At 39.8% G+C, this 498,734-nt stretch overlaps 11 protein-coding genes and 3 long non-coding RNA genes across 31 annotated transcripts in view; 9 read left to right on the forward strand and 5 right to left on the reverse strand.

Annotated features, from left to right (window-relative positions):
* Positions 1-4,301: 4,301 nt before the first annotated feature.
* Positions 4,302-63,867, reverse strand: LOC119793978 (AP-3 complex subunit beta-2). Of its 13 annotated transcripts, none has more exons than XM_038301323.1 (28): positions 63,648-63,867; positions 45,520-45,595; positions 44,881-44,955; positions 44,605-44,700; positions 44,198-44,358; positions 43,945-44,011; positions 43,469-43,651; positions 42,409-42,606; positions 39,039-39,136; positions 33,047-33,101; positions 32,876-32,947; positions 32,725-32,787; positions 32,507-32,639; positions 31,845-31,954; positions 31,581-31,757; positions 27,897-28,083; positions 27,405-27,523; positions 20,293-20,352; positions 16,374-16,488; positions 14,319-14,487; positions 14,034-14,202; positions 11,448-11,535; positions 11,204-11,313; positions 10,888-11,116; positions 10,723-10,807; positions 10,273-10,370; positions 6,505-6,643; positions 4,302-5,091 (listed from the first exon to the last, which is right to left on the reverse strand). In XM_038301323.1, the coding sequence occupies exons 1-28, from the start codon at positions 63,758-63,760 to the stop codon at positions 4,941-4,943; spliced, it is 3,396 nt and encodes a 1,131-aa protein (XP_038157251.1). In that variant the 5' UTR covers positions 63,761-63,867; the 3' UTR covers positions 4,302-4,940. The 13 variants fall into 13 exon arrangements, with proteins under 13 accessions (XP_038157251.1, XP_038157245.1, XP_038157239.1 ...); XM_038301317.1 differs by having other exon boundaries at positions 4,302-5,127; XM_038301311.1 differs by lacking the exon at positions 63,648-63,867 and adding an exon at positions 54,718-55,237 and having other exon boundaries at positions 4,302-5,127.
* Positions 63,868-76,165: 12,298 nt separating this feature from the next.
* Positions 76,166-86,186, forward strand: snx22 (sorting nexin 22). The gene is made up of 7 exons (XM_038301272.1): positions 76,166-76,323; positions 79,953-80,036; positions 81,512-81,616; positions 81,718-81,812; positions 82,080-82,112; positions 84,909-84,976; positions 85,118-86,186. Exons 1-7 carry the CDS (start codon positions 76,237-76,239, stop codon positions 85,234-85,236), a joined length of 591 nt encoding a protein of 196 aa, XP_038157200.1. The 5' UTR covers positions 76,166-76,236; the 3' UTR covers positions 85,237-86,186.
* Positions 86,187-89,018: 2,832 nt separating this feature from the next.
* adpgk (ADP-dependent glucokinase) lies at positions 89,019-101,272 on the forward strand. Of its 2 annotated transcripts, none has more exons than XM_038301299.1 (8): positions 89,019-89,227; positions 93,691-93,923; positions 95,314-95,539; positions 95,640-95,702; positions 97,934-98,054; positions 98,841-99,037; positions 99,160-99,258; positions 99,366-101,272. In XM_038301299.1, exons 2-8 carry the CDS (start codon positions 93,706-93,708, stop codon positions 99,927-99,929), a joined length of 1,488 nt encoding a protein of 495 aa, XP_038157227.1. In that variant the 5' UTR covers positions 89,019-89,227; positions 93,691-93,705; the 3' UTR covers positions 99,930-101,272. The 2 variants fall into 2 exon arrangements, with proteins under 2 accessions (XP_038157227.1, XP_038157228.1); XM_038301300.1 differs by having other exon boundaries at positions 99,369-101,272.
* A 1,194-nt stretch (positions 101,273-102,466) lies between these two features.
* ppib (peptidylprolyl isomerase B (cyclophilin B)) lies at positions 102,467-105,098 on the forward strand. Its single transcript, XM_038301301.1, has 5 exons — positions 102,467-102,677; positions 103,909-104,022; positions 104,184-104,277; positions 104,379-104,563; positions 104,674-105,098. Exons 1-5 carry the CDS (start codon positions 102,543-102,545, stop codon positions 104,794-104,796), a joined length of 651 nt encoding a protein of 216 aa, XP_038157229.1. The 5' UTR covers positions 102,467-102,542; the 3' UTR covers positions 104,797-105,098.
* A 34,191-nt stretch (positions 105,099-139,289) lies between these two features.
* Positions 139,290-149,326, forward strand: oaz2a (ornithine decarboxylase antizyme 2a). Its single transcript, XM_038301310.1, is given in 6 exon segments — positions 139,290-139,507; positions 146,140-146,206; positions 146,208-146,288; positions 147,178-147,335; positions 147,699-147,784; positions 148,045-149,326. Coding segments are annotated over 6 exon segments (630 nt in total). The 5' UTR covers positions 139,290-139,400; the 3' UTR covers positions 148,176-149,326.
* A 25,054-nt stretch (positions 149,327-174,380) lies between these two features.
* LOC119793969 (unconventional myosin-IXAa-like) lies at positions 174,381-362,330 on the forward strand. Of its 2 annotated transcripts, XM_038301303.1 has the most exons (43): positions 174,382-174,701; positions 218,398-219,367; positions 265,961-266,055; positions 268,478-268,540; positions 271,890-271,989; positions 274,584-274,637; positions 283,628-283,728; positions 283,937-284,063; positions 289,071-289,160; positions 303,931-304,047; positions 305,392-305,526; positions 316,602-316,723; positions 318,671-318,812; positions 321,568-321,763; positions 323,421-323,540; positions 324,279-324,354; positions 324,448-324,591; positions 324,667-324,706; positions 324,799-324,921; positions 325,037-325,117; positions 325,214-325,324; positions 325,410-325,532; positions 325,609-325,758; positions 325,920-326,224; positions 327,825-328,919; positions 330,126-330,216; positions 330,360-330,566; positions 333,465-333,556; positions 333,654-333,757; positions 333,851-334,071; positions 334,348-334,464; positions 342,272-342,460; positions 342,602-342,649; positions 343,167-343,278; positions 343,691-343,752; positions 346,284-346,476; positions 347,773-347,901; positions 350,145-350,250; positions 350,356-350,487; positions 352,392-352,515; positions 358,148-358,350; positions 358,437-358,573; positions 360,815-362,330. In XM_038301303.1, exons 2-43 carry the CDS (start codon positions 218,465-218,467, stop codon positions 361,201-361,203), a joined length of 7,269 nt encoding a protein of 2,422 aa, XP_038157231.1. In that variant the 5' UTR covers positions 174,382-174,701; positions 218,398-218,464; the 3' UTR covers positions 361,204-362,330. The 2 variants fall into 2 exon arrangements, with proteins under 2 accessions (XP_038157232.1, XP_038157231.1); XM_038301304.1 differs by lacking the exons at positions 358,148-358,350; positions 358,437-358,573; positions 360,815-362,330 and adding an exon at positions 354,005-354,220 and having other exon boundaries at positions 174,381-174,701.
* A 2,732-nt stretch (positions 362,331-365,062) lies between these two features.
* LOC119793970 lies at positions 365,063-370,934 on the forward strand. Of its 3 annotated transcripts, none has more exons than XR_005282162.1 (4): positions 365,144-365,159; positions 365,233-365,441; positions 365,590-365,641; positions 370,366-370,934. It is a non-coding gene; the product is annotated as an uncharacterized LOC119793970 (long non-coding RNA). The 3 variants fall into 3 exon arrangements; XR_005282161.1 differs by lacking the exon at positions 365,144-365,159 and adding an exon at positions 365,166-365,184; XR_005282160.1 differs by having other exon boundaries at positions 365,063-365,441.
* A 17,679-nt stretch (positions 370,935-388,613) lies between these two features.
* On the forward strand, positions 388,614-398,345 carry ttll3 (tubulin tyrosine ligase-like family, member 3). Its single transcript, XM_038301327.1, has 12 exons — positions 388,614-388,696; positions 388,788-388,935; positions 389,006-389,061; positions 389,578-389,700; positions 389,799-389,913; positions 390,040-390,108; positions 390,573-390,765; positions 390,861-391,009; positions 391,080-391,323; positions 395,854-396,113; positions 397,173-397,348; positions 397,432-398,345. The coding sequence occupies exons 1-12, from the start codon at positions 388,664-388,666 to the stop codon at positions 397,723-397,725; spliced, it is 1,860 nt and encodes a 619-aa protein (XP_038157255.1). The 5' UTR covers positions 388,614-388,663; the 3' UTR covers positions 397,726-398,345.
* Positions 398,346-408,990: 10,645 nt separating this feature from the next.
* On the reverse strand, positions 408,991-411,497 carry LOC119793974. Its single transcript, XM_038301308.1, has 3 exons — positions 411,253-411,497; positions 409,700-409,787; positions 408,991-409,525 (listed from the first exon to the last, which is right to left on the reverse strand). Exons 1-3 carry the CDS (start codon positions 411,495-411,497, stop codon positions 409,109-409,111), a joined length of 750 nt encoding a protein of 249 aa, XP_038157236.1. The 3' UTR covers positions 408,991-409,108.
* Positions 411,498-420,187: 8,690 nt separating this feature from the next.
* LOC119793966 lies at positions 420,188-420,890 on the reverse strand. Its single transcript, XR_005282159.1, has 3 exons — positions 420,800-420,890; positions 420,603-420,696; positions 420,188-420,269 (listed from the first exon to the last, which is right to left on the reverse strand). It is a non-coding gene; the product is annotated as an uncharacterized LOC119793966 (long non-coding RNA).
* Positions 420,891-441,283: 20,393 nt separating this feature from the next.
* Positions 441,284-444,471, forward strand: trex4 (three prime repair exonuclease 4). The gene is made up of 2 exons (XM_038301307.1): positions 441,284-441,491; positions 443,169-444,471. Exons 1-2 carry the CDS (start codon positions 441,416-441,418, stop codon positions 443,735-443,737), a joined length of 645 nt encoding a protein of 214 aa, XP_038157235.1. The 5' UTR covers positions 441,284-441,415; the 3' UTR covers positions 443,738-444,471.
* Positions 444,472-444,487: 16 nt separating this feature from the next.
* Positions 444,488-467,709, reverse strand: mpi (mannose phosphate isomerase). Its single transcript, XM_038301306.1, has 8 exons — positions 467,629-467,709; positions 465,742-465,869; positions 463,879-464,079; positions 459,219-459,360; positions 458,930-459,109; positions 451,486-451,659; positions 447,787-447,995; positions 444,488-446,615 (listed from the first exon to the last, which is right to left on the reverse strand). The coding sequence occupies exons 1-8, from the start codon at positions 467,642-467,644 to the stop codon at positions 446,397-446,399; spliced, it is 1,269 nt and encodes a 422-aa protein (XP_038157234.1). The 5' UTR covers positions 467,645-467,709; the 3' UTR covers positions 444,488-446,396.
* Positions 467,710-470,263: 2,554 nt separating this feature from the next.
* On the reverse strand, positions 470,264-472,447 carry LOC119793973. The gene is made up of 4 exons (XR_005282163.1): positions 472,383-472,447; positions 471,798-471,979; positions 471,573-471,692; positions 470,264-470,806 (listed from the first exon to the last, which is right to left on the reverse strand). It is a non-coding gene; the product is annotated as an uncharacterized LOC119793973 (long non-coding RNA).
* A 6,505-nt stretch (positions 472,448-478,952) lies between these two features.
* scamp2 (secretory carrier membrane protein 2) overlaps positions 478,953-498,734 on the forward strand; it is a 33,885-nt gene continuing 14,103 nt past the window's right edge. The window contains exons 1-6 of one of the 2 annotated variants that reach the window (XM_038301325.1): positions 478,953-479,132; positions 494,161-494,235; positions 494,727-494,813; positions 496,142-496,253; positions 496,851-496,982; positions 497,070-497,229. In XM_038301325.1, the coding sequence (XP_038157253.1) occupies positions 479,076-479,132; positions 494,161-494,235; positions 494,727-494,813; positions 496,142-496,253; positions 496,851-496,982; positions 497,070-497,229 (623 nt within the window). In that variant the 5' untranslated portion in view covers positions 478,953-479,075. The remainder of the gene's footprint in view (positions 479,133-494,160; positions 494,236-494,726; positions 494,814-496,141; positions 496,254-496,850; positions 496,983-497,069; positions 497,230-498,734) is intronic. The other variant, XM_038301326.1, reaches the window with a different exon arrangement.

Genomic DNA, 498,734 nt, shown 5'->3' on the forward strand with positions numbered 1-498,734 from the left:
TTGTGTAATTCACGCTCTAAGTGGGTCGCTCTGTCAGCTAAAGGCGTCTTTTAGAGTCTCTGTACTCCATTTAATGATAGATTACTCAAGATTAAACTGATTGTTTCAGCCCTAAATTATTATTTAAAGTACTCTTATTTGTAGAAAATAAATATGCAAATATAGTTTTCTTTATAAAGTAGAATTGAATTCACCAAGTGTCATTTACTAAATTTACTGAACCACAGAGAATCAGTTCAGCCGATATGAGATTTGATCGCTCGCAGTGTTGTGGATTTGGTACAGTTAAGGAACAATTTTCAGATTGCTTTAATTCAAAACATTCAACTACTCAGTGATTATTTGACTGTAGATCAGAAAGTGTTACCTTAAAAAGAGTCATGGGTGGCAATCCTTAGTGTGAAAAGAGCTTTCAGCCAGCTTAGCAGCAGTGCACGCCAGCTGTTCTACCTCTTATTGGCTGCAACACCTTCACTACAGCCTTAAGACTTTTCAACTGTTCTATTTTAAAGATTTTGTCAGTTTCAGTGGAAAATCACCAGTGACCAAATGCAGGTTGTGTTCCTAATTGTATTTATGTCTTTTTATATATTTTTTTTATTGTTTTTAAACTTGATCCTAAGTGGGTACAAATCTTAAACTTGCTAGATATTTCAGTTTTAAATGAACCCCTTTTACAAAAACTGATTTACCTGCTTTCCTAGTTTATCTTTAGCTCCAGGAAGTTAAGCTCAAGCAGTCTGATCCAATCAAAGTATATTGAATGTGTTTATCATAATTTAATTTGTTGTTATTGTTTTTCCATTGAGGTGTAAATAATTTAAGACATGATTAAAATATTTATTTTAATTGATAAAGTCTTTGTTGAGCTTCTGAAACCAGTTTGGCTAAAATAAGCCAGGACAAAAAGTGTGATGAAACAACAGATATACATCTACCAACAAACAAGTCTTTGTTACAAATGAAAAATAAAGTTTTTTTGTCTGAACTTTTTGTTTCTTTGTATTAACCATTTGAATGGGTGATTGTAGCCAGACTGGTGTAGAGAAAGGCTTTGTGTTGCCAAGAAGAAACCAGGAGAGTTTAAAGAATTTTGTGAAACTCTCAGGCTCCTCTCCTGTGGAACCAACTAGCAGTTTTAGTCCGTGAGGCAGACACCCTGTCTACTTTTAAGGCTAGGCTTAAAACTTTCCTTTTTGATAAAGCTTATAGTTAGAGTGGCTCAGGTTATCCTGAGCTATCTCTATAGTTATGCTGCTATAGGCTTAGACTGCTGGAGGACATAGGAATCCCCGTTTCATCATTGTGCTTCATTCTATCTCTATTCTCCCACTCTGCAGAATCTCGTCTGTTCCTGTCCGGCTGACTTCATGGTGTAGAGAAATATCAGCTGTGCTGCTGCCATCAACACCTTTGTTTATAGATGCTGGAGATCGGCCTGTTTTCCAGTGTGGTCCTGTTTCTCTGACTGTGACTGAGTGGATGTGCTCTCTTCATCCTCTGACATGGGAGCTGGCTCGGAGCTCGTCTGCCTGGCTGTGTGTTTCCTGGACGGGGCCGCCTTTTACAGCTGCTTTTTGTATCTCTGCTTCCGTCTCTTTAAACCCCAGTCAGCCTCGGTAGATGGCCACTAGAACTTAGCCTGGTTCTGCTGGAAGTTTCTTCCTGTTCAAAGGGAGTTTTTCCTCTCCACTGTCACTACAAGCATGCTTAGTGTGAGGGATTGCTGTAGAGTCAATGAGTCGATGCAATCAACTGGTTTTCCTTAGAGAGAAAACTTAGAATCAATTTGACTGCCTTGAGATGATGTGTTGTGATGTGGTGTTATATAAATAAACTGAATTTAATTAATGCAAATAAAGGCTACTGTACAAAATATTATCATATTTTCAAATACTTATTTGCAGCAGTTATATACAGATACATCTTTTTTAAATCCTTAATTCCTTGAGATTTCTGTATGTTTTATTATTTTGGATTAATTCTCTCTTAGTTGATGAACATGTCAATCACTTCATGGCTGGTAAGTGGAAGAACTGGCAAAATCGCAGGGTGTTCAAATACTTACTTCCTCAATGTAGTGCTTGGCAACTCTGACGGCTGCTTTTTGATTATTTAAGAGTATGTATGCTTTATTTTTTTAGATTTAGAAAAGGTTTTTTGTCTGTCTGATTAAGAATCGGCAGCAGGCATTAACATATCAGAGTGATGTAGATCTCCTGGCACTTTTAAAATTAAAAAATGAAACAGGATGTCTTTTTCCAACTCATTTACCTTAGCTGTCACTTTATGGCTTTATTTTCTATTTTACAATAATTTACAAGAGAGAACACAAGCTTTAATCTGCACTTTTATTTTTACAATAAATAAACTTGCATTACCTCAAGATTACAATGCACAACCACACACAGGGTTTGATAAACCGTACTTCGCATATGTAAAAGCCACTGGAGATGAAAGGATGGACCATGTGTGAATTTGCAATGGAAGGTGCTTTCAGCTTTTTCTTGGGGGGAAAACAAAAAGTTTCATTTGGAGTTTTTACTTTAACAAAATCTTCAATCTCCTGTTCCACTCTTAGTGTGCTGCAATAACTGGAAGCCATTGGAAAACGAACCAACATTTAAGGAGAATCAGACCAAAACAATTATATAGTGTGAAACATACTGGTTCTCCTGACCTTGTTTCCAAGAGCAATTATGATTTAGGTATTAAAATCTTTCTTGTAATGATTTAAAATAGACAATTTCTAAGATTAATGGCATTAATACAGCAATAACATGCTCTATTAAAAAAACATGGGCATTAATAGATCATGGTATTTAAAAAAAATATAATAAAAACAATTAATTTTTACCACTTAGTTCAAGCTAAGTGACCTGATAGCATGATAGCACAATCTACAGATAAAAGTACAAAAAGGCTATACAGAGGATTTACCTAAAACTAACATGTGTTCACTGTGAAATGAATGAGTAGAGAAGAATACACTGGCTTTATCTTTTCATTTTGTTTTAAAAAATATTTAATTTAGTTCATTAATTTAAAGAATTACAAGTCTTTTTACTGTTTTTTCAGCTAATGTATTGTTTTTCTGAAACAATTGGCCATTGTGTTTTTCAAACACGGACATTTTATCTTTATGCAAAACAAAAAGAAAAATAATTCTCAGTTAAAAGAGCTACTTTATTGGGAAATATATTCTGAATGAGTAACTGGATTTATTTTCCTAATATGAACAAAATGCTATTATTAAGCAGAAACCAAATCAGGAAATGTTTACATCTGCTGTTAGCTTTTCTGTTAAACTGAGTAATTTATTTGATTTTTAATACGGATTTTTTATTACATGCTGTCTTTTATTCTAAAATACTGGAAAGGTTTAGGTTATTATTGATATTTTTCCAACAGGGCCTCTCCTGCCCAAAACTTATGTAATAAAATTATGCTCATTGAGAAGATTGTTTTTTGAAATTTACAAAATATCTGTTGCAGTTTTTATTCTTTAAAAATCCTTGATGATCATATCATAGTATAGATCCGGTATTGTTTTGCTTTCTTTAAACAACACATACAAGCTTTGGTGCAGAGTTGTGGTGACTCTCCAGTGCACCAGCCGCACTACTGCAGCTGTTTCTTGTTCCTCTATCGTTACACCTTCTCTAGGGTTTCTATGCAAACCAATAGTGTCAGGATAATAGCTACCCCAATCAATATTTATGTCCTGAGTCCAAAAGACACAATAGTCAAAGACACATACTAAAAAGCCATTTAACTCTTCCTCTCAGACATTTATATCTCTGCCTTACAACTGAGGTCTGATGGAAACAAAGTCAGGACAAAGCAAATGAACCAATGTTTTCAGACCAGAAAGTAAATCGGGTCCCTACTTTCACACTTAACGCTCAATTCCAAATTTTTTTCTCTAGAAATCTTTCCCAAACTCAGTCATTGCATTAAAAACACCATCTTTTAAAGACGATTGAAAATAAAGACTGTTCTCCGCATAGTCGTCTGCCATGGTTGTTGCTTTCCTTCCTGCTTTGTTGGGTGCTAATAGAATACACGTCGGATGAATGCGTCCTGGCCGTTCGCACACAGGTCGCATTTGAAAAGATCAGATCCAGGACCACATAGCCAAGTGGCCTGGGTCGCATTGGAAAAAATCAGATCTGTGTTGTTTAGACACTAATGAAAAGATTAGATACAAGTTGCATATGGGCATTAAAAAATCAGATTTGGGTCACTATAGTGTGAACAGAGCCTTGGCTATGTGGTCCTTAATCCGATACGAGTGAGTAAATACATTTCACACAGGAGTTCATATACAAGTCACATATATTTAGAAACAGGAAATAAACACATAAAACAATCAGATTTAACAAAAAAAATCTGAATTGAGCATTAAGGCCTGCAGTGTGAAGGTAGCCTAAATCATTTATGTAAGATGGATGGATATCTCACATGAATGATATGATTGACAAAATTGAAAATCTAGTTAGCCTTTTTCTAACCTAACCAAAAGTTTGATTTCCATGTGGAGAGTGAGAACAAACAGTAGAAAATATCTGAATATTAATATCCGCTCTGCTACAATGTTTATCCTGGAAACCAGTATAAGAAAAAGCCCATGAAATCATTTTTATACCTTGGATCATCTTAATTATAGATACTTCAGATTTAGGCTAATTACAGGTAAAATAATAATGCTACAGTTGGATTATTCTTGTATATAGATGTTTTCTCTGAGAAGAGGTTTTAGACGCAGCAAACAGAAACATCTAAAATACTAAGAGCCCATTAGCTTTTCACAATCTGGAAGCTTCCTCTCTAACTTTGCTTGCTGGAGAACACAGAAGATGGAGCAGTGGCCAAGTCCTTAAAATCTATGAGGTGGCTGAGGTGAGGGAGTACAAGTCCCGCTGGGTCTTTGCCTGTCGTCACTGAGTTAGAGCCAGGAGGATGTCTTTAACCAGCATCGTACCGATCAACATCTTCTCACAGTTGACAGTCAGCTGAGCAGCGCCCTCTTCTCTACTCGCAACAGTGACCAGCACCAGACTGCCACTGGTCACCGTTCTGCCAGCAAACCTGTAGACAGGATGATCAGGAGGAGGAACAGGAGGACTGAGGTCAAAGCAGCAAAGATCAGAAATAAGGTTGAATACACAGAATAAGAGTGAAACAGATACCAGTTAGCAGGATCAAAAGTAAAGAAATGTTTTAATTACCTTTACAGTTGATTTTGTACCCGAATCAGATAAGAATTATTCCAAATCTTTATTCCAAAACATAGGAAAAAAACAAAAAAAACCTTCATCTCTTCACAGTAAAAGCATCGCTGAATTTCAATCAGGCCTTTTTCTCTAAATGGTTTTTTTTTTTAGTTACATTTCATGTTATATATATATATATATATATATATATATATATATATATATATATATATATATATATATATATATATATATATATATATATATATATATATATATATATATATATATATATATATATTTATTCTAGCCTGCACTCTGGGTCCCTAAGCAAGACCCTTAACCTCCAATTGCTCAGCCACACAGTGGCAGCCCACTGCTCCCTAAGGGGATGGGTTAAATGCAGAGGTGAATTTCTCCAGTATGAGATTAATTAAGTCACATTTTTAAATTTTTGTCTCTTCTGGTCAGTTGAACGCTGCACTGTAGCTAATACTATTTATGGACTCATTCTATGGATATTTTAGAGAAATCAGATCGTTTCTCAGCAACAAAAACAATAAAAATGAGAAAATAAGGATAATTGGAGGAAACGCATAGAGTGAGCCCCAAAGGATCCAACTACAGAGACAAAACATGGAAAAGTTCATTGACAGTGAATTGGCTATATTTGTCCATACCCCTTAAAAAAGATTAAAAGTGTAGCCAGCAGCAGACGGTGTTCAGTTGATGTGAACTTAGCAGCAACTATTTTATATATTTGTGATTTTAGAGATTGCTTTATTAGCACTACTGTGGCTCGTATTAGTGAAGGTCAAACTAATGCATAATCATGAAGTGACATCTATTGGCATTGACATCTAATTGCATTTGCATTACAATCATAATTTAACAGAATGCAATTTACAAATCGCAGAGGCACAGATTGAATTAATCACACCATACTTAAAGGAAAAGTCAGGTGATATTTAGAATACAAACTTTTGAAAGTACTTTAAATATGAAATTATTACATAATATTCAATATATGATAAGTGTTTTTTAATTAGAAGTAATTTTCATTTGAATGTGCTTTACTGGAGGCATCCATGTTTGTCAAAGAACACTACTTTTTTACTGATTAACTGTAAAGTTAGTTTACAAATTTTTACGTACAAAAAATGATCCAGTGATTATTCCTTGCTGATGGTTCGGCCCTTCCTCTTCAAAAACATTCTCTAATATTCAAATCTCCAATCCTGAGGTTGCAGTGTCTGCTTTGGGTCTAGCACAGTGGAAACCCTCCTACCTGCACTCTTTATCCGACCCACAGGGGACTCGGCTGAGGTTGGCGGCCGTGGTCACTCTCTGGACAATGGTGTGCTCGTTCCGACACTTGGCATCCAACGTTAGCTTCTCTGTAATCTCATTCATTCCCATCAGCTGACCTGACAGAGCGCAGGCAGAGCAGGGATCAGTAAAAAAAAAACAACAATCTAGAAAGCTGATCTTTTAGGCTTGTGTAAATCATATGAGACATAGATGTATTACAAGAGTGTCACAGACATCTACCAATTTTGGGGATTCAGTTCTACATACTGCCCACTGTATATACATACAGACCAACAAAGGGGTAAAATATTGCTACACTAAATTTGACTCCACAGTGTTTGGGATTTAAAGCATCTGCGATGCTGTGATTCTTCCACTGAACATTGAAGAGGATGGATGGAAGCACCAATAACCGCCGACTCAAAACTGTCTTTGTCTACGTAAAAACGTCTTAAACACAGTTGATAAAAATAAAGAGCCATTAGCAACCAGAGAGAAGTAGCGCCCAATCTATCAGTTTGACTTTAAATATAAAGAACAGAAAAAAATAACAAAAAGATGACACTACAATACGTCTCATCATCAGAGGCGTCAAGTAACGAAGTACAAATACTTTGTTACTGTACTTAAGTACACTTTTTAGGTATCTATACTTTACTCCATTACTTATTTTTCTTCCTTAATTAATTCTACTCATTACATTCTCATACAAGTATCTGTACTTTCTATTCCTTACAGTTTTAAAACACACATTACTCGTTACTCTTGGCTTTGGTTTAATGCAGGGGTCAGGGATTTGCTGACCTTGGTTCGGTGTTATGCCGAAAAGTGCATGCCTGCCCAGATATGCATCCCCAGTTGCGGGAGCACGCCTTGATCTGTACAACTGCGGATTAAAACATTTCCAATAGTACTACTTGTTGTTATATAAATGATATAAAATGTTTAAATATTCCTCTCATGGAAAAAAATTGTGGTTATTTGGCAACTTTATTTACAATAGTACAGGTGTTATGAGCAACATTAAATCCAATTTTGTCCGAGGTACGGCTGATTTATTTGTTGTAGTCTCTTGTTATTTACACACAACAATAAACAGTGATGCCGACACGAGTTTTGAAACAGCAAAGCTTTGTCTTCAGCTGAAAATCAAACGCGCATCTACACAGACCAGCGTTCACAGACCAGTGTGATGCAGTCACGAGCGTCAGATAGCTATGGTGCATTCAGGAGCATATGGGACATATCTCACTTACAAGGAAAGAGACATAAACCGAACAGAACTTAACTCATACAATAATGTATTTATGCAGAAACAGTGTGGGCTTTCTTATAATACTGAATGCTCTATAATTGTATTTCTGTTATTTTTTTGATTATGCACATCTTCTAGCTTTTTATTCTAAAAAATCTATATTATTACAGCAGCAAATTGTCAAAGGTTTTCAAAATCCTGTTTAAAAGCTCCAAATATGGCTTCAGATCACACAGCGACAATTGCTCTGTCATTGTTTTACAGGCAGAATTTGCATTTGATGACCCTTGTCCTTTAACTACTGATGTATATACAGGAATACAGTGTCAACTCCTCTGAGATAGCATGGGATGCAATTTTGGACAAGGACCTAACGAAAAATGCATCCGGCTTGTTTTTAAGTTAGAAATTGTCGCACACACATGAAACTCACACTGGTAGCCCAGAACACATGTGTAAGCATGTGGAAAATGTTACATTAGTTACAAGTGTATATTTCTATGAAACAGCATAGGATGCAAATTTTAACACCTCATTTTATTTCAGTGTTAAATTCTGTTTAAAGTAACAGATCACTAAAAACTTCTCTAGACCTTTAGTGGTTGCTGATTTTCTTTATCCGTACCCCACTGATTTTTAATTGGTTACCCCTGGTTTACTGTTTATAAATATTTATTTCAGGTCATGTGCTCCATCCAATGCAGATCATTGGCACCATCCACATCTAGTGAAAACCAGTGTCATTGGATGAGTCATAGAACGCAAACACTCATTGGTTAGCGAAAGGAAATCATCAGAGGCAAGCAGGTGTTCTTCAAACTGCAAACGTGAATTGTCTATGCCATGCTACAATGTAGGATTCAGAAAAAGATGTTGAAATTGTTAAGAATCCAGTTTGTGTGGGTTGTGTGTTTGTGTTTTCTTCCTCCACCACTAGGTGGCGCCCGGTTCTTGGCCCTTCCACACACCTGCAGATGGTTGGCTCATTATCTGAGGACTCTTAAGCTGCTGACTTCCACTACCTCGACGCCAGAGTGTTTGCCAGTTGTGGGTACTCTAGCAAAGCTGGGTTTTGCTGAGTCAAACTGAATTTTTGTCTCCCTGAGCCCTAATCATGTTGTTTTTGTCTTTGCCTCTCGGCAGGAAGTCATCCTGCAAACTGGATGTTTTGGCCTTTTCCCCCTGGAAAGATCGTTTGATCCTCACACTGAGCAGGGGATGCAAACTGGATATTTGCACCTTCTCCTCCTGAAAGGATTGTTTGAGCTTCACACTGAGCAGGGGATTAATCTCCACATGTACTGTTCAAGTACTTTTAGGAAATTTAAGTGGCAGTCAGCTCCATTGCTCCTCAAGGAACTAACCAAACCTGAGTAAACCCTGTCCGCCCTCCAACGAGTCAACCAAATTCTGGAATAACCCACACCTACTGGATTCTGGGAAGGACACCTTTTTCTGAAAACGTGAGTCCAGTTTCAGTTTTTGTTTTTGCAAGTCGTCGCTCAATTTTCCCACTGAGCCTGAACTAAACTCTGAACTTCCCTTCTCACTTCCAGTATCGGTTCACCAGCGTTTTGAGTAACACTGGATCCAACTCATCGTGCTTTCAATAAACCTGTTAAACCTTCTCTCTGGTTCTCTGAGTGGTTTCCTGCATGTGGGTCAGATCCCCTAAAATAACATGACAGAAATGTCTCAAAGGTCGGACACAGGCGAGGGCGTATTGGGGGATAGAGACGGAGACCAACAAGACCTCCCTCATCCTTGGTCCTATCTCAGAGAATTTTTAGAAATAGTTGAAAAATTTAGCTTTGATTTCATATAGTGGCATCTGGCTGTTTTTTTTAAAAGGTTACTTTATACTTTTAGTAGTTTTTGGAGCACATACTTTTTCACTTTTACTTAAATAAAGAGGTCAAGTTGATATTCAACTTTTACCAGAGTGTTTTAAAGTGCAGTGTCTATACTTCTACTTAAATAAAAAATGTGTGTACTTTTCACACCACTGCTCATCATGATCCGTGGTTGCTTATGGTTACAAAGTGCATTCACAAAGTGAATGTGAGCCGGACCATGTTGTCCCTTCACACTGTGCTCAAACATGATCAGTGGACCAACATTTCCAGTCATTCCTGCGATCAGCAGCTCCACATGTGGGAGAGGAGCATCTAAGGGAGGAGGTTGGTGGGATAGTGGTGGTGGGGGGTGGGGTTGCTAGAAAGCAGCTGGTCACACAGAGGGCTGGGGACAGCAAACCTATCCAGTCTACTTACCTGTAGTCTGTACAGGCTTCTCTATCAGGGATCGTATCGGGGGTACAATGAATGGTACATGTTTACTGGACTTTTCTCAGGCTGGAAAAGGTTTCATGCAACTTTAAACCTATAGAGCAGTTTGTTTTTTTAACCATTAGAGAAATAGTGGAGGATTCTTCATAGACTCAGCAGGGATGATATACTAACCTCCGATTGTGCTTTAAACATTGCTCACCTTGCTCTTTTTTAAACTCGTTCTCTGTGAGGAAGACTGGCCTCATCAGCTCCCCGACGGGCGGCTGGATGGATACAAAGAACTTCCTGGTGTGTGTGCTGCAAAACAACAGCAGGGCTGTTAAACTCAACAAAGAACAAACAGACCGTGTCGTAGAGAGTGTACGAAAATACAACACGCTGCTGGAGGTTTCTTCCTGTTAAAAGGGAGTTTTTCCTCTCCACTGTCACTACAAGCATGTTTAGTGTGAGGGATTGCTGAAGAGTCAAGATAGAAAACGTTGAATCAATCTGACTGGATGATCTGGTGAACTGTAAAGGGTCTTGAGATGACATGCGTTGTGAATTGCCGCTATAGAAATAAACTGAATCGAGTTGAATTCAGCTATGTTCTGGCTGTGTTTTAATAGTGTCTCTGAGAGCTAAAGAACGAGCAGAGATGGCGACTCACCACAGCTGGAAGTTTGCTGCTTGTGTTGAGTCGCAGAAGTCAATGCCCATCACTGCTGTGGCAGTCTCACCGGCTGGTAGCAACTCTGTCAGCACACAAAGTATATTCATGAATAAGGAGGATGAACCTCTAAGGAATGCTTTCTTATGCTCTTTCAGCACCTACCTATCTCTTGGAACTCCTTGACCCTCATCCCAGAATGCAGCTTCACATCCTCCATATGTAGGCTCTTGGTGTCGGAGGCGGAGTTGTTTGTGAAGTGCATCTGGACCGCCACCATGTTTGCGTCGGGGCTGAAAGGCTGCCGGCTGAAGCAGTACTCCACTGACAGTCCCTCACCCGTGATGCGGTGCAGCAGCTCATAGCTCTTCAGCGCGCTGGAGGGAGCGATGGTCTGTGAAGAGATAATATAGGTCTTTTGTGACGTTTTTTTTTCTTCTTCTTCAAATATAGAATACAGGACAAAAATGTTTATTCTTACTGCTGGTGACAGGACGGCATCAGAGAGAGAAAGCCCCTCCAGGTCGGTCACAAGGCTGTTGGACAGCAAGTTGTTGACCGGCGTGACTTGAGGTGAGGGAGTTGGTTCAACTGACAACACAAGATGCAAGTCAACAGTCAGAGGAGGTAATCTGATACTAAACCATGAGCTTACCACGGAAATTGGTTGTTAAAAAGAAAAATACATGTAAAACTGTTTAAATAAATGAAACACATAAACTCACAATCATCAAGGTCAAGAAGAGACATTTCTTTCTTCTCTTTCTTGGTCTCCTTCTTGATCGGTTTGGAAGGAGGTTTAGACTCAGCTGCCTGTAAGAAATTTAGGTAAAGATCCATGAATATCAGCCACTGTTCAGCCACTGTTAAACAAGCAACACTTCGTGGGATATAATAACATAATTTTTTACATTTTATTCTGCTGCAGCTAGACTGGACTGGAGTTGATTGGCATTATTTGTGATATACCAATGATTACATTGGTCCTATTGTATGGCTTTTTTGCATTCATTTTGTTGTTAACGTTCATGGTAACTTGACTAATTTGATTAGTTTAAACCTATCACACCAGATACCAACACATCTTTCCTGCTGTGTGTGAGACATTTCACCCCTTTTTTAAAACTCTATTTTTCTTACCTATTACTCTGAAAAAAAATTGCATAGAAAATGCTGAGAAATCTCTGAGCTCACTTCACCGCATCTCCAAATAGGAGGAGCTATCTGCTGTCTGTTCAGTTCTCCATTTTACCGAGTGTGTCATGGTGATGGTGATTGTGTAACCATATGAAAAAAAAAAAAGTAAATCCATTTATAGTCCCTTAATGGGGAAATTTGCTCTCTGCTTTTGACCCATCTCAGCTGTTCTGTGAAGGTCCCTGAATACTGTTACAGAACACTGGTGAATGTTCTTAGAAGGGTTAGGTTATAAAAGAAGATCCTAAACTTAAAGAAATCTCATAATGCAATGCTTTGACCATTGTCTGATTCCCCTCAAACAAAACTCCCTTATCACAGTAAAACAAGGAGGTAGCAGTGTCATGTAGTGGGGGCAAATTTTTCATTTTGCGATCAAACTCTCCCTCTGGCTTTACTCCCACAGCATCTAGGGGAGTATTTTAGGAATTAAATACAAAAAAACCAACCTGATGAATAGGGACATACAGGTGCTGGTCATAAAATTAGAATATCATGAAAAAGTAGATTGATTTCAGTAATTCCATTTAAAAAGTGAAACTTGTATATTATATTCATACATTACATACAAACTCATATATTTCAGATGTTTATTTTGTTTAATTTTGATGATTACAAATGACAACAAATGAAAATCTCAAATTCATCATATCAGAAAATTAGAATATTACTGAAGACCAATAAAAACAAAGGATTTATAGAAATGTTGGCCAACTGAAAAGTATGAACATGAAAAGTATGAGCATGTACAGCACTCAGTATTTAGTTGGGCCTCCTTTGGCCTGTATTACTGCAGCAATGCGGCGTGGCATGGAGTCGATCAGTCTGTGGCACTGCTCAGGTGTTATGATAGCCCAGGTTGCTCTAATAGTGGCTTTTAGCTCTTCTGAATTGTTGGGTCTGGTGTATTGCATCTTCTTCTTCACAATACCCCATAGATTTTCTATGGGGTTAAGGTCAGGAGAGTTTGCTGGCCAATTAAGAACAGGGATACCATGGTCCTTCAACCAGGTACTGGTAGCTTTGGCACTGTGTGCAGGTGCCAAGTCCTGTTGGAAAATGAAATCTGCATCTCCAAAAAGTTGGTCAGCTGCAGGAAGCATGAAGTGCTCTAAAACTTCCTGGTATGTGGCTGCGTTGACCCTGGACCTCAGAAAACACAATGGACCAACACCAGCAGATGACATGGCACCCCAAACCATCACTGACTGTGGAAACTTTACACTGGACTTCAAGCAACGTGGATGAAGTGCCTCTCTTCTTTTCCTCCAGACTCTGGGACCTTGATTTCCAAAGGAAATGCAAAATTTACTTTCATCAGAGAACATGACTTTGGACCACTCACCAGCAGTCCAGTCCTGTTTCTCTTTAGACGCTTCTGACGCTGTCTGTGGTTCAAGAGTGGCTTGACACAAGGAATGCGACAGCAGAAACCCATGTCTTTCATACGTCTGTGTGTGGTGGTTCTTGAAGCACTCACTCCAGCTGCAGTCCACTCTTTGTGAATCTCCCCCACATTTTTGAATGGGTTTTGTTTCACAATCCTCTCCAGGGTGCGGTTATCTCTCTTGCTTGTACACTTTTTTCGACCACATCTTTTCCTTCCCTTCGCCTCTCTATTAATGTGCTTGGACACTGAGCTCTGTGAACAGCCAGCCTCTTTAGCGATGACCTTTTGTGTCTTGCCCTCCTTGTGCAAGGTGTCGATGGTCGTCTTTTGGACAACTGTCAAGTCAGCAGTCTTCCCCATGATTGTGTAGCCTATAGAACTAGACTGAAAGACCATTTAAAGGCTTTTGCAGGTGGTTTGAGTTAATTAGCTGATTAGAGTGTGGCACCAGGGGCCATCAATTTTGAACCTTTTCACAATATTCTAATTTTCTGATATGATGAATTTGAGATTTTCATTTGTTGTCATTTGTAATCATCAAAATTAAACAAAATAAACATCTGAAATATATGAGTTTGTATGTAATGTATGAATATAATATACAAGTTTCACTTTTTAAATGGAATTACTGAAATCAATCTACTTTTTCATGATATTCTAATTTTATGACCAGCACCTGTAAATACTTCTGCAGTATCTACTTCTAAATGAGAAGAACAAGTACCTTCTTCTTCTTTTTGACTTCTGCCTCAGATTCAGAGTCAGATTCAGACTCTGACTGGCTGCTCTCAGATTCACTCTCCTCTTGTTCTTCTGATTCAGACTCGGATTCGCTCTGCCGCTGTTTACCTTTCCTCTCACGCTTCCTGTCTTCCTCTTCGCTGCTCTGCTCACTGAAAGTAGGAAGGAGTTATTTATTACATGAAAGAGAGACATATTTCATGCTAAAGTGAAATGACAGCGGTGAACAGCTAGGCTTTATCACAAATTACAGAAAAAAAGGAACTACCTTTTACTCTCATGCATTGGTTTCTTTAACTCTCTCTTCTTAGGTTTCTTTTCCTCCTCATCCTCCTCCTCTTCCTCCTCAGACATAGAGGCTTCATCGCTCTCTTCGCTCTCTGAACCCGACCTGCTCTCCTCACTGCCGCTCTCTGAGCCGCTGCCAGAGTCTGACTCTGGAGAGGAAAGATGGAAAAAAATGTATTTAACAGGCGCTTTTTAATTTTTCTTCCTGACAAACCCCACAGAAATTCAAAAGGGTGACTTTTAACAGAGCATTTCCTGATCTTTGTCACCATCAAAGCTTTTTTTGCCAAGTGAGGTTTATCAAGGTTTCATGATCTTTTGAGTTTTTGACGCTTCAAGCATATTTTTGGGAACAAGTCCTTCATACTAACGATCAGTGGAATTTACCAGCTTCTCTGTCTCTAAAATGTTGTATTAGACTCACATAGAGAGAACCTAAGCAACTTGTGAAAGAATAAAGTTTAGAGATGGATGTAGAGCTGCTTCAAAATTTACACTTTTTAAGAACAATTTAAGAGGATGAATATCAAAGCTCAGTCCACAAACAAAGCACCTGATGTTGACTCAGGTAGTGGAGGTTTTATCATGTAATGGGCATCTTGTTGTCAAACCTCCAGCTTTATCACACGTAATTCCACATATCAGGTTCCACATGCTGCAGTTAAGCCTTAAATTCAAGAAAACGCCATGCTTTAAAAATGTTGGCCATGTGATATTTCCCTGTGTGAGTTTATTAAATGAGTTTGATTTAAATGTTTTCTTCTTTTACCCGATTGGCTGGATGAGATTTAAAAGGATTACACGCCACCCACACAAGAAGAGAAGGAGTCAAGAAGAGCATTTGCTGTTGCCATGCCTCTCAGCCTTGCTCCAGATGCTTTTTTATTAGATGCTATCTTTTGCGCCAAAAAGCCACATTTCATCGGACCGTGTGGTCTGGCTGTCTGTGGACACACTAGGCTATTTTGCCTGTTTCCCTTTTGTGTCCAGACTTGGGGTTTAGTAAACCTTTTGTTCAAAATGTAATCTGCTCTGAACATTATATGTTGGGTATCCTATGTGACGACATAAGGACTGTAATATTTTGGGGGGCTGTCCGGGATCTGGACCCCGGACCTCTCACACACTTACTCGCCACACTTTTATTTCTGTGTAAGATTGTGAGAATGTCAGGTTATAAAGCACTAGATGGTATAGAAACTGCACTTCTAAAGGTGTTTAACAATCTGTTTTAATTAATAAATATATATTAATTCGTTAAACACAGATCAGGGGGCCCAGGTTTTTTGTGGTTGGCCCCAGACCCTGGAATACTTTGCCCTGTAGCATCCAAATAGCCCTGAAAATAAAATATTTTAAATCTCAAATCAATAACTACTTTTACTCTTTGGCTTTTAACGCAGCATTTACTGTGTGATCCTCCATGTACATTTACTTTTACCTATCTATAGTTGTAGTAGTAGAGCATTTATGAGCTGTACTTTGCAGCATTAACATAACATGAAGATCTATGTTTAAATCACTCTATAAAAAATGTAATTGATTTGGTTTTCCTTTTCAAACATTTGGTCTATCAATACCTATGCTTTAGTGCACATTTAGAGTGATACACAGGGATAAAGGAGTGCATTAAAAAATGTTTGCATATTTTTCTTAAATGACTGCTCAAAAATTCTGTTCTTGGTTTTCATCCCGATGAGATGAATACTGGGGTTATAAGCTACATCTCTGCCAGCTCTTCCATCTACAGTTATATTTCCCAGTTTCTATGTCTATGCAACAAGAATTCCAATGTTTTATGTCACTGGTTGAGGATGGAGAGGATTTAGATATTAATGTGTTTAAAACGGTACAACCCTATTGTAGTACAACGTCTTTGTTCTGCTAGAACAGGAGACCCCCTCCCCTCAGGTCCATAGATTCCTATTCTCTGCTGGAGAAAGGCTTTAAACGTTATGTTTAACGGTAGAAAATTGTGTGTAAAATCAGCCCATCTCATACATTCCAGGATTAGGTTGACAAAGCTCCATGTTACCACTATCAGCTGACTCTGTTGGCCCAGACTCGCCGTCAGAGTCGGAGTAGAACGGCTTCTCAACTTTCTTCTCCTTCCTTTTCTCCCGGCTGCTGCATTTGGTCCATTCAGGCACCTGATGGATATAAACAGGTCACAGTGAGCTTTTAATTCTGCTACAGTGGGGAAAAAAGCAAAACAAAATATATTCTCTCAGCATAAAGCACAAACGTGGGCAGGTATGGTAGCATGGCCATGAATGCCTCTGCCTGGGCATGATGCAGCCAAACAAAGCCATCCATTGCTGCTGCAGATTTGCTTTTAATCTCTCAACGAGAGAACAAAAAGACAAAAGAAAATATATTCAGATGCTTCTTTGCACAGAATGAGATGAGCACCAGGTGTTGCCTTCATGACCATTTGCATAAATGGTTTCCTTCAAAACAGGGAGCTGTTCCATTAGCAGAAGTGATGTCTTTGAGGAACAATGGCGCATCCTCCCACACTTTCCTATTTCTGTGACCAGGCTCATTAACCAGAGCTGTCTGGAAATGAGCATGGACGTCTTCTTGTTCCATTCAAAAAAATCTCTATACTTTTAATGATTGTCGAAATGTCTCAGGAGCTCACGTCCTGCTGAAAGAATCACTTCTGTAATGGATAGGACAGAGGAGGGGGTATTCAGGTGCTTTGGCTCTGCTAAGCACTGGACAGCAACTACATAAGGCAGGGTGTTTAAAAGCACTCTAGGTTTGGTTCTCGCTGCTATGTGGGTTTGGGGCTGAGGGACTTGTGGCTCTTCGCCGCTAACTGACTCACGCTCGTCAATGTTGTGACTCTTTCGAGCAGCGCAAAAACCTGGCAGATGTAGGACAGAAAAAAAAAGAGTAGGGATGGAGATGAGGAAGAAGGAAGGAATATAGAGAAAGAGGCACAGGAAGGCTTCAAGGGGAAAGTAAACCTCAAATTTAATCACTGCACAGAAAATTATTACAGTATCAAACTACTATGGTAAAACTGTAATCATGAACACTCCCATATAACTTTATATGAACGCTTTAGAACCACCTTTCACATGTCTGACATTTGGAGTAAACTTTCTTGAAAAAGAACATTTCATGGTTCACATAAGAACTCACACAGACCACAGGTACCCCTGCTAAAGATGTGCAATAGTACTTAAAGTGTAACTAAACCTGATGTAAAGCTCCCACACAAATTTAGAAAATGTTCAAAGTGAAGACACTTGGGGCGGGTCTGAGTGTGTTCTAACAATTTTTAGAAATCTCCCATGTATCAACTCACCTCAGCTGCAACAATTTGTTCAAATGAAATTGAAATTTAGTTTAAACAAAAACGTAACTTTTTTAGAGGATTCAAGTATCTATAATCTGTTTTATAGATGACTTTTGCTTTACTGAAGTCTACTGTAGATGTGAGCAAACACACAGACCTGCCTCTTTTCATCACTACCCAAAATGAGAAAGAAAAGAAAACACTTAATTTATGTAAGACCAGTGACTGAATCAGGAGAAGCCTAAAAGGCTGGGAAATGACCCCACCTTCATCTTCCCTCCACTCAAAGAGAGCAGAATGTAAAGAGATTTAAAAAAAATATCTTATCAAGCCTATCTTCATAAAAAATATATTTTTGGTCATCAAGTCTCCATAATTGTTTATTCATGTACATGTCAACCAGCTGATATTAATTGCTGCCAGGAAAAACAATGTTTGTCCTTATAATTATGAAGGTAATTTGCTAAATTCTGCTGGAACTTTAACAGGAACCCTGCACTTTGTTTTGAAGGGACTAACTGTTTACAACACTCTATGAAAATGTGAAAATGACCCACATGTAGCCCACACTGGTAGGTAAGGTGGGGGTTAATGAGACAGTGGGCCAGGTTCTCTTCCAAAGAACTTAAGATGCTTCCAACAGTTTGAGGCATTTAATAATTTAAAATCCAATTATACTGGATAAGGAATAATGGTCCACAGATTAACACATATATAGTCCAAATTCAACTTTAGCTCAAAGTCGTTTTACTTCCCAGGCTGAAGAGAGGAGAGCGCATGATAGAAACCAGGACTCTGGTTAATCTGAAAAGGTAGCAATAAAATAGATAATCATCTGGCCTGTTTGCTCTCCCTTAATTGGTTATTCCTTTCACCTGCCGTTTTCCCTCCCTGCCGCATCATTTATTCCTCTCACCTGTTTCCTTTGGTTTGTATTCTGTTCAGGGAGGGTCAGTTTTTTCCCATTAAGCCTGGCTTTAGGGAGGAGACCAGTTTAAAGGTCCTGCTCAAGTTCTGGTTCCACGTCCTGTCTCTGCTACCCTCTACCACTGAGTCTGCCTGTCTGCACCTGATCCTGTCTGCTCCTTTGTGTGACCGCCTGGTCACGCTTCTGGACCCTGTCAGACTCTGAACCTGCCTGGGAACCAGTGGATTACCTGGAAGCCTGGATCCTGTCACCTGTCTGTTCCTGTCTGATCTGGATCCTGTCACCTGTCTGTTCCTGCCTGATCTGGATCCTGTCTCCTATCCGTTCCTGCCTGTCTCCTGTCTGTTCCTGCCTGATCTGGATCCTGTCTCCTATCTGTTCCTGCCTGGTCTGGATCCTGTCTCCTATCTGTTCCTGCCTGATCTGGATCCTGTCACCTGTCTGTTCCTGCCTGATCTGGATCCTGTCTCCTATCTGTTCCTGCCTGATCTGGATCCTGTCTCCTATCTGTTCCTGCCTGATCTGGAGCCTGTCTCCTGTCTGTTCCTGCCTGATCTGGATCTTTCTCCTATCTGTTCCTGCCTGATCTGGATCCTGTCTCCTGTCTGTTCCTGCCTGATCTGGATCTTTCTCCTATCTGTTCCTGCCTGATCTGGATCCTGTCTCCTGTCTGTTCCTGCCTGATCTGGATCCTGTCTCCTATCTGTTCCTGCCTGATCTGGATCCTGTCTCCTGTCTGTTCCTGCCTGATCTGGATCCTGTCTCCTGTCTGTTCCTGCCTTATCTGGATCCTGTCTCCTGTCTGTTCCTGCCTGATCTGGATCCTGTCTCCTGTCTGTTCCTGGCTGATCTGGATCCTGTCTCCTGTCTGTTCCTGCGTGATCTGGATCCTGCCTCCTGTCTGTTCCTGCGTGATCTGGATCCTGTCTCCTGTCTGTTCATGCCTCTTCTGTAACCCTGTCCAGGATCGACTTCCTTCGGGTCCTCCTGGGATGTTTCAATAAATGTTTTGAACTCTCCTACTGTCTGTCTCTCCCTGAATACTAGGTGCATCTTTTTTTTCTAAAACCCCTGTAGCTGATAGCAGCTACTAGGGTTGACCATTTCAACCATTTCTTAACATAAAGTGATCTTTTCTGCTGAATAACTGCCTATATCAAAGGTTTGGTTCAGGTTCAAAGCTAATTTCTATGAAGCTACTAGAGTAAAAGAAGATTTGATTTCAAGGCTTTTTACACATCTTTACCAATAACTTTGAAAAGGGTCTAGCAACAAAACAGGACACAGAAATAAAAAAAAATTAAATCATGTCCACAATGAGTGGTAGGTGAAAGATGAAGACTCAGAAGGTTGAGGAAGATCCAAAGAAATAGCTATCATAAAAAAAAAATGTTTTACAACTTTCAAGCAGGTGGAGCAGAGGAAAGGGGGGAGAAAGGGGGTCTTCTGCAGAAAATATGTGTATGAAGGGCAACATTCTTTGACTGATGCATTGCTAAAAGTTTCTATATTTGCCATCCAAAGTTCATCCATGGATGAACTTAACCAGTAGACGTTATTTAGAGCGCCGAATGTTTTAACATGGTTGCTTTGTTGGCAGAATTCCCTCACTGTAACAGTTTCCAGACAGCTGAAAATAGGATCAGTTAAAATGGAATCTGTAGGAAAACAGAATAGCCATCAGAGCTAAAACCACTGCACTCTCAAACAGGGCACCTCTCGCCAGTCCCCCAGGAGGCCGATCCGTCCCTCTCCGGTGGTTATGACTTCTTCTGTCTAAGGACGTTTGCAGCATGCAGAGGGAGAGAGAGCTGGTCAGAGTGCCCCCATTAATTTAAATTGAAAGAACCTTTACCAACTGATGAGCTATTTTATAGACATTGCTGCTGTTTTTGTTTGTTTTATTATGGTGGATAAGGGCTGCACATGTTGTCCAAATGCAGGATTTTACAGCAAATAAAATATATCCTGCAAATATAAAAACCATACTAACAAAACTCCAAAATTAAAGCAACACACACAGACACAAAAAACACATGCAAAAAAGTGCTGCTAAAGAGAGATGCTGTGATCACAGAGTACAAAGAGCTGCAAAGTGGAAACACCCTGCAAACACAAAGCCTGCTGTAAATAGATAAATGATATTTAGACACATTCAAAGGAAAGTTGCTTCAAGTACTAAAAAAAAATTGCAAGTTCAGAAAAGGTTCAAACTAGTCCATTATAAAGAGGTCCTCCAGACCACTCAGTGGAGCAAAGCATCACTGCTATGACCTAGATCTTTCTTAAAAACGAACTGCATGCCTGAAGTGTTCAAACTTGATTACCGTAAATGTTTAACAAAATTTAAAGGAAAATGTACTGGTTATTTCTTCCCTCTGAAAATTAATGTCTTTGCTAAGACATACTATCCATCCATCCATTATCTGACACGCTTGTCCCAAGTGGGGTCGCGAGGGGTGCTGGTGTCTATCTCCAGCAGTCAATGAGAGGTGGGGTCCACCCTGGACAGGTCACCAGTCCATCGCAGGACAACACAGAGACAAACAGGACAAACAACCAATCACATACACACCTAAGGACAATTTAGAGAAGCCAATTAACCTAACAGTCATGCTTTAGGACTGTGGGAGGAAGCCGGAGTACCCGGAGAGAACCCTTGCATGGTCAGGGAGAACATGCAGAAAGACCCTGGGCCGGGAATCAAACCCAGAAGCCCCTTGCTGCAAGGCAGCAGTGCTTAAGACATTACTATTTATGTCATATTCATGTCAACGTTTATGTCAGGTCCTAAGACATTAGTTAGAAAATATCTGTTGTCTGGTCCCATAAGGTTTAATAATCGTCTCCCCCAGTGATCTGGTCCTACTACTGCTATGGGGAGCTAGAGTGCAGCTTTTCTCAACTTACAGCTGGTTTTTTTGCTACTTGAAGCAGTTTTTTCTTAGCTGGTGTTTTGTATTTGGTGTGTTAGCATTATTTAAAAGTATGTTCTTTTTCTGGGTGGATCATCGAAATAAGTGGTCCTCGCAATCTTTATTCATTCTGGTGATATGTTTATGTAAGGCCGTCCTACGTGCTCCTCCCCATTTCCACTTAACGTTGGTAAGTCTGACTTGGTGGAAAAAATGCAAATCTTCTTTTGGAAAGTAAGCATGTATGAGGGATGCAAACAGCAACTTTTAAACAGAGCGTGCATGAGGAGACGTGCCTGTGCATGATCTTGCACACGTTTGATAGGCGTTCCCTCTCGGGAGAGGGTACGGGGATGTGCATGTGCATTTTTTTTTTACAGCGGAGAGGGTGGGTCTTTTAAAAAAATTGTGAAAATCCGCTACTATAACTTAAAGTAATTGAAGTAGGTTTTGTCCTAGCATCAAGCTTCCACTATTATGCTCTTTGCTTTCTGTGATTGCAGAATTCAACATATGCAGCATTTTTTTTCTCTTCGTGTGTTTTATTCTTATTAATAATGACTTTTGGAACAATTATCTCCCTTTTTTTTGTTTTCTGACACTTCAAATTCAGAAATGTAAATTGAAATCCGAATCTTTACGGTAGGTTAATGGAGATGTTAGCATAGTTGAATTGCATTAAGGAACTCCTGAGTTGAGTCCTACCAGGGTCAGCTTTGTGCTGTGGATGCCTTGTTTCTGATGTTGACACTGTCTATACTGTTAAGATCCAGATTAGATTAGATTTCTCATTCAGATTGCAACATATGTAACTGACTTGGAATCTGTAAGCTTGAAGGTGAAAAGAGTTTGAACTGAGTTGGGTTGAATTCTTTTAATTAAAAAGTGCCTTGAGATGACACACGTTGCATATTAGCTCTATATGAAACTAACAGAAATGATGGGATAACCGGGGCCTCCAGAGGATTGTCAAGAAGGCAACCCTTTCATTAATTAAAGGGAGTTTAACAAGAAGTGGAGTGAGGCTGAGGTCAGGAGCATCAGGACCCAAAACACGTTCCAGACTCTGGTGTATAAAGATGTTCAAATGTATATATCCACCTGTACTGTTTCCCCCCTTAGAAAGTTGCACCTTGCCTGCATCCTGGATGTTTAGGTACTTCTCAAATTTGCAATGGCTCAAAGGTTTTAGTAAGGTACACTTCCCTGATGCTTGCCTAGAAAGCTTTATCCATTCCAGGAAATGTTTTCAGGGAATTTTTGAAAGCAAATGTCCCGTTTGAATGCTTGCTTGTTATGAGGGAATGTTGAATCCGTCATTATACTATCCTCTTTCTGTATTCAGCAGCAATGGCATTTAAAAACGACCCATAGTATGATTTTGCCACTACTAATGCCTTGACAGTAACAACAATGTTTGTTGAAGACTCACATTTTCTTTTCTAGCATATTTCCTGTATTTTCTTTCTTGCACCATGTCCAGAAACACATCGATTGGTCCAAACTAAAAGCATTGAAGACCTCTACTCTAAGCCATAAAACCCAAACTCCATTACTTAAAAGCTCCTACATCTTTTAGAAATATCCCTGTTCAGAAACTCTTGAATCAAATGAAAGGCATGTTACCATGCCACTGCAATATTTTATTGCAAAGTGAGGAGATTATTTAGTTATTTGATTCAGATGTGTCGCTGCAGTGAAGCATTTCATAGCTCTATCACAGTGACTCTTCAGGACCTGAGAACCTGCTCTGTTGGTCCAGTGATTTTGACTTCATGGTAGGCAGGAGCCTGGCTAGTTTCCATCCTAACAAGCTTCCCTTTCAGCTGTGCTTGGCAGTTTGGGTCATACTTGGACACAGCTGGATGTTCCAGCAGAGCAGCGATCATAAACAAGCAATGGAGATTGGTTTTGAGGATTGTCTAAAACAGGTCTGGTTGTTTCTAACATTTTAAAGGAAATAAATGTGCTGTACTGAAAATTGTGGTCAGGTAAAGAAACCGTACACTTTAAACAAATTCCAACAATTTTTAATGGTTAAACCTCCAGCCAGCATCCTGCCTGCTTGTTGATTGAAACAAGCTGCCTAACAAACCATCATTGAAATTTTGTTTTTTATAAACACATTTAGGCCTACAAGTATGATTCTGAATATATTACTCAAAATCCAACATTAAAGCGGATTTAAAGTTGAGTATTATTTTTTCTAAAAATAACTCTACAATTCAGCGAAATACAACTAAATAGGGACATTTTATCACAGTTTTATTATTAAGAAAATAGGTATTTCTTTCCTATTATTTAGAAGAATTATTTGCTGGATGATTCATGTAGAGAAACAAAAACATGGCTGGCAACAGATTACACTTTGTTGTGGAGGCAAATATATATGAGGTTTTCAAAGGTTCCTGCAAGTAGCAGCTATTTCCTTTCATTCCTCTGAGGGCATATCTGACAATGAGAAGATCTATGTTAATTAAAAACAAACCGAAGGTGCTGATATCAGAAGGTTTGCAGGTCTTATAAAAGGTGCAAACGTTTGTAGGTGCAGAGCAGATCTTTGCACCTACATTTGCATGTAAAGTTCAGTAGGCAGCTTCTGCAGACATTTTTTTGTGTCTTATGCAGATCGTATGGAAAATCTAATGGAAAAATAACCTTGCAATTTCATAGGTTTACGATATACAAATATATATATTAATACCATTTGCAAAGCAATTTATTTTAAAGGCTGCAATTTTTGTCTTTTTTTGCACTTTTTAAAGTCAGGTGCAAACTGACACATAAAAATATCTGCCAATCATTGTTGCCAAAGAGGAAGCATTGGTACAATGCTAGAGGATGAAGCGATATCCTTTGATTATGTCAAAAATAACTACAGCAGTATAATATTGTTAAAGAAAAAAAACATCTACAACAAAGCTGTAGATGTCCAGCAAAGACTACTGCAGCAGGAGGCAGACACTCTTTATATTGTTAATTAACCACATCGGAAAAAAATTACTAAACTTAATTATTGTGGCATGCTTATGAAAATAATATATAACATTATTTTTATTTAATAAAAAAAAATAAACATATTTTTCTCCATGTTTTAAAAAAGCAGAACTGTGCACAGCATATGCGTTGCTTAATTTTCTTTCACTTTCGTTAATGGCATTTTAAGATAGGCTAAGAGGTGAACTTTAAATGTTATTATCTTCATGGCTTTGAACGTCATCCATCTTTTACGCCCAGCAGTAGAACATGCAATCGGTGCAATTTAAGGGGCAGAACAAACTCTTTTTACACGTCTTAACATCTGACCAACAGTCTTTGTAGATCTCCACAACACTTTGATTTAAAGCATATTATAAAAAATAAAATTGCATGTGCAATTTAGCTAAATGGACCAGCCAAACAATGTCAGGAGTGCACCTCCTACGAAGCACGCCAGCTAACTTTCACCCAGCCCTGCCCCATCTGCTCCCTCACTCTCAGGCTATTTTCAGTCTCATTCATCCTCGTCCTTATTCCACCACCACACCGGCCCCAAAGGAGAAGATTACTCTAATTGTTTACCAAGATTACTCATCCAAGCAAATGTTAATTCACAGCATTAAACTCCTCTGCCAGGGCCTGAACACCAAATAACTTATTTCCTTCATAACAATAAAACTTTTCGCAGTTTTTCTCTGTCTGAGTCTCTCAAGGTTTAATTTAACTTATTTGGAAGATCAAGCCCTGAATGCATTGTAATGCCAACTAATTAAGCAGAGTGGAATTTTAAAATAAATATCTTCATTCCCATAGCATTAAATCAGTTGAAAAGTTTCCCAGCAATGCCATATTAACTACCTGTGTGAATGTACAACCAAGCGTTTGGTGACCTTACGTTATGCCAAGTTATAACACACTGTAGCAGTGGAGATACATGGAGGGAATGGGATGGAGCAGAAGAGGAGAGACTTTGGTACAAATCATGCTGTTCACCCCGGTCCATTTTATACCGACCAGTGTTAAATTTTTACCTGTTTTGGTAACAGATGATTAAGGGGATTTTCCAAAATAAGATCTTCTAAGGTCACTTTGACTCACTATGGTTTGATATGGGGTCACAATCTGTCATTTTTTATGAGTGAAGTAGGAGAAATCTGGATTAGAACAACAATAAATGGGAATAAAATGTTATCTTTATACAAGTCATTTAAAGTAATAACTCTAAAGTGTATAGAAGGTTACAGAAATAAATCGAAAAAAATATTAATTTTCAAAATGAAATGGTAAAGAAGCAGCTGACCCAAAACTGAGCAGCATCCATCAAAGTTAACTAACCCTGCTTTAAAACTATAGCTGACAAGCTATGTGCAGCACGTCTGTAAACCAGCAGACGGCAGGCTAGCAACCAATCTAACAGATTAAATGGATTAACACCCAATGCAACAGAAGGGTGATAACTATCATTTAGTAGCTGTGTCTGTATTTTGACTAAAGTTTTATATAGAAATATTACAGATAATTGGTTTATATTAGTGTTGCGCCGATGCCATTTTTTGGCCCCGATACCTGGCTGTGCAGTATCGGCCGATACCGATACCATAATAATGTAAAATAATTGCCATCATGGCTTTGTCAAGCTGCTGCCTACCTTTGTGAAGCAGGAAAAAATCTATTACAAAGTGAATCCAGTAGAACTTTTTATTACCTACCAGGAGTGGGTGACAATAGTTGAATAAACTTATGGCTCTCAAAATGGTATCGGTGGCCTATTAGTTGGTACTCGCCGATACCGATACCACCATTTTAGGGCTGTATTGGGGCCCCGTCCGATACTGGTATCGGTATCGGTGCAACACTAGTTTATATTAAAATTAAATTGCTACATTATATTTTAATAGCAGCAATCGGAACTATTGTTTCTAAAAATCCCCCCAAAAATGGAATGGGAGGCAGATCTTTCAGTTATCAGGATCCTCTCCCATGGAGCCCAATAGTTTTAGTCTGCGAGGCTGCTCACACTGAGCCTGGTTCTGGATCTGCTGCACATTTCTTCCTGTTTAAAGGGAGTTTTCCTGTCCACTGTCGCTACAAGCATGTTTGGTGTGAGGGATCTCTGTAGAGTCAATGAGTCGATGCAATCAACTGTTTTTTCTTTAGGTAGAAAACTTTGAATCAATCTGACTGGATGGTCTGGTTAAATTGTCTCTGTGAAGTGCCTTGAGATGACATGTGTTGTGATTTAGCAATATATTAATAAACTAAATGTAACTGAATTGAAAAATCTGCATTGCTAAATACAAGCGATACAATTTTTCCGTATTCATATTATAGCTTTATCTAAAAACATGAAAGGGGGTTAAATGGTGAGAATGTCTGGCCAGCCCAGCCTATCTTTAGTAATGGTAAAATAAAAAGAAAATGTCAATCAGAACAACACTTAGTTGAGAACCAAAGTCTGCTCCCCTCTGTATCACACTGATACAAACAGCTGTGAGAGATGATGTGTGGATGAGGCAAGGAGCTGCTGCCCCACAGAGGCGAGTGCAGCAGAGAGGATGAGTGGAGCTCAATCACTGACTGATTTCTACATAGACTCTTAATAGACTCCTGATTTCTTTGTGTGATTTCTTCTCTTCTATGGAAGAAAAGCTATTAAGCTACATCTGTCTGGATAGCAAATGGAGACCCAAAGGATGCATGTTGATGGTGATGATCTGTAAATGAATGAATGATGGTCAGTAATAGAGGAATCTGTGATGTATTGGAGTTTAGATTGTTTTGGATGTGAAGCTCTGGCATCCAACCCCTCTGAGTCACTGCTCTGGAAAAGGAGCAGCCCTCGCTCTCCTCTGTGTGCAGGGGCACCCGGAGAACCCAGAGGGCCCCTGTGTCTCTGTAAGTTACTGCTTCCACTGCACGCACAGACTCCTTCACCTCCACGTTGCGCACGGAGGGGTCGGGGGCGGATTCGGGCCAGTCAGGCAGCTCCTGGTAGCCCCCAGCTTTGGCATTCAGCAGGTGGGAAAGGGAACCCAACTGGAAGTGGTCTCTATCTGGGAAATCACAGAGTATAAAAAAATATTAAATTAATCATTAATTATTATCAGCAGGTACGTACAAAGGTTCATCATTTTCTTTTGCCAGTGGAACAAAGAATGAAAAACTGGCCCCTGTTGTCGCTGTAGTGTGCCAATGCAAGGATTGCTGAAATTAAAATAATTGGTATGGCAAACCAATTAAATCTGCTTTTATCTTTTAAAGCACTTTTTCATACATTTATGGAATAAATTTGTGGTTTTGATCATATATATTATGTATATTAAAAGAGCCTTAAGTACACTGAGTAAACCCCAGGTTCAAAAAATAAAATCCATCTTGAAATATGTAGAAGGACTTTAATTGTATTAAAAGAAAAGACTACCGTACCTTTAAATGGAGACTCGAGCACAGGTGCAGGTTTCAGAGCCAGGAAAAGCTTCTTGGCATACTTGCTGAGAGCTCCGCTCTTCTCAATGGGCACTATGAGCTGCCGAATGAACCGCGCCCGATCACGGATGTCATAGTTCTGGTCGTACTTGGCCAAGTTGAGAACGTACTGCGTCAACAATTTAGTCTGAGGGAAGAGAGAAGAAAGAGGAGAGCTGGCTGAGATGGCTACATCTTCATGGTTGAGGCTTTTTGACACACAGAGGCCACCGTTGCCACAGTATGTCTTTGAGGCAGTGACATGCTAGGGCGTAGTATTCGTTCGAGCGGAAAAACCGCCATCTCACCACTAAATGACAGTAATTCCGACACCAAACCCCTTTAAAAACATTGAAATAATGGGAACAAAGTCTCCTAGTTTGTCTGCAATCGTTAGTTTTATGACAAAGTTTACTCTGTTTTTGTTGTATTGCTTGAAAGGCATAGTTTCTCAGTGTTAAACTTTTTAGTACCCAATCACAGCTGGTTAATGAGCATAAACATCAAGTCCTAAAGCATGTAGTTTGTTTTATGGCTCTTTTATCACTTTATTCACTTGTCCTTTAAACAGACACTAAAATGATTTAGATGGGTGTATAATGTCTGACATTATTTTATTTCAGAATATAATTCATTAATTGTTCTTTGTGTTTGTGTTGTGTTTTATAATCAAGGTCATAGTAGCATCCAAAGGGAGCTGATGCTTCATTTTAGATTATAAAATGTAACTGAGTAGCTACTTTGCCTAGTAACTACTTAAATACTTTGATTGTACAGCAATCAGTTACTTTTTGGGAGAAGTTACTTCCCACTAGTTACTTTCCTTTTTGATAAAGCTTATAGTTAGAGTGGCTCAGGTTATCCTGAGCTATCTCTATAGTTATGCTGCTATAGGCTTAGACTGCTGGAGGACATAGGAACCCCCATTTCATCATTCTGCTTCATTCTCTCTCTATTCTCCTATTCTGCAGAATCTGTTAGTTCAATCTCTAACGTTATGCTCTCTCTGCTTTTCCTTACTCGCTACAAGCATACTGAGTGTGAGGGATTGTATTTGAGTCAATGAGTCGATGCAATCAACTGGTTTTCCTTAGATAGAAAACTTTGAATCAATTTGACTGGATGATCTGGTTGAAATGTAAAGTGCCTTGAGATGGCATGTGTTGTGAATCTGGCGCTATATAAATAAACTGAATTTAATTAAATTCAATTCAGTTTATTTATATAGCGCCAAATTCACAACACATGTCATCTCAAGGCACTTTACAGTTCAACCAGATCATACAGTCAAATTGATACAAAGTTTTCTATCTAAGGAAAACCAGTTGATTGCATTGACTCATTGACTCAAATACAATCCCCCACACTAAGCATGCTTGTAGCGACAGTGGAGAGGAAAAACTCCCTTTTAACAGGAAGAAACCTCCAGCAGAACCAGGCTCAGTGTGAGCGGCCATCTGCCGAGGCCGACTGGGGTTCAAGGAGACAGAAGCAGAGATACAAAAAGCAGCTGTAAAAGGCGGCCCCGTCCAGGAAACACACAGCCAGGCAGACGAGCTCCAAGGCAGCTCCCATGCCAGAGGACGAAGAGAGCACATCCACTCAGTCACGGTCAGAGAAACAGGACCACACTGGAAAACAGGCCGATCTCCAACATCTATTAACAAGGGTGTTGATAGAAGCAGCACAGCTGATGTTTTTTTTCCAGGATGACGTCACAGCCAAACAGGAACAGACGAGGCAAAGCTACTCTGAGGAAAAGCAGAGAGAGCAGAAGGTTAGAGATTGAACTAACAGATTCTGCAGAATAGGAGAACAGAGAGAGAATGAAGCAGAATGATGAAATGGGGGTCCCTATGTCCTCCAAAAGTCTAAGCCTATAGCAGCATAACTATAGAGATAGCTCAGGATAACCTGAGCCACCCTAACTATAAGCTTTATCAAAAATGAAAGTTTTAAGCCTAGCCTTAAAAGTAGACAGGGTGTCTGCCTCACGGACTAAAACTGGTAGTTGGTTCCACAGGAGAGGAGCCTGATAACTAAAAGATCTGCCTCCCATTCTACTTTTAGAAATTCTAGGAACCACTAGTAAACCTGCAGATTGAGAGCGAAGTGCTCTGTTAGGAACATAAGGAACAATCAGATCTCTGATATCAGATGGAGCTTGGCCATTTAAGGCTTTATATGTGAGAAGGAGGATTTTAAATTCTATTCTTGATTTAACAGGAAGCCAATGAAGAGAAGCCAGGATAGGAGAGATATGATCTCTCTTTTTCATTTTCATTAGAACTCTGGCTGCAGCATTTTGGATCAGCTGAAGGCTTTTAACTACAGTTTGTGGACTTCCTGATAGTAAAGAATTACAATAGTCCAGCCTTGAAGTAACAAATGCATGGACTAGTTTCTCAGCATCACCCCTGGACAGGATATTTCTAATTTTTGCAATGTTCCTCAGATGAAAGAAGGAAATTCTAGAAACCTCTTTGATATGGGATTTAAATGACAGGTCCTGATCAAAAATAACACCAAGATTTTTTACTTTATTATCTGAAATCAGTTTAATCCCATCCAAATGAAGTGACTGGCTAATCAGTTTCTTTTTCAGAGACTCTGGTCCAAAGACTATAACTTCTGTTTTGTCTGCATTCAGAAGCAGAAAATTAAGAGTCATCCAGGTTTTTATGTCTTCAAGACATGCCTGTAATCTATGTAATGGGTTAGCTTCATCTGGTTTTATAGACAGATATAGCTGGGTATCATCAGCATAACAGTGGAAATTAATCCCATGCTGTCTAATAATTCTACCAATTGGGAGCATGTATAAAGTAAAGAGAATTGGTCCTAGCACTGATCCCTGTGGTACTCCACAGGTAACCTTTGAGCGTGTTGAAGATCTATCATTAACATGAACAAACTGAATTCGATCAGATAGATAAGATTTAAACCAGTCTAGTGCTGTTCCTTTAATTCCAACAAAATATTCAATTCTTTCTAAAAGAATATTATGGTCAACTGTATCAAATGCAGCACTAAGATCCAACAGGACGAGCACAGATACAAGTCCATTATCTGAGGCCATGCATGAGAATATCATTAGTGACTTTCACCAGAGCTGTTTCAGTGCTATGATGAGCTCTAAAGCCAGACTGAAACTCTTCAAAAAGTTCATTATGGTGGAAGTGATCGCAAACTTGTTTGGCAACTACTTTCTCAAGAATTTTGGATAAGAAAGGAAGATTGGATATAGGTCTATAATTGACCAAGTCATCTGGGTCAAGAGACGGTTTCTTAAGCAGAGGTTTAATTACAGCAATCTTAAAAGCTTTAGGTACATATCCCTGTAACAGAGATAGATTAATCACATCTAAAATGGAGGAGGAGTTCAAAGGGAATACCTCCTTAAATAACCTGGTTGGAACTGGATCTAACATACAAGTTGAAGGCTTAGATGAAGACAATAATTTTGCTAATTCAGAGAGTTCAACTGGATCAAAGCAGTCTAAACCCGGTTCAGATTCCATGACTACCTCAGGTACAATCGCGGATAGATTTGAATTACTTTGTAATGTAGGATTCCGAACAGTGGCCTGAACTAGATCTACATAGATCCAGAAAGTCTAGTTCTTTGGATGTGAGTATCTCTACCTGTTTAGAGTTGGTGAGATAGAGCTTTGCAGCCAGATTTAGGATCTGTAGCTTCACAATGTCCTCTTCATTGGTAAACGACTTGGCCATCTTCCTCAAGACATCTGGAGCGATCTTTGGCACGTGCTCACAGTATTCTCCAATCAGCCACAGGATACTGGCTCGGGCCATCGGAACCTGGAAAACAGAGATATCTATCTGTGAAGCAGAGCTTTAAGCTATGCTGACAAAGGGGATGCACAAGCAAAAGGCAGAGTGACTTGCCTGGATGTTGTCGGTGAGTTTGGCCATGTGCTTGATGATGTCGCTGTGCTTTTCTGGCTGCATCTGTAGCAGCTTCTTGATGACAACCACTGACTCGGCTACCACCAGCTCTTTACAACAAGACAAGTCAAACATTTGCATCAGAGGAGGAAAACTAATATTAAAACTTAGACTCTTACCTGGGTAGGTTTGCTATTTATCTCAGGACTGTACCATATTTGGAAAACATGTTATAACCTTTATGTAATAGGGTTTGTCATAGAGAAGCAGCCTAATAGTATAAATGTGTTACTGTTTCTCTTTCTTTGAAAAAGCTGCTTTTTGAGACAATGTGTTTGGTAAATTACTTCACCACCAAACTCTTTTCCCTTTAAAAACATTTTTCAGTTGAGTCAAATAACTAAAGTCTCAAAATATGTTACCGACATTCAGAGCCTGAATCTATGGTACCTATAAATAATTAACATTTATTGTACTTCAACCTGTTCTTTTAGATTTACAAATATATTGTGTCCTATGTTACTGACGTGAAAGTAACATAGCAATAAATAAAGTAAGAATAAAAGTAGTAATAAAATCTGTTTAAAGTAAAGTAATACTTTATTATCCTGTTTTCTGCAGAACATACCACTTTAGAAGGCGTTTGATCTCTTAACTCTTACCATCTCGATTGGACAGCAGCTGCACCAGACCGTTCAAACATGTGTCTCTGACTTCTCCGATGTTGGTGGCACAGCGACCGATAGCCTGAATTGTTGCAGCCACGAAATCTTTGTCCATACTTTTAATGTAAGTCTGTGAGAAACATGTTAAACAAGGTTGTTGTTTGTGCATCCCTAAGAACATTGTTACTAAACTGTTACTACTAGTATTAGGTTACCTGAAATTCCCTGAGGATGGTGGAAATGTTTGTCTCATTGGCCAGATTTGTAAGGACCTCCAGCTGTCAAATAAACAACAATAAAATGGGTTTCAAGGCTGAATTCTAATAGATTCTTTGGGTTTACAGGTTGAGGGGGACAGGGAGGAACCTTTAGGATTTTTATCTGAGTTGGGTCTGTGGAGCGGATGTAGAAGCTCTTCAGGTATGGTTCAAACATGCCCTGCAAGGCACACACCAAGAAAATCCTAGATGTGTCAGAGTTTCAAATAAATTAAAAATAAAAAGGCAAAGTAAGTTTGGAGCGACAAGTGAGACTTACCCGCCTTTTAATGGTCATGGTTGCCACATTCTGAAGAACTACGTACTGGACTTCACTGATGGAACAAAAAATCAGAGAGGTGGACGTTAATGATGTGCAGTACTTTCATCCCTTGGTAGAACTAAAACAGCGACATTATCACGCTGGAAATCCACAGCTTCAAAAAGGAGAATGAAGAGCCATTAGCATTGCCAACTTCTTAGCAATCAACGTAGAGCTTATAGGATCTAAAAACCTTTTGTGAAGTTTAGATTAAATGAATGCAATAGGGTTTACAGCAGAGATTTACATTTTGCAAATAAGGATAAAACATGTCTGGAAGGATGATTCAAACAGCATGCAGCTCGAACTGGTTCCTTCAAGTTCAGTTTTTAAACAAAAACATGTTTGAGAGACGGCCCTGTCCAAAACTCTTTGAACGAAACTCCTCTAGTGATGCACCAAGATCAGCTGATATAATTAAAGTAGGTAAAGAAATGCTATAATGAATGGTACATATACATGCATATTTAAATGTAATGAACTGTATTCTAGGCCATGCACAAATTTTTTTTAATTTTTTAATACATCTGGTTTTTAATTAATAATCAAAGCATTTTTCAACATTTATGATGACTTTCGCTTTCTGTCTGCCAGAGTTCCACGTACTTCACTGGAAATGCACTTTAATGTTCTCTACCAACAAGTCTTATTAAAACACAGAGGTTAAAGTTAAGTTAGCCTAACATTTCAGCAGAGAGCTCAGCATGACAACATCAACAGAAAGAAATCAGTTAATTGAAGTCAGAAGCTTTAAGTGTCAAATCTGTAAATTCAAGGCTCTTTCAGGGACTCTGCTGCAACAGCATATCTGTTGATGTGAGGAAAACAGTAATAAACATAGATGAACACTATTGTAATTAGGCTAAAAGACATTTATTGTCATAATCCTAGCACTGATGGTTGGCTTTTTTCACCTGCCCCTGCTCACCTGTCTAATCGGCCCCTCGGCTGATTACCGCAGATCTTTCTCACCTGGTTCCCGCAGCTATTTATGCTGTTTGCTTGCCTGCCATTAGCACCGGATTATTGTAGCTGTTTCGGTGACAGTAACTCTAGGGTTAAAGTAAGTGTTTTAACATTTTTAATGCTGACCCCTTTCTGCCTCTTGATAATTATTTTTTTTTTTGCCTGTTTCCTGTCTGCTCTGTTCAGTTTGATTTTTGGACTGGCTTCCTGGATTCTGCTGGTTACCAGACAACTAACCTCAGCTTGGATTCTCATTGGATACCTTTTCAGCTCTCTAATCTTCTGGTTTGTGAAACTGGTTTGGACTGTTCTTAGGCTTTGGATAATCCCTGACAGACACTGTTGCTTGCTCGGCGTCGCCTAGCATCAGCTCCCCTGACCTCTCTGCTCTGAAGCGGTAACGACCACAGTGGCGGGCAATCTCCCCCCCAGGTTCCTCCTAAATCTCTAGATTGGACTGAACTCTTAACCAGAGAATCCGATAACCCGCCCTGAACAAGTTCTGCCGCTCTTTTTTTCTTTTAAAAAATAAACTTGTTTCAAACTGTCCTGTTTGTCTGCTGAATATTGTGTCCAAGAATCTGCATTTGTTACATTTATTCTGCTATCTAAATGTGCTGTAAAGCCTCTAAGTTTTAAAACAGGTATCATCTTTAAAAAGGGATTTCCTTTAAAAAAGGAAAATATCTTTAGATTGCTATCAGGGAGAAAAATATCCTAAAAGAAGTATTCCTATACATTCCAAAAAGCTGTTTAATTTACACATCTTCGTTTTTATCCACATATTAACCTTACCGTTAATAATTTAATGTACTTAAACATGTTACTATAAAATCTCAGACTGAAGACATCCTGCAGAATGGAGTTAAATACAATCCTATTGTCCAGTTCAGTGAATTTCTGACACAGAAATGCAGTTGAAATAAATCTTGTTGAATGATGACTCAATTTAACCCAGAACCATTTGCTTAATAAGAAGCTTGACAGACTTACAGCCCAGAGGCTGCCTATGTGCTGTCATCTCTCTGCATGGTTTATGGTTCCTGTTCATTTCTCTTTGCTGCTTTGGGGCCAAACTGATTTATTCTTCCTTCCTTCCTTTTCTTATTTTTCTGTTGTCTTCTGCTTTAGAGGGTTTACTGCTTTAGAGGGTTTCAAGCTTTATATTCTCTTGTGAAGCTCTTCACTGTTTTCTTTATGATTCACCTTTTTGTCAGTTACTTGCAAAAGGAATCACAGTTTTGTGAAATGAGAGCAAACATCACATTTCAATTCAGTTTTCAATTCAATTTATTTATATAGCGCCAAATTCACAACACATGTCACCTCAAGGCACTTTCCAGTTCAACCAGATCATCCAGTCAAATTGATTCAAAGTTTTCTATCTAAGGAAAACCAGTTGATTGCATCGACTCATTGACTCACAGGGACCCTGGAGGAGCTGCACGGATCAAGTGAGACAATCTGCTGATACGTGTCAAAACTAAGCTGTATGGAGGAGTGGTGAAAGGGAAGGCATTGTTGCAAAAAACATTATGAGAACTGAAATATAAAAGGCACAAAAATGTCAGACTTTTCTGGAAGCTAGGGAAGTTAACAAATGGTCAATTTACAAAGAATTGTCTAGTAATTATTAGTTTATCATTTCTTCCATTTGAATAACTGATAATGTCTGCTCCAGAGGATTTTTTTTCACGGTTGTAATGATACTGATGTTGAATAAAGGGAGTCTCTGTTCATTTTTAAGCTGAGCCTATTTGCAGCAGAAGTAATACAGGAGCAGAGGCGAGGAAGAACACCAACATGAATGGATCCAGAACTACAAGCTACACCAACGTAGCATCTCTAGACCTCCTGCGTTACATTGACGTACAGTCTACTGTGTATATACTATATAGCTATATACTATATATTGTATGTAGTATATTGTATGTTTTATATTGTAGGTCTATATAGCACGGGTCAGCAACTCGCAACTCCAAAGCTGCATGCAGCTCATTTGGAACAACCCTGGAGCTTTATCAAAAATATATGAACATTGATTTTTTTGTTTGTTTATATTAATATGGTGTGCCGGAGGTCAAATAAACATTCTTTATGTTTTCCAATGCTGGAAACATTTGTATAATAAATACAGGGGCTAATACACTTAGAGCCCGTGTTGCCATATGAGGCTTATATAAGACATTTACATTTTTGCAGCTTCAGACAGATTTGGTTATTTTTGGTCCTCTTTGAGCAGTTTGGGCTGGCAACCCCTGGTATATAGCTATAGATTCTGTATTCTGTAAATATATCTAATTTATCTGCACCATCAACACCAAGTCAAATGTAAGTGAAAACCTACTTGGCAATAAACTTGATTCTGTTTAATGGTGACAAGGATGCAGAACACACTTTATACGTTTCATTTGGTAAATATAAACACTCTATCAACTCTTTAAGTTAGCACCTAAATAGCTTCTACTTAGCCGTGCGTTGACTTCCCTGCTGGGCTCTGATGATGAGGATTTGATGACAGAAACATGGAGGGCATTAGGAAAAATGTTTGTGACATGATAGAAAAATACATGCTAGCAATTAGATTGGGAAGGCTTTTGTGTGTGTTAACGCACTTCATGGAGCCAAGTTTTGACATTTCTCTGAGAGCAACCAGAACCCCCCCCCATTTAAAGGTGCTGATTGCAGCACAAAGTCTCCCAGCACTGTTGCTGGGTTATACTTATGCAGGGTGCTATGTCACAGTTAGCGTTCACTTCACTGAAACAAACACCCTTTTTCCAGTGGCCGAAGAACCCGTTTGATCCTGGGAACAATCAGCTTTTAGTGGCAGTGGGAACAGCTCACTGAAGCGTATCATATCAAGCGACCTGCGTTAATATCACCTCGCCTCTCATCAGCATGTTAAATTGCGTAACACCATTGAACGCAACACCATTTGCTTCTCATCTAAGAAGCAGAAACAACTCTCTGTGGTTGAATTTCAGAGGGAAAAAATAGAGAAACAATAGAGCACACTGACTACGCCCTGGCTTCCTTACATGTTGCTTTCCATTGTTTACTTTCCTGATTTCTGTCTTACTTGTGAGTAACCAAGGCTAACCCAGCGGGATGGTGTCACCAGACATGAAGCCATAGATCATCGATAGATCATAGACAGAGGCCATGCAGTTTTCCAATGAGGGGTTAGACCAGCTTTTTTTGCCAATGGAAAAGGAGCAAAGAGGCTAAAAAGACAAATACCCCAAATATACAGTATGTAAGGGCAACATACCATGTCTTTAAATTATAGTTTTACATCCCTGTTCATTGGAAAGGGTGTGTAACAAATTGTATTCATATTTTTTTCAGTCGCCTAACAGATTCCTCTTCTGTTATATTTTATGAATTAGTTTAATGAAGTATCTAATAAAGCTAGTAAAATTAATTGGTAAATTAATGCACAAGTTTTTGATACAGGATTTTGAAAAAAATAATTTAGCCCTTCTTATAATGAAATGATCCTCTGGACACAAAAGAAAAATCTGGTTTTTAAGAAAATAACTGCTTATCATTAATCTTTAGGTGACTGATAAGATCATTTAGTTTGAGGGATTGCCTTTGAGTCAATGAGTCGACCCAGTGTCGATTGTCCTTAGATAGAAAACTTTGAATCAATTAGACTGTACGATCTGGTTGAACTGTAAAGTGCCTTGAGATGACATGTCTTGTGAATTGGCGCTATATAAATAAACTGAATTGTGTTTAATTTAACTTTAGATTATTTCAATAGTCGATGACTTATACCCCAATTCAAACTCATGATCCTGAAAACACCATTACAGCTGTGAAACATGGTCATGGCTGCATCAAGCTGGAGGGATAATTTCCTTAGGAGAATAGAGGAAACTTAGTCAAAGTTGAAGGGACGATAGATGGAGCTAAACACTGAGCAAACTGAAAAAATAAAGAACAAATAGATTCTTAAACCCCAGTCGGCCTCAGCAGATGGCCGCTCACGCTGAGCCTGGTTCTGCTGGAGGTTTCTTCCTGTTAAAAGGGAGTTTTTCCTCTCCACTGTCGCTACAAGCATGCTTAGTGTGAGAGATTGCTGAAGAGTCGATGCAATCAACTGGTTTTCCTTAGATAGAAAACTTTGAATCAATCTGACATGATGATCTGGTGAACTGTAAAGTGCCTTAAGATGACATGTGTTGTGAATTGGCGCTATATAAATAAACTGAATCAAAAGGACTTGAATTGCAGAGAAAACTGAAACCAAATTAACACAACAAGGCTAAAGGTGCAACCAGAGGGAGAATGGAATACCTCACATCGATCATAGTTATGTGGTAGAATGGTCCCTTCAAAGTTTAGACTGAAAGCAATTAAGAATCTGTTGCAAAACTTTGATTGAATCGATGCTCACATGCACTCTCCATCACATCTGAATTATCTTTAGCAACTTTGCAAAAAAAAAGCAACAGTTTCAATCTTCAGATGTGCAAAGTTGGTCCTGGCATACCCTAGAAAGGTTGAAGCTGCAATCGAGGGAAAAAAAGAGGATTTTAAAAAGTGCCAATAAATAAAAATGGACAGATCAATTTTTTCAACAGATCAACTTCACTGTGTTAAAATCCAACATATAACACCTGTTGGTCCGTCTATTAAAAACCATTAAATCACCATGAAATAACGTGGCCAAAACAGCAAAAGTGGTGTGAATGCTTTTGCGCTATGCAGTTTATTCATTAAAATAATTGGATATAAATGACTAGCTTGATTATATGCAGGATTTTCTCTTTTTTTTAATTAGTTTTAGGCTCTAGTGGCCTTTATTTAGGCAGACAGGAAATGGGGGTCGAGAAGGGGGAAAGGCAAAGGTGCTGGAAGCTGTGACAGCCGGAAAGAGGACTGTAATATGTAATGTGTAATATGTATGAGGGTTGTGTGCTTTTAACCGCATCCCGTATCTTTTCTGAATGGAGAACTATAGAGAGCTCACCTGTGGCTCCTAAGCAGACGGACCAATGCTTTGGCAATCACACCCACTTCTGCTTTCGGGGCCAGATGGAAATACAACTGAGCCACGGCCATCACCACCTGGAATAAACAAGAAGGTTATGTGAACAATAATAATCCTTTTCCAGCTGGTTGATTTTGCCTCCATCTACGTATCTGAATTGGAAACAAGCACTGGCTTTTTTTTTTACAGTTCTGTTTCCTGTGATGTGGAAAATGTCTGGTTTACATAGCAAATGTGTTAATCAGACATCCCTGTTTTGTTTTCTGTATTCTGCTCTAAGGTTTAAGAAAGGAATGAATAGTCTGTGGATGCATTCAGTAAAAAAATATCTATATTTCTGCTGTTAGCAGAGGAGTCCTCCACAGCAGTCTGACTTTATAAAATGGCTACTTCTCCAAGACATGTCTGATTAAGGTGTTTAACAAGCTGGTGTCTGACAGCCTGCTCATTTGGAGCTGGAGAGCAGTCCTATAAAATGTACCAACTGTTTCTAGAGAAATGGATATTAAAGCAAATCAACATTTTTAATAATTTGTTAGTCAGTAAATTTCAAGATAAGTCTGAAGTTCACAGAATAATAAAAAGTGTGTGTATGCTTTTATTTTATCGCTCTAATAGAAGGAATAAAAAGTGTGAACCAGACTTTAAAAAAATGTCTTTCAGAATATCTTCAATTTCCCTCATAGGTGAAAATTATCTCAGATGGTTCTCTGCTCCAAAATCCTTGAAATGGAGGATTAGAGGTGTTAAAAGTATTAAAGTTGATGATTCAACTAGAAGTAGAAATTGCACTGTTTAAAAATGCTTGTTAGAAATTAGGGGATCAAATTAAGCTTTTTACTCACGTAAAAGTGTAAAAGTAACATTTTTATAAGTACTTAAAGTATAAAAGTAAAAATAACGCAGGAAAACTACTTAAAAAGAAAACTGTTTCAGACAGAAACTTTAAACCCCATACTGTTACTGCACAGCCCTATTAAACGAAGATTTTTCTACAATTGAGGATGATAACTTTGCATCATCTCGAAAAACGATTTATTTTGGTATTTGGCGAACAACATGTTGGTGCAGCACCGAGTCCATCCAAAAAGGAAATTAGTTGTCTGGATGAAACTAAATACTTTTATGGTTTTTATCATTTTAAATACCGGTAATAAGGAAAAAGAGCCTAAAAAAAAAAAGAAACTATTTTTAAAATGTAAGGAGTAGAAAGAAGAAATAATTGTAAAAAAAAAAAAAAAATGTAAGGCGTAGGAGCAGAGGCGTGCACAGACATTTTGGGGGGCAGGTGCTCAGGAGGGGGGGGAGGGCACTTTTTAGCGCACGTGTAACACTTAATTATAAAAAAAAATAAACGCATGTTGAATGAAATTTGACTTTTATTTGTAACATTCTCTAAACGTGAGTTTTCAATGGAAAAAAGTCACACCACCAACAGAACAGACTAAAGCATACTTCTTTCATCTGGCTCATCTCCCTGTTTTCCCTCACCCATCTGTTCTCCCTCATCCTGGTCTTTTTCTGTCTCTGTGTCTTCCCTGAACTCTTCCTCATCTCCTGTCCTGTTATATGTTGATGGTATAGAGCTTCCCTGCTGTGACTGGCTACAATATATTAATAATAACCATCATGACAATAATAATAATAATAATAATGATAATAATAATAATAATAATAGCTTTAACAAATATGCCACATTAGTTTAAATAATGAGCTATTAGGGCAACATGACTGGAAGTCTTGTCACGTGGATATGACTTATGGTAGCCTACAAAATAATAGCTATTTTAATACCTGCTGCACAAACCACTTAAAAATAAAATGTGAACAGCTTTTAAGATTTTTCAATACGATTAACCCTCCTTTCTTGGCATTGTGCTGCAATTACTAAATCAATATACAATTAAGACAATAAAGAGACCAAAATGTGTTAATTTATGTTGCCTAACAAAACCTATACAACAGAAAACGTTTGTCTTAACACATAGATTTGTACAGAAGAGGATTAGGGCCACTGAAAAAAAAAAAAAAGTTAACTGATTTTTAAATTTTATTTCAGTTTAACATGGGAAAAAAGTCAGAATTCTGACTTTTTTATTGTCAGAATTCTGAGATTAAAGTCAGAATACTGAGCAAAAAGTCAGAATTCTCAGCAAAAAGTCAGAATTATGAGAAAAAAGTTAGAATTATGAGATTAAAGTCAGCATTCTGACTTTTTTCCCATACTAAACTGAAATAAAATGTAAAAATCAGTTAACTTATTTTTATTTTTTTTTTCAGTGGCCCTAATCCTCTTCCGTATTTGCAATTGCAAACTCTACCAAAATTATTTGTAGCCTATGTGGTCGTCCTCACGTTATCTGCCATTGACTTGGGCTACAGTGTAAAACTTTCAGAATCAGGTTTATTGCCATTGTTAGTGAAGGAGTTCACAAACTAGGAATTTTTTATGGTACAATCGTGCTACATGATTCATGAAACATATCATATGGAATAGGTAAATAAAATTATAAAAATATCTAAAAACTGTGGGTATACGTCATGCAATAGAATAGACTAATATATACCCTTAAGATAAAAATATAGATATAAAATATAAAAAGTAAAATAGCATCTTACAAGGAGACAACTAGTTTATCTGGTGACCAGTCGGCAAAATGCGTGTTTGGTGCTGCTGAATGAGACATTTTAATGCACAACAAAATGATTCTGCTTGATTTGTATATTACCTGGCTATTGGGACACGAGAAAAGCAGCCTGTCAACGGCCGTTCCTGCTATCTGAAAACTGCTATGATGCTGCGCATCTGGCATGCCCTGCGGGCGACCGAGCGAGTTCACGTGACAAAGGAAGTGAGAGAGGCTGGTCGTTTGTGCGCAAGTAGGTCGGTCATTTCGGGGCATTGTTTCAGTCGTTTTTAATGGCTCAGGTTTTCAAAAGATGGTTTCAAAACCGACCTCAGTAAAATCTTAATAATATTAATAATAATAATAATAAAAAAAACGAGTTTCAAAAGGGCATTTTCATTGATAGAGGGCAAACTTCCTAGTGCTTTAGCACCACCTAGTGTCTATGTGTGCACGCCCCTGCGTAGGAGTAAAAAATAATTACTCCAGTAAAGTATAGATAGGCAAAATTTCTACCAAAGCAAGGTAACAAAGTATTTGTAGTACCACAGCACATACATGATTTGGATACCTCTCTGTTTCAAAATCTGTGATCTAAATAATCACATGACTCTTCAGCAGCCAGTTAGTTGATCCTATATAAATCAGGTGTGTGGACGTAAGGAGGCGACTAAAACATGAAGGCTACAGCTTAAGGCACTCAGAGTGCATGCAGGTCTCACAGCGGCGTTGCGGCTCTGCAGTAGAGGCTTGGTGTTCCTCAGCAGTAGCCGGTGGTCGGGGTCCATGACGTACGGCTTCCTCTTGGCCATTGCTGCGGCCTCTGCTTTCTTCTCCTTCTCCTCATCTTCCTCATCCTCGTCTTCGTCTGAACCATAGAAGGTCTTCTCCCCACCGCCTCCCTCCTCTAGCAGAGTCTCCTGCAGTCAGTAGGATGTACCAGAAACGTGTTGTTTTACTATTTTAAAGCAACTGATTTCCAGATACAGTTCTTCCATTTTAGCATTTTATGTCACACAAAAGCACAAAATGAAAAACGAAAAATGCAGAGCTGTATGAAACATGTTATCTCAAGGCAGTTCTTAGGAAACTAATTCCAACAAATCATATATTTAGATAGCTTAGAAGTGTTTTGATTGCCTCGACTTTGCAGAAGTTGCTTCTCCTGAATGAGCCTGTGGTGACAGTAAATATCACCACAATTGTGTTGTTGACTCTGCAGCAATCCCTCACACAGAGTTTGCATGCAGTGATGTTAGGGAGGGAAAACTCTCTTGGTTTATTTAAATAAGTACCAATTCACAACACATGTCAACCAAGGTCATTTATAGCTCACCAGATCATCCAGTCAAATTAATTCAAAGTTTTCCATCTAAGAAAACCAGCTGATTGCATCGACTCATCGACTCACACTAAGCATGCTTGTAGCGACAGTGGAGAGGAAAATCTCCCTTTTAAGTGGAAGAAACCTCCAACAGAACCAGGCTCAGTGTGAGCGGCCATCTGCCCAATTATTAAATTTAAATTTATAGGTTTGTAAACTTCTTTAGCTTAAATAAACTTTTAGAAACTCTCCAGTCATTTAATTTTTGCCTCATAATAAACTTTTTTCATGATCCGAAACATTTTAGTGCAAAGAAAAGTTGGTATTAACATGTAAGGAGGTTAGCTTTACACTGTTGAGTAAATGTTTATTTAGCAAAGGTTTTCTTCTTTTGTACAATTACTACACAAATATAATATTTCAGATGGCATATTAATAATTATTATTTAGTTTCTCACATTGACGTTTGGGTTGAGAAACTGGGTCCTTGCGTAGCGGGTCAACATATTGATGATGACGACCTGCCCCCACTCCTCCACGTCGATCAGCAGGTTGCACAGCTTCCTGTAGTTTTTGTGGATCAGATCGATGCGCTCCGGGCAAACCTCCTCAAAGGCCATCACCACGCTTCCAGCCACCAGCTGTGGTATATATATTTAATATATTTCCAAACTCTTACCGGCAGAGAATCATATATTAGTAATAATGAGGGCTAAATATAAGCCATGCAAGAGGTGAAATCCTTCAACCCAGTATTTTCCTTAGAATTTGTTCAAATCAAAGTTCAAATCATCGAAGCAAATTCAAACAGGAAAGCAGTTGAGTTTTTGTTGCTGGCTGTGATTTTTATTATTTTTCTTTTTTCTATTTTTAAAAACTAAGCATAAACATCAAGGCAGCACAACTAAAAAAGTAAAGTAAACAAAAAACTTACAGTAGTTTTGTCTGCCAGGAGTTTCTCTATCACTTCTATAAGCTGATCTTTTTGCTCAGGATCCAAACTAAGATCAGAAGAAAAAAAAATAAAACTTCACACATTGATAAAAATCACACTGAAGTATAAGAAGCACAGATGAATTTCATTGGCACAGCAGCTGTAGGTTTGTGAGGGACTTTTTTCACACTAAGGTGGTGTTGCACCGAGTTTGGATTTCTGCTTAATTTCTGTTGTTGAGGTGGAGCAGCACCTGTAGAGTTTGGGGATAGCATGGGCAGCAGTCTTCCTGACATAGGGAGACATATCTGAAGCAGCTTCTTTGATGGCCAGCATCATTATGGGGACAATAATGGTAACTCGTATGCTGGACAGGACACGCAGGGCGCTGGCTCTGATCAGCTGATTGGGATCCTGCAAAAAAATAAAAACATGCATGAACTCACTTATTGAAGATTCTGCTGGTAAATACTCTACTGGGTTAATTTCTAACCTGACTAAAGTTCCAGATTTTTCTAAGCTGTTTCCCACTTATTTATGGGATGCATCAAGGCTCCACATTAGGACCCATGAAGAAATAGCTGTGAGTGTGTTGCAATTTGTGCATGTATGCAACAGACCTGCAACATCCTGACAGCAGGAAAGAAACGCTGAACGTACCTTTAATCCACGCTGGAACGTAGAAATTGAGAGAAGGGCAAGATCCTGCTGCTCTTCTGCATAACGCACCAAGTAAACATAGACCAGCTTCTTCACCTGGAAATAAGCAGGAGGGAAACAAACTGCTCAAGTCACAGTGGAAAGTTGAAAAGTAATTCATTCATTAATTAGATAAGAAAAGCTGCTGTTGGATCAGAAAAAAACTTACAAGTCAGGAAAATTAAAGATGAAAACGCAAAACAAACAAAATGGAGGCCAACTTAAACTGGAACAAACCTCAATGTTTTTACACGCCACGTTTTTTACCACGGCGGGGAAAAGGTCTGATGCGTTTTTGCCCCGGGCAATCATCTGGAGAAAAAAATAAAATGTGATTAAATGAGGAATTTATGGGAGTGTTTGAGTTTTAAAACATTTTCTAAGAGACAGATCAAAGTACAGCAGTCATTAACTGTTTGGTCATTTCTGTAAATACAAAGGTTAAGTTTACAGTGTTTTAATCAAAAACTGGATTAAAAAAAAAAAGACACACTTTGTGGGGGTTGGAGAAGAAGTGCCCAAAGGTAAGCCAGAAATAATTTACAAAAGAAGAAATCAAAAATTCAGCATGACTGATTTTAAACAGACAAGAATCAGTATTTCTTTAGACTCTGTTTCTATGTTTCTGTGAAAATATATTTCATTATAGTATTGGTGTCCTTTCATCTTCCTGCAGTGGTGAATTATAGGTTGGCTGCTGTGTTTAGGATTAAACAATCAGATCATGAATGGACAGGTTGGTCATGTTAACATCCTGGTTACCTCGTGTGACTTCCTGTGTTTGATGGATTCAGACGACTTAGATTATTGTGAGACAGAGTAAATCTAAAGTGCTGCGTGTCATGTGACCCCAAAGTAAACCTTATTCACACTCACAGCCACAATCCGCTTCATCGCCTCCAGCTTCAGGGAGTCTTTGTTGCTGTCCAGCATCTCCTTCAAGTCATCATGCCTGATGGGAGAAAACATCCAGGATCAGCTCACAGTTCCGTTTTATATCAGAGCGGCGGAGAAACAGCGGAACCACACTAAAGGTGTCAGGAAACGAAGGCCTGCTTTTCAACTTTGGATTCGCAGCTGAATATTTCACAGAGTGCAAATGTGACCCAGAAAGTTTCCTTTGAAGTAGGAAATTAGGTTTGCAAAGCATATAAGCCTGTATTACAGCAGCATATAAAAAAGGCAGCAGCATAATCCCTGAGAAAAGGTTGATGCTTTGCTAGAAGGACATTCTTTTAGCTACAGGATGCATTGCTCCTGATGAACTAAATATTCCATATGATCAGTGGTTATTTGCATCGGAAAAAAAGAAAAGAAACTTTCCACATTGTTCCTCAATTTTTATTTAATAGGGACGGAAAAAAAGACACATATATCATTACAAAAATAATCTAATGAGCTTCTATGGCAGAGTTTACATTATTCAGAACACCCACCAGAGGTGTTAAGTAACAAAGTACCAATACTTCATTATCTTCCTTCATTATCATTATCTCGTAGAAAGGTTGGCTATCTATACTCTACTGGACTAATTATGCTTTAGACAACTTTTTACTTCTACTCTGGAATTGTCTCTACTTCCTACTTCTTACATTTTAAAAATAGACTTGTTAGTTTTGTTTCATATAAGGTTATTTTATTATGGCCTGTTGGTATTTAAAGGAGAAAAAAAAAACCTTAAAATATTTTATTTCGTCCAAACAATTAATTTCTTTGTGGTTGGACTCTGTGTTGCACAAACTTGTTTTTCACACATACCAAAATCGTTTTAAAAGATGATGCAAAGTTAAATTAGTCACTGTTACCATTAGTTATAAAACTAAGAAAATGAAGTCTAAGGAATTTATCATCCAGAATTGTAGAAACTGTTCCTTTAATGGGGTAGAGCAGTAAAGCGTCTGTCCTCAACATTTTTCCTTCATTACTTTTACTTTTATACTTAAAGTAGATTTAAATGGCCTGTACTTATAAATGGCCAGTATTTATTTAGCGCTTTTCCAAGTCAGGAGACTTGACGAAAGCGCTTTACACTATATTCAGTCCTTCACCCATTCACGCACACCCTCACACCCTGATGGTGGCAAGCTACATTGTAGCCACAGCTGCCCTGGGTTATAAAAATATTACTTTTACACTTTTACTTGAGTAAAACGCTTAAGTTGATACTCTGTAAAAAACTATAAAAACACTTCTCCAAAAGTGTTTTTAAACAGTTGGATTTATAGTTCTGCTTGAGTAATAAACATGAATACTTTTGACACCTCTGATCCTAACTAAAAACAATTTCTAATTAATGCATCACATTTTTCTTTGTAAACAATAATGGAAACAAATGTTTAGAAATCTAAATAATTCAGATTTCTATCCTCCTGGTGACCGTCTGATAAATATGTGCTTTCTGTACCAGAGCATTGAGCATTGGTTTACACACAGAAACTGCAAACTACTAGAAAAGGATCGACAGACAATTCCCTCCTATAGCAGATTTTTGCTGTGGAACAAAACACGTATCTATTAATTTCTCCTTAAAGATCGACAAACTGCAGCTATTTAAATCAAAGAGGCCGACAAGAACAAGTTTGGATTCATCTTTAAAAGCTGAAATTAAAATCTTTACCAACGTGGAAATCTGTGTATAAACTCAAGTGTTTTTTTGTTTTTTTTAATTTACTTTGCAATAAAAGAGAAGAGAAGTGAATATTGCCTTTAACCAACATACATCACACCATTAATTGGGATTTTGCTGACCAGAAAATAAACATTGGTTGTCAGGAAACAACAATAGCTCTGCTTTAGAAACCAAATGAGAAATGGAAGCAATTTTTCAATAATCTAACCAACTAGTAATTGATCAATAAAAGTTTATCCACCAAAAAGCTAAACTTAGCAATGTTGCTGTTTATCATAAATTGCTTATTCCATCTAATCAATTCCTATAGTTGACTTTGAAAGGCTTTGAAGAGTATAAGGCTTAAATGTAATTTACTTTCTACAGTTTATCTCATCTACTTTGACCTAAAGTGGGTAAGAAGCTAAAACCTTTGTACATTGTTCTCTAACCTTCCTTAGACTTCTCCACAGCTTAATCCCCGACTTTATCACCAATTTCCTCTAACAAATCTCAGCAGCTTTCATAAAACAAATGGATTCATACTACAATTAAATTCCAGCCTCTATTTGCTGATGAAGGTAGTTATTTGCACTCCATTCCATTTAGGGCTAAGTTGCTAATTATATTTCAACAATACATTTCTGTTTTGTTTTCTTGTATTCCTCTATAGTTTATTTTAGGCTTGGCAGGAACAGACGCTCCCCACTGGTAACACCTTATAGAGCAGACCCTGATCTAAGCAGAGATGCTGCTCCATCCTGCTGTCATATGAACTGCAGCAAACAACCCTGCTGCTTTCTGCCAAACCTGTTGGGTGGAGAAAGGCAAACAGCGGTCACACAAAGGCCGGCGCTTACGGGCTGCATCCCTGCTGCAGCTCCACAGCATAAAGACGGTGGAGTAATTAGATAAGGGGGGTGATAAATCGTTGACATTGTCAAAATGTTTATCTGTTTTGCTGCCTTTTCATTTATCAAGAAGGGCAAACTGATAACCTTTCACACATTCTAAACTTTCAGGCTTTTTTATTTTTCCGATCTGAAATAAAAAGTCCCTCCCCAACTAGTTTCCAAGGTAACAAAGGATGCAATAAAATGTGGCTAAGTGATTTCCTGCCTCTTTGCAGAGGAAGCCAGAACAGCTTTGATTCATGCTGCTTGATCTGTTAAACAGCAGGTGTGGGATGAAGGACCCAGACGCATGCTTTCCCTAATGTGGATGTAAATATTTGTGTTTATGCAAAATGTTCATTCATAAAAGCGTTACAGAGGCTTTAAAATACTTTTTATTGAATATGTTTTTCACATTCAAATAAAAATAAAACTGCTTTACCAACTATTCTACTAACTAGTTTATTTAATTTTTTTTAGAAGGTGAGAATTAATCTAAAAGTAAAATGGAGTTATAGCCTTTTATTTTCTTTTTACTTCTGAAGTGGAATCAGGGGCTTGATGGTTTATTCAGTACCGGCCATCTGGTTTAGACCCATGACATCAGCGAGACGACACGTGGCGGCTGCAGATCATCAGCACTTTAAACTGACGTTGAGGTGCGAATGTCTCTCCAGCATCACAGCGTTGTAATTATAAATAGTAGATCCTTCTATCACACACTTCAAACACCAAACCCATAGAAAAACCTCCATTAAAATCTTGACACTGAGGGTTATTTTTAGATGAGAGCCATGAACTGATGATGGTACAAAAACGTGGTTGGATGCCAAACAAAAGAGAACATCTGAAAATAACAGGACTTGGTAAATTAAAATTGCCCAAAGCAATGAGGAGTAGAGACAGAACAGGAAAAATCTGATCCCCATTTCTAGCTCACATCCTCGCCCCATCGTCTGTATGCTGAGCATTTCTCTCATCTTATGTTGGTTCTGAAGCAGTTCTGATCTGCTCACTGCCCGATGAGTCAGATGAAAAACGTTTTTAGGAGTGATGACATTAAACCAAAACAAAGGAGTAGAACAGAAATATCTGTCTGCATGAAATTACAGGTGAAAGATTTGTAAGTACGGTCTCTTTAACTTAGGAGCAAAGACTAAAAGCACAGGAAGGGGAAGAGTTTCAATTCTTGGTTTGGTTGGACTGAAATTAATATTTTGTCTACAGTCCCTTCTTGTTCTTGTGACTGTAAGTTTGCTTAAAGTTAACAATGAAGGTCAACTATTATTATGTTAGCGATCCTGAAAGTAGAGCGTAACCTGGTGTCCTAGGTGCTCAGAAAATGTAGCCATGATTTGAAGCATACAAGACAATATTTTTCATAGTATCAGACACTAATCTCTCTAGACTTTTGCTGGTGAGGATAATTTGAGATTACAAATTTAAGGTCTGATACATCAGACAGTTGATATCAAAGTTTTGTTGTTTTTTTTTGCATCATTGTTGGCTGCTCAGTGCATTCTGCAGCCATGTCTCCATATGAGCTGGTTCATGTTTACTATCCTATGTTAATGTTTTGTTTGATGTGTCAATCTTGAATTAACCAAAGCGGACAAGGTTGGCTTATTTAATTCACTCAAAATGAAAAAAGTTATTTTTTTTTTTTTTTTTTTCCAGTGTTTTATTATCATTACACTGTCACAAGTACAGAGCAGTGAAAATAACAATCTGCCTCTAACCCATCCCTCTGGGAATGGGGAGGACTGCCATTGTGCAGGGGAGCAGTGTGGGGGTTAAGGGTCTTGCTCTGGGACCCAGAGCACTGGGGGTCGAAATGCACAATGCCCTAAACACCTAATTCTAAGGACCCACAATGGCAGCTCATTCCCCCACCTGGGATACAAACCCAGGCTTCCTGATTGCAGGACAGGTGACCTACCACTTGAGCTAGCCAGCCGCTTTTATATACCTGGTAAATAAATATCAGTTTTCAGGTAAAACAAGCATCTATAGACAGGTCAGGGTTGGAGTCAGTAATTCTGGAAATCAGCTCAATTTGTAAGCAAGGGGGTAAAAACAATAATGTAGTTTAGACAAAGTCACACTCAGTAAATTAAGCTTGAGCGTAAATTCAATCGGGAAGAACCACCTACAATGTCCGTCATTCAGCTCAAATCAAGTCGGGGGGGTGCACCTTCTCCGAAGCCAATCATCTTTCAAGATCCACTTCATTTAGCTCCTGGCCTAGCTTTTTTTGCCCACTTGCAAGTGAACCTTCATGATTCACAGGATCAAAGTCTTCCGCCGGGTCGCGAGCCCCAAATAAATAATTTAATTTATGTCTTTATCTGCTTCTGTCTCCTTGAACCCCAGTCATCCTCAGCAGATGGCCGCTCACACTGAGCCTGGTTCTGCTGGAGGTTTCTTCCTGTTAAAAGGGAGTCTTTCCTCTCATGGTAAGAAGAAGAATTGCAGGAAGTCAATAAGTTGATGCAATCAGCTGGTTTTTCTTAGATATAAATATTTTGAAGAATAAGATTGTATATGAGTCTCACCAGGTTGGAAAAGAAAAAAATCTCAGTAAAAACAATAAAATCTTCAACAATTATTCCCTGTAAAACAGGCAAAGCAATGTGGTGATTACCTACATATTTGAATTGAACCTTAGAAAGCTTTATGTTGGTCTAATAAAATCCCTGGTACCTCATAAGCATCCAAATAAAGATGTTTAGATGACTGGCATTAAATGGTTCCTACTGGAACTTAATATCTGTGGCTGCTGGAAAAAAGGGAAAACTATAATGACATCCACTGCATTGATTTTAAACTCACATTTTACAAGGGACTGGATTAGGGCTGAAACAATTATTCAGACTGATCATGTTTAAGTGATTACTGAAATAATGCTATTAGGGCTGGGTGATATGGCTTCAAATCTAATTTCGGATTTTTTCCTACCAGATCTGATTAATTAAATTTACAAAACCTGAAGATGCATTATAAAAACTCACATTACTTTCAAAGACCAGCTTTTATTTTGCTCATCCCACTGGGAGGTGATCTTCACTTAAGGGGCCATGAAATTCGAGCTTGGAAAAACTACTGTAACGTTACTGTGTTTCACAACAAACAATGAAAATATAACATTGATAGCAGCTAGTGCTCTGTGAGCTGGTTTATCAGCATAGAGGAGACATCTGAGAACATAAAGCGATGAGCTGATTTCACTCTGAGCGATGAATGGATGGCTGTTATAAAATGAAATCTCCATAAACCAAAAATTTGATTCATCAATATATGAAACACTTTGCATTCAACATATAATAGAAAAAAACTTTTTTCTCCCATCAATATTTTTTTTTCACAGAACTCCTAAATGAACATAGTTTTATGTTTGCCTGGTTAAAATCCTGCTTAAAATGATTTTCTATCCAATTATTAATCAATTGATCAAAAAAAAAAAAAAAACAATCAACAGATTATTGGAAGCACCCCTGTCCCTCAAAGACTTGATCGCATCCGGGATTAAAGCAACGATGAACCTCACTTTAAAAACCATTGGTAGAGAAACAAAAAAAGAAGGAAATCGTTAAAGTTAATGGGAACATTTGTTGGAAATCAAAAACATCTACATCCTTGTTTCAACCAGCACCAGATCAATCGTATGATTTGATTTAGGATTATTGAGAAGTCAATCTAAAAAAAACAGGAAATGTTCTTTCATCCCAGGATTGTACAGGAGAGAAAGCTGGAAGGTTTCATTTGTTTCACAGCTCATGATGATAAATCCACCTAATCAGCCTCTCTGGTTTTTAGACAGGGACTGATACGGCTTCTGATGGCAAACAAATTCAAACATGTTTAATTAAAGTGAATCCTGGAAATGTTTAATATTAATAATGTTGGTTTGGAGCGAGAGGCTGTCGCAGTGGAATCATCTGACTGATTAAGCATGTCTCTAGGAGGAACGGACAGCTGGTTGGAGCCTGTTGACCGATGGCAGACAAGTAGAATATCTGGTATAGAATGAAGCTCTTAAAGTGCTTTGGATGAAGTCTAGATATATCACTTTGTTTAAAACTGTTTTCTATCGCTGAGCTTGAAGAAAAGCGTCACATTGATGAGCAACATGGAAAAACAGTCCCGGTCCCCGAGGGGCCCTCAGAAACTCTACACCAACACTACTTCTCTTATTTCTCTGGGTTTTTTGTTTTTTTCAGTACCAGCGACGGCTGAATTTACAACACCTGTTAATTATTTAACCTGCTGTTGCCCAGTGGAGCGCACAGCCGCGTCTGTTACCCGGAGCAGGAGCCAAGATATCAGCTGGAAGGTATCCATAAACGTAAGGCAGCACTGAGATACTACATCAGATGTGGGGTATGTGACAGCGGTGGTTAGAAAAAGGAGCGGATGAGAATTAATCAGAAACAGCCTCGACGACTGACGACTTTCAGCCTTGCATTTATGAGGCTGGAGCCATGCTGGCTTTTCTAGTGTGACACAGCTTTGAAAGCGATGCTCTGATTTCATTCGATTTAAAACAAGTGATTGGAGGTTGAAGCCAAAAACATTAAAAAAGGTCATTTTGTGTGCTTGTGATTCTGAAAACATAGCTTTTCATTGTAGATGCAAAATTAATGAAAGGAGCAGCCTTGGCTTTTTAAATAACAAACCACACCAAGCTAACTATTAGCAACATAGGCTAATAACTGTGTATTTAATTTAATTCAAAGATAATTTTTTTAAACTTTGTTTACAGAAATCTTCCAGACAATAATGATGAATACTTCAAGAAGTTTGTATATAATTTGAACAGAAGAAATATTCAATTTAATTCAGTTTAGTTTATTTCTATAGCGCCAATTTACAACACATGTCATCTCAAGGCACTTTACAGTTCACCAAATATGAATATGAACATAAACAAGGGTTTGTGGCTACTTATTGAGATCCAAGCTAGCTACAATTCAAACATAAAAACTCACACAGAGAGGAAAGACAGAATAATTTTATTGATATAATTACTTATATCAGACCTCAGCAGAAAACATGCATGAACAGGAGCAAAGAACAGGGCTGTTTCCCCTCCAGGCCTGAAACTGGTGGTGGCGTGGAGATAGAAGAAGTTGGTCAGTCTGTAGACTGCTGGTTAGAAAGACGGTCTGCTGAGCTTTATGGGGAGATCCAGTGGACTGCATGAGCTGATACTAGAGCTTCACTCAGGGACCTGGAAGGTGGAAGTCCAGTTGGAATGAGAGAACCTGTCCATGATGAGCAAGCATAAAGCGACTGTGGAGAGGAAAAACTCCCCATTGGTAAGAAACCTCGGGCAGAGCCAGGCTCAACATGGCGGTCCTCTGCTGAACTGGTTGAAATGAGACGCGGAATATAGTAAGAGTCTGGGAGGAATGACGCTCTGATGAAGCTTTAGCTACGATGGTGGAGGAGGGTTAAAACGGTGTCATCTGAATGAAGTCACACACGAGTTTGGATCGGAGCCCTTTTAAGATGAACTTTGGATGCTGATTGGGTTTCGTGGAGGTGTGGTTAAAAGCTGATTGGCTGTGTCGCAGGTGGATGAAGGCGAGTAATCAGTTTATTCAGTTGGACTTCCGCATAGGCTCCATTTAACAGGCTAGCAATGTATAATTTTGATTTTTCATTCAACCAAAAGGAACATGTTCACTGATGTGGATTAAACAGTGCTGCTTGATAAATACTTTGAAGAGCAAAACGCTGCCAGAGGACCAAATTAACAATCTGTTACTGTTCCTATAGCTATTATAAGAGAGAGAAGCATTCACTTTCCACCTTGAGAATTTAGACCTGAAGGAAATTCCTGATTATTTCTCACATCTGCAAGACTATCCTTTAACCAAATCTGCAAAGTTAACAGATATATTATTAATCAAAAAATATATAAATCTCCACAGACTTAAAAAGGTAGTTGTACTATTTTTAAACACCCAGCATGATGGTGATACTTGGATCTAGGCAGAAGTTGGAAGGACCTTGTCATTATGTGATAACCTTCAATACAAAACACCAAGGCTCTGAGTGATGGATGCAGTTATAACTCAATCTATTTATTATCATTTCAACTGGAGTTATAGACATAAATAAACATGGTAAACCCCCACTACATTCTTCTCTGCATACAAACTGATATTAGGACAGCTGATCGGCAGTGCACAGCAGAAGGGAAAGAGCACATTGTTCTAAGTTAAATAAGATGCCACAAGGAATTTAAGCTGTGGTAAAGGTATAACAGCATAGAGCTTTTGAAATTAAAGCTGTAAGCTTTGATTAACCGATATATCAGCAACCAGCCAATGACTGCTGAGAACCTTGTTATAAACTGGTTTAGTGTTTTTTAATAAAAGTTTTAGAACATCTGCTTTGGAGGCCTCAGGTATGATGCCCCTAAAGCAGATCATAAAAAGATTCTGAAAGATGAATAAAAATTTCTAGTTGAATAAAAAAAATCTGCAAAAGTTACAAATTCTCTAAACATTTATGAAAATTGGATTGATTGTGATCTACTAGAGGAGCCGGTCTGAGTTTTCCTACCGCAGTGGCTGACTTTGGAAGCTGCCACCTCCACCTCCTTCCTCCTGGGAGCCTCGTTCCTCCTGGTCTCCTCCTCCACTTCCTCCTCCACTCCCAGTACCTCCAGATCGGAGGTGGCGCAGTTCATCCGGCTGCAGGGCGCTGTACCAAGTCTGCTGTCCACTGTCAGGACTCAGCACGGGACTTTTGTCCTCTTCCTGGCCCTGGACCTGACTCTGAACAGTCTTCACCATGTTCACAGCATTCACTGGCAGCTGCAGCAACCTTTGCATAGTGGTCATCCTGTTTCAACCTGTAGAATCGTAGAGAGAGCCTGCAGTACTTTTACTGGGAACTGGTGAAAATCTCCCGATGCAACTGGAACAGCTGGTCTGTGGTCAGTCGCATCCGGTGCTCCTCCTGAAACTGGCACGAAAAGTCCTCACAGACCGTCCAACTTCTCCTCTTCAGCACTGATCCAAATCCAGCAGAGTTCCCCTTGTATTGCTGCTGAGTCCGAGCACCTCCAGTGAAGCAGCAGACATCAGCTGCTCTGTAAATGGATGCTGGGCAGGGAGGGGCGTGGAGTCTTATTTGTCATGACGCCTCTCTCCTCTCGCAACTCCTCCCTGCTCATGTGGTTCCTGTTGCAGCACCAACCTCTTCATGCATACACAATGCATGCATACAGCAAGCTCAACAATGGTATAATCTCACAGCCACGTTGTCACGCCAGCCCCCACCCCCACCCCATCCCACCTCCAACACACACACACACATCCATCCTCTTCACTGTCTAAAAATCCTGCCTTTCTCTGTGTGCTGCAGCTCTTTCCATCTACTTAAGAAAGAACCTTTGCTGATTGATATTTCTATTTATTGAGCTGTAATCTCCCCTATTCAATTTATTTTTAGAATATATATATCCTGCAAGCCCCCCATTTTTTCCCGTCAGCTGACATGACTCAGCTTTCTTGCTGGTGTCGTGATGAAAATGTCCCTCTCTTGCCGTCTCTCTCTCTCTCCCACTCATTTCCTCTGAGCTCCAACCAAAAAAGCTGCCCTGAAGCCCAGTTCACATATGCTCGCTTAGTGATCTGTGAACTGATTGTCAGGATGTGCTGACATTTGTTGTGTTTTTTTGTTCTTTAACCCTCAAATACCAACCAGAGATACACCCAGATGCTGCTGCTGCTGCATTTTCAATGAATTGCACTGAAAGTTGTGGCTCAAAGTGCTTTGAAGCTGCCAGATTGTCCAGTGAAAAACAATCTAACATCCTTCAGTCAGAGTTTGACTCGTTTTCAGGAAATGTTAAGGGCTTTCTTCTTAACTGTATATTTTTGTAGTGAAAGGCTGCTTAACCAAAATTAAAACGACAACAAAAACAAGCGTTCATGTGCATACACCTAAGATGACCTCATAAGGCGTAGAACCAATGATCAGAGCTATTCGCAGGTTGAGTAATTAAGTTTTTGACAGTTTTATACAGTTTTTACAAATCATCCATATTAAAAGTGTCTACTTTTATACTGTAACATTTGAACAATATCACCTGATTTCTGTAAAGTTTAGCAACAATGAAAACTACTGACAGTTCTAAATCAACAATTCCCAGGGCACGAAGAATCAACTCCCCCATTGGGACCCCAGATATAGCAGATAGAAAAAGTAGGAGTGCAATGATTTATCAGCCCTGATTTCCTTCAGTTTGAGAGCTCAGTGACTGAGCCATACTTGAACCAACCTTATCTACCTGTGCAAAGGGCTGATAATCAGTCACTATCTACTCTCTAAACATTTCATTCAGTGATATTATGTGCAGTTAAGAAAAGTTTTTTCACAGGTTTTTTTGTCTTAAAGGGGAAACGACATTGACAGATTAAAAGTGTATTTTGATCCTATAACAAAGTGGTTTGGTGAACATTTCGAGCTCCAGAATAGAAAAGCTGGTTCCTGTTGGTGTAATCTCTAAAAAGACCAGGAAATCTACCCAGATTCCTGTAAAACTGCAGCATCTTTCTCAACTTCCGCTTAAAACTATCTCCTTACAGACTCATTACAATCCCTATCCGACCAGTTAGCCCGACAATGTGAGCAACTGCAGAACAATGATCAGATAACCATCACTTTGGTCAGGAAGAGGCAGAAATGTACCATTATTTGGTGTTTCAGAGACAAAATGCTGTTCACGGAATGATTAAAGCGAAATGAGGCCAAACACTGCAGGCCGAACTCATTGCCACACAGTTACTTGCATTTATAAATCGAATTTGATCAACTCGATCCTTTGGGATGTCCTCAGCGTGTAGACACACAAACCAGGTTTAGCTTTTTCCTTTCGGTTCACTCTCAGTTCAACATAAAGCTAAAGAATAACCACTACACCATTTGCTTTGCAACAGTGCCAGAAGCAGAGATTTGGCATAATACTGCCATCACCATGCTTGACACTTGGTTCAGTTGTTTGCAGCATTTGCAGCTGTTTTAATGTTCCCCCTTCAATATATGACCAATTTAAAGAGCAGATAGGTGCTCTTTCATTAGCCTTTATTCCATCTTGTGCACCAGTCCTAAAAATAGTAAAACAGCCTCCACAGCATGATGCTGCCATCACCAAGCTTCACCTTGACAATGCAAAAAAATAACTCTTTATTGCAGCCAAGAAGCTCAATGAAACTTCCCTGAAGGGAACTAGATAGTTCATGTTGGGAATTTTCAGATGGAGAAGATGCTCTTAACCCAAAAAGTTAACTAATTATTTAAAATACTTTTTATTGTTTATGTAGATTTAATTGCCAGAAAATAAATTAATGCTTAAACTTCTAAATGTGTCATTTTCTTGAGATTTAAAGCAAATACCATGCGTCTTTTCAGAAACAAATGAAACTAAGACTTTTGAAGCTTTGATCCCATGTTACTCGATTTAATATATTTCTCGACAGAACAGCAAGAAGTGATTGTGGCAAGACGCTTCATATGAGTTTCTTCTGGCAGCTCTGACATGATTTTCCTCCAGTTTTATCAAAAGAGGTTGTTTTTTTTTATCTGAGAAGAAACATGATCCAAAAAGACTTCTATGAATAATTCAACTTCTGGATGTCCAGAAGCTGGATAATTAATATCCATCTCCTGCTCGGTTCTTAGCGCAGACATGCCAGTTAGCCGCACTTTTTCACAGTGGTTCGATTAGAAGATTAATATCACTGTGATGGCTACATTAAACCTTTAATATTGCAGCTGTTGGCTTGTCTGAAAACAAAGAAGAAAAAAGAAACTTTTTCTTTTTAATTGAGGATACATCAAATCAAGGAACAATCGGTCTGAAGAGAGACTGATTATAACTTAACAGCAATTAGTATTGAGGTCAGAGCTGATTCAGGAGCCTAACGTCACCCTGCTTTGTATGTATCGCTGGGCATCGCTGATTGTTATCAATCAGTCATATTTGCTAATTATCATTGCTTGATATATTTTTTGGCCTCTCGTGCAGCCTTTAAGGTTTATTCTGCAGGAATCTGCTGTCTTGTCCAAATGTAAGACTGAAAATTTTCAGTATATACATAAACTATAATAACCTGTCTCTGCACAACATGGAAACTCCTGTCAGCATCATTGCAGCAGATACAGTATAAGTAGGCAGATGGATAAAGTTGGATGAAGTCCTGAAGTTGTACAACATCAACAGTACTTGAACAGCCTTCATTGACACTCAATGGGGCTGCTGAAAACCACACAAATTTCCATCAAGTATGGGTTGTATCAAGGATAGGCTCTGTCCCCTTTCCAAATCCGCATAGGCCTGAACTCCCTGAGCAAATAATCAACAAGGCTGTTTATGGATACTAACTTAGAAATGGGGCCACTATCAGCCACCTCCTGTACATGGATGAAATACTCTGTATGTAAGAGTGAAGGAGATGTCGACTCACTGATCCACACCACCAGGATCTACAGCAGAGACATGGCAATGGAGAAACGTAGCCGGATGGTGGCAAGGAGAGGGAAGGTAATCCAAACTGACGGGTCACACTGCCAGAAGGTGGACGAGGGCTAAAAGTACCCTGGCATACCAAAGGTAAATGACTACCATGAAGAGGCTAGAAGGAAAGCAGCAACAGCCAAATACCTGCAACGATTAAGGCAAGTTCTGGACAAGTTCAAGGCAATCAACAACTATGCCTTGGCAGTTATCAGATACTCTGCTGGAATAATTGGTTGGCCTAAGGAGGAAATTAAGGCCACTAATGTTAAAACTACTAGTAACAGAACACAAACTACTAGTAGCAGAACACAAACTGGAGACCCTCGGGTCAAAATGGGAGCCCCCTCCCAAGGTGGAGCTACGATCCTGTGGGACTTGCAGAACAAATAGACACACTGGTTGTGGCCAACCAACCGGACTTGTAATAACTGATAAGCAGCAGAGGACCATTGTAGTGATGCATGTGGCCATCCCAAATGATGAAAGATCAGGAAAAGAGAGCATTACAAACTGGAGAATATTAAATTCATAAATAATTCATAAAAACACAAAAAGTTCGGCAGCATCAACATTTCTCAATTTTTTTCTCAGTAAAAGAGTTAAAGCCCTACATGTAGATAATTCAGAGGTCACATACACTGTTTCTTTTTTTTTTTACTTAGCGTACTTTCTGAGGGAGTTATGAATCGGCTGTAATTGAATAGAAAGGCCAAAGCAGCATCTGTAGACTTAACCTTCTGATTGTCTGACCCAGTTCTGACCCAGTTCTGGCCCACACAGTTTACTTCATCATGGACAACACCTTCCATCCTCTGCACCAGACTGTAAAGGTGCTGAGCAGCTCCTTTAGTGAAAGACTTACACCCTGTTTGTAGAGAGGAGTGCTACTGCAGGTCATTCATCTCTGCTGCAACAAGACTCTACAATTCAACATTACAACGGCAATAACTTTTGCAATGTATAACGTGTGATTACTATTTGATACCCTGTGCAATAACCTGTTTCTCTACATTTGACACCCAGTACAATAACTATATATAAAAATCTATAAATATCTATCTTTATAAACACCAATGTAAACACCCTGTGCAATAACCCTGTATAATGATCCTACTAAAAAAAGAAAAAGTCATGTGGACGCACAGTATATACTGTATATATCCCATGCACCCTGTTCTTCCTTTGGCACATTCTCCTTCTCCTTTGACTATTTCAGCTGATTTGAGGAGTAAATATCTCCACTGTGAGATCAATAAAGTCAATCAATCAATCAAAACTGTGATCCTATATCAATATGGCTAACGCCAGTCACCTTCACCTTTAAAAGTCCAGTGAAAATTACCGCATTTCATGTATTCTTGCGGGAATGAGAACAGAAAATAGAATCAAACTTAGATCTTGGTCTACTGGTTCTGCTTTGACAGAGACGTGCTAACTTTTATCATTATTTTCAGAGCTGAAGGCATCACTAGAAGCAGTTTAAATAAACACAGACACAGAAAGTCCTTGGATAATCAGATGTGCTCTCGTCAGGCTGATCTTAAAAGCTGGGATGCATCACCCACATGAAGACGCAAACACTGTATCTGTAGATGCTTTAGGAGGCAGATGCACACAATACACCAAAGAGAAGTTGTCTTAATTTGCTCATTGAGAAACAGCGAATCAGATGTAAGGGTTTCTATGGAAGTGGGCCTCATTCTGCCTTCTTGACTTTGATAGATGTTTGATAGGTTTGAATAATTCCTGGTGTGCTTCGGTGCAGGAACCATGCAAAGTAGCTTTGGACCAGAGCTCCTGATGGCCAAACGGATGTCTCTGAAACATATCTTTCAGCATTTGGCTGTTACGCAGTATTACAGTGAATGAGTTGGGGTCTGGGTGCTTGTCCGTACAGTAACATTTCAGAGATAAATAAATAAGAGCTGTGCTAATTGGATGTCACCCAAAAGGTTAGACTACCTTTACAAACACAGGGCTCAAAATGACTATTATTATCTACTCAGTATAAAGCTCACCCTAACTGCTCAATAACAGGACTTCCAGCATTTACTCAAAGGGCTCCCTCTGTTGGTAAATTAGGGTAATGCACAAAACTCTTTTTTGTGTGTTTTTCTGTAGTAGCTGTAATAACTAGTCTGATTACTGTTCTATTTTGTGACCGTTAATTTTTCTAAAGTAAAATTTATATCAGATAAAAAGATCTTTCTACAATGACTGAGAAATAAAGGGAGGCATTAAAGCTGAACTGTGTGAGAGAGTGCATAGAAAGGCAGCAAAGGAGATAGAAAGAGAAACAAAAAGCTAACCAGCTCTGTTATTTGCTTGTTGGACTATAGTTGATATGCCTGAACTCGATTTCTAAAAAAATAACTGCTGTTAGAATTAGAGAATAGTTGGTTATTGGTTATTTTATGTTTATTTCAACAGCTGGGCTCCAAGTTATATCCCATAATATAAACCTTTTGAGTTTTTTGATTTGGGGAAAATAAAAGAAAAAAAAATGGTGAACTGAGAATAAAAACCGAAACAGCTTTTTTAACAGCTCAGCACTATAGAAACAGAAGCTGTTCTTGCAAAGCAGAGAAAAATGCTGTCACCATAATGTTGCAGCTTTTTTCTTCCTGTGGTTAGAAAAAGAGGTTATGTTCTTTGTTGTAATCTGGACTTCAGGTCTCTGCTAAACCAGATTTTAAAAAAGCATATTTTGGATTTGATTCAAACCATTCAAACAATCTGCACTTTTCCACATTTTGTTAAATTGCAGACACTAATTTCAAATGATGGTATTTATTGAGCAATTCTGAAGTTAAGGGAAAATTATAGATTGTTTTTAAAAACATCATCTAAGAGCTCAATCTAAAAAGTGTCCTTATTTTGTATTCAGAGCCCTGCATTCAGTCATTTTGTTGCAGTCAGAGCAGTGAGTCCTTATTGGTATGTTTTTATTTTTTATTTTTGTTCATACTCAAACTCAATAAGACTGAATCATTTTCATCTCAGAAGAATCAATAAAATCAGGTTCATTCTGCTTTACCAGCAGAGGTGGGTAGCAACTAATTACATTTACTTGAGTAACTAAAACGATGTTCAGGCTTTATTGGTTTAATGTTGTTGCAATTCAATTCAGTTTATTTCTATAGCGCCAATTCACAACACATGTCATCCTAAGGCACTTTACAATTCATCCAGATTATACAGTCAAATTGATTAAAAGTTTTCAATCTAAGGAAATAGGTTAATCCCTCACACTAAGCATACTTGTAGCGACAGTGGAGCGGAAAAACTCCCTTTTAACCGGAAGAAACCTCCAGCAGAACTGGACTCAGTGTCTGCCAAGGCTGACTGGGGTTCAAGGAGACAGAAGCAGAGATACAGAAAGAAGCAGAGATAAAAAAAAAAAAAGGCAACTGTAAACGAGCTCCACAGTTTTTTATCTGCTGATTCTGCTGTCATTTACCATTCCATACCAACTTTATTTATGAAGCACTTTATGCACCGGACAGGACCAAAGTGCTGTACACAATAATAAACTATAATGCAATATAATAAAATAGAAAAGATAGAGTATAAAATACATATTAGTACACAAACAGAAAAACAAACAAAGTGAAACCTCTCAAATTGTGCCAAAAGCCAAGGAAAAATATCATTTGGAAATAAAGTAAAAAATACAGTAAACAGCATATCCATAAAATACTCAGTCTCTATAGATTTATAGATTCTATACTACAAAATCTATTTTGAAAATGTGTAATTCCTGTATTTTATATATGTATGTTTATCTCATTGCTTCTGTTTGAGGTTTGTATTTTCTAACTTTACATTTTTTTTTTTTTTATATTAAATGTCAGGATCATGTAGTAAGTGCAGTAAGTATTTACATTTACTTGAACAATTTCTTGAATGGCTAATTTTTACTTTATCCTGTTAATTGACTAAAATGTAATGTACAAGTGCTACTCTTATTTGAATGTATTTTTTTGGATACTCCACCCACCTGTGCTTACAGGGATACCGAAGTCCTCATCTATTCATTGTAACATCACCCTTTGACTGGCAGGGACTGCAGGGATGCCCTATTCCTCTCTGGTCAAGCTGACTTGAGTTGATCCAGTAGTCTATAAAATTTTTCATGTACTTGCCCTTCTGTATTTTAATAATCTTATCAAGAAGTAGGTACCATATTTTGCCCTCCCAGCTGAGGGGATCAGCCCTCTGATTGTGCTTAAAGTAAAAAAAAAAAAAAAGATGGGGGGCAATGAGGGCACCTATTGGAAAATCTGCTCCTGGTAGAAGTTTTTAAAACAGAACTAAAGTACAACTTGATTTTGTTTTGTTATGGCTTTTTTGTTGTATTTAACTGTATTGCATATATTGTTTATATGTTATTTATTTTGTTTTTAAGGTTTATTTTAACGACCTGCACAGCACTTAGATCGAAAAAGTGCTATAATTCACTAGTATTATTATTGCGGAAGGCTTTTTGTAACAAGGGATGTTGAAATATTTGATAATTTCCTCTTTCACAGCAGGTTTATCTCAGTAGGTTTTATCTCCCGTTGCCAGGGGTCGTATGTGAGCTGCTGTCGCTGTCCAGCAGGGGTGGTGCTGAAAAGCCGAGGCCTGATATCACATCCCCTCTAACGGGCCTGCAGCATCCCAACTTATCAAAATATACCTTCATTGAATCAAAGTATACCGATTTGGAGCCAGATAGATAAGTGAGAAAATATTTAAAGAGAAGGCCGGGATATCGGACACCAAAGCCGCCATAAAATCACGGCCACATTCAGCACCGACGGGCCTCTGAGCTCCAAACTTCAGTCTGCTGTTTCCTCCTTTAAAGCGCATTTTATGGACATATTGTCAGTGTAGACTGACTCTGTCCACAGTTCGCATCCCCCACTTCGCCCTAAACTGAAAGCTCCACTGAGTAAAGCCGCATCTAGCCGAGGCTACCTACCGCTTATAGTCCGAGGAGAAGATCCCGCCGCTCGCTGGGTCGTGACCATATTCAGGCTCCCCGACGCTGGAGGAGCCCCCCTTCTCTTCACTGAAAGCAGAGCTGGAGGACATGTCCGTTGTCTACCTCGCAGAGCGTTGATGAAGAATCAGAAGGCAGAGAAAGCAGGAGCAGACACCGCGGTGCTGTGGAGGGTAGGGGGGGAGCTGATGGTCACGTGGTTTTCAGTCCTCTTATGGATTTAAATAAACATGCGCCATCTGCTGCCAAAGGGGAGCACATTCAGAATATATATACACTATATTGCCAAAAGTATTTGCTCACCTGCCTTGACTCACATATGAGCTTAAGTGACATCCCGTTCCTAATCCATAGGGTTCAATATGACGTCGGTCCACCCTTTGCAGCTAGAACAGCTTCAACTCTTCTGGGAAGGCTGTCCACAAGGTTTAGGAGTGTGTTTATGGGAATTTTTGACCATTCTTCCAGAAGCGCATTTGTGAGGTCGCACACTGATGTTGGACGAGAAGGCCTGGCTCTCAGTCTCCGCTCTAATTCATCCCAAAGGTGTTCTATCGGGTTGAGGTCAGGACTCTGTGCAGGCCAGTCAAGTTCATCCACACCAGACTCTGTCATCCATGTCTTTATGGACCTTGCTTTGTGCACTGGTGCACAGTCATGTTGGAAGAGGAAGGGGCCAGCTCCAAACTGTTCCCACAAAGTTGGGAGCATGGAATTGTCCAAAATGTCTTGGTATGCTGAAGCATTCAGAGTTCCTTTCACTGGAACTAAGGGGCCAAGCCCAGCTCCTGAAAAACAACCTCACACCATAATCCCCCCTCCACCAAACTTTACACTTGGCACAATGCAGTCAGACAAGTACCGTTCTCCTGGCAACCGCCAAACCCAGACCCGTCCATCAGATTGCCAGATGGAGAAGCGCGATTCGTCACTCCAGAGAACGCGTCTCCACTGCTCTAGAGTCCAGTGGCGGCGTGCTTTACACCACCGCATCCGACGCTTTGCATTGCACTTGGTGATGTATGGCTTGGATGCAGCTGCTCGACCATGGAAACCCATTCCATGAAGCTCTCTGCGCACTGTTCTTGAGCTAATCTGAAGGCCACATGAAGTTTGGAGGTCTGTAGTGATTGACTCTGCAGAAAGTTGGCGACCTCTTCGCACTATGCGCTTCAGCATCCGCTGACCCCGCTCCGTCAGTTTACGTGGCCTACCTCTTCGTGGCTGAGTTGCTGTCGTTCCCAAACACTTCCATTTTCTTATAATACAGCTGACAGTTGACTGTGGAATATTTAGGAGCGAGGAAATTTCACGACTGGATTTGTTGCACAGGTGGCATCCTATCACAGTTCCACGCTGGAATTCACTGAGCTCCTGAGAGCGACCCATTCTTTCACAAATGTTTGTAAAAACAGTCTGCATGCCTAGGTGCTTGAATTTATACACCTGTGGCCATGGAAGTGATTGGAACACCTGATTCCAATAATTTGGATGGGTGAGCAAATACTTTTGGCAATATAGTGTATATATATATATATATATATATATATATATATATATATATATATATATATATATATATATATATATATATATATATATATATATATATATATATATATATATATATATATATATATATATATATATATATATATATATATATATATATATATATATATATATATATATATATATATATATATATATATATATATATATATATATATATATATATATTGGGAGAGTCACTGCAGAGTCACTGCATACAGCAAAGACCAGTTCGCCCCGATAAAAAAGTAACATTTAATGACCCTTTTCTGCAACATTTAATTTATTTTGGAGTAAATGTTATTATGAGGTGTTCCATTGTTAAACTGATCAGTGTGTGAGTGTGTGCGTGAAAGGGTGAATGACTGAACGTGCTGTGTAGCGCTTTGGTCAAGTCCTCTGACTTAAAAAGCGCTATATAGGCACAGCACCATTTGAGTAAGTTTGAATTTTTATTTTATTCTGTTGCTCTTCTTTGTTAAGTATTTATAGAGATCTCAAAATGACAGTATCTAAAATAAAGTTAGAAATGAAAAGAAACAATAAAAAAGAAGTTTATGTGAATGCTGACCCCTCCAGTCCATAGGTCTGTATCGGCAGGCCCCCAACTTCAATATGAAAAACTCCAATATAATAAATTTCTATGTTGGTGTTCTGAAATACTTAAGAATTTTAGTTTATTGGTATGTTCACCAGTTTATAAGATTGGGAAAATCAATATCAAAATCTTTCTGTGTGGGTAAAGATAGCATTTTGTCTCCTTCCTTTTTAATGTGTCTATGGATCATTTATCTGAGCTAGTGAATGACTGGCTGTCATGCTGGGAATAGAACCATTAACCACCTGATGTATACTGATGACCTTGTGGTCTTCAGTCCATATAGTGCTGGCCTGCAGCAACTGTTGACAATATTTGAATGTTGCATATGATGCAACACCATGATAATCAGGAGCAAAGAAGACAAATCATGTTTTCCTGACTTTATCTGTCTGGCCACATTGTAAAAGTCAGTGATGAGGTGAACTATTAGGGATATTATAAAACTGCTAACCTTTCTGATGACAGAGACATTTACAGGCATTGTTGTATGCAATATGTGCAAGCTAACAAGCAGAGGTATCAAGTAACAAAGTACCAATACTTCGTTACTGTACTTAAGTATGCTTTTTAGGTATCTATAATTTACTTCATTACATATTTTTCGTCTTCTTCTCACGTCTTCTCATTACATTTTCACACAAGTATCTGTATTTTATCTTCCTTACATTTTTAAAACAAACGTTTCCTCAAAATCCTCCTGCACAAAGCAAAGCCTACAGCCTCCGCTGTTCCTCCCATATTGCTGCACTCCGACTTATCCTTGGAGCTTGAGGAGAGCATGCGCGATATTATCATTAAATTTGTAGGAGCAAAACAAGCAGAAATTAATGCTTCATTTAATATAACATATTCTAAAATCCCAATCAGCATCCAGCAAGGGCGTAGGTTTGATTTCAACTTTGGTAGGGACACTATTGGTCTTTAATTTCTTTGGTCTGATGTCATTGTTCCTTTGCAAAAATATACATGATCTTTTTTATGCTTAATGTGAGCATCGGGGCGCATTTTGTTTAAAGAGAACAGCAGCGTTTCTTGCTATATTAATACAAATCTTATAAACACTACACACACTAGATGCTGTTTATCAATGTTTAAAGCATCACTACGACATTGCATATTTCACCAAATATAGTCTAAATATGTCTGTTATGTGTGGATTTATACTGTGTTTTCTTTTGAAGATATAGAATTGTGCAGAGGTAAACCCTATTTTTTAATCTAATATGCTCTCTCTCTATCATGCAAAATAAAACATTCAAGGGATGGCAATAAATGTATTGTATTTACATGTGCACTGGAACTATAAGAGGAACTGACACTCAGCATTTAAAATATTAACTTCACCATACAAGTTGTACATCTAGGCTGTAGTTAATCTGTATAGCCCATTTAATGTATTTTATCTAGGCCTGAAATAATGAATCAAATTAATCGATTATTTAAATAATTGTCAACTAATTTAGTAATTGATTAATCATTAACTGGAGTATAGGACCATTAAAATGTGCATTTAGCAGACAGAGCGACCCATTTAGAGCAGGAATTATAACAAAATTGTAATAAATATGAACACATTTTGCATTTAAGACAAAAAAAAGGTTTTTGTCTGTCAATATTCTGCATCCAGAACTCCTCAAGACGAAAAGTTTCTGTTTCACCCGATTTCATTTAGTAAAAAATCTTCTTTAAGAGACCTTTGGCTATCTGATTATTAATCGATTTATTGAAAAAATAATCAACAGATAAATACATTTGCAAAATAATCATTAGTTGCAGCCCTGATTTTATGGCAACTTTCCAAACACATTTCTTCCATCATGCAGCACTGAAGGGCAGCTGCTTCACCATGAGGCTGCCCTGCATCATTATTTCTGTGTTTCCTACAATCATATAATGTTTCTATTATACAAGAGCGTTTTTATTAGTAAATGATTAAATATAACGCAACCTGTTAACATCATCCTATGTTGCTTTAATGTCTGACTGTTTAAATAGCTCCTTATGCAGCAACGCTGTATTGTAAATTATAAGCATGTTCACATTTGATTATTAGAGACAAGTAGGTTGATCCAAAATGTTGGTAGGGACATGTCCCTATGGTCCCTATGCAAACCTACGCCCATGACTGGGATTGAATTCAATGTGCGGAAGAACGTGCCAACCGGTACTCAAAGGAGCAAAGGAGCTTTAGCATATGGTGCTGGGCCCTTAACCTAACTAATATAACCACCAAAAATAAAACTATGGATACAAAGATTAGATGGAGGACATGATGGAAAAAAAATACATGAACAGACATGAATGAAAAACTGAGGGGAAAGAAAGGTGAGCAGCAGCAACAAAAAGTAGCTAAAGTCGGGGATGAGCGGAGATGACCTAATTGTTTGAAACTAGCAGTTTCTTCTACTACTGAAGTGTTTCTGGAAAAAATGTTCAGGGTGTCATTTTTTTTTTTTTTTTTTTATTTTATTTTATTTTTTGATGCGTAAAGGGATCCTACATCAGTGTTTGCAAAACAAAGTAATTTCGCTCTGGGATTATTAAAGTATTTCTGATTCTGATTCTGAATACAGTGATTCCTCTAGTGGTCTGCCAGTGCCTTGGAAGGGGTCTATGAAAACATTTTCTTTCTTAGGTCGTAAAATAAAATGGGCATTGATTTTGATTTGTTAGGACCCAATAGAAAAATTAAACAAGTTTTTATCAACCAAAAATTTTTCTTTTTCTGTTTGAATAAACCAAAATGAGGCAGAAAAATAGACTTGATGTAGAGAACAGTCTGGGATCGGCTGTTTTTCACACTGAGCTATTGGAGCTCATCAAAGCAGCTCAGGTGTCTTGATGAAAACAACTAATGAAGTCATTCTGACTATAATTATTGATCTAAATTTTGTTCCAAATTCATCAAGTTTAAATGTGATGATAGGGGAGTTACAAGTTTTAAAAATACAGGTCTAATATGATTTTATTTCCTTTTTTTTTTTTTAGATTGCCTGCTTCAAACTTCTAGGCAACATATTTATGCTGTTTTCTTATTTGAGGTGGAACAAATAAAATTTCTAATATTTAAATTTTCAGGTTAAAAGATGAAGTAAAATATTTTTTGTTTTATAATCAGTTATTGTACCTTCCACTTTGGACATTCAGGACTGAGAGGGGTACTCATATTACAACAAAATGCCCAAAGAGGTACACAAATCAAAAAAGGTTGTGAAACCCTGCCATAACAAACCAAATAATCTTTCCTCAAAACAAGAAGTGTAATATTGGTTGCTCCATTATAGTTAAGGCTTTTTCTTCAATTAAAGACTATGAAACATTTTGGCTTCACACGAGAGAAAGCCACCTAGTAAGGAGGGGTCCAAGTTCTCAACTTTAAATCAGCAATGACCAATTTTCATCAATATCTGTTGTGAATAATGCTGCTTCTCAGTTTCCTAACCTGCACTTTTGCTCTTTGACCAGCAGAGGGCAGCAGAGAGGCCTTTAACAGATGATCCTTATTTTAGTTTTAATTAATAAGATGATCTTCGCCTTTCTGTAAGGATCTGTATTTTATGTAAATGACCTAATATATATATATATATATATATATATATATATATATATATATATATATATATATATATATATATATATATATATATATATATATATATATATATTTTTTTTTTTTTTTTTTTTTTTTTTTTTTAAGATTTAATTAAAAAGCTGATCATCTAAATACAATAAAAACAGAATTGGCTATGAATTCACACAGGTCTGCAGGTTTTACCGCCGTATGCTATGTTGCTTAGCAACCGTGAAAGTTGACACACAAAGCAGGAAAAGAATGAAAACCGAAGTTTTCAAAACTGTTTGAGTATTTTTTTTTTTTTATTGAGTGTAATAAAGGTGCCATCCACCAGGAGCATGAACAAATCAAATCAAATGTAATGATAGAAACCTTAGTCAGTTAAATAACATGCTGCTGTCATTTTGCACATCTCTGCTGTTGCTGCTATTTTCAAATATCCATTACTGTAAAAATGTCCATATTGGTTATTTATTCTGCAGGTGCACAGTTTGATATTGTTAAAACACTTTACAGTATTTTTTTGTTTATGTTTTAACTCTTCCCAATTGTGTTATTCTTGAACATTTTTCTAAGGTCCACATTTGTGTGACCATTTTCAATAATCTTTCTGTTGCTGTAAATTTGCCCATATTCTATAAAAGGGGTAGAAATATATAAGTACATCTAAACAATGTATGTGTAAAAAATAAAACAACTAAGATATTATCTTTTTTGCTTCTCTATTAAACTAACATAATCTAAGCTAGATTCTGCTAATCTAATCTAGAGCCGTGTGAATAAATATCTGTTATAAATTAATCAGTGGATGACTGTGGTGGGTATAGGTGTGTGAGTCTGTAATGTGTGTGTGTCTGTATATTTTAGATCTATGTGCATGTAGAAAACTATTCTGAATAAATTTTAAACTACATTTAAATATAAAATGTATAGCCCAGTCTTTAAATAAAAGTTCCAGATGCTAAATAGAGAGTAGCATTTGGAAGCATCTTTGACAGGGGCTTTAGGGACATATTAACAAGGCTCAGAACAGATGGACCAAGTATTCAAGGCAGGACAGAAAGTGGGATTACTTCAGAAGTTTTTATTAAGAACAGGTGGATCTGAGTAGCAACTGCTTGGGCGTCTGAGGCAGGAAACTCTGGAGAGAGAAACACAGGTTAGTGACCACAATAATCTGATGGAGGATGAATGCGTGAGTCCCTAACCTGTTTTAACAGTTCAGTGTGTGCCCAGAGAACAAGGTAGGATCCAGCCCCTGGGCTGCAAACAAGATGCGCGGGACACTGCCCAGAGTGTCCCAGATGCTGCAGCCCCAAAGAATAGAGAACATGCAGGAGTCCGAGGACAGGTCAGGGAAATAGATTAGAACAGGAACAGGCAGTCTTAGTGGTTGAGAGGCAGAACAGGATAAAGTGATCAGAAACACTAAGGTAATGCTAAAAACATTCTCACCACTAAGAGCAGACGGGAAGAGGCAGGCTCAGTGGTGGAGAGGCAGAACAAGTCAGAATCAGGAAATCAGAAACACCAAGGTACTCCAAGAACACTCTCACCACTGGCTAGAAAGAATTAGAATAATCTGGCCCTGATGACTGGATGCATCAGAGCAGAGTTAGACAGGTGAGTGAAATTAATAATTAAGCCAATCATCAGTGCCAAGACCATGACACATATGGAACGATCAGGTCTCTGATATAAAATGGCTTTTTATATGAGAATGAGGATTTAAGCTTCTATTCTGCTTTTAACAAGATAAGAATATCATTAGTGACTTTCACCAGTGCTATTTCAGTGCTATGATGAGCTCTAAAACCTGATGACTCTTGAAAAAGCTTATTATGGTGTAAGTAATCACACGTTTGTCTTTTGCAACTATTTTCTCAAGAAATATAGATTAAAAAAGGATATTAGACATAAGTCTATAATCGAGAAAGTCATCTGGGTCTAGAGACGATATCTTAAGTAAAGGTTAAATTACAGCTAGCTTAACGGCCTGAGGTATATATCCCTTTAACAGGGATAAATGAATCATATCTAAAATGGTGGAGGACACCGGAGGGAATATTTCCTTAAATAAGTGGAATGGAACTGGATCTAACATACAAGTTGAAAACTTGAATGATGAATATATCAGATCTATTTTTTTGTTTTGTTTTTTGGCTCGACTGAGAAATGTAACATTCAGAAGAAGTAATTTCTCAGCTCTATCACAGAGCAACTAGGATCTGGAAACGCCTAAGCTTTGTCTCCACTTTAGCTTTAGCTAACTATTCTTTTGCTTGCTATTTTGTTGAAGCAAATTCCATAGGTGTAGATGTTGACATCATAACCAGAAGTAAATAATTATATATTTTGGTCACAATTTATAAAACACTTTACACTTACTGTATTTTCTTTGTCATTAAACTTAATACTATTATTCTGCACCTGTGTATACGTTTGGTCGTTGTATTTCTTTTCCAAATGTATAGTTTAAAAGAAAAAGTTGAAGCTATGAACTTTAATGATGAAATACTGTCTTTTTTTTCCATTTCTTTATATTCTGTGCCCCCCATGTGAGATTTGTATGTACACATAATGATCATTAGACATTTGGATGTATCAAATAAGTCCACATCTTTAAGCCACTTTTGTAATCTTTTCCAGATTTTTTGACATCAAAAACTTTGTTTCCTGTTTGCTCTCAAATGCTCATGGCAGTTTGTGGCTCTGTAAGGTCTTTTCTGTCTCCTCAATGTGGTCAAAAAGTTTTGTTTATTTGATATTTTTCTGCTCGACAGGCAGTTATCAGACCTCGGTAAAGGATCTATCAAATAGCTGATACTTATTAGTTATTTTCTGTTAATGCTTGAGTCAAAAAAAGAAAACAATGTGAGCAACGTGCAGGATGGGAAGATATAAATCCCATGATGACAGTCACAGGCAGAGCATGTGATTCTTTTTTTAAGATAAAGCCATGAAAAATGATCCCGCAGTGCCGGAAAGAAGGCTGAGCATTGTTCAGTCGAGCATTTTGTAGGGGAAACATTATTTGTAGGAATGCAACATTTTTTCTCACTGAGGAAATCCGTGCAGCAGCCCGTAGGCTGGAATCTTTAAGGGATGTGAGGAGAATTCTGTGGTTATGTGACCAGTGCTTACATCCCTTTTTCACAACCAGTTCCTTTTGGTTTTACTTTGTGTTTGAGTTGCAGCAGGAAGTGAAGCTGGATTTGAGAGTTGCAAGTTATGTTTTGGGAGATTTCTGAAAACCTACTGGCCTTGGCTGTTTAGTGGAAGTCAGTAGAGAACACAGTGCAGTGGCTCGCAAGCTAAACCCTTTTTATTTCTCACATCCATTTGTACAGAGATTTAAAGTAAACCTAAAATTACAAAAATAAAAATAAAAACTTTTTAAAAACAACAGTAAGAAGTGATGTAAAATACTATTTTGATTGTTAACAATGTCTGCAGATACGTAAGAATACATTAAAGGAGAAATAGAGGCAGATTACTATAAACTGTTTGTAATTATGTGCTTTCAGGCTCAAATTTGTTTATAATTGAAATTTTTTTTTCCAAACCTATCATGTAAAAGCCCTTAGGATTAGCCAGATGGTTGCTTAATAGAGGCAAACTAATCTAAATCTGTGGCTTGAATGATTAATGATGCTGAATAAATTGAAACTAAAGCCTTCCAGAAAAACCTACTGAAGCTTTATTGTAAACCCAAAACATACAAAGGTTGAACATTAGCATGTGTTACACAGAGTACACATAAAGAAATGGCATATTTATGTTCAGCTCTGAGAGGTAGGCTCTGCTTACATGTTCTGTCAAGCTGAGGATTGTGGGGAACTGTCAGACCTACAGACACAAATTAATGACGGGTATCCCATGTTTTCACTGGGGAACACTTTCTCACCAACCTTTTTTTTTCTCTGACTTAACTATAGCCTTGTGATTACTCCTACGGTGCTTAGAAAATTAAAATCTATCATTCCATCCATTCGATCCACTCAAAAGTAGAGCCAACTATGGCAGCAGCACCCAGCAATGCACAGTTTATTCCCATTTCCATTAGGAAATAAATTCAGGATTATTCCATCAGAAACAAAGGTTGGTAGTAACTAATTATATTTACTCCATTACATTCACTTGAGTAACTTTTTAAAAAACTAAACAAGCTACTTTTTTGTTGTTTTTTTACAGCTGTTGTGCAACTATAATTATTTATTGTCCACCCCAGTAGGGGTGCCGTAATCTGTTGAATAACGGTTGTATTCAATGCATGTATTTATATGGAATAAATTCACCACAACTTCTATTCCAAATATAAGAGTTTATTAACAAAAATCATTCAGCTCCAAGTCAAACATATTCAGTTAAAAACTCTTGACTAAAAACTAGTGAATCTCAACCAAACTGAGCAACTAAGTACAAAGAAGAAGAATGGTTGAAACCCACATTCATTGAGATAATGTAATTATATCACAGTTTAACTAGATTTTGTGCTTGAGAACACGATTTTATCTTGAAGAATTTGGGATGTGATCGAATTAGCTCTACACTAATTTAAAGCAATTGGATTGCTTTCAAACTAATTTACAATGCAAATCCGAGAGGTGAATAAAACATTAATTGGCCAAAAAATGTTTTATGAAATGTAGCCTTGGCGGAAGTTCAACTGAATAAACTGATTACTTACCTTCATCCACCTCCAACACAAGCTAATGAGCTTTTCGTCTCCACTAAAGCCCAATCAGAGTTCATATTAAAAGGTCTCCAATCCACAACTCTGTCTGCTACCCACCGCGTAGGCAGTGGCTGCGCTGTGTCTGACTTCAATTCAGATGACCCCATTGCAACCCAGCTAAAGCTTCATCAGAGTTTCTTTCTTCCCAGACTCTTGCTGCGTTCCGTGTCTTATTGCAACTGGTCCGGCAGAAGACCGCCATGTTGGGCCTGGTTCTGCCAGAGGTTTCTTCCCAAAAGGGATGTTTTCCTCTCCACTGTCGCTTCATGCTTGGCAATCGTGGACAGGTTCTCTCAACCTGTGTTATCAAGCTGGACTCCCATCTTCCAGGTCCCTGAGTGAAGCAATAGTAACAGCTCACACAGCCCACTGGATCTCCCCATACAGCAGTCTACAGACTGACCAACTTCATCTATCTCTATCTCTTTCTCCATCTCCACTCCACCACCAGTTTCATGCCTGGGGGGAAACAGCCCTTCTTTACTCCTGTTCATGCATATCAAACAAAATTCAGTGCAATGTTTCCTGCTGAGGTCTGAGCGCCAAAATATGTAAGGTATTTGTATCAATAAAATTCTTCTAATTGTATTTTCTTTCTGTCGGTTTTTTAGATTGAAGATATTTGCATAATCAGGAACCAATAACCATTAATTTAATGATTCTTTACCCTATTTGAGTGAGCTAGAGACTAGCAGACATGAGGATTCAATTAAATGATTTTTGGTCATAAGTTAGTAATGGAAAAGTAATGAGCATATGAGAAAACGCATGAATGTTAATGTTATATCAATGTTTAAACCCTTAGTTAAATAAAGCTTGTCTGAGCTTTATATTAACAGCTTAACATATTACTATGCGTAGCACAATGTAATCCATCGCGTTAGCTTTGTGTTTATTCACCTGTAAACACACAATTCTTAGAGCACAAGAGCGTTGCCCTAACCACTAGGCCAACACATTACAGAACATGAAATTATCAAAATGATCAAAATACATATTGTTTAACTGGCCTCTCTGTCCCTTACTGTGCCAGACCTTGTACCTCCGCCAATGTCTGTTTTGGAAAGTTTGAGTTTCTTCCAACAGTTATCAACTAGGCAGGCTCACAGAAAGGGGGTTTGCTTTGTTACAGCCAAACATCAGGACAGCACTCCTTTTGAGGGCTCCCACCTCCCGTCAGCCTCTAAATCTTCTGAAAAATTTTGGAGTCTGTGTTACAGCAGTTTGATTTTGATTTCCATAGCGCTAATTCACAACAAAACATCTCAAGGCACTTTACAATTCAACAGATCATGCAGTTAAATTGATTCTAATTCTTCTATCTAAGGAAACCAATTGATTGGATTGACTCATTGACTCAAACGCAATCCCTCACATAAAGCATGCTTGTAGCGACAGTGGAGAGGAAAAACTCCCTTTTAACAGGAAGAAACCTCCAGCAGCCTATGAGGTGATGCAATCAACTGGTTTCCTCAGATAGAAAACTTTGAATCAATCTGACTGGATGATCTGGTTGAACTGTAAAGTGCCTTGAGATGACATGTGTTGTGAATTGGTACTGTATAAAAAAACAAAATGAATAAATATATTTCATCTTTTACAAAAAATTTATTTCGCAACTTATTTCATTTGGGCTTTTTTTCATGGTGAAGGATTTTTATTTAAATAAAATTTTCAAACCAAATATACACTCTATAATATATTTTAGAATGGTAATTGCCCTGTTTTTTTATTTCCTGCTTTTCTGTGCCCTCATAAAAACACCACAACCTAGTAAATATGATCTAGGACCGCCACTGCAGAGTTAAATGCATAAACAGGTGAAGCGGTTCTTTGGTATGCAAATCTCGTAGTAGTAAATAAAAAAAATCATTGGCTGGGAATAACAAACCCCTCATAAAGGCTGACCAAACAAACGTCCTGCTGCTTCATTATCTCCAACCAAAGCTGTGCGTCAAAAAGGCCGGACTGCACCTTTAATATCCCGCTGGGTTTGTCCAATTAGTGTGTAGGTGGAGCACACGGGAGCAAAGCTACCGGAAAAGAAAACAGTCCGAACACCAGGGGAAGGTTGCGGGGCTGTAGCGGCGGAAAAGAAGAACTGATGGTGCAGCGGGAGCCTTTCCACATGATTCAGGTGTCGATCCCGTCTCTGGAGAAGGAAGTGGAGGAATCTGGGAAGTCGAAAAAGGTGAGCGACCCAAACCGCTCTCTGAAAATCGGTTTTACTCCTTTTTAAAATGTTTTTGGGAAAGTTTTAAAACGCCTCCAAACAAACGTGTGTTTACTCTGGGTGTGACGGTTTGTTTGTTCTGAGGACTGAAGGTGGAGCCCAGGTGAGTCCTACCTGAGTGAAATCAGCCCGGAGCAGCTGGAAGGAGCGCAACCTCACACCGGTTCACAGTTAAACTCACCTTAGAGCTGAAATACATAGAGGAAGTTTCCTAGATGTAAAGAGAGTTAAATGAAGTCAAGATAAAGCAAGAAACATTAATGATAAAATAAAGTTTTTATTTCCTCAACTTAAAAAAAAAGTGAAACAGGCGTTAAATTCACTGTTTGTGAGCAAATAAAGCTGATAAAACTTAACTTTAACTCTGTTCTGTTAAAAGGTCTGCTGGGGGGCTTTTAGATGGTTTTACAGTAGTAGCCATCCCTACTTTCCTTGATTCCTTAAATTCCCTTTTAAACATCAATCTTTGTAATAAAATATTCTTTCTGTCATGATTTGTGGACATTAAGATCTAAAGAAAAGCTTCATCTCCTAGTCAGACCCTGTAATCCAGTGAAAGGAAGGAAATCAGTAAAAAAGTCAGAGACAAGTCTCAGCTGGTGTTTGACTGGGAAGGCTCATTTTGAATGGCTGCTCCTGTATGTCTTTATAAGCCTGCATGTAGTTTAGGTGAATAAACTTCCTAAAGCTCGGGGTCCTTTAGGAAACAGAAAAAAGGGGTCTGGAGCTCTTCCTATTAAATTAAAGAAGATAAGAATAACCAACACATTGATATAAAAGATATTCGGTGGTAGTTGTAAAAGAAAACAATGGTAGTGGTGTATTTGCTCAGATTATAGTTCTGTTAAATCATTTACAAGCAGGATGAGGGTCACTAAGTTTTGTAGGTCAGAAACGGGAAGGTTTGGGAACCGCCTGTATAATCTGCCCAGAAACAATAGTTCATGAACCTGTTTGGTGTGAATGGTGTTTCAGCTTTGTTCTCATGGTCAGTACCAGTTCAACCAGATCCTTCATAGCTGTGAAGAGCTCATTCATGATGTTTGACTGATGAAGACAAAAAAAGTGAATTTTCCAGCTTTGTGCAGTGGTCTGCGCCTGCCTCACATCACTGCTTGCTGATCAGAGAAAGTTGATGACATGTTTCAGGCTGCAGGGTCAGGGTAGGTGCTTTCTGGAAGTGATGGGTTAACAATGTTCTGTATGGGATGGCTATAGCTTCTTGGAGGGTTTTTTGTGTTTAGGATTAGGAGGGGTTGTTGCTCAGAAAAATTCACAGCAATTCCTCAGACATTGAAGCAGAATAATTGAAGCAGCTAAAATAGACACTTTTAGCAATAAGATGGTTAAAAGTGTTTATTTGGTGATCTCCTGCACATAATGGTGGAGTATGGGTCGTTTTTATTCAGCATTTCTTGTCATTAAACTGTAACAAGTACAGAGCAACAAAATTAACTCTGCATTTAACCCCTCCCCTTGGGGAGCACTGGGCTGACATTGTGCGACACCTGGGGAGCAGTGTGGGGTCTTGCTTGGGGACCCGGAGTGGAGCTTAACCACTATGTGACCAACTCCCCCACAGGAGTGCAGGAGAAACATGGTGGATTTATCTTAATTTTCGGTGAGGAAGTATTTGAAAACTCTGCTATTTTGCAAATTCTCCCATCTGGCAATCCTGGGGGGTCTGAAATTGTGAATCTGGAAACTATTTATTTATATGATACAGCTGCAAATAAGTATTTGAACACCTGAGAAAATCAGTGTTAATACTTGGTACACTAGCCTTTGCAGTTACAGGTCAAATATTTCCTGTAGTCTTTAACCAGGTTTGCACACACAGCAGGAGGGATTGTGGCCCCCTCCATCACACAGATCTTTTCTAGATCAGTCAGGTTTCTGGGCTGTCACTAAGAAACACATAGTTTGAGCTCCCTCCAAAGATTATCTATTGGGTTTAGGTCTGGAGACTAGCTAGACCACTCCAGAACATCGATATGCTTCTTCCAGAGCCACTCCTTGGTTATCCTAGGTGTGAGCTTTGGGTCTTTGTCATGTTGGAAGACCCAGCCTCAACCCGCCTTCAATGCTCTAACTGAGAGGATTTCAGAAAAACACAACCCCCAAGGATTGATGCTAGCTCCCCCATGCTTCACAGTAGGGATGGTGTTATTGGGATGGTACTCATCATTCTTCTTCCTCCAAAGATGGTTAGTGGGATTATGACCAAAAAGTTATAATTTGGTTTCATCTGACCACATTACCTCCCATGACTCCCCTGGATTATCTAAATGGCCATTGGCAAACTTAAGATGGACCTTGACATGTGCTAGTTTAAGCAGGGTACCCTTCCATGCCATGCATGATTTCAAACCAGGAGGTCTTGGTGTATTACCAACAGTAACCTTGGAAACGGGGGTCCCAGCTCTTTTCAGGTCATGGACCAGCTCCTCCCGTGTAGTTCTGGGCTGATTTCTCACCTTTCCGAGGATCATTGAGACCGCATGAGGTGAGATGCATGAAGCCCCAGTCTGAGGGAGATTGGCAGTCATGTTTATCTTCTTCCATTTTCAAAGGATTGATCCAGCAGTGGAACTTTTTTCACTAAGCTCCTTGGCAATTTCCCTGTAGCCCTATGTAAACTCTTTGTGAAACCTCATAGAACAAATTGAATTGATAGTAAGTGCTTTCAAACTGTAGTAATAAAACATGCTTGGATGGTCAGATTAAAAACATGGCTGCTGAAGAACCCCCCCAAAACACTTTTCTGTCCAATACCAATCTGCTGCACTGCTATAGATTAGCCTAACATCCCTGCTATGCTGTACTTCTGTGAGGATAAATACCCTCTCTCTGAAACAGCAGTCATGCTTCAAAGGTTGATGTCTTTCAAGCTAGACGTTTGCTTGACAACACACTTTGTGCTTCAGCTGAAGCAGAACCAAACTTCTCTTTAGAAATGACAACAAGGAGCAAGTTTGGTCTTCCAGCACTGAAAGACGTTTTAGCCACTGTGTTATGGTCAGAGCCGCATGGTTGAAGCAGTTCAAGGAATTTGACCCGACCTGAAGTGCTGGACTTGAGCTCCTTGCTTAATGTGGAAGCCAAAAGCCAAAATCTATCCCCCCCACCTTTTTTTTTTTTGTTCTTCTTTTCTAAAACCTGCTAAAGTCTTCTACCAAACCTGTTGAAATGACAGCAAATCACATTTAGATTAATTTATAAAACGTGACTGATTACTACTGAAAGGGAAGGATATGCTGGCCAAGATTCTCAATCATCCACGTCAATAGTCATTCCAAAAAAAAAAGTTTAAAAAACAATCCAAGGGACTTGGCTTCCAAGTTTGAAAGGGAATGGATAGTTAATTTAAATAAATGGAAAGCTCTTTACCCCCACCTGCTGGACAGAAGAGTTCATTGCCTCTGCACTAGAACAAATACCGGTAACTGATTATTTATTTTTCATGTTGATCACTCCTATAAATGTTTTACGTGTCTTCTCTGACCTAAGGTAACTAATTTAGCTTAAAGAATGCAAAGATGTCTTATTAGATTTTTTTTTCATGTTATTTTGTTTTGTTTTTTCAGCTTTTCAGAGTTGAAGTCTTGTTTAATGAGAGGAAACATTATGTGCTCAGAAGAAACAGTGAATTCCAGACCCTTCACAGGAAGGTGCGTATCTGCATCACACTTACTTTCTCCTGCACTCCAACCTTACTCGCGTTTACTCTTTAGATTCTGGATAATGAAAAGGAACGTTGACATATAACCTTCCTAACAACTGTCAAGCACAGCAGTGCGAGGCTGATGGTTTGAGCTTGGCTTTTTTTTTTTTTCCATGTAAATGTTCCCATTGCTGAGCGGTATAAACTTGGCATAGAAAGTCAAACATTCTCTATATTTCTATTTTCTAATTTTACTCCACCTCATTTTATTGTTTTTTTTTTTTATGATAACTAAACTGTCTAAATTTTTCTTTCTATTCATTTTAAATATTATTGAGTCTGACAAGTTGAAAAAAGAATATGCATCAACCTCATAAATATGTGTAACTCTTTATCTCCAGTGAGGAAAAAAAAATCTGTCTTTGGTTCCATAAAAGCATGAAAATATAAATAATAAATTAAATGATTGCCTTGAAAAAACAAAAAGAGATCACCTGCTGTGGCCTGAATCGGCTCTGTAGCCACACTAGATGCTGGACTTCAGCCAAAGTTTTAAAATCTCTCTGGTGTGAATTCTGTGTCTTTAATGTTGAACTTGTTTACTTTTAAAAGTTACATTTTGGTTGGATGGAAATAGAATAAGTAAAAAGTAAAAAAAAAAAAAAAAAAAAAAGTCTCATTCGAAAAAAATTACATATGACAATCGGTTTTCAAAAAACTCCATTTGAAAAATTAAATGCAAAATAAAAAAATGTATATCATTGACAAAGCAGTAAAGTTATTCTCAAAACCTTTCTTTGATTAAATCTTTTTATAAGTTTCATTTCTGGATTGTGTTTCATTCGAATTTGATTATCAGATGCAAAAACTGAAGCCTTATAAACTGAAGGCCAATATTACAGCTTCTAGGGTCATTATGTGACTAATAAAAGAATGAAGGGCAGCTCTACTGGTCAGAGTTAATTTTTTCATTTGTATAAATATCTGACATGTTGTCTTTTTTTTATATTTTGTTTAATACTTACTTGAAATTTGAACAAAACATTGGTGAGAATTGGTGTATTGTTTTTATTTTGTTACGTAATAATTCTGCACATTAAAATTCACCTAATAAAGTCCGAAACTCACTTTTAGTTTCTTAAATATTCTTATTTTAGGTTTAGTTTCATATTGCCTTAAAGCTCAGAACTTTGTGCACATAATTTCAAAATAGTCAGAAATCCTCTAGGATGGATTATTTTGGAAGGTTTGATAGATACAGAATGTTGTTTATTGTTATTTTAAAATTATCCGTTAGTTATTGTTTTTCTATTTTCTCTTCACATTTCTATTAAAAGCTTAAAATTATAAATAATATGTTTACTGGTTTTGTACTTTGAGTCTGCATTCATTAGCTTTTAATAAGGCTGCAGAGCTGTAAAATGTTGCTTCTGGCATAATAAAATGTCCTGACACGTTTGCTGGGTTTTATGGCGGTGGCAGCTTAAGAAGATCATCCAGACCCCAGATTTTCCGAGCAAAAGGAGCCCCCATCTGAGGACCAAACCTCTGGAGCAGAGGCGGCAGGAGCTGGAAGATTACATCCAGGTTGGACACAGGAGCAGTGCTGCACTATTATCACTATTATTGTTCTGTGATTCCATTCATTAGACTTTCACCCCTTGATTCTCTCTCTTTCTCTCCATCAGGAGGTCATCTATCAAAATGAAGATGTGCCACAGGTGCTGCTGGACTTCCTCCATGTGAAACACTTCCACACGGGGAACAAGATCAGCAGCTTTGAGTAAGTCCAGCAGTCTGGTCTCCTCTGGGGGCAGCGGGCGATGCTGCACATGCTGCTATATTTGGTGCCTCTATTTTCAGATTGGGGGCAATGCAGCAACATGATAAAACTTGAGAAACATTCCTCTCAGTGGTGTGGAGCAGCAGCCTAGTTGCCCTGTTTGTGAAAAACAAGCTGTTTCTAATTTAAAGCTGATTGAAATGGTTCTGTCTATCTGACCTTCAGATTGTACATGAAGCATCTAATGATTGAAAACTCTATTTTTAGATCGCTGGATGAACTGGACAGTCAGGAATACAAGTAAGACTTGCTTCTTGTCTTATTTAGTCGTTCTTGGTGATTCTGGGGGTCGTTTTCATAGCTTTTATCTGCACTCTAGTTTAAAAAGTTAAAGAGAAAAGAAGGGAAATTATATAAAGGGAGGAAAAAGTTAAATGAAAAGGTCCCTCTTGCTTTAATGCTGCTACCTCTCTTAGCTAAGAGGTACCCCCCATCGTCTAAAGGTGCTCATTCTGTAGCCTCAATCAGCTGAGGGGATGTTTCTGCCCCTTGACCCAGATAAATGCTCTAGAATGCAAAACCAGATCTATAAAGCATTAATCTCAGATTGCAGCGGTGTCAAGTACTAAGTAGAAGTGTTGGTTATCTATACTTTACTGCAGTCATTCTTTTTAGACAACTTTTTACTTCTACTCCTTACATTGTTTTGTTTCGTTTCATTTTAGCTAATTTTCGTTATGGCCTATTGGTATTTTAAAAAATAAATGAAAATCATCAAAAATAATTAGCTTTGTCCTGAAAATTTATTTAGTTGGGTTTGGACTCGCTGCTGCATCCACTTGTTGTTCTCCACATGCCAAAATAAATAGTTTTTCAAGATGATGCAAAGTAAAATCTGACACTGTTACCATTAGTTATAAAACTAAGAAAAGGAAGGAAAAGGAAGTTATCATCCAGAATTGTTGAAAAATCTTCCTTTAATAGGGTAGTGCAAGCTTCTGTCCTCAACATTTTTTCTGCTTTAATTTTATTTTTATACTTTAAAACTTTAGTTTTAAAAGTGGATATTTTACACTTTTATTGGAGTAAAATGCTGAAGTTGATACTCTGCGTTGGCATCACCTCTCCTCATTTTCAGCTGTAATTACACAAATTTATTCTTTCGCTTACTTTACCTGATCACTTATGTAAAATTATGTAAAGTTGTGTGCAAATGTGCGATTACACAAAGATGTAATTTAAGGAATCCAAGCTCTGTTTGTGACAAAAACCTTGGGTTCTGCAACCACATCCATACATCAATGATTTTTTTTCTAAATGCTTACTCTCTATAGGAGAAATAATGTACCTCCAATCCTGGAGGGAAGCAGGTCATACATTAAGCAGGACAGTCACTTAGCAGCAGCTTCCATTGTTTCCTTAATTTGAAAAACATAAATTACCTTGTTTTAACTGTGCCCAAGAACATGAAACAAATACATGGTTTGAAACCCTAAAATATTGGCGGCATATCCTCCTCAATAAAACTTACACCACAGAGGCCTGTTTATGTTCCTGTTTATTTAATTTTTTTTAAAGTAGTGATGGTTCTAGATCATATTTATAAGCAGGGGGAGATTTACCATTAGGCAATACTAGGCAGTTGCCTCGGGCCCCAAGTTCCTGGGGGCCCATAAAACTCTGTTTACATGTAAAATTAATACAACTATTCCTTATTTGTGCACATTAACTTGTTTTTGATATAAACCCTTTAGCTAAAATGCCATCAGAATGCTTATAATATTAAGTCTGTCTCAGCTGCCAATTTAGCACATTTGTCACTATATTTAAAAACTTCAGACCCCTCTAGTACTTTTATTTCAAAAAAGCACCTTGCATCAAATCTAGCGACTTTTTTCTGCTACTGGAGACTTTGGAGACAACATCTAAAAGCAGCAAACTCTGCTCTCCAGAGCAAGTAGATTGGTAACTCCGCCTCCTGCTCTCCTCTATCTTGTCTGCTGTCATGATTCATGCAGCTATTATTTCATCCAAATGAAAAATGGAGAACAGAGAAGCAGATCATGGCTTGTCTACAGTGAAAAGAAGGACTGGGTTATTTACTTTGGCCTTTTTGGAAACACAGGAAGGAGCAATCAGCTAAGTGAGCTTAGTGCTTGGAAAAAATCTTTTATTCCTTTAGAGACAGCATGAAAAGTCAGCTGAGTACAAAACATAGAGAGGAAAACAAGAAGAAAAGGAACAAGAAGAGAGGGACAAAACCTAGAACAGTTTTCTATTTTATGTTTTTTCTTCTGGATTCAGAGGGCCTCCTGCCTGTTTTTGCCTAGGGCCCTCTGAATTTCCTAAATCCGCCCCATATGTCCAGCCATTACAAGATGGCTGGACATATGGTGGGCTGGGTTCTTTTCTCACAGAACAGAAGAAAAGACAAAAAAACAGAAGTAAATCACATAGTCAAAGAGCAACTTGCTTCTCTTAAGCTGCAGATGGAACAGCTCTGGTCCAGATGAGAACTTTATCTCAATTTAGCTAATGCTAAACGTGTAAAACTTAACTTACAAATCTTGATAAAATAAAACCCTAAATGTAGCCATCAGTTATGGTTTCTGTGTCAGCACATGTCGTTATAAAGGAATTTAGTATTATGTCATCTTAACAGGGGCCAGAAGCAGTTGAACAGGGGCATTGGTCTCTGTTGGCCCCCCGTCTAGAACCACCCATCTCTCTCTTTGCATCCAGTCGGTTCCTCTGCTTGGTTTCTATGAGTGTCAAAGCTGAAGGTGAACTCAAAGAAAAACTTGATTTTTGGTTGATAAAAGCTTGTTTAATTTTTCAATTGGGTCCTCACAAAGCAGAACAGATCCCAGTCCTATTTTACTCCCTGAGAAATAAAATATTTTTGTAAACCACTTGCAATGCAATCACAGACCACTAGGGGTACTAGTACCCCCGGTTGGGAATCACAATGGTTAAAGGTATTAACTTGGTAGTTACAGCTCTATGCTTGTTTATATTTTAGATGTAAAAACACACCCTTTTCTCACTCTGGTTCTGATGGAAAAGATGAAGGCATGTTTATCTTTGTTTCCACAGCAACCAGCTACCACATCAGCGGGTTTTGGGGTTCTTCCAAGATCCTTATCACTCCTGCAGCTCCTCAGGTATCAAAGAACTGCACACTTGTCCAACAATCCAGCGGAGCGAAAAACTGAGTTTCACAATTTATATAGCATAGAAACGGAATGGATTACAAAGCAGCAAATTCTTTTAAGATGAAGCAAACAATAGTGTCTGTCTTGCAGGTCTCCCAGATATTGTAGTGGATGGAGTTCTCCAGGGCTTCTACCCCCGGGATATCCGGGTCAGCTTCAGCTCCTCCATTCTCCCTGAACATGATCCTATGTCTTCTATCGAGACCTGATGGACAAAATGGTTCAAAAACCCAGAAAGGGCATGAGCACAGCTGCATTTCAGTGAATTAAAATATCACCCAAAGGTTCATTTCATTCAGTGAAGAGCATCAGGCTGATATAATTAATAGATTTCTGACACATTTTAAACATATTTAGATATTTGGGGCTTTTGTCCAAAAAAAAAAAGATTAAAAAAAACAATGTTTCTGTTTATCTGAGAGTTTTAATGAAAAAGGATTTTAGCACAAAAATATTCTGATGAAAACTGTCCCCATGCGCTCTATACTTGGTACACTCAATGGTTTGGGGTCTTTTTGCATGAATTACTGCATCTCCATAAAACTGGTAACTGGTGGAAGCCAAGACGTGCTCAAAGCGGGTCTCGGGCAGCTTGGATTTGGTGCTGGCAGATGCTGAGAGGTGGATTTCTGATATAAAACATACGTAGTAGAAAAGGCTGTAAATTAGATTAAATGGCATCCATAGTAGGATTTCTATGCTCCATTCTCCCTGTTTTTCCACTGCTGGCCCATTATTGATGCTTTGTTGTTACATGTATAATAATAATAATTTTCACATATATTCTCATGATGAGTCTTAGTTTCAGTACTGAAATGAATGTAGTTTTCAAGGCCTTTCTGATTTATTGAGATGCGGCTGTGTTAATGAAAAGCCATGTGAGTCTCTGGAGCCAACTTCCAAGGCTGAGGGGAGCATTGCAAGCAGTTTTTAACTTGAACTTGGTTAGCCTGTTATTCAAAAATACTTCAGTTTGCAGTCAGACGTCCAGAGAAGCACGTGGCCAAACACAGCATATATTTCATGCTTTTTTAAACATTTTTATTAATGTTGCGACTTTGTAAAACATGATTCTGTTGATGCTTTTTAAAATATTTTTCTCACTTTTGTAAAAAAAAATGTTTATTCTAAAATACTAATAAATAAATCAAAAGGGTAAGCAGGTGGTGAGTTTTCTATGTAAGCCGGAGCTGTAAGGTGGCTGTTCGAAGAACCTTAAAAGGAGATGCTTTTCATTACACAAGCTGTCAGAAATGTCTCTCCTTTGTTTGTTTGCCACACCTGCCTTCACAGAATCCAGATACATGACAAGAACCAACATGTTGGTTTGACAGGAGGTGCTCAGGCAGCTTAAAGGAAAAGTCCGCTCATATTCAGAATACAAACTTCTGAAAGTATTTTAAATATGAAATTATTACATACTGTTCAATAAAAAAGTGTTTATTATTTAGTGTAATGTCATGTGAATGTGCTTTACTGGAGGCATCCATGTTTGTCAAAGAACACTACTGCCATCTACTGGTTTGTGACGTCACGTTGTGGTATCGGCTGTTGATCAAGTCCCAGTGCTGTATCTGGTGTTTGTCACAACGCGCTATTATCCAAGTCATCTTGAAAACATTCTTCTTCCAAATGTTGGCTACATATTACGTGTTTTTTCTCTGGCCAGAAGTTCGATGGCAAATCCTCCCTCTTCAAGTTGGCAATCCAACGACCAACCCGTCCGTGGAGGATCAGGAATTAGAAAGCTGAAATAAGTTTTTTTTGTTTAGGTGTTTTTAAAACGGGGGCCCATGCAGACCCCTACCCAAACGAGAAAAAAAAAAAAGAACCTGGGTTTGTTTTTCAGAGGCAGCATCCTCCAAGGACCCGGTCTACCTGGACTGGGTCCTTGGAGGTCTGTAAAAATAAGGAGGCTGAAAGAGTTTTGACTTTAGATTCAAACAGGTCCAGCCTTCTCCAGCTTACATCGCCTGTATGCTCTGTCACCTAGCAACCGTGACACTTGAAGCACAAAGCAGGCAAAGAATAGATGCTGAACTTCTCACTACTGCTCTGTGTGCTAATTACATTTTCGAGGAGCTTCAGCACCAGTAACCTCGTCACAAATATATTTATGGTCCCCCGCACGGCAGACATATTTTAATCTGAGCTTAAATGTCAGCCAAACCCATTTGCACAGGGACAGATAAAAGCTTTCTAACATTACTTGCCACATATCTGACTCAATAACCATTTAAAACAACAATTTTCATTAATTTTAGATGGAACTATTCACATACTTGGATTATATTATACTGCATTTACAATATTCACCACTCTCAGGTGCAATTTCCTTTTTTCCTCTAAGCACGGAGCAGCAGGCTTGCTTGGACCCGCAATGATTCATGGGATACCCAAGGCAATGGAGGTTACACTGGACCTGTCATTCAAAATGGGGAAAAAAGAAGGCTACATTTGTCCTGTTCCAATTCTCTGCCCTAAACAGCCGATGAATCTCGCTCTCTGAGGATGCAGCTGTTGAATTTGAACTCGGCACTAGTGTTTAGCATCCTCTTCCTTCCTCTAAACTTTGAACAGATTCCCTGCCCCTGGATTCCCACAGCATAATGCTGCCACTATGTTTTACCATGTTAATGCAGAGTTTTTCCTTTTTCCATCTTGCATATGGTAGTCGCCAAACATTCACGTGACACCACAACACCCTCACATGTTTACTTTTATTTACATGTTTTTCAGACTTCCTTTGAATTATTTTATTAGTGCTTTCATTCTTCCAATTCTTCCATAAAGGCCAGATGTTGTTGATGGATTCTCCTGTTAGAGCTGTGGATTTCTTCCCCTATGGACCTTATAATGACTTCTCTAGTTAATGCTCTCTTTGTGGACGGCCACAGTTGTACCAAATGCTTTCTGTCTTTCAGTCTTTGTTTACTTTTGATTTCTGTTTTCTGAGGTTTATGAAATGACAATTTTTTTTTGTTAGAAACTTAAATATGAGTCATTGGTACCTATAGAATTATCCTTTTTTCATGTTCGCCCTCTTTGGCATACATTGTTTGAGAAAAGTGTCCTATTCAGTAGATTTGCCTAATCTTGTGTTCAAGTCTAATTACTGACATTCATTTTTTACAAACAGTATAGAATGCATGTAGTTATAATCATAGAGTCAAGCCGAGGCAATGTTTTTATGATGTAGGTATGTAGATAAATAGGACTTTTCATTACAATAAATAAAGTTGGCAGAGGTCTAATTTGGCGTCTCTGTAACAGCAGTTCTTCTATAAACCAGAGGGGGGCAGTACTGATTGCATCAAGTGAAATGTTCTACTTTGATATTATAGTTAGTTAATTAACCAAAAACTGACAAAAATACAACAATTAGGGAAAATATGCTACTCATACAGAATACTCTTTTTACAACTTAGTTTTTAGGTTTTATAAGTGTGAGTTTGTCTCTGAAGTTATTTAGGAGCAGGCATCCCTAAAGTGGGTCCTTGAGGGCTGCTGTCCAGCAGGTTTTAGAGGTTTCCCTGCTCCAGCACAGTCAGCTGTGCTAAAAGCAGAGAAACCTCAAAAAGCTGCAGGACATCGGCCCTCGAGGACCCACTTTAGAAATGCCTGTTTAGGAGTCTTTGATTTAATTAAAGATAAATAACTGGTCAACCACATAAGTAGATGTTGAACGATGAGTGGATCTAAACAGCATCAGTTTATAAATATGTGTATAGCTTTATTAGCGAGGGTCTCGTGAAAAGCTGGTCTATCTGCATTTCATTTGGAAAATATAAATGTTCTTCAATTTTCCTGTAAGTACAAAAGAACCATAAAAGGCTTTTGACCCCTTTTACTTTTCAGCCCCTCGATGCACATTGGTGCCTCTCTGGCCACCCTGATGGAGATTTTCTGGAACCGCCACTGAAGCTGGGCGCTTCAATTTTCCTGACATTTCTAACTGTCAGCGAACGCATCATTTACCGTCCAAGGTCTTTCTGCGCATGCGCGCCGCGTGTCGGGCTGCTGGTTGGAGTGCTGGCTGCCTTAAGCCGCTCCTGTCACTCCCAGTTAAACGTCTTCAATGAAACGCGTCGCCTCTAAACTTCTCTCCAGGATCTTTAACCGCCACATTAAGCCCACTGAATGCTCTTCCTGTGATTCAACCAGGAAACTGGACCCTCTTCCCGGCTAACAGCCTGCCCGGTACGTTCCGCTTCCTTTACTAAAGCTTTACTCTCCATTGTTACATGCAGCTCGGACTGATAAGCAGATTGTTTGTTTTGTTGCTAAATTGTGTCTTTTAACTGGGTTAATCTGCCGTAATGCGCTCGCTGCTGTCAGGTTTGCTCGGTGAGTTCCAGCTAGCCTGTTAGCTGTAACTTTTACCGCCCTGCTGGGGTTCTGCTTCCTTATGTTGTGGACAGACCTGCTGCCTGAACAGCTCTGTTCCTGTCGGGGTTCATTTCATGGGAACCCACTGGAACTGCAAGTAAGCAAAGGCTCTGCACATTGAACTTCCTGTAATCGGAGCTAATCGTCCCCTGAGGAGTTGGAGGCTCCATTTAAACCAGCTTTTAATCTGGGCATATATATTCCTTCATTGTGCTGGGTTTCCATCCTATAGACTCCATCATACATAGATGTTTGTTTCCTTCAGACTCCATGGAAATCTGTTTTCGTTCATTACTGATCTGTAGAAACTAGCTTTCCCACTTCAGGTTTGAACTTTGCTACTAATAAAATGAGTCCCTGCTAATAAACACTTAGTGTTGAACTCATTGTATCAGGCTGATTGATTTGATGGATTTTCTGAAGGCTCTGTTACCAAGTAAAGGGAAAATAGTGCATCATTTCAGCCATTTCCTTAAAGGAGAAACGACAAAAAGAAAATCTTCCTCAATCCACTTTTCTCCAACATCCTTTAGTAAAACCCAGTGCAAACTGACGTTGCTTTATAAATCAAATATGTTTTACACTCCTTACATGACTATGGAGAACATTAGTAAACAAACAGCATTAACCAGGGGACTCTGGATGAGCTGCAGAGATCTACAGCTCAGGTGGGCGGATCTATTGTGGAAGATCCAATCTAAGTAGGGCTGCAACTAACGATTATTTTAAAAATCGATGAATCGGCCGATTATTTTTTCGATTAATCGATGAATCGGACAAAAAAAAAATTTTATATTAACTTCTTTATTCCAAAATAAACATTTTAGACAGAACAAACAAGCACACAAGTACAGGTTGCTCATTAACTGTACTGGTGCAATATGAAAAATAAATGTTTGTGTAAAAACTACGCAAACTTACATGAGAAATGTAGCTGTACATCCACAAAATATAGGCTACTTTGTTTCATAAAGCGCAAAAAGAGACAGGCATTTTTGTTTTTTAAAGCCCCTAAGGGGTTCAAACAATAGGTCCCCCCATTTCAACAAATGAGTTTTTTTTAGACTAGAAGAGTTCTGCCTTTTAAGACAGGAAAGTATAGCAGTTAAAGTTGCTACTTGAGAAAATACTGAACCATAGAGATAAAAATAGCCCTGTGATTCTAATTATAAATTGTATTTGGAATAAAAATGAGAGAACTAGGGGTGGTAAAAAAAACACATCCTCCAAAGACAGATATTTACATGGGAATGTGGCATATAATTAATTGACATATTACTGATCTTGCTGGATTTTGTTCTGCTTTACTTCCATAAATTGCAGGATCTTCTTTTCTTTATCTTTGCCAGAAGATTTAAACTTTAAAAGCCTTGCCCTCATAATTTGCAAGTTAATTTATTTATAAAGAAAATATAAACGCTTCTTAACCAAATTTAAATGAAATTAAAAGTAAAATAAGTAGCCAACCTTATCACTGTCTGAAATCTACTAACAAGGTAAGGAAAGCATCAGATGAGCGAACTGAGAAACTAACGTTACGTTTCCCCTCTTTAAAATGAAACAAACATGGTTACTCATCCTGCTGATCAGCTCTCTTCACTGCCATTGAAGGCTCCAACGTGTTTTCTTTTCAGGTGCTGCGTCATAACAGTGGTGCTTCCGTGCCATGTTCATTTGTTTTTACAAAAGTTGCATGTTACGACTTTTTTCACTTTACAAAGCGCAGGCTATTTTAATTATTGTGATCAATTTGCGCCGTCAATCCCGGCGCATGCGCGCTTCATTTGCAGTCTGGACGCTGAGGGTAAACTCCTCACTAAAATCCTGCGGCTCTGACTCTGACTGCCGCGCTGAGAGGGATTCCTGTGGGAGAGGGAGAAAGGGGTTGGGATGGGGGAGGCGCCCCACGGCAGGCAAAAGCCGCCAGTGACACCGTAAAAAGTCGCCAGATTTGTCGCCAGTCGCTTTTTTGAAAAATAGTCGCTGGAGGGGTCTGAAAAGTCGCTGAGTTGGCAACACTGCAACTGCGGCGCTGACTCGCTCCGTCATATTTTTTTTTCTTCCCCCGGATGACGGCGGCGGCGGATGACGCATTAATCGCGCGACACAACTAATCGATGATTAAATTCGTTGCCAACGCTTTTAAAAGTCGATTTTTATCGATTTTATCGATTCGTTGTTGCAGCCCTAAATCTAAGCTACATAGTCCTGGTATTCCTGTACCAAAAAGACCAAAATCCAGTTGGTTTTGCTAAAATCAGGCTATTTTCTCCAAGTATCTGACCTGACAGTGTTGTGATCCTCCTTTTTGAGCCTAAATAGAAGCTCATCATTGGACACTGTGAGCTGATGTAAACAGAGGTGGCGCCATCTACTGGTTCTACAGCAGAACTACCTGGAAACCAGATGGCGTCCGAATAAGTCCTGATCTGTGAGAGCATAGGACAGGTCAGCGAGGAATAATCAATGGATCATTAATTATACCTAAAACTAATGTTTATGTTGATTTAATCAATTTAGCGTTAATCAGTAAAATAATAAAAATTATTTTCGTCAGGATCACTGAGTCTGGGAGCGGCCATTTTTGCCCAAATATAATAACCCCTCCCTCCTGCCATCTTCCAGCAGTGATGTCACGGTGCGGTAAGCCTAGCGCCATTCTCCCCACTTTACAAGCTAAATCAATGGGAACTACTAGACACATCTGCAATCAACAAAAATTATTGAAGATTTCCAGAGGACTTCACCATTGAAATTCACCAGAGCTATAGTGAAACTGACAATGACCACGTGCATGGCAGGCAGCTGGATGTTGGAATACATCGGGTAAAAGTGAAAAACAAAAGTTATTCCACCTTTCTGATTCCTGATCCTCCACGGACGGGTTGGTCGTTGGATCGCCAACTTGAAAGGGGAGGATTTGCCATCGAACTTCTGACCAGAGAAAAAACACGTAATATGTAGCCAACATTTGGAAGAAGAATGTTTTCAAGATGACTTGGATAATAGCCATTGTGACTAGGGTTGTCACGATACTAACATTTTTAAACTCAATACCGATACTCAGGAAAATATTCGATACTTGATACCATTTTCGATACCACAAGGATAAAAACAAAGACCCCAAAATTGATCAGAAATAAAATAAATACAATAAACAATAAGAACAATATATTGAGGTTGTATGCTGTGGCTATGCTTTAAACACATAACAGTGACACAATCCAAACCAGTTAAAAAAAACAAAAATAAATGCTGTATTCTCAGCAGCGGCACCTGAAAAGCACACAGAATTATTCAATCACACAGTGTTCAGAAAGTGCATTTTCCTCTATTCTGCACTCTAGATGAATGACTGTTTTAGGTGCCACTGGTGGTGTGAGTGGTATGTTTCCTTTAAAGCATTTCTAACACCAGTAGCACTACTAGCAGAACTGGCATGTCTATCGATGTCACAGAGACATCAGAAGGCTTCCTGAGCTTCAGCTACAGCTTTATTGAACTCCAGACTGTTTTCCAGCTTAACTCAATTTATTTCGCTCTTGGAATCAAACATCTTCTTCCTGCTTTTACACTTTAACTCTGAGCATCTTCTTTTGAATTTTTTGCACCTTTTCTGGGACGTTCACACTCGCTCGCCTCCATATGCTGGTCAGACGGCGTTATGGTAAATCTACACAGAAAGGCCATATTAAATAACAAATTCAGCAAAAAGAAAGCTTAAAAGACCAAACTAGCAAATACACAAAGCAGGACACCTTATTTTTTTAGCTAAACATCTGCAACAGAGAAACTGATATATTTAAAAATGTTAAATTATGTGACTGTGTAGCTTTTAAGCTATTTTCCAAAGGTGAGAACAAATGCATTGGGCGTATACCTGCAGATAGGTAGTTATTCGATGGTCCTGAATCATAATACTGACATTCCTGCTTTAAGGTGGTTCTGTGAAGTTCTTCAGCAGGACTGGATGAGGGCTGCAACTAATGTTTGGATTCAATATTTGATTAATCACCATAAATCTGATTAATTGTTTCAGCCCTAGACTGAATACACACCCTGTCACCACATGTAGCTTTTACTTAACATTTACATTATTTATGCCTGCTGCTGTTTTTAGTTATCATCACTATCAGAACCTGTATCTGTATAATTATTTTCAAATTGCAATTTTAAATCAACTATCCAATAATTAAAAGGAAAACTCTTATTTTTAGTTTATCAGGACAAACTTGATTTACCTTTTTTGTCACCTGTTTTATTTCTTGTGGCAGACGTGTGGAAGCAGCATGTGGAGGAAAGCTTCGGCAGCGCTGCTGCTGGCTCTGGCTGTCGGCTATTTCTACAGTGGCAGGCCAGATCTGCCAGAGCAGATCCTTCAGTACGTCGGCCTGCCGGGCTTCCTGTCGTCATCGCAGAGCCACGCCGGCCTGGAACAGACCATCTCTGCTGCCTGGGAGGCTCTGATCACTTTACCCAGCAGGCAGTGGAGCAAAGTGGCAGTAGGGTGAGTTACTGGAAGCCATTGTTTTCCCTCTTACGTTAATCTGCTGAAAACAGTGGATTTTGAGTCGGCTTGTGCTCAGATCTCAGTACAGATTTAGTGGTATTGGTGACGGACGAAGACCTGAATCTATGCTTCAGATGTTTGAGCCTGAAGGTGGAACGTCTTCTGGTTCAGATTGTATTTTTTTTCTGTCTTTTATTTTTATTTTATTGCCTTCTTCACAATATAAATCATACAAGTCACAGATGCATACTAGTACCTGAGAGACATTGGTCCAAGTTCTCCTTAGATGCACATGCTCATATGGTGACCAACGTACTTGTTTTACGGAGAAATGATGCAATCCGAGAAATAACCAAAGATTTAAAAAAAATTAAATAATCAATGAACAGTAAGCATCAAACCAAGGTGAGTTATACATTCACTTTATAGTTTTATTGCTTATTTCACTAATTATCATCCTCATTGTCTATAGATGTTCGAAATCGGCCTGTTTTTCAGTGTAGTCCTGTTTCTCTGACTAACTGGATGTGCTCCCTTCATCCTGGCATGGGTGTTTCCTGTGTGTTTCCTGGACGGGGCCGCCTTTGCCTTTTGTATCTCTGCTTCTGTCTCCTTGAACGGCCTCAGCAGATGGCCGCTCACACTGAGCCTGGTTCTGCTGGAGGTTTCTTCCTGTTAAAAGGAAGTTTTTCCTCTCCGCTGTCGCTACAAGCATGCTTAGTGTGAGGGATTGCTGAAGAGTCAATGAGTCGATGCAATCAGCTGGTTTTCCCTAGATAGAAAACTTTGAATCAATCAGACTGGATGATCTGGTGAACTGTAAAGTGTCTTGTCTTGACTTGTGTTGTGAATTGGAGCTATAGAAATAAACTGAATTGAACTGAATACCTCCACAGAATTACCTTTCCTTCCCAGCAGCTCACATGCTTCATACCAAGTCTGGTTTGTGCCGTTTTAGATATTGTCCCCAACTCTTGCAGAGATCATAAAATTTTTCAATCTCCAGTGTTATTGATGCCGTTATTTTCTCCTTAGTATAAATACTTGATAATACATCAATACATTCTTCCTGTATTTTTAATAAAGTTTGTCGGTAAAGGCGTTTGTAGCTTTGAGCAGTCGTGTTAAACGGGGTAAGAATCCACCTTAGCTCCGTCTCTGAGTAACATTTAGGACAGAACATAAATCCTTCAGATGTGTTGTTTTATTTTCATTTATTGTTTTATGGCTTTTATTCTCTTGCTCCTAATAAACGTTATCAGCTTTATTGTCACCTACATCAGTTCAGATTGAGCCGTTTATTTTTTTTCCATTTTAAAAACATAAAGATCATATTCTTCAGTGTGTTCATGTTTTTTCAGTCTAAAATGATCCTTTGGTCGTTCAGGGTGAATGCCTGTGTGGATGTGGTGGTCTCCGGCGTGGGGCTGCTGCAGGCTCTGGCTGTGGACCCTGGCACCGGCCGCGATCATGAAATCCTGCACTCCAAGGAGGACCTGAAGGAAACCTTCATTCACTTCATGGAGCGTGGAGCAGCGGCGGAACGTTTCTTCAGCAACAAGGAGGCGTTTCAGAGGATCGCCCGTGCAGCCGCAGAGTACCCTGGGGCAAAGGCAAGGAGGTCTCACTCTGCAGCCGCTTGGGCTGTCATGGAGTCCTTTAACAATTTCTGGGAAGAAATGTGACTTTTTTCTCTTTTTTTTTTTCTTTCAGCTCTATGTTGGAGGAAACGCTGCCCTTATTGGTCAGAAATTCGCCACCTACCCAGATTTAATGGTACTAAAGCAAAGATGGATCTAAGATTTAAAATGTAGCTTTATTCCTCTAATTTTTCATTAATGTATGGAGTGAATTGTGTTCGTTTTTGATGGGGATGGGGGGGACTTGAACGTCTTAATCAAGACTTGAACGTCTTAATCAAAAAAGGTTTTGGGAAATATTTTTGCCGTTTTCTTATATTTACATCTATATACACTGCTGGCCAATTTTATTGGTACCTCTGCAATTCTGTCAGATCACGCTCAACTCCTCCCAGAATATGATTGCAATTAAAAATACTGTGGTATTAATATCTTCCTTTTCTTTTGCTTGCAATAAAGACAAAATAGCCAAAAAGACAATTCCAAGCCAAACATAAAGGGGGTAAACAACAGTATTGGTACCCTTTGAAAGGTCATGTGATACTTTTGTAATCAGTGGCACCTGTTACCTGTGGCACATGACGGGTAGTGGCAATAGCAAAGTCACACTTGCAGAAAATTAAAATGGATTAAAGCTGACTCATCTCTTCTGGTTCCCACACTGAGCATGGAGAACAGAAAGACCAAGAACTTTCCCAGGACTTGAGGAAGCCTGGAAAAGTCTCAACCCTACAAGTCCATCTGCAGAGACTTGAATGTTCTGTGTCTACCAAGCTCAGTGTCAAAGTTTAATGCAGATGGCACTGTGGCTACCCTCCCTAGATGCTAGACGGAAGAGAACATTTAACAAGCAGTTTAAATGACAGATTGTGCAGATGGTGGATAAAGAACCTTGACTAACAATCCACACAAGTTCAATTGTCAACCTGTACTTGAATGGTAGGATACCCAGAAGGAGCCCACTTCTGACCCAGTGACATAAAAAAGCTGCAACTTACCTGAGAAAGCCAACGTTTTGGAAGTATGTTCCCTGGTCAGATTAGACAAAAGTAGAACTTTCTGGTAAAAGTGATTAACATACTTCACAAGAAAAAACACAGTCCCTGCAGTCAAATATGGCGGCTTTGCTGGCTCTGGCAGCAGACTGCTTCACCATATGCATGGCACTATGAAGTCTGAAGACTACCAACAAATAATGCAGCCTAGTGTGAGGAGGCTGGGTCTCCTTCAGAGGGCAAGAGTCTTCCAGCAGAACAATGACAAAAACACATTTCAAACAGCACCAGAAAATGGTTGGAGAGAAAGCTCTGGAGACTTGGAAAGTGGCCAGCAATGATCCAGACCTGAACCCCATAAAACGCCTGCGAGGAGATCTCAAAGCGGCAGTTAGGAGAATGCACCCTTCAGATCTCAGGGACCTGCAGCATTTTGTCAAAGAAGAATCTAAAATTCCCGCAGAGCATTGTAAGAAACTCAATGATTGGTTGGTGGAAGTGGTTGATCAATTATTTTGCCTGAAGGTTGTGCTACCAAGTATAAGGTTGAGGGTGCCAATACTTTTGTCCAGCCCATTTTTAGACTTTTGTTTGAAATTATAGATTTTTTTTGTGTGTGTGTGTGTTTTTCATTGCAAGCAAAAAAATGAAGATCTTATTGTCTAAGCATTTGTGATTGCAACCATTGAGAATTATCTGATGGGATTTGAAGGGTGCCAATACACTCAGGCACTGTACATAGATTTAATAAATAAATATATATATATTTTAGAGATGTGTAAATATATTTTCTTTCCAAATTGTTTTTCAATTTTCATTTTTTCCCCTCCCATTTAAATAGAGTTTTATGAATGGCTTTCATGCAATACTCTATTTCCTGGACTTAAGGCAGCTTTTTTGTTTCCTTTCTTTTTCTCCTGGATGAACTGATTAATCCAGGTTTGCCTGGCCTCAGTAACCGTGGTCAGACTAACGATTGTATTCTTTCAAAATGACGTTTTACAAATGACGTTGACTGTGTCTAAATGTCCGCAAGGGAAGAGTTTATAAACCCCAGGCTGGGAAAAAAAATAATAATTTGAAAATGTATAATTAAAAAAAAAAGGGGAAAACTAAGAAAGCAAATTTATTCATTGACATTTTGTGGATTGTATTTTTGTTTTTCAGGTTTTCATCTATTAGACATGTTCTCTGCTTGCAATAATGAAACAAATTTCATCCCACATTAATGGATCCAAAAAGCACATTTTGCAGCAAAAAAACCCAAAATATTTTCAAATAACAGAAAAAGAATAAGCCTTTTAACCGCTGTCTTATCAAAGTAATTCATTGTTCATATTTTCTTTTTCATTTATTTTTTTAAATGAAACAGGTTTTGTTGTGTGGGCCAGTTGGTCCAAAACTCCACGAGATGCTGGATGAGCAGATTGTGGTTCCTCCAGAATCTCTTCAGGAAACGGACGAGTTCCACCTCATCCTGGAATATAAAGCAGGTAAAGGGATTCAAAAACACGAACACAATGGATGCGCTCTACCTGGTCTGGATCCTTCAAGTCTGTGAAAATGAGACCAGAAGAGTTTTTGCTCTGGATTCAAACAGGTTTAGCCTTCTGGGGCTTTCTCTGCTGTACGCTCTGTCGCTTAGCAACCGTGACCGTTAACACGCAAAGTAGGAAAAGAGGGAATACCACACTTTTCAAAACTTTTTATTTTTTATTTTAATTTTTTTTATTGTAAAGTGAACAAAATCTACACTCATGAGAATCCAGAGTGGAATAAAGGTTCCAACCACCGGGAGCAGGAACAAATCATATCAAATGTAATGATGGAAACCTTAGTCAGTTAAATAACCTGCTGCTGTCATTCTGCACATCTCTGATGTTGCTGCTATTTTCAAATATCCATTCCTGTAAAATATCCATAGCTGCATATTGGTTATTTATTCTCCAGGTGCACAGTTTGATATTTTTAAAACACTTTACAGTATTTTATTGTTTATCTTTTAACTCTTCACTATTATGTAATTCTTATACATTTTTCTGAGGTCCACATTTGTGTGACCAATTTTTTCTATAATCTTTATGCTGCTATAAACACCAGAATTTTCCCATTCTGGGACAATAAAGGGATTTTCTTTTTTATTCTATCAAAGGGAATCTAAACGACGTATGTATGAAAAATATATCTGCAAAATATCTTATTTTCAACAACAAGAAATGGCAATTAAAAAATAAGAATATCAGATTTATTATTATTATTTCCTTGTTTCTTCCCTTCAGGGGAAACGTGGGCTTCCACTCAGGCGCCACAGGCCAACCGCTTCATCTTCTCTCATGATGTGTCCAATGGGGAGATGAGCACGTTGGAGACGTTCGTGGCGAGCCTGGAGGAGTTCCAGCCAGAGCTAGTCGTCCTGTCAGGGTTCCACATGATGGAGGGGCAGGGCAGAGAGCTGTGGGGGGAGAGACTGAAAGAGGTCAGGAGGCTCAAAGCTGCTCTCATCAGAGTCTTTTAATGGCTGCCATGACAACAGAAAAATACAAGGAATTAATCACTCTTTGAATTTTATATTTCAAACTGTCTGGATGTTTGTTTTAGGCTGTAGCCGCCATAGGTGACATTCCTAAGGACATTCCTATACACCTGGAGCTGGCCAGCATGACGGATACAGACTTCATGAACCGGATCATGCAGGAGGTAAAATGCTAACGTCTGCAGCCATGAAGGATTCTGCCTCCCAGAGCAGATCAGTGCAGATCCCTGACCAGGGCTCCACATTTAATTAAAGCCTCTCTTCCTGTTAGCAGGTCTTGCCCATCGTCAGCTCCATCGGACTGAACGAGCAGGAGCTACTCTTTCTCTCTCAGGCGGGGGGCGGCCCTCACGCCGCTCTGCCTGCGTGGAAAGGCATCCCTGACGTCGGGCGCGTTGGCGACATTCTCTTCTGGATCCTGGAGCAGCACGGCCGCACCGACCCATCCTCAGAATCTGAGCTCACTCGCATCCACTTCCACACGCTGGCCTACCACGTTTTAGCGACGGCGGAGGGTTACTGGGGCAACCAGGCTGCAGCTGTGATGGCGGGGGCCCGGGTGGCCAGCAGTCAGGCCTGCGGCCTCCAGGCTGTGGACGTTAGCAAAGTGGAGCTGAAGGCTCCGCTGGAGTTTCACAGCTCTCACTTTGAGCCCAGAGAGCAGCTGTCCCTGAGGCCAGAGGAGCCCGTCACCGTGTGGCGCAGGGGGAACATCACCTTCCACCTCAGCCCGGTACTGGTCTGCAAAAGACCCCTTCGGACAGTGGGGCTCGGGGACGCCATCTCTGCTGAGGGACTAGTTTACTCAGAAATAAAGACCCAGCAGCCTTTCTGAGAAAAGAACTGAAACTCTGACCTGCAGCTCTGCTCTTCTCTGAGCCAGTCTCCAGATTCAGGTTCCTTCATCCCAAAGATGTAATATTTCAGTGACCCCCCCCCCCTACCAGTGATCAGACGCTGCCCCTCGCCAAACTGGATCTGTGAGACCGCGATGCAGCTGGACTCTCTGCACCTTCCTAAACTCCAAAGAGTTTGACCTTCACAGCTACTTTACTGTAACCTGCATATCTTCAGAATGCTGTGCCTTCTACAAGAACCTGGAACGTTATTAAGTTGTCTTTTGTAGGAAAACTTCAGAATAGTCGTTGACATATGTGCTGTGTGATAGAATCAAATTCCCTTTCTCGAAGTTCTGCTGGTGTCTTCATGTCTAATATTCACTTGAAAGTTCCTCCAACTCTGGCCATCAAACATGATTTCAACATGTCTGATAAACTGGATTCCTTTTTTTTTCTTCCTATTTGGTCTGAAAAAGTAAGGAATATGCTCTCATATTCCAGCTCCATAAGAGCAAATGTTTGCTTCTGTTCCTGGCTCTATTAACTAAATTGAGGGGGAAATCAAAGTATTAGATTATAGGTATTAAATGTATTAAAGGGTATGTATTCAGATAATCCATTCCAGATTTTTATAGACCAGGTTTTATGACTGAATCAGGTAAAAGCCACGTTTAGCATGTGATGTTTCGTGTATGAAACATGCTAAGATGAACCATTGGTCCTCAAATGTTTAGAATGTGACAAATCTTAAAAACCTGAACTGGAAAATGTGTAGGATCCCTTTTTAATTGTCTTTAAGCACCAAAACACTCCCTCCATAAGGAAAAGGTATATTTAGTTTTTTTTTTTTTTTATATATATAAATAGGATATTCGTTTAGATATAGCAAAGGTATTTTAGATGTAGTCTGAAGCATGCTCTTCTTTAAAGGATGAATTTCACGTCATATTCTGATGCCAGCTAATTGACTTGATGGTTCACTTATGAGCGTCTCATAAAGGCTGTAATCTTAATGTCAAATGCTTTGGGGTTTATTCCCATTAGCAAACACTCCTCCTGTTTACCTCAGATTGCCTCTGAAGGCATGCAATAATCAGTCTTAATGCAGCCTTATGACTAGAAGGTGACGCAGCATTTGTGTTCAGAACAGGTGATTCCTTGCACTAGTAAAGATAAGTGGCCGGTGAGCCTGTGGAGGGGAACCATAGCCTTCTGTTTGTCCTGTTTCATGTTTCAAGCACAGTTTATTCATCTTTTACTCATTTTGTCTTTGCGTTCTGTTTGTATCATGTGACGAGTTCCATTCCCTCACTATGTGTCATTAAAATTCTGGATGGAGGAAGATGTGTAGTTTGGATTCTTTAACATAATGGATATTTGTCTTTTAAAACCAACAAGGTTTAAATGTTAGAAGACCTTTAATAACACGTGACAAGTTTTAAGTATCCATACAGGGGCTTGCTAAAGTACTTATACCCACATTATTATACCACAGTGAGTGATTCACCAGTGAAAAACAAAAAAAGTTTTTCTCTAAAAAGGTTTGACCCTTAATAGCATTCAACACCTTAAAGACTTTCAGATTTCACCTAAATTGTAGTTATTGCATTTTAACAGTGCTACATAATAAGCTAAGTTGCAGTATTTCTATACCTGTTATTTATAAACTAATAGAACCATTCATTTTTCTATCTGATGCACTTTTTTTTTTATCACGTCATCAATAATACAATACAGACTAGGTGTTCAACCTACTATTACTGCTCTGGTTTCCATTAGATTTAAATAGCAGTGGTCAATCAGAAAAGAAAGTCTGATACTAAGCTGTATCAAGTAAATGCTGCAGATTTGTCTGGAATCTGGATTGTTCATAAAGTAATATATTTAGGGTCATTGAGTCGGCACTCGTATATTATTCTCATCTATGTGAGTGTTGGGGGGGGGGGGTTGCTGGTCAGAGTTGATTGATTAATAAAAAATAAAGAAAACCTGTTGAAGATCAGTTTTGCAGCTGTATTTTCACACAAAGGTGGTTCATTGATTTAAGGGGCTAAATGTACAGAAAACTACCTCTCTTTGACTTATTTTTTATTTTGAATATTTTATAGTAGTTAGTCAATTAAATAAGGCAGAATAAAAGAGACTCGAGGTTGTGTTTGTAATGAAACTGTTGAATTAAATGCAGAAGAATGTTAATACAATATAAATAAACTTAACTAAAAATTGTCAAGGCACAATATTGCTTTAGATTATCTGGCTGTCGGATCTGTAAAGAAAAATAAAATGACCATACTGCACAAAAATTCCACACAATATAATATAATATATATATTCATAGCTGTATAAACACTTCATGTTTCTGCACATCACCAAAAAACGTTGTCACGCGTCTGCATCCGATTGGCTACCATCACAATACGTGATCCAATCAAAGCTCCGTGCTACACTATAATCCCGCCCCTGCGTCCATGAGACAGCTCCTATTGGGTGCCGGTGGTCACAGGCCCCGCCCACAAGCCCACGCTCTGTCCCTCCTACGGAGTTTATATAAAGCTAGCAACCAGCAGGCTGTCCCCGGGGCTAAGCCTTTTCCTTCTGTTTCGTTGTTGATGGTGAGGTTCTGTGAAAGAAGGATGAAGTTGTTTGTAGCTGTAACGGTCATTGTGGGATCGCTGATTTTTCTGGGTTTCCCCAATGGCTCATCGGCTGACGAGAAGAAGAAAGGCCCCAAAGTAACAGCAAAGGTATGGCCTGGCTGTAGGCTGCTTTCCTGGGGAGGGCAAAAAATCAGGGCTTTTCCCTCTGTGCTAACCGATAGTTTTTTAGCCACGTCACAGAGCGACCGGTGTTGGTCAGCTGCTAACAGCAGCTAGCTCCCTGCTAATACCTCACACGAACAAGCTAACTCTGTTTAAAGCTAGCGGGGATGAAGCCCAGAGACTGAGGCCATACTGTCCTTTACATCCGGGTCAGACCGCAGGAATTGGACACGTATCGAGCTCAGCTGTGGATCCTGGCCTGCAGCAGATTGTCCACGTCTGCAAATACAGTAAAGCCGAGATCCTGCCTCTGGTTTATCAGATTTATCAGGACCTGCAATTTCTTTTAAAGACGCCTTTTGATTTTCTGTGTTGCACCTACCTATCATAGGTTATAATCTATACAATAATTTATTCCCCAAACTTATATTGCATCTTAAAGATGAATCCTATTTAGCCCTCGTGCCTTAAAAGAATTCCTTAATTGACATATAAGAGGGAATTAAAGGAAAATTAATCTTTTAATCATTTCCTGCCAAAATAGATGGAACTTCTGACTTTAACAGGTTACATAAAAGATAATTACATTCTCAGTGAGTTATTTTCCAACTTGTCTCTTACATTGGGTGACGTCATTACCTTGCAAAAAATATTAGTTTTCATTCTGCTGAATGTCTCCATTACATCTGCAGCACTTTCACTTGGCTCAATAGTTCAAATTAGTACAGTTTTATAGTCTCGGTTCCAATTAACTTTTGGGACAGTTTTAACAATGACTGTTTTTTTGGGGATCAATTTTGTCACCCTGTTGTCATGCACCACAGAAGCATAATGCTGCCACTGCCATGCTTCCTCATGAGGACGGTGTTGGTTTTATTCCATGTATTATTCCTGTTAACTGCGTGGCTCTTGGGAAGCTGCAAAGGGGAAGGCTGGCTTTCTATCAATAATGCCTTTTGTCTTGCTATTCTGGAACGGAGGTCAGGTGGTTGATCCAGTCCCAAGTTCTGGCTTGTGTTACCAAACTGCAGTAAAAAAAGTTGAAGTGAGATCAAAATGTGGATGAGATCAAAGAACTAAAAACTCTCATTGGCTTGTTAGACACTGATCAAAGAAAACCTTCGGAGAACCATTAGGCCACCCCACTGATGCTGCCTCAGACTTTGTGCCCCCTAGTGTTTTTGCAGTGATATAACGCTGGATCGCTCTCCTGTAGGTTTACTTTGACATCAGAATTGGAGACGAGGATGTGGGAAGGATTGTTATCGGCGTCTTCGGGAAAACTGTTCCCAAAACCGTGGACAACTTTGTTGCCCTGGCAACAGGAGAGGTAAACAATCCAGGAAGCTGCTTACTTTGCTTTTATAAGGACTAAAAACATTGTTATGTTGGGCTTTGTGTACAGGATCCGGTCTGTTAAATGTTCATGTTGAAGGGATGATTTCAGAGGTTTTCAGCATGTTTACAAAGCTGTTTGTTTTGGTTAAACAGAAAGGCTTCGGTTACAAAGGCAGCAAATTCCACAGAGTCATCAAACAGTTCATGATCCAGGGCGGAGACTTTACCAGAGGAGATGGGACTGGAGGTAAGCGCTGAACTCTGCTTTACTGCACCTAGTGGGGTGATTGTTTAGATGGTTAAAAATCCAGAAAAATAGGTAAAGTTTATTGGTTTTGTTGTTTGAAGGCAAGAGCATCTATGGAGACCGTTTCCCTGACGAGAACTTCAAGCTGAAGCACTACGGCCCCGGCTGGCTCAGCATGGCCAACGCCGGCAAAGACACCAACGGTTCTCAGTTCTTCATCACCACCGTCCAGACTCCCTGGTTGGATGGCAAACACGTCGTCTTTGGCAAAATTCTGGAGGGCATGGTGGGTGTCGGAGACACAAATCCTGCATAGCCTCCATACTTAGAAAATAACTGGGATTAAATTGGCAAACAAAACTGAATTTTTCTCTTAACCTCTCTCCCCTCTGCTAGGATGTCGTCACAAAAATTGAGAACACAAAAACAGACGGTCGCGACAAACCTCTAAAAGACGTCACCATCCACGACTGCGGCAAAATCGAGGTGGAGAAGCCTTTCGCTGTGGCGAAGGAGTAGAGCGCAGCCCTTCATCAATGGCAGGGGAATCGGACTGGGGCGGGACGTCGGAGGAAATGTGCGGGCCACTTTGTTTTATCAGTAATAAGGCTGCAGTCCAGGAGGGAAGGGAGCACGCTCTGATTGGTTGACGGCCATCTTTATGCACCAGAAGAGCATTTAATGCAGTTATGACATGAGTCTGGGTCCATTTTACCAACATGCATTCCAAGGTGCACTTAACTGTTCACTGTTGGGCTATTTTGTAATTAAAAAAAGGAACGGATATGGGGAAATAAAGGTTTCACGTTTTGATACATCAATGTCAGCTCTGTTTTATTCCAAAGGCTTTTTATTGCTGGTGTAGAATCAAAGTGTAGTTTTCTTTGTTTATGGTAGTTTGTTTGTAGTTGAACAACTGGTAAGCATCCAGAAGAAGCCAGAGGCGGTTTACCTACATAAAGTCGGGCATATACTTTGCGATATTTTCAATCGTTGCACGCAGCTACAACTCAAAATTGCTCTGATGTGATCTACCTGCTCACACTGCATGTCAAAAAGTGCATTGCTCCAGGTTTTGGTAAATTGGCTCCTAGCTGTGCTTCAACAGCAGGATTTGTCCACAACCACCTCCCGTCTGCCGACTGAATTTCAGACGCTTGATTTTCCTCGAACCTTATGATTCCTGATCTGGAGATAGTCGTGAGAGTCTAATCACCCCTTGTTAACCCCTATATACTACACGACGCAGGACGCACGATCAGCTGAAACTTGGCCCAGTGAAAAAATCTTCGCACGACTGGAGAATCGGCCTAAAAAACGAAAAAAATTCATACAGTGTATGTCAGACTTGAGTTACGTTTATTTGAGTTTAAAAAAAATTTCTTTTGGAAATTTTACTGCGTATACTTAGTTTTACTTGAGTAAAACATAAAGTATCAGTATTACTGGCTGTTCTTCCCATTAGAACTCCATTCAATGATGAATGAGCTTGTTTTAAACAAAAAGGCTCCTAGTGAAGCTTTGGTTCGCAAACTTGACTGGTTTTAAGTTCATCTTCTGTCTGAATGCAGTCATGTAGAGGTAAATGTGGTCATGAACAGTTTTCTGTTGTGAGAAGAAAATCTAATAGTTTAGGAAGATATTTCTATCACAAAACATCATTTAGTCTATTTCTAAGGTTAAACTTGTTTAAGACTACAGCTGGAAGCATCATGCATGTGTCTGTTGGTGTTTTTATTGTGAAGGAGCCAGATGGTTTACTCACAATTATCAAAAATCCTATATACAGTGTTTGACGGTAACTGTAGACTTGGACAACTTTTATTGTTATTTATTTACAAAGTGTATACAAGACTGTGCTACAGTGATTCCGAACCGGGGGTACTAGTACCCCTAGTGGCCTGTGAGTGCATTGCAAGGGGTTCATGGAAATATTTCATTTCTTAGGTGGTAAAATAAAATAGGCTGGGATCTGCTACGCTTTGTGGGGACACAATCGAACAATTCAACAAGCTTTCATCAACCAAAAAGTACGTTTTTCTTTGAGTTCAGCTTTGACACACATTAGAACCAAACCGAGGACCAGACAGGATGTAGAGAACAGCCTGGGATCAGCTGTTTTTCACAATGAGCTCAGATGTTTGATGAAAAAAAGTAAAACTAATTAGGTCAATCTGACTATAACATTTATTCAGTATTTTGTTTCCAATTCATCAAGTTTAAATGTGATTATAGGGGATTTTCATAAAGTTCTATAAATACAGGTTTATGATATGATTGTATTATTTATTTAGAATCCTTACCAACTTCCAGGCAACATATTTATATTTGGGTTTTTGTTTCAGATAGAATAAAATGCTTTAGGTTTAAATGCTCAAGTTAAAAGATTAAGCAAAATAGTTGGTTCTTTAAGTCTAAGCTATCTTGGTTAATATAAATAGGTATAAATACCAAGTCTACAGGTGCACTATGTCCAGAGGTCAATAACTAGTTACATTTACTCAGTTATGTTTCTTTGGGTAATTTAAATAAAAAAATACCTTTAGGAGTAGTTTTACGTCATCACATTTTTTCCTTGACTAAAAACATGATAATTTTCCACTGCTCAGCTCATCCATTGTGAGTAGCTTCACTTAGTAAAAAAATCAGCTTTTTTTTTTTTTTAAACAAATATGCTCCACTGAGAGACACACTTTCTTCTTCTTGGAACTCAAGGTTTAATGGTTGAATGTTATTTTCTTTCTGCTGAGGTCATCTGGAGGTTTAGTGAAAATACAATAAACAGTATTCTGTAATTGAACCAATTTTACACACTGTAAATATTGATTTTATAACTCAAAAATCTAATCCATTGTCATGATCATTAATAGGGTTAATAACCATAACCACTTAATGTCCTAGAAATAAAAAACAAATTGAGCAAGTATTCCTTACTTTTCTGCAGAAAAGTGAGAGAGAGGACAGACCAAGGGTGAGACCCCTTGAAAAGTCAGTGATCAACTCTATCCAAACCTCTCTGTTCTGCTGCTTTTATTATTGGACTTCAGAGGAATTACAGGAGTGGTCAGAAGTTATCAGTCACCATAGCTGGATAATACTAGGCCCTGAGAGAAATATTTGCTCTCCTCATTTAGAACACTTAACAATCAGATTCCTGTAACTTGAAATAAAATGATAACATAAAAATTTTTCTAACAATCATGGCTATGCAGTAGATCAGTCACTCGAGTCGCCTTTTTTAATCAACTCTTACTTGAGTCATTTCTTTAAAGGCTACTTTTTATTTTTAGTTGAGTAAAATGATGAAGTAGTGCTACTTTTACTTAAGTATAATTTTTTTTACTCTACCCACCTCAGACTTTGTCTTCCCCAGAGCATCTCTCCTGCAGGCCTCTCCACGCTGATAAGCTGAGGTACATCTTTAAGTTCTCAGTCTTCTCAGCAGAGGGCGCTCTTACACCGGAACTACAACCTCCATCTCTGGCCCTTGTTTGTTTGACGCAAATGTGGTTGTTGAGCATTTACATAAATAAAACTTGTGGCTCATTGTCTGTACTTTTGTTTAAAGCCAAAATTGTCTTAAAGTCTTATAACCAAGGCAGAGTGTTGAGCTCTTGAGGGATGTTTATGATCTGGGAAAAAAATTCACATTAGATGCTCCTTCCTGTGATTGTCTGAATCTTCCTGATTCTTCAAGACTTTTCCAGTAAATCCTATCAAGTCGGATTCATTGTCACATCTGCACATGTTTGAGTACATGTGTATTTGTATTTCACATTTCAGTTGCAAGGACACTTAACATCAGAACAAATGTGCAGTAAAATCATTTAAAACATCAATCAAGTAAACAGTAATTATCACACAAAATCATACAAATCATCAAACCGATTAACATGATACTAAAAAATAGTTTATGTAAATTGATTTAAAGTATAGTAGTTGTAAACTTAAAATGAGTGAGAATGCTTTCAGAGCCCAAAACAAGCTTACATTGGAAGGAACCAGACTTCTTGAAGACGTTTCCTCACCTTTTTTAGTCGGCTCCACCAGAGCAAGCTGTAGTTGGAGCTCTGATGTATTTAAGCAGCATGGATGTCCATCTTCCTCGACACGTTTAGTCCAGTAAATTTGTTCTCCGGTGTCCAATTTAATGTAGGATAAAACCAATCAAATAGCTACCCCTCCTTGTTCTGGGTTGTTTTAATCTGTTGTTGGTTTTTGAATCGTGTTTAGAGGGCTATCATTATATCAGGCAGAAATAATTGGTTGATCTAAAAAAAGACAAAAAATTACTTTGCATGAAGTTTTGTCTCATTTTTCCATTGGGATATAATAACTGTGTACTTAAATAAACTGCATTTATGTAAACAAACTCCAGCTAATAAATCTAATTATTGGCACCTCATCTCCTTCCCCCCATTCTTGTAACTCTACCAAATCAGACTTGTTTCAGGCTAAGTCCACCGAGTCCCTCCAGACTGGATCCACATCTGAAAACTGAGCCGACTACTATCCAATCTCACTTTATGCCTCGCAGAAACTTCCATCTCCAGTGTCCACCTTAATGTAGGATAAAGCCAATTTATCCAAACTTTTCAGAGTTGCAGGATTTAAGGCTCTATTTCGCCTTCAATATGGTGACCAGTTTGTCTCTTAAAGAACAGAACATCAGAGGTCCTGAGTGGTTAGAATTGCTTTAAAACATTTAATATTCAGCAGAACATGATTGTGTCATCATAACAAACGTGTCAAAGATAATTTCAAAGCACTACAAAGTGTACTTTTTAAAATTATAAATGGACTCGGAGGTTTATTGTTAGTAAATTACTGTATTTCTAGACTAGCTTAAGCATACTTAAAATGATATTTTCTTTTACTAATAGTAGATGTGTAAGTTCATTGCAAGTAAACTAAAAGTTTAACTGAAAGACAATGTTAAGTATACTTCAAAGTAAACTTGAAGTAGATCAAATTAATCCCAAAAAGTTTATCTTTTGTTAAACTTCTAGCTTACTTGCATTATTGAATTTGGTCCATTTGATAAATATACTTTTGTATACTAAAGTATACTCAAAGATGGGATCTTGTAGTATACCTGCTTTTGGTAAGGGATTGGAACATGGTCAATGTGTGATAGTTTGTTTTGGGTAGCTTTTCACCCAGAGCTTTGTGTGCACGACCAATGACTGGCAGCTCTGAGCAGCTGGGTCTTCAGCCTGGATTTAAAGGAGTTTCGTTTTTGGGCTGTTCTTCAGATTTCTGTGAGTTTGTTCTAAATTAATAGTGCAGACAGACTGAATGCAGCTTCTTTATGTTTTTGCGGCTGCTTATTCCAGAGAGGCCACAAAACACAGCCTTTATATTTTGTGTCCCTTAAACAAGTAAGGAAAAAAACAATCAACTGGACTTTGTTGGAAGAATTTTTCCTCCCCATCTAGGAAGCTTTTTCAATTCAAATGTAAAAAATAGCATTGATTTCAGCATGCAAATGGAAATGCACGAATGTGTCCACCCCTTTGGAATGGGGGTCAATTTCTTCTGTTAGTCTGCAATGCCCCATACCTGTCTATGTCTCTGAAAGGGGGGTCGTTAAAGGGAATTGTTGGCCAGGCTGAACAGGTGAGGTCTTCTGCTCTCCTGTAAGGGGGTGGGGTTGCGATGATAGTGGGAGGGAATCAACTCAATTGCTGCATTGTAGGTATTTGAAAGTTAAAATCTGATTCCACCCCCTCCAACGGACCCGTTAGTCCGGTTTAATTTGCATGTTTTCTAAGACAAAACAAGACTTTGTTGTTCTACAATATAAAGCCTCAAACTCAAAGCTATTTCAGACATTTTCAAATGAAAAACCTACTGGATGGAAAGCGAAACATCTTCGAACTTGTAAACAAAGTTCTGTGGATTGTTTTTTTTTTTTACTTTTTTGGAATGACTACAACCTGGATGACTTAGACTCTTTACCAGCTAAAAGAAAGCCTTTGTCAGAAGTGGAAAGCAGGAGGAGGGCTTGTAGAAGTGTGAACTTGGAAAGGCAAACAAAAACAAGGATGCTAAACTTAACCTCTATTAGTGACCCTTTAGAGGGATTTTTCTTTTGTGTCACTATAAAAAAAGATAAGGTGAATCCTTTGAGAGCAAATATAAAACAGTTTCCTTGAGAGGCGGACTTCACAGACTTGCACAAAGGCAACAATTTATTGTACGCTAGTATACATCAGATAATGTACATCATCCGACTCTTCAGACATTTGGTCATGAAATGTGTCTCAAGCTTCTGAGAGTCTGACAGTGTTTACAACAAAAGCTCCTAAAGAGCAGTGCAACTCCAAAACTACTCAGTACTGCTTTAAATTTGATGCAAAACACAACTTGAATTTTTTTTAAAAGACGTTTTACATACATGATGAAACACATTTATTCCTGTAAAGATCATCACCACTTTAGGACAGATTTAGTGAAATATGGGAGAGGAAACCAAGTTGGATTGGCTGAGCTTACATGCAGTTAAGGATAATTAATAATCATATGAGACATATCTGTACACAAACTGTGAGAACAGATTAAAATGGAAGCATCAAATCAAAATCACATTCATACAGCAATCAATGCACAAGTTGTTACCAGTTTATGAACCATATCTGTGGAAGAGCTTGAAAAAAACCCAACAAAAATCACTTTTTATTTTAATTCAAGATGGGATGTATTTCCCTAGAAACACTATCTAGCTTTCAGCATCAAAGTTCAGACAAAAAACAGCCTTGAAAAGGTCGGTTCAGAGCATGCGTGCATTGATGTCACACTTTCGTTGCTCTCTGCAGATAAACATCCAGACTCAGGAGGTTTCTGGAAAATTCCTCTTTAATTTCAGAGGTGGTTTAGTATGATGCCTAATTACAGAGGAGCAAGAAAAAACCTCTAACTGGTGTATCATTTAGGGAGATAATCTTCCTATAAATTATGTTTCCCCCTCCTGTTTTGCTTTAATTAGAGAATGGAGGGAAACTGAATAAACAGCTTGTCCTCCTCTGCCCCTTAAACCACAGCATCTAAAGGCTCCTACAGGCATTTATACCCCGACATTGTTTACATTATATTCAAGTTAAAGCCACAGATATCACCAGATCTTATTAGATAGAGAACAAATATTTTTTAATCATCAGTTTCTATAAAAATTGGAAAAAAGGGTCATGGTTACTAAAGGAGGCTCCGTCCACCTGTGTGAAACTGGATCTCATTAATAATCCAGCTGTTTTGTGAAGGTCTTAAAGGTTTGGTAGATGACAGCTAGAATCCTTAAAACCAACAAACCCATCAAACCCGGCGAGGAGCTTTAAAGCAGAGTTACATAATTACCGTAAACAACAGTTAACAGAACGCCATCGCTGAGATGGACATGGCTAAACAGACAGACAAATCCAAATGCAAGCCACATTTTTTTGCTTTTATTTTGTAAAAGTAAAATCATGTACATTCCACTTCACATTTACGCACTACTTTGCTTTGCTCTTTGACAATAACTGCAAATAAAAGGAAGTTGTGATGAAAAACAGGTTTGGATTCATTTGCATAGAACTGTATTTTTAAAGCACATTTATTTTCCCTAATGGTTGCCAGGAGTTTACCAAATGAAAACCATTTGGGAGGAGATGCAGAGGGCTGCTCCCTTCTCCACAGTCCTTGTTTTGCTCAGAATCACTGAAGCATCGAATGACTCAACCAGGATGGAAATATGGAAAGAATTCCCTGGAGTTGGCACAACCTTGTTCTTGGTTAAACCCTCTGTTGTTTGGTTTGCTCCTGTTTGTGGGGCTGGGGATTGTCCTGTGAAACTGTGTTATTCTTCACCTACTGGCCTTGCTGGGAAAAAGCCGTGGCCATCCGGACATATCTGGCATAGTAACTGGAACCGGCTTTGTCGTGGAGATTAAACCAACACTGGAGAGAATCACAATATGAAGCGTGGATCACAGGAATCATCCACCAGTGTTCACATCCTGCCCTTTTTGCCCCCTCCCACCAAACACTGACACACACACACTCTCCTAATCAATACTCCTAACCCCACTGTGCGTACAGCATAACTGGGCCATTCACTTAGGCTATTTTCCTCATCCCAGGATACAAGTTAACAGGCTGATTCATTGACCCCAATATCACTCTACAGCAAAACTGTCCATTTCACCAAGACTTGCAGTTTTATATATTTACAGTAAAAGTACTTCCCACCATGTTTAGAGACATTGTTAGAACAATTATCATTGAAGATGTGTGAGTTTATTACACCTTGGTATTGGCTTCCTGTTGCGTGTCAGAACTGATGTTTTAATCTAATTAGGACGGTTCATCCGTCTGGATATACAGTTATAATCTTCATTCTGTAAGTGGCAAAGGTTTGGAAATGGAGTGAGAGCGTTGTCCTATTTTGATAAGGCTGGAGCCATGGATGTTTAATCATCTGCCATCGTGTATGATGTAAAACAAGATGATGTGGCAGACTGGAGATGTATAAAACGCTTTTTTAACTGTTAATCGGGGCCACTTCCTAAGAGGTGAGGAGCTGCCTTCTGTACATTCTAAGAAATTTCTCTGATCCGAGTAAGATTATAATTTATATCAGAACTTGTTGTCATGTCTCCTGGTTATTTAATACATATAAGTTATGAAGTTTTATTTAAAGAGTTTTTCCCGAGTGATCTCTTTTCAGAGAAAAGAACCGGAGAGATAGAGCATCAAGGCGCATACACAGCTTTCACAACATACTAAGCAAGATCGGATTCTGTTTGTTTATTAATCTTTTGAAAGGATTCCAGAGAAAATCAGTGCAGCCAGACAACAGTTCTAGGTACGACTTCAGTATTTCTCAAAACAAGTCTTACCTAGAGCAATTGTCTCACTGCAGTGGCAGATTATTGCATTGATTATCAGTGGAATCTTCACAAACAAAGATTAATTAAGATGAATCAAACAGAATCTACTCTTAATAAGATCCCACAGGGCCATTTGGCTGGATGATTTTAATACCTGGTTACATGGACATTTTTTTCAGTGTATCAGCTCCTGAAAATGCTCTGTACGCATGATCTTGGCACTGATGGCTGGATTTGGACTTTTATCCTATCTGCTTAGCTCCGCCCAGCGCTCATTGTCACTCATCAGATTCACCTGCTCCTGCTTCCTATTTAAGCCACCTGTTCCGACCAGCCATCGGAGCCAGATTATTCGAGCTGAGTGTGTTTTCCAGCTATCTGGGTTTCCAATTACCTGGTTGCCTCTGTTCTGGTCTGTTGGCTGATCTGTTTTTTAACTGTTAGCCGGATTCTGCCTGCTAACGACCTTGGACCTGTCTGACCCCATCTTGGATAACCCTTCATTGGAGAAGCCTCCGCCACTGTCCCACCTCCAACCGTTGTCTTCATTTATGGATGACGGGCTGTCAGTCAGAGGCTTCCTGACACTACTTCCTATGGGATCATGTCTGCAAGGCCCAATCAGGAGGAGGCTTACAGAAGAGGTTTGTCTCCACCCAACCTGTCAAAACACATTTTCCTTTGCGTGACGACAAAATTAGTCTGAGGGCAGAGACACTTTTGAGATGCAGCTGCTGGATAGAAGATGTGGTGGGAGGAGCTGGCATGCGCAGAGAGTGATTTTCTCCCATATGTGATTTCGTTTCGAGGTGGTAGTTAAACCATGCGCAGAAGTAGTTTAACATATATGTGAGTATGTTTATTATGCTCGCGGCCCTTTTTAAATAAATAAGACACCATATATGCGCAGCTTTAAGGTGTGACCAATTAATCTGTGTCTCTTTTTCGGGTTTGGTCCTGCTCTAATTTAATTCACTACATTACATTTTTACAAAGTACTCAACAAAAACAGGCGGCAAACCAAATGCTTAAATAGTGGAGAAAACAGGTGAAAAGAGTAGGCAAAAAGTTGAGACACAGGTGAATGGAATCTACCAATTATCTGATGCCTCTGGCTAAAGCAGGGGTCTCAAAACTCTGGTATCCTGTAACTATTGGATGTGTTCCTTGCTATACACACCTGAGTCAAACGGCTCAGCTAGCTCACATGGTGAAGTCAGGTATGTTGAAGCAGAGATGCCTCTACAAGGTGCAACCTGCCCACGAGGACTAGAAATTGAGACCACTAAAGGAAGAACTGATAAAACAGGGAGAACATAAAATAGCCTATCCAATGACTTGAAAAAGTAAAGACAAAACCATAAAAAAACAAGCAAGATAAATTAACTAGAAAAACACCAGGTACAATTTAAGCAAACAGCCCCAATATGATAATCCCCAAAATGACCTAAAGATCTGAATAAAAAAAACATTCAACAATCACAGTGACAGAAGGCCGTCTGAAACGTTAACTAAACCTGGAAGTTGCAGTGGAAACAAAATGAGTGCCGTGGTAGAAAAACACATCAGTCAATCTGAGAACTTACCAACCTGTTATGGTTCTCCTATGTTGGGACTGAGTTCTTAGTTTTCAGTTATTAGTTGTTCTGTTTTGTTGATCTTTGGTTTATTTTCCATTATACTTAAGCAGTCTTTAGTTACTCTCTGTTGGCCCTTTGTGCTTGTTTCCTTTCCCCTTGACTTCCTTCTAGTTAGTTCCACTCACACCTGCTCTTTATTCAGCTCATTATCCCATCCTTTGTTTGGTTCCCCTTATATATTCCATCTCTTCAGTCACTCAGTGCAGGTTCCTTGTTGTTGTTTTGCTGCTTCCTCATCTGTGGCTCCCCAAGTGAGTTTCCCCTGTAATTTTCTGTTTTTTTTTTTGGTTCCTTGTATTTTTGTACTTTGGATTTTTGCCTTATTAAATCTCTGCCTCCTGATCTCTGCATTTGGGTCCTCAAAATCCTCCACCCAACTGTGACACAACCACCTTCAATCCTGCGTTAATGTTCACTCCTTACACACTGACCATGAGATAAAAGGTTCTCGAGGTCTTCTGTAGGCTTTTATATTAAATAAACATCAATAATCTACTGTAATGTAATGTACTGCAGGCACCATAATTGGGGGAATGTTGGCCTAGTGGTTAGAGCACTGCGCTTGTGCTCTGAGAAGGTTGTAAGTACCCGGTTCGATTCCCACAGCCTCCACTCTGGGTCCCTGAGCAAGAGCCTTAACCCCACACTGCTTCCTGGCACCGCACAATGGCAGCCCACTGCTCCTGAAGAGGATGGGTTAAATGCAGAGGTAAAAGATAAATAAATTTTGATTATTTATTTATTATTAATTACATTCTAGGTATATTGTGAGTTTTTTAAAAACATTTTTTAGTCTGCTTTTAGGTGGACTTGTTTAGATGACTCGTATATGTTTGCATCCTAAACTTTGGGGGCATGACTCTGCTGTTTTTATACTGACCCTAGACTTAAAATTTCAGTTGTTTCTATGTTGTAACCCTGTAAAACCTGGAATATATATATGTATATATATATCTTAATACTTAGACTGATGAGAAAAGACCAACTCACTGCCTTTCACGTATTTCTTGTTTAAGACAATGGAGCCCAGCAGAGTATTGCCTGAATTAGCACACACTCTGTGGTCTTCCTGTCCAGAGCTGTGAGCAAGCAGTGACTCTGGAGGAAGGGCAGGAGATCGTGGGAACCAGCCTGTCAACGCAGCTCAGGCCACGTCCTGAAGAAAGTTCCTTCCAGAGAACAACAAACCTCTATGGGCTGAAACAGAGTAGAAAAGAAAGCAAAGAGGAAATTAGTGAACAATGTAAAAAAAGATGTGAAACGACATCATAGCTATAAACTGGATGGGACCCAAAGCTAGTACTACTATAGAAATTTAAAAAGTCATTGACAAAAAAGGACCAACTCCCACAGTGAGATTTCCCACGCTGTGGCTTGGATTGTATATTTAGACTTTTCTTGTTGAGCTGTTTCCTCCCTGACTTGTACTTGTTTGTATTTCCTTATCTTTGTGGACGTGACTTGGCCGATGTTGTGCTGGACTTGAACTTGACTTTATTCTTTCCTGGCAGCTCCAGCCTAGGATGTCAGCATATTGAAAACATTGAATGCAATGTGACACAATGTTTCATTGGAGATTATTTTTTTCTTTATTTTTGGTCTCAAGGCCTTTTGATCCAGCTCTATCTCATCTTCTTTTAAACAGCTCTGTCTCACCTTGAAGGTAGGAGTAGGAGTGTAGGTCAGACCTAGAATCACAGGGAATAAGGACGTCCGCATGTTTTAAATTAGACAGCGAGTCTAAGCCAGGGTAAACGTAGAGAAGTAAACTTTGCTAATTAAAGCCACTCGCCCCCCCCCCCCCGTTTGGCAGGATGCATACTTCAGCGGATGTGATAATAGTGAAGTGACAGCGTTAAGTGCTCTGCATGAGACAAAAGCGACGCTGCTTTCATGCTCGTCTCTAGTGGTTGAATAATAGCAGCTCCACTGAGTTATTGCGGCTTGCTATTTCTGGAGATTGTGTAAGCAATATGAAATATTTATCTTTCTGTTCCTGGGGAGGCAATGGATGTGCTGCCATATCCTCCATGTTATCTATTTTGATATGCATGAAGGAAAGATTTCAAGTGAACTCCAAATGCATCCCTTCATCCAATATTTATCGGCCATCATAGACACTAACTAGTTATATTTGCACTGAAAGTCTGCCCAAACCTTGCAGATCGTACTCTGGGGTGTTAGAAAGACTTATGTAATAAAACAGAAATCTATGGTGGCCAAGGCTATCTTCTTTTAGAAACAGCAGCTCTGTTTGCACTAAAGCCATTGGTTGATATAAAGGCTGAAGAGAGGTTACCCACTTCCACACATCCCTTCATTTTTTTTAAACCTAACCTTCATGGATGGACCGGCAAAAAAGTCAGAAGATCTTTCAGACAATGTAAAGCTCATTGAAACCATGTAAGGAAAGGTGTTCTGGTCAGACCTTTGTGAATGGATTTGAAATAATCTCTTCCAAATGATCTGTTTTTGGAGATGAGGATAAGAGGAACGTGGTGTCTTGCTGTTACCTGAGATGGAGTTTTCCAATACAGGAGTGAGTATGCCAACAGAAGCAGAGGTCAGCAGATTGTGACGGATGACACGGGTCATTAATAAAGAGCAAATTGCTTACATTTTGGACAAACTGGAAATTAAGCTGTCTAATAAACATACTTGAAAAGTTGACCAATAAAATGGAAATTTTTTAGCAGTGTCTCTAAAACAGTTTTTTTCTTTCTTTTTTTTAAGTCGAGTCTTTTTACCTCACGTGGGGGGAGGGGGGGTCAATTAGTCGGCACTGTTTCATCATTGTTATAAGTTTGAGGCTGTGTTTCTTGATCATAAACGTGGTCAAATATTGTGTTTATGGGGGCTGCACAAACTCTGCTGAAAAATGAGCTAAACCTGTGCCTAAGATGAACTGAGAACGGCTGTTTCAGTCTCCATGTGGATCTAAGGGGAGCTGAAGGCTCCACGAACAGCAGATCAGTGGATGGCTGATTGGGATCAATATAAATGCTGGACAAACTTCAAATAAGGGGGAGAACACCAGATCTATTCCCTCCTGTGGGTCACAGAAAGCAGCAGACATTACTCTACTGGCAGCTGCTGTTTCTCACTATGAACTGAGATTTTTCAATTCAGTTTATTTATTTATATAGCGCTAGCTCACAACACATGTCATTTCAAGACACTTTATAGAGAAAATTCATCCATTTCATAAAGTCAGATTGATTCAAAGTTTTCTATGTAAGGAAAACCAGTTGATTAGATTGCAATCCCTCCCACCAAGCATGCTTGTAATGACAGTGGAGAGGAAAACTCCCTTTCAACAGGAAAAAAACCTTCAGCAGAACCAGGCTAAGTGTGAGCAGCCATCTACTGAGGCTGACTGCGGTTTAAAGAGACAATGGAAAAAAAAGCAGAAATATAAAGGGTAAACAAGCCAACAAGCTCCACAGGCAGCCCCGTACAGGAAACACACAGCCTGGCAGATGAGCTCTAAGCTCCCATGTCTGAGGATGAAAGAGAGCACATAGATTTGGTCACACTCAGGGAAACAGGTCTACATTAAAAACAGGCCAAGCTCCAACATCTATAAACAAAGGTTTTGATGAAAATAATGAAATAAGGGTCCCTATGTCCTCCAGCAGTCTAAGCCTATAGCAGCATAACTATAGAGATAGCTCAGAATAACCTGAGCCACTCTAACTATAAGCTTTATCAAAAAGGAAACTTTTAAGCCTAGCCTTAAAAGTAGACAGGGTGTCTGCCTCACGGACTAAAACTGGTAGTTGGTTCCACAGGAGAGGAGCCTGATAACTAAAATACCTGCCTCCCATTCTACTTTTAGAAATTCTAGGAACCACTAGCAAACCTGCAGATTGAGAGTGAAGTGCTCTGTTAGGAACATAAGGAACAATCAGATCTCTGATATCAGATGGAGCTTGGCCATTTAAGGCTTTATATGTGAGAAGGAGGATTTTAAATTCTATTCTGGATTTAACAGGAAGCCAATGAAGAGAAGCCAGGATAGGAGAGATATGATCTCTCTTTTTCATTTTCATCAGAACTCTGGCTGCAGCATTTTGGATCAGCTGAAGGTTTTTAACTACAGCTTGTGGACTTCCTGATAATAAAGAATTACAATAGTCCAGCCTTGGAGTAACAAATGCATGGACTAGTTTCTCAGCATCAATCCTGGACATAATATTTATAATCTTTGCAATATTCCTCAGTTGAGAGAAGGAAATTCTAGAAACCTCTTTGATATGGGATTTAAATGACAGGTCCTTATCAAAAGATTTTTTACTTTATTCTCTGAAATCAGTTTAATCCAATCCAAATGAAGTGACTGACTAATCAGCTTATTTTTCAAACACTTTGGTCCAAAGACTATAACTTCTGTTTTGTCTGCATTCAGGAGTTTAAAGTTAAGAGTCATCCAGGTTTTTATGTCTTCAAGACATGCCTGTAATCTATATAATGGGTTAGCTTCATCTGGATTTATAGACAGATATAGCTGGGTATCATCAGCATAACAGTGAAAATTAATCCCATGCTGTCTAATAACTCTACCAATTGGGAGCATGTATAAAGTAAAGAGAATTGGTCCCAGCTCTGATCCCTGTGGTACTCCACAGGTAACCTTTGAGCATGTTGAAGATCTGTCATTAACATGAACAAACTGAATTCGATCAGATAGATAAGATTTAAACCAGTCTAGTGCTGTTCCTTTAATTCCTACAAAATATTCAAGTCTTTCTAAAAGAATATTATGGTCAACTGTATCAAATGCAGCACTAAGATCCAACAGGACGAGCACAGATACAAGTCCATTATCTGAGGCCATGAGAATATCATTAGTGACTTTCACCAGAGCTGTTTCAGTGCTATGATGAGCTCTAAAGCCAGACTGAAACTCTTCAAAAAGTTTATTATGGTGGACGTGATTGCACACTTGTTTGGCAACTACTTTTTTAAGAATTTTAGATTAGAAAGGAAGATTGGATATAGGTCTATAATTGACCAAGTCATCTGGATCAAGAGACGGTTTCTTAAAGCTACAGTATGTAATAATTACAGGGATATAAAGTCAGAAATGTAATATATTATACATAACTATGTTATTTATCATCACCTATGAGCTCAGCCTTTTAACCATAATATTTGCGTTGCCTTAGAATTCGTTATTTATAATTACATAGGAGCGGGTCTCGCAGCCATGGAGGCAGACATCTTTGCGCTACGGCAAGCGCAGAGGCAACAAACTAGCGATTGCGAGATCTCCCATTACGCTCGAAAATAACTATGGCAAGTTGAGAGAGATTAACTGAGACGGTACTGAACAGTAGATGGCAGTATTATGCCTGAGAAGCGTTTAGTCTGCCTGAAACCAAAGAAGAAGAAGAAGCAGGTATACTGCACCTCAGTGACAAGAAAGGTGAACAAGGCGGCAGGCGTGAGTGACTTTGCAAACTGTTTGGCACTGTGTGGCCAAACATCAGACGAATGGAGGATCATGCCTACTCTGTATCACAACGAAAAGCGGCGGACACCGAACCCCCGTCATCTAAGAAGCGGAAACACGACGAGAATAAACGCAAGCGTGACAAGAAACGACAAAAAACACGGATCAACATTGGCACGGCATTTACACGATGGAAGTCACTGATGGAGGAAAAAGGTTTTCAAAGTGACGCTCAAGTTGCCAGTTTTCTCTTGGACAGGTAATTAATCCTACACACACAATTGTCTAATATCACTGCAGTTTTTGGAGTACAGGATGCTCAGACCTGTCTAAAACAATAACATGCTGCGTGATGATGCTGTTACTCTCCAGTATACTTATTCAGCAACATCCCTGACGTTTCACAGGTAATGATTCAGTAATTTTCTGTAAAATAATTTTCTGGATATATACCTCGGTTACTTCTCTCCGGCTCCTCTCTCTCGCCTAGCTGCATTCCCTCGCCCTCTTCCTCTCCCTCTTCCTCGCCTTGTAACCCCCGTGCCACAAACAAGACTTGGACTCTGTAAACGGGGAATATATATTCTTCCAGTGAACACAATCTCGCTGTTAAACTAATGACTACAATTACTTCGTCTGTTTATATCACCATGCAAAGCAGCTCACCAAAACGTCACAACGACGTAGAAAAATCAACGGGTATATTTATTATCTAAAGTCTACATGAAATCTATACCTTACACAGACTAATGAAATACTATCTGTAAAATTATCTATGTAAACAAACCTCATCACTTGAGAAGGTAGGTGATTCCGACGTCGTGGAAGACATTTTGTCCCGTAACGCTCGCCGTACTGTTGGGGGGGAGAAGCGGTGGGGGGGAGACGTTCATGTTGCTGCAGTCTGCAGTCTGGACATTAGATGTCGCTGAAAATTACACACTGTAGCTTTAAGAAAAGGTTTCATAACATTTGGGGATGTTTAGGAGTCATTGCTGGTTTTTAAAAACACTTGTGCAGCTAGATATGATTTAAGTTTTCTATAACAAGACCGAGATGTCTGATGTAATTCAAGGGATCTGCTGTAACCTCTCTTCAAGTTTGGGGGTCACTGCCCCGAGTGCCCCAATGACTACGGGTACAACTGATGCCTTGACCTTCCAGGTTTTTTCTCCAGCTCTTCTCTGAGCCCCTGGTATTTCTCTAGTTTCTCATGTTCCTTTTTTCTGATGTTGCAGTCATTTGGTATTGCTATGTCAACAACAGCAGCCGTCCTCTGCTTTTTGTCCACTACCACAATGTATATTATAATATATATATATATATATATATATATATATATATATATATATATATATATATATATATATATATATATATATATATATATATATATATATATATATATATATATATATATATATATACATTTTTCACAGCGCCACATACAGTGAATGGAAAGGAAAAGGATAACGACACATTTATGATAAGCCTCATGCATTAATCAAAAGTTATCTGAGTTTAACAGTCTGTCTCAAAAAGACCGACTTGGAGGACACACTTCAACTGTTTTAATACTTTTAAAACTTCCCTGTTATAGAGAATAGAGAGAGACATAACAAGTACCTACTATGCACAGCACTGTAGATAATTTTTAACATCTCACTATTCTCTGAGCCCAGCTTTTGGCCCTGTTGGAAACAATCACACCCCCATGATGTCATGCTGCCAACCTGTTCAACTCTTCAATACACAATGAGGTGGATGTAGTACCACGGTGGCACAGCCTATTACCTGACTTTATCTGTCCTGTATCATCCATATGTGCACATATGACTGAGAAGGAGATCAGCTGCATTACTCTACCTGGAAACAATGAGACACTTCCAAAGGACGGAGTTATAAAGAGACAATCAGCTTATAAAGCTTTAGTGTGTGAGTGCAGGTAGAACATGGAAGCAGGCTGCACGGGATGAAAGAAGTGTTCTCACGTGCCGAGAGCTACTTCTGTTTATGTTCAGCATAAAGTAAAAAGAAGTTTTAGAGTGTACCAAAAAACTTGACTCAATCCACCTGGTTTATATGTACGTATTGTTTAAAAAAAAATCCTGCCTCGGAGTTTTGAATAGAAATCACTTCACTGTTGTCTCCATGTATTCATTTTCTAGGCCTCTTTTGCACCTGCTCTATTTTACCTGGTTCTATACTATCATATACTATTGCACCAATATTCATACTGTAGTGGCTTTATTCCAATGCTGCTTAGCACTAGGCATGATCGCAGATGGGCAGGGGCTAAAAAAGTCAGTACTGGTAATGGAAAATCATTAATGGAAAGATTTCATAAGGTTGAGTCAAGTAAGGGCAAATGGAGCTGCTGAAAAAGTGTCATAAATAATGACTCTCAGGGACATATTTTTTTTTACAATCATTCACCAACATTTGATGGACATTTAGAATAGCATTAAAAACCCAAACAATTGACATGCAGAGGGATAAAAATGCAAACTCCATACAAAAGAACTCAGCCACCATGTAGATTTGTTGTGTCAGGAATCCAGTTTGTGTGGTCTGTTTTGTGTCTGTCTCTCCCTCCACCACCAGGTGGCGCCCTGTCATAGTTGGTCCTCCCTGCACACCTGCGGCTCTTTGGATCATTATCTGAAGGAGTACTTAAGGAGTGGACTGTCACTACCTCATCGCCAGAGTGTTTGCCAGTTTTGGGTACTCTAGCCATACTTAGATTAGCTGAGTCTAACCTGATTGTTTGTCTCTCTGAGCTTTAACCTTGTTTTTGTCTTTGCCTCTCGGCAGGAAGTCACCCTGCAAACTGGATGTTGGGCCTTCTCCCCCTGGAAGGATCATTTGAGCTTCACATTGAGCAGGGGAGGCAAACTGGATGTTTGGGCCTTCTTCCCCCGAAAGTATTGTTTGAGCTTCACATTGAGCAGGGGATAAATTTCCACATGTACCATTCAAGTTCTCCTGGAAATCTAAGTGACAGTCCGCTCCATTGCTCTTCCGGGTCCAAAGAATATTTACCTGTCCACTCTTCAACGTGTCCCCTCTTCTCTGGATCAACCCACGCTTACTGGACTCAAAGTGAGAGAAGAAACCCCCCAAAACATCCCAGTCCCTCACTAGCATTATCTTTACGGCATCCAAGATTCCCATGGTCCCTGAACTAATCATTGTCATATCCTCTCCAGACTTCCTAGTTCCTGTTCACCAGTTCTTTTGAGTTCCAGATTCCCCCCTTCTCCCTTTTCCTCAATAAACCAGTTAAACCTTTGCCTTGCTTACTGAGTGGTTCTCTGCATCTTTGGGTCAGACCTTTAAATACATCATAACATGTTGCTTCACTAAAAATAAATTCTCATGTGTTATTTTTTATATTGAGCAGTGGCCTCTGGGGCTTACAGTACATGAATATCACCAATAATCCACTATATTATGCCCCTTTTCCACTAGTACCAACCCAGAAATATTGCTCTTTTTGGTTCCAACCGGGTAAAGCGAGCTCAAATTGTGCAACAACATAAGAGAATATTGAAATAAAACTATATGTTTTGGGTAGCTTTGTTTGTAGTTTTGAGATTATTAATACATTTCTGTACATATTTCATCTGCACATAAATGTAAATCCATCATAGCCCAAAGTTGCTCTTTTGAGCCTACTATATGTATTTAGTGGAGGTATCTGGAGGACAAAAAAAAAACATTTTGAGATGATTTGACTTTAGTTAAACAAGCAGTACAGTAGGCCTACGCTGCTAAATATAACCACTTTTTTAACAAAGTTTATTTGGTGCTGAAGGTCCAGAGTGTATAAAAAAAAAAAACATTTCTCGCTCTGTTAAGTGTTGTAGGAAAAAAGTATTAAATTATGTAATCCAGTTAAATAAAGGAGATATATGGTTACTCACTCAGTTTGCACTTTATTTTGTCTTTGCAAAGATGAGAACAAGACAATCCAAACAGCCCTCATATCTCAATTTTCTGGCCTGTTCTGATTTAGAAAAGGTTTTTCTCACTACCTTGAAGTCTACAGAATGCTTTGAAGGTCTCAACATACAGCTAATCAAAATAAGTAACAGTCAGTTGAAGGAAACATTAAAATGTTGAATAAACCTTGAGAGGAAGGGAACTCTTTATTTTCAGTTCTAAACAATCCCTAATAGTAAAAGACAATTCCTCTCACCAGACACTGTGTATCCTTGGAGGCGGGCAAGGTCTGAGTAAAAGCATTTATAAATTAAGTAAAAATGAAAATCAGCACAGATATATATATATCGTATATTTAACGCCAATTAATAGAAAAAGGATTTTTCTGACCACATATACGACCCATATTAGCCTTAACCTTCGCTGCAAGACAACAAAGATCCATACAACTCATCATGTTGTTTGCTTAATGTAATATTCTGACCATGGGAGTCGCAGCTGAAATAATGTACCCTCAGTTTCCTAGACACACAGTACAAAAAACCTGTTTCTTTCCCTCATTCTGATGCTCACTTTGTACTCTAACACCCCCCCCCCCCCACCCCATATATGTAAACCTAAATGCATGAAACTGCTGCTAAGTGATTTGAAGATTCATATAACAAACCAATGAAATGGTGTATCCCTATTATGGTGGTTTGTTAGAGCAAGTGGGTTGCATTAGCTATTACCATATCAGTTTAGTTGAAAACTTTAGCTAGCTTAGCATCAATGCTAAAGATGAAACTGCTAGCAAGCTAAGCTACTCAACCCTGAGTCAGTTGCTGCTCATGAAAGTCATGTTTTAACTGGGGTTAGCAGAGGGAATATTTATATGCCATTCTGAAAAATTATTTGAGAAATTCTTGAATGTTTGCTTAACTTTTCAGCTTTAATGACAAATCAGTTAATTCATAACAATATACCAAACAATCCTAATAATTTGCGAGAACTAATTTACTTGAATAAATGCATTTCAATTCAATCAAATTCAGTTTTTTATATAGCACCAATTTACAACATGTCATTTCAAGGCACATTTCAGAGACAATCAACCACATCATACAGACAGATTGGTTGAAAGTTTTCTATCCAAGGAAAACCACCTGATTGCATCCCTCCCACCAAGAATGCTTGTAGAAACAGTGGAGAGGAAAACTCCCTTTAAACAAGAAGAAACCTCCATCAGAACCAGGCTCAGTGTGAGCGGCCATCTCCCAAGACCGTACTTGGTTCAACCAGACAGAAGCCAACATAAAAAAAAGAAGCAGTGATACAAAAGGCAAATGTCAACCAGCTCCACAGGCGGCCCCGTCCAGGAAACACACAGCCAGGCAGACAAGCTCCGTCCCAGCTCCCTAGGTCAGAGGATGAAGAGAGCACATCAAGCCAGTCACTGTAAACAAAGGTGTTGATGGCACGGCACGGCTCATATTTCTCTCCAGGATGGAGTCACAGCCAAACAGGAACAGACTAGAATAGAGATTGAATAAAGCAGAATGATGAAAAAGGGGTTCCTATGTCCCCCAATAGTCTAAGCCTATAGCAGTATAACTATAGAGATAGCTCAGGATAACTTCAGGCTTAATCAAAAGGGAAAGTGTTAAGCCTAGCCTTAAAAGTAGACAGAGTGTCTGCCTCACAGACTAAAACTGGTAGTTGGTTCCACAGGAGAGGAGCCTGATTACTAGATCTTAATGTCCACAAATAATGAAGGAAAGAATATTTTAGTACAAAGACTAATGTTTAAAAAAGGGATCTCAGGGGACCAGCCAAGGGCCCATCAAGGAAAGTGGAGAAATTTTGAATGGCTCCTACTGCATGTAGTAAAGAGATTGGTCCTCCACAGGTAACCCTGGAGCAAGAGGAAGATTTGTCATTAACGTGAACAAACTGAAATCTGTCAGATATATACGATTTAAACCAGTCTAGTGCTGTTCCTTCAATTCCTACAAAATATTTTAGTATTTTTAAAATAATATTATGATCAACTGGATCAAATGCAGCAATAAGATCTAACAGGACGAGCACAGATACAAGTCCATTATCTGAGGCCATGAGAATATCATTAGTGACTTTCACCAGAGCTGTTTCAGTGCTATGATGAGCTCTATAGCCAGACTGAAACTCTTTGAAAAATTCATTATGGTGTAAATGGTCGCCCACTTGTTTGGCAACTACTTTCTCAAGAATTTTAGATAAAAAAGGAAGACTGGATATAGGTCTATAATTGACCAAACTCCTACAGATCCATGCTACCTCTCCTTTATCTCTCAAGTAAGTAAATCAATCAGCCACCAGTTGATTCCTTCCTGATCAGTCTGCTTTCTCACCTAAAACCAACCAGACAGTTTAACTGACTTCCCGTTGTCCTCTGCTTCAATATTCCTATTGCTTTTGTTTATAAAATGTTAAAATTACTGGTTCTCCGTGTGATTCCGCATGTGGGTCAAAAACTACAAACCAAAATAACAATATGTTGTCTTCATTGGCCACACAAAGCCACTCATTGACCTGTCATCAGTCTTATTAACACTCCTACTGAACTCTAGCTAAATTATTTATTTTCCAAACAGAGGTAAAATATCCAGTTTCATTCATCCAAATAGCCCTTTTTCATCTCTTTGCAGAGTGAGTAGGCCAGGTCACCTGCGCTGCTCTCAGCAGCATCAAGGCAGCATGCTGAAATATGAGAGATGTTTTGGTTTTCAAATGGCTTCTTCAGTGTGGCTCTTAGCTGTGGGACTGGAGTTCATGCAGTGTGGTTGTAGAACAGTTTGTCCTAAAAACAAAGATGATCAGCTCTCCCCTCAGATTCAGTTCAGGTTCTGATTGCCACCAGTGGAAAGCTGTGAATCTGAATTCTCTTATTCACTTCACAGCACAGACCTGATAGTTAAACCTGAACAATGAAGTTTCACCATGAGAGTTTCAGTCTGAGTAAACAGAGATCTGATCACCATCGGAATTTAGTGCAATGCTGAAAGATCAGTCCTCCTCTTAAGCTCCAATCAGGACCATTCTCCAAGTTAAAAGAAACATGCAATGCACTACTCTGCCACCGCCATGCTAAAGATAATATGAAGATAATTATAATATCTTGCTTAACAGTCTGTCACTAATGACCCAAGAATTAGCATAACTAGAGATACGTAAAAAAACAGATTTATTTGGTCAATATACAGTACCTGGCACACATATCCATGTTCTATAGAGGTTGCTCTTGAAAGTTACCAGTCTAGCAACCCTAGTGACTAAAGCTTATGCATTGTTTTAAAATACTCGGGTCCATAATAGCTATGCAGATTGTCATGCTATGTAATATTATTATATCCTGTGGTAAATTAATCAAATCAAGAATCAGGAATCCCTCAACTTTCAGATTTAGTCTTCCTGAAAGCCACTACCAACACTGCACTGTTGCCAAATTACTTTATGGAATGGAAATGTTCATTTAGTATCTGAAAAGCTGTACTAAACAAAATTTCATTTTGTATACAATCTGTGTATACAAAATCACTATAAAAGTTATCTAAGTCCAAATTAAACAGTCTCCCTCTGTGTTTTGGAACCTGAAAGCAGACCACAGAACTAAAGGTCCACAGTATGTTCATCCCTCTAGATTAAATCCTACATCAGATCCTACACCAAAAGAAAACAATAAAACAACATGACTGATCAGGTAAGAGTCATGACTGTTTTGCTGCCTGTTAACAACTTTAGCTTAGTTAGCTTGAGAAGATCTCAAGCTGCTGTAAAGCGGCACTCTAGGTCACAAAACCCATTTAGTGATGGATCTGACAGGTGAATAATTGGATCAAAATTCAGGAGGTGTTGTTTAAACCAACACACTGAGATCTAGCTGTATTTGTCATTTGTTTTTCAATAAATTAGGCTTTCATGGCTTATTTCTTTAAGACTTTTTAATAGAGAGTCAGATATTTGTGCATGTGTGGGTGCAGATTAAAGAATGAAAAGACTGATTCTCAGCTGTTGTTTGACTTGTTTTGACTAGGCCATTTTAACACATGAATATCCACTTTATTAAAGGTGGAGCTATTCCACATATCTAAAGAATCCAAAGAGAATTTGATATGATTTAATTTCAAATCAACTTCTCACTGCTCTTCCATAAATGTGTCCTATTGACAGATTATCTCACTTGAGTGGACCCTCCATACGCTGGATATCTCTGCAGCTCTTTTGATTTCTAAATCAGGAAACCCCTAAAAGTCAGGCACTGCTGGTCTATTTAATTCACCCAAAATCACATTTCACCTACATCTAAACATCAGCAAACATCTTCATGAGATGTCTTTCCACTTTTCAGTCACTTTTCAAACCAAACCTGGCCCCTGCAGTGCCTCCATAACTACCAGATTATGTGGACATTCATTTCTGGGTAGGTTCTCAAACTATTTCCAGATTACAGTATGTTTGACAGATCTCTATGAGATGTTCATTTTTTAACCCAACGATACTGTTGCATTTATGCAACAAACCATATTCTATGTTGAACAGTTTGCTTCAGCTGTGGCTGGTTTTAAAGCTACACATTGTTGCTGTTGATGATGTAGTTGTTGTTATTGATGATGAAGAACGCCTATTACACAACATAGAAGGTGTGGGGCTTGCTTTGGTTTGTGCAGTGGTTAACACGCACGACCCATGTACTGAGTCCTCAACTCAGCCGACCCGGGTTGGAATCTGACCTGTGGACCTTTGCCACATGTCTTTCACCTCTTTCATACCCCCTTTCATGTCAGCCTACTGTCAAAAAAACAAGCCACTAGTGATGTAAAAATTTTAGAAAGTGCATTCCCCCAATACCAGTTACATATTCAGTGGGGACATAGGAGCTTTGCAAGCACTTTTTTTTGGTACAACTGTTGTTACAAATTTGCACTATGAATAAATGGCTTTTTTGTTCCGTACACAAAGTAACAATCTCAATTTGATAACTACTTAAAGGCAAAAAAATAAAAACATGTGTAAGCATTTTACATACGAAAATATGAATTCAGGTGTAAAGGGGTTAAAAATTATTATTATTCACAATAAAGGACCAGCAAACCTTCCAGACCTTCACAGAACAACTGGATTTATGCAGAGATCAATGCTAAGTACCACCTAAGTCAGGCATCCCCAAAGTCGGTCCTCAAGGCCCCCTGTCCTGCAGGCTTTAGAGGTTTCCTTGCTCCAGCACAGCTGATTTAAATAGAAAGCTGATTAACAGGCTTTTGGTCTACTGCAATCATCATAATCAACTGTGCTAAAGCAGAGAAACCTCTAAAACCTGCACAGGATGCCTGCTCTAAGTTGTACTGGATTTTATTAAGGGGTGCCAGAGTTTTGGCCATTCTACACTTTTTGGATCTTTATTGAAAGAAAAGATTAAATCCATTGGGTCTATTTATGTCCTAAAATCCTATTCAAATTCATTGAAGGTTGTGGTTGAATAGTGATGAAATCTGAACATTAACTGGATTAATGACTAAAGTCTGACAGCAGCTAATTGTCAGCAATATAACGCTGTTGCCTTGCAGCAAGAAGGTTTCAGGTTCGATTCCCAGCCCAGGGTCTTTCTGCATGGAGTTTGCATGTTCTCCCTGAGCATGCATGGGTTCTCTCCAGGTACTCTGGCTTCCTCCCACAGTCCACCAAACATGACCGTTAGGTTAATATGCTTCTCTAATTTCTCCTTAGGTGTGAGCGTGTGCATGAATGGTTGTTTGTCTCTATGCTACCCTGCCATGGAGTGGCAACCTGTCCAGGGTGTACCTCCCCTCTTGCCCGTAGACAGCTGGAGACCCCACTTGGATAAGTGTGATGGAAAATGGATGGATTGCATGATCATGATTGTGTTATGGCAATAAAGCAGCTTCTATGTGCTTAGATACATTCAGAAAGTCTGTGTGTTTTTGATGAACAGAACTGTTCAAAATCTCTGTTAACAACAGACCTGTTTTAACTTTTCAAAGGCCACTTCTGCTTAATGAACATCTGTTCTACTTCCCAAATCCAATCAGTGCTTCCACTTCTGGCTTCTTATGGTCTTCTGATCTGATTGTTTTGCACAGAGCATCCTCTCAATGCAAGCATTCCAGGAGCAAATCCTGTAAATGAGGCTTATCCTTTGTTAATGTTGGTGAAGCTGATTCACTTAAAGGGCAGAAGGTGTACATCTAGATATGAATCACAGAATTTTCTTGTTTTTAACTTGGAAGCCACACTTAGACTCATTTTCATCCAAACCAATGTGATGTTTGGGTTTTAAAATGATCAAAACTCTATGAAATCTTCTGTTGATGCTGTGATTTAGACACTCAGAAGGTGTCAGCCAGTATTACATCACAAAGGTACTGTTCTACGAAGGCGGGTGGGAGGTAATGACCCTGTGTCCTTTGCTCAACAAGGCAAGCCTGACCTCCAACATAGACACTGCAATGTGTGTGACGGGATCAAGTAGCCAGGACGCTATCTTGTTACAAATCCAATAATCTGTTGGGTGCTGGAGCTCTTTTCTATTCCTCCTTATATAACTGGCTCTACGTTTGGACCCCGACTGAGAGTAAAAGCCAGGCTGGGAACAGGCATCACATACAGACTGATATTTTAGGTGGTGATATTATTTGTTTCACTCGGATTTTAAATCTCTTATTTAACCATTCATGCATTTTTCTATGTGGTGGCCTAGTGGACAGGGCATTGCGCTCGGGCTCCAGAGGTCCTGAGTTCAAGCCCCTCTCCCACAGACTGCCACTCTGGCTCCCTGAGCAACACCCTTAACCCCCCCACTGCTCCCCGGGCGCTGCACAATGGCAGTCCACTGCTCCCCAAAGGGCTGGGTTAAATGCAGAGAGGTAATTTCGTTGCTCTGTACTTGTGAAAGTGTCATGAAAATAAAAGCTGGGAAAAAAAGAGATAAGCTTTTGAGATATGCCTGGGAAAAACATAAAACTGCAAAGAAACTGAAAAAAATGTGCAAATTTATTTATTGTTTTTTAAAAGGATTTTATAAATAATTATGTAAAAGTCTTCTATGTATTTAATATTTATGGGAATAAGCTCCACTGTGTAAACAATTTACTATTATCAAGGATCCACAGTTGAAGGAAAGACATTCTGACATTCTGGAATTATACAGGTGCTGGTCATAAAATTAGAATATCATGAAAAAGTAGATTGATTTCAGTAATTCCATTTAAAAAGTGAAACTTGTATATTATATTCATACATTACATACAAACTCATATATTTCAGATGTTTATTTTGTTTAATTTTGATGATTACAAATGACAACAAATGAAAATCCCAAATTCATCATATCAGAAAATTAGAATATTACTGAAGACCAATAAAAACAAAGGATTTATAGAAATGTTGGCCAACTGAAAAGTATGAACATGAAAAGTATGAGCATGTACAGCACTCAGTATTTAGTTGGGCCTCCTTTGGCCTGTATTACTGCAGCAATGCGGCGTGGCATGGAGTCGATCAGTCTGTGGCACTGCTCAGGTGTTATGATAGCCCAGGTTGCTCTAATAGTGGCTTTTAGCTCTTCTGAATTGTTGGGTCTGGTGTATTGCATCTTCTTCTTCACAATACCCCATAGATTTTCTATGGGGTTAAGGTCAGGAGAGTTTGCTGGCCAATTAAGAACAGGGATACCTTGGTCCTTCAACCAGGTACTGGTAGCTTTGGCACTGTGTGCAGGTGCCAAGTCCTGTTGGAAAATGAAATCTGCATCTCCAAAAAGTTGGTCAGCTGCAGGAAGCATGAAGTGCTCTAAAACTTCCTGGTATGTGGCTGCGTTGACCCTGGACCTCAGAAAACACAATGGACCAACACCAGCAGATGACATGGCACCCCAAACCATCACTGACTGTGGAAACTTTACACTGGACTTCAAGCAACGTGGATGAAGTGCCTCTCTTCTTTTCCTCCAGACTCTGGGACCTTGATTTCCAAAGGAAATGCAAAATTTACTTTCATCAGAGAACATGACTTTGGACCACTCACCAGCAGTCCAGTCCTGTTTCTCTTTAGCCCAGGCAAGACGCTTCTGACGCTGTCTGTGGTTCAAGAGTGGCTTGACACAAGGAATGCGACAGCAGAAACCCATGTCTTTCATACGTCTGTGTGTGGTGGTTCTTGAAGCACTCACTCCAGCTGCAGTCCACTCTTTGTGAATCTCCCCCACATTTTTGAATGGGTTTTGTTTCACAATCCTCTCCAGGGTGCGGTTATCTCTCTTGCTTGTACACTTTTTTCGACCACATCTTTTCCTTCCCTTCGCCTCTCTATTAATGTGCTTGGACACTGAGCTCTGTGAACAGCCAGCCTCTTTAGCGATGACCTTTTGTGTCTTGCCCTCCTTGTGCAAGGTGTCGATGGTCGTCTTTTGGACAACTGTCAAGTCAGCAGTCTTCCCCATGATTGTGTAGCCTATAGAACTAGACTGAAAGACCATTTAAAGGCTTTTGCAGGTGGTTTGAGTTAATTAGCTGATTAGAGTGTGGCACCAGGGGCCATCAATTTTGAACCTTTTCACAATATTCTAATTTTCTGATATGATGAATTTGAGATTTTCATTTGTTGTCATTTGTAATCATCAAAATTAAACAAAATAAACATCTGAAATATATGAGTTTGTATGTAATGTATGAATATAATATACAAGTTTCACTTTTTAAATGGAATTACTGAAATCAATCTACTTTTTCATGATATTCTAATTTTATGACCAGCACCTGTATACTTAACAAAAAAGTGTGAAACAACTGAAAATATGTCTTATATTCTAGGTTCTTCAGAGTAGCCACCTTTAGCTTTGATTACTGCTTTACATACTCTTGTCTTTCTCTGTATGAGCTTCCAGAGGTAGTCAACTGAAATGGTCTTCCAACAGTCTTGAAGGAGTTCCCAGCAATGCTTAGCACTTATAGGCTCTTTTGCCTTCCCTCTGAATGTCTAATGCTACGTTCAAACCGCATGCTACTGATGTAGGAGTCAATGGTTGACATGCACCAAGGCGCATCAAGAGGTCCTGCAGCGCATTTCGAGCAGCAGGAGCAGTGCATCTTGACCCATCTGAGCAGCTGGAGAAGCACCTTATGAGCCTCTGAGCTCTGCACAAGTGGCACCTGCTGGAGTAGGAAAAATTAAACTTTTGCTGCTCAACGCGCCACATCAGCCAACCAGAGAAGCTGATCTAGAAGTTGGCAGGGAGACAGACACAGCTGATGCAGATAGCTATGATCACTCCCCTCAAACAGTTTATTAACGACAAAATTAACTTAAAATGTTGAAACCTGATGGCAAAATATGTTTGCTTTTATTATTGTGGAGCTTGCAGTTTGGATTACGTAAGTGAAAACCTAAGCCTAAGCCTAAATCTCCTTCAAGCCACCGCAAACCGTAATGGAAAACCCCCAAGATGCGACTCAGGTATAAATATTAAAGTGTTTTTAACCCCTTGATGTCTATTGTTATGAATATGCCACAAACTGTTTCTATTGCTCAAACAGCCGAGATAGTTTTACCAGTCTCCGATTGCTAGTTATTAGAAAATCAGTGCAGTCATAGGAACCTTTGGCAAGTGCTTGTTTCTGCTACGACTGATCCCTGATTGTGTATTTTATCATTGACCAGTGTTAAAAATTTGTAAAATACCGAAATATTTATTTATATTTTGTGCAATATAAAGATACAACCTCAATTTGGCAAATAAAGGAAAATAAACAACACATTTATTTTATATACATGTATTTACATCCCGGTATCAAGGGGTTAAATATGCGACAGATGAGTAACCTCGGTTTCTTTCTGTTATTTTAAACTACAGCAGTATCAATAAAAAGGGCTGAATATCTTAGATTGTCAAGCATTGTGGGGTTATTCTGTAACTTCCTCTGGTATGATCTTGCAACATCAGATCCTCCTCCCTGACCTGGTTTCCCTTCCTTAGTGCTTGAATCTTAATCAGAGGCCATAAAAACAACAATGGAGTGACTGAGATGAATTTTCTACACAATGAGAGTGTTTGAATTTATTCTTATTATGAAATTAATTTTTGGGTGACTCCTATTTCATTACACTGCCAGAAGAATCTCCTTTGGGAGATCCATATGTAGATTCTGGATCCAATGAATGTTTAGTTTTCTGGTCTAAATAAGGCTTCTTGGAAGTGTGTTTATATATAACATTCCTTAAAGAAAAGTATCTGGGAAAGGTAAAAGCTGGAAAACGTAAACTCATGAAAAACAGACTTTTCAACACTTGCTCATATATCTTTTGATAGAAAAAACAAAACAAAACAAAAAAACAATAAAAAGTGACCAATAATAAAGGTAATATAAAAATGTATAACCAACATATACATCTGCATGTGTTAGCTTTTAAAGATGCAGTAAAATCATTCTTCAGGTTGGGATGATAATTCAGCCTTAAATGATTATCTAATAAATAAAGCATTAATGTAGGTTATCTTTTATCCACACGGGTTAAAGACACTTGATGATCACAGACCCACTTCAGCTCATTCATTTCTCATTTGCCATCATGTCTTTGTCTCATTTACAAAATATTTTTCTAAATGACGTTTAGTTAACTTCTTCTTCAGATTTATAACTATGTTGGATAATGGAGATCATTTGTGTTGAATGAATGCTAAATTCTGTCTATCTCTTGTCTCTAAGGTTGATTGCAAATGGCAAAATGTCAGCACACCGTTGAGATTTATATTAACGTGGAATGGCCTGGTTTGTCTGCTTAAAGGAATTTCAATGGGTTAACTTTTATTTAAGGCATTACTTGGATTTCTTCTGGCCTACATCTGAGGTCCGTTTCACAAAGCGGCCTTACTCAACCCCTGTATCTGTTACCATAGTAACATTGTCCCCGGAGCTAACCTGGGCAGGAGCAGGTTTTCCTAATTAAACTCAGTTTCCTCTTTCTCCACCCTCCTTAAAGCCAATCACGTCATTTTATTTCCTGATTTAATGAGCAGAGTTCTATCATAGCTTTGTGTGAACATAAGAAAAAAAATAATTCACTAGGTCCATTTGAGACATCCATCCATCCATCTTCTTGCACTTATCTGGGTTCGGGTTGGGGGGTATCCCAAGGCGTTTCCAGGCCAGTCGACAAACATATTTCCTCCAGCGAGTCCTGGGTCTCCCCCTGGGTCTCCTCCCAGTGGGACGTGTCCACAACACCTCACCAGAAAGGCGTCCAGGAGGCATCCTAATCAGATGCCCCGCACCATTTCAACTGGCTCTTCTCAATGTGGAGGAGCAACAATTCTACTCTGAGACCTCCCTGGATGACTGAGCTCTTCATCCTATCTGTAGGGGAGAGCCCAGACACACTATGGAGAAAACTAATCTCCGCCGCTTGTATCCGCGATCTCATTCTTTTGGTCATGACCCAAAGCTCATGACCATAGATGAGAGTATGAACGTAGATCGACAGGTAAATCAAGAGCTTTGCCTTTTGGCTCATCTCTCTCTTCACCACAGCAGACCAGTACAGGGCCTGCTTCACAGCAGACGCCGCACCAATCCGCCTGTGGATCTCCCGCTCCATCTTCCCCTCATTCGTGAACAAGACCCCAAGATACTTAAACTCCTCCACTGGGGGCAGTACATCCTCCCCAACCTGAAGATGGCACTCTATCCTTTTCCGGCTCAAGACCATGGTCTTGGATTTGGAGGCACTGATCCTCACCCCGGCCACTTCACACTCGGCTGCGAACCGCTCCAGTGAGAGCTGTAGATCACATCCTGATGAAGCCAGCAGGACCACATCATCTGCGAATAACTGAGACGCAATCCTAAGACCACAAAAACGGTTCCCCTCAACACCTTGGCTACACCTAGAAGTTCTGTCCGGTAGAACATGTCTGCCCCTAAGGATATGGGAATCAACCTCAATGACTCCCCTATACTAAGGGGCGGACCTGTTCGTCTGGTTCAATTTGCATGTTTTCTAAGCCAAAATAAGACTTTGTTGGGCAACTCTATAAAGCTTGGAACTCAAAGCTTTTTCAGATTTTTTTAATTGAAAAAACTTCCTGAATGGGAAGCGAAACGTCTTCAAACTTGGAAAACAAAATCCAGTGGTTTGTTTTTAACTCTTTTGAAACATGTGGACTAGTTGGACAAACTCCCATGCACCCTCCAGGATACTGCTGATCTAGTGTTCTCCGTGAGAGACATTAGGTGTTAAAAACAAATGTAGCATGTCTTTTAACGAGAATCTTATAAAGAAGGAGCTGCATTAATTTACAGAGACTTCATTTACCCTCACATTAGCAGCATTACACAGACTTCTTTATTATTTAACAGAATTTAAGAGCCAAAGAATAAAACAAAACTCTTAGACAGAGGCTGGTGCATCCTAAGGACGAACCCCGAAACCTCAGATGAGCGAGTGGTTAATGCATTTCAGTGCAATGAGGAATGCTCTGATCTTTCCATTGGAGAAGCCAAACGACCTCTCCACGGACGCATGGCTCAACACAGGTGAGCTAGCTCCTCTGGACAAGCCTCTTCTATCCATCTACACCGTAAGAACAAAGGACATTCGTTTCAGAACCTACATTTTTCACATTTTGGACAAAGAAGACAGGTGGTTTGAAAGGAGTGTGAAGGAAGCCATTTACGCTATTAGAGAAAAAACAACCTTTAACAGAGGGGGTGTACTCAGGTTTCAGCTCTCGAAAACCTATAAGGCAGATATAGCTGATTCACTCTCACTATCTCCTCAATTCTCATAGCCATGCAGGTGGTCAACAACATCTCGCCTGTTAAGCCAGGCCAACAACGAACCTAACGACTCCCCATTACAGAGGAGTGGGTCTGTTTTGGGTTATTTTGCAGGCCAACAACGAACCTAATCGACTCCCCATTACAAAGGGGTGCACCTGTTTTTCTGTTCCATTTTCATGTTTTCTGAGCCATAACAAGGCTATTGCTGGGCTATGCCTAGAACACAATGCTACTCCAGATACTTTGAATGGAGAAAGATTTCAGGATGGGAAGGGAAACGTCTTCAAACTTGGAAAACAAAATCCAATGGTTTATTTTTAACTTTTTTTTTTTTTTCATTACTATGACCTGGATGACTGAGAATCTTCACCAGCATATTAGTGAGATAACATTGAGGGATAACAGTGTTATAGAAGACAACTGCACAGTCAGAAACCCACTTAGTATTTACTGTTTAATGGAAGACGGAAATAAAATGAGGTGAAACCTATGAGATGATGTAGAGGTCCTACCTGTTAGAACAATGTTTTTACATGACTTCATCTTCACATGCTGACAGGTGCACTCCATGAGATTGAACCGAAATATAAAACATTGATCCACTACCATTCAACAAGTCAGCAATTTTTCCCGTAATGTTATGGTGATTACAACAGGTTATGGCAGGTTGTTTTGGCATTTATTAGTTTGCTTGAATATGTATTTTTGATATCTGAAATAATCTTTTTCCTTTTCAAAGTTAACATTTCAGACAAAATGACAATCTTCCTATCTGAAATAAACATTTTGGATGTCCAGAAATGAATTTCAGATCTCCATATTTATATTGTTAGTGGAAATAATTTTCATTATTTTGATTAGTAAGGAATCTATTTCAGACATCATTAATACATATTCAGTCAAGCTGATAAATGTCAAAACGACCACTTAATATATGTAAACATTTCTTGGTATATGATAAATAATTCTTACTAGTACAATTTCATTTTTTTATCAGCAGATACCGAAATTCAGTTTTTACTGCCAAAAATTTTATTAAAAAAATTATTATTATAGTTCCCACTAGCAATGTGGTTTTGACCAGGAAGAAGAATCCTATTTTGGTGACCTACAAACGGAACAACCAAGAGTGCTTTGAATAAATATCAATACGGCCTGCCATAACATACTACATACGTACTCATTAACTTATGTTACGTTCACCCCAGAAGCAGCAGAGGCAGCAGAAGCAGCTAGTGTACATGCATAGTCAATGGTTGACGTGCATCTCAGTGCATCAAAAGGTCCCTCAGCATGTCTGAGTAGCTAAAGCAGCGCCTCACAAGCTTCTTAGCATGAGGCACGGGACGCGCTGCAAAAGCAGCAGCTGCTGCTGTAAAAATTTAACTTTTGCTGCAAGACACCCCACATCAACCAATCAGAGAAGCTGATCTGGAAGCTGGCAGGGAGACAGACACAGCACTGCATGTCCTGCTGGTTGTGGTGTGAACGTACTCCATCTTTCTCTCTTTTTAGCTGTAGCACTGTTACTCTTTCCTTTAAACACATTCTCCTTTTTTTCCATTTCTTCATTAAAATCTATTGTTCCAGTGGTGTGAATTATGCACTTCATGTGGGCTGTTGTCATGGAAACTTGTAGAATTGGGGCTTCAATGATAATGGCTTTTCATACCTGTTTTGCATGCAATCAACTCTGAGTTGACCTAGTGAGAGTTGATTGTGAAATCAAAAACTCAAGAGTTTAGGATTTGAGTCTGAGTTTGTTAAACCTGCTTTATGAAACAGGCCTCTGCATAACAATAGGCTACATCTAAAACTGTTTCCTAAATCTTTTGCTAACAATTTGCTGTTCCTCTCAGTCCACCTTGCTTGCACTTAGTTGGACATTAAGGATTCTGTTCACTCAGCTACTTGCATCTGGAATCTTTGAAATTAACTGGACTTATCTCACTGAGTGCTTTTACTTCAAAACTAAACATTTTCTAGTCTAATTCAACATTTTTATGTTTCATTTGTTAGTGCACTTGGTTAAATCCTGGGTAAATAAAGTAAAATTAGAAAGAACAGAACGTAAAGGTCTATCTCTTTAAATATATTCTCAGATAAAAGAAACTATTCCTTTATCTTTGTGTCTTGAAAATGTGTGACTAAGTAAATATTGTGAAAGACTTCCAATGATAGGAACTATTTACTGCACAAGTTTTATTGTTTTCTTTCCTGGAAACAAAACAAAAAAAGAGCCTGAGGGGGATTACCCATGATGCCTTGCTACAGGCTTATATAGCAGCGTGCCCGCGCCGCGCGCCGCACACCCACTTAGAAACAGCTAAGTGATGTAAGGTGGCTGTCCTGCCTGTAAACAAGCCACACCGAAAACAGTAAACAACAGGATTTTCTGGGACATATGGTTGAATTAGCTGAAGTCTTCTTGTTAAACTGTAGCTGTTCTGGTCAAAAGGGAAACAAAGAGCCGAGTTTCCTCGAAGCTATCATGCTGAACACAGAGGAAAGGTAGGAACATGTTCGCCTTTTTCTCTAACAGTAGCTGTTGGTAGGGGAGTGTTAATGGCAGCTTTTATTTAATTCTAAGGAAGTTATTTAAATGCTGAACTTGCATTGTATCCGGAAGAAACAGGCGACAAATAGAAACACTCTGGTTAACAGTCTCTGTTTAAGGAGGAAGGAGCTGAACTCAGAATTAGCCGCAGAAATGAATAGAGATGGGCTTATTGTATTGAACGCTTTGTTTGACAGAAAGAAAAGCTCTAAACTAGACTGTTACAGAAAGTTGGAGTCAGTTTCCTCTTGTATAACAGGTAGCCCAGCAGCTTTTCCTCCCTGTATGCCTCCAAACATCAACCCTGTCCATGAAATCTTTCAACACAGCAGATCAAAGCAGACATGTTCGTTGAAGAAAAGCATGCAGACATATGTTGTTTACCTCAATTAGTTATTGGACAAATAAAGTTTGTTTAGTGGGTTTTTCTTCTTTTTCACTGTTAAATACACAATGCTACAATGTAACTGTTAAGCATTATTTATACATAAAACAAACTCAAATCTAGATACTGACACAGCACCTATCAGCTGTATTTTAATTGTTTTTCACATTTCTGATTGTCCTTAAGTTTTACCTGCTGCAGCAGTTTGTAGAAGATTTCAAGGCCTCTGAGAAGTAGAGTGTTGGAAACATATCAGGTCTTTTAGGTTATTAATCATTTGTAATAGGTGCTGAGGTGAAGTCAAACAGAAATAGGTTTTTAAGGTCTCTAAAATAGATAAGAAGTTAGACTGGTTAGCATTAGCATTTGTAAACTACAGTTTCCATGTTCAATTCTTCCAAAGATTAGCCTCCATTTTTAGTAAATCTTGGATGTTCCCCGGAGAGGAGGCAGCTAAAATCACAGTTACCCTTCCTGTTATCTCCAAAACTATTTTGCTCTTTAGCTCCCGGCTTGAATGAACCACAGACATGTTTCGGCAGGTCAAAGAAAATACAGTTGGATTCCTTTAAAAACAGCTGTCTCTCCTCTCTATGGTGGATTCCAGTCACCAGCTGATTTGGATTATTTTCTGGCGTCTTAGCTTGCTACACCTTTTCTTGAATGATAAAAGTCTGAACTTCTTGTTAAAGAGAAAAATGCTATGTCCTGATATTATTATCTGGGCAAAAAACATTTCTCAGTTAAAGGGCGACATTAGATCGGACACAGACTTCTTTTTCTGCATGTAAACCTCTACATTTTTGTCGTTTTTACTCTTTGTAGAGGGTTTGTCTGTTTAATATATGGCACAGGGATAATTATGGTTATGAAAACAAATATTCTATTTGAAATAACTGGTTTGAACTGCAGCCTGAGTTGTTTCTTTGTCTGCCTTTGCGTTCTGAGACATTCGGTCAATTAATCTCCTGACCTGCAGTGAGGAGCAGGGAGATGATTAACTGATGCCTTGACTATATTAGGTCTACTCCTATGACCCTGCCTGCTGATGGCAGCCGCCTGCCAACATCAGCTGGTTATGTAACCTCTTTCTGATGGGTCACCTTTCTACCGTCAGTGGAATGTGTGTGTTTTGTGCGGGGAGACACATGATCCGTCCTCGGCTACCTGAGTGCTGGTAAACGTCGTTCTAAATCACTGACAGATGGAGCTCTCCAGTTGTTGCGGGGAGATTCAAGAATGCATTTTCCATCAGGGACTGAAACGTAAACTGTGCCAGCCTGTTTTCAGCTGACGTCTGACTCTGGGATCATCAATCCGGGCCTGTTGACCTCTGTGGTCAATGATCTGCTGATTTACAAGCGCAGCGGTATGGATCGGGGGGGCTGTTTGGACTTTTCATCCATTTAGGTGCCTGCTGAATGAAAGCTTGTTGAGCGTCTTTGTAGAGTTTTTTTTTTTTTTTTTGGGTTGGATTTGATGTTGTTATCTAGCACGTTTTTATATAAGCTCTCCAGCTTGGTAAAAAGTGTTAAGTTGTTAAAAAGCAACGTCTAAAGAGCAGTTTATATAAACAGGTGTAAAGAAAAATAGACAAAAATGTCAGGAGCTGTTGGAGAAACGTCGGAGTTTGTAGTTGTGGGGGGACTACATGCTAAAGGGGCGTGAATCGTTTTTTTTTTTTTTGCTTTATTTTTCAGTTGGAGATTGCTGGCTCTGATATTTCTGGCCACTTGTTTGTGTCCAAGGTGGGTCAGCGGGTCAGAGTCGTGTGTTTTGACAGGGAGACGTCCATCTGTGCTCAGGTTTCACGGCACGTTTGCCTTTCCTGTTCTCTGTCTCCACGTCTTTTCCGATTCACAGTCCGTGGATTGGAGAAGTTCTGGGGCCTCTCCTGTTTACCTTCCTGTGTACAGCTCCTTTGTTTGTGTTGCAGCCAAAGCATTTCCTAGAAATGTCATTTGTCATATCATATCTGTTTTTCTTCTTCATGGCCCTCTGCCTTGCTCTACCTCACCTTGCTCGGCCTCTGAAACAATCCGACTGAATCATAAAATCCTGTGGCTTCAAGAAGAGCAGACCAGCGATGGAAGCGTCCGTCCTTTAAAACTCCCTCACCCATCCCTTCAGAACAGACGGTGACGCACTTGGCATCTCCAGGTCTTAAGTCCAGCACAAAGATGATTAAATCCTCACTGGCATATGAATGTTCTGTGGCCTTCATGCCGGTACAGCCTGTATCTTCAGACTGCAGTATGTAACCTACATTCTGTTTTTAGAGTCTCAACTCCAGGTGCGGACGGCGGTGGTCTGGTGATATGGGTGGGTGGGGAGGCTTTGCTAAGGCGGCGGCTGAAATGTCAGAGGACAAGAGTTTAGTCTTTCAAAACAACCTGGCCTTTCCATCAGTGTCTGTCTGTGAAAGGAGAGATGCAGAAAAAGAAGTAGGTCTGGACATGTTGGCCAGCTCTTCTACGCTGTGATCCACTATCCGTTTCATCCTGGCTGTCAAGCTTTCAGCCAAACTTTCTATTCCAGAGTCATTCAGACAGAGGGATTGATGGATTCAAACTGACAGTAAAATAAGATGAAATATAGAGTATTTTATGGAATGCACCAACACAAAGCCAGGGGCGGATCTACCATTAGGAAAAACTAGGCAGTTGCCTAGGACCCCAAGTTCCTGGGGGCCCCATAAAACTCCTTTTACATGTACTGTATGGTTAATACAGCTATTACTTATATTTGCACATTATGTTTTTGATCAAAATACTTTTGTTAAAAAACTTACTTTTTAGTTGATAAAAGCATGTTTCATTTTTCAATTGGATCCTCAGAAAGCAAAACTGATCCCAGCCCTATTTTATTGTACTGCCTAAGAATTACAACATTTTCATTTTCCTCCTACAATGTACTCACAGACCACTAGGGGTACAAGTACCCACGGTAGGGAATCACTGCCCTCAATGACCAAGAAGTTTCCCACATCATCCAAAACTCCACTTTATCTATACTGGGCCTAATTTAGTTCTTGATTAATCGGTAAGTGGAATAGAAAAACTAAAAATAAGTAATTTGATTTAAAAAATGAAATTACCCAGAGAAAAGATTAGGCTAAAATCATACATCTACATTTTTATTTTAGATGAAAAACCCTCTGTATGTAAGTATGCTGTTTCTAAAACTTTTCAAATAACTTAGTCTTAGTTTCGTGAAAAATTATCACCAGATGTAATTGATATCAATAATTTTTAGTTGGAGCTCCATTTGCAGGAGTTTTCAGCTCTAGCTGCACCTTGAAGTCCTCTGCTAGAGAACATTAAGAACAAATCTTGAAGGCCTTGTAACACCAAGCATTTTAGGGATAAAGTTTTAGAGAAGTTATGATAGGTTCCTCTAAAGCTGAGAAGATCTGGCAGACTAGCTTTCTAAAAATGACCATAAGAGACATGTCTGTCATATCTAAGCTGACAGGTAATAATCTGGGCTTTTTGTTTATGAAGCGAAATAAGTTTTCTTTGATGGGGAAAGAGTCTAAAGCTCAGTGAAAGTTGCTCAAGAATTATTTTTCATCCATCAGGTGACACCGAAGTGAGACTTCTTTCTTGCAAAAATGGAGATAAATACAGAAAGAAAAATCTGTAGCAGGTTTTTGACCCCAGAGTGGGCCTTCTAGCAGGAAAGCAGCCCTAAACATACAGCTGGAGCAATGATGAGATGGTTTATCTCCTTTACATCTTCATATCTCTTAGATGGCCTAGTCAAAGTCAAGAATGAGACTTGTGATTGTGGCTGTATCAAGTGAGCATTTTGTAGATATTGTCATTAGAAGATTGAAAATAAAAGCACACCTCTTTTTTCCACTGTTTATTTGAAAAAAACAAATGAAAAACCATGTCCTTGACCTTGTCTTTTACACAATAAGGTTTATAAGGTATAAGTTATTTTTAAAAAGATGTTTTTTAGTAGAATGTAATGCAGATTTCATTGCTGGTTTTTATTAGTCTGAAATAATTGAGAGGATAAATTGAAAGTGGAGCAGCAGTTTAATCCCATTCCTGCTCGATGAGGACGCAGAGCTTGCTGTGTGTTGCAACGTTTTCCACTGCACACCTCGTTGGCTTGTTAAGATCTAATCGTCCAGGTTACCTCTCCGGTCGCCGTGGTGATGAAACCACGCCTCCCAGATGTTCCTCTGTGGAACGTGACCTGGAAACATGTTCTCGCACAAACAAGTTGACCTGCTTGTTGTTGCTAGTGATCACGTGGCTGCTTTTAGTGACGAGGGTGACTTTGAGCCACCGGATACCGAGTATCTAAAGAGAGATGAACAAAACATCCCACAGCTCCATTCCTCAGCACAGCCACTCTATCCCATTCTGAAACTCCAAACCAAACCAGTCCCCAAGTGCCTGGCAAAGCTATTTACAGAGGTGTTTACAGATCTTGGGCTTGTTTATGATGCCTGCCTCCCAGCTCATGTTTTTCTGGACCTCTTTTGAACTCACTTCTAATAAATCACAGGCTCCTATGTGAGCCAGGATCCTTACAAACAAACAGCCTGTGAGGGTGAGAGTCTCTGGACAGGAACCTGCTACAGCACTCCTGTCTGTGTTGGATGAGAGCTACTGCAACCTGTGAGCAGCGCTGATTAGGTCCAAAGTTTAGGCTGGAGTGTCTGAGCTGCGTTTGAAATAAATCTTTAGGAATTTGAGTAGACCCTAATCAATCTTTCAAAGAAGTATCATCAGCTACTAAGACAATGGAAATTTCAGAACGCCCATGAGCAAAATAAACACTCGCATGTATGTTAAACTGCTTTTAATCTACAACTGCACAACATAAATTACACATGGTGAGAAACTGCTGCTCCAAGAGGAGAAAATTGCTTCCCGCACATGACAGCTCCTGCCAGGCGCGTTTGGATCAGGATCTCACTGCGGGCATTTTCTATTCAGCGGAGAAAGCAGAGAAATTTTCTCTATTTAATCTAATACCTGATTTACAGTAAAAAATACAAGCAATGAAAATGTTTCCACAGCTGTGTATGAATTCAGGTATTATGCAGGGGTGAGCAGTTCCTGGGGGCCGACATCCTGCAACATTTAGACCCAGCCTTGGTCCAACAAATGGCTGAGCTCCCTCTGCAGTATCCAGTCAGTTCCTCCAGAATCATCTCATTACTTGGTTCAGGTGTGTTGAGCAAAGTCACATCTAAAGGTTCCAGGATTTCAGCCCTCAGAGCTGCATTTCCCACCCCTGCATTACGGTGTTACCAAAAAGTTGTTTTCTCCTGTGGCTGTCATGTGGTTAGTTTGTTGGATGAATGTTTATCTTGAAAATGTTTTGTGACCAACTTGGTGCAAAAGTATCATCGGCGAGAAAAGAGGAATGTGTGTCCAAAAAGCAGCTGGAAGCTAAATGCACTTGATTCATTTGCTCTAACTCATGTTCTGTGGGTTGGATGCAGCAAAATATGGATATTTTGTGTTAAAAGTGGCCATTTAGGTGAACTTTTAGCATCTTTACTGTCTCGTCTGATCGACATCATGGCTTAGAAACATTATTGGTCGATAGAAAGCAAATTAATATTACAATCTTGGCTATCTAATATCATATTATTGTAATGTTTCACTCCTAAACGTTGACTTTAATGCTCCCTCCTGTTCTCCATGGGTAATGTTTGCTCAGTTTCTTTTTTGGTCTAAATAGAGACTATTTAGACCAAAAAAGAGACTTTATCATGTACAGTGGAGAAGAAAAAGTGATATCACTCTGAATAATCAGTCCCAACAATATCAGAATAATCTTCATTGGCCAGCTAACAGATGCTAACGTTGATAAAGTTAGCATCAATTTTGTTGCTTTCTCATAGCTTGAAGTGGAAGCTAAGCTACTACATTAAATAATCTTAAGTCTAAAATCATCTTGCTAAAGTTTTCCTTCATATCTTTAGATGGACGATGTAACGTCCTGAGATTAATTATAAGTTTCTAGCCTGAACCTTTTCTGTTTTAACCCCAGTTATCCTGTCACGGTTGAGCTTTGCTTTATGGCTATGTTTATGGTTTTGTTTGTTTTTTCAGTGCTCCTAATTTAAAAGCTTCCAAAAAACTACTGAAATCTGAAGATAAATCTCCTTTTCAATCCATGAGAGACAACTGAAATGCTGATTAGTTCTCCTGTGTTTTTATTTTGCAGTTCCTGGTTAGCTGGGGCCTTGACACCCAGCTCTATCCCTCAGGCTCCGGGGCCTCTGTGGTGCTCCTGATGCCCCTCACCCACAGCTGAAGATCCCGGGTGGGCGAGGGACGGTCAGGGATCGCTCTCATGGCGTGCTAATACACAAGGTAAAAACTACCAGAGATTACACCATCTTTTTATTCAAACTTCCAGCTTCTCTGCGTTTTTAAACAGAAATCAGCGGAAATTAAATTAGTAAATATTTAGAGATGAAGTCGGCTATAAGGCTTTGCTCCATGAAGCCTGTTTAAAGCTACAGTTTTAATGTAGCTCCTCTACAAGCTGAATTGTTTTTGAGGATAATAAATCTGCACGTGGTTTTTTGGTTCGCTTTAGATGATGATTGTTGTAATTGTGCAGAGTGCATTATCCTCATAGGGCTTTACTGACTCGCTGCTTTCAGCACGAGCACTTATTAATCACAGGCTTTCCGCTCATTTAAAGAATCCTTTATTAAAGCTTAAACTAATCCAGGTCCTCATCAACCCCACCTACCCAGGCTTTAATGCATAAACTCCCTCCGTCACATGGATTGATGGCGGCACGGTTGGATGTTAACCTGAGGAGGTAATCAGAATTAAACGTGTGCAGAGACGTGTGCGTCCTGACATGTGACGGACTCGCCAGTGGAGGATTAGAGATTTGGGATCAGACAGATCACTCATCACTGTCATTACCATCCTCATCATCTGCCAGTGAGCCAGCCGCCTGTCTGCAGCGCACGGCCCGGTACACAGAGACCTGATTTCTGTTCCTCTGACTGCGGGAAATAAAGAAGTGTGATAACCCTGCGTTACTGTCGGTTTATTAACAAACCCAAACAGGCATTCTGCTGATTCACCAAAAATAGCAGGAGTCAAACTACTTCCTCTATGATGTTTAAAAGAATAAAGCTTTTTTTTTTTTTTTTTTTTTTTTATTTCCATCCCTTAAATTTTTTATAGTACAAATGTAACATTTGATGAGCTTTGTCTGCTTTTTGTCCCGTTCTGGCAGGATGACAGGTTAACGGTGACCCGGACCTCCTCCTCTCTTCTTCGCTTCCACTACCAGCTCACCGAGCGCCGCTCAGCCTTCTGGGACACGGCGCTCTCAGGGGACGGCCTCTTCCTGGAGATTCCAGCAGGTTCTCTGGCAGATGGGAGCAAAGAGGGGTACGTTGAAGAACGTCTCCATTCTATGTGTTTTTTGCATCTGTTTTTTTTTTTACTTTTATTTTTTTAACTTATTTAATTATTTCTCTAACATAAGTGTTTTGGAAACCACTTATGCTTCAGGTATGTTTCAGAACTGAAAGCTGGCAGTTAGCTTTCTGTTTCCTGGCTGCTTTTAGCTGTGATCTCTGCCAGTAAGCAGCCCTGCTGCAGCTCACTGCAAGACAGTGAGAGCAGCCAGCTCTGCTGCGGCTTTATGTAAAATTGCATCTGTTGTGTAAAAAAAAAAAAAAAACTTTGTCCATCATCACTATCCCTCCTCTCCATCCGGCTCATCCATCTGTCTGATTGTCTCCGCTTCAGGCTGACTGCTCTGCTGGAGTTTGCAGAGGAAAAGCTCAAGGTCAACTATGTCTTCCTGTGGTTCCATAAAAGTAGAGAGGATCGAAGTAAGAAGCTCCTCTTGGTTTTTGGTTCACTTTGATGTTTTTTTGTTCACTTTGATTGACAGGCCATCACTACATTTGGTTAAAATGTTAAGGAGAAATTATTTTGTTGTCTAGCAGCTGGCAATCTCTGCTGGGTTTGTTTTAAGAAGAAGCGACAGACTTGTTTGTTAAAATAGATCTGATGTTTCCTCAGAGCCAGGCTTCTGCTTCTAGATGACTTCCTCTATTGGATTGTAACTGTTTCTTTGTTTCTCACCCAGTGGCCATCATCAAGACCTTCCACTACATGGGCTTTGAGATGGTCAAGCCGGGTAACCCAATGGTACCAGCCCGGCCCGACCTGGCCTTCATGGTTTACTCTCTGGACAACAGCAGCTCGGATGAAGAGTGATCCTCACTCCCTCCCTCACCCACCCACCCCTTCCCTCCCCACATCCCTTCTTGTTTTTAACCCTCTGACTGGGCCGCCATGGAGCCGCGGTCCTCCTCTGTGTCACAGACTCCTCATGGAGACAGGCTCACCGTGATGTCGCTGCATTTCTCCCGCAGATCGGAGAGGCTGCAGTTTGAACTAAGTCATCACATTTAATTTGGCCTTCTTTTGTCCCCTCATCCTCACTTTCTCTTTTTGCTTCATCGTTTTGTTTGCCTCAGCACAAAAAGGAAAAAAAAAAAAATCTTCGGGGAAGTCGGCATTTTCCCATTCAGCAGATCTGCTCCTCCAAACGGATTCAATCTTTTTACTGTGTGTCTTTGAGTGCTGTATGCGGCGCAGGCTATGATGTTAGGGGAATAAATTATGTTTATGGTATGTTTGGGTTTCTTTTTTTTCATAAGATTATAATCCTGATCTGTTTCTTTGAACACACTGACGGTTCCTTTAGCTTTCTGCAATATGCGTCATTCCAGCATGTGTCCCCCTGGTTCAAGCAAAACACTGCACTAAACGAACCGCCCCCAGCCCCATGCAAGCCTCAACAGGACGTCCTAAAGCTTTAGTCATACAGCAGGTGCTTCTGTGCCTAAAGAGGAGCATGCATATTCAGACCTGTGCTTTAATCAATCAGGCTGTCCTTGCAGAACTCATCATGCAAATGCAGGGAAAAAATAAAACACTGTAGCAAACACAGCTGTCTAAACTATTATTTCTTTATTTCGTTTTTTTTTTTTTTTTGCCTGAACTAAACGCCAAAGAATTGTCTGTCGTTGAAGTTCTAAGTATAAGTTACTCATCACATCCTGTATATCAACTGTTACATTCCCCAAACGCACCGTTTGCCCCTCCTCAGCTTCACATCTGTGCTTCTCATTCAAGCTCTCTTCTGCTCCCCGACTCTAAGCTGTTCAAGGTCAACACATGAAGTTTTATTTTGTAATCAGAATGAACATTTTCTCTGCTGTTTTATTTTTTTATTTTTGTGACTATGCAGGGATTTACCTATTTTTGTTCTTAGTTAACGACAGATATTCAGTGACGATCCGCACTTATCAGATTTGTCCTTTTGGCAGGGGTTGGTGTTTCAATAAAGGTTCTTAAGAAAATGTGTTTTGGTTTTACTTTGAAATATTAAATCTTTAAATGTCTTCTTGCTTTAAACTGCTTTTTTTTTTTGATACAATCCTGTAAGATTATTTTCATTTGACTTGAACTGTGACATGTGAATAAAATCAACTTCAAATCAACTCTAAAATTCAGAAAGACACGTCAGAAATGCACTTAATGCTTTTTCTTTTTGCTTTGAGGAACCAGGTGGTGACAGTATTATGTTGTGGGAATGCTTCCACATAAATAAGAACGTTTACAGGTTTAAAACATCACGGTTAGGTCTGACTGAAGCTGTGCTAAATTTGCAAACAGGACAAAGAAGTGGAGAGACACTTAATTGGTTTTCCACACTTCAGTTATTAAACATTGAAAACTTAACTTTTTTTAAATGTCCTTATAGTGCCCTGCTTTGTGGGTGTTAAGGCATGTAATAAAGTTGGCCACTAACTAAAAAGATTAATACATAAAAACAAGGGAAGCATTGAAGCTAGAACTGATTGTTTCAGTTTTGGCTGATGTTCACCTCAGAACCCTCAACAAATAATCTCCCAGGTCAGAAGAAGAAGCGATCTGTTCCCAGGACTCTCCTTTGAAATGGCAGCGAAATTTTACAAAAGAAGACAGGAAGCATTTCAGGACAGTTAAGCTGCATTGGAACCATATTTCTCAGATATTGTCCCAAATTTCCCCTCATCCTGTTGAAGATTCTCAGTCATCCAGGTCCTAGTCATAACAAAAAAGTTTAACAATCCACTGGACTTTGTTTCCAGGTTTGAAGATGTTTGACTTCTTTAATTGAAAAAGCTTCCTGGATGGTAGGTGAAACATCTTCAAACTTGGAAACAAAGTCCAGTGGATTGTTTTTTTTAACCCTCGTACTGTTCAACGGCAGTGGATGGCGTCATGATTTCACCTTCAAGGAAACTGAGGAAGCTGCAGATCTAGAGCCCAGTCTAGATGCTTTAATGTAACTGCATGGCCCATGTCACCCTGGAGCTGTGCCACTAATCCCTGAACTGAACCGCAAGAAGCAGAGAGTCTCCTCCTGGCCTTAATCTTATGGTCACTTTACATAAACTCTCCTCACAGGGACGGAGATGAGCGATTACAGCATCCCTGTTTCCACTGTCCGACATGGGATATTTAAACTCCACTGCTAATCCCCTCTAAAACATTCACTCTGCTGCAGTTTGGATGAGAAGCGGCGCTGCTGTCTGCTTGTTCCTTCTCTGGGTGTTGCATCTTCAGTTCAGGAGTTTCATGACTGAGAACATTATTACTGGTATAGAGTAAGTAATTACATGGAAAATGTCCATGTGCCATCAGCATGATAATGCCACTGCTGTATATCATTGTAGGGATGGTGCGTTTGGAATTAGGTGTTTTTAACATGATAAATATGTATCACACCAGCTGTGTGGCTAGAGGGAAGCTGAAGCTTCAATCCACAGTCAAGTACATCTGTAAATCCATAGAAATCATAGAGCAATGAGGAAAATATAAACCTTTTGTGTGCAATGTCATGTATGAATGCGCTCCGTTTCTTTTTAGAGGTTCTTTATCTGGAAAATGTGACACACTTGAGACTTTACACAGAGTATTAATTGAAAAAGTGACACTAATTATCTGTGAAAATAGGGGTTGATCAACAAATAAAACAACAGACTGCTGATCCCCTGCAAACTAAAAGAAATATTTATATATATTTATTTATATATACAAAGAGAAGTAGAAACCAAGTAAAACCTTTTTTCAAAACTTATGAGAACCAAACAAATGTAACTAAATATTTAAGCAAACAATTTAAAGAGATGATTGTTTTAGTGGTCTTGGGGCCACAAAGAAAGGACTCCAACACCTTTGGTGTTTATTTAGTTCTAGAACGAATCAGCAGGTCTTGATCCCTGGACCTTTGGTCCTGATGTGGATCAGATGTTACAGTTCAGAAACCAAAGTATTGAAATGCATTTGATGTTGAAGCCAGTGAAGTTGCAGTGACAGAACAAAATCCCAGCAGCAGAATTCTGCACAGGCTGCAACCATTCCAGGTTTTTTTTTTTTTTTTTTTTATGTGTGAAGTGCATTACAGTATAAAAAGATGAGATAAAACAAAAACACTGATCCAGAGTTCCTTTTCTGGATGAGAGGCAGGAAAGCAAAGTTTGACAATATTTCACAGATGCCAGAAACAGCAACAAAACAGAGATTTTCCATGATTTTCATCTTTTATCTTTACTTTTTTCCTGGTGCAAAGATGACTGGGTGGCATTTAATCAAAACTAGATCTCCTCTAAATTTGACAGCTTTTCTGGATCCATTTTTGTACTTGTTACATTTTATCTTTTTTTTTGGGTTAACTTTGACTTAGACAACTGGTATTGTCATTGTCATACACAGAGTGTATAAAAAACTGTTGTTTATTTAATAAAGGAACCCTGTTTTGAACATACACTCACTGCTCAGTCCATCACAGTAACAGTCAGGATAAGAGTTTTAAAAAACACCCCCTTATTATTAGGATATAGGATTATATGTACCTTATTGCACAATGAGGGCAGTCATTAATAACTGTATAAGATGTGGGGCACCAGGGGCAAAAACAAGCACAGCTTTGTGTTTTTATTTCCGTGTGAGGACATTCTGGGTGTTTTCAAAAGATGTTTTCTTTCGTGAGACCATCTAGTTTGTTTTTCAGTTAGATGATGATGTTTACACGTTTTAAATAATGGCGTTTGTGGGGAACTAGTCGATGGGACATTCTCCAGCTCATTCCGATGGATCTCAAATCTTTTCCACATCCAGGATTATCCAGATTATAAAACACTAATTTAGTTTACATTATATGGTAAAAAGGAGGGTTTCAGTGTTACAGGGTGGATATTATGCTTTATTTCAGAAAAGAACCTTTAATAATCATCTATTTCCTATCAATGCCTGCTTGTGTTTCCAGGCTCACAGGGGGGCTGGTGACTGAGGAATGAGGCAACTCCCTGGATTATAGTCTGTTCTTCAGAAACACTCAAATCAACCTATTTGTTCTTAAGAAAGTTCAGTCATTCTTCACTGCTCATCCTCCGCTTTCTGTTTTATCTCCTTCTGTTTTTCTCAGCTTTATCTGCTTCTTCTATAGCCTCTTGTTTTGCCCACTCCACACATTTCACCATCCCAACACAGGACTTCCTCTTTTAGCTAAGAATGGCACTTTCACCAATGAAAAACAGGAATAAACCAAACAGAAATAAATCAAACTCTTTTTTTTCTATTTCCCCAGCGACTCGTTCTAAGAGCAAATGCTGACCGCCTGGCCTCCTAATAAACTGGTTAGACAGGAAGTGTTACCTGGTGTTTACCTTTCTGTCTACTCTGAGTTTTTCAGCCTCCTTTCTGTACAGATATATGAAACCGTATCTGCTCAGACTGAGAACTGAGACTGGGTTATATAAATAAACTAAGAATAAAAAACTAACAAAAACAAAATGTCTCAAAAGCATCCTTCTTCTTGAGGAGAATGTAAGAAAATATATATCAGAGATTAACTCCAAACCTCAAGTTTTTAGAATGGAGATGCTCGAAATCTACATCAACTGATAAAAACACAGCAGGTTCTTTTGGCAGTTTACCTGTCAGCCTTCAGATCAATGAGATGCTCTGTACCGCCCCCTAGTGTCACATTCTGACATTCCCCCTGAGCTTTTTGAAGATTGTTTAAAAGCCTTTGTACTTCACCAAGGGATCTTTAAAGTTTACAGTTGTTCAGTTTTTATTGGATTTGTTAAAAGTTCTCAGTGATACTTTGAAAGCCTGACTAATATCACTACACCATTTTAAAAACCTTTTCTCTCACATGTCTCTTTTTTCCAATTGGTCTTTGTTATGTTTGTTTGTTATCATTTGTTTGCTGCGCTATACTTTCTTTTGCGATTTTTGAAATGGTTTCTACTTCTTTGTGTGTGGAATAAAATTAACTCCATTATTGAACGTCAGCATGTTTGGGGGTCACTGCCCCGAGTGCCCCAATGACCACGGGTACAACTGATGCCTTGACCTTCCATGTTATCTCCAGCTCTTCTCTGAGCTCCTGGTATTTCTCTAGTTTCTCATGTTCGTTTTTCTTCATGTTGCAGTCACTTGGTATTGCTATGTCAACCACAACTGCTTTCCTTTGCTTTTTATCCACCACCACAATGTCTTTTTGGTTTTTCATTACTATTCAGTCCGTCTGTATATGCAATATATGATATATAACAAATCTGTATATATATATATATATATATATATATATATATATATATATATATATATATATATATATATATATATATATATATATATATATATATATATATATATATATATATATATATATATATATATATATATATATATATATAAGCCTATAACAGCATAACTATAGCAGAGAGAGCAGAACGTTAGAGATTGAACTAGTAGATTCTGCAGAGTGGGAAAATAGAGATAGAATGAAGCAGAATGATGAAATAGGGGTCCCTATGTCCTCCAGCAGTCTAAGCCTATAGCAGCCTATATAACTATAGAATATCTCAGGATAACCTGAGCTACTCTAACTATAAGCTTTATCAAAAAGGAAAGTTTTAAGCCTAGCCTTAAAAGTAGACAGGGTATCTGCCTCACGGACTAAAACTGGTAGTTGGTTCCACAGGAGAGGAGCCTGATAACTAAAAGATCTGCCTCCCATTCTACTGATCAGGGGGAAAATCTAGGATTCTCGGAAATCAGGGGCTTAGCCCTGAGGGTGAAGATGAGAGTGTAGACTTCCTGCTGATCCCGTTGTAATGTAAAATATGACAGATTACTGGATTAAAGAAATTTCTTTTATACTACATGCTATCACACATAAGAATTCATTTAACTGTGTTTTTTCCTCTTTATCAACAAACTATGTGTGTTTGGGGAATCATTATTTGCCAGAGTAATGAGAAGGAAATCAAATATTTTAGTCATCTAATATAATCCGTTCCCCCCCATTACATGGGGGAAAAAAATAAACAAATCCTGTGAATTTTAAAACTGTGTTTTTTTTTCTATATTATGTTTGAAACATTTATTATTTTATATTTTGAAATCCAAAATAGTTCAAATAAATATTTCTGTTGTTTTGATTATCTTTATGAAATGTATTTTAATTCTCGATTCAAAATGTCTGCAGTAGCATTGCCCCAGACATTTGGTTTGAACTTTTTTGGAATATTTGTAAATTGTTAGATAAACATTTAAAGAGAAAATATATTTCATAAAGATCATCAAAGGGGGAACTGATTATATCAGGTGGCTAAAATATATGATTTCCCTCCATAACTCTGGCAAATAATGATCAAATGTCACCAAATCCACAGAGTTTGTTGTTGATGAAGAGAAGAATAAACACAGTTAAAGACTTGCTGGTAAATTAATTTAATCCCATGTTAGGGAGGGGGAACTAATTATTTCAGGCAGCTGAAATAAAGGCTTCAATGCGCCTCCCGACACAAGGGGAACAGAATTTCATACAACACCGGGACAAAGAATTCAGTCAGAGCTTCACATTCTTTTTTTTTTCAACATTTACAAACAAACATGGAGCTTCACATCCCTGGGACATGTGTTTGTTTTAGCAACAGCTGGTCGTGACAACTTCTTCTTCTGCACGGTAATGCTACAGGTTGCATTCCTGCGCATGCTGCCACCATCTGGTGAATTTCAGTACTGCATATTTTACCCAGCTCTGCTCAGAAGTGAGATCCGGGACTCTGGGGGAAACATCCGGGGCTGTAGCCCAAGTAGCCATCCCCTAGATCCGCCACTGCTACTAATATATTCTTTAGAATTTTTTTTTTTATCAGATTGAGCTATACGAGTCAGATTCTCTTTACTTCAGGCACATCTTTTCTCTGGATTGAGGTGCAAAGACGCATTTATATTGATCTACAAGGACATCAGCATCATTTTAAATGGTCAGGAGCCAGCATCTGATTATATCATCAGTCTATATGTTTTCCTTTTTTTCAAAATTGTTTTCGTATTTTTATTATTTTATTATTATTTCTTTTTGGATTCTATTTTTTTTATTTTTTTGTACAGATTTTATGCTGTTTCTGATTTTTTTTTTAATTCATTTAGTTTTTCAGATGATTTTTTCTCAGATTAAGTTTTGCAAATTGAATTCTACGATGGAGTAGAATTCCATTCAAATTGTGTTTTTCAGATTACATTTTTTTAACCAATATAAAAATTCAATGCAATGGGATCATCACTCTTCGCTTGGCCCCTAGTTTTTAATCATGTCAGAGTTGGTCCTCCATGGTGATTCTAAAACTTTTAATTCGTAAACCCCTTCTGAAAAAGACAAATCGAAAAGTTAAAATATTAAAAGCATTTTGAAAAAATAAATGGAAAAAATGTAAACAGAGGAAAACAAAAAAATTGCTTTGAAACCCTTCTTTTTGGTATTAAATATTATTTCTAGACTGCATTTTTATTTAATTTTTTTTTTTCAGTTTCAAAACTTATTGTGTGCTTTCAGCCACAACAGAACGAAATTCCCTGCGCAGTAATCTTTTTAATGAATCCGGTTAAACATTTTTACTCAGTGGCATCCCGAGGACTGGATTTGGGAACCACTAAAATAAAAGATTAAAAATTTGCCAGATTGTCAATAATATGTACAGCTGTTTGACATCTGCAGGTCATCAGAAACTCTGTTCTTTTCCTTATTATTATTATTATGTTTGATCACTTTTAGCACAAAGCCTTCACAACCTTAAGCAATGTTTGAACACTTATTTGACATTCTTTATCTTCTGTATTATTGTGCCGCTCCTCTAAATAACCACTAGGAGGCATCTTTGTCCTTATTATTAAAACTCAACTTGAGCTGTCAGAGGGAAATAAATGTGTTACTTTGTTTTTTGTAATGTAAAATAAATCTTCAAACATGAAAAGAGATGCGAGGTGTCAAAGGTCAGCCCTTGCATCAGCTTTTAATCAGTTGAATCCAAATTACTCTGTAAAATGCTGACCAAATATTAGAAGTTAACTAACAAGACAAATATTACAGTTTTAAATCACAGCCTTGCAGTAAAATATTTTTACCCAACCTGACAACGTTAAGCAACATCCAATCTACAATAACATTACCTTAAATAATCAGATGCAACCTGCAATTCCTTATTTCTGATGCCAGTTAGAGTCAACATTCTAAATGTTAAGAAATCTTAATCGGACTTTAGAGCAAAAGATTCCCATATGCAGCTAAACTGACTTTGAACGAGCTTCTTTACATACTTAAACTGATTTTCTTTTGATTTACTTAGTACCTAAAACTCCTTTAAATTTAGCTATTTTTTCAATCAAACCTTTCTTTACAGCATCTTACTTCCAGGTTACTGTTTGTATTTGTTTCATCTAAAAGTTCAAAGCGCATAACAAGTAGAAAGTCATACTTCATTAGTATTACATAATAGAAACTAGATTCAGAACCCTGAGATCCACCAACAGTATGAACCATTTCAGAGACTGTGCCAAATAGGCTAACAATTGGTTAGGGTAACCCTAAGCTATAACTTAAGCACCTTATTGTTGTTATTTTATCCGAGAAAATTTTCATTTTATAACCTGGCAATAAAAACCTTGTTGTTACCACAAACAAATATAGCTACTGATTTATGTTTGTTCATTAAGTCCTCATTTCAATTCAATTCAGTTTATTTCTATAGCGCCAATTCACAACTCATGTCATGTCAAGGTACTTTACAAATCACCAGATCATACAGTCAAATTGATTCAAAGTTTTCTATCTTAGAAAAACCAATTGATTGCATCGACTCATTGACTTGAAGGCAATCCCTCACACTAAGCATGCTTGTAGCGACAGTGGAGAGGAAAAACTCCCTTTGTGTTCAAAGGCCTGTAGCCCACCTTCAGATCACATAAAAACCCAGATCATTCCATAGACAGCTGATGGAAGGCAGAGAGCTGAAGCTTATTTACCAAGTTTAATTCTGAGGTCATTTTTCACGAGCGCCAATCAGAAGGCATCCTAATTATCAGGTAAAAGAAAAAGAAAAAACTCAAGAAGTGTATTGGAGAAAAGTTGAAATGTTTTGACAAATAAAAACCAGTCCAGATGACTTACTCAATTTGTTTTAATTCTCCAAATTTGACACGTCTTACTATTCTTAAACAATTTATTCAACGACCTGACTTTATTGAAAGTAAGTAGACCTTAGACACCATCATATGAAACAGCTGTTGGTTGAGTGTTTTTAACTTTAAATTCTGGTTTTGTGTCTCTGAATAAATTATTTTGCTAATAACACTCTATGTCTGCTCTTATTTAAGACGACTTCATCTCCAGGTGTCATCCGTCCTGGTCTCACTTTCTTCCTTTGTCTATTAATTCCCCTCCCTCTGCAGTTTCCCTTTCATCTTAGTCCCTTGTGTCCAGCCTTTATTCTAACCTTGTCCTTTTAAATCATTTTGGCGCAGTTCATATTAGATAGACCTACTTTAGCTTTGTTTGGATTTTTGTGAACTGACCCTTAGCAAGTCTTGTAGTTAGTCAAGACCAGACCAACCAATTAATTAATCAAATTAAAATGTATTTATATAGCACTTTGCAACAATCAGCAGGAGCCCAAAGTTCTTAACAAAGATGAGTAGAACCACAACATAAAGAAGAAAAAGTGAACATAGAAAACAGTAAAATTAAAAGGTTACAAAGAAAGAAAAAAAATTTAAATTGTCACACCATTACTACATATTAAAAGAAAGCCTGAACAGCTTGGACCTAAAAAGAGTGATATCTGTAACAGTGCAATTATCTGGGGTAACTTGTTCCAGCCTGGGGGCAGCAACTGGGAAAGCCTGATCGCCCCACCACCTTGACCTTGGAACTTCTGAAACCAGCTGACTTGAAGACCACAATGGCTGCTTGTGCTCCAGCAAAGTAAACATTTCTGACAAATACTCAGAGGTAAGACTATTTCAAGCTTCAAAAACAAACAATGACATTTTAAAAACTATTCTAAAATGCACCAGGAGCCAATGCAGGGTGTAGAGAAAAAAACAAAAAAGTGTTACAATAGTCCACCCTTGAACTAATAAAAGCATGAAAGGTCTTTTCAAGGTCTTGCCAGCTCAGAATAGGCTTAACTTTTGCCAGACAAAGACCAATGAGTGCCGAGGCCGAGACCAGACCAAGACATTTGGAGGCAGAGACCAGGACAAGACCCTAAAAGGTGTTTGTCTCTAAAAGTCTTTGTTTCGTACTTGTTGCTGTCTGGAGGTGTGATCTTGAATATAACACTACCCTAGGCTGTATAGAAATATTTCTAATTTTATGCTCCTGATTTGAGTACCTTATTTCTCTGCCTAGAACAAATACTTTTAATCTTGGGTCTTTTGTTCTTGTTACCTTACTTGTTGTTAAAGGGAAAAAGCTTATCAGATATAATCTGGAAACTCCAACAATTAGCCATAGATGTTGAAACACAGGGCTGACTGGAAAACAAGACAAGTAGGAATAAGTATGTCATCCCAGGTCAGTAGTTTCTTTGAAAACACGTTTCTGATCTCACTACAATCAATTACTCATCAGTCATTCTTCTCATAGTAGTGAGCTACTATTAGCTCTGTAAAGACAGCTGTGTATGTTTTAAAACAAACAAACTCAGGATAATCATTTTAGTGACTGCTTCTAAAAGTGTCCAAAAATGAGAAACATTTAAGATGATCAGATTTGGTTAATGCAGAGTTAAAGACTGCTCTTCTTTAAAAACCAAACAAAGGGAAATCCAAATTTAATGACAGCAACTCATCACAAAGTAGTATGTGATGTAAAAGATCACAGCGTAAGAGAATGCTGACATGCTGAGATGCTTTCCAGAATAGAATTTAAAATCCTCCTTCTCACATATAAAGCCTTAAATGGCCAAGCTCCATCTTATATCAGAGATCTGATTGTTCCTTATGTTCCTAACAGAGCACTTCGCTCTCAATCTGCAGGTTTACAAGTGGTTCCTAGATTTTCTAAAAGTAGAATGGGAGGCAGATCTTTTAGTTATCAGGCTCCTCTCCTGTGGAACCAACTACCAGTTTTAGTCCGTGAGGCAGACACCCTGTCTACTTTTAAGGCTAGGCTTAAAACTTTCCTTTTTGATAAAGCTTATAGTTAGAGTGGCTCAGGTTATCCTGAGCTATTTTTATAGTTATGCTGCTATAGGCTTAGACTGCTGGAGGACATAGAGACCCCTTTTTCATCATTCTGCTTCATTCTCTCTCTATTCTCCCACTCTGCAGAATCTTTTAGTTCAATCTCTAATGTTCTGCTCTCTGTGATTTTTCTCATAGTAGTTTCATCTGGTCTGTTCCTGTTTGGCTGTGACTCCATCCTGGAGAGAAATATCAGCTGTGCTGCTGCTATCAACACCTTTGTTTCTAGATGTTGGAGCTTGGCCTGTTTTTCAGTGTAGTCCTGTTTCTCTGACTGTGACTGGCTGGATGTGCTCTCTTCATCCTCTGGCATGGGAGCTGCCTCGGAGCTCATCTGCCTAGCTGTGTGTTTCCTGGACGGGGCCGCCTTTTACAGCTGCTTTTTGTATCTCTGCTTCTGTCTCCTTGAACCCCAGTCGGCCTCAGCAGATGGCTGCTCACACTGAGCCTGGTTCTGCTGGAGGTTTCTTCCTGTTCAAAGGAAGTTTTTCCTCTCCACTGTCGCTACAAGCATGCTTAATGTGAGGGTTTGCTGAGGAGTCAATCGGTCGATGCAATCAACTGTTTTTTCTGAGATAGAAAACTTTCAATCCATCTGACTGGATGATCTGATGAACTGTAATGTGCCTTGAGATGACATGTGTTGTGAATTGGTGCTAAAGAAATAAAATGAATTGAAAGGATTTGACACCTCTATCAGCTCTACTAGCGGAAGCCCAAGGCCCTCCCAGGCCAAGAGACAATGGCTCTGTTGGAATTCATGTGCAGCATCCTTCGAAGTCTGTGAAAATAATGAGACCAGAAGTGTTTTGGCTGTGAATTCAAGCAGGTCTACCCTTCGGTGGGTTTTACCGCCATAGGCTATGTTGCTTAGCAACCGTGACAGACAGACACACTAAGCAGGAAAAGAATGAAAACCAAAGTTTTCAAAACTGTTTATTTATTTCTTTTTTATTGAGTGGAATGAAGGTTCCAACCACTGGGAGCAGGAACAAATCAAAGCAAATGTAATGATAGAAACCTTAGTCAGTTAAATAACCTGCTGCTGTCATTTATAACATCTCTGATGTTGCTGCTATTTTCAAATATCTATTACTGTAAAAATGTCCATAGCTGCATATTGGTTTTTTATTCTCCAGGTGCACAGTTTATATTGTTAAAACACTTTACAGTATCTTATTGTTTATATTTTAACTCTTCCCTATTATTGTTATTGTTATTCTTAGACATTTTTCTAAGGTCCACATTTGTGTGACCATTTTCAATAATCTTTCTGCTGCTGTAAATTTGCCCATTGTGGGACAGTAAAGAGATTTTCAATTCTATCGTATAAAAGAGGTAGAAAGATATAAGTAAATCTAAATGATGTATGTATAAAAATCTCTAATATTCAACAAAACAATTTCTTAGTTAAGCATATTGTGCAAAACATATCAGATTTACAGTCCCCACACTGCAGATATATTAGAAGCTGTCCTTAAATTACAGTCAAACCCATTTACACAGTAACAGATAAAAACCTTTAGATAAACCAAACATTACCGCCACATATCTGACACCATTTCAGACGGAACTATTCACATACATCTATTATCAAACTGCACTTTCAATTTTCACCACTGTTCGGCGCAAGGTACCATTCTGGGTAAACCAAGGATACCGAGGATACATCGGACCCGTCCTTCAAATTAGGCAAAAAGAAGGACGCATTTTAAGGCCGCATAATGAGGAGTCTTGGAATCTGACCAGACCTCGGCGCCGCGCTATGACGTCATCATCCTTTAATCTGGCCTTCTAATGATGCATCCCATGAATTCGAACAGGGCCATAGTCATCCCTGGGCCTCCTTCCGGTGGAACCCCTAGCACCCTGGAGAGAGTGTAGAGCTGATCCATTGTTCCACAGCTAAGACTAAAGCCACACTGTTCCTCCTGAAGCCCAGGTTTGACCATTAGCCGGACTCTCCTCTCCGGCACCCTGGCATAGGCCCTACTGAGGAGAATGAGTGGTGTGATTCTCCTATAGTTGGAACGCACCATCTGGTCCCCTTTCTTATGCAGGGGAACCACCAGTTCGGTCTGCCAATCCAGGGTAGTGTTCTGGACCTCCACGAGATGTTGAAGAGGCCTCTCAGAGAGCCAGACAATATCCAGAGCTTTAGGGTAATGGGGTGGATCTCTTCCAACCTCAAAGCTTTGCCGCCATCGAGCTTTTTTACCACCTGGATGACTTCATGAGGAGATCATCTGAGGAGATCATCACCATTCAATGATGTCCTGTTTAAGGGTGAGCAGCTTTACACTCCTGCTGGAAGGAGTGCTAGTAAAGCACTACTTTCCCCTCCAGAGGTGCCAGATGGTTTAATGCCAAATGATGGTTTTTCTCCATGATCTCTCCTAACTATTCCCAGGCCTGTGTTTTTGCCTCTGCAACTGCCCTGGCAGTGGCACACCTGGCCTCATACCTTCTTGCTGCCTAAGGAGTCCCACAAGCCAACCAGGCTGCATAAGACTCCTTCTTCAGCTGGACAGCCTCCCTTGCTGCCGGTGTCCAGCACCAAGTTCGGGGATTGCTGCCATGACAGACATCATAGACCTTATGACCACAGCTACGGGCGGAGGAATCGACAATAGAGGCAGAGAACATGGCCCACTCAGATTCCATGTCTCCAGCATCCCCCAGAATCTGGGAGCATAGAGTGAGTACCATAGAAAAAGAACAAGCAAACTGTGAACACTTCAACAATTATATCAAGATATGGAGAAAACATCATTAAAAAAAACATATCCTGCTCTATACTGATGATGTGTTATACTGCTTCATCATTTTTAGCCAAAGTCTATGTTTGACTCGATTCCCTCTCCATCCCGCATGCCCAGTGGCTGCTGGGAATAGGCACCAGCCACCGGAGGCTCTGCAATAACAAGCAGGTACAGAGAGCAGATGGATGGATGATGGTGAATGCAGAAATGATAAAGGATTGGAACAACAACCACACCCTCAGACGACAATAACCTTTTTGAATGATGTAAAGGTTTAACGAGGAGATATGACTACAAGGAAACCATGGGAGTTCTTTAATTTTTTCATTTCTCATCATTTTCAGGAAGACGTACTCAAACTCTTTTTGCAGACGTTTTATAAGCAAACAATTGTGCCAGTTTGCTCCACAAGAAATCTGACGACATTATTTCTGTGCACGTTTCCATCTAAAATAAACATTCCAACTAAAAAGCTTGTAAAAGTCACCAAAAATGATCTATTTTACTTTATGTACTGTAGATCTAGATTGTATTTGACTTTCAATTTCATTTGATTACCTTTAAAATGGGATGTACAGTATCTTGAAACTATTGGATCCTTATGTTTATGAAATAATGTTTAGATGAGAAGAAATTCACAAAGCTTCATTTGTCACAATATTGTATCCAGATGATAAACCCCAAAAGTTTTGAGAATATTTCTTATTTTAGCTACTTTAGACATTAAAACACTTGAGTTTTTTCCCCAACAAGTTCAATGTTTCCCATTGAGGATTAGTGGTCTTTAATTATATGAATTCAATACTTTTTAAATAAGATTAAAATAATGGAGATGTGTTTATGGTTTCTAAATGTGAAAACATATTTTTATTGTAATATTGTTTCCCATGTTGTCTGTTTCCTTGCTGGCAGATCAGATTAGGTTTCCTCCTGGTGAACCCCCTCAGTCGTCTCCATCAGCCCTCTCTCTGCCCCCAGCTACTGTCTCTTATCATTCCATGAAACTTCAGTCATTTTGGACCCTCACACCAGCCTGAATGTACAAGCCAAGGGGCCCCACGAAGCGGAGTAGGATTCCAGCTTTCAGGGCCGAAGGGAGGATTTCCTTTTCAGTATGTCTAGCTGGTAAATATGTCACCGGGCTGGAAGCCGATCCTGCAAAAAACAGGTGGAATGTTTTTAAAGCCGCCACAAGAGCCTGAGTGATGTGTTTCTTCGCTCACACACTGAAAGGAAATGAGGGTCAATCCCCTGCCTGCAGAGGTGTTGTCTGTCAAGAGGCACTCTCCCTGCAGGGCTTCATCTGAGATCGACTGCTAAATCTTCTCAAATTGGATTCACTACATAGAGTATATCAGTACAACAAAAAGAGATATATTTCACAGAACCACCGCCTGGTGGTAACAAAAATGAAGCGACAGTGACCTTTAAAGTGACTGAACGAGCTGTGACAAGGAGGTGCATTACTGGAAGGCACTACTGACTCAGCCAGCTTGTTATCACACCTGCCTGGAGGAGGAAAAACCTGTTACTTATTCTTATAATGAAGTTGCAGTAAGACTCTAGGTTTAATGAAAAAATTAGGTCAGCATCAGATTTCAGTGCTCCCCACCACCAGTTAGAACTGAAGAGCCTCTTGGATGAAAAACAAAACATATTTTAGAAAACTTTACATCCAGTTACCCAAAACTGAACTTTTCAAGCTTGACCAGGACCTGGATGACTGGGAATCTTCCTTCATATCTCAGCAAAGGAAGAAATGGACACAATACAAGGTCTCAATTCTTACCCACCAGTGCATCTATGGAAATGCCCCGAAAACCTGAAGGAAATAAGGAACTGCTCATGATCCCGCCGCTCAAAACATTAATTTTTTACATGATCTGTCCGGTTGTATAACACATACTGTTCTTTTCTTAGTGTCACAGGGACCAAAACTGGCACATATATAACAACAACATTGCAGTAATACAAGATATATTCAGTTTGGTAGGGTTAGGGTAAAAGCTGAGGGATAACCCCTAAATGAGCCAACGGAATGAAAGCAAGGAAGATGGCAGAGGAAGACAAATCAACACGACTGAAGCTGAACTGAGACACGACGAAACTATAAACCCAAGGGGAAACTCAGAGATCTAAAACGTTCTTTCCAATTACTTTAAGAACAGAACAAAAGAGTAAACTAAAACACTAAGATGAAAGTTTAGGGCTGCAACAACGAATCGATAAAATCGATAAAAATCGACTTTTAAAAGCGTTGGCAACGAATTTCATCATCGATTAGTTGTGTTGCGCGATTAATGCGTCATCCGCCGCCGTCATCACATCCACTTGACTGAAACGGGGGAAGAAAAAAAAATACGGCGGAGCAAGTCAGCCGCGCAGGTGCAGTGTTGCCAACTCAGCAACTTTTCAGACCCCTCCAGCGACTATTTTTCAAAAAAGCGACTAGCGACAAATCTGGCGACTTTTTACGGTGTCACTGGCGGCTTTTGGAGACTCTTACGTGAAAGCATGCATCGTTCCTACTCTGCCATGGGGCCCCTCCCCCATCCCAACCCCGTTCTCCCGCAGGAGTCCCTCTCAGCGCTGCAGTCAGAGCCGCAGGATGTTTACCCTCAGTGTCCAGACTGCAAATGAAGCGCGCATGCGCCGGGATTGACGGCGTTAATTGATCACGATAATTAAAATAAAATAATTAGTAAAGTGAAAAAAGTCGTAAGATGCAACTTTTGTCAAAACAAATTAACAAGGCACCATGTTTGTTTGGTTTTAAAGTGGGAAAATGTAACGTTAGTTTCTCAGGTAGCTCATCTGATGCTTTCCTTACCTTGTTAGTAGGTTACAGACAGTGATAAGGTTGGCTACTTATTTTACTTTTAATTTCATTTGAATTAGCTTAAGCAGCGTTTATATTTTCTTTATAAATAAATTCACTTGCAAATTATGATGGCAAGGCTTTTAAAGTTTACATCTTCTGGCAAAGATAAAGTAAAGATCCTGCAATTTATGGAAGTAAAGCAGAATAAAATCCAGCAAGATCAGTAATATGTCAATTAATTATATGCCACATTCCCATGTAAATCACTGATTCTTGAAACTTTGGCAAAAACATGTCCCACTAAGAAAAGTGCTAATTCTGTTGGAAAGAAATAAAATTTTCATGAATAAAAACAATCAAGGTTATAATCAGGGGGTCCTTTGCACAAATGCAAGGTTCTTTTAAAGTTTTTTTATTTTATTGTTAATTTAATGATTATATGCTGGCCCATTGCCTATAAAATCAGTTGTCCTTGGATAGGAGATAATCATTTCAACTTGATTAAAAAAACAAAAAGTAATAATTGAATTGAATAATATCTTTACCAAATGAAAGGGTACATTTTAATATGTATTTAAAACTACAAACAGTGAGTTTTGAACAATAATAACCATTATTTTGGTCAAAATGTGTCCCACATATTTGTCACCACCGTCAGATATTTATAAAAAGCAATAAAATCAGGCAACTAAAAGGTCAACTACATGCCTGAGGACCCCATTTTCAAATCTTCAGCTCTACTGGATGCCTTAAGGTCACTCAAGCTCCTGTAGGTTTGCTATTTTCTCTTAAACTTGTTCATATTTTTGGACACTGCTAATGTCACAACCATAACATGTCAACACCGTCTCTTTTGTATAAAAAATATTAGATTAGATTATGACATAAATGTTTACTTTTTAAGAAGAGGTCTAAAGTAGCTAGCAACAGAGGGGAAACAAGATGGCTAATGTGAACAACTCATGCATATCATGTGAAAGAGTAGGATTTTGTCACCACCGTCAGACAGAAAATCTGACGGTGGTGACGCACAGTCTGACGGTGGTGACAAAAAACTACAAATGGTTCTCAATGGAGGCTAGAAAATAATTGTTGATCTGTAATGTTTCATTAACCTCTTTTATATTTTTATTTATGTAATTCCGCCTAGATTTCTTACATATTGTATAACCCTAGGGGATGGGGTGTGCCTTCCCTGTCTCTCAATTCACTATTATGCCATGTTCATTTGGTTTACATCATTTGGGATGCACATAGTGCACCTACTACCTACCTACATAGCACATAGTATACAATATTCCTTGTAAGCTATGGCAGGGCAACATTTAACCAAATCTAACATTTACTGTAATTCCCCCCAATTTCATAGTCATTACACTCAACTTTGACTTTATGTATTTTAGGAAGTTATGGCTAGGAAGCAGCTATCTGTGAAGGAAAGAAGGAAAAGAAACAGGGAATATCAAAAGAAGTGTGAAGGCCTACTGACAAAAAACCTACATATATATTCAAGCAATTACTCAGAAGGTTCAAAATTTCTACCATAATGCAGCACGAATGACAACTGACAAACAGGACACAATCACACGCAAGAAAATAAAGCATCAGAGAATGATTCTGACTGATAATGATATTTCTTAATTGTACCTTATATTCCTTGAAAAATATTTGTCACAGTGCTCATGATTGTTATTTTTTGGACCAAATAGTTAAATAAAGTTAATAAGCAAGAAACCATTGACTTGAATTGTATACAGTTTGGAATTGTATGTTGAAATGAGGCCACTTTCACCACCTTCAGTTCTAAAGTCACCACCGTCAGAGGGCTTTTTATTCGTTTTAAATTAATATGCTTGCAATATGTTTCTTCAGTGCTGTTCTCTCATTAAAGTAATGGTCTCTTTTAATACAAAAATATGTTTGTTAAATAAAAAAACATGACTTTTTCTATTTAGGCTTAAAGTAAACGTTATCTGATGTTAGATATTTTAAAGGACTACACATGATACAGTTAAAAAAAATTAACAAAAATGATTATTCAACATTTAACAGCATAAATGTGTGCTAACAATGCCAGATAAAGATTTAAAAACTCTAAATACTTATTAGACCAAATAAATAAAAAATAATTAGCTTTTTATTGTGTCTGATGGTGTTGACAAAAACAAAGTAATAACTGGAAAAATGCCTATTTTATGAAAGAAATACAAAATGAGGAGGTTGCACCTGTACACTGCTGAACAGCCAAGACCTTGGTCTATAACAATATACCTTCAGATTTTGTAATCCAACTAACTTTTTATTTTCAAAATTAAAACCTGTTTTATCCAAATTCCCAAGAATCAGTGAAATATCTGTCTTTGGAGGATGTGTTTTTTAGCACCCCTAGTTCTCTCATTTTTATTCCAAATACAATTTATAATTTGAATCACAGGGCTATTTTTATCTCTATGGTTCAGTATTTTCTCAAGTAGCAACTTTAACTGCTATACTTTCCTGTCTTAAAAGGCAGAACTCTTCTAGTAAAAAAACAAAACTAATTTGTTGAAATGGGGGGACCTATTGCTTGAACCCCTTAGGGGCTTTAAAAAACAAAAATGCCTGTCTTTTTAGCGCTTTATGAAACAAAGTACCCTATTTTTGTGGATGTACAGCTACATTTCTCATGTAAGTTTGAGTAGTTTTAACACAAACATTTATTTTTCATATTGCACCAGTACAGTTAATGAGCAACCTGTACTTGTGTGCTTGTTTGTTGGATTCAACAAACTATTTTAACTTCCATAAACGATCCTCGTCAACCTGATGCAGTCCACCTGTGCATAAGAAGGTGTTCATTCACAGAAATGGCTTTGAAGACGATGAAGCACTAGTTAAAGGACAAGCAGGGGAATCAATCACAAGTGCTGTACATGCTGTGGTTTAACAGTTATAGAAGTAAAAATAGATTCCCTATTCCTAGGGGTGGACCCATTCTTCCTGTTCAATTTATCATGTTTTGAAAGCAAAAACAAGGCTTTGTTTTTGATCTACTCTATAAAGCTTAGAACTCAATGCTAATTATGACATTTTGAATTAAAAACGCTTCCAGGATGGGAAGAAAAACTTTTGGAATCTAAGTCCAGTGGAATGTTTTTATTCTAACTTTTTTTGAAGTAAAAATAGAATAAAAAAAAAAAAATAGAATAATAATAGAGATAAAAAAAAAATCATCTGAGAACAGTCAATAAAACCTGCTGATGGAGGCAACAGGTACAATATATGATCTAAATGCTTAATATGAGTCACCTTCAACCAACACAACAAGATGCTGCTAAATCTCCTTTTACTACACACACACACACACACACACACACATACACACACCTGTCCTTCATCTCCAGATCATATCTGTCTTCTCTTCATCCGCTCTCACATAAAGACAAAAGCGTTAAAGGAGCTGCTATGGAGGGAGACTGATAGTTCTGTCATCATCAAAATGTCATTTATAATTGCAGAGCTGCATAATATATAACGATGTAGCCTAAAAATATGGACAATTGCTTTTAAGTAACAACTCGGAAAATGTGTTCCTACCTGAGAGAAAATTAGAAACAGGAAGGAAATGGTAAACCCGAAATTTTCTCCTACACCACTCGTATAAATGATTTAGGTACTAATTTGTTAGCACGAATGGTTCTTGCATGTGGCTCAATGCTTTCAACCAAATGCAATCACCTCTTCATGATGCTGAGGCAATGAACAAGATTTGAGGTAGGAAGTCAATTTTCTCACATCACTGGTGATATAAGTGTTTGTTCCATTAAACACAGAGTCTAAGTTTTTTAAATTATTTTTTTCAACTTAATCAAACTTTTTAATCAGTAAGCCCAGTAACTAATGTATTTCTAACATCTCGATATCCATACACATACAATGTATAATACAAAGTATAGGGTCACCATCCAAATCGTAGCATTTAGGCATTTCAGACACTTCCATGGCAACCGGTGTGTAGAACCTGGGCCTGGGAACCGCTGCTAGAAACATTTGTGTCCAAGTCAACAGCTAAATGTTCCACAGTCTTTCCCTGTGACTCACAAATGAAGAGATAGGCTCCTTGAAATCATCATTTGGAGTGAGTGGATGCTGAGGAGGAGAGGGAGCAGAGGTCACCAACGGTCCTTACAGTCCTCCAGAGATCATGTGGTCTCCATGACCAAAAAGCTGCATTCAAAATTACATACACAAAAAGTATTTGCCTTAAATGACCTCACTGCATTCAGTTAGCTGCACTTTAAAGCAATGGAGAAGTGTATTCTGGTATGGAGGCCATGCCTCTCTGTCTGACATTCCAAAGGATGTCTGGTTTTGGTATTTGCCTGGTGAATGAGACTTGCTTAACTGTATCATGTCAAGTGTTTGATTTGGTTGATGGTGGGGGTCGGGACTGAAGGTGTGATGTTGGACTTTTTTCTTTTTCAGGAAAGGAGCTCTGCTCCCAAGTCCTAACCTTCAGTTTAGAAAAAAATTGTTGGAAGATTTTAAGTTCTTCGCTTTTTTCAAAACCATATGTATGATAAATGACCTTTTTGATGCAGAAAAACCGGACTCAGTTCTGATCCCAGCCCAATAGAAGTGCTTTGTGATGAATTAGAGAGGGGATCAAAACCAAGGCCTGTGTCTAAACTAACAAGAGTGTTTCTGAATGTAAGGGAAGGGAGGATGTTTGCTTTTTTGATCAATGCCAGCGTTTCCTCCTCTTTTAGTTCGCTGTTACTTTAAATTCTAGCAAGCCTGAACTGATCCAGACTTGCTATTAAGGGCTGAACAGAACACTCGCCCTACCCACTACATGGTTTGGGACAGCCCTTCATGTGGCGGACCCTCCGTGGGAACGGAAGGTTAGGGTTTAGGGGCCCGTTTGGAGTTTGGCCATAAGTTCACTATAATAATGAAAAATGATAGGAAGAACACAGGGTCTTATTCTACCTGCTTCCTAAATGGCAGCACTATTTGGACAGCACTTACCATGGCAAACACTGACCCACATCTGCCTTAGATGCCGTAACAATTAAAACTCCATTGAACTTGCTTAGCTTCAAATTGTTTTATTTTTTTATTTTTTTAACCATACATGTGGCTTAAATCTACATTAATAGCATTTTCAACCAATTTAGACATAATTTGACATTTATATCTACATGTTTCACTTTTTACTTGCAACCCTCTCAGAGCACAAGCAACATGCTCTAACCACTAGACCAATGCGCTTTAGAAAAAGAAGTTGTTCAAGTTTGACCTATTAATAAAAACAATCTTTAGACTTCTGTTGATTAAATTAAATAAACATAGTTATTAAGGAACTTTTACTACTGTAAATACCTGTTATAAACATAAATATGGGAATAGACTATAATGGGAGAATTTTCTTTCTGACTGCGAAGTACTGATTAACAGAAAGTTAACTAGACTAGAAAGGGAAATAAAATAGATAATTTCCCTAAAGAAATGGCGCAGAATTATTTTTGTAAAACCTTCTCCTAGTCCCAAGTAACTGATTTTGTTATCTTTACTGACACACATCAAATGTAAAGAAGTTTTTTTTCTCTCAGCCATAATGTGTTAAGTCATCCAAAACGTATAATTCCTGCTATGAGTCCCCTGGGATTTCAAAATGTACTTCCAGACCACCTCTTTTGGATGAGCTCCCAGGCTATGCCATCAGCAAGTGGTTGTGGTTTAACAGCTGCTGTGTGTGTAGTTCAGAAGAAAAACAAAACTTTGACTGTTAGATGGAAATGATAAATCAATAACAGAGTCCTGTTTCAGACTCTTACAGTTTATCCGTCTTCTGTTACTTATCTGTGAGGTTCACAGAAGGCAGGTGCCCGTCTCCCGTAGTCTATGGGATGCATCCTGAACAGATCGTGATCCATTGCAGGGCAAAACAGAGACATAAAACAGTGCACACATTCACACCTTGAGTCACTGAATGTTGGACTGTCGAAGGAAGCCAGAATACACTGCAAAAAAATGAAATCTAAGTAAGTCAATTTTTCTGCAATTAAGCAGGTAAGTGAGACACTATGCCAATGGAACAAGACAATTTATATTTAAAATGAGAAAAAACGACAACAGTCTCTTATTTCAAGTGCATAATGTCAAATTATCTTATCTTAAGGGTAAAAATGTTAATTCCATTGGCATCATCTTATTTTCCATGCTCAAATTAAATGGTAAATACGCCTATTTTCAGAAAGTTTTTGCAGTGTACCCAGAGAGAGCAGGTGCAAACTCCATGCAGAATGACCCCAGATCAGGAATTCGACCATGCAACACTGTGCAGCCCAAACAGGAAACTATTCTGTGAAATCCACAGAGCTGTATGCAGATTTTTCCTACCTTGCACCTCACCTCCTCTACATGTAGGGCGTGAAAAAACTTTTTTTTTTTTTTTATGTGTCCTCACAGCTAGAGCTCATCAGGCCCAATCAGGAGGAGCTTAAAAAGGGGCAAATCTCCTCAGGCACATGCCAGATTGTTCTTACTCTAAGGGTATTTGGGCCTGTCCGTCCTTCCAGGACAAAACTCAGTAGACGATTTGTCTGAGTGCGCTGGAAATCTCTTCATAACAACAGAATGATTCACGTTTCCACTACCTTTGCCTTACGAAATATCAAACTTCATTTCATCTCCTCCTGTTATCCTGGAATCCCCCAAAGCTGGAAAAAACATTTTCTGTCTCTGGGGCCAGTAAAACATTGCAACATATTCCTCTGATCTCATCCCTGACACAGAATTTTGAGCCAAAATACAGACATGCCCCTTTGCATATAACTGACAAGCACCGCCCGAAGGCGACATATTAGAGATGTCACAGAACTGATCCTGAGAGATATCCTTCTACTGTGGCTTTACACATGAACGTTGGCTCATAAATGCATTGCACTGCTCAGACATCAGAAGCAGTTATACCCATGATTCATCATGGCTGTCATCTGGAAGATCCGCAGTCATTCCCAGGAGTCAATACTGAAAACATTGTTTGTCTAAACCATTGCAAGCTCTGGATTAAACTGGATCAAAGGTAGGGTTTTGTAAAGTGGTTGCTAGATACTGTAGGCAGCTGATTAACCCTGTAATGCCAAATGTATCATATTTGATACATACGGTTTCTGAAATGTTTTGCGTCTGATGCCTTTTGCATAATTTAATGGTAAAAACTTTGCTCAAAATCCTATTGTACACAATCAGATAGACGGTACCTGATAAGAGAGGGCAGAAGACTACACAAAAAATAATCTTGACTTATTGCATAGTAATAATTTATTAATATCAAAAATGTATTTCTGTTTTTTCTTTTTACATATTTTGTTAAAATGCCAAATAAGGACTTCAAACCAAAAAAAAGTAATCTTCTGTTTTGCTGTATTCATGGATCGGGCTTTAAAGGGTTAATTAACGGTTTGTTTGTTTGTTTTATGTCAAATTTGGTGTCACTCATATAAAATATCTTGTTCTACTTTATCATAAGAATACATTAAAATACGTATTTTTACTCACAATGAATTCACACATAATGTCTAAAGCATCTAGACTTTTACTGATGGAAGCCATGAGGCTTATCAGGCCAGCAGGGGGCGCCAACGAGCGCTGGAGATGTTGACAGATTTTTAAACTGCCAGACTATTCAATAAAGGAATGAGCAGGATGAAACCTTTTTGAATCTTTGCTTTTCAAAGAATCCAAGATAATTTAAAAGTTAAAGTCCAACTTCAGCTAAGATTTTAAATTATATATCATACAATTAAGTTTCTTTGATCATATTTTGTATTATGCTTCCAGTTATAATTAAACTCTAGGAGATTTTTCATGGTTCCCGGGGTCCACAAAACAAAAACAAAAATCACTTAACATTTAAACAATCACTTAAAAATTAAACATTACAGACATTATTATAGAGGTCGTCAGAACTCATTCCAATAAAATATTACTTTCATATCCAGTACATTAGTTCTGACTTTCATACAATCAATATGTTCATTCACAACTCACACATTTAAATAGTGCATTCTTAAATAATAATTAAAAGATGCTTTACTATTCAGTTCATGTATATTAAGTGGGCAGTTATTCCAACAACTGATGGCATGATAAATAACTGTTCATTTGATTTTGGACATGTAAAATCACCTGACTTTGTCATATAAGAATGAACCTGACCACATCTGAAAATTTGGTTATATAAGAAAACAGGTTGAGAAGAACAGACCGTGTTTCTAAAAATGTTTTGTTGTATTGCAAGCCAACCTGCCAAAACAAAAACAACCTTTAATACATCTGAACCCATTTTGAGTCCATTTCAACATATAGCTGACAATTGCTTGTTAGCACAATCCCTGAAACAAGCAAAGCACACAAAGCCATGCTGATAATTTAGTTAATTTATTGTTGGCTCTTTGGTCACATCTGTCCACATACAAGGTCCAACCGTGAAGCTCGGGTCACCTAATAGCGGATGCTGCCTCTTTAGTCCCACCAAACCTTCAGTTTAAATACTCACAAAAAACATAAGATTATCCATCAAATTCCATACTTTAAACCCTTCATGCATGCTGAGGTAGTGAATGCAATGTAATTCATCCACTCTTATCACCTCATGTTGGGGTAAAGATGGTGTCTCCAATGGGACATGGAAGGGACAGGGAGGATTATAAAAAATCTGCATCATAATCTAGTTCATGTACAACAGCTGGAGTTAAAATAGAAGTTTGCAAAAGCAGATTACAATTGACATAAATCTTACTCTGCATATTAAAGAAAAGTTGTCTGATCAGGTTATGCAAGTCCAAGTATTTCATAATTTAAATAATTTATTGTAAAAAAAAAAAAAAAAAAAAAAAAGTAGTCCAGATTACCTAAAAAAGCCAGTTTTTGTGCTCTTACTCCTAAATTGATTGTGCAAAGCAAAATGTTTTAAACAAATAGTCTTTGCTGCTTTTGGTGTTGTTTGTTTCACTCGTTTTTTTGTTGTTGTTGTTTTTTTATGTAATTTTAGCCTCCCCATTAAAGTGGGAGAGAATAGCACCCTGAGTAGAGCGCCATATTGCCTCTATTTGTAAACATACATCAGATGCAACATAATTCACTGTGGGCAGAGGATAAGCCATTCTCCTGTTGAAAACAATTTCACTTTTTCTAACTGGAGGGTCCTCCCCAATCACACCCACCCACACACGTATCACCATAAAGCTCCCACCCCACGCCGTGCGTGGACGCGCTTTGCATAGATTGTGGACGTGAAAAAAGGAGAGAGGGAACTGAGAGCAGAGAGGAGGAGGAGGACGCAGGACTACAGCGCGGAGAGAAGGCAGAGTCTGGATGATATTCGCAGCAGATCCGGAGCGCCGAGCCGCCGGAAGAGCTGACGTGGTGGGGATCGTGGAGTAGGATTGCCCCCCTTTCCCCTCCCTTCCTCTGCGGTGAAATCAAGCCGAGGTTTTCGCGCAGGACGCGCGCGGCTCGCTGCTCTTCCTCGTCAGAAAAGAGGAAGGTTTCCGGAGGAGCGGAGTGACGGAGGTAACGCTTGGCTTTGGTGTAGCGCGGCTGTCAGTCAGTCAGTCAGTCAGTCTGTCCTTCTGCAGCCTCCTGCGCTCAGCCTCAGCAGAGCCGCGGGTTCGGCTCCTTACAGAATGTCCCCCTGTCCTCTTTGCTTACATAATGCAACATTCCAGATGTTGCAGCGTGTGTCTGTGTGCGCTGCAGTCCGCCATAGATCTGTGATGGTGACATCCTGTGGAGCGCCATCCATTCAGGGCCAGCCCTCAAAGCTGGCTGCATTGTCGCAGTGAGATCTGATGATTATGTGGAGCTGGCGGCGTAAAGGCTGCAGAGCTCAATGTTTGTGCGTTTTACTTCCCCTTTTTTACAGGACCCCCCCTCCCCCGCTGCTCCATCAGTCTGCTGCTGAGTGATGGGGCCTGGCTGCTTTTTATAGCTGGACCAAGGACATTCAGATGCAGCTCTTTAAAGGAGAGTCTATATACTCATGTGGAAGAGGCTGAGCAGACTGACAACCTTCAAACAAATTCAGCAAACAGGCTGTTGGTAGAGAATAACAGGGATTTGCTTAAGAATCAGTCTGCAACCTGACATGTTGGACATGTCAGATTGGAAATCATGTTCCTTGTGTTCCTAGGCTGTGGAAATCATGCTTCAGGAATAGTTTGATCAGCAAATCTGAAGGTGTTGACCTAGTCTCCATATTCCATTGATAGTTCTCCAATCTAGCCGATCAGGGATGTGCTGAACACACAAGTCTTGTGTCAAGGACTTGGATCTGCTGCCAGTCTCTTGTGCCACATAACGAAGCCCTCTGTCCGGGTTCTAGTGGGTTCCAGTGCTGCTGTGGAGGTGGTTGTAATGTTATACCTCCTCTGTGTATCCAAACATCTTCATAATTAAAGCAGAATTTCACCAATTGCAGGTCTTTTTGGCTAATTTTGACGTTAAGTAGCAGCCATTCAAAATGGTCCTTCCCAGTCAAACACCAGCTGAATGGCTGCATACTTTCCTGTGACTCTCAGCAAAATCCCAACTTCCAGCCACTGGCCTTCTCCTTGGTGCGCATTTTATTTTTTTTTAACTCTGACTCCACCCTTTCATTGAATTACAGAATCTGACTAGTACAAATAGTGATGTTTAAAAAGGGATTGTAAGGGACCAGTCAAGGAAAGTGGGTAAATTTTGAATGGCTACTACCGTACCTAAAGATGACGACAGTTTCATAGATCTCCTTTCCCCTGTTTAAAAACTGAGTAGATATAAGAACAGCATTTCCAGTGTGTTTTTTTCTCTCAGCTTACTGCTGCAAGTGGTCATACCTTTACATATTTGTAGCAGAGATTATCTCAAACTGTGTGTTTCATGATCATTTCATGTTAAACATGAGTGTATTATTCTAACGGAAGGTTGATAATGATATGCGGGTTGACCGTTTATACTGCCATCTCATATTAGCATAGCTTGATTAGCACATTTAGTATTCACTAAAACACACGGAGGCCCTTAAGCTTCCAAAACACCGGAGGATGGTTCAGTTTGCCCCCCCCTTCACTCTGTAGCATCTTTAACACCATGTGTTTTCTTATCAAGGTGACCTGATGGCTCTTATGTATGATCGGAGAAGAAGTTTCTGTTTGTCTCAGCCAGTTGCCACCAGTCAAGACTAATAATGCCAAAAATCACAAGTTTCAGGTCAACAGTCAATTTGTTGGTGAATCTTTGCGCCAAAGTCATTTGAACATTTGAGAGAGATCTAATCAGTATATTTTTTGTAGTTTACAGCTGCAAGACAACCACAATCAAAGCTTCTTTGTTATCTTTGTGTGTATCAGAACTCAAAATATGATTTTTGGACCATCTTGCATGTTAAAACAGGCCTGCGTGACCTCGGACCAGACGACCAATGCCCTGGAGCTCCATGTCCAATCAGTCTGCAAGTCTAAACAGTTTTCTCTCCTCCTCCCTCAGCCCTGTGGTGGTCCGAATGAGATGCCACATTAACGGTACTTTTAGGGAACGAAGTAAAGCCCTTAAATGTGCACTTTCAAATTGTAATTCAGCCTGCTGGTTCTTTGTACTTATGTGATCCGCAGTTGTCCGTCTCATTCTCGGTCACTGCAGAGTTCCGGTATTGCGATGTCAACTTGCTGACATTAACATTTCATTCAGGTTATTATGCAAGTGGCAAAGCCCTTAAGAGCAGAGCTGGAAACATTGCTGTGACAGCTCCAGCTGCCCTAGCAGTGCACACTCTAGTGTGGAGGAGAAGCTCAAAGGCAGCTCAAAGACTCTTGGGTTTAGACATGACAGGAGTGCCAGATCCGCTGTGATTTGCTGACTACTGAGTCCAGTCACAGGTTTCATTGGTCCTAAAGTGGTAATCTCAATCATGGTTCAGGGAAGTTTTTTTTTCCTCTCACACTGTAGGCCTGGAAAATGATTGCATTTGAAATATAATCACATTTTAATAAATCAGTTTTTCCAAAACGCAGAGCCACTAGCTTTGTTGCACCGGCCGTTTAAATGGCATTTTTACTTTTGAAGTGGGTTAGCTGCTACAGGAACAAGTTTCATTTGGGCATGAAACCCAGGCATGCGGGCTATAGGTAACCATGGTCTCTGGGACAAGAGAGGATTCAAGACAATGACCACAATGAAACCAAGCATGTATATTGCAAACTTTTAGTTCAGAGGAAAATCACAGACACCATTTTGGTTGTAAAAACATTCCAGTCAGTATTTCCGGCAAAATTGCACAGTCTAAGCCCACAGTAGGAACCTTGGTACGGTACCAACCCAACAGCCTGTCCCTGTGTTGTTGCTGACCATTTCTATCCTTTTGTAAGCACAGTTGCAAATGTTCTGCTTCCTGCTAGATCACGAGCAATGCTGAGCTATGATGTCAGAGAAGTGGTTCTTGAACATGACAGTAACGGTCTTTGTTCTCAGCAGCTATGTGCTTGTAATTAGTGTCATAAATGTAAGGCTGCCATGTCTGATATTATCATGTCTGTATGGGTCAAATCCCTGAGGGATGTTAAGTCTTTGCCAGGGAGAATTAAGGCAAATCTAAAAGCAAAAGGGGGTCCAGCCATGTACCTGCAAGGTGCAGCTTTTAGGTGAGTTTATCTTGGCATTCTACAAGTGATTCAACATGGTAAAAATAGGTCTGAATATATCAATCTGCTGCTTTGGCTTCCTCTAACCTTCGGATTTTCAATGCCCTCCATACCCTACTGTATCTGGTTGATATCCTTACCCGGGCTAACGGATATGCAGGTTCAAAACCATCAGCTAGGACTCAAAGGTGAAGAGGCCTAGAGGGAATGTTTGAAATGCATAATTAGCCCAAGGTTTCTTCCCAACAACATCACTCAAGGTTTTGGTAAAATTCTTTTTAAAAGAAATCATTATTTGTTTTTCATTAAAACTTTTGGACTAAACTTAAGAGGTGGGATCTTGACCCAAATGACTTTCGCTTCAAAAGTACTTTGATTTAAGTTGTTAAGATAACAAAATACCTGCCAACTCTATCCTGACAATAAACGAGGCATCCCATAATCAACCCTTCATTTCAATTCAGTTTATTTCTATAGCACCAATTCATTACCCACGTCATCTCAAGGCACTTTACAGCCCAACCAGATCAAACAGACAAATTGATTCAAAGTTTTCTATGTAGAGAAAACTAATTGATTGCATTAATTAATTAACTCTTCAGCAATCCCTCACACTAAGCATGCTTGTAGCGACAGTGGAGAGGAAAAACTCCCTTTTAACAGGAAGAAACCTCCAGCAGAACCAGAGTTGATGTGAGGGTTCTGGGGTTCAAGGACACAGAAGCAGACATAGAAAAAGAAGCAGAGATACAAAATGCCAATGTTAACCAGCTCCACAGGCGGCCCCCTCCAGGAAACGCACAGCCAGGCAGACGAGCTCTGAGCCAGCTCCCATATCAGGATGAAAGAGAGAGAGCACATCCAGTTAGTCACAATCAGAGAAACAGTACTACACTGGAAAACAGGCCGATCTCCAGCATCTTTAACAAAGGTGTTGATGGCAGCAGCACAGCTGATATTTCTCTCCAGGGTGGAGTCACAGCCAAACAGGAACAGACCAGATGAAGCTACTATGAGAACAGATACTGCAGAGTGGGAGAATAGAGATATGATGAAAACGCTTTTCCTATGTCCTCCAGCAGTCTAAGCCTATAGCAGCATAACTATAGAGATAGCTCAGAATAACCTTAGCCACTCTGTCTACTTTTAAGGGTAGGCTTAAAACTTTCCTTTTTGATAAAGCTTATAGTTAGTGTCTGCCTCACGGACTAAAACTGGTAGTTGGTTGCACAGGAGAGGAACCTGATAACTAAAAGATCTGCAACCTGCTGACAAGTTTGAATTCAACTTTATTTCAGATTAATTCACCATGCTGAGAAAATGGTCAATCCAAGAGTCCTTGTCTTTATGCCCACTGTGGTAATTGGTTGAATTTGCTGCTGCTGCACACATCATCATTTAAGGGGACACCAGCGTGAGGTTGATGCTTCACATGCCATGGAAGTGTGCTGATGTGTCTGCTGAGCAGGTGTATTTATAGAGCCTTCCACAATGGCGGTTTAGTTGGTGCGGGTTTAGGAGATCTGAAATAGCATCTGTCTTTGTCCTACGGCAGACTAGATGAGTGCAGTCATCAGGTTTCCATTGTTATCGCTGAAGTTTCCCTGAGGAATGTCAGAACTGTCGGATACAGTTTCCTCAAAATGCCTTTTTGGGGGGGGCTGCCTTTAGCTTGGGACGAAACCTTCAGTTTTTTAAATATCTGATGCTGGAAACTTCACCGTCGATGCCTCCATATGTTTACTTGTGTCTTCCAGATTATCTAAAATACTAAGCAACATAGATTGCAGTGTTTTTATGCAGTGTGTTGTTTATGTCAGGCATGCTAAACAATATCCATGTGGAAAATGTGCGGAGAGCAGTTTGTCAAAATGAAATTCAATGAGTAAGCGATCCTGCGTTTACTGAAAAGTCATGAGGAATTAACTAGTCTTGCCTTTTTTTCTAGGTTTAGATGTAAAATGTAGATTTTTTTTCCCTATTTGAAGCTGTTTAGCTGTTTGTCCAGTGCCAGAAGGAAGAAAGGCTGATATTAGCTGAGTAAGTGTGTTAGCCAGCTAGGGGTCCACCCCTATAGCCAGCCTGCAGTCAGTTGCTAAACGCATATTCCATTCCTAGCTTACTCTATGTAGTTTTATAGCAGCATCACCATCATTTTGATGATGACACTCCTTTGACTACTTTTATTTTTTTCTTTGCAGAAATATATCAGGAGAGCTTGAAAAGAGTCTCCTGCATGCCTATGTAGAGCACAATCTAGGTCCAAAGTGGGTCCTGGGGGGCTGCTGTCCTGCAGGTTTTAGAAGATTTCTGCTGATTTCCAGCTTTAGCTGATTAACAGGCTGTTGCTGAACTGCATCCATCAGAATCAGCTGAGATGAACCAGAAACATCCAGGCCCGCTTTGGACAAGCCTATGGATTCTCTAACTGCCCATGTGTGTTTCTGGACATTATCAATATTTAGTGATTGTTCATCCAACTTCTAAAAGAGAAGTGTTATTCCCTCACTGAGGAGATACAAGGTGAGGTTTGGTTGGTGATGAATTGTTGTTGATATTGAGCACCTCTTGGATTGAGCAGGATGTTTTTTTTTCTTTTTTGGCGGGTTCTATACTAATGCCTGGGGATGGGTGACCTCTTGGTTTGCATGTGACTTGCTGTCTGGTGCTTTGGTAAAGGTCTAAGTTTTTCCTGAGAGCTTCTCCAGTTTATCCTTCATTCTAGAATTTTTGGTGAAAACTATTTGTTGGTTGGCCATTACAAAAATAACTAATTAAAACCAAACTTAATAAAAATAAATTGGCCTTCATTGATACACCAGGTGTGTATGCTCAATTCAGATTTTTTGCTAAATCTGTTATTTTTTATTTATTTATTTATTTTTTTTTAAGGTAGGCCCTTTTAAATATGATGCTGTCAGATTATCAGAATGATTCAAGACTGCATGTGCAGAAACTGTGATTGGAAGGGGGAGTGTGAGGAGGTTAGAGTTAGAGTGTGAAGGGGAGTGCCTAGTGGGTGAGAGCAGTGAGCTTGTGCTCTGAGAAGGTTGCAAGTACCCAGTTTGAATCCCACAGCCTTCACTCTGGGTTCCTGAACAAAACCCTTAACCCCACACTGCTCCCCGGGCGCCACACAATGACAGCCCACTGCTCCCCATGGGGACGGGTTAAATGGAGAAGTAAATCTCTCTAATGTGATAAAGTTAAATTGTTTTTTTTTGTTACTATTATTATTTCATTGTTTCTGGAAGTGTTCAATAATTTTGTTCAAAATATAACTATGGAAAAAATGTAGAAAAAAAAAAACTACAGGCTAGCATCTGTTCTTTGTTTATATCAGAAAGTTTTAGAATGATGGGAGCTGATGATATTAAGGCCAAATCATAGTGACACAAAGTGAGGTAAGAAGAAAGCAGCACAGCCGTTAACAACGGTCTTATATGGAGCGCTGAGTGCTAATGCTGTGCTGGTTTAGTTAGAGCCTGGAGAGTGGAAGACGGATAAAATACAACATGACCCTTCATACAGCGACGCATATCAGACTTAGTTAAACGTATGGAAGTGAAAAAACTGGATTTTTTTTATGCCCGTTCACATTGGTTTCATTTCCCTGCAGTGGAAACGCAGCCAAAGTTATACATAAATTACTGATTGAGGTATCCGTCCCCCTCAGTTAAAAAATGCTCTGTAAACCCAACAATGGTTGCAATTTAATTTCTGTCACTGTTTGTAATCTTTTAATAATTTAAACATATTTCTTTGACTGAAGGTAATATGGAAGTTTTACATTAGTAGCATTCACACTTTCCCCACTTTTCTTGCCTGGTCCCCTACAATTCCTTTTTAAACATCAATCTTTGTACTAAAATATTCTTTCTGTCATGATTTATGGACATTAAGTTTCTAAGAGAAGCGTCGTCTCCTGGTCAGACCCTGTAATTTAGTGAAGGGTGTCACTCCAGTGGCTGGAAGTTTGAGGGGAATTGCTGGGAGCTGCAGGGAAGTCTGCTGTCATTTAGCTGCTGTTTTGGGAAGGGCTCCTTTGAATGGCTGCTTCTGTAGGTTGCTGTGCCAGACCTGTGACATAAATCTTATTAAGAATCTAAAGGCAGGTTAGGATTAGAAGCCTTCGAACCTCACAGATCAGATTTGTTTCCAAAATGTTAGTGGAAACACAGAAATCAGGTCAGTTATTTATGCTTAAGTTAGGAGAGGAGCATGATTGCTTATAAATACTTTTTATTTAGTCATTCAGAGTGGTGAATGAGAAGCAGTGAAAAATTAAAAGCTAACAATTTTTTTATCATCTTTGAGAGAGGTGTGTTATTTTATTTGGGGAAATAACATTTTCATTGATGAGAAATGATTAGAATTGAAATCAGACGGTATGAATAGTTGTGGACCTAACTGAATGGTTGATGGGAGGCTTTTAGCTTTCAGCTGGTTGCAGATCAGAGCCCATCAAGGGAGAATTTATGAAAACTCAGAGCATCTGCTCACATTTGCTGCTTGTCACTTAGTGACCTGTTGACCTTTTAAAGCTCATTTTGCACCCAGACTCAAAGTGATTTGTAATAAATTCACAGAAGCACTCAAAGACCTCTGTCACTCACTGGGCAATCAGAAGAGAGTTTCTTGCATCGAGAGTCACTAGGAAACAAGGTTTTGTTCCCATTGTGCTCATCTAAGACAAAGAACAAAAGCAAAGAAAACAAAATGGCAGATGATTTTCTATTGCTTTTTGATTCTGTGAGATGATCCTTAAATCCTTTTCAACTGTTCACACCTTCTTTCACAAAGGAGCTTCCTCAGTCTGGCTTGTTTAACAGGCAGCGATTATAAGGATGGTGGCAGACGTCCTTTTTTTTCCGGCCAGACTCGGTTCGCGGCGCTGCTTTTTATTCTTTTGGCCATTCAAAGCAGGGAGCTCTGTTCATTTCTGAATCTATTTTCGCCTTTCACGAGCCTTTAATGTCTCTATTTAACCCCGCGTTGAGGCTGCATGTGCTTTAGGCGACGTTTATAAAGGGATCCTCTTGTGCAAATACACAGGCCTAGCTTACTTTGACACAGAATTGGAGCCGTTGATGATGATTCCTGTAACAGGCTAGCAGCTGGGGATGGCTTTGCCCTGGGGAAACATAACAACACTCTGCCATAATGTGCTGCACTGGTGTTGGATAGATTGGTAGATGAGCTGCAGACATGATTAGCTGGAAGCCTAATCATGCCTACAGGACATCTGTTCTTGCCTGTCAGACACCTTCGGACTGTGCCTTCAGGTTACTAACTTGTGCATTTAATTTATTGGAATTAAAGCTACACCATATCATCCAATAGCAATGCTGAATGAGGGCATTGATATTTGTGTTACCATCTGTGGTGATGCTCATATTGTTTGACTGGATGCTTTCTACTCTACTGATTCTGAGATGATAAAACTCACAGAAAATGTGGGAAAACTGAAATGTTAAACAAAAAACAGCTGTCAAAGGGATTAGTTTCAGACGTGGCAAAAAATGAACATGTTTTAGAGATAATTTATTCATTAAAACATACAACTAATTAAATCAAGAACAAGTCAAATGTCTTATTACGTACAAACATTAGATGAAGGTAACTTTATATTTTTAGATTTTTCAGCTTCTAAAAAAGAGATTATAAAGCATATATAATACATATATTTTTTGCATTACTACCAAGAGAAAAAGATTATGAAATGTGTTTATTCAGAATATATGTATACCCATTTAGCTTTAGGGAACTGCAGCAACAAACTCGGTGAAGTTGTTTGGGCTCCCGTTTTGTAAAAGAAGCAACATCCTCTGATTTTGGTTGCTTTTTATTTTTCCTTTATTATAGATCAGGGACACACAATTACACCAAGTACTGGAGCTGAGAGCAATACTTCTGTAAAGGATGATGACCTGGTCTCATGCACTGTCTCTATTAGACTGTGTCCACATCGTATGTGATGGTACCATTTGGATTTAGCTGCTTTTATATTAATCAACATTGTAGAAAAAAGGCATTCTATGAAATTTAATAAAAGACAATATATGATACCCATCAAGTAGACGTTTGAGCATTTTTAAAAGACTGAGAAGGTAATGTGAAATGAATCAGAATCAAGTTTATTGCCAAGTTGGTTTGAATTTACAAAGAATTTGACTTGGTATATCTGCTTTGCTTCATGGTTGAGCTCCTTTAAACACAAGCGGATACTGGATTTTATCATCAATACGCTGTTTTCTGTTATCCATAATCTTCAGCTAAATAGGTGCAATGGGAAACCTTTCAAAATGAATCTCATTAGTCTTTATTATTGATGATTTAAATCTGCTCATCCGGTTTGGTTTTAAACTGATCGTTAAAAACATGACTTTTCATTTTACTCTATAATGATAATGATTGAAACTGCTCAATACTAAAAAACAACAAAGCAAAATAAACAAAACAAAAAACTCATCCAGTGTGGCTCTCAAATTGTATAAATTTGCACATATAAATCATTTATTAGCATTTCTGACGTAACAGCCCCTTTATGTGAAGATCCTCCTTTGTTGTTTGTGTGCAGCTAAATTGGAGAGATATACATCTCTGCCTTATGTAGGCAACTATAGATGGAACCACAGTGCCTGCTTGTATCACATTTAAACAGGCTTGATGTCCTTTAACCCCAGAAGCAATTTTAAGACGTCTTAAACACTGCACAGAACCTTTAGAACAAATGAAACTAGTTTGGACATCATAACTCTAAAATGTATGAGTATTGTAAAAAACCCAATCCACTAGACTTTGTTTCCAAGTTTGAAGACGTCTTGCTTCCCATCCATGAATCTTCTTCAATTCAAAATGTCAGAAATGGCGTTTGAGTTTGCTTTATACAGCAGCCCCACAAAGCCTTCTTGTTGTTTAGAAAACATGCACATTGAAACAGACAAACGGGTCCAGCCCTTTAGAATGGGGTTATTGGGCTTCTTTTGTTAGCCTGCAAAGCCCCATACCTGTCTATGTCTCTGAAAGGGGGGTCGTTATAGGGAATTGTTGGCCTTCTATTCCCCTGTAAAATGGTTGGGGTTGAGATGATAGTGGGAAGGAATCAGCTCTATTGTAGGTTTTTGAAAGCTGAAATCTGAGTCCTGCTCCTCTGTTTAAGGTTGGTTGCTTGACTCAGAATCTTCACCAGCATCATACAGAGTAATCGTTTGGAAATTATGCCAAAAATTTATGCATTCAACAGGCCACCTTCATAACTGACCTTGCATAAACAAATGACTGTCTGTCATGCAAAGCTAAACTGCTGTTGGTAGTAGTGGAGTGTTTGTAATAATAAAAAAAATAGTTGAATTTATTTTATCTCAAATTGGAGAAATTGACCTCTTGGGGAGCAGTAGGCTGCCATCATAGGCGCCCGGGAGCAGTGTGGGGTTGAGGGTCTTGCTCAGGGACCCACAGTGGCACTCTGTGGGAGTGGGGCTCGACCTCAAAACGTCAGGATTCCAAGCTCTATGCCCTGCCCACAAGGCCTACACTCCCTAAAGCGTGTGACCACAGCAGTTTGAGCTGTAATTCCAGCTTCAGCTGTTTCCCAAATAATCCTAATATGTTTGGTCAATTATTTCAAATCCTCACTCTCAGCTTTCTAACAATGATTAAAGCAGCAGTAAGTCATTTTCTAGTGGTGCTTCAGAACCTTTTATGTCATTTAACTGTTTAACACCCTTTCCTCTTTGGACAGAGGCTTCCTTTGCCCTTTCTGCTGCCCTATCACGTCACAAAACGTTCAAAATCCCAGAAATGTTCTCTGATCACCTGGGAGTGGGGCAATCGGGTGTGACGCTACTGATGTCAAAGATCTAGACTGATCTGTTTGTCTTGCCGTGAAAACAAGAACAGATCTGTGAGATTTCCTGCTAGAGGCAGTGAGGGGAAATGACAGACCATCGACCGTTTCATAAACACTTAGAATACACCACAGGGACTTGAAAGAGAATATATTAAGGTAAAAATGCTACATAGTGCTGCTCTAATAGCTGGATTATGGCGATAAGTGATGGAAGAAAAAGAGACTAGAATCCACTGATGCTCCTAATCTCTCTCTGCCTGTAGACTCCTGGGTGGTTTGAAGAGAAAGATCCCATCCGCATGATCCACATGACCCCTAACTGAAGAATTAAGAGAGCAGTAATCTGCCCTGCTGAGGTGTCTTTGATCAGTACCAAGATTCCCTGAAAACCTTAAGGTCACTGGGTTACTGCTGATTTTACTACTGACTAAAGCCAAGCGGAGGGACTTTCAGTGCACTGATCTGTGAGAAAGTATTTAAACTATTTGTAGTTATTTCTATATACTCCACATCCATTTGTTTTAGAAAAATGTTTCTTTGTTACTCTTGGGCAGCTGGACAGAACAAATTTCCAAACCAAAACCGATCCGTCACAGCTGGACGTTTGTTTAAGGAACCCACAAAAAACAAGTGCGAGGTTCTGAGAGGATGCCTTGTACAAATATTTCAAATCACCGGTACATGATGAGGCTGCAGTCAGCCTGTATAAAGGGAGAAATTTCCTCTGAACACCACCGGGTTGATTCAGGTGTTATGGACCCTCAGTCTGCTGATGGTTGCATTGTTTGTCTCACTGTGTTAGTGGCAGATTGATGGAGCCGCTGCTAAGATTGACAGATCTAGTTCGGTCGGCTGCTTGGCGCTATAGCCGGCTGAGAGTCTCTCTCTAAGGGGGTAAACCAGCTGTAACACTCTGGTTCCTCTGCAGCCATGGAGGCAGGGCCAGATTTTGGAAATTGGGGCCCTAGGCCAAGACAGGCATGGGACCCTCTGAACTGAGAAGACAGCACATAAAACAGACACATTATACAGATACACACATTGTTATAGAATAGACATACATTATGTACTAAACTTGGACTATTCTTAAGGATATTTTAAGATATCTGAAATATATATTATGACTAGGAAAAATGACAATTCAAGATATCTTTAATCACATTTTGGAGAGTCAATAGGCCTTTTAAGATATCTCAAATGACGGCACCCGATTCATCATTCAAAGTCACACACATCAGGGATTAAAATCAAAATATCTCAAAGTTAATTTTGACTGTTAAGAACTAGATATTTTTGATAGCTGAATTAGGAAATAGCCTCCTAGTGCTGTCACTGAGCTGTCCAAACAGTTGCCTGCAGAATTTAGCGTGGCTTCAATGGTACTGCGTCTTCTTGACAAAGTTGATTCAAAATGCCACACTATAGAAAGAACTCTGCTGTATGGGATGTGCAGAGAACAAGAACTCTGTAAAGTCAAAGGCTGCTTCAGAAATATGCTGTGAATTTAGTTTGGAGCTGGATATTCAAGCTCTGCTGCGGCACCTGTCTTATGGTCGATCAGATTCAGTAGCTCAGACTTCAGCCAGCCGCTCTCTGTTACTCCCTCTTCTTACTGGCAGTGGTTCTTTTAGGGACCTTCAACACAGTTCCTAATCAAGCACTCTTGTGAAATAGAAATAAATAAATTATACATCTTTTTCACTGTTATTATAAGCATTCTAAAGGCATTTTACCCAACGGATTTTTATTAAAAACATAATGTGCACAAATAAGTAATAGCTGTATTAAATATATATGTAAACAGAGTTTTATGGGGCTCCCAGAAACTTGGGGCCCGAGGCAACTGCCTGGTTTTGCCTAATGGTAAATCTGCCTCTGCATGGAGGACTTCAGATGACTGCCTTGTTTTTGCCAATGGAGCCATAAAATTTATAGCAAACTCTGATGTTTTCTGTTCACCAGCTGATTTGTGATTGCACCTTTAACTGAAGAGCTGTTGTTTTGCTTGAGTGGACCTCCTCTTTGAGTTAAATGCTCTTTAATACGTGTGTTACTCTTATTTTAGTGCTTGCTTGTTTAAAAACATTGACTGAGGCACTGGTCCTGCATTGGGCTGAACGCTGCTGCCAAATGACGTCCTGCAGAAGAGAGCTGGCAGCATCCAAGAGGAATCTGAATACTTCACAGTGCGACAGGCATGGAAGGCGAGCATGTGACCTACAGTCTGCCACTGCTCTCATGCAGTATGCTGTTGCCTGTGTGTGTGTGAGACAGTTGTGGCCATGGCCAGAACAAAGCAGTCTGCAACCAGAGGACTTGGGCGTGGCATGCCAGCTTGATCGGGCGCCATCCATCGTAAGCTTTTGGATGTTTCAGAAAGCTTTGCTCTGACCAGGGAGGGATATTTGTCAGCAGGATAAAACCTTTTAAGGTTATTCCTGATGAAAAATGTCTTTGGAAATTTAAAATCCCCTGTCTTATTATTCAAAGGAATATCCCCCCCCCACCTTTTTTTGTGTACTTTTACTTTAAAATCTTTTCTGTCCCAGCTTCCATCTTATTGTCTTGCCTCACTGCTCCTCTCTTTCTGGTGACTATAAAAGCTTTATCATTCTGCCAAGGTTGCCTGAAAGTTGCTCTATCCTGCAGACTGTCCTACTTTTGGGTGTAACTCTAAACTGGGACGCCATAATATGAATACAGCAGGTAGAGGATGATGATTCTCAAGCTCAAAGTCACTTGACAAGTGGGTGGATTGTCTTAGGTAAATGCAGCTTGAAGCAGAGCAACATTCTTGCATACGATGGGGTAAAGGTTAGACACTTCGGATGTTGCAGTTGTTGGGTATTTATTGACCCCTTTCATGTCTGGTGTTAGCGTTTGTCAGTGGGGAGCTGCTGGCTCTCTGATGTCAGTAAATAAATGTGTGAATGTAGCATGTTCATGCAGTTCATGTGTTTTTTTTGTTATTTTTGCTCTGCCTTCATGCTGTTTTTCCAGCACTGTGCTTAAAGGTATTGTAGAGGATTTTCTCAAATTTTTGAAAGGAAAAGTCAGCTCATATTCAGAATTCAAACTTCTGAAAGTACTTTAAATATCAAATTATTAGATACTGTTTAATAAAGTGTTTTTAATTGAGAGTAATTTTCATTTGAATGTGCTTTACTGGAGGCATCCATGTTTGTCAAAGAACACTACTGCCACCTACTGGTTTTTGACGTCACGGTGCGGTATCGGCTGTTGATCAAGTCCCAGTGCTGTATCTGGTGTTTGTCCCAACGCGCTATTTTCCTCGTCATCTTGAAAACATTCTACGTTTCAACATATTACGCCAGAAGTTCGATGGCAAATCCTCCCTCTTCAAGTTGGCAATCCAACGACCAACCCGTCCGTTGAGGATCAGGAATCAGAAAGGCGAAATAACATTTTTTTTTTCACTTTTACCTGATGTATTCCAACATCCAACTGTCATGCACATTGGCATTGTCCGTTTGGTGAAACATACAATGCATACAATTGTGAAGTCCTCTGGAAATCTTTAATAATTGTTGTTGATTGCAGATGTGTCTAGTAGTTCCCATTGATTTTGCTTGTAAAGCGGGGAGAATGGCGCTAGGCTTACCGCACCGTGACGTCACAGCTGGAAGATGGCAGGAAGGAGGTATTACACGTATGGGCAAAAATGGCCATTCCCGGACTCTGTGATCTTGAAGAAAATTTTTGTTTTTATTTTTTTACTTATTAACGCTTAATTCATTAATTCGCCGACTGGACTTTTCCTTTAATGAATATCTGGAAAATTTAGATTTTTGTTTGCTACTACACACGATGTCAGGGCTCGAATTAATTGCATTTGCAAGATAATTGCAGTAAAAAATACTAGAGGTACTCAGTTTTTAGTCGCATTGTATTTTATGAGGTTAAGCCACTGACTTTCTCACACCGGCCCTTTATATCGTAGTTATTTGCTTAACGTAGGTTTGCAGCCATGCATGAGAGAACCTTGCTGCTTGTGCACAAATCAGTGCTAGAAGTAAGCACTTTTCATGCTACAGTGGAATCTCAGGGCAATACTGAAACAATAAAACCCAGGCTTGCATGTGCTACAGCAGTTAGAAAATTTTAATCAAATCTTTATCCGAATTTGAGAAAAAACTTTCTTAACTGAAATAAATTTCTGCTAAATATCTAAACTGGTCATTGGTCCTTTTTCAATGACTGTAATGTGGAAGATGAGCATCGAGCCTAGCAACAGGCATACTGGCTTTTTTATAGATTTCAGTATAGATCATCTGGAGAAGCAGGGATATGCAAAGCTTAGTCGTTTATCCTCCTCCTCCTCATTGGGCTGCAGACCATGGGCTCGTGTCGGCTCGTGGTCCTTGAGAAGACGTAACATCTTTAACCTTCCCTGTCAGGCAGCAGTTGCTAGGAGGCAGACACACTCTCTTGCAGCTGGAAAAAAGCAGCTTGTTTGCAACAATGAAGAGCTCTGCTGAAGAGATGTCCCTTGTTTTATTAACCTAACGTAAAAGCAGTGCCAGGTAAGAGATGTTTTCCTGTCTTCCTCTCATATCTTGGGCATTTCAAACACTGTGATGCATTAAAAATGAGGCTGCTGCCCAGGTGTGCACCGTTGCTTCGCTGAGTTGTCCTCACATTGTCCTGAGGAAATATGGCATCTTCATCTGGGTCACGGCTGTTTTTTTTTCTTCCCGTTTGATATGTAAATGACTGTTTGCTAGGAGCAAACCTGCTGTAAGAATCACATATTTTACCCATTTTTCTGACCTGAATAAAACCAAAAGAGCTGAAAATACTACTTATTGAAAGGAATATCTCTTTGCACAGCAATTATATCTCGAAGCTTGTCAGGTTTGACTACTTGTGATTTGGTAATTTGACACTATTTACCAAGAATCTGTGAGTACTCAGAAGACCGACCCTAAATGGACATTATTACTGCTGTAACTGAATGTATGGGGCATGTTTTAGGCGGAGGGAAGTGAAGATGGATGGTGGGACGTGTAGTCCATCTATCAGGGAGTCCACTTTACAGCCTGTGTCTATAATGAAAAGCTCTCAGACGGCATAATGAGCTGAGCTGAGCAGCTCCACTAACGACTCATCCAGAACAATAAAAGAAAGCTTGCTGTGTAAAATGAGCTGCCGACAGCGTGCTCCTCATTGGCTAGGGGGAACCAAGGCAGGCCAGCCAGCCATTGGCTGGCGGCTGTGGAGTAGCTGCATTGTGGCTGGCTGTTGTCACGGCGAAGCGGAGGTCCCATTGGGAGATGGTGACACGGTGACAGAACAGCGTGAGTGTGGCGGATTCATAAAGCTCAGGTCAGGTGGAGCACCGTGGGCTCGGGTTTTGTTGAAGAAGGCTGCAGAAGGTGGCCTGCTGAGGCTTCATGGGTGTAAATGAAGCGGATTGAGTCGTGATACACTCACCACCAGGGGCGTCTCTAGGTTTAAGAGACAAGGGTGGCTCAGCCCCTAGAAGATAATGCGCGCGCACAGCGCGCGCCGAATTTTTTCAGTGCACCTGCTAAGGCGTTGTCTAAGACAAGGGTGTAACTTTGTGTTGAAAGTTGGTGGGGACGGCTCATAAGGAAAGGGAGCTACCTGCGCGACGCCTTTTTTTTTTTTGTTGGAAAGGATAAAGCCAAAAAAATGCGAATAACATTTATCAATTTAATGCTTACAGTTGAAAACATAACTGTTACAATATTCACTTATATATTTTGTGCAAAAAATATCACATAAATCTAAACAGACAGTACAAATCAAAGAAATCAAATAAATATATCAATTTTGTAGAACATTTATTGACAGTCAATTTTGGGTCACTTTTTAAAATTAATTTACTTTTAAACCAGGACTCGGACAAGATCTTATGGGACCTTAAGCAGAATATGATTAAGCAACTCCGTCTTTCTGTCAAGAACATCCACCAGCAGGGTATCCAGGGGGGGATTTACCATTAGGCAATACTAGGCAGTTGCCCAGGGCCCCAAGTTCCTGGGGGCCCCATAAAACTTTGTTTCCATGTATGGTTAATACAACTAATCCTTATTTGTGCACATTAATTATGTTTTTGATAAAAATCCTTTGGCTAAAATGCCATCAGAACGCTGATAAATAGAGAGGAAAAAGGGACAAGAAGAGAGGGACAAAACCTAGAACAAATAATGGATGTCTATTCTATTAACATTTCTCTATCTGTAGAATGGGTCTGTTTTATAGGTTTTCTTCTCAGGGGGCCCCCTGCCTGTCTTTGCCTAGGGCCCCAAATTTCCTAAATCCGCCCCTGAGGGTATCAATACTGATTTGATAGAATCTGGGAGAGCGGACTATGTTCAACCATCCATTTTCTTTAACCTTATCCCTCAGTGGGATCAGGAGGTGCTGGTGCATATCTCTAGCCACGTTCTGGGTGAGAGGTGGGATCACCCTGGACAGGTCACCAGTCTGTCGCAGTATGTTCAACCAGCTTAAAAGTAATCGGTAATCAGATTTATTATTTGCACTTTTACTAAGTGAACTTTCTAACTCCCTTAAAACTGAAATTCCAATGCCAAAATTGTTTAAATCTTTTATCTTTGGACCCCCTGTAGAGTGACGTCACACCTGCAAGATCCTATCCTTACCTTCCTGCTAGATTGCAAAAAGCAGCTTGCTCATGAGTTGTCAACATAACTTGCTAAATCTTAAATGTACATGTACATATAAAAGAAAAAGGGGCGCAGTGCTTGCTACTGAATGGCAACACTATCAAAGTCAGGAAAAAGTTTTAAGTGAAGCCGGGATTAAAACAGTAGCTACAAGAAGCTTCAAATAAAAGTTGTTCTTTATGTTCAACCTAAACACCAACTCCGATAGAGCATCAGTAGAGCAGGTGTTTAAATTAATCAATCACTGCTTAATAAACGCAAAATAAACAACCCTCTAAAAACGGAAAACTGTAATGGACTGAAAGTCCTGTTTTTTATGTGGGAAATTATTTGCGTGTGTTTTAGTATAATTCTGATATATTGGCGCTGTTGTCTGTTTCTATGGCAACGATACTGAATGTAGTGTAGCTTAGAGACCTGCACGGGTCGAGTTTTACCAACCCGCACCCGCCCGAACCCGTTAGGATGACTACCGAACCCGACCCGTCACCCGCGGATATCTTCAATTCAAATGTTACGGGGAGAGGGCGGAGGGGGGTGATGGGGAGAAAGCGAGAGGCAACAGATTCTTTTTTCTGAGTTTTTTGTCGGGGTTTGTAGACGGTGAGCAGCGGGGAGAACTTTTTTTTATTTTCTTTCTGAGGAGCGGCATGAATGGGGTTTTAATCAGATATACACAGCACCGAAAGCAAAATACGTGTACAAAATATTGGTGGGGACATGTCCACACCAGTCCTTAAGGAAGTTACGCCTATGATTGTTCAGATTAACTTGTCTTCTTTATGGCTTTTATTCGGTGCTTTACTGCATTTGTTTTGGGAAAATATGAGGAAAAAATAAATACAGAAAAAAAAAATTTTTTTTTTTAAATCGCAAAATAATTATAGGGTGGCTAATGCCAAAGAAAGGGTGACTGAAGCCACCCTTAAATAGGTCTAACGACGCTTATGCTCACCACCCTCAACTCACAGCAATCAAACAATCCAATTTTCAAACCTTGCTTTGACTCAGGTGTTTAAACTTTGCTAACATGACAGACCTTTAAATTCAGTTTATTTATATAGATTTATTTCACAACACATGTCATCTTAAGGCACTTTACAGAAACAGTTCACCAGATCATCCAGTCAAATTGATTAAAAGTTTTCTATCTAAGGAAAACCAGTCGATTGCATCGACTCATTGACTCTTCAGCAATCCCTCATACTAAGCATACTTATAGTGACAGTGGAGAGGAAAACAGAAGAGAAACCTCCAGGAGAACCAGGCTCAGTGCGAGCGGCCATCTGCTGAGGCCTACTGGGGTTCAAGGAGACAGAAGCAGACATAGAAAAAGAAGCATAGATACAAAAGGCAGCCCCGTCCAGGAAACACACAGCCAGGCAGACGAGCTCCATGCCAGCTCCCATGTCAGAGGATGAAGAGAACACATCCAGCAAGTTGCAGTCAGAGAAATGTTATTACACTGAAAAACAGGCAGATTTCCAACATATATAAACAAAGGTATTTATGGCAGCAGCACAGCTGATATTCCTCTCCACGATGGTGTCACACGGGAACAGACGAGGCAAAGATACAATGGGAAAAAGCAGAGAGCATAATGTTAGAGATTGAACTAACAGATTCTGCAGAGTGGGAGATTAGAGAGAGAATGAAGCAGAATGATGAAATGGGGGTCCCTATGTCCTCCGGCAGTCTAAGCCTATAGCAGCATAACTATAGAGATAGCTCAGGATAGCCTGAGCCACTCTAACTATAAGCTTTATCAAAAAGAACATTTTTGTGATATCGTATTGTGAACCAAGTATCGTCAAACGTATCGTATCAGAGCAAAGATGCTTACAGCAGGGTGGGTCATTTTGAAAGAATTTAGCCAAATTATGCCAAAATGTGTAAACGCATTTTTGTTCACCTCATAAAAAGGATTCTTATCAAATGAGGAGTATTTCCATTGTACGACTCCTTCTTATTACTTACATTGCATGTCAACTGTGTTTGTAGCAATTTGTAAAGCTAACTGTGCATCAACCATAGAGATGATAAAATTGACTACTGCTATGAACTCCATTATGCATGGAAATTGGAAACACCTGAAAATATCCAGAAAACCGACATAAGAAGGAAATGACTCTAGTTTCCTGGATGCCAGCCATCGGTGGTGGAGCAACAATGATGCACTTTACTCTGCGATGTCGGACAGAGATGATAAGATGTGTCTTATGTGTTTTTAATGTCCTGTAATACTAGAGGTATTTGTTTAAAAAAATAGATACATGGGAAAGTTAATATAGAAGCACTAAAGCCTTGTCTTAAGGGGTTTTGGAAAGTAAAAAGAGAAAAGTGGGCGTTGTCCTTTGTAAGGGTTTAGAAATTTGTTGGATGGGTTATTTCTTCCTGCTGTATCTCATGTGTAATTGAAATGTTCGAGGTTGTCCCTTTTATAGCTGTTTGAAAGCGTAAACCTTCCCTTACTGGTTGAATGTTTTGAGTCTTAAAGGTCGTCTGTTTGTAATATTAAAAAATAACTCCAGTTCTGATGGCTCTGGTGTAAAACCAGTACATGTAATGTCTATAGATAAAACTGTTACTTCCTGTGAAAATGGGGTGTTTCTTTTTTGAGAACCTTTGCGGCAATGCAACCGAAAGCCAACACGTCTACGGAGAAGAAGGTGTCTCTGCTCCCACTGAGTGAGTCTTACCCAGGGAACCTGGATGCGGTCGCCAAGAGGGACCAGTTTAAATTTGCTGACCCTTGGGTCCCTTGGCGCGTGCCCGCTGACAGCTGATTAGGCCTGTGGACAGAGAAAGGAGGCGGAGCATCTGCTGCCAGAGGGAAAACAATCAGCCAGCGGACCAGTGATCTCTAACCGGATTTGGTGGCTGGATGGGTGGGGGTGTGGGGGAGGGGAGACTGCGTCTGTGCTGCATGTCTGGATCGCCTTCTGAACTGTGTGCGCTGGTGATTAGATGGGCCTTTTGTTTTCATGATGTTTGGTGAAGGGATGAAATTTAATGAGCCTTCATGTTGGTCAGACTGATGGAAATGTTAAAGGTGACAGGCTGCCTGGCGGCATGGGTTAATAGAAATGCAAACCTGCCTTTTAAAAGTATTCTTAGCTCTGGGTCTTTTCTTATTTAGTCCAATTTCATCCAGCAGACCATCTCTCTTCATCAAACAAAGGTCAGCTCTCCCTAAATCTGGCCTCAGTAGAACAGCAGTAAAAACCAAAGCTGATGTTGAGAGAATGCTATAAGAATTCCTGTTTAAAATTCGCTGTGCCGCAAAAATCCGCACGGTTGGCGGCTGCAGAGAAGCGTCTCTGCTGGGAAAACTGGTCGGACTGGATGATAAGCTGTTGGAAGCTGCAAAGGACTAGAGACAGGGATGAGGCTTTACCCTCTACCAGGATGTTTGTCTCTAAAACAGCCAGCTGGAGCTGCAATGGGAGGGGTTAGGGGAAGGCATGTTCACATGTTAGAGTGGTCTAGTCAAAGTTCAGACCTTAATCTGATATGGAACTTGTCAGGGCTTGAAAATTGATGTTAAGACATTCTCCATCCAAGATGGCCGAACTTCAGATATTCTCTAAATCCGAATGTATAAGCTGGTGGAAATGCTCATTAAGAGGATTGCAGATTGATTTAAATTTGTGCCACATTTTTATGATTTTGTGGCATGAATTTGAATTATTTTATATACGATTGCTTCAAAGTTAAGTTATGTTGCTCTGTGACGTAGAAATCTAATGAAATTACATCTAAAAGAAATAAACAAACCAAATACCCCAAACTTCTGGGGGTTATTTACCTTTGGGACTCACTGTATTAAAAACAGCTGCATGAGATAAAATGAAACATCAAAAAGTGGTGAAGTTTTAAGGAATCCTTCAGGATTTTACATGGTGGAGTTGAAGCTGACATCTTGCAGAGTTTTTCTGACAGATGTTTCCTTGCAGAGCGCTGTGTGTACAGTTTTAAATGTGGACGCATCAGTCAGCTGCACAGGTTAAAAGCTTATCTTGATGGTCTGCTGCAGGTCTGACGCTTCGGTTACGTTTTCTTTTGCAGCTCCCTCTACGGCTCTGAGGATGACGCACTGTTCTGTATCCGTGAGGTGTGTGTATTGAATGCGGTGAGTGCTTTGTGGTAGATCTTAAAAGGGAGTTTAAAGAACTCATTGCTTCCTGTACCTTACTTTGAGAAGCTTGTGCAGAAAATAAAAGCCACTCAGATGAGTGAATATTTAGCCGACTGCATCTGTTTGTCTTCGCCTCCTGCTGTGTCTTTGGTTGATGGAGGAGCTCCTTGTGAAAATGTTTCCTCCATCTCTGCCACGCAGTAACACGGACTTCCTCATCATTTCACACTCGCATGCAAACATGGTTTATTGATGAGGATGTTATCACAGGCTTACTCCTTCATCTTTTGTGTTATCCTAACATGTTTGCGTTCCAGCAGATGTAGTGTAGTTGGCGGAAATGATGACGGCGGTGTATGTGTCCGTCCCTTGGCTCGTGCCCTCAGGCTGTAGATGGGAGATGGGTCTGGCCTAGTGGAGGCGTTCCTGGTGCTAAATGAAGTGGACCTAATCCAGTGTCAGTGATATCACCGCTGCACGGCGCTCGTCTCCTCCCTCAGGGTCCGTGCAGAGGCATGAGGCTGCTGCAAACTTGGAGTGATCTTTAAAATGTCATCATGCATGAGGCTCATCTATATAAGGCAAAGCTGTGGTCAGCAGGCGACCAAAAGGAAAACATGGGCCTGATTTGGAAGCTCGACTCCAGCCCGGATGCTGAGCTGCGAGTTTGTCACGGTTTCTGTTTCTGAGATATAATCCTCAGAGGATTTGGCTCCGTTCTGTTTCATGGTCCTCTCTAATCTGTGCAGGATTGGACTCGGAGGGGCAGAGAGGATGGCTGAGCCAGGCCTGTTGCCATGGAAACGTACAGACTGAGGATAATCATTGGGAATCTGCTTTCAGGGAAAAACGAAAAAAAAAAAGTTTGAAGTGTTTCTGTTTCCAGGCAGATTTAAAAAGTCCTTTTTTGGTTGAGAGCTCCTGTTGTAGATCTGGATCTCTATTAAAGAGGCTTTTTTAGCCTTAATTGTTTGGACACTGATAAAAACAGTCCAAATGTCTGACTATGCTATTTTCTTCAATAGCTTTTAATCTAAATGTCCAGATTGAAATCTTGTTTGATCTGATGGACCAGTTCAGGTTGACTAATCACACTCTACCACCAGGGAAATAAACAAGCACAGCATCCATACACTTCAACCAAATCACTGAAGATTTCCATTAAACCCTCACATGCTGTCTGCATGAATCCTTTATTGTTCTGCATATTGCTCAGATTTAATGGATTGAACAGCTCTTTATATCTATGTATATGTAAGACTGCTAGAAAACGATCATGAGTTCTACTTTTGTCATTGTTAATGTTGGTACATTGACGTGAATAATTAAGAACTAATTGTTGGAAGTTTAGAGTTGATTCACTAAAATATAAAATAGTACGTTCCATTTGAAAATGACTTATGTGGTGCGATGCATGTTTACATGATGGTATCAATAAGAGATTAACCGAAATGTTTTTTGTTTTTTTTCAAAGGCTTATACCCATTATTATTTTGGCATAATTCAAATTACATAGGGCAAATTCTTACAGCCAATATATTCATTTTTTTCCTCCATTTGCGTGATAAAATGTACAATGATAGCAAATATTATACGGTCTCAATTTAAAACGAAATAAACAATTCATAACGATTAATAGAAAATGTAAACAATGGATGGCAAATGGAGGGAACAGCAAAGCATGCGCTTAATGTGATCGGCTAAATAGACTAATGAATCGGCTAAATACACTAATGAATCGGTGAACGCTTGAACCAATCGGCTGATAGAAGAAAAGAATGTAGATGCGGTCGGTGGATATCAATGAGCCCTTTCTTTTGGCTCCGCCCACTGTGAAGTGGAGATATTTCTGAAGTTGTTATGCCATAATGGAAAGTAAACCAAGCTATGCAGCTTTCAGACCAGTTTATCATTATTTTACCTTGAGCTGCTGCTGCTGTTTCCGTACACATCAATGTCTGTATGACCTACTTGGAGCTGCACAGCATGCGGATGGCCTGCAGGTCATCCTCTCAGTTCATGGCTCTCAGGTGTCTTGGCGGTTTAATATTTAGTTGACTCAAAGATGCAGAAAATGGACTGAAAACCTGTTCTCTGGGTTCCTCTGAGTATGGTTGCAGAACATACTGCTCCTGGCATTCCTTTCCCGGTCTGTGCTAAGATCTGGTCCACCTGGACAGTAAACCCGCCTGTGGCCAGCATTTGTCCAGGCTCACACATGTTAAGCTTCAATGAAAGGGAGTTGGAAATATTTCATTCTTTTCAGGAAAGGCCAGGACAACAGTAATACTAAACTCCTCCAGTTCTGGAAATGGCTCATTCACCAGACATCTGTTGACTTTTTAAATGGGCTGGATATGTTTTTAAAGGAGAAGTCTGATCAGCAAGGAATGAACAGTGGATCTTTATATCTAAAAGAGGGGAAGAGTTTTTTCACTTTCTGATTCCTGATCCTCCACGGACGGGTTGGTCGTTGGATCGCCAACTTGAAGAGGGAGGATTTGCCATCGAACTTCTGGCCAGAGAAAAAACACGTAATATGTAGCCAACATTCGGAAGAAGAATGTTTTCAAGATGACTTGGATAATAGCGCGTTGTGACAAACACCAGATACAGCACTGGGACTTGATCAACAGCCGATACCGCACTGTGACGTCACAAACCAGTAGGTGGCAGTAGTGTTCTTTGACAAACATGGATGCCTCCAGTAAAGCACATTCACATGAAAATTACTCTGAATTAAAAACACTAATTATTTATTCACCAGTATGTAATAATTTGATATTGAAAATACTTTCAGAAGTTTGAGTTCTGAACATGAGCAGACTTTTACTTTAACTGGATCCATTTTATACTGATGGGGGGGGGGGGTGATCCTTGAGAGGATGACCGTTCCCCTTCCTGCCAGATGAACGTCTTTGATTTTCCACCCCGCTAATTCATGATTAATTTTGACAGCAATCGGCCCCTGGAGCCTCCATTTTTCCTTTGGATCTCTGGTGTCCCTGCATCATGCCTTTGTTTCTTTAACATGGTCTGATTTTTGTAAAACTCATGAAAGTCAGCGTCCAGGATTTGTCTCTTAAGTTTTATTTTTTTTTAGATGTTTTTGTGATGTGGTGCTCCAATGGTATTTTTATTATTATTTATTTTTTATTTGTTATTTATTTTTATTTTTTCTGATATTATGTTTTCCCATTTCGTCACAAAATGGTGCAAAAATGTGTAATGGAAGAACTGAAACAAAATAGGTCATCAATGCGTATCTCTTTGTGTGCCTCTACTAGCTTGTAACTGACACTTAAACTTGAATTTAATTGATGTTTTAATCTGTTGGTTTGCGTGCAGTTTTAGGTCATGCCACAGACTCTTATTCTAAGCCGTTCTGCCAGGAATCCGACTCCTTGATGGCCGATGTCCTGAATGTTGTAAACTTGTCCAGTTTTTGTGCTTACCCTGTTTCCACTAATGCTGATTAACAGGCATGAGCTGAATTGCAGTCATCTGTATCAGTTGTGTTTAAAGGAGAAGTTCGTTTTTTTACACTTTAAGCCCATTTTCTGTAGTGTCCAGGATGAAATCGAATGATCGACACCAAAAGTTTGACAATTGCTCCTGTCTCTGCTTTTTGGCTCATTTAGAATCACCACCTGGCTGCTTTAGAATGGCTTGCATAGAGCATGTCCGATAATGTCCTTAAAACAACCTTAAACGTTCTTTTTTTTTAAATATGCTACTCACCGGGTCGTCAGCGCTGTTCAATGACGTTCCAAAAAAAGTTTCGTAAAGAAAAAACGTTCCTGTAGTGTTTTATTTAGCATTTTGTAAATCCCATTGAGTTCTGTAGGAATAGTCAATATTCCGCTGCCACCGGAAACGGAAATGGGGCCTGTTTACACAGTTGAAGTCTTTTCGCTTCACTCTGTGTACTCCGACGTTGAGGTGCTAACGTCTCTGTTAAACACTTAAAAAAACTCTGAAAATGGAATACGAAAGGTGGATTCTTGATTCTCGACGTCGGAGTACACAGAGTGAAGCGAAAAGACTACAACTGTGTAAACAGGCTCCATTTCCGTTTCCGGTGGCAGCGGAATATTGACTATTCCTACAGAACTCAATGGGATTTACAAAATGCTAAATAAAACACTACAGGAACGTTTTTTCTTCACAAAACTTTTTTGGAACGTCATTGAACAGCGCTGACGACACGGTGAGTAGCATATTTTAAAAAAAGAACGTTTAAGGTTGTTTTAAGGACATTATCGGACATGCTCTATGAAAGCCATTCTAAAGCAGCCAGGGGGTGATTCTGCATGAGCCAAAAAGCAGAGACAGGACCAATTGTCAAAATTTTGGTGTTGATCATTCGATTTAATCCTAGACACTACAGAAAATGGGCTTAAAGTGTAAAAAACCGAACTTCTCCTTTAAAGCAGGGAACATCTTAAACATGCAGGACAGTGTGGCCCCTGAGGACTAAACCCTTCCATTGTAGCTGTGGCAAAATGTTTAGGGATCGTTTCTCTCTAATCTTCTCGAGGCTCCGCAAGTTTTTATTGACTTCATTAATGCTCGAAGAAGGTCCCTGGACCATTTTTCAATCTGGCTATTGTTTATTTAGGGGTTGTTTGATAACTTTTGTAGTTGTTCCATGTAGTCCACCTGCTTCCACCCATTTATGTCCACATGCCATGTAAGAGACCTTTAATGATGGACGTGCCTTTTAGGAGTGCATGGCTAATAGCTGTAATGCCAACAGATTGAGTTTTTGCAGCCCCTCTGGGGCCTCATGGCTGCTATTCCTTTAAAGCTCTATGTTCACAGCCCAGCCTGGCCTCGGTGGTAGGGCTGTTTGGTTTGCAACCATACACTCTACATTTTTGGGGGATAAATTGAGCAGCTCTAGATGGCACTGTTGCAGGGATCAGCCTGGTTTGCACTCTTCATTGAGGGAAGGAACGCACACATGTTAGATAGACTTAGGCTAACAAAGGACTAACATTCTTTTTTAGCTTGCTCATTTCAAAAGGCTACGAAGACACACTAAGCTGCTGGATTATATCGTCTACAGTTTTAAGAGAGGAAAGTTTTGACCTGAGGATGGTGGCAGCCGATACACAGAAAGATCTAGCTTCTCCTACCACTGTTTGACTACTTCTAGCGCTTTATTAGTTTATTTATGTCTTTGTCATAAAGGAGGAGTTAAGCCTTTGGTTAGGCCCCCCTACTGGATAGATGATTTTGACCACTTCTAACCTTCCTGGGTTAAATCGTAACCAAAGACAATAAAAGCTTCGAACAGAGAGGGGGGGGGGCATATACAGCTCTAACACTTGTAGAGCCCCTCCATGATGCTGAACACACCCTGAAGTTCACCATCCTTTCCACCTATTGTCAAATGCCTAATTGTTTAGAAGCATTCTTTTATTGTCTTTATTTTCTTTAGTTGTGTGTTGTTCTGCTTGAGATGACTATTGCCAACTTTTAAACCGGCTTTTAACAAACTGTTGTATATATTTACCGGTAGAAACCAAGCCAACAAACCCCACATGCGTTTATTTATGAAACAACCCTTGTATAAGCCGCTGACCTAATTTTGTGGCAAAGGCGTGGCAGGAGGTTGACCTGGAGCCTTGACGTTGGTCCCGCAGAGAGGGGAAGCTTTCTGGTCGAACAATTGCTTCACCTGCCGTGTTGTTTGCTGGCTGTGCACTCAAGCCTGACGTGCTCCGATTTCAAACAGTTCACCTGGCAGATGTCACAAAAGCCTGGATCTTCACGGTTGCAGTCTATTTCAATGTTGAGACATGTTTTTTTTTTTTTTCTTTTTCAAGGTCTAACCTCTCCTTCCGCGGCGGAGGGAGACATGGCTGTTGTTGGGCTCGCTGTCTGAATGACGGCGCGCACTGATACGAACAGAGAGAAAATAGGACCAATTGATAACGACGTGTGACTTTTTCCACTACAATGTTTTTGGGATGCGAAAATATCACTCTTTTGGACACATAATGTTTTGGGAAGAGAAACGTTTTATTTCGCTGTACCTAAAAACCTGCAGGACTACTTTCGGCTTGACCAAAACTGGACGATAACTCTGCTCACAGGACGCTGCCAGGGGTAAGTCAGTGTGATTGCATGCCGCTGGTGATCGGGATGCCATACAGATTCATGTCAAAAATACCGAACTATCCCTTTAAAGTCTGCTTAGTGAAAGTTATGCTGTCTTTCTTATCCAGACATAATAAACAGGAAATATGACAAATTTGTTATCTGTATCTTTGACATTTGAAGAGCTGTAGATGGCAGCTGTAGATCAGAAAGCAACATTGAAACTTCCTGCTGGAAGAGCAGGAATCAGAGCTGATATCATGCTGTGTTTGCGAGGTAAAGAAGTTACTGTAAAACAGGTAAATGATGTGGCGCATCAGTCGCCCTTCCTGTTATCTGCAGAAAGTCTCCCTCTCTCCTAAAATACCATCAAAGATTCCTTTTAGAGATAAAACACTTATATAAAAAAAAAACACAGATAAAATCTAAAATGTTTAACTCCCTCTGACTTCATGTGTTTCTGAAAAGTGCAGACTTTGAATCCTCTCCATTTATGAAAAAAAGAAAACCTCTGTAGAGAACCTTTATTGGTGGGTTTTACTGATCAGAAATATTTTTTAAATTCAGACAAATTTTGGTCACCCCTTAATTGTGCTTTAGCTTTGTCTAGACACATTTGTTCTTGTGTCACCAGTGTTCACAGTCAAAGTTAAAATAAATGTCACGCCAAGGTGGGGCTGATGAGCATCGTCTGTATGCAAAAACAAGATGTGTGACTGGTGGAATCTTCCTCTACCTACACTTAACTGTTGAGAAACGTGTGGTGAATAAGTAACTAGGAACTCGAAGTAACTAGAAGGTTACTAATTACCTTTAAAGGTAATTTTACCTTTCACCTGTACTGTAGAACTTTTCCCTTGAATGAAATCTCTGGTTCCTCTACCCACCAGAAGTAACTTAAGTAGTTTGGAGATCATTAAGGCCAAGGAGTAGCTAAAACTCGGAGTCTCAGCTGCTGACATGGACCCACATCACACCAGATTTTTTTTTGTTCTTTTAATCTAAAATAACAAATTAGTAATTATTTTTAAATTAGAGTTTTGCAGTTTGGTAACAATAGAGACAGATGTTTAATAAACTAACCCCCTAGCCTAACATCTGTCACGGTCTCTCTCTGTTGGTCATGTTGGCTCTGAGTAGAGGTTGAGTCTTCTTCTTTGCCCTAGCCTTGGATCAATAACATCTCAGTGTTCATCTGTGGAGTCGTCGGTCTCCTGAGGGTTGGTTAGCTGCTAACAATGAGGCTAAAACAATAAATGTTTTATTTCTTTTTACGTTTCTGTCATGTAGGGAGCCTGAAAATCATCTTAGTGTAAAATCTGCTAATGGAATCGACATAGAAACGCACAGATGTGTCACGATTGGCAAATTCTAAGATCCTCCTTATTCTGTAGCCATGGCAACAGAGATGCTGAGTAAATTTCTGGTTATAGAGAGGAGGAGAGAGTGCGTGTGTGTGTGTTTTCAATCAATATCAATGGTGGATAGTTAAGATGCTCCAGTTATCAAAGTGTGTGTGTTGTTTCAGTGGAAAGGGTGGAGGTCATACTCTCCCCCCCAACAGATGATGTCAGTTAAAAGGATGGCGAAGGGACATTCAGCCCCTCCACCCTAACACAGATATACACCCATGTTTTACAGGTTTACTGAGGACCTTCCATTGATTTCTATTCATTTTCATTCCTCACCCTAAACCTGACCATTACAGCTACATACCTCACCTTAAACTAAGCCCCATTCCCACCTTCATCCCTGCCTACAGTAATATGGGACGTGAACATCCAGATCTGTGACTACCTTTTAAAGGCATGGTGATATATTTTTGTACCATTCTGTATGTGGAAAATCCAGCCATTTAGCCACATAGCTGGAGATGATCAATAGAGATCTACCAAAACAAGTTTGTTTTTTTGTTTGTTTTTTTAAAGGCTGATATTGATTCTTTGTCCATAAGGCTTACAGTTAACTGGTGTTCTGCCAAATACATTTTTTATGGCCTATATTTGATATGATATTGGTTTTTATTCCTCCATTTAGATTATAAAAATGACACAATAAGAAATGTTGGAAATAGTCAAGTTTAACAGCTACACAGAAAATATAAATAAGAATTGAAAATGTTAATCTTAACAGTGAATAGCAAATGAAGGCCGTGCCGATGCTTAATTTGATGTTGGGGCACGACTGCTGAATACGCTGGTCAATCTGAGAATTGGATTCAAATTAGTAATCAGACCAATAGTTGGATTCCTTTCCTAAAAATAAAATCAACACCTTATTGCTCACAGACATGGGTTCATTTACCATCTGTAGCCATGGATGCTCCTGCTGCTGAGTGAAGTTTGAACGTAAACACAACTAAAGCTCAGCCCTCTCTGTGTCAGCTATTTGTACACTGTCTGCTAGCTTTACTGGATTATAAGAGGTTTTTTTTTTTTTTTACATAAAGTTAAAGGAAATCAAGATAAAATGGAACTTATGGTTCCCTTATCCTTTTTTAATTCAAAGGTGTTTTTTAAATGTTTTTCATACAGTTTTGGCTGAATTACTGTTCTGATTGGATTTTTGTTTTACTCCAGTTAATGATGGTACAATTGCCAAATTCGTTGATGATTATTTTAATAATATGATATAATTTATTTGGCCGCAGAATTTTGAGTAATTCTCTTGAAAATCCCCATGACATTAATGTCCCAATAGCATGAAGGTGAGATGAACAAGGACCCATAATGGGGGTGGGTTTAGTATATAATGTGTACTATACATGTTTTTTAGCCCTTTCTCCTTTAATTAATGTCTGTTTTAGGAGCTTAGGTGTAATGACAGTGTGGACTGAAACCTGACAAGGCGGCTGTAGTCTGCTGTGAAGGAAGGAGGTTTTACATTGACATTACACCCATTCCAATCCAGAAGAAACTGTCATTTCAGTTTAGAGTTATTTTAGAACCAGATGCTAAGATTTTGTTATTTTCTAGTGCAGGACTTGAATTTTACACACTTTTTTTTTTTGCTTGCGCTGAATGACTCGACACTTTGTGCGCCTGGCCTTTGGCAGATGTTTCTGTCGGTGTGGGCTGGGTTCCTCTGAGCTGCGGTGCCCAGCTGGAATCCTGGATCAGACCCACACACAGACAGTCAGGCACAAGGAATTTATTATTGAGCCCGTTTGCTTTAACTTTCGAAGGAAACTTGGCTGAATGCTTTGACTTATGTGTCCATCTTTAGCTATAGCTCTGACTAACAGAGGATTGCAGACTTTCCCAGTTTGGCACACAGTGACGCATTAATTTAGAGTTTACCACAAATGTCCCATTGTGTAATCTGCAGGACACAAAAATGAAGACTTGATGTTGATGTAGAACACTTTAACAGGGTCTAGACATATCAGGTTAACATGGAGGACGAATACATGGGGTAAGAATTTGCTCTCCTGTCGTATTTTTATTTAAAATCCCATGTTGATGCTTTTTAGAAACAGTTTCTACCAGCCTGAAGAAAACCAATAAATTTCCCTAATTTGGAAAAACTCAGTCAGATAGAAAACCTATATCGATATTAGATATGACCGTAATTCTTAGTTACATTTTTCTATCTAACCCTGGGATCTCCAATCTGTGGTCTTGGAGCTGAATGTGTCTGTTTGTGCATTTCGCTTTGGCTCCTGATGAAGGTTATTTAGCAATCAGCAGTGTCTGTAATATAAAATGATTAATAAGTAGTGGTTTGAGTTTTCTATACAGGTTTTGATCAAATATAAAAAATCGTGACAAAGAATGACACCATTAAAAAAAGGAATGCATCCTTTGTTTTGTGATTAGTTCGAAATAAAACCTAACATTTGCAAAAAAAAAAAAAAAAACAACATTCACATAAAAACATTCAGTAACTCGCTTCTTGCAAACATTTTTAAAAAATTGGGGGAAAAATGGCAGATCTTGATAATTAAGTTATCTTTTTTCAGTTTTCTTTCCTTTTCTCTTGTTTTTTTTTTGCTCTATAAAAAGGTCAGGATAAAAAATAAAAACATTTCTTTGGATTGGAGCAGATCTGAACCCCGATGGGAACCTTCTTCCCTGTTCTTCTGTAGCCTCCCACAGGTTTTATTCCTTCCATTTGGCTAACAGAAGCATCCCCACAGTGGGCAGGTGTTTTTTTTTTTTTCACTCTTGGGTCAGAACATTTTTACTTTGGTTCCATTTAGACCATATTGGCTGTATTTCTCTCTCAGGTTTCTTTGGTCCCGTCCATGTTTGTGACCAAAGTCGCCATTGGCTTTCCTAGACGTCGCTAGATGACGTCATCACCTGATTAGCATATTTGATAATACTTGAATCGAACTGTAGGACAGAGGAAGATTAAAAGTGCTCTCAATATGTTTAGAACTAAAAACAAGTTCTTTATATATAATATTTTACCTAAAGCAAAACTGCATCAATCAATCTTGTTTAGCTTAAAGTCAATTAGTAGAGGTGGACTCATTGGATGAAGCTGTGTATGAAATAAATGCAGGGGGGGATCTATTTTAGTCCAGCGTGAAAAACAATTAAAGAATTTTTTTTAATTCGGTGGAATCATTGGAAGAAGGGAGTCTCTCTCCTCTCTCTGCAGACAGTTTGCTGCTGGGTCTGACTGCCTGCCAGTCCTTAGAGGAAGGAGGGGCTCACAGCAGCACTCTCTGCTCGTCTAAGATGCTAAATTATTGGTGCTTTCACACACAACATTTGGTAAGGGGGTCTGAAAGGTCGGCTAGATATAGCATCAAAAGCTGTGTTTTTATCCAAATGTTGCATACATTTTGACAAAACATTTAAAAGGTCAGAAGAAAGAAAATAGGAATAGGATGTGTTTCCATTCATTAATGCATTAAAAAGGCGATGCAAAGTGTGATGCCATTATGTGTTTAGAACATCAGCCCTTAACCAGTAGGTCACCACTGGTTAAGCAAAATTTAATCAATTTTATTTTTGCAAAATTTATTAAATTGATTAAATTCATTTGATTGTTTCTATCAAGCTCTTCAGGTGTGATTTAAAAAAAAAAAGACGACGATAACACGTCTAAAGTTGCTGAGTAGGCAACACAACCTTTCAGACTTCTGATGTCTTTTCATCTCAACACTCAGTTTTATTTTCAGGAAAATTAAAATAAAAGGAACTTAATGCACAGTTTGCTTATTTTTACCTAGTTTAAATTTATTGAAACATTTCAAACCATGTCAATCCTATTCCACTTCTTTTGTTTCTTTGTTTTTGTTTTTTTTTGCCATGAAATTCCAAGAAATCACCTTCAGGTTTTATTTTATATTTTTTTATCAGTTAAAAAGACTTAAATAATTTGACATGAAGTTATTTTCCTCACAATTTATCTTAAAAATCTTCATTAACTCAAATCTTGTATATGAAAGAATCATTTTGTCCAAACTTCAAAGGATTTTGTGCTTCACTGAGTCGAGGTGTGAAAGAGAAGGCTGAAAAGGATCTGAATGTAAATCATAATTGGATGCAGACTCGTTAGGAGTGCAGGTTTGACATCATCACGCCGTTCCAGTTCTACCGCCTGCTCCACCATCATCTTGGTGCAGTCAGTAGGTGACACACCTCCAGCGTTTATGCATGGTGTGTGTGTGTGTCAGCAGCGTCCAGGAATGCTGAGGTTTGGTGTTTACTGCTGTTGTTCTGGTGAGAACCGGCCGTCAGAAGGGGGCGGGGAGCTGAGTTCTCCTGTGCATTTAATACGTTGGACACATGCCTGACGTCCCTGGCAGCTTTGTTTTTCTTTATTTCTCAGAAAGGCGCCGACTCCTGTTGTGCTTCGTGTTTCATTAGCTGCTTGCTTCAGTAGGAGTAAAAAGTTCCAGTTTGTAATTGTCCTTCTTTGCCAAAGAGCTAATCTGGGGATTTATTTGGTTTAGAGATGAGAATGATGTGATTGTTTATTGTTTGGCACCGTGAAACTCCTAATGAGTAATGACCTTTATTAAAGGTGTCTGAATGCAGAAAGAAAAACAGCAGATGAGTTTTTTATTTCGATGCAGTTGGAGCGTTTTGTGGGACAACGTGTTTGCGAGCTGTAGGCTCAGATTTATGTCATTCTGAGCAGCAGAAGCCAGGTTTAGACATTTAGGCTCAAGGTGAGATTCTCACAGTAAAACCTGGAGGGAAAAATCTCACGGTTATACGGTGCCTTGTTATTATTGCTGTGAATATATGAGTTGATTAAGTTTTATTTATAAATGCGTTTTGGAGCATCTTTCTTCATCTGACTTGAATGCATCTGTTCTCAGGACGTCATTTCATGCACGTCTCAAAGGTCAGAACCAAGATGGCCAAAAATACATTATTTTCTGTAATAACTAGCAGATGGATTTGAAGTCATCATCCCTGTTATTTTGGCTAAATTTGAATATATTTTACAATCATCTAAAGTTATTATTACTGCCACATTAATGATTGATCATATGATTTTTCTTGGTTTAGTAATTTTTGAGTTTGTCTTGTCTTTCGTACGTTTAATTCTGCTGCCTTGCCCAGGAGACTCTTGGAAAAGAGATTTATAATATTAATGAGTTATTCTTCCATTGTGAGGGATTGCCTTTGAGTCAATGAGTCGATGCAATCAGCTGGTTTTCCTTGGATATAAACTTTGAATCAATCGGACTGGATGACCTGGTTGAATTTTCTCTGTAAAGTGCCTTGAGTTGACATGTGTTGTGAAATTGTTCTATAGAAACAAACTGAATTGAATTAAATAGAAAGATGCACACATAAGGTATTATAAATAGAACTTAAGCAATTATTTATTGTGAATTTGCTGTTGAAACATTGACTAAATGTGATACCTAATCAGTTATTGGTAATAAGTTGTTTTATTGAATTATGTTACCTCTCTAATCCCCATTTTTATAGAGAAACAAGCATGAAAAGCAGATTGAAAGGGGAACATATCTTCTCAGATAATTACTGAATCCAAACAGTCATCTGTTGTCTAACTTTGACATTTAACCTGTTTTTAACTTCCTTTTAATCTAAAAGAGCGGCTCATAGTGTTTGATGCAATCCCCAGTGGTGTCTCACGGCCCCCATCCTCTCCACCTCCTTTAATCACTACAATTGCCCTTTTTTTTAGTATAAAAATGTTCTTTTCATCTATGTGCGTATTCTAACATTTGTATAATTATTACCTGGAAATGGATTTGGTTACGTCCAAAGAAACACTTAATAACAAGTAAAATATGAGATGTTGTTTTCTCATTTTTCACAAATATTATGCTGTAAATCTTTCTCAATAACAAGCTACAAATGGGACCTGGAACCTTTTGTACTTTTGTAGACTTGATGACAAAAGCAATCTTCACCTCGTTTGTAGGTGGATTTTGTAATGTTGGTTTGGACCTTCCAGCCACCGTATGTTTGGGACTGTTGCTATCTTTTAGAAAGATATGACAAAATCTTATTTGTTGAAGAATTTTTCATTTTAATTTTTAACATCAAAACTAAAACAAAAATGTGCTTAAAAAACAAAGCACCATCTCTTTTATGAATAAGTTGGTTTGGTTTGGAATGGAGAAAAGGAAGGTAACCCTGATTCCGACAGTAGCCAGCGATAATCGCTGTTTAATCCGTTGCTTTTTAAACTGCTAATTTATGCTGATGATCAGTCCATGCCTCGCCAGGTTTCTGCTTCCAAACTCAGAGCTTGTCTTTTTGTAGGCTGGATATTTCTCAGCATCTCTGGCATCATGTTTTTAAAGGTTCTCTGATAGTTTTTATTGCCACTTAAAGACAAAGAAATGAGTTCATTATTACTGTAGTACAGCTTCTGATGGATCTTTTTTAAACCGCGTTGTTAAGATGAAGGCATTGTGGTTTTCTGGCAGGATAATGGAAAAGTTTACACACAGACACTTAGATGGTTATTTTATCTTCTCCGTTTAGGCCAGACGGCCATCTTTTTTTTCCCTTTCTAGGCTTCACATTGTTTCTCTCTTCTGCTCTCTCAGGAAATAACCCTCCTTATGAATATCAGTCGACCTTAAGAAAGATTTCTTTTTTTTGACTTGGGCTTTTCTCTAGTCAGCTGATTGACAGACCCTCTTAAAGACGCTCCCTTCATTTTATTCTCTCTCTGAGCTCATTGCCTCACCACATGAACTTAAAGTCCAATCTGAACAGCTGATGGTCAAACCAAAACGTCACACACACCAAAGCTTTCATCTGTTACCTGGTCTCCGTTCAGCTGCTCCACACCTGGCCTACATCACCTCACAGTTCAATCAATCATTATTAAAACTTGGTCTGCAGTGAAGTCTGGATGTTACGGTCATGTTCGTTTTAGTGCTTCTCAGAGCTGGGTTGACCTGCTAAATTCTGTAATGCATTTTGCTTCTGATCTAACAAGCCAAAACAGCTCTATCATTCCATAAACATGGAGCAGCACTGCTGAGAGGGATTCAGAGGGACAAAAATAAAGCGCACTGACTACGCCCTGGCTCTATTGTTTACCTATCTGATTTCTGTCGCACTGGTAACATCATCAAGGCTAACCCAGCGTGATGATGTCACCAGACACGTAGTCGCGGTAGGATAGAGGCCACCAAGCCGCCAGTGAGGGGTTAGACCAGCTTTTTGCCAATGGGAAGGGAGCCAAACGCTGATTATTAGCAGGTCGACTGATGTTTTAAAGACACACGTTACTGTCAGGGGGAAAGAGGCTTAAGTCGTCCCTCCTCCAGTCGGCTTTCAGTCTTCTTTTTACACCAGGTAGTAAAACCTGCTGGTTAACAGCAGATGAGTTGAGCTTCCCTGCTTCCTCTACCTCATTAGGCTTTAAATGGGGAATGCAGAGCTGCACTGGAAACGTTTCTAGCTGGTCTAAATGGGGGAATTGTAGCCGTTAGCACTTCTAGTACACCATTTTACATCTGTTGTTATCAGATGTTCACCATGCAGCCCCCCTCCGCTGCATCAGAGAGCCAACATGAAGCTGGCAGAGCAGGAGAGGTTTAGATGTCTGTAGATTCTAAGCTGCCACCATATTTTCTAACTTGCTGTTTATCTTTACATGTTTAGAAACGCGTTACCTGTATCTAAGTGTCGACAAACATAGTGGATTATTTGTGAAACCTGGATAATCCAAGCATGTGGAATTAACAGTGGTTCTCTGTGTCAAGCAGGGGTGTTGTCTTTTTGCTTTTACGGTTCTATTTAGTTCCTTCTTTAAATAGAAGTAAATAATTATTTTTTATTACTTATAAAAAAAACTGTATTTGTTTCCTTTGGGTACATAAAAAAAAAAAACTGGTAAGAGGTTTTTTCTAAGTGGGTGGAGGGTTTGTAATTTTAAATAAATGCAAAAATTAGGCTTACCTTAAAAAGCAATAGTCATTTTTTATTTCACCGGACACGCCAGTGGACTGGTCAACATAACGGCATTAAAATAGAAGCAGAATGAAGGTGGAAGTTAGCAGTTCTTATAAACAAATAATATTTCACAATCAAACATCCCAGGAACTGTTTAAAATAAGAAACTTGACGGCTCAGTCAAGCTGTGAGCTACACAGGAGGGAGAGAAGAACCACACAACTGTCAGTTTTCTGTATGACACTGAAATATAGGAAACTGCGCGTAAACAGGAGTGTCGGAGGGGTTTAGACATATTGGCTGAACAATTTTCTAGGGCTGCAACTAACGATTATTTTGAAAATCGATGAATCGGCCGATTATTTTTTCGATTAATCGATGAATCGGACACAAAATATTTTTTTTATATTAACCTCTTTATTCAACAAAAAACATTTTAGACAGAACAAACAAGCACACAAGTACAGGTTTCTCATTAACTGTACTGGTGCAATATGAAAAATAAATGTTTGTTTTAAAACTACGCAAACTTACATGAGAAATGTAGCTGTACATCCACAAAATATAGGGTACTTTGTTTCATAAAGCGCAAAAAGAGACAGGCATTTTTGTTTTTTAAAGCCCCTAAGGGGTTCAAACAATAGGCCCCCCCATTTCAACAAATGAGGTTTTTTTAGACTAGAAGAGTTCTGCCTTTTAAGACAGGAAAGTATAGCAGTTAAAGTTGCTACTTGAGAAAATACTGAACCATAGAGATAAAAATAGCCCTGTGATTCAAATTATAAATTGTATTTGGAATAAAAATGAGAGAACTAGGGGTGCTAAAAAACACATCCTCCAAAGACAGATATTTACATGGGAATTTGGCATATACTTAATTGACATATTACTGATCTTGCTGGATTTTATTCTGCTTTACTTCCATAAATTTCAGGATCTTCTTTACTTTATCTTTGCCAGAAGATTTAAACTTTAAAAGCCTTGCCCTCATAATTTGCAAATTAATTTATTTATAAAGTAAATATAAACGCTGCTTAAGCTAATTCAAATGAAATTAAAAGTAAAATAAGTAGCCAACCTTATCACTGTCTGTAACCTACTAACAAGCTAAGGAAAGCATCAGATGAGCTACCTGAGAAACTAACGTTACGTTTCCCCACTTTAAAATGAAACAAACATGGTTATTCATCCTGCTGATCAGCTCTCTTCACTGCCATTGAAGGCTCCAACATGTTTTCTTTTCAGATGCTGCGTCATAACAGTGGTGCTTCCGTGCCATGTTTATTTGTTTTTACAAAAGTTGCATGTTACGACTTTTTTCACTTTACAAAGCGCAGGCTATTTTAATTATTGTGATCAATTTGCGCCGTCAATCCCGGGGCATGCGCGCTTCATTTGCAGTCTGGACGCTGAGGGTAAACTCCTCACTAAAATCCTGCGGCTCGGACTGCAGCGCTGAGAGGGATTCTTGTGGGAGAGGGAGAAAGGCGTCGGGATGGGGGAGGCGCCCCACGGCAGCAGCTGCCGCTGGAGGACAAGAGTAGGAACGATACATGCTTTCACGTAAGACTCTCCAAAAGCCGCCAGTGACACCGTAAAAAGTCGCCAGATTTGTCGCTAGTCGCTTTTTAAAAAAATAGTCGCTGGAGGGGTCTGAAAAGTCGCTGAGTTGGCAACACCGCAACTGCGGCGCTGACTCGCTCCGCCATATTTTTTTTTCTTCCCCGGGATGACGGCGGCGGCGGATGACGCATTAATCGCGCGACACAACTAATCGATGATTAAATTCGTTGCCAACGCTTTTAAAAGTCGATTTTTATCGATTTTATCGATTCATTGTTGCAGCCCTACAATTTTCCATAAAAACGGTTTGGAACAAGTCATTCCTGCTGGTGCTGGAAATAAAGCAGCGTTTTGTTTTCTCTGAGGATATATTTCACATAAGAACTTCCAAGATACCAACTGATTGTTCAGATTCTCATGTTGAATCTTTTGCTTCCTCTTTATAGTGTAAAGTATCCATACACAACTATATAGTACTCTCCTGTGACTCAGTCCTCCAGAACCTCATACAAACCTGTAGCTACAGATACGGGAGAAAATAAATATGTTGCTCTGCTTCATACATTTGGTGTAAATGTGTCCCTGTAGTGAGAAGTATGTGACAGATTAGTCACTCAGTCTGTCATCCATTTTGATCAGAAGAAACTGCACCGTTTGCTTTCAGCATCTGGTGACGGGAAGGCATGAGAGCGGCCGTCACAAGCAGCTTTCAGTCCTATAACTCTGAATGATGATACTCAGCAAGACCTCAGAAATCAGAAGAGGAACCAACTGAAGAGGTCTGAGCCACTCTGCTCAAATAAGTGATGACTGAGGTTAAACTTCTACGCACCGTCATGTTTCTACACAATCTCACGCATTTAGTTTTCGCTCTCATTCTTGCACTTTCATTTTGCCAGTGCAAAACATTTGCCAACAAGGAAAACTCATTATTTGCTGCCCTAAAGGCTGCTTACCAACGTCATCAACCAGTCTTCATATTTGGTAATTGGAGTCAAAAGCTTAATGTTATATTTACATCCCACTTTTTAAAGTGATTAGTGAATGCTTTGATCAGGTGTTTGGCAACAGAGGACAGTTACTCTGCTCTCTCTGACTGGAGGCGTGGGCTGCAGCTGCTGCGTCTGAGTCACTGTCAGGAAAGGAGGCTTTCTCATTCCTCACTGAAGTTACTAGATTTGTATCTAGATATTTATTTGGAGAAAAAAAAAGTCACTAGTTGTTAAGCTGGGCATAGAATGTGCAATATTTTCAATCTTTGTACCTAGCTACACAATGCTAGCCTCATGAGACCATCCTGATCTCGTGAGCTTTCAAGGTTTCACTTGCAGATCAGTCTGGAGACTCTCCGTTAAAGAAAATTTGGAGTCGTTCACCAAACGAACGTCCAATCAGCGTTGGCTTTGAGGCGGGTTGAGGTGTGACGCAACGAGAAGCGCGACAGTTTAGTCTAAAGAACATGCCGGCTTCATGTATTTCTTCACTGAAAGAAGAGCAAAACACTGCTCTGGAGGCTTTTCTCAGAGAAAAAGATGTTTTTGCTCTTCTCCCGACTGGTTTCGGCAAGAGTAGCCTGGCTTGTGGTTGTGTTTTCGTTGTCGCTCTGTTAGTACGTCATATGCTTCGTTGATCTGATTGGTTTATTTGGCCCGTCTATCACCAACATAGGCCAATCAGCTAACCAGTATTTTCGCCCCTTCCCAAAATTACTTTAGCGGAAGGTTTCCAGATGGATTTGCTCCGCATATCCATCTGGAAACCTGGATTATCAGATGGATATGCAGAGCAAATCCATCTGGCGGAGTCAGGTTAACACAATGCATGTTCTCACAGTGTGCGGCCCGACGCTCTGATGCGATCTACCTGCTCACATTGCACATTTAAAAACCACCCGTCGCACCGAGAAATGGAGCTGGTCGGACTCGTCAATCTGGAAGAGGAAGAACTCCCTTGTTTGCACATGTGCTATGCTCGAGGTTCTGATAAATCGGCTCGTAGTTCTGCTTAAACAGCAGGATTTGCCCACGACCACCTTACGACGGCCGACTGATTTTCAAACAGGTTTAATTTTCTCCCCATCTTACGATTCCTGATCTGGAGGTGGTCGTGAGTGGCTAATCAACCCTTGTTATACTACACGACGCAGGACCCACGGCGAGGAGGAAACTCGGCCTGATTGAAACATTTCTTGCACAGCTGGAAAATCGTCCCGAAAAGGGCAAAAAATCACAGTGTATGCCCGGCTTTAGATGGGTTTGAAAAGTCACCAAATAAAGTGACAGAGTCACCAAGTTGACAACCAACCCATATAAATCTCACCCAAAGACCACAGAAAAACAATGTTTCATGCAGCTGTCTGTGATTTTCCAAAACTGTTGCCATTGGCACTCATTTTGGAAGATAGGTCTCTCCACCAATTAAATCTTTTTTGTCTGTGTAGCTGGGCGGAGTCAAAGCCTGGAGCGGACCAGACCTCAGGAGGGACTGAGAATCTGCAATCTTGGAACAGAAATATGACTCAGCTAATTAGCTAAATGCTATAATTATTAGCTTGACAAGCTAATTAGCATGATAAAACACAGCTTGTTTCACTAACTCATAATCAGTCTGTCAAAAGCCTAGTTTTTATTTAAACTTGACTATATTTAGTCTTGGTGCAGAAACTCTAAGTGTTTGCTGTGTGGAAAACACGGCCGTTTCCATCCTCTAAGCGTTGGTTTAGGGGATCTATTCTAAGATTTATCAGATTGTGGGTTTAATTTTTCACCAGTTGTGATTTTTAGACACCTGTAATAAGCTTCCATTTGCATGATCTGCAGTGGAAGTTTCTAGGGTTTACTGATTAGAGTTAGAATCCATATATGCATTACAGAACAGCTCCAACAGCACAGCTGAGTCATGGATGCTGAATGCATTTCCATCCCTCCCCAATAACCTTGAAACTCTTGACTTTGTACCCATTTGCACAGCTCATTAGGGGTCTGAAGACTGATTGCTTGTTATTTTGAGTCCTGTTCTCCTCTCCCATCGATCTCTCTTCAGTCTCTGCCTCACAGTTTCAGCCCTCAAACTTAGCCTGTCTTTTTCCTCTCTATCCAACCCTGTCTGGTGGCGCTGGGCTGCTGCAGACGACTGTAGGTGGTCAGGATTATTCCAGACAGCAGGAGGGAGAGGAGGATCTGTCTGGAGCACCCAAAGGGCGACCTACAGTACTGCCTCATCTTTTCCTCTCCCACAGTTTCCCTTTTTCTTTCCTTTTTTTTTAAATCTAGAAAACTTTTACTAAAATAAGCAGGTATTAACTAAAATGTTCAAACAGATCTGGGGAGAAACATTGGAGTAGAATAGTTTGGACATTAACAGAAAGAAGCCGCCTTAGAGAGGAGAATGGTTCAGTCTCTAGATCAGTCTGGTCCTCTTTAATTCTCTCTTTTTGCAGGTTTAACAGCTGCGATAAAAAGCACTGTAAATATCAGCGATAATAAAAACAATGTTCGGTAGTGGCATTAATACAGTATGATGTCTCTGTTGCAATTAAACAAGCGATTTACTCTGCTCTACACAGTGATTGGAGCAGTTCAGCCCGTGAAAGCAGACTGTATGTTTGAGTGTGTGAGAAAAAGAGTGACAGAATAAAGTGCAGTGTTCACTATCAGCAGGGACGTTGTGAATTAAGCCAGTGTCCTCTCATTAAGCCTCTCTTGTGTTTGAGGTGGCAGCTGTTAATCTTGGCACACTTTTACAGCCTCTGGATTATCACATAGCGTTAGCACATGCATGCAGTCTGATAAACCCTAGTCTTTCACCTTCAATTCCTCTAACCGCTGCTCATGCTGGTTTTGAATAGCTATCAGCTCTTGCCTCTGTCTTTGACTCGGTCCCGTGCTTCTGTTGTGCGACTGTTAGTGATAGTGGTTTCCTTAACTCTTAAGAACAATAAGCTCATTCAGTCGGCCTGGTCGGTAACGAGACGCATGAAAACGCCATGAATTAAATGACTGTTGTGACTCAAAGTAATGGAAAAGCCTGAAGCTTTCATGATGCATTTGGGTGTATGTCAAGCCTGCTTTTCTTCTCTTATTTGCAGCGTGATTAAGCAAGTTTAACTCTTTAAGGGGCATATACCAAACAGTCTCATAACCTCTAGTCAGGCCGTTTCCTCTAATTGGGCTCGGCGAGGTAACAAGAAGCGTTTCCAGTTAATTCATGTTTATTTATAGAAGTTGGATGCCTCACATGGGCAGTTGTCTCACTTATTCTGGAAAAGAATAAGTGATACTGCTGAATAAGAGCTGCTGCTGTGATGCATGCAGGGACAGCTGTCCGTCTTGAGACGGCTGAGAATGATGATGTTTCACGAGCACATGAAAACGCAAAAGTACCTGTATTGAGAAACGATCATGGCTAACGGCTGCCAGACGCCAGCCGGTGAGGCCACTGCCCTAAGGAAGGTCTCTAGAGGAAGATGAACATAACATTTGAGGTGGATGGGGCGTAATTGAACTCTATTAGCTGCTAGTGTTTGATGAAGAAAATACATTTTCATCGCAGTCCCAGTTTAAAGGGTTAAAGAATCCTCTCTGATCCAATCAGGAAAAGCTGCCTTAAAAGTCCTCTGGTTCTGTGGGAATGCTCTGTGGGCCAGTTGGCCAGAAAAAAACTTCACGCAAAACAGATATCATAAGCTTAGTATTTTTAAGATCTGCAAGGAATGCAATAAGAAGTTATTATGACTGAATTTGTACCACAGCAAGGACATTTTAAAGAGAACTAAAATGGGAAAAAAAAAAGAACTGATCCCGTGGGTTAAAGGTCAAATCTGATAAATGTGCTACTAATATATGCAGACATTTTCTAACCTTGTTCTGTTTCTCCCTCTTGTCTGTTTCTCCTAGTTGGGATGTCCTGAGTTATTCCTCCGGTCCCAGAAAGCGGTTTGCCGATGGGACCTACTGCACCACCATGAGCTTACAAGATGGCGGCTGCAGCTACGGCAGCAGCGCCAATCTGGCCGGCATTACGGGCAGCATGCGGCGACGCCTGGAAGACCAGGAGTTCACCCTGCGTGTCTATCCAGGTTCACTGGCTGAGGGCACAATTTACTGCCCCGTCGGCGCCCGCAAAAACACCACCGCTGCTGAGGCCATCGAGTGTCTCATCGAGAGGTTGCACCTGGATCGCACCAAATGCTACGTGTTGGCTGAGGTGAAGGAGTTTGGTGGAGAGGAATGGATCCTCAACCCTGGGGATTGCCCTGTGCAGCGCATGATGCTGTGGCCCAGAACTGCTTTGGAAAATCGCAGCGGCTTGTGTAGTGGCGAGGACTATCGCTTCCTACTGCGGGAGAAAAATCTTGACGGCTCTATACATTATGGCGGTAGCTTGCAGATGTGGCTGCGGGTGACGGAGGAACGGCGGCACATGGTGGAACGGGGTTTCCTACCGCAGCCAGCTGGGAACGATCCCCCCTCTGATCTGTGTGCTCTCCCAGAGCTGACGGAGCGTGCCCTTCTGGACAGCCTGCGCGCCCGTTTCAGACAGGAGAAGATCTACACCTATGTTGGGAGTATTCTTATTGTGATTAACCCTTTCCAGTTCTTACCCATCTATAATCCTAAATATGTCAAACTATATGACAACCACACACTGGGAAAGCTAGAGCCGCACATTTATGCCGTGGCTGACGTGGCGTATCATGCCATGCTGCAGCGGCGGAAGAACCAGTGCATCGTGATTTCTGGTGAGAGTGGATCGGGGAAAACGCAGAGCACCAACTTCCTCATTCATCACCTGACGGCTCTCAGCCAAAAGGGTTTTGCCAGTGGTGTGGAGCAGATCATCCTGGGAGCAGGACCAGTTTTAGAGGTAAGACTTTTACTAAAACAGCTGTTGGAACAAATGGATTCCTGTTTGTTTCGAAGTGCTGCTGAAGATTCTCAGTCATGCAGGTCAGAGTCATTCCAAGAAGGTTAAAAACAATCCACTGGACTTTCCAAGTTTTAAGACAGTTCACTTCCCATCCAGGAAACTTTTTCAATTCCTTTATGTCGAAGCTCTATAGAATGGACCCTGTGTATGTCTTTCAGGTATTACAGACTAACGAGGAAACCAAACGACCCCCATTTCAAAGGCGTTGACCCATTCATTCGGTTCAATTTGCTTGTTTTCTAAGCCAAAACAAGGCTTTCTATTGGTCCACTCTATAAAGCTTCGAACTTGATGACATTTTGAATTAAAAAAGTTTAAAACTTCATAACAAAGTCCAGTGGATTGTTTAACTTTTTTGGTTTGTTTCTAAGGAATCTATGATTTTTCTATGATGGTTCATGTGCTTGGAGATGCGTTAACCTCTGCTTCTCTGGAGGATGTTCAGGAAGATTGTTATAGTTTGAGTGCATTGTCATGTTGGCGTCTTTTTCCACAGCAGGAAAGTTTTTTAAAATCCACCAACTATCTTCAATGGAGCTATTTTCTTGGCCTGTTTGTAGATTATTTGATAATTTGATATTTTAGCAAAGTTCTTCAGATTTTGAATTTATTTTGCTGCTTTTTTGGTTTCTTTTCATTTTCTGAATGTTTGTTCACCGTTCGTCACTCTGACTAAAGTGTCTGTCTGCTATTACTGGATATCCCTAATTAATGGCTGTGTCACAGACTTTAAAGTAACTTTAAACCACTGGTGTCCAATTTCCTTCCTGGAGGGCATGTGTTTTGCATACTTACTCCAACACCGTTGATTGAAATAACTGAATCAACTCAGCATTTCATCAAAGTCTGTACAGACCCAATAGAAACCTCCATTCGATTCAGGGCCTTTGAAACAGGATCACTGCGGGTGTAAGGATAGATGAGATGATACACATTATTAGTTTTAAAAGGACAACATGAAATATTTGAATTTTTTTTTTTATTATCATTTTCTTTGTTTTTTTTTCCTTTTTCGAGTTAAGATTTGCATATTTTAAAGAATTTGTTTTTAGGGTAAAATATATTTACCCTAAAAATGTACCCTGGGAGTGATGTGCACCCCCAGGAATTTGGTGCTGCTGACCACCTCTACAGCTGAGCAGTTGATGAGCATGGTTAGGATGGTTCTTCCTGAAGTCCAAGTTGATCGTAGATAGTCATAGTCGTTTAATTTCTTTTTCTCTCTATAACCCAAAGTGCTGTGACACAAAGCAGTTAGGTGGTGAGGGCTTAGTTGATACCTGAATAAAGTGTCATTGCTGACACAAATCCTCCGTCACACCTGGACCAATCAAGAACTGCCTTCTTTTTTTTAACTTCCTAATAAGACTCTTAATTCTGCATAAAAGTCACTTTGAGTGGAAAACGATTGCATCTAAGGACCATTCAGGTGGCTTTTCTCCTTTTTTCACATTACTTCTTATCTGGCTTGTGTTTCTAGAGCAAAGAAGTTAGTGTAGCTATATTGACTCCCCATACATTGAACTCCACAGCATCCTTAATTCTGTACTACTAGCAGATAAAAATGGCAGCATTTGGACTGAATTACTGTGTTAGCTTGTTATCATGTTAAAGATAGAACCTTTGTGGATACAAGGTTTGGAACAGGAAGTGAAACTAACTTTACCCCCATAAGTTATCAGATATTCAGTGTGTAAATATCTTATAATTTAGAACAAAGCATTGTTGTTGCATTGGCAAGTGGTCAGCTGATCCCTAATTTTAAACCCAAAAATAACCCAGTGGCATTGGGTGAAAAGTGACATCTACCATGTTCCAATTTGGCTAAATGCTGAATTCACAAAGCAAGGAAAGTGGCTTCCTGTTCCGTAGAGCTCCCATCTCTTCCTTTAGGTGCTTTCATAATAAACACAAACATTTTGGTTGGAGCGAACCATTTTCATGTCCTCCCGATGTAGAGGGAAGCTCGGGCTCACGGTGAGGTGAAGGTTGTGATCCTAGCAGTGTGAATGTTGTGGCTGATGTGGCTGTGATGCAGCAAGACGAGATTTTTTCAGTCAAAATGGGAGATGGAGAAAAAAATGTTAAAGAATGAAGTAGGGAATACGATAATAGGTTTGTAATTAGCTTAAAAAAGAGGTACTATTTACCCTAGAATAACTCTTTGGAGTTAAGCCCCATTCACACTACCCTCTGAAAACCGATCCGTGCCGAGCTTGGATCGGTTAACTGCGCCGAGCTCGGTTCCTTACGACCATTTCTACACCACACTAGCACGGTTCTAGCCTCATAGTGACGATATATGGTACTCCTGCTCTCTAGAGGAAAACAAGCAAATCAACATGGCGGCGCCCGTAACATTCAGGAAGTTTATGGAGAGCCAGGTGAAGAAGACAGCCTTTGATGAATTCACTTGACAGATTCAGCTTTAGGGAAGTGGATAGACAAACTACTCAGGGCTTACAGACGCAGGAAACAATGACAGGAATGAGGTTTATCACACTGCTCAGCAGAATCATCACTAGAAATCATGTGGCACGGTAGGGGAGCTAGTATTTTTATGAATGTGTGAAATGTCATGATTATTGGGGCTGACTGTAAGGAGATGACGCGGTCTGGCCATACGTTCTTTGTCTGAAAATCGCGCCACAACTGAACCACGCAGAGCCCTGCTGATGAACCAGTACCATGGTTAGCAGGGTTCAGTTGTGTCTGGCATGGTGCGGTTCAGTTGTGCGTGCCATTTACACTCTGTCCGTGCTTGGACCGATCTCAGCACGGCTTCAAAAGGGTAGAGTAAATGGGGCTTTAGCTCCAGCACAGACACTGGCCAGCCATTGCTGCTTCTCCCTGCTCTGTCTGCCCAGTGGGAAGTATGTTTTTCTGTTTTTCTGTCCTTTGACACCCTTTGTTCAGAGTGACATCTTTTCATCACTTTTTGTTCTTAGATGTATACTGATAACCATAAACCAGCTATTTGCAGCTCATATTTTCATACCAGGGCCTGCCAACACTCCCAAAAGGAAGGATTGCAATCAAAGTTTATTTCCAAAACTATTTTCTGTCATTTCTCATTTTATCATGACACTAAGTGGATTTAAAAAGAAAAAAAATGTTAGATTTTGTAGGAATACATTTTATTTTTGAATCTTTGTCTAACAGCATCTGGATATCACACATGAAGGCTAACTTGACATTGTGTTTGGTTTTGGGCTGCACGGTGATGCAGTCTGTAGCGCTGTTGTCTTGCAGCAAGAAGGCTTCAATCCTCAGTCTGGGGTCTTTCTGCTTGGAGTTTGCATGTTCTCCCTGGGCCTGCATGGGTTCTCTCCGGGTACTCTGGCTTCCTCCCACAGCCCAAAAACATGACTGTTACGTTAATTGGCTTCTCCAAATTGTCCTTAGGTGTGAGGGTGTGTGTGTGTGTGTGTGTATATGCTTGTAGGTCTTTGTGCAATAGACTGGCGTCTTGTCCAGGGTGGACCCTGCCTTTCACCCATTGACTGGATGGAAGAAGGATGGAGAGTATATTTAGTTGTTCTAATAGCAAACAATCTTTTGCCACCATGAGACATTACTGTTTTTGAAAAAAGACATTTGCTAAAAAGAAAATGTTTGAGACCCCTAAAGCTTCCGCAGAGATGCTGCACTTAACCTCAAGAGTTCAAACGAATAGTCCATATTTTATGTTGTGCATTATCGATCCGTTTGTGAAAAGGGAAATACCATTCTATAAGAAAACTCGTGAAAAGTCGCTGCTTTTCTTCCTTTTTTCAGCTCATGAGACCATTAACATGATTATAGAAAAATCTATCCAAAGCTGAAGTGTCTTTACAGACTGTAGCTTTACAGTCAGGCCCAGCTTTACCACATCTGAAAGGTTTATTTAGAATCATGACCTAGAAATGCTTTTCTGATTCTGCATTGAGGAAAAAATCCAAACAAATGGTTTGCTCCCTAATCCCTTCTGGATTATAAATCAACAATGGATTATGGATTTTCATTTAGATTTTGATGTTCTGCTGAAGGTCTGTTGAAGGACTAAATGTCCTATTCATCCCAATAGATGGCGGGGGGCTTTTTGCCCCCTGTGATAGTTGACGTGCCTCTGCAGCTCCAGGCTCCCTGCCAGGATGTCATGTTGACACCATGTGCATCCCAGGTGAACACCAGCGTCCTGTTTGCCTCATGATGAGGTCTGCCAGTTTGATAAACTAGAGGTTTTGTGATGTGATGTACAATTCTTAGAGGAAACTCTGGCAGAAAAACAGATGGCTTGTTTTACATAAGCGTGAAATAACTGATATTTTTCTGCCTTTAATCACATAGCTGTGGTTGAACCTGCCCATCATGCACGAATGGTTGTACTTTTCTATGGGTTGACTGAATATCTGTCAGAAAATAAACGCTAGAGGCGACAGACAGAGAGGCTTGTTTTGATGAAAACACAGATAGAAGAACGTTGAAGAACTCTGCGAGGAACTGGGCTCTGTTTAGACGCTGTGGGTGGGAGCAGGACCTTATCCCATGTAATCACCTCCCCATCAATCACCTCTCTGTGACAGAGGTGTGAGGAACAAGGTGAGCTGGGTAAGAGTAGCATGGAAAAATATAGCAAGTGGAGTTTGTTGTTCTTTTTACATTGCATCCAATTTATATCTTCTAACTTTCCATAATCTAAAGGTCTCAGTATTTGTTGCATTTTTTTTTATCTTGCATTTTAACAAGAAAGAGCACATAATTAGATTTCTAAAAACTAAAAAAACTAAAATTTTCTCTTAAACATAATTACATTAATTTTATATATATGACATATAGAAACAGGAACCTATTAGGAACCTATTAATAAAAATTTCCAGTCCAATCCAATTTTAATTATATAGTACTTTAAAAAACAAAAAGGACCAAAGTGCTGCACAAAAGTAGAAATATAAACACTGATAAAATTCACTAAGATACATAAAAATAATAAACAAAAATATAGAAATAACTAAAACATCTGTTTGAGTATTAAATGCCAGAGAAAAAAGAGTAGACAAAAAAAAAAAAAAGGTTTAGAAATCGTCAAAAAGGGAAGTCTGCCTGCTATACAGAGTGAAATGATTCCAGAGTTTGGGAGCGGCTACATAGAAGGCCTGGTCCGCTCTGAGTTTACATCTTATCCTTGGTACCAACAGGAACACTTAGGATGTACACAGATGTAAAACTACCTTTAAAGCCGTAGGGAAATCATACTGAAATGTCACATCATTCTGGCTTAAACATCTATATAAATGTAGTCTTTATCAGACTGCGCTGATTTCCAGCAGGTCTTCTCTATTGTGTTAAAGGTGGTTTGTTTTTAGTGCAGAGCATGTTAGACATTCACTTCCTTAACTTTTCACACATTTAACTCGGCTAAATGGGTGATATGGTTATAGATTGCTTTATGGCTGAAACAATTAATCGTGATTAAATTATTATTTAAATAATCATTTACTCATTCAGTAATAGATTACTCATTAATTGGAGTATAGAGAATGTAAAACATGCTGACAGAGCGACTCACTTAGAAGAAAATGTTTCAGTTTTTTTTTTTACTTAAATGCAAAATATATATTTAATCACATTTTTGGTATAGTTACTGTATCTGTATTCACTATTATAACCCCACAAGTCAAAAAGTTTAGTTCCACCTGGTTTAATGCTTTAAAAAGAGCCTTCACTCTCAGATTATTAATGGATTAATCAAAAAAAGTAATCAACAGATTAATCATTTAGCAAAATAATCATTATATGCAGAACCGCATAAAGTTAATTCTCCAAAAATTATGCAACATTTAGCTTCACCTTATGGAGAACTGAAATAGTTTAAAAGCATCTGTGACTTTGTTTTTGGAAGTTATGAAAGACAGATTTTACAAAACAGAGAATATAGTTAATTACTAGATTACACCAAAGCAGAAGGCCATTGGTGGATAACAAAGAAAACAGGCAGGCTTTTCTAGGTGAGCAGTACCAGAAGCTACAGTGAGAGGAGTTGGACCTCCTGCCACCAGCTGTGGGGCAGCTGCTGCTAGAACTAGCATTTTGATCTTAGATCAACTGTCCTTTAGAAGATGTTACCCAGCAGGGTGTTTGCAAGAAATGGTGCAAAAAAATGTTTAAAGTCACTTAGAGCATCGCTATCTTCCAGATAGTCTGGAACCATGTTGGATCACAGGGAATTACGAAAGAAATAGCATCTGGGTACGTTTGTTACAAAGAAATTAGTCTGACCCTTTAGTTTATGAATTAAGATGAACATGGGATGGTGTTATTAGAAATATGCTAAGCATTAGGTATGACCAGTCAAAAAACGTGCAGATTTTCTCATCATGGAATATTTTTATTATGAATATGCTGGATTACTCTTAATCTGTGGACCCTTATGGAATAATGGAGTATAAACAATTGAAGATTGGATTTATAAACCGGTTTCTGGACGCCTTCAAAGGCGTGTTGTTGCAGCTGCTTTGTCATGTTTACATTTTGAAATGCTGCTATATCTGTGTTAATTGTGCTTTGGTGCTCAGTGTGGCCATAAAATAAACTTGGAGGTTGAATTGTGGAGAATCTAAACTTTCCAACAATGTTTAATATGTCTATATTGGTAAGCATTTTACCGCTTTAATTTTTATGCGTTCTGAGGTATTAGTTGAAATCACTATATGAACGGTTGCCGGCGATCTGGTGGATTTAAAGAGGTTAATAAAGGTATTAAGAGTGCACCAAACTGCTATATGGCTCATTTTAAGCCGTTCTAGGGCAACTTACCATTTTTGATCACTTGCATAACCGTTACAAATGGAGCTAATGGAATATCCATCTTTTTGAATGTTACACAGGAAATAAAGTCTTGACCTGGTTTCCAATAACACTATTGGCTTGATATGTTGATTTTCATAGTATTTCACTGAGTGCCCTATAAAGGGTTAAGGCAGTTTTTAGGGTCCTTTCATGTTTAAAAAATACATTTTACGGAGTGAAAAAAAATAAAAGCTGAGGATGGAACAGTGTGGGGAGATGAATAAAGGATGCTCTGCAGATCTAGGAGCAGAACATCCTTCAAACAAATCAGCCTCAGTTCATAACGGCTCAATCAACCAACTGAATTCTTCGGTTTCCACATGTTGTAATTTCAATTATGGGAGCGTTTGCAGCTGCAGCTGCTCCTCTGAAGCTTTGTGGGAGTTTGCCTCTTAGCCTGAGGCTGAAAATATGAGCTCACCAAGCCTTATTAGATCTAATTCAAATGAAACCACTATGAAGTATTTAAACCCCCGGCCACTTTGATCGCTTCATTATGGAGAGTAATAGTTTAACCATATTTTGTTAAAGAGCCTGCATGTGATCCAGGTCTGTTTTCTTTTAATACTCTTAAACAATTCATAATTATAACTACATTTATTAGCAAAACATGGTACAATTTAGCCACATGAAAGGCTTTGGTTCTTGGATCTTTGCACAATAAATGTATGGCTACTTGCTTCTTTGATCAAATGATGACTGAGTGTAAAGTTTATTTGCTTTCATTGATTCTGTAAGATGGTAGCAGCTGTTAGGACGGACATTTAAACGCTGCACCTTTCAGCGAACGGGTCTGTGTTGAAAAAGAAAACATATTTCAGGAGGAGTTATGTCTCTCTGACAGGAGCGGCTGTGGTGCTTTGGGAACATTTGTGTAAGAGCCTGTAAATTCAGATAAGTCATTCTTTTTGGATTCACCTAAGAAGCTTACTGCCAGCTGGATGAATCAGTGAAGGGAGGTGGATCCTGCACATGAGTGAATTATTATTTTTTTAACCGTCTCCTCTAGAAATGCCATTTAAATCAAAGCTAAGCTTGTGTGCCTTCTGTGTTGGATTGACATAATTAAAAAGCGGATTGAATGAAACCATGTGGTGCGCCGTGAGGTGCAGCTAGGACTACTGCTCTCTGATCAAAGCCTTAAAATTAAATTAAATGTAAAAAATCATTTCCCTGCAGAAATAAATGAGGTCTTTTGGAGGATTTTGAGGGAAGGAAATTTGACCTATTTGTAAATTATATGCTTTTCACTCTAGATTGCAAATATTATTTAAAGTCCTTCTCCATGCTGCGATCATCCTGTATCTGCAAATTGGTTTTGGTGTTTCTGGCCGTGGAGCGTAGCGTCACTCCGGTCCTGAACAGATATCACTTAACTCAGCTTTGGAAATAATCTTTCCATCTCCTGTGGTTTTGGTCAACCACCAATCAGGAGCTTTTTATGTTTGTTTCATATAAGGTGCTTAAAAATTCTTATATAAAAAATAAAAAGTAAGACTCCCCGTAGAGAAATTTGGAAACACCCTCAGGGAATAAATAACAAATACCCATTTTTACTATACGATGAAAAAAATCCAAATATGTAAATAATTGGAAGTTTTTTTTGGTTATCTTGCGTTTTTGTTTTATTTAACCCCTGAAGGTCTGAGCAATAATCAAAGAAGCAGCTGAGAAGGCTAATGTTAACAGTTGAGACCAAAACAGAATATTTTAATCTTACTGCAAAACGTTTGGTTGGAAGGGAGACCTGCAGATTATCCAGAACACGGCGGTGTGAGCATCATGCTGTGGGAAGGTTTTCCTTTAGCCAGAGTTGACTGACAGGTGGGTGTCATCAAAGCACAGTCAGAACTCTGAACATCTGAGGAAAACGAACAGATTGTGATCCAGTTCACTGCTGAATGGAGACCTTCATGTCCTCCCCTCCTTCAAGGACAGAGAACTATGCAGTGTGTGTGTGTGTGTCCACCCTTGTGGATTTAGACGTCTCATTCTCCTTCATAATTTTAGCCGAGCGTGTGGCGCTAAGATGACTGAGTCCCCCCTGTACTGACCGATTGGCCTCGGCTGCAGGGTTCAGTGTGGTGACCTTTAGCTGCAGTGCAGCAGCCATGATGCCTTTGTGACAGGCCTCAGAAATGCAGCAGTGCACACACGCTGCTAACTATCTATATTACATCATGGCAGCGGTATCATCCAGCCCCTCTCAATATGCTCTAACCACACTAATCATTTCTTGTCATGTAAAAGCCTTTAATAACCCGCTACAGATAGCTGGAGACTGCAGTTGTGTGTAATTTGAGCTGCGTTCAGAGTCAGGCGACATAGAAATGATTGTGCAGAAGGATAGTGCTGATGGGAAGACAGCTGGCACACTGATGGGAAGGACTTGTCTTTTGTGTCCCCTTGAGTCTGCCTGTACGAGCGTCTCTAAACCTTTATTTTTATTATTTTTAATCTAAACTCCTTGAAGAATGAAGCCTGATAAATGTTATGCAATTAGAATTGATGCAGGAGGAATTCAACCAGTTAGTTTAGTAAAAAAAATTATAGCACACCAATAAGCAGCCCTCTTTTTTTTTTTTTTTTTTTTTTTTTTTTTTATAAAGGGGAAGACTTATAGAAATTAAACAATGGAGCTACTGAAGAAAAACAAAATAATTGAGAAAACTTTGCAAAGCTGAAAAAAAAACAAAGGATTTAAAGCTGAAAAAGTATTTAAAAATTAAAATGAATGTTTAACAATACTTTTCAGACTCAAGCTTAATTATAAGTTTTTGATATAAGTATTTGATATATATTTTAAGCTATATATACAGCCATGTCATTGAAGCCCCGCCCCAAACTTAAGTGAACAAAATACCACATTTGTTTAACATCCTTCCTTTTGTCCGTTTAAAAGAGTACTTCTCAGTTTCACATCCCCTTTAATTTTCTTTTTTGGTCAAAAACGATGTTTTTGAAAAAACTTTATTTAACTCCATAGTCTTCTAGATGCAGACATTTCACAACACTGAAGCTACAGATACCATTTGGAAGAAGAAAGTGTGTTTTAGACCACTTATAAAACCCAAATCGATTCCTTGTTTGACATCATAAATGTAATAATAAACACAGCTGGTGCCAATAAATCAACTAAAATTACATTTTTGATCTGGCCTAACATCACTTAGAATCATTTAAGAATGATCTTTGCTATTACAAAGTACATGTCATAAGTTGTTTATAGTACTAATAGCACACGCAGCTAAGTCCACAATTATTCATATGTGTTGAAAATAGATATTTAAAGATATTTTTATCCAGCCACTTTTTTGGCTAGAAATAACATGTATCTGCCAAAATATTAGAGTCTTTACAGTGGATGTCATTTAAAAAAAAAACACTTTTTGCCTTTAAATTTTAACTTGAACTTCCACATGGTTGATGGATTATAGCATTCTCAATAATTAATAATAAAAAAAAACCCTAAAGATTTTTTTTGGTATGCGTCCATTTTTGAGTAAATTCATCTTCTGCATTGGCCACCAAGTCTCTGACTTTGGAAGGCCTCCTTGCCATCACCCTAATCTTTCCCTCTACAGATAATGTTTATTTAACTCATGGCCACAGTGGAGCCTTTCAACCTGTAAAATCTCTTTCTGAGGAAGTGGATCAAAACTGAAACAAACCCTCATTTTCCAGGGGTGTGAACACTGCATTCCCCAGACACTGCTGCATCTCTCTTACTGTTCCAAAAAAAGTTAAAAACCAATCCACTGGACTTTGTTTCCAAGTTTGAAGACATTTCGGTTCCCATCCAGGAAGCTCAATTCAATTCAAATGTCAGAAATAGCGTTGAGTTGCTTTGTGCAGTAGCCCAACAAAGCCTTGCTTTTGCTAAGACAGCATGCAAACGGAAACAAACGAACAAGTCCACCCCTTTGGAATGGGATTATTTGGCAAACAATCAATCTGCTTTAACCCTCATAACCTTCATATGTTACTCTGGGCATGTCTTTCTTGCAGCCTTAGTGCCGTCTGGGGATATTTTAACAGATCAGAGCAAATCACATGATGGAAACATGGAGGAATAGTCTGTCACAGATATGTTTTCATTACATGTAAGACTTTCATATTGTTGTTCACTAAAGAGAAGACACAGCTCGTTTTTGGATTTTGCTAAACATTACTAAGGGGAACTTGCCTCCAAAATGAGCATCAATACCTTAAACTTAAAAGCCCGGCTGAGGCTTCCAGATTTTTCCATCTATGAGGCGCTCTGTTTCTGCACACACTGACTTGGGGCTTTTCAGGGGCCCGATCAAAGCCAGTCTTTGTTGCGTCATGAGGTAAGCAAACTTGCTTAATGCAGCCGTAGCCAAACAGACATTGCTTACAGATGTCTCCTATCCAGATGCAACCCCTTGCATTCCACCAGGACCTCGGGGACTGAAGCTGTGTCCTGTGACCGACGGATGGCTCAAGGTTGTGCTGTACCTCTCTTACAGGAAAAAGATTTCATTAGGGGTGGGTATAAAAGGGCTCAAGAAGCTGGCTAAGTCGAGGTTTGGAGCGAACAACGCTGCTCCCTTTTTTAAATCCTATGTTCTGTGAGCATATGGACACAGTTACTGTAGAGAAAGAGCACAGTGGACACTGTGGGTGAACCTATTGAACCTGAAAAGCCAGATGAAAACCATAATACCCGTGATGAGGTCTATATGTTGCAGCGCCTTCGCTGAGGACATGCCTCTATAGCAGGGGAGGGGTTACTTATACCCCCTCGAATGAAGGCACTGCTGCTCTGAATGCTTTCTGCTGCTCGCTGTGTATCGTTACGCGTGTGTTTGCCGAGGAGGCGTGCTTGTCAGAACACGTTAGTGGACAGTTCTCCAAACACCAGCCCAACACAAGATGTTCAGCCATGACTGAGTTTACTGTTGCCCTTCAGACCTCGTTTCTGCATCCAAAAGCTCTCTGCTATCAGGGCCAAGTGCTCGTCACTTTGCAGCCGCCTATAGAAACGGGTCCTATTCGCTTAAACTCGCCTTCCGCACGTCATTGAGGTTTAACAAAGCTGCTGGATTGAAAATACTCCTTTATTTAAGGAGTATTTTTCTCTAAAGTTTGACTTCTGTCATTGACTGAAGTGTCAGGTTGACCTATTAATTAGCCACACCAAAAATAATAGTTTTTAACTCCTGAAGAACTTAGACTTAGACAGATTTATTTCTCATTTTGTTTACACAAATTTTATTTGGAACAGCTCTCTGGATAATTTCATCTTTTTAAAAGTGCAGCCTTTAAAAATAGTAAAACGTGTATATATAAAAACAGTAATATAAACATATGACTGTAAATTGAAATTATCATTTTTTTATATAATGATAAAATATAATAAATATAATAAAATATAATAAAATACAATATAATAACCCATTTTACAAAACATTTATCAGTCTGATGGTGGTGGGGAGGAAGCTGTTGCAGAACCTGCTGGTCCTGCATTTAATGCTGTGAAGCCTCTTCCCAGAGGGCAGCAGGGAGAACAGTCCATGGTGGGGGGGTGAAGGGTCATTGATGATGTCACGGGCTCAGGACACGCAGCGCTAGGATGAAATGTCTTTAATGGAGGGAAGAGGAGCCCCCATGATCCTCTATGCTGTTCTCACCTTCTTCCAGTCTGAGGCGCTGCAGCCTCCACACCACACAGTGAGACAGCTGCTCAGAACGCTCTCTATGGTGCGTCTGTAGATCTGCGGTGAGGATGGGGGGGAAGGGTGGGCTCTCCTCATCCTCCGTAAGAAGCAGAAACCTGCTGCTCTTCTTTAACTCCTAGAAGGGTAAAGCCTGCCCTATAAAACCAATGTTCTGGCAGACAGTAGCTGCATTGTAGAAGCATGAGTTTGCTAAGTTTCAGGCACTACATATGTCCCACAGACAGGACAAGACAGTTAACTGTTTGAAAGGAGGTCAGAGGAAGCACAGATATGCAAAAAGCCATTTAAAAGGAAGGTGCACTGTCTGCAGCCTGTTGAAATGCCATTTAGACTGCAGGACAGTGAGAGAGCACCAGACTTCCAGCAGATAACATGAAGGCTGAATACCACAGAGACTTTTCTCCCCTGTTATTTGTTGTTTGACTCCCATGGGACTAGCTATATGTCGAAATGTAGCTGGTAAACGTTTTATAAAAACTGTTTTTTAAAATGCAGTGATTCTTTTTAATTCCTTTACTCACTGAAGCAGCATTAGAAGGGGAAGAATGACGTACACTAACTACTAACATTCCTGCCTCAGCTGGCTGAGTGTTGCTAAATAAGCTATTCCCCCAATTACTTCCTGTTGGCACCTCTTTCCCTTTAATCTGTGTCCTTTCGGCTACAGGGACTTTGCAATATTCTCCTCAACATCTGTTTACTGGACTCCTCCCATCCTCTGATCCAAAATGTTCTCCAATGCTCTCTGGATGTATAGTTAGTTTAACTATTTTCAATGCTTTATTTCATACCTTCGGCTGAAGCTGTTTGTATTTTCAAACTGTCCTGCCTTGAAAGGTGATGCCTCAGCAGTATTTGTTCGTATTTCAACATTAATTTCCTTCCAAAATGTCCATTTGTAAAAGTGAAGTTGATTTTCTGCTCTACTACTCCTAACTACTGCTCATTGCAGAGGTAATTCAGTATTAGTGGGCTGTAGTAGAGGCCATTTTCCCCCTTCCTTCTGTCTCTCTCTCCTGGTCTCCACGGAGCAGATTTAGTGAACGGCTCAGGACAGGAAATTGATAGAACAAATGGGCCTGATTCAATTTGAACCTGTTTACGTGGTGTCACAGCAATCGGGCCCCGATCAGATTAAAGCCACGAAGAGACTCGTTTGGACAAAATACCATCTGGACTGATTGAGGGAGTTAAGTTAACTTGATCTGTTTGTGGTTTGATCATTTGAAAGCATTAGCTAGACTTTTATCTGTTGAACTGGATCAAATCAGCATGTTTTTTTTTATATATACTTCAATCTGTGTCAGTTTATCTTAGGTCTGACTTTAGTTATTTCTGTAAAGTTGACAGAATAAAATGTGGGATAGTCTCAGCCTAGCTTGTGTTTCATGTTCTTCTCTCTTTCCGTCCTGTGGTTTCAATCTACTTTTTGAAAACTTATTTCAAATCATGTAAGGAAAACAATCTGCATTTATTTCAGAGTTTCTAGGGAAGGTTCACCTCAATCAGATCGCTGTTTGTGCAAGGTGCTTATAAATGATCAGTGATGGACAGTCAGGTCAGCATTACACATGGAGCCTTGCTCATCAAGGCATACTCCGCCGCATCGTTATAGAGCCCATTAGTTAAACCAAGACATGCAGGCTGGATCCAGCCATGGCAGTTATTCTTCCACTTCTCCTGAGCCAAAATACATTCAGAATGGCATAAAGTAGAGGAATATTTTGTTAAGTTAAAAAGGGGCAGAAACTGTGAAATAAATTTGAGTATATCAAAAACTTATCAAGAACAGAGTTTAATTTTTACAGTTAAAAAACAGCCTTTTCAAAGACTTGATACAGAGGTGGCGCCTTATGAAAATTAGATCTAGCTTTTTTATTAGAAAAAAGTAGAAATGCGTCAATATGAAACATCTGAGCTGATATGAAAAACAGATATTAATCTTGTCGTTATAGCCAATAGCCAATATTTACCAATAGAAAAAAAGACCAGAGCACTGACATAGTCGGAGCTCGTCTGTGTGTTTCCTGGACGGGGCCGCCTTTTACAGCTGCTTCTTGTATCTCTGCTTCTGTCTCCTTGAACCCCAGTCGGCCTCAGCAGATGGCTGCTCACACTGAGCCTGGTTCTGCTGGAGGTTTCTTCCTGTTCAAAGGGAGTTTTTCCTCTCCACTGTCGCTACAAGCATGCTTAGTGTGAGGGATTGCTGAAGAGTCAATGAGTCGATGCAATCAACTGTTTTTCCTTAGATAGAAAACTTTGAATCGATTTGACTGGATGATCTGGTTGAACTGTAAAGTGCCTTGAGATGACGTGTTGTTAATTGGCGCTATAGAAATAAACTGAATTGAATTGACATTGCGCCTCTGCTTCAATTAAATACCCACAATTCTCCGCTGCATCACAATCAAATTCACATGAGCAAATATCCCACATGACCTATCCTTTACCCTCCTTCTACAACTACATGAAAATAAACATTGGTTGTTAATATCGGCCCAGGTTTATTTTCTTGGAGCGATACAGATATGCTTTAAAATGACCTATAATGGCTGATACTTATATTCATGGTGATATATGGTGCATCACTTTAGAAGTCAAATTCGCATCCCTGCTATGAAGGGTGGCAAAGACCCTCAAATTAGTTAAAGGAATAGTACACCCAAAACATGATTAGCCTTCATTTTCTACTCACCCCCATGCTGAACAAAACTCTGGAGTACTTTTTTGATATCTCAAATGCATCTGGAGATCTGGGAGGCTTCTTGCTGTCTGCTGACATTCAAATAATGGAGGTCTATGGCGCCCGAGACAGAAAGGTCCACAAAAGTCCACAAAAACTTGTCAATATTCCTCCATACTGCTCGTCCAATGTAATCCAAGTGTCCTGAGTGGGTAGCATCCAGAATTTACTCGAAACAAAGTCATTTAGAATGTTTTTAGAGCATAAACAGTAGTGTATAGGATTTCCTAATAGCGCCCCCATGCGCGCTCGCGATTCTACGGAAGCCGGCAGACCAAACCAGCGCATTCAGCTCGGCAAAGAACTCATGCTCTTCCTCAACACTGAAGTCCTCAGACATTTTTCTTTCGTTGTTTCTTTCTTTGCACAGGTAAACAGCACATTTCTTCTTCTACGCTTGCATTATCGGCAGACCAGACGCTGAATGCGCACTTTCTTCCGGTTTGGTCTGCCGGCTTCCGTAGAATCGTGAGCGCGCATGGGGGCGCTATTAGGTAATCCTATACACTACTGTTTATGCTCTAAAAACATTCTAAATGACTTTGTTTCGAGTAAATTCTGGATGCTACCCACTCAGGACACTTGGATTACATTGGACGAGCAGTATGGAGGAATATTGACACGTTTTTGTGGACTTTTATGGACCTTTCTGTCTCGGGCGCCATGGACCTCCATTATTTGAATGTCAGCAGACAGCAAGAAGCCTCCCAGATCTCCAGATGCATTTGAGATATCAAAAAAGTACTCCAGAGTGTTGTTCAGCATGGAGGTGAGTAGAAAATGAAGGCTAATCATGTTTTGGGTGTACTATTCCTTTAAGCGTCCTCTCATTGGCAGATGTTATTAGTAGATTTCTTAAAGTCAACAATGATGAATGTAAAAAAACTTTAAGTCACCATTTTTTAAAGAGGGAAACTCCTCCGTCATGGGTAAGGATCAGATGTATGTAACGTGATATTTTTTATCTAGGAGAAAAAGAGGAAGACAAGCATGAATAATCAGAAGAAAACAGCTTTATAAAGATGTGGAACAAAACAAAAAATTGCTTTATTTCATTGAGGAATTCTCTAGCTGTAGACAAACTTGAATTAAAGTGTTTTACACATCCTCATCAGCGCTGCCAATAAAGCTGGCCGACAGCGCAGGGGACATGTTGTAACAGATGTGAAGGTGGTGTGATGAGGCATATAATACCATTAGTCTGTAGTAGTAATCGTCAGGATAAACAGTCATTACATTAGTCTGAGGGTTTGTCCTCCATGTTCCTTTTTTTCCTCTAGCCTGGAGCCTCTGAGCGCTGGAGCCCAGAGTCTCTGTGTGAGCCACTTCACCTGGGAATGATTTTTATGTTTTATCTAACATTTAGTTCATATTGATAACCTCCACTATCAGTTCCATGGGCAGACTGAGAGCATGTTTGTCATAAATCCTGCAGGAAAAAGAAGTAAACGACAGACTGGAGTCTTAGTGCTGAGATCCGGACTTTTCTTTCCGCCTCCTAACTTTTGACTCTAGCTGCTGTTCAAGCTGAGCTACAGTAGCTCTGGCATGACATCATCAGCAGGTTTTGTCTTTTTGAAGAGAGCAGGATTAAAGTTTTTCAGACAACAGCAGTCTTAATCAGGTCTCTTAGTGCTCTCACAAAAACAAAAGCTTTTCGCTTGAAGCAGCTGAGCTCGTAGGTTCCTGTGTCAGGTTGGAACAGGTCCTTCTCCCAGAAACCCGCGCTGTCACTATGGGATGAATGGTGCAGATGTGCCATTGTGAGCGTCCCGCCGTGTGTGGGAGTGGGATGGAGGATGAAAAGGCAAGGATTGGCTGGTGGAGGTTTGAACACGCTGCCAGTGGGGTGACGGTTTCCACACAGACGCTGACGGGGATTGTGTCTTCCTTGTTTCGGTGCTCCTTATAAACAAACCATCCGCAGGGTCCACCTGGCTGATGATGGTTAACCGGTTTCACTCTGCCTCCACGATGAGACCCAATGTTCCAGCTCTAGTTTTAGCCACATCATGGTATACTGAGGCAGAGGCTGCAGATAATCTAACAAAAACAGGTTTTTCTTCTATGTTTCTGTTTATAACAAAACTTATTCTTATTGCAATAAGTGTCCATAAACTGAAATGTTTCTCCTGTTTGATCAGGGAAAGTTTCCTTGAATGACCTTATTTATTACAGCAGATCTTCTGCATTGGGCTGACAGGATGCTGTATGAACAGGAGCAGACCTAGAGCTCACACAGCAGGGCAGAATTGTGTTATTTTAAGGTGGAATACGTGTTTGAGTTATTGACACCAGATGTTCTTGGATCACTGGGAAACAGACCCTGTTTCATATTATAACCCCCCCACCCCCCTATAAAACATACATACACACTAAAACACTTTTGGACATATTTTTTTTCTCTCTTGTCTTCATATTTGATCTTGGTGTTTAATGCACTAAATGGATTTGTTTTTAATTCTTTTAGAAATAAGCATCTTTTTTTGTTTTATTTTTTTCATCTATTGCTCCAGGGATGCAGTGACCTAGTTTTCCTCATGGGAATGATAAAATGTTAATTTAATCTAATCGACCATAACTCATACTTCCTCTGACTGAAGCTCTGATGGGGAAGTAAGCTGCTTAATGGAGGTTCCTCCTTTAGTTGTGTAAACCTTTAACATCAACCGTATCACGTTTTCACTCAAAGACATCTTGACGTAAAAATAGACCAAAAAGTAAAAGCTGTGTGGAAACTTGGTGTCTGCACGCATGGCGACAGGGAGGATTTAAATAAAGCACTGGAGTCTTGGTGCTTCACAAGATTCTATATAATCTCTTAATTTTATAGTCTAATAAAATGACGATAAAACAAGCTATCCTTCCTTTAATCTTTATCTTTAGTAATGATTCAGAGGATGGAGAAAAGAAAGAAGTAGAGTCTAAACCAGGGGTCACCAATGCGGTGCCCGCGGGCACCAAGGGGCCCTCAAGGACCACATGGGGGGCCCTATTCGTCTTCTGAAAACAGAACAACTCACTCAGTGGGTTAAGTTTAATTTTTTTTTTATTCTGTTGCTCTTTTTAATTATTTCATCATGTTAAATTTTTTATCATATTTCAGTGGTTTCAAAATGACAATATTAAAAAGAAAATTAGAAATGAATAAAATAATAAAATAAGAATAAAAATGAGTTTCTTATGGATAAGTTATAGGTGAACACTGATCCTTCCAGTTCATTGGTCAGTATTGTTAGCCCTTCCTATGACTCGGTAGCCATGAAGTAGCCCTCAGCCTTAAAAAGGTTGGTGACCCCTGCTCTAAACTGTAACAAACTAGCATTCTACAGCTAGTGAACCGATGAAGTGGAGTCGTCCAGCTTTGCTGACTCGATTCAGCAACATTAATTTGAAGCTTTGCAACGTTAACACATTAGATCAGGGGTCTTCAAGGTTTTCCAGGCTACGGACCCCTAACTGATGGTTAGATGGAGCGGGGACCCCCTAATTATAGATATTGTATGAAACTGGTCCTATAGTAATTACAGATCGAGTAATGTAACTAAAGTAAGTTCTCTCTGGGATTATTAAAGTATTTCTGATTCCTGGTTGATGGGACAGGTGTTGTGAATGAAACGGTGCCCAGATTGAAAGAGCTCCTGTGTGTCGGTAAATGTGTGCATTGATGACTGAAAGACATCTTCTGCTTCCATTTATCTGTTTACTACAGTGTGTTTAACTCATGTTAATGTGGATTTAAAGACATTTCAATCAGTGAAAAAATTGCAGGGGGAATATAACAAAATAGTTTAATCAACCAAAACTTTAGTGATCCCAATGCAGTTACTCCGTGGACCCTCCATGGGTCACGGACCCCCTGTTGAAGACCACCGCATTAGATGATGAATGATAAGAACGTGATCAGAGGTGGAACATTGGAGATTTTTTTTTCAGTTTTTCCAGTACCATCTTTGGATCTTACTTTTAATACCTTTCAGTAAAAACATTTCAAATACCTTGTTTTATACTTCATCTTTCATTAGAAGGAGTTGAGACTAAATGACTCTAGCTATAGGTGTTCATTAATCCTTTAAACAAAAATTAAATAGATAAGAGATCCAGCATGCTCCATCACAGATAGCTGATAAAAGCTCCAATAATCAAACCAAACAACGTTTCTCTCCTTGGATCTGTAGAAGTTTGCTATGAGTCTGTTTGTGTTCAATAAAGTATCCTAAAATTAAATTAAGTTCTTCTGTTTTTTAACAAAGGGGTCTCATCTCAGGAATAGCACTCTGCAACGACATGCACACTGAAGAGTGTTTTCACCTCCAACTGATAGCTCTTTGGTTTGGATGTGTTCACTCATCAGAAAATCATTGGATTTATCAGTTTCCTACTGGCAGCTGGAGGCCGGTGCAGCTGAAATGATCTATTCCCTGGAGAAGTGAGCTGTTGATCTTTCTTTACTTAAAGATAAAAGAAAAGATTAGTTTTTTATCACCCACCTCTTCATTAATGTGCTTTGAAACCTTTACATGATGATTGTCGATTCCTTCGCTGTTTATATCCTGTTTTCCTCAAATGTTTTAGGGTTGAAAATGTTTAATTTTGCATAAACCTCAAGCTAAAAAAAGGGAAATAACCAGTAAAGAACAAAAAGTAGAAAAATGTAAGAAAAATGCCTAATTTCCAAAAGTATGCAAGAAGAAAGATGTATTAGAGACCATACATTGACCCCTAGTTATGTGCAATGATAAGGACCAAGCATCACCCTTCTGTGTAAAACACTGATGCCAGATACTGCAGGAAATTCATAGGGAAGCCAATTGGCATCAAATTGGATCAACCTCCTATCTTGCTAAATCATTAATTAAGCTGGGAAATAATGTATCCCAGTTTCCAAAATCCTCTGAGGTGTACCGCCATCATGACCCGGTTCTGCTGCACTTTCTTGCTGATGAATAGGCCTGCAGAGGAGAGATGAAAGCTCTCTGATGCGGCGCTGTGACTCCATGCCCTCATCGTGTCTCCAACCCGCCCACCCCTCTGCAGCACAAACGCTGAGGGGGGAGGATGGCAAAGATGGAGGGAGATGGGAGAGGGGAAAAAAATCCATGTTTGAATCATGGAGAGTGAGTTTTAATGCAGCTGCCCCAGATTTAGATGCTTCATTAAATTCAGAAGAGGCCTTTTGTAGAAATAGATCTTCCTGAAGAAGATCCATGAAGAGGCGTGTCCAAGTTTCCCACTCCGATTTCCGTTAGGATCTTTACAGGAGGTCTGCTTCACTTTAAGCTGTTCATCACTTCCTGCCTGCAAACACGCAACATGCCCACCTTTATTCTAACAAATAAAGAGCCTACGGGGCAGAGGTGGAGGAAAGGGGCAAAGCAGGTCAAGGACGCTCAGCATTAAAGGTATCTAGTTCCAGCGATGGTCTCTTCAATCTTAAAGGGGAACGCCGTTTTTTTTACATTGGCCCCTTGATTTTACGTTATTCCATCATGTTCTACTCACCCATATGAGTTTAGTGTCATTTGGAGCCATTCTGAAGGTTATATCCAAGTAACGTCTTCCTATGGGCAACGACTTGAAGGCACAAACTAAACTGTTCATAATTTATTCTTTATGGTACGCCAGCATTCAGAACATGTAGGCCAATCACTGTCCCCCAGACATACACGGTTATATTTGTTATATTTATATATTTTAAAAACAAAGTGGCGCGTGTATGACGTCATCCACTCGCCAGACTGGAGTAGTGACAGGCAGCCCGGGCCACAGGCGGCTACGCTCTACCCCTTCTATTCATTCTAGCTAATCTGAATCGTTCATTTGGAGAGCGAGATCATCTGTGGTAGCAGCACTAGACATCTTCCAGGCATGTGAGGAAAACTAGCAGCAGTTCAGCGAACAGGATGAATGAATGGTAGCCGGCGCGTGGATGATGTCATACACATGCCGCTTTGTTTTTAAAGATATAAATCTAAAAATTCTAACAGCGAATGTCTGGGTGATTGTGATTGGCCTACATGTTATGAATGCTGGCGTACCATAAAGAATAAATTATGAACAGTTTAGTTTGTGCCTTCAACTCGTTGCCCATAGGAAGACGTTACTTGGATATAACCTAACGGAATATCTTCAGAACAGCTCCAAATGACACAAAACTCATATGGGTGAGTAGAACATGATGTAATAACCAAAAAATCAAGGGGCCAATGTAAAAAACCCAGCGTTCCCCTTTAAAGTCTGCTAGTTCAGCGTGTTAAGACTGAGATGTGATGCCGTTATCTTGGCATCATCTTGACTCTGTGTTCTGCAGGGGTTGGCAAGTACAGGCAGAAGCTTTAGCTTTATGGATGAACAGAGCTTCCATGAAAAATAAAACTCTGAAGGGATTTTATTGTGTCCATTCAGCTGTTCACATGCAGCTATGGAATCATTCACAGCTTTAGATTAACTGCTGTCAAAAGCTTTCATCAGTGCATTTCTGACACAACCCAGTTTTTCTTTAGTAACTTTTATATTTGAAATTTGATTAATTTTTTCCCCCTAAAATTTGTTTTCTATTTTTCTATGTTCCTAAATTTTGTATTTTATTTTTTTTCCTTGTTACCACATTTGCATTCTAACCACATTCATTAGAAACATATTACACAAAGTAACTAAAACTAAAAAATGAGATGACTGTAGGTTAACATTCACTGGGTTCTGTTGTGTTCTGATTGCAAGTGGTCACCAAATGAAGGCTGTCGTTACGGGTCCAGTGCGAGGTTTTCAATTAAATTCAATTGAACACCTCAGTTAAAATGCAGAAAATGTACTCAATAGATTAAAAGGAATCATTGGGGTTTTATTCTGCCCTAAAAGTAGAGTAGAGTTTCAAATTCTTTTCTTTTTTGGAGGACTTTCTCCAGGCGACTTTGCCATGACTGAGCTACTTTTTTCATGTCTGTAAAGAGAAGAACTCGCCCAGCGTAATCAGGTAATAGCAGATAGAGAACAAACTGCCTCATACACCATCATGTCTCACTCAGATGAAGGAATTCTATAAGATTCTCAACGTGTAATACAGTAGATTCCTTCTTTCCTTTTTTGCTGAATTCCAGGATTTTTGTCTTGGTTATCTTTATGCAGGTAATCATAGGGCCCTATTTTTCAACAAATTACATACATATTCTTATTTTGTGTGTGGATTTGACATTAATATGTCGTTTTTTCCTATACATCCGGGTGTCAATACATAATCTAATTATGGTACTAAAATCAGTTCTTCTATCCTTGCTTTCTACATTTTCTCCGTTAAAACTGCTTCTCTGACGTTATCCGGCAAAATATGATTAAACCATGTTTATCTGCATTTTAGTTTTTTTTTTTTAGATTATGCACTATATACACAATAATATTAACACAAAAGGAAAACATGAAACTCAAAAAGACTAGATTTATGTTTAAATCCAAAGCTGAAAAAGTTAGCTCCCGGAAGTAGTGTAGGATCCATTTCCGGTAGAGATTTTAAGTAATGTATTTTCTCAGGAAATATAATAACCATTACCACATTATATTTTAGTACACTTACTATTTTATGGGAGGGAAAAACGTCATTTAGGGTCTTTTAAACAAACTAAAATCCAGGGAGACCCGGATGTATATCTGGATGCGCAAATGAGCTGAAGGCACATGAGCCGGACGGATCATACTTCCGGGACGGATCGGGTTATCTATTATCCATTAGCAACATAAACCCAAAGCGTTTGACATTAAGCTGGTCCCACATTAAACTACTTGATTGCCACAAATATTATTACAAAGTGTGTTTTTTCCCTGTAAAGTCTGTAGATCATTATCTAAACTCTACATTTCCAACAATGTGCCATTTTTTCCAAACCAAGCTGGTTTTATGACAGCTCCCCAAATCTGGGAACAGGAAAACTTTCTGGTCAGTCATTACGTCACTCTGACTTTGCAGAGTAGACGTTAACGGTCTGCAGCAAAACTCTGAGTCCTGATCACTCTGCAGCAACTTCCACACTGAAGAGTATCATTAGTGTGACCGGGTGGAGTCTAGATATTACTGATCACCATGTGGGTTTTCCATCTAGTTATGGCAGGTGTTTTAATCTTGACATGGCTGCTGAGCACATTTTTCAGCTTTCATGTTATTATCTCTGTAGCAGGAAAAGGTCAGCAGCAATACTGGCTTCAATCAATCAATCATCTATTGAAAAAGCCTCTTAAAATGTAAGCTAACCAAAGTGGTGGATTAGGAAAGACCACGTCTTTAGAGGACAGCTAAATGGCTTAAAGGTCGTCAGGAAGAGTCGATGTGGAGGAAAACAAAAGGAAAGACACGGAAAGCAGGACATACTGGGGGGAGAGAGGATGAGGAGGATGAATGGCCTCTCAGTTCTAATTTTCAGAAGGACCAAACGGAAATAGTGCAGTCTCACAGGATGTCAACCATCTTTTGCCTCATGTGGCTTCACCTCCTGCAGATATCCCCCCCCCCATGACAGGCACAGATAACACAGGAAATGCCTTTTATTGAATTAGTTCACCAAATCCACGGTTCCTACAGAGCATCTTGCCCTGACTGGTGGGTGAAACAGGGTTGAGAAATCCTACAGGACACTGTTTTTACCTCCCACTCTGACAATCACTAAATTAGACACTTACTTACATTTTCTGGCCAACAGGATTTTATATTTAAGTTAATATTCACTCCTAATATTGTGACTTTATTGTCAGAACTTATGACTTTATTGTGATAATGTTGCAACTTTATTTTTCATATGACTGTATTCTAATGTAGCGACTTTGTCATAATGTTATGACTTTACTCTGGTAGTAAAAAAAGAAAAAGATCTCTCCTGGCCCTATAATACTGCGTTGTAGCATTTAAACCCGACAACAGTGGAGCTACTCCTAGTTTATTTTGCTGTGTGTTTCTGTGGCAGAAATAGCTTTTAATTTAATAATAAAAAAATAAATAAATAAGAAATTGCTTTTAAAATAGGGCTGGAGAATTCCGTAAATTTGCAATTTAATCACAATAGGCTCTATGCACAGCTCCACTACTTCCTGAATTTAATGCAGCTCCTTTGTTTCCTGTCTTTCATGATTGGATGCACTGATTAATCCAGGTGTGTATGACCTAAGTAACTGGCCAGACACACCTGGATTAATCAGTTCGTCCAGTAATGAAAGACAGGAAACAAAGGAGCTGCATTAAATTCAGGAAGTAGTGGAGCTGTGCATAGAGCCCATTCAGAAGAAAATGACACCACCATTTAATTGGCTTCTCTAAATCCTCCTTAGGTGTGGGTGTGTGTGTGAGTGGTTTTTTTGTCCTGTTTGTCTCTGTGTTGCCCTGCGATGGACTGGCGACCTTTCCAGGGTGACCCCGCCTCTCTGTCCAGGGTGGACCCCGCCTCTCACCCTGTAGACAGCTGGAGATAGACACCAACACCCCTTGCGACCCAGCTTGGGATTAAGCGTGTCTGAAAATGGATGGATGGATGGACAACACCATTTTCAAATGATGAGGCTCTCAGTTTTGATCATATTACATCCCTCTAAAGTAGGACAGACTTTTATCTTGTGAGTGGAAGAACATTTTCCCACATAACATTAACAGTTAATTGCCACAATACAAACCCTGGAGTGAAACATCTAGATACTAGTTAGTAGAAGGAAAACTCAAAATAAAAGCGCAGTTGGAATATCGGTCGGGGGGGAAAAAACGTGAAGTTGATTTTTTTTTTAAAGAAATTATTCAGGCCTGTTATTTGTGAACCCATCAGGTTAAAACAGCTGAGAATTACTTTATTTTTCAATGAGGAGAAAAGTTTAGATTTTAATTTAATTAAAACATGTTTTTCTGCCTTCTTCCTGGGCTGGATGATGGTGCAATTTCCCCCGTGCATGCATGGGTTCCCTCCAGCTTCCCCCCACAGTCCCAAAACATGACTGTTGGGTTAATTGGCTTCTCTTAGTTGCTCTTAGGTTTGAGGGTCCGTGTCCATGGTTTTACCTCTTCTGTCTCTGTGTTGCTCTGTGACAAACTGCTGATCTGTCCAGGGTGTGCCCCGCCTTTCGCCTGTAGACAGCAGGAACCACCGCGAAAATGGAGGGATTCCTTTTCCCAAAATATCCTTAATTTGACAATAAATAATAATTACATTCTGTCTAGAAAAACAAAAGGACAAATTCCTTTGCAGAAATCTGCTCTCTTCTGTAAATTTTTCTTTTTTAGGATAAACAATAAAAATAAACTTTGTACACATTCCTAAAGGGAGAAAAAAAATCTAATTGAAGTTTATTAGAGAGGTTTATGTCTTCAGTTGAAAACAAATGTTGTGTGTTTCTGCCTTAGAGGACAGAACAGGCAGCAGTGTGCTTTCTTTGCCCTGCTGAGTCGGGTTGATGAAGCTTGTTCCAGAGCGTAGCGGCCGAACAGACAGAAGCTCTGCAGGAGACAGGAAACGCCCGAGGTTGTCGCTGGTTCGTCTTCTTTACAAGTAAACAAAACTTAAGCATTTTACACACAAATGGCAGAGCAACTCTAAAACCAAACATCTATGTGAAACCTGCAGATATGGCTTCTTATTGTCTCCAGGTTTAAATGTATTTGATCTCATTAGAAACTGTGTAGTAATGCAGATGCTGATTATAGAGCAACTAGTTCAGACATTATAGGGGATTTGTTTTTCACTAGTCTGTTTATTATGGCTTTAACCCCTCAACTTATTTTAGAGGTTTGTTAACCCTGGATGCTGTGATTTTATACTTCATCTCATGATATACAATGTTTTAGAAGTAAGATAGGGTGATGATACTTTAATATTTGAAGAAAATGGTTTTAGAGTTATACCATTTTTTTTTTTTACAAAATAGATGGAATAAATAAAGAATATATTTTTTAAAGGATGTGCTATCAGTTTAATTTGCACATATAGAACAATAAAAGAATACGCTTCTGCGCTACTTGCATCTAAATTTCCACCCAGAATAGACTGATATAATCTATCATCAGGGATTAGGCTTGTTGCGAGTTATGCAGTGAACTGCTTCACATTAGGAAAACACCTGAAGGGATGGAGCAGCCAGCCAGCATGTAATGTTTTTGAAAATAGCAGCATAATTCATTCATCACTAATAATCTCATTAAATCCCAGGCTGCACTGTGGTCCATTTTTTTTCTGTTTTAGGAGATTCCCTTGAATGATTGATTGTTGTCACGGTTACTGTTTCAATTACTGGAAGAGTATTATGGGCTTATTTCCTGATACAGTTGCACAGGTGTGGTTACAGTTGACTAAAGCTGGAGTCTGAGGAACCGTAAAATCAGTTCTGGATGACCTTCGTATTATACTGATCTGCATTGATGAGACGGATGGAGGCGCACTATGAAGCCGGTTTAAGTCCTTCCTGTTTTATCGCTCATCTGAACCTGATCATTGCTGGGAATGGGATCCTGCCCTCTTTCCAGCAGCTAATTTTTTATGATTTGTAAATAACAGCAGTCTTTTTGAATTTAAATGAGATCTATTGAATAATCTGAAGAAAAACACTGGGTAATCAAACTATGCCAGACTGCTCTGAGCATGTGTGATGATGATGTCATAAAAAGAATAAAACAAAGATTTTGTAAAACGCATTCTTTCAGAAAAGTCGTTAAGGTTTTTAATACAATGTATTTCAGTATTCTTGATGACTTAGGAATAGAAAGAAATACATTGACTGCTGTAATAACATTATTAATGTAACAACAGAACTGAAGTTTATTTATTTCTGATAACCTGAATGAATATGTGGCTGCACATGCACAGCTCCTCTCCTGTGGACCAGTTTCTGTGGCTCCTTTTTTCAATTTGTGGGAGGAACCAACCTGAGGAAATAAACTGCCTGATTGGCTGCTGTTCAGGAAGTCCCGCCTCTTGAAACAGTACTGATTTCTTCCTGGTTGTCACTAGTCAATCCGTCCCGGAAGCACGTTCTGTCCTGCGTTTGTGCGAACAGATATATAAAATCACTTATTTCTATCTTTAACCTACTAAAAAATGCTAATGAGCATCTTTTAAAAAAAAGGTTTCATAACTTTTCTGATGCATTTTTTATGCTTTTTTTTTACATTTTCTTCATTAAACTGCTTCTCTGACGTCATCATGGGACATGCTCCGAGCAGTCCGGAAAAATATAATTAAACCATGTTTATCTGCATTTTAGTTGTTTCTTTCTTTAGATGACACACTATATACCATAATGTTAACACGAAAGGAAAACATAAAACTCAAAAAGACTAGATTTATGTTTAAATCCAAAGCTGAAAAAGTTAGCTCCCAGAAGTAGTGTAGGATCCATTTCCGGTACAGATTGGGCAGGGACGAGTGATAAAATAAACAGGATTTTAAGAAAAGAAATACATGAATAACCTTCAACACATTATAGTTTAGTACACTTACTATTTTTGGGGAGGGAACACATAAATAATTTCTTTTTTACAAAATAAAATCGAGAGCAACCCGGATGTATATCTGGATGCACAAATGAGCTGATGAATGGTGCAATTATATCGGTAAGCAGAGACAGCATTTGCTTAGGGGCCCACGACCTCTTAGGGGCCCCATGACTGACACCTGATGGGTCCACTTCGATAAGCATCTCCTTGAATTGAGCTTTTGGAACCTGGGATGTCTGTAACATGTGGTGGTTTGCTGTCACAAATGGTTCCATTCAAGGTGCGCAGTCACTATCACTCAGTGTGTGATGTGTGATCATATACTACTGAGATTGCATGATTGTATCTTCTTGGCCGATTCATGGAACTGTCGCCGTATCCTGAACCTTTATCACGTGTTGTATCTCTTATGGGGCCCACCCACATTATGGTGCTTATGGGTCGATTGTTCTGTGGTTACGCCATTGGAGATGATGGTACTGATCCTGCTTCCGGGACGGATTGGGTAGTGACAACGACGATCAACATTAGCAAAGGCTCTTCAGGCTAATAGTTCCTCTCTTCAAGTTACATTCTGATTTCATGTGGAACAAGCATCTCTGTCATAAACTGATAATTTCATAAAAACGATGCTGACACCAAAGAAAGAATGCTTAGCTTAGCTGCAAACTGATTGGAATGGAAATGTCTGTGTTCATCTAGTTCATTTAAGCCTCACTTTCCTCAATATAAATATAAACGATGCAGCTAACTTCGAAATTTAACATGAATCAATTTAGAGCTTATTGCAGCCGTTTTCAGAATACATTATGACACAACAGACAAGTCCTAGAAAGGAAGATCTGAATCAAACGCCAAATGCAAGCGGAACAGCTTTGCTCTGACACTACAGCAAAGGCAGGTTGGGACTTTGTTTCCTGATGGGTTCATGTTTAAGCACATTAAAAGCAAGGAAACATCAATCTCACGTTATCTTCCTCACCATAAACGGCTGCTGTCTACAGCGAGAAAAGCCACATCTGGATCCTATTGGCTCCTCAGGACTGAATGAGCTCCAGAGACCCCGTTAAAACCTCCACCCTTTGTCAGCGTGCTCTCCACTACTGTCAGCGAGGACATGTGGAGGGAGGACAGGAGTGGAGCAAGGAGATTAGACAGCAAAATAAGTCAGAGGGAGAGAAGAGGCTCACAGAAATCAGAAGAACTGGGAGGAAAAAGCTGAACTACAATGTTTCTCCTGTTTCTAAGGTCAAATACTGCTGAAATGGCTGAACTATGGCTGAAATGATTAATTATGAACCAATTATGATTAATCATAAATAATCAATTATTGAATTATCATTTAGTAATTGATTAAATTTTAACTAGAGTATAGAGACTCTAAAACATGCCTTTAGCTGACCCACTTAGAGCAGTAACTTATACCAAGGTAAAAAAAAAAACAAATAAATAGAAGTTCTGCATTTAAGATAGAAAAAAGTGTTTTTATCTGTCGATATGCTCTATCCACAACTCCTCAATTGGAAAAGTTTTAGTTTCCCCTGGTTTAATTTCATAAAGAATTGCTTTTAGGAACCTTTTTCTATCCGATTATTTATTGATTAATTAAAAAAATTCTTGACAGATTAATTGATTTGCAAATTAACCGTTAGTTGCAGCCCTAGACTTAACCCTTTAACTGCCTTGTCAACTTCCAACCTGCATTTCTCTGAGGAAATGACCAACCATGAATAACCAGACAGTTGAATGGCTAAAAAATAAATTGTTCAAGGAGAAGCATTTCAATCACACCTGCTGTTTTTGTTTCAGTTTATCACAGTAAAAATGCTACTGACCCAAAATAACATAAAGGTCTGCCCGGATAAAACTGAACCTGTGATGCGTTTGAAGCGAAGCACACCTTCCAAATGGCTCCAAACGACACGCCATCGGTCAGACATGGTATGTACTGATCAGGCCGATTGGGGCAGCCCTGCTGATCCAGGACCTAAACATGGACCACAACAATAAGGTCAATTCATAAATTAAGAAGAAAAAATTAGAAGAAAAAATGAAGGTCTTTCAAGTGGCCTAGTCAAAGTATGAACTTAAATTCCACTGCTTGCATTCAGCTTGACATTAAATCGACCTTACAGGCAAGAGCCAGAATTCCTCCTCACTGATGTAAAAAAAACTCCTCAGTCGATAGAAGCTGGAGCCGCTCAGGTCGGTGAAACCAGTAAGGAGGTTAACAGCTTGGTGTGGAAACACAGGCATTTATGAGTTGCATCAAATTAAACCAGTAAACATTAAAACTCATGAGTTTTGTCATTGATCACTTCTCTCTTATTTTTGGATTTTGATGCTGAGGCTGTTAAGGAGCGTCCAGCTGGATGGAAGCCATAGCAGACCCATACAGGTCTGCATTTAATGGACCCTAATGAAATGTTTATTACTCCACCAGCGGCTCACAGCTGTGTGGAAGGCAGCATGTGTGGATGTGTGTGTTGAACTGCCTGCACTGCTCAGACCATGCCTCACAAAAAACAAACCTGTTTGTCTGTCTTTAGAACAAGACCTGAAAATAGAAATAAAACATGTAGATGCTGCACTTTCTACACAACCCCTCCTTCCCTTTCTGCTTTAATCAAGCGCTCACACACCACAGTTTCTCCATTTTTGGCAAATCCCAACTGGAGCTGAGAGAGTGTGTTTGCAGCTGGCGGTGGGCCTAACGCAGCGCAGCATGACTGACGGAGAGCGCAGCTCCGCCTGCGAGCGATGCGGTGTGGGAAAATCCCACGGCTCGACGTGTTGAAGTGTTAAACCTTGGAGAACTGGAGCGCTGCATGAAAGTGTGCGTGGTGTAGTGAGATGATTAATGTGGGGTCAGAGAAAGGGAGGATATTTGATGATTATGTCTTTGTTTATTTTTTTTTATGTAGTATAGAGTCACATCTGCAATTCTAATGCAAATATTTGGTCTTTAACTTTTTTCTCCTTCTACTCTTTATTTTACAAGTTACCTTCATTTTACACCAAGCAACGGTGGAGGGCGAGGTCCAGGACATGTTCCTGTTAGTAACTATTTATGTTGTTGAGCTGAATGAAAAATTCGGGGGGGCAGCAGTCTTAGCAGAGACGTCCAGACCTCCCTTTTCCCCGGACACCTCCTCCACCTCCTCTAGGGAAAGGCCCCAGGCGTTTCCCAAAAACGCAACGGTTCTGCTTTTGCAACCGTACGATGCATGTGAAAGGTAGGATGAGTTTAAGTGAGGAAGAGTCTGCAGACTGTTTGTGATTCCCATGAACTGTGCCTTCTAACGTATGCAACAGTTTAACGGACCATCAGTCCACTAACACTTGTTTAGAAGAAAATAAAACCCAGAATTCCACAGTGAACCAACTAGTCCTCATGTTGGTTTTTCTAGAAACACACAGCACAGACCTTCAGGTAGACCTGGACACACAATCAATAAACTGTGTTATTACCTGTGGTTGGAGCTCTGCAGAAAATGCAGCTTTATGTTTACTGCATGAAGGAGCATGAAGATTGGATGCATGCAGAGAGTCAGGAGGCTCACCTATGAGCCCAGACCTACATCTACATCTTTAGTACTGCAGACGTCTTATTTACCAGTTAGACAGTGTCTGAGATTTCACAATAAGGGAGAGAGAGTGGAAAATATTTAGATATTTATCTGGAAGTGTGTGTCCCTTTAAATCTGGCGTGAAACAAACGCAGTAGTTTGATGGTCTGCTGTTGCTCTGCAAAGTTCAACCACCAGTTGTATACCTTAAACTTTATATGGAGAAGAAAAATAATCAACACTAATTTACAAATGACCTTTTCATAGATGTCTTTGCCTCCTTTATTCAGATGTTGGGTTGTTAGTTAATTATTGAAAGTAAAAAAGGAAGGAAATCAGTGGAGTACACTAATTTAATGCTGTAAAGATGCCACCTGTTCAGAGCTGATGAAGAGGATGTATAGAGCTCTATACCAGCTCTATACCAGGCAAAACTGAAGGAAAACCTCTTAGAGCTCCAGATTTGGGTCAAAGTGTGGCATGGTTTTGGCATTGGTTGTAATAGATTTCTCCATTTAGCTAAAAAGGTTTAAGCTAAAGTTTTTTTTACCGATAATACAATATAGTGCAGAACTGGTATAGACGTAGCACAATAGATTTCTATTGAATTTGTAGTTAAAGGTATAGGGGAGGATTTTCGCGATTTTTCAAAAGACCCGCCCTCTCAACTTGATTGAATGAATGAAGAATATGAGGACCACGTTTTTTCTTTTTTTTTTTTACGTCACTAGTAGCTCGTTTTTATGGACAGTAGGCTGACAGGAAAGGGGTATAAGAGAGGGGGAGAGACATGCGGGAAAATACCACAGGCGGGATTCGAACCTGGGTGGCCTGCATTGAGGACTAAAGGTTGATTTATGCTTCGAAACTAGGTTGTCTGCAAACGTGTCGCTTTGAACACTAAGACCTCTGATTGGTCAATTCTACATCCGCTCACCCTTATTTTGTTTGTATGACAAAGATTGCAGAAAACGACTCGTGAAGTTGGACCAGCTAGAAGAGCGAGGTGTGCGAGGATGCCGGGACCCTGTTTTCCACATGGATCCCTGCACTTTTTCACCCTTATGTGTTCATTGTCAGACAAAGCTAGTTCGTGATTTTCATCTTTTGCGTTGTGGCGTGGAATAAACATAGTGCAGACCATGCAATTTTGGGCAAAAATCAAAAATGTCTGCACTGTTCCTGCGACAAGCTCACTGAGACACACTGCTGCAGGAGTATAAGCAGCCCTTATGGCCTCCATGCATGGGTCCCCTAACCACTGCACCACCAAAGCGTGCTTGAGGACCACTTATTTTAATGATCCACCCGGAAAAAGAACTTCCTCCACTATACCCTTGAATCTACTGAAAAACCTATAAAGTTATCTACCCTCTTTACAGTTAATACCTAATTTTTCTCTGTACAAATATCCCAGGATTGGGAGTTCAATAGTAGCATTCAAAATTTTCCTTGATGGGCCCTTGGCTGGTCTCCTACAATTCCTTTTTTAAACATCAATCTTTTTACTGAATTATTCTTTCCGTCATGATCTGTGGACATTAAGATGGAAAGAGATGCGTCACTTCCTGGTCAGACCCTGTCATTCAGTGAAAAGGTGAGGTCAGAGTAAAAAAAAAATGCACGCCCAGGAGAAGAGGGGGTCCCTCCATTGGCTGGAAGTTGGCTGCCATTCGGCTGGCATTTCACAGGGAAGGGCCAGTTTAAATGGCTGCTACTGTATGTTGTCTGTTTTAAACATGATGGGTTTATTAAGCCATTTATTGTCACCTGCAGTTGTGTTAATAAATGCAGCCCATCATGGACCCTGTCCAAAGATTCCTACGCTCCATGTTCAACAGACGAACAGTGATTAAACCTCATCGTCACATTGGGTCTCTTGCTTTCCCTCCCTCCTGTGCTGCTCTTCATTTCTCATTGTTTCTTGGAAAAGCATTTACTGAAGAAGCTCTTCTTAGAAACAGAAACATGGCAGATGCTCGATTAGCACAACGAAAAAATCTGCGTGTTGCAGAAGTGATTCATTCTGCTTCCTCTGTATTGAAGGAACAGCCCCACCCTGTACACTTAGCGCTATGGTCTTTACTCAACTATATATGTGTGTTTGTGTGTGTGTGTGTGTGTGTGTGGCCATGTCTTTAATACCTGGTGGGGACAATTTCCTTGGAATATGCTATATTTTGGGGACTCATAGGTACTTATGGGGACCAACAACTGGTCCCCATAAGGAAAGTTTCTCTTCTTGGGGTGGGGGTTAGGTTTAGGACTAAGGTGTGAATTGAGTTTAGGTTAGGTTTAGGGATAGGTATGTGTCGGTAATGGTTAGGGTTAGGGCAAGGGTCACGGTTAGGCCATATAAATTAGTGGGAAATGAATGGAAGTCAATGGAAGGTCCCCACAAGGATATTGTGACACGTGTGTGTGTGTGTGTGTGTGTGTGTTGAAAGGGATTTTAAAATTAAGCATCTGACATGTTCTAGTTTGCAGGGAAACAAGCTTCCCATTTGCGGGCTCTAACATACTTTAAGCATTTCAACACTTCCCTAAGCTGATTTTACTCTTTACAACAACATGAGCAGCATGTGCACAGATGGACATTAGCCTTGGCGGAGCAGGATAATGCATCCCAGCTAACATTTGCCACTTTCTCGAAATCTGTCAACTAAAACAGACACGATGGAAGCCAAATAAAAGGATCCAGTGTCTTTAAGGAGGCAGGTTCTTATTCCCGCTGTGTTCTGGTTTTCATTAATGCTGTCTGATGGACTGCAGACGTGATGAGAGCTCCTGCAGGGCCCAGAGCTGAGTGCGGACATCATGATTAAAAGACTTATCTTTTTTTTTTAATGCGGTGACAGAAAAGGACCAGTTCACATTAAGCCTGCACGTGTGTGCCATCGGTTGGTCCAAACCTCACCACATGGCTATATATAGTCGGCAAAGTAAGCATTTGTTGCTGAAGCCACAAAAGCTTTTTTGCACCTGCATCAAAGCCTTGATGTAGGAAGCAATGCTGCTGACAGGAGAGAAAGTCCTGCAGGTAACTGGAGCTGTTTCATCCTTAAACGTTAGTCTGCCACATGTGTTTCCAAACCACATGTGATGAGCATTTGGGATCCTTTTGATTTGTGCTCAGTTTAAAAGAATTCAAGGCTCTGCTTTAACGCCATTATTTTTTGGAATATTAAAAGGGAGGACTTAAAAGCTTTGAGGGCTGTAAGCAGTATTAAGCACGGTGGTGGAAGGATCATGCTGTGAGTTTCTTCCTCTACTAAAGATACTGGTGGTTTCTCAGCTTTTTTATGCTAGTAGAAAACGCAAGCTCAGGTTATTAAATATTGACCTGTAGGTTCAGGGATTCATCGATGGAGATTATAGAAGATCTCCTCAGATATTCTATCGGATTTCATCAAAGGTCTTCTTCTCTCCTCTAAGAAGTAGTTTTAGGAAATCAATCCTAATGCAAACAAACGGCATCAGACAGGAATAATCTGTGGCATCCGTTTGTGGATCCATGAGCGAGCATCAGCATGCTGTCTGGTTATAAACTAAATTAGGCCACAGATACCATCCCTCCCTCAGCTGGTCGGAACTGAGCTCACAGAGCAGGGTTTTTATGTCCAGCACCGGTCATTAGGCCCTGATGTTGAAATGCTCTGTGCTTCCCACATCAAGCAAACCCAGGCAGTGTGTGTCACCCAATGGCATGCTAGAGAGCTGGTAAGTAAAACCACATCAAGATTCATGAAGAGGCCGATCTGCAGAAAGCTGGAAACCATCCAGAGATGGATCTTTTTGTTTTTTCTAAGTTTATTAAACTAGATATGATGATTTTGGAACAGATTTACATCATGCCTTTTTCATGCAGGAAACAGAAGACTCCTTTATTAAAGTTAACGTTGGCTTCAGAAGAGGAGTCTAGTTTGAAAGCAGCAAAACTCCAAATTCTGCACTCTATGAAGGTTTGAAGATACCATGCAGTGGTAGGGTTTGCCCCTTTAACAAATACACACTGACAAGAAAAACACAGCTAAACATTGTTGGAAAGGTTCCACAGGTTTTATTGTTTGCTCAGCAAGCAGGGAATTTGCCACATCTTCTGCTGTGTATATTGCATCCAATATCATCATCATCAGCGGTGGAGCGTGAGCTGATAAGCTGGTATTTGCAAACATCTCAGAGTGTCACTATCCCGTCTGTACTGGAAGCAGTGTCCGTACCATGAGCTCATTGGTGCATGTTAGGGATGCACGATATTGGGATTTTGGCCGATATCCGATATGCCGGTATTTTAAAACTCATGTAGCCGATAACCGATATCGATACCGATGTTAAAGCTGGACAAAAAGAAAAAAAAATTGAAAATAGCAGTTTTGTTATCCATTTCTGACACTTTGAAAAATAATATACTCAAAAAATTTTCATATGCTGATATCAAATTGATTTTTTTGGAAGGCTGCCAGCTAATGGGCCGACACCAGGTGAGCAGTATGGGAGTTAAGGGTCTGGCTCAAGGACCCTGAGGGGTATCCCCGGTGGCTGGAACCCAGAACCTCAGGATTCTGAGCTCTATGCACTATCCGTTAGGCTACCTCCCTGCCCCAAATTGATTTTTAAAAACGCGGTATCGATCTATTTTACTTTCAAAATCTCGTGAAATTTCATCGTTCTGTTACAAACTCTCGTGATATTTTCCAAATTCTTGTGAGATTTTGTTAGTAAAATAGATCCATACCGTGTCAATATATCAACATATAAAAATATAACAAAAATTTCGATGACGTATAGCAATATTTCTTTAGTAAAAGAGATTGATATGGTGTTTTTCAATGGCAATATATCAGCATATGAAGATATTGTGATATTTTAATGCATCAATATTTTTTCCCTCGTCTTTAGAAGTTTTTAAGTCTGTAAAAAAAGAAGTTTTTGAGGAAGAAGTAGTAGTATTTATGTTATTTTTTTAGACTTTATAAACGCAGAAGCTGATCAAATATCGGGTTAAATATCGGTGGGGTGGCCGATGTACGATATTCAGTTTTAAGGCCGATACAGGCAGATACCGATAGGGGGCCGATTATATCGTGCATCCCTAGTGCATGTGCAAGCAGATATTCATCCAGGTCGCCAAAAGTAATGTAGTCATGGTGCTAAAAGAACTTATGTCTATCCTTAAATCACTAAAGAATGCTAATGCATAATGACTTTTTCTGAGAAAATTTGATGCGTTTTACATTTTCTGACGACATGCAAAATATGATTTAATCATGTTTATCTGCGTTTTAGTTGTTTCTTTCTTTAGATTATGAACTATATATCATAGTGTTAACACAAAAAGAAAACATAAAACTCCTAAAGACTAGATTTATTTTGAAGCTGAAGAAGTTAGCCCCCGGAAGTAGCGTAGGATATCATTTCCTCTACAGACAAGTAATAAAACAGAAATGATTTAACTTATTGTAGTTTAGTACACTTACCATTTTAAAGGGAGGGAAAAACCTAATTTAGATTTTTTTTTTTTACAAATTAAAGTCATGGGCAACAGGATGTATATCTGGTTGCACATGTGAAATGAGCTGATGGTTCGGATAGTGCTGCTAGTACAGATCAGATAGTGGCTGTGTTCGATTTCAGAGGCTACATCCTCCAAAGAGCTGGTCTACCTGTAATGGATCCTTCCATCTCCGTTAAAATAAGGACTCTCTCATTGCTGTTTCCTTTCTTTTTTTCTTTATTGTAAAGTGAACAAAGACTAAACTAATGACAATACAGACAATAAATGTGACAACCACCGGGAGTGTGAACCGATAAAAGCAAATTTTATGATATAAAAGGGGTAGAAAGATATAAGGAAGTCTAAACAATGTATGTTTAAAAAATAATATCTGCAAAATCTCTTATATTAAACGACAACAAAACGTACTTTTTTAAGCAAATTGTGCAAAAAAGCCATTAGAAAAGTTTAAAATATCCAATACATTTCTTTCCACTTCATGATTGTGTTCCACTTGCTGTTGATTCTCAGAAAGAATTAGAATTTTACATCTAATTTAAAAGGTTGAAAAGTTTAAGTGGGCTGAATACTTTTGCAAAGCACTGTAGATGCATTAGTCAAGCTTAATAAAAAATAAAAATAAATCAAGCTTAATAATAGCCAGCTGCATAGTTCAGGGTTTACAGATGTTAAACTGACAATAGCAGGATGCTGAGAGGAAAACTTGCCCAGAGTTCAGCCCCATCATCTTCTCGCTGCAGTTTTGCTGCTTACATTTATGTCTTTATAAGCACCTGTTATGCTGAATACCTCCAAGTCTGACTTCATCCCAAGAGGTCATGCTTGGCACCCCCCCCCCCTGGCTCACATTCCGGCTCCGTCTTTCCCAGCGTGTCCTGATGCCAAGCTGCACCTGCTAGCTAGGAATGTGCTGTGAGGTCATCTCTCTGGATGACTCTGAGGAAGATGGAAGGAAAACAGAAGGTCAAGCCGCCTTAAAGTTAAAGTCTGGTCCGCAAGAATTAATCAATTAATTATTATTTATACATAAAGCTAATACGTTGTGGTTTGCCCAAATAGAGTAACCCCTCCCTCCTGCCATCTTCCAGCAGTGACGTCACGGTGCGGTAAGCCTAGCGCCATTCTCCCCGCTTTACAAGCAAAATCAATGGGAACTACTAGACACATCTGCAATCAACAACAATTATTGAAGATTTCCAGAGGACTTCACCATTGAAATTCACCAGAGCTATAGTGAAACTGACAATGCCCACGTGCATGGCAGCTGGATGTTGGTATACATCGGGTAAAAGTGAAAAAAAAAAGCGTTATTCCACCTTTCTGATTCCTGATCCTCCACGGACGGGTTCTTCGTTGGTTTGCCAACTTGAAGAGGGAGGAATTGCCATCGAACTTCTGGCCAGAGAAAGAACATGTAATATGTAGCCAACATTTGGAAGAAGAATGTGTTCAAAATGACTTGGATAATAGAGCATTGTGACAAACACCAGATACAGCACTGGGACTTGATCAACAGCCGATACCGCACCGTCACGTCACAAACCAGTAGGTGGCAGTAGTGTTCTTGGACAAACATGGATGCCTCCAGTAAAGCACATTCACATTGGTGAATGTTCAATAAACACATTTATTGAACAGTATGTAATAATTTCATATTTAAAGTACTTATAGAAGTTTGAATTCTGAATATGACCAGACTTTGCCTTTAATGAGGCCATTCTAATGGCTCCAGATGCTGGTTAATAGGAGGATACATGGTATAGTTTAATCTAACTTTGGTTTAGCAGTGAGCTGAATTAGCAGGTAAAGTCACTGTCTATTTTCCTGATGCGTGCCATGTACTTTAGATGTGGAGCCTCCAGTTGGTGGTCAGAGGTCCTGGTGATTTTAACCAAAGCATTGCCTCTGTTGCTCAGCCCAACGGTAGCTTTTCACCATCAGTGTGGGAATTCTGATCTGATTTACCATGACTTTGGTCGGGGAAGGACGCCCATTTATGTTCCAGTAAGAAGTTTCCAAAATTGGTCAGCCATGTTGGATTTGAGGTGGTCGGCTATTGAACAGGATCCTCCAACTTTCAAAGATGCATATATCCGTCACTTTAGAAAACGATTAAATTTGTTTTGGTGTTTGTTCTATCTAGTTTAGAAATTGAACATTTGTGTTCAAAAGTTTAATAGTGAACTGCACCTCATGACCTAGTGCACTGATATGCCTATTTCTATGTAGTCTCTAAAGTCTGAAATGTAGCTGAAGGCTTTTGCTGGCTAGTAGTGATTTCCAGGTTTCTTTAATGTCTGATCTGCTAATCATGATTAAGATTATAAATATTTTGTTGAGGAATAAATAGTGCTGCTTCCTTGCTGTATGCATTAGTTTGAAACTAGCTGAACTTGTGAGATGATCCTCATTTATGCACCAAAGCACATGTCCCTTCCTTCATTCTCATCTCATTCAACTTTAAAAGCGACGTCAGACTACAGGCTGTTCATTAATGTGTTTCCAACCATAAGAAGTAGCAGTGTTGAGGTGGATTCATGGAAGTGAAAGTAAACATTTGGACAATAAAATCAAAAACTGAAAATCAGTTTATTAATTATTTTCTGATCAGAGTTGTTCAGCAGAAAACTGATCAGAAAGGTGGATTTTTATCTGTTTGCTTAATGTGACGAAGGTAAATGAGGTGAATCATATGCTGTTTTTTTTAGCAGGTTCCTCTTTCTTCCTGTTTCATCGACTGTAACGTCTAATTAGTTTGTTGAATAAAGATAACTAAGTGGTCCTATTATAGCTTTAATGCATCATTACAGGCACTAAATTTAGCTAGGAATGTAATTTCCCCCTAGAAGCCTTTAGTTATTGTGTTTTTCTTTATTTGTATAGCGCTCCTCTGTGCCTGCAGGGCAAACTAACAGCAAGCAGCGGAAAGTATCGACCCTGCAGATTAACTTGGGTCAATGTGAACTGACACACAGCAGCTCAACACATTTTTGGAAAAAACACATAGATAATCCCTTAAGTTTTTAAAATTCTGAATAATGCTCTGTTCAGCTCTAGAGAGATTTAAATGACTTCCTGGACATTGGTTCCAAAACACCAGAAAGCTGTCAAATAATAAGCAGTTTGTGTGTCAATCTAATTGCTTTCGTCTAGCAGTCGATGGCAGCATAGAGGACATTTTTATTTCAGAAGTGGGGGAAACACTATTCCACTTCTGACAAAATATATCAATGCATGACATGAACAATTGGATAATTTGAATTAAAAACACTTAGTTTTGCAATGAATATGAGCTTGGATAAATAAAATGACATTTATATATATATATATATATATATATATATATATATATAACAATGATAAATTTGATTTATCTGTACTTTTAATAGTTATATAGAGCTTTAAAATGTGGTGGATCTTGAACTGAATCTGCTGCTTTATGAATCCAATTAAGGTGTTGCACAGTTCTTTAAATGTAACCGACACTTTGACTTTTAAATAAGTCTCTTATGTCTCTCTTTCATTTTTCAGACACCCTGGCTTTGAGTTTAATAACCAAACACACACACAGTAGACCAATTCAAAGATATGATTCAATTAAGACATCCGATATTAAAACTCTTCTGGATGAAAAAAAATCCCTTATTTACAGCAACAGACTCCCTCACCAACTGTCATCTTTTGGAGACCAAAATTTCTCCACAAGACCGTTTAAAATATCTCAAAAATCAAATCAAAACATACCAGAAAGCAGAGATAAAGCCTTGTGACCCACAGTTCTAATTATGGTAGCGCATAAGCAGTGCTGTGAGCGTCCAATGGTGGTGACAGCCAATCACACAAAAAAGGACAGACGGCCAATCAGGAGCTTGTGGGCGGTCTAAACTCAGGAAAGCGGGCTTCAGTCTGAGCTGTGATTTTTCCGCTTGGTCCTAATGCTCGACGATTGTCTGTGTGATGTAACATAACATTGCATCACAAAATGACAGATCAGATCAATAAAAACACATTTTAAAGGAAAAGTCCGCTCATATTCAGAATTCAAACTTTTGAAAGTATTTTACATATAAAAATGATTACATACTGTTCAATACATGATAAGTGTTTTTAATTAAGAGGAATTTTATTGTGCTTTACTGGAGGCATCCATGTTTGTCAAAGAACGCTACTGCCACCTACTGGTTTGTGACATCACGGTGCGGTATCGGCTGTTGATTAAGTCCCAGTGCTGTATCTGGTGTTTGTCACAACGCGCTATTAACCAAGTCATCTTGAAAACATTCTTCTTCCAAATCTTGGCTACATATTACGTGTTTTTCTCTGGCCAGAAGTTCGATGGCAAATCCTCCCTCTTCAAGTTGGCGATCCAACGACCAACACGTCCGTGGAGGATCATGAAAATTTTTTTCACTTTTACCCGCTGTATTCCAACATCCAGCTGCCATACACGTGGGCATTGTCATTTTCACTATAGTTCTGGTGAATTTCAATGGTGAAGTCCTCTGGAAATCTTCAATAATTGTTGTTGATTGCAGATGTGTCTAGTAGTTCCCATTGATTTTGCTTGTAAAGCGGGGAGAATGGCGCTAGGCTTACCGCACGTGACATCACTGGACTCAGTTCACGTTGAAAATACATTTTTTATACATTTCTTACCGATTTACGCAAAATTCATTTAATCACTGCAAACGGATTAGTTTTAGCGATAGATAATGAACCATTGATTATTCCTTACTGACCGGACTTTTCTTTTTAATAAAGAATTATGTGCGTACTGAAACAATTTAAATGCTGAGTGCCTCATTTTTATGTCTGTTCTCATTTCTATCCATAGCTACTCTTCTTTATATTGAGTGATGATCTTATAAACATCAGCACCATGGAAAATCAAAACTGTAACTGATTTTCTAACCGTTTGTACCCTGGTATCAGTGAGCAGCTTGTTTCCTTATAAAAAAGTATACTCCTGTAAAGCGCTTCACATTTGCTGTGAGGCCTCTGTAGCAACCTAAAGGCAGCGAGCCAAGCAGATGTTCTCAAAGATGCAAAATGAGGGCAGAGATGCAAAGCAGCTGGCCTGATTCCTAACAGGAAAAAAAGGTGAAACGGAGAAATTAATCAGCAGGTGATGATTAACAATAGTAAATCCAAATCTAAGCGTTTCTATGAGAAGCGTCTTCCCATGCTAATAAAAAGGGTTGTTTTCTGTCTGGGCCGTCTGTCCTCTCAGCTGGAGCACCGCTGGCTTCCTGGGAGGATGTTGGCCTGCAGTTTTCTGCAGCTGTGGAGGAAACAACAGGCTAACATATTGTGACGGCGTGGAGGAACCCACAGGCCAATACGGGTGTTAGCACGATGTCATTAGGAAATCTGAACACAAATATTAGGACACAGGCTTGTTTTCACAACGCAGTTAAGCCTTCTGGTTAGAAGACTGAAGAATTCATTTTTTATGCTTAAATGAACAAAACAATCCAAAATATCAGGTGTCACTCCCAGATTATACACAAATAAAAAGAAACATTTTTTCAGACTGAGGGTGAATTTTATAACAGGAAATATGACTGTGGCCCTTCTGTTAATTATTATTAATATTATTTTTAAAAGTATTGGCTCCAGCAGAGCAGCTGCTAGACGAGCCTGAATGATGCTCCTTTTCTAACTGATGCCTCAGACGCTGTTTTTAGGCTGGACTCCTTTAGTCTCAGTTATTTCAACGAATGCTACAGTTAGTGAGAAACTGTCTCCGTTGTCTGTTAGGGTCTCTCCCTGTGCTTCTTAGTAGGTGAAACCCTGTGTGACCAGAACAGGCAGGAATATTGGCCCCACTGTATCTGTTCTCCTTTGCAAGAAAGATATAAAATAAATGCTGGCTACACAGAAAAACAAAGGATCTTAAGTTCTTGTTAAATGAGACAGAGATATTTTTTCCATCAGCATGCACCCTTTAGGCAATTCTTGTTCCTGTATGTTTCTCTAATGTATATCCCATCAAAAAAAAAACCGCCTCTCACCTTTTTCTTTGGAAGAGTTTTTAACTCATAAATGCAAGTTTTTACACGTTGCACACATACAGTACATCAACTGGAGGATCTACGTGTAAATTAAAGTCAACTGTAACCTTTCTGGTTAAACTGCCTGCAGATATTTGATGGAGCTGCAGCTGTTCAAGACCAGGAAGCTGTCTAGTAAGATCCTGGTTCTGATTGACCTGATTATTCTGCATCTCTCTCTGTGTTTTTGGGCTCATCTATCAGGTCGGCTGAGGGGAACATCTGAGCTGACCTTGTCTCCATCCAGGACTAAGCTAATAACCGTCTGTAGGTTTTTATTGCTGACTGTTCTGGAGGATTTGAGCAGATTGTCTTTTTTTAAGCAGTCCTTAAAAAATAAAGTTATTAAAATCAGCCTTGTGGCGTAAAGAAGTGTTTTATGAGCTGATACCTCTGGAAATTGTTTGAAGTCGTTGTCTAACATTTAATCCATCTTGTAATTTGACGGCTCTGTGGTTACGGTGGTGAGATTTCTGCTGACAGTAGAACTTTTTTTCAGTTTTGAGTCACAGGGTTTGGAGTTTGTGGTAAAAAGACTCCGGTTAAGGGCAATGTATCACTGACTATACATATTTAATTGAAGGCTCATTGTTGGGGAGCATGCTGCTCAGTTGTTCAGTGGTTTTTTTCTCTGTTGCATGGCAGTATTAAAGGGTTCTGGATTAAAAGCTCGTCTTTGCTGGTGTATTTCTGTCTGGAGGCTACGCTAGCTTCCTCCTTTGGTCCATGAACTGGGGATTTTAGACTAACTGAAAGTCAAGGTTTGCTATAGATGTAGAGAAATGGCTGTTTTTCTATTGTCAGCCCTGAAATAAGCTGCTGATTTTTCCTACCTCTTGACAATCATCTTCTAAAGATGGAAATAATCACATCTGGATGCTACATCTGTCTGGAGGACTCAGAAAATTAGTTCGTACCTGAGAGAAGATTAGAAATAGGAGAACTCACTTCCATGAGGCCCAATGTTTGATCAATGCAGAATTTTTATTTTTTATTTTTTTACTTAAAATTTTTATTAAAATCTAGATAAATTTAGCCACAAAAAGTTCTTATATGTTTCCTAAGGGGTGGACCCATTCTTCTGGTTCAATTACAAGTTTTCTAAGTTTTTGGGCTACTTTATAAAGCTTCAAACTCGATGCTAATTCTGACAGTTTGAATTGAAACAGCTTCCTGGATGGGAAGCGAAACGCCTTCAAACTTGGAAACCAAGTCCAGTGGATCGTTTTTTTTTTTTTTTTTTACTTTTTGGAATATATATATTTAGAAGTAATAAGTTTAAATGGAGGGGATCAGTATTTCTGTTCCCTTTGCTTAGATATTGATATGAAAAAGAACAACAACGAAAAAGCTTTGGACGTTGCAGTGTTTACACTAAACTGTCCTGATATATTTGCATTTATAATGAAAGAGAAAAAAAAATTTTGATAATTGAATATTTTCTTACTGATGAACTTGTCTTCCTTGAAGTGATGGGAAAGAGTCAACATCTTTCATCCAGCTGAACAGTAGCAGGTGGAAGAGCAGCCAGAGATACATTACTCTGTGATTTAATGAATTTGCATAAAGGTCACTTCTCTAAAATATCTGCTTTAGTTTAATAAGTTAAGCGACGGGGTCGGCCGAGGGCACTAGCTACGTTTACATGAACACAAATAATCGGAACAATCGTAGATCTGACTGAAAACGAGTCGTTCAAACATGCCAGTTTGAATATTTTGATCAGAATGAATTTGCCATCAGACTGGGATTATGCTGATTATGGGCTTAAGCCGACTGACGGTTCGATCAGCATGAAGTTAAATGCTTTTCAGGATCAAGTTATTCTGAATGCGGCTGAGCTGAGTGGATAGATGAATATTCCAATTCACACATCTGCAGTTTTACTGTTTTATTATTTCAATGTATTACTTTTTAAATGGTACAATCTGATTATTTTTTGTTTTTCAGTCTTCAGTCTTACCATGAAATTTTGTGCAGGTAAACGCAGTTACTGATGCAGCACAGGAAAGGTGGCCATTGAACTGAAGCAGAGAAATTAACTCGATTAACGAAAAGAACGTATAGAATCTCAGTAGATATTGATTATCAGCGATTTCAGCAGCATTGACATCGAATATCAGCCCAGAATTACTAATCTGGGCATCTTTACTTTAAACTGTATGAACAAAGCAATGGGAAACTTTATGTTTTAAATGGCTCAGGTCAGATCGGCATACAGTGGTAACATCAGAACCGGGTTGACCCTCTAATTAATGCAATACCACAAAACAAAAGTAGGTCAAACGTTAAGTTTAAGTTACTCAAAAGTCGTGCCGTCTAGCTTATCCAAAACCTCTGAGTAACGTGTGCATAACTTATGCGTAACTTTAGCAAGAACTTCTCTTGACGTGTTTCAGACAACCGCTGAACACGTTTCTAACTTCCAGCTACCATTTAATGGCGTATTGGCAGCGTTTTGGTATAAAAGTGGTTTCACAGGAGGTAATATTAGTTCTCCTCTAGACAGCATCCCCACAATGGGGTGAGACACAAGGTGGGTGTGATGGATCCTCCCTGCATTTATGTTGCTGTGCATGCGTTATGCATAAGTTAGGCTGTCGTTGGGCATAAGCTCTGGACTCGTTATGGTTACTCTGTGTCTGCGCCCAAAATGGAAAAAGCAGCAGGATTGTCCTGTTTCTACTGAGGTTTAGTTTTAACTCATCAGGACTTCCTGCCGTCTCCTTTCTGTCACCTGCTTCTTCTTCAGTCAGTGGTGCAGCTCTATGTACAGCTGCGCCGTTTGTTGGTACAAATGATTTATCTAAGCTTTTATGACAGCTTCATGATGCACCATTGCTGCATCTGCAGATTTTGATGTGAAAAAGCTTGTCTTCCTGTTAAAGGTCCAATAGTTTAAATCTCATCTGATCTCACCTTTATATTTGTTCTTCCATGTTCTGCAGTTTCTTTACTTGTTTTTTTTTTTTACTTCACACTCCCTCCTCTGTACTTTGTTGATTGTCCTTTAATGGTGATGTTTTTCCAGCTCCATTCCTGCCCTAATTACCTCCCTCTAATCTTTGGTATCATCCTTTTTTGTTTTCCTCCCTCTTATTTAAACCCTGAAGATATTTTTCCCTCCCCCTTTTTTCTCACTTCCTCAGTTTCTTTCTCTTGTCATCGTCTCTTGTATCTTTATCCAACCAGCTCACCCCACTGCACCCCATCATGCTCCTAATGAGAACACCAATGAGTCCCCAAGGGGCCCCTAATGAGGGGCTCCCTCTGTAAGTCTATGTTGCAGCAGAAATGCCCACAGGCCCCCATAAGTAGCGGTTGTGTCTGTTTGCAGCCGCGCTCCGTTTGCCTTCACAGGAATTTGGCAGCTCAGCTCACGGTTGGCGTGTCTGAGTGTGAGCTTGTCCCAGTGCTGTGGTGTGTGTGTGTGTGAGTTTGGGCCCCTCTATGCGCCTCCTGACCTCTCATGGAGGGCAGTGATGGGTAGCCTTTCGCTTTTGTCCAGACAAATTCCCAACTCTGAGGACTTAAATGTGTGATTAAGAGTTTAAAGAGATTCTCTCCTGTTTTATTGAATTTATTTAAGGAAGAAAGGATGTAAAAAGCAATGCTGGTACTTTGACATCTTTGGCTGCATCTCATGAAGTCATTTTTTTTGTTTCTCTGCAGGCTTTTGGTAACGCTAAGACGGCTCATAACAACAACTCCAGCCGCTTTGGAAAGTTCATCCAGGTCAACTACCAGGAGAGTGGCACCGTCAGGGGGTAAGAGTGGAACAGCAGATCTGAAAAATGCTTTTTATCATGAGTTTGTGGTGATCGACCAAAACAAAGTAGATCATACAGTTATAGCCAATCAAAATTTCCCCACTTTCCTTGATGGGACCTGGCCGGTCCCCTAAAATTCCTAAAAAAATTCTTAAAATTAACACAGACCACACTTCAATTTTGAGAAAAAAATTAAAAATGTCTGCACCATTCCTGCGACAAGCTCACTGCGACACACTGCTGCAGGAGTATAAGCAGCCCTTAAGGCCTCCATGCATGGGTGGTGTGCCCTAACCACTGCACCACCAAAGCACGATTGAGGACCACTTATTTTGATGATCCACCCGGAAAAAGAACATCCTCCACTTTACTTTTGAATTTACTGAATATCCTATAGAGTTATCTACCCTCTTTACAGTTAATACCTAATTTTTCTCTGTACAAAAAACCCAGGACTGGGAGTACAGTAGTAGCATTCAAATGTCCCCACTTTCCTTGCTGGGTCCTTGGCTGGTCCCTTACAATTCCTTTTTAAACATCAATCTTTGTACTTAAAAATTTTTCTGTCATTATTTGTAGACATTAAGATCTAAATAGAAGCTTCATCTCCTGGTCAGAGTAAAAAAATATTTAAGAGGGGGGGTCACTCCAGTGGCTGGAAGTTGGGAGTGGATTTTGCTGGGAGTTGCAGGGCAGTCTGCTGCCATTTGGCTGGTGTTTAACTAGGAAGGGCCATTTTGAATGGCTGCTACTGTAATTATTAACCAGAAGGAAACTGATTTATTGTTGGAAAGTTTTAAATGTTTATGCATTTGTAGCTTTGTGGAGCGACTAATGGGTAAAGAAGCCTAGAGGCCCATGGTTTCTCTGGAGTAGCTGTAGATATTCACAGCTCAGGTGGCTCGGCTAACGCATTTAGTGAAAAATTCTGCAATCTGGTCTTTCATCAAAAGAAGCAAGAACAAAGCATTTGGTAACAGAAAGGAAGAACAGATCCCAGATAAATATTTTCGGGAGCCACGTCAGAAACACTGCATACATGTAGGAGGAGGAGCTCTGCTCCCGATGACAAGAAAGATGGAAACTACAGATGCACGTCAAACCCACCACACACTGTCTATCTTTCTCTTCCTTTTTGTTGTTAGTTCTTTTCTTCTTTATTTCTGTTTTTCTTTCTTTCATTCAACCCAGCCCCACCCCCCCTTACCCAGTAAGCCGCTTGTCCGTTTACAACTCAGCCCATGTAGTCCTGAAATTGCTTGGCTTGGCGGGTCAGTAGGTAACAGAGTGGGGCAGACCTTTTACCCCCTTTCTCACTACAGGATTTTACAAACCACAACGACTTGGCTAAAATGTGTCGGCCTTGTACAAAAACACTTTTTTTTTATACAAGTGGGCTTATGATGATGCATGGTGGTGGCAGCATCATGATGTGGGGATGCAGGGACAGGGACAGGGAATGGTCTGGTTCCAAACAGGGCTATATCTTTGTTTGGCCTTATTAGGGACATGAACTAAACTTAGGATCAGGGCAGGACTTGAAAGCAGCTCTCGCTAAAAAAAAAGACAACGATGAGCAACTTGGCACAACTGAAAAAACAAGCAATAATTTCAAATAGATGGCAAGAAAAAAAAAACAGAAATGCTCTTGGTTATAACTGCAGTAAAATATGATCATAGAAAGTATTCACCATGGGGGACTGAATAGTCATTTTCAATAAATCGGATTATCATTCAAAATTTAATTTATTCAGTAACTCCATATAATAAGTAAAACAATTTACAAGGATCAATTACTAATAGACTGACCTGCATTTTTAGTGTCATTTAGAAGATTTTACCAAATGAATCTAAATAAAAAACATATTTAAGATTATATCATTAGATTTATATTTTTTAATCCAGAAGTGAGTTTCAGAAAAAGTACATTAAAGGTCCTCCTTAAAGAAACTTTTAATTTGACAAACGAGTCTCAGTGCAAAGCATCTTCTGATTAATTAAAAAAGACAAATGAATGCTTTACTTTTCTGATTTACTCTTGTAGAAATATTTCAAAGCATCTCTTTTTACGGCACCCGCATCCGGCACGTACAATCTACATAATGTACTTTTAAGTTTGTTGCATTGATATGAAAAAAGCAGGATGAAGTTGAGCTTTTTTTACTGTTGTAGTAAACATTTCTTATTGAACATTGAACAAAACCTGAAAAGACAGATGAAATAAAGTTGAAACAATTTAATCCCATAATTCAGGGACTTTTCCCCATTCCCTGTATTTATGGATGAGTAGTTAGAGACCAGCCTGGTGTCTGAGTCCACTGTCTATCCATTCCTTCATCCTAAGCTTCATCTCCCATCACATCATCATCAGCATCAGCTTTATCTAAAGACTGTTAAACATGACTTTGTTTCTTTTCAGCGCGTATGTGGAGAAGTATCTGTTGGAGAAATCACGGCTGGTGTACCAGGAGCACAATGAGAGGTGAGACCATCATCATCCGTCCTCCTCCTCTTCATTGGGTTGACTGATTTGCAGAATGAAGCTGCTGTAATTAATGTGATGAAATCTTTTTCTGACTAGTCTTTAGGATTATTGAACTTTACTTTGAAGATGTGCATTTTTACCAGACTTCCTCGTCGAGGAAAAAAAAATGACAAATACATCTGAAATTCCCCTTTTTTTTCCAAAGAAATTTCTTACATGTCAAAAGTAAAAAAAAAAAAAAAAAACGTATTAGGCCTGATGCCTGAACACTCCGGTTGTGTACAACTTTTTTTTTTCTCCGATCCGATTTTTTTCCCATGTCACACCGACTGCGTATAGAGAGGCTCCGACTAGACAGGGCAGCAGATCTGTGCACATTTCTTCCACTTCTGTATATATTAAAACTATTTCCCACATTTGACTTGGACAGATTATGAAAAGTTATTGAAAAAATAAAATAAAAACCCGGCATATTCTATAAAGCAAAGCCCCACTTATCGAGACGCTTTCCAGAGGGCAGCCATTCTCAAGCGTGTCCACTGGATAGAAAATTGCGCGTGCGCTGAGATCCAAAGTGCGTGTGGGAGGAGCTGGTGTGTGCGTAGAGCGATTTTCTCCTCCCGGAGCCGCAGTTTTTTCGTGCATGTGTGATTTTGTTGCGCAATGGTAGATAAACCATGCATAGAAGTAGTTTAACATACATGCAAGTATGTTTATTTTTCTTGCGGGAGTTTTGAAATAACTGTGACACCGTATTTATGTTTCATTGATTGTTTTTGCACAAGTCTGTTCTGATATGGTTTATGTGACTCGAAAACTGTCTTTTTTCCTGTGCAATTAACTGATTTTATTTTGTATTTTCACCCAAAGAGGATCCATGTTACTTTGTAACCGCGTCTCTCTTCCTGTCAGACCCATGAAATTGCGACTGAATGGTCTGACTTACATAGACCTGAGATCTATCTCAATCGGAACTACGCAAGCCCCCGTGCATAAAGTCGTGTTGAATGCGATCGTCCCTATTCACTTTCAGTGAGCGCTAAATGGCATGACCTCGTCAGAGACTATTTTCTGTCTAATTGGACGCAAAATCGGATTTAGTGTGATCTGGACTTAAGTGTCTTATCGTTGCATAACAAACTGACGTCTTGGGCTTTGTGTACAGTAACCATGGAAACGCATCGGGAAACTCATCTAAGCGATGGCAATTACTGTTGGCATTTCACTTAAATCTTAGCTTTGCTGCCCCTGATAAAAATGTTCCCATAATACAATGAATTAAAACTAAAAATTTGCATCCAAACAGCCACTGGAATGCCAGTCAGAGATACTGTAATACCTGCTGGCTGCCAGTAGGCGGAGAATGTCATCGCAGAGGGATTTGAGCATGGCTATAGCAGTGCTAGGGTAAAGATTTAAAGGAGTTGGACTTGTTTTATTTTTCATTCCCATCATTTGTTTCCTCTCATTACATAACTGAGTGTAATTAAAGCTAGCATCTGGATAAATAAAAAAAAAAAAAAGCAAAGGCTGTTTGCAGGTTGCGAAGAGATAGTTATGTTTAATATTTAGGTTAGCTTCAATGAAACAACCTTCTTTGTTTCCTGTAAGGTTTTTCTACATTGATCACACTGAAACATCCTTGTTTCGGGGTAAATTACTGGCCTCCAACGCTCTGAGCATATCAGACTCCACCTGCGCTCACATCCTTCATTTTTCATCCGGACAACACCATGACGCAACCTCTGTGGCGCCCGTTCCTCTCAGCAGTCCAGAAGTTTAAAGTAAAGCTCAGCTCTCCTTCGGGAAATTCAGCCTCATGTTCATGTTTTACCAACTGCCAACAAATCCCTCTAACGCAGACAGAGCTTGATTTTGGGTTTCTCCCTGATGACAGGTCCTAGCAGCCATATTGATAGGGTAGGAACCAGAGGCGGGACCTCCCACACTCCTCAGGCCTGTAACAGAGAGATAGAGGAGGGAAAGCCATGTGTTGATAAACTGCAAACTGTCTTAAATCTTAAGTCCATGACAGCTTTCCTCTGAGTGACCCCATTGTGCAGAGAGAAGAAACACTGGGGAGGGAAAGTATCAGAACTCTGGCTGCCATCCAAACTGAACCAAACTGGTCCAAAAACATCACAGTGTTCAGAGATAAAGGGTCTGCTTGCATCTAGCAGCTCCAGGTGTTGTCCTGTGGAGAAATGGCAGCAAACGATGGAGGTGGACCACAGCTCCTGAGCAGCTGTTGAAAGCTATGATTGATTGATCATATGATCCTTTTGACCTATAAATGTCTCAAATCAACAAATTCTTTTCAGTATCTGATGAGACTAAACAGAGTAGATACAACTAACACTGAATTGGCTGATTTTTATTCGTTAAAAAGTTTTCTAAGCCAACATTGGCATCTTGGGAAAACGGGTACAGTTTAGCATTTATCTTTTTTTTTTTCTTTTTTTTTTAAAGGCATATGTTTGATGAATGAGATATTGCTTTTGGCACCATGGAGTATTTATTTGTCATGGCCTATTTGTTGTTTTCTTCCAACCTGGAGGAGGTACACTTGCCTTCAACGCATCACCCCGCATTTCTTGATGTCGCCGCATGACGCCATGTCTGGGGAAATGGCTCATCTGTAGGAGAGCTAAACAAAGTTTAAAGGGGAACGCCATTTTTTTTACGTGCAATATTAGCCGTTTATGGTCTCACTGCTGCATCTCATGGTTCAGTCAACTCATGGTTGGGAGAGCTTATATTCTCAATCTTAAAAAATAAATAATTTAAAAGTAGAATCAAATACAGCTCGGTGCAACATTAGATCACAGAGTTATAATGTTTGTTTTTTCCTCAGATCTCTGTTAGTTAGTAATTATTAGCTGATTGGCAAGTTGATAACAAAACAAAAAAAAAAGAGTTAACTCCAACGTCTGAGGGTAGTTACCATTTTAAAATAAAGGCCATCAAAAATAAAGGATTATTTTGATTTATGATATTGAAGATATTTGGACTTTACATAAAGTGTAGAAAATGCTTCTTAGGCTGAAGGGAAGGATGCAGGAAGCTCGTCTCCATCTGTAGCAGAATTACATCTCATTGCACTGAATCCAACCTTTCCATTACCTCCTACCTGCAAACACTGCAGCGCCTTGTTGGACTTCAAATTAGAGGCTGCAAAGTCAAGAATGATAGCGCTTATAATGACACATGAAGAATGAAGGATTTTCCGCCACTCCTTTAAATCTTACTGCTAATTATTTAACACGAAATCTCTCCTATTTTAGTCATGCTAAACATCAACAGCAGTGAGATGTCATCTGATGTGATGTTCTCTAACCGCCTGCAGGAACTATCACGTGTTTTACTACCTGCTGGCTGGAGCCAGTGAAGAGGAGAGGAAGGCATTCCACCTGCTCAAACCAGAGGAGTACCACTACCTTAACCAGGTCAGCCGCCGCACAGACTCCCACAAACACACAACAGATACGGCAGAAAGAAAATAAATCACTGCAGGACTTTCATGGTTTGACATTATTAAATGAAACACAGCAGACTTTCTCTCTGGTGACTCCTGTTTCCTCATTTAGTGCAGCGAGTCTCATCGTCGCCCACAAGTTCTGGTTCCAGTCTCCTTAAACTGGGACCACGTGTGTGTCTGTGTGTGTGTTTGTACATATGTTGTTATGCATGTGCCAGAATGCTGCATCCTACATACGTGTGCATCTATAAAGATACATCTGTGTTAGCTTTCAACTGATGCGTGAGGATTCACCCCCCCACCCCCATAGCACAGCATTGCTCTAAGGAGTCAGATAAGAGGATAAAATCGCTTTCCTCAGTTCATGTCCATCTATTTCCATCTATTTCATTTAAAAAACATAATTTGGTTCCCCCTTGATCCCCCTTTTAATCCCCACAACAACAAAAACAACGACCCCCACCACTTTCTTTTTATGCATTTACCCAGCCCTGTTTCCATGGCAACAGGAAAACTGTAAAGTCAGTCTGCTGCCGATTCGGTCGTGTGTAGAATGTGCCAGAGGTCACATGCTTTCGCTTGCTTTCTTTGGGGAAAATCGAACCGGAAAAAAGGTGAAGAAACTAGTGTTTCTACTGAGCGCTCTCTTCTCACAGCGTGTTTGTGACGATGCGCACGCCCCCCACCACTAGATTAAATGGAGTCAGTTAAATCACTAATGAATATTCCAGCTGTTTTACTACCCAAGCTCCTCAATTTGAGTTTGTTTATTCACCATTTTGCTAGGAAATAAACACTGTGGGGTAAATTGAAGATCGGCATTTTTGAGGCTGATTCAAACTCCCTAATATCAAAAAACTGACCCCCAACCATCCTATTTCTCTTTTAGGACCACGAATAAATACAAAACATTTTGGTATTTCACTTTTGGATTAACTGAATAGAAACACTTTAAGGGTTTATCTAAGAACAGAATCTATGGAGGTGTCTCTGTTTGGGTCACTAAAAGTATGGGGAGAAATCTGTTCCAATATTATGAAACCATAAGCATGTTTTAGAAAAGGAAATATGAAGAATATAAGTTTCAAAAATGGAACCTTTAGAAACTTCTCAATTGAAAGTAAAATGATTTGAGAGTAACTAATAATGTATATTCAAAAGTTCAACCAATATTTTAAGTTTACACTTTTTTATTTTTTATTTTATTATTTCATTTTTTAGGTTGGGGAGGACTGAGTTCTTTAAATTGCATTAATTTTTAATTGTGTTTTACAGATTTACACTTGCCGTTGTTCTGTGCTCAGACCAATAGAAATGGGTCTGCTTTACTTGGATATTAGTAACAGCATTTCTATTGGTCTGCACACAGATCAACAGAAGTAGTGGATTTTGAAAAGAATGCAGTCTTCAAAATTAGAAAAAATTAAAGTCTGAAGGTTATCAATTACTCCAAATTCCTTTAAAATTGAGAAGTTTGTAAGGAATTATATTTCTATGATACTTTTTCTTTAAATTTCATTTTTTGAAAGGAATTCTTTTCTTTCATTAATTTTGGAACATATTTCTCTCCATATTAAGAAGGCAGCTGGAGTTTCATTGCTCTGCTCTGAAACAGGATTTTTAAAAAAGCTTTCAGACATCCTGCCTTTCTTACAGGGTTGTCTGGTTATAGAATATGAAGGTAGCTGAAGACAACTGCATTGTAATTTGTTTTGTTTTTTTATTGAGGTTTTCTCAGGTTTTATGCTTGCAGAAAAAGAAAATAAAATGCATTTTAAACAGCTGGGGCCTTGTCCTCCAAGGTCTTCCTGTAGAAAAACGTATAAAAACGTCATAGAATGGGCCAAGCTGATCTGCTAACATTGAATTGCGAGTCTAAAATGAGCTGGACTCCAAACATTTTAGTAACCTTTGCCTTCATGAAAATGGATGAAAATTTCTATGACCTTCATGTAAAAATTGACCCACAAAATGATTTTAATATTCCTCTACATGCTCTGTTCGAAGCAAAGCTATCCTGGATTAGATTATTATTGATCTGCATTGGTTTGCAATATTTTGGGCCAAAGGGGATCTGATAGAGGTCAGGTGTCAGGAGTTTAGTTTAAATACATTATTTTCAGTTTTTATAATTTTTTTATTTTTATTTATGAATTTGCATCCATCCTGTGGCCCACCAAATATCCAACCCTCTGACTTAAAATGCAGCATTTTATCCCTCAATTAGAACACAGCATTTTATCCCTCAATTAGAAAACTGAAGCAGGAAAAAATATTGATAAATATGGGTAACAATGGGGATATTAGAAGCTCACAGATGAGATCATAAGTAATTGATCATAAACTAGTGGATTTAAACATATATAATTAACCGTGTATGTGTAATCTGTAATCTGTCTGAGTTTGTGCAGATTTAAGGTGTGTTCAAGATCAGCATCACATTTAATGTTGCTTCCCTGCCAGCTGTCTCTGCTTTAGACCTGCAGCGATTTCTTTTACGTGACGCAGTTTTTCTCAGTCAAATTGTTAGTTTTGTTTTAATCCACTTTGCCTTGCTTCCAGATGACTAAGAGACCCCACAAACTCCACTGGGACAATTGCTATGAGACTGAGCTGGTCAGTATGATGCCAGTTTGTTTGTGTACGTCTGTGTTCATGGGTGTGTCGTGCTTCAGTGGGATTTTAGTGCAAGTTCTGGTCTTGGTGTCTCCCGGCTGTCCACACCCGCCTGCTCTTAGTGAACCAGACCGACTTTAGAGGCAACCTGCTCCAGTTCATTGTGCTACTAAGATGTTTGAAAGGATACCTTATAATACTGGTCCTTGTTGATTAGGGATGCACCGTGTCCAATTTAGGGTTTGTTTCCCATAGGTTTTTGTTTTGTTTGGGGGTTTTTAAGCTTTTACTTGCTTATACAGGTATTTTTTCAACTTCTATTTCTTTCCAAGGACTTTAATATGACAGGAAGCAATAACATGATGCTTTTCTTCTAGTTTTCTCCAACATCGGTGATCAATAATTCATTAAAACAATGTCACACATGACTAAATTCTACCAAAAATGTAGAAATGTCTGTTATATTCATAGATCTACAAACAAAACTATTTCCTAATGTCGAAAGGTCATCAATTTGCTATAGGAAATCATTTTCTTTTGATCTCTTTAAAAAAGATACTTTTAAGATATTAAAGCCATTATTTTATAATCCTAGACTCATTATGAATACTCTTATGTATACGCCCAAATTTGAAAAAATTCATAGAAGGTTCAGCGTATGGCCGTGTTTTTGTTTTAGGAGACTCTGGGACATAAGGCATGTGACAGAGGCTTAATCTAACGTCCTGGTCTGAGATGGCGAGTCCAGACCTGGAAAAATACCTGAATCTGAGTTTACTAAAGTTAACTATTAAATGCTAGAAGACTATTTAGAAACCTTAAAAAAATTGCTTTGCTGCTACTGCTTAACTAAAAAGCGTAAAATAGTATTTTAGGTGTAATTCTTGCTCATTTATGTAATTATTGAAAAGGAATTTTATTTTTATTTATTTCTGGCAGATATTAGTCTTTAATATTGGATTCTGGACAGTGTCCAGTGTGTAAAATTAATATTTTAGACATTATTTTTATTGTGTTTTATCCTGAATTAAGTCCGTAATACTCCCCAACATTCTGCTTTAGAGAAGAGTCGTTGCAAAACAGTTGCAAAAATAAATCTTTAGAACCTGTTTTTTCAGTTTAGAGGCGGGTAGAGTACCAAGAATTATTCTGAAAAAGATTTAAAACTTGTCTGATAAAAGGACTAAATAAGGACTGAGTAACTGATCTACTTGCTATTCATGATCATAATATTTTTTTATTGATGATAAGTTACATTAAATATGAAGTTATTTGCAAATTTTGGTGATTAAAAAAATAAGATAAAAAGAAAATAATGGTATAAAATACAGCAATTATACACAATTATGATTCCAGGTTGAATAAACACTGTTCAAAGAATATTTTCGGTTATAAAATATACGAAATCAAGACTTAAAGGTTACTTAAAGTTTAGTTCGTTAGTAAATAGTATGCTGTATCTGGTTAGTGGAAGTAGCTTATCCTATTCTGGATTTTCCTTTGACCTCCAAATATTAAAGCAGGATCAGAAGATTAAAAAAAAAAAATAATTAATGAAACTTGCATAGAAAACAGAAGTTTGACTAAAGCATGAACTCCATCTGTGTCCCTCTGGTTATTTTGGCTTAATACAAGCTTCTCATGATGAGTAGAGTTGCCAGAAATGTTACCCAAATAAGAGTGATGATACTTTATATTTTCATTCAAAGTTACTAAAGTAAATGTAACTAGTTACTACCAACCTCTGTCTTTAGATAATGTAGATCCTTAGGTTAGATTTCCAGGAGGCTGCCGTTGTTTTCCAAATTGGGATGTTCCCCCTAAGTGATAGAAGATGGGTGAAACTCTGTTCAGCCTTCCTGTTATCTGCAGTAGTTCTGCTCTTCTTGAGTCTAAATCCGACGCAGAGATGCCTTCAAAATAGAGGTCTGGTTTTGGACAAACAGCTCAAATCTCTTTTACTTCATTCTAAACACAATGCAGCTAATAAAACGCGATAAATGCGAAAATTCTTCCCTCAGTAGCGGCCTTCACACTGAAGACTGTTGTTATTTTTAGTGCAGCCTGGTAGAGTTTTAATGTTTACAGATCCAAAACCTGTATTTAAATTCTTCTGTGTTGCATTCAGGGACAATTTTCTGATTTCTCGGTGCATCTCTACTATTTATAAATTAAAACGTAAATGAGAAGGAATCCCTTCAAACAACTCTTCTGGATGATGCTGCTGTTACTGATATCAGCGCAGGAAACTGCCATCTTTATAAGGAAGCTTCAGGGTTATCAATAGCCTGAAACTCAGCTTAAAGATTCTACAGTTTCCAAAATGATAGAAGCACTAATATGGTTAGCTGTCTCAAAACCATTAACAGACAAATAAAGCACAAAAACAATTCCTATATATATAATATAAAGTCTCTAGAGTAATGATTTGTTGCAGATTTATAGATCTGGATTTTAAGTTTAAATTGGCTTGTGATCAGAGAGGTCCTACAGGCTTCAAGTCCGGAAACTTCCCTACAAAGTGTGTGGTCTGGGTCCATTGTGTGTGTTTCATCGTTCGGCTGGTCTTTGCCACTGTCCAGCAGGCCTCAAGATGAGGTGTGTAATGTTTGGTCAGCGGGATTTGTTGTGTGTGTTTAAGGGATTTGGTATCGCCTAATGGGAGATTATGTTCCTCCAACTGTGTCGTTGAGCAAACAGCCGAGCCATGAGAATTGTTCCGTACAAATATGACTCCCAACTCCACCGCCGATCATTCTTGACTTTGGCTTAGCGTCTGCTGTTTTCAAAGTGCTGTTTTATCCCAGGCTTTACCCATTCCCAAAACGGGAATCACAATATCATGACATTCTCTTTAGAGAGGGTGTCCAAGAAAGCTGGGAATGAAACGCCTTGCAGACGTTTGACTGCCTCAGAACATTTCCTGCAGCGAAACAGTCGCTGATGTTTCTCCTTCACTGCTGTGAATTAATCTCCAACTCTCAGCCGAGCTGGAAAGAAGAACTTTATCAGCATGAAGAGAGATGTATGGAACTCACCGAGCCAGTTTCACTGCAAGAAGACTTTAAGAGTTTATGAGGAAGCAACTTTTTTCTCTAAATCTTGATTTAGTTTTTTCAATGACATTGTAGCGTTATTTTTTACAGTTATTCCCTTTGCTTAGATTTACCTTTAAAAACCCTCCTGAAATATAAAAGTCATCCAACTTTGAAAGGCTCAGTACAAAGCAACGTGTCAGTCCTCTGAAATACAGAAATGACTGGTGGTTTTTTAGTTTTGCCAGGAAATGCAAGTGCAACCTGTATAATTAATGAACTGCTGAGTGAAAACAACCCTCTGTGGCGTAATATGTTAACCCAGCTGTGTCCAGACTTCATGCAGGTTTGGGTTTGGCTTATGGGCTTCATCCAGTACTCATGTGTATCTTTGAGCCCTATTAAAAAGTCATTTGCACAGAATAATCTAGCCAAGAACACTAAAGAGCTATTATTGGGATTAAGATTAACTCAATTCTAGTTGTTAGGTTTTGGACTAGCTGGTGTGCATCTTGATCTGTAAGTGTGTGAGGAAAGGTTCACTTCTCATTACGGGGCAACACTTGGATACAGAGAGAATCAAATGCACCTAAATCATGCTTAGTGCAGGTAAGCCGGAGTAGAGTCCTGCAACGGGTCGGGTACCTGCGGGTCCCAGAAGGGTCACCCGCTAAAATGCTCTTTTGCGGCTGAAAAATACATAAATAAAAATAAACGGGTACGCGGGGTCGGGCGGATATTTTTTTTAGTGCGTGCGGGTAGTTGGTAATTTTTTTTATGCGTGTGTGTTGTTATGGACATCAGAAATGTTATATTAATCAGGCACTGAGGTCACCCTTGTTGTAGCTTAAAGCCCTGCGGGCAGTGTGGGGACTTCCCTCCAAAAAGGCCACAGTCAGTGCATACATGTCTGCTGCAGTGTTAATGGCGCTGTTCTGCAGCGCAGTGTACTATAGCCTATTACTTGATGTGTTAACGGGTCGGGTTGCGGGTTAAATATCAACGGGTCGGGTTTGGATTTGAATTGAAGATATCCGCGGGTGACGGGTCGGGTTCGGTAGTCATCCTAACGGGTTCGGGCGGGTGTGGGTTGGTAAAACTCGACCCGTGCAGGACTCTAAGCCGGAGTACCCGGGGAGAAGCCATGCGTGCATGGGGAGAACATGCAGAGAGAGCGGAGCTGTGATTTAAACCAGCTGCCAAGCACCAGTACTAATTACAGTTCCATCCTGCTTCTTATTATTTTCTGTCCTCTTTAGATGTTTTAACCTTATTAACATTTAAATATTTTAACCTTATTAACATTTAATCCAATGAAGTGTTCTTGTGGCAGCCGTTTTCCTGGACACTTCCCTTCTTTAAAAAGGGGAAAATTCCCATTATATAAAAAAGAATAAGGTTATGTACACCAACGGTTCGTACTGGTGGTGTTTAGATTGTCCTTTTTGAGCCTAAATAGAGTTTCAGCACAGGACACCATGAGCTGACATAGACAGACTTGGGGCCATCTGCTGGCAGTACTGTGGACCTCTCAGAAAGCTGAATTGCGACTACAGGTCGGCCCTCCTGCAATGCCTCACAGTACAGACCAACAGATATGGATTAAATAAACCGATCTACAGCAACTCTGTTCTAGTGAATCTTACCCACAGCATCTAATCTGAAACAAAAAAAAAATATTCTAGCAAATTCAAACAGGCACACAGATGGGATACCTGACTGGTTTCATCCTTGATGCGATCTGTTTATAATGAACTTGGACTGTAGAGACTGACGACATTCTATTGTTTAAAAATCTTCTGAAGAGGATGTTCACTGCTGGGCATAGTTTTCTTCACTTTATGAAGAATTCTCTTGTTGAAATAGTCACCAGAGGCTCTAGAGGAGTTCCTGGTGATGATTCTCAGTCATCCAGGTCACAGTCATCCCAAAACTGTTAAAAAAACTGTCCACTGGACTTTGTTTCCAAGTTTGAAGACGTAACGCTCTCCATGCAGGAAGCTTTTTCAACTCAAAATGTCAGAAATAGTGTTGAATGTTTTCCAAGTCAAAACAAGGCTTTGTTTTTGGTCCACTCTCTAAAGCCTGGAAATTAACACTATTTCTAATATTTTGAATTGAAAGAGCTTCCTGGATGGGAAGCGAAACGTCTTCAAACTTGGAAAAAAAAGTCCAGTGGAGTCTAGAGGAGTTCCTAAAACAAAGTCTGCCATCTTTATTAGCTTGTTGAGTTCTTTTAAGACATTAGCTCTCTCAACTTTATTGATCTCACATTGTAGAAATTTACCTCTGCATTTAAAGGGGAACACTGTTTTTTACATTGGTTCCTTGATTTTACGTTATTCCATCATGTTCTACTCACCCATATGAGTTTTGCGTCATTTGGAGCCGTTCTGAAGATATTCCGTTAGGTTATATCCAAGTAACGTCTTCCTATGGGCAACGACTTGAAGGCACAAACTAAACTGTTCATCATTTATTCTTTATGGTACGCCAGCATTCAGAACATGGAGGCCAATCACTGTCCCCCTGACATCCACAGTTATATTTAAAAAAACAAACAAAGTGGAGTGTGTATGACATCATCCGCACGCCGGACTGGAGTAGTGCCAGGCAGCCCGGGCCACATGCGGCTACGCTCTACCCCTTCTATTCATTCTAGCTAATCTAATCGTTCAATTCCATCTGGAGAGCGAGATCATCTGTGGTAGCAGCACTAGACAGCTTCCAGGCATGTGAGGAAAACTAGCAGCAGTTCAGAGGACAGGAAGAATGAATGGTAGCCGGTGTTCCCCTTTAACCCATCCCCTTGGGGAGCAGTGGGCTGCCATCGTGCGGCACCTAGGGAGCAGTGTGGGGTTAAGGGTCTTGCTCAGGGACCCAGAGTGGAGGCTGTGGGGATCGAACCAGGTACTTGCAACCTTCTGAGAACACAAACACACTGCTCTAACCACTAAGCAAACACTCCCCCAAATATTTTTAATTAATTGGAAGAGATCAATCTCCCAAACAGACTGATAGAAGATTTGATGCATCTTGCTGCAAAAGCAGAAGGACCTTAGCTGCCTTAGGAAGTCCAGTCTGCTCTGTTCCTTCTTGTAGACGGCTTCACAGTTGCATCTCCAGTGAAGTTAGTTGTCAAGGTGAATCCCAAGGTATTTCTACTCCTCCACCACCTCCACTTCTTCTCTTTTGATGTTAATAGGATTCAACTTGTTCCTGTTTCTTTCAGCGCTGTTCCAGGCTTATCCTTCTTGAATTCAAAGAAATCAAATGTTTTTTTGTTTGTTTTGTTTTATTTTACACTAGATTTTTTTACTTTTCTTTATTTTTTCTACATTTTCCTTGGAGACGCTAACTGGCTTATTAGGCTACTTACTTGTTTACCCCCTGCACACATGCCCAGTTTCATTGCTCTGTTATTGAAAATATACACAAATGGCTTTATTTACTTACAAACCCCAAAATAAAAAATCACACACCAGCGGGACGCAGCAATCTTCCAATAATCTTCATCTCTTCTCCTGGTTCTACTCTGTTGTTGCTTTCAAAAAAGGCCTCTGAATGACCCCATCCTGTCTGTGACCCCCACAGGTCAAGCAGAGGGTGGCTTTTTATTCACTAGCGTAGAAAACGGAAAGTTTGGTGGACTAAGGCCACATATCTGATCATCTGACCAACCCTAAAGGCCTGTTCAACCTTTGACCTCTCCCAGTGGTCCGAGTGTGCTGAATTCCACACATGGAGCTGGCCAGCATTTTGAACAGCTGCAAAAAAATTCCAGAGATCTGGAAGTAAAAATAGAAAATAAATAAAAGGAAATGGAGAAAAAAACAGTTTATGCTTCAAGATCCCAAAGGCCAAACATTTTGGATGTATTAGAGTGTTGGGTGGCTGTGGGGGCGTCTCTGTCCTGGTGGTGAAGGATGTCTGTTGGTGGGTTGGAGAGCAGACTGGTTGCTTTAGCTTTAACGGCATGGATGATGCAAAAGAGGAGAAGTTACATCTACACCTCCTGCCAAGAGGCTCCATAATCCCTAAACGCTCCCACTTTGTTACAACCATAAACTTCTATGGCTTTTGTTGTTTTTTTTGTTTTTGTTTTTTGTTAGATTATGAGAGCAAAAATAAACAGTTAGGATTTATTTACAAATTTGGCACTTACTGGCCCATTGAAGGTGGCAGCATCATGCTGTGGGGGTGGGATGTGTTTGGCAGGGGAAGAGAAGCAGGTCACCAATCAGGAGAGGATGCAGGGAGAAAAGCAGGAATTTCCTGGGAAAAAAACAACCTGTAGGCCTATAGAGGGAATTGTTTCATTATTGTTGCAAGCTAAGAACATGTTTTGTCAATAAACTTTACAAAAATAAATAAATTTTATGTTGTAGTTTGTAAAAAAAATAGAAAATAAAAATGCAATTCAGAAATGAAACGGAGAAATATTGTAATCAAAGGTTTGCTGTGCTCATAAAATGTGGCCTTGTTTTTCAAAAATTATATTTTTTACATGTAGTTTTGTTTGGATATGATACTTTTTCAAATATTTCTAAAAGAATATTTTTTACAGATTTTAGATTTTGCTAACGTCCAGCAGACCAATAGAAATCTGTCTTAGCTCCTCCCTCCTGAGGGAAGCCCCGCCCCCAGAACCGAAAGGAATTTGATTTGTAAAACACAGTTTGAAAGAAATCCACTTTCTAAAACTTAAGACATGTCATTTGAGAAAAATTTTAAATATAGAATCTACAAAAGAATAAATAAAAACCATAGAAAGTAGAAAAGTTAATCTCATACCCTTTGATAATTTTTTTTTAAAGTTTCCTTTTTAAAATGCATTAGAAAGGGATTTAATATATACATTTTTTATTCTTTTTCAGATATTCCATTTAAATGTGTTCTTTGCTTCAAATAATACTGGAACAAAATTCCCTCTATACCCATTAGATTGTTTCCTTTGCCTTAAATCACTGCTTTGTGTTTAGTTATATCCCAGTCTAAAGTGCATCCTTGTATCTGGAGGTGTTAAAAGTTCAGGGGGTGTGAATACTGTCGCGAGGCACAGCAGATGTGGATCTGATCACTCTGTTAATAAGCGACCTGAGAAATGTTATTCTGTCTCAATAATCTTCTTTGCTAAACTCAAAGATCTCCCCTGACTTATTTTTTTCTAAACCCCAAATAGCCGAAGTTTTGGTTTTCAACCAAAGCAATCCCTTGAGGCTGCCAAAGCTGATCTCTGTATTTCCTCCACTTCCATCAGTGTATCAAATTGTGCAGCTTTTTGGGGGGGCTTGAGGTCGAAAATAACCGGCGGCCATAAAACTCGTCTTTCGCGGGTCTTGCCGTTCCACCAGAAACCTCTGTGGCGCTTTGCTGCAATCGGAGAAGCTAAGCAGCGAAGTTCCCTGAGTCGTTACTGGCCAGAGGAAACAATGGAGAGGAGTGTAGAAACTTGTGGATTATAGGTTCCTCTGTCTTCCTTCGCAGGCCGCTCGCTGTGGTATGTGCTAATTACAGCTGGCTGTTGGGAGCAGAGAGAAGGCTGACCGAGCAGCTTCCGAGGAGGCACTTCCTGGATCGCTGGACTCCTCAGACATCATTAGTTAGGGTCTGAGTGATTGCAGAGATCCTCCATCTCAACCTTGGAAACAAAGACTGCCTGATATCAGAGTCTCATGATTGCCCAGGAATGTACTCATGTTCGGCATCCAGGTTTCCCCCTTAGTGCTGCTGTGGCCTGCTGCTCCTCTGCAGAAATAAACCATGGAAATATGTTTTGCTTGACATTGTGACATGCTGGTTGAGCCGCATGCTGTCAGTCTAACGCGCTTTGATCCATTCATTGCTGATGTGCCATAAATGTGAAATCAGGTTGATTTTTCTGATACTACCTGCGCTGATTTTTTTTTTTTGGTCTCTGCTCTTCTGTCTCTGCATGTTTGCTTCTGACACCAGCACGACTGTTTTACTGTGGAGGGGGAGGACCTGAAGCATGACTTCGAGCGTCTACAGCTGGCCATGGAGATGGTGGGATTCCTACCCGCCACACGCAAACAGTAAGACAGCCCAGACAGAGATGAAGCATAACCGTAACCCCGCAGCCTGTTGGAAAATTAAATCAACCTGTGAACCTCCTCTGAGCTTTATCAGCTCCGTTTCTTTTTATTTATGGCCTTCCCCTGACTCAAACTGTTCACTCAGCAGATGGGTTGCTGGGAAGGATCTGCATGTGAAAGCGATAACCAAACCTTTTTTTTTCTCCAGGATTTTCTCCCTGCTGTCTGCCATCCTGCACCTGGGGAACATCCGCTACAAGAAGAAAACCTACAGGGATGACTCCATCGACATCTGTAACCCAGAGGGGCTGCCCATCGTCTCAGAGCTGTTGGAGGTAAGCCCAGAATCCAGACGGATCAGCGAAAACTTCATGTTCTCTAGAAAAGGCTGTTTCAGAAACTCTACACCATTGGGGTTTAACCTCTGCCCTGCTGGACTACTTTGAACGCTGCTCCAAAGTGCTTTTATATTCTGTATTGGATCAAGAAAGGATGTTCAGAGTTTCTGTTGAGGGCAGAGATTAGGAGATGCTTCAGCTGCAATTAAATTAGTTTATCTATATGACACCAATTCACAACATGTCGTCTCAAGGCAGGTACAGTAACAATTCAGTCTGACCATACGATCAGATTAATGGTTCAATAAACTGAAGCAGATGATTACATCCAGTCATTGGCTTTGTAGCATCTACTCCCCTCAGGTGAGCATCTGTCAACAGTAGATTTTGTCGTTGACTCTACAGCAATCCCTCACACCAAGCATGCTTGTAGCGACAGTGGAGAGGGAAAACTTCCAATTAACAGAAAGAAACCTCCATCAGAACCAGACTCAGTGTGAGCGGCCATCTGCTGAGGCCGACTATGGTTCAAGGAGAGAGAAGCAGACATAGAAAAAGAAGCAAAAGGCGACTGTCAACCAGCTCCACAGGCGGCCCCATCCAGGAAACACGCAGCCAGGCAGACAAGCTCCGAGCCAGCTCCCATGTCAGAGGATGAAGAGAGCACATCCAGTTAGTCACAGTCAGAGAAACAGGACTACACTGAAAAACAGGCCAAGCTCCAACATCTAGAAACAAGGTGTTGATGGCAGCAGCACAGCTGATATTTCTTATTTTTATTTAACGAGATGAACCAATACAATGTGGTGCAAAATCAAAATCAAAGAGCAGTGTTACCAACTTACACTTTTATTTCATAAAAGGCGTCTGGTGCAAAATCTAGCAGCTTTTTTTCTGTTACTGGAGACTTTTGGCTCTTGACTAAAGTAAAAAAAATTATGATTAGAAAATATAAAAATGAAAAACTGTTTCAGCTATTAAAAGGCTGAAATTCTTCTGCTGGTTCTAAGAAGAAGTCTGAGGTCTGCCCCTTTTTTCTGTTCCTTATTTATCCACTTCCTTGCATATTATAATGTCTCTTTGTCTATTTTCTTTATTTTAATATTCGCAACATGAACCACAAACATGCAGGGGTGGCTTTCGGTTTCTGAGCCATTTGGAGCTGCTTTTCATGAGCTAATCAGTCTGCTGTGTAGGTTTAGTCTGCTGCAGACCCGTTATCTGTCCACAGGAAGGAAAAAACAGCTCCTGCCCTGGCCGGAGCTTTGTTTACGAGTCCATGTGGCGGCAGACTGCACGCACACATGCAGGGGCTCCCCAGCGTGCATGTGAGGGAAGCCCACACTAGTCCCATTTACCTTAGGACCAGGAGACCCGCCTCCCAGAACCATCCACAAACGGCAGAGAACTGCAGGACGAGCTTGTTTAGTCATAAACAAAACAACGTCCCAAGTGTGCCGGAGACTTCCATCAACATCACCGCAGGGATGTTATGACTGCGGAAAGCATGCCAGGAGACCCCCCCCCCCTTCCCCCCACACACTCACACACACACACACACACACACACCTAAAAACACCATGAATGGACTCGCAGTAATCGAGCCGTTTACTGCATGTGACTAAGAGGGATGTTTAATGCTTTAATGTCTGATTCAAAAGGCAAAGCAAAATGTAGTTTTATCAATTCTGTTGCACAAGATTACATGGATGTCTCACTCTAAAAGAAATTGTAAGAATGTACATTTGGTATGTTTATGGTTAAAAAACCTGTTCATTGTTCAGTAAAGAAAATTTTAAATGATTTTAAAACATATACTGCTTAGTTCTGTGTTAATGGATCAGGAAATGAAAATTATGCCCATCTGATTTTTTTTTTCTTTAAATAAAATAATTCATCAAAAGAATGACAGGGCCGTGCCTAGATTCTCTGTTTTCCCACTTATTTAATTAGACACTTATTATAGGCAGCTAAGTTGATAAAATCACTAAATGACATATGCTGATAAAAAAAATACAACGAAAATGCATTGAGTTTTTTATTGTGCATCCCAACCCTTACTCTGGATAAGCACATAGAGGTTTTTAGTGCAGCCAGAATGTTTTATTGATGGATTAAGAGTTTATTTTAGGGCTTTTTGCGTAAGAGGGCCTTTTAAAGGGCGACACAAGTGGCTGAACTTTGCTAAATGCCCTTTTCTGTGGGTGCTGAGATGGTGCAATTTAGACTTAAAACTTATTCAATGTTTCAAGAGAATTAGGGAGCTTTGTGTTACTGGGCAAAGATAATGGGAGACGCCGTTTTAAGAGGGTAGGGATTGATGTAAATCAAACAACTGGGATTTCCTGTTTCCTATATAGGAAAATCGGCTCCTGTGGGCTGATGGATGACTGTTAGATTAAATCTGAGGTTTAAAGTCGACTGGTGGTCGAAAGGTTTCTCAGTGCAGACCTAAAACCAGACCAGTGGAATGTAGCATCTATGAATCAATCAAATCTGATTCAAAGGCATCAAACTAATTTGGATTCGCTTGGAGCAGAACCACTGACCCCCCTTCTCCAAACCAACGCTGGTAAAACTCCTGAGGTTTAAGCTAATAGAGCAGGGATGATGGCAGAGCGGTTAGCCTGTTACCAAGCAACAAATAAAACGGAAACGTAAAGACCAATCAGCGAGCGGCAGAATAGGCTTTGCTCCTCGTAGAGGGATTATCAGGCAGTGTGAAATGAAGTCTGATTATACCACCCCCAATGATCCCCCCCCCAGCACACACACTCCTCCAGCTGTCCTCAATCCACCTCTGTTCATTTCAAAGCTTTTCACCAATGCACTCATCTTGGTGTGTTAACTAATAAAAACACGCCCCGTTTTCTTTATGAAGACGTCACGTTGTTGCTCCCTCTGAGATGTGTCCGCACAAACATGTGGAGGCTCAGCAGCAGCAGCAGCTGCTGTTTGGCTCGCTCCCATAATCCCTCCAGATAGAGGCGATATGTGTGCTGACATCTGCTGCCCCCGTCATCGGCGGTTCAACTGGGGCCAAGTTTGCCACAGGCCACATTCAATTGTCCTGTGAGCACAGACCAGCGCTCACAGGCTAACCTCGGTCAGCTGCGTTAAAGAGGTGAAGGTCAAGTTGTTGACTGATGGGGAAAGACTCGTCTTTAGTGGTGCCACGCGCATTTTATATCAAAGTGAAGAGAAATATCTCATCCTATTTTCTCACAGCATTGTCAAAATGTAAGGGGTAAAAAAGCCTCATCGAAAAAATGGATTACAAGATGTCCTGTATGTTGGTTGTTAGACCGTTAATTGTAAAGTGGGAGGAAGGTAATTCTTGATTAGAAAAAAAAATACTATGCAGCAGGGTTAGGTTATATTCAATGCATTATTTGGAAATATAAGTGTACAAGCAGGGGGGGTTGACCATAAGGCAGTTGCCTAGGGCCCCTACTGTAGTTGCTGGGGACCCCATAAAACTCTGATTACATGTAGGTTAATCCAACTATTCCTTATTTGTTCACATTAATTATGTTTCAGATAAAAATCCTTTGGCTAAAATGCCATCAGAGCGCTTTTGTTGCAAAATTTAGCAAATTTTCTAACCCCTCTGGTACTTTCAATATATAAGAGCCTAGCGCCAAATCTAGCGACTTTTTTCTGCTACTGGAGACTTTGGAGACAACATCTAAAAGCAGCGAACTCTGCTCTCCAGAACAAGTAGATTGGTAACCCCGCCTCCTGCTCTCCTCTATCTTGTCTGCTGTCATGATTCATGCAGCTATTATTTCATCCAAATGAAAAATGGAGAACAGATAAGCAGATCATGGCTTGTCTACAGTGAAAGGAAGGACTGGGTTATTTACTTTGGCCGTCGCCTTTTTGGGTCTGTTTTATGTGTCGTCTTCTCAATTCAGAGCCTGTCTTTGGCTAGGGCCCCAAATTTCCTAAATCCACCCCTGTGTACAAGCCGGGCAGAATAGAATATTTATCAGAATTAGCATCCAATGGGCTCAAGGTGATTCTGGGGAGCTGCAGAGATGCTCTGTTCAGATGGGTTAATATTTATAAGTTAAGCACAACAAAAACTGAGCCTTTATGGAAGAGTATTAGGAAGGCATGGTTAAAAGATATCCATAAGGGTGAATTTCCTTTCACCCATTAACCTTACCCCTGGCCTTACCCCTTTTACGTGTTCATGTGTAGGGATAGGGGTATCCTAATACCTAGGTATGGGGAAGAAGGAGCACACTTCAAATGGAGGGGTGCAACAAATTTATAGGCTGATATTATATATAATGTTTTTGGATACGGTCCACTAAAATAAACAACACATTCATAATTGTGTAACTCTCCTAAACTATGAAACTTTTTTGGAAAATACATACAAATAAATCACGCAAAGCATGTGCATCAGTCAGAATGACCCAGTCAAAGCCTACGCTTTAATAAATTTATGATCCATTACATGATGGGAACAGCAACGTTAAGAGATGCTAGAGAGATTTTGCAATGAAGACAGGGAATCAGTGCCTGCCTCTAAATGTGCAAACCAGTGTTAATTTCGTCAGCTTTGTTCAATTTAGTCTCAGTCTAAATGATGAAAATCAATTTTAGTCTTAGTCAAATTTTAGTCATTTTTGTCATTTTAGTGAACACTGTAAATAATAGAACTTCTTCACACACTGATTCACTTTTTCTCTATTTCATTTATATAACACTGTGCACACTGTTCGTCGATGACTTGTAAATTTAGTCAGGTCTTAATCTTGTTAACGAAAATCATTTTTTATTTTCGTCATATTTTTTTTCCTGGAAACAACTTTGTTTCACGGGAAAAAGGGGCGTTGACAAAATATTTTCCTCATCGTCCTGTTTGATGAAATTAACACTGGTGCAAACCTGGAGGAAAGATTTACAAAAAGAATTATAGCTGTAATTAAAGTTGATTAGCATTTTATGCTCCTAAAACCCAAATAAAATCTATTGTCATCTCTCTTCCAGGTAAAAGAGGAAATGCTACTTGAAGCCTTGACAACCAGGAAGACTGTGACGGTTGGGGAGAGGCTCATCGTTCCTTACAAACTAGCAGAGGTGACTCTTCATTGAATGCACCATCACAACATATCTCACCCTAAGTTTCATCACCAACCATTCCTGTATTTTTTCAGCTTACCTAACAGTAGAGAGGGCCTTTCTTTGTCTGATGGTACATTTGGCCTTCAGAGGTTTAAAGGAATAGTACACTCAAAACATGATTAGCCTTCATTTTCTACTCACCCCCATGCTGAACAACACTCTGGAGTACTTTTTTGATATCTCAAATGCATCTGGAGATCTGGGAGGCTTCTTGCTGTCTGCTGACATTCAAATAATGGAGGTCTATGGCGCCCGAGGCAGAAAGGTCATAAAAGTCCACAAAAAACGTGTCAATATTCCTCCATACTGCTCGTCCAATGTATTCCAAGTGTCCTGAGTGGGTAGCGTCCATAATTTACTCGAAACGAAGTCATTTAAAATGTTTTTAGAGCATAAACAGTAGTGTATAGGATTTCCTAAAAGCGCGTTCACGAGTCTACGGAAACCGCGGCAGACCAAACCAGAAGAAAGTGCGCATTCAGCGTCTAGTCTGCCGATAATGCAAGCGTAGAAGAAGAAATGTGCTGTTTACCTGTGCAAAGAAAGAAACAACGAAAGAAAAATGTCTGAGGACTTCAGTGTTGAGGAAGAGCATGAGTTCTTTGCCGAGCTGAATGCGTATTTTTGTCTGGTTTGGTCTGCCGCGGTTTCCGTAGACTCGTGAACGCCCTTTTAGGAAATCCTATACACTACTGTTTATGCTCTAAAAACATTTTAAATGACTTTGTTTCGAGTAAAATATGGACGCTACCCACTCAGGACACTTGGAATACATTGGACGAGCAGTATGGAGGAATATTGACACGTTTTTTGTGGACTTTTATGGACCTTTCTGCCTCGGGCACCATAGACCTCCATTATTTGAATGTCAGCAGACAGCAAGAAGCTTCCCAGATCTCCAGATGCATTTGAGATATCAAAAAAGTACTCCAGAGTGTTGTTCAGCATGGGGGTGAGTAGAAAATGAAAGCTAATCATGTTTTGGGTGTATTTTATTCCTTTAAGGACTCCTTTTGAATTGAAACATTTATTCCTGAGTGATTTGAAGGGAGGTTCAGTTTAAGTTTGAGAAATCCTTGTTGCCTATCTGAGGAGATTGTCGTGGCATTCCCCTAAGCCCCCACCTCTCCTCAGTCTCTTTGATGGGGGGTCTCTTCCTCTGCAGCTTCCTGTTTCCTCCAGAGTAAAGCGGTAGCAGTGTTCCCTAACAGCAGCCCTGTAGACCTACAGTCTGTGGATTATTATACCTCCTGGGCGCCTCAGTTGACCTAGATAGGTACTGATGAAGTGTATTGCAGCGAATCTGAGCAGTAACGTTCAGCCCTCACTGTATATCCTGCTGTTCCTAAAGCGTTTAAGAAGGATTTAGTCAAAGAACTCATTCTGTTTGTGGCTGCGGGTCTTTAGTCTGAGGAAGGAAACATTGCATGTAGATTGCCTGTTAGCTGTCCCAGTTAGCTCAACAATAGTTTTCCCTATCACCACCACCACACACACTCACTCCAGTCATGTGCTCTTTTCTTAGGAATGTGCAACCTCCACTGGAATATACAGAACAGAAGCCAGAAACCAGATTCTTGTTCAGTCTTTTTGTCTCCGTCTCCTTCAGTCACACACAAATGCACATTTTCCAAAGCACAGCGAGTAGCAGAGGCTCAGACGATGTGATCAGAAATCTAACCTTGTGGGAGAATTACCACTCTGATAAAGGTTGTCTCAAGGCCAGTTTATATATCACTAGTTATGGGATCAGAGTTTCTGTGAACCTCTGATCGGTAGAACAGAACCTTCTGTTTCCCGGGGGTAAATATTAGATATGACATGGAAGCCTAATTAAGCTGGAGGTTATGAGGAGCCCTATTCATCTCATCAACAAGCTCAGTCTGAGGGTGCTTAAAGAGTCACTTTGTAGAATGGCAGCAGGGATTGGTGGGCTTGGACCCAGTCTCCATGGCAACCGTCAGATGTAAGCTAAAAGCTGGGATAACATTGATGCCAGATTTTTCTAACCCAATTATCAGTACAAGTGATAACATCCTGGTAGTTGTTGTTAAGTTCTGGTTAAAATACTACATAAAAACCTCCCCAGATTTGCTAAGCAGACTTTCCCACTGGCTGAAAACCCGTCTGAACCCAGAATCGGCTTTCATAGGCAGCAGAAAGTGGCTCACTGACGCAACCCGCCTCGGCTCTGATTGGCATGTTTTACCCGCTAAATTACGTGACACCGTTGAGTTCTGCATACGGATGTCAACACATCGCGCCAGCCTGTCTGATCTAACAAGTCAAAAACAATACTGCTTACATTCAATAAACACTGCCGGAAGAGCAGAATTCGTCAGAGTTAAGCACGCAGTACCGGACTATTTCACATTACTTTTATCCCCCACCGCTGCTGCCGTGGTACATGTAGTCATGCAGAAAGTGCCCCGCTATACGACAGTTTGGCGGCATGACCAAACAGGATGCAGCAGCACGCTAATACTGCTTAGCTTGTCTGACAGATTACAGCACTATGATGCGGTTTAAACGTCTGACAGACCACCTGCTAACATTTTTATTTAGTCTCATCCCGTCAACGAAAGCTCACAACCATGACCAATATCTTCGTCATCAGAGATCAATTTTTAGCTTGTCAGTTCTCGTTATCATCATGAAAAAAAGGACTGCAACAAAATTATTTTGTCATCGTTGACAAACAACACTGATTCGTAGGGACAAATGAGCGAAAGACACACTTACTAGGCTCTGGCTTCCTTATATGTTGCTCTCCATTGTTTACTTTCCTGGTTTCTGTCACACTGGTGACTCCATCAAAAGTAGTCCAGCATGATGGTGTAAGCAGATGCACAGCAGTGGGGGGGACGAATGCCACACAGCTGCCAGCGAACGGTTAGACCCAGCTTTTAATTTGCCAGTGGGAAGGGAGCCAAATGTTAGCATGTCGACCCATGTTTAAAAAACGCGCATTAACACACTAAGCTATGCTAAGCTAAGCTAACCAGGAGATTCCCCTGTTAACAAGTTAGAGGCTTCTTCTTCTGTCCCCTTCTTGCATAAGAAAGTACCCCTCATAACTCTGGTATCTTCTTAACAGTCTAGCTGCATAAAGTCACACTTGTTAAGCATAGCTCCCACTTGCGCCGCAATTGCTGCCTGCTAATACTGCTGCAATGTTTCTGCTTTTATATCTGCACTGTATATGGCTACAGTCGGTTTTTGTTTTATTTGGTATATATTCCCAGACTTGATTTGATAATGTTTAATCTACAGAGCAAGGTAAGAGACACACGGACAAAAACAGTGGACCTCTCTGAGCATGTGTGGTCATGACTTAAGAGAGGACAAAAGACTCCTGGAAACATGTTGAAATGCATTTGTATTTGCCTTCCAATTTAAACCTGTTTTGTGGTTGCCATGACCGAGTGAATGACTGAGAATTTACACCGGCACAGAAAGGACTTATAAGCATCCATTCTGTCAGTAAAGTCCACAATATAGCTTAGTATACTTCCATTATTTTCAGTACTGTTTTATAAGGTTACTGTCAGTGGTGATCCAGATGTACTGTATGTCTGGATGGACAGATTGTGCTTCCAGGACAGATCAGGTAGTGACACTTACTGCCACCACTATTAATGCTTCACTCATTCAAAACACCATTAGTTCATTAGTGTAAGAGTACATATATAAATGTGAGTAAATATGTATACACGCATGCATTATTGGTGCATCGCTACTGAAGGCCAATAAGTTGTTTAGGAGGCATGCGAGGAGAACATCTTCTCTGTCCCATCATAATACGGAGCTCGAAAAACCAAGAACCTGGAAAATGTAAAGGGAGAGTGCAAAGAGGAAACTGCTTCTGTTAATGGATGGTTAGGTCGTTGTGTTCACTGAAATTCAAATGGAAGGAAAGAGTCTGAGAGCCACGAATCAGATTTTCAGGAGACTACATCAAAAAAAACAATAGAGTTTTATCTGCCTGATATGTTTTTATAGTTTAAATATGCTGTGCTTCTTAGGATCTAACATGTAAACTGGTCCTCATACAGAGAAAAAACTGGCTCCAGTTATAGTGAAACTAAAGTTTGGCCTGATTTGACCGAAGGCCGTGGGAGCGAGCGGAAGCCACCTGTGGAATCCATAACACGCCTGTTTTTATGCAAAGGAAATGTGGGGAGGAAAAAAAGGAGCTGGCAACAATTGCAGTCTCTTCTCAGAAATAATTTCTTTCTACTTGGATAAGAATGTTTGAGAAAGTGTGCTAGGCAGCTGTCCCATCCACCCACATTCGTCCTGGGGAGATTTGGGCGAGGTGTCTCGCTTGGTGAGCAGATGAACCTCTGCAGAGCTCGGCGTTTCCCAGACTTCAGCCAAAAAGTGACTGAAAAGATCAGATGGTCTGTTGTTGATTCAGGTGTTTTCATGTTTCATCACACAATAAGTGAAGCAGCCGCTATATTTACTGCTGTTTCTGGGTAAAGATTTGCTTAAATACATAGAATAAATTAATCTTCACTCAGCATGCAAAACTTTTTAGTCACCTTTTAACATCATTAAACATCTGCTTTACCTTCTTCCATCTTCCCTGTTTTGAAGTGTGGATAAGAATAGAAAACTCTGTGTCATCTATTTATACGTTTTTAAGCCAGGTGAAGAGGAGGCTGTATACAGACTTGTCTCTTCACACTTTGATCAAACTTTAAAGGTATTGTGGAGGATTTTTTTAAAAGACCTGCCCTCTCCACTTAAAAAAATTTATAAAATAATGCATGTGCAAGAGTGCACACAGTCTGTTTCTCTTGTGCATGCTCTATTTAAAATGTGCTATTCTCATAGCTCATACAGATTTACTGTGTCCACATACATCGGGGACTACGTATATCGTGGACTTTATAGTGAACTCGGTTAACTTGCAGTTCAAACAGGTGATCGCTGCTTTTTGCTCCGTTGGTCACGTAACTCCTCCTCCGTTTCGCTGTGCCTGCGCCATCTTTGTTATTAGTCACCACTGTCGGGTAGTGACAGCAGGCCGCCGTGACAGCAAATCCCATAGTGCTTTGTGAGGAGAGCTCTCTGCACAAAGCATCCTGGGCTATATCTTCTGGGGCCTTTCTTTTCTTTTCATACACTAAGTAGACACTTTTCTCTTACGACCCTTGGCCATTTTCTTTTCTTTTTTTTCTTTTTTTTAACAGTGTCCTGTCTGGCAATGTGGCAATAAGAATAATTGTCTTGATGCCAAAAAGAGCCCAACAGATTTTACTTTCACAAGTGGAGCAGTACGGCTATTGCCATATTGCTCCACTTGTTTCATGCATATAAATTGCTTTATTATAATTATTACAGTTTATTTGGACACTGCAATGTAAATAGAGCAGAAAAACAGAAGAAGAAAAAGGAAAAAAAAGAGAAAAGATGAAAGAGCCATTTTCAAAGGATGGTGGTGAGAAAAGTGAGCTTAAATGACTGTCTGAAACCGTTGCTCACCACAGATATGCGGTTGAAAGTGGCATGCGCAGAAAAATATAGCTAACGTAACGAGCATGTAGGACGGCCTTATGTAAACATATCACCAGAATGATTTACAATTAGGAGGACCACTCATTTTGATGATCCACCCAGAAATAAAAGATTGTCCTATACAACTTTAAGATATTAAATACACATTAGTTGAAATTATGCTGTTATAGTAAAGGACAACTTAATTTAAGTAAGAATCCAAAATTAAAATTACTTTTTTATGCTGAATGTACTAATTTGCTTACGCAACTTTTAAACAGGCATTGGTACTAGTCAGGTGCTTCTATTTAATAGCTAGAAAGTTTTTGAACTAAAGTTGTTTTTGTTTTTCCCCCAGTTCTTTTACCAAAACTTGTTGGAAATATAAAATGTGCATTGACTAGCATTACAAATAAATTTATAATCTGTAATAAACTTCACTTATACCCAGATAATTTGTATTTTTAACCAAAAAGTAGTCCCTATATATCAATAGAAATGGTGTTTAAAACGTCCAAAGAAAGATTTACCACTCTACAAAGACCCAAAGCACAAATTTTCTAGCAACGGTTACCACCTGATGTATGGTTGCAGTAGGTGGGATTGATGGCTCATCTCAGGACATCTCCTGAATTACTTTCTCTACTGCTTTACTTCTGTTACTCTTTATATAAAAGAACAGGCCTGAGCTTTTAGCATAGAGTTACCAAATAAGGGAACTTAACCTTATGATATCCTTGGTCACAGCATGTAGACACTGACCGCATTCACATAATTTATTAACACTGTGTTTTTTCATTATCTAAACAAATGAGAACAGGAGAGTACAGTATATTAAGATTAACCTGAGTCTTGATATAAAGTTTATAGAAAAATAATTTGGATAGCCTACTTTTGATTTCTGGAAACTCCAATCTTAACTGATGGAGTAGAAGGTTAAGCCAAGGAGTCTTACTGAAAACCAAGGGACACAACTATAAATCATAATAAAATTATATAGATTTAATTTGAAGTAAATAATTGCAAAAAAAGAGAGAAAATAAGCAGTTACAAAAACACAGCAAAAGAACTCCAGCATTTCTTAGTTTTTATTTATCTGAGCATTGGCCAATAGGCACAGACATGGTTTGAAAAATAATGGGTTGTTCTCATTAACAATCTTCCGATGTCTCATTCATCAGGGACAGACTAAATTACACCTTTCATCTCCCATTTAGTTGTGTTAACCAGGCTAAATGATCAGCCCAATTAAAATCAAATGAAATGATAAACACACTCCGTATAACACAGGGCAGCTGAGACCGGTTATGATAACGACCTTTGTCTTTTTGAGAAGTTATGCACTCTGCTCCTCATCTACATGCTAACAGCTGCCAACAAGCTAGCTAACTGCTGTTTCTGCGTGGAACATGCTCACATGCTCTATCTACCGTAATAATAGTCTACATGCAACATTTACCCCCTCATTTATAAAACTGGTAAAATTCTGGGACTTTTCCAGGGTCCGCTTTGGCCTGGGACAAGCTATCCAAAACGGGGACTATACCCCGAAATCAGGGACGTCTGGTCACCGTAGGTTAAGCACTGTTAGCCAGCTGTTTAGCTTGGCTTGATGTTCATAGTGTGGTTATCTTGCATAACATCTACCTTATTTTTTCTGTTAAGTACCAAACAGTTCATAACACAAATATTCTGGAAGTGATAATGACTTCTTCTACGCTTCCATAACCAAACCAGGAAGTCAGTTGCCTCTTCGCAGCCATCAAAATACCTAAGCTCAATCCAAATACCTCAGATCAATAAGTATGCTTAACGTGGAAAGTGCGTCCATGTTTGCCATAAAAAGTGCTGTCTGAATAGTCCTGGCAGTGAGGAAGGAGTTAGGAAAAGGAATCAAATGTTTCCTAGCATCAATTGGGTTAGCATAGGGACCAGCTGGCTTCCCTAGTTGCTGCTAAGAACTATGTAGTTGCCCACAATCCTTTGCATGAGACGCCATATAGGCACAGCCCACCTCATGAAGTTTAACAAAAGTAAATTATTTCTTCAAGTGTACCCTGCATGACACATGCAAATTGAGTACACCTTCATATTTTTTTATTTCTACGCTGGAGATTTTTAGTCTTTTGCTACATTTGTGTAGCTCATTTTTTTTGTAAAGTTAAGATAGATTTTATTGATCTCACAGTGGAGAATTTTTTTCCAGAAGGCCATAGTCCCAATTTGACAAGCGTCCTTCATATGTGTGTCTGCCACCTAATGATGTTCGTAAGGCTGTGCTAATTCAGAACAGTAGTCCAGAGTGTCTCTCCTGCCCTGGATAGAGTTCTTAGTGTTGACCCTGTGAAAGGGGAAGGGTAGGAGCCAGAAACAGGAGGCGGGAGCTACAATTTGAGGTATTTGGATCAAGCCCAAGGCAACATCAAGAGTTACTTCCTTTCTTTCTTCCAAATACCAGTCTCAAAAAGAGAACAGTGTATCGAAATAGAAGCAGTGAGTTTATATCTGGGACCTTTAATAAAAGATCTGTCCTAATTTACCAAGTAATTTTATACCGACAGCGGGTTGGACAGCGCTTCCTTTCTTAAACTTCACTTTTATTAGAGATATTTTGCCCCTTAGATTTCACGATCTGGAATCTCTAGATGTTACATCCCTAGCAATCACCATAACTTAGAACTTGTATCTTCTATCCCTGTTGGCATGGTGGCCAAGATTGGCTCAAAAAGAAAATCTTGTCCAGTTGTGCGGCTGTTTCTTGTTCAGCAGTCCTGAATATCTCAGCAGATGTTCCTTAGAGGAAATGCATGAGAACATAATTTGCTGTGAATCATTATATTTCCCATCAAGCTTCAAAGAGATTCCTCCACATGTTCCTGATGCATCAAAGTATAGAAAAACAGCAGAAAAGTTCACAGTAAGCTAGTCTGTAATGTTATAAGACATTGTGGATATCATTGCAACAATGGTCAACAGGAACATTACCAATCCTATTGCAGTTCCCTGTAAAACAAAAAAAAAAGAAGGCAATTGGAACAACAGACTTTTTGCATCACATCCTACCTGCTTTACATCTTTACCTGCAAGACCATACCGCCTGTAAATTGTGCAAAAGTGGTACCAAAAACTTAAAACAATGAAAAAATGGATAAAACAAACATTTCATCTTTGATTTGTGTTACTGGTTATTAATAAAATATATACTATATGCTATTTAATTAAGTTTAATTTGAAATGTATCTCTTTTTTTCCCAAGTTATTAGTTAGTTTTTAAGTTTGGTCATTTGTAGATGATGTAAAACAGCATTTTAGAATGCAGATCATTTGACCAGTGACCAAGGGAACCTAAGAAAGAACCACTAACACTGAGGTTTTTCAGTGTAAGAAGTCATGAAAAAGGTCAGGGTCCAGCAGCTTGGAGACCCAACCAATCCCTCTGTGGAGAGGCTTGTCTGTCTGTAATTTACCACAGTGGCTGTTTGTGATCAAAACTGCATTTGTTTACTTTATTTGGTTTTTGCAGCAAACATTGCAAAGGAAATTTTATTTATTTTTTGTGCCAAAATTTAGCAGCAACACATCTCTTAATATTTTCATCATATCATTATAAAGTCCCTATCACACCTTGTCGATTTAGCTAGCGTATGCCTGACGTCCCAGAATCTCCTAAAAGGTTGACATGCTCTAAACTTTTTATGTATTTTTTAAATGTTGGGCGTATACATAGAGTATTCATAATGAGTCCAGAAATTATGTCCAACGACAGCCTAACTTATGCATAACGCAGCTTAATGCCCAAGAAATGATGCACAAGTCAGAGTCCGGGGGGGAGCAGCGACGCGACTAGAGGCGCATGGTCCCTCCTGAGAACCCCCTTTATACCAAAACGCTGCCAGTACGCCATTATACAGTAGTTCGGAGTTAGAAACACGTTCAGTAGTCGTCTGGAACACGTCAAATACGTTGATATGCGTTGGAAATAAGTTCTTGATAAGATATGCATAACTTATATACACGTTACTCAGAGGTTTTGGATAAGCTAGATGCCATGACTTATGAGTAACTTATAATTAACATATGTCAACGATCAGATCACTTATCTGTATTCTACAGCCAACGTATGGCATTCGCTGACGTACATCTGGAAATTCTGATCGTGCTCAAAATTTCTCAACATACTTGCTGTATGTCGAAGTGTGCCTGCCGGTGTTAATTTTGTCAGCTTTTTTTTATTTAGTCTTAGTCTTAATGACAAAAATCTATTTTAGTCTTAGTCATATTTAGTCATTGCCTTCCCACTTTTAGTCTTAGTCTAAAATACGAAAATCAATTTTAGTCTTAGTCAAATTTTTGTAATTTTTGTTGTTTTAGTCAACACTGTAAATAAGAACTTCTCCAAAAACCGCTTCTCTTTTTGACATATGTAGCTTACTGTACAGAATAGAACTTCTCCACACACTGATTCTCTTTTTTTTTAAAATATATCACACCGCACGCATTGAACCTTTTGTCGGCTTGTTTCATCATATCCACAAAGTCTTCATCCTCAATGGTCCTTGCAGGCAGGCCAGAAGGCCCAATCTACTTTGCCATTGAGTTCTCCAGGACTTTCTGCTCTTTGGCGTCAGCTTGGGAGTCTCCCAACATCTCTGCAACAGACTTCCCTTCCTTCCCCAACGTCTGATCTGGCTGTGGTGTCACTGTGTCGGGTATCTAGTTGACATTTAAACGATTAATATCCAGTCTATCAGTAGAACTTCTTTCTTCTATGACAGAGAGACAGACAGATACATGCACAGGAAGGCACGCACACACACATACACCTACATGCATGTGCGCCCGCGCACACAACTTCACATGCATGCAACCGCGTCCACACACACACACGTGCGGTACTGCTACTACAGGCCCAACCGTTCCTTATTTTTTTCTGTATGGCAGCATGTTGGCACCTCAGAATTCACTTGCGATTTGTGTTCTTCCCTGCCATTTTGAAGCCGCAGACTCTTTGGTGGCGTCCATCCAGGTGTTGTTTTCACCCAGCTCCTCCAAAGAAACGGTACGCCACAAACGATGACTTTGAATTTGAGCTAGAAGTATAGCATTAGCGGCTATCATTAGAATAACTGTTTTTACTGTGACCCAAAAAGTTAAATTTACAAAAATATAGTCTGAGCTCATAAAAAAAAGGTTAAAAAAAACAGGATTTAACAGCAAAAATATGTAACTAAATCAACTGATTGCACAAATGAAACATATGTGACGAAACAGACAAATGACACACACAAGGATAAACACATACACACACACTGATAAAAACCCTCACAAGAAATAATACGATACAGTTTAGTTTTTTTTAAGCTAAATTACATCAAAGAAGGAAATGAAAACCCATTAAACTGTAAACACAGCATTCATAAGTTAAACAAAAAGAACAGAAAAAAACTAAAAGATTCCCCTGTCCAGCAAGAGCTGGGGGTGCAGTCCAATTAGTGCTGTTCAGGTGCTCTGAAACCTGGCAGCCATCTTGGTGAGGGAAAAATTGAAAGTCCAGAAATCAAATTGAAAGTAAGACTGGAAGAGTTGATAACCAGAACAAGAATCAAGTCTAAAAAACAAGAAAAAAACAAATGTATTCAAACCAATGAATTGAAATATTGCAAATGACCCACTCGGCCGGGGTTTTGGCCATCAAACAGTCTTGTTTTTCAATCTTTAACAGTGGAGAGTATCATGATCTAAGCTTGAACTGGGATTGACATGACATTGCATCCACATATAGATGTACTTCCTGTTTTTAGCAAGCCTGACTGAAAAGATTCCTTTTGACTCAGTGGGTTTTGAAATTCTCCTCTCTGAAAAACTATAATAAAGGCCGATTTTGATTGATTTTTTTTACACACTTATAGGTTTTTTCTTAAGTACAATTGTGGATTTTTAAGCTGAAACAGCTATTTGTTGGACCTTTTTTGATCCATATGAAGTAGCAATAGTCAAAACTCAGTTCAACGTTAAACAAGTCTGACTTGAATATGTTACAAGGCATACGTGTTTAAGGGAAGGATTTATTTTGACTCTGAAATAGTCAGTTAAAGCTCACTAATGTAACCAATAATTTCCATTTTTAGTGTTTAAAAAAAGAAATGGAGAACTGTGCGATTTGCTTCTGTGCATTCAAATTAGTTTCACATTGTTCAAAGTGTTTTAGTGAGAACATAAAGCTGCCGTGAGCATGCCATGCAGGCAGCTGTATGTTGCGAATGAGCTTGCAATACTGATAAGGTAATTGACATAAACAAGAGGGACTTAAATGCACATTGGAAGCAAGCAGCTTGTGGCAAAGTGCAGAGAGAGGAAGCTCTCAGGCCACGTGCAGTAGGAACTCATGCTGCTGCTAAACACCCCCTTCAAACAGAGAAAGAAAGAGGTGGAAACAGAGAGAGACAAATGGCCTCCTTCTCCCAGAGTCATGTAATTATAAACCCACCAGGAGCTGCTTTACCAGCTACAACTGTTGCAGTTCACAGCGGCCTCCTACAGAGTCCACTTTTCTGTACATTTCTTTAGCAGCATATTTTAAACCCATCTGTTTCCAGCCTTGCTACTTCCAACTACAAAGATGTTTTCATTGTGTTGAATAATTAAATTACATGGGAAAACACAGAGATGGTACATGCTCACTGAGCGTGCATCTAGTGCACATCATCGTGGCACTAATTGCAGCTGCCTAGATGCATTGTGCCACATCCAATCTACCGATGCTGGAGGCCCATTGTGGCATTTAAAATGAGATTCTTTTGATTTAGCATTAAATCATTTACATCGTTCTTGCATAACAGTGATGGTTCAGAGACGTCAGAGCCCTCACTACTAAAAATATCTGAATCAATCAATAATGCAAAAGGCTGCTTTTAGAAGTGCAGTCTTTCTTCATCATGGCAGCTGGCTGCTTTGACCTCAGCTGGCTGAGTTTCTGTGAGTCATTCAAAGTTGGTGCACCTGCACTGCATCTTTAATGGAGTTACAGGGAGTAATACAACATGACTGGGATTTTTCATATTACTCATGACTTCTCAGGGTTGAATAAGAAATCTCAGTTTTTTTAAATCCCTCTTTTAGACTCATAATCATACAAGAAAATTAGTTCCAGAAAATAGGAAACTTTGGTTTAGTTTTAATTCTAAGTAAAGATTTTTACAACCAAGCATCTAAGTCTGAAAACAACAGGCCTCAGGATTATTGGACCCCAGATGTAACTAATCCTAATTCCAAAGCACACTTTAGATTTAATATAGTTTTAGAATATATATTTCTAACTGGTCATAGCTAAATAAAAGATGTGCAAATATCAAACCTTCTCTAAACATAGGTTGAGTTTTTGTCATTTATTTCAGGTCAGCATTTTAGCTCCTTTTTTCATTAAAAAGAAAACTTAAGCAACGCCTCCTACAGAGGCCAGTGATTGGTTCTAGCCCTTCGACCTTTGCCACAGTCCCTATAACAACAACTTTAAAAAAATAAATAAAACTACCTTCTTTTTTGTTTTAACTTGTGTAAACAGAGAAAGTATCCAGTGCAGTAATGTCAGTAGTCATGAAGAACAACTTCTACAGCTTTTCTTCAAACTGCTTCTTTCCAGCATCCAGTCGGTTTAGTTGAACTCAGCTGCTGTGGTCACTTTGACATAACTTCTGCCCTCAGCTAAGTCATGATTATGGTGCTGATTCATTTCCCAGGAAGAGAGATGATAATGTGCATTTAGTCGGATCTGATTGATTAATCTGTCTGTCTTATTCTTCTGTGACAGTTTGTTCAAAAACTGTTACAGGAATAATCGCTCAGACTCAGACACTGTTTGTGTTGAAGTCTAAACAGTTCGGTATGAATATTGATTGTTTTCCTGGTTGTTTGTTTGTTGTTGTTGGTTCATAAAGCAGCACAGTAATCTACGGAAGCCCAAAGCGGTCATGTCCCTCCGATACTTTCACGGTGGTTTTCTCGAGAAAAGTTAATTTTCTCATTAGCTAAAGCTAAAGAAAGCTGTTTTCTTGTGATAACGAGATGATTGGTGTGTTTAAACTGATTACATCCTTTTAATACCACAACAGCAGGAGAGGATTTATAAATATGAGTCATGGCAGCCTATGTGTCATTCTGTAAATAATCCCGTGTTTAACTTTTAGGTAGCAAGACAATGTTGTTTGTTTCTTGATTTGCTTCCACTTCTGATTCCTAAGCAATTAGACCTATGCCTCCAGGTGTTTTCTCAACAGCCCCGCTGTTTCGCCTGTAACAGGTATAACATGCATTGAACCCCAAAAATTAGCCCAGGTTAAAGATTTTCATTAAAAAAGTCTGGTTTGTTTCTACTGTATTCCATGGAATCCAATCATCCACCATAACCTGACAATGAGTGAAAAGAAAAAGAACACAAAAAAAAGCGGATTATTTGCGCACATGCAGTGCCACTACTGCGCTATGGGCCCCGCAGGCACGGATGGACTGGGAATCCAGGGCATTTTGTCAGCCTCATTCATTACTCATACAGGTTAATCATCTCGTTAGCTCAAGGAATCGATAACTCTTTTCTCGTGATAACGAGATAATTATCTTGGTATCTCAGGAAAACAATTAATGACGTAACCGTGATAACGAGATAGTTACGTCATTATCTTAGGAAGGCAAAGGAAGAAAAAAAAAGTCGAGTACGACCGCTCTCAGCTTCCATAGTAATGAGTTGATCCATCATGAAAAGAAACTGGACTTTAAAGGAACAAAGCTTTCTGGTTTCTGTCAGGATGGAATGTTTGGAGTTAGGTAGCAGGATATCCTGTTTGCTGATAATCCTGTTTATCTTTTTTAATACAGGATTTATCAATTAATGATTGATGATTCCTACGGTTGGTGCTTTTGCTGAAGTATTTAGATGTCTTAGTTATATTGTAATAGAAGTGCAACCAAAGTAAGACGAATCTTGATATCATTTTTCTGATGAATTACTAGTATTTTTAACGTAATTTAATGTAAACAATATCTTTTATCTTTTATAATCCAATGCCAACCCCAAAAAATTTGCATAATATTTGAAAGTAATTGTTTTGTCTTTTAGCCCTATATTTAGAGCTGCAAATCTTACAAAATAGTTCACTGGATACTATTTTGTTGTTTGTTTTTTATCAGCGTTGATCCTCTGCAATGCTTGTTTTTAATCCGTTTTCAGGCCAATACGGTGAGAGACTCGATGGCCAAGTCTCTGTACAGCGCACTGTTCGACTGGATCGTTTTCAGGACGAACCACGCTCTGCTCAACAACAAGGACCTGGAGGACAAGTCCAAGGTAGGGTCAGGAACAAGCTGGCTACATCTACATCACAAGGTTATCTTATTTAACTGAAAGACAGATTCATCTTTTGTCTTTCAGTTAAATAAGATACACAAAAAATCATGTTAATAAGTTTGTTCACTCGATAACTCAACCAAATACACAGCAGCATCATCCTTCCTGGAGAGATTTTTTTTGTTTATTTTTAAAAGTAAAATTTTGCAGGATTTAATGGCCAATGGAAGCCCAGCTACTGTGGCTAAGGCATCAAGACTTGGATCTTCTAATGGTAAATGGATGCATCTCTGCAGCATCAGCCTTGGAACACGGTTCGCTCTCACTAAGTGAAAGCAGCAATACTTTTCCGCTCACTTTAGTTTAATGTAGATTAAAAGCTTCGGATTATTCACTGGAACATGAATAATAAGACACGGGAAATTGGACAAGACGTAGATAAAGCCACTCAACTTTCAGGACCAAAGCCGCACTTCCAAAGTGTTTTGCATCATCGTCTACTTTAGATTATGAAGAGGAGCTGTAGTCTGGGCTGTAAAATCTACCTCCAGACACAAGCAGCAAGCCTACATGCTTCATCCCTCTGTCTATTGTTGCTTCTCTAGTCTTTCATCATCCTCTTTGGACAGTGGGTGTGTTAGATTGGCAGCTGGCAAGTTGTGCCCAATGGGAGCATCTCACAAATTAGAAGCTGGGTGTGTTTGTTGGGGGGGTGGGGGGTGTATGCGTTCATCTGTCTGTGCCAGGAGCGTTTTGGCAGATGGCATCCAGTTCCTCTCAGCTCATGTTACTCCCTAAAGCCGTCTAATGTCCCACTGTACGTCAGCCTCAGCGCTGACATCATCTGGGGCCAACCAGGTTGCACTTTGTATCAAGGTCACTGTTCTCCTGTTGAGTTTACGTTTTCCACCTGCGTTCATGTGTGTTTACGGTGAAATAAATAAAAAAAACTGCCCCTTGGAGAGGAATAAAACGGGCAGGAAGTGAATAAAACGGGATTAAAGTGAGTGAAATGATATTGGAAACAGCTTATGTAGTCCATTTCATAATTAAAGGCGTTTGCTGAGCGACTGCCTCCTGGAGGTGGTGCGTAGGAAAGATGAATGACTGTATGAATGTAAGCAACATCCACAGAGCGAACTGCAGACCCAGGGCTGCCAGGAAAAGAAAGACAGGCACCATTAAAAACTGTCCACATAAAAATGAGCAGAGGATCATAAAGCACAGCAAATATGTGTGACGTCCACAGAGCTGCTGCAACGTTGGTGTTTTATGTTGTGTTTTTATACTACATGTCCTATAAAAGCAGGTGGAAATAAAACGCTGTTTGTATTTTCCCTCCAGCTCCTCTCCATAGGAGTGCTGGACATCTTTGGCTTTGAGGACTACGAGAACAACAGCTTTGAACAGTTCTGCATCAACTTCGCTAACGAGCGTCTCCAACACTACTTCAACCAACACATCTTCAAGCTGGAGCAGGTAAAAGATTCACTGCTTTCAGGAGTACTCAGAGGCAGAGGTCATGTGACCCAGAATCAAAGCTCCTCTCCTCTCCTCTCCTCTCCTCTCCTCTCCTCTCCTCTCCTCTCCTCTCCTCTCCTCTCCTCTCCTCTCCTCTCCTCTCCTCTCCTCTCCTCTCCTCTCCTCTCCTCTCCTCTCCTCTCCTCTCCTCTCCTCTCCTCCTCACCTCACCATGCTTCATTTTACTACTTTCTTTTTTCATTATTTATTTTCCAATGTTTCTGCTTTTCTTTCCTTTCCTGAACCTATTTTTTTTTCTTTTCCTATTGTTATTTTTTGACAAGGTTAGACTTAATCTTTAGTTTTTAAGCATGTGTGCTCGGGTAGCCTCCAGCTCCCTGGATAGCCTGATGTCAGCGGATTAATTTCCCTCCTGCTTCTGTTACAAACTGCTCAGAAATGCTTTTGTGTTTGTGATAAATGAAGCTGGTGGAGTAAAGGAGCGACCCGCCTGTGGTTGTTCTTCACATGTTGCTCTGGTCAAAATGAACATCTGTCTGAATAGTGAGGAGCTCTGAAAGCACTGCAGAGCAATCAGACGCAGAAAATGTCGGTTCAAACCGACTTTGATTTTCAAGTCAGGGCCTTCTGGTGACGGCCGTGATAAAGAGCGCTAGCATCAAAGTCAACCATACTAACAGAAGAAGGATAATGCAGCAGAAATGCAGGGGAAACAAAAGAAGCTGACATTAAAATCTGTTTTCTCCAGCTTTCATGAAAGCATGCATTAGCATTAGCATGCTAGGCCTCAATAAGGTCTTCCTGTTCTTTTAGTAAAATTAATCCTGTTTGACACCTTTAAAAGTCTAAATATCGCTTTGAGTAGCACCATATTTTTGACCCTGACAGTAAACATGGAGCTTTGTTGGATTAGCTTCCTTAAAGGTGAAGAGAAGTGTTGCTGTACCGCAGTCAGGCGGCCATTTTCCCGTCTTGTTTTATTCGTACTAAACTTTACAGACTCCATCTTTCATCCTCCTTCTCCAATGTAGATTTCAATCTCTTCTTCACCACATCGTCCATATTATTTCACTTCGTGATCACCCTTTTTCTAAATAAAGAAGCGTTTTGCTCAAAATACGGATTTGTTTTTACTAAACCTGTATTTCACCCCCCTTAACAATTATGCTCCTAAATAAAAACAGTGCAACCAGATGCCTTCAGATTATGTTTATCTGTTAAAATGAGTCCAGCTGTTAAAATGATCTGCTACATGAACATTAGTGAGCTATACTTTGTGTAATTAAATCTCATTGTAACTCCAGTAATCAGAAAAGGGCTGAGTTGACAATGATCATCATGACGACCAAAAAGTTCAGCAAATAGGTCGGCCAAGAATAGAAGAGGGTTGGGTTTGAAATCTTTATCCCGAGCTTTGACTGTTTCATTTCACCCTCTTTTAATGCATTAGCAGAAGTTGGAAAACAATCTGGCACAACCCAATCAAGATGCGAGCCTCCTCCTACAACACATTAATCTTTGCTTCAGCCCACAGTGACTCTGGAAAAGCTGCTGAAACCAAACCAGAGATCCATAGCAGGCCTACAACAGATTTTTATTTGTAAAAAAAAAAAAAAAAAAAAAAAAAAAGGTTTAAAACATTGGATTTTTTTTTCCTTCCACATCTATATGCTCTTCTTCTTGGTCTACCTTAAAGGAGAAGTCCGGTGATATTCAGAATTCAAACTTCTGAAAGTCCTTTAACTCTGAGATTATTACATCCTGTTCAATAAATGATCAGTGTTTTTAATTAAGAGTCATTTTTATTTTAATGTGCTTTATTGGAGGCATCCATGTTTGTCAAAGAACACTACTGCCACCTACTGGTTTGTGACGTCACGGTGCGGTATTGGCTGTTGATCAAGTTCCAGTGCTGTATCTGGTGTTTGTCACAACGCGCTATTATCCAAGTCATCTTGAAAACATTCTTCTTCCAAATGTTGGCTACATATTACGTGTTTTTTATCTGGCCAGAAGTTTGATGGCAAATCGTCCCTCTTCAAGTTGGCAATCCAACGACCAACCCGTCCGTGGAGGATCAGGAATCAGAAAGGGGAAATAACTTGCACTATAGCTCTGGTGAATTTCAATGGTGAAGTCCTCTGGAAATCTTCAATAATTGTTGTTGATTGCAGATGTGTCTAGTATAGGGTTTCTGCGGGTCCTTAAAAAGTCTTAAAAGGCATTGAATTCTTCAAAATAAAACTAAGGCCTTAATTGGTATTAAAATGTCTTAAATCAGTCTTTCATTGGTCTTAATTTTTAAAACATCATAAATAGGATTATTTTTATTATGATTTATTTTTGTAATCTAAATAAAATGTTAAAATTTACAATTTATTTTTATTATTTAAAAAAAAATAACGGCTCGCCATTATTGGTTCGTCCCGATAGCGGAACCAATAAAAGCGTTGTTGCGGCCCGGACATTTAGGATTTGCACCTTTACCTTTTTGTCTGGAAAATATGAGCAAGTGTAAAATTGGCTCCAGCCAAGAGTTTTCTCCATGTCTAAAACCAGGGAACATACATGAGGCTCAGTGTATTTTGTGCAAGAAGTCATTCAAGCTCAGAACGATGGGAATTAAGGCAGTGTAGTCGCACATGCGAAGCACGAAACACAAAGCGTAAAAATGGAGTTACAGAGAAACAGCCGGTATTTCTCAGTTTTGTTCCACCCTTGTCTCTGCAGCGCCTCCACTTATCACCAAATCAAACATACTAAGAAAACCATACAAAGAAAAATAGCTGCAAAAAAGACTTGGTTATGTTGTGGCTTTAAAACGTATTTGTTTTGTTCCCTGCTAAAACAAAGTTTGTGAATTCAGTTAAATAATTGTTAAAATATATCTTTCATTTGTGTGTTTTTAGCTTTCTTCCTGTATGGGAAGCTTTTCAAAATTTGAAACAGTGCAGTGGTTTATGTTAAGAAAAACCTGCTTGCGACAACTTAACCTAAAGGTTTATCTTGTGTTTCTTGTGAATTTGGTCTTAAATTTTTATTTCAAGTGGCATTAAAAAGTCATAAAAAGTCTTGAATTCACTGCTGGAAGATGGCAGGAGGGAGGGGTTACTATATTTGGACAAAAATGGCTTTTATTTTTATTTTTTTTCTGATTAGGGCTATATTCATTAAATCACTTCAAATTTATTAGTTTTAGGTATAAACAATGATCTATTGCTAACTGGACTTTTCCTTTAAAGTCACAGCTGAATATATATTTTTGGTTTTAGGATGACAAATCATGATATTTGCAAAGGCATTGTAAGTATTTTATATTTTCTCTCTGTGCTCATCAACCCATTTAGCATCCTGTTTTGTTGTTAATAAAAAAAAAGGCAAATGAGGGAAATGCCTGTGAGAAGGAAAATAAAAGTTGATGCTACAAGGAGATGATTGTCGATCAGCTGGTCTGGATCGCCAGAGCTGCCAGATCTAGTCTCCTCTTGCCAAAAGCTGATGTGCTGTGGCAGGTTGCTGTTTGCTAAAACCTGGCTGTAAGGGAGCGAAAAGAGCAGGAAATGAGTGTGTAAACTGTCAGCGTGCGTCAGAAGCTGCCAGTTTAGTACATAGAGGTGTCCCAGCTGTCTGCTTCTGACTGTTAGCCCCTCCGGCACCACAAACATCAGCGATCACGCTATGGAGTTTCTACCAGACCAGTTTGGCCAGAATAAATAATCAGCAGTTTGCTGTGTTTTTAGATATTTATGTTTTGGATTGGGGAGGCACTTCAACTCTTTTTGTTTTGTTTCCTTATGATGTGGGTTGCACTGCATACAACCCTCAAAGCAGAAACAGAAGAGGACCAGAATCATAATCTGCTCTTCTTTTAAAATCTCCTTGCTTTGTCAGGTGTTCTCTGGCTCTTCCTGATAATTAGCTGCTTTTAACAGGCCTTTGGCCTGGAGGATATTTCTCTTTGATACATTCAGATGTTGCTGCAGAAACGGCTGTAGAAACCCTTATAGCATAGAAACCCAATAATGTTTCAACAAAATTCTTATCCCAAACCTTTGGCAAACAGTTGATTTTACAGGACGACTGTTGATGTAGTGTGGTGCTCAGGGCCACTCTGAGATTGAATGGTCCAGCATCCAGAAAGACTTGAGTTTTGTTTGAAGTCATGTAGTTGTCATCATGATGGGAAGTAACCAACGCAGTGATCTGGTGGTTCAGCTGCCACCAGAGGTTCAATCCACCTTTCATAGTCAAATGTTCAACACTTGGATATCAGCTTAACAAAGGACAGGTGCTGTCACTGTGCAGATTAGCTGCTACCAGAACCACTTCATCTCCACTCTGAGCAGCAATCACCGCACTCTGCCTCACCTTCCCCTCACTGATCATAGATTACTGTGCAGAGTTTCTAACTCTTAACTATAGCTCTGGTGAATTTCAATGGGGAAGTCCTCTGGAAATCTTCAATAACTGTTGTTGATTGCAGATGTGTCTAGTAGTTCCCATTGATTTTGCTTGTAAAGTGGGGAGAATGGCGCTAGGCTTACCGCACCGTGACGTCACTGCTGGAAGATGGCAGGAGGGAGGGGTTACTATATTTGGGCAAAAATGGCCGCTCCCGGACCTAGTGATTGTTACAAAATTAATTGAACCACTACAAACGTATTAGTTTTAGGTATAAATAATGATCCATTGATTATTCCTTGCTGATTGGACTTTTCCTTTAAATTATAATGAGTTTATCTTCTAGGTAGATCTGCCTTGCTTGTCTAGAAACAGAAATATTTACATCTATGTTTTTGAGGACGTGTCATCGTTCTTCTGAAAGGTCGAAGTAGAGCATCCCTACCCCTTGATGGATCCAGGGTGGCGTTCAGTGGGACTTTATCTCCATATCTAATAGAAACATTTAATAATGTCCTCATCAGGCTAGATCACATTTAGTCGCCTCCAGGTTTGTAAACGATGCAGCTCCTCCAGAGGAACCGTGACCTTCTTGGCTCTTTTTCCCTTTATGTCCTCCTTGTCGTTCAGAGTTTGCCTTGGTTTTCTGTGAACTCCTGATGTGTAAAGCTTTAGATCTTGTTTTATTACTTCTTTCGTTTGTTTATGTTCCTCATGATCTTTGTTATCTTACATTCCTAGACTGTTGATGATGAGGTAACTTTTGGAGTTAAATGGTTAGATTAGACTCTTTATTGCAGGGTAAAGTGAGACTTCTGATCACATAAATGACTAGAATTGTGTGTATTTTGAAATACAGATGGAGGTGTCAAAAGTACTAATGTTTATTACTCAAGTAGAAATATAAATACCACTGCTTCAAAACACTTTTTTGTAAGTTAGAGTATCAACTTCAGCTTTCTATTCAAGTAAAAGTGTAAAAGTAAAATTTTTAAAAATACTTAAAGTACAAAAGTAATGCAGGAAAACATGTTAAGGACAGAAGCTTTAAACATTATACTAGTTATTTCAAAACCCTTTTAAAGGAAATTTTTTCTACAATTCTAGATAACTTCCTTTTACTTTGTCTTAGTTTTATAGCTAATGGCAGTGGTGTCAAATTTAACTTTCCAAATTTAACTTTCCATCATCTTAAAAAACAATGTATTTTTGTATGTGACACAAAGAAATTAAATATCTGGATAAAACTGTTTAATTTGCTGGTTTTTATTATTTCTAAATACAGACAGGCCATAATAAAAATGAGCTCAAATAAAAAAAATAAACTAATTTCTAAGGAGTAAAAGTGAAACCTTTCTAAATGTGTTTGTATTGTGTTACTTGACACCTCTGCCCATAATATCCTTCTGTAAACCTTAACATTGTGTTGATAATACAGCATTGGGGTTAAAACTTTTCCAGTGCTCTGCAGAAGCTGTAGATCAGTTGTTTTTCTGTTCATCTGCCATAGCTGTAATTTGTGGTGCTGATTTGTAGCTTTATGAAGAGCATCTTCTATTTACAAAGTAATTTATTTCTGGATCCTGCAGGGAAACATTTACTCTCTGTCCGTCTGCATGAGGAAAGCAGGATTTTGAAGGATCCATCTTCTCCTCCCTTTGAGCCCAACTCCCCTCCAGCCAATCCGTTTTCCTTATCAGCAGCCATTGTGTTGACTTTTGGAGCTGCAGCCAAAGTTAACAGCACCTGACCAACCCCGGCCCGCAACTGGATGGAGGGAGGGGCGTGTCAGGAGCCTTGGGGCCCCTGTGTTTACACTCAACAAGCCAAACGGGGCCTGATGGCTTTCCTTTATTTTGATGACATATCAGTTAAAGAAAACACGCATTGGCCGCCGCCTAAAGCAAATACAGTGCGGCATTAAACTTGTAAACTATATCATACTGGCTGGCTGAAATACGAACCATGTGGCCGTTACAGCTTCATGCAGCGATGACTGTATGTGGGAGTTTGCTAATGTCTCTTCTTACCTTGCTCACTTTTCTATTACAATAATAATTAAATTCCGCTTCTTTAGTTTAGTTGTTTTCCTAAACCCTGAACTTCCCTCTGCATCCACCTTTTCTTCAATCTGCCCTCGTGAAAATAAACTCCTAAAGGTACGTAGAGGTAATGGAGAGATCAAGCATGGGCCCACCCAACCCTCCTCACCAAGGCGTCGAGCCAAAAGCGATTCTCCCCTCCTGAGTGCTGCACCGTGTTAGGCAGCAGAGGGCTCATCCTCAGAGCTGGCTAATGGATGGAGGGACGGCTGCAGATCCAAACCCCAGCCAGCCTCGTCCACCACAACACAACTCCCTGCTTTCTGCAGCGCAGCAGGAAGCTGGAGCAGCTGTTCTATTTCATCCCTACTGACCGCCAGAGGCGGTGCTTGAAGCACCGCCTCTGGCGGTCATCCGGGATTCATAGAACCGTAGTTACGGTAGTAACTTTCGTTTTATTGCTAGCAGATTGGATTTGCTTTAGGATTTCACTCTTCAGAAAGTGTAGTGGGTGCTTTAATTGGAGGGTTAAATCAAATTCATTAAAACCTTTTAAGGAAATGGGCAGAGCTATGTGCTAAATGCCTAAAGGGGTCAAAACAAATAAATGATTCAGTTTCACATCTTAATACTGTTTTTTTTTATGTTCTGTTTTTATAGTAATCTGGGTAAACTTTGTTTTTTGCAGTTCCAAGTATTTTTTTTCTTAAGGCAAGTGCCAGTTTAGGAACTGTAAAGGTGTAGCAGCGTGTTTCGTTTTCACTTCCAGCTTTGATGGCATCAGGCTGGTCAAATGGTTTTCTGTCTGCAGGGAAATGAAAGCCATGTTTCTTCCTGCCAAATTATCTAGAAACTCATGGTTACCACAACGCAGCGGATTTCCTGCAGAGCTGTACAGATTGGTGAACGACCCCGGAGTATGAATTAGATGAAAAGCAGAGTAAAATAGGATTGTAGAAGCGTACTCTGAGTCATGCCTCCAGCCTGTTCCATCATCAGAGGAAAACAACAGAATAGATTTTTGAAATCAAAAAGAAAACCAATGAAATAACACCATTCCATGCTTTTCTATAGTTATCAGCTGTAAATGAATTGTTTGTTCTGTACAGAAATCTGGCTGTTACCTTTGAAATGAGCCTTCACCATGGAATGGTGTTATATATATGTTTTAATAATTGTTAAAAGTGATTTTATATTAGAATAAATTTACTTTCATTCTTAGTGTTGTTTTTTTGTAGATGATGCCACTAGATGTAAATACAATAAATGTATTTGCGTCCCTTGAATGTGTCATTTTGCGTTGGTTCATGATACAGAGAGAGCTTTTAAAAATTAAGAGTGTTTCACCTGTTTACCTCTGCACAATTATATATCTTCAAAAGAAAATACAGGATAAATCCACATATAACGGGCATATTTACACTATATTTGGTTAAATAGGCACATATTTACCTTCTGTCTTAGTCACTGGTAAGTTTAAATTCAACCTTTTCAAAGTGGAAAAAAGTCCTAATTCATCAGAGCCGGTGACGCTTCAAACATTGATAAACAACATCTAGTGTGAGTAGTGCTAATAAAATTAGTAGAAATGTGGCAAGAAAAGCTGCTTTTCTCGTTAAACCAAATGCACCCTGATGCTCACGTCAAGCTTAAAAAAGCATGCATATTTATTCAAAGGTGAAATGACATTAATGAAACTTAGGACCAGTAGTGTCCCTACCAAAGTGGAAATCAAAGCTACGCCCTTGGCTTTAGTTGTATTAAGATAGGGTCATAGTTCTGGATCAAGGGTTTACAATGTTGGCTTCTACATGATGCGGCCAATCAGTTAATGGTTCATGCTGTCCGACATGACAGAGGGTCACTCATGTGAGAATACCATTAATACTTTTCTCCACATTATCAATCAGAATAAAAGGATATCTATTTATAATAAAAGTTAATTAATATATATTCATTATACAAAAAAGCTGTCATATGTGGATGTACTGTATATACCATGCAGCATTTTTCTTCTTTGACTATTTGAGCTGATGTAACAAGTAGATTTCTCCACTGCAAGATCAATAGTCAATCAGTCGATTTATTAGAAAATAACGCTTATTGTGCAACGATCATAAACTGAACCGGATGCAAAAGCAGAGAGCTTAAAATTTGGATTCAAAGTCCCTTCATGCCTGTAATGCTTCACATGCAGCCGTCGCGGGCTCGTCGGGCTTGTCCTTTGTGGAATGTTCTAATAAAAACGCCAGTCATTCTGCTGTCGAGGCGAAGCGTAACCGATCCACTGTCTCTGCATGCCTCATGTACTGAGTCACAGCTTTGCAGCCCACTGTCATCTGGGTCGGCCTGTTTACGTCGCTCTGCAGCAGCTCTGCAATAAGATAGATGAGTGTGTTTATCTCCGTATCAGAGTGTCTGCTGTTAATTCTCCCTCCCTCTCTTTGAGTCGTGCGTACGCAGAGGGTCTCCCAGACGCAACAAACTTTTCTGGCTGAATTCTGCCAGGCTCATTGCCTTGATGTGGTTTAAACAAAAGCGATGGCATGCAGCTTTTTATGGTCCTGTTTGCACAGAGTATGATCTACTGTACTGCAAGCTCCTTTTAAAAGAATAAGAAACCCCACATGTTCTGAACACTCCCATCGGTGATTCACTAGGGGTGGAAAAAAAGGGAATAAATGCGTCTGTAGTGAAAGAGTGGTGCTTTAAATATTCCCCTGCCGTTCAGTTTAATTATTAGGTGGTGAATGTTCCAGATGATTGTCATACTTTGTTTTACTGCACTAGAACTGGTTCAGCTCGTATTTCCAGCATGCACACAAACACATCCGCGCAGATCTCTGCTTCTGTTCTATTCCTGTGGAAGCTTGTTTTTCAGACCGCATCAAACATTACTCTTTCTCCTCAAGTGAAGAAAATGATCTCTGCCAGAAGGGCCAAAAATCCCCCTTAACAAATGTGTTGCTAAATGCACTGAGCGCATTCTAGTCCTGCTGCATTTTACACATCTCAGGTGTACTGTAGCGCCACCTGCAAATGTTTGTGAAAACTTTAAGCTGTCTATCAGTGAATACTTATTACCTCTCTACACATTTTTAGCTTTATTTTGACTGATTATTAATTTTAGGAGCCATTCTTTCAGGTTGTTAAAAATTCTGGTAGAGTTATGAATAAACAGATTTTTGTTTGTTTATATATTTTACTTGACCACCTTTCTGTTTTCCACTGATCATCTTGATAGCAGCTCCCCGCTCAGCTTGCTACCGCTGGTTGTTTTGAGTTTGCCTGGTCTTGGTGTCTCTCAGCCGTCCACTGTGACCAGTGATCTGCCCGAGCAAGAGCTGTTTACATAGCTTTGTTAAATGTGCCTGAACGCCGTCCTCACTTGCAGCAGGGAACGTGAGGCACATACCCAACCCACACGATTTCTTCCACTTCAGGTCCAAACTGGAGAAGTCGGTGTTTTCTTTCTCCCTTGGGGACAATATGAGGGACGCGGCCACAGCTGTCACTGGTCTGGAGAGGCCATCAGCTCTCTCCCCGATGGTGCTTTTAATGGCGGTCGATGCGCTGTTGACCTTTTATTTGGTTCTGATTCTAGTTCAGTAAAATCTTTGTTTTTTTTGGGTTTGAAAGCATGGAAAGAATCCGCAGCAATAAAAAAAATAATCTGACGCATGTTATCATAGTCTGTGTCCCAAAGACCTAATAAAAGGGGTGGACAATTCTAGTTCCTAAGGGCCGGTGCTCTATCAGATGAGCATACTTCATCAGGCCAGCATACCCATAGTCATTACGCTGGCGCAAGACGTTAGATTATCGTTTATCTATTTAGTTTTGCACGAAAAATAGACTTTAAACTACCTTAATGTGCGTGTATCCCTTTAGTCATGTAAAAAAAACTATTTAATTTTCTATATGACTACAGGCATACACGCCTGTTGAAGTAGTTCAAAGTCTATTTTTTGTACGAAACAAACGGGATAAATTAAAGGGATAAACGGGTATTGACTATGGGTATGCTGGTCTGACAGAACACCGGCATTCTTGGACTTTTAGATGTGCCTTTGGTTCAAAAACATGAATCAAGTGATTAGATGATTGAGAGAACTGAAAGAACGACAGCTTACTGAGGAGGAAACTCAGCCTTTTGATTCAGGTTTTGGACCAAGGATGGATCTAAAAGTTACAGGAACTGGGATTAGCCACCCCTTCTTTAAAGGCTAGAATCTAAAATCTGTTCTAATAAACAGTTTAACCCAGAGCCATAGAATAAGAGGGCGTCCAGTAGTTAGCCACAGCTGCTTTTTCAGCCCATTTAAAATACAGGCAGATGTTTGGCAGACTTGATGCTTTGGGCAATTATTTCACAAAATACACAAACATGATTAAAAAAGTAACCGATGGAAAGGTTTTACTGCATTTTATAGTTCTGTTTTAACCATAGGAAAGGTTTTCTTTTTTCTTTTTATCTAAACCCCATTTCAATCATATTGAGTTGACTCTTATGCAATGTTTATAGATGATCTAAGAAGCGTATTGGTTCTACTGAGTGACTGTAATAATCTTTTAGTCACTTCTTAACTTTCAGCATTACGGTTTCATGGAGGTGTTTTCTCTTCGCAGGAGGAGTACCGGGCGGAGGGTATCACGTGGCACAACATCGATTACATCGACAACAGTGGCTGCCTCAACCTCATCAGCAAGAAACCCACGGCTCTGTTCCACCTGCTGGACGAGGAGTGCAAGTAAGAATCAGACAGGATCTTACCATAAAAACAAAGGGTGCTTATGCTACATTCAGACCGCACGCTGCAGAAGCAGCAGTACTGACGAGCATCAAAGTGCAGGAAAAGGTCCTGCAGCGCGTTTAGAGCAGCAGGAGCGCCGCATCATGAAGCACCTGAGCAGCCGAAGCAGCGCCTCGTGAGCTTCTGAGCATCTGACGTGCAAGACACGATTCAGAAGCAGCAGATGCTGGAGTTGGAAAAATTTAACTTTTTCTGCCCGATGCGCCACATCAGGGAGCTGGCAGGGAGACAGACACAGTGCTGCTGATGCAGAGCGCTATGGTCACTCCTCTGAAACAGTTTATTAACGCCTAAATTAACTTCAAATGTCGAAACCTGCTGGCAAAATATGTTCAATTTTATTATCCTGGTGCCTGCAGTTTGGATTACGTAAGTGAAAAACTCCTTCCAGCCGCCATAAACAGTAGAGGAAAACTGTGAAGAAGTGACCCGTCCAGAGGCTGCTGTTGAACAGGATTCCCAGTGACAGCGCTCTGCCGGTGTACAGGGGTCTGAGCGGCTCAGACGGCAAAAGATATTTTGGGGCAGGATCGTAATCTTGATGAACTTTCTGCAGAGTTCAAGTTTTGAGGTGGATTTTCTTGCATAAAAATATATTAAAACTAATTTTTACCCACTGATCACAATAAATATAGCAAAGCTGCTCTTTTAACAATAGTGTCCAGAAGCATCAGACGCATCTGGACACACTTTACTGGCCGTCTGACCTTAATGTGGACGAGCATCAGAAATGAGGCAGCAGCTTCTTCTTTGCTGCTTCCATTGCTTGCGGTCTGAAGGTAGCATTATTAAAATAAGCCAAGCAACTCTTTGATTTTACCCCCCATTGTTAAAGGCAAAGAAAGGATAGAGTATCACACCACCGTAGACATCCACTGTGCAGCTAGGGCAGCAAAGATGCTTCAACTGCGCATAAGAACTAACGTTGTACAAGCATAAAAAATGAAGCAGCACGTGCATTTTGGCTGCTTCTGCTGCGTGCGGTTTGAACGTAGCATTAGAATCATTGGGAAACAATCAAAATGTCTCCCTGCACACATGAATGATCTCTCTGGGTACTCTGACTTCCTTCAACAATCTAAAGCCATGATTGTTGGGCTAATTGGTCTCTTAAAGTTGTTGCTACATTTTAGCAAGTTGGATATTATTTCATGCTGTAACCTAGTTTTAACCATCTCAGCCTGACCTGTACTAATCTTGTCTAACAAAAACCTTCTGAGGTGTCCATAGAACAGAGGGCAAGTAGACTACCTCACAGCAGACCTATGGAAGGCGAAAGAGAGAAGAGGCAGCCACACTTTACAGTCTTTCTTACCAAATTGGTTGATTGTTAAAATGTTCACAGTTGGTGAAGCTAGCGGGGATCCAAGGCCTCACGAGAGGCTCCTCACGAGAGGGGGGGGTATGATGTCTTCTCTACAACAACAACATTGAACCTTATGACCCGGGAGGATATTCTTTAACCTGCGGTGTTTTTACGAGGCGAAGGGAGTTGAGGTAGATGATCTGAAATGTCTCCTGGAATGTTGATCCAGCCTGCAAAGGTTATCAGCTGATAGCTGAGATGTCATGAATCAAAGGTGAAACCACCAAAGAAGAAAGTGCAGCAGAGCCCCAGGGGCTGATTTGGGCCACATCTGGGATTTTGTGAGGGAATATTTTCCTTATGGGTTTAAGGTTTGAAGCTTTCTGGAGTCCTTCATTTGGAGCAGCAGAGTCGCTGCAGGTTGAGATATTCTGCCTTTATTAAGTAGTCGTAACATTTAATGTAACGAGAAGGTCAGATGTCCCTTCCACTTATAATGCCTGATAAGTTGAGCTTTCTCTCTGCTTTAAGTTTAACAGGGACATTTGTCAGCCGCTGCATGAAAAATGTCCTTCCAGTTTCCCACAGGCCTCCAATCAGACCTTGCTGGACAAGTTCAAGCGTCAGCATGAAGGAAACAGCTACATTGACTTCCCCGCCGTCATGGAGCCCGCCTTCATCATCCGGCACTATGCCGGTAAAGTCAAGTACGGAGTCAAGGTGAGACAACTTGAGCTGCTTTTCTTATTTTGAGGCTGAGGGACTGAGATGAAGACTAAGAAGGTAGATTGTGGTTCCACTGAAGCTCTTCTCTGTGGGTCTGCTGTTTAGTTTGGATCAGTATCCAGCTGATTGACCCGTTATTTACAATTTAACATTAGTCTCATTACTTAACAGTAGGCATCTATGCAAAACAGAATGTTTTAGCAATCTCCACTTCTTTAAATTTGATGATGGGATAGAAAAGGCTTCTCCTACCTTACAACCTATGCTATATTACCATTGTCATGGCAACTTAATTATTTAGTTTCTTTTTTTGATCATCCTTGCATGTTGGTAAGATTAGCCTGGAGTTTAAGCTAGTGGCTGACATCAAGCAGCAAGCTCTCATGTTCTCTTATCTTTCTCGTTCTGAGGAGAAGCTGATGGGATGATCCATGTCATATTTAGACTGCAGGGGAATTAGAGTGTGACAATTATTGAAAATTGTCTGCTTCTGTCTCCTTGAACCCCAGTCGGCCTCAGCAGATGGCCGCTCACACTGAGCCTGGTTCTGCTGGAGGTTTCTTCCTGTTAAAAGGGAGTTTTTCCTCTCCACTGTCACTACAAGCATGCTTAGTGTGAGGGATTGCTGAAGAGTCAATGAGTCGATGCAATCAACTGGTTTTCCTTAGATAGAAAACTTTGAATCAATCTGACTGGATGATCTGGTTAAACTGTAAAGTGACCTGAGATGACATGTTGTGATTTGGTGCTTTAGAAATAAACTGAATAGAATTAAAAATATGGACTATAAAACTGAAGCATCTGTCAGCTTCCCTTTGATCTTTATTTTAAAGGTTTTACACATATTTTTTATTTAACCTTGAAATAATCCTCACTCAAATCTAAAAATGAATTTTTCTCTACATTTTCCAGCTGCTAGAAAAGATCCCATTCATTGAAAGGTTGTTGTGTTACACTGCAAATGGATCCGTTTCAGAGCTTTTTAGCACAGCTGTCCTGTGGGAAGATTTACAGCTGCGCTCAGGATTGGGAAGCTTCTCCTAGAGAAACATTCTCTCATCGAATGCAGCCAGGAAATCTGGGTATAGTGAGAGAGCTGCTTCTGTTGCAACCAGAAGTCATTAAGGCGTTGTTTACCTGGTTAATGTTTCTGTAAGTGGCATCTAAATTACATGAGATTACCAAAAGTACAGTAGGGTTAAAGGATCACTGTATGAGCTGCTGTCAGAAATACCAACAGCTTCTTCTACTTGTTGCTCTGTGGACCCGGTTCTGTTTCCCAGCTGTGTGCTGATAAGTAGCACATGTGCTGCAGCGGGCCCAGTGTATTGCAGTTTGGCTATATGATATAAATCCATAACAGCTGGTTTCCACGGCTGTGGAAAAGCTGCGGTGCTGAAACCAATAAGGCTTTAACTTAACTAAAATTATCTTGTTTTGCAGTTTTGCAAAGTTTTTCAGAATGGAAACGCGGTCCATTCTCCTCGCATCATAGCCAGAGGTGTCAAAAGTTTATTACCCAACTAGAAGTATAAATTCTACTATTTAAAAACACTTTTGGAGAAGTTAGAGGATCAAATTAAGCTTTTTAATCAAGTAAATGTAAAGGTACCATTTTTAAACTAAAGTATAAAAGTAAAAGTAATGCAGGAAAAAAATGTTGAAGACAGATGCTTTTCTGCACTAACCTATTGAAGGAACATTTTTACATTTACTTAATTTTCTTACGGTGTCAAATTTAACTTTACATCATCTTGGAAAAACAATTTATTTTGGTATGTGGTGAGCAACAAGTTGGGGCAGCACCGAGTCCATCCATAAAGAAATTGTCTGGATGAAAACAATTATTTTAATGTTTTTTATTTATTTTAAATACTAACGGGCCATAAGGAAAATTAGCTCAAATGAAACAAAAATAACATTTTTAACATGTAAGGAGTAGAAGTAAAACATCAACAAAAAAAAATACTGCAAAAGAGTATAGATAGCCAAAATGTCTACTTAAGTAACATAACAAAATATTTGTAGTTTGTTGGTTGACACAGTCAGGCTGGATTGCAAAGCAGTCATAAATATATAGTCTGTTGGATTGAAGTGTTTAGCCTTTCAGACACACAGGTCCTACAGCTGTAGTCTTTGCTGTATTTCTGCTCTGGTCCTTTAAGAGATTTTCTCCCAGGATTTCCAGGTGTTTAGCTTCGTCCATGATTCTGTTAATTCTGATCAGCATCCCTATCTCTGCAGAGAAAAACCAATCCCTCAGCATGATGCTGCCACCACCACTCCCCTCTATAACAGCAGACTTTGTTTCATAAAGTTTGGCCAATTGGCCAAAAATGGGGGATTTGGTTTATTGCCCCATTATTTTGGTATTTCTGGTATATTTTTATTGAGGCGAATTTCAGAGCTTTTCACATTTTATCAAGTTATATTGTAATGCTGCTGGGATTAATAATTATTTATTTGACATGTTAAAAAAATGTATTTTGAACAAAAGCATGTTTGAGATTGTGAAAAGTTAGTTTTTACTCCAATCCCATAATTATACCAGCAGTAAAACATTCGGCCATGACTAAATGTTTTCCACTGCCTAACAAACAGTAAAACTACTTCAGAAAGAAAACTGTTCCAATTGTTTTTGTTTTTTATGTTGAAACAACTCATGTGAACTTCTGCTCTAGAACATAAAGAAAAGACTAAATAATTAGAGCTGCAGCGAGGAATCCCTAAAATCTGCTCTTTTATTCAGGACTTCAGGGAGAAGAACACGGACCACATGAGGCCCGATATCGTCGCCTTGCTGAAGAGCAGCAAGAATGCCTTCATCTGTGGCCTGATGGGGATCGACCCCGTGGCCACCTTCCGCTGGGCCGTGCTGCGGGCCTATTTCAGAGCCATGGTGGCGTTCAGGGAGGCCGGCCGCAGACACACCCACAAAAAGCCCGGTGAGGCACAGTCAAAGAATGAGCCGGAGATTTGAAATGACGGAGAATCTTATCCTATCTGGGTTTTAATTAATGACATTTTTTAATGAGCATCGCAAATGGATCTCAGCATCTGATCCAATTGCTTGATGTCCTGCCTGTGGTCACTAGTATTACCAAGCTAGCAAATTGGATATAACTTGAAGTGCTATCTTTGAAGACCATTTTAAAGTCTACATTGTTTTACCTAAATGTGTTTTCTCTAACTTTAGAGTATTTCACTTTATAAAATGACCTGGCGTGCACTGATGAGAACGCTGTCTGTGTCAGGAGACGCAGACCACACAGACAGCAGCTAAAACACTGCTTAAAAGTTTTACGACATTGGAAACGACATTATAAACTTGAAGAAATTGACTGAACACAACTGCATTGTCTAAAACCTACAATGCAGCAATTGACTTTATCCCTTCCTGCCATCATCCCAACTAGTGTTGCGCCGATGCCATTTTTTGGCCCCGATACCTGGCTGTCCACCATCGACCGTTACCATACCGATATCATCTGTTTGAAATTGATGTTTGTGTGTATATATGAAGAACTGCACACTATGTGGATGGCTTTGTCAAGCTGCTGCCTACCTTTGTGAAGCAGGAAACAGACTAATACAAAGTGAATCCAGTTGAACTTTTTATGGGTGACAACAGTTCAATAAACTTTTGGCTCTCAAAATGGTATCAGTGCCCTATTTGTTGGTACTGTCCGATACCGATACCACCATTTTAGTGCTGGAAGGGGGCCCTGCCCGATACCTTTATCGGTATCGGTGCAACACTCATCGCAATCCCCACTCCTTTACAGGGAAACAGAAGACCTCACCTGTTCAGCCAGGCCAGCAATTCCCCTTTCAGAGACATAGACGGGTATGGGACATTGCAGGCTACAAAAGAAGCCAAACGACCCCCCATTCCAAAGGGGTGGACCCGTTCATCCGTTTTAAATTTTTTTATAAAACCTGGACATTTGAATTGAAAGAGCTTCCTGGATGGGAAGCGAAACGTCTTCAAACCTGGAAACAAAGTCCAGTGGATTGTTTATTAACTTTTTTGGAATACATTGTCATAGCTTTAAAATATTCCTGTTATCAACAAGTCTTATCAAAAAATGAGAAAACATGCTAATGTTAGCCTAGCACTGCTGTGGCTGCATGTGGAAGGACTTGTATATTTTTAGACACAAATAATAACGTAATCTGTGTTTTAGACAGTAAAACAAAATTGTTGCGGATCTCTGAACCAAGCTAACTCTGTTGGAGGAACCTGTTGAGGCCTTCCTGCAGTAACTGCTAATGCAACTGTTAGCATCATTCCTTAGAATCAGAAATTGCAGCACTTAAGTAGACCATGTAAAACTGTACAGTTTAGTGGGATTTTAATGCACTTTGAGGCTACTAATCAGATTATTGGATAATGTTTATTCAAACCTCGTTATCACCATTAATGATCTTGGTCAGGGCATACCTGGTTGCTCCCATAGGGCAGGTTTAGTGAGTTAATTATAAGCAGGTTAGGTTCAAATGTAATGTGGAGTGTTTCACGTATTACAGCTCTCAGGCTAAAACTACTAAAACAGTCTGAGCTTAGCCTGGATCTTATGCTTTTCTTTGTTCCTGTTTTAGGGAATGATGCAGCAGGGCCATGCCCTGTGGTCAAAGCTGTTGACAGCTTCAGTTTCATACATCACCCGGTTCACCAGAGGAGCCTTGAGATCCTTCAGAGGTGTAAAGATGAAAAATACAGTAAGTTAAATGATAAATCTCTCCTTGATGTTTTTATTCTGGGTATTGTTGTGAAAAAGAAATGAAAACTGCATAAAAAGCTGAGTTCCTCCGCACTGCAGCAGCTCAGTATCAGTTCAATTTTCTGGATCTTTCTGGGTGCCTCATTGTGTTTTCCCTATTTTTTATCCCTCAAATTGACTGTATCTCTTTGTAATTCGCATGAAAAGCATGAAGGAAATCCGTCGGATGTTTTTCTGCTAACATTCAAAATAAGATTTCTTGTCATGTTTTCCAAACAATTGGTTGGTAAGCTGAAGCAATGGAGGTGAGCGAGTGTGAAACTCCCAGCGAAGACCAAGTTGAAGTGTTAAAAGGGGGAAAAAGTTGTTTTATTCCAAGAGCGATAAAACTGGACTTAAGCTGGGAAAACTGGAGCTGAAGCTTAACTTTAGTGATCAGCTTTCCTATTTTCCTTAAAGAGAATCTGACTGCTGGTCCTGCCTGTTTTTAATGACAGCGGGGGTCTAAAATGTTTACACAATGCTGGAAAGCATATTCCCTATCCACTAAGTTTCAGGTTTAACTTATGGATAAACATTTAACTAAATATGTTTAGTGGTTATAAGTGCAAAATTCTGTGTGCTTCATATGTATAATAATACAATCCAAGTACCGGTAATTGTTTGTTTGACCCTTGGAAAAATCTGTTCAATTAAACACCAAAAGCCCATCAGCCTCTGATTTCTCTAATTCCAGGTATTGCACGGAAGAATCCGCGAACACCTTTGTCGGACCTCCAAGGCACCAACGCCTTGAATGAGAAGGCCAGCTGGTGAGAACAGAAGCTCATCTGATCATGACGGGAACAGAAATGATGTCTTTATCACTATCCTTCACTGTGCTCCTCCTTTATGTCCCTGTGTAGGGATGGCTACGGCGTTGGGTGTAATGGTCGTAGCATGCGGTCGGGTCGCGTCTCTTCACCAGGAAACTCTGTCCATGAGGATGAAGGGATCTTCCTAAACCTGGGCAGCAGCAAACTCCTGGAGAGAGCTCAGGGTATCCTACTGTGAGTAAAATACACTCATAAAAACATCATTCAGCAGTTTGTGCAGCTATTTAAACCACTGCATCTCTTATTTAGGAGAAACAAAAACTGCAAAAGCAAACCAACACTTCCTAAGGTAAGAAATGTACCTGAAAGAACAATGAGTTCAGAAAACTGTAGCAGGGATCCATTAAATGAAGATTGATGTGGTTCCTGCTTCTTCTGCAGCACCTGTTGGATGTGAAGTCTCTGCGCTATCTGAGCAGCGTGACGCTCCACGACCGCATCACCAAGTCACTGCTCCATCTGCACAAGAAGAAGAAACCACCCAGCATCAGTGCTCAGTTCCAGGTCGGTGACGCCCTCTGCTCGAAGAACTGATGTTTTACAACAAAATAAGGAGAACATGGATGGATGTATGGCTGTGGATGGATGTGAGCTCACCTAGTTGTGGTTCTGTGTCCAGGCTTCCCTCAATAAGCTGATGGAGACTCTGGATCAGTCGGAGCCGTACTTCGTTAAGTGCATTCGCTCCAACGCTGAGAAGGTTTTTCCTACAACTCTTGTTGTCCTAATGAAGTCCTCATAAAACAGTCCTCCTGATTCCTTGCTACCCACTCATTTGCTTCCCCTGTTCCTTTAGCTGCCGCTACGTTTCAACGACAGCCTGGTTCTTAGACAGCTGAGGTACACGGGAATGCTGGAAACGGTCCGGATCCGTCAGTCAGGATACAGCATCAAGTACACCTTCCAGGTGATCCTCTCTGGACCTGCATGCTTTACGCCGCAGAGGAAGCAGCCGCTTTCTGTCGTTAACATCCTCTGTTTCTGTCATCCAGGAGTTTGTGAGTCACTTTCATGTGCTGCTTCCTCGGAAAACAAGCCCCACCAAGTCTGGGATCAGAGAGTTCTTCAGACGGATTCACCTGCCCCCTGCTGGCTACCAAGTGGGCCACACCATGGTGTGTCTCCTGGAGATAAGATACCATGTTCTTCCATCCTTTCTTCTCAACTGCTCATCTTGCACTACAATGTTAGGTGTTCCTGCGGGAGGCGGAGCGCCAGCGTCTGCAGACCCTGCTTCACCAGGAAGTGCTACGGCGAATTGTCATGCTGCAGCGGCGCTTCAGAGCCGTCCTGGAGAGAAGACACTTTGTCAGCATGAGACGAGCGGCGCAGGTCATCCAGGTGATTGGATGTGGTGGGGGGGTTTGTCCCACAGCTATTTTTCCTCCAGATCTACGTTTATCATATTCAGACCCTTAGAAGATTGAAATACTCTCCTCTAGATGGAAATATGTTCTCCATCACCTCCATTTTAACCCCTCTCTCTCTCTATCTCTCTGCAGCGCTGGTGGCGCTCCTGCCTCCTCAGGCAGTCTGCGGTTGACTCCAGCGTTGAGGAGGCGGCAGCGGTTTGTCTGCAGGCAGCGTGGAGGGGATACAAGGAGCGCAGGAGGTTCCTGCAGTGGCGGGCCTCTGCCATCACCATACAGCGGCGCTGGAGGAGCTGCTGCCACCATCGGAGGGTGCGGGCGGCTGTGATCATTCAGACGGCGTGGAGACGGGTCAGGGAGAAGAACCGGTTCTGTAGAGCACGCCAATCTGTAACGCAGCTCCAGGCCATGAGCCGAGGATATCTGGCCCGAGTCAGGTGGGTGAGGTTATGCATGAGGATGTGGATTAGATCGAATCTATGATTATCTTACCTCTAACTGTTTTCTTAATATAAAAGGAGTTCGTATTTTTTGCGGATTTTGTCCAATTTTTAAGTTACGGGTTAAAAATCCAAATGTGTTACTGCTTAGTTTACCTCCTTCATGATGGAGGAGAGTTTTTTTCATCAAAACTCTGGCTTATTATCATAAAACAGAAGAGAAATAGTTTGCTTGTTTTCGTTATGCTCTTTGTTAAAGTTTCCAACTGATTTAACATGATTTAAAAACAACTTTATAGGTTGGGAGGAAGTTCTCCTCAGACATTCCTTCACCCACTTTGTACTATTGCTAAACATCCCCTCAGCATGACGCTGCCACCACCATGCTACTATTAGTTGAACACTTGTGCTACTTTGACACCAAATGCGTTTTCAGCTGCAAACAAGCTTCTGCTGCTCCTGTGTTCAATGGCAGAGAGCCGCTTTGCTATATTTGCTGTGATGAATGGATATAAAATAGTTTTAATATGTTTTTAAGTGAGAAAGTTCACCTGAAAACCTCGTCTGTGCAGTCAGTTCATCAAGATTACAAACCTGCCCCCACATAATAAAGGTGCGCTGTCACTGGGAGTCCCCAGCTGCAGATGCTTTAGGCCCGCTCGCCCCTTGGAGATTTTCTGCTACTGTTCTTCACGGCTGGAAGTAGATGTTAGCGTTTTTCATGTACGTAATCCAAACTGCAGGCAATAGCACAATAAAAGCAAACATATTCTGCCGTCAGGTTTCGACATTTTAAGTCAATTTAGCTGTTAATGAACTATTTCAGAGGAGTGATCATAGTGCTCTGCATCAGCAGTGCTGCGTCTGTCTCCCTGCCAGCTCCCAGATCAGCTTCTCTGATTGGTTGATGCGGCGCATCGAGCAGCAAAAGTTCAGATTTTCAAACTACAGCAGCTGCTGCTTATGAAGGGCGTCACGCGCCTCAGAAGCTCACGAGGCGCTGCTCCTGCTGCCCGAGACGCACTGCAGGACCTTTTGATGCACGTTGACCATAAACTTTGCATGTAAAACGGTGCTCTGTCAGATGAGCATACCCGATCAGACCAGCATACCCATAGTCAATCCCCATTTATCCCTTTAGCTTTGTACGTGTGTATCCCTTTAGTCATGGACAAAAAAACTATTTCCTTGCTTACTTTTTGGTGTTTTTTTTTAAGGGTATGGTCATCTGACCTTAAATAGTTTTTTATGTACATGACTAAGGAGATACAAACCCATCAAGGGAGTTTAAAGTCTATTTTTCGTACAAAATGCAAATCTGATGTCTTGACTCCCTTGAAAAAGAGATTGTTAATCTCAATGGGACTTTTCCTGGTTAAATAAAGGAATAAATAAAAATAAAAAATAGAGGACATTTTCAAAGTATTACATAACAATGTTTTTCTGCAATTCACAATTTTCCCTCTCGTTCTGATTATTTTATTTAAAAGGATAAATGAATCCTGTTGTTTTGTTGCCCCCCTGTGGCCATAAAAAGTATAGTTTTTTTTCTTTAGCTCTGTTAGGATGTTAACACTTTATTTTAAATTGTCTCCAGGTTTAAACATCTAAAGGAGGAGAGCCAAACACTCAACAGACCAGACACAGAGATGGACGCTGGGAATGTGGACGACTTTGTCTCATCTGGACTGGACAATTCTGTCAGTGTGGACTCGTCCGAGGACCCCGATCCGACCAAGACGGAACGAGCGGAGGACTTTGAGCGATTTAGGAACGTGGAAGAGATGAGCCATAAGAACCGGTCAAAGCGAGAGAGCAGGCGTATGAGAGAGCTGGAGCAGGCTCAGTTCTCTCTGGAGCTCCTCAAAGTCCGAACCACCTGCATGGGGGGTTCTCTGTCAGAGGATGTGGTCTCTGACGGCAGTGTCCCTCAGAGGGAGGACCACCATGATCAAGTTTTACCTCAGGGATCGCCGGCTAGTCAGGGCAGCTTCGAGATGCTCAGCCTGGATGAGATGGAGACGGAAGGTTCTGGTGGACCCGTCTCTAAACAGACTCACCAACAGACCCAAATTCTCAGAGATTCAAACCACAATGAGAAACCTGTGAGTGAACCCACAAACGAGTCAGAGGAACCCAGGGCAAAGTTCTACATCGCTTCTGACCAGAGTCCGGTTAATAAACCCACTAAGGGAAGTCCCAGCAGATCTCTCAAAGACCGGAAGGAGTCGGTTTCCAGGAGGCCTGTGGTGGTGCTGATCAGTATGCAGAAAGAGAGTCCAGTGGAGGAAGGCAAGCTGCTGGCAGCTCCTCAGCCGTTTGGCTCCTGTTCCTCTGCTACAGAACACTTAAAGGGACCAACACACAAAGAGCAACCTAAAGTCTTCCCACAGGAAAACAATGAAGCAGTTGGGATGGAAAAGCCCTCAAAGCGTAGAGAGGGTCCGGAGGAACCAGAACTTCGTCCCTCAAAGGTGGATGTCCAACCAAAGTCCAGTGTTCCCTCTGCTCTCTTAGCAAAACAGGAAAGGAAGACCATCCGCCAAGCGCAGGAGGCTCCGAGCCAGACACTAGACACCAAGCCCCCAAAAGCCCAGAAGAAGAGCTCCGCTCAGACTGTGATTGTCAACATGGTGGAGAAACCCGCCGGAGCTGCGGCTCCTCAGCCCAGACGCAAGCTGCCCTTCTCCAAGTGAGTAAAGGTTTGGCACCGCTCTGCTTCCACTGCCTGCTAAAACAGCTCCCTTTCCTTCAGCTTGTCATTTCACAACCACTGATAAGAAAAATGTGATGTGCAGGCGTGAAGCACTGTTATTCACACACCCATGAAAAAAACACAGCCAGCTCCCTGTGAAAGGCATTTGATGTCAGTCTAAATCCAGCCGTTGCATGAAGGCATCAGAGGACAGTTAGAAAGCAAAAGTCATGGAATAAGCTTGATGATTCTTTCTGTATTCAGTCTCTGTTGAAGCTCTGTGGTCCGACACTGAACGCAGCACCATAGTCGTTTTATAGTTAATTCATGTGTTCCAAAGGCCTAGTCAAAGTCCAGACCTAAAAAAACGGCTGTCTGCGACTGAATACAAAAGTCTCTTCAATATTTTATTTCCCCTGCCTCAGTTTTTATTGAAGTTTTTAGATATTGGTTTTGTGTTTGATATTCACAAAAAAACAAACACAAAAAGCCTTGAAGTTTGTTTTGTAATATAACTCAAAATAACCAAAGAAATACGGAGTGAATTTTGTTCCATTTTTGTTACTAGCAAATAATATGTTTTTACCTGAAATTTTAAAGAAATGCATCCAGAAATATAGCTTTGAAAGACTTAATCATTTTATTTATTTTCGCCATTTTTTCGCAAATTTATTTCAAATGTTATTTACACTTTTTTTGCTTTTTTTTTTTTTTTTTGTTTTTTTTTTTACAGATTTTATACTTTTGAATTTTATTTTTTTCAGATTTAAGATTGACAACTTAAATTTTTTTAATGAAACAGATCAAATTCTATTAACTTACTCTCATCAAATAAAAAGTGCATTTTTTATAATTTAATCTGATAGAAAATCTGGGGAAAATATGATTAAAACCAATAAAAATATCAATAAAATAAACTGGAAAAATATAATTTCAAAATGAAAATCCCCAAAAAACAGCTATTATTTGTTTGTTTTTTTGCTTAAGATGTTCTTTGAAACGTCATCTCTAGATTGCATTTTTATCATTATGAATTACAAAACACCTTTTTGCTACATTAATGAAACAAATTTCACTCCGTAGAAAAGTGAATGCACTATGCTAGATTCAAAAGCAACACTTGAAATGAATAGAGAAGATGTAGACTTTGGCAGGAAGACAATTTTTCCGGTTGTTGACGGTGAACTTGGCTATCTGTTGCAGGTCGGATAAGGACCTGGTGAACCAGGAGAGATCTCTCTCTCTTTCTATGCACAGAGACGACTCTAAATCTGCAGGATCTAGAAACAGAGAGGTGAGAAACCTGCTGTATCTTTTGCATGCACACACGGAGGTCACATTCATTTTCATGTTGAAAGTTTTGTAACCAGCTGCATGAGTTGCCTCCAAACACGTCCGTGGCTTCAGAGTGCTGATGTGTCTGTGGTTACCTGGTAGCAGGTGGGCCCACCCGGCCCCAAAAAGAAAGCTCGAATGTCCCGGACGCGCTCCGACTTCCTCACCCGCTGTAACTCCGAGGGGGCCACCCAGTCGGACGACGACGATGATGTATACTACGTCCCCGCCCACTCCTGCACGCTGCCCCCCTCCCTGTCTCCCCCACGAGCCCACCGTGACCACGACTGTCACAGTGACTCTGAGATGGTAAAACACCAGATCTGCAGGGGTCCCTTGACCTCCAGACGAGCTTCCTGTCCACTCTGCTCCCCCGCCTTCTACCACCCTGTTTTTCTTTTTCCTTGGGTGGATCTGAGCACATGCGGCGAAGGGGGCGGAGCTCCTTTAACAATGCTAATCCCACTTTCACCACCGGCTGCTGCACAGACGGGTGTTTCTGAACTAACCTAATTGACACGTTATGTTTCCGGTCACCAGTGATGGTGAAGAAGTCCTGCCTTCTGCAGAGCATGGTCTTGCACATAACGGATCCTAAGTCGTCTCCAGACATCACCGCCTTCCTCATCTCACCTGTTCTTTCTAAAGAGGGATTTACTGCCAACAAGGGGATTTAAATCCGCTGTAGTCAAATTATCTAGAGGTGTCTTTGTTTTATATTCTTTTTATTACGTTAAAATGGTTTTCTGTCACTTTTGGATGAAAATGAAGGATTCAAACTGTCAGGGTTGGACATTATATTATTAGAAACTACTGAATATTTGATTATTTTCTGGCTACAAAGGTCATGTCATGCAGTAAAAGGCTTTGTCCTCTTATATCCTGGCATGCATCGCATGTTGCACCGCATGCCTCTCCTGCATGCTATGAACTGTTAAAACTTCCATCAAACACTTAAATTCATCTCCTAACTTCATTTTTAGCCAAACATTTGTCTTCCTGTTCTGTTGCTGTTAGCAATTTACTGTAAATGTCTTTTTACGGTCAACTTCAGTTTCTCTTTCTTAAACCACAAGTATATTCAGATTTGATGTGATAGACCAACACAAAATTGGTGCATGATTAGGAATTGCAAAGAAAATTTGATTCTGGAAAAGGTGTGTGGTGTATACGTTAGCCACTGCGACCAAATGCCTACAGGAATCACCTAGATGCTAAATGATGCTTTTGATTCTATAGATCCGGCTGTTCTCTGACAGACCAGGAAGAATATTTGAAGCAGGACTAGCGCCGTTCAGTGCAGAACTGAACATGGAGAGAGCATAAGAAGTCCCATACACAGATATGAGGAAGCCTTTGTGTACGGAAGCAGCTCAACGGTTCAAATGGTGTAAAAACTTGAGGAGGATTCACTTCTTACATGTGAAAGGGAATAATAGAGCGATGAAATCTGGTCAGCTTTCAGGATGCAGCAGTGCTGTTGTCCCAAATCAACAAAGGTTAAATGCTTTTTGCCTTTTATTGGCCTTTTGAACGGTGGTTACTGCTTTGATCAGCTCTCTGCATTCAACCATGTTCAGCCTCTATGTTTGCTAAAAGGAACTGAGCGATGTTAGGCACATTTTGTCCTTCTGGACTGGCGGCCTCCATGTTTTAGGATTCATTTTAAGAAAAAAAAATCATCTTTTTAGCTTTAATACCATGTGAGGAATTTCTCAGACTATCTTCAGTATTTTACTTTTCCCACTGTCTAATTTTATCAGGTGTTCTTCCCCGTTTTCCTGTCAGTGATTGAGTCTTTCAGGCATTTTTTTAAGATGCTTTATTTTCTTTTGATCTGCGGACCTAGAAAATACTTTAATTGCTTAAAGTAATCTGTATGTAAAGGTTGATTGACTGGAAGAAGTTTCTCTTTCTGATGTCTGGAGAACATGTCCAGAGGCTCAGCTAACAGGACAAAACATGGGAGGATTTCAGGGGTCTAACTACTGCACACACCAAACCTTTGTCATTTGTAGAAACTAAAGGGTTATGCACTGCTTTGTGTTGGGTCTTATTCTCATCTGGAAATAAGATGTTCTCTTTCTTTATGGCAGAAATGTGACCAAAGACATTGTCCTGGGGAGGATCTATAAAATTATGGAGTGAATTTTGTTCCATTACTGCTGCAAACAAATGAATGGAAGTTAAAAGAAAATGTATTACAGAAATAAAAATAAGAAAAACTTCTTACTAAAAAAATTTTTGAGAATAGCTACTGTTTTCTCAATTTATATATATATATATATATATATATATATATATATATATATATATATATATATATATATATATATATATATATATATATATATATATATATATATATATATATATATATTTCATTTCAAAGGATATTCAAAAACGATTACAGGGATTTTTTTTCAGATTAAGTTTTTTTGAAATCTTATTATCAAGTCTTAGTGAATTGGGTTTTCAAGATCATGTTCTCTTTTTTACTTCTTTACACTGAGGGAGGAGTGGGAACATGTTTCTATTGGTCTCTGTAACCACGGTAACCACTGGTTTTATTGGTGAACAGCAAGCGTTTGAGATTCTGATCTGTAAAACACCATTTAAAAAGATTGTAATTCATAAAAATAAATTAGAAAAAAACTAAATTGAAAACAAAACTCTGAAAAAAACATTTTTAAAGATAATGTTTAAAAAATACAAAAATGTATAACAATATACAGTAGTAGCCAATTAAAATGTCCCCACTTTCCTTGACTGGTCACCTACAATTCCTTTTTAAACATCAATCTTTGTACTAAAATTCTCTTCTATCATGATTTGTGGACATTAAGATCTAAAGAGAAACATCATCTCCTGGTCAGACTGTAATCCAGTGAAAGGGTGGAGGCAGAATCAGAAAATATGTTGGGTTTATGGAGGGTTTTTTGCTGGGAGTTGCAGGGGAGTGGGCTAGCATTCGGCTGGGAATGGCCAGTACTGACTTTTGAATTGCTACTACTGTAAAAAGATTGGAATTATTTAAAAAAACAAAACCTGAGAAAAAATAGTTACTTTCTGAACCGTTTCAAACATATATTTGTGCATTTTATTTTTTTGTAGCAAAATTGGAAGAAAATTCCCTCCATACTGTTTATCACCTCCCAGATTGAACTGACTCAGGGAAAGTTTTCTGACCTCCTTTCTGCCCTGCAGTCTCACAAAGAGAAGAAGATCCATAAGACCATGTCATCAGGGGATCTGGGCAAAGTGGACACCCTCAGGAAATCCTCCAGTCAGGATGGCAGGTAAGATCTTTAGCATGTTGTTTTTATTATTTCCTGTGCAGTAAAATCATGGTTCATCACTGCTTTCTCCTGTTTTGTTGTGGATGTTTGGGTTCAGCAGGATGAGGGGTAAGATGCGTTTCTGGAGCAAGACCAAACACGGCGAGAAAAAACTGTCAAGGGAGAAACAGACCAGCAGGAGTGAAGCTGGTGAGATGCCAGGTAATAGAAATAATCAATTATTTATACATATATGCATAGTAAATAAACTTTAGTTATGGTACACTATGGCCTGTTTTTTCCTTCATCTTCTAGGAAGCACGTCTCCTCCACGAAGCCCAGACTTGGAAGTGGTTCCTTCTCGAGAAATGCGAGACACCAAGGAGAACAAGGAGCCGTCTCCAAAGATGAAACGACGGCGAAGCTTAAAGATCAGCAGCATCACTTTGGAACCCGCCCAGTGGCAGAACGACTCGCTGCACATCCTCACCTCTGCCCACGACTACCGCAGCATGAATGAATTTCTCATGAAGAAGGTCATTAAACGTTTTCCCTAAATGCTTCACAGAGCGGGGCGGGGTGATGCGCTCAGCCTCACTTTAAAAACTCAACCAGCCTGGCACCAATCAGCACTTTGTGGGATTCTACACACTCAGTCAAAACAGAAAAAAATGTTTCATCAGCTCTGAGTTAAAAAAACAGAACTCCAGTAGTTCATACCAGAGTTTTTATTTAAATGAGTTGATATCACCAGAGCAGCCATAGTCCCCATTCCTAGATTTTCACAACTCAAAAGAAGTTTGTTTCCACAGATCGCTGACTTGGACTCAGAAGACGGTACAAAGGACACCATGGTAGATGTTGTCTTCAAGAAAGCTCTGAAGGAGTTCAGGATCAACATCTTTAACTCGTACTCCACAGCCCTCGCTGTAAGTCCCCACCACCTATGAAAACAGGCTTCTTCCAAAAGTCAAGTTTAATGTAAAACATGCTTTTAATTTACTGTCCATGTCCATTTGGAACCTGCTGATTTAAAACCATACATGGTCAGTCCATGCTCCTCCTCTCCTGTGGACCTGCTTCTGTGACTCATGTCAACCTCTGTCACTTTGAAGGTGGACCCAATCTAAGAAAATAAACTGCCTGTGATTGGCTACTATTGAGGAAATCCCGCCTCTTGATGGTGTTGATTTCTTCCTTGTTCCGACGGTCACTACCAGATCCGATATGCACGATACGCACCATCAGCTCATTTGCACAACCTGATATACATCAAGGATCGATTTTATTTTGTAAAAAAATACCTAAATTACATTTTTTCCCTCCCCAAAATGGCAAGCGTACTAAATATATAATGTGTTAAAAGGGTTATAGTGTATTTTCTGAGAAAATAAATGCATTTAAATCCTTTCTGTTTTATCACGCGTCCGTGCCCAATCTATATGATATCCAACTCTACTTCTGGGAGATGCCTTTTTTGGCTTTCAATTTAAACATAAATCTAGTGTTTTTGATTGCAAAAAAGTTTAACAAAACAATCCACTGGACTTTGTTTCCAAGTTTGAAGACGTTTCTTTTCCATCCAGGAAGCTTTTTCAAATCAAAATGTCAGGAATAGTGTTGAGTTCCAGGTTTTATATAGTTCATCAACAAAGCCTTGTTTTGGTTTAGGAAACGTGTTAATTGAAACAAACAAATGGGTCCACCCCTTTGGAATGGGGGTCGTTTGGTTTCTTTGTTAGCCTGCAATGCCCCATACCTGTCTATGTCTCTGAAAGGAAGTGAACAGGCGAGGTCTTCTGTTCCCCTGTAAGGGGAATGATAGCAGGAAGGGAATCAAATCAATCGCTGCATTGTAGGTTTTTGAAAGCTGGAATCTGAGTCCACCCCCTCTGTTTAAAGTTGTTTTTTCTTCCTTTACACAGATGGCTTCCTTCACGCCCCTCTCAAACCACCTCTCCACCAACCACCTCTCAAACCATCTTTTTGAGTTTTATGGTTCTATTTCATCCCTACTGACCGCCAGAGGCGGTGCTTCAAGCACTGAATGATCATTCATGCGCATGCGCAGGTCGAGTATTAATGACAACAAAGTCAGCTGTGACCTGCCGGGGACCCACGTTACTCTATATAGTCACGTGGCACCCAGCAATCAATCCCTTTTGTTCTTCTCGCGCGCAGGTGTGTTGAGTACAGGAGTGTGGTCGTGTGAAGCTGGTTGCTTCTGTGTATACCACTAGTTTCCTGGCTGCTTGTTGCTGGTAGCCCCGTGACCGGGTTTGGTCGGAGCTGCGGGTAAGTCTCGCCCTCCAGGGGCTGCACAAGCTGCTTTCACCTTACCAGATCTGCGGTGACTGGTAAGTTTTCGTTCTTTTCTCAGCAGTAGTTTACTGTTCGCTTTGATTTGCCACGTTAATTTTGTGGCTCTTTTGACTCACGGTAGCGTTTCTGCTCGCGCTGAGTTGTTTTCAGTTTGTTTGCCTAAGCCCACCAGTAGCGTTTCTGCTCGCGTTGGGTTCTTCTATAGTTTGTTTATCTACACTCACCAGTGGCGTTTCTGCTCGCGCTGAGTTGTTTTCAGTTTGTTTGCCTAAGCCCACCAGTAGCGTTTCTGCTCGCGTTGGGTTCTTCTATAGTTTGTTTGCCTAAACTCACCAGTGGCGTCTCTGCTCGTGCTGAGTTCATCTTTAGTTAATAATCAAGTCGCCAGTAGCGTTTCCTGCTCGTGTTGACTTGTCCTTGGTAGCAGGCTGATCACGCCTTTCAGCAGTATGATGCTGGATAATTTATGTTGCTCGACCTGTCTGGCTCCACTTCAGCCGGATGACGGGCATGACTTGTGTCCCTCCTGCCTCGGTGTGGAACATCTCCGGGAGGCGCTGTCAGATGACGCTTGCCCCAACTGTCGCGTCATGCCCCGGTCGGTCAGACTGGATCGGTTGGCTGCACTGGAGCAGCCTACCGACTGGGCGGGCGCTTCGCCGCGTGCTCGTTTGCCGATGGAGAAAGCGGTGTGCAAACGATCTACTGTGGCTGCACCTTCGGTACCGACAAAGCGTGCTAGACGGACCGATGCAGGGAGGTTGTCCACCAGAGTGGATCATCTCACTACTGAGCTGGCCCAAATGAAAGCCCTCCTCCAGTCCTTTCAGACTGCTGGTGATCGCGGCACGGCTCTCCCTACCGAGCAGGATGAAACGTCAGTCAATGACGACGATGCCGTTTCTGTGGCGGCCTCTGGCACCCATTTCTGTGAGGACCTTCCGGAGCTGGGCTCCGGGGCCTCTGGGTCGGACTCCATTGCCTCCCAGGAGGATGCGGGGGAGTCTGTGACATCCGCTATTCGAACGGCTCTTGCCCGTTTACAGATTAGTGTTCCTCAGGCCCAGCCTGCGGCTTCCAGCGCCTTCTTTAGGCGCAGTAGGTCAGAGACTGCCTTTGTGGTTCCTCCCTCGGCGGAGTATGTGCGGGAACTGCATGCTTGCTGGTCAGACACCAAGGCGTTTTCACGTCTGACGACGGATGGCAGGGTCCTGGCAGCTATGCAGGAGGCACCCAAGGTTGGCTTGGGGCAGATGCCAGCGGTGGAACCGGGCATTGCCTCTCTTATAATCCCGCCTGATGAGGCCTTGCGGCCCAATGCCCGTTGTCCGCGTCCTCAGTGCCGTATTACCGACGACCTTCTCTGTAAGGCCTATGACTCTGGGGCCCGCATGGGCCGGATTGGGAACTCTCTCTCCCATCTTATGCTGGCCCTGTCTTCCTCCTTGGAATCTGTTCCGCTGGATCATGCCACGCAAGGCCTGGTTGATGCATCTCTGCAGGCCTTTGCTCTTATGACGAGGGAACTTGGACGCACACTCCCCACACTGGTTCATGCTCGCCGCCAGGTCTGGTTGGCGCAGTCACCACTAACTGAGCCTTGTAGGAGGACCCTCCGGGCCCTGCCTGTGGTCCCGGGGGAGCTTTTTGGTTCAGCGGCACTGGACGCCTTGGACCGTACGGCTCAGGCCTCTAGAACGAGGCAACAGCTGGTAGGGCTTCACAGACGTGATCGCCAGCCAGTAAGCACCTGGGCAGCTGCGGGTCCTTCACGGAGGTCTTTAGTGCCTTCTCCTTCTCTCACTGAGCCCCAGGGTCTGTGACCAGGTCAGAGATCGGTCCAGAGACCTGCTCTAGATCGGAGGAACAGAGCTCGAGACCAGGCTGGGACGAGGTCCTTTCATCCCTTTCGAGCCGCGCAGTCTGGCCGGCGTCCTCCCGGGCCTTCGAAGGGCCGGGGGACCCGCAGATGATGCCTTAGGGCCGGCGGTCGGTTATTTTTCCCCGGGACAGCTCAGCTTCTGGGCTGCCCACACCCCGGACTTGTGGGTGTTGTCCACCCTGTCCCGGGGGTACCATCTTCAATTCCGCCGCCGGCCACCTATCCCTGGCCGGGTCAGGATGACTGTGATCCACGACCCGGTGAAGGCACAGGCACTGAACCAAGAAATCTGCACCTTGCTGGCCAAGGGTGCTATAGTGCCTGTGGACCCCCTGCTGGATCCAGGGGGCTTTTATTCCACGTATTTTCTGGTTCCGAAGAAGACCGGGGGCTTGCGTCCAGTCTTGGACCTCAGAGGCCTGAATGTGTACTTGAAGGCCATGCCCTTTCATATGCTGACCACCAAGGAAGTGTTGCAGGCGATTTCCCCGGGCGATTGGTTCACTTCCATAGATCTCAGGGATGCTTATTTTCACGTTCCGATCGCTCCGCCCCATTGGCGGTTTCTTCGTTTTGCTTTTCAAGGGAGGCATTTCCAGTTCAGGGTCCTCCCGTTCGGACTTTCGCTGTCCCCCAGGGTGTTCACCCGATGTGTTGCAGCGGCCCTCTCTCCTCTGCAGGCACAGGGATTGAGGATCCTCCCATATCTGGACGACTGGCTCATTTGTGCTGCGACGTGGGACCAGGCGGTTCGAGATACTCGGTTAGTGCTCCATCATGTGGGATGCTTGGGCTTGCAGGTGAACATGGAGAAAAGCAGTCTGACCCCCTCACAGGAGACTGTCTTCCTGGGCATTGCCATGGATTCCATCTCAATGACTGCTTGCCCGTCACCCCAGCGGGTGGACAGTATATTGAGCGTGCTCCCGGAATTCAGGCGCGGCGTGGCGCTGCCTCTTGTGCGGTATCTTCGACTCTTGGGCATGCTTACAGCTGCGTCCGCCGTAGTGCCCTTGGGGCTGCTGTCATTGCGGCCCCTCCAGATGTGGTTGAACAGCTTGAATCTGGATCCCACACGGAACACTCATCGTCTCAGAAGACTTCGGGTGGGGCCTCAGTGTCTTCAGTCTCTGTCCCAATGGAGGGTGAGGTTGTTTATGACCACAGGGGTCCCGCTCGGTTCCCTCCCGTGTCGTCGGGAAGTTGTGTTTACAGATGCATCCTCCACGGGCTGGGGTGCAACCTGGCGGGGTCAAATGGCACAGGGGACATGGTCCCAGCGGCAGGGCAGGGAACACATCAATGTCCTGGAGTTACAGGCTGTACTTCTGGCTCTTCAGAGCTTTCTTCCAGGCTTGCGGGGGAAGCACGTGCTGGTGAGGTCAGACAACACCACAGTGGTCTTTCACATCAACCACCAGGGGGGCACGAGGTCAAGGAAACTGTTGTGCTTGACTCGACGGCTTCTGACCTGGGCAGCTCCACGCATAGCCAGCCTCAGAGCAGCCTACATCCCAGGGCCGGAGAACGTGCCAGCAGATTTTCTATCCCGTCAGAAGCCGCTTCCAGGGGAGTGGAAGCTTCACCAAGAGGTGGTGGAGTGCATCTGGAAGGTCTTTGGCAGGGCGGACGTGGACCTCTTTGCCTCAAGGGACGCATTTCACTGTCCCCTTTGGTTCTCGTTGGACAACAGCAGCCCTCTGGGCCACGATGCTCTGGCACATGACTGGCCCCGGACCCTCCTTTATGCCTTTCCGCCATTCAGCCTACTTTTTCAGACTCTCCTCAGGGTACGTCAGGAGGGGCACAGGGTCCTGCTGGTGGCCCCCTACTGGCCAGCGAGGACTTGGTTTCCTCTACTGTGCGAGCTCAGCTCCGGCTCGCCAATGCGTCTCCCCTCCAGGAGAGACCTTCTTTCTCAGATGGGGGGTCAGATCTTGCACCCCGAACCGGACCGGCTCCAGCTCTGGATTTGGCCCCTGCAAGGCCGGGGTCCACCTTCTCAAGATACACTGGGTCCATAGGGCATACAATGGCTAATGCATGGGCGCCGTCCACGCGAGCTGTCTATGCTAACAAGTGGACGGTCTTTGCGACCTGGTGCCGTGATAGAGGGCAGGACCCGGTGCAGTGCTCAGTTTCTGACATACTGACCTTCCTGCAGGCATTGCTGGATCAAGGACGGTCCCCATCTACCTTAAAGGTGTATGTGGCTGCCATTTCCTGTTGGCATGTTGGGCTGAATGGTTGTTCTGTGGGCCGAGACAAGGATGTTGTACTGTTTTTAAGAGGTGCTCGGCGTTTGCACCCACCCAACCGCCCTGTGGCACCGGCGTGGGACCTTTCTCTTGTGCTCGAGGCTCTTCGGTCCCTCCCATTTGAGCCCCTGGCGTCGGCAGACCTCAAATGGCTCTCACTGAAGACTGCGTTCCTTTTAGCTATGGTTTCCGCAAAACGTGTAGGGGAGTTACAGGCTCTCTCGATAGCCGAACCCTGCTGCCGGTGGAATCCTGATGGCTCAGGCATTACACTGTGGGCTGACGTAGCATTTATTCCTAAGGTATCACTGCCAGCAGGCAGCACCCAGCCTCTCCATCTTGCCCGGTTTGACTCCGGAAGTCCCTCTGAACCACTGTGTCCTGTCCGTGCCCTTGAGACATACATCAATGCCACGGCATCCTTCCGAAAGACAAATAGCCTTTTTGTTTGCTACGCTGGCTCACGGAAGGGTCAGGCACTTTCTAAGCAGCGACTTGCACACTGGGTTGTGGATTTGATCTCCAAGGCTTATGCCTTGCAGGACCGGCCACTGCCGGCGGGAGTGAAATGCCACTCTACAAGGGGCATGTCGACATCGTTTGCTGCTATGACTGGGGTGCCATTGGATGTTATATGCCGTGCGGCCTCCTGGAAGTCACCTAGTACCTTTACTCGGTTCTACAGGGTGAATGTGGCTGCGCCCCATCCGCTTCAGGGAATCCTCGAGCAGCATGCCTCTACATCACATTAGGTGGGTGGTGTAGTCGTTGTTCCTTGAATGTTGCTGATTCCTCGTGACCTTGTTGATATGAGTCATCCAGTGCTTTAAGCACCGCCTCTGGCGGTCAGTAGGGATGAAATAGAACGAAAGTTACTACCGTAACTACGGTTCTATGAATCCCGGATGACCGCCAGAGTGCTTGGTCCCTCGGAATCTCTGCTTTCGCGAGAAGATTGAGGGATTGATTGCCGGGTGCCACGTGACTATATAGAGTCACGTGGGTCCCCGGCAGGTCACAGCTGACTTTGTTGTCATTAATACTCTACCTGCGCATGCGCATGAATGATCATTCAGTGCTTGAAGCACCGCCTCTGGCGGTCATCCGGGATTCATAGAACCGTAGTTACGGTAGTAACTTTCGTTTTCTTTTGTGTTACCTGTATGTTATATAGTGCATAATCTAAAGAAAGAAACAACTAAAATGCAGATAAACATGGTTTAATCATATTTTGCTGGTCGTCTCTGAGAAAGTCCCATGATGGCGTCACATAAGCAGTTAAATGGAGAAAATGTATAACGTATCCAAATTCTCTCAGAAAAGTCATAAACCATTTATAAAGATGTGTCTAAGCATTCTTTAGTGAGTGATGGATTGAAATTAGTACTTTTAATACCAGAATTACATTATTTATGGAAACCCGGATGTATATCTAGTTGCACATGCGCAAAGGAGCTGATGGTACGGATCGTGCTTCCGGGATGGATCGGATAGAAACACCTACGATCAACATTAGCAAAGCATTTTCAGGCTAAGAGCTGTTCTCTTAAAGATGATGTGATTAAATGATGTCATCATTGAATAACTCAGTTTAACACCATCATGAACGTGTTTGACAGCAGCAGCAATAAGCTCTAAAATAATATTACATTTGAATCATGTGCCAAGCTAACATCTGTTTATATTGATGACAGTGAGGTTTTAATGAACTCTGGGTTATTTACATTTCTAGTAGTGTTGGATTCCTCCCTCAAAGTGACAAAAGTTTACATGAGCCACAGAAATGGTCCAAAGGAGAGGAGAAGGAAACTACAGGAGGAGAGGAAACAAGAGAGCAGAGAAGCAGCATGAACTGATGCTGGTCATCAGGGTGTGAAACACCCACACACCAAATGCTTTTGTGATTGGCGGGTTAACTGTCAATCTGCCAAAGAGACAACACACAACACTGATGTCCAATCACTGTATAAACTTCACCCTTTCCTTGATGGGCCCTTGGCTTGTCCTTTTCTGGTCCCCTAAGATTCCTTTTTAAACATCAATCTTTGTACTAAAATATTCTTTCTGTCACAATTTGTGGGCATTAAGATGTACAGAGAAGCGTTACCTCCTGGACTGACCCTGTAATTCAGTGAAAGGATGGAGCCATCTTGCAGCCACTCCAGTGGCTGCAAGATGGCTGCCATTCGGCTGGCGTTTGACCTGGAAGGGCTGTTTTCCAGCTGCTGTATTCCAGCTGTAAAGCTCTATGGTATCTTATTTGAACCCCATCAGATGGATGATGGGCGGAGCATCCGCTACAAGGATCTGTATGCACTGTTCGAGCACATCCTGGAGAAGACCATGCGTCTGGAGCAGAGGGACTGGAGCGAGTCGCCTGTGAAGGTGTGGGTCAACACCTTCAAGGTCTTCCTGGATGAATTTATGACCGAGTACAAACCGACGGAGGGGACCATTGGCAGGGTATGAAACACAACCAAAACTGATCTGTTTAAGCAGTTTTGGAATTTTAGTTGATGAGACTTAAAAATGTCCACTCAGGGTGGAAATGCTGTCTTTAAAGTTTGAATGCAGGAGGTAACCCATGTTTCTTTCTCCTGTCAGACTCTAAAACGTGAGCGCAAGAAGTCGAGGAAGAAGGAAACTGACATGGTGAGTTTAAATATACTCTGTAGAGGATGGCTAAAATTTAGAAGTGGAAGGAAAGTTTAGGTTTGAATTCTACAAGGAATAAAATACAAACCAGTCTCAAAAGTTACACTCCAGAGAGGTTCAACCAGTGAGCAAAAGACTGAGGCCTGAGATGGAGGCTCACCCTTCTAACATTTACAGCCAGAGCTACACTAATCACAGCATTAGAATGGCCTAGTCAAAGTCCGGAGCTAATTTAAGTTTAAAATATGCAAGAAATCTGAAAAAAAATTGTGTTCAATTTTACTGATCATTTTCTCCTAAATGAGGCTAAATGCAGGCGGTACTATATTCAGAAATTTAACAGTAAAAAATCAGAACACTCTAAACTTTTCTTTCCACTTCAGAATCTTGCATCGCTTTGTGTTGCTGTGGTATCAAATTAAAAACTGCGTCTTGTTCCATTGTAATGAATGCGTATGAACATACTGCCATGGTGCTACAGTTTTCAGACTAGTTGGTCTGCTGCCCCCTGCAGGTGGAGGAACATAATGGCCACATCTTTAAGTCCACTCAGTACAGCATCCCCACCTACTGCGAGTACTGCTCCTCCCTCATCTGGATGATGGACCGGGCCTGCGTTTGCAAATGTAAGCAAAGGACACACCCAAAAACAAGCATTCAGAAGATGAATATGATTAACTTGTTCTAAGGGGAAAAAAGAGTGTATAAAGAGAAGAATAACATGTTATTAAGATCATTCATGTAGATACCAGAATATAACATCACTACATGTAGCTTCAGGCTAACTGCATCACAGTCTTAGCTCCCACTCTGTCCCACTAAAACCCTTTCCATATGCCGGTCTGAAAGTCGGCTAAATTTGATTACGCTCCCTCCTCCTTCAGAAATCCATCTTCTATCTGGTTACAGAGCGATCTTTGCCACGATGCAGACAGCTGAGCTGACACTAGTCTCTGATTCTTACACTGGATGGAAGTTGTTGGCTCAGGAAAGGGAGTCTGATGGCTTTTTGATGGCTTTGTTTGCTTTTGTCTGCAGTGTGCCGCTACGCCTGCCACAGGAAGTGCTGCTCCAGGATGACCACCAAGTGCAGTAAGAAGGTGGGTTGGGTCCATTTGGTTTTCTGGTTTGGGGAATGCAGCGGATCTATTAGAAGTTCTAAATCCACAGAGGCAAATTAAAAGATGGATCTTTTTCTTCCTTCTGAGTATTTAACACCCAGAGGAGTCACTCCTGATTTCAGAAGTCAATATTTACAAAGAAAACTGCAAAACGAACGGCTCAGCAGAAGTAGCAAGATGTTTTGCAATTGTGAAACATGAAGAGTTTGGTTTGCGTTCAGAACCGTTATTGTCTGTAAGGCATTTAAACATCCAGAGAATTCAACTTCGGTCATAATGGATGGTTAGTGTCTGTGAACATCGACTTTTTTGTCTTAAATTGATCTAAGAGTTTATATTAATTCAGGCATTCAATGCTTTGATCCAAACTCCCTTCATTGTAGCTGCTATTGTTTGCTCAGGGCAGTTGTTCTGCAGGAATGTAGATTTTCTCTTTCGTCTCTGTGTTTTACCTTACTGACGCTCTGCTCAGGGGGAACTGCACTTAATTTCTCTGCCTGATGGACGTAAACAGAGCAGGATACCATCGGGCGTACCGGGAATCCTAGACTGGCCTTTTTGCGTGGGTGCAGGGCTGTCATAATATAATAAGACGTTTTTACAGTAGAGTAGCAGCCATTGAAAATTTCCCCACTTTCCTTGCTGGGTCCTTGGCTGGTCCCCTAAGATTCCTTTTAAAACATCAATATTTGTACTAAATTATTCCTTCTGTCGTGATTTGCGGACATTAATATTTAAAGAGAAGCGCCATCTCTTGGTCAGAGCCTGTAATTCAGTGAAAGGGTGGAGTCAGAGTAAAAACATATGCACGCCCTGGAGAAGGAGAGGGGTCACTCCAGTGGCTGGAAGTTGGAGGGGATACTGCTGGGAGTCGCACAGGGAGGGGCCATTTTGAATGGTTGCTACTGTATAGTTATTTAGTTTTAATTCATGTATGAATAATAACATATTATTCAATTAACTCAATTAATGTATGAACAAGGGCAAAAAAAAACGTTTCGATTATAGTGGTATTTGAGACATGAAATGCAAAGAATGCTCTTTCCTCCCTCCACCCTCTACAGAGCTGGTTACTAAGGTTGTTTTCTTTCTCGCTGTCGTCCGATTTCTGCCTGCTCTGTACTTTACTTATCTAAGTAGATTTTTCTTCCTTCTCTTTAACTGTTCTTTCTACCAGTGTTCCTTTGTTCCTCCTCTCTCATAATATAATCACAATCCCTTCAAAACGCATAAGAATGTATGACATGGAAATGTACCATTTGTAGGGGATTTATATCTGTTAATGTATATTCAATTGATTTCTGAAGATCTCTGCAGAAAATAAAATCAAAACAGGAAGTCTCTCTTGCCATTTGTTTTCTTTTGGAAATATAAAAAATAGGTTTTTTGAATTTTACTGCATTAATAGTTTTTGTCTATACTGTTACAATAAGAGGGAGCTTTTGTTTTGGCCTTGAAGTGGAAAAAAATGTCAAACACAATTTCAAAGAATGCAGTTCGTAATACTACATAATATTTTAACTTAAAAAATCGGTACAAAAAAAAAAAACAAATTGAAAAATATATCTGAGAAAGCAGCCCTTTTTTTCCCCAGAGGCTTTGTTTTCATCCATATTTCCCAGATTTGCACCGTGGGGGTGACCGCTGCTCACCCTGATACGCTTTATAACATTAAAACATTTTTTGATCTTTCCCTCCTTTAAACATCTTTGCATCTTAAATCCTGACCTGCCTGCTTTGTTCCTCCGTTTCCGTGATGCTGGTGTTACAGACCTCTGAAACCTTTCAAGCTGCATTTATACTGAGCTGAGATTTCACCTTGATGGATGTAATTTACACATTTCTCAATTAAATAGTTTAAAATGAATGAAAACACATTCAGGTTTTTGGTTTTAATGAAATCTGAAATTTATCTCCTTATTTTTTTTCGGTATGTGTAACGAAAATCTGTAAGCGTTACAGACGCCTACGGACCAGAATCACCAGGCACCTGAACAGCTTCTTTCCCACATTTGTCACGCTCCTGAACGCCTCCTGACACAACTATAAGGACTGTATTCCCTCCATACAATAATAACATATGGACTGTCCTCACACTCACACACAATTTCTATACAGTCTGTATATAATCTGTAAATCTTATCTGCCATTATTTATCTTGTATTAGACACCCACTAATACATACATAATCCTTTTCCTAACATTCCTGTATAATCTGTATAATCTCTTCATGTAGCTCCCATATTCATATTTATATTTATACACAACTTTTTACAGTCCCTAACTATTACTTTTTGCTTGTACATACACCTGTAATAGTATTTATATCCTGTATAGCACTTCTGGATAGATGCAAACCACATTTCATTGCTTTGTACTCGTGACAGTGCAATGACAATAAAGTTGAATTCTAATTCTAAAAGCTTGGCAGTATGAGGCTCATCATGGTGGCTGTAAACACGAGGAACGCTCCAGCCTTGGTTCTCATACTCTCTGTCTCTGTGTTGAAGTACGACCCCGAGCTGTCGTCCCGTCAGTTTGGGCTGGAGTTGTCCCGTCTGACTAGCGAGGAGCGCGCCGTTCCCCAGCTGGTGGAGAAACTCATCAACTACATTGAGATGCACGGCCTCTACACGGAGGGGATCTACAGGAAGTCGGGCTCTACCAATAAGATCAAAGAGCTGCGACAGGGCCTGGACACGGGTGAGACACGCCCCTCATTCTAAGATTGAATATTTATAATTAATGAAGCCCTAACAGTGCTGTCTGCTTACATGATGTAAAAAGAAGAAATTTTTCAGAGGAATAGGACTGTTAGTGTGTTTCTAAAGCTCCAACCTGCTAACGTTGATTTTTTTTTTGTTTTTTGAGAAATGTAAATAAAACAATTCATTTTTTCTACTCATAGAATAGAATAAAATGGAGGCATTCAAAAAATAAAATATGAAAATGATATATTATTGAATTGAATTTTGAGATCAGTCGACTAATTTCTCTGTTTATTTAAAGCCCCTGTCACACTTTGACAGTTTGGCCAGCATATGCCTGGCATCCCAGAATCACCTAAAACACTGGCATAGACCCAACTTTCCAAGTATTTTTCTGTTTTGGGCATACACATAAAATATTTATGAGTCCAGAGCGTATGTCTAACGACAGTCTAACTAATGCATAAGGCACGGCAGGGTAATGCCCATCAAATTTCACAAGCCAGTGTCCTGAGGGGGGCAGCGATGCTCCCAGAGGTGCCTGGACTGCATAAAGATATTGATTGCAGTATTAACCTAGCTGCTGGTTACCGCCCACCAAATAAGAAGAATAAAAAGAAAAAAGATAAAGAAGGTTTGCAGTTGCAGCAGGTTCCAGTCGGGGCCGTGGGCATTAACGCAGGGAGGACCCATAGCTCTCTCACTCACCCTGTGATGGGAATGAAGTCTGGAGGAGTACTGATGGTTTCCTCCTGTGAGCCCCTTTATACTAAAACGCCATTAGACAGTAGCTGGAAGTTAGAAACGCGTTCAGCGCTTGTCTAGAACACGTCAAATACACTGATATGCGTTGGAGAGAAGTTCTTGATAAGTTACACAGAAGTTATGCACAAGCGTGATGCCACGACTGATGAGTAATTTATAATTAACGTATGTCAACAATCAGATAACTTACCTCTAAGTTGGCCTATGTATGGCGTATGTACGCTGGCATACGTAGAGCACTTTTGAGCTACTCAACATTACCCGATGTGTGTCAGCGTGCGTCAGCATGCTCATAACTCATACAAAACTGAACCATAACTTCTCCAAAGTAAACCAGCATGTTTTGTACATCAGGTATAAGCTGGTTAAATGGTCATTTTGTGACGGGGGATTAACATAAAAAGGAGTTCCAGCCTTCTAGTTGAAAACCTTTCGGAGGCCCAGATCTGAGACAGATGTTTCCCAGCTGTGCCGCTGCGCATTGCTGGCTCTGGAGTTCATGCATCCAAACTTCTTTTGGCTGTAGATGTGAGCAGCGTGGTTCTGGACGACTACAACATCCATGTCATCGCCAGCGTACTCAAACAGTGGCTGAGGGACCTGCCCAGCCCGCTCATGACCTTTGAACTCTACGAGGAGTTCCTCAGAGCAATGGGTAAGCCCTGCTTAAAGCTGTTGGTTTGATGAAAGTATTGATAAATATGTTTTTAAGGCCCTGATAATCTAGTAAAATACTCGTCCTTTCAGATTTGATGCCACTTTACAAAGATCTACGACCTTAAAACTCCAGAGTGGATTATAATCCAAAGTGGTTTAGAGGCACATTAAATACACAACCTTTTAATATGGTAAACTGTAAATGTCCTGTAGTTCTAAAGCACTATTCAAGGCTTGAACAAAGCGCTTTACAATACATTCACCCATTCACCCACACTCTGATGGTGGCAAGCTGCACAGTAGGCACAGCTGCCCTGGGGCTCACTGACAGAGGCGCCACCGGGCCCTCTGACCGCCATCATTAGGCAATGCAGGTGAAGTGTCCTATCAAGGACAATACGACACTTGAACCGACAACCCTTCAGTTGCAGGGTGAACTCCTTCATCTGATGTCACAGTTCTCAATAATGATAACACACAACTTTTCACTTTTTATATCTGCTGTAGGAAAAGCTGATGCTATTTTCAAACAACTGTCAGGGTTTTTTTTTTATTTTGACCTTTTAAAATAAGCAAAAACATGAGAGTTTCATAGAGATGAAGCAGAGATTTTCTTCTACACGATTTTATTTGATGAAAAATAAACATAATTTCCAAATTAATAAAAAAAAAATGTATCTAAAAGCATATCTCTGGTTCTCTTAAAGGGATAGTGGAGGATTTTCACAATAAAAAAAACAACAACCTGCCCTCTCCATTATAAAACAAAAAATGCACATACACAAACCTGTACCTGCTCCCCAGAGGTAACGCCTATTAAACGCATGTTAGAGCCCAGGTCTCCCCGTGCACGCTCTGTTTAAAAGTTGATGTTTGCATTGGTCATACAAGCTTACTTTAGGAGGACCACTTATTTTGATGATCCACCCGGAAAAAGACCATCCTCCACTATACTTTTCATGTAATTCAGTTGTAAAAATTGAATTCTGAGATTTTAAAGGCACACCGCTTTGTGACCTGAAGAGTTGATGCATATGAGTTATTTTAAATGATTCCTCAGGCTAATATGCAGCACTTTACACTAACAATGCTACAAGCTGGGCTCCCCTCTTGAAATACTGACTCTGTAAGTTGGGAGAAGATCCACCTTCGTTGGTGATGTAACCCATGGCCGCGGGAAGTGGGGGTCTCTGCAGCACCCTCTAGTGGTGAGAGGGAGACTTTAAAAAAGTATTAAAAACACTTCGCACAATTTATAAATTTCTTATGAATATTTGGGGAAATTACTTTTTTCTTATTTGACTATTACGTGTATTTGGATTTTAATTTAATTATTGTGAGGCCTCATCAACTCAACTTCATGGAAGTTATGTTGTCATGGCAACGTCAAGCAAGCTAGAGCATGGTATCCTGCTCATGGCAGCAGACTAGTAAAATGACATAGTCTAATCACAGAAGGAGGAGCAAATATGGCACAGAAAAGCATTTTGGGTTCAAATTTCTTTGTGTAATGAACTATTAAATTAAGGAAATTAAGAACTATTAAATAAAATTTGAATAGTATAATAATTTATTATTTCCTTCTGGTAAATGGAATTTGGAGCTAATATATTCACGTATAACATAAACACAGTGACTCAGGTTCATGCCAGCTGACCAAATGTATGTTTTTATAGTGTTATTGTGAAGTTTAATTTATAGCTGATATATTCACCTGAGAACTGATGATGCCTGTGTGTTACAGACCCTGGTTGTGTGCACTGAAGTGTATATGATGATATACATATAGTATTGAATCTCAATCTATTTACTTATTTATTTTTATTGTATTTTGAATAGGCCTATAGGCTCATAGGTGTTTTGTCCAAAATACAGGCAGAGAAAGCTAGCAGGCTACAAACAAAAGCTACAAGGGGCACCAGACCTGAAAGTTACAGGTCTATTGCCCCTAGTGGCCAATAGTTACCCGATGTGCCTTTAAAGATCAACAAAATCTTCTTAGACTGATATCGGTTATTAGTTGGTTCCTAACATCATGTTTAGTTACCATTTAGAGCCATAGTCGGGGGTCTAAAGCTCCACTTCCTGCTTTGGAGCCGCAGGTCACAGACCTGATCTAAATGATCCAGCCATAACTAGAGATTTTTGAAACTAAATGTTTATTAAGACTTCTGGAAATTTAAAGGAAGGAAAGCGTGAATTCGGACATGAAAAGCAAAGTTTTTGATCTGCTGTTTTCAGGCCAACCGGACAAGCGGGAGATGATCCGAGGCGTTTATTCTGTGATCGACCAGCTCAGCAGGACGCACCTTAGCACGTTGGAGCGTCTGATCTTCCACCTGGTCAGGTGGGTGAGCTTCATGGCAGTCAGACGGTTCCTGAAGGAATGTCTGTGTCACGTCTGCTGAAGGTTGGGATTAAAATAATTCTGCTGTTCTGTGTTGCGTTGCAGGATTGCCCTACAGGAGGAAACCAACAGGATGTCCGCCAACGCACTCGCAATCGTCTTCGCTCCCTGCATCCTCCGTTGTCCCGACACCATCGACCCGCTGCAGAGCGTTCAAGACATCAGCAAAACCACCGCGTATGTTTCCCTCTGCCTCCATATTGGAAATCTGAAAGGCAGGAAGTGGATCTGCTTCCTTTGGGATGAAAGTTCATTCAGAGACGCACCTAAGAGTTAATAAGAAATACATTTATGATGATTCTATACGTCTGAAAAGGCCCCCTAACCGATTGGTGTCTTGCAACCATTTTTACCTTTACATTTTTGTTTTAACTATGATTTTTACAGTTTTACCCAAGTTATAATTTTTAATAGATTAAAAATGCTCATCATTATTTAATGTAGGTCATTAAAGTTTATTGAAATAATACTATGATGGTTTATTCCAAAAACTTTAGCAATTTTTTAAAAACTCAATATTTCATTCATTGACCATAGAAGCCTTATATCTACATAGTTAGCTTGGCTATCTCTGTACCTACATAGAGACTACTTTCCCACTGGTTTCAGCTTCATAGTCATGGTAGGACACTTCTTTTATTTTACTTTGGATAATCTTCGGGCAATGAATCTATTATGATTTGGAACAAAACCTCACAAAACATTGCAAATGAATATCTGAATCCTTTCAAGTCAAGTACGTATATTTTTATTCAAATTCAAATAATTAAATTGAAACAGCTGAAATAATTTTCAAAATCTGAAAAAAAACTGCTTACAGATTCAAATTCATTCAAATTACCCTGAAAAATAAGCAAGCCTATATAAAATCTAATAATTTTACTCACCTTTCAAATATTCATTTAGAGTGTTTATTATCTTAAAAGAACAACCAAATAATTTTGATTTTCTGATAAACATTCTATTTTATAAAATAATCTTAACCCTTAACTTAAATAGCTTAATTAAAATGCATTTTTCAAACTTTTGATTCTCTCCTCCGGTTTCCAGCACAGCTCCACTTCACTCATCAGCATCTTGCAGATTCTGGCTGTCACCAAGCAAAACAGCAGCGGGCTACAGATTCATTTCATTCACAACCAAAATGCAGGGTTTGAATGTTCAGCAATGCGTGTACGCTCTAGACTAATTCTCATGTGTCATGACAACTTTAAAGACAGGAAAATGTTTGGGCTTCAAGTTAGTTTACCTAGTTCTGCATGCTATGTCCACAGATTAGGACTTCTACATATTTGGTGACACAATGGTGAGCTTATAAAAGGTAATTTCTTCTGAGTCTGGACTTACCTGAAGTGTTAGTTTTAGCCTTCTTAAAAATCAAGTCCCTCAAATCATGTTGTCTTTACCGCTTAGCTGTGATGCTGTTCAGAACACGCTCACCTGCTTCGCTGGTTGCGCCACTGAGGTCTAAAAATGAAATGGCATGTGCCCTCTGGGCCACCGTAATCTGGTCAGGCTACTAGGAAACGAACAACCAGCCAAATGTTGAGAGCACAATATCATTGCCATTACTGTTAATATATAGTAGAAATTGACACATTCAGTAATAAAATGTCAAAGGGGATGGTATGGGAGAATGGTCATTTAAGAAGGGGGATGCCCCCCCCCCACCCCCACCCCACCCCTTTCAACTCAATTACTGATTATAGTTATACTTTATTTTATTTATAATTATATCAAGACGTTCCGCTAAAGCATCACCTTCGATTTGAAGCTGATATTTACTTCAAACTCATTACTTCAGTTGATTGTTTTTTTTCTACAAGAAGGGAGTTTTTTTTCAGTAAAGTAAAATGAACAGTTTCAAACCAGAAAGACAATAATAATCTGAATTGACCAAAATTACATGAACGTCCCACTTCTTTCAAGCTACTCTTTGCTTCTTCGACTCGATACATCAAATGTAAACTTTTGACTTTTTTTTTGCTTAATTCTTTTTTCCGGGCCCCCATGAAAAACCATTGCCCCAGTCTGGACCCCGTGGAGATTTTGACGATTTTGCTTTTGTCCTCTGCCTGCAGGTGCGTGGAGCTGATCATCAACGAACAGATGAGCAAGTACAAAGCTCGTCTGAAGGACATCAACACTCTGGAGTTTGCAGAGAGCAAAGCAAAAAGCAGACTGACCCACATCAGGAGGTCCCTGGTAAGACGGCCCCGAGGTTTCAGGCCTGTAGCTGCTGTGGAGCAGCTGGCATGGCGTTCTGCTCGGAGACCATTTACATTTTCACACAAACAAGCAGAGGTTTCACTTTTATCACTAGAACCTTTTTAACATATGGACCAATCATACCAATTCTAAGTCAGGATTATTTAAAAGAGGTTCTGAATAAAACTTCCCTCTGAATCTTTTAATTTAGTCAGCACATAATATTAAAAAAAAGTTAAATGGATTCAAATAGATTGCTGCTTCTCAAAGTTTTTGGCAAGAAAAACTGAAAAAGTTGTGAACATACGGCATTTTGTAAACCAAGGAAACACGGCAATGAGTCAGGGAGGAAGTTATGGAGATGATTGAAGCAGATTAAAACGAGCTGACAGAGCATCTGAAAAAAGAAAGAAGTCTCCCTGTGAACCTCCTGAACATGACAGCTTGGCAAAGATAGTGAGAGCGTTCTGATGTGGGGAGGCTGTGCTTCATTAGGACCGAGACACTGGACACCTTTAAAAAATGGGTTTGACTGAACCTGAGCAGAGAAATCAGCAAACCTTTAGGAATCCTACAATCAATTTCATTCATTCAGTTTATTTATATAGATCCAATTCACAACACGTCATCTCAAGACACTTTACAGTTCAACCAGATCATACAGTCAGTTTTCTATCAAAGGAAAACCAGCTGATTGCATCGACTCATTGACTCTTCAGCAATCCCTCACACTAAGCATGCTTGTAGCGACAGTGGAGAGGAAAAACTCCCTTTAAACAGGAAGAAACCTCCAGCAGGACCAGGCTCAGTGTGAGCGGCCATCTGCTGAGGACGACTGGGGTTCAAGGAGACAGATACAGACATAGAAAAAGAAGCATAGATACAAAAGGCAATTGTAAAAGGCGGCCCCGTCCAGGAAACACACAGCCAGGCAGACGAGCTCTGAGCCAGCTGGGAATGGTAACATCTGGCTGAGTCTCACCCCAAAAGACTCCCAGTTGTAGTTTCAGCTAAAAAAAAGTTACAAAAAAGGGGTTTTATTTGTACTGCGAGAAAAATAAAACTTTGGTTTTTCACTTCTTTCTTATATAAATGTTCTGGTTTTGATGCAAAAACTGTCAGAAATGAAAGGATTCTGAAAACTTTACTCATAAATCAATGTTAGTTTCTGATCAGTAAATCTTTTAGATGTAATGACGTTTAATTTAAGTGCCTGTGACAGCGCAGTGTAATATTCCTCCAGATCATCTATCCACCAATCTTTAAATTAAATGCCGCAGGATTAAAATAGTTTCTAACACTTTAGGGAGAAATGGGAGATTTTTGACCTGGATAACTCAACCTAAAGTTAATTCTATTCTCCTTTCTTTAACCTGAGCTAATCCTAAACTCGCCCCTCTAATTGAGCAGGCCCCGTTCTGATGTGATTACCTGCACCAGTCCCTAACCCTGATCTGTCCTTCCTCCCTCCCTCCCTTCCTTCCAGAAACCCGTACTAATTGCTGTTAGGTTTATGAGCATTACCCGCACTGCCACCCCGGTATGTATGCCCCGCCCTCACCATGCGCCGCCCACCGCCAGTCCTGCCGTGTCCTGTTGCTCCCATGCTGTCTGTAACGTCCAGCCACAGCACTATCCATGCCTGTCTGTCAGCTGGTCTCTGTTAGGCAGCTCATTCTTTGTTTAGATGTTTGTTTTATTGTTCGTGTTTCTGTTTTAATATCCTTTAGTGCAAAAAATATGGATGAATGACATTATGTCATCATTATGCTGAAGTGGCCATTCTAACCCACTGCTGTTGAATTAGATTCAGTCGAAGACAACAGCATAACTGGCTTGAAGTGGCTTAAACAGGACTGTTTGATTACAAGTTAAAACTTTACATTTTTTCTGATAAAGTGCAGAAATAGCCATTAGTTTACCTCAAATTGATCTGAATAAATAAACAAACTCTTTTGCTTTTATTCACCTAAAATGTCCAATCTACCTAGTGATAAATGATAAGTGTCTCATTAAATTAATCTGCATGCCAATATTTAATATATCTCTCAATACTTTAACCTGCAGGATTATATTGCATATTATGCATATATGTTATCTGAATTTTGCTATTAATATAATATCATAATACATTTTTATAAATTCTCAATTTTTATTCATTTTTCAAATATGCATTGAGATATTTGTTATATATCTTGAAATGTTTAATTTGCTTTGCAATATTTGCTATATACCTTGAAATATTTCATCCACATGATGTATAATAGAATTATATTCTTAATCTGCATGTGGATATTAAATATATATCAGGATTGTTTTAATATGCCTGGTTATATTAGATATATATCGGTATTGTTCTCTACATGATGATATACCATATCTATCATTATTCCAATCAGAATGGCAATATATGATGTTAATCTGTATTTTATATCTGCAAGCTAATATGCTTTTTATATTCTGTCGTTTTTAATCTGCATGGGGATATACCATATGTATCGACCATTTTTATTTTCCATAACATAATATAGAAACGTCCGGTTTGAATCAGCAACATTTATTACCAAAAAGCTGTGGTTTTACAGGAGAAATGCCTTTGAGATAAAGTAGTGGTGTTGTTTTGTTGATCATCAACAAATAGGGAAACTTATGAAGAGGAGCTGGGTCTATAGTACATTCCAAAAAAGTTAAATAACAATCCACTGGAGTTTGTTTCCAAGTTTAAAGACATTTTGCTTCACAACCAGGAAGTTTTTTCATTTCAAAATGTCAGAAATGGAGTTGAGTTCAAGCCTCGAACTCGATGCTATTTCAGACATTTTGGATTAAAAAGGTTCCTGAATGGGAAGCGAAATGTCCTCAAACTTTGAAAATAAACTCCAGTGGATTGTTATTTTTTTTACTTTTTTGGAATGTACTATTACCTGGATGACTGAGATTCTTCACCGGTCTACAGTCAGTTATAAAGCAACTAAAAATATCTCTTTAGATCATGAAATTGATAGTAAAGGTGATTCCTGAAGCTCATGTTTTATGTAGAATTACGATCTCTTTGGTTCCTGGAAATGCTCAGATACACATGCAAATGTATCTCTTCATGCAGGATGTGCAAATTCTGAATGAATAGCTCATTGTTTGTTAGCAGTTATGCTCACTCTGCAGCCTCCTTTCTGACTGATCTGAAAATGGATGATAATCACTTAAATAGTTGAGTCTGATCCTAACTGGTGGCTTGACTGAACAGATAAACCCGACTGAGGAGCATGTAAAACATCAACATAAAAATAACCTTAGCATTTGTCTCCATTAGACGTGATTTTTTTTTTATCTTATTAAAATACCTTTTAAAATAGAGCAGAATACAAAACCTATTCTTTTGAAGCAATTAGTTAGCTCTGTTGCCCTGCCATGGACTGGTGACCTGTCCAGGGTGTCCTCCACCTCTCGCAACCAAAGCAGGGATAAAGCGTGACAGAAAATGGATGGATGGATAGTTTGCTCTGTTTACTCTTACTTCCTCATAAGAAAATTGACTTTAGCTTCTGCTAATCAGTAGTTTTTATAATATGTTTGTGACTCCAAAAGCAAAAAATAAAAGTTAAAGTCAGGTAAGTTTCAACAACTCTTAACATTACTTACTGATGTTCAGAACTACTTCCTCAGAGGTATCACATATGAAGCGTCAACACTGGGTTGGGATGTGGCGCACGCAACACATACCTGGAATCTCTGGTAAAGATATGAAAACATTAGAAAATAATATGCCTTTTATTTTAATAAGACCTAAAAATGAACCAAAAGGGAATAAATAGCTGATGGTTCATTGTGATGGGGATTTGTGTCCCACAGGGGTTTCAAAAATATATAGGACTCTATAGCATCATTTACCTTTCAGATCTTTCAAACTAAACCCACCATCTGGTTGCAGCCATTTCCATGTGTATACAGTAAAGGCGGACTTATCTAACCAAAGCCCACGACTCCCAGTAAAGCCCAACACAGACATGTATCGCAAAGAGCTGCTTGTTACATGGTAAATGGATGCGACGGCTTTGTAACCCTTCTGCTCGCTGTTCTTGGCGGTCAGGTAGACCTGGCTGGTTGTCGAGGTCTTTGCAAAAAACTTTGTCTGCTTTATGTCATATATTTGCCCACAGATATTCCTCAGTGGCCAAATAGAAATACCCTAGAATATTATCTTTAGGAGGCGTGGATCTTTTACCCTCATCTAATAGAAATTCAATTCAATTCAAGTTATTTTTATAGTGCCACATCACAACACATGTCATCTCAAGGCACTTTCCAGTTCAACCAGATCATACAGTCAGATTGATTCAAAGTTTGCTATCTAAAGAAAACCAGTTGATGCATCATCTCATTGACTCAATCCATCACACCATGCATGCTTGAGGCGACAGTGGAGAGGAAAAACTCCCTTTTAACAGGAAGAAACCTCCAGCAGAACCAGGCTCAGTGTGAGCGGCCATCTGCTGAGGCCCACTGGGGTTCAAGGAGAATAAAGAAAATATTATGGAATATCTTTGTCATCTGTGAATTTGGAAAGGGGACCTATTTTGCACATTTTTTAGCATTGTGCCTCTAGAAACATTTAAAGCACTTAGAAAATCCAGCTGTTTTTTCTTTTTATGGCATTTAAAAAAAATTTTTTCTTGTTCAAAAAATAACCTGCTAAGAAAACGCACAACGGGACAGATGAAATATTTGCTGAGAAAGACAAAATCATGAGTGTTGAAAAGCTCTTTTGGATGGGAAAGAGGCCCACAGCCTCACCGAGCCTCTACCTTAGCTAACAGTTAACATAAGGTGCTTTTCCTACTTAATCTAAAGGTTGGATGAATCTTCTTTAAGTGTGAGATATTGCTAATCCTCTAACGACTGATCTTATTTACAGTAATGGTGTTTTAATCAGAGGAAGGTGTTAAACAATGAGGTACGGAACATTAGCAGCTATGATCGAAGTAGCTCCAAGCTCACTGAATATGCAGAAAACTGGGAAAAATATTCCAGAAATAATCAGATTGTATTTTCTTTCATTCTAATCTGCTGAACAACCTTTGCGAAGCTAGTTTTGGAAACTCATCACTCAGACCTGATAGGTTGAAATGTTGATCAGATAAATAAGATGTTGCTAGTTTAGTTTAGTCTAGTTCTTCTCCTAAAACCAGGTCTGCGGGTTACTGTAGCTGTAGGTTGTAGCTGAAAAGCTTTGAAAGTGGCTACTTAGCGCCAGCTAACCTGCTCCCATGCCATGTAGCTGTGTGTGTTTGCTGTGAAGGCTCAGACAGAGCTGGGTAGCTCAGCTGATCGCACCGCTTCCTGTTTCTGCTGCTCAGCGTGTTCAAATGCAGCACAGCGTTATTCCAGGTCATTCCTGCGTGTGTGACCGTATGACCGAGTGTTTGTTTGTTCTGCAGCAGAGCTTATAGCAGTGATGGTGCAAAGCGTGGTTAGTGGATCTGTATTGTCAGCATGTGGTTAAAAACATGGTCGCTCTCTGCTTCATGACCATCTCTCTCACCTATTACCTCTCTGATCAAACTTCAAATTTATGCCATTTCCCTGATTTTAGTTATTTATTTTGTTCATCTGTGTTTGTCTGAAAATACAGAGCAGAGTTCGTGTTCGGCAAAGCGGCTCCCACATCCCATCGCCTCCTTTGAGCCCCAAAGCAGAAGGAGAAGGTGCTGGAGGAGGAGGAGGAGGAGGAGGAGAGGAGGCAGGAGAGAGCGGGCTCAGTGAGCAGCAGCAGCAGGTGATGCAGCAGGAGGAGCGGATACTAACTGAGCAGATTGAGAGCCTACAGAAGGAGAAGTGCGTTTTAACACGAGAGACGTTTCTACTCTGGAGTTTGTTTGAAGTTGGACGCCTCTGATGAAGCCGCATGTGTTTGCTTTCAGGGAGGAGCTGACGTACGAGATGTTGGTCTTAGAGCCTCGAGCATCTGATGATGAAACTCCTGAATCGGAGGCCTCCATCGGCACAGCAGACAGCTCTGAAAACATCACCATGGACACGGAAGGAGCCACCCCCTCTGGTACGCTCTTTAGATGCCAGTGGGGTTACATTCAATGCAAGAATAAACCATTAGTGGATTAATAACAGCAGTTCAAAGTAAACGAGAATAAGTCTTATAAAAGAAGAAAGATGTCTGAATTTTATTGAGAAGCATGGAGTGAAAAAGCGATTCAGAGCTCATCCCTGGGAAATCCTGCCAGGGAAATGTTCTACAGATCAATGGGAATTATAAGCCACACCCATTTGATTCCATAGTTGCAGAACTATGAGCTGAAAGCTCACATAGCCTGAGGTCTGGTCAGATCTTATTGCATAGATCCTGATCAGGTGCCTTGCATGTTTATTGCAGAACGATGATGTCAGATTGCAGGTTAGAGCCTCACTTTTATCAGAGTTTAGAAAAATCTATGATAATCTGTGTTTTGAATCAAAATGTTCTTGTATTTAAACTATTTAGGCTACTTAGCTGTTGGTTTTGTTAGACAGATCTACTTCTGTATCTAAAACCAGACGTGAACGTTGAGAAAACTGCTCTATTGTATCCATTCAACAATGGATACAATGCTAAGCCAGACAATTAAGAGACTTTAAATGTGTATAACTACACCTGTGATGAACCATGAACCTATAATTGTTGTTGCCCCAGAGTGCAGACAGAGACCAGGGGGAGTATTAATGGCTGAAGGAGACAGAGTGAGATCAGTCAGTGGAGGAGAGTTTAGTCCTGCAGCATCCTGCTAATTTTCTCAACCACAGAAATCATTCTGAAAATTTTCTGATCTGTTTTTAGAGCTTAAAAACAGATTAAAGCACAAAATCTCTGAAGGTAAGCAGTGAGAAACAGCAGCTGTCAGTAGAGCAATGTCTGCTGCTTCCTGTGCACCACAAGAGAGAATAGATCTGGTTTCTTCTCCTTATTTAAAGTTTCTCCAGAATTTATATTGATTCCAATCAACCATCCACTGATCTGCTGTTCATGGAGCCTTCAGCTCCCCTCACAGTAGTAGCAATTCCAAATTTCCACACTTTCCATGATGGATCCTTGGCTGGTCCCCTACAATTCCTTTTTAAACATCTAAAACATTCGTTCTGTAATGATTTGTGGACATTAAGATCTAAAAAGTAGGTCATCTCCTGGTCAGACCTGTAATTCAGTGTAAGGTAGAGTCAGATTGATATGCAGACCAAGGAGAAGGCCAGTGGCTGGATGTTGGAGAGGATTTTGCTGAGAGTTGCAGGGTAGTAGGCTGGGGTTTGACTGGGAAGGGCCATTTTGAATGGCTGCTGCTGTAGATCTGCATGGGGAGACTGGAACAGCATCTCAGTCCCTCTGAGGGAACAAGTTTCACTCATTTCAGCATCTGTCAGCAGAGTTTGTGCAGCCCACATAAATGCAACATTCATTTACCAATTGAATGCGTAATTAAAAAAAAGATTTCCGAAGTTGAGAGCACTGCGGCAACCAGCGGACCTGCAAAGGTCAGCAGCAGCCCAATCTGCATAGCCGTGTGTGAAGGACCGCTGGCTCTGGCTGCGATTTTTTGGTTTTATTTGGCAAAATTTTCATTTGATTTGTGTTTATCTGACTGTCGTCATCATTATTCCCCCACTAAATTAAACAAGTAATAATTTATTATTATCTAGAGACTGTTAATAACAGGAGGTGAAATGCAGCTCTAGAAGAGCCGAGCGAATCTGTACTCGGGTTCTCGTGAATTGAGAAACTGCCTAGACCGCCACTCCCCAAAGCATGCATTAGCATGAAGGGTCCTGCCTAAGGATCCACACTGGCATTCATTCCCCCCAGCTGGGATACCACTTCCTGTTTGCAGGCCCGGTGACCAGTTGAGCTAGACAGCCGCTAGCTCAAGTGGCTTCCATTACCTCTGACTGGTTTATTACTGATGTTTCTTCTTAAAGTCAGCTTGATGTGGCGTTCCTCAAGGCTCTTTCCTCGGTTCCCTCCTGCTCATTAAATCTGATTTCGTTTGTCATTGTTATAGAAAACCCTTACTAACTCCGTTTGCATGAGATTAAATGTTTGTTCACCCCCAGAAACCTCCTCAGATCTAAGGATTTTCTGAAATGATGTATTTCCAAAGCCAGCAGGTTATTTCAAAACAATGATAACTCAAACTATTTGGATTTCCTTTGTTAAATGTTTAAGCTTGACTTGAGCCGCTGTTTTTTCTTTTCATACTCTATCGGTTTGTAACACATATTGATGTACTGTCCTGTCTTCTGCCTGTCTTCTTCACAGAACGTGTGACGTACCAATCGAGAAAGTCTGAGTCGAAGTCCAGACGAACTCTCCGTCGTCAGCCAGACTCTCAGGACTCTGTCGACTCCACCTCCACCATCTCATCCTCCTATCACCCCTCCTCCTCCGTTTCCTCCAATGCTTCTGGTTCCCCATCTCCTCACTACCGTTTTCGCTCGTCCTCCTCTGGGCCCCTGCTCACATCTTGCAGCTTGGGGGCCCCGTTGGCCGAACCAGAAGAAGGCCAAAGGACCGGAAAGACTCGCCTCAGGCTCAGGCTGAGCCGCAGCTCACCGCGGGACTCCTCGGGAGCCCATCGGAGAGATTCGGACTTCGGCTCGGGGCCACAGCAGCTGGTTCTGTACAATCAAAATGAGTTCATGGTGTGATTACCGCAGGGAGAGGAAGACCAGCTGCCGCCGGCTTTTGACGGGAAAAAAGGAGGAGACTGCAGGTCAGAAAGCAGCTCCTCCTCTGTGCCCAACCCCGGCATCTTTGACCCAACCAAAGCAGAAGGATTTGGTATTGAGCAGATCTTCAAGGAAACGGCGGGCTGATGGTTTCTGTGAGCAGCAGACAGCTGGACCGAAAGGAACCGAGGAGATCTCAGTACGTTTTTAGCCCCTGCAGGTGTACCAGGGGTCATTTAAAGGACCAGTGAGACTGGAAGGCAGATGTGGGGGTTGGATAAGGAAGAAAAGAAGGAAATCCTTCAAAGCCAAATCTATCAATGCTCCATCTTTATTTTTGCAGCAGGTGGGTCGTGCCACCAGGAACAAATGTAGCCATAGTGACTGAACTGGTGAACATGCTGTCAGGAAGCAGCGTCAATCTAAGTGTGCATTACGTCATGTTTACACAGGAAGCAGCGGCCAAGAGGCTGCACGCTTTCCATCACACCTGGCTCACATCAGTTACGACAGACTGTCAAAGCTGTGTTAATACTATTATTATTATTATTAATATTATTGTTTCAGATAAATAGAGAGTCCGGTGCTGCTCCTGGGTTGGTCGTGTGGATCTGTGACCTGTTTCTGTAAATTGAAGTGTAAGAAATTCAGGTCGACTTTCTTTATGGCCGGTTTTCCGTCTGGCTCCGGGGCCGGTTTGAGGGGCCGCGGTTTGACTCGTCACATGTCCCCAGAGCTCGCCCCAGGCGTCCGTTGGCCGGCCGGCTGGGAGTGCTTTGTGCTCTGCCTTTTTTTCTGCACAGGTTTAGTTCAGAAACATCAGTGTTACTTGGTCAGGACTTGAATCTTTGGTTTGTTTTTTATTGTGAGATATTCCTGTATCATAGGCGTTAATTGATTGATATCAAAGATGTCATGCTTTTTTGTTTTTTTCTTAATTATTGGATTGTTTTGATGAAAGCCATTTTTTTCTCTTCCTATGACTTCACTTCTGTGCATATGTAGCCTCTCTTACTCACTCCTTTATACACTTGGCTTTCTCTGCTCCTTTAAGGGTGAAAACTGTGCCGGTTACACTATGAACGGTGGTAGTGGGATAGGGGGGGGGGGGGGGGGGGGGGGGGATTCTATTTCCTTGCACTTACCAGACCATTTTAACCGTCCAACATCGCTGAGCCACAAAATGCTCTGCTCCTCCTCTTCCTGCTCTCTCTCTTCTTGACCGTAGCTCCCCTGCGCTCCTCTCTCCGGGTTCTTGCTGTGAAAAGTAGCATTTAATCTGCCTGTTGACCAAAACAAGTAGCAACTAACCCACACACTCAGTCTGTGTGCGTCCTCTTACTGTCCTACTCTGTCCATAACAAGTGTGCGTGATGTTGACTCTGGACTTTGGAGCAAGCTTTGATCTGGCTTCACTACACCATCAGTGTTAAATCAGCTCCTCTTTACAGCTGTCAATCAGTGCCTTGCACCAGTCTTCACACCATTTGATCTTTTGCAAGTTTTGCCAGCATACAACCACTCATTCAGTGCAAGTTGTCAGGATCTTATATTATAGAGAAGCACTAAGTTGTGCATAGATTGTGGAGGGGAAGAAAAAGCAGGCTTGGTTTTGAACTGTGAGGATGAACTATTTCTGAGTCTTTTATGGGCTCTCTGCATCATCAATGACTATCTGGATGGTTTAGGATGATGCAAAATGTTAGATCCCCCCTCCTCTTTTACACCTCATTTGTAAGCAGCACTTTTAAGGCTGTCTTTGTGCACTTTAAAAAAAAACAGAAAAAAAAATTTGCATTTAGGAACCAACCAAACAGTAACAGATTATTGCACCCGAGCAGCTGCAGCTCCTCCAAAGTTAACACGAGCAAAATTGCTGCACAAGATAGGTATTGGATTTAAAGTCTTTGTAGGAAATGTTCAGAACCATGTGCCCCTTCGTTTCACCTGTTTATGATGTAAAACTCTGTTTATTCATGGCAGCAGATTCAAATACATTAAAGTTTGTGGTTGGAATGCTGGAAAACTGGAAAAATTGTGAACGCTTCAGCAAGGCACTGTACATGCGTGTTTGTTTCCTTCCTCATATATGTTATAAACTACATTAACCATAAGGATGATAATAATACTTAAAAAGGTGCATCTGCTTCTGGAAGTGAGCTGAAAGAACAAAACTGCTCCTTGGTCAGTTATCCTCACAGTTATATTTGTGGTGTGTTTCCATATGACATTCTGAAAAAGGAAAAATAAGGAAAAAGTATAAAAAAAAAAAAAAAAAAGAGTAAAAGGTGAATGTAACTGTCACTGGAAGGCATGCCTCGCTTTCAGTCGTTGTTTTTCTTCTGTTTATACAGTGTATGTACTATTTATGATCATGACTTTTAGATGTACAGTAGGTGAAAAAGAACCTGTTATAATAAAAGGATATATTATCCTTATTACCGATTTATTCATCACAGCAACTTTCCCCCCCTACAGGCCATGCATGGTTCTGTTTTATTTGTTTGTCGCAGGGAAACGGTGAAAGAAAGAAGTGCAAAAATAGTGGACTTAGTTAAGTATGTATAAGGTGCAATTTGTGTTATTCTTTTTTTAATTATCTAAAACATCTCTACGGTTGTAAGGGGGAAAAAATAACTTTATGGGGAGAAATTTTCATCTGCTTATTATATTAAAAATACAAATGCAGCCAATGAAAAGTGAGATGAGTGATGTTTTGTTTGTGAATTGCTTTGGTCGGCATGAAATGAACGCTTGCTGTTAAAGGAGTCTATTGTTAGCTCGGACATTAGCAGCATCGATGCCTGGATCAGCTTCTTACAGCTTTTATTCAATTAATAATGCCTGGAGTAGCAGTAAGCACTGCAATAGGACTCTTAATCAATCAACAATTACATTTGCAATTAGTTGCATGAGTTAATCACAGATTTTTAGAAACATTTTAAATTTACCCTAACCAAATATTTTTGGTGTTTTTAAATAACCGTTTGATCCCTGAGCTGTATGCATCTCCACACTCAACTATGATGGCACTGGGTTTTAAAGGAAAAAAACTTGTTTTTTTTCTTTTAAAGGAAAAATAACTAATCAAATTCCATTTATAAAGAGTCAGCAGTGATGTGATCTTAAGAGCTTGTTTCACAGATCTGTTAGGATGTAAAAATACAAACTTATTGAGTAAATTCATGATAATGCATTAATGTTTATTTTTTAGTCAGCTAGGAAGTCCCTTTAGATTTGTAGAAATCTGTTAGCATCTTGCCACATGGGGAGATAATCAACTGTTCAATCATGAAAGGAAACAGAACAAAAATATCAGAATATAAAAAATAAAAAAAATGAATAATATCAAGTAAAACTGGTGGTAATGTACCAAATCTTACAATAATGTGGAATCTACACAGAGAATGGAAAGATTTCTGAAACTACCTGCTGTAATTTAATCCCAAAACTATCATGTTTAATATGGGTATATATTATTGATATGAAATATGTGATTAATGCTTAGTTCAAACTCCTGAGCTAAAACCTAACTGCAGTCAATAAAATCTGTTACAAAATGAGGTTGTTAATGTTGGGAGGGTTGCACTCTATGACTGATAGCTAATCTGGATTAATATTGTATAATTTAATGTTTCATACTCTCCGAGTAACAAACATTTATGTATTTTATTAAACTTTTTTGTTTTATATGCATCTATTTATATTATAAATAATTTTTTAACTTGACATGTCATTAATTAACGTGACTTAGTTGCTCCTTCTTCCGGAAGTGAGCGGAACGGATCAGACAAGCGGGGTTTGTTGTGAATCGCGTGCCGCGTAAACTCCATATAAGGATTGTATTTCCGGTTGATGTCGAACGAATGTCGGTGAAGCTTCCCGCGAAGTGAGCTTTGTTGGGTCATTGAGCTTCGGTCGGTCTGCTGGGACAGGTGGGGGGCCACTGGAGCTGAAGGGGTGGGGGCCACTGGAGCTGAAGAGGTGGGGGCCACCGGAGCTGAAGAGGTGGGGGCCACCGGAGCTGAAGAGGTGGGGGCCACCGGAGCTCCGCGTGACGAAAACGATACAAACTTTAATTTGTTTCTCTTCGGCTAAAATGAAAGCGGCGCTCAGAGCCGCTCTGCTCCTAAATGACGTGAATAAGTGAGACTTTCTGCTCCAGCTGCTTCACATCTGTCTCACCGCTCAGCTGAGAAGGACCCACACCGGAGAAGGTGAGCTTTACTAATCCGTAGTTTAGTTAATCCGTAGTTACTTAAACTCATGTTTTTTTCTAGTATTATTTTTACCTTAACGCGGTTCACATTAGTTTAATGTTGCTGTTTGTTAAAATGGAGCTGAAATCCATTGATTATCTTCCAGATGGCTCGCAACAGAATAATCGTTTTCTTTGACCTGGAGACCACCGGATTAGGTAATCTAATCTAATCTAATCTACACATTCATCTCTAATCCTTTTGCTCAGAGGGAGAATTTAAGAAACGAATAAACTGAACTTATGATCAATGTTTTTATTTTTCTGATGTGACTTTAAAAACGGTACAAAACCCCTCTAAGTAATAAAATACAACATAGTTACAAATGTTTAGTAAGTAACTTTATACAAATGTGTTATTGATAATATGAAGAGTTTATTTAAAAATAAACTATTTTAGTTTGTTTATTTTGTTGATTCGTTTTGTTGTTTGTGTTAAAGTTATGAGAAAATAAAACAGGATCAAAGATAATACCTACAGCATTCACAAGTAGTACTTTATGTTTTGAAAGTTTTAGTGATTTTACTGCTTTAAAGTTTAGTATTTTTCTTTTCATTTTAGGTTTTTACAACTCTTGGTTGTTATCTTGTAAATTAATATTATATATCCCCTTTATATACCGGTGGTTTAAAGGGACTTCCTGTATTCTGCCAGTCTTCTGCTTTAAATAAAGGTTTTAATGCAATTCCAATAAATATTTTTATATAGAAGAACAAGATCAGAAGTATTTAGCTTCATACAAGGAACAAAATTACTCTTTCATAAATCAACTTTCCAAATTGGGATGATAGCCAGAACAAGTGCAGTTTTAGATAATAAACAACAATAAACAGTTTATAATATATATGACGTTTCTGATGATAAAACTGAATGCAAAGACCCCAAATAATCTTCTAGAAACGGAAGCGAAAGGAGACAAGAATACCAAAACTATTTCTGTATACTCTTTTATTAATCTCCTGTAGAGTGCCAGACATAAATAGGCTTTTAACATGATCGTTTAATGAATTATTGGAATCAATTCAAGACACCAAGTCTCATCGCATCTGCTGTATTGATAGTGATTTATGGGCCTCTGTCCCTGGAGGATAAAGTGTAGAGGTGTTTAAAGAGCTGGGAAGAAGCCTGGGCCCTTTTTATTGTGCTGTTGTGTAATATTCAGATGGCTTAATGAGTCCAGGTGGAGTCTGATAAAGCAGGAACAGGGTACAGTCAGTTTCTGTTTACTCTGATCACGCCCAGTTGGACGTTGGAATCCTCTGGATCTCCACCACAAAAAATCTGGTTGCTTGGGCAGAGTAGGGTGGAGCAAGAGGAAGAGTCAGAAGCCTCTCCGTTTTACACATACAGGCTGAGTCATGAGAAATAATCCTCACCAGGTCAAAGAGTACGTTCCTGCTTGCTGAGTAGGGACTCCTGTGAAATATGGTGGGAAGACGAACCGTTTCCACAAGCAGCTGCTAACCAAAACAATCTTTATAGACATCCCAGTGTAACAGGATCCAGGGGCTTTGTGAGTCACCCACATGTGAGTGCTTTGTTTATGATTAGCATATTAGCAGGGAGTCTGAAGAGCTTCCTAAAACAGCCTCTTGTTCCTGATGTTCTTCCACAGACTGACTCAGTGGGGTCAGCTGATCCATGTTTTGACACAATGGCGGGTTCAGAGAGGCGTACTGCCTTTGAGCAACAGCCAGGATGAAACCAGGACTAGTTAGTAGTGTCTGTGTGTGTGTTGGGGAAGCATGACGCGGTGTGTGCTTTCAAAACCATCCCAACAGCACAGGCAGCATTTGGAGAACTAACTTTCCAGAATATATGTATATATATATATATATATATATATATATATATATATATATATATATATATATATATATATATATATACTTTCAAAAAAATTACAAATTATTCCGTTGATAGGAATAGGAGATCTATCATCTGCTTCTCTTTTATCCAAAATAATTGTAGATGTTTGGAGGAAACTCCATCCAATAGCAGGCAGTATACTTGGGTGAGAATCACTGAGGGTTACGGTTAGTGCAGCCAGACTGGACAGGCTCTATGTCACCTTTTAATATAGGTTATCTGCAGCTGTTGGTTTTTCAGATCATCAATAACTTTTCATTCTTATTTAATGGTGCATTCCCAAAGATCTTCTTACTGGCTTTTTAATGTCAAACTGATTGATGACAAGACTTTGTGTCTGTCTTTCTCTGATTTCTGGAGATGCAGAAAATCAGGATTTGAAAATATAAGTCAATGGTGGGAGGTGGGGAAAACACAAATTAGAATATTTTGTCAGCAGTATACATCACACACAAAAGCAATAGAAATGGATCATTTTGAATTATTGAAGAAAGAAATGAGTTTATTAGAAGAGGGTATATTTAATGGGTTCGATTATAATGATAATAATGCAAATTGGGAGAATAAGAGGGCATCTTTAGGTAGGTTTTTGTATGAAAAAGCTAAAGGTGCTCTAATTAAATCAAGAATCCTATCTATTAAAGACATAGATGCACCCACTTGTTTCTTTAAGTTTTAAGTCGGAGAAAACCTAGCCGGATGATGCACCCCAGGAACTCCAATGGAGCTGTGACCTTTGACCCCTCAGAGATGAGGAAGGTGGCCATAGACTTCTACAGCAGCCTTTTCAGTGCTGATGATTGTGACTGATTGTTTGGATGAGATGCTGTAAGGATTCCCTCGCTTAGGAGAAGCATCTTCGGCCTCACTGGAGTCTGTCATTAATTTCAAAGAACTGTCTGCAGCGGTTAATCAGCTCAGCTGTGGTCAGTCTCCAGGCGCTGATTAACTTTTTTGTATTTACTTGGAAAAGATTTAATGGATGTTTTTCATGGATGTTTGGACTCTGGGACATTACCAACAAGCTGCAGCAGCCAGCAGGGCAGTCCTGACTTTGCTACCAAAGAAAGAACTGAAACAGAACTGGCCGCCTGTTTCATTACTCTGCACAGAAATAAAATTCTGGCAAAAGTTTTGGCGAATCGACTTAAAGCATGAATGGAGACAATCATACACGTCAGTCAGAAATACTGGGTCCCTGAAAGGACAATAATGGATCATTTGTTTTTGCTTAGAGACATTGTTGATTATCTCAATTACAGGAACTTGATGTTGGTTTGTTTTCTCTAGAGCAAGAAAAGGCCTTTGATCGAGTTGATCATAATAATTTGTTTAAAACACTTAAAGCGTTTGGTTTTGGAGAAAAAAATAATTTCATGGATAGAATTGATATATTTAAGAGCTACAGTACTGTTAAAGGTAGGAGGGGGGCTTAGCAGACCAGTATCTGTTCAGAGAGGAATCAGGCGGGGATGTCCTCTATCTGGGAGGCTGTATGCTTTAGCTATTGAGCCTCTCTTGTATAAACTCAGGCAGAGTCTTTAGGGTTAAACCTGACAGACAACACAAACAATATAATTAGTTTGTCGGCATATGCTGATGACATTACAGTTATATATATGCTGTCAAAACAATATTCAGCTTCTTGAGCAGAAATTAAAATTATACAAACAAGCTTCTTCTGCTAAGGTCAACTGGTCAAAATGGGAGGGACTTTTATTGGGACAGTGGAGCAATAAAGAGCAGCCAACCCTACCAGCCACGCTGCAGTGGAGCACACAAGAAATAAAGGTCTAAGGAGTGTTTCTGGCAAATCACAACTTTCTGGTTAAAAACTGGGAGGGTCTAGCTGGAAAGAAATAGTGCCAGAGTGTCTAGATGGAAATGGGACCAGCCCCAGTTGTCCTACAGGGGGAGAACTTTGGTTTCCAACAATATGGTTGCATCTATGCTCTAGCACCATGCCACGGTTCTAGTTCCTCCAGACAAAGTCATTAAAGAGATACAGAAGAGACTGGTGGATTTTTTCTGGGATGGATTCAATTGGCAGTGCTGTTTGTACCTGTGTTAGAAGGGGTCAGGGGCTGATTGACCTTAGGAGTCGCATAACCGCGTTTCAGCTTTAATTCAGTTTATTTACATAGCGCCAATTCACAGCACACATCATCTGAAGGCACTTCATCCAGTTAAATTGATTCAGTTTTCTATCTAAGGAAAACCAGTTGATTGCATCGACTGATTGACTCAAATACAATCCCTCACACTAAGCATGCTTGTAGCGACAGTGGAGAGGAAAAAGTCCCTTTTAACAGGAAGGAACCTCCAGCAGAACCAGGCTCAGTGTGAGCGGCCATCTGCTGAGGCCGACTGGGGTTCAGACAGCACAACGTTTCCTTTACTCAGCGCAGAAAACCTGGACTGAAAGCACCTGTTTCTCTTGAAGCTGGATGGTTTGGATGCAACACAGACTTCCAGTTTTTACCAGTTTTTACGAACAGATATGTGGCACGTATTGATCACAGATCAGGGAGTCAGACCAATCAGGCTGAGGAAACGCTACATTTTCTGTTTGGTCAGGCAAAGATGCCTGTTTGGTCAGGCATTTGGCTCAGCAGGAGAAATAAAATGAAGGGGGCAGGCTCAGCAGATGTTGAACTGATGTTCAGAGGCCTGCTGGCGGCACGTATTAGGACAGAGTTTTATATAACGGTGTCAGATCTGAATGAGTTTATGTCTGTTTGGGGAGGTGGAAATGTTTTATGTCATGTAAATAATAAAATACTTATTCTCAGTTTATGAGGGGGTGGACATGTCTTTTCTTTTCTTTTTTGGGTTGTTGTAAATGAGTATATGTATGAAATTTAATAGTGTTTGTTGTAATTGAAACATTGGACCACTAAATAGAGTCCATGGTATCTCTTTCTCTCTGTATATGTATATGTATATGTATATATATATATATATATATATATATATATATATATATATATATAAAACCTTTATCTTCCTTCAGATACTTCAGTGTGTGATATCATCCAAGTGGCCGCAGTTTGTGAGAAAAAGTTCTTCAACAACTACACTCTCCCTTGCTGCTCGCTGACCCCGAGCGCCATCCAGGTCACAGGCTTCACAGTAAATGATGACGGCCTGTTTCTGCGAGGGAACCCTGTGGAAACCATCCCTCTGCAGCAGCTCCTCACCTCATTCATCGCCTTTCTGCGCTCCTTCCGTCGCCCCGTGTTGCTAGCGGCCCACAATGCAAAGCGTTTCGATGCGCCTGTGCTCCTCAGAGTGCTGCGGAAGTGTTCCTTGTTTCAGGAGTTCCAGCAGGTGGTGTCAGGCTTCCTGGACACCTTCCTACTGAGCAAAAACCTTTACCCGTACCACGACCGATATTCTCAGGAGTGTTTAGTCGAATACTTTGTTGGGAAGCCCTACGATGCTCACAATGCTTTGGAAGATGCCAGGATGCTGCAGGAGCTGTTCAAAGCATGGGAACCGAATGATTCTGACATCAGGAGAACCACTTTTAGAACCAGTTTTAATTTTTGAGAAAAAAAGGGTAAAAAATTAACCATGTCAAATAAGTTCAGTTCAGTTCAGTTTATTTATATAGCGCCAAATTCACAACACATGTCATCTCAAGGCACTTTACAGTTCAACCAGATCATACAGTCAAATTGATACAAAGTTTTCTATCTAAGGAAAACCAGTTGATTGCATTGACTCATTGACTCAAATACAATCCCCCACACTAAGCATGCTTGTAGCGACAGTGGAGAGGAAAAACTCCCTTTTAACAGGAAGAAACCTCCAGCAGAACCAGGCTCAGTGTGAGCGGCCATCTGCTGAGGCCGACTGGGGTTCAAGGAGACAGAAACAGAGATACAAAAAGCAGCTGTAAAAGGCGGCCCCGTCCAGGAAACACACAGCCAGGCAGACGAGCTCCAAGGCAGCTCCCATGCCAGAGGACGAAGAGAGCACATCCACTCAGTCACGGCCAGAGAAACAGGACCACACTGGAAAACAGGCCGATCTCCAACATCTATAAACAAGGGTGTTGATGGAAGCAGCACAGCTGATGTTTCTTTCCAGGATGACGTCACAGCCAAACAGGAACAGACGAGGCAAAGCTACTCTGAGGAAAAGCAGAGAGAGCAGAAGGTTAGAGATTGAACTAACAGATTCTGCAGAATAGGAGAACAGAGAGAGAATGAAGCAGAATGATGAAATGGGGGTCCCTATGTCCTCCAAAAGTCTAAGCCTATAGCAGCATAACTATAGAGATAGCTCAGGATAACCTGAGCCACCCTAACTATAAGCTTTATCAAAAAGGAAAGTTTTAAGCCTAGCCTTAAAAGTAGACAGGGTGTCTGCCTCACGGACTAAAACTGGTAGTTGGTTCCACAGGAGAGGAGCCTGATAACTAAAAGATCTGCCTCCCATTCTACTTTTAGAAATTCTAGGAACCACTAGTAAACCTGCAGATTGAGAGCGAAGTGCTCTGTTAGGAACATAAGGAACAATCAGATCTCTGATATAAGATGGTGCTTGGCCATTTAAGGCTTTATATGTGAGAAGGAGGATTTTAAATTCTATTCTTGATTTAACAGGAAGCCAATGAAGAGAAGCCAGGATAGGCGAGATATGATCTCTCTTTTTAATTTTCATCAGAACCCTGGCTGCAGCATTTTGGATCAGCTGAAGGCTTTTAACTACAGTTTGTGGACTTCCTGATAGTAAAGAATTACAATAGTCCAGCCTTGAAGTAACAAATGCATGGACTAGTTTCTCAGCATCACCCCTGGACAGGATATTTCTAATTTTTGCAATGTTCCTCAGATGAAAGAAGGAAATTCTAGAAACCTCTTTGATATGGGATTTAAATGACAGGTCCTGATCAAAAATAACACCAAGATTTTTTACTTTATTATCTGAAATCAGTTTAATCCCATCCAAATGAAGTGACTGGCTAATCAGTTTCTTTTTCAGAGACTCTGGTCCAAAGACTATAACTTCTGTTTTATCTGCATTCAGAAGCAGAAAGTTAAGAGTCATCCAGGTTTTTATGTCTTCAAGACATGCCTGTAATCTATGTAATGGGTTAGCTTCATCTGGATTTATAGACAGATATAGCTGGGTATCATCAGCATAACAGTGGAAATTAATCCCATGCTGTCTAATAATTCTACCAATTGGGAGCATGTATAAAGTAAAGAGAATTGGTCCTAGCACTGATCCCTGTGGTACTCCACAGGTAACCTTTGAGCGTGTTGAAGATCTATCATTAACATGAACAAACTGAATTCGATCAGATAGATAAGATTTAAACCAGTCTAGTGCTGTTCCTTTAATTCCAACAAAATATTCAAGTCTTTCTAAAAGAATATTATGGTCAACTGTATCAAATGCAGCACTAAGATCCAACAGGACGAGCACAGATACAAGTCCATTATCTGAGGCCATGAGAATATCATTAGTGACTTTCACCAGAGCTGTTTCAGTGCTATGATGAGCTCTAAAGCCAGACTGAAACTCTTCAAAAAGTTCATTATGGTGTAAGTGATCGCAAACTTGTTTGGCAACTACTTTCTCAAGAATTTTGGATAAGAAAGGAAGATTGGATATAGGTCTATAATTGACCAAGTCATCTGGGTCAAGAGACGGTTTCTTAAGCAGAGGTTTAATTACAGCAACCTTAAAAGCTTTAGGTACATATCCCTGTAACAGAGATAGATTAATCACATCTAAAATGGAGGAGATCAAAGGGAATACCTCCTTAAATAACCTGGTTGGAACTGGATCCAACATACAAGTTGAAGGCTTAGATGAAGACAATAATTTTGCTAATTCAGAGAGTTCAACTGGATCAAAGCAGTCTAAACCCGGTTCAGATTCCATGACTACCTCAGGTACAATCGCGGATAGAGGAGTGCTTATGATCTTATTTTTAATAAGATCAATCTTATTTATAAAGAATCCCATAAAATCATTGCTGCTAAGAGCAGGTGGAATGGACGGTTCAACAGAGCTATGGCTCTGGGTGAGTTTGGCAACTGTATTAAAAAGAAATCTAGGATTATTCTTATTCTCCTCTATTAATGAGGAGAAGTATGCTGCTCTTGCTTTACAAAGGGTCCTCTTATACAGCAGTAAACCATTTTTCCAGACTAGGAAGGACTCTCGCAGGCCTGTGGAGCGATATTTTCTCTCCAGTTTCCTAGCATTTTGCTTCAAAGTACGCAGCTCTGCATTAAACCAAGGAGCAAGCTTTCTATTTTTAACGGTTTTCATTTTCAAAGGAGCTGCGTTGTCTAAGGCAATACGCAGAGAACTAGCAACCCCATCAACAAAATCATCAACCTGTGAAGGGGAATAAGCTAAGCTTTTGCACTCTGCAGCACTGCTCAGTGACACAGAGGAGAGAGAAAGTGAAGCAGATTCTTTAAAATTTTTAACTGCACTATCTGATAAAGATCTACTAAAATTGAACCTTCTTTTGGGGGAGGAGAACTCTGTTAAAGTAATCCTGAAGGTTATTAGAAAGTGGTCAGAGAGGACAGGGTTGTGAGGAAATACTGTTATTTCTTCACATTCTATGCCGTATGTCAGCACAAGATCCAAAGTATGAAGATGAGAATGCGTGGGACTATTCACATTTTGAACAAAGCCAACAGTGTCTAAGATAGCATTAAAGGCTGCTCTTAAGCTATCGCCTTCAATGTCAGCATGGATGTTAAAATCTCCCACTATGATGACCCTGTCAGTATTTAATACCAAATCGGAAAGGAACTCTGAAAACTCATCTAAAAATTCAGAGTAAGGACCTGGTGGACGATACAAAGTTACAAAAAGAAGAGGTTTTCTTGCCTTGAAATTTGGATCAGGGAAATTTGGATCAGGGAAATAAGGAAGCCGTTAGAAAAAAATATATGTTTAAATGTTGTTTTTGATCATCATGCTTCCCTGAAAGAAAGTAAATATTAAAAAACAAGAAAATTAAACAATTGTTAACTTATTTCTTATGTTTATCATAGAATAATAAAGCATGATTATGGCCATCTGTTTAATTCATTTGCTGTTGAAGCTCTTGGGATTGTTCTTTACTGTTGTTTCTGTGAATTAAGGGATAGTTTCTTTGTATAAAACAATAAAGTTGAATTTACTGGACACATCTAAAGCTCCTTTTTGCACCCAGTCAAGTTAAACCTAAAAGGGCAACATTAATATACAGTTTTGACAAATATTTCAGAATTTCCTGCTCAATTGTTGAAAAAATATCTGCTTCTTTTATCGGATTTCTGACTCAGTTTAAACATCATGCTAAATAGAACCTGTTTAAATTCTTTGCTTTAAATCCTGACATGTTGGGGTTTGGTTGAAATTGTTTAGAACCTGTGAAGAACCAGATCACTTTGCTCTTATATAAATGTTTTATGTGTTCTACAGATGGTGTCTTCCCTTCACTAACCCTAAAAAAAAGAAAAATAAAGTTAACTGGTGTGATTACGTTGGAGGTTCTATTTACCTTTGTGTAGGGATGTCCCAAAACAACTTCTTCCTTTCCGATGCCCTATGTACCAACATTGCAGCTGTGAATATTCACCAATGTCAGTTTAAATGCTGCATACTTTTATTCAGTGGTTTTGAATGTCAAGTAATTTAAATCAAACAGGGAACAAAAATCAAGAACAAATGAAAATAGAACTGATTCATCTATTATGAACTGATGAGTAACATAAAGTTTAAGGTAGAAATGGTCATTAGAAGATGAGAAAGAGGTTTTCTATGGACATTAACCAAGCGTACGGCCACATTGCAGACATAGCTCCTACTGCTGTAGCATAGCCTCAGCTACTCTGTTAGCAGAAGATGCTGTGATCATGTTGGCCCTGAGTGTTTTATAGAAGCACCTCTAGTTTGAAAGGAAGGAGCAGAGTGCATCTGTCAGCTTATGGGAGAATTTGATGTAACCAATAATCATCAGTATCGGACCAGACATCCCTACAGCAGGGAATCTTAAAATGAACACAGCTAAGATTTAATGAGGCTTTTTCACCAAATGTCTTTCTAGAACATCCGTTCCCAAAAGTTTTGGCCTGTGACCCCAAAAATAAGGTGACAGACCGATGACCCCCTAAAAATAGATTCTTAGCTACAGTACTCTATATTTATTTATACATATACAGTAATTATGTTCTTTTTTTTGTGACATTTTATTTGATTCATCATTGAAAAAGTTTTATTACTTAATGAGACATTCAATTACTGAATTTTTAATTTTATAATTTAATTTTTTGATATTTAAAATGTATATGTTGTTAACCTTTTGGTGAACCCCTGTTTAGAAGACACCTGTTCTATTCAGTTTATTTATATAATGCTAATTATCAACACGTGTCATCTTAAGGCACATTACAGAGACAATTCAACCAGATCATACAGATTGGTTAGTTTTCTATTTAAGGAAAGACAGTTAATTGCATTAAGATATGCAAAAAAAAAGCAGAGATAAAAAAGGCAACTGTAAATCAGCTCCACAGGCGGCCCCGTCCGGGAAAAACAGCTCACATGTCAGAGCATGAAAGAGAGCACATCCAGTTGGTCAAAGTCAGAGAAACAAGACTACACTGAAAAACAGGCCAAGCTCCAACATCTGTAAAGAAAGGTGTTGATGGCAGCAGCACAGCTGATAACGTTAGAGATTGAACTAACAAATACTGCAGAATGGAAGAATAGAGACAGAAGGAAGCTGAATGATGAAATGGGGGTCCCTATGTCCTCCAGCAGTCTAAGCCTATAGCAGCATAACTATAGAGATAGATCAGGATAACCTGAACCAATCTATAAGCTTTATTAGAAAAAAATAAATAAATTGAGGGGTTGCCTCATTTATTATCACGTAATTTTCTTGCTGCAGCCAAGTTTCTGTAAGGCTTTAGTTCAGAAGGGACAGCTCAGGGCATGATACTGCCACCACCGTGTTTTATATTCATCTGGTGGTGCACACAGCTGCTGCTGTGGCAGACATGCCTTTTGAAATAAAGAAAAAATATTAACCATAAAACATTTATCAACAGGGATGTGGGAGGTTTTAGATTCTTTAGACCTGGATGTTTTCTTTGACAGACGATACTTCGACTCATTGCTTCAGTCGCAGACAACACAAGAATGCTGTCATTTGCAGAAAACAATTCCCTGCTATTTCTTTTGGGTGGATTTAAAATGGGACTGACTGGTTTAAGATGCCTGAAAGGAAACAGCTTGTTTAAAACTTAGAGTAAGCCACATGAAAGAAGCAATCCATCCCGCCACACTGACAATGATGGAGCAACGCGGCGACACAAATCTCCAACCATTTGGTCATGAAAATAAGTTTCCTTTTGTCCTAGCCACTTTGGGAAGACTGGAGGCAGAAGATTTGCATCCAAGATGTGCAACTAACACAATTTGCAACAATATTTGATTTTTTTTAAATATTACTGATTAAATTAGTTTAAATCCTGTACTTGTGGCATATGAAGCAACTGAAAGATTTACAATAATTTATAAATGATGAAACACCACTCTCTAGTGGTAACATTAGAACACTACGAGGTGCTTTGATTCATCCAGTTCAACTACAGTAATTTTCAGTGACTTCTAAGGTCAGACTGCAGCAACATGAACAGCCCCCCGCTGCTGCATTCTCTTCATTCTGTCATTCCTTAGGTTTATTTCTTACTAGCGTCTCCTAGTTTTTAGTTCCTGAGTTTCCTGTCGATTGGTTCTGGATTAGGGCTTCTTTAATTTTATTTCTTCATTAAATTTACCTAGAAATCATCTCTGCCTCTTCAACTCTGCATTTAGGTCCTTAACAAATATCCACTAAACATGACATTATGTGGAGAAAAGGGCTTTTGGTTAAACCAGGGGTCTTCAAAGTTTTCCAGGCCAAGGACCCCCAAACTGATGGGGAGATGGAGCGAGGACCCCCTAATTATATATATAGTATGAAATAGTGTTCTATCAAACTGGTCCTATAGGCATATATTTTAGCTATCTGCATTAATCATTGCCCCCACCATTAAATGGGAACAGATTAATTTACCTGCAAATCTTTAACTGTGTTTATTCCTCTGTTCATCAACAACAAACCCTGTGAATTTGGTTATATTTACTCTTTAAAAATGCCAAAATTAAAGGAGGGGAACCATCTATTTTGACCTGCCTGAAATAATCAGTTCCATCGGCGTCGCCAGACCCCATTTACTGGGGCACGTGCCCCAGTATAAATGAGCTGTGCCCCAGTATAAATCTCATTATTTGCAACAGTATTACATTTTTTTAATGCATCAATTTAGATAATTCCAACGGAAGGAGACGTATATTTCTACTCAAATGCGCAGCAAGTGTGTTGGTAATGCTACGTTCAGACCGGACGCTGCAAAAGCAGCAAAATCGCGTCTGCTGCTTCATTTTTGCTGCTTGTACCAGTTAGTTCTGACGCGCGGCTGAAGCAGCTTTGCTGCTCTGGCTGCGCGGTCCAAAAGTGTGTCTGACGCGCGTTGGGCGGAGCTTCACTATCCTTTCTCTGCCTTGCAGCTATATTTGCTGTGATCAGTGGGAATAAAGTAGTTTTAATATGTTTTTAAGTGAGAAAATACACCTGAAAACGTAATCAGTGCAGTCAGTTCATCCAGATTACAATCCTGCCTCCCAATATTATTTCTGTCGGAGCCGCTCAGACCCCCACATACCGGCGGTGCGCCGACAGAAGGAATCCATTCATCAGCAGCCTCTGGCCGGGTCGCCTACTCGCGGTTTACCGCGGCGGCTGGTAGGTGTTTTTCATCTAAATAATCCGATCTGCAGGCACCAGAATAATAAAAGCGAACATATTCTGCCGGCAGATGTATATATTTTAAGTTAATTATGCGTTAATAAACTGTTTAAGAGGAGTAATCAGAGCGGTCTGTGTCATCAGTGCTGTGTCTCTCTCCCAGCCAGCTCCCAGATCAGCTTCTCTGATTGGTTGACGCGGCGCATCGAGCAGCAAAAATTCAATTTTTCCATCTCGAGCAGCAACGCGTTTGCGGCGCGTCACGCGCGTCAGATGCTAAAACGCGCCCGACGCGCTGCTTCAGCTGCTCAGACGCGCTGCGCCTGCTGCTCAAAACGCGCCGCGGGACCTTTTGCTGCGCCTTGACGCGCGTCAACCATTGACTTTGCATGTAAACTCGCTGCTTCTGTCGCGCCAGCTGCCCCCGGTGTGAACGCAGCATAACTCCAAATTGAGGATGTATTAGCGCCCCCACGTCAGCGCATGTCACTGCATGAACTGCAGGTAAATTAACACGCTGCTCTCAACTGAGTTGGATGGGACACTGTGCGGCCACGACGCATTTTTAGTTCTGGTAACGTTTCTTACCTGTCAATTTTATTATTTTCCCAGTGAAACCACATGATTTATAGGCTACTAACGGAAAATTACTGCATTGGGTTGTAGATGGATATATGAGAGATGGAGGTAAGGTCCCGTAATGAATTAGTGATTTAAGCTAAGCAGTTACATTAGGGACGTTACAAGCAATATGATAGATATTTATATAATTATAAATTTACGTTTTTTTTATGTTTGCTGTAGAGAATGAGAATGCAGGTGCTGGAGTAGGAAAGGAAGGAGGAGGCGAGACTGACAGGCAAGAGACAGGTGAAGGAAAGGAGAGACAGGACCATGAAGGTGATGAGGGAGCAACAACCAGCGTCCACAAACAAGAAGGGGACATTAGTGACTTAGGGGGAAAGCATGATGGTCCTAAACAAGTGAAGTTGTCCCACCATCCCCAGCACAAATTTGGAGTAAAAAAAACGTTCATTTAATTCAAAATGGTTTGAGATTTTCCTGGTTAAAAAAGAAAGCCTTGTCATCAAGGATATGCAGTGTGTTTTCAATTTGCTTGATAACATCATATTCCCAACACTAACGCAGGTCATCCAGATCTCCCTCACAATCCCAGTCTACAGCTGGAGTTGTGAAAGGTCATTCAGTGTGTTGAGAAGGATCCACACTTGGCTGAGGTGCATAATGGGACAAGCTCCATCATCTTGCTATTTTATCAGTTGAAAAGGAAGAACTTTCTAAGCTGAGTCACAAGTGATTGACCACTTTGCAAAAATGATAAATAGGAGGTACACTTTAATACTCAAAAAATAAAAGGAAAACTTAGCTCAGGATGAGTTAAAATTTCCCCCGAACTAAAACTCTGTAACCTAGGAATTAATGATTACTTCAGAATGTGTATAAGGAAACTTTTTATTTGTCAAAGTTGTTGATGTCTTATTTTTTATAGCTGCAATGTTGAAAATGTTCATGTTTGTTAAAACAAATATGCTCTTATACTAATTAATATCTCAACTGGTAATTTTGGTAGGAATGTATCAGGGTTGGGCAGTGTGCTTGTCTGTATTTATGTATGGAAGGAGGGGCATATGCATCAGGGGGCCAGTGCCCCAGTAAAGCTTTGTGCCTAGCAACGCCCCTGATCAGTTCCCCCTTCATAAAATGGGAACACATTTATTTGCTTGCAAGTCTTTATCTGTATTTATTCCTCTCACCACCAACAAAAAACCATGTGCATTTACTCTTTATATTCCAAAAAAAAAGGGGAACCATCTATTTTGACCTGCCTGAAATAATCAGTACCGCCCTCCATAAAATGAGTTAGTTTGAAGTTGGATATTGGGTGTTCAAGCTCTGCGGAGTCAGCGGGATCTAGCAAATGCTTGATCCGACTGAGGGACTCCGATGTCGGCCAGCGTCTCTAAGCTGCTCCCTCGTCCCAGACGCGGTGGTGCAGTTAGGGACCGTCAACAAATCTTTGAACCAAGCACTCTTGAGAAACAAAAATCATTAAATCCTTTATCATATTACCAGCTAAGACAAAACTAATGTAAAACCATGCCAATAGGAAACACATGTAAGGCACATTTGCTTTTATGCAATTTTAAGACATTTTAAATTTTTAAGATATTTTTAAAGACAGAAGTTGGGACTTTTCTTCAATAGCTTCCAGGTCATGTGACCTACTTACTCAAATTCTTTGTGAAATAGTTTTACTACATTATCCTGATGAGACACACTCACTTTTATTCAATTTAAAGCCTTTGTTCATTTTTTAAAAATTTTTTATTACAAGAAAAATTAATATTTCTTCAATAGCTTCCAGGTCATGTGACCCATTGACTCCAATTTTTGTCAAAGTATTCTACTATTTTAACCTGGAATAAACTCATTTTTATTCCATTTCAAGCCTTTGTATATTTTGGGGCAGGCGGGGGGAAGCATACTGTCACCGGGTCGGGTTTGGTTCCTCCGTGCCCGGCAGGCCCAGCAGCCCCGCATAAAAAAAGTGTCCTCCTTTTCAGAAACCCAAATCAGGTCACCCTAATATAAGACTAATAGTGACCCTCACATTACTGCTGGCTATTTCACTGATGCTGTGAGGGACAATAATAGACTTCCAAAAAAGACACGAATGGATCATGGCACAGAAAAATAATCATTTTCCACCTCGTTAAAATAGGAACAAATTCACTTACCTGTGAGTCTTGAACTTTGCTTATTCCTCTCACAACTAACAACAAACCCTGTGGATTTGGTGACACTTCATCATTATTTTCCAAAATTAAAGGAGGGGAACCATATATTTCAGCTGCCTGAAATAATCAGTTGTCCTTCCTCATTAACAGCAAATCCTGTGGATTTGGTAATATTTACTCTTTAGTTGCCATAATTCAATTCAATTCAATTCAGTTTATTTATATAGCGCCAAATTCACAACACATGTCATCTCAAGGCACTTTACAGTTGGAGGGGAAAGGAGGGGAACCATTAACTTTAGCTGACTGAAATAATCAGTTCCCCTCCCGTAAAATGTGAAGAAATTCATTTACCTGCAAGGCTTAAACTGAGTTTATTCCTCTCACCACCAAAAACAAATCCTTTGTTTAAATTTGACCATTATTTGCTAAGTTATGAGAGGGTATCAATATATTTTAGCCACGTGACATGTTCCGTTCCCCCATAACTTGGGAAAAAATAAAGACACCCTGTGAAATTGTCTTTTTTTTTTTTCTATATAACATTTGAAACATTTATTATATGATATTTTGAAAACCAAAATGGTTAAAATAAATATGACTGCTTAATGACACTTGTATTTTCTGCTAAAATGTTTATCTAACAATTTACAAATATTCCAAAAAAAGTTAAAAACAAACCACTGGACTTTGTTTTCTAGAAAGCTTATTTTGAAATGAGATGATGGGAAGAGATGGGAAGCAAAACGTCTTCAAACTAGGAAAACAAAGCGTTTTGTAGATATACAAATAGATAACATTCGGTGCTTTTTTGTTATTGGTTTACTGCTGCATTTAATTTTGATTAATAAGTGTGCCCTGATGAATGTTACTCAAAGTTATAATGCAGGAATGACGCACAATGTTCTTGATTGCAGTTGTTATTGACGGGTCCACAGGATTGTGTGGTAAGCTGTGTTAGGGTTTTTTTTTACTTTTTCATCCTCAGAGACTGCAGCCCAGGCAAGCCTCCAGCTGGTTCCAATGGGACGCAATCAGGGAGCAGCATTTAAAGGAGTGGATTCCAAGTCGGTTCAAATTTAACATAGTGGTAACCTACCTGCTAGCTCACTTGAATCTGAACATTTTGCTAAAAGACTAAAGCTTACCTGGTTGTCCTCCTACTCTCTTAGCAGCTTTGCTGTCTCCAAGCCAGTTCTCCACTTAGTCCTCCTGGATCCATCCTGAACGCTCACCTGCCTGTCCACCCTCTGGAGCTCTCAAGCCATAACTCCATCTCTGCCAAACTCAGTCCCTGTGGGCTCACCAACCTTCTCCCCATCCACTCCTCTCTCCAAGGAACTGTAGGAAATCAGTATCATCTCTTTTAGCTCTCAGTTCCTCCTGCCAACGTTCTAACTGACCCATGCAGTTCCAGTCTCAGTTCTTTGGACTACCACGCCGGATCAAACCAGTTTCTCTGTAAAATCTCCAAAATAAACATCTTAAAACGCTTCCTGACTCGAATTGTGTCTGAACCAGAGTCTACTCTAGAATCATGTCAGTTATTCACGTGAATTACACTTGTACTCTATTTTAATTCAGTTTTCAATTCAATTCAGTATATTTCTATTGCGCCAAATTCACAACACAAGTCATCTCAAGGCACTTTACAGTTCAACCAGATTATCCAGTCAAATTGATTTAAAGTTTTCTATCTAAGGAAAACAAGTTGTTTGCATCGAATTATTGACTCTGCAGCAATCCCTCACACTAAGCATGCTTGTAGCGACAGTGGAGAGGAAAAACTCCCTTTTAACAGGAAGAAACCTCCAGCAGAAGCAGGCTCAGAGTGAGCGGCCATCTGCTGAGGCCGACTGGGGTTCAAAGAGACTTAAGCAGAAACACAAAAAGCAGCTGTAAAAGGCGGCCCCGTCCAGGAAACACACAGCCAGGCAGACAAGCTCCGAGCCAGCTCCCATGTCAGAGGATGAAGAGAGCACATCCAGTTAGTCACAGTCAGAGAAACAGGACCACACTGGAAAACAGGCCGATCTCCAGCATCCATAAACAAGGGTGTTGATGGAAGCAGCACAGCTGATATTTCTCTCCAGGATGGAGTCACAGCCAAACAGGAACAGACCAGATGAAGCTACTATGAGAAAAAGCAGAGAGAGCAGAACGTTAGAGATTGAACTAACAGATTCTGCAGAGTGGGAGAATAGAGATAGAATAAGCATTTCACCTGAATGATGAAATGGGGGTCCCTATGTCCTCCAGCAGTCTAAGCCTATAGCAGCCATTATTATAGAGATAGCTCAGGATAACCTGAGCCACTCTAACTATAAGCTTTATCAAAAAGGAAAGTTTTAAGCCTAGCCTTAAAAGTAGACAGGATGTCTGCCTCACGGACTAAAACTGTTAGTTGGTTCCACAGGAGAGGAGCCTGATAACTAAAAGATCTGCCTCCCATTCTACTTTTAGAAATTCTAGGAACCACTAGTAAACCTGCAGATTGAGAGTGAAGTGCTCTGTTAGGAACATAAGGAACAATCAGATCTCTGATATCAGATGGAGCTTGGCCATTTAAGGCTTTATATGTGAAAAGGAGGATTTTAAATTCTATTCTACTATTCTATTCTATTAACAGGAAGCCAATGAAGAGAAGCCAGAATAGGAGAGATATGATCTCTCTTTTTCATTTTCATCAGAACTCTGGCTGCAGCATTTTGGATCAGCTGAAGGCTTTTAACTACAGCTTGTGGACTTCCTGCATTACAATAGTCCAGCCTTGAAGTGACAAATGCATGGATTAGTTTCTCAACATCACCCCTGGACAGGAGATTTCTCATTTTTGCAATATTCCTCAGATGAAAGAAGGAAATTCTAGAAACCTCTTTGATATGGGATTTAAATGACAGGTCCTGATCGAAAATAACACCAAGATTTTTTACTTTATTATCTGAAATCAGTTTAATCCCATCCAAATGAAGTGACTGGCTAATCAGCTTCTTTTTCAAAGACTTTGGTCCAAAGACTATAACTTCTGTTTTGTCTGCATTCAGAAGCAGAAAGTTAAGAGTCATCCAGGTTTTTATGTCTTCAGACATGCCTGTAATCTATGTAATGGGTTAGCTTCATCTGAATTTATAGACAGATATAGCTGGGTATCATCAGCATAACAGTGGAAGTTAATCCCATGCTGTCTAATAATTCTACCGATTGGGAGGGGGGAGGATGCTGTACCGCTCCTATAGGAACAAGGAGCTCTGTGTGAAATTGTTTCCCAGGCAATCTTCAGCATCTAGAGGGGAAGCACAGCCCTCTGCAGGTGAAAATGAGGAGACCGCTCTAGAAGCTTCCCTGCCAAATGCTGAAACATCCCCAGCTGGCTCCTTCCGGCCTCCTCCAGCTTCCACACCTTCTCCAGCATCGTCTGTCGCTGCTAAACCTGCCGATGGCACCACTGCTGCTTCAACCACGTCAGCCTCTTCAACCCAGGGGGCTACCCACAGCATCGTCATCATCGTCCTCTTCCTCCCCTGAGCCAGGAGAAGCAGTGCTTCAGGAGCTGGAGGCAGTACTAGCAGCTCAACAACAACTGCTGCTTACCTTATCAAGGGTGCACTTTAAAAATGAAATTGTCTAGAGATCTGTTTTAACCAAAATTTATTTTTGTTTACACTTGTATATACAAAATGACTAAATAAATCTGTCTAAGTCTAAGACTAAAACTGGTAGCTGGTTCGACAGGAGCAGGGGTGGATTTAGAAAAATATTTACGGGGTGGCGAGAGGGGGGGCAGGAATTTTTGAGGGGTGGCAACATATGGCATTTTTTTTTACAATTAATTTAATCACAGTTATCACAGTTTGGTGTTTCATGTGAAACAGTTCCTATTGGTAATACATCGTACAATGTGATCTCACTTAATAGGAGATAGAAGAATGAAAACACTACTTCTAGAGGGGCATTATCACAGGTATTAAGGCAAGACACAGGTGCTGAGTCGCAGATGTGTGAGATTGACTGTCAGAGAGGCAGCTTTGCAGCATTTGCACAAGAAGAAACTATAGAAAGAAAAAGTTACCCATCAGAGATCTATGGACTGAGCTGGACTAAAGTGAGCATCACTACACAGTAGAAATAAATGGGTCAAGGCACCCAAACAAGGGACCAGACATCTATGTATTGTTTACTCTGAACACACATTTACCCCATTTGTTCCTCAGTAACTTGACATACAGCAGTTACAGCAACATGAAAGGGACATTTCATGCATGTAGATATGCTGTAGATAGAGCTGCTGTATCAACAAAAAGGCAGGTACTCTATGTTACATTAAAATCTCCACAAATCTGAAAAAAAAAGAAACATAAAAATACATTTTGCCTCCAGTCTGAAAAAGTACAAAACATTTTGTGAGTAGGTTCATACAGGTCATTTCTGGATAGTTTCATACTATATATACAAAAAAAAGAAACAACAACACTGCTTTGTATTAAGCAGGATTTACACCAGTATCACATTTTTAACTTTACTTTTAACACTTTTGGTTTTATTAAAGAAAATATCAGATTTTCTCAGGTGCCAAAACAAAATGTAACAGCTCTGTAAAGGCTCACCAAAGAGCATAACATAAAGTTGACATGACTATAACAGCTGAATGTGGCGATTTCCATGTTGCTCAGCAAAACGCTTCACACATTTATTTAGATCAAATGCCTTTGCGCGTTTTGATTTGAGTTCAACCAAACTGATAGTCTCTTTTCTGACGTCAGGCCTAACTAACATCATAGTTGGAGAAATAACGTTCTGCAACCTGATTTTTATCATCTCAAAATCAGCATTGCAGCTATGCTAGCAACATTGTGCTTTCATTATGATTTAATTTCTCGATAGATAGTTAATCAGTTTTACCTGTTCCATCCCGTGTCTCCTCTCCCCATGACCCCGGGCTCCCTCGCTTTGCTCCACTCGGTTTTCAAAACAAATCAGTCTCAGTCGCTCTTGCGTCATCTCGTGCTGCATTCACTGCAGTCCGACACTGGAAATTAGCGGTCGTAATTCTCAAATTATCCATAATTTATAAGCCTGGCCACCCCTACCACCAACTGGAGTGGCAGCAGGGGTGGCAAGGCTGTCATTTAGGGAGGCATTTGCCACCCTATGCCACCCCAGTAGGTCCGCCTATGGCGAGGAGGTGACCGGGCCATAGGCTGCTGTTGAATGGGATTGCTACTGATAGTGCACCGCCGGTATGGGGGGGTTTGAGCGGCTCCGACAGAAATAATATTGCAAGGCAGGATGGTAATCTGGATGAACTGACTGCACTGATGAAGTTTTCAGGTGGATTTTCCCACTTAAAAACATATTAAAACTACTTTAATTCCACTGATCACAGCAAATATAGCTGCAAGGCAAAGAAAAGATATAGCAGGGAGCCTGAAAACCTTAAACCACTGATCACTTGTATGCAAACCATTCCATGTAGCACAGCTGAGTGTGAAAGAGGGTTCAGCTTAATGAACAATATCTGTACAGATAAAAGATCTTCTCTGTTGTTGTCAAATATAAGTCATCTCATGAGGATCAGTATAAATGGGCCTCCTGTTAATCTTCTTGAACCTAGGAAGTTTGTGACAACATGGTTAAGAAACCACTACTCTGCAACAGAAACAAGAAGACAAGTGAAACATAAGGAGCCTCAAAACAAACATGTCTGGAACTTTTTATACATTTTGTACTGTTTTATAGATTCTACGTCTTTTCAATACAAAGCCAACTGTAGTACAGTTTGTTGTTCATTGATTCAAATGTAAGCAACAGAGGTATTAAGCAATGTCAAATATGCTTAAAAATAAAAAAAATTGTCAATTACATTGCACTTACTGACATTCTTATTTCTAAGAACAGTATACCCACTACAATAATGTAGACTACACCACTGAGTCGAACTGGGTCCTTTTTAAACATAAACTTAAAGACTTTTTATTGAGAGATCAGACATGTGAACATTAATAATCTAACTGACCTGATCTCATTTCTGTGATGTTTTAGTGTGTAATTTGTTCTGTTGTTTCTTGTGTACAGTCACTGTGTTTTGTGTAAAAGCCTAACTGGGGACAGGCATTGAGAATTAGCCTTAGCTAACATGTTGTAGTGTGTGACATGATTCATGAAACATACTTGTCCCTATCAAATAAATGAAAAAAAAAAATAATAATTAATTTCATAATTATCAATATCTAAAAATAATGTAATTATGTACTATCATTAATTAATTTGATAGGTATAAATAATCAATCATAAAAGTGTAAATTTTCAGGAATAATTTATGTACTTTGCATATGGGATGTTTATACTGAAATGTCGTACTCGTACTCGTCGTCTCCGGCTTTATCCGGAACCGGGTCGCGGGGGCAGCAGACTAAGCAGAGACTCCCAGACTTCCCTCTCTGCAGACACCTCCTCCAGCTCTGTTGGGGAAGCCCTAGGCGCTCCCAGGCCAGCCGAGAGACATAGTGGTATAAACATATGGAATGTTTATACTGAATATATATATATTAAATAGTGCTTCCAACCGCTGCTTTTTGAACAGTAAATGTCTGAATGTACTTTTTTTGATGATATGATATGGACAATATTAAAGCAGTTACAGAGCTTTGTGTGCTACAATACAGTACAATAGTGGTTCTTCTTTATGCTTTTTGAAAATATAACTTATTTGTCCAAAAATTTTCACGTTAATTTTTCCTTATCAGAAAGAATAAACTTGACCAAATGATTCTACATATAAACACCTCTATGATGTTCCTAGGCATCAACTGTGAAGGGGGTTGCCATAGTAACAGTAAACAAGTTTAAACACCGGCACAAGAAGTTCCTGCAGTTCAGTTCACCACAACTTTCAGGTTCAAGTTTCAAGAAATTCAGTTTCAAGAAACTTACAACTTTCACCACAACAAAAGAAAAGGTGAGATGCCCATGTCTAAAATGATGGTGTTTGATAACACAGAAACTCCTATTGCAATGGCTGCTGGGGTAAGTGACAGAAAATTACAGAAAATTAGGTGGTCTGTTTTAGTAAACAACAAGGAAAGTAGTGGTGATTTCATAGTGTATAAAAGAGGTGAACGTGTCTAATGAGCAGGCTGGTAGCTGTGTACATTTTGCTTCTCAGCTATAACATAAAGAAAGCGTCACACCTTTATATGGTGCTGAATGATATCTTTCAGGTGGAGCCGAGCCGTCTCCTACAAAGTAGTTTGACCCACTTAATGCTGTGATGCACATGGATATAGGGGCTTATAAACTACCCCAGCTGTCAGAGGCAGCTTAAAACTTATAAATATTTGTTAATGCAGTCAGAGACATGTGTTTTCTTTTAGTTGAGCACAACCTGCTGTCTGTTTCTATGCCAAAGGTGTAAGAGGGTGGACCTAACGCAATTTAAGAAGTAGTTTCCCTTGGGAATAAGGGTTGCTGTCAGTTGTATAGTATTGCCATTTCTAACCTAAATGATACAACTTTGATTTATACCTCTAACTAGTAAATTATAGATAAGAATTTCTGATCCAAATAATCTTGTGACATTTCTCGCATCTCTTTGAAAATAACCCTCGGTGTCCTCTAACCTGCTTTTGTACATCTGGACTTGGTCAAAAATGGTTTGTTTATATGATTGTGTGTCAGGAAAATTCCCTGAGGTCAGAGCTGAGTTACCTGAACTTAACACAGACAGACTGAAGATGGCCAGGATTTTGGTTGGCAAAGCCATTGAGGTGGGCTGCAATTTCTCTATGCTGTCTAATTAGGACCAAAACTCTGATTGCTCCCAGAGGGAAACAATGTCTTATGATTTTGCTGTGTCAGATGAAGAAGATATTCTCCATCCAAGGTCCATATCCTGTCATCAGGGCAGCTCTGAGGGCAAGGGGCTGGATTGAACGTTGCATGTATGGTTCTAAGCAACAGGCCCAGAAGCGTCACAGCAGTGGAACCAGCTCCTTGAAATATAACGGTAAGCTTAAAGCATCTGCTAGGGCCAACATTTTATAGATGATTTCTTGAATGTTAATTCTTCCTCATAGACACATTAGAGGATGCTGAGAAAGAACCAAATCCAGATCAACTGCACAGTCTCATGGTAACTGCAGCCTCAGTTTCTTTTGTGAACCATCATAGCAAAGCTCTTTGTATTTAAAGCTGCAGTCTGTAACATTGAGAAGAGAGCCGACTTCGACTGAAAATTTGAAGAAAAACAGGTTTCACGCCACTCCCCCACCCTCTCTGCTTCACTCATGCCTCACCTCCAAGCTCCACCCCTCTCACAGCATCTACCGCTACCATGCGACCAAAAGGGGGGGGGGCGGGATTCAGCGTGTGTGAGCTGTGATTGACACTCCATCAGACGCTCCTCTGGCTGTGATTGGTTGTTTTGACTCGTCCCGAATTATTCTTTCCAGATTGAAATACAGGCAGTAGGCGGCACCAATTGAAGCAGTTTTTTTCACAGGTTACATATCACATGTACTGCTGTCTGGGCATAGGGACAGTTTTAGCCAATATGACAAAAAAGTGATTTTTAAAATCTTACAGACTTCAGCTTTAAAGCCCAGTGGCCCTTCCCATCCCCTTTTATACCTGTTTATTATTATTTTAGTCTCGCCTTGTGAAGAATGAGATGGTTTATTTCTATTGGACCAGAGATGCAATCAACCCAAACAGCTTGCAGAAAAACCAAATCATCAATCATTTCGCTAATGCAGGCACTTTTACCACTAAAGTAAGTTTGCAATCGCTTCTCAGCTTTTATCAGAAAAAAGACATTTTTTACATGTACCCTTCTCATTCACCCCCTATCACCTTCCTGCACACTAACAGGTGGGGTTGTGTGTGAACTTAAGGAACCTTCACTGGTTTGACACAGCAGACCCAGGCACCTTCTTCCCTCGGTGTTACAGCCTTACAGAGGAGGATGAAAGGCAGGCCTTCATTGGTCAGATTTTTTCTTCTTTTTTTTCTTTGCATTCATCAACACATCAACAGTGCAAATCATTTTCTTTACACTGCATGGGGTCTAAAGTTGCGCATGGAGATTTCGTTCTCTCTTTGTCCTCTCTAGAGGACTTCAGGCGAACAGCTTGCACCAGTCTTCTGAGGTTAATTGTGGAGAGAGACCAGGATCTTCATAGTAGGATTATTTCTCACAAGTTTGCCTCCAGCATTTGCTTTTATTTCGTCACAAGATTTTGTGTATTTTCTGAGGGTTTTTATGCAAACCTACTTTGAAATGGAAAGTGAACAATTGGAGAATCACCTCACACCAGCTTTGGAAATCAAGACACTATTTCCCAATTTTTCTTTGCAAAGTAAATCAAGCTTAATCAGACTGGATGGAGAGCACTTTGTTAAGTGTAATCAATGATTTCGATTGGATTCAGGTCTGGATTATCACACGAATATGCTTTAATCTTAACCTGCTTTGAAAACCCTGCATCTTTATTTTCCTCAAAACTACGCACCACTTGTTGTTTTTTTTATCATGCATTCTCAGGAAGTAGTAAAATGAGAGTTTAAAAGGTTTGAGGGGTTATATTCACATTTCTTACACTTGCTCATCTGACTGAAGATGTCATTGTCCCTCTTCACAATCAGGGCAGAAGAAAGAGATCAACCACTGCTCTGAGCAATCGCTCCCTTCCCAAATGATTTACAGCGCCCTAAAAGTTTGCCATGAGTACCTGGAAAAGCTGGAGCACAAAGACATTGATAAAACTTTTAAAACACCACAGACGCTCACACAGGATCAGTGGGCAGAGTTTTTAAACAGTTATTATCTGGTTGCTCAGTGAGTACACATCAGTGGGCGTTTGAAAGGAAATATCTGTCCAGAGAAAGCGCCCATCAGGATCTTAACAACACTCTCTCTGCTTCCTTATTCAGTGATGGAGTACAGATTAAAGGAAGCAAACATCTGGTCAATTCTTGTAAGGCCATGCTGCAGCAACTGGAGAAGGTCAACCCACAGCTGGGCATCGATGGCAAACAAAACATCTGGATTATCAAACCTGTGGCAATGTCCAGGGGCCGAGGTAGGATGCTGACTGGACACTTGAAATACTATCTAAAACATTATATCTGATCAGTTTTTTTTTCTTTAAGGCATAAAATGTGTAAAACATCTTGATCAGATCCTCAGGCCAGTGGACAAGTATTCAGCAATTACCAGCCCCAGTAGGTGGGTGGTGCAGAAGTACATTGAGCAGCCCTTTCTGGTCCATGGTACCAAGTTTGATATTCGCCAATGGTTTCTGGTCACTGACTGGAACCCTCTGACTGTGTGGTTCTACAAAAAGTGCTATTTGCGCTTTTCCACCCAACCTTTCTCTTTAGACACACTGGACAGGTAAGATAGTATCTTCATCACTGGAGAAAATAAGATGTATTAGTGAAACACAGAGGAAGGAATGAGCTAGGGCTGCTACTAACGATTATTTTAAAAATCGACGAATCGGCCGATTATTTTTTCGATTAATCGACTAATCGGACAAAAAATATTTTTTATATTAACCTCTTTATTCCAAAATAAACATTTTAGACAGAACAAAGAAGCACACAAGTACAGGTTGCTCATTAACTGTACTGGTGCAATATGAAAAATAAATGTTTGTGTTAAAACTACGCAAACTTACATGAGAAATGTAGCTGTACATCCACAAAATATAGGGTACTTTGTTTCATAAAGCGCATAAAAAGACAGGCATTTTTGTTTTTAAAAGCCCCTAAGGGGATCAAACAATAGGCCCCCCCATTTCAACAAATTAGTTTTTTTAGACTAGAAGAGTTCTGCCTTTTAAGACAAGAAAGTATAGCAGTTAAAGTTGCTACTTGAGAAAATACTGAACCATAGAGATAAAAATAGCCCTGTGATTCAAATTATAAATTGTATTTGGAATAAAAATGAGAGAACTAAGGGTGCTAAAAAACACATCCTCCAAAGACAGATATTTACATTGGAATGTGGCAAATAATTAATTGACATATTACTGATCTTGCTGGATTTTATTCTGCTTTACTTCCATAAATTGCAGGATCTTCTTTACTTTATGTTTGCCAGAAGATTTAAACTTTAAAAGCCTTGCCATCATAATTTGCAAGTTAATTTATTTATAAAGTAAATATAAACGCTGCTTAAGCTAATTCAAATGAAATTAAAAGTAAAATAAGTAGCCAACCTTATCACTGTCTGTAACCTACTAACAAGGTAAGGAAAGCATCAGATGAGCTACCTGAGAAACTAACATTACGTTTCCCCACTTTAAAACCAAACAAACATGGTAGTTCCGTGTTATGTTAATTTGTTTTGACAAAAGTTGCATGTTACGACTTTTTTCACTTTACAAATTATTTTATTTTAATTATTGTGATCAATTAACGCCGTCAATCCCGGCGCATGCACGCTTCATTTGCAGTCTGGACGCTGAGGGTAAACATCCTGCGGCTCTGACTGCAGTGCTGAGAGGGACTCCTGCGGGAGAGGGAGAACGGGGTTGGGATGGGGGAGGCGCCCCACGGCAGAGTAGGAACGATAGATGCTTTCACGTAAGAGTCTCCAAAAGCCGCCAGTGACACCGTAAAAAGTCGCCAGATCTGTCGCTAGTCGCTTTTTTGAAAAATAGTCGCTGGAGGGGTCTGAAAAGTCCGTGAGTTGGCAACACTGCACCTGCGGCGCTCACTCGCTCTGCCGTATTTTTTTTTCTTCCCCCGTTTCAGTCAAGTGGATGTGATGAGGGCGGCGGATGACGCATTAATCGCGCGACACAACTAATCGATGATGAAATTCGTTGCCAACGCTTTTAAAAGTCGATTTTTATCGGTTTTATCAATTCGTTGTTGCAGCCCTAGAATGAGCCCTTTGCATATGATGTTTTGGAGAGAGATTTGGTTTTACATCTGTGCCTAACCTAAAAATGTTTCACCACAGGATATATAGAAATCTGTGTTTTCCATATCCTTCACTTCTGCAGCCAGTTTTTTATTTCATCTTGAGAAATACATACAAAAGTTTATGAAGGATAAACACAAAGTCCAAATTTTACCATTTTAAATAAATTGTGATCTGAAAGTTGTTTATTTGTATTTAGGACATCCTAAGTTATATTTTTGTGGGATACCTTTCACTGAAATAAAAAAATGCAAATTCCGTTGACTTATCTAGCAGCTTTGCACATATAGAGACTGACATTTTTGTCCATCTTTCTTTGAATAACTAGTCTGATGACCAGAGTATTCTTTGAAATTACTCCATTAATTCCGGTTTGAAAAACTGACAGTTAGATTTCCCTTTGTTTTCTATGAACAAAGGTATTTTTGTCTTCCCTTCTTCCATTTAGGCCAGATTTGTTAGAAGTAGAACTTTCTCTTCTCCTCTTGATTTTTCCACCTGAGATGTTGGTGTCTGCTGCTCCTTCACTGTTAACCTAGACCTTTTAGGAAAATGTACCACATGTTCATAACATATAATATCAGAGAAATACAAAGGATATGTGAATTCTTTACCAACCCCCTCACCCTGGTGACTATCAGGCATCACAGGAACACAGTGACGACTCAGCTTCTTAGTTAACACAAGACCTGGAAAATGTTGTGTTGAGTTCTAGTTCTAGCGATTGTACAGTTTTCCCTCTTTCTGTATGATTTATTCTATTATGCTTAATACATTGTTTTGATTTACACAAATTCTGAATTTTCTACACTACCATTCAAAAGTTTGGGGTCACATTGAAATGTCCTTATTTTTGAAGGAAAAGCACTATACTTTTCAAAGTAGATAACTTTAAACTAGTTTTAACTTCAAAGAAATACACTCTATACATTGCTAATGTGGTAAATGACTATTCTAGCTGCAAATGTCTGTTTTTTTGTGCAATATACATAGGTGTATAGAGGCCCATTTCCAGCAACTATCACTCCAGTGTTCTAATGGAACAATGTGTTTGCTCATTGGCTCAGAAGGATAATTGATGATTAGAAAACCCTTGTGCAATCATGTTCACACATCTGAAAACAGTTTAGCTCGTTACAGAAGCTACAAAACTGACCTTCCTTTGAGCAGATTGAGTTTCTGGAGCATCATATTTGTGGGGTCAGTTAAACGCTCAAAATGGCCAGAAAAAGAGAACTTTCACCTGAAACTCGACAGTCTATTCTTGTTCTTAGAAATGAAGGCTATTCCATGCGAGAAATTGCCAAGAAATTGAAGATTTCCTACAACGGTGTGTACTACTCCCTTCATAGGACAGCACAAACAGGCTCTAACAAGAGTAGAAAAAGAAGTGGGAGGCGGCGTTGCACAACTGAGCAAGAAGATAAGTACATTAGAGTCTCTAGTTTGAGAAGCAGACGCCTCACAGGTCCCCAACTGGCATCTTCATTAAATAGTACCCGCAAAACACCAGTGTCAACATCTACAGTGAATAGGCGGCTGCGGGATTCTGGGCTTCAGGGCAGAGTGGCAAAGAAAAAGCCATATCTGAGACTGGCCAATAAAAGAAAAAGATTAAGATGGGCAAAAGAACACAGACATTGGACAGAGGAAGACTGGAAAAAAGTGTTGTGAACGGATGAATCCAAGTTTGGATCACAAAGAAGAACGTTTGTGAGACACAAAAAACAAATGAAAAGATGCTGGAAGAATGCCTGACGCCATCTGTTAAGCATGGTGGAGGTAATGTGATGATCTGGGGTTGCTTTGGTGCTGGTAAGGTGGGAGATTTGTACAGGGTAAAAGGGATTCTCAATAAGGAAGGCTATCACTCCATTTTGCAACGCCATGCCATACCCAGTGGATAGCGCTTGATTAGAGCCAATTTCATCCTACAACAGGACAATGACCCTAAACACACCTCCAAATTGTGCAAGAACTATTTATAGCAGAAGCAGGCAGCTGGTATTCTATCGGTAATGGAGTGGCCAGCGCAGTCACCAGATCTGAACCCCATTGAGCTGTTGTGGGAGCAGCTTGACCGTATGGAACGCAAGAAGTGCCCATCCAACCAATCCAACTTGTGGGAGCTGCTTTCTGAAGTGTGGGGTGCAATTTCTCCAGATTACCCTAAACAAATTAACAGCTAGAATGCCAAAGGTGCTGCAAATGGAGGATTCTTTGACGAAAGAAAAGTTTGATGTAAAAAAAATCTTATTTCAAATGCAAATCATTATTTCTAACCTTGTCAATGTCTTGACTCAATTTTGTATTCATTTCACAACGTATGGTGGTGAATAAGTGTGATTTTTCAGGAAAACACAAAATTGTTTGGGTGACCCCAAACTTTTAAATGGTAGTGTACAATCTTATTACATCTGCACTGCTGTATTCTGCACCTGTGTTCCCGTCAGTCTAAACAAGGCAGGTGTAGAGGCGAACGAAGAAAAACATAATTTTCCCACAGTGTAGCGACAGGTCTCTATGATCCTTTGGGTACAGTGTCTTCACCTGCTAATTCTCAGGGAGCAAACCCATTTAGAATGGAGAGTTTGATGGTTTCACACAACCCAGCAGACTGAAAGGAAAAGTATTCAACCCTTTAACTGAATCCTTTCATGATAAGATAAATGGAGGAGTTCATATTGTCTTGGATTTAATATAGTCTAAATGAATATGCTCTGTCAGGATTACTGATCTATTGTCAGACTGAATAAAGTTGGGACTTTGTTGCGTATTTGTGCATCCTGTTGTATCCCCTAAACAACATCAGAGTTTTGACTCAATCTTGTTTTTGAGACGTTAGTTCTTTTAATCGAGTCTAAGAATAAAACTTTAAAAATGTACTGTTCACCCAACTTTATGAGTTTGCCCTTTTGGGTCATGTACAGCCTTTAATTTTATCTTGGCCCCCTTTTTATTATTTTTTGTTGCATTTTTTTTATTCTGCAGCTCGGTGCACTTATGCAATAACTCCATCCAGAGGCACTTGAGGCCCTCTCAACAACGGCATTGGAACATTCCAGCACACAACATGTGGTTGGATGACCAGCTTAAAGCCTTCCTGGCTGAGCAGGGGAAGGAAGCCCTCTGGGAGACTGTTGCTGTCCCAGGAATGAAGACAAGCATTATCCACGCATTACAGACAGTACAGGATCAGATAGGGTCACGCAAAAACACGTTTGAGCTGTATGGTGCTGATTTTATGTTAGGTATGATGCAAAGACTAACAAAAGCTGTAGCATTTCTGCTAAGATACATGTTGTTAGACCTAATTCTCCTGTAAATGACATACACCACTTAGTTTCTCTTGGTTTTATCCCAGCCACAACGTATGATAATATCAGTTAGGCATAACATCATGATCTCACAGGAACAGAAGTGATGGTTAGACATCACAACACTAAAGTTTCTTCCAAAATGGGGCATCAGTGCCGATGTCTATTAAAGTAGCAGTAACTCTGACTAAGACATCTTTAATTGTGGTATGTTATTAATACTCTTTATGTAGTTTTGTTGTCTGTTTTGGTAGCTATACTAACTTTAATCACACATGATAGTATCACTGCTGCCACCTTCTGGTTCAGAGAAGAACTGTCTTTTCGAGAGGTGGCGAATGGGCTACTATGTGCATAACTCCACTACTTCTTAAAACTCAGCCAGCTCCTTTGTTTCCTATTTTTCATCACTGTACAGATTAATTAATCCAGCGGTGTCTGGCATCAGTCTGGCCAGACACACCTGGATTAACTAGAGTACCAAGTAATTTCTATTTAATTTTTTACACTCTTTTTTACTATATACACTCTGTTTATATTGAATGTTGTATTTTTTATCTTTAATGGCATCTTGCTTTAACTCTGCCCTTTGTATTCTATATAAGCTACTGATATCAGAATTTTCCTGAAAGAGTAATACCAAAGGATAAATAAATGTTAGTCTAAGTCTGAGCTGGCAGAAGTTCAGGAGGTAGTGGAGTAGGGCATATACCCTATTACCCAAAAGGGAACAGCAAATGTCCTGGTACAGGTGGTCACAGAGTGCCAATGATTGGCTAGCGATGGCCATGCCACCACGACCACTAGATCCTCACCTGCGATTGGCCAAATCTATCAGATGAAAGCTGTTTTAACAGTAACTTAAATTTTAAGGCACATTGTCAATTATAGTCACTGATTGGTGTACATAGATAAGAGTTGTATTTGCATGAAAAACCTACACATTCAAGTTTCCACTCTAAACATAAACATTTTTGCTAATATGTTTCTCAGATCTTAGCCTGAACCCATGGTTAATAGAAATCAACACTAGCCCAACAATGGCGCCCTCAACCTCTGTGACTGCCCAGCTCTGTGCTGCTGTGCAGGAGGACACATTACGAGTGGTTCTGGACTGGAGAGTTGATTGTTCTGCAAACACAGGAGACTTTGAACTCATATATAGGCAGGTATGGATCAGGTCGAGCTATATGCTTAATCAGCTATGTTTGTGGTGTTCAAAGTTCTTTCACATGTAACTGTTCATCTCCAGGCAGCAGTAGATGTCCCTCAGTATTTGGGAGCCAACCTGATTGTTGAGGGCTTTGCTGTTAAAAACACTTGCCCTCTTCCTCTACTGAGGCCATCCAACCATTCAGCTTCAAAATCGGGGGGTCCAGGCAAAGTGAAGGAGTCTACAGTGGAGAAACTTCCCCCTTTGCCAAAAGTGGTCCTAAAGAGAGCAGAGAGCATGACCAAAAGCAGAAAAGCGATGATATGTCCCACTCTTCCTTCTGAATCAAGTGTGCACAAACCAGTTCATAACATCAAAGTTAAATGCAAATGAAAGTTTCTCCTACTGGTAGAGGCTCTCATGCTGGGCATTGGAAGAGATGTGCAGATGTATCTTATGTTCAACCACTGAGAGCAGAGAAACTGATTCAGGTTTTTTGCCTCAGGAGATGACTCTTCCCAAACAGCTCAGGAACGCAGTCGACCTCATAATTGCCAAGAAAATTTAAAAATAAAGGCATTTTATGCAAAGAACAAACACATCCTTCTTTGCAATTTTGCATGTTTTATGAATACCTTAATTTTTCTATGCTTCTTTTTGTGTTTTATTTACATGTTGAGAGTCCTGACTTAAATCTCTCCCACACTCTGGCTGAATCCGAATTCATGGCATGCGTCCTCCAAAGGCAAGATTCGTAGGCCGATTATGCCATAGTGCGGTGCCGAGGTCTAGTTGGTTTCCAAGACTCCTCGTTATGCGGCCAACAAATGCCCCCTCCTTTTTGCCCGATTTGAAGGACGGGTCCTGTGTATCCTATGTAGCCTTGGTTATCCCAGGATTCATTGCGAGACCAAGCAAGCCGGCTGCTCTGTGATCAGAAGAAAAAGGTACTTGGTGCTAAACAGTGGTGAATATTGGAAGTTCAATTTAATATAATACAAGTATGTGAATAGTTCCGTCTGAAATTAATGAAAATAGTTATTTTAATGGTTATTGAGTCAGATATGTGGTGGGAATGTTTGGTTTATCTAAAGTTTTTTATCTGTTACTGTGTTAATGGGTTTGGCTGTAATTTAAGGACAGATTCTAATATATCTGCAGTGTGGGGACTATAAATCCGATATGATTTTTATTTATTCTTTCAGTTTTGCATTCTGGGGCGTAAATCTTTTCCATTGTCATTACTTACCTACTTGTATCAATAAACATTCTGCATATAATTGATATATACAAGCACTAATATCCAAGTAAATTGATTATTTGGTAAGTTTTTATCAAAATTGTTATTTATCTATGATTTCACTGAAGACTCCTTGATGACTTGCAGAGACACATAATTTTCTCTTTACCCCTTGTAACACAGAATCTAGTACTGAAAAGAGCATTAATTCTGTTCTTATCATCTTTGATGTTAGTATAGGGATGTGTATAATTAACCACAAAAAAATAAAATGTTTTGAATATTCCACTTGAGAGTATTACTGCTGCCACCATCTTATTATAGGGGGGGTGGCTACAGGGGTGGCAAATGATTGGCTAAGGGTGGCCATGGCTACCCCTGGCCCCCCCATCTAGCTCCGTGTTTTGCAGGTACTATTTAATGAAGATGCCAGTTGGGGGCCTGTGAGGCTTCTGTTTCTCAAACTAGAGACTCTAATATACTTATCTTCTTGCTCAGTGGTGCAACGCCGCCTCCCACTTCTTTTTCTACTCTGGTTAGAGCCTGTTTGTGCTGTCCTCTGAAGAGAGTAGTACACACCGTTATAGAAAATCTTCAATTTCTTAGCAATTTCTCGCATGGAATAATCTTCATTTCGAAGAACAAGAATAGACTGTCGAGTTTCAGATGAAAAATCTCTGTTTCTGGCCATTTTGAGCGTTTAACTGATCCCACAAATGTGATGCTCCAGAAACTTAATCTGCTCAAAGGAAGGTGTGTGAAAATGATTGTGCAAGGGTTTTCTAATCATCAATTAGCCTTCTGAGCTGATGAGCAAACACGTTGTACCATTAGAACACTGGAGTGATAGTTGCTGGAAATGGGCCTCTATACACCTATTTAGATATTGCACCAAAAACCAGACATTTGCAGCTAGAATAGTCATTTATTTATTTTGTATAGAGTGTATTTCTTTAAAGTTAAGACTAGTTTAAAGTTATCTTCATTGAAAAGTACAGTGCTTTTCCTTCAAAAATAAGGAAATTTCAATGTGACCCCAAACTTTTGAATGGTAGTGATGGTAGTGTAATATATGTAATATATATATATATATATATATTACATATATACACAAAATATTCATTTTGTTCTAAGAGAATACTATGGTCAACTGTATTAAATGCAGCCCTGAGATCCAACAGGACAAGTACAGAGAGAAGTCCATTATGTGAGGCCACGAAACTATCTTTAGTTTGGCCTCAGGTGTGCAATCACTTACACCATAACTTCATTATGGTGTAAGTGATTGCACAGTTCTTTGGCAACAACTTTCTCAAGAATTTTAGATAAGAAAGGAAGATTGGATATAGGTCTATAATTAAACAAGTCATGTGGTTCAAGAGACGGTTTCTTAAGCAAAGGTTTAATTCCAGCAACCTTAAAAGCCTTTGGTACATATCCCTGTAACAGAGATAGATTAATCACATTTAAAATTGAGGAGGAGATCAAAGGGAATACCTTTTGAATTAAGTAATTTCCCTCTAGGATTATTAAAGTATTTCTGATTCTGATTCTTAAATAACCTGGTTGGAACTGGATCTAACATACAAGTTGAAGGCTTAGAGGAAGACAATAGTTTTCCTTACTCTGAAAGTTCAACTGGATCAAAGCAGTCTAAACCGGGTTCTGTCATGATTGGTTTCAGAATAAACCCAATATGCAGAACACAAACGGAGGCTGATGAAAAGTTTAACAAGGTTTATTGATTACACAAGCACAAGAATATTGCACTGGAACTGGTTCGGGCCTGGGGCCAGGTTCACTGGAGTCTGCAGGGATTACAGTTCAGTTAGCACATGGACTGATGAGTTATGAGTCTTAGAGTTTGCTGAGGAATACCTTGAAGGCGTCCGGGTTTCTCTTTGAGAGAGGAAACTGTTGGGTCCAGAGACTGTTTGTTCAGCAGAGTCCAATAACTGCTTCAGCGTCTTCTGACTTTGAGGGCAGACCTTGGTTTTGGTTTCCAGCTCTTAGCCAAGAGCTGCAGGGGAATCCAGAGAAGAGTCTTCAGGTTTGGCTCACGAGGGCAGGCTAGGCAGGTTAAGCTCATCCAGAGCTTCAAGGAGAGACAGGATTCCTGTGAGGCAAAAACAAGGAAGAGTTAGAATCTTATCTCAACTGGAGATAGCAAAGATTCTCAGGTTACTAGGCTCAGGTTGCTAACCAAACTAGATCAACACTGCGGCGTTGAGGCAAGGTCTGAAGGCAGGTTATATAGCAGTGGATCCTCTGATGATGAGATGGACCACAGGTGTTTTGGAGGCTCAGCTCAGGAGGACCCACGGCACACTCTGCTGGAGGAAGGTGGTACAGCTCCAGATCCCAACAGGTTCAGATTCTATGGCTACCTCAGATGCTGTCCCACCCTCCAGAGATAAAAAAAAATCGCAGCTAGAGGAGTGCTAATGTTCTTATTTTTAATAAGATCATTTTTATTTATAAAGAATCCCATAAAATCAGCAGGTGGAATTAATAGTTCAACTAAGCTATAGCTCTAGGTGAGTTTGGCAACTGTATTAAAAAGAAATCTAGGATTATTCTTATTCTCCTCTATTAATGAGTAGAAATATGCTGCTCTTGCTTTACAGAGGGTCCTCTTATACAGCAGTAAACTATTTTTTCCCACTAGGTATGATTCCCATAGACCTGTGAAGCTCAATTTTCTCTCCAGTTTCCTAGCATATTGCTTCAGAGAGTGCAGCTCTTCATTAAACCAAGAAGCCAGCTTTCTATTTTTAACACTTTCCTTTTTCAAGGGGGCTGCATTGTCAAAGCAGTAAGCTGAGAACTAGCAACCCCATCAGCAAAATCATCAACCTGTGAAGGGGATTAAACTAAGCTTTTGCCATCTCCAGCACTGCTCAGCGACACAGAGGAGAGAAAAGTGAAACAGATTCTTTAAAATTTATAACTGCACTATCTGATAATCATCTGCTAAGGTGAGACCTTCTTTTAGCACTAGAAATCAGTGGTGGAATCTATGTGATACACGGGTATACGTTGTATATCCACTAGAAAAGCTTGTGAATTTCCGTATAACCACTTAAAAGTGTCACATAATGCTGCATTCACACCAGCAGGTGCAGCAAGTTTACATGCAAAGTCAATGGTTGACGCGCGTCAAGGTGCAGCAAAAGGTCCCGCAGCGCCTTGAGCAGCAGGCGTGCGTGACGCGCCGCAAACACGCTGCTGCTCGAGAAGTATAGCAAGCCAAGAAGGCCACTTTTCGCATTGTATTATCACGTTAAGATTGAAATTAACCCACTAAAAACGCGCATTCTTTCGAGATTTCGCCACTTTTTACGCCGTCTTTTACCAACAAGTGCCACCTTTTACGCCCGTCATGATAGTACCGCAAGACGCGCGTTAAATATGGAAGGCCGACTGGTTTAAAAACACACAAATTTGTTTATGCGTTGTCAACCGGTTGTCTTTGCCTTTTAATTGGCCACACGTAGTTAACACGTTGAGAGCACGTCAACTACGCGTTGAAAACACGTCAAATACGCGTCATCTACGCGTTGATTTCATTTGATTTTAAGCCATTTGGCCACTTTTCCATTTTGAGCTGGTGAGTGAGCTTTTTTCCCATTGGCTGCTGAGAAGTAGGGTTAAGCCACTTCTTGGAATCCGGGGGTGGTTTGCCTGCAGCGCATACCACTTTCTTCTCTTACCCTCTTCTGCTTCTTAAAGTGTATTTTTCAGTTGGCGATAAACTGAAGGTGCGCATTACCGCCACCTACCGGTATGGAAATTATTACAGAAAAACGTATTTATCTTTTCATTTATTTCAGCCTTAAATTATGTCACTAGTGTTAATAAAAAAATATATACATATATAAAAATGTTTATACTTTTACTTCAGAATCCTTCAGCAAAATATTTGGGAGATTTAATTTTTCTTTCATGCTTTCTAATTCATTTTTTTTTTCTATTTCACATGCCCCACATTCTAATACATGTTCTATTGTTTCCATTTCTCCACAATGATGACATCATCCTGTATCTTTTTTTTAAAATTACAAATAATGTATCATTAAGTCCTGTGTGGCCAAACCTTAATATTTTAATTAATTTTTCTTGCCTCCTTTCTCCTTCCTCTTCTCATTTCCCCCAACCTTTTGAATCTTATACCATCTTCCTTTTTTCTATTCTTTTTTCATTTTCTTCATTTTCCCAGCACAGTCTTAACTGTTCTTCCTTTGTAAGAAAATAAGCCTTAAAAAAAATTTCTCACAGTTGGATTATACTTGGATCACAGTTAAGCCAAAAATAAACTGTAAAACTAAATATATTTTTAGACGGATACATTACATTGCTTTGCTCTCTCACTGCAAATAATTTCTTTTTACACCAATCAGTGGTCCTTAATTGCACTGAAAATTAACTGAAAATGCTGAAACCTGCCGACAAAGCGTCTTTGCTTTATTATCCTGGTGCCTGCAGTTTGGATTACGTTCATGAAAACCAATATTAAAACAGATCTATGGACTGAGCTGTACTAAAGTGAGCATCACTACACAGTAGAAATAAATGGGTCAAGGCACCAAAACAAGGGACCAGACATCTATGTAATGTTTACTCTGAACACACATTTACCCCATTTGTTCAATTTAATTTTCAATTCAGTTTATTTATATAGTGCCAAATTCACAACACATGTCATCTCAGATCAACCAGATCATACAGTCAAATTGATACAAAGTTTTCTATCTAAGGAAAACCAGTTGATTGCATTGACTCATTGACTCAAATTCAATCCCTCACACTAAGCATGCTTGTAGCAACAGTGGAGAGGAAAAACTCCCTTTTAACAGGAAGAAACCTCCAGTAGAACCAGGCTCAGTGTGAGCGGCCATCTGCCGAGGCCGACTGGGGTTCAAGGAGACAGAAGCAGAGATGCAAAAAGCAGCTGTAAAAGGCGGCCCCGTCCAGGAAACACACAGCCAGGCAGACGAGCTCTGAGCCAGCTCCCATGCCAGAGGACGAAGAGAGCACATCCACTCAGTCACGGTCAGAGAAACAGGACCACACTGGAAAACAGGCCGATCTCCAACATCTATAAACAAGGGTGTTAATGGAAGCAGCACAGCTGATGTTTCTTTCCAGGATGACGTCACAGCCAAACAGGAACAGACGAGGCAAAGCTACTCTGAGGAAAAGCAGAGAGAGCAGAAGGTTAGAGATTGAACTAACAGATTCTGCAGAATAGGAGAATAGAGAGAGAATGAAGCAGAATGATGAAATGGGGGTCCCTATGTCCTCCAGCAGTCTAAGCCTATAGCAGCATAAATATAGAGATAGCTCAGGATAACCTGAGCCACTCTAACTATAAGCTTTATCAAAAAGGAAAGTTTTAAGTCTAGCCTTAAAAGTAGACAGGGTGTCTGCCTCACAGACTAAAACTGGTAGTTGTTTCCACAGGAGAGGAGCCTGATAACTAAAAGATCTGCCTCCCATTCTACTTTTAGAAATTCTAGGAACCACTAGTAAACCTGGAGATTGAGAGCGAAGTGCTCTGTTAGGAACATAAGGAACAATCAGATCTCTGATATAAGATGGAGCTTGGCCATTTAAGGCTTCAAAAATAACACCAAGATTTTTTACTTTATTATCTGAAATCAGTTTAATCCCATCCAAATGAAGTGACTGACTAATCAGCTTATTTTTCAAAGACTCTGCTCCAAAGACTATGGGCCGGATCTATCAAAAAGGTTTGCGTGTATAAAAACGTGAGCTATTTCACTGCGCACGCTAAAAAATGTACAAACTGATCTATCAACAGCATGCTAAAAGGATTTGGTCTTTAAAACGTGCTAAATAGCGCCTCTTATCCATTTAGTACTTTTTCTGCAATGAATATGCAATATGGGGCGTTTACACGCAAAAGTGCGTCTTGTGGGAGGAGAACATGTAAATATATTAATTTAGCACTCGCAAAGTGATTTATTAAACCTGAAAGCAATTTTGCTAACGGTATCTGACTCTATATTTAACACGTTTCAAAAGAAGGCGCAAATGGTCTGTATGCGTAATTGCGCACACATGGCAGCGGTTATTGTCGCAAGAAGGAGGAATCGAAATGAAGCAAGGAGATGCAGAGAACGCATTTTTTCCACTCCGTGTGAATATTTTTGGAATGAACGAGGAAACGATCATCAAAACATTTCGTTAATCCAGCATTTCCATTTTGAAACTCTTGGGGGAACTCCGAATGGATTTGGAGCCAGCCACAAGGAGGACCCACGCAATACCAGATATCACAAAACTCCTTGCAACATTGCACTTTTTTGCATCTGGGTCATTCCAGCGTACGGTTGCAACGAGAGCTGGGATCTCCCAATCTCGTTTTTCAGAAGTGCTGTCCGACGGGGTCGGGGTTCTCCCCCTGCGCCTGTGGAGCAACATGCCAATGCTGCGGGGATGCATACGCACAGTAATCTCATCCACAGTCACTTCTTGTGAGCCATTTGGTACGTGCATTTTTCTACAGGCCAATACAAAACACCTGTTTGTTTTTTTTGTTTTTTTTTTTACTGCAGCGAAGTAGAAATTCAGCTACATACCACCTTAGGGAATAAAGGTTGCCAAAGTTTTTTCTTTTTATATATATATATATATATATATATATATATATTTTTTTTTTTTTTTTTTTTTTTTTTTTGTTGGGGGTCACTGTAAGATTTAAATTTCTTAATGCACTAGTTTGTACAAACTACAAACTACTTTGCCGCAAACCACCATCATTTAAATAGGGCGTCTCCAACAGTTTTGCACCTGCCACCAGTTACGCAATCACTCTTGTTAAATCACCCGCAAACCATGTTTCAGCCCCTCGCGCAAAATTCCAGTTTGCGAGCGCAAATTACTGCACGCAAAATTGGATCTTGATAAATCCGGCCCTATAACTTCTGTTTTGTCTGCATTCAGAAGCAGGAAGTTAAGAGTCATCCAGGTTTTTATGTCTTCAAGACATGCCTGTAATCTATGTAATGGGTTAGCTTAATCTGGATTTATAGACAGATATAGCTGGGTATCATCAGCATAACAGTGAAAATTAATCCCATGCTGTCTAAAAACTCTACCAATTGGGAGCATGTATAAAGTAAAGAGAATTGGTCCTAGCACTGATCCCTGTGGTACTCCTCAGGTAACCTTTGAGCGTGTTGAAGATCAGTCATTAACATGAACAAACTGAATTTGATCAGATAGATAAGATTTAAACCAGTTCCTCAGTAACTTGACATACAGCAGTTACAGCAACATGAAAGGGACATTTCATGCATGTAAATATGCTGTAGATAGAGCTGCTGTATCAACAAATCAACAAAAAGACAGGTACTCTAGGTTACATTAAAATCTCCACAAATCTGAAAAAAAAGCAACATAAAAATACATTTTGCCTCCAGTCTGAAAAAGTACAAAACATTTTGTGAGTAGGTTCATACAGGTCATTTCTGGATAGTTTCATACTATATATACAAAAAAAGAAACAATACTGCTTCATATTAAGCAGGATTTACACCAGTATCACATTTTTAACTTTACTTTTAACACTTTTGGTTTTATTAAAGGAAATATCAGATTTTCTCAGGTGCCAAAACAAAATGTAACAGCTCTGTAAAGGCTCAGCAGAGCAAAACATAAAGATGACATGACTATAACAGCTGAATGCGGCGGCGATTTCCACAGGGTTCCTACAGCATAAGGCAAGTTAAATTCAAGACTTTTTAATGCCACTTGAAATAAAAATTTAAGACCAAATTCACAAGAAACACAAGAAAAAGCAGCTTGCGACAACTTAACCCAAAGGTTTATCTTAACATAAACCACTGCACTGTTTCAAATTTTGAAAAGCTTCCCATACAGGAAGAAAGCTAAAAACACACAAATGACAGATGTATTTTAACAATTATTTACCTGAATTCACAAACTTTGTTTTAGCAGGGAACAAAACAAATCAGTTTTAAAGCCACAACATAACCAGTGCTAAGTCTTTTTTGCAGCTATTTTTCTTTGTATGGTTTTGTATAAGCACTGGCATGCTTATTTCTAAGCACAGTATACCCACTACAATAATGTAGACTACACCACTGGTGCCGATATTGGAAACATTACAGTTCATGTGCAGAAATTCTCTGTGCTTTACTTAGGCGAGAGTGTGGATCTGAGAAAGACACTTACGCAGACTTTTCTGATGGAAGCTATTATAAAACACATCCTTTGTTTTCAGCAAAAAAAGAGGCCTTACAAATTCAGATATTTTATGATGATTTTGAAACATCCAACCTTCTAAACGTGGAATTCACAAAATTGGCAGTCTTTACTTTGTTCTAAGAAACCTTCCTCCTAAATTTTGTTCAGTTTTGATGAATATTCATTTGATATCACTATTTCATGTACAAGATCTCCATAAATATAGTTTTGATGCTATTCTGGAGCCATTTCTGAAAGATCTAAAAAATCTAGAAAGCCACGGCCTTAGTCTTCCATTTTCTGATGAGCCAGTATATGGCACCATCTCCCAGATAACTGGAAATAATTTAGGAATGCACACAATTCTTGGATTTAATGAATCTTTTAGTAGTCATTACTTTAGTCGGATTTGTTTAATAGAAAAAAGCGAATGCCAGACTGTCTGCAGTGAGGATGATCCGAAGGTAATACTTAGAGGAAAGGAGATTTTTGAAATGCATTATAAATCTCTTGAAGAAAACCCACAGCTAAAGTCATTATATGGTGTGAAGAAAAAAATCGTCACTTAATTCATTGCAATATTTTCATGTTTCTGACGACCATTCATTTGATATAATGCATGATCTTCTTGAGGGTGTTATTCAGTATGAGATCAAATTACTTTTTGAATTTCAAAACTTACTCAAAGACTTACTCTCCAGGATTTATAGTTTTGATTATGGCTATTTAGAAAGGAAAAACCGTCCCACAAAAATTATTTTGGAAAGTTCTGGAAATGGCATAGGTTTAAATTATGTTCAGATATTGTGTCTTGTAAAATATGTTCTACTTTTTTAGGGACATTATTCCTAGAGGAGACAAAAACTGGTACATGCTACTGTTGTTGCTGGAAATAATGAACATTGTCTTCTCTCCTATCCTTACAATAGGTATGACAATATATTTGAAGCATTTGATTGTTGAGCACCAGACTGTTTAAATTCTTATACCCGCATAGAAACTTGATACCTAAGCATCATTTTATGATCCACTACCCATCTTCTATTAGGAAAATAGGCCCATTGTTACATATGTGGTCTATGAGGTTTGAAGCCAAAAATAAAATGTTTTAAGATTATTTTAAAAACCTCAAAAATATAACAAAGTCCCTTGCTAAAAAGCATCAGATGGCCATAGCTCATCATTTGGAGACAATACCTATTAAACAAAATGAGCACGGGCCTGTCAAACCTTTTTTACTTAAAGACGAAGATTTGGTGAGTAATGAAATGCTTCAAATAATTTCATCAAAAGATGTTTGTTCAACTAGCTGGGTTAAAGTTGATGGTATTGAGTACAGACCTGGACTTGTTGTTTGTCGTACAAATGCAAGAGGAAATGCCAGGGTTTTGTCAGATAAGTGATATACTTTTAGTTGACAACACTTTTCTTTTGTTATCTAAACAATTATACACAGAGAGTAAAAGGGAGTTTTTCCTCTCCACTGTCGCTACAAGCATGCTGAGTGTGAGGGATTGTATTTGAGTCAATGAGTCAATGCAATCAACTGGTTTTCCTTAGATAGAAAACTTTGAATCAATTTGACTGGATGATCTGGTTGAACTGTAAAGTGCCTTGAGATTGCATGTGTTGTGAATTTGGCACTATATAAATAAACTGAATTGAATTGAACTACCCACCTCTGCCAGTGAAGGTATTGACACAACACATGTTTCTGAAGGTCTAACAGGAGTTCCTGTTCCCTCCATACCTGCGAGGGGTCTTTGCAGGAACCCAAAAATATGTATAAAAGGTTAGCTGGTCTCTCTAAATTGCCCTTAGGAGTAAATATGGGAGTTCGTGGTACAGTAGTAGCCATTCAAAATGTCCCCACTTTCCTTGATGGGCCCTTGCCTGGTCCCCTACAATTCCTTTTATAAAATCGTGGGGAAATCATATTTAAACGTCAAATCATTCTGGCTTGAACTTGTATATAATTGTATTCTTTATCAGACCATATTGTCCCAAAAGTTAGATCATCCATCCATCCGTCCATTATCTGACACGCTTGTCCCTAGCTTTTTTTTTTACTGTGGGAAGAAGCCGGAGTACCCGGAGAGAACCCACGCATGCTCAGGGAGAACATGCAAACAATATACAATTTTTGTCTTCTACGAGTTCCTTTGAAAGTTCCTCTATTTTTTTTATTTTTTATTTTTCATTCAGATTATTGTCAAACTCTTTTTTTCCCCTTCAAGCTGTTCTCAAAGCTTTGGGAAAACACAAGCATAATATTCAGGTTTGCATATGTGTGGTTGGACTTTAGTCCGTGTTGTTATGTGTTTGTCTTCTGTCCTCTCTGGTTTCTCTGTCTGTGGCTTTCGTTTCACTGTCTGTGGCTTTCGTTTCACTGTCTTTGGCTTTCGTTTTTCTGCATGTGGATTTCGTTTTTCTGCATGTGGGTTTCGTTTTTCTGCATGTGGGTTTCGTTTCACTGCCTGTGGGTGTCGTTTCGCTGCCTATGGGTGTCGTTTCGATGCCAATGGAGTTCCATCTCTCGATTAAATCTTGAGGTTCTATTATATGAACTGCACAAGTCTGTGTCATCACATTCTCTTTGTTACTATCCAGATTTCTTATTACCTTATCAAGCCTATACTGCATGATTTTCTCTTGTTCAAGTTCACGGGTCTTTTCTTTAATCTCCTTGTGCTTTTTAGACATGTTAAGCTTCTGCTCCTTTTCAAATAGGATTTGAGTCAATGAGTCAATGCAATCAACTGGTTTTCCTTAGATAGAAAACTTTGAATCAATTTGACTGGATGATCTGGTTGAACTGTAAAGTGCCTTGAGATTGCATGTGTTGTGAATTTGGCGCTATATAAATAAACTGAATTGAATTGAACTACCCACCTCTGCCAGTGAAGGTATTGACACAACACAGTGACATGTTTCTGAAGGTCTAACAGGAGTTCCTGTTCCCTCCATACCTGTGAGGGGTCTTTGCAGGAACCCAAAAATATGTATAAAAGGTTAGCTGGTCTCTCTAAATTGCCCTTAGGAGTAAATATGGGAGTTCGTGGTACAGTAGTAGCCATTCAAAATGTCCCCACTTTCCTTGATGGGCCCTTGCCTGGTCCCCTACAATTCCTTTTATAAAATCGTGGGGAAGTCATATTTAAATGTCAAATCATTCTGGCTTGAACTTGTATATAATTGTATTCTTTATCAGACGATATTGTCCCAAAAGTTAGATCATCCATCCATCCGTCCATTATCTGACACGCTTGTCCCTAGCTTTTTTTTTTTACTGTGGGAAGAAGCCGGAGTACCCGGAGAGAACCCACGCATGCTCAGGGAGAACATGCAAACAATATACAATTTTTGTCTTCTACGAGTTCCTTTGAAAGTTCCTCTATTTTTTTTATTTTTCATTCAGATTATTGTCAAACTCTTTTTTTCCCCCTTCAAGCTGTTCTCAAAGCTTTGGGAAAACACAAGCATAATATTCAGGTTTGCATATGTGTGGTTGGACTTTAGTCCGTGTTGTTATGTGTTTGTCTTCCGTCCTCTCTCTGGTTTCTCTGTCTGTGGCTTTCGTTTCTCTGTCTGTGGCTTTTGTTTCACTGTCTGTGGCTTTCGTTTCACTGTCTTTGGCTTTCGTTTTTCTGCATGTGGCTTTCGTTTCGCTGCCTGTGGGTGTCGTTTCGCTGCCTGTGGGTGTCGTTTCGCTGCCTCTGAGCTTCATTTCGATGCCAATGTAGTTCAATCTCTCGATTAAATCTTGAGGTTCTATTACATAAACTGCATCAGTCTGTGTCATCACATTCTCTTTGTTACTATCCAGATTTCTTATTACCTTATCAAGCCTATACTGCATGATTTTCCCTTGTTCAAGTTCACGGGTCTTTTCTTTAATCTCCTTGTGCTTTTTAGACATGTTAAGCTTATGCTCCTTTTCAAATGTTCCATAGTCTTTTATCCTCTGTTTGTATTCAAGTATTTTTTCGTGTAAGGAATGTTCTTTTTCCTTGAGATCTTCTTTGTTGTCGAGAGCATTCTCTAAAGTCTCCGATTCGTAACTTTTAGGTTTATCTACATTTTCTGTATTTTCGTTTTCCTGAGGATCTAACTTTTTTGGGGTTTTGCCACGTGGCTTTAACTGCTTTTTTAAACGTCTCTGATCCTTCACCCTCTTATATAGTACCATCAGCTGTTTTACTTCGTTAATGCAGTTTTCATTGAGTTTTTTATTCTCTTCCCTCTCTTCCTCTATGCTTTGAATCTCTTCCGTTAAGGTTTTAATTTCCCCTTCAATCTTTTTTATAGTGGTGATGGAATCTCTTCCTGAAAAGTACAATTGTCTCTCTTCTTCTAATTTCTTTTTATCTTCTGCCCATTCCTTTAAAAGTTGTGCTATTTTTTCATCTTTTTCACACAGATTTTTTTGAAAGTCACTATCTTGCCTAATAAGCTGTTCTTTTAGCTTTTTGATCACAACATTCTGCCGTCTTTCGTCGGTTTTGTTTTGAATTAATTCCAGCGCTTTAATTTTTCTCTCAAGTTTATCGTTCTTGTTTTTTTCTTCTGAAAGTTCAGCTTTGTTTTGGTTGAGCTCACTGGTCTTTTTAGAAAGATTTAACTTAAGCTTCTCTTGGGCATCTCTAAGTTTTTCAATCTCCTCTTTGTATTTAAGTCTTTCTTTGTTCATGCTTGTTTTTTCAAGCATTGCCTCCTGAATATTATTCTCTAAATTAGCTTGAAGCATTGTGTAACTATTTTCAAGTTCATGAACATTACGTTCTCTTAACCGAACATATAACAAATTTTTACTTTCTTTACAATTCTTTAACTGCCTTTCTGAATGTATTTTCTCGTTCTCCAAAGTTCTGTTCTTGCCGGCGAGGCCTTTCACCTCAATTTGAAGTTGTTTGACTTGCCTGCTTGATTCCTCTAATTTGCGAGTAAATACGGCAAGTTCGTTGTGTGCCTCTAAAAGCATTGAAATCAATTCATCTCTAGAGTACCGTGCCATTGGCGCCCTCGATGATTTTGTATTTCTTGCCATTTTGGTCTTACCTGTGTCTTGGGAAAGTTACAAAGAAAATTTGACCTTAATTCCTTCACGTAACCTGGAAAAAACTTCAGGAAAAGTAGCCTGCAATCCTTCACGTAACCTGGAAAATATGTTAGGAAAAGTAGCCTGCAATCCTTCACGTAAGCTGGAAAATATGTTAGGAAAAGTAGCCTGCAACCTTCACTTAACCTGGAAATAAGAAAATGAGACTATGTCCAGGATACCACCCAGCTGTGTTCTATTTTTAGAATGTGACTGATGACATCATCAGCTCTCTATTTTTAGTCTCACAGCCAGGCATCATTCAAACTGACCAACTGAAAAATAATGTAGCCACACCCATCAGCCACAACTCATGGGTGTGGCTTAGCTCTGTGTTTCAGGGGGACATAAAATCAAACCTTTCTTAAAACCGTATAGGTCAAATAAAAATAAAAAAATCAAAGAGGACCTTCACTTTTGGAATTAATTGAATTTTTTTTTTTATACCTAACTTGTGATTTTTTTTTGTCACTGTTATGAAGATGCAGCAAACCATTGGGGTTTACATTTAAATGCACCAGTTTACTCCGCCATCAAGCGCAGTGTTACAACTACAGCCTCCGCTGTTCCTCCCGTATTGCAGCGCTCTGAGCTCGAGGAGAGCATGCACAATATTATCATTAAATTCATAGGAGCAAAACCTGGAGAAATGAACACTTAATTTAATATGAAAGATTAAAAAAAATCCCCATCAGCATCCAGTAGATGTGAGGTTTCTGATAGAGATGAGAAACCTGCTTTGTGGTCTGTTGAAGCACCAATATTTTGCATCCAATCATTTAAATAAACAGTGTTAGTTTTTTGAAATATAAAGGAATTATGTTCTAATTTGTAGATACCAATCTGTTGTTACTATACTTTAATTTGACAAACCGGATCTTCTCGCCGTTCTTTTTCCTGTTTGGTGCGATTGCAGTAGCGGATCTTGACCTGGCCGGACCGAAGCAGAGCCTGAACATTTAGTATGTTTGGCTCAACCTGCTGCTGTGAAGCAGGATTCTCCACCATGAAAAGAATCAAAAATAAATATGGTTCCAGGCTCAGAATGAGCACCTTGATATGTGCTTTAGAATGGCTTAGTCTCCATTCAAACCCAGGTTTAAAGCCCTGCAGGGCAGCCTAAAGCCCACTGCTCTCATTAAGACAGAAAAAAGAAAGAAAAAATAACAAACAGTCAATTCAGGTGTTTTTAAAAATATGTGAATCAGGAAATTGTCTATGTACCAAACTGAAAGATTGTTGTTCTCTACAAAAAAAAAAAAACACTTTAAATTTAAAAATGGAATATATATATATATATATATATATATATATATATATATATATATATATATATATATATATATATGTATTTTTATATTTTTTCAAAATTCAATGTGTAACATGGAAGCATAAAATTCATTTTATTTCAGTGTTACATTCTGTGTAAAGTAACAGATCATTAAAAATGTCTCCAGACCTTTACTGGTAGATAATTTTCTTTATTCAGACCCCACTAATTTTTAATTGGTTACCCCTGATTTAATGTTTATAAATATTTATTTCACATCATGTGCTCCGTCCAATGCAGATCATTGGCGCCATCCACATCTAGTGAAAACTAGTGTAATTGGATGAGTCATCTAACGCAAACACTCATTGGTTAGCTAAAGGAAATCATCAGAAGCAAGCAGGTGTTCTTCAAACTGCAAACGTGAATTGTCTATGCCATGTAACAATGTAGGATTCAGAAAAATTATTATCAGAAATGTCTGAAAGGTTGGACACAGGCGAGAGCGTATCGGGAGACACAGACCAACAAGACCTCCCTCATCCTCGGCCCTATCTCTAAGAATTTTTAGAAATAGTCGAAAAATTAAGCTTTCAATTCATATAGTGACATCTACTATACTTTAAGTAGTTTTTGGAGCACATACTTTTCATTTTTACTTGAGTAAAGAGTCAATTTGATACTTCAACTTTTACCAGAATGCTTTTAAACTGCACAGCAAATTTTGCAGTTTTAAATCAACACTTATAGACTTAAATTTAACACTATATCCGAGTGTATTTGGTCCTTATCAAAATAGTGTTGAATTAACTCTGTTGAAATTTCAGAGTGAAATTAACTCAGAATTGAGTTAAAATTTAACACTGGTTTACACTGTATTGTGTTAATAGAACTTAACACTGTAGGTTATTAACACTGGAGAGAGTTAAAATGATTCTCAGGAGTGTTGAAGAGTTACACTATTGGGGTGACAAATCAACTCTGATACAGATACTTTTTAACCTTGCACTGAGTTAATGGAGGTGAACACTGAAGACTCATAACTGTGTTAACTGTTCACTATTAATGTCTTGATTTACACCGTTGCAGTGAAAAAAACCCAACTCAAATTGAGTCAAATCCTAAAAGCCATTAACACTGTACAGATAAATATTTACACTTTTGTAGTGTTAAATTGCATCTATTACACTTTTTATAAATATCATTGAATAAAAACAAGTTATTGCAAAAATACATTTCAGAAATTTTATTTCACAAAAGCATGTTAGAAAAATATTTAATTTGGCATTTTTAACCATTACAAACATACTCCAGAAACCATTTACATATGCAGCATTTAAAGGAGAAAAAAAAAATGAAGTCATGCAATAGGTGTACCTGCCGTGCCAGGTATCCTAATGCAACTTGTTTGCATGCACATAAACGTTTGGATGCACAAGACAATGTAACAGGTCATAACAGTGTACCACTTAGCGGCACTGGCCCCAGGCCTACATAAAATGACAATATGGAACAACATATAAGGCCATATGTCCTATACTTCATTTGAAGAGTGAACAATAAGAAGTAAAAGATAATTTATGTGCAAAACTCTCCATAAAACTGTTCATATGCAGCATTTAAAAAAAGAAAAAAAAGTGAATTGACATGCAATAGGTGTACCTGCCGTGCCAGGTATCCTCATGCAACGCATTCATATGCACAAAAATGTGTGCCTGCTGCTCCATTACTGGGCCCCTGATAAACAGCTTAAATGAAGTTGAACACGAACACTTAAGAAAACTGACCCTAGGTCTGCATAAAATGACAATATGGAACAACATATAGGGCGTTATCTGTTGTACCATACTTCATTTGAAGATCAAACGGTTTAAAGTAAAATAACTCACTTATGTGCAACACTTTTAAAACATTATCTGGATGCAGCCTGACCTTAAAGGCATGGTAATGATTATCAAAACACAAGGTTTCCATCAGTTTTCCACAGAGCAAAACACAGTCATCTTTTACAGCAATCACGTCAATCTTACAAAAAACAGGCATCTCATCTGTTACTTCAGTACATATAAGAAAGTCACGACGGTATTCTGTACCGTGATATTTGATCCATTTGGCAGAAAATACACTGGTTGACAAAACTGTTCCAAATGTTGCAGCAATTGCTGTGCCCTGTTTTAACTCATTAAGAGTCACCATCTTTCCTGGACCTAAAGTTAATTTTTCCTTGCCAAAAGATTCACGAAACAGTGCCATATAACTTTGGTGCTTTTTTGCTAATGTCTTTGTAATGTTTTTAAAACTCTTTAGTTGTTGTTTGAAGAAATTATGTTTAGCTTCGTAACGCATGCACCATGTGTGTAAAATGGGACCGATTTTCCTTATGCTACGAGGGTAATGTATCATGAAATGATGCTTTGGCAAGAGATTTATTTCAGGAAATATGTGCTTGAACAACTGATGATGATTGATGATTAAATGTTTGAGGTATATGGTCATGCCCTCTGACAGGACTGGAGAAAATACAATATTGACAATCTGTGAAAGCAAAATTAAAAGATCCCAATGTTTGTCATCTGTTTCAATCAAATCACCAAATAACAAAGACATATTGCGTAATAAGCACCAAGATTGTATGGCATTTAGTCCCAGGTCATTACTACCATCCCTTAACTTATCTGTTGGCAGAAGTGGACGGTTTCGCTGCTGGCTGAAACCATAATCATATGCATGTATTCTACCAGCCACTTGTTCAGCACTTAGAAAGTTACTTTGAATGTACTTCAGAATCAGTTTCGCCTCAAACTGACCAACCCCCTCTAAAATATCATGCATTATATCAACAGAGAAGTTGTTGGCTGTGTTGAAATATTGAAGTGAATTCAAAAGACAAATGCGCTTCACACCATATACATGAGGCAGCCTTGGGTCTGTTTGTACAGTCTGACAGTGCTGTGAATGTGTATTGATAGCTCTGAAGACAACTTCCGGATCATCTTCACAGAATACAGTTTGAAAACGGTGTTTTTCAAGGAGACAAAAACGACAACAATATCGAGCCCCAAATGATTCAACAAAGCCAAACAGGCCATGTAAACCAAGATTGTCCCGAGTAACCTGAACCAAAGTACCACGAATCTTGTGTTCAACATTTGGAATTTGAAGTCCCTCTGTCTCAAGCACTTTCAGATCACAAACAAGTGGTTCAAGTATCAAATTAAAACTGTATCGCTTGATATCCTGTGCATGGAATAGAGAACACAAATGAATATTGTTTAAAGATGAATTAAAAATTGGGGGGAAATTTCTTAAAGTAAAATATATAGCGCCTAATTTATGCAAACCCATTTGGATCCCAAGACATTTGCAGTTTCAAAATCATCATAAAAAAGCTGAATCTGCAAGGCATCGTTTTCTATTGAGAATAGGGGACTTTCTTTAAAATAAGTGGCATCTCTCAAGTCTGCATACACACCTTCCCTGGGAATATACCTGGGCTTGAACATTTCTGCAGTATCACCTTCTTGTAAAATACTCTTCAGTGTTTCCAAAATGGGAATATATGCAAATGTATCAGTTACAATGACTTGATCATATGTCCCAGTAGTTTTGTTTCTCCTGCTGTCAAATCTTGTGCCAAGCACTTTTTGAACAGGCTCAGAAAGTCCCCATTTTTCTCGTAAATGTTTGTTTAGTTTTGCTTCTGAATTTAAAGGTGTAAATGGATTTTCTAATACTTGGAAGGACTGTTCAATTTTGTTTCTTTGTTCTTCATCCTGTGGAGACAAGCACTGTAAAGCTAAATCCTTAGCCTGGCTGTGGATTTCAAAAATGACTTCTTCCATGGCTGACACAAACCTCGCAACATTAGACTGACTTAATCCAGCTGCTTTTACTTGTGCAATAGCAGTAGTACACATATCTGTAGTGCTGATATTTGACCTGGTCAGCAGAGTACCGGTAGATGTTGTGGCCGACTCTACATTAGTTGTCACCAGCTCTCCTGCATCACCGAGGTCTGCTCTGCTTGAACTGACGTTAACTTCTTGATTAGTATTGTCAGTGTGCTTGGCATTTAAATGTTTTCTAAACCCAGAAAATATTCCAAGCACACGGCCACATCGAGTCTGAGAACATTTAAGACGAAGATTTTTTCCATCCAAGTAACCATGAACTACTCGTAAATGCCTAACAGGAGTATTCACAGAAGGTAATTCAGACTGACAGACAAAATACTTCATGACTGAACAGATCCATTCGAGTACTAATGAAGCAACCGAGCCCGAACTTCAGCCACACGAGGACTCTCCTTGACTTTGCCAACATCTATGTTGCACACAGTGGTCTGGATGAACGTGAACATGTTGTACAGCATCGGGTGGTATGTTGTTGCAAAAACATAATGCGCTTTAAACAGTTTTCAAAGGCACCAATTGAGGAGGCCGACCTGTAAGCGATGGCACTTTTGTCAAGTATGATGAAAAACTGGTGGGCTGCTTTTCTACTTCGTCCTATAGCCAGGAGGTAGGGCTGTGTGCTTGTTGTGATAGAATCCAGATGTTCTTGGATACTGGTTCCTGACTGACAAAAGAAAAACACAAAACAAAGTATTACAATTACATGGTGGCAATATTACACAAATAAATAATAAATTAACAAGTTTTTTTGTTTATGTATAGCGTTTAACTGTATGTGATCATGAGTAAAACCAAGGCTCCCTCAGTGAAACGTCGTTGAATAAAATAGATAAATAAAAAACAAAAAATACAAACCTTCTTGAAGACTAACAGATGCTTCTCTGCTTGGGAAGCAGACACCTTTCCTGGTCTCTTGCGGCCTTGGGCAGAGGGGGGAATCAGGTGTAACAGCAGCAAAATTGATGCGAGGTCACTGTCCCAACCTGTAATCACACAAATTTGATGTTAAGTAGAAAATCAGCAAATTTTAGTTATTCTGCTATTTCAATATTTTCCCTTTCAACAAAATACAAGGCAGCAGGTGTATATGATCATCAGTTCTGTTTCTACTGAGCTATTTTATATTTAAAACTTTCACTACTCCTAACACATAAAACATTTTTGAAGCATTTCACATTTGAATAAATCTATTGCACCTCAGGGCAACAGTAGCTGTGCTGCTCATACACAGCACTACTATAAAAATGTGCTAACCAAAAGGCACTGCAAATATGCTTTTCTTATTTTGTTATTGTCCCACAGTGTAAGAAAATGTGTTAGAAGCTTAACTTGTGTTGTAAATGAATTATTCAATATTTATATGAAGTATAGGACATACTAGGGCTGGGCGATATAGAAAAAAAGCTTATCGATAAAAAAAAATGCATATTGATCGATATCGATAATTATTGAAAAGATTTGAAACCATATTTTATGTGCAGCTCTGCCTGGACTTTTTATAATATTGCTAAATGATTTAATTTTAATAAAAAACACAAACACAGACTTCGAATTAAATCTTTATTTAACCAACTTTTTTAACCATGACAGAATTGTTTTAAAGAAAAATAACTTAAGAGACCTGAGTAATGTTATTAAATACTGACAAAGAATAAACTAAAGTGACCAGAAAAGTGACCAAAAGAAATATAACAAATAAATAAATGCCCCCCCCACTGCCGCCGCCGCCCCTGTTTCCTGCTTTAACCTGAGTTATTACTTTGAAGTTTCTGGCCCCTCAGCATTTTTCTCTCAATTGTTAGAACTACGTGGGAAACTGCCCAGAACTGAAAATATATATATTTTTTCCGAAGATTCCTCGGAGGAGAGCCGCGTCGGGGCCTACACAGCTCGTACTCCTGCGGCTGTGATGACAAAAAAAAAAAAAAAAAAAGTTGGTTGTGTTATCAGACTTCGTTTTCACTGGTTCCCGACACATTTTCCAGATGACTGGTTTGTTTTTGGTCCAACTTGCCATGACCGAAATACTGCCAGACTGCCGAACTACAAAAACCCTTCTTTGGAACAATTTCCTCCGCCTCTCCTTGCTGCACATCTTCATGTGCTCTGTGTTGTGGTTTGAGAGGGCGGCGCTTGGTGACGGCGTGCCTGGGTCCGCGATTGTGATTGGTTGGGAGGAAGCAGTGACTAGCATAAAGCTACATGCTAGGCTACAATGAGAAGGAAGGAAAACTGTGTTTCTTTTTTATCGAACTTTTATCGACCCTCTTTTTTTCTATTGCGCCACACGTCTATCGATCGATATATATCGTTATTGAATTATCGCCCAGCCCTAGGACATACAGCCCCCGAATTGCCTTACTTAACTCTTACATGCGCTATGGTTAAACACACAAGTCTAAGTGGAATGTGGAAAAAGTCACGCTTACCAATGTTGTCATCCACTTCAGTGCCATCCTCTGGAGTGTCAGCTGCCAGGAGGAGATCTTCAAGCTCTCTGGTGGATGGAAGCTTTCTGCATTGTTGGATGATCTTTTTCTTGAATGCGGTTGTCCATTTCTCCAGAAACTTCCCAGAGACATCTTCCCCAAACATCAGAACAAAATCCTGTTCCACCTAGAGTATGGATAAAAAAGAACTAAGATTTCACAGCCCAACAAGTTACGTTCATTGTTGACTGCCAGTAAAATATACATATCCTTTTTAAAAATGTCAATCAGAAATATTTACCAAGCCTTTGACATCCTTGAACCGTGGAAAGACAGACAGTATGTTGCTTGACTGCTGTGGGTCGAGGACCATGTTGCGGAGGCAGTCAAATGTCAGCTTCATCTTTTTCTTGATGGTGTCCTCATCAGCTGAATGTTTCATCAATGCGACAGCTTCCTTACACTAATCTTCACTCAGGACAATCTCTGGGACAAACTGGGGCTCTCGTCTGGCAGCTGGTCCTCCAGGTCCATCTTCATGAGATGCTCCTGCAGATGATGCTACATATACAAAAAACAAGATAATCATATAAAGATAAGAAAAAAAAAAACTCTGACCAAAGAAAAGTTTTCAGAATTCATTTAGTGTTACTTCCATATGATGATCGACGTTCTTGGCAGCAGATCTCTGAATAGTTTTAATTCTCCAGGCCAGGTACCCAGACCCACTTTCACCATCATAATAATGCTCCTTTAATGATAAACAAGAATAAACATAGTCCGTTAATTAGATTGAATGTGCTTCCCATTTGATTTTGACATAACAAAAAAAGTGTGTTATTTGAATCTACCACCTCCCACTTCTGCACCCTCATCCTTCATATAACCCCACCTACATAAAAAAAGTGATGCAGGAAATAATAAAAAAAACTTGCAACTTAAAAAGTTATGTATGCAGAGCAATTTTATTACTCAAAAGGAAAGTAGCTATTGAAATATACTGTTAGAAATCAAAATGTTTCAGTTTACCATTTGACACTATCACAGCCATTATATTGTCTACCGGTATATTACATTGACTTACAGAGCCAGTCCTAGAGAATGGATCACTGAGGTGGGGAAACAAGCTCACAATACCTCTGGCATACATTTCTTTTACCTGTCTGGGTGGTGATGTACTGCAACATTGAAATGAGAAAAAAAAAATATATATGTCTTGGTTGTATGCACTGATTTTAATGAAAGTTTTACTGAGCTAAACAGAAAGGATTGACAAATTACCCATTCTTCTCCGTTATGTCAGCCGCTAGTATGTTCACCATTTTCCTTCTGGTTTCATCTGTCAAGGACTTGTTTCGATTATATTCATTTATAATGATTTCCCCACCTGGCTTCTTGGTCAAAATGGTTTCTACCAACTATAAGCAAAGAGGAAGAAAAAAGGGATAGTACACCCACAGAATGATGTACCTTTATATTCTCCTCACCCTCATACTAAGCAGGACTCTGGAACACGTTTTTAATGTCTCAAATGCAGCCGGAAATTCAAAATTGTCTCCGATCTCTGGCTGCATTTGAATATTAAAAAAGTGTTTCAGAGTCTTGCTCAGCATGAGGGCGAGCAGAAAATGAAGGCACATCATTCTGTGGGTGTACTTATCTTTTAAGAATACATCATAAAGACATATGAACCGAATGGTTATTAAAATGCCACTTTAACGGGAAAAAAAAAAACACCACCACCACTTTGAAGACCTAACACTGTTTTACTATATTAATGTCCAGCCTCTGCCGTTTACTGGAAGGACTCTCTGAAAGGATGATTGTGTCTTGAGAATCAGACGAATTGAGGGATGATGGTTCCGATTGCTCAGGAGACACCATAGAAACAGATTCTGTTCATGACAGGAGCAGATTGAAGGAAAAATGTTTATCACACTAAACTTGTATTTTATTCAATACGGTAATATAAATTACATACAGTATGCAACTGAGACAAACCCGTGTCAAGTTTGATGGTTAGCACTCCAGTTGAGGGATCCTTAATTACATCCTCAAATACATCATCATCCAACTTAGTTCCCGAAGTGTCAAAAACTTTCACATCTTCTGTCAGAGCTGGCACACCAAACTTTGCAAATGCTATAGGAAGACAAATACCTATGTCAATCAAACTTATAAATATTTTTCTAATGCTCACAAAAATCCAATAAATCTTTTATGAGGAGAGACACTCTTTCTATGGAGGATAAAAAGCCAAAATTAAATAAATAAATAAATACAGTATTAAATATTTAAATGTGTCAATAATTAATTAAATGTGGAATTAAATATAAAGTGCCACAATTAAATAAATAAATACAGCGATAAACAATTAAATGTGTAATTCATTAAATAAATAAGGAATTAAATATATTAATGTGTCATTAATTTAATAAAATACGTCTTCATTTTATTTAAAAAATATATATATAATTATTTCAGTGTGCATTTAATGATTTCATGGTCCTGTGTCGCAGTGCGTCAAAATCATAAAAAGAATCTGTCAAACTCACCCATCAAAGTTAGGTAACCTGGAACTGTTACATTTCTTCTGCCTATACGCTTTCTATTGTTTTACGTCCTAGTCACGTGACTTTCAAGATTCCAGCTGGGAGAAGAAAAAATATATATATGGCCGACATTCGCTCATTTTTTTGTGAAAAGATTAATGACTTGAGTTTGTTTTTGCATTAAAATGAGTTTTGATTACATTTCTAGTGAGAAATGTATAGTTTGTTGCCAGAATATTTACCCAGGGAATGTACATATTCACTTGCTTGTTCATTTCTTGCAAAGATTTTTCAAGATAATGTGAAACTAACATTTTGGTATAAACATGGCTGAGATTTCTCTAACTTTTAGTGGGAAAATAAATAATTTCAATCAGTTTCTGCATTTAAATGGGTTTTGATTACATTTATAGCGAGAAGTGTAGGGTTTATTTACATAATATTTACTTAGTGAACATACATAATCACCCGCTTGCTAGTTTTTGCTACGGTTTTTCGGATCTCGTCAGGATTATCTGAAATTGCAACGTTTTGGCTGCTACCCATCGCCTAGCATTTAGCTGCCCCCCCGATTCAACATTGAATTCTTTGTGATTTAACCCCATCTGACGGATCAAACCCTCGCCACTGCATGCGTTGCGTCTGAGGTTGATTTTCAGATCAGTGCATTACGTCGTTAGCCTGACGTAGTCCTACTCAATTCTAGTCAGAATATGAGTCTGATACTGCTCCATAGAGCTGTGATTATGGGGCGTGTTTTGAACAAACCAGGAAAAAAAATGCCTCTGCACTCAATTGGACAGACGTACAACCAATAAGAGCAACGGAGTGCGTGACGTATGTTAAGCAACGCATAGTTGTTGTCAGGTGCGCGAGACACTTTTTCCACCTGGATCCCCGCACTTTTTGGCCCTGGTGTCCCTCCGTTGTTGCACAAACATGCCCCCACTTCTTCTCCGCCTCTGCCGTATCTAGACCCACAGCTAGTTCATGATTGTCCATCTTGCGTTGTGGCCAAACCAGTAGTTATCCTCCTATGATTTGTAAAATTTAGATAAGGAAAAATACCATCCAAGCTTTGTGCAAAGTGTGATTTATTGGTATTTTTTAATAAAAAATAAATGATTTGCATCTAATTTTGTCAGGATTCCTATCTGTGTGTGTGTTTTTCTGTGTTTGTCTCCCTTCCTCCACCAGGAGGCGCCTGGTTCTGGTCCGCCTCCCTACACACCTGCAGAGAGTTACCTCATTAACAGAGTGCTCTTAAGCTGCTGATTGCCACTACCTCGACGCCAGAGTGTTTGCCAGTTTTGGGTACTCTAGCCAAGCTGAGTTTTTGCTGATTTAAACTGAGTTCCTGCACACTGGATGTTTCGGACCTTCTCTCCCTGGAAGTATCATCTGAGCTTCAAACTGAGTTGAGGATTCAAACTGGAGGTTTGAATCCACTTTCCCTCAAGAGATTGTTCTAGCTTCACACTGAGTAAGGGATTCATCTCCACTATTACCTGTTCAAGTACCGCAGGAAATCTGAGTGGTAGCTAGCTTCTCCATTCGCCGACAACAACCGCATTCTCGGTAAACCCTGTCCACCCTCCACCGAATCAGACAAACACTGGAACTTCCGCACACAGACTGGAGTCTAAGAGTCAGCTACTTCTCTGGAAACGTGAGTCAATTACCAAATTCTCCTCTTCAAAGTCGAGAATCAAATTTCCCACTGAGCCTGAACTAACTGCAGTGTCTTCCCCTCACCTTTCAGTTCCGGTTGAGCAGAGCAACACCGGAATCTTCACAATCTCCTAAATAAACCCGTAAGGTCTCTCTGAATTGGTTTCTCTGCATGTGGAGAGCTCTTGATAAAATCATGACAAGTTTCCTTCATATTGAAGCATTGATTCAAATAATTTCTACCACTGGTCTATCCGTGCCTGGTGTCCGTCTCCAGCAAGGTGAAAGGTAGTGTACATCCTTTGACAGGTCACCAGTTCATTACAGGATGACACACACATGCAACATTGTAATTAATGCAATATAGAGACACCCATTAACGTAACAGTCATATTTGTAAGATAGTGGTGCAATGCTGCATTTACCCAAACACAAAGCTTTGGATTAATTCCTCTCCACTCTAACATGGTGTAATAACACTCAATTAATTTATACTTATCTATTTAACGAACCAGAAACGCTCTTTACCTGCCACCACTTTATTCTACCTAAGATACTGTGTATATTCCAAAAAATAAAAACAGTCCACTGGACTTTGTTTCCAAGTTTGAAGACGCTTCTTCTTTGAAACAAAGTCAAGTGGATTTTTTTTAATTTTCTGTTTTTGGAATGACTATGACCCGGATGACTGAGAATCTTAACCAGCGTACTGTATATGAATTAGTCAACTTAAATCTCTCCTTTATTTTTTACCATCCACTGTACACTACTGTTCAGGTTTTGGGTCACCCAAGCAATTTTGTGTTTTCCTGAAAAGTCACACTTGTTCACCACCATACGTTGTGAAATGAATAGAAAATAGAGTCAAGACGTTGACAAGGTTGGAAATAATGACTTGTATTTGACAGAAGATTTTTTTTTTTTACATCAAACTTTGCTTTCGTCAAAGAATCCTTCATTTGCAGCAATTACAGCATTGCATACCTTTGGCATTCTAGCTGTTAATTTGTTGAGGTAATCTGGAGAAATTGAATCACACGCTTCCAGAAGCAGCTCTCACTAGTTGGATTGGTTGGATGGGCACTTCTTGCATATGTAAGCCACTATTAGTCAGAGACTTATTTTTTCAGGCCCACTTCCTGTGTTGCCCAAATGAATTAGCTTCTTTAAAGCCCCACCTCAAGCATGCAGTTCAGGAACCTCAGCTGTTTCCACTGTGATTGTGGCTGCTGGTGTCTTCTCCACGTGTTCATCTGAAATCTTTAACCCTATTGGTCTGATTGCTGGAATCATTGGCGTTGTTTATCTGGACCATCCCTGGGATTCTGCCAGAGCTGTTTTGGCTCAGTAAAACCCCACTCTCTTTGAAAAGGTTGGGTTTTTTTCTTTTCCCGCTTTGGATCAGATCCTCATCTGGATCTGAAGATGGCGAGCTAGTAATGGACTATGGACTTTATGATTTGGAAGTTAAAGGAGAATTCCGGTTTTTAACACTTTTAGCCCATTTTCTGTAGTGTCCAGGATGAAATCGAATGATCGACACCAAAATTTTGACAATTGGTCCTGTCTCTGCTTTTTGGCTCATGCAGAATCCCCCCCTGGCTGCTTCAGAATGGCTTCCATAGTGCATGTCCGATAATGTCCTTAAAACAACCTTAAACGTTCTTTTTTTAAAATATGCTACTCACCGGGTCATCAGCGCTGTTCAATGACGTTCCAAAAAAAAGTTTCGTAAAGAAAAAACGTTCCTGTAGTGTTTTATTTAGCATTTTGTAAATCCCATTGAGTTCTGTTGGAATAGTCAATATCCCTCCGCCACCGGAAACGGAAATGGGGCCTGTTTACACATAGTTGTAGTCTTTTCGCTTCACTCTGTGTACTTCGACGTCGAGGTGCTAACGTCTCTGTTAAACACTTTAAAAAACTCTGAAAATGGAATACGAAAGGTGGATTCTTGAGGAGGACATATTGGACTTTGAGTTTGACGGTAGAGGATACCGTCGCCAACTAGTGGTCTGGAGTGTGCAATGCTTCAGATTCGAACGGGAAGCGGAAGTTTATAAGCGGTTGTGATGTATCGGAAAAAATAGTTCTGGGATTTACAAAATGCTAAATAAAACAAGACAGGAACGGTTTTTCTTCACAAAACTTTTTTTGGAACGTCATTGAACAGCGCTGACGACCCGGTGAGTAGCATATTTTAAAAAAAGAACGTTTAAGGTTGTTTTAAGGACATTATCGGACATGCACAATGGAAGCCATTCTGAAGCAGCCAGGGGGGGATTCTGCATGAGCCAAAAAGCAGAGACAGGACCAATTGTCAAAATTTTGGTGTCGATCATTCGATTTCATCCTGGACACTACAGAAAATGGGCTAAAAGTGTTAAAAACCGGAATTCTCTATTAATTTGTTTTGAGTCAATCCGCTTGTGTCTCATTGTGTTGCTGTAATTTTTCTGTTTAATTCAACCACCTAATATACATCCACCAAACCTAAAAGCACTGCATTCTGCTTTTGTCCTGAGGCTCCTTAAAAGGACACTCTTCTGATGCTGCTTTTGTAGCCGCAGTTAGCTGCCTAGCCCATTAATGTTACATAACTTTGGCAAGCTAGCCAGGAGCCTGATACTGTGAAATCTTGGTGGATGTGTTTTGTGGGTTGTATTGGAATATGGATTTCTTTGACCAAATTGGTATCAATGTTGCTCATTCTGTCATCATTAGTGGTGTAACGAACACTCAAGCAGATGATGAGATCATTGATTATTTACATAGTAATGGTAGAATTAAGGTTTTTCCTGTTACTGCACGTGAAAGTCGATTTTATAAAAACCTGGCTGTTAAATTCATCGATCCTGCAGATTCAGAAAAGCTAAAATCGCTTTTACCCTATGTTTATCCATCTCAGGTTGCAGAAGATGTTATATTTGTAGTTAAATTACTTTCTAGAGAGTGCACTGCCAAGCCACAGTAGACACAACCCTACCTCCTGATTACCTCCATGTACTGAAATGTGTTTTCCAGCAGAGTGGAAAATCATTTGATGACGTTTTGAGAGGAGCTTTTGAACAAATAAGTGCTCATTTAGGAATGGCGGCTACTGGAGGGGAGCCTGATGAGGATGATGAAGGGGATGGTGATGAGGATACTGTTGAAATACTTACCACTAGAAAAGAGTCTAGTCAGACTCCGCCATCTAATCTTCCCTCAAACAAATTAGATCAGTCCACCACCTACCAGCAGGGACCACAAACTCAACCAAATCCAACTCCAAATGTGGGCCCTGGAATTTTCCTCTCCGGGAATGATCTGAATCCTTCAAGTATTCAAAGGGTTGTAGTCGAACACATTGTGCCTAAACATGATGTTAATCTTCAACCTCTGTCTTCATTTAGACAACGTGCCTTTTCAGGAAGACTTCCAAAACCTCAGCAGATTATGAATCCTGGAGGTCTCAAGTAGAACTCTTAAATGCAGATCCAAGTTTTGCACCTTTACATGTTACAAGGTGCATTTTGGAAGGGTTACTCCCTCCAGCTGCTGACCTAGTGAAGGGTTTGGGGCCTGATGCCCTGCCTGCAACATGTTTGCAGGTACTTGATTCTGCATATGCCACTGTTGAGGACGGAGAAGAATTGTTTGCAAAATTTTTGAACACACCTCAGGACCATGGGGAACGACCCTCTTCTTATCTGCAGAGACTTCAGTTGGCTCTCAGCACAGTGGTGAAGCGTGGTGGGATTCCAGCTACTGATATGGACAAATATTTGTTAAAGCAATTTTGTAGGGGTTGCTGGGATAACAGCATGATAAACAAACTGCAACTAGAGAAGAAAAAAGACCAACCACCTCCCTTCTCAGAGCTTTAGTTAACACTTAGAACAGAAGAGGACAGACAGTTGGCAAAAGAGATGTTAATGAAAAAACACATCCCATCAGCCAAGCATCGTGTCAATGTACAAGCTCACACTACCAGTGCATGTTCATGTGGCCATCCATCAGACTCTGGTGCTATTGAAGACTTGAGAAAGCAAATGCTGAAGCTGCAGAGTCAAATGTCAGCCTTGCTGTCCAAGGACTCAAATTCTGCTAAACAAGAAAATCAGCTGAAAAAACAGAAACCAAAATCTGGCCAAACCAGCAGTAGGCCAAAGCCCTGGTTCTGTTTCAAGTGTGGACAGAATGGCCACATTGCTCCTAACTGTTCCAGTCAGCCCAATTCCTGCCTGGTTGAAGAAAAAAGCCTCCAGCTTCAACACAAACAGCAGTCCTGGGGGAAAACAACCCCATCAAAGTAGAAGCAGTTCTCACTGAGGGACAAGTGGGAGCTGCAACCAGTGAATGTCCCCACACCAAAGACTCATCTTCATATCTTTCATTACCTAAAGGATTAGTGGGCACAAGGAGTACTGGTGAAGTGAAGATCAAAGGGATACATTTTCATTGCCTTTTGGACACAGGTTCCCAAGTCACCACAATTTCACATTCCTTCTATAACACCCATCTATTGGATCCTTAAAATAAAATCAATAAATGATCTTTTGGAGATAGAAGGTGCAAATGGTCAGAGGGTGCCTTATATTGGATATGTGGAACTCTGTTTGACATTCCCCCCTGAGTTCATAGGAGAGGAGGTGGACATAACCACTTTGGCTTTGTTGTTCCAGACCTAAGATCATCACAACCCCCTGTTCTGAGTGGCACCAACACTTTGGATGTTGTGTATAACCAGTGCTGTCAGTCATAGTCTGAATTCCATCCTGTGCCATTTGGATATAGAGCAGTGCATAAAATTTTGGAGATGAGGCACAAATTAACAACTGATGACTATCATGGCATTCTAAAAATGCAGTCACCCATTCCACAGGTTGTCCCTGTTCAAAGGACTGCTGTGTTGGAATGTGTAACCCTTATCACAATTTGGTAATAGAGAAACAGGCAATAAATGATTTGTAACAATAACAGGACCAGTAACAGAAGATGCTAGGCCTTAAGAGCCTGTGGATTGACCTCAATAATGACAGACAACAGTGATTTCAGTTGCTGTATTAACGATTTCTTTGAACAAGAAAAAAACTTCACATACAAAATTACATTTAAATTCAAACTGTATAAATGTATATTGAAAAATAAAAAAATAGAAATAATAAAGCCGGCAAGAGTTCTGGAGCCCTTCTTTCCTTGAGTCTGTGATATATTGGTACCAGTACCAGTGTCAGAAATCAGTGTTCAACAGTCCTACCTCACACCCTGTGAGGGAAGGCAGATGAGACAGCATCAAATCCAAGCTCACGGTTCAGTTGGCCCGCCACCCAGCTCACACTGGGAATCTCTGTGTGCAGGGGATGAACATCCACTGCTGATTCAACTCAACTCAAGACCTCCAAATCTGGAATGGATGTGACTCCAAATCCACTGATATCACTGGAAAATCTGGGTAGCAAAAAAAACTGACCTATGGATTGGCCAGAAGAAAGTCCGTTAGTTCCATTTTTTATTCTCTACCCCATAGATCACCAATCAATAGCATTTTGCCTCATATCAATTGGTTTAAAAATCATTTTCTTAACAGCTTAGTCGTACGACAAAAATATCAATAGGGGGTTTTCAGTGACGTCACTGGCCAGCTTCCGGTCCGCCATCTTGGGTGGCATATTATCGTATATCATATATATCATGTCGCGAATTGATAAGTACGCCAGCACGCTAGAGCCACCAGATCATGGAACATATCTGAGGAAATGTTCCGTGATCGACCATATGGACCCCTATGCCCTCCACGGTGCCTTGTTTAGCACTAATCCAGATGATTGGCCAAATGTAGAGCACGGCGACATAGTTCATTACCTGGTGTTCAGAGAAAACCCTCTGCACACTCTTGAGGAAATGAGAGCGTACAAGGGTCTAGAGGCTAACAACCAGTTCACATCTGGTTGGGTACGAGATGTCGAAGTGATGTACATGAAGGAAATCGCCATCATACGTGGACGGGTGAGTTTTAATAAGATGGTAAAAATGTAAACAATCCGACGCAGGGCTCGCTATGCTAGGTGGCTAACGGCCGGCGGTGCGCAAACAGTTCCAAAGCTACAAGTCCTTGGAGTCTCATGTGCAGTTTACGAATGGATGGGTTCAGGAGCTCCAGCTCATAAAGCCAGCAAACAGTGTTAACCGTTGGTGCTAACAACCACTCAGGCATGTAATGTACTTTTAACTAGCTGCTATGTGTTTCAAAGGTTTGGTTAGTAACGTTAACTGCCAAACCTCCCTAAACCCTCCGGGTTTCTCACATATTTGAGCCTTTTCCCGCTGGTTGAAATCAAGTTAAGGTGAAATTAATCAAATTAAAACACGGCTGAGAGAGGGAGTCCAGTACGCGGTAGTCATAGGCAGTAGTCTGAGTAGCGGCGGCGGAGACGGTCAACATTGCGGCCACGGAAAGTAATACGTCATGACGCCCAAGCCCTATTATTAATATATTCTTACATGTTTTAAATGCTTGACAGTTAATTACCTGTGACAAAGTGAGCACTGCAGAATCTGGCGTATTCCAGCTTAACACCGTCCAAATCGGACCTGGATATCCGTGTCAGCCATAGGTGACGGCGTTGTTTATATAGCTGTTTTGTTTTTTCACAATGATTCACGATTACGGCTGGTATGCGATAGAAAGAGCGTTGATCTCCACCTCCACGGGCCGTGCAACCAACAATTACACACGTTTTCACCATTTTTCACTGTCAATACTGCCTAAGGCTGCCACCCAATATGGCGGACGCGCTGAGTAGTCACGTGAGCGTGACGTCACCTGAAAACCCCCTATTCTCAAATCCAAAGTGCTCATAGTAGACTACTATAAGTATATAACTTAATTACATTCTTCTCTCACATTAACACTTAACTTTGAGTAGTCAAATTATGATCTTTCAAATTGCTAATTAACTTACAACAACATAAATTAAAGAGTAACCTTTATAACAAAGAAAACAAAGAGCATGCTGCACACATAGCACCAATTTCCATGGTAACAGATTAGCTAAGTTCTACTTAGCAAGGTTAGCATTATTGCACAGCACTAACAAATGCTACAGCTGTTGGCAGCCATTTATACATTTAATTTCATCAGCTGTTACCATTTATAGCACAATTAGTATCATACACGCAGGGCCGGTTCTAGCCCTTTGGTTGCCCTAGGCGAGATTGAGTTTTGCGCCCCCCCCCCTCACTTTTGCCGTGCGAAATACCAGTACTGTTTTCAGCATCTGTTTAGTGCTTCATTGAGTTGTGTTTACAGTTCCACAAAGAGTGCTGTGCGGTGAATTGCGCCTACAGTTGTGCAAAGTGTGTGTTACAAAATTGCAAATTGAGTGCAAAGCAGTGTTTGTTCTTTTAGTTTTGTGAACTCATTGAGTGGATTTGCTATAAGTATTAATAGTTTTAGAAATTGTGCTATAAGAATCAAGGTTGTGTTTAAGCATTCAGAAAAAACTGTAACTTAGCATGGAGTGATGCATAGACAAATACCAGAATAGGTTTCAGTACCTTTTCTTTTTTATTATTTTAAATAATTTATTACACACTCAAAGTTAGGACTGTGCAAAAACACTTTTAACCATCTGTAAGGACACTTAGGTAAAGTATAACTAAAAAACTGGATTGAATCATTGAATGAATTTATTTCAGACAATTAACAAATTTAACACACATTAAACAAATATTAAATAAATCAATTTCAGAAATTACCAAATAACAATAAAAAATAATAAATTTAAGAAATTCTTCAACCAAGGACTACATAAAAAAGTAATTGATAAATATTAAATTAAATTTTCTGTTCCAGTTCAATTAAATCATTTGAACATAAATAGAAATGAGATAAACAAAATTTTCCTCTAAATAAAATATATCAGGTATATTTACCATGATTTCTGACATTGATTAGTGATTAAAGAAAAGATTAACCCTCTACAAACAAAAGTGCTTTTATGAATACCATTACAAAATTAAATGTTTGAAGTTGTTGTTTTTTTTGTTGTTCACATATTCTATGATGAACAGCCATAACTTCATATATTTTGATGATTATTTGTACATCCCTTTTGAATACTCAATGCAGATAATCACTACAAAATATTTTATTTATATTAGTATCTTCTACCCATTCTCAAGCTAATAATATAGCACATAATTCTGCTGCATATATACTGAGGAAAAAAATTATGTCAACATTAGGGATGGGGATCGTTAATATTTATTGATATCGATACCTTTATCGATACTCCTTATCGATCCGAGTCTTTATTATTATTATTTATACCACTATCGATACTTTTCTGTTATTTGGTGGAAAGACGATGCAACAAAATTTTTTTAACAGAACTGGTATTGCTTCTATTGCTTAACACGTGAGCATAACAAAAACGTTTCTAGCCTTCAATAAACATGGCTAATGTAATAGGCCACTTTGAAATGACATAAAACTAACTAGAATATATTTTCACAATTGTTTGTTAATGTATTGTCTACTGTCACTTTTCATCATGTTTTTAGTGATTAGGAAAATATTTAACAAATAAATAATTGTATTTTAAATTAAATGTAATTTTTAATAAATGTTGGCATCAGTAGTTTAATTATATATAGAGCAATATACAACTGTATTACTCGTTTCTCGCCAAAAACAAAATTTCCCGTTTTCTTTACGTTACACTTGAACGCATCATGATAACCTAATTGTCATTTTACTGAGCCAATCTGAACACATCATCACGCAGCACGTCTGAAACTTTATTTACTTTTCAAGCTAACTAGCTTCTTTGCTTTCGATTACAAGACGTATTTCACAATTACTATTTTTAACTGACCGGACAAGCTACAAAGTCTGTGTGCGCGCTTACCAGTGGTACTCTGAGTGGATGATGAAGACGGGCCCGACTGCGGTGGCAGGAGGAGGAGGAGGAGTCTTTTCCGTTCAGCCATTCTCGAGTCGCGAGCTAAGTTAAGTGCAAGACTTCACTTGTTTTACTTTTAATATCTGTTTGCTTACAATTTCATTCCAAAATATTGGTGTACATGCTGCAGTGATTGACGTCACGACTTCCGGGTTGGAGGGCGCTTGAAAAGTAATCAGAATCTTTTCCGATTTTCTCTTAAATGTGAAAAAATAAATAAAAAAAACGGTGGTATATTTATTTGTTCATATTTTGCTATTTATATATACGTAAGGTTAAGTCAAACTGACGGACGCTTCATAACCGGTTTAATTCGCTTTTTTTTCTAATTCTATGATTAATGGGAAGTAAGCCTAAGGGCGACGCTAGAGGGCGCCCCCAACACATTTGTCGCCCTAGGCAATTGCCTAGCTGGCCTATAGCAATCGCCGGCCCTGCATACACGTAACTGATCCAATTTCAGAGGGTTTCACTCACCGTTGAAATATGTCTCTAAACCATTTCACCTGATCGCAGCCGTTGTCTGCTGATTACGCTATTCTACAACATGTAACACAACAATATAAACATCATCAGATGTTTAAAACCCTCAATAATATGTTAGAGTACATTTCGGGAAATATTTTTGCTCCTTACCCTTCCGATGGTTAAAAGTTCAGAATCCTGCATGTCAAATTTCAGCCATAGGGCTCGGGATCCACATTGCATTGTGGGACGTCGCGGTCATATTGACGGCTACGCAAACGTAAACATAGCTCTGATACAACGTTGTTGTTGAAAGAAGAGACAGAAGTAGAGAGAAAAAAGATGTTAAAATCCCGAAAAGGATCTGGAATTTACCGGGACACATTAAATAGAGAAGCCAGGGACCGGTATGGTGACAAAATCAGCATTATTAATCATTTGGATCCATATAAAGTTCCAAACAATGAGTGGAGCACCGATGAGTGAGCACCTATACTTCAAAACAGTTCCGAAGCTACAAGTCCTTGGAGTCTCATGTGCAGTTCATGAATGGATGGGTTCAGGAGCTGCACATCATAAAGCCATCAAACAGTGGGAACAGAGTAATTCGTACTAAGGTAAGCTGTGATCAGACGGGCTCTGGAACCTGCTAGTTTAGCAACTGCTAACCGCTAGTGCTAACAACCACTCACGCATGTAATGTACTTTTAACTAGCTGCTATGTGTTTCAAAGATGTAGTTAGTAACGTTAACTGCCAACCCTCCGGGTTTCTCACGTATTTGAGCATTTTCCCGCTGCCGTTTTTAAATATTTTCCCGTAAAAGATCCCAAATTTGAAGGAAAGAAACAAAGTAGGCTATAAAATAAAACCGTGCATCTTTAACTTACCAGAATGAAAATGCAGTGAACACACTCTCACTGACATTGGAATACTTTGGAAAGTTATGTTCGGTTGTCTTACAGCCGCGATCCAAGCTAGCCGACGACTCTTTATCTCTGACGCTTGGTCTCCATGGTTACGCGTCCATTCAGGAAAGCGGTGGAAAGTTAACCCATTTTCTATGTTTCCATGGCGATCATGCGTTGAGCTGTTACAACCCACAATACAGCAACGGTTTACCATGGTTGAAATCAAGTTAAGGTGAAATTAATCAAATTAAAACACGGCTGAGAGGGAGTACAGTACCCGGTAGTCATAGGCAGTAGTCTGAGCCGCGGTAAAAGACGCATTCAACATGGCGGCGACGCGAAGTGCCTACGTCACGACGACCAAGCCCTATTAAGCAGTTTCACTGACAGGAAGGCCTAGTCACCCCAGAGAGGAGCATGGGAATTGTAGTTCAGTTCTTTAAAGGGGAAATAATTCTTTTTTTAAATAATTGTAGATTGCCCTTTTTTTTAAAACAACCTCTCAAGCTGAACATATTTATTAATTGTTAGTATTTCTTTTTAAACTTTTTAATTAAATAAAATCTGTAATACAATCAATTTAAACAATTATTTATCTGAGCTACTGTTACTTTTAAACAAAAGATTACTTGACTTTAAAAGAAAACTTAAATTTTAAGGTCTGGTTACAGATGCTCTTCTTGTTTGCCCATTACTGCAAGGTGAAAAAGAAGTAATTAATCAGCATACAACCTCTTTTTCTTTACCTGGTGGTTTGATAGTAAAATCTAGCCTGTTTGATCTACCTCCTGTACAGCCTGCTTCTCTGCCAGTGGTGATCACTAATGAATCTGACCATGACATTGTGATTCCAGCCAGAGCAGCCATCGCTGAAGTCAGTACCATCCAAACCATTCTTCACAAAGAGCAGAGTGTCTCTCAGCCTTCCCATAGTTCAGAGCCAAATCCAAACAAGTTGAACTACAACTTTGGAGACTCGCCGCTCTCATCTGAATGGAAGCAACGTAAAGCAACCATGCTCGACAGTATGTCCGATGTTTTTTCAAAGCATGATCTTGATTTTGGTCGTACAGATAAGGTTAAGCATGAGATCAAGTTGTCAGATCCCACTGCTTTTAAACAGCGACCAAGACCCATCCACCTTCAAGAATTGCTGCAGTCTGGAGAAACAAGCCCTGCAAGTTGCAAAATAATCAGAGAGAAATATTTAAAAGCATCACCAAGGAGAGGTGGATTATTATCACATGCATTGGATTTGAAAATAATACTTACTTACTTACTTACTTACTTTTCTGAGAAATTAAAAAAAAAAGCCTAAATGACAAATGGCACCTCTATTTTATTATTAGAATACATACAAAATGGGAGCTTCCGGGAGAAGACAGAGGAGCTCCCCACTCAACTTTTCAAAACTAGATTTTAAAAGCGCCACCCAGAGCACTTCACTTTATTTTTATCAGAAAAAAGATAAAAGAGGATAAGAGGCCAACAACTTTGACGACATGAGCAAAAATAAGCAGACCAGCGTGCCGCCAACAACCCAAACTAGCATAGCTAGCAAGGTAGCTGCCTTGGTTAGCGCTAGCCCACACAGTGATGGAGCGACCACAAGCGCTGAGGTGGTCTCCTTGAGTCAACTGGTAGCAAAACTGTCGAAACAGCGGTCTTCGCTAAGGGAGGATATATCTGCTTTGATTCAGAGTCGATTGCCCCGCTCCAGTCCTCCGTGAATGCATTGACAGACTGTTAATAGCTTTCAGGCACGACTGAGCGCAACCAAAGTTCTGGCTGGGGATAATTTCAGTACGATATCCACAGCGGATGGGAAGATAAAACGTCTAGACGAGCAAAACGCGACCCTGCTCAAACGAGTGGATGACCTGGAGAATTGCTCCCACAGAGCAAACCTGAGGATCCTGAACGTCCCAGAGGACAGCGAGAGGGGCCAGCAACCTGTGAAGATTATATCCGAACTCTGAAAGCAAGCAATGGGCCGAGAGGTTTTTTAAAAAAAACCTAAGTTGGAGCGGGCTCATCGTACTCCGGGCCAAAGACCTAGAGAAGGCCAGCCGCCCCGTCCCTTTGTGGTGTGCTTTCTTCGCCTACAGGACAAAGAGGGTCCAGACGCACGAAGTGGAGTTTAATGGCTCCAAACTGAGAATCTATCCGGATTTTTCTGCGGACCTGGCGAAGAAACGTGCAGCGTTTAAAAACATCAAGCAGCTCCTATATGAGTGTTGTGATTTTATGTTCTTTTCTATTCCCAGCCCGCTGAGAATTTATGTTTCTTATGTTCTTTAAGATGTTTATTGCCCTCCCCTGTAGGGGTGGTAAAATATCTTATTTAATCAGATATTATTTCAGCTGTTATATACTGTTTATGACACACAGTCCTACTAACTGTGTGTTAGAACAATAGATGAAAGAGTGATTCGAGCACTAATCATGGTCAAACAGTTATTTCTGCACATACATGGAATAAATTCACCACAACTTCTGTTCAAAATATAAGTTTTTATTAACAAAAATCATTCAGCTCCAAGTCAAACATATTTCAGTTTAACACTCTCAACCAAGACTAGTAAAACTCCACTAAACTAAACTAACTACTATGTACAAAGAGGAAGGGGAAAACGGTTGAAAAACATATTACAGTTTAAGATGGATTCTGTGTTTGAAACCAAAGTTTATCTGGAAGAATTTGGGATATGATCAAATTAGCTTTTCACTAATTTTAAAGAAATCAGAATGTTTTCAGACCAATTCACAATGCAAATCCATGAGGTGAATAAAACATTATTTGGCCAAATAATGTTTTATTGAATGATTTGCTTAATGAAGAACCAATAACCTTTACTTAAATGATTCTTTACCTTCCTTGAAATAGCTAGCAGCGAATAGACATCAGGATTCCACTAAATGACTCTCTGTCATACTTGGTAAGGGAAATGTAATGAGCATTTGAGGAACACATGAACACTGATGTTATATCAGTGTTTAAATCCTTTGTGAATAAAGCTTGTCTAAGCTTTAGCAACAGCTCAACACATATTCCAGTAGCATAGCGTAGCATGCAGTCCATTCTTTAGCATCAATTAGCGTTGTCTTAAAGCAGTAAACACACGATATTGGCATGATCAGGTAGGTTTTACTAGCCCAGATGCAGAACTCACAGACACACAGGCAGGATAAAGTCCAATAATTTATTGGATAAACACAGGTTTCAGCCTGGAAGGCAGAGAGGACAAGCAGGTTAGGTTCAGGTTCAGGCTCAGGTAAAAACAGGTTCAGGTTTACAGGTTCAGACAGGCAGGGTGGCTCAGGCTTGTTAACCGTGGCTAAAGTTCAAAGTCAACAATCCGGCCCAGAGGGAAGCTCTCCTTCAGCTTAAGTAAGGAGAGTTTAATGAGCAGATGGGGATCAGCTGTGAGCGCTGAGCACCAGCTCCCAGGAAAGGATCCAAGGCGCCCTCTGGTGGGCAAGCCTCTAGATCCCAACAGATAAAAGGAAGCCCACAACAAGGGATCCACATCGCCCTCTGGAGGGCAAACCCCTGGATCCCAACAGTAACAGAAGCCCACAGAAAGGGATCCACGTCGCCCTCTGGAGGGCAAACCTCTGGATCCCAACAGATATGATTAGCATCATCAGAAGACGCATTGCTTGTTCTGTCCCTAATCATGCCAGACCTGCAAACCTTTTTCCATGTCCATTTGGAAAGCTTGAGTTTCATCCAGTTTTGCAGCTCTGCAGTCAGGGGCTCTTTGTCTCAGTCTCACACCCAGGGCACCCAGTGGTGTAGTCTACATTATTGTAGTGGGTATATTGTGCTTAGAAATAAGCACGCCAGTAAGTGCAATGTAATTGACCATTTTTTTTTTTTAAGCATATTTAACATTGCTTAATTTTTCTGTTGCTTACATTTGAATCAATGAACAACAAACTGTACTACAGTTGGCTTTGTATTGAAAATACGTAGACTCTATAAAACAGTACAACAAAACATGCTTAAGTATCAAGTACTACATGTAAGTACAGAAGTACTATGCAGGTTAAAACTGTGTCTATAAAATGTTCCAGACATGTTTGTTTTGAGGCTCCTTATGTTTCACTTGTCTTCTTGTTTCTGTTGCAGAGTAGTGGTTTCTTAACCATGTTGTCACAAACTTCCTAGGTTCAAGAAGATTAACAGGAGGCCCATTTATACTTATCCTCATGAGAACACATGACAACAGAGAAGATCTTTTATTTGTACAGATATTGTTCATTAAGCTGAACCCTCTTTCACACTCAGCTGTGCTACATGGAATGGTTTGCATGCAAGTGATCAGTGGTTTAAGGTTTTCAGGCTCCCTGCTCTATATTTTCTTTGCCTTGCAGCTATATTTGCTGTGATCTGTGGGAATAAAGTAGTTTTAATTTGTTTTTAAGTGGGAAAATCCACCTGAAAACTTCATCAGTGCAGTCAGTTCATCCAGATTACCATCCTGCCTTGCAATATTATTTCTATCGGAGCCGCTCAAACCCCCCATACCGGCGGTGCACTGTCAGTAGCAATCCCATTCAACAGTAGCCTATGGCCCGGTCACCTCCTCGCCATAGGCGGACCTACTGGGGTGGCAAAGGGTGGCAAATGCCTCCCTAAATGACAGCCTTGCCACCCCTGCTGGCACCCCAGTTGGTGGTAGGGGTGGCCAGGCTTATAAATTATGGATAATTTGAGAATTACGACCGCTAATTTACAATGTCGGACTGCAGTGAATGCAGCACGAGATGACGCGATAGCGACTGAGACTGATTTGTTTTGAAAACCGAATGAGGCAAAGCAAGGGAGCCCGGGGTCATGGGGAGAGGAGACATGGGATGAAACAGGTAAAAACTGATTAACTATCGAGAAATTAAATCATAATGAAAGCACAATGTTGCTAGCATAGCTGCAATGCTGATTATGAGATGATAAAAATCAGGCTGCAAAACGTTATTTCTCCAACTATGATGTTAGTTAGGCCTGACGTCAGAAAAGAGACTATCAGTTTGGTTGTACTCAAATCAAATTGCTGTTTTCCACTATATGCTTAACTTCGTATTTTTTTTGTTGTTGAATATTAGAGATTTTGCAGATATATTTTTTATAAATATATTGTTTAGATTTACTTATATCTTTCTACCCCTTTTATAGAATAGAAAATCCCTTTATTTTCCCACAATGGGAAAATGTACAGTAGCAGAAAGATTATTGAAAATGGTCACACAAATGTGGACCTTAGAAAAATGTATAAGAATAACTGTCATGATGGGTTCTCAAAGAGCGACCCAAGTATGCAGAACACCACTGACGGACACAGGAATAAAAGTTCAAGAAGTTTATTTTGATACATGCACACTGAATGTACTGGTTCTGGCTCGGGCCTGGACACTGGTTCACCGGAGTCTGCGTGAGAGACAGTTCAGTTAGCGTTGCAAGCTGGAGCTTGATTTCTAGATGATAACTGATTGTACCTTGAGGGTTCTTGAGGTTAGCTTTGGGAGAGTCACTGTTGGATCTGGAGAGGAGTTGATCAGCAGAGTCCGCTTGCTGCTTCAGCGTCTCACGTCTAATAATGAACAGACCTTGGCTTAGGGTTTTCCAGCTCTTAGTCCTGAGCTGCATGGAAGTTCTCTATGGTTCTTCGGGTTTGGCTCAGAGGGTCGGCTCGGCAGGTTAGCTCTTCCTGAGCTTCACAGAGGAGACACTGGTTTCCTGGAAGACAGAGACAACGGTTAGAATCCTGGCTGGATTCAAAGTCACGAAGTAACACTGAGAGTCTAGGCTTAGGCGCTGACCAACTGGATCAACACTGCGGCGTTGAGGCAAGGTCTGAAGACAGCTTATAAAGTGGATCCCCTGATGATCTTGATGGGCTGCAGCTGTGCAGGGGGCTCACTCAGAAGGATCCACGGCGGACTCTGCTGGAGAAAGGTGGAACTTCTCCAGCTCCCAACAATAACATAATAGGGAAGAGTTAAAATATAAACAATAAAATCCTGTAAAGTGTTTTAACAATATAAAACTGGGGAATAAATAACCAATATGCAGCTATGGACATTTTTACAGTAATGGATATTTGAAAATAGCAGCAGCATCAGAGATGTGCAGGATGACAGCAGCAGGTTATTTAACTGACTAAGGTTTCCATCATTACATTTGATTTAATTTGTTCCTGCTCCCGGTGGTTGGAACATTTATTCCACTCTGGATTCTTGTGAGTGTAGTCTTTGTTCACGTCACAATAAAAAATAAATAAATAAACAGTTTTGAAAACTTCTGTAATAATTCTTTTCCTGCTTTGTGTGTCAACGTTCACGGTTGCTAAGCAACAGAGCATACGGCGGTAAAACCCGCCAAAGGGTAGACCTGGTCGAATTTACAGCCAAAACTCTTCCAGTCTCCTTATTTTCAAGGACTTCGAAGGATCCAGTCTAGGTAGACTGCGTCCTTGGAGGACCCGTCCTATGTTTTCGAACAGAGCCTAAGTTTAAGACCATTAATATTCATTCATTTGTTCAGACTATAGTTCGTCATTAGTCAGTTTGGAAAATAATCAGTCAGACAGTAGACCAGATATATTAATTGAAATACAGCAAACACTTTACATAATAAATATGATGGGGCAAGGTAAGGATAGATATTAATGTTAGTTTTAGTATAACAGAAATAAAGGGTATAATTAAACAAAACAAAAACAAAAGCGAGGTGGCAAAAGTAATGGGAAGAAGAAAAGAAAGGAAGTGGTTTTATAAAATCCAAAAGAGAATTGGACAAATGAGAAGAAAAGAAAGGAACAGGAGAGAAGAGAGAATTATTTCACCACTTAGAATCAGACACACAGGATTGAATAGGTCTTTAGTTTTAATAGGGATACATCAGACAGGGAAATGTGACTGTGGGGAAGATGAGCCGGTGGAACATGTTATTTTGAGTTGTAGGGAATATTTGATTCAGAGAAACAAGTAAATTAGGAAAATATGAAAATGAAACATGACATTGTTGATTTACTGCAAAAGGAATTAGGAAGTGCAGGATATCAGGTTATATTTCAGTTTTTGAAACAGGATAGGCTATAGGTTTTGTTTGTTTCTTTTTTGCCATGTGGTACACACTCCTTACCAGTTGGTGGCGGTAATGCTCACCTAACATTTTTGCCAACCGCCATAAAAATTTCAACAAGAAGAGGGAGAATCGTTTGTGACGTAAACCGAAATGAAGGTAGCTTGTTACTGCAGATAAATCCGCCTATTTAGCAGTTAAAAAGGTGTTGCGTTCCTATTCAGGTTCTCTGGTGATGATTTTTGTTTCGGTCTTAACGTGATGCATCAGGAAGCAGACGAAGAAGAAACCTTGAAACATCCAGTAGTTTTCTTCGACCTGGAGACAACCGGCCTGGGTAAGAAAGGATGAAGCAGAGAGAAGCAGACATTGATCAGGGATTTAATCCCAACTTTAACCACTCCCTTCCTAAACAATACAGCATCACAATAAAAGCAACTAAAACAGAATGTTTAAACAAATTCTGACTCTCTTATCTGTATATTTATATTATTTATGTGACTTGTTATTCTTTTTATTCGTTTTTTTCCTTTTTACCCTTTCAAATGCCAAACTTTTATTAATCTAAATTTGTTTTCTCTAGTATAGTGTCCTTACACACCTGGCAGTCACTGGTTTCTTGTACAATTGATGAAAAAAATGATCCAAGATCTATAATCAAGTTGGAACAGCATCTCCTGAATAAATCTTTTATGTTTTGTTTCCTCTCAGCCTGGAAATTGTTTGAGGGTTTGCACCATTTTATTTTCAGATCTTACCTAAATCGTTTAAGAGGTTTATTGTATTTGTTATAAGAAACAAGACACAACATGTAATTGAAGTGTTCAGACTTTGACTAGGCCATTGCAGACATGTTTGGGTCATTTCCAGCTCATCCATTCTTTAATCCCAGGCAGGCGGACCGGTTTTCTCTAGAATCTCTACGTATTTAACTTGATTCATCTTCTCCTAATCCTGGACTGGTCTGTGAGTTCTGGGCTGTTCTCTCTTTACAGGTTTTCTTTGGTAACTAGAGGTGAGGGGGTTTCAGGGGCACATTAAAAATAGCATTTAAAATTTTTTTTACAACCCAATGACTTTGGCCATTTCTCAGTTCACTAGAACGTGAGTTCAGACTCATGTCCTCACCAAGTACTTTCTTGAGAAGAACACAGGGAAGTCTGGACTTTGTGAGAACAGGAGCGTGTACCTTAAATAGGGGTCAATTGGAACAGATGGGTACTGATGACATCACCACACGCTCTGCTTGTCTAGAGCTGCATTTCACCTGTTATTAATAGTCTCTAGATAATAATAAATTATTCCTTTTTTTATTTAGCGGGGGACTAACCCTGAGCTTTTTGCACAGCTTGTTCCTCATGGTGTCGCATCTCTTGCTTCTTGCACTAAGGTAGAGTGTATTTCACTCATGTGACTTTTAAAGGTAATTTTTTGCACCAGATCTTTTTAAGGTCTTCTTAGCAAACAAGCAGTTTTCTGCTCTATACATAGCCATACTCTTCTCCCGCTTCTTCTGGGCAGCAGCATCAGCAGAGACTCCCAGACCTCCGTCTCCTCTGACTCCTCCTCCAGCTCTGCTTGAAGAAGCCCAGCTGAGAGACATACTCTCTGCAGCGTCCCCTGGGTCTCCTCACGGTGGGATATGCCTGGAACACCCCCTGAGGAAGGCATCCCAGGGGCATCTGAGCCTCCTCAGCTGACCTCTCTATGTGGAGGAAAGCGGCTCTACGCCTCTCCTTAATGACCGAGCTCCTCGCCCTATCTCTAAGAAAGAGCCCAGCCACCCTGCAGAGAAAACTCATTTCAGTTGTTTGTATCTTCTGTTCATGATACAGATAAATGTTTTCTTTCAGGTAGCTTCTTGCATGGCTGTAGTTCCTCTTATTGGATTATTAAAGCCCTCAGTGGAACCAAAAGCAGTTTGAAGGGTTGTGTCTCCTCTGAGATCCATCCATGTCTTTCGCCGCAGAGCAAATGAGGCGCCATTCTGATCTCTGCACTGTTTCCTCTCCAGGTCAAGACTCTGAGATCATCCAGCTGGCAGCGGTAAGCGGGGGTCATTCACTCAACCTCTACGTCGTCCCCCGGTGTCATATTCAGCGAGGAGCAGCCAGAGTCACGGGCTTTAAGGTCCGGAGGCAGAGGCTCTTCCTCCATCATCGGCTCGTCTTCACCAACACCCTCAAAGAGGTGGTGGTGTCCTTCATCGCTTTCCTTCAAATGCTCGGTCGCCCTCTGATCGTCGGACATAACATCCGACGCTTCGACTGTAGGCTGCTGGCTCGGGCTCTGGACGACCTGAACCTGAGAGCTACGTTTCAGGCTTCGGCGTCGGGCTTTGTTGACACCCTGCCGCTGGCTCGGGAGCTGCTGAGGGACCACGGGCTGCAGAGTTTTGGCCAGGAGAACCTGGTCAGGGAGCTGCTGGGGATAAACTACAAGGCCCATGATGCTTTGGAGGACGTGAGAGCTTTACAGACGCTCTATAGTTTCCTTCAGCCGAGTCCAGACGTGCTCCGCAGGCATACATTTACTTTGGACTCTATGGACAGCAAACCAGGTGTGCCAAGAAGCAAAAGGTAAAACCTCACATCAGCTGCAAGGACGGCGCCCCCTGGTGGAGCATTTCAAACAGAGGGAAGTCGATGCAGAGAAACCTAAAAACTCGACTCCTTCCTTCAGCTGCCTCCCAGGCTGCTTGGTTGGAGCCACTGCAGCAGGTTTCTCCTGACAGTGGAACCAAACCGAACACACTGCAGCACTTTCAGCACATCTCCCTGTTTTTGCAAAGATGGTGGACAGTTTGAATACCGTTAGATATTTATTGTATTGCTCAGAGATGTTTGTTTACCACGATGTTCATCTATTTATGAGCCGGAGCAGTTTTATGTACCTGATTGTTTCATAAAAAAAAAAAAAAATCTCCCTAAACTTGAATAAAAATAAAAATTAGGTGAGAATTTAATAAATTCTCCAACGATCCATGGTCGGCTTCTTCACTGTGAAACATGCTGCTGGCAGCACCAGGCTGTGGGGACAAGGTCACCTTTAATGAAGTCAGACTGGGGCAGTTTCACCTTCTAGGTTAACTGAACGTATAATGAAATAGCTTCAAGGGTTAGATTGGCCTAGTCAAAGTTCAGGCCACACCAGTTAAGAAAAGGAGAAAAACTGTGAGCAAAGCTAACAGATCTTCAACAATTTGAATGTTTCACCTTCCTTCCATTTATCCATTACTGGTTGCTCTAAAACTTAATGCTGTGGCTGTACGGAGATAAATGTAATAAAATAAAGTATTGCTTCAACAACAAAAGAAACCAGACTGATTTAGGGTTTTTTTTCTTTTTTTTTTTTTAGAAGCACACAAAGACTATATTAAACCACTTTTCACAAACATGTCCTGCATTCTCATACATTAATCAACAAAACCTCTAAACCTTAACAGGATTCGAGAGGTTTTCCCCACAGAAACATTTCACAGTCCATCTACAGTGTTTGAAACAGACAAGATCAGTAACAGAAGCTGAAAACAAAACACAGTAAAATTACATGTGGTGTTAGAGTTGCAAAACAGAAAAATCACTTAAGGGAAAAAAAAAACGGGGATATTTCCATTCTTTTATTTCAGCAACATGAATGAATGGAGGCGTTTGAAGAGAAAACCTCCAGGAAAAAGCAGCAGGTTGAACTTATTTATTCAGAGAAAGTTTACTGGGAGGCAGCAGAACAACGACATTTAAATATTTCGAGGTCAACTATAAATGAGCTGAGCTTGTTTTGACCCTGTTCTGTAGCCGTACTTCATAGGAAGTTCAAATCGTAGAGTAGAAACTTCTAGAAACAGGAGCTTAAAGCTTTTCTTCACTGCCATCCTTCCTCCATTGTTAAAACAAGTGAAACCTTAAATTCAGCTTGTAACAAGGAGAGCTCAAGATTATACAGAAAAAGTTAAATTACACTCCTGAGAAAATAAAATCAAGGGGAACCTTGAATTTAAATAAAAAATGCTTATAATCTCCTAATCAGACGTGAAGTAAAGAGTCTCAACTTGAAACTATTACAGAAAAGACAAAGATATATTTATTTCTAACATAATGAAACCATTACGATATTGAAACATCTGTTATTTGATGAAACAGGACAAACAGCAGACGGTGAGAATCCCCAAAACCAGCTGAAGCTGTTACCACGGTAATCAAAAACCAATTCAAGACATTATCAAGACGCTACTGTAAACTCAATGGATAATGATCGTCTGCATGATGTGAAAAATCCGTTATTGGTTTAAAACTCTGCTTCTGTTTACAGTGTTGGAGCTTCAGGCACCGACCTGAGCCTGCAGAGATGGACGTAAAACCCCGGTTCTGCAGTTCAAACGGAAAACATGAAGCAACAAGCATGTCTGTTAAAAGACGGATTCACCAAAGCAACACCCTAACCCTCCCCATGCATGCAGCGTATCGTCGTACAAGAAGGGTCGCTATGAACGTATCAAGCACTGATGCAAGCTGCAAAAAAAAAAAAAAAAAAAACAGCATTCCTGAAGCTCCACATTAATCACTGTTTAGATTTTCAAACCAAAAGCAAGTGATCTCTGATCCAAACTAGTAAACTCTGCAGCTTAGTTTCAATGTATCTGGCAGGAAGCAAACAATCAGATGTGTGACAGCTCTAAATAAATATCGGCATGCATGGGAATCCTTGTTGCTAAGCTACATGTCACTGTAGTGATAAGAGTTTCATAGATTGCTACCTCTGCTGGTGATCCCAGTGGAAGACAGTTGCTGGCTTTTTAAAACAGACCACTGCTGTGTTTTCAAAGTAGTACTTCACACGACCAGTAGGTGGTGCAATAAATGAGCGTGAACATTTTATAATACAGCAAAGATGCTTGATGAGAAACTGCTGTTGATTCAGCACTTTATTTTTATTTTTGTTTGTTTCAGAAATGATTACAGAGCTCTGGGAATAACGTAAGGTCCAGCACCAATACAGAACTTGGGATGTGCACAGGTTCTCATTTAAACGCTGCAATGGCACTAGAGGTAAAGAAAGGGTTCAAACTGATGATTACCCTACACCATAATCCTGGAATTGTTAAAAAAGCTGCTGGGATCCTCAAGGTGTTAAAAAAGAGCAATGGATGCCGTTACAAAAACTGGATCTGCTGTTTTTAATACCCCTACCAATTAGTGCACGTCAGTAGTCGGACCAACTGCAGCGACACGGCCAGCTCGGGATGCTACAGAAGGCTGCAGGCTCGAAACAGGGTCATCCCCGACTGGGAGGAGATCTGCAGAGACACGCTCTCATTAGCTGAGACAAACAGGACAGTCCCCCGCCGCAGGGTGATGTCGGAGAAAGCGGCGGCGGAGGTGGCCGTGGCGTCGCCGTGGATGACCAACAGGATGCTGGCGCTGTCGACGGAAGCTATGGTGTACTCCTTCACTGAGGCTGGGACCTGCAGATGAATGGAGATGGTTAGGGGAACTTACCAAGCCTCGGTAAAGAAGATGTGTTCCTTTTCACACAAAAAATGTAATTAATTAAACCAAGAGGAGCTGCTTTTTGTAAGAGAAAGACATTTTTTTGTTTCTTTCTGCATTGTCCAAATTCACAGTTTGCAAATTAGACGAGTATTTTAAGTTCGGCAGCATTCATGTTTTAAAGCCATCCAGGATTAGTTATGACAGATTTTATTACAAAAATATTTTAATAAATACAACAGGGTAAAAAAAAAACGTAAACTTTTTAGAAATATAAATAAATCATTTACACCCAGATGTCGCCATGTTATTAAGGTTGCAATGCATTCTGGGTAAATGATGCATGCTAGGTGAGTAACGTTAAACCTTCTCAGTTTAAAATAAAAAAAAAATATGTAGAATCAGAGAGGAAATGAAGATGAAGAGGAGCAAATGGAGGAAGAAGAAGCTGCTGTTTGTTTGGCTGATGGTTCACTTTATAGAGCGGAGACTATATGGTGAACTTTATAGTGAACTCAGTTAACTGACCGGACAGATAATCACTACTTTTCGCTCCCCATTGGTCACGTAAATCCGCCTCTACGCAGCATGGAGGCGGACTTACGCCTCATCTAGTGACCATGGATGATCACTACTTTTCAAGGTGCATTGTGGGAAATTTCAAGTCCACTACTTTTTTATCCACTAGATGTTCGGACACTCATTTAAAATGGCCTAATCACCATCTAGTGCCCTATATATCAAAACATTTCCTCAGATATATCAGAACGATGTGTGACAACAACTGAAGGATTCTTCTGTCACTTTAAACAGTCATTCTCCTTTTGATTAAGCTTTGATTTCATGTTAGCTTCTGCTAACAATGATAGCTCTAGCTAATAAAGTAAACAGTAGATTACGCTAGTTATCTAATGTGCAACAGGCTCATGAAAACATTGATTGGTGTAAATTAAGACAATGACACAGAGCTGCTGCCTCAAACACAACGGCTTTGCTAATGTTAGCCTTCCTGTGTTGGTGGTAACAAGTCTAAGGTTGCAGCATCTGTAAACGATCCGGTGGGAGACGCTGATGTTGGAAATGTTTCATCAGAGTACGCAGAGAGAACAGGGATCTATCAAGATGGAATGAACACAAACTTCCCACCTGAATCTTCATGACGGTGAAGTCCGGCACCGGGGGGTCGTACAGGGTAACACAGGGGTCAGCGAGGTCGGGGACGCACGGGAAGATCTTGGAGGAGGCAGATGCAGGCATGTAGTTCAACATCTCGCACAGCGTGTTCACGTCGATGTATTTACGGGTCAGTCCAGCTCTGACGGTGTTGTCTGAGCACGCCATGCACTCGATGCAGTCTAAAAGACAGAATAATAAAACTGATCCATTAGCAGCATTAGAAAACCTCCTTTGTTTCACACATTATTCCCTCACAAAACATTCCAATCAGTGCTCTGACGGAACAAGAGATCAGCTTTTTTTTTATGCATTCCCTTGTAGAAGAAACCGCTACAAAATGTCTACATCCCTTGTAGACACTGAGGCTGGTTCTGCTGGAGGTTTCTTCCTATTAAAAGGGAGTTTTTCCTCTCCACTGTCGCTACAAGCATGCTTAGTGTGAGGGATTGCTGAAGAGTCACAGAGTCAAACAGTTTTCCTTAGATAGAAAACTTTATAATTCAACCAGATCAAACAGTCAAATTGATTCAAAGTGCCTTGAGATGACATGTTGTGGCACTTTAGAAATAAACTGAATTGAAAAGTGAATTGAATGTTAACCCTAAACCTTGGGGAGCAGGGGGCTGCCACTGTGGGGCACCTGAGGAGTAGTCTGGGCTTAAGGGTCTTGCTCAGGAATCCAGAGTGGCAGTCTGTGGGAATGAGTGGGACTTGAAACGAGAACCTTTAGCAAACCTCCAGCGCGATGCTCTAACCACTAGGCCACTGCATCTGATGCCTCCTGTCCACTAAAGTAAAACATGACCACTTTCAGCTCTAGTTTAGTAGAACTAAGGTTCAGTAAATGACACTGATGATATAAACTCTGTCAGGATGCCTTCCTACTGCTTCCTCCTCTTAACCAGCCAAGAAATGCCCTCCATGTGAAAATCAAACTCAAATTAATATCAGGTTCGGCCTTCTTAAGTGTGATATTTCTATGCTGGTTCAAAATATCTATGTTAGAGTATTTAAATTTCATTGAGAAGATCAGAGGATAGAAGTCCTGTTAGCCAGCTAATTCAAAACAGGTAAACTTTTATGATCTCTTTGCTTTAAAAGAATCAGATTTGAGATTCATTAGTGTTGTGATCAAATGTCGATTACCTAACCAAAACTACTCCCCCGTGAAGGCACACTCCTCTGGTGGAGCTTTTAAAAGGGTCAACTTCCTGTTCAACATCCAGGCCACCTCTCCTGCTAATGGCTACACTCTGAGACCTTCCAGCTGAAGATTAAGCTAAAGTAGCAATAAGTAGCAACCAAATCCATCCAGAGAAGTCTGTACTCGCTGGAACGAGCCCGAATACCTTCCCTGCGATTCAAAAGGAGCTGATTGCAGTAAAAGATGCCTCTTATTATTGTATTTCGGATTAATCCAAATCTTTTTGAACTGTAAAGTGCCTTGAGATGACTTGTGTTGTGAATTGGCGCAATACAAATAAATTGAATTGAATTGAATTGAAAGCTGCTTTGGACGAACGGACTGGACCGGGACCGGACCAGATGAAGAACCGAATTGAAATGAAGGTCTTCATTCCACCGAGCCAAAACCGTAAGATCCATCCTTCCTGATCCATCCTTCCCTCTTCCCATCTGATGCTTAATGCTACGCGATTGAAGCAGCAAAAAATCACCTGCTGCTTCATTTTTGATGCTTGTAGACGTTAAGGTTGATGCGCCTAAATAGCATCTTTGATGCTCCTGAAGCGTGTCCAGTCAAGATGTGTCTGATGCTTCTGCTGCTCCTGTGTTCAATGTCAGAGAGCAGCTTTGCTATATTTGCTGTGATCAGTGGGTAGAAAGTAGTTTTAATTTGCTTTTAAGGGAGAAAGTCCACCAGCACAAAGCCCCCGCACACTGGCGGTGCGCTGTCAGTGGGAATCCCCAGCAGTAGCTTGCACTGGCCCAGTCTCCTCTTTGGGCTTTCCACTATTGTCGTGGCGGCTGGAAGGAGATGTTAGCGGCTTTCATGTGCGCACGCTCCTGCTGCTCGGTCCTTTTGGTGCGCCTTGATACGCGTCAACCATTGACGTTGCATGTAAACCAGCTGCTTCTGCTGCTTCAATAGCCTGCGGTCTGAAATTAGCATCATAAGTGCTCTGCTCTGGTGAACAAGGTGGGAAAAGATGTGTTTGTATTTTATTTGAAATTAGCTTTCCGATTCAACTGCTGATGGTTTTAAGACTTTAACTGATTGCTAATGCTCACTGAACAGACTGAATGAGTCAGGTGGAGCTGAAGAAACAGCTACCGTGGACTGGCTAGCATCATCAGCTAACCTTTTCGTCTTTTCAGCAGGACCTGTACAGACAACTAAGCTAACCCACTGCTCTTTCAACCTCAACACAGTTGAATGCATTACTGAATCATTGGCCGATTCTCAATTCACGGACTCACGTTCTCGTCAAGTCCAGTCTTGGCAAGAAAACAGGAAAGTATGGACTCGGCAAGAACGCGAGCACGCAGCACAGATGTGGGTCAGTTGGAACAGAAGCTTACTGATGACGTCACCACACGTTCGGCTCTTCTAGAGCTGCATTTCACCTGCTGCTATTAATAGTCTCTAGATAATAATAAAGTATTACTTTTTTCATTTAGTGGGGGAATAATGATGGATCAATCAAATGAAAAGTTTTCCTAATAAAACAAAAATAAAAAATCGCCATCATAGCCAGCGGTGCTTCACATACGGCGATGCAGAGAGAGGGTTGCTGCAGACGGGCTGCGGTTAGCCCTGGCTGCCCTTAGCTTTGGAGCTCCGCTGGTTGCCGCGGTCCTTTCAACTGCGGAATTTTTTTTTATTTAATTACACATTAAATCGGTAAATGGACGCTCTAACGTATAATATTCTCACCTCAAATTATCTTAAAACATACTTTTATTGAACAACAGCAACAGAAAAGACAACTTTTAACTTTAAATGAAGCGCTCCATTGAAAGCTGCTGCAGCAGTGCATGCTGGGACAGCTGTCAATCTCAGGAACGGACAAGTCTGCTCTGATGCGTGCTCGATAAAGAGGGTGGGGCGAGAAAAACATCCGGGGATTTGGTGCGTTCTCGGTCTTGCATTCTCAGCAATTGGAACAGTGCTAGGGCTGATGCTAATGACGTATCACAAGCATCACGAGAACGCACAAGAACGCATATTGAGAAACGGCCATTGTTCCATTTTTCTCCATAAAACCGAATGAAACTGCACTGTTTTGACTGCATTTAACTTCTCTGTGTCAGGGTTTAGTTACTTTCATCTGCTACTATTTTAAAGGACACTTTCAATGTATTAAGCCTTAAAATTGGAAGAATCCTCAGAGACTTTGAATTGACTCTTAGAGACCTCTTCCCCCTTTTTTGTGCTTTTTTCCAGTAGTGTTTAATGCCTGCGTAGTAATCAGTGTGTGATTATCAGCTACCGTTGTATTTTAACCTGTGGTCTTTTGTGTTTATTTTACACAGTGAATGATTCATCCCTCAGCCTGGATTTATTCTTCTTTCAGTAGCATCTTCTAAAACACAATTACAGTATGAACTGCTTCTCATCAAATCCCCAAAAAACAGCAAAACCTTTTGGAGTTTTAACCTGATCAAATGTAGAAATGTTGAAATAGAATAAATCTAGATCGCTCTGACCTCCATAGATGTAGGCATGAGGCTCATTGGCTCCCAGGAACATGGCCTGGCCCGGCTCCAGCACCACGTAGTTGAGGAAGTAAATGGAGAAGCAGCCGATGTCTCCGGGGTACTGGGAGTGCAGGCGCAGCAGCAGATCCCCACTGCTGCTGGAAGTGTCCTTCCCTGCTGCACCTGTGGACAAAACAGATCAGCTGGCATGAAAACGCTAGACAGTGAGCTGAATACTGCCCCCTAGTGTCAGTTACATGCTAGTTTGCTTTGCTCAAGTAGGTAAAAAGATAACAGTTTAACTTTACTATGAGTTCAGCTCTATACCGTTATTTTGAAATGTCTGACGTAAAAATGGGAACTAATAAAAAAGTTGCTGATAGCAGCTAACCTTTAGCAGAATGCTAGTTTATTGCATGATCTCTTTCTCTTTAAAGTGCACATAATTATGAACCTAAAGCATTGAACCATGCTGATGAGCAGATTTTATATGATAGGATGACAACGTTTGCAATGATTTAATAGTTCAGATAAATCGGGATACACTGCACAGCAGGTCTCTGTGTATTTATCTATCTAATGTTTCACTTTGTGAGTTTTTAGAGGATTTTTTTACAGTGTGCATATGCATTGTGGAGAAGGCAGGTCTTAAAAAAAAAAAAAAATCACAAAAATCCACCACGATACCTTTAAAACAAATGACCCGCACAGTCACCATGGAAACATGGGGAGTGTTGGCCTAGTGGTTAGAGCAGTGCGCTTGTTTGATCCCCACAGCCAGCACTCTGGGTTCCTGAGCAAGACCCTTACACTGCTCCCTGGGCGCCGCACAATGGCAGCCCACTGCTCTCCCCGGTGGGAGTTCAATTTTGAAATAATAAAGTTCAATTATGAAACTGTAGCTTCTTCATTTAGCAAACAGTGCTGCTTGAGTGAAGCTCCCAAAGATGTGCTCATCAGTTGCCTCCTCTGTTTGCTGCCGTCTAAAAATAACGTAGAGCAACGTTCTCCCTTCATGGTCCATTTTCCCAGGATAGGCAAACTATTTCCACATAGCAGACTTTAATAAGCCCAGCAGTGCACTGCATCTAAAAGTTATTTAGGAATAGGTTTGAGGGGCTTCCCTCTTTCAGCCAACATCCAGACCATTGACATGAATACGTAGAAGTTTCTGGGCGTTGCCTTGAATGTCGACATTACAGCCATATTAAAAAGGGGCAGAGAGGAGCATCAAAAATCAAGCAACACGCTCCTTTCTGCTGCTCCTGCTGCTTGCGGACTGAGCGTAGCATAATCCGTTTATTCCAAACATCTGTGGTCTTTATTCCTTTTTTTTTTTCTTTTTTAAATGTCTCACATGTGAACCTTTCAATATCTGATATAGACAAAGATCTATGATGCAGCATTAGGGGAAGTGGTCGTTGTAAAAAAAAAAAAGAAAAGAAAGAGGGATGGTGGATTTTTTGGCTATCACTGCCCCTACATAGTTAGCATGGCTATAACTGCCCCTACATAGTTAGCGTTGCTAACACTGCCCCTACACAGTTAGCGTGGCTACCACTGCCCCTACATAGTTAGCGTGGCTACCACTGCCCCTACAGAGTTAGCGTGGCTTTCACTGCCCCTACAGAGTTAGCGTGGCTATCACTGCACCTACAGAGTTAGCGTGGCTATCACTACCCCTACATAGATAGCGTGGCTATCACTGCCCCTACATAGTTAGCATGGCTATCACTACCCCTACATAGATAGCATGGCTATCACTGCCCCTACATAGTTAGCATGGCTATCACTACCCCTACATAGATAGCATGGCTATCACTGCGCCTACATAGTTAGCATGGCTATCACTACCCCTACATAGATAGCATGGCTATCACTGCACCTTCATAGTTAGTGTGGCTTTCACTGCCCCTACAGAGTTAGCGTGGCTATCACTGCCCCTACATAGTTAGCGTGGCTTTCACTGCCCCTACTAGGGCTGGGCGATAATTCAATAACGATATATATCGATCGATAGACGTGTGGCGCAATAGAAAAAAATAGTGTCGATAAAAGTTCGATTAAAAAGAAACGTAGTTTTCCTTCCTTCTCATTGTAGCCTAGCATGTAGGTTTATGCTAGTCACCGCTTCCTCCCAACCAATCACAATCGCGGACCCAGGCACGCCGTCACCAAGCGCCGCCCTCTCAAACCACAACACAGAGCATATGAAGCTGTGCAGCAAGGAGAGGCGGAGGAAATTGTTCCAAAGAAGGTTTTTGTAGTTCGGCAGTCTGGCAGTATTTCGGTCATGGCAAGTCGGACCAAAAACAAACCACAGTCATCTGGAAAATGTGTCGGGAACCAGTGAAACCAGTCTGATAACGAAACCAACTTTTTTTTATCATCTCAGCCGCTCACAGCCGCAGGAGTACGAGCTGTGTAGGCCCCGACGCGGCTCTCCTCCGAGGAATCTTCGGAAAATATATATATATTTTCAGTTCTGGGCAGTTTCCCACGTAGTTCTAACAATTGAGATAAAAATGCTGAGGGGCCAGAAACTTCAAAGTAATAACTCAGGTTAAAGCAGGAAACGGGGGCGGCGGCGGTGGTGGGGGGGCATTTATTTATTTGTTATATTTATTTTGGTCACTTTTCTGGTCACTTTAGTTTATTCTTTGTCAGTATTTAATAACATAACTCAGGTCTCTTAAGTTATTTTTCTTTAAAACAATTCTGTTATGGTTAAAAAAGTTGGTTAAATAAAGATTTAATTCGAAGTCTGTGTTTGTGTTTTTTATTAAAATTAAATCATTTAGCAATATTATAAAAAGTCCAGGCAGAGCTGCACATAAAATATGGTTTCAAATCTTTTCAATAATTATCGATATCGCTCAATATGCATTTTTTTTTATCGATAAGCTTTTTTTCTATATCGCCCAGCCCTAGCCCCTACATAGTTAGCGTGGCTATCACTACCCTTACATAGATAGCATGGCTATCACTGCACCTACAGAGTTAGCGTGGCTTTCACTGCCCCTACAGAGTTAGCGTGGCTATCACTGCCCCTACATAGTTAGCGTGGCTAACACTGCCCCTACATAGTTAGCGTGGCTACCACTGCCCCTACAGAGTTAGCGTGGCTATCATTGCACCTACATAGTTAGCATGGCTATCACTACCCCTACATAGATAGCATGGCTATCACTGCCCCTACATAGTTAGCATGGCTATCACTACCCCTACATAGATAGCATGGCTATCATTGCGCCTACATAGTTAGCATGGCTATCACTACCACTACATAGATAGCATGGCTATCACTGCACCGTCATAGTTAGCGTGGCTACCACTGCCCCTACAGAGTTAGCGTGGCTTTCACTGCCCCTACAGAGTTAGCGTGGCTATCATTGCACCTACATAGTTAGCATGGCTATCACTACCCCTACATAGATAGCATGGCTATCACTGCCCCTACATAGTTAGCATGGCTATCACTACCCCTACATAGATAGCATGGCTATCACTGCCCCTACATAGATAGCATGGCTATCACTGCCCCTATATAGTTAGCATGGCTATCACTACCCCTACATAGATAGCATGGCTATCACTGCGCCTACATAGTTAGCATGGCTATCACTACCCCTACATAGATAGCGTGGCTATCACTGCACCTTCATAGTTAGCGTGGCTTTCACTTCCCCTACAGAGTTAGCGTGGCTATCACTGCCCCTACATAGTTAGCGTGGCTTCCACTGCCCCTACATAGTTAGCATGGCTATCACTACCCCTACATAGATAGCATGGCTATCACTGCCCCTACATAGTTAGCATGGCTATCACTACCCCTACATAGATAGCATGGCTATCACTGCGCCTACATAGTTAGCATGGCTATCACTACCCCTACATAGATAGCATGGCTATCACTGCACCTTCATAGTTAGCGTGGCTTTCACTGCCCCTACAGAGTTAGCATGGCTATCACTGCCCCTACATAGTTAGCGTGGCTTTCACTGCCCCTACATAGTTAGCGTGGCTTTCACTGCCCCTACATAGTTAGCGTGGCTATCACTACCCCTACATAGTTAGCATGGCTATCACTACCCCTACATAGTTAGCATGGCTATCACTGCCCCTACATAGTTAGCATGGCTATCACTACCCCTACATAGATAGCATGGCTATCACTACCCCTACATAGATAGCATGGCTATCACTGTGCCTACATAGTTAGCATGGCTATCACTACCCCTTCATAGTTAGCGTGGCTTTCACTGCCCCTTCATAGTTAGCGTGGCTTTCACTGCCCCTACAGAGTTAGCTTGGCTATCACTGCCCCTACATAGTTAGCATGGCTATCACTACCCCTACATAGTTAGCATGGCTATCACTACCCCTACATAGTTAGTGCGGCTATCACTACCCCATACATAGTCAGCGTGGCTATCACTGCACCTACAGAGTTAGGGACAAATTTTTCACTGGGATCAGCTTCAATGGCTCTGTTCGAAAACCTGGGCTGCATTCTCCAAGGAGGCGGTCTACCTAGACTGAATCTTTCGAAGTCCTTGAAAATAAAGAGACCGGAAGTGGTTTGGCTGTAAATTCGAACAGGTCTACCCTTCAGCGGGTTTTACCACCGTATGCTCTGTTGCTTAGCAACCGTGAAAGTTGACACACAAAGCAGGAAAATAATGAATACCGAAGTTTTCAAAACTGTTTGTTTATTTATTTATTTTTTATTATAAAGTGAACACATGACTGATGCGAATCCAGAGTGGAATAAATGTTCCAACCACCGGGAGCAGGAATAAAATAAAATCAAATGTAATGATAGAAACCTTAGTCAGTTAAATAGCATGCTGCTGTCATTCTGCTCATCTCTGATGTTGCTGCTATTTTCAAATATCCATTACTGTAAAAAATGCATATTGGTTATTTATTCTCCAGTTTTATATTGTTAAAACACTTTACAGAATTGTATTGTTTATATTTTAACTCTTCCCTATTATGTTAGTCTTATACATTTTCTAAGGTCCACATTTGTGTGACCATTTTCAATAATCTTTCTGCTGCTGTAAATTTGCCCATTGTGGGACAATAAAGAGATTTTCTATTCTATTCTATAAAAGAGGTAGAAAGATATAAGTAAATCTAAATTATGTATGCATAAAGAATATATCTGCAAAATCTCTAATATTCAACAACAAAAAATATTTAACTAAGCATATTGTGCAAAATAGCAATAAAAAATTTAACTCCTATCAGATTTATAGTCCCCACACTGCAGATATATTAGAATTTGTCCTTAAATTACAGCCGAACCCATTTACACAGTAACAGATTAAAACCTTTAGATAAACCAAACATTACAGCCACACATCTGACTCAATAACCATTAAATAACTATTTTTCATTAATCTCAGACGGAACTATTAAATTACTTGTATTATATTAAACTGAACTTCCAATTTTCACCACTGTTCGGCGCCAAGTAACCTTTCCTCTGATCACGGCTTACTTGGTCTCGCAATGAATCCTGGGTAAACCAAGGATAGCGAGGATACATCGGACCCGTCCTTCAAATCGGGCAAAAAGAAGGACGCATTTAAAGGTCGCATAACGAGGACTCTTGGAATCCGACCAGACCTCGGCGCCGCGCTATGACGTAATTGTACTTCGAATATGGCCTTCTAAGGACGCGTCCTAGGTTTTCGAACAGAGCAATAGTCATGGTAGGACACTTCTTTGATTTTACTTTGGAAAAAGACTTGGAACAAAACTTCACAATACATTGCAAATTAATATTAATATTTTTTTTTATCCAAGTTCAATTAATTTAATTGAATTTCCAAATCTGAAAAAACTGCTTAGAAATTAAAATACATTAGAATTAGCCTAAAAATTAAATAAATATAAAATTATTTTACTCACCTTTCAAATATTCATTTAGAGTGTTTATTTTATAGAATAGACTGTTTATCAGAAAATCTGCATTGCTTCTATTGGCTAATCTAAGGTAAGCTAGGCTACATGCTTTGAAACAACTTTGTCAAGAAGAGCCAGCACCATTACAGCCATGCAGAATTCTGCAGGCAACTGTTAGGACAGCTCAGTGACAGCACTAGGGGCATATTTTATAATTCGGATGTTAAAAAAAATGTAGTTTTGACTAGTTCAAATTAACTGAAATATCTTGATTCTAATTCCGGATGTGTGACACTTTAAATGACAAATCAAATGACGTCATTTGAGATATCTCAAATGCATTTTGACTCTCCAAAATGTGATTAAAGATATCTTGAATTGTTTTTTTTCCCCTTAGACATAATATAAAAATATAAAACATCATTAAGGGCAGTAAAAATTTAGTAAATAATGTTTGTCTGTTCTATTAAAATTTCCGTATCTCTATAATGAGTTTGTATTATGAGTTGTCTTCTCAATTCAGAGGGCCCCATGCCTGTCCTTGCCTAGGATCCCAAGTTTCCTAAATCCGCCCCTGCTTCGATTCTCTCCTCCAGGTGTCCTCTGTTGTTCCCAGAATGACCTCCCGTCACAGGATAGTGTATTGCGCTAAACTCACGCCCACTGATGGGAAAACGGATCGAAATGTGAATGAAAAGCGGGGGGGGATTTTGAACGTATTCTTAATGTTTTAATCTTTCTTATAGATGGATGCCTTAACATTGATGGTTTTGGTGGACAGATGAATTCAAATTGAAAGGATTTAACTTGTAAGGAGACACGTTTCAGTCAGTGTGTGATGAATAAATTCTCTGCTCAGTGGAGCCAATTCCCATTTTGCTATCAGCACCATTCTAGATCATTTCTGACACTATATGTTAAACTTAGAACCTGGAACCTGCCAGAGATTCTTTCCCCTCTTTATTTTCACATTTACTGTCAACACATTATTTCTCAAACTAAGCAGGGGAGGGAGATCTCGGCAACCTAGAAGCTGGAACCTGCGGAAGATTCCCTCCCCTCCTTATTTGCTCCTTTGCCGTGATGCTGTTCAGAACACCTTAAGACGCTCCGCTGCTGTTCGCTGAGGTCGAAAATGAAATAGCATTTTTGCTCAGGCTACTCATAAGTTGAAAGGTTAATATTATTGCCATTTCTGTTAATATATAGTAGACATTTACACAATTAGTGATATAATGTCACAGGGATGGCCATTTAAGAAGGGGGATGATTTTTAAGATTTTTTTAAGAAGTGGAAAGCCATCCCCCCTCACCGCCCCTCATCTGGAGTACTGATTAAGAGCACATATTATTTTGGATGGAATCATGGGATTAAATTAAGACGCTGCAGCTGAGGAATCCGACAACTTTCTATCTGCATTTATAGAATAAAAATATTGATAGCAACTGTGGCTTTTTCAAATATCTAAATCCTAGATACTACACACTGAGACACAGACCCACCACCATCAGCATCCTGTCTGTTCAGTATCCTCACCGTCCTGCATGACCCGTTTAACCAGCTCGTTCAGTTCGTCCACAAACACCTTCTTCTCACAGCTCATCATCTTAGAGAAGCACTTCTTCAGAGCCCGGCTGGTCCGAAGCTCGTCTCCGACGCTGCTACGCAGTTCTTCTGCTGCCTCGCTGCCAACCAGAGCGTGAAACTCTGGAACAGCTGCAGAAGTGAAAACAATCACAAAGAAAATGGTAGAGATTCAGCAAAAGGGCAACAGCTGGGTCCCGACCAGGAGAGTCTTATTAGAAAAGATCATCCTTTTTCTTACCTTGAAGGAAGCCCAGGATCTCCTCCACTGGTCTGAAGCCGCAGAGTCCCTGGAAGCGCGTGAGAGCGATAGCCATCTCTGGTTTGTGGTTGTTGTCTGGATAGTGCTCTGGAAACTGTGCATGAAGAGAGGCGGCTAGCTCCTAAATGTTAAAGAAAAACAAGAAAAGGAAGAGGTTTAAAAAAAAAAAAGCATGTAGAGGTTCCCCTCAGTTCAGCAGGAGATCCAGGAGCATGTGGAAGGAAAGGTCCATGTGGTAAAAACCTGAACACGCCTCCGCTCCTTCGTAAAGGAAGACATACAGAGAAAGGTGACTTAAACAAGCTTTAAAAACAAGCAGAACATAGAATAAACAATCCTGGAAAGTTGCTGCTTTAAAGTGCACATCTCACTAAAGGTTGAAGAGCTTTATCAGTTCGGTGTTTACAATCTGTTAAAGGCTTTGAAAAGAAAAAGAAAACCAACTGAAACTGAAACAGTGAAACCTTAAAGAAATCTGTGATTTTCAGGAAAAAAAGTGAAAGACTGAGGGTAAGCTGATCATCATAAGGTTGGAAATATTCGATTCATTAGAAATATTCAGCATCCTCAGACTTTAAAGCTCAAACTTCATTCAGCTGTTTGTGCTATGATTTATCCAAACCCAGGCCTTTCTTCACTTCTTAAGTGAAGTTTAAAGGATTTGATTTAAGGCATCAGAGTAAAGGGGGCTGAATGCAGATGCCGTTTCACGGCGCAAACTCCTACGCAGGGGCGGATTTACCATTAGGCAAAACTAGGCTGTATGGTTAATATAGCTAGCACTTATTTGTGCACATAAATTAAGGTCTTTTATTTAAGTACCATTAGAACTCTGATAATATTAAGTGTGTCTCAGCCCCCCCCCCTTCAGTGTCCACCATATTGGATCAGTCCATTTGCTGCACATGTTCAGAAAGGTCCAAACAGACAGCAGCAAACCATTTGAAAACAAACCATGCAAAGAGCAGTGTTGCCAACTTAGCGCTTTAGTCGCTATATTTAGCCACTTTTCAGACCCCTCTAGATCTTTGATAAAAAAAAAAAAAGCCAAGTGTAGTGACTTTTTTCTGCTACTGGAGACAACATCTAAAAGCAGAGAACTCTGCTCTCCAGAGCAAGTAGATTGGTAACCCCGCCTCCTGCTCTCCTCTATCTTGTCTGCTGTCATGATTCATGCAGCTATTATTTCATCCAAATGAAAAATGGAGAACAGATAAGCAGATCATGGCTTGTCTACAGTGAAAAGAAGGACTGGGTTATTTACTTTGGCCTTTTTGGTAACACAGGAAGGAGCAATCAGCTAAGTGAGCTTAGTGCTTGGAAAAAATCTTTCATTCCTTTAGAGACAGCATGAAAAGTCAGCTGAGTACAAAACATAGAGAGGAAAACAACAAGTAGAGTGGGACACAACAGAACAAATAATGGATGTCTATTCTATTAACATTTCTCCATCTGTAGAATGGGTCTGTTTGATGTGTTGTCTTCACAATTCAGAGGGCCCCCTTCCTGTCTTGGCCTAGGGCCCCAGATTTCCTAAATCCGCCCCTGCTCCTATGCTGAAACGAGTTGGCCTCAGCATTTGCTTCTTTCTGCTTCTGTGCTTCTGCACCTGAAGGTCACAGAGAATCGGGCCTGATTTACCAAATTGGCAAATATTGTCCCGATTTAGTCGCCTGTGTCAGAGTCAGACACCGCTTCTATCTACTCTTATTAACAGACGGGCTCCTACTAAGCACAGGCTGAGCAAACCTCACACATTGTCTCTCATAACAATCTTTTTTTTACATTTCTTTTTATTTTGAAGCTCTAGGAGCATCTCTATTTAACTTCCTGTTCTCCTGACTATGGATAAAGTCACAGTTTATCTATTATTTATGTCCAGGCCTGCACACCAGACTGTACAGGTGTCTGCAACATGTGGCTCTGTGGACTTTCCACCAAAAACAGAGAGATAATAAAGAAAGAAAGAATAAAAGCTGCAGGTTTTGAGCAAGGCTTTAATCATTTCTCATTAAATACCTGATCTGAAATCAGCATGACAATTATCCCAAACATACTGATGATTTAGCTTTAGTCGGGGTGCACCAATCACAGTTTTCCTTCTCATCACAGATTTTTAAAAAGCCTGACATGGTGATTCTAATTTTGACCAGTACTGGGGGGGGGGGTTTTGAAGAAGAAAACCTTTAATATTTCAGTCATATAAAAAAAAGTTGTTTTATCTCACATGGTCATGATCTGAAAATGTTTAAAGCATTTTCAGACCTTTGAGGAGGTAAATGACATCAGAGGATAAGATCAGTTCAACATCCAAGTACCCGATGGATGATCTCCCAAAAGTCTATTCTATTCAGTTTATTTCTATAGCGCCAATTCACAACACACGTCATCTCAGTTCACTTTCCAGTTCAACCAGATCATCCAGTCAGATTGATTCAAAGTTTTCTACCTAAGGAAAACCAGTTGATTGCATCGACTCCTTGACTCTTCAGCAATCCCTCACACTAAGCATCCGAGTCAGCTCACATGTCAGAGGATGGAAGAGAGCACATCCAGTTAGTCGCAGTCAGAGAAACAGGACTACACTGAAAAACAGGACGAGCTCAAACATCTAAAGGAAGAAAATCAAGGCCAATCGACTTTTTTTTTTATAATCTATTTTTTCTTTTCATTCGGTTTAAAACAATTTCTTTAGTTACAGCATTGAACACACACATTAAATGTAATCCCTGTCTGGGGAGTCTGGGGATTAATCCTGCCTGGGCTACTTAATGTGTACCTTGCAGGACCCTTTTTTTTTTTTTTTTTTTCTTTTTAAGCGAAAATTAATTTAATCTTTTTTATAAAAAAAAGAAAAAAGAAAAGGTGATTCTTTCAAAAATAAAGAATGTTCTAGTGTATTAATTGATGATGACGTCCTTTATCCAGGAACCCATAGAACATTTGCGGCTCTAAAAACCGTTTATTTCGCTGGACTGCGGGTAGAAAATGTCTCAAAGGTTGCAGACTCCTGCACTAGCATGTTTCTTTATGTTTCTATGTCTCTTTACCTTGCCAATCAGAGATTTTACTTTGTATTTTCCCCAACGCAGATGCTTTTCTCTTTTACTGTGCAGCTCTTGACATTTCTGCAAATTGCGGCATAGCTCAGACAAAAACAGACCAGCAATTTATTTAAGTCTGAGCAACATTTTCGACTAACTACGGTGACCTGATACGATCGGGTTTTTCCATCGGATCCAACGTTAACATCATGTCTGGTTTGTTCAGGCCTTCATCCTCTGGTACTTACATCATTAGCAGACATGGCCAAGGAAGACGGGGGTGCTGCAGCACCCCCTAGTGGCGAAAGGGGGATTATTTAAAAATGTATGTAGTAAAAATACTTTGCACATTTAATACATTTGTTCAAGGTATTTGGACTTTTTTATTTTACTATTACGTGTATTGGGATTTCAATTCAATTATTTTGGGGCCTTATTAACACAAGTTCACGGAAGTTACATTGTCATGGCAACGGCAAGCGAGCTGGTGGTGGTGGAGTAAAGAGGTACCCGCTCACAGCAGCAGACTAGTAAATTTACAGTCTAATGGCAGAAACAAGGAGGAAATATGGTAAAGAAATGAATTTTGCAGTGAAGAGACTGTCTGCCTGCCTGTGGTGGCAGATTAAATATTAATGCATTAGGTTTTGTTGCATTAATTAAATTATAGAAACACAATAAAGAAATCTTTATTTTGAGCATTTGGGGAAAAAATTAAATAAAGTACCCTTCGCTGCATCAGAGCGCTACCTGTGGACGGTTTTCTATGCTTATAACCAAACTAGCAGCAGTTCGGGAGTTTAGAGATGCAATCCATTTCTCAAATCTTACTTTGCTCTCCTCCAGTAATCCAGAAGTTCTGCAATCACACTTTTTCTCTCACTCCCAGCTTTGTGGTCGGCTGCATATATCGCATATATTCCCTGGAAAGGCCTTTCCTAATTACTCTTTTTATTATTTCACAACTTCTCATCCCAAAGCAAACATGCAGGCAATCTTTCCTGACTGGTAATGAATCGCTCCATTCTACTTTGAATCCTCTGTTCTCATCAGCTATCTTCCTTTTTTCCTCTTTGGGATCCATGGCCTGAGACATACCCACCGCTTTGTTTACAGCAGCCACCTGCCTGGCACTGCGCCGCGCTGAAACCTGCTGCAGGATATGATGCTAATCTTTATTGAAAGAAATTTTAAGGTTTATTGTTTAAATCTATTTATTATACATTTGAAAATATAATGAATGTTTGTTTGACTTCCTGTACACCATATTAAAACAAACAAAAATCCATCTTTTTCCATTTTCAAACATTTTTGAAGTTCCAAGGAGCCGCACTGGGTCCACTAAAGAGCTCCGGGTTGCTGCCCTACTGTGATAATAAAGCTCTGATTCCATCCCAGTTTACAGAGAGCTTCATTTTTCCATCAGAGACTTTACAAGTCAGCTGACAGAAACCTTAGGAAGTGCTGACTGTGCTGGACGATGTTTGCTGAACCACTGAATGATATCGGCTCTGTTCAAACACGGGTTGGCCTGACACAGCTGGATAAAGACCATGGAACCGAGTTCAGCCTGACATTTGTGGCTGTGCTCTCACCTTGTTGGGGTGGGCCTGTATGGACAGAGCCGTGTTGACCGACAGGACTTTGAAGAGGAACGGCAGCTGACCCTGAAAGGCCTCTTTCACCTTGGAGCCCAGGCAGGCCGGGTAGTGAGCGATCCACTGGCCCAGGGTGGTCTGGGCGATCCGGTTGTCCTTAATCTGAGCGTCGCCTTTGGGGTGGGCCCCCATCCACAGCTGCAGCAAACATTGACAGCTTTTAAAATGGTGCTTTCAAGGTTAATTTTAGATTTTTTTTTAAAGCCTTGTGTGGGAATCTATCAGCAGGAACAGGGGAAGCTGGGAGAGGCAAAATAAATGACAGTCCCTGCAGAGGAACCAGATATAATTAAGACTGGAGCAAGCTGACTAATGCTAAATCTGCTGCAGAGCTTGAAAGCTGAATTTCACAGATGCTCTACCTCCAGTCAGAGCTTGGGGTTTATTTAACAACCTGCAGACTCTGGATGCTGCCAGAGACAAACACTGGGAGATCAGCAGCACAGACCAGCTGAATCTAAACCCACACCCCAATGCTTGAAAGCATCCCTCCCTTTTTCTCATAATTCATTAGTTTTAAGTACAATTGTTCTTTTTATAACAGATTCAACCTTTTAAAAATCTTCAAGTGGAATTTTTACAGATTTCTTATTTTTCATTATTTATTAAGCGATTTAGATCTTGCATTTTCTTCCTTCTGGGGGGCGGGGTTTCCTCCTAGTGAGAAGCAAATAAGCATTTCTATTGGTCTGTATGGACGTTAGCAACAACATTTTTATTTAGTGTTTGTGTTTAGCTTAAAGTGAAAAGAATCTGATCTGTGAAACACATTTAAAAAAATGCAATTCATAAAACTCAATCTAAACAAATAACATTTGAAAAAGATTTTTTTAAATATTAATGTAAATCAGCACATTTGTCTGGCCAGATCTCCTTTTATGAGTAGATAAAGGATCACATTTCCTCCTAGGATACTAAAACTAAAACTTATTCAGTCCAAATTTGCTTGACTTCTAGTCAAGATGTGGATCTATAAAGTCTGACAGGTTATCCAGAGTTTCAAATGGGCTTTCATTTAGTTTTTTTAGTGTTTATTTTGGAAAATAATTTTGTGACGCTAAATATTTTCCATTTTTTTCTTTGTTTAATCACCTATAAAATCAGACATGGTAACATTTAAAATAGTGTTTCCATCTGAAAAATATTCCTCAATGCCTTTCTGTCATACTAAATGTATGGTTCGGTAGCTTTACTTGCTTTAATTCACATATGTGATTTCAGGTGGAATTTGCTCTTAACACCCTTTAGGGTTAAATCTGACAACACAACAAACTTGCTCCTCAAAACCTTTTTTAATTAAGAAGTTTTTCAACATCTTATTTCTGGACGTTTACATCCTTTTTTGCAACAATAATGGCACTAAATTCCCTCCATACTCTCAAAGCCACTTCCAGGACAACCAGAGAGCAGAATGTCTAATCCGTTTAGACCATAACATCCATTTTAATTCCTGCCTTTAGGAGGTCAGTGGTCTGCTTTTATTTTAGAAGCAAACATATCAAATAAAATGAGGATAACGGCTCCTACACAACAGCTACTCTGTTAAATCCACAGACAGACATGAAACCTAACCTTGATGGGAACAATGTGATCTGTAGAACGTGGAAATGTCACCATGTGAACTAATGACCTTGATAACTCGCCCCACAGAGCAGCAGCTGCTAAATAAAGAACTCTAAAAGGCGACGGGCAGCTGATCCACAGCACAGTGCCTTCCTCACATTACAATCAAAACAACTTGGTTTAATATCTGCTATCATTTTATCAACATTAAATGTTTCTTCTTAGAAGAGAGCGTACCTCTGCATAGGGTTTATCCACCTCTATGACTGCGAGCGGGTCTCCACCAACCACCAGCTTGGCCACCTCACTGTCCAGCCCCATCTTTCCCCATGCGTAGTTCTGCACTGCACAGGTCAAGGGAAACACTGAGGAGGGAATAAAGACAAATATCATAATTAAAATATCTAATATTCACTGGATCCACCTCAGATGAACAAGTATTTCGTTCACCAGCGTCATCTCAAAATGATTTGCTATCCTTTTTATTATCCGCTGTAGACCAAAATCAGCCCTAAAGGACTGCTCGGATGAAATGGTAGGATGTCCCATTTCTCGACAGGGTAATAAATCTCACTGCGGTTGGTCAGGATATGAATATGACGGAAAGTTAGGAAACTCTTGTTCTAATAAGCATTTTACTTTCATTTATTTCCCACACTTTATTTGACTATAATAGTTTCATTAATACACCTCCCTTTTCAACATGGTTCCATAATCCCTGTTTTCTTATTTTTTATTATCTAATTAGTATTAATTCATCCATCCATCCAATTTCTGTCACAGTTATCCCATGTGGGTCATGAGGGGTGCTGGTGTCCATCTCCAGCCGTCTACAGGTGAGAGGCGAGGTCCACCCTGGACAGGTCGCCAGTCTATCGCAGGGCAACACAGAGACAAACAACCATTCACGCACACACCTAAGGAGAATTTAGAGAAGCCAGAGTACCCGGAGAGAACCCACGCATGCACAGGGAGAACATGTAAACTCCATGCAGAAAGACCCGGGGTGGGAATCAAACCCAGAACCTTCTTGCTGCAAGGCAGCAGTGCTACCCACTGCTCCACTAAGCAGCCTAGTGTTAATTCTATTCAGTTTATTTCTATAGCACAACACATGTCATCTCAAGGCAATTTACAGAAACAATTCAACCAGATCATCCGGTCGAATGAGTCAGTGTTTGTTATCTAAGGAAAACCAGTTGATTGCATCGACTCCTTGACACAAAGGCAATCCCTCACACTATGCATGCTTGTAGCAACAGTGGAGAGGAAAAACTCCCTTTTAACAGGAAGAAACCTCCAGCAGAACCAGGCTCAGTGTGAGTGGCCATCTGCTGAGGCTGACTGGGGTTCAAGGAGACAGAAGCAGACAAAAAGCAGCTGTTAAAAGCGGAAAAGCAGGAAACACACAGCCAGGCAGACGAGCTCCGAGCCAGCTCCCATGTCAGAGGATGAAGAGAGCACATCCAGTTAGTCACAGTCAGAGAAACAGGACTGCACTGAAAAACAGGCCAAGCTCCAACATCTAGAAACAAAGGTGTTGATGGCAGCAGCACAGCTGATATTTTTCTGCAGGATGGAGGAACACTCCGCTGTTACTCTCTGTTAGGTTTATAAAACCATTGTTAAAAAAAAAAAAAAGTTCTCTCCACTGCATTTCTTTTATTGACCTGCTAAGCAGACCTCGTTTCACCAGGTTTCTAACAACAAAAAGTTGCCTTATTGTATATTTTAGCAGCGTGGATGTTCTGATTGGGTGAAGCTCTGGGACTGATTTAGCTGGTGATACAAAAATCGACACAACATCGATAAATGCAGGATCTCTCTGCACAGCCAACACTTTCAGCCGCTTCTTCTTCTCCGCTTTCAGCTTAATGTTCTTTAACACCTGCTTCGCAATCTGAAACCTTCAAATATCTTCATTCTTTGCTCTAACAGCGACGTGCCTCTAGCTCCTCGGCTGCTTTGATTAAACCAAAAAACGCAGACCGACAATAAACGGTGACTGAAACAACCCGCTTCACCTTCCCGTGGAGTCAAACTGCTGATCAAAACAGCTTCTTCCATTTGAATCAATGAAAGTGATAATTTAAAGCAGCTTTGAATGAAGAAAATCCACCTCACCTCTTACTTCCTCCATGACTGCGCCGAGGACCGTGCGTAACGCGCTGACGTCACCGCTCAGTGAACGGCTCGTGTCAGGCCCTGTAGCAGGGGAACCAATCAAAAACCTTCAACCAGTAAAGGTCCGGAGACATTTTTAATTAGAATCTGATACTTTATACTGAACTTAATACTGAATAGAATGAGGTTTTTATTACGAAGCGTAGTACGGAGCCCCCTAGGGGACATGGGGAATTTTTTTTCTTTTGCGTTCCCTCGCAATACTTTTGCGTTCCCTCGCAATACTTTTGCGTTACCTCGCAATACTTTTGCGTTCCCTCGCAAAAACTTTTGCGTTCCCTCGCAAAACCTTTTGCGTTACCTCGCAATAGGGCTTGGTCGTCGTGACCATGTTGACGGCGCACTTTACGGCTTCCTTAGACTATTGCCTGTGTTCTCCCTCTCAGCCGTGTTTTATTTCGTTTAATTTCACCGTAACTTGATTTCAACCATGGTAAACCGTTGCTGTATTGTGGGCTGTAACAGCGCATCACATGATCGCCGAGGGAAAAACCTACAAAATGGGATAACTTTCCACCGCTGTCCTGCCTGGAGGCGCAAACACGGAGACCAAGTTTCACAGATAACAAAGAGTCGTCGGCTAGCTTGGATCGCGGCTGTAAGACGAGAGAACAGAACTTTCCACAGTATCCTGATGTCAATGCGAGTGTGTTCCCTGCATTTTCATTCTGGTAAGTTAAAGATGCACGGTTTTATTTTATAGCCTACAGTGTTTCCTTCCTTCATCCGTGGCACCACATACAAGCATGAACGCGCGCCCAGAGACTGTTGATATAGCATTTTCATCCTCGTTGGTTGATATAGCATTTTATCCTCTTTGGTAGAACACACTGCCAGTTCCTACAAGGACAGGGACATCCCTCTCCATTTTCAAAAAAAACCCTGAGGTTGACAGCTGTCATAGCACCACTTATAAATTTTGCTGATCCTAGCGCTTACCAGCCGTCTTGTAATGTAATGTAATCATATAATACAATTTAATAATGTGTATATTGAGGATCATTGATAACATTATGGTTCTATATGTGTTCAACACTGCTGCTGTGGATAATAATTTTAAATTGTGTCACCAGGAAAACCAGCAAATGAAATGTACACCTCGCATCCGGATTGGGCACCATCACTACACTTGGGCCACACTGAGATAAAGGCCACACAGACTGCACGCTATGAGAGACAGGAAAAGAGAAAACGGCAAAGGACTGACAGTACACCTGCGAGGATGAGACAGCTATTGATGACCTTGTTCCACCCGGTAAGCCTTACAGAGCCAGAAGATTCAACACCGTATGTTGCTTTTGTGGCTTTTTCAGCTGCATGATGCACATTTAGCTAAAAGATGTCCTTATTTTATCCATAGTGGAGACACCAGCACCAGCTGAGGATGGAGCTGAGCAGACACCGCTGACAGAATGTGACTTCTGTCAGCGCCGGCGTGCTGAAATCAACCGGCTGCTGGAGGAGAACAGGACCCTGAAACGTGAGCTTGGCCAGAGAAAAATGGATGAAGATTTCCTGAAGGAAGACACCGTCAAAGTGAAATACTACACTGGACTTCCACACCTTAAAGTCAACCACTTTATTCTGGTGTTTATGAATTACTGTATTAAAGAAAAGATTGATGCTCAATATGGAATTGACAATTTCTTTGTATCAACAATACACTCTAAGCAAACATTTAACAAGTGGGTTGTTTTTTAGCCATAGGTGTGTTTTGCATCCATACCCAAAAGCAAGAGGTCTCAAACGATCAGATCCTTTTCAGTGTTTATTTGCAAGTAGTGAAACTTGAGAACACAGTGCAGCGCAGAACAGAGCAGTGCAGTTTGAATGCTTGTAGGTAAATGGTTACAAATAAAAAATGGACGCGATGAAAATGCAGTGCAATTACTTACAATAACAGTATGTATTTATACAAAATGTTCAATCCTATTAATAAGTCGGTCTTAATGAAACATCAATGGAGAAATGGAAAGTGGAGATATTGCAAATTATTATTATACAAATTGTAGTTATAGTAAACATTAACAGTTAAACACTGTTGGTGCAAATTCTTATATAAGTATTTATAATAATATGCATTACTTAAATTGTATAAATAAAGGCTGCGATGCAATATGTCATGATATACAATAATATAATCTATAATTGTATAATATAACAACGTGCAATAATATGCAAATATAACAATACAATGTAATAATACAAAATACTATGCTTTTTATAAAAAATGTCTTTGTATAAAAAAATTCCAAAGTAATAAAAAATACGTATTTATGAAACATCAATTACAAACATAAAAATTGGAGGTAGATCAAATTAAGTAATAACAGATATCAATAACATTTGAAGTAGTGCAAATTATTACCGGTACTATAGTACACATTAAAAAACAATGTTAGTGCAATGTCTTATATAATTACTTTTAACAATATGCATTTCTTAAATTGTATAAATAAAGGCTGCGATGCAATATGTCATGATATACAGTAATATAATCTATAATTGTATTGTAATATAACGACGTGCAATAATATGCAGCTGCAATGTCTTTCACTGTCTCACAGTGCTGGAGAAGGACAGCTGGTGGAGCATTTTCCAACTTTGGGTCGCGCAGACGGTCTTGCAGGGGTTTTGGGATCACAGCTGGCTGGACAGGAGCAGCATAGTTGTGAAAGTAGGGCTTCACTGTGGACATACAAACTGACCTATGGTTCTGAAGAACAGGGAACATTGACGATAAGTCGTCCAATGTGGCTTGGGCAGTGCGTCTGCTGGCCCGTGTCCGTAGGCCAGGCATGGGAATGTTGTCATCGATGACTCTGTCCAGAGCAATCCTCTGCACTTTGGATGAAGTGAAGTCCATCTTGTGGGCGACTTCACCGCTGACTTTGTTGATACCTGCTGGTATTTTCCAATAAGCTGGCACATCTGTCACAGTCTTTTTCCCACGGATGCGGACTGCTGCCTCAATCTTAAACAGCAGAGCCCCAACATGTGTACATGCCTCTGCAATTCCAGCCATGCATGTACAGTGTGCACAGCAAACCTGCCCATCGTCAGCAATGATGACCCATGGCTTCAGGGGAGTCTCATTAATGCGCTGAGAGTGCAAGACCTGAGGAGAAAAAAAATAGACATAAATTATGCAGGTAAGGACACCATTATATTTCATTCTATGCTGGAAAGCAAACGTTAACCTCAACCCCTCATGCATGTGTATACATATCATATAAATCACAGTTATACAACAGTAAAGTATAACAACCACGCTGTTATATTGTTATATCACTTAAAAGAAAAAGAAATGAAATGAGCACAGGACATTTAAACCTGCATAATACCTCTGACTGAATGATTTAAGCTCAAAGTTACCCGTTACAGTGTTTTATGAGGTCAGATTTAATAACCCGCAGTCAATACTGCACTCATTTTTCTAAATAGTTCACTTTGAAAGACTCTGATTCAAACTAGGAGTTAACTTGAATGGCCACAGCACTGCACTATTGTTTATTTTTTTATATTTTGCGGATCTTTGACTATTTAATCTATTCCTTAAAATTTTATTAATAACAATGTTCAATAAATGATTTTCAACAAAATACAGATGTAACACCTATCCAGTTTCTGAATGATGGTAAAAAAATCTTGTTTCTACCAGCAGCTGGGGGAGACTAGATTAGAAGATGGTTCAGAAAACCTGTTAGGACACATTTTTTTTCTAACACTAAGTATCAAACAAATGCTGATTTCTATTTCAGCAAATTATTCTTAAATTTTTTTTTAATATTTTGAATAATGTTTTGATGAAGATTTGAGATTCCTTTCACTGAATGAATGGTCACAAAGCTAGTGTTAAGCTTGAAGTCTCTGGCCAAGCTCACGTTTCAGGGTCCTGTTCTCCTCCAGCAGCCGGTTGATTTCAGCACGCCGGCGCTGACAGAAGTCACATTCTGTCAGCGGTGTCTGCTCAGCTCCATCCTCAGCTGGTGCTGGTGTCTCCACTATGGATAAAATAAGGACATCTTTTAGCTAAATGTGCATCATGCAGCTGAAAAAGCCACAAAAGCAACATACGGTGTTGAATCTGCTGGCTCTGTAAGGCTTACCGGGTGGAACAAGGTCATCAATAGCTGTCTCATCCTCGCAGGTGTACTGTCAGTCCTTTGCCGTTTTCTCTTTTCCTGTCTCTCATAGCGTGCAGTCTGTGTGGCCTTTATCTCAGTGTGGCCCAAGTGTAGTGATGGTGCCCAATCCGGATGCGAGGTGTACATTTCATTTGCTGGTTTTCCTGGTGACACAATTTAAAATTATTATCCACAGCAGCAGTGTTGAAAACAAATAGAACCATAATGTTATCAATGATCCTCAATATACACATTATTAAATTGTATTATATGATTACATTACATTACAAGACGGCTGGTAAGCGCTAGGATCAGCAAAATTTATAAGTGGTGCTATGACAGCTGTCAACCTCAGGGTTTTTTTTTGAAAATGGAGAGGGATGTCCCTGTCCTTGTAGGAACTGGCAGTGTGTTCTACCAAAGAGGATAAAATGCTATATCAACCAACGAGGATGAAAATGCTATATCAACAGTCTCTGGGCGCGCGTTCATGCTTGTATGTGGTGCCACGGATGAAGGAAGGAAACACTGTAGGCTATAAAATAAAACCGTGCATCTTTAACTTACCAGAATGAAAATGCAGGGAACACACTCGCATTGACATCAGGATACTGTGGAAAGTTCTGTTCTGTCGTCTTACAGCCGCGATCCAAGCTAGCCGACGACTCTTTGTTATCTGTGAAACTTGGTCTCCGTGTTTGCGCCTCCAGGCAGAACAGCGGTGGAAAGTTATCCCATTTTGTAGGTTTTTCCCTCGGCGATCATGTGATGCGCTGTTACAGCCCACAATACAGCAACGGTTTACCATGGTTGAAATCAAGTTACGGTGAAATTAAACGAAATAAAACACGGCTGAGAGGGAGAACACAGGCAATAGTCTAAGGAAGCCGTAAAGTGCGCCGTCAACATGGTCACGACGACCAAGCCCTATTGCGAGGTAACGCAAAAGGTTTTGCGAGGGAACGCAAAAGTTTTTGCGAGGGAACGCAAAAGTATTGCGAGGTAACGCAAAAGTATTGCGAGGGAACGCAAAAGTATTGCGAGGGAACGCAAAAGAAAAAAAATTCCCCATGTCCCCTAGGGGGCTCCGTACGAAGAAGTATTAGGGCCAGGCTAGAGTTGTTGTTTTTCTTCTATTCAGACATCCCAAGTCCCAAAAAATAATTTAATAATATTAATAATAATAATAATAATAAAAAAATAATATTGGACAATGCAGAACACAGATTTACCTTCACAAAGCCTCAGAAGGGCAAGATTTATGTACAAAATGTAAAGCTGTTCATGAAATTATGTTTTGGTTTTATAATGTTTTTGTTGTTGGCATTCATATAAATATAACGGTGTGATAACTTGGTATACGTTTGACTGGGTTTTGTTATACGTCTATTTTGAATTTATAGCCCCCCTGGAGAAATCTCCAACAGCCGCCGCTGGGTGAAACGCTTCAGTTTACTGTTAAAAAATGAACATCCAGCTCTCCCATCTTTCTGGCAATGATATACACGCCATGATAGGATCATCACCATCATATGATGGGCCCAAATAGAAATGATAAGCACAGACATGTATGTAGAGGTGTTTTTTTTTTTGTTTTTCCTTTTACAGTTGCAAGTTTCCAGTTTTCGAGTATTGAATTAAGATAAATTGTGCCTTCATCTGTAGTGGATTAGAGATATACAGTTAAGTTCACAAGTGGGCCAATTCAATTCAGTTTGGCTCAGCTAGATATTTCATGATGCAGAAAATAACAATCTTATTGTGCAATTTATTTATGACGCTTTATAATAATAAATAAGTGCCATAAAATATTTGCTTGTGTGCTTGCATTGATTATCTGTGCCTGTGCTTTTTTTAAATAAATAATTGCCCAAAAATGTCTTTGCACGCGTGCTTTGCGCGCTCGCATTTTATTTGGTGCCCTATTGTGCCCCTGTATAGTATTGGGTCAGCTGACGCCCCTGGCTGCAACGTGCCTCATACATGAACTCCATCATTCTTCACCCTCACTAGACATGGATACACTTTAGTATATTCTGCTGTAAAATGAGGTGACTGTAAGAGTAAACTGAAACTAATTGGCTTATTTTTCTGACTGATCCAATCAGCGCTTTGACAACCAGTCTCCTGGATTGGACAGACAGGTTTCATAAGCAACCTCCTCCCCTCACCCACTCTCTTATTGTGTCTGCGCAATCGCAGTAGTTCTAATCCACAAATGGTACACAAATTACTGTGCTGCCTGCCCGCTCTCACTCGCATAAAAAAAAAAACACCTTGCAAGGTCTAAAATCCGGGATGATTTATCCGACTCGCAGGTATCCTTGAACAACTATCGATATCAGGGAGACTCCCGGAACTTTCGGGAGACTTGGGATGTCTGTCTATTTCCAGAATAAAGTCATAACATTACGAGAATAAATTTGTTCAATTCAATTCAGTTTATTTATATAGCGCCAAATCACAACATATGTCATCTCAAGGCACTTTATAGTTCAACCAGATCATACAGTCAAATTGATACAAAGTTTTCTATCTAAGGAAAACCAGTTGATTGCATTGACTCATTGACTCAAATACAATCCCTCACACTAAGCATGCTTGTAGCGACAGTGGAGAGGAAAAACTCCCTTTGAACAGGAAGAAACCTCCAGCAGAACCAGGCTCAGTGTGAGCGGCCATCTGCTGAGGCCCACTGGGGTTCAAGGAGACAGAAGCAGAGATACAAAAAGCAGCTGTAAAAGGCGGCGCCGTCCAGGAAACACACAGCCAGGCAGACGAGCTCTGAGCCAGCTCCCATGCCAGAGAACGAAGAGAGCACATCCAGCCAGTCACAGTCAGAGAAACAGGACTACACTGGAAAACAGGCCGATCTCCAGCATCTATAAACAAAGGTGTGGATGGAAGCAGCACAGTGGATGTTTCTCTCCAGGATGGAGTCACAGCCAAACAGGAACAGACCAGATGAAGCTACTATGAGGAAAAGCAGAGAGGGCAGAACATTAGAGATTGAACTAACAGATTCTGCAGAATAGGAGAACAGAGAGAGAATGAAGCAGAATGATGAAATAGGGTCCCTATGTCCTCCAGCGGTCTAAGCCTATAGCAGCATAACTATAGAGATAGCTCAGGATAACCTGAGCCACTCTAACTATAGCTTTAACAAAAAGGAAAGTTTTAAGCCTAGCCTTAAAAGTAGACAGGGTGTCTGCCTCGCGGACTAAAACTGGTAGTTGGTTCCACAGGAGAGGAGCCTGATAACTAAAAGATCTGCCTCCCATTCTACTTTTAGAAATTCTAGGAACCACTAGTAAACCTGCAGATTGAGAGCGAAGTGCTCTGTTAGGAACATAAGGAACAATCAGATCTCTGATATAAGATGGAGCTTGGCCATTTAAGGCTTTATATGTGAGAAGGAGGATTTTAAATTCTATTCTGGATTTAACAGGAAGCCAATGAAGAGAAGCCAGGATAGGAGAGATATGATCTCTCTTTTTAATTTCCATCAGAACTCTGGCTGCAGCATTTTGGATCAGCTGAAGGCTTTTAACTACAGTTTGTGGACTTCCTGATAGTAAAGAATTACAATAGTCCAGCCTTGAAGTAACAAATGCATGGACTAGTTTCTCAGCATCACCTCTGGACAGGAGATTTCTAATTTTTGCAATATTCCTCAGATGAAAGAAGGAAATTCTAGAAACCTCTTTGATATGGGATTTAAATGACAGGTCCTGATCAAAAATAACACCAAGATTTTTTACTTTATTATCTGAAATCAGTTTAATCCCATCCAAATGAATTGACTGACTAATCAGCTTATTTTTCAAAGACTCTGGTCCAAAGATTATAACTTGTGTTTTTTTGTCAGCATTCAGAAGGAGAAAGTTAAGAGTCATCCAAGTCTTTATATATGGAAGAGAAATGCAGGTTTGTAATATGGAACAGGAAACCGTATCTCATTTATTCCATCACTGTACCCACTCTACCTATATCTTACAATGGACTCTTAACAATATATAATGTGTAAACTCAAAACATACGTTGTAATTGACTGTAAGAGTGTATTACTGCATTTAGCCGCATGGAAAGACTATTGTTACTTTTATCACAAATCTACTCACTACTTTATCTACTTTACTTAATCTACTTTACACATATGTAAATATTCCAAAACGAGCCCCAACTTCAGATGTTTCTTGCATGAATTCAAAGAGTACACGAAATCACTTACTTTAATTGATTTGAAACAGAGAAATACGTCTATCAATATTTTTGAGAGATTTTCTATAGAATATGTATTTGGTTCTTTGTATGTATTTGTTTTAAAGCACCTGTCTATTATTATTATTATGCATAATTGTTTGTTTTTAAGATCTGTATATTTGCTTGTTAGCAAAATATTTCAATAAAATCCCTGTAGTTTAGTAAGAAATAACAATTTAATTACTTACTTTTTGATGTTTTTTGAAGCGTATGGTGATCTGACCTTAAGATAGTTTTTTTGTACATGACTAAAGGGATACACGCCTGTTTAGGTGGTTTAGTGTAATTTTCGTATGAAATTAAGAGGATCAATTCAAATATGTTGTCTTGCGCTCACCGGTTCATTTATTTATAAACAATTTGTCTCCCTAATTTTTGTTAAACTCCATCCTTAATCTCATACTAAGATTTTTGTTGTTTGAATATTTCTTATTAATTTACACAAAGGCCCTTTTTGCCACTCTGCTATAAAATACTAGGAAAGAAATTTGTAATATTAGGATAATTTAAGTGGTAAGAGTGACTGTTGCTGCCTCTTTGAAAACGTCTTAATGGAATGGAATAGAATAGAATAGAATAGAATAGAATAGAATAGAATAGAATAGAATAGAATAGAATAGAAATTCCCTTTATTATCCCACACTGGGGAAATTCTGGTGTTTACAGCGGCAAAAAAGTTTTAGAAAAAAATGGTCACACAAATATGGACCTTAGAAAAATGTATAAGAATGACATAACAGTGAAGAGTTAAAAGATAAACAACAACTGTACTGTAAAGTGTTTTAACAACATAAAACTGCACCTGCAGAATGAATATCCAATATGCAGCTATGGACATTTTTACAGTAATGAATATTTGAAAATAGCAACAACATCAGAGATGTGAAAAAATGACAGCAGCATGTTATTTAACCTACTAAGGTAGAAACTGTGCAAAGTCAGCATGAATGGAACAACCTGTCGAGGTTGTTGGGAACAGTGGTGGTTCTAGAGTGTTCCTGCTCTAGAACCACCAGTGCAGCAGTCTGTCACTGAAGGAGCTGTCCAGTTCAGCACCAGCTTCATGCATGGGGGGGGGGACATTATCCAACAGAGATGATCATTTAGTTAGGATGCTTTTTTTTCTCCACTCCCTGAGTCAAGAGAGCATCCAATCACAGAGCTGGCCTTCCTGATCAGCTGATCCAGCTGCTTTCTTTCAGGAACAGACAAGCCACTGCTCCAGCAGACAGCTCCATAGAAGATGGCTGATGCCACAACAGAGACAGACATAGAAGGTCTTTAGCACCGCCCCCTGCAGTCCAAAAGACCTCAGTCTCCTCGGCAGGAAGAGTCTGTTCTTACCTTTAACTTAAACATTGTTTTCATGGGTGGATTCTGTATAACTAAACATTTGTATTTGTTTTATAGTTAAATAAACACCAGAGTGCATTATTCTGTAGTTAGACTTAAATCAGATGCTTAGACCACACAATCACGGTAATATGCACCCTTTTTGCACCATCTATTAATAGACATGATTAAATGCACTAATGTATGTGAGGTGACACTCAAATTAAAATGTCAAACTAACGTAAGGAAACCATATAGATATGATTTTTGTCCCCACTCAATGTTCTTCAAACAGATAATAGGCAACATTGTTTGTCTTTATTAACGTTTACTTAAATGTGTCATCATCAGTTTAAACTTTTTCAACTGATTGTCCTACTCAGTGCGCTAGAGTTGGGTTTACTTTAGCTGGCTGTCTATTACCGGATCTAAAAATATGTAAAAGAAAAAAAAAAAAAACTTCTGAAACTACTAAAAAAATACTACTGTAGCCTCCCCGGTTGAAAAGATGGTTCACAATCCTTTTGTTATTGAACAACCTTGCTTGTGAACACACCATAAGAGCTACAAAACACGCAGATTGAATCCCCCATTAGTAACTCAGCCAGTATTTAACCTTTTTTACATAATCAATTTACCATGAATCATTTTTAACCTTAAATTGTTTCAATCTTTTAATCTTGACAATCCTTTCGACAGTGACTAATCCACGTTTAGTGCTATCAGGATCTTTTACCAAATATTTTTATTAAACCCATTAGTATAGTATTTTATAATGCCTTGTACCAAAAAATGAAATAAAATGTATAATAATGTAACCATCTGTGACTTCACATAGCAGATAATGTTGCGTACTATTCATAAACATTTGTATTGCTGAATAAGCGTCCCAAACAGAGACTATTAGCACCTACTAGTGGACAAAAATCTAACTACAACAAAACATAACAGAAAAATGTAAGCAGAAATATTTCTAAATATGCATAAAAAAGAAAAGAAAACGTTGATACGAACCTTGTTCCCTCATCAACCAGGTGCTAAGGACCTTTTGCAGCTTGAAATTACTCCGTAATAATATGCGTCCCCCCCCCCCCCTTTTTTAGAGCCTTTCTCTGGGCCTTTCACAATAAAAGCATGAGCTGTATTACTGCTGGAGCAAAATTCCAAACACATTCGTAAGGACATTTACAACTACTACTACTATTCTAATAATAAAAATAAGCCCAGCTGTCTATTCTGCATAAAAACAAATACAGATCTGTAATATAGATCTATTTGTAATTCTTAACAAACTGTTAGTTGGGGAAAAAATGGTCCTGTATATATATATATATATATATATATATATATATATATATATATATATATATATATATATATATATATATATATATATATATATATATATATATATATATATATAAAACAAAACAATAAAAACAATTGAAGCTCCGTGTTTTATGATTTTCATTTTTTATTTTGGGTATATTCCAGTTTAAGGCGGCGCACTTTGAGTAATAACGCTGCTACGTCATTTTTCTGAAATCCCAGTGTGCATGCGCCCTCGACTTCATTCGAGGAAGTGGTGGGGCAAGTAGATTCTAAAGCGACAGAGTTTGTTGTTGACTTCTTTCCAGAGGATAAACACCTCACCTTTCTCACAAAATGTCGGATTTTGACAACAACCCGTTCGCAGAGCCCAGCAGCATTAACCCGTTCAATGTAAGTGAGCATTTTAATGACTTGTCGTTGTCTGATGAAGCGCTGTCGGGAGTGGGTGCAGAGAGCTTTTTCGTCAGAAGGCTGCCAGCACGCCAGGAAACGCGCTGGGTGGGTGTGTGGGAGGGATCTGGAAAGCTATTGGCTAACAGTAGATTATTGACAGCCTTTAAGCAAATCAACACTCTCCGTTTCCAGAGAAGGCAGTCCGCCCTCAAAGTTGACTTTCAGGAAGTTAATCAGCAGCCAACCCAGAATGTCAGGCTATTTTAAAATTCCACCATCACTTATAAGTTTCAGACTAGATTCAACTAATGTTTTTAATCTTTAACTCGACTCAGAGCAACTGTTTCCTTCTGTTTTAAATGTCTAATTTCAGCCAAACTGATGATGTTTACTTTCTGAAGCGCGTTTCTCTCTAACAGGATGTGACATTCAGGTTCATCCTTTACATAGAAAATAAATTTAACTCTTTCACTTTACTTTTCTCCATTATTATCCATTCAGCCGAAGTAATGTAAATAAATCTGCCAAGTCCTGCCTGTGCATGAGAGGAAATGAATAAATGTAATAAAGGCGTCTGTTACCATTATGACTCATTAGTAACAGTGTAAGGTTGATCTTGGAGTTTTATTGCATATTTCACATTAATGAGGCTCTTTTAAAGAATACTTGTTATTGAATATTAGAAGTACACAAAGTTTAGACTGTAAATATATTTACTTATTTCTGCATCCAGGCTTGATCCTGGCATCTTGTAATGTTTTTATATAAACTCTGAGGACATTTACATCACTGATTTTAAATTATCTGATGTTGCTTTTGATACATTTCTCTTCATATAATGTTCATGGGCTTTCTATGGTAAATGAGAATTTTATAAAAAATCTTTCATTTCACAAATTAAACTGGCCAGTTTCTTCCCCGTCCTGCAGTTGGGATTTCCTGTTCTAGAAACAAAAGATTCAAAAGTTAGGACTTATTCTAGATCAGCTTTGACTGATCATTAACGGGAAAACAGGAGGAAGGTTTTGTTTTTGCTCTGCGTTTACAAAAAAAATAAAGACTTGTATTATTATTGATATTTACTAGTGCTGTCAATCGATTAAATTTTTTTAATCGCGATTAATCGCATCAATGCCTGAGTTAACTCACGATTAATCGCATTTTAATCGCACATTTTTTTCCTGATTGAAAATCATTTAAATACTCTCGATGACATACAAAAAAATACATACAGGCTAGGTTTGTGCCAATGTTCTTTTTTTTTTATGAAAACAGGTCACAGATACTGATTGATGCCATAGAAACATATGGCAAGAAGATGGGGAGGCATGTAGCAAAAAATAACAAATATGTAGCCAAAAAAAAGGCCCTGAAAACAGGCTGATGTAAAAGACAGTCTTTACAGTTAATACAGTCTTTTGAACAAAGACAAGCATTTTACCCTACTGCTATAAAATGGGGTAGAGTTAACATTAGATGTCAATTAACCAAGATAATAATGAACAATTTTCAATCAATACATCAAAATCAATAGACCGACATCACTAGATGGAGGTAGTCTATGCTCTAGGAAGTTACTTTTCAGCCTCTTAACAAAAATGAGAACACACACACACCCACACACCCACACACGATACCGACCTGTGGCGTACACAGACAGCAAGAGTGCCGTAGCAGATTCCATTTCACCTCAGTAATCTGTTTTCTCAGCGTATTTCAGGTTGCTACTAGTTATCAGACACTCAACTTGTTTGTTAGTGGTGGGGCTTAAAGAAAAGGCACTAGCGCCACCGAGTGTATGAGCGTCTTTTTCCCTTGAGGAGGTCCGCTCTCGAAGCCTATGAGAAATGCATAGACTGGGGGGAAAATAGCCCCGCCTTCTCGCAGGCTGCAGCGGGATGTACTTGGAAAATTGTACCATAAAACCACATAGCGTTAATCTCACGTTAAAAAAATTATCGCCGTTAAAATGGCCTCGCGTTAACGCGTTAATAACGCGATAATTTTGACAGCACTAATATTTACATACATCAACCAACAGCATGAAACTCTTCTGGTTCAGCACTTTGCTTTCAGTTTAATTTAACACAGAGATAGGTAGTAATTAGGTACATTCACTCTTTGGGTAATATTTAGAAGTCAAATGAATTATAGAAGTAGTTTTACTGTAGTTACCGTAAGTTATATTCTTATTGGAGTATTGCTATTCTTACTTGAGCAAAAAAGCTACTCTGCCCACTGTTAGTAACTTCAGGTATGCAGAGATAGCCAGGCTGATATGACTTACATACACAGGAGAGGCGGGGCTAACAGAGTCCGCCTCATGAGGTTAAAACCAATCAGATAACTACAGATGTGATGAAAAAACTCCAAGCAATGCACCCTTTTTTGTAATTTTGTAATCCGTCAAGCCGGGAATAGCTAATGTGACCTTTTTAAAAAGAAATGTCCCTAAAGCTTTCCGTGGTTGAGGTTTTAAACTTACATCAATCTCCATTAGGACATCAGAAAGGGCATCATTAAGATGCTGCGGTTGCCATCTTGCTGTTATGATAAAGAAAAGCAGAAAGGTGATGAGAGCGATGAATTGTAATGTCCCATCTCCTGCGCTGCGATTGATCCAGCCAGAACTGGCCCAGGCTAACGCAAAGATCAGTTGAATCCTAAAAAGTTAAAAAACAATCCACTGGATTTGGTTTTCAAGTTTGAAGACGTTTCGCTTCCCAAATTGAACGCATGTTTTCTAAGCTAAAACAAGTTGTTGGGCTACTATATAAAACTTCGATCTCAACGCTATTTCTGACATTATGAATTAAAAAATCTTCCTGGAGGAGAAGCGAACTGTCTTCAAACGTGGAAACAAGGTCCAGTGGATTGTTTTGACCTTTTTTGAAATGACTATGACCTGGATGACTGAGACTCTTCACCAGCAGATGAAATAAATATACAGTAAATAGAAGCTGTTTTTTAGTGGATGTTCCTTACTGTCTCCTAACAATTCAATTCAATTCAGTTTATTTATATAGCGCCAAATTCACAACACATGTCATCTCAAGGCACTTTACAGTTCAACCAGATCATACAGTCAAATTGATACAAAGTTTTCTATCTAAGGAAAACCAGTTGATTGCATTGACTCATTGACTCAAATACAATCCCCCACACTAAGCATGCTTGTAGCGACAGTGGAGAGGAAAAACTCCCTTTTAACAGGAAGAAACCTCCAGCAGAACCAGGCTCAGTGTGAGCGGCCATCTGCCGAGGCCGACTGGGGTTCAAGGAGACAGAAGCAGAGATACAAAAAGCAGCTGTAAAAGGCGGCCCCGTCCAGGAAACACACAGCCAGGCAGACGAGCTCCAAGGCAGCTCCCATGCCAGAGGACGAAGAGAGCACATCCACTCAGTCACGGTCAGAGAAACAGGACCACACTGGAAAACAGGCCGATCTCCAACTTCTATTAACAAGGGTGTTGATAGAAGCAGCACAGCTGATGTTTTTTTCAGGATGACGTCACAGCCAAACAGGAACAGACGAGGCAAAGCTACTCTGAGGAAAAGCAGAGATAGAAGAAGGTTAGAGATTGAACTAACAGATTCTGCAGAATAGGAGAACAGAGAGAGAATGAAGCAGAATGATGAAATGGGGGTCCCTATGTCCTCCAAAAGTCTAAGCCTATAGCAGCATAACTATAGAGATAGCTCAGGATAACCTGAGCCACCCTAACTATAAGCTTTATCAAAAATGAAAGTTTTAAGCCTAGCCTTAAAAGTAGACAGGGTGTCTGCCTCACGGACTAAAACTGGTAGTTGGTTCCACAGGAGAGGAGCCTGATAACTAAAAGATCTGCCTCCCATTCTACTTTTAGAAATTCTAGGAACCACTAGTAAACCTGCAGATTGAGAGCGAAGTGCTCTGTTAGGAACATAAGGAACAATCAGATCTCTGATATAAGATGGAGCTTGGCCATTTAAGGCTTTATATGTGAGAAGGAGGATTTTAAATTCTATTCTTGATTTAACAGGAAGCCAATGAAGAGAAGCCAGGATAGGAGAGATATGATCTCTCTTTTTCATTTTCATTAGAACTCTGGCTGCAGCATTTTGGATCAGCTGAAGGCTTTTAACTACAGTTTGTGGACTTCCTGATAGTAAAGAATTACAATAGTCCAGCCTTGAAGTAACAAATGCATGGACTAGTTTCTCAGCATCACCCCTGGACAGGATATTTCTAATTTTTGCAATGTTTCTCAGATGAAAGAAGGAAATTCTAGAAACCTCTTTGATATGGGATTTAAATGACAGGTCCTGATCAAAAATAACACCAAGATTTTTTACTTTATTATCTGAAATCAGTTTAATCCCATCCAAATGAAGTGACTGGCTAATCAGTTTCTTTTTCAGAGACTCTGGTCCAAAGACTATAACTTCTGTTTTGTCTGCATTCAGAAGCAGAAAATTAAGAGTCATCCAGGTTTTATGTCTTCAAGACATGCCTGTAATCTATGTAATGGGTTAGCTTCATCTGGATTTATAGACAGATATAGCTGGGTATCATCAGCATAACAGTGGAAATTAATCCCATGCTGTCTAATAATTCTACCAATTGGGAGCATGTATAAAGTAAAGAGAATTGGTCCTAGCACTGATCCCTGTGGTACTCCACAGGTAACCTTTGAGCGTGTTGAAGATCTATCATTAACATGAACAAACTGAATTCGATCAGATAGATAAGATTTAAACCAGTCTAGTGCTGTTCCTTTAATTCCAACAAAATATTCAAGTCTTTCTAAAAGAATATTATGGTCAACTGTATCAAATGCAGCACTAAGATCCAACAGGACGAGCACAGATACAAGTCCATTATCTGAGGCCATGAGAATATCATTAGTGACTTTCACCAGAGCTGTTTCAGTGCTATGATGAGCTCTAAAGCCAGACTGAAACTCTTCAAAAAGTTCATTATGGTGGAAGTGATCGCAAACTTGTTTGGCAACTACTTTCTCAAGAATTTTGGATAAGAAAGGAAGATTGGATATAGGTCTATAATTGACCAAGTCATCTGGGTCAAGAGACGGTTTCTTAAGCAGAGGTTTAATTACAGCAATCTTAAAAGCTTTAGGTACATATCCCTGTAACAGAGATAGATTAATCACATCTAAAATGGAGGAGGAGATCAAAGGGAATACCTCCTTAAATAACCTGGTTGGAACTGGATCTAACATACAAGTTGAAGGCTTAGATGAAGACAATAATTTTGCTAATTCAGAGAGTTCAACTGGATCAAAGCAGTCTAAACCCGGTTCAGATTCCATGACTACCTCAGGTACAATCGCGGATAGAGGAGTGCTTATGATCTTATTTTTAATAAGATCAATCTTATTTATAAAGAATCCCATAAAATCATTGCTGCTAAGAGCAGGTGGAATGGACGGTTCAACAGAGCTATGGCTCTGGGTGAGTTTGGCAACTGTATTAAAAAGGAATCTAGGATTATTCTTATTCTCCTCTATTAATGAGGAGAAGTATTCTGCTCTTGCTTTACAAAGGGTCCTCTTATACAGCAGTAAACCATTTTTCCAGACTAGGAAGGACTCTCGCAGGCCTGTGGAGCGATATTTTCTCTCCAGTTTCCTAGCATTTTGCTTCAAAGTACGCAGCTCTGCATTAAACCAAGGAGCAAGCTTTCTATTTTTAATGGTTTTCATTTTCAAAGGAGCTGCGTTGTCTAAGGCAATACGCAGAGAACTAGCAACCCCCTCAACAAAATCATCAACCTGTGAAGGGGAATAAGCTAAGCTTTTGCACTCTGCAGCACTGCTCAGTGACACAGAGCAGAGAGAAAGTGAAGCAGATTCTTTAAAATTTATAACTGCACTATCTGATAAAGATCTACTAAAATTGAACCTTCTTTTGGGGGAGGAGAACTCTGTTAAAGTAATCCTGAAGGTTATTAGAAAGTGGTCAGAGAGGACAGGGTTGTGAGGAAATACTGTTATTTCTTCACATTCTATGCCGTATGTCAGCACAAGATCCAAAGTATGAAGATGAGAATGCGTGGGACTATTCACATTTTGAACAAAGCCAATAGTGTCTAAGATAGCATTAAAGGCTGCTCTTAAGCTATCGCCTTCAATGTCAGCATGGATGTTAAAATCTCCCACTATGATGACCCTGTCAGTATTTAATACCAAATCAGAAAGGAACTCTGAAAACTCATCTAAAAATTCAGAGTAAGGACCTGGTGGACGATACAAAGTTACAAAAAGAAGAGGTTTTCTTGCCTTGAAATTTGGATCAGGGAAATTAAGGGTTAAATGTTCAAAAGAGTTGTAGGAATTAATTGTTTTGGGAGTAATCAGTAAGTCAGACTCGAAGATTGTTGCTACTCCTCCTCCTCGCCCAGAACTTCTGGGGATGTGAAAATTTAAATAGCTTGAAGGAGTTGCCTCATTTATGCTCACATAATCCTCTTGCTGCAGCCAGGTTTCTGTAAGGCAAAACAAGTCAATGTGATTATCACAAATCAAGTCATTAACTAGTAGACTTTTAGAGGAAAGCGATCTTATGTTAAACAGACCGCATTTAATTGTTTTAACTTTTTCCCCAATTGGAGTTATTTTGATTTTAATTAGATTATCATGATTTACTCCTTTGGGAATCTTTGCTAATTTATTAGATTTTGGTCGTGGGCAAGACACTGTCTGGATGGAGTAAAGAGTGGGTAACAGTAGAGAAGCTGCAGAGATGTGTGTTAAACTACAACTCTGCTTCCTGGTCTGCACCCTGGGTGGTCAGGGTTTTGGAGGACTAACACTTCTCACTGTAAGGATTCATTTCATAAGTTTTATGTTCGGGAAAAATATGGATTTGGAAAAGGGTTGTCTCTGCATTAGTTTTATAATTTTGTAATCCTGTTATTTATTTGCATTTTAGTCTGTAAAACACTTGAATCTGCACGTAGTGATAGTCTAAATAAATCATTTATAAACCTTAAATCTGATGTTAGGATCCAACAGTTACTCAGTGCTGGCCTAGCCTTTTCACATAATGCTGTTTTACTCTTACGTCAACTAATTTATTGGATGGCTATAAGGGATGTAAAGAAATAATTTACTTGTGATTAATTATTTCTTAATGATTTATTATTAGATTAGGATTTGCCTCATCCAATTAATGGGCTATATTCCCAACTCCACCACTTCCTGAACCTTAGCAGCTCCTCTGTTTCCTGTCTTTCATCACTGAAAAATACTGATTAACCCAGGTGTGTCTGGGCAATATCGTCATGGTTACTGAGGTCAGACACACCAGGATTCATCCATTGATAACGTCCACTTAAAACAAATTTCTTTTACTGTTGTAATGTTAATGCCGTCCACTAGAGGGCTGTTCATTCGGAGGCAAAGACTTACCGGTCTAGGTACCAGATATGCTCGGGGCCCCGCCCCTTCTTATGACGTCATATATGGCAACTCCACTCGGACAAACTGTATTGCACCCGTTTCTTTCTTAAGGATCGAATCTCTTTCGGAGTCTTAACATATTATTTCCTATATTTGCTATATTACATTTCATTGGAGATCTAAAGTAACTGAAAGTAGAAAACAGTCAATGTCAAGGTTGAAGGAAAGTACTTCGTTCTTAGACAGACTGAGCTCTGCTATTTAACAAGATGACAAAACAAGTCTCAACTTATTTTTATTCTTTTTATTAAGATCTGAGGACAGGAAGGACAAATGGAACATCCTAAAAAATTACTTTCGTAGAGATTTTAGACAAATAAAACAGTTATTTTAATTGTAGGAAACAAATGTATGTTGTAGACACAAAGTTAAAAGTTGTGTAGCTTAATAGGGTTAACCTAAGCGCTACCCAGACAGACACGCTAACGCTACAGATGCTCCCGACTCAACACACACACGCTGCGGGATGTTATTATAGTTGTCTGGGCAACCACAATGTTCTACATCATGTGGGAACGTTCACCTATGCCGGTGTTTGCAGGAGAAGTAATGGTTGAGCAGAGGGATGCTAGAGCAAAACGTCCGGTCTGGATTATTGACTGTTTTATGTAGACAAGGGGCCTGTTTCAGAAAGGAGGTTAAGTGAAAACTCTGAGTTTGTTAACCCTGAAATGAGGGAAACTCTAGGTTTTCTGTTTCAGAAAGGGAGGTAAGTTAAACCTGAGAAAGCAGAGTAAGTCAAGCCCGTTTCTGAAAGAGAGGTAACTTATACTCAGAGTCAGTTACCATGGCAATTTACTCTGTGAACCTAACCTGGTCGGGAGCAGGTTTTCTTCTGAAAATCCAGAGTTTATTTTGGTCTCCTCCCCTTTTTTAAAGAGGAAGTGGTGTTTAAACACCTCATTGATTCTTTGGGGACATACAGTATTCATTGCACACATTTCAGTCACGTAGAGCGCATCAAAGGGAATGAAATGGCATGTCCTTTTATGGATGATCCTGTTTGTAAAGCCAGGTAGCTACTCTACTCCCATGATGTGCTCAAGGCTTACCTGCTTGAAGTATGTTTTTATATTTCATTTTCAGCTGCTGCCATGTTCTTTTGATGCCTGCAGGATTGCACCTATCCATGAAAACTAAATTAGGTTTAATAAAATACTGTTCTTCCAGTTTCACCTCTGATATTATAACAGTTGGGTAAGTTACTCTAAAATAGTTCTTAATTACTAACTACAAATTTTATCTTCAACAAGTCTAATTAGATTAATGTAATAATTACTGTCTCTAGAAAGTATTGGTCTACTTACTAATTTGTTTTACTTACTTATTAATTACTTTCTAAATCCCAAATCAACCTCAACAACTTGAACAATACAAGGAGAGACAAGAAACTGCACTTCTAATGCTTTCAAATAAACAATATTCAATTGCATGAATTAATCTTAAATTGACCAAAGTGTGTAACTAGAGGGAGAAAGTTCAAATCAAAATATACCTTTTAAAATTTGATATTAAATCCACTATTGTTTTATAGTCTTTAATTTAATTACAGTATTTATATGACTTAAGTAACTTAATTCATTACACCCAATACTGTATAAAAGTAATTAAAATGTAAACTTATGCATTGACTCAAGCAGCTATTTTCACCCAAGCTAACTTTCTCTCCTTCGCCGCTGCAGCCTTGTTGCTTTTTTTTTTTAAATACATGTTCAAATTCTGCATATGCTTGCATAAGCACATCCAGTTCTGCTGGTGAGAAATATGCACACCTTTTTTTGTCTGACGCTGGTGCCATGGTGACTCGTAATATCTGTGCTCCATTGATAATGGCTTTTTATAGTTGTGGTGCACGCGCTTAACTCAGAGTCAGTCAATTTAGAGTTGATTGAACTAACTCATTTCAGCTGTTCTGAAACCCAAAACTCAGAGTTTCCAATCTCAGGATAAGTCAACTTAGAGTTCAAGTTTTAACTCAGAGTTGGTTGAACTTCCTTATTGAAACAGGCCCAAGGATGCAAACTGCATTTTATGCGGTTCTGTTTGTAAATAGGAGCGCTTGATGAACTTCTTAAGTTATCGCCTAAATGGCGCCCATTGGAGCGTGGTGCATGGCGGGGCTGCATCGACATTTGCTTGGAAGGAAAGGATGTGATGATTGTTGTATTACACAGAGAGTGATATGACAGTTTAAACAATAGTTGGTTTCTTTAAACAATACTTTTACATCTTTATACATTGGAAATCTTTAGTGTTTCACATATTTTATTACTATTTTTTAATTTGGTAACCTAATAAGTTCAGTGTCATATAAATATGTTTTGTTAGGGTTAGGAAATTGTATGAAATATTTATTTAGCTCAGATTTAATTAAACGGCTGAATAAATTGTTGAAATATAATGATTTACTATTTAATTTTTCTTAAATTGTCGTATTGTGTAAATAATATTTAGCCCTTCATGTTATGGAAGGATCCTGTTGATAAAAGATAAACTTCAGTTTTTATGGAAAATGGACCCATATAAATTAATCATTAGTTGATCGATGAAATCACTCAATTTTAAATAAAAAATTATTTCATTAATCCATAGCTTGCATTCCTATCAGCTACTTTTCAGTTTTACTTGTGTAAACAAATGTTGAAGTAGTGCTACTGTTACTGGGGTACTATTAATTGAAAATCATATTAAAGGGGAGGGAGATGTGGTTTACAGCATAAAGTTTATTCCTTAATAGGTTTTTTTTGTTTTGTTTTTTAAGTTCAGGGTAAAAATCGCTCATCTATGACAGATTCAGTTCTCCACCTTATGGAAAGTGTTTTATCAATCCCAAGATAAAGCAACACGTCACTCACTCACCATGTGACTACATGAGCTCACGGCCTGCTGCTCAGGACACACCTGTAAACATTCCCATCAGGAATGGGAGCAGCTTATATCTTTCTCCTACATTTGGTAGCTGTGTTTAGAAACGTTCTGCAACGCTTTATCTATAACCAATTAGAATAGATGAATAATCCATCAATTCCTGAGTAAAGTCAACATGATAGCAATGTAACATGAATTAAATTAACTAACTTACATAATGTCAGAAGTTTAAAGCAGTACGATCATTATGATAATTAGAAATAACAATAATAAGGATAAACAGAGGACTATACAATAAAATGTGAGGCCGTATTAAGTAAATACAGTATCCGAAAGCAGTGATCTAGTAGATGCATATCCTGTTGGTGTAAAAGAAACCGCTCCTGTTTGATTAAGAGGCTCGGATGGAAAGAATGAGGAAGCGGATCATCAATCCTGCTTAAAAAAAAAAAACATGTCGTGGGGGGGGGGGGGGGGGGGGGGGGGATAAAACAGGAAAAGCTGGAAATTGATTGAAACATTCAAGTTAAAACATATTTGAAAGACATCGGCTGTTTGTATATATGTGGTGTTATTTCTGTTGCTGGTCAGTGATGAGGAGAACATGCTCGGCTGTGAGGTGTAGAAAAGTGGATTATTATTTAGGTAAAAGAAATGAGTATATGGTAGCTGGTCTGTATTTATCACTGACCAACACCTCGCTTGGCCTGGCTATTGATTCAGCAACCTCTCCACCCATCTAACAAACACAGCTCCCCGCTGACATCACAGCCGCCTGTTACTCGCATCATAATGGGTGACGCTGGTCTCCTTTAAAATGGCATAAACTGGATTTATGAGGTCAGTTTTAACAAGGGGTGTGAGGAAAAAGTCGTTTTCGCGATATATTGCGATTTATGTCTGCACGATATAATTTTAATCTTTCAGTTGCTTGTATCAATGTTAAAAAAGAAAAACATTTCTACCTGAAATGATGAGGGGAAAATGGGCCACCTCTGCACCTCCACTCTGGCAGATGGCGCTGTGGAGCTCTTTAGCTGTGCGGTTGAGGCAGTCACAGTGAAACTCACTGAAACCCCAAACAACATGGATACTGAAATGACTAATGATCAATATCTTCTGATGAACAGATACTGCACCTGCTTCTTTATCTTTAAATTAAATTTTGATAGCTGAGAAAAATATCGCAATATATATAAAGTGATATCCCAATATAGTGATTTCATATTGTGATCCATGTATCGTGATCATATTGCAACACCCATGTCAATACTCACCCCTAATTTTAACACCTTTTTCTATAGGATTTTTAAAAATGTTGCGTTTTCTTTGTGCTGTTCTGTTTTTATTTTATTTTTTTTTACGCTAAAAGCTACAGGTCCATCACCCTAATGTGCGGGAGGTTTATGGGAATGAATATTTGGAAATGTCTTGCCCCTAAACACTAGCACTAAGCACTAACCCTTTGTTTTCACATTCCTGTCGAGGGTCCGCCACATTAAGGACCGTCCCAAACCCGGTAGTGTGAAGGGCGAGTGGACCGTTCAGCCCGCGAGATCTATGCAGAATGGCAGTGATTATTAAACAACAACAAAAAGGCTCTTCAATCAGAGGCTTTTCTACATCTGCTGCAAGACAGACCGCTACAGAAAATCCTTCCTTCTACAGCTATCAACACCTACAGCAACTCGATGAAAAGAAAATAGGAAACAATGAGAGTCTAGCTATCTAATATTAGCGGGTTAGCTAGCCAGTAGTCGAAGGCTTCATTATATTTTTTCAGCTGTAGTTTCATAAACGGTTTCCCTTAATGACCGATTTGGTTGCCATTTCTTTCAGTTTAAACGTGACCGTTTTTCATTCTTCAAATATTTACAGAAACAGGGAAAGTTTTCCATGGTGCAAAAAATCTGTAAAAATGCATAATTTGTTGAAATAATCAACTAGTTTAGTATCCCATTGATAATAAAGTGGAGTACACAAACTCAAAAAACATACAGTTTGCTAAAAAAAAAAAAAAAACGTATTTTATCCAAAACTGTACAAAATATGAATAACATGAATTGAAGCTCCTCAACTGGTGTAGTTTACGCTATAACTGGTATAAATTCTGAAAAGAAGAACTAATATCAGGCACATTTTAGCTGACATGTTATTAAAGTAATCACCAGATTAATTGATTTTGAAAAATATCTGTTCGTTGCAGCCCTAGTTGTAAGCTACAAACTAATTCTGGAATTTCAGCCAGTTGAAATGGAGCCTAGGCGGAAGTCCTACTGAATAAACTGATTACTTTCCTTCATCCACCTACGACACAGCCAGTCAGCTTTTAACCACGCCTCCACGGAAGCCAATCAGCGTCCAAGGTTCATCTTAAAGGCCTCTGATCCACAACTTGTCTGCTCCTAGTCGCAGGCAGTGGTTGCGCTGTGTGACTTAATTCAGGCGACACCGTTTCAACCCTCCTCCACCATCATAGCTAAAACTTCATCAGAGCATCATTCCTCCTGGACTCTTCCTATATTCCGCATCTCATTTCAACCAGTCCGGCAGAGGATCGCCATGTTGAGCCTGGCTCTGCCAGAGGTTTCTTACCAATGGGGAGTTTTTCCTCTCCACTGTCGCTTTATGCTTGCTCATCATGGACAGGTTCTCTCAGCCTGTGTTATCCAACTGGACTTCAATCTTCCAGGTCCCTGAGTGAATCTCTAGTATCAGCTCATGCAGTCCACTGGATCTCCCCATAAAGCTCAGCAGACCGTCTCACTAACCAGCAGTCTGACCAACTTCATTTATCTCCACTCCACCACCAGTTTCAGGCCTGGGGGGAAACAGCCCTATTCTTTACTCCTCTTCATGCATGTTTTCTGCTGAGGTCTGAGCGCCAAAGACAAAGTAAATGTATCAATAAATTTCTTCTAATTGTCTTTTTTCTTGGTGTGAGTTTTTCAGATTGAACAGCAGTTAGCAGCAACTTTTTGGGAGAAGAGATGTACTGAAAAATTGGTCAGTCATGAACTTCCTCAGGAAGCTCTTCAAAAGGTTTTACAGCCTGAATACTTGAATGGGGACAATTAAAAACCTTATTTCCAGTGACTATGAGATATTCTAACGTTCAGGGTATTTCTGTGATGATTGCATGTGAAGCTGACATCATGGCAACATTTAAATATCCTCATTTTGTCCATGTTCATCTGTCTTAATTAGCAGGATGTTATGATCTGCTGACCACGTGATGCCATTAGACGCTTTAGTTTTATAGATTTATGCCTCACCCATGTTATCAGATCAGAAAGGCGTACATTTCACAGTTCTGCATAATACATTATATATTAAAAAAAATAAAATTCCTGTCAGATATCGCCATTTCAGCACAGAGGTTCACTGTTTAATCGATAAATTTGACCAAATTAAAGCAAAGTTGTCCTCTAAAGGTGTAGAAGTTGCACTGCTCTCATTATTGGTGACATTTTCAAATGTTGTTACACTTTTTCCTCTTTGGTTTGAATATTAAATTGGGTTTTCTCCATTTATTGGCCAAAACTGTCTTGAGATCAGAGATGACTCCTGTTGGTCAGAGTCTTTGCTTTTAGACTGGAACCAGACTCAGGTTGAGCAAAACCATTTAATGATTACCATGGGCCTTCCAAAGGTAATGATTGATGCAGAGCCTCCACACGTGAACGCTGCGACTGCCTTTGTTTACAACTCGATCAAAGATGGGAAACAATCAGTTTCCTCTGGCTCGCACCTTTTTCTCTCACTGTTTCGGAGAAAAAAAGTGTGGAGCATTAAGCAACCATTGGTTATTAAAAATAATCTAAAGTTTGAATTAGTCCAATACATCCTTCTTAATAGCAAAAAGCAAACGTATATAAGTATTGACGCTCTTTTAGGTGATACCTTTTGTTCAGTTTGGTTTTATACTCTTGGTTTGCTAGTGAGCCTGAAACCAGCAGCTTTCCAGTTCTACTAAGCTCTGCTTATCTAACATAGAAAGTTTGCAGTCATCATTAAACTATCACCATTTGATTCAACTTTTTGAAATAAAGAAAAACTAATTTGTTTTGCAAAGAAGAGAAGAGAAGCATTTAGGGCGGTAACTAATGATTATTTTACTAATTCATTAATCTGTCAAATATCTTTTTGATTAACTGATTAATAATCAGATTGCAAATGTTCCTGAAAGAAGACTTTTTCCGTAGCTAAACCAGGTGAAACAAAAACGTTTCCACATGAGGAGTACTGGATGGAGCATATTGAGCATTTAATCTTAAATGTTATATGTTTACCATTTAGTTATAATTAATGCTCTAAGTGAGGTGCTGTATCAGCTAGAGATATTTTAGAGTTTCTACACTCCTGTTAACGATTAATCTATTCCTAAATTAGTTTACGATTATTCCATTAATCAATTAATCCATTAATTGATTCAGCCCTAGATGAATTGTCCTCAATATACACTGGTAACAAGAAAAAAAAGTGATGTAAAATAAGTTGCTTTTAGTGTCACTCAGATGGGAACTCAGAGCAGTTCTTCCAGTAAAACATAAGTTTACAACATTTGTTGTTTATTATTTTGGACCAAAGTTATCAGGAGGCCTCTGGAGGATCCCAGGCTGCAGACGCTTCATCTAATCTCTGTTGTTTATGCTTAATCTCTTATTGCTCTATGTCTCTCTTGTTGTTTTCAGGATCCGTCGGTCACTCAGGTGACAAACTCCAACATTGAAACAGTTGAAGAGTACAACCCTTTTCCCCAGACCACGGTGAGACCTCCCACATTGATTTTATGAGCCTTGTTTTCTTCAATAAAATAGTGATTGACGGAGACAAACGGAAATCACGACCAGAATCACTGTGATTTATTATTATTTTTGATATATTTTTTGATAATGGTTAAAGATGATTTTAAAATTGGACGGAAACAGAAAAGGGCCATTTACTGGGAAGAAAAAGCTGGATTTAGCCTTGCAAAGTCTCATCTATCCATTATATAATTGTTATATTTGTTTTCTTAAACGTAATTGTTATCTCTAAGCCATCATGCCAAACACCTGGAGCTTGACTGATTTTAAAAAAAGTTGATCTGTTTCACCTCCTGTTTCTGTCTTGCCTTAATTTTTTTTCATATTCTCCTGGATCTCCCATCTGATTATCTCTATACCTTGTTTTCCTTTGTTTTCAAAGTTTTTTTTGTGTTTTACACGTTAAGTTTTCCCTTTGCGTCAAATGTTTTTTTTTTCTCATTTTCTGTCAGGATTTTGCTGCCACTCGCACCACGCCAGCCTCCAGCTCTCTCTACCAGCCGGCCGTGTTGCAGCCTTCGACAGAACCCAGCCCACAGGTGGGAACAGGCCCTCGCTTCCCTCCATGTGTCGCCTACATTTTATTAACACTCTTAATTGTTTAGCACAGCTGCTCTTCTTCTTTATCGGCCAACAGATCCACTTCAAAATTAACATCGAACACCATAAACCAGAGAGAGGACAGCTTTTAAACTGTAAATGTATAACAGCTAACTGGATGTCTGAATCCAAGCCTTCCCTGTTTAATCTGAGAAAAGAATTCTTTTAAACCGTTTAATTTAAAATTCCCTCAACATGTAGTCTGTGGCTCTTATCTTTCTGTATCTCTGCTTCTGTCTCCTTGAACACACTGAGCCTGGTTCTGCTGGAGGTTTCTTCCTGTTAAAAGGGAGTTTTTCCTCTCCACTGTCGCTACAAGCATGCTTAGTGTGAGGGATTGCTGAAGAGTCACTGAGTCGATGCAATCAGCTGGTTTTCCTTAGATAGAAAACTATGAATCAATCTGACTGGATGATCTGGTGAACTGGAAAGTACTATAAAGTATAAAACTGAATATTTTCACTCTCAATTCAATTCAATTCAGTTTATTTATATAGCGCCAAATTCACAACACATGTCATCTCAAGGCACTTTACAGTTCAACCAGATCATACAATCAAATCGATACAAAGTTTTCTAAGGAAAACCAGTTGATTGCATTGAGTCATTGACTCAAATACAATCCCTCACACTAAGCATGCTTGTAGCGACAGTGGAGAGGAAAAACTCCCTTTTAACAGGAAGAAACCTCCAGCAGAACCAGGCTCAGTGTGAGCGGCCATCTGCCGAGGCCGACTGGGGTTCAAGGAGACAGAAGCAGAGATACAAAAAGCAGCTGTAAAAGGCGGCCCCGTCCAGGAAACACACAGCCAGGCAGACAAGCTCCAAAGCAGCTCCCATGTCAGAGGATGAAGAGAGCACATCCACTCAGTCTCATCACTATCTGACATGGTGTTTGGTCCAGTGAGCCAAGCGCTAAAGTCGGATAATGGAGATTGAATTTCTGAACGTTTGCAGCTTGATGGTGAATCAGAGAGCTGATCCAGGAGCTGGCTGGCCCCGTTAAACTATAAAAAATGAGCCTGAATGTATATAAATGGACAATCCATGAATTTCCTTTTACAAAGCTTAGAGGCAAATTAACATTTCATAAAACAAATTAGCAGAAAACACAAATTAGTTTTAAGCTTTAAGTGTTTCAGAATCTGTAATGTGGGTTTGCACCTCAGGGCCACTGTAGTTTGACACTGCTGCCTAGCAGCGTTTTTTTTTTAAAGCCTCTGCAGTCCGCCGCCTCTGTCTCAGTCCCTTTCTCTATTTCTTCCAGGCAACTACTGCCGCAGCTCAGGCCACCCTGCTGAAGCAGCAGGAGGAGCTGGAGAGGAAAGCTGCTGAACTGGACCGCAGGGAGCAGGAGCTGCAGAGCCGAGGCCCCACAGGTCATTAAAGACAAATGCATCCTTCACCACAGCAGCTCAGCTTTCTGAGACAGGAAGGCGTTTTGCAGCGTCTGCATCTTGCTGCAAACAGGATGTTTAGGATGACATGCTGCACATACGCCTCATATCTCAGAGGCGTCATGTAGTCCTCTTAAAAGCCCAGCTGAGACAGGAGTGATGCCACTCTGAGTAAAAACCATCCATTAAAGTAGTAGCCATTCAAATTTTCCCCACTTTCCTTGATGGGCCATTGGCTGGTCCCTACAATTCCTTTTTAAACATCAATCTTTGTACTAAAATATTCTTTCTGTTATGATTTGTGGACATTAAGATCTAAAGAGAAGCTTCAGACCCTGTAATTCAGTGAAAGGGTAGAGTCAAAGTAAAATAATATGCAAGAGGGGGTCACTCCAGTGGCTGGAAGTTGCTGCCATTCACTGGCGTTTGACCGGCCATTTTGAATGGCTGCTACTGTAGGTTCATTTCTACCATCACTGTTCCCTTTGAGGCTTTATGTGCTGATAGCCCCTGTGGTTACGAGCTCCTCGTTAAACCGATGCTTCAGGAAACTCACAATAACTTTACCTTTTGTTTCAGCAGGTAAGGAGAACAACTGGCCTCCGCTTCCCAAGTTCTTCCCCATCAAACCGTGTTTCTATCAGGACTTCTCAGAGGAAATTCCTACAGAGTACCAGAGAGTCTGCAAAATGATGTACTACCTCTGGATGTGTAAGCATTCTTATCTTCTCACGGTGTAGAATCCTGGATGAATTCAGCATTTGCTGATGATGACAGTCACTGTGCTGTTTCCTTCAGTCTACTGTGTGACTCTGTTCCTCAACCTGCTGGCGTGCCTGGCAGAATTCATTGGCGGCTCAGCGCACGGCGTTGACTTCGGCCTCTCCATTCTCTGGCTAATCCTGTTTACCCCCTGCTCCTTCCTCTGCTGGTACCGGCCAGTCTACAAGGCCTTTAAGTAAGTAAAGTAACCACTAAAACTGCACTAATGCTAACGATTACCACTGGTCCGTTAGATCCCAATAAAAAGGAAAAACACATGGTCTACCAGCAGGTGGCAGCATTATGTTACAAGAAACTGAATTTGAATGATTCTGACTGAATCTATATAATCATGTAATTTGAACTTAAAAGCTTGAAAATAGATATCATTAAAGTCATAGGGAATTCATATTTAAATGTCAAATCATTCTGGCTTAAACATGTATATGAATGTACTCTTTATGAGACTATATTGTCTATATAAAAAAAAAATCCTGTCTTAACATCTGTGTTTTTTTTTGTTATCTTCTGCAGGCCAGTTAGTTCTACGTCAGCCTGAACATCTAAATTCCACCAATCATATATCAACGGTCATCTGTCAATCAAATTTTTTTGGTCATAGCATCTTGATTGATATGTGGCAGCTAATATACGCAATGGTTGAAATCAGAATCCTTTCCTTTCCGATTGAGTTCCGTCCCAGTGTTCACGGGGATGGACGTCTGTGTCTTCAGCAGGCGTAGAGCTAACAGAACTGGCAGCGTTGCGAGGCAAGGGCTAAAACATGTACGGCTGGAAGCCTTCTACACCAAATTAAGCTTCTGCCGCCCTGGCGTCCTCTTCCACAACATCTTCGTCCCCGCTTTCCTCCTCTAAATAAAAAATGGATGACGGAGGAGTCTCATCCACGACCTCTGACACTAAACTCTCCTCCTCTTGCATGTTTCCTCTGTCCATAGCGTTCCTTGACAGTGTCGTTTCTAAGTCACCTATTTAGTGCTACTTGGTCCCAATGGAATTTCCCATTGGGAACCTACTAGCACTAAGTTGCTAACTGGTTAGCAAGATGGTTCCGACAAACCGGCCACAACCAAACTTGCTTGCGAACCTTCCTCCACAACAATCCCACCCCCTTGATAAACGACCAATGAAATTCACTTTATTCACTCATGTAAAGTCGTGCACCACTCGGGAGAATTCGAAAATGAAAAGGTTGGAACAGCCGTTTCCCTACGACTTTAAATTTAGAGGTTTAAAATTCTATTACCGTTTTGGCCCGAATATGAGACGAGGTTATTTTCATTTAAAGAGATGTGAAAATGTGGGGAAGTCTTATAATGGTGTCTAACAATTATACAGACTGACATCTATCTGTGGTCGCTACATGAACGTAACAGCAGAGGGCGCCAGTTTTTTTTGTAAAGCCAGTGACCTCATGGAGATGGGAAACTGTAGCTGGGGTCATCCTTCTACCACAACAGAGAAGGATTAAGAGTCAGACAAGTTTGCCGACATTTGAGGAGGAGTTATGATGCCAATTTTAAAATAAGGTTGATCACCGCAGCAGAGGCATCAACTGGGGACAGTGATTCGTCTACATGTTCTGAATGCTGGCATACCATAAAGAATAAGTGATGAACAGTTTAGTTTGTGCCTTCAACTCGTTGCCCATAGAATAATATCTCTCTAAATGGTCTGAGA

Source organism: Cyprinodon tularosa, unplaced genomic scaffold (assembly GCF_016077235.1).
Source record: "Cyprinodon tularosa strain WSP-4 unplaced genomic scaffold, ASM1607723v1 ctg465, whole genome shotgun sequence".
NCBI classification, from domain to species: domain Eukaryota; kingdom Metazoa; phylum Chordata; class Actinopteri; order Cyprinodontiformes; family Cyprinodontidae; genus Cyprinodon; species Cyprinodon tularosa.

Bases quoted from the DNA above. Each gene is read 5' to 3' on its own strand.
- ppib (XM_038301301.1), top strand. From the start codon at position 102,543: ATGGTGAGGTTCTGTGAAAGAAGGATGAAGTTGTTTGTAGCTGTAACG. The intron at 102,678-103,908 runs GTATGGCCTGGC...GCTCTCCTGTAG, and splicing joins GCCCCAAAGTAACAGCAAAG to GTTTACTTTGACATCAGAAT. The intron at 104,278-104,378 runs GTAAGCGCTGAA...TGTTGTTTGAAG, and splicing joins CAGAGGAGATGGGACTGGAG to GCAAGAGCATCTATGGAGAC.
- ttll3 (XM_038301327.1), top strand. From the start codon at position 388,664: ATGGCCAGGATTTTGGTTGGCAAAGCCATTGAG. The intron at 389,914-390,039 runs GTCAGATTTTTT...TGTCCTCTCTAG, and splicing joins TGAAAGGCAGGCCTTCATTG to AGGACTTCAGGCGAACAGCT. The intron at 391,324-395,853 runs GTAAGATAGTAT...TTTATTCTGCAG, and splicing joins TCTTTAGACACACTGGACAG to CTCGGTGCACTTATGCAATA.
- adpgk (XM_038301299.1), top strand. From the start codon at position 93,706: ATGTGGAGGAAAGCTTCGGCAGCGCTGCTGCTGGCTCTGGCTGTCGGC. The intron at 93,924-95,313 runs GTGAGTTACTGG...TTGGTCGTTCAG, and splicing joins TGGAGCAAAGTGGCAGTAGG to GGTGAATGCCTGTGTGGATG. The intron at 99,259-99,365 runs GTAAAATGCTAA...TCTTCCTGTTAG, and splicing joins TGAACCGGATCATGCAGGAG to CAGGTCTTGCCCATCGTCAG.
- mpi (XM_038301306.1), bottom strand. The intron at 459,361-463,878 runs GTGAGAGCACAG...TTTAACATTTAG, and splicing joins TACAGGCCCACCCCAACAAG to GAGCTAGCCGCCTCTCTTCA. The intron at 459,110-459,218 runs GTAAGAAAAAGG...TCACTTCTGCAG, and splicing joins GATCCTGGGCTTCCTTCAAG to CTGTTCCAGAGTTTCACGCT.
- trex4 (XM_038301307.1), top strand. From the start codon at position 441,416: ATGCATCAGGAAGCAGACGAAGAAGAAACCTTGAAACATCCAGTAGTT. The intron at 441,492-443,168 runs GTAAGAAAGGAT...TTTCCTCTCCAG, and splicing joins CCTGGAGACAACCGGCCTGG to GTCAAGACTCTGAGATCATC.
- LOC119793974 (XM_038301308.1), bottom strand. From the start codon at position 411,497: ATGAACAAAGAAAGACTTAAATACAAAGAGGAGATTGAAAAACTTAGA. The intron at 409,788-411,252 runs GCAAGATAGTGA...GTTCCTGCAAAG, and splicing joins CTAAAAGAACAGCTTATTAG to ACCCCTCACAGGTATGGAGG. The intron at 409,526-409,699 runs GTGGGTAGTTCA...CTATTTGAAAAG, and splicing joins CAATACCTTCACTGGCAGAG to GAGCAGAAGCTTAACATGTC.
- LOC119793978 (XM_038301311.1), bottom strand. From the start codon at position 54,998: ATGACCACTATGCAAAGGTTGCTGCAGCTGCCAGTGAATGCTGTGAAC. The intron at 42,607-43,468 runs GTGAGAAACTAA...TACTGACTGCAG, and splicing joins TTCTCAACCCAAACGTCAAT to GAGACTCTGCTAGAGGAGGG. The intron at 32,948-33,046 runs GTAAGTCTCACT...TGTGCCTTGCAG, and splicing joins CCATGACCATTAAAAGGCGG to GGCATGTTTGAACCATACCT.
- snx22 (XM_038301272.1), top strand. From the start codon at position 76,237: ATGGTGCAGCGGGAGCCTTTCCACATGATTCAGGTGTCGATCCCGTCT. The intron at 81,813-82,079 runs GTAAGTCCAGCA...CTCTATTTTTAG, and splicing joins AACAAGATCAGCAGCTTTGA to ATCGCTGGATGAACTGGACA. The intron at 84,977-85,117 runs GTATCAAAGAAC...TCTGTCTTGCAG, and splicing joins TCACTCCTGCAGCTCCTCAG to GTCTCCCAGATATTGTAGTG.
- LOC119793969 (XM_038301303.1), top strand. From the start codon at position 218,465: ATGAGCTTACAAGATGGCGGCTGCAGCTACGGCAGCAGCGCCAATCTG. The intron at 266,056-268,477 runs GTAAGAGTGGAA...GTTTCTTTTCAG, and splicing joins GAGAGTGGCACCGTCAGGGG to CGCGTATGTGGAGAAGTATC. The intron at 333,557-333,653 runs GTAAGATCTTTA...GTTTGGGTTCAG, and splicing joins TCCTCCAGTCAGGATGGCAG to CAGGATGAGGGGTAAGATGC.